At 39.3% G+C, this 430384-nt stretch overlaps 1 protein-coding gene across 1 annotated transcript; it reads right to left on the reverse strand.

Moving 5' to 3' along the window:
* Window positions 1-21615: 21615 nt before the first annotated feature.
* LOC124625777 (histone-lysine N-methyltransferase SETDB1-like) lies at window positions 21616-306355 on the reverse strand. The gene is made up of 24 exons (XM_047149218.1): window positions 306311-306355; window positions 297315-297614; window positions 278703-278820; window positions 237152-237295; window positions 228094-228191; window positions 193315-193462; window positions 181088-181155; window positions 177783-177956; window positions 171723-171940; window positions 162864-163063; window positions 161412-161617; window positions 161249-161315; window positions 159597-159733; window positions 156337-156482; window positions 140075-140270; window positions 127168-127335; window positions 124529-124671; window positions 122608-122785; window positions 121183-121339; window positions 95390-95528; window positions 74191-74285; window positions 53783-53875; window positions 43039-43190; window positions 21616-22533 (listed from the first exon to the last, which is right to left on the reverse strand). Exons 2-24 carry the CDS (start codon window positions 297570-297572, stop codon window positions 22327-22329), a joined length of 3510 nt encoding a protein of 1169 aa, XP_047005174.1. The 5' UTR covers window positions 297573-297614; window positions 306311-306355; the 3' UTR covers window positions 21616-22326.
* Between the last annotated feature and the right edge of the window lie 124029 nt (window positions 306356-430384).

Below are 430384 nucleotides of genomic sequence, written 5' to 3' on the forward strand. Positions count from 1 at the left end.
TCGGAGTCCACATCTGCCCCTGGAAATGTCTTACAATTTAAAACCTGGTTCCTAAATCTCTGTCTTACCATTATATAATCTATCTGATACCTTTTAGTATCTCCAGGGTTCTTCCATGTATACAACGTTCTTTTATGATTCTTAAACCAAGTATTAGCTATGATTAAGTTATGCTCTGCGCAGAATTCTACCAGGCAGCTTCCTCTTTCATTTCTTAGCCCCAATCCATATTCCCCTACTATGTTTCCTTCTCTCCCTTTTCCTACTGATGAGTTCCAGTCACCCATGACTATTAAATTTTCGTCTCCCTTCACTACCTGAATAATTTCTTTTATCTCATCATACATTTCATCAATTTCTTTGTCATCTGCAGAGCTAGTTGGCATATAAACTTGTACTACTGTAGTAGGCGTGGGCTTCGTGTCTATCTTGGCCACAATAATGCGTTCACTATGCTGTTTGTAGTAGCTTACCCGAACTCCTATTTTTTTATTCATTATTAAACCTACTCCTGCATTACCCCTATTTGATTTTGTATTTATAACCCTGTATTCACCTGACCAAAAGTCTTGTTCCTCCTGCCACCGAACTTCACTAATTCCCACTATATCTAACTTTAACCTATCCATTTCCCTTTTTAAATTTTCTAACCTACCTGCCCAATTAAGGGATCTGACATTCCATGCTCCAATCCGTAGAACGCCAGTTTTCTTTCTCCTGATAACGACGTCCTCTTGAGTAGTCCCCGCCCGGAGATCCGAATGGGGGACTATTTTACCTCCAGAATAGTTTACCCAAGAGGACGCCATCATCATTTAATCATACAGTAAAGCTGCATGCCCTCGGGAAAAATTATAGCTGTAGTTTCCCCTTGCTTTCAGCTGTTCGCAGTACCAGAACAGCAAGGCCATTTTGGTTAATGTTACAAGGCCAGATCAGTCAATCATCCAGACTGTTGCCCCTGCAACTACTGAAAAGGCTGCTGCCACTCTTCAGGAACCACATGTTTGTCTGGCCTCTCACCAGATACCCCTCCTTGTGGTTGCATCTATGGTAAGGCTATCTGTATCGTTGAGGCACGCAAGCCTCCCCACCAACGGCAAGGTCCATCCATGGTTCATGGGGTGGGGGGTGGGGGTGGAAGAAGTTGGTATAGGTGCTAAACCAATAAGACTAATCAGAATCACAATGACAGAGACAGAAGCAAAAGTAAAGGTCATTCACAGAACAAGTAAAGGCTTTATTAAAGGTGTGAAGCAAGGTGATGGTCTCTCCATTGTCCTATTCAATATAGCCATGCATAGTGTAGTAAATAAAATCAACAAAAGAGGCACCATATTTATGAGAACTAGCCAGGTATGTGCATGTGCTTACGGTATTGCTATAGTAGGAAGAAATATAAATACACTTCAAGAAACAAATAGAGCAATGGAAACAGAAACCTTAAAAATTAGCCTTATAGTAAATGAAAACAAAACAAAATATATGGTAATGTCACAATATGAGGCCACAAGAACTCTTAAAGACCTGAACATTAATGGGAAATGCTTCAAAGGAGTGTCCTCTCCCAACTACTTGGGAGCCATAATAACAAATGGTAACAGTACTGGAAAGGCTATAAGGGAAAGAATACAAGCAGGAAACAAAGCTTACTTTGCAAATGTGAGACTTTTCAGAAATAGTCTTGTTACAAGAAAAACAAAACTGCAAATCTATAACTCCCGAGTCCGCCCAGTTATCACATACAGGTCAGAGCAATGGACATTGACAGAGCATGAAAAAAATGCACTAAGAACCTTTGAGCGGAGAATACTAAGAAAAATCTATGGTCCAATAAGGGAGGAAGGAGGCTGGAGAATATACTATAATGCCGAATTACAAGAGTTAATACAAAGTAGGGGTATGGTAAAATTTGTCAAATCACAGCGAATATGATGGCTAGGACATGTGGAGAGAATGGCAGCGAATAGAATTCCAAAGAAAGGTGTGATTCATTCAGTTAGGTGAAAATGGAGACCTAGAAGAAGATGGACTGACGACGTAATAGTAGATCTCACCAGTAAGGGAATAGGCGGGAAAAAGCAGCAAATAACCAAGAAGTGTGGAGTGCTACTGAAGAAGTAGTGTATACAGATTTGCTTTATTATTTAATTGTGATTTATTACAGATTTTCTCCAACCACACTGTGCCCTGGGCCTGCTATATTCAGCCACACAAGCAAATTCATCTCCTGTCAATTCTAGGCAACTGAATAACTCACCTACATATGTGTAATGTGACATAATAAGACAATGCCGATATAGACTGTTTGGAAAATGTTAACTGATGCTAAGCTGTGTTCATGAATCTTACAGAAAACATCAAGGTGATTAGTGACATATACAAAGATGATGTAGAATGGACAGTATTGAGAAACTATTGCTAGTGAATTATGCTTCCTTGTTGTACCAAATGAAAATTAAGCATTGATTCTGATTTGTGGACAACAGTTGAGCCTGGACCTGGTAAAGGTGCATTAATTGCTGATACCATGTTTATATACGATGGGCAGCAAATACTTATACGAAATTTAACAAATCCAAAAACAGTATGGAAAGAATTTCAAAAATATATTCCAAAGGATTGTAAATTTCACACTGTGAAACTGAGACAGAAATTCTCTGGAACTGATAAACCAACTGTAGCAGATCTAGCAAACATTGGTGTCAAAATTGAGGCTGTAGATACAGAAATGTGTATTTTGTGTGGCCTCCCAGATGAATGGGATGCAGTAGTTAAAACCATTATCTGGCAAGCAGTACAAAGCATTAAGTGTTCTACAATTAAAAAGCTTCTACAGGCTGAAGATGCTAGACGTCATGAATACAATGAAGACACACGTTCTGCAATGTCCTTGACAGCTAATACCGGTAATCACAGGCACCAAAAGAAGTCACTTACGGAATGCGACAAGGGATGGGAACACATGAACAAAGAAGCAAACATGAAAACGTTGCCTACTTTTGTTTGTTACAAAATCTGTCACATATCCAGAAATTTCCTGGAAATTTTAAAACGGGCAAAAGAAATGAGAAGCTGTTAGTATGAGTGCTTCCTGTGTCGCAGTTGCACTAAGTAGGGTTAACTGAATTCCAGGGCAACTCATCACATGTATGAAATGAAATTTTTTTAAATTGTCGATAAAAATATGTTAGCTGAAATCATGAACTTAGCTGATTGCAGAAAAACATAAGCCGTGGGCAAAAGCGTAAGGGCAAAGATAATTAAGAATGAAGGATGGCTAAAGAATTTGTAGTTAACAATACACTCCTTGCGCCCAAGATCGACCATGCAATCTTACACACGAGGGAGCTCACTGAAAAAGATAGGTTATTTTCGATAAAGAAGGTTGCATGATATACTATGAATCTGGACAACTGCTCATTAAAACAACAGAAATGTTGTTTGTATTCAGAGTGTATGTGCAGACAAGGAAAACAAAGATTCATGCATTTCCCAGTTAAAAATACACTTTCTCTGTGTTAAGTGACAGTACACTTTTCCTCAGAACTGTAAAACATATCAATCCTTTGAATGGTTATGGTTTTACACACCAGTGTAGAATTTCCCAGCACTTTAGAAAATGAAACTCAGGGAGAAAAACACGTTTTCGAAAGGTGTTTGATGTGCAGCAACAAGTACACTGCATGTTACTTTCCGAAACATTGAAATCGAGATTGCAGTGTACTTTTGTAAGCCAGTCATAGCTTATGTCACATGATCTTGCAAGCCGATGACAGCAGATATTCAGAGCATAGTGTGATGTAGTCAGCCAATTACAACAGCACTGTTAAGTAGGAAGAACATGCAAATAGGAAAAGTTAATGGTTTAAATGAACACGCCGGCCGCGGTGGTCTAGCGGTTCTAGGCGCTCAGTCCGGAACCGCGCGGCTGCTACAGTCGCAGGTTCGAATCCTGCCTCGGGCATGGATGTGTGTGATGTCCTTAGGTTAGTTAGGTTTGAGTAGTTCTAAGTTCAAGGGGACTGATGACCACAGACGTTAAGTCCCATAGTGCTCAGAGCCATTTGAACCATTTTTAAATTAACACACACAGCGTTGCTACAAGAAAAGAAAAGCTTTCATTAATGTTGATTTCTTTGCGCATTTTACACGTTAAATTCCATCACAAAAATGTGCGAGTAAAATTTTTAACAATGGCATAAATGTCTGATCTTCTGGGCCCGAAATTCTTCTAAATGGTCGTCCTCAAAGAGTTGTTTTTTTATGAGAGTCAGACGCTCTGTGATTTAAGAAATTCATCGTACATTAATAGGTTCATTTCAGCAGTTGGCAGAGAGCACCAGATAAAAGGCATCACCGCAGTTGCGTAGCTATGATGACACAGGAAACCCGGATGTTAGTATGTGTAAAACATTAAAAGCTCTTACATTATGTCATAAAAGAAACAAGACAGTAGAGGGTACTCCAGGAGCATAGTAATTTCGTGAACCATTCTAAAATGCATAATTCAGCTTAAAGTGCACATTTGGATGTAAATTTTCTTGGAGTACCAGTACTGTATTACGGTATCTCATGTTTGATTCTTTACTATGGCATAATGCCACACGTGCTAGAAGATGAAAATGTGCACTTGAAATACAGCTAACAGTTGAAACTAGCCAACAGTGTGGAATGAAACACTTCGTTTCAAATAAATTGACTGCCTCAATGGAAAAGATTTATAAAAGCCAAATTTCTTTAGCAAGCTGTTGAAAATAACTTGATTGTTCTGCGAGGCGATTAATGCTTAACAGTCAGAAAGGTGGAAATAAAAGAAAATTTGAAATTAATAACTTCTTTTAGCCTTCCATAATTATGTGAATGTATTTTAATTCACTTGATAGTTCCTGGCCACAGAAATCCGTTTTGGTTTCATTTGACATGAGAGCAATAAACGAAGAGAAAACAGCAAAATCACTAAACGTAAACACTGGTCATGTGGAGACTACCCACCTCCCCACTATAATTCAGACTGTGCTGTGCATCAGCCCTGGAGCTACGATATTTCTGAACTGGGGCAATACTAGATAATGGCGCCCTCCCGCCTCTTTGAGCGTTTAAGGTAGGTTGCTAAAAATTTTAAAAAATCGACTTCTTAAAAACACGTTCATTTTGTAGCGCACATCTTTCTGAAGAGTCTGATACATAAAACATACGTATTCAAGGAAATGTTAGACATGTTATTTGGTCTTCAGTGAGTGGAGTGCCATGCCCCTTCACAAAGCATTCTTCTATCGCACGTTACTGTATTTCGCTCTGTAGAATTCAAACGCGTAATATTTTGTAATGGAAGCCATCAAATCTATATTCAGGACAGTGAATATTAAAGTGTCCTGTGGTGCCTCTCCTGCTCCCAGTCAGCCTGTTTGATATCCTGCCCCTATTTAAAAAAAACTCGCAATTAATACTGGATGGGATTATTTGTAACCGGGAGAACAAGAACTCTTCAGAAAATCTGCACTCTTTATTGCCCATTAGCTAATAGCTGGCTGTTTTGTGTGACATAAAATTAAATAAAACCAGTAAAGACAAGAGATAAGCAAGACAGTACACATATCTTCAATCTTTAAGTCCTAGTATTGTTGTTCTCTCTAATCTTGCGACAGCTTTACATAGCATGCTTTTCTTTCTGGGAAAGAACCTGTTACAATCAAAGTTCCTCAAACGTTTTTCTACACGAAAAAACAAAATGTCGTCATCTAATACTGAAAAAGCTGTGAATACAAACAGTACCCAAGAGACTGGTGTGGTTTCTCGATCTGATTACTGTATTTTGTCACAGTCTGCTAGATAAAATGAAATAGGTCTGCCTAATATTGCAGCAATTGTAACATATACTAAATGAACAAGACTGTTTTGGAACAAATGGTCATTTTTATAACACGACAGGCTATAATTCACGAAGTTCCAATGTCAAATGCCTATTAGGTCTACTAAAAGCAAAAAGTTTTATGTTAGGAAATAGTTTCACATTTCATTCATACGCTCCAGCTTCTGAAGCATGAGTTTGATCGAAAAAAGTACGAAATTTTTGTACACATTTGAAATTGTCATATTCTTACATAATTTGTGAGATGTCCCCATTTCTTCTCCTTCCTTGTTTTAACAATCTTTTCATCACTAATTCTGCAACTTTTGCTGCCAATGTCAAAACTTATTCTCCGGTTAACTTCACTAACCCTGCCACAATCACTGGTTTAGTTATCTCATATTTATTCTCTGGTTATACGTTATTACATGTTCATACAATGTGTTTCTCACACTACTCCCAGAACAGAACTTTAGTGGCTGCTAGCCAGGGGCTGTACAACTGGCCCTTCCTAGTGTAGCTGTCTGGCCAAAAATTTGCTGTCATCTTTCTTACCTATTCCTGTTAGTAGTTTATTTCCATTCTGGTAGTCTGAATCTATGGATTCTGCTAGTAATTATAACAATGCTGATCATTCACAAACCCAGCCAACCACATTAACAGCGATTGGCATTCACCTGTTCAGCTTTATTCCGCTCAATCGTATAGCCCCATCATCTTTTGTCTGCAGGAAAGTTTATTTCTAGATACAACAGGGATTCCCCTGGCAGAGACATCATGTACACTATGCATGCACTCAAAAATCAACTCACAATTCGTACATAAATCAACTTAGAATGCGTTCAAAAATGTTCAAATACCAACAGGGATGCATTTCAAAATCATATGAATAATCAGTAGACCAGCGTTCGCTGGATGCTAGGTGCTTTGTGAAACAAGGTTTTTTCCCTCAATAATACGAATCGAATTTGGCGCCCCCCACCACCCGAAATTCCTGCCCAGGGCAGATACCCCAGTTTGCCCTCCACCCCCTAGATCCGGGCCTGTTGCGAATGCGTGAATCTGGCAGCTTAGGTGTGCCCGTAAAATTTTTCCCAGTAGCATCTGGCTGCTTGCTGGTATTGATTATACAGCTAACTGCCACACTTCTGTAGCTAGAAATGGGGGGAGGGCAGGGGGGGGGGGGGGAAGGTACTACTTATACACTGCTCAACTGCACATGCACATGACCTCGCTCACAATTGCTCAAACTAATATAATGTAAACAGTTGTGACATCAGGCTCATCAAAGGCAATTTGTTGTTATGAGCCATTGCGTAGCCTTCCTAAAGCCTTCGACAGATTTAGCTATTGGCAGACGCTTGTATGAGCACCATGTTTTTGCCATAGTTTATGCAGATTAACACAGCTAAATGACAAGTAACTACCATTTAAGGGACAAAATAAACTTTTGCTTTATTCGCACAATACATATTAATGCATTTGGCTATGCAAAAATATTATGTTGCCCATCAACAAATACGGAACATGTATATTCCACAGAGTCTGACTGACTCTGCACATCATATCTTGTGCGCCACTACGCACGCTGAAAAATGTTTGTTCACATATCCCCAACACTCCCCTTTGCACAATTATTTTTCAGATATTCAACACTATACATCCCAGGTTAAACCACAATGTTTCACCAGCTTCTGAAATTTGTCCTTACTGAGAGGGTTGGTTAGGTCAGATAATGTTTCTTCTGTGCATAAATAACTGGGGATTATATTTCCCTGTTCCACATTATGTCTTATGAAGTGATGCCTTATGTCAATATGTTTGGATCTTAAACTGGTGACATTATTTTTTGCAAGTTTAATAGCTCCCATATTGTCACAAAATACCACAGTTGGCTCTAATGTTGGAGGAGATTCTATTTCACTCATAAGTGTACAGATCCAAAGAGCTTCTTGGATAGTAGAAGACAAGGCCATATATTCAGCTTCTACAGTACTCAAAGCAACAGTTCGTTGTCTCTTACATGACCATGATATCAATCCTTCCATTAGACTAAAACAACTTCCAGTGATGGAGTGTCTGCTTTCCAGATCATTTCCCCAGTTTGCATCACTGTATCTTCCCCAATTTACATTTACAGTTTTAGAATATTTTAACTTATAACCAACAGTTCCATTTAAATATCTAAATATTCTCTTGACTGCCATCCAGCGCTTTTCTCTTGGATCACTGCAAAACTTGCTTACTGCATTTGTGGCAAATGCAATGTCTGGTCTGGAAGTCTGTGCTAAGTACATTAGAATTCCTACAGCTTCCAAATAGGGTACACTTTCCTTACATTTCTTGTCATCATCAGTTATTAGCAGTTTTGCATTATTTTCCATAGGCGTAGAAATATGTTTACAGTTTTCCATATTGAACTTTTCTAAGATTTTCCTTGTGTACAGAGATTGATCAATCCATAATTCTTCTCTGTTGACACTTCTTAGAATCTTCATGCTTAAGTATTGATTAATTTCCCCTAAATCATGCATATTAAATTCTGATCATAACTGTTTTTTTTTTTTTTTTTTTTTAAATGTCCATCTGGCTTTCACTACTGGTTAAAATAAGAAAATCATCTACCCATATGGCCATGATTGCAATTTCTTCATTGCTCATTTTATGATATATACTTGGATCTGTTTTTGACTGTAACATGCCTAGTTTTCAGTTTTATGCAAACATTTATTCCAGCAAGGGCCACTTTGCTTTAATCCATATATGCCTTTCTTCAAACGCCAAATTCTTCTTTTCCCTTGATAAGGTCACTTAAAAAGTTATCAGGTGGAATCACACGTATTTCCTCTTCCAATCAGGTAGGCTGTTTTCACATCCATTTGATGAATTAATAAGTCTTTCCTTACTGCAAGAGCTAAAAGATATCTTAATGATGAATACTTCACCACTGGTGAGAAATTTCATTGTAATCTATTCCTTCTTTCTGGGAATATCCTTCAACTACCAATCTGGCTTTGAATTTTGGTATTGCACTCTCAGGATTTTTAATATTAAACACCCATCTTGTTCTTAGTGGCTTTTTATTTTCAGGCATGTCAACCCATTCATATGTATCATTATCCACAAAAGATTGCAGCTCCTTTTCAATAGCCTTTTTCCATTCTTGAGCATTTGAACTTGCTAAAGCTTCAACTGGATTGGTTCACTGCTGATTGTTTGGGCAGCATACATTTCATACTCTGGATATTCTTTTGGTTTTGCTATACATGAAGACCACCTTAAACTGACTGCCTTTGTTTAATTTCCTTCCTCAGTTTGATTCTTGGGTAGCACATCAGCTTCCTCTTTATTCTCGGTTTCCTCTGTTTCAGTTTCCATCACTGTTTCAGCTCGATCACATATTATGCTTGGTTGCATTACTGTATCACTTTGACTACTTTACTACAATCCTCCAAAAATACTACATCTCTACTACCTATTATCTTCTCATTCACAGGATTATAAAATCTATAGGCATTTGAATCCTCACAGTAGCCAACAAAAATATATTTTTGAGATTTTGCGTCCCATTTTCCTGGTAATGGTTTTGGAATCTGAACCATGGCTTCACATCTATAGACTTTTAAGTGCTTTAGATCCGGTTTCTTACCACCCCATACTTCATAAGGTCTCTTGTGTTTCACAGCTTTGGTAGGTGATCTGTTAATTAAATACACTGCCGTTGACACAGCCTCTGCCCAAAAACACTTAGGTAGCTCAGCATTCAGACATGCCAACTTTCAAAAGTGAAAAATCAGGAGAATTTTAGTGGTGTACTATTGTGAATTACAATACATCCCTGACGATTAAAGTTGCAATAATTCAATAACTGTAACAATTCAGTTACATTTTCTTTATTATTTACATGTAAATACTAAATAATGGACATACTTCAGCCTTCGGGCTGTATAATTTATCATTCAACATGCTGAACAATATGAATGATGAGCTCTGCAGGTTTCTTTGGATTCACACACATTCAAATGAAGCACTCTCGAGAGAACTACAGTTCGAAATTACGATCTGAGGAAACAAATTAACGTATATTAGATTTCTGTTTTGACATTAGCACAGTTTTTGCATGAATAAATCACTGTTAAATGATCACATGTTTTCATTTCATAATGCAACCCATATTTGCATGGCATCTTATATTCGTAAGACTTATTTCCCAAATTTAAATCAATTTTAGACAGGATGTACATGTTAGGCTTAGCAAATAATCTGAATAGTTTATCAGTCTCAATTTGTCTGATTACGGTAGCTACTTATTGAGCAAACCCACAGCGGACTTAGCCTTCTTCAAAAACTCTGAACTCAATTTCTGCACAAAGCACTTGCCTTTTTGAATTGATTTTAAATCAAAAATTTATCCAAAGACGTTTCTGAAAGCATGGACCTGAACTGAGTTTTGGTCTTTGTACTTGTGCTAAAAATTCTCTCACATTCCGCATTACTATGTGGAATTGACAAAATAGCCAGCATCACCTTTGCAAGTTTATCATATTGAAGAACCACATGAGCCGATTTCTTCTGACCTACCAACGCCCAATGAACATCAATTCTCTCTGCTGCCAAGTTGGTTTCTTCCAGCGGAAAGTTACAGAGTGAAGAATATCAACTTCTGTATTTAAGTGTTCAGTTTCGCTAGTCACAATATTAGGAAATCTGTTTATGAAAAATGTAAGGCTGGAAAATGATGCTTTGCCAATTATAGAAATATTTGCAACTTCTGCATGCATTAAAATTTCATCTTTGAATGGAAATTTGTGTATCATGTAATCACATGATGATAAGAAACATTTTCTTACAGACTTAAAGAATATAGACTTTTCCTCAGGCTTCAAAGTGGTCACCAAAGCAAATGTAGAATTCCCTATCATCAGATCTGTAACAGTTCTGATACTAAATGTAACACTTCTGTCACTAAATGTAACTGGGTTTTCTCTTTTGATGCTGTCAATTGTCACGATGAGCATTCTAAAGCATTCTGTCAGGGTGAAAATATTAAATAAATTAACTTTTCTCTCTTAACAACATGTGGGCAGGGTGGGTTCTTCCTTGGCTCAGGTATGAGGTAGAATGAAACAGCATTTTTACGTAAGATAACTTTTATTGAAAGTTTCGTACAACTGTATCTTACTGGATGTTCTGGTTCGGAGAACGGCAGCTGTATCATTTGTGTAGCCTTCTGCTGCGGCAGTGGCGGCGGCATCTGATTACGCGTAGCGGTGTGTATCTCGTGTCGCCGTCTCGCCCAGCTGACTGGAGATGCGCAGCGCGAGGTGGCCCGTTTAATTATTGTGAGCGAAGTCGTGCATCGGATGGTGATACCTTGGATGTGGCTGCGTGTGTTGTGCGTCGACCAGCGGAGCGGCGCTGCGGGGGAAGGCCAGTGTCCCGGACTCGAACAACGGACTCCCGCTTGCCAGTCTTCGGCTATCAGATCTTCATCCCAGCTCACAGGTGACTGCTGATGTGAGGCTGTCTCTTTCCCGTCCTCATGAGTCACCCGGGTACGTAAAAATCAGACTTCAAATACCTTTTAACTTCTGTCTTCTGACGCCGAGGCTGCTGCTTGCTATTCCATTACAGCGGCGGACTTGGTGCGTCTGTGCATGATGTAGTCTCTTCTTGCATGACGGTCTTCAGCACCGAAACTGACTGAAAACTACTGCTACACTTCTTCACTTCTTCGTCGTCTCCGTCTGTCAGGCCCACTGCGTCTCGCGTATTTATTCACTTCAGTTTACTGGAGGTGAACGACTTCACGGTCATTGCCTCGTCTGTCACGTTGAAAAGCTTCTCGAAGAATCTTCTTAACGTCGGTCATTGGCTCTTGGGATGTAGGGCCTTTGCTCACATGCGACAACTGAGAAACACGTGAGCCGGTTGGGCGATGCCCTGACGGCTGAATCGACAGCGCCCGCTTCACGGTCATTGTCTCTTCTGTTCTGCTGTTTAGCCCACTGTTAGCCAGTATGTAACTCTCTAAACTAAACCAAGTTTTTCATTTATATTCTAATTTATACTTCACTTTGATTTCACTAATTTATTTACTTAAGTACCACTCAACAGATCACAATCATCCTTTTGATTTGCTGGAGTGTGATATCTGCATCAATAAGAGAGCTGGAGGTTTTAATAATGAGTGGTCTCACAAATCTTGCCATCACATTTTCAATAGTTCCTCCAAAATTGACCCCAATAAGTGGATATGTGGGGCACTTGACTGAAGAGCTACATTTGGACTCTCAACGACAGGCATAAAACTTGAAAGGAAAAGGCATAAAGATTTATGTAAATTTGATGACAGAAACATGAACAGTCGTTCCTCACATGATAAAGCATGGTCCACAATGTCAATAGTTTTCTGTAAAACTGATGATTGGGTTTTTCTTTTAAATGAGGAGTGTGGTGAAATCTTATCACAGTGCTTGGACTTGTGATATGAAGTAGACACATCTACATTTTGGAGTTTTATAATTCTTCAAATTTTCCACTTCAGAATCCTTACTTACAGTTTCACTCTTGAACAAACTAACCAAAGGGTCCCACTGCTCCAAAATCCTATCCAAACATCTTTTCAACGATAACCATCGTGTAGGCACATGTTTCAGAATTTTCCTCATTTCTGTGTTATGTAAAGTTTCAAACTTTCTAAACTTTTCTTTCCTCTTTGCACTCCTTTCCAAATAATAAAATATGTCAATAATATTTTATTCAACATTTAAAGGCAAACATGCCGCCCCCTTCTCAGCAGCAAGATTAATTAGGTGACAAGAACAGCCTACAATGATTAAGTTAGCAATTTCTTGCTTCAAACATCCTGCCACACCCTTTTTTAGCCCTACCACTACAGGAGCATTATCAGCGCCAAAAGCCAGACAGTTTTTTAATGGAATACGGAATTCCTGTAAAGTTGAAAGTAGATCAGCAATATTAGGTCCAGTGGCATCCCCTTTTAAATTAGGCACAGAGAGTAGGCAATTTTGAATTTCACGGAGTTCAGGGGTGAAGAACGATACAATAATAGGATATAACGTAATGTCCGTTTTATTACTACCATCAGTAGCAATAGCGAATGGATTCGACTGCAGGTGTGTAATAACTTCCGCCTTTTCTTCCATGCACATTTCCGTAAGGATAGCGGTCGTTTTTGTTCTGGCGCACCCATATCGTTTCGCAATTTCAGAATCAGGAAACATTTTGCGAAACAAAGGCCCAGCGTGGTCGGCACAGTTTATAGGCAATTTATGCTCTACAATAAATGCGGTAAATAAAGCCTCGGCATTTGTAACAGCATCTACATTTTGGGGTTTACACGAGAAGTTAAGTTTCTGGTTCCGTTCTACACACTGGACGCTGTCCTGGTGTTTTCTTAGTTTGCACATGTTTAAGAATGTCGCATTTCCCACCATGAGCTACAGAAAAGTCACATCTACATACACTACAAAATGCGTAAATTTGTCCCTTCCTCGATTCACTTAAACACGGAAACTCTTCCTTATACACGTTTCTGAACACTGCATCATATTTCTTCGCCATTCTGCACCAAAAGTAATCGGCCGACGACTACTCCTGAGTACACAAATCGTGCAACAGAACTGAGAACACAATAGTCCTACGTCCTAGACAATGGTCTTGTAGCAGTGATGCCAGCCCTCGCGCACCGTTCCCCCTTAGATTGCACTTCAAATTCCCCTACATAATTTATCACACCGTCGGGTAAGCAAGTGGGGTAGTGGAACAGCAAAAGGGAGTCAAGAGTGAAATTATCGAGCGGAGGGGCGGGCAGTAACCCTAAATATTTTTCCCCCTGAAACATTTATCTCTCTAACTTCCCCCTAGGCACCTTAATTCCCCCTAAATTTAGGGGGAAATCCCGTAACTTGGCAACACTGCCTTTTAGACACAACAATGCTAATCACTTCGCTTGGAACAACTATCGACTACTCCTTATCCACGATAACTTTACGATTGTGCTGGTGCTACCAGTAGCGGAGGAAATTGGCACTAGTTGAAATGAAAGATATTCATTTGTCTCCAAACGCTGCCAACGATAAGTATCGTACTTGTAGATACAGAGCACGAGCTATGCCTGCTGCCGCTCCCGACAGCGGCAAGCTAACATAGACAAGTAGCAGCCATACCTTGTCATCCACCAATATATCGAAGGCGCAGGATTTTCCAATAGTAAGGAAAGTATTGAAACTGCTCTGAAAATCGGTCTTCACTGTTGGGATATCGGGAAGAAGAAGGAAAAATCGGGAGTCTCCCGCTTAAATCGGGAGAGTTGGGACATCTGCGTTGCTTAACTTACTTCGTGCCTTTTCTACAATGGTTCTGTTGGCTCGTTCTGCAACTCCATTCTGAGGAGGACTGTAGCGAATGGTAGTCTTATGCCTAATACTCATTCCATTCAACTGTTCCTTAAACCATCTATTTACATATTCTGACCCATTGTCTGATATAATAATTTTCCTCCCAGTCTGTCTTTCGACCATTTTGCAATAAACAACAAATACATCATTCATTTGATCCTTGCTACTTATAAAATAAACATAAGTGTATCTGGAAAAATCATCTATTAATGTCAGTAAATAGAAGCTACCTCCTAAGGATTTATTCTTCACAGGTCCAAAGAGCTCCGAGTGTACGAGTTAAAAGACTTCGGTAGATCTGCTCTGACTCGATTTAAATGGCAATCTAACCTGCTTCCCTTGCAAACACACCTTACATTGGACATTATTCATTGCATAATTTTCCATCCCAGTTGCCATATTCTTCAGTAACGTCATACTTTTCCTATTCAAATGTCCAAGTCTCATGCCACAAGAAACCTTCTGCAGCAAAAACAGAGTGATTAGCTGTTTCAGGAGTATTTTGGACTGCATTCACCTTGTAAACACCTTTTACATTACCTGCAGTAGCTACAATTCACCACAAGAGTCTATACCAAAGGTAACTTTATTACCCTGCTTTACTATTTCGCTTACTGACAACAAATTAGTTGTAAAATTCTTTACATAATGTACATTATGAGCCGTAACAATTTCCTTTTCCCCATTCACAAGCAAATTAAGATCCACTCTTCCTGTGAGTTCACACCTTAACTTAGATCCGTCAACTGCGTAAATTCCAATGTCAGTCCTTGACGGAACATCATACAAACCTGATGCAGCTTTGGTAATGTGCACAGATGCTCCTGAATCTAGGAACCATTCTGCATGATCGTCACTTGCTTCATTTAAAGAGTAAAAAACAGAGAATGCCTTACCTTTATGGGTAGTCTTTCTCTCAAGACTACTAGAATGAACATGCTTCTTTCTTTTATACTTTACTTTTCGTTACACTGTGAAGCAATATGTCCAATTTTCTGGCATCTGAAACATCTTATTGGCTTCTCCTTCTTGTACTTAGAGTATAAAGCTGACGCTGTTTCTTTCTCTGAAGCATTAGAATCTAGTTCATTCTATATGTCCTGTAGAATCTTTACTTCAACACTATCCGCTGTAATGGGTATTTCCGAACTTTCCAAACCCATAATCATTGGCGAATATTTCTCTAGTAGTCCAGCTAACAATAAAGTTCTAATCATTCATCCGCAATTTCAAAACCAATATTCCTCAAATGATTGAAATTATTTTATTCACATATCCGTCCACGCTTTTACACTTATTCAATCTTGTGGTTATCAGCTCATGAAGCAATCCTACTTTCCTGGTAAAACCACCATTTTCAAATGTGTTTTTCAGTTGGGCCCATACCTCTTTTGCTGGCGTAGCGTTTTCTATGTGAACATAATTCACTGTATCAATCAAAAGGATTAGTTTTGATTTCACCTTCCGATCCTTAGTAGCAAAACTTGATTCCGTAGGTTCAAATTTACTGTTTACAGCATTCCATAAGTCATCCACGTGCAAATACGCCTCAACAGCAAATTTCCAGGTCGTGTAATTTTCGCGCCCTACAAGCCGCTCTATTTGCGGTATCTGTCTGGGTTGACCGAAGCGTCTGATCCCACCTGTCGGCTTTGACCCGTGACGTAAGGCTGTTGAGGTGTGTGACGTTATGACAGTGCGGAATTTAGTTTGTGAGAGTGGCGTGCTTGTAGGTGTCGTTTTGATGTGATCGGTGGTGTTCTCTGTTGGTGTGTTAGGTGATGTTTCTGGTTTAGTTTGCGTGTGTGTTGTGTTTATAGGTGGCATATTGTTGCGGTTGGTGGTTATGGGGTGCATTTGCGTGATAGCATTGCACGTGTGTGGTATCGAGACTGTGCTTGCACCGGAATATTTTTCAATGAGTTAACAGTTTTAGTTTTGTTATTTCGACGTTATTGTACTTTTTCCTGTTCGGCGTGTGTGAATTTTGGTAAATTGCTTGTTTTATGTCTTTGGTAGGTATGGATATGACTGGCAAGATCAAGTTTTTGGTTGTCGGCGATGATAGGGGACAGTGCGTTGTCTCTAATAAAATTTCTTCAACTATTCGGATTTTTGGATGAAGTTTTGAAGTGTTCAGTGTGTCGTGAAGAAATGAGGTTTACTAAAGTTCCAGCGTCTAGGACCAGGGACGGCTATATGTGGAGATGTCGTAAGGATAACAGGTTAAGGGAAGTGTTCGATTCCAATTTGTCGCTTCGGGAGCTGTGTTTAGTGGAATTTGGGGAGTTTTGTGTGGTTTGGTATGGTGGTGTGTGTCTCAATTTGTCCATATTTATTTTGTCCCCACCCAAAAACCCCCCAATTTCCCACGCTTGCCCCGTTAGTTTCATTAGGTTTTTGTAGAACGTGTGTTGGTTTTTCAATGTATTTTCGTGTTTGAGGTTATGTTTACGTAATGACGTCATAGGTGCCATATCGAGTCGTAATGTATGCTCGTTTCCGCCATATTTGTGACGTCATGGGTCAAAGCAGATGGATAGAATCGGGCGCTTCTGTATTTCCGTTGTATTCATTTTACAGTTATTTTTCTTCTTCATATAGTGTACACAATCCAACTTTAAATGAAGTTCCGTGCACTTTTCGCGCAAATACACATCACCTTAAAACTTATTATTTCGCTTTAATCCAATAGCTGGGCCCATAACCTGTTGTTGTTTGTGCAGATTAATGCAGCAAAATGATAAGTAACAACTATTTAAGGGACAAAATAAACTTTTGCTTTATTCGCACAACACATATTAATACACTTGGCAACACAAAAATATTACGTTGCCCATCTACAAACATGGAACATGTATATTCCACAACATCTAATGCACTCTGCACATCATATCTTGTGAGCCACTATGCACGCTGGAAAATGTCTGTTGACATATCCCCAATAGTTTTATTGTTGTATATGGCACATTTTCTTTGCAACTTAAGTTTTATTCTCGTTTCTCCCCCCCCCCCCCCTCTTGTTCATGTTTTATTTCTGCAGTAGCGAGATAGAGTAATATGCTTTGTTAGAGTATTGGTTCTTATCAGTCAAAGTTTCAAAACTTTAACTGAAAGCTAAAACAATGAAAAATTCCTGTCATTCTAGAAAATTCCCGGGTATTTCCTGGTTTTCTTCCAGATGAAAAAATTCCAGGGATTTTCCCGATTTTCTCGCAGATGAAAAAATTCCCAGGCCTTTCTCTGATCTCCCGGGTCGCATACACCCTGATATTACATAAATATGAAGCCAGGTGCAAGTTGCGGAAGATCAGTAAACACACGTATATTTAATGAGTATTGTGGACGATGCAAGTAGATACATATTCATGTATTTCTTAAAAAATAAGCATTAGGTATTTGAAGAATGTCCGCCCCTGGTAGCTGAGTGTTCAGCACGATGGAATGTCATATCTAGCAGCCCGGGTTCGATTCCCGTCTGGGTTGGAGATTTTCTCCGCTCAGGGACTGGGTGTTGTGTTGTCCTTATCATCATCATTTCATCCCCATCGACACGCAAGTTGCAGAAGTGGCGTCAACTTGAAAGACTTGCACTAGGCGAACGGTCTACGCAACGGGAGGCCCTAGTCACACAGCATTTCCATTTGAAGAATTCAAGAAACAGATGATTCAGACAGAAAAACAAACTGAAAAATATCTGAAGAATCTCCAACCTGACAATGACCTAGAATTCTGTTCACATGAATGGTTCGAGTTCTGTGAATCTGAGGGAATTCAGTATGAAGTGACTGACTTACACACCACAGCAAAATTATGTAGCTGAATGCATCAACAGAATGTTAAGTGGACATGGTAAGGCTGCAGTTGACAGGAAGCAATTAATTAAAGATATCTTGGTTGAGCTGATGTACACTGCGGCATACATGAGAAATTGTGTTACAAATAGCCACAACTGAAATTCACCCTATGAACTGCGAACAGGTAGAAAGCAAACAAAGACTTTTTCTAAATTATGCACAAGGCCAGAAAAAGGTGTTCTTATTGGATATTCTCTAGATGGCCATGGTTCCAGGATCTGGGTGCCAGAAACGAAACGGATAGTGGAATCTAGGGACGGAACATTCAAAGAATTTTTGAAATGCTCCATTCAAAATAGGGAACAGAAATAATGTATTAACTGCGCAGTGAAGGCGCATTACCATTTCCAAGTAGTGAGGATGAAATACAAAGTGAAAGAGAAAATTCCAACACTAAAGAGAAATTTTATGGTTTCTCACATCAGGAAGAAAATGAACATAATCAGGAAGTTATGGAACATGCTGAAACTACATGAAATTGACGCAGACCACAAAAAGATAAAACAGAAGTAGAAATAAGTCTAAGCAACTGGCATCCAATGACTCTTAATTCCAAAGGAATGTCTATAATGAACAACAACAAATAAAAAGTTGTGCAGGAAAATGATTGTATCATGAACCAATTAATTCTGGTGAGGCAGCAGAATAAATAACCACTGTGAATGAAGAAATTAATACCTTAAGGAACTGTGGTACTTGGAAATTTGTTGATCTACCTTCAGATCAGAGCTTATGAGAATATGCTGTCTAATGCTACACTACATAATTTTGTAACTCAAGTTGTGCACACAAATTCATTGGTATGTTTAAGCACATCATAATCATAAAGTTTTAAATTGAACATTAATGATGAGTTACATTATAAAGAACAAAAATAGTGTACTCATTTCAAGACAGCATTTCTCAGTGACATGAGGTGTTACTACCTTACACTGAAATGACTGACTGGCTGACAGTCTGCTTCCAACCTTTAATTTGAGAAGCTGCTATGATTTGTCCATTGGGTGAATTTTGGTCATTGCTCAACTCTGCAGAAAAATGAGGTGACACTTTTAGGCAAATGAGAATCCAACATATTCTTAAGAGACTTTTTTGTATTAACCACTAACAGGCTATTTACTCCTTGTCAAGCACAGATATGCATCCCAATTCACACTTGGGACTGTTGCCCAGTGGTGCATGGCTTTAAATACCAATACTAAGTTATTCAAAACTCTGAAGGAACTAATTTACGAGCTGACAAGAGCATAGCTCAAGTTTCTGTATGTGTTTGTCTTGCATGTTTTGGAAGGTTTCACCTTCATGAATTGAGTGACAAGAATATGGTTTACTTGGGCGGTGTGCACATATGCATGTACATGTCGCTGAATGTAACTACACAAATACATCACTCTATGACACATAGTTAGAGGGATATGACATCATAAACACTGAGATGCATGAAAAAATACTGCATCATGCATGAAGTTCTAATACACTTATTCTTTACTACTAAAACACTCCTACAGTCAAATCAAGTTAGGGAAATCCTTGCCATCTGGTAGTGCTTTCGACAGCTTTCAACTGTGAAGCGCTAATGGCTGTAGGCAAACACAATATCTGTCTACAGAACTGTGAAGAAGTGTTGGCATACAGATGTTTACAAAATTGTGTTGCAGATATGCAAAGCAGCAGCACCCAGCCATCTGGACATGTGATTAGAAAAATGTTGTTTATAATCAAGTTCTGAGTGAAATAAACATTACAGAAATGTGTATTTTGCACAGTTTCTTAATTTGGATAATGTACTTATATGTTTGTACATTATGTGTATTATTTTGTACAGTTGTTTCATAATTTCATAGATGTTTTCACAAGTACATGGAAATGACAATTTTTTGATATTACAAGACAGATCCAGTTAACTCTTTGTTTTCATTTCTAATAGAAAATTGGCAAAATCACTGCCCAGGCAATGCCAGGTTTGTCAGCTAGTATACAAAAAAATTAAAAATTTTGTCATATTGTTTTCACCAGTTCATCATAATCTGGATAAATGGCTCTCTTTCCAAATGAGCTAAGTAAATGTAGTACGGCTGAGCACTACGTACTGCTGAGTCATGTAGTTAACACGTAAGTCAAGTTAGGTACATGTATGACAGATTTCCAGCATGCTACCATTTTAGAACTTCACACAACCACCTATGAAAAGGCAGCTACAATTACTATTTAGCTATTCAGTAAGACGATTCTGAGTTATTTTTTTTAGATTGTCATCAATACATAAATGACAACACAATTTCTAAAGAGAGATATTTTCAGGTTGTTGTTTGATGCACCTTTGCAGCTGAGGAAGAGTAGATATGTTTTAAGTGTCAAATTAGTACTATTGCAATAACAACTCCTCTGCAATGAGATCATAAAGGTAAATGGAATCAACATGCTAGTAATACAACAGCTGGCAAATAGTAATGAATGGTACCTGAAGTACAAAGTAGGTTCTGAAATTTAAAAAAATGAAGCACTGAAGTTACACTCTGTCACAAACTAATACAATTCAGTGTGTAAATTAAATTTCAGACAAACACTTGTGAATTATTGTGAAAACCAAAGACTTGGGGAAAATGTCTAACTCATATGGAAGAAAGTAAAATCAGACTGCACATACTGTGTCAATACAAAAGAAATCTCTCTCTCTCTCTCTCTCTCTCTCTCTCTCTCTCTCTCTCTCTCTCTCTCTCTCCCCCCCCCCCCCCCCCCCCTTAACCTGATTACAATAAACACACTTTTTTTTTTAAATAATGGCCAATTAATCTACCTTTTGTAGCTTGATACACTGAAAAGTCACAAAAGAAAATATAAAAAAAAACGGAGAGCTTCAGCAATTGGAGACTCAAAGATTACATATATCATGTCTACACATGTCTAGGTAACATCCTGAAAAGGAAGTAATACCAAACTCAATGTGCAAGTTAATAGGACACCACGAGTGCCTGCCTGCGGGTGACTGGGCAGGGGCATGGAAAAAGATGACATGCGAGCAGGCAGATGGACAGGCAAACTGCAATCTACATGATTGTACCAAGGAATCGAGAGCTTGGATGGCCAAGTGACTCACACTTTGGCAGAACACGTGCAATAGAGCCATCTGGCAGGTGGCCTATACTAACTAAGCATGCTCATAACAATGGACCAGCCGGCCCTAGGAGACTGGACGAGCAACAGTACACATCAGATGTGAAGACACGGAAAATGCATTCACTTGATTATTTACAATAATCCTTACGAAAACTTAGTTTCTAACAGACTTCTTCTAAAAATTATTCTTTTGTCTTGCCTTGCTAGTTTTAGTGTTTTGAACCATGTGTGTCATATCCTATGAGGCAATAATGGATAGCTGTATGTTATTCACTATCAGGAATCCCTACTGTCATGAGGCTACAAAACCTAGGTCTTACAAGGTTGGTAGAGTCTTCATCAGACAAAGCTGAATGAGAGAGAAAAAGATCGGCAAATCTTTTTATTAAAAATCTGTGCCATACAATCATACATTTCATTTTCTTTTGAAACATTCATATTACACAAAATGAAGTTTCAGCAGACCTCTACTGCTGCCACAAACATCACACAGGAGACAAAATCTTAAGTAACTACAGAGATTGCACTCGGTGGGTGTGGGAGGCAACCAGGAAGGTCAACACTGCGTAGTATGCAACTGCTGGAGATCAGTTTCACTGCTTCTTTGTATCCTCTTTTTCCCATATATATGGAGAAACAATGTATCAGTTTAAATTACACACAAAAATAGTCACTGATTCAGTACTATTTAATACCACCAAAACAGAAGAGAAGTACTGTACATACACTTTTCTGAATACTTTTAACATATAAGGAATATAAAATATATTCAATAAATGTATATTTCTTATTGTGCTACAGTCATTTCTGGCAGAGACTCTCCTGAGTGTCAAATAATATTTTAACGATAATTATACGATAAAACATTTTCTTTTAACATTAATAATCATAGGAGATTTTTCAATTCTTCCACAAACAGATAATAAATAAAAACTACTTGGAAAGTCCTGGAGAGAAACTCATACTTTATATGGTCCATGGCAGTGTCTATTATTGAGGACAAAGCACCGTAAATTTGTCTTTGTTATACTATGTGGTGACACACACACACACACACACACACACACACACACACCATTCAAAGTAAACGTCCGCGACAGTCTTCAGCTCCACAATGGCAGTGCAACACTTTTCCAGGCACACTACCAACATCGTAGTTGTAATCCCATGTCAATTCTGTGCCTGCTGGTATGTATGTAAGTGCAAAGAAAGCAACCCAAGGAAAACGAAGGTCGTGAGTATCCACAAATACGTTTTGCACAAATACATTTGGTGAGCACGAGTGCTGAAAAAAGGACAGCAATGTAGACATTAATTACTTTGTAAAATGAGAAAACTACTTTGAAATACTTAACATAGTAGTAATAGTGAAATTAACAATGAACTTTTATATTGTACTGTCTTCAAAACTAATTAAGACTAGGCAAGTCACATGGATTGTAATTCTTGTTATAACATTCATACCCAGCAGAGAAAATAGAGCAGCAGTTCCTATCACTAATTTAGCATAACCTACACAAATGAATACTTACAGAAAAGTCTCTTGCATCTCAGGTAAATAACAGGTAATGTACAACAAATTTCCATGAATTTTGTAAATTCATTCAAATAAGCATATTTACAATCCTATAGACATAAGGGAAGAAAATGTTGCCAATTTTGCAAAAACATTCACACATATTTGTCGATAATTTTTATGACAAATTATCCTGCTATGTACAGGATTCAGATTCAATTATAGGTTCTGGCAGGCATTTTTCCTTGGTAGAAAGACAGGAACAGGTTGCACTCAGTCTTTTGATGTCAAGTGAGGTGCTCCTTGAGTAGTAGCTCCAAAGTCCGGGAAACTGACAACAGCTGGTGTGCTGACTCTGCACCTTTCTGTATCACATCCAAATGACACCATTGGTGGAGGATAGTGTGATAGCTGGTCAGTACTGAAAGGTCAATCATAGCCTGTGTTATATGGAAAGGATAGATTGCTACTCACTATATAGAAAACACGCCGAGTTGTAGACAGGCACGACAAAAGACTGTTCTTCAGAAAAGCAGAATGTGCACACATTCCCACAAGAAAACACATCTGACAAACACACGACTGCTATCTCTGGCCAGAATGCAACAGCAATGCATGGGAGCAATAACCTGGAGTGAGGTGGGTAAGATTAAAAGATTAGGAAAATCCTATCCATGATCCTTCGTGGGTGGTGTTCTGTTGCTCACTCAAGCTCCTCAACATCCTAGTCCATCCCTATGCTGTTCCCAATCCCAACCCCTTGCCACAGGGATCATACCCCAGTAAGAGAGCCAGGTGGAGGACCTGCTCAACAGACACACGCAGCACTTCCTATTCCAGTCCTGTCACAGGTTTATACTATCCCATCAGGCCAGGCCACCTGTGAAAGCAGCCATGTCATTTACCAGCTCTGCTGCAAATCACTGCTCAGCACCACCCACTAGCATTTCCCATCACTCAATAAAGTGAGTACAGAGAAAGGGGGAAAAAAGTGGGTACAGGTACTTCCAAAAGCTTCTTTACTCCAGGAAAGAGGAGAACAAAATTTTACATTAAGAGAATTTTGAATAACAGACTGTAAGGAGACTGATACATTTAAGTTAACAGTTCCTTAATCAGAGTAAATAACATCGTTTAATGGAGGCATTTCATCATTAAGGCCCTTGTTACACAATTAGGGCTTCAGGAAGCATCAGTGTCCCCCCCCTCCCCCCCATAAACATAATTCATATTTTATAACATTTACCAGGTGGAGGTGGTCAATAGATACCACAGGAAGGTTCCAGTTCAATGCTTAGATATACAAAGTAAACATATTTACTTTTTGAAAAATATGAGTAATTACTGTAAAGTAGGCAGATTCTTCATACATTCAAAGTATTTTGTTATTGCTGTATTAGGTTATCAGTACTGTTCGCAAGCACTCAAACAGAGCAAAGCGTATAACTACGTCACTCCATCAAAAGCTTCATGCCGCTGTGATTACGTATCTAGTAAACAATTTCATACAATAACAATGTGTGTATATAATCCTTAACCTCAAAAGTACATTGTAATTTGCACTGTTGGTGCAGTATTCATTAACTGTTGTTACTTAGGCATTCAGATACTGTTTGTGGAGACAACTTGAAGCACGCCAAACCACAATGAATATTCGGTTGATATCAGACATGCTCTTTTGCATGCTTTGAAGAAGGGAAAGTAGCAGCGTAACACAGCTACAGACTATGGCGATCGCTACTACTAATAAGTGTGTTGAGTTGATGGCAACAACAGGAAGGAACAGTAGCGTCTTAGCCAGTAAGTCAAGGTCGGACTATCCTTGAAAAACAACAAGGAGGGAGCACAGAATAATCTGTAAGCAGTTGGCTGCTCGTCCAAGAAAATTGGCTTGACAAACTGGGGATGATCTGTGGCAGCATCATTATAGACTGAACCAACACGTTTCTACTGTAAAACATTGCCTAGTAGCAGGTGATTTAAATGGTAGACAACCCATCATGCAAACCACTCATAAATTTAAAAAAATAGGAAGGTCAGGAAAGAGTTTGCAAAGAAACATCAAACGTGGAATGCAGTAGATTGGTCAGTTTTACAATGTGACAAAAGCAAATTTAATGTACTTCCTTATGATGGTGTGTAATATACACACTGATCAAAAAACCACAGGGGCAGCGAAAGGTGCCATGCACTGACCATAAAGCACAGCAGCAGCAGTGTCATGGTATGGGGATGTTTGCTAGGCTTGGAGTGGGGTTGGTCCTGTAGTCCAAACAGAAGGCAAATTAGATTGTTTCCTGCACAGTATTGTTTTAGAAAAGAATTTGGTTCCAGATGGGATTAAGAATATGCCACTTAATTGGGTATTTCAACAGGATAATGATTCAAAACACACCTCCAGCCATTTAAGAATATTCTTTACAGATAAAAAAATCAGACTTTTGGAGTAGCTACTCCAGAGCTTGGATCTAAATCCAACTGAACACCTTTGGGATGCATTTGATTGACATGTAACAAGCATGTTCGTTACAGAAGCTACTCAAACAAGGATCAGTTTACTGCAGCGTTATTGGATGAATGGTCAAAACTCCCATTTGACCTATTACAAAAGCTTGTGGATTCAAGGCCAAATAGATGTGCAGCTGCGATCAGAGCCCATGGGTTTGCAATAAAATACTGATTTGTTCTTCAGATTCCAAAAAAAGTTTTGCTTTATTCTTACTTATTCAGAACTGCAAATAATTGTTGACCCAGAAGAATAAATTACTTTTCTGTTTTGATTTAAGATAGCTTTCTTTAACTAAATGTAGTTTTGTGCTAAATGAATTATAATTACATACTTTTCACTTACCCACAGGCAATTTCTTCTACTGCACAACTATTTTCATGGTATTGCAACTAATGTTAGGATGAGTCTGTTTCAAATTGTATCGAGATGGACATATACAGGTATGGAGATAACCTCATGAATCCATGGACCCTGCGTGTCAGCAGGGGACTGTTCAAGCTTTTGGAGGCTCTGTAATGTTATGGGGCATGTGCAGTTGGAGTGATATGGGACCACTGATACCTCTAAATGAGACTCTGACAGGTGACACGTACATAAGCCTCCTGTCTGATCACCTGCATCCATTCATGTCTATTGTGCATTCCGGCCCCACACATCCAGAATTGCTACAGAGTGGCTCCAGGAATACTCCTCTGAGCTCAAATACTTCCGATGGCCACCAGACATTACCGTATTTACTCGAATCTAAGCACACTTTTTTTCCGGTTTTTGTAATCCAAAAAACCGCCTGCGGCTTAGAATCAAGTGCAACGTAAGCGTAAGTTCTCCAAAATGTTGGTAGGTGCCGCCACAACTAACTTCTGCTGTCGAATATATGTAGCGCTATACAGGCATGCTTTGCAGGCACAAAGATAAATACTGGCACCAAAACCTCTGCATCAGTAAATAAATAAATAAAAAAAAATAAAAAAAAAAAAATTGTGGAAGACGAGCGTTTTCTCTGCCCCGAGTTTCGACCACTGCATTTTTTATACATTATACAACGAAGTAAATACAAATTACGTATTGTTCATCTTCGAATGTAGCAGCGTTTCAATGTACTACGAAAATCAGACTGGAAAGACTGTTTTGGATGTTTATCAATATCGCCAACTCTACGTTCAGAATTTTTTCCTACCTGACTACCTGTGGGAAGAGATCATTGCTAATAGGAATTTTATGAATTGTGAATCACATGCAGTATTCTCTTCACCATAAGAATAATACGAATATAAACATTTTGCCATGTATTCTTTCGCGTTTGCTGCTATTTCATTTAAATCCTGTCTGCCTAATAAACTACGAAAATAGAGTGAGACAACAGCAAACGCGGAAGAATATACATATCATGTCATGTTTATATTTGTATTATTCTTATGCCTAATAGTGATACAGTCAGAAATAAAGCACAGCAATTGACTAGTTTTTTTAAATCTACGATGACTCTAATTTCTGTGCAGAATGTAATGTACTAAAGAGGCGTCGGCAAAGATTTTCAAACGGAGAAAAATTTTCGCTGAACTCTCATTCAGAACAACTTCTATCATACGCAGTCTATTATTTGGTTCTTGTTGATCATTATCAAAGAAAGCAGCAGTGTAAGTAACAACAAATAGCAGTCTGCCATTTTTTCGCTAATAAGGCGATCCCCCTCTCTTTTTTTTATTGTAAGCCGCGGTAGCACGCACAACAGCAAGCCATGTGGCGAGCGGCGACAGGTCGTAAACACTCATTAACAGAATGTGACAAACAATGAATGACACAGTAAAATAACACATTTTTAGCTTAGAGTGACGTAAACACCTGTAACATAGAGAACGACACCTATCAGATCAAAGAAAAATAAGCAATCAATTCAAACCAGATGAAGCACATGAAAAAGGAAGGGTACCCGTATAAATACGGACGGAGCGCCTGATGCATAGCAATGGCTACCTGGTAAAGCTTAACTGCTAAGCTTACGACTTGAACCAAACTACTGTAGCTAGCTGTATCGTCATTCATTCGACCTAAATTGTGTCTCGTATTAAAATGGACCAACTTTGTTTCGATTTGGAGGTGCGGCCTAAAATTTTTCTCTCCCCTTGAATTTCGAGTCTCAAATTTCAGGTGCGGCTTAGATTCGGGAAAATTTTTTTTCCTTGATTTCAAGTCTCATTTTTCAGGTGTGGCTTAGATTCGAGTAAATACGGTAGTGCATTTAGATAAGCCACTAGAGGAGATGATTCAAATTAATGCTTTGAAATGACATTTGCCACAAAGAGTACAGTGGAGTCTTGTCTGTGGGCCTGATAACACTACTGAGGAATTTTTGAGATATGTTGACAAATTAGACTTAGCCTGGGAAAGAAATGAAAGGTATAATGACAAGCAAGATGACAGTAGAAATAGAAACAACAGAGCTTTCAATGATCATTTTGAACATAGGGATAGGAAGGGAGATTTTAGAAATGAAAATTATAGGGGAGAGTTCCAAGGGAATAGTAGATTCAGAAACGATGACAGAAGAAATAGGGAAAGAAATGATACATAGAGATCAGAGAACAGAAATTTTAAACCAAGAAATAGGCAGTGGGGACAAAGTCAAGGAAATGATGGTAACAATTTTGATAACAGAAGGAATGGTCTGGGAAACTAAGGCCTGCCTCTTTTGGAGTCTGGCAGAGTGAGGCAAATAGAAATGGTGTTTATTATCAGGCTCACTGTGGTCACTTCAGAAAGGGAAGGGGTAGAGCAAATAGCACATACCAAGGCAACCTGAAGTGAACAGAATGAATTTTGATAGGCAACTTTTGGGACAATTTTTTATCTGAGAACAAAGATGAACAAAAAAGGAAAAGAAAATCTGAATTTAAAATAGAGGAAAACATTTTTACAAATTTCTTTGGTAGTAGTAATGTAATAGTAGTTACTGATAGTGATGAAAACAGATCTGATGAGTATGGTTTGGTGAAAATATTGAGTGATTGTGAAACGAGTGAACGAACTGATACTGGTGTTGTATGTATGGAAGCCGATGATCATGTACTTAGAAATGAACATGAAGACGACAGTGTTATTCCAGATAAAAATAGGAGAAAGATGATGATGTAGTAGAACAGAAGGGTCATAATGTTGAAGTGATTGGTGTATTTGAAGAGGTGTGTGAAGATGGAAATGAATTTAGTGTTGAGAGTGATATTTAGTTTGGTGATAATGTTTCTGATGATGATGATGAAGTTGATGATACTATATTGCTCACACAATTGGATGGAATAGTATATGCAGAAGTTAAGGTTGATGATTGTATGCTGAATGATTCTGGAAACTCCGATGTAAGGTTGAGTAATGACTTTGAAACAAGTAGGAAAGTACATGATAGTTTAATTTTGCCAGTAGATGATAGTGATATTGTGTCTGAATGTACAGGGTGATTCAAAAAGAATACCACAACTTTAAAAATGTGTATTTAATGAAAGAAACATAATATAACCTTCTGTTATACATCATTACAAAGAGTATTTAAAAAGGTTTTTTTTCACTCAAAAACAAGTTCAGAGATGTTCAATATGGCCCCCTCCAGACACTCAAGCAATATCAACCCGATACTGCAACTCGTTCCACACTCTCTGTAGCATATCAGGCGTAACAGTTTGGATAGCTGCTGTTATTTCTCGTTTCATATCATCAATGGTGGCTGAGAGAGGTGGCCGAAACACCATATCCTTAACATACCCCCATAAGAAAAAATCGCAGTGGATAAGATCAGGGCTTCTTGTAGGCCAGTGCTCTGTCACGGGCTGCATGGCGGCCGATCTATCGCCTCGGGTAGTTCACGTTCAGGTAGTTACGGACAGATAAGTGCCAATGTGGACTCTCCATACAGTTCATTGCGGAATTTGCAGCTCTCTGCTAGCTCTGCGAGTCGATTTTCCTGGGCTGCGAACAAATGCTTGCTGGATGCGTGCTACATTTTCATTACTCGTTCTCGGCCGTCCAGAACTTTTCCCTTTGCACAAACACCCATTCTCTGTAAACTGTTTATACCAACGTTTAATACACCACCTATCAGGAGGTTTAACATCATACTTCGTTCGAAATGCACGCTGAACAACTGTCGTCGATTCACTTCTGCCGTACTCAATAACACAAAAAGCTTTCTGTTGAGCGGTCGCCATCTTAGCATCAACTGACGCTGACGCCTAGTCAACAGCACCTCAAGCGAACAAATGTACAACTAAATGAAACTTTATAGCTCCCTTAATTCGCCGACAGATAGTGCTTAGCTCTGCCTTTTGTCGTTGCAGAGTTTTAAATTCGTAAAGTTGTGGTATTCTTTTTGAATCACCCGGTATTAATGAAAATGAGAGAGAAAATTTGATAAGTGATAAAACAGTGAAAGTAGTTAGTGACTATGGTAACAAATGTAACCATAGTGACCAAAAGTTTAAAAATCATAAATGAAATTTGTCAAAATGTGTATTTAGGGAAGGATAGTTGGTTTGAAAATCTACAACAGTCATCTAATAGAAAAATAATCAGTGGATGTGTAAAAACAGTAGACGAAAGCCATGATTGTGACAAAGGGGTGAATTTCTGAGATATAGAGGAGGATCTATTATTTGAAAATGAAGTCAATGAAATTGCTAAAGAACTTGTAAGTCCATATATTGAAGTACAGATTTCTGATTGGGTGGGAAACTGTCTTTTGGACACAGGTAGCCCAATTACAGGATTATCAAAGAAGCTAAGAGATAGGATTAAAAATAATGAGAACGTCACAGAATTTGCAGTAACAGGGGTAAGGGTAAAAGGTGCAACAGGAAAAAGTAGTAAATTGATTACCAGACAAGTCTTACTAGAATTTAAAAGTAATGATGTACAATTTGCACCAGGACGTTTAGTGATTGATGATTTGAATGAAACTTGATATTGGATATGAACTGGATGGTTAAGGCAAAAGAAAATTTTATCTGGGCTGACATGAAAATAACATTTGTTGAACCAAAGAGTGGAATTCATGGGGAAGCTAGTATTGTAATGGAAGATCATGGCCAAAGTAATCTGATTAGGGATGGGTGTAAAAGACTAATGGTAATGGATATTGTGAGGAAGGGGAAGAATTTTGTATTAATGATAACAGTGTTGACTCCTACAGTAGCTAAAAAAGTGTCTGAAACTTGAGAATTTTTTGTGGGATTACAATGACATATTTGATGTAAAACCTGGGAGAGTAAAAGGGTATCGATGTAAACTGAAATTACAGGTGCATGATCCATTCTTCATTAAACCATATGCTATTCCCAACTGCAAAAGAAAAGAAGTGGCACTGAAAGCATAGATGAACTGTTTAACAAGCTTGAAAATGTAAGGTATATGACTAGCCTTGACTTAACTTCTGGGTTTCATCAGATTGAAATGGAGAAAAATTCTAGAAAGTACACGGCATTTTTGTTTAATGGAAAAAGTTTTTAGTACTGTGTTGCACCACTTGGTTTAAATGTATCTGCAGAAGAATTCATTAGGGGATTAGGATTTGTTTTAGGTATAAGAACTCTTGAAAAAATTAATCATACATGTGGATGACATTTTAGTATCAAGCAAGACCTGAAAAGAGCATATACAAATTTTAAAGGAAATTGGAGAGAAAATGAGATGGGGGGGTATGTATGACACTAAAATTGGAAGAATGTAAATTTGCAATGAAACAATTAAAATTCCTTGGCCATTGCATAAGTGAAAAAGGGATTTTGCCTGATGGAGAAAAGATTGAGGCCATCGCAAAATCCCCAAAACCTAGGAATAAAAAAGATTTGAAGTCATATTTTGGATTAGTGAACTTTTATCGTACATATGTGAAAACACAGGCACTTAAAGCACCATGTTTAAATAACCCATTAAGAAAAATGCAGTGTGGGATTGGTCTGATGAATATCAATTAGCTTTTGAGGAAATTAAGAAAGAGTTGATAGAAAGTGAAATCCTTTATAGGCTTGATCTATCATTAGCATTTTGTTTGATGACTGACAGTTGTGATTATGGTTTCCAAGAAAAGGAAATCAATGGGGAAATAGAACATCATTCTATAGCGTTTGCAAGTAGAACCTTACAAAAACATGAGAGAAATTATATGACTACAGAAAAGAAACTTTGGCAATAGTATGGGAATTCAAAAAATTTAACAATTATTTGTTTGGGCATGAAGTCAAAGTCTATACAGATCATAAAGCATTAACTTACATACAGGAATGTAAATTGTATCATGGGAGAATTAACATGTGGTCAATGTTCTTACAGCAGTTTAGATATACAGTTCATTTCATAAAAGGAAAGGAAAATGTAATTGCTGATGCAGTATCAATAATGCCAGTGGGAAATGTAAATGATAATGAAAATGATAGTCAAGGAAAGAATTTCAAAATTATATACTTTAAAGACGTGGAAGAAGAAAATGAAATTAGGAAAATCTGTAATCACCTGAGAATATACCAAAATGGTGATGATCATTGGAAGCTTGTTAAAAGTTATTTAGGAAGAAAGGTCATGAGAAGGTACAAATGTACTACCAAGTCTTCAAAGGCATTCTGTTTTATAGACACAACCCAGACAGTGACATATGGAAAGTTTGCTGGCCAGATTCTCACATCAATACTTTGATAAAATATACGCATTAAAGTTTTGGACACTGTGGTGCATTGAAATGTATTAAAAGAATCCAAGAATGTATATATTTTCATAACATGTCTAGGAGGGTTAGGACTTTACTTACCTGTTGTGATAGATGTCAAAGAACAAAAGTTAGTAACAAAACCAACTAGGGTCTTTTACAAAATGTGATACCTCATAAACAGTTGGATTTAGTGGGAATAGATTTGTATGGCCAACTTCTGAGAGCTAAAGGAGGGTTTCAGTATATTTTTGTTATTGTAGATTTATTTTCAATTTATGTAAAATTTTATCCTTTAAAAAAAATGTAAATCCCGTGTGACTAGGGCCTCCCGTCGGGTAGACCATTCGCTGGGTGCAAGTCTTTCGATTTGACTCCACTTCGGCGACTTATGCGTCAATGGGGATGAAATGATGATGATTAGGACAACACAACACCCAGTCCCTGAGTGGAGAAAATTTCCAACCCAGCCGGGAATCGAACCCGGGCCCTTAGAATTGACAGCCTGTCGCGCTGACCACTCAGCTACCGGGGCGGACTTTATCCTTTAAAGAAAGCCACTAGCAAGAAAATAGCAACCAAACTTGTGGAAGACTACTTTACTGAAGTGGGTATATCAACAGCAATTTTATCAGACAAGGGGAGTCAGTTAAATTCAAAGTTTTGGATGGAATTTGTAGAAGAATATAATATCAGACATATCCTAATTTCATCTTATTCACCAAAATGTAACCTGACTGGGAGTTATATGAGGGAAATTGGAAGATTATGTAGAACTTACTGTCATAAAGAACAGACTAAATGGTTAAATTGTATTAATGATTTTGAAGATATTATGAATAGCCTACAACATAATACCACAGGATACTCTCCTTATGAGATCATGTTTGATCAAAAGACACATTACTTAACTAAAGAACTTATAAGAGTTTCCAGCGTGTAAAAGTGTAACAGCAGCTGAAAGAGAGAAAGTAGTTAGAAGAACCATGAATGATTATTACGAAAAAAGAAAGAAATGGCATGACAAACACATGAAAACCCAGAATTCAAATTTGGAGATCTAGTTTTAACAAAAAGTTACACCAAATCTAAAGCTCTAAATAATGAAGTTAAAAAATTCTTTTATTCTTACATAGGACCATTTGAAATTGTTGAAAACCCACATCCAAATGCATACAGACTTGTACATCCAAAGTCCAAAAAGTATGTTACACAGCTAAAATTGTACAGACAACCTTAATTACCCATTTAGCATCATGATATTTGTTCTTTGATATTTGACACACCATCAGAAATTTATTTGAAATGCATCTTACACTACACAGTCGAGATCATACTGTACACTTTGGCAAACCCTACGGTGAGTACTATAACCCAGTGAAAGTGAAATAACTAATAGAAAGAAATTTATTCTCATCTCTGTTATCACTGAACATTTGAACCTTTTTTTTTTTTGAATTCTTATATCCATCATGAATTACAAATTAAAAAGTGATTTGTGGAGTTGAAATAGTAAGAGATTACATTCAGTGCACTGTATAGTCAAAGCAAAATCTGGGGGTGAAAATCCTCTCAGAAACATTTTTTCAGTAATTTTGTGGTGAAATTTAACAGGTAGGGGATCTTGGTACTTTCATAGATACACCATGTGGCATATGCCTTGCCTCAGCCAGTGACTTCATACTTATTTTCTGGAATCACTCCTCTTCTACTATCCTATCTAGATAGTAAGAGCAGTCAGGTTTCTTCTACTATCCTACGGCATACATTGTGCAACATGTAAGACACAAGACTATATCTTGACCAGTCATTAGCTTACAGTGTGGGAAAAGAAAATAACATAAATTTCATTTTTTAGTAGCCAGTGTTTTCAAAAATGATATCCATTTTTCTTATTAAGATTCAACAGGTAGTAATTTGCCTCTGTGTACCAGTAAAATGTAACAGAGTAAGAAAGATTTTTGTGGTAAGTGGTGGTAAGATCTTAGGCTGATTTTGTAAACCATGCCTATGAAATGTAAGACAGGAGAACTTATTTTAGAAATGAAATTATGACTAGAGATGTTTTTCTCTTGGAGGTAAGTGCATGATAACTATGAACGTTGCCGTAGAAATTATTCAAATTCCGTAAGTCTATGAGAGATGATACTGTTGTTGTGGTAGCAGATTTCCAAATGAAGTGGATTATGCACTGATACTTGCAATTTTGGTTTGATGATGATAATGTGCATATGAATGTAACGGATGTTTAGGTAGGTTATGACACGATACTGGGGCATTCTGTTTTTTGCTGAAGTTTAATTCCTTTGACTAAGGAATACCTCATACAAGTTGCTTGGCAACCACCTTTGAGTGATATGATGCACACTATAATCAACTGTTTAACTTGATCCATTTTAACTTAGGCAACTGTTGATGTACTGTTACATGTAATATAATTTCCAATACTCATTTATTCTCTACGCATTCTCAAACTTAGCGCTGTTTATTTACAAGCTCTTTTGCTTGAAGTACCTTTTATCTCTACTATATACACTATTACTTGAAGTTGATTTTCTTACATGAAATATGTCATTGGGCTAATAATTTACATGCGCCTTGTCAATTGGAAGGAGAACATATGTGATGCATGAACCAGAATTCTGTAACTTGATTTGTATCTCTCAGACCTGCCTCATGAAAGAAAATACTCGCCAGAAATGATACATATTCATAAGAAACAAAAACATAACAAACTCAATAAGGTGAAATGTGGTGATGACTCATGTCCATGTAATGATGGAATATTACACACTAGTGCCCATTAAAATTGCTACACAAAGAAGAAATGCAGATGATAAACGGGTATTCATTGGACAAATATATTATATTAGAACTGACATGTGATTACATTTTCACACAATTTGGGTGCATAGATCCTGAGAAATCAGTACCCAGAACAACCACCTCTGGCCATAATAACGGCGATGATACACCTGGGCATTGAGTCAAACAGAGCTTGGATGGCTTGTACAGGTACAAGCTGCCCACGCAGCTTCAGCACGATACCACAGTTCATCAAGAGTAGTGACTGGCGCATTGTGACAAGCCAGTTGCTTGGCCACCACTGACCAGACGTTTTCAGTTAGTGAGAGATCTGGAGAATGTGCTGGCCAGGGCAGCAGTCGAACATTTTCTGTATCCAGAAAGGCCCGTACAGAACCTGCACCATGGGGTCATGCATTATCCTGCTGAAATGTAGGGTTTTGCAGGGATCGAATGAAGGTTAGAGCCACGGGCCCTAACATATCTGAAATGTAACGTCCACTGTTCAAAGTGCCGTCAGTGCGACCAAGAGGTGACCGAGACGTGTAACCAATGGCACCCCATTCCATCACACCGGGTGATATGCCAGTATGGCGATGATGAATACAAGCTTCCAATGTGCGTTCACCACAATGTTGCCAAACACGGATGCGACCATCATGATGCTGTAAACAGAACCTGGATTCATCCGAAAACATGACGTTTTGCCATTCGTGCACCCAGGTTCGTTGTTGAGTACACCATCGCAGGTGCTCCTGTCTGTGGTGCAGTGTCAAGGGTAACCGCAGCCATGGTCTCCGAGCTGATAGTCCATGCTGCTGCAAACGTCATCGAACTGTTCCTGCAGATGGTTGATGTCTTGCAAATGTCCACATCTGTAGACTCGGGGATCGAGACGAGGCTGCACGATCCGTTATAGCCATGCATATAAGATGCCTGTCATCTTGACTGCTAGCGATACGAGGCCGTTGGGATCCAGCACGGCGTTCCATATTACCCCCCTGAACCCATCGATTCCATATTCTGCTAACAGTCATTGGACCTCGACCAACAGCACTTGAGAATTTTGTACTAATTACAATTTTACTTCATGTTGTTGTTGTTGTTGTTGTGGTCTTCAGTCCTGGGACTGGTTTGATGCAGCTCTCCATGCTACCCTATCCTGTGCAAGCTTCTTCACCTCCCAGTACTTACTGCAATCCACATCCTTCTGAATCTGCTTAGTGTATTCATCTCTTGGTCTCCCTCTACGATTTTTACCCTCCACGCTGCCCTCCAATGCTAAATTTGTGATCCCTTGATGCCTCAGAACATGTCCTACTAAGCGGTCCCTTCTTTTTGTCAAGTTGTGCCACATACTCCTCTTCTCCCCAATTCTATTCAATACTTCCTCATTAGTTATGTGGTCTACCCATCTAATCTTCAGAATCTTCTGTAGCACCACATTTCGAAAGCTTCTATTCTCTTCTTGTCGAAACTATGTATCGTCCATGTTTCACTTCCATACATGGCTACACTCCATACAAATACTTTCAGAAACGACTTCATGACACTTAAATCTATACTCGATGTTAACAAATTTCTCTTCTTCAGAAATGCTTTCCTTGCCATTGCCAGTCTACATTTTATATCCTCTCTACTTCGGCCACCATCAGTTATTTTGCTCCCCAAACAGCAAATCTCCTTTACTACTTTAGGTGTCTCATTTCCTAATCTAATTCCCTCAGCATCATCCGACTTAATTCAACTACATTCCATTATCCTCGTTTCTTTTGTTGATGTTCATCTTATACCCTCTTTTCAAGACACGGTCCATTCCGTTCAACTGCTCTTCCAAGTCCTTTGCTGTATCTGATAGAATTACAATGTCATTGGCGAACCTCAAAGTTTTTATTTCTTCTCCATGGATTTTAATACATACTCCGAATTTTTCTTTTGTTTCCTTTACTGCTTGCTCAATATACAGATTGAATAACATCGGGGAGAGGCTACAACCCTGTCTCACTCCCTTCCCATCCACTGCTTCACTTTCATGTCACTCAACTCTCATAACTGCCATCTGGTTTCTGTACAAATTGTAAATAGCCTTTCGCTCCCTGTATTTTACCCCTGCCACCTTTAGAATTTGAAAGACAGTATTTGAGTCAACATCGTCAAAAGCTTTCTCTAAGTCTACAAATGCTAGAAACATAGGTTTGCCTTTCCTTAATCTTTCTTCTAAGATAAGCCGTAAGGTCAGTATTGCCTCACGTGTTCCAATATTTCTACGGAATCCAAACTGATCTTCCCCGAGGTCGGCTTCTACTAGTTTTTCCATTTGTCTGTAAGGAATTCGCGTTAGTATTTTGCAGCTGTGACTTATTAAACTGATAGTTTAGTAATTTTCACGTCTGTCAACACCTGCTTTCTTTCGGATTGGAATTATTATATTCTTCTTGAAGTCTGAGGGTATTTCGCCTGTCTCATACATCTTGCTCATCAGATGGTAGAGTTTTGTTAGGACTGGCTCTCCCAAGGCCATCAGTAGTGCTACTCCCGGGGCCTTGTTTCGACTCAGGTCTTTCAGTGCTCTGTCAAACTCTTCACGCAGTATCGTATCTCCCATTTCATCTTCATCTACATCCTCTTCCATTTCCATAATATTGTCCTCAAGTACATTGCTCTTGTATAGACCATCTATATACTCCTTCCACCTTTCTGCTTTCCCTTCTTTGCTTAGAACTGGGTTTCCATCTGATCTCTTGATATTCATACAAGTGGTTCTCTTTTCTCCAAAGGTCTCTTCATGTAGTTAATAAGAATATATTTTTAGTGATATGTTATCAAAGAACAAGTCAAAACTGCAAAATGAGAAGTAAGACAGGAAATGTTTAAATATGATCAGCTGGAATTTTGCTGAATTGAATAACTCTGTTCAAAACAATTAATTGCATAAAATATGATGGCCATAAAGAGTGGAATATGAACCGCATTCCAGGTTTTGCAACAAAGAACTTCCAATGAGCAGAGAACCACATTGAGCTTCAGTTCAGTGTTCCTCATTACACATGGAGGAGACTGAACACTTTGGTATATTATGGTCTAATGCTGTGCATTACTAAGAACAACTTGGTGCACATGTCTACAATAGGAGGTTTCCAAGTACAATTTAATATGGATTTTGAGTATTGTAGTATCCGATACTAACGCTTGTTCCACAATGCATCAACAGTACTGAGAAAGAGTTATATACACCAGTCTCTCCATTGCACTCAGGAGAACCTGGACGCTCTAATGAGTGACATAATTATTCAGAAACAAGACCAATTCAGCTAACCTCCATTAGATAATTTTTCTGACTGAAATAGATTTACCTATAAATTAATGCTGAAATAAAAGCTACAGACAATCTTGTGAATTAACTTGTTCTTTCTTTGTGCTATTAATCAATATTTTATCTTAGATACTTAACTGAAAACATGGTTTAAAGTTCACTGTGATGTATGTGTACACTTCATTTCGGAGATTAAGCAGAAATCTGATCCTATATCATACATAAAGTGCTAATCCATCCAACTGATTGTAAAATGATTACTGTTACGTGGATCTATCAGAAAAAGTTTTGTTCATCTTTTAGTTGCACAAATCCTTTTGGGGATTGTTGAGACGTAAGAGTCCATTGAAACCCATTTAAAACACATATTTTTCGAAAACAATTTGAAATAAACAGGAATCACTGATGCAAACAAAAGGTAGTGATATAGGTGAACTTATAAAATTGTTACAATGAAACTGTTTACTACATTGTAATTGTATTGAAGTATGTAAGTCCTGTAATTGGTAGGAATATTTAGGATTAATGTAATTAGGGGAGGTCTGGAACAAATGATCGAGTACAGTGGTCAAAGTCATTTCTTTGAAACAGATTGATTTGTGCTAAAACAGTATCTAAATTAAAGTGTGCAGTATTCAAACGAAAAACCAACAGAGAGAATAAAAATTGAGTAGAAAATTAAAATGTAATTAGTGAAAATGTTATAAGTGGCATGTAAACACAGGCAGTTCTTTAGGTGTTCTGTCAATAATAAATAAAAGACCTATTTTGCCACATTCAATGGGAGACTTGGAAACATACACAATGGTAGGAAGACTTTCCGAACCATATATTTATTTATTTATTTATTTATTTATTTATTTATTGTTCCGTGGGACCACATTTAGGAGAAGTCTCCATGGTCATGGAACGAGTCAATACATGAAATTATAACACGATTGTAGAAACAGATAAAATGAAATATAAGAAACATATTCAGGCGACAAGTCGTTAGTTTAAATAAAGAAAATCAAGAATGTAACACTGGAATTTGCTTAATTTTTTATCTCTTCCAGGAGCTCCTCGACAGAATAGAAGGAGTGAGCCATGAGGAAACTCTTCAGTTTAGACTTAAAAGTGTTTGGGCTACTGCTAAGATTTTTGAGTTCTTGTGGTAGCGTATTGAAAATGGATGCAGCAGAATACTGCACTCCTTTCTGCACAAGAGTCAAGGAAGTGCATTCCACATGCAGATTTGATTTCTGCCTAGTATTAACTGAGTGAAAGCTGCTAACTCTTGGGAATAAGCTAATATTGCTAACAACAAACGACATTAAAGAAAATACATACTGTGAGGGCAATGTCAAAATTCCCAGACTATTGAATAGGGGTCGACAAGAGGTTTTCGAACTTACACCATACATAGCTCGAACAGCCCGTTTTTGAGCCAAAAATACCCTTTTTGTATCAGAAGAATTACCCCAAAAAATAATACCATATGACATAAGCGTATGAAAATATGCGAAGTATACTACTTTTCGTGTTGAAATGTCACTTATTTCAGATACTGTTCTAATGGTAAATAAAGCGGCATTTAGTTTCTGAACAAGATCCTGAACATGGGCTTTCCACAACAGCTTACTATCTATCCGTACACCTAGGAACTTGAACTGTTCTGTCTCGCTTATAACATGCCCATTCTGTCTGATTAAAATGTCAGTTCTTGTTGAATTGTGGGTTAGAAACTGTAAAAACTGAGTCTTACTGTGATTTAGCATCAAATTATTTTCCACAAGCCACGAACTTATATCATGAACTACATTATTTGATAATGTTTCAATATTACACACAAGATCCTTCACTACCAAGGTGGTGTCATCAGCAAACAGAAATATTTTTGAATCACCTGTAATACTAGAAGGCATATCATTTACATAAATAAGGAACAGCAGTGGCCCCAGCACCGACCCTTAACGCCCCACTTAACAGTGCCCCATTGGGACTGAACATCATTACCACTCTCAATATTGCGGAGGATTACTTTCTGCTTTCTGTTCTTAAAGTAGGAGGCGAACCAATTGTAAGTTACTCCCCTTACTCCATAATGTTCCAACTTCTGCAGTAATATTTTGTGGTCAACACAGTCAAAAGCCTTCGTTAAATCAAAGAAAACACCTAACGTTCGCAACCTTTTATTTAATCCGTCCAAAACCTCACAGAGAAAAGAGACTATAGCATTTTCAGTTGTTAAGCCATTTCTAAAACCAAATTGTACATTTGAAAGCAAATTATGTGAATTTAAATGCTGCAGTAACCTTGTATATACAACCCTCTCGATAACTTTAGCAAACACCGATGGCATAGAAATAGGTCTATAATTGTCAACATTATCCCTGTCTCCCTTTTTATAAAGTGGCTTCACCACTGAGTACTTTAATCGGTCAGGAAACCGACCACTCCTAAAGGAAAAGTTACAGATATGGCTAAGTACTGATCTAACATACATATTATATAAAAATAGTAAAAGTAATGTTAATATTTCATACTATGAGTATTTACGCACGCCCAAAATGTTAAATGCTTGAACATTGATATATGTATATGGTCTATAAGAGCCCATGCAACTGTTGAAATATGTCATTAATTTTGAGGCAACAGTTTTAATTGTAATTTTATTAAAAACCCCTTTGTAACAATACCGAGGATTGTTCAGATTTATATATAAAGGGGCAGCCATGTTGGCATTGGACAGCAGTGTCTTATGAGATGTTGTGCAAGAAACATGTAATTGCTTAAGTAAGATGTATGTCATTGTTGCAAGCATGTCAGTATTTTTGAGTTTTGTCAAAGTAACAAAATAATTATGACATGATATAGAATAAAGGTTCTGAAACATAATGTTTGTATTGGTCGTTCTTGGTGTAAAAACCAAGTTACAGTGGACATGAAGGAACACAGTGCTTGTGGCAGCAGGAGATAAAAAGCAGTTGGATGAGTACACCCTACATAATTATACAAAGTTTTAATAATAATTTCACAATTTCCTGAATGACCGAACCAACAATTGCTAAATAATCTGTTAAGAATGTCTGTAATTATCTTTGCAGAATGGATAAGAAATCCATCATGTTGGTACCATATGGATTGCGTGTGGTCTCCCAACTGCAACTGTGTATCTGTTAGGGAATGTTGATATCTGTTGCTCTTTGGAGCCAATTATGTGATTTTTGATAGGCCAAAGTTATTTGTTATCCATTTCCCTCCAGTTGGATTTTCAACCGACTAGTAGTGCATGATGCCATGTACCCGCCATTTGCTTAAAGGGATCAGGAACCCCTCAGACAATGAAGCATCATGGATTTGCATACGTACAAGATGTTGCCTCCCCAAACTGCATTGATCACAATACGTTGACGGATGGCAGGACAAGTGCCATCAGATGTCCTTCGCGCCAGGACCCTATTCCCTTCTCAGTGTGGCATGTGTGGAACTGTATCGGCATAATTCTTCCACACCCTAGCTATATAGGGCGGCGCAAACTAACACGTTGGCAGTTTGCTCCACTCGAGCTCTGGTCCAACTCATGCGCCGAATCTTAGCATCCCATCAGTCACAGACTGGTCGCAAACCACCACAGTGGGAACTACGACTTTCGAGCAATATCCCGAGGTGTACCTGTTTGAAAACTACACCAAACACTCAACCTCCATCGTTAGGGGTTATCAATGGCATAATCTTCACATCCCACTACGTTTATTTACTGTGTGTTTTAGGCAAATGCCTGTTAGTGCTTGAGAAGTTCTATTACTTTTCTACTGAGAAGAGTTTTTCATTGTTATTAAATCTCTCTATTGTGATCATAATAAACCCTTGTTTTTCTTTACTTGTGTCTTATTATTTCTTATCAAGCACATCCCTGTGGGAGATAAAGCACATATTACGAGTATTGATCTGCTCATGATTTGTAAATGATCTGTAAATAAAAATCTTGCACACAGGCATGCTGAATCATTTTGCAGCTTTTACTGACATCATCCAGAGAACTGTAATTGATTTTGAAAGCCACTGGCATCAAGCTGTTGATGGATCAAAAAATGGAAAGGCTGAAATACTCTTTTAGCTGATTCCACCTACACACTGAAACTGCTCAATGGCATTGTGTATTACCACTGCTAAAATGTTCCTTGCATTTCTCACATTAGTTGCTCTCCTTTCTTGTATGCACATTTTATTTATCATCAAGATACGTTTCAGCATACATTCACACTGTTGCTACAACAGTTTGGTACATTTACCATAAATAAAAATTGTATCCACTTTTTTGACTCTCATATAAATTACAAAAGTCTCAACAGCTTCACAAGCAAGTTGCCTGATTTTTACACAGCAGAGCACAGACCAATGGGCTACAAGCGCACAGGTAAATGAACAAACTGTATTCAAGTTCACTTGCTACTAACTCGACCAGTTTCAAATGTTATGCCACTGAAATTATCTCCAAACACTCTTTCCAATGCAACAGGAAGCATATGTATTTTTTAAAATTAGTTTGTCATCATAATTTGGCAATTATAAACACTAAAAATTATTAGCATACATCAGAAAATTTGCTATATCATCCACCACATCTTTGTGCGAACTGCGCCTCCATGTAATTACTTATTCTGGATGTATTTGATGCCTCATCCTGTGTACTACTTATATCTTACCACATGCTCCAGAAATGTAATTACTACTTTTTTGCTATCTCCCTCAAGCTCCTACAAATCTCTTGCTTTCTTCTTTTCCTATTAGCTTCTGTAGGAACAAAGACTTGTAGCTACATTCCAAGCATAAATGTTGGTAACACTATAAAATGTGATTCTCACAATATCTGAACTTCATAAATTATTCATAGAATACCTATTCACTACTGCCAGTATTACCTTATTTTACATAACAATCTGACTGACTGTTTAAATGTACAGTAAAAGTTATACCTACATTTAGATAGCGGCCTATGTTTCCAGCATTCTTAGCATCCATAATGTAACAGTACTCTTCTTTACCAAAGAGTTCCCTTACTGACTTGTATTTTGACTTCTTTTCAGCATCAGAGACGTTCACACCTGGAGTGAAACTGGATGGCAGGCGAACTGTAATTTGAAGGATTTATAGATACAATGTTGCTGTTATATCATCATTTAATAATCATCTATCTGTCACAGAAAAATAATGTACACTTCAAGCCAGGCACACACTTGTCATAAACTTAACAGATTTCAAACTTAGAAATTCACTGAAATGTTGTCAGCATTTTTTTAAATATGTTCAAAGTTAAATTTATTTATTTATTTACGATGACAGGAGAAAATACTAGACAACCATTACAACAGATATAATCATTTCTACACAGCACACGATCTTAAGTTCAGAATGGGTTTGTAGCTCTAACAAGGGAACCTCCCCATCGCACCCCCCTCAGATTTAGTTATAAGTTGGCACAGTGGATAGGCCTTGAAAAACTGAACACAGATCAATCGAGAAAACAGGAAGAAGTTGTGTGGAACTATGAAGAAAATAAGCAAAATATACAAACGGAGTAGTCCATGCGCAAGATAGGCAACATCAAGGGAAGTGTGAGCTCAGGAGCGCCGTGGTCCCATGGTTAGCGTGAGCAGCTGCGGAACAAGAGGTCCTTGGTTCAAGTCTTCCCTCGAGTGAAAAGTTTACTTTCTTTATTTTCGCAAAGTTATGATCTGTCCGTTCGTTCATTGACGTCTCTGTTCACTGTAATAAGTTTAGTGTCTGTGTTTTGCGACCGCACCGCAAAACCATGCGATTAGTAGATGAAAGGACATGCCTCTCCAATGGGAACCGAAAACATTTGATCGCAAGGTCATATGTCAACCAATTCCTCCACAGAAACACATGTCTGATATATTCTATACGACACTGGTGACGGCAGGTGCGTCACATGACAGGAATATGTTGTCGACCCGCCTAACTTGTACACTTGGCGAATGGGTAAAAAGATTCTTCTACCTTGCCCGATTTAGGTTTTCTTGTGGATATGATAATCATAAATTAAATAAAATAAATTAAACTTTTCACTCGAGGGAAGACTTGAACCAAGGACCTCTCGTTCTGCAGCTGCTCACACTAACCATGGGACTACAGCGCTCCTGAGGTCACACTTTCCTTGATGTTGCCTATCTTGCGCATGGACTGCTCAGTTTGTATATTTTGCTTATTTTTTTTCATAGTGCCACACAACTTCTTCCTGTTTTCTCGATTGATCTGTGTTCAGTTTTTCAAGGCCTTTTCCACTGTGCCAACTTATAACTAAATCTGAGGGGGGTGCGATGGGGAGGTTCCCTTGTAAGAACATACTGCAGACAAATTTTGAAGATCTTCCACTGTCCCTCTAAGTGTTCTGAGGTAACATTCAGATGTTACATGCTCTTTGCCACAGTCACACTGAGAACATCCATCGCCAATGGTGCAGCAATGGTCCTCATCTGCCCCCGTCAGTTCTGATCTAAATCAGTAGTCATCAGTATTGTTGTGGCATATGAAAACCTGCTGATTGCTCCCATGTGGTTTTACATAGTTGGTGACACAACAATGCAGTCTGCTCTTGCCATTGATGGTTCCAGGCTTCTTTATGCTGAAATGCCTGTCCTGCAGGCTGATTACTGTGTGGTATGATAGTTTTCTAGACCTGTCACGGGGGCTCTGGTAATGAAATTTCTGTAGAAACTGGTAATTCTAGGTTGTTTTTTATTCTTGCCCACACATTCAGCAATGACTGTGGTCTTAATATGGATGGTGGTGTAATGTTACTAACAACCAGTAGCCAGTGTGTTCGTGAAACAAATACACTCTGTGATGAGGCACATTGATCGGGCCGAGTGTCACTTAATGTAGTGTGAGCAACATTTAGTTGGGTGGAATAGCAGCACTATGCGACTGAGTATGAAAGAGCTGAAGTTGATGATCTGAGGACTGTTGCAAGGGCATCCCAGGCAGTTCCTTTCAATGCATCCCAGGCAGCTGCTTTTAAATTCTGGAGTATAATGTTCCGAGTTTTGATTTTAGTTGCCCATTCCAGAGATGGATTTTGCACTTCAAGGACCTGTAGAAGACAATGTACAACTTCACAGCAGAGGAAAAATTCATGGCTTTAAGTTGGTAATTAATAATTTCATGGAAGCTCTTATTAATTTCATGGAAACTCTGGCATAGATTTATCTCAAAAACAAACTAGGGCACCAATGTAATTTGACAGTGCCAGAGGAATGCAAAATGTAGTTTTAAGTAGGTCTTCAAACTTGTATCTTGATAAATGCTTTTTTCATTGTCATGTTCAATGTTCAGTAAAAAGCCAACAACCAGCAACAGCCTGTGTTGACATGGATATAGATGTTTTGTTAGTAATAGCTTGTTTATAAATATGGTTCAAGAGATTTCCTTAGCAATTATATGGAAGACTTCAACTAACAAAAGCTCGAATTTAAGTTGTTGCACAGAAAGTATCTGAATTGATACAGTATACTGCTAGAAACTAATAGTTGGTGTCCTCTGACAATTTAGAATGTTTCCCATTACATACAAAATACGCAGAGAATTGGAAGACAGAATGCTGCTCGACATTTATTTTAGTATATAAACTTATTTCGGCTTTATTGCCTTCATCAGTAGATGTCCTGATAATGTAGATGGACGTATGTCGCCTTTAAGTAATGTCCTACTGTGACATAACAGGCTGCATGTCCCACAATAAAGAAACATACAGAATAACTGACTTTCTCCTAGAAACAGTCACAATGCAATACCACGAAACCAGCATATGTGCGTGACCCCCCCCCCCCCTCCCCCACCAATGCAGTGCAGGCAATATGCAATATTTATTTGTAGTGATAATTGTATTTATCCAACCATGCAACATTGTTATTAGTCCTACATTCATATTTAATTTCCGTTGACCACTTAAACGTAACTACATAAACATATAAAATTGAATGAGTGAATAATTATCTGTATGTGATGCTCCTCCCTATATTCCGTGTTCTCTCTACCTATTGATTGGCAGTGATCTCCACTCCATCACTCTCCTTGCTCTTCAGTTCTGTGTAGGTCTTACATCCAATGTCTTTTATACACTGCAGTGCCAAAGAAACTGGTATAGACATGCATATTCAAATACAGAGATATGTATACAGTTAGAATACGGCGCGGCAGTTGGCAACGCCTACATAAGACAACAAGTGTCTGGCGCAGTTATTGTAGGTTATCACGATTTAAGTGAATTTGAACGTGTGTTGTTGTCGGCTGACGAGCGATGGGACACACTATCTCTGAGGTAGTGATGAAGTTGAGATTTTCCTGTACGACCATCTCATGAGTGTACCGTGAATATCAGGAATCCAGTAAAACTTCAAATCTCTGACACCACTGCGGCCAGAAAAAGATCCTGGATAAACAAAACCAACAATGACTGAAGAGAATCGTTCAACGTGACAGAAGTGCAACGCTTCCACAAATTGCTGCAGATTTCAATGCTGAGCCATCAAGAAGTGTCAGCGTGCGAACCATGCAACAAAACATCAATATGGACTTTCGTAGCTGAAGGCCCACTTGTGTACTTTTGATGACTGCTTGACACAAAACTTTACCTCTTGCTTGGGCCCGTCAACACAGACATTGGACTGTTGATGATTGGAAACATGTTGCCTGGTCAGATAGATGAGTTTCACTTCAAATTGTATTGAGTGAATGGACGTGTACAGGTATGGAGACAATTTCATGGACCCATGAACCCTGCACGTCAACAGGGAACTATTCAAGCTGGTGGAGGCTCTGTAATGGTGTGAGGCGTGAGCAGTTGAAGTGATATGGGACCTCCGATACATCTAGATACGACTCTGACAGGTTACACATACATAAGCATCCTGTCCGATTACCTGTATCCACTGATGTCCATTGCGCATTCCGATGGACTTGCACAATTCCAGCAGGACAATGTGAGACCCCACACATTTAGAATTGCTACAGAGTGGCTCCAGGAACACTCTTCTGAGTTTAAACACTTCCGCTGGCCACCAAATTCCCCAGACATAAACATTATTGAGCATATCTGGGATGCCATGCAACGTGCCGTTCAGAAAAAAATCGCCACTCCCTCATACTAACGGATTTATGGACAGCCTTGCAGGATTCATGGTATCAATTCACTCCAGCACTACTTCAGACATTAGTCGAGTCCATGCCGTGTCGTGCTGCGGCACTTCTGTGTGCTCATGGGGGTCATACACAATATTAGATAGGTTTACCAGTTTCTTTGGCTCTTCAGTGCAATTTGATTCAGGTGCATCAACAACCATGGTCTTTTTATAGTTCTCTTCCATTGCCTTCATTACTAGACTGAGAAGTTCATCATATTTCAACAGATAACAAATAATCTGAGTCTTTTCGAATCCATAACATGTCATTAACAGATTTTCCTATATGTATCACTGGTATCACTAGAATGAGCTGTGTTCTATTTAATTTGTATTGTCTCATTGTATTTATGTTTCTACCTTTGAATTTTGCCAAACATGTAACATGCAGCAACTCAAAATATGCTCTTGGGGGTAAGCACTTTCTTCTGCCAACTTCTTCAATTCTCTTCGTATCTGCTCATCTGAGGATACTGTCATTTGTGATCTTACCAATTCATTTTCTTTTCAGGATGTGCCTTTATCACATCTCAAAGGAACTGTGTTTTTTCTCACTTTGTTCCAAGATAAAGGTTTCTTAGCTAGATTTTGCCCACACCACAAATATTAGTTTGGTGCATCAAGTTCACAGCGTTTTGGTTTTGTACATTTGTATTCCATTTGCTATGAGTTTATTTATCAATTGTCATCTTTTATTTGTATTTCACTGTTGCTATTTGAGTTTACATATTACCATTTTGCCATTTGGAATTGTGGAGACTAGAAAATGGAATGCCTACATGCGAAAGCTTTCCGAAACAATGTTTTATTGATTAATCAGTACATGTGTAACGATAACTACAAACAAAACTTCCTGGCAGATTAAAACTGTGTGACCGACCGAGACTCGAACTCGGGACCTTTGCCTTTCGCGGGCAAGTGCTCTACCATCTGAGCTACCGAAGCACGACTCACGCCCAGTACCCACAGCTTTACTTCTGCCAGTACCTCGTATCCTTTCTTTCAGGAGTACTAGTTCTGCAAGGTTCGCAGAAGAGCTTCTGTAAAGCTTGGAAGAAGACGAGGTACTGGCAGAAGTAAATCTGTGGGTACCGGGCGTGAGTTGTGCTTCGGTAGCTCAGATGGTAGAGCACTTGCCCGCGAAAGGCAAAGGTCCCGAGTTCGAGTCTCGGTTGGTCTCACAGTTTTAATCTGCCAGGAAGTTTCATATCAGCGCACACTCCGCTGCAGAGTGAAAATCTCATTCTGGAATAACTACACACCTCGGAACACATAATAACTACCAAGTATGCAAAAAAAAACTGTCAATATCAATTTACATAACTTAACATGTCCCTTTAAATTGACACTGACAGACAGTATGAAGTTTAAATGTACAGTCACTCCTTCACGTATTTCACAAGGTCACAATTTCTTTTACTTGTTTCATGTCTGGATTTGTTAACTGGTTTTGTGAAGGCACTGGCTAACACTTCTTCAGAAGGCAGTTGTTCAACATTAGTAACACCTGACTCAACATGCCTTCTTATGAAATGCTACTTTATATCTATATGCTTTGATCTCGAGTTTGTCACTAGATTCTTGGCTAACTGAATGGCTCCATTATTACCACAATACACTAAAAATGGCTTTATGACAATGCTTGGATCTACCTCAGACATAAGGCATAAATAGATACATGGATCAGTGTTTGATCCGCTCAATTTCAGTCTTCTTAATACATCATCAGTTTTTTTATTCCAAGTCCTACCAGCCTTAAACAGCTTTCTTCAGCCTCCATACTTCTCCAGAAGTTGCAAAATTGTCTGGTGGAATGACAAATTTCTTCATTTAGGTCTCCATAGAGATAATCAGTAGTAATATCAACATGGTCGATCTTTGGGTTCTCCTGAGCTGCCATAGACAAGAGATATCTAATGGATGCATGCTTGACCACTGGTGCAAACGTTTCCTGATAATCAACACCTTGAACTTCAGCACATCCTTTTATCACTGGATGTTTCTGGTGTGCTGCTAGTCCAAGGTTTTATTTTTAATATCTACTTAGTCTTGAGTGGTTTTTGTCCCCTGGGTGGCTCTACTTCTTCAAGTGTAGAGCCAATACAGAGGCTTACCAACAATCATTCTTCCCACACACTATTCGTGAGTGGAACAGGTTTGTAGGGATCAAATAGTGGTACCGAAAGTACCCTCTGCCACACACCATTAGGTAGCTTGCGCAGTATGATGTAGATGTACTAACTAGAGATGAGAATTCTGTTTTCATTGCTTTTTTTCCATTCTTCATTATTTGCCCCTTCCAAAGCTTCTTTGACATCAAACATCTTCACTTGGAAGTCCTTCTTCCAAATAGTAACATGATCAGGTAATGTCTTGGATTTTGTTCTCTGTTTAACCTTTGAGCTACGTTTTGATTCTCATGGCCCCTGTCTTGAGCTTCAGTATCTATTGAATCACTGTCAAAGCCACAAAAGCATTCACTATCATTTTCTTCTGATTTAACTTCTTCTTCAATTTGTGAAGTACTGATGTCCTGAAGAGCTGCTTCTTATTCCAATCCTAAGGCATTTATGGTCTTAGGTTCCTGTGTCTTCGAACTTGGAAATTTCCCATCCTCCAGGAATTTTACATCCCTGCTGACAATTATCTGGGCAGTCTCCCTATTAATGAATCAATTGCTTTTGGTTGCCTGAAGGTGGCCTACAAACATCAACTTCTGTGACTTCTTACCTCACTTTTTGTGATGGGGTTTTGGAATGTGAACCATTGCACTGCAGCCAAAAATTCTCTGATGAGATAAATAGAGTTTTCTCCTATTACGAAGTTCATATGGCGTCTTATCTCAGAGTGGTGAGTGGTGAACGATTTGATGGGTATGCAGATGCAGAGATAGCTAAAGCCCAATACTCCCTTGGTAAGTTAGCATCGAACATCACAGTATGAGCCTTTTCACCCAATGTTCTATTAGCTCTGTCAGCAACACCATTTTGCTGTGGACTGTAACATACTGTAAGCTGGTGGATGATACCCTCAGAAGCCAGAAATCCTTTTAGTTCATCACTGACATACTCCTTTCCATTGTCAGGCCGCAACTTCTTGATATTTCCGCCTGTCTGCTTTTCCACCATAGCTTTGAATATTTTAAATACCTGTGTTAACTTTGATTTTTTCTTCAAGAAATAAACAAACTTGAATCTTGAAAAATCATCAATAAAGTGAGAAATATTGATTTCCACCAACAAACGCTATTTCCATTTGCCCACACAAATCAGAATGTACTAAGTCTAAGACCTGTTTAGAATACCTCCTGCAACTTTTGAATGGAAGACGTGACTGTTTTCCCATTATGCACAACTCACAGGGATCCTTAACCACAGTATCTACATTTAGTCCTGCTGCAACCTTTGACAACTTCAGCATACTTTTGCGATTCATTTGTCCTAGCCTGTGATGCCATAAGAATCCACTATCTTTTGTATAGTAGCACTGTTTCATGTCACTTGTATTTAAACAATAAATGCCATTTTTAGGCAATGCTTTGGCAATTAGTTCACCTTCTGCATCATAGATGAATCCACTTCTTCTTCTTCTTCTTCTTCTCCTCTCTCGTTTTCTTTTTTTTAAAAAAAGTCACTTTATGCCCTCTGCTTGCAATTTTACTAACTGAGAGCAAATTTACAGCTGAGTTTGGGGTATGAATGATGTCAGATGCTTCTACTTCTACTGTTCTATCACTAGTATAGATGGTCAGATCAACAATTCCAGTAGTCTCTGTTACTAAGCCATCATTTCCCTTGCTCACCGAACTGTTACATGGCTTGACATTATGAACTTTTTTTTTTTTAATCATTAGTTATGTGCGTCAAGGCACAGGAATCTAAATACCACATATCCTTTCCATGAGACTGTTTACCATCAACAGCAAGAAAAGCTCTCTTTTGTTGTGCCTGTTTCCTAAATACATATCCGTTATTATTATTTTTTGACAAGCTTCCTCCCTTTTCTTCCTTGCCAGAACAATATTTAGCAATATGATTCAGTTTATTGCATTTGTAGCATTTAATAATATGCTTTGTAGGGTTCTTTTTTATTTGTATATAGAGCAGATTCTTCATTTCCATTTGTGTCTTCATGTTTGATGTCTTGTAACAGTTTCACTTTAATAGAATTTCCCATGATACATGTGCCATTGCTTTCAAGAGCCATGATCATAGGCTGATAATGATCAGGTAATCCAACCAGGAGCAAAGTTCCCATCCACTCTTCTCTCATGGCAAACTTCATTTCATTTAACTTAAACGGGGTCGTCCTTATTCGATCGCAGTAGTCGCATTTATCTAATTTGGTAGTGATTAATGATCTAAGCAAGCCCACTCTGTGTGTGAGTCCTGAGTCTTCAAATGCCTCTTCCAAGGCAGTCTAGGCTTCTGCTGGTGTCTGTGTGTCCCTTATATGGGAATAATTCATCTTGTCGACAAAAAGTATAATCCAGCAATGTGTCTTTTTGTCCCTCTTCTTTAATGAATCGTAGTGCGCTGGTTTCGAAGGAGGGTTTTCAACAATATCCTGCAGTTCATCATGGATCAAATAAGCCTTCATGGCAAATTTTCACGTTGAGTAATTTTCATGACCAATCAACTTTTCAAGCACTGGAAGTCCAGTTGAGGCTGTACCACTCATTTTTAACTTTGAGTGAGAGAAAAGAATATCAGCAGTCTGCAGGCACGATGATCAATCAGCAAAATATGAATGATCAGCACACGCGTAACTTCCGTACAGGCTCTGGATTTCCATGCACGACTTGGCTTTTAACATTTATTAAACCTTACTTTCACATCTGTGTCTTTTATTGCGCATTTTTTAATATACACAAGACAGCTTTCCAAAACAACATTTTATTAATTAATCAGTACACACATAACAACTACACACCCCAGAACACACAATAACCACAGAGTACTTATAGCACAAAGGCGTAAGCAAAAAAACTGTCAATATCAATTTACATATCTTAACACTTCTGTTCGAGTTCAATAGAGGGCTGATAGCAGCAAAGGTGTCAAAAACATGTGCACTGTGTATAGAGCCAATTGGACAGAGCATGGCACAAAAATGGTTCTCTCATTTTGAGGAGGTTCATTTTGACTATAGCGAGTCTTCCATGTTCAGGAAACCTAAAAGGCTTGATGAAGATTGTTTAAATGCACTGATCCACAATGATCCACATCAGTGTACTCGAGAAATGGCAAATGTGATGAACTGTGATCACTCGCCCATTGTGCTACATTTGTATGCAATGGTGAAGGTTCAATAATCGGGTGTAGGGGTACCACATGCTCCAAACCAAAATCACAAAAATAAGCCATGTGTGCATCTCTGCTTGCTCATCATCAATTGACTCATGAACAATACCAACCATTCCTATCACGTATCATTACACTGGTGATGAGAAATGGTGTCTTTTTGCTAACGTAAGTAAAATAAATGCGTGGTTGAGCCCAAACAAAGCAACAGCAACTCCCCTAGCAAAGACCCTCACACATGCACAAAGGATGACGATATGCGTCTGGTTGAACAGCAATGGTATGGCACACTACAAATTGCTTCCCTGAGGTGTAACCATCACTGCTGACATTTACTGTCGACAACTGAGATGTGTCCCAGACGCAATCCACGAATAACATCCAGGAAGACAGCACGATGACACCTGCTCGCATTCTGCTAGTCTGACACAAAACACTATACAGCAGTTAGGTTTGTAAGTTGTTCCGCACAACCTTATTGACCTGATCTTGCACCCTCAGATTTTTACCTTTTCTACTCTCTATCAAACAACCATCATGGCACTTCCTTTCCATATGAAAGTGCACTCCAAACATGGCTCAATGAGTTCTTTGCCTGAAAACCATGTGACTTCAACAGTTGTGGTATCAAAAAGTTACCTTGGCATTGGCACACTGTTGCAAATAGTGAAGGAGAATATATTACTGATGACTAAAGTTTCTGTTATGTGTATCTGTTCTGTTTATTAAACTTATGGGAAAATGCTACGAACTTGTGCACCAATCCAATGTACGCTCTCAAGAAAACTCGCCTGATTTTAATTTTAAATATGAAAGTAATCTTCTCTTTATTAACAGTAATGTTAACTATGGAAATTTTACTACTTCTCTGCTATGTTTAACTTTGATTCATTATTTCCTATATAAGTAAATGAAGGAATGTATTTTATCAGCTCATCAACAACATGTATTCAGAGTCTGGGTTACTCTCTTTCCTATTATTCTCCTGTAATTTCATACATTCCACACAACATGGCTTCAGATTTATCTTCATTTTCAGTTAAAACTGCTCAAGATGTGTTAATACAGAGACATTATATCATATTGACAAAAAGAGTCTTACTCTTGTACTCTACAGTTCAACCAAATGTCATTACACAACTTAACTATAACTATTGCCAGTGAGAGAGAGAGAGAGAGAGAGAGAGAGAGAGAATGTTGATGACATATACGCTAACTTACCTCCATCTGTTTCATCATCATCACTTAGTGTAATGCATTCATCTTCTACTGCACGAGAAGTGGCTGGTTCTGATGACTTGTGCTTTGAGTTATCTGAAAATTCAGATGCATCCATCACATATTCATGCTGAAAAAATGTAGACACACGTATCCTAACTTCATAAATTAGAACAGAGAAGACTGTATAATTGTTCATTATTTTGTTGCACTCAAAATAGGTCTGCTAAATTACCTTTATAGTTATTCACCATTCTGATTGTAAAATTATCTTTATAATTATTCACCGTTCTCATAAAACTAATCTGCTTTTTAAGGTCGTTCCTAAATATTATCTTGATGATATTGAGCACAGAGTCGGGGGCTTACATTCCTCTCTGACAAGGGCAAGGTGCTAATGGAGATGGCTTGTTATTGGCAACTTCTGTAGTTATGTGTTGATCAAAGGTTTAAAGGATAGTGTAAATGGATGTAACTGTAGTGTAACGTATTATTGTTATGTAACTGCAGGATTCTCTTCTTCCTATTAAACCGATAAGTATTACGGAAAGAACTTCCCACTATGTGTGCATTTGTTTAATCTATCTACAAATGTGAGAAGAGAAGCACGAGCACAGAGCATCAAGGCACGATGGCGATCAAGTGTCTCGACCTGTGATGGAAGCGTTGTTTATACTTTGGTGTCATGACTTGGAGGTGTCTTGGAAAGCACAGAATACAAGGTGCTGGCGACAATGGCTATGTTCTGAAACAAACAAACGATGTCGTATAATTTGTCCCTTACTTCTGTGATAACATTCTGAGAGCTTTTATCATAAGTTTGGCTACATTAAAATAGTTGAATAGCAATCTGTATATATGACAATGTAATTGTTTCATGAGAGAAAAAGAGTTTGTTAAAAGTGATTACATAATTTTGTAGCTAGTTGTCATTATTGTGAGTATCCTTACAGTCCTCGACACGCCACAGATGAAGAAAATGTCACACGCTACAATGAGAGGCACTGCACAACAGTTCCACAGCATCAAGAAACTATGAGAAGGCGATCATAAGAAAATAATCATGGTAAAAGTTATCGAACAGAGCACCAGGGAGACAGACCATCCGTGACATTGTTGACTAAGATACAACCCATAACTTAAGCCGTAAACACTTCATAATGCATAACTGTTGAGAAATTTAGAAACCCAGAATCAGCAAAGAACTCATTCGTCCCAAGAAGCAAGAGGCAGTTACACATAACATCTTCATCTTAGGTCACCACTGCACAATCAATCATTAAAGGGTTTTGTACATCATACAGAACAATGGTGCACAGATATGTGACCATGAATTAGAAATAGTCAATAGCATCATCCTCACTTATCAATGTAAGATTTTACAAATTCTTAGGGTTTGAAATTGATAATTATGTATCAAGTAATCTATACCATCCACCACAATTTGATTATCTCAGCTGCAAATTATAATAAACCCTCTTATATGACATCATTTAACGTAAATGCACAGTTAACAAGGACAAAATTTAGATCCCAGCTGTGATGTACAAGATCTTATAGGAAGTTTTATCTGTAACACGTATTTCAGTTACCACGAATTAAGGACTGTTTTTTAGTCTGCTGTGTCATTACTATTTATTTATTTATTTTTAACCCATCTCTGTTTTCCTTTTGTTGTTGTTCTAGTAGTGCATGAGTATCATTGTGCGACAATCGTTATCAAGGATGACAACAATTGCAACACTAACAGTGTGACCAACAAGTTTCAATCAACAAACACAACTCTTTGTTAACGTATACTTTTCTATTCTTTAAAAGTGAGCTAGCACAAGTAATTTTAAGTTGCAAAGAGAAAGAAGGAAGATATGACCAATAGGAAGTAATAAAACTAAAAATCCTAGATGATTTAGACTGTTGCGTATTGCAGAAAAGCAAAATTGCTGAAAAGTAAGAAACGTATGGACTTCCCAAATCTACAGTATTCACATTTAAATATTGTCAAAAATATGTTAATGCTGCTACTACGGTGTCGTAGCAGGCGGAGAGGTGATACTCCGACGTGGCGCGTCCCAGGTGGCGGATAGGGGGTCCTCACTGGTTTACCGGCGGACTTGAGCGAAATAAAATAGCTCTCGCGGACCAAACACTAAACAACCTCTACGGCTAACAACCGTAGTTGTAACTCGGAGCTTGCTCCATACAAGGTTGACTACCTTTGAAAGTCAAACATGGAAGGAAATCTTTCAAGGAATAATCCACCGCTTGGCAATAACCAAGGAAGACTGCACTCGGATACGGTGGGCAGTCACCTGAAAGATAAGTTGGATGAGTCGGAGCATCTGAAAATACCCAAAACGGACAGACGACCAAAACTCAAGACAGGAAAATAAACTACATTGCGACACACAATATAAATTCCCTCATACAACCAGGCAAACTCAAAATTCTGACGGATGAAATGGATCGCAAGGGGATTCTCATAACCGGACTTCAAGAAATGAGAAATACTGATCAGGAGCCGACAGAATCACAAGGATATAGGATTTATAAGGGAATAGCAGGGAAAAGAGTCATGAAACAGTGTCCACAATTTGGAACAGGATTCGTGGTGAATCTGAAAATAATAGAGTCCATAATAGAATTTAAAGCACAATCTCCCAGGCTCTCAACATTAACTCTAAAAGCTGCAAATAAAATGTACACAATAATAAGTGCCCATGCCCCGACAAATGATAAAAATAATAAAAAAGAACACAGAGAAGAGGTAGAAAAATTTTGGGAGCTCTTTGATCAAACGACGAATAACATTAATAAAAATCACATCAAAATTTTAATTGGAGACTTCAATGCCCAGTTAGGAAGGGAAAAGAGATATAGAGACATAATAGGGAAATGGACAGCACAAAGAAGAACAAACAAAAATGGCATAAGACTAGTGGAATTTTGCAGAAACCATGACATGATCTCAAAGTCGACGTATTTTAAGAGAAGACCAAGTAAACTAAAAACTTGGAAACATCCAGACTGGAAAAAAGGAGAATGGCAACTGGACCATGTCTGCATGGATAAGAATTACCACAAGGAAATTTACAATGTGAAAGTACTGAGAGGGACAGATACCGGATCAGATCATTACATGATAAAAATTAAAATTAAATTAACCCCATTAGCAAAGAAAAAATCCCACCAGAAGAAGAAGAGAACCTATGACCCTCATAAACTGATACAAAATGAGGATTATGAAGCACAAACCAGGGATATAAAAATAACAGATGATCTAGAAGAAATAATTCCCAAATTGAAACAAATAGCTGAACAAGTTGCCCCTATAAACCCAAGGAAAAAACACCAGTGGTGGAACGATGAATGTGATGAAGCAGTGTTGGATCGACACCAAGCCTGGTTAAGGCATCAAAATGAAAAAACAGAAAAATCATATTTGGAACTCACAAAACAAAGGAAGACAACACAAAAAATAATAAGGAGAGTTAAACATCAGTACCAAAAAGATATACTTCGAATGATAGAAACAAATAGTGAAAAAACAAACTCAAGAGACTATTACAAAATATTTGGCAGACAATTACAAAGATATGATCCTCCAACATTAATGTTAAAAGATAAAGATAATAACCTAGCCCATAGCAATAGTAAAAATACAGAAATTCTAGCAGAAACATTTAACAAGTTACTAAATTGTGAAGATCCCCCAGAACTTCTTCAGATAAACACAGAAACCCCAATTAAAACACCAGCAGAAAATATAAATCCACCTACAATTAATGAGGTCTACAGAGCTTTGAAAGAACTCAAAAACTACAAAGCAAGTGGAGAAGATCAAACGTTTGCTGAACTTTGGAAATATGCAGCAGAACCAGTAAAGATAGCATTACACCAATGCATAGTAAAAATCTGGAATGAAGAGAAATTACCAGAAAATTGGACTACTGCTATAATACATCCATTACATAAGAAAGGAGAAAAATCAAATCCAGACAACTATAGAGGAATTTCCCTTTTGGACTGCACGTATAAGATCATGTCAAGAATACTATACAACCGCTGTAAAGATCAATTAGAACTGGAACTGAGAGAATATCAAGGAGGATTTAGATCCTGGAGAAGCTGCCCAGAACAGATAATCACCTTGAAGTTAGTTATGGATGTCTACAAAAGAAGGCAAAAACAACTAGTCATAACCTTTGTAGATTTCAAAAAGGCGTATGATTGCATCCATAGATCTTCAATGATGAAAATATTAAGGAATTTTGGACTTCATCCCAAATTAATAAAAATGATACAGTTAACCTTAACAAACACCAAATCCAAAGTAAAATTTAGAGGAGAAATATCTGAACCATTTACGATTAAAACAGGGTTGAGACAGGGAGATTGTTTATCACCATTGCTATTCAATTGTGCTCTTGAATATGTAATGAGAGAATGGTACAAGGAAAATCCTATGAATATTAAAATTGGAACAAAGAAAGATAAAATAAACCTAAATTGCTTGGGATTTGCTGATGACCTAGCATTACTAGCTAATAATATTCAGGAAGCCACGAAGCAAATAACAAGCTTACAAAATATAGCACAAAAATTAGGACTCCAGATATCATTTGAAAAGACTGAAATAATGGTAACGGATCCACTTGTAATAGATCACATCACAGTGAACAATAGGGAAATTAAAATAGTGAAACAATTTAAATACCTGGGTGAAATTATAACACACAAATTGGACGAGAAACCTGCATGGCGAGCAAGAACTAATAAAATGATAAAAGCTCAAAAACTAACATGGTCTACGTACAATAAAAAATGTCTATCAATTAAAACAAAATTAAAACATTACAAGACGGTGGTTCAACCAGAGGTTACATACGGAAGTGAAACTCTTTTTAAAGTCACCCAGAAAAACAGAATTGACAAAATTTTAAAAGTAGAGAGAAGAATTGGTAGAACATGCATAAATAAGAAACATCAAAAAGCTGGGCAATGGCGGATAGTTCCAAATGAAGTGGTATACAGAGAACTGGAGCCCATCACTGATACTATACGAAAGAAAAGGATCTCTTTTTGTGGTCACATTCTGAGGACACCAGAAACCAGATTATCAAGGAAAATTATTGAGAAACTCTGGAATTTGAAACAACAAGGAGGATGGCTTAAGGAAATAAGAGAGGATATGGAAGAACTGGAAATAACTCTGGATGATTTGCAGAACAAAACGCCAAATTTAAAGAAGTTGAGGGACACAGAAATAAGATTTAAACCAAAAATTGACAAACGACATACAATGAAAAGGGTATTTACAGATAAGGAACGACGAAAAGCATCGGAACGAATGAAGAGATACTGGGCCACTCGGAAGGGGAAAATACCAAAGAAGAAGACCAGAAATGATTGACTGAAGTGGTCCAATGAGTCCGTAAAAGCAGAAGAAGAAGAAGAAGAAGCTGCTGCATTGGGTTCCATGTACAAATTTAAACAACTTCACAGTGGTAAGTACAATAAGTGGATCTGTAGCTCATCAAAAGCAAACGAGATTGCAAAAAATTCTGAGATCCCCGATTTGCACCATTCTGCTGGTTTGCTGTACAGGTGACAAAAGAGAAACTCAGTTTCCTCATTAGTCATTCGTGGTGAAGCAAAGTTGATAAAGAAGAAACAAACAACTTGTTGAATGAATCTGACCACGTGAGAGGAATGTATAAATTGTGTCGTTTACAATATGGACGAATCTGGACTTTTTCTTACAATCTTTTCCAAAGCTGTAACTTCACATAAAAGGCGACAAGTGCCATGGTGGAGCACGCAGTAAACAAGGTGCAACTGTTGTATTTGTAAGTAATTCAGACAGCAGAGATAAAAACCAGCCCTTTGTGATCAGTAAGTCCAAGAAACTATGTTGTTCTAAGCCTTTGATCAAAGAATTATTGCCCTCTTGAGGAAGTCTTATCACAAGTGAACTGAGAAAGCTGCAATTTGCTTTACTGAAATGGAGATGGAAACTGAAATGGAAACTCCAACTTAAAGTGTGCTCGATGCAATAAAAGCCACAGCTGTATCCTGGGAATATTTGTCATCACAACACAAACCAAACTGTTTTAGTAAAAGTTTATGATATCTGGGTCCACAACCGTTGTGAAATTTTTAAATGAAATCATTTCCATTTTTTCTTGTCAAAACAGTCTTTACTGTGACTGCAATGTTGACACGTTGCCATTTTCAAGCATTGCGAGATATTGTAACCCACTCAATAATAAGAGGGTTATTGCAAAAATCATGGCAACAATTTTTTTGTCTCAAAAATGGTGACGCATTAAAAAATTCTGAAACATGCAAATGTAAGGTTAGCTCATATGCAAAGAAGGTGGAAGAACACGCACTGTCGTAAAGATATAGCAAGAGAAAAACAACAAAAAAATTAAATAAAAAAGTTTGTTGTTGCAAACATGTTTTACTGTCGATTGCAACAGTACACAATAGTACAGGACACAAACACGGACCTGTGACATTTTAAGATGTCCCTCGAAATAGTTTCCGAATGAATCCATCACACACTTCCGATGCTGCTTCAGCTTCAGCAAATTGTTGGAGCATGTGCGTCACTGCTGTGGAAATGTCTTCATGTGTTTGAAAGTGTATCCCACACTACTGATCTTTCAATTTTGGTATGAAGTCGTAATGCAAGGTGATAAGTATGGCAAATATGGTGGATGTTCCAGTACTTCCAAAACCCATCAGGTGAGCAGATTCCGCAGACACGCTGCCGTATGGGTTCTCGCATTGTCCTGAAGAATTAATGCAGCGCATAGATGTTTAGGATGTATCTCCTAAATAGCCCATCGTAGGTGTCGTTGCAGGAAAGTGTGACAGTAACACAGTGCAATAACAGTTTGTCTATGTGGGACGAATTGGACAAAATCACTCCCCTAATGTCATAGGCTTATAATGACATTAACTTGATAGGAGAGGGATTGTGAAAGAATTTCTGCCCGTCTGGGTGACCTGGATGATGCAGTTCTGTGGGCTGACACTTCAATTCTGGCTCATAGGCAATGATTCTTACAGGCAAATTGTCTCCCTCTTCCTCCTTGTAATGCGCTAGATGCAGACGGCAAGTTCATTTTTCCACTTCAATTAGTGCATGAGGAACCCACTTTGCAGCAACTTTACGTAATTGTAGCTCGTCGCATAAAATCCAGTATATTGTGATCTTCTCGATATCAGTATGCTACCATAATTCCTGAAGCATCCATCTTCTATCATTCTCCAAGCATTGGGTGAGCTGGGTATGAGCACAGTCCATACACGCACTGACAGGCAGCTCGGATTAGCGAATGTCGACCATTACAGTTCCGCCACATCTGAATGCACCTACCCACCGAGCAACCGCTCAGTACAGTAGATCAGCGTTTCCCACTGCTTCCAAAAGTTCCTAATGGTACCTTCGCACATTCCTTCGACAGTGGACTGCAATCTTTATACAAGAGCATGTTCAAGTCGGGTAACAACCATCCTAATGTCTGCTCAGCTCACACTGTGGTCTCTCTTCCCACATCACTGTCCTAGAAAAAGACTGCCATCTACTGTCGTGTCATGTTACTGTGGATTCTTGAGGAGACGCCTAATAACATGGAATACGTGTAGTATGTAATGATTTATTGCGTACAGTTTGAATTGACAGTAAAACACATTTGCAACGACAAACCTTTTTTGTGTCTTTTTTCTCGTGCTATATCTTTATGGCTGTGTGTATCCATCCATCTCCCAATGTGTAATGTTTACATATTAACTAACCTTCCATTTGCATATTTCAAAATTTTTTAACATCATTACCAGATTTGAGACAAAAATAGTTGCTATGACTAATGACATGACTCTCATGTAAATCTGTCCCATGCTGTTAGTAAGAGAGGTTGCATGCAGCGTTGTGAAAATTTTTGTGATCCACTTACCACACCTTCACCAACATTGAATGCATGGTAGGCAATGACATTACTGTTACTGAAACTTTCAATGCCACCAATAGCCTCAATGCTTCTATAGTGAGAAATGGCAAGAGCAAGCCATCAATTACCATGACTACATTTATCATTATTATTCCAAATACCACTTATATTGTGAGTCATTCAAAGCAGATGCCTCTGCAGCAACCCGATTCAGACTGGCAGCATGACCAGAAATGGTCACACTTCTATAGACTTGCTCCGTATCAAAACCACAACTTCTGACTTCAGCCCCACACAATGGGAGACACACAGTTCTGACATGCGCTACACAATCAAGACGCAACTTGGAGATGCACAAGGATGCTTTCACACACAGCATCCCAGAGTGCCCCTGAGAACTACAACATCAAGAATCGCTTCCCAGCTTTTGGCAATATCAGTGTGAGTCACAACTTGATTGCGTAGTGCAATCCAGAGCTGTACATCTCCCGTGATGCGGGGCTAAAAAATTTTCCTTCTTCAGTGGCCGTCATTGCTTATTGTACTTTCAAAGCTGGTGAAGTTTTTAGTAAGGACATTGGTACTTACTATTATTATTCTACAATGCCTTTTGTGACGAGTACCCAGGAAATGTAAAGGTGGATCAAGATAAATCTATATATGTTTGGTGTAAAGGCTCTGGTGTACGTGAAAATGGAAAACTGTTGGCGATTTGACTGCATATTACCATAAATGAACAACCCTGATTTTTTTTTAAAAAAAAAAAAAAAAAAAAAAAAAAAAAAAAAAAAAAAAAAAAAAAAAAAAACCACCAATTTTGCCAAAAGCTGCAATGAGTTGACAAAGCTTTACAGTTACCGCGCCTACAACATGCAAATTAAACTTTAGGGTTTATAACATTATTTTACCAGCTTTATAACATATATGGTATATGGAACAGCTGATAAATTAACAATGCCACATGCAACTGTTATTACACAGCAAGGCACAGCTTTGTATAACTGAGTGGGTTACAACATACCACAATGCATGAAAATGACAATAAGTCGAAATTACAATCGCAATAATGTTTAACAACCAAAAGTGGAAATTATTTCATTTAAAAGTAAGGCCTGGAAACATAAAGAAGCTAATCATGTTGGTGAGTCAGACGGTGTCAACAATACCACACCACATGACAAAATGAATGTCTACAGGACATTACTGACCTTGGAAGTTAGTTTTGAGGAGTTTGTTAATGCAGACAACAATGCTGCCATGCTGCTGGAAGCTGGTGAACAAACAGTTGTGTCTGAGGTGCAAGAAATGTCCGCAGAAGAAAGTGAGGAGGATATGATCATTCTGCCTATCTGCCAGAAAGTGCCACAAGTCTGGGACTTAAGAACATTTTGCTGCAACATCCAAAACCACTCCTAGTTATACGGGAGCCAAGAGTACAGTTGGCCATGAAGTTATAAGGCATTCTGTTTCCTGTACAACAGCATGATTTACAGGAATTTTACACCAGAAAATAATTTGCAAGTACATCTTTTTAAGTTACATCACAGTAATAAATGTAAACCTTTTCTCTTCTTACATTCTTTTTCTGTGTTATTGTTGTACACTGATGTTATAAACACAACTCATGTACTCTGTACCATTCTGCATCTTCTCTTTAATCATCCAAGATAAAAGAACAGTACATGCTCTAGTCTTTCTATGATAACATATAATATGCTGTAGTATGTACACTACTGGTCATTAAAATTGCTACACCAAGAAGAATTGCAGATGGTAAACGGGTATTCATTGGACAAATATATTATACTAGAACTGACATGTGATTACATTTTCACGCAATTTGGGTGCATAGATCCTGAGAAATCAGTACCCAGAACCACCACCTCTGGCCGTAATAACGGCGATGATACACCTGGCATTGAGTCAAACAGAGCTTGGATGGCTTGTACAGGTACAGCTGCCCATGCAGCTTCAGCACGATACCACAGTTCATCAAGAGTAGTGACTGGCGTATTGTGACCTGCAGCAAGCGGTCATGCATTATCCTGCTGAAATGTAGGGTTTTGCAGGGATCGAATGAAGGTTAGAGCCACGGGTCGTAACACATCTGAAATGTAATGTCCACTGTTCAAAGTGCCGTCAATGCGAACAAGAGGTGACCGAGACATGTAACCAATGGCATCCCATACCATCACGCCGGGTGATACGCCAGTATGGCGATGACGGATACACGCTTCCAATGTGCATTTACCGCAGTGTCGCCAAACACGGATGCTACCATCATGATGCCGTAAACAGAACCTGGATTCATCCAAAAAAAATGACGTTTTGCCATTCGTGCACCCAGGTTCGTCGTTGAGTACACCATCGCAGGTGCTCCTGACTGCGGTGCAGCGTCAAGGGTAACCGCAGCCATGGTCTCCGGTCTGATAGTCCATGTTGCTGCAAACGTCATCGAACTGTACGTGCAGATGGTTGTTGTCTTGCAAACGTCCCCATCTGTTGACTCAGGGATTGAGACGTGGCTGCACGATCCGTTACAGCCATGCGGACAAGATGCCTGTCATCTCGAGTGCTAGTGATACGAGGCTGTTAGGATCCAGCACAGTGTTCCGTATTACCCTCCTGAACCCACCGATTCCATATTCTGCTAACAGTCATTGGCTCTCGACCAATGCGAGCAGTAATGTCGCACTACGATAAACCACAATCGCGATAGGCTACAATCCGACCTTTACCAAAGTCGGAAATGTGATGGTAAGCATTTCTCCTCCTTACACAAGGCATCACGACGACGTTTCACCAGGCAACGCCGGTCAACTGCTGTCTGTGTATGAGAAATCGGTTGGAAACTTTCCTCATATCAGCACATTGTAGGTGTCGCCACTGGCGTCAACCTTGTGTGAATGCTCTGAAAAGATAATCATTTGCATATCATAGCATATTCTTCCTGTCGGTTAAATTTCGCGTCTGTAGCATGTCATCTTTGTGGTGTAGCAATTTTAATGGCCAGTAGTGTCTGTATCTACATACTGTGTATCTACATACTATAATGGTTAACATGTAGAAAAACTGTATTCCAAAATAGAATTTTGAATCCACAGGTAACACAACTTTTTTAACACTAACTTCTGATTTTTGGGCCCCTTAGGATTAATGAAGTTCACTGTAACACTTCTGTAAACACACATCAATTACATCAAAAAGGGATTCAATGGTCAGTCTTGCAAGAAAATGAGAACCGTGCAGTTCATTAATTATTTTAATAGGTTAAATTCCTACAAAATCTAAGTAAAAACAAGATGCACAGTTGTGACACAAAAACTACTTTCTCAAAAATGATGTACTGACTGTCCTTACAAGGGTCATTCAAACAGTAATGCAATACCGTCTTTTTCTCAAAGTAGGATCATTTTATTCATAACTTATTATATCATACTGATTCCCAATTCTTTGGCCACAAAACAGTATTTTTCAACATAATCTCCATTCAGTCCTATGGCCTTACGCCATCTTAATCGGTCTTGTATGCTGTCATGGCACTACTCTACAGGTCTCTCTCTCTCTCAGCCAAGTTCTTGCTGCATCAATAACTTCCTTATCACTGCTATAGTGCTAAGTTGCTGGAAATACATGACATGACACAGGACGGTTTAAAGAAATCGCAGGCAAAATTACAATTTTTCCAATAAAACCTGGCTGAGAAAATAAAATGTGCTGTATCATTTATTAAATGTTTGTTGTGTTACAAAGCCCAAGACTACAACACAATTTCTTTATTCACCATTCTTAAAAATTACTCAATGATGAAAACTAATGTCCTGCCTCAAAAAGAGCAGTAATATGTTTAAAACTAAACTATAGAATTATTACTGTCACTTACTGCTCACAAACACATCACTGTTGCTGTTACGTTAGCATTTTTATTTTTGGGCGATAATGCTTTTACCAGTAGGCACAGCATTCATTTCTATCCAATGCAATAGTTGTTACTTATGCAAATCATACCGGTGACTTTGTGGAGATATATGTGAAGTCTCAACCTTGCAGTTGCGCAATATGTGAGAAAGAAATTCAATGAAGGTTTTGCCATTACTTGACAACTGGCAGAGGTTCTGGAATTTACCAATAGCAAGTGACACAGAATTCGAAACAAATATGGGCTGGTGCACAGGGAGGATAAAAGAGGGCAAGGATAACAGATGAACAAGAACAAAACAGTAATTTCAAATATGGTAGGTGGGGAAGAAAACAGGTCGTAGAAGTAAAAATATATAAAAATAAGGAATTTTTTTAAAAATATTAGGATAATTTAGACACCAACAGGCTTAACTATACATTATGGAGTACTTTTTTTTCTCTTATTAACTTAAGTCATTTTATATGAATCAAAGTAGTCACAAAAAACATGCAATGCAGTCTTAGTCATGACTAAAAAACAAAAGAGAGAGAAATGTCAACAGTATGACTGCTGCAAGGCAGAGAGAAAAGTTCTTGGTCTCGTTGCACATAGAAAACTTCACTATTTGTAATGTTGTATAATTTTTCCACCGAGTTGATTAGCTCGCTGAAGTGCGATTTTGAAAGGGCCTTGGCCATTTATGGCTAATACAACTTTACTGGATAAAAAATGATTGCAGTCACTTTTTTAAAAAATTGTGGGAATAGGTGGAAGTAAGAGAATGTCAAATCTGGTAAAAAGTATGGTTATTCACACAATATACAACAGAATGAACTCTGGAGAGTACGAGACAGGTACTGGTGGAAGTAAAGTGATGAGGGCAGGCCATGAGCAGTAACAGGACAGTTCAGTTAGTAGGACATCTGCCTTTGAAAGACAATGGCACCGGGATGGAGTCCCGCTCTGGTATACAGTTTTAATCTGACTCGAATTTTCAATTTATAGTAAACATTACTATGTTTTCTCACTGGTGAAGTATTTTATGGACCTGATAGTTCTATGACACTTTTTCTACTTTTGCAATGTAATCCTCTCATAGCTTTTCATCGACATGGTCCAGGAGACTTGAGTTCTAGTTGCTAATTATTTTCATACAGGATAACAAAAATGATAACCCTTTTCAACCCTCAAAAAGCACAGCTATAATCATCCTAGTACATGAAACAAACTCCTCTACTTTTAGTGCAAGATTAGCAGCTTCCACTCCTTTGGTTGCTAATTTGCTTCTCATCATGCAAGCCATATGTCGACAAGATAATAAACGAGACTACATTCAAAATGGTCAGATGCCTCAAGCCAATCCCAGTTGACAGACGTGTGTGTGTGTGTGTGTGTGTGTGTGCCAACCAGGCAGCATTTCTTTGTTTGTAGAACCTGAAGGAATGAATGTGGCTGGTGACTGCAATATCCTTTAAATAGCTAAAATACAAAAAGCAATCTATTATTCAATATATTAATGTATGAAATTATGAGCTAGCACTCACTTATTTACCTACAAGAGATGATATCTTTAATACTGTCAACATACACACAAAAATATATGAAACTACCCACACTACCTCAACTTTTGGAAATATTTACCACAGCTTATACACACATGAAAGTACATGACATGTCTTACATTTTGGAACTATAGTGTTGATGCTTCGTTTTTCACATATTCATGTAATTGTGTATCTTCAATGGATTCCTGAAGGTCGAACTGTTAATCAGCATTATTATCTTGAGGTTCTTGCTCAACTCCATGAGAATTAAGGAAAAATCTGTTCAAAATTTTGGAAGAACAAGTCACAGGTTCTGCATCAAGACGACACATTGGCTCTCACCACATGGCCTATTAAAGAGGTTTTTTAATGACTTACGGGATCCCAGTGTTAGACAACCCACCTTTTTTGCCTGACCTAGCACCATGTGACTTACCATTTCCTAAGGTCAGATCTGCATCAAAAGGAACAAGATTTCATTTCACGGAAGTAGTGGAAAACTTCCAGCACTGTTTCTGTCAATGGAAAATATGCATGGAGCTTTGTAGTGATAGAGGAGGAGGAGGAGGAGGAGAGTATATTGAGGGCAACAATAACTAAATATGTATGTTTTTGAAATAGAATGTTTTGCAGCAGCAGTCCCATCATTTTACAGCCACATCTTGTATTAAAAGATGAAACATTTAATTTCCACTTCAGCTAACTCCTGAGCTCTTTAAAACCTGTTAATGAAAATAAAAAACCCATGGTATTGTTCCAGATTCAATAAAAAGTGTTATCTATTAAACATGTAGTACAGGCATGAAGCACCACAGGTATATCTTGCTGCTGACATATAAAGTACCAATGTGGTCCAAGATGGGCAGGTCGACCACAGCCTGTACTTTAACCACCAAGATCACATGACTGCAATCATCTCAATTTTTTTTTTTTTCTTTTCTTTTCTGGGGATCTAAGAAGTCATGTGTACAGCAGTCTCTCCGATATGGTTGAAGAACAGGAGCACTGAATTTTACAGTCTTCTGAGACCAGATGTTTCAAAGAATTCATAATTCACAGCAGAGACGAGCGCAATACTGCAATCAAATGGGAAGGTGCTATGTGGAGCACCTCCTTCATATATGGGCGTACAGTAAATTGTAACACAGTGTGCTGAAGTATTGTAGTAGTATGTGTTAAGGTAGGCCTTGGGTGAAATTTGTGCCCAACTGGACTGCGACCTGATTGAAAATTTAACATTCCAAACACATTTGTTCCCGCTAGGACAGTATTTGATACTGAAGTCATTGGTGGCTCATAAACGCCCAGTTGCATTTGTCTTGAAAATTGCTCATTTGCTAACTGATGTTTACTGGAATGATTTTCTTACGTTATTGCATACTTTCACCAGTATAAGTATTTGTTACATCCTGCACACAACATTTGTACTGAGGTGTCTGTGGTGCCCCTCTCAGTTTTTTCTCCTCCAGATGGCCACTTGTGTTGCTTGGATCTTAAACCATCCCTGCTTACTTATGAAAATACTATATATTTATATATGGCTACATGCTGACCATTTACGAGTGTATAAACTGACTACTTACTCATAACAGAAACTCGTTTACGAACTTAGATGCAATGTCAGTGTAGGTTGCACTTCAGCTCATTTGTCTTGTCTGTCAGACATTATATGCTGTAGGCAGACTACAAAAGTTACATAGCTGCACATTCATTCTGAGCAAAAGTTACATTCTATAGGATCAATTTCCTCTATATAACAACATATTATTGTGACATGAAAATGAATTTTTAACAACAAATTTCATCAGAATGTAACTGTGGTGTGGTGTTGTTGATAATATTCCCTACTGTTTGTGTAGACCCCTTAAAACTGTACTCCACACACAATTCTGAACACCATCTTCTGGGCAATGATTAATTCTTATGTACAGATAGCTCTTGATTTTCTGAGTACAGATTATCCTAACAAAGTTCGGCAATTTTTGAAAAATAAAAAAAAGAAGCCTGAAATGTCCTGCTGTAATCAGAATGGATATTTTTATTTAGTATACAAATTTCTATTTGTGAAGACATACGATGACCAAAATTTTCATGAGTGGTTAAAGAATGTTACCTATGAGATTTGAGTAGCTACATGATGTGGATACAGTGAAAAAGGGTGTTTGGCAGTGAAAGAGAGTGAAGACAATGCAACTGAGGAACCTATCATCAAGCGCAATGATGCACTGAAATATGCCTCTCTGTCATCAGAGTATGTGGGAACAAAATTCATCTGGCTAGACCAATCTTCTGGTTCTATGGAGAATGAGGACAGACGGGCGGGAGACATGGAAAACAGAAATGAATAAAAAATGGACAATTATTTCCTAAAAGTGAACTGAAGGCAAATAATAACAAAATACAGCATGTTTTAAGTGAGTAAGTTTTAAGTGAGTAAATAAGTTACCAGTTTGTGGAGTGCAGTGCATTGGGTTTCTAAATGTGACATGTATTTTGGACAATCTATGTTTTTTGGTTGTCTGTTCACTCTTGTGTCAGCATTAACCCAGATAATCGGGAACTTGGCGTAGCTGAATGAGTAGCCCAAATTATCAGGTCACAGCTTACTAATGACTGAGTATCTGCAAAATACATCTATCTATAATTTCTAAGTTTGTAGAATCAGCAAATTTTTTGGGAACGTTAATTTAATATAGTTCCTTTACAGATCAACAAAACAGTTCTTGTAGTTAAGCTTCCATCTATATAAACATAAATTTAGCCATGTATAGAAACTGTTGAGAGCACCAACTATATAACAAACGTGTGGAACAATTTTTTCTGCTTCCGTCACTTTTCACTAATATTTATTAGAATGACACATTTCAGCAGCATGCTGCCATCATCAGCTGCTTTACAGTGACATGTACATTAACAAAGTGTGATGGTGCCTATTTATTGGGGGTGTGCCAGTCAGGTTATATACTGAAATTTAGTGCTGTGCACCGAAAGATTAATTTATTTCAGTGTATACCTTACGTGAGTTGAGTATTTCACTTATGTCCTACTTACATTTTTGCTGGATTTGGATGGCACACAGAGCACAATGATAAACACTTTCATATTCAGATGTTTACATTCCAAAGACTCTTAGCAGCTAAGATAAATAAACTTCAGTTGTTAAGCTACTACAAACAATAAAAATATAATATTTTCTATGAGCATATTTACATAATGACACACGATACATGATTTCTTTGTTGTTCAGTATTGTTAAGTCATTTTAAGTTTTAGCAACCTGTTACCACGCACTGTGCTATAAACGAAAATTTCTAGTTTTTCATACAAGTCCATTTGAAATCCCTTGTCCATTTTATGTTAAAACCTGAAGATCATTCACAATATCCTGGAATGGATAGTCAGTGTGCTTAATCTGGGTGGTTATTGGTGATTTATCATAATAGTTTGTGAGAGAAGGAAAGTCTCTTCCAGTTTGGCATTCATGAAGGTTTTTGTATTTACTACACACAATTTTGTAAATGCTTCGACTGATGACCATAAATGTTAAGTCCCATAGTGCGCAGAGCCATTTGTAAATGCTTCAATTGCATGTTTTATGACATACTCTACACATGCAAAGAAGATACTGATGTTACATATCTGATATAATAATCTTATGATTGGTATAAGACTTTCAAAACACTATCTTCTTCCGTAAACACTGAGAAATACATATGACAATAGCAGAGAAGGAAAGTTGCTACTCACCATATAGCGGACATGCTGAGTCACGATAGGCACAACAAAAAAATTCACACAATTATAGCTTTCGGCCATTAACGCCTTTGCCAGGAGCGCGCGCACACAAACACACACACACACACACACACACACACACACACCTGCAGTCCCAGCGAGCTGAAACCACACTGCGAGCAGCAGCACCAGTGCATGATGGGAGGCCACTGGGTGGGGGGTAAGGAGGAGGCTGGGGCAAGAAGGGGGAGGGATAGAATGGTGGGAGTGGCAGAGAGTCAAGTGCTGCAGTTTAGACAGAGGACAGGAGAGAAGGTGCGGAGGGGGGACGGGGTAGTAGCAGAAAGGAGAGAAATAAAAAGAAATTAAAAGATTGGGTGTGGCGGTGAAATGATGGCTGTGTAGTGCTGGAATGGGAACAGGGAGGGGGCTGGATGGGTGAGGACAGTGACTAATGAAGGTTGAGGCCATGAGGGTTACGAGAACGTAGGATGTATTGCAGGGACAGTTCCCATCTGCACAATTCAGAAAAGCTGTGTTGGTGGGAAGGATCCATATGGCACAGGCTGTGAAGCAGTAATTGAGATGAGGGATATCATGTTTCGCAGTGTGTTCAGCAACAGGGTGGACCACTTGTTTTTTGGCCAATAACTTTGTTGTGATTTCACATTAGCTTCACTCTCTAAATGACATTCAAAACAAATTTCCTTTTCAAGTGATCATTTGAAACTTATCACCTATTTTCTTTGATATTTCTTTGGGCTGCATTCTCATCTTTGGCTGCTTACGTAGAATAATTCCACACGTAAATAGGGGGAGGGGGGTAAGCACTCGCAAACACAGAGTCAAATGAATTGGACCACACTGGTAGTGTAATTGCTAAAATTATCAGGAGGAATTTTTATGTAGCATTTTTTACACTGTAAAGCAAGTAAACTTGTGCTCAATCCAAAGTATGCTTTGAACACTGTAGTGTTTTGCTAGGAATAGTGTTGCGCCCTTGCCTTCCTCTCACCTCTGAACTGACTTATACAACGAATTAAGAGTTCAACATGTACTCCTAAACAAAGTGCAACTTGACTTGGCATTTTCGTCATTGTTACAGGCAAAGGAAGCGATAAGTATCAGAAAAAAATCAGAGGACTGTGGGGCGGGAGAGGGGGTGTTTGAAACCAAAGTTATAGCTTTGTAGTCTGGAACTTAACCCACAGAGGCACATTTCTGTACAAACCACCAACAACTTATTTAGCAAACAGAAACAGCCTGAGCCAAGAGAACAAACACCATTTATAGAATTATGTAGAAGTAGTAAATAAATGAAATACTGTGGTATTCTTCATTATTAAAGATACTAATAATTTATTTGTGATTTTGTTTGAATGATCTAGTAATTCAAATGATTCTTTAAATAGAAATTTATTAGAATAATGCTCATTGCTGCTTACTGCTGTATTTTGTGTTTCCTTCCTCTTTCTGGTCAGTGATAAACAAAGTTGTCAATTAAACTCAGTTGTCATGCTTCTCAACATAAAACTTTCTCACACATTCTATTCAAAATGTGTCTCCATGTCTGTGCAATTTTAGTTGCAGAGTGAACATGAGCAATGTTTCATCAGCTACACATTCACAAAAATTTACAATTCCACAGCTAAATTGAAGACATTAATAACGTTCAATATCTGATTATCATCTCAATTTTCATACTTGATCAATGTGATAATATTTGGTGAATCTCAGGTATACAGCACACACATTATACTTAGAAAATATTGAAAATCAACAGCTAAAAACAAAATTCTAATTCTACATGTATTCCTATGCTTTCTCGGCCCATTAGTGTGATGAAGCTGGTTCTTTAGCTACATGGCTGGGCCGCTCACCTGACACCATGCACTCACTGAATGCACATCTGCATGATGGTGCATGAGCAAACTGCTACTGCACTGTATGTAAAGTGAGTGATGAGAAACAACCACCACTCACATGGGTTCACATCCACCATGTGGATGCAGTGGTTAGTGCAAAGCACCTAATGATTACTGCATGCTGCCGAAATGCATTATGCTAATAAACATTAGTGTAAAGTGACAGAAACAGAAAAAATTATTTCATAAATTTCTTCAATATGTCTCCCCAAAATGTAAGCTATTATTACTTTTTACTGCTTCCTGATAGTATATTACACTTTTCAATAATGATGTGTTCATTTATTTATTTGTTTTTCTTTTAATAGTACAAAAATGGATGAACTGTACTCTTGAAGTTTACAGCAAACAAATTTTCTACAAAGCAGGGGAAAAAAGAGTAGAACCACTTGACATATTGTTTCCAAACTTCCATATACCTTTAGGTAGTGTTAATACATCGAATATTTGGACTACTTATTCTCAATATTGAATCTTCAATTTTGTGACAATGTCACTTCTCAAACTACTGTCACAGTGATGCGAGCAAATGATGTGTTACATACATTTGAAAATATCTTAGCTAAAGGTATTTTGGTATTTGAATATTCATTGATGGTATTAACTAATGTACAAATAGCTGCCACATCAGAGAGATCACTTAAAAATCCGAACTGTGAATGCTTTTCTTTCTCATTACTGCAAAGATGCGTTGAAAACCCCACAAATTGTTTAGAAACCTATTTAAATATGCAGATTTATGACATGTAATTGGCTATTTTTGTACAAAGCCCTTGGCATATTCTTAACACTTTTTTTGGATGCATACATAAATGAATAAACCCCCATACCTGCTGCTTTTATAGGTATAGTCATGCTGACTGAAGGGTATTCATGCTTCCCTTTGAGGAGATTTTATTATGAAATTATTTTCTCTCACATTGTTATTTTCAGAGCAATAAAAATTAAAAGTTCAAACTATTACCAAAAAAGTGTTCTTTAATAGCATCCCACACAAAAATACAGAAAGTATGTTAAACAACCACAGTCTTTTGGAGCAAGGGATTCCTATTTCTGCAACAGGGAACAGGACTGAAGCAAAAGGGAATATAGTACATATCGACAGATTCTTGAGAATCAAATCGTAAGTGGGTAATGAATGAAGCTACTTACCTTTCATTACTTTTTTCAAGCTTGCCTTTCTACTTACAGAGGAATACTACTCTACTCCAAAAAGTTGATATTTAGCTACTTGAGGGTGAATATAATGTACAACTGCTACAAGCCATTAGCTACTTTATATATTTCCACTTTTCTTCTTCTAATGATGGGAGAAGGAAAAGAAAAAGAAGAGTCAACATGGACTTACTCCTCAGTTTCTTAGCACGAGCATTTGTAGTTTCTTTGCTCTGACTGCTGTTCTCCGATGATTCCTGGTATGACCGTCTATTACGAAGACGTGTCCTGAAGAAAAGTAAAGCTTGATCATGTATTCAGCCATGTAAACCACTTATACATTCGTACTTTCACATATAGTTGAGAAATGACTTGAAAAATATGCGGCTTGGGTTAAAAATTAATTACAAAATATATCATCTTATATAAGCTTGAAAGAAAAAAGCAGCAAATAACTGGTATCCACTACTTTCACCATCAGAAGCATATCTGTCACTGTATCATATAATTTTTCTACACCAAACCATAACAGCCCATATAAAAAATTTAGTTATCAAAACAATGATGATACCTGTTGGTTTTAAACTAATCAGATCTATTTCAGAAACTGTAAGGAGACAAACTAAAGATAAGCACACTTCTGAAGAAGTGTACCATTAGTACCAGTTAACAGAAAACAGGAAGATAACATAAGAAGATTAATGAGAAATGAAAGGATATGTGACAAGGAGGCAAACAAGTTTTACCTTCATGATGGAACTGTTTTAACCACTGCAGGCTGTCAGTTTTATTCCTTTAATGCACTTTGCATATAAATTACATTACTTGCCAAGTGTGACCCTAGACCATTTTCAATTGTCCGCTGCATAATCCCACAACTACAGTAAACAGGTAAGACACATTAGTGGACAGCATTATGATTACATGTTACCGTTTCTGTTTACATTACTTACATGATGTTAGTAATATGTGTGCCAAATTAAAAAAAGATTGTGCAGTATTGTGTGGGGACAGGCTTTTGTTCCTGCATATATGTATCTCAAAAATTACGAATATAGTCTTCCACAAACCATCAGCTTACATGCATAACTTTCACAAAACGTCATGTAAGCAAAAACTTTACATACAGCTAGGTAGCTTACTAGCCCTTACACATTCGTTTAACATCATACTATGTACTTTCATTCACTCATACATAAATGTAATTACTACAAATCACAGCGAAACATACCTCATCCAAAAATTATGATAGGAGCTATCATTTTGCAGAAACAAAATTATCACCACAGGGAGCTGTAGTCATGTGTTCAAAGTCTTGGTTACATGTTGTTACGTCTTATTAAAATTCTTACATCATGGACTTTGATGTTACTTATAACCAATAAAGGCATAATCAAATATTCATTACTGCTACCAAGATGCTACGAGATCTTATTAAATCTTTCTAAGAATAGGGTATTTGACTATTTTCTGAAAATAGTCTTAAATGGTTAATTACATCATTTTGTGCTCATAACACACTGTTTTCTCTCTTGAACATCAATGTTCTCTTATAAAAATGGAAATGAAATTCAAATAATTTGAAAGTCTGCAGAAACACTTTATTTGAGTCATGAGATGCCTCTGACGTCACTGGCCAGCTCGCTGTTCCTACTGTCATAAAGCTAATTCACAGTGGCGTCTTGTTTTAGGAATCACATTTCGAAAAACGGATTACAAATGGCGTGCAACACCACACTATACAAATTCATCCATAAAAACTCTTGAAATCTTGTTTTTGAGTGTTCCAAAGAGTGAAAAGGTGTGCAAAAAGTGGTTGCACTGTATCGGCAAAATGCCATCATGTCAATGCCCAAGTTCACTTACTTAATTAAAAATGTCTTGCATTCTGAAGTTAACATTAATTTTCCTCTATGATATGCTTTTACATTGTTACAAAGAAGGATAGTGGCATTCAAGGATATCAAGTTCACAGTAAAATTTATAGTTGTGGCCATTTTGTTGCACTTATTTGGTGGCTTGGTTGGTAAAATGATGGGTTGCCGAATATTAGAAGTCATATTCCTAGGTCTCTGATTTGAAACCTGCCAGCAAAAATATTTTAACTTATTTGTGAAACAAATTTAAAGTCATTGGATATGAAAACCAAATCACAAATACAAAACATCAATACACCAATTAGAAACAGAGTATTAGTGTTTTTTCCGTGGTGTTTGCAAGCACTTACATTAGCAATAGATTCGAACCTGTTCTGATCTGCAGTTACACATGCTATATGTTGCACCACATGCACTTGCTGCAGGTGGCATATCTATTACGCTTCTTGTATAGTGGAAATCAGCACTATGATTTGCCAAGAATAATATTATTGTGCTTAGGGTTGTAGTTCATGACTGACAGTTGACAATCTAGATATAAGATATGGACCCATTTCCAAAAGTTCTACGATTCCTCAGTTCTAGCAAGCTTAATGATGTTGCAGGGATCAGGTAAACGAATGTTCACCCTTGCACATATCACAGCTCTAAATGACTGGAGCATAAATGCATCAACTTTTGGGTGGTTTCCACTATCAGTGTACACAAAATTCCTTTCTATTGGTACTTAAAAGATGTAAATGCATTTTTATTATTGAACAGCTAAACTATTTGCAGAAAAAGTACGTAAAAACCTAGGAACTTCGGCTGATAATCCTGTAACACATGTATAGCTTAGTCTTACTCCTAGTCTATGATGTCATCAGAGCTTCAGCCAATAACAGAGCATTCTTGGTCACATGACCAAATCTTGATATTTGATAATTTTTATGCTTTAATTACTTAAAGGTAATGTGGAGCGGCTGCTTTCTCTCAGATGCATACTAAATGTGGATGTATTACTTTTACTCTGTCTGACATGTTCTTTAAACTGTGTGTTATGAGAATATTGACTGTAAATGTGAGCTGAATGTTATAATCACTCAGGATAGCAAAAATCTGAACCATGTTTTTAACATAGAAAAATAGCTTATTGTCCTCTGTCTTTACGCCACTGCAGTTAGTAGCATCTGTGCTAACTGTCATTACACAAACCATAAAGCAGCACAACATTACTGTCCCTCACCCTTTAGTAAACCAGTACTTACATTTGATTAAAGTCGTATGTCACATCAATATATTAACTGTCACAATCATTTACAAAACTGTTAAAATTGTTTACAATACTGTAAAATACTAAAATCATTTACATTCATTATTACTGAATAAGTCCAAGTGTCATTTTTGTAATATTTTTCTCTGAAATGGTCTCGTGTTCATTTTCCTATAGCAGAGTATTAAAATTAATAACTTTCATCATTAGTACAATTACAAAACTACAACTACGCAGAGATACAGTACTGCTTTGCAATCACTGACGAGATGGGGGTAAGATCAAGTCATTTTATTACCCAATTCACATAGGAAAAAAATATTAAAATTGTCTAAAAATCTTTTACTTCACAGATAATTCATGTAGGAAATAAAACATGATTAAAATTGTATACAAATCTTTATTCCGCAGGTCTGTCTTCGCATTTAATATTCACATTGGCTGCATTATGAGGTGCTCATGTATCTCAATCTCTTTTCTGCTCTGTGAGAATTTTTACTGTTACATTTATGTCTAATGTGGAGCGGCTGCTTTCTCTCAGATGCATACTAAATGTGGATGTATTACTTTTACTCTGTCTGACATGTTCTTTAAACTGTGTGTTAAAATTGCTCCATAATTGGCCAATGTAATTTTATCACAATCTCCGGCGTTTATTTTGTAAGTGACAAATTTATTGAAAGGTGGCTCTATCTGCATTTTGTGATTGTTGATGTCATTCAGCATTTTGTCAAAAAAAAGCATACATGCTACTTTACCTGAAATTGTTCCGATAATGGCGTGAAAGTGTATTTCAGATTTTCTTTTTTTTTACCTCTATAGCTAATGTGGTTTCATAATTTTTTTATTACTTTCTTTTGCTTTCTACTTCACCTGGCAGATTTCACTAATTGTGTGCAAACTGTAATTTGTTTGTAGCTATGGCTTCTATTATTCTTAGTTCCTTACCAGTTTCATCTTTTCTAATGGAAAGCTCACAATGTGATGAACATCAAATGGAAGAACACCTTTTTATGAGCAGTAGGATGACAGAAGTTGCTGTTCACTACTGTATTTGTTGTACATTTTCTATGAACGCCAAATCTATGTTTCAAATTACTATTATTAAATCAAGGAAGCTGGTTCTCATTTCCCACTCTAATTCCATTATCAATCCATTTGCATACTTTTTAGTTGTTTGTGCATGTAATTTCTCTTTTCAATGCTGCCATTAAAAGGATCAATTTGTCATCTACATTCATCTGTAATATACTATTTAATCCCCGTTCTTTTTATATTCATTAAAAATCTTCCTCTTTACATGGCTAACAAAGATGTTAACAAGTGTACCCATGGGTGACATTCCCATTGCTAAGCTTTTTTTTTTTATCTTTCATTTGTGAAAATATTACACCTTGAAATGGAAAGTAATTGTATAATAGCACTAGCTGTAGTACTTCAATTAACTCATTTTGATCATGTTAGCTGTACCATATCTTAATAAATTGTTCTGGAATGTCCGTACAGAGGTTTGTAATGTCAAATGAAGCAAACTTCCTACTCATAGGAATTTTTATGCTTTTAAACTCGTTTCGTAAATCTTGTGAGTTTCTAACTGTAAAATTAGTTTTGAATACATACAGTTTATTAATGATTCCATTAAGCTTCTTGCTTAACAAATACACAGGGCTGCTCATGGACAAACTTGTGTGTTTTCCTTATGGATCTTTGGTTGGGCTCTAAGGTTTAGGTACCTGGGCTTTGCTACAAGACAGTTTTTAATTTTTTTTTTCTTCTTGTGAAGACAGAATTGCATTTTCAAGCTTTTTATGTGCATTAAATTTATTAGTTGGTCCTTATCAATCTTATAATATTGTCATTCATGAAAAATTCATTTACCTTATTTCTATATTTGTCTTTGTGAGTGATGATCAATGTGCTACCCTTGTCCAACTTAACACCAATGGCATCTTTCTCTTAGAGTGTATTATTAATATCTAACACTGTATCATACACTTTCCTATTAGTAACAAATTTTTTTCTTGCAACTTCATCTGTTTGGCTGTTAGTTCCAAGACTTTCCTAGTGAGCTCAGCCTGCTTGCAAATTGACAACTGTCCCATGTCTAGTAAAACCTTAGTACTTGCTATTAATTTTTTTATTGATTTAACTTGGAATTTGGGTGAGATATTGTACATCTCCTTCAATCCAGATGTTTAAATTCTCTTTCAATGTTTTGTTTACAAACATTTTAACTTCTTTGGTGACAATCATCAGCAAATGTCTGAAGATGGCCTTGTAAGATGAAAACAGGTTAACACAACAAAAGTAATACTGCAGAACAAAAGCTAGTACTTTTCATTTATTATAATGTTGTTCTACCAAGAACCGACAGAAGATTCAGTTAACATGTACTTAAATCCTTTATTTAGTAATACCATTTCTACCCTGGTACACAGGATATCTGTTAGATTTGCTGCTCTTTGAGAAAAAATGTGTCCTTACATTGAATTTTACTCCTACTTTGTTGCTTAGTATTTCATTGCTTATTTTCTACAAGCACAGTAATTTTTCTTTTATGGAGTAAACATAAGTCTTCTCTGATCACATCTGCGTAACCATCTGCCAGACTAAGAATGTTACCAAACTGGAGGAGTGGTGGGTCTTTCCTAACAATAGTTGCCTTATATATAACAGCCGGCTAAACCATTCTTTACGACTGTACATTTTCCTATCTCATTCCTAATCCGCAATTATTCACCTTTCATTTTTACAGTATTCACTATTTTTGTCTTGGATTTAATCAACGCACTTATTTCAGTACAACAATGTTCGGTACAGCAATGTTCAAACACATGCTGTTGACACAAATACTCTCTCAATAGCCTTTACCATTTTTGATTTGGTACTCTGAAAAGATAAATGTATGATATTGTTGATTATTGTGTGTGTGTGTGTGTGTGTGTGTGTGTGTGTGTTACTTCAAAACTTATTTCGCATTATGTGGGGACAGGCACCTGTTCCTCCACATACGTATGTCGTATGTTATAAATATAGTCTTGCACATACCAGTCAGCTTACAAGCACAGCTTTCCCAACACGTCATTTAGGCAAAAGCCTTACTGACATCTAACTTACTGTATTTACTCAAATCTAAGCCGCACCTGAAAAATGCGACTCGAAATCAAGGAAAAACAAATTTCCCGAATCTAAGCCGCACCTGAAATTTGAGACTCGAAATTCAAGGGGAGAGAAAAGTTTTAGGCCACATCTCCAAATCTAAACAAAGTTGGTCCATTGTAATATGAGACACAATTTAGGTCGAATGAATGACGATACAGATACAGTAGTTTGGTTTGAGTCGTAAGCTTAGCAGTTAAGCTTTACCAGGTAGCCATTGCTGTGTGTCAGGGGCTCCGTCCATATTTATATGGGTACCCTTCCTTTTTCACATGCTTCGTCTGGTTTGAATTGATTGCTTATTTTTCTTTGATCTGATAAGCGCCATTTTCTTTGTTATAGGTGTTTACGTTACTCTAAGTTGAAAATTCATTACTGTACTGTGTCATGCATTGTTTGTTGCATTCTGATAGTGCGTGTTTTACAGCCTGTTGACGCTCGCGGCATGGCTTGCTTTTGTGCGCGCTACCGCCGCTTACAATTAAAAAAATAAAATAAAAGAGAGGAATCGTCTCATTAGCGAAACAATGGCAAGAGACTGCTATTTGTTGTTACTTACACTGCTGCTTTCTTTGATAATGATCAACAAGAACCAAATAATAGACTGCGTATGATAGAAGATGTTCTGAACGAGAGTCTAGCGAAAATTTTTCTCCATTTGAAAATCTTTGCAGGCGCCTCATTAGTACATTACATTCTGCACATAAATTAGAGTCATCTTAGATTTAAAAATCTAGTCAATTGCTGTGCTTCATTTCTGACTGTATCACTATTAGGCATAAGAATAATACGAATATAAACATGACATGATATGTATATTCTTCCGCGTTCGCTGTTGTCTCAATCTATTTTCGTAGTTTATTAGGCAGACAGGATTTAAATGAGATTGCAGCAAACACGAAACAATACATGGCAAAATGTTTATATTCGTATTATTCTTATGGTGAAGAGAATACTACATGGGATTCACAATTCATAAAAGTTCCTATTAGCAACCATCTCTTCTCACAGGTCGGAAAAAATTCAGAACGTAGAGTTCACCATATTGACGAGTAGGGTTGGCCATATTGACAAACATCCAAAACAGTCTTGCCAGTCGGATTTTCGTAGTACATTGAAATGCTGCTACATTCGAAGATGAACAGTACGGAATTTGTATTTACTTCATTGGACAATGTATAAAAATGCAGTGGTCGAAACTTGGGGCGGAGAAAAAAAGCTCGTCTTCCACCTTTTTTTTTTTAATTTATTTACTGACGCAGAGGATTTGGTGCCAGTATTTATCTTTGTGCCTACAAAGCATGCCTGTGTAGCGCTACATATATTCGATGGCAGAAGTTAGTTGTGGCGGCACCCACCAACATTTTTCAGAACTTCCGCTGGCTTTGCACTCGATTCTAAGCCGCAGGCAGTTTTTTGGATGACAAAAACCGGAAAAAAAGTGCGGCTTAGATTCGAGTATATACGGTACTAGTCCTTACATCTTCATTTACTGTGTACTTTTAGTATACTGATAAACGAATATGTAAGCTAGCTGTCAATAAGCTTTTGCCCAAATGACATGGTGTGAAAGTTGTAAGCTGATTGGTATGTGCAAGGCTATATCTGAAACATTCAACATATGTCCGTGTGGGGAACAAGCATCTGTCCCCACATGATACAAAACATTATTTTGGAATCACGTTTCAAACGTTTCAAAATGGGCTAACACTGAAGTGGCCAATAATATAATTTACATGCAAGTGGAGAAAAGGGATGAAACTGGCGGCCTATGGTTGTTAATATGGTTCCATCATTTAAATGATGCTGTAGACCTGTACAGAAGAAATTCATGTGACTCTTTCCTAACTGAGCACTGGGCAATGTTTTATCTTCCCAACATATCAAAATAAAAGCTCCAAAACTTTTGCAGTGCTAGGAGAGAATGTCATGAACATCATATTAAAAATCCTTATCAGTGGGGTCTGAGTTGGGGTGCAGGTGGGTTTAAAGGTTGTTTTTCTGTGTTTATCGAATAACTTTAAAGTCATGGCTCACAGTGAAAATTCTTCCTATTACAAAATTAAACTACATTAAATTTCCTACAAGAAGTTCCTATCCATCCAGAACTAAACAGTTTCCACATGCTGGAGAACTAAACAGTTTCCACATGCTGGTGTGGAAAAATCTCCGATCATTAAAAATATTGTTCTTATTGTACAGAATTAATTTCAAACTTTAAAACGTCGGTTCAGAACAAATTTTATAAATGTGTGAACCATCACTAAATTGCATTCATGCACTTCCCTCCTTCATCGGTCTGCAAACTACAGGCCAAGCAGGTGCTTCCCCATTATATCTATCACACTACATCACAAGAAGAAACTACGAGGTGTTTCACCAAGTTATCTGAGCCAACCCAGAGCGTAAACATGCCCGGGGTTGCTTATTGTGCACAAAATGCATTAACACTGCAGGGGATGCAGGTATGAGTTACTAATAACTCTAACGCAAGTAATGCATATGGTCAGAATCTATACAAATCTCTGCACAGTGTCCTACACTGCTGGAGGAGAAACTAATTCTTAGTCAATCTGTATGGCAGCTGAACTGCAGTTCTGGGAAGGCAGCTTCAGCCACCGAGAGCACTGCTCACTTTCTAGTTTACAGACAGATTATTCTCTTCGCAGCATTTCCTGCCCAGTTCTTTTAAGTGGTATACAAATTCAGTGAACATGTGTTCATAGAGTGAAGTTATCTTTAGTTTACTGAATGACTACTTGTATGCAGTTATTAAGCGAGCTATTGTGTGAAATACATTCCTGAGTGTATGCAGTTATTAAGCAAGCTTTTATGTGAAATACATACCTGTGTGTTTAATTTATATGTATGATGTTGTCAGTGACATATGTAGTGGTGCTGGAAAAGGGATTGGATTGGACTGGACTGGTAAAATGTGGTACATCACTGTTGTCCATCACTGACAGCTTATTGCCAAGCCATATAACAGTGTTTTAGACACTTGTTGGTGAATTACTGATTGACAAAAAAGTTACTGCACTTATCTCGCATTAATTGTGTTACTTGTAGAGTTGGCTGCACTGAGTGGAGCCATTTACCGCACATCCACAGTATATCTTTCAAGACGGATGTAAATACTGATCATGTTCAAGTCTAGAATAGTTATCTGTTCTAATGCACTGCCTGATTTTGTGTTGAAATATCTGAAGTTCTATAGAACCTTTTTTCAGTTGCAGGGAAAGACAGTTTTAGCCTCTGGGATTCTTCAGAGGTTGGGAGAGCTGAGGTTGCGGTGAGGCAATTACACCCCTCATGCTGTGAAAAGTGTTTTAGACTGTGATAGTGGAGACAATGAAATCAACATCAACAAATACACATTGACAGCATATTACTCTTGTAAAGCCTATTCAGTGTGGAAAACCGTTGACATCTCCAGCTGTTGATATTTCTTATATAACAGTTCCTCCAACAACCACAAATAAGAACTTACTTAATAAACTGAAAATAACTTCACTGTATAAATATCAAGTTGGTGAAGTTATTTTGTGTATTCACTTAAGAGAATTGGACAGGAAATGCTGGGGAGGTATAATTTGTCTGTAAATTGAAAAGCGAGCTGGTGGGAGACGCTGACATTCCTGGAAGAACACTATAGCTGCTGTTCAGTATGACTAAGAATCAACTTCTCCTCTAGAAGTGCTGAAAAGTGTGCAGATAATTATGTATATTCTGTCCATCTGCATTAGTTGCATTAGTGTTATTAGTAAACCATACCTGCATTCCATGTACTTTTGATGCATTTTGTGCACAATAAGCACCAATGCACACTGTGTCACCAGTCATTCATATGGTGAGGTGTGGAGGGCCAAAATATCTTTGTGAAAAATACTTTCGTTGCTTCTTGTGATGTAGTGGGGTACACAGAGTGGGAAATCACTTAGTCGACTTTCAGTTTGCAGGCCTATAAGGGAGAGAAGTGCATGAACACAATCTGGTAACCTACCTTCCCCATGCTTCTACTGCCACATCTTCCCCCTCGACCCCGTTACATCTCTGGTACACAATTTAGCCATTAATACAGCTCTACCGCACTTAGATGTGGCGCGCGTATTTAAAATTTGTTCTTAAGCAATTTCTTTTAATGATAAAAAATAGCTTTGCATTGTTAAACTACTATTTTTAATTTAAACACGCCTCCAACCCAATGCTCACTCTCCACCAGTTAGGATTTTTAGTATGTTGTTCGTGACACTCCCTGCTAACACTGTGCAAAAATTTGTGATTAAGTGACTTTTTTCTTGTAATTTTTCTTCTTTGACTGTACTTGGCTCCAGCAAGGAAAATAGTCAACATTATTTATTGAAATACGGTACAGCCAACATGACTGACATGAGTTAATTGAAATATTTCTGCTAGTGCTACTCACACTAGCTAGAGAAGTAAAAATAGAAAATCTATAATACATTGTCATGCCTTACATTACAACAATTTTAGACAAAGTAGCACGTATGCGTCATAAGAATAATGTTCACGTTAATTTCGATACCGACAATGTGCTGAGTGACATCATCTTTCACAAAATGAGACAGTGCCACCTTCCAATAAATTCCCCATTTACAAAATAAATTGCAGAGAAAGTGACCAATTTTACATTGGCCGAACGGTGGGAAACTTCAACACACATCTTAAAGAACACATCAAGCTGAGTGACAGTAACCCACCCACGTTCATTATGGATCTGGGAGAAAGAGCCACTCTACATTACACATAAACATTATTTTATGGTCTATGTGAATTAGGTAACAAGAATGACTTATCACCATGAAATCTGGTTGGTAATTGCAGAGCATTATCATACCTCTTCATAGAAGTAATTTTATTAATGATGAAAATTAGTTTTAATATCCTACTTTAGCAAAAAGAACATATGACCCCACTTCAGAGAAAATTACCAGAATGACACTTGTTTTTATTCAGCAATAATGAATGTAAATAATGTTAGTATGTGGCAGTACTGTGAACAACTTTGACAGTATTGCAAATAATTTTGACAATATTGGAAATAATTTTTACAGTATTGCAAGTAATTTTAAGTTCCCATACCGGTGTGACAGAACTTTAATCAAATATAAGAACTGTTTTACTACAATGGCAAGAGGCCAGTATTCAACTTTATGGTTTGTGTAATGAGAACACACACAGATGCTACTTTCAGCAACGGCATATGAAATGGAAGGCAATTCTCAAAAAGATTATTAAGGTCTTGTAGCACCTTCTGCAGCAGTAACAAATATATGATTATGCCTTTATTGGTTATAGTAATGTCAAAGACAATAATGCAAGAATTTTAATAAGACTTAACAACATGTACACAAGACCGATCACACAACAGTCCCCTCAGGTGATAACTCAATCTCTGGAAAATGGCAGGTCTTAGCATACTCTTTGAATGATGCAAGTTTACTGTGATTTATAACAGTTATAATATACTTTTACAATCCAGTCTGGATTTTCCATTATGTGTAACAGTTACATTTATGTATGAGTGCGTGTCAGTACATGGCGTGATATTAAATGATAATCTAATGACTAGTAATCTAACTGTCAGTAAGGCCTACATGACATGTTGTACTTGTAAGCTGACTGGTATGTGGAAGACTATATTTATAACATTCAGCATACGTATGCATGAAAACAAGCACCTGTCCCCACAATAACATGAAAGAAGTGTTTTTTTTATGTCACACACCCATCACCAATATCATTTAAGTAATGTAAACAACAACTGTAATATGTAAGCACAATGCTGTTCATTAGTGTGTTTTACTAATTTACTGTACTTTTGGTATCATATCGCAGACATCTGAAAATAGCATAACACAGTGCATTAAGGACTTAAACTGACAGCCTACAGTGGGTAAAATGGTTCCATCATTTAGTCAAATACACTGAGGATGTGGAGCCCTACAGGAAGAATTTAAACAAATGTTAAACTGGAAAAAAATAGCAGGAACATGGAAGAAGAAAAGAAAAGGAAGGGAAAAAAAAGCACGAGCCAAGAAGAGAGAAAGAATGGAATGGGGAAAAAACTAGCAACAGGTGGAACACACAAACAAATGATAAAACAATAAGGAATCCTCCTACCCCTAAAACTTGTGTGTCCTGGTTCACTTCACAGCCTCTGCACATTCTGCTACTGTGCCTTTCTTTCCCTACATCCACATTCACACTGCAACATTCTCCCCAATTCAACTAAGTAAACATATTTTAATTTTAGCTGCATCTCATCTCACTTCCTCACCTGCCTGTTATAATCAACCCCCCCAACCCCCAAACAAAGGATGAAAATTATTTTCCTGAACTCAGGGTTAAGCAAGTAATAATTCAGTAAAAGATCAAGCAAGAAGCAAACAGGCCCTCCCATTTATAGTTTTAGTGTACCTTTATAGAGAGTAGCGAGGCCACTCATCTACTCATTTGATTTAAGTAACCTGTTAGCTTATGTCACTTAGGGCAACAAAAAAAGAGGAAGTTTCAAACAAATGATGTTTCACATCATTACAAACAATTCTGAACAGAAAGTTATGGACACAGCTAAAGGCAGGCGCAGGAGTATAAGATGAGAATCCTAGTGACAGATTAGGCACAGGTAAAAGTAAATGGGATCCCTACCAGAAAAGGCATGGAAAAATGAAGTATATGATCACCACAAAAAGAATTACGTAGTATTAATGTTTCATATCTAATAAAACTTGAGAATGGGGTGTGCACAATCCCCCATAAACCACGGATGTTACAAAGATGGGTGTCTTGTGTGCCTGTGCAATACAGAGTCACACCGTAGGTGAAACAACATGGGGGTATATCTGTGGAGAGGGCAGGCTAACTGGTGGTTCCTGGTGAGGAGAAGCAGAGCAGCCTTTTCAGAAGTTACAGAGAACCAGTCTAGTTTATTTTCTGATTTGACCTTGTAACATAAGCCAAAATGGTCTTTTTATGTTGGTACTGCAAATGGCTGAATGCAAAGAGAAGCTGCAGCGCCTGTATTTCTTGACAACAGGCAGCTTTACTGTATGGCTTAATGACAATGGCATCCTCCTACGTAAAATATTCAAAATATTCTGGAGGTAAAATAGCCATTCGTATCTCCGGGCAGGTTGCTGTCCATCAGGATAAAAAGTTACTGGCATTTGACAAGTCTGAGCGCGGAATGTTACATCAATTAACCATCTATGTAGGTTAGAGAATCTTAAAGAGAAATTAGCAGGTTCAAGTTAGGTACACCAGGAATTACTGATGATCACAAAATCAAATATGAGTACGAATTCAAGAGTAGGTCTAATGATGAATTGGAGCACAAGAATGTGTGTAAATTACTATATACAGCATGTGAATGCATAATCATAGCCAAGACAGAAACAAAGCTGACAACACAGTGGTACAAATTTATATGGCAACTACCTTAACACATGACAAAGGAACTGAAAGAATGTATGATGAGGTAAAAGAAATTGTTAAGGCAGGTACAGAAGATGAAACCTTAATTGCAACATAGCAGCAGAAGGATGAGAAGGAAACAATAGTAGGACAGCATGAACTGTGAAGAGAAATGAATGGGGAAGCCCCCTGGCAGAATTTTGCACAAAACACAAATTAAATGTTGCTAATACTCGGTTTAAGACTCATATAAGAAGGCTGTACAAAGTGCTACCAAAAGTTCCCAGAATGTGTGAGCAGCTCGTGAACCCTCACTTGTACAATAAAATGCTGCTAGGTGGAACCTTATACAAGATGTGCCCAGTAAATAAGTATCATTCTATTCTACTGCCACTGCAGCTTTAGTGTCGGAGTTCCACACTCATCTCTCTGGTTTCTTGTCTTTCAAGTGATGCCATTACAGCTGAATTGCGTTGTGTTTACATTTGTTACCGATAATTCAAAATGTTTAAGACAGTCTCTGACCTGTCCGACTGTGAAGCGCATTCTGTAACAGGGATTTGAAAAAAAAAAGGAATGTTAAGTGAGCTGAAATTCATCGTCAACTTGTAGAGATTTATGATGAAAACATTATGACTGATGGACTCGTGAAGAAGTGGGTGTGTCAATTCAATGATGTACATGTGGTGTCAGTTCTTTTGGCTATGTCAGAAAGAACAGACACCATTCTGTTCATGCAGCCACTATGAATCAAAACACAAAGTGGGCATTAATTTATATCAATGTGGCAAGTTCAAAGTCTGTGCCATACTGGGACTCGAATCGAGATCTTATGCTTACTATGCAGATGCATAGACCACTATGCCATTCGAATACATTGGTCACCACAGGACTAGCACTGCACACCTCCCATCGGACCTAATTCTCAACTTGTACCACACACTACTGATGTAATGCCTCTGCTCATTAGTGTCATTACTCACAGCATTTCACTGATTTCCATGTGAGTTCAAGTTTGATGTGCATCTGCACTGAAGGGATGATTGGCTGTCATATATATACATAGTGTATGTTCTTTTGGACATGTCTGGAAGAACATACAACATTTTGATCCTGCAGCCAGTATGAACCCAGGCACACAGAAAGCAAGAAACTCGTGTTCAGATTCTGGTCCGGCACAAATTTTCAGCTTGCCCCACTGATATAAATCAGTGCCCACTGACAGTCAATGTCTTTGATTCCTTGTTGTCTTAATTCAATGATGGACAAAGTAATGTTCATAACAAAGCATGGACTGGGTAGCCTTCTGCTGTCAACGATGGTCTGGTTGGGAAAATGAATGACAAAATTTGTGAAAACAGCTGGTTCACAATAAGAATGCTTTGCATTGAGTTTCTACAAATTTAAAAAACTGCTTTGCACAAGATTGTCACAAATTAATTAAAATTTAACAAATTTTGCTCCCAATGGGTTCCAAAAATGCTTACAGATGTTCCCAAAACAAAGCGATTTTGCAGTGCTTTAACATTTCTTACCCAATACAGAGATAAAGGAGATGAAACCTAAACACAATGGTGACCAGTGATGACACACAGATTTGTCATGTAGCTCCAGAATCAAAAACAACATCTGATGGAGTGAAGGGCACAAAAAAAGACTTAATGTTACCAGCACAGAAACTAATGTAGACTGTGCTCTGGGGCAGACATGGCATTCTGCTTCTTATTTCCTTCCCCGAGATGAAACTGATGATGCGGTATGATACTGAGAAACAATGAGAAAACTTTGATGCCAATTGAAAATAATAGGCACAGCTGCTCAGTCAAGGCATTTTATTGCTTCATGACCACTCATGTAAGCATTCTGCTGGTGTTGCTGTAAACCTTATTCAACAATTAAGCTGGGAGCAGTTTGACCACCCACGGTACAGTCCTGACCTCACACTTTCTATCACTTGTTCTTGAGCTTGAAGCATGATTTTAGAGGAATGTGGTTTGAAAACAATGACACAAAAAATGGCATTCAGCAGTGGCTGTCTTTGTTGGCGGCATCTTTCTATGAAGATGACATAGAACAGTCCATTTTCCTCTATGACAGTTGTCTGAACAGTGATGCTAAACATGTACAAAAATACCTTAAGAAATGCTATTTCTTGTATATAAAAAAAATAAATTAATTAATAAATAGTTTGAAAAAATGTTTTTATGTGTTTTACCAAAACAGTACTTACTTTTCAGATATGTCTCACACATTATTTGTGGGTCAGTGTCTCAAGCAGCTTTGTACCAGTTGGTTGTGTTTAGTTATGTGTGTTTCTCCACTGTCATGTGTTGCGTGTCTTGCAAAATTGATATCTGGGAGCAATGTGTGTATGTAAACTGTTGTTTCAGACTCAAGAGAAAATGCTGCAGCAATGTATAAGATCTTCAAGAAAGCATTTGGGGAAGACGTCTTAGGCCACAATCAAACTTATAACTGGTTTAACCATTTTCAGGATAACAGAATTTCATTTGATGATGATTACCTTCCAGAATGGGCATCAACTGGCATTACTTTTGAAAATGTCACTAACTAAACTAATCTCCGCCAAAACAGGACATGAAGGTCCAATAGTACCGACAAGCCGCCATGTCATCCTCAGCCGACAGGTGTCATTGGATGCAGATGTGGAGGGGCATATGGTCAGCACAGCACTCTCCTGGTTGTAAGTCAGTTCATGAGAATGTGAAAATATCATTACTCTTCATAATTCGATGCTGGAAGATTGCAAGTAAACCATCAAGCACATATGCAATAACGTGGGGCTGTCTTATGTGATGTGTCAGAGGATTTTGTCTAATGAACTCCAAATGTAACAGATTGCAGCAAAGTTTGTGCCACAAATTCTTAGCAATGAGCAGAAACAGCATCGTGTGCAAGTCTTGAGAGAACTTCAAGAAAGACTTGAAAGCTGGGTTTATGGGTACAAACCGAAAACCATGCAGCAGTTGTCACAATGGAATAATCCATTGTCACCCAGTACTAAGAACGGCTGGCAAGTGAAAAGTAATGTGAGTCCATGCTCATTCCTTTCTTCTATATGAAAGGGACTGTCTACAAGAAATTTGTGCCTCCCTGTCACTTAGTCAATGCAGTGGTCCACCGTGATGTCCTGAGGCACTTGAGGGAAATGGTAAGATGAAAACATCCCGAGAAGTGGATCATAGGCAATTAGTTTTTTCATCCCAGCAATGCAATGTCACACATTGAGGGAGTTTCTGGTGAGAAACAAAGTGACATTTATTCCTCAACTGCCATATTCCCTTGACCTGTCACCAAGCAACCTTTTTATTCTTCAGAATATTATAAAACCCAAGCTTTCATGCAGTTGAGGGGATTCAAGCAGAACCTCAATGGTACTAATTTTTCTACAGAAAAATGAACTCCAGGGAACTTGAAGTTCATGGCAAAACCTGCTGGGAATGGTGTATACACTCCCAAGTGGAATACTTTGAAGGTGATTGTGGAGAATAAGCTGCAGGTAAAGTATAATTTTATTTACTGGTGTGATCTGGGAGGTTTTTAGTAGCACCTCATATATGTGAAAGAGGCTTGGAGACCCTCTAAGGTTTTAGATATAATAAGATTTTAAAACCAGATTTTAAACTGCGAAGCTCTTCCTGGTCAACATGTGGAGTCGGACCATAATTTAATGGTTATGAGCTGCAGATTAAAACTGAAGAAATTTCTGACAGGTAGGAAATTAAGGAGATAGGACCTGGATAAATTAAAAGAACCAGAAACCTCCTGGCATATTAAAACTGTGTGCCGGACCGAGACTCGAACTCGAGACCTTTGCCTTTTGTGGGCAAATACTCTGAAGTTCGGAAGGTAGGAGACAAAGTACTGGAGAAAGTAAAGCTGTGAGAACGGGTTTTAATCTGCCCAGAAAGTTTCATATCAGCACACACTCCGCTGCAGAGTGAAAATTTCATTCTGAAAAGAACCAGAGATTGCTGAGAGATTCAAAGAGATTATTAGGCAACAATTGACAGAAACATGGGAAAGGAATACAAAAGAGTATGAATGGGTAGATTTGAGAGACGGGCTAATGAAGGCAGCAGCAGTTCAAATAGGCAAAAGATAAGGCCCACTAGAAATTAAAAGGAAGGTCAGCATTGGCCGTAATATTGATGGTTTATTAATAACAAAATCGATTTTCAATCACATAGTGATCATCATTAGTGCTGTGGTGTACAAATTAAACTCATAGGCAATGGTATCAAGGTATTATCAGTAACCAAAACTCGAGTTTTGGTATGCAAGGTATGCAAGACAGGCAAAATACCCTCAAGTCTTCAAGAAGAATGTAATATCCCAATTCTAAACAAAGCAGGTGGTGACAAATGTGAATATTATGGAACTATCAGTTTAATAAGTCAAGATTATAAAATACTAACATGAAATATTTACAGAAAAATGGAAAAAGTGATGGAAGTGACCTCAGAGTAGATTAGTTTGGGTTTCTAAGAAATGCAGGAATACTAACCCTATTACTTATCTTAGAATGAAGGTTAATGAAATGCAAACCTAAGTTTATAACATTTGTAGATTTAGAGAAAGCTTTTGATAAACTTGACTGGAACATACTTTTTGAATTTATGAAGTGAATAGTGATAAGATACAGGGAGTGAATGGTTAACTACAACTTGTAGAGAAACTACACTTCTGTTAGAAGAGTGGAAGGAAGTGAAAGGGAACCAGTAGTTAAAAAGGAGGTGAGATAAGAGTTGTAGCCTCTCCCCACTATCATTCAATCTGTACATACAGCAAGCAGTAAAGAAAAGCAAGGGGAAATTTGAAACTGGAGTGAAAATTCATTTACACAAAGTAAACATTTTGAGGTGTGCTGATGACATTGCAATTCTGTCAGGCTCAGTAAGGAACTTAAAAAACCAACTGAATGGAATGGATAGTGTTATGAAAAGGGGTTATAAGCTGAATATCAACAGAAGTAAAACAAGGGTAATGTATCACTTTATGCTGACAGAATAAGAAATTATACACTAAACACAGTTCACATACAATTACAAGTGTTTAACATCTGGAGCATGGCACAGTATGTAAGTATTCAGGGGCAATACTACATAACGATATGAAATGTGAGAAAATAAATAGAATCAATGTTAGGAAAGTCAAAAGGATGATTTAGAGTTCTTGGAGACCTTGGTCTGGGAAAGTGCAGTGCACCTGTAAAATAAAATTGTATGCAAGGAATTACTGAAACCAATTCTACAATTTTTCTTCATAGTTTGAAGTCCTTATCCAGTTGGCATAACAAATGACACTATGCAAATTTACAGTTGTGCTGCTAGAACTGTAAAGCACAAATTAAATAAGAGATGGTTGGGGAACTTAAATGGGAATCTGTGGGAGAAAGGCGATGTACAATCTTACACAAACTCCCGCATTTGTGCCACAATCATTGATGCAAAACATATAATATTTACCCCTCCTAGCTTAACCCATCTCTGCCAATCAATCATTTGAAAGGGTGATCATCTGATGAGAACAGTCATGCAACCAAACAACTGTTGTAGCTATTGCTGCTCTATCTCCTACATAAGGGTGACAACACTCTAGTAAACCTTATAATTTTTTAAGCCTACTAACTACGAGGGTCACTCCAAAAGAAATGCACACTTTTTTTTTTTTAATTCATCTTTTATTCCATACGTTTGAAAGTTTTACAGTGTGTAGAACATCCATTAGGAACAATATTTTCATTTGTCCACATAATTTCCATCCTTCTCAACTGCCTTACGCCATCTTGGAACCAGCACCTGTATACCCGCACGGTAAAATTCTGAACCAACATGTTGGAGGCACTGTTTGGCAGCGTTCTCTTCATCTTTAAACCTTGTTCCACAGAGAGAGTCTTTCAGTTTCCCAAAGAGACGATAGTCACATGGAGTAAGGTCAGGACTGTAAGGCGGGTGTTTCAGTGTTCTCCATGCGAGTTTTGTGATCGCTTCCATGGTTTTTTGACTGACTGACATGTGGCCGTGCATTGTCGTGCAATAGCAAAACATCCTGCTTTTGCCGATGTGGTCGAACACGACTCAGTCGAGCTCGAAGTTTCTTCAGTGTCATCACATATGCATCAGAATTTATCGTGGTTCCACTTGGCATGATGTCCACAAGCAAGAGGCCTTCGGAATCGAAAAACACCGTAGCCATAACTTTTCCAGCAGAAGGTGTGGTTTTGAATTTTTTTTTCTTGGGTGAATTTGCATGCCGCCACTCCACTGATTGCCTCTTCGTCTCTGGTGAAAAATGATGGAGCCATGTTTCATCATCAGTCACAATTCTTCCAAGAAATTCATCTCCACCATTCTCGTACTGTTCCAGAAGTTCGCTGCATTCTGTTTTTCTTGTTTCTTTGTGAGCCACTGTCAACATCCTGGGAACCCACCTGGCACAAACCTTTTTTAATGCCAACATTTTCAGTATTCTGCAAACACTTCCTTCCCTTATCTCAACATAGCGTGACAATTCGCTCAATGTGATGAGTCTGTCAGCAGTCACCAATTCGTTAACTCTGCACAATGTCTGGAGTGTGTGCAGTACGAGCCCTGTCGCTGCGAGGACAATCCTCAATATTGCTGTGCCCACTTTCATCACGTAATCTGCTTGCCCACTGATTAACTGTACTGCGAACGACAGCAGCATCTCCATACACCTTTTTCAACCTCTTCTGGATGTTTCCCACTGTCTCGTTTTCACAGCACAGGAATTCTATGACAGCACTTGCTTCTGACGAATGGCATGTGTAGTAGCCATCTTGAAGACATGCTGTGACGGCGCCACTCACGGGAACAGGTTAAATTAAGTTTGAAAACAAGCACCGTAAAACTTTCACACATGCAGAATGAAAACTGTATTTTTACAAAAATAGTGTGCATTTCTTTTGGAGTGACCCTCGTACATCAATTTCATTTCTATCTTTCATAATTTTTTCTCTTCAATGGTCTAATTTAATGTACATTCATTTTTTACTTTTATTTCCTATTCTTTCTCACAAATTCTCTTTGGTGACACTGCTTACCACTTCTCAATACATATACTTCACTCAAAATAAACCCATGTCCTCTACTGTCTCATGTTCTTCATGTTTCAACATAGTTGTCTCTCCCATTTTCCATTAGATTCCTCTATGGCTTCTGTTCTATCTAGTTCCTTCTTGCTGCCCAAAAACGTTTTATTTTATCCTCCAGCAACTTGCCGCAGTTGTCTGCACTATTTCAAGCTACCAACACAAGAAACTCCACGCAATGCAAGAAATGCATAGCCCCCCCCCCCCCCCAATATATATACTCTTCCTTATACAATGAATTCATTCTGAACCCTGTGATTCAAGTCTAGAAGAAAAATTCCTGCTAGCTGAGCACTTTGTTAACTGTAGTTACTATAGCTCTTATAGCAAGTTTACATTTTCTACAGGTTTTACTGATTCCTATACACACTCAAGTTACAGGATTTCTTTTGTTGTATACCTCCCACAAAGATTTTTGAAAGTTGTATGGATTGTAATGCAGCTTTGTTTCTTTCATGTAACAATCTATTTCATGCTTAAAAAGTTACAAAAACAATTAAAATATATGCTGTAAAAATAACTGAATTCTTACCTTATGGAGCCATCACTTGTTGCTTTTAAGTCTGAGACCCTCATTCCAGGGCGGAAGTCTTCATCTGAGTCATGAAGATCTAAATTGTCCACTTCTTCCTCAGTGCTTGAGGAAATTTCATCGTCATTTGCATTATCATCTGTAATTACATATTTATCTCTGACAACACAAATTTCATGCAATGGGTTGATCCTTTGAAGCTGAATAGCAACTTTTATTCTAAATGAAATCTGCTACCTTCTGCCATTACTCAATTCCCAATTCATTCACATAAACTTGCATGATCAAACAGTAGCAGAATACAATTCCCGGGCAGATTAAAAATGCATCATGAACTAGGACACGAAACTGTAGTCTCTGTGCCTCACTTTTCGAAAGGCAATGACTGTCTGATACTGAACGAAAAAGTTCCCTTTGCACCGTGATCTAATTCAGTGATTATGGAACATTATGGAGATTTAAGCAGAGACAGCAGGTAATCTCAGGATCAAATTGGTACTTCCAATAGTAAAAGCATTTCTATTCAAAAGTTAGAAGGAAAAAAGAAAGAGTGTTGGAAGAAGTTGCAAAGGAATGGAATACCATATTTATTTGAGAATGGGGAGAGAGAGAGAGAGAGAGAGAGAGAGAGAGAGAGAGAGAGAGAGAGAGAGAGAGAGAGAGAGAGAGAGTGTGTGTGTGTGTGTGTGTGTGTGTGTGTGTGTGTGTGTGTGCGCGCGCGCGCGCGCGCGTGGAGGAGGTGGAGGAGGGGTTGTAGTTATGGTGTCACATCTGACTAGAATTGGAGAAAGAAACAAAGCCAAAGATCCAACTTTTAAAACCTGAGGTCCTTAGAGACAGAGCACAAGCTTGGACTACACAATGATAGGGAGTGGAATTCGTCGTAACCTCATTTAAAAAAGCACATAGTATTCACCCCACATGGAAACTACGGAAAGATGAAATCTAAGGGCCTTATAAGGGATTGAACCCAGATTCTCCAAATGTGAATTAGTATCTTGAACACTGCACCTTCTTCACCACAAAAACAAAATTTAAAAATGGGCAACAGGATGTCTATTTCATATTTCCCTTCTACCTGTTAATTTTATAATACCATGATCAGTATCAAAATAATTAATTTTATATTACATGTAAGTGCATCACTGCCTAGTAGCACCACAGGTTTGTGAAGAAGTACTGCTTAATTTAAGAAACTTTTTAAAAAAATGTTCACACTTTCAGAGATTTTATATATTGTTCCATCTCGTATTAAACTTTCGTCTCTAAAGGTAAACTGCACTCAACACACCCTATAAACTGTTCTGCATACTTTAGCCTTTTTTATCATCATCATCGTCGTCGTCGTCACCACCATCACGCCATCAACTTTCTTTCAAGGATTAGGCTGTTGCCTGTTCTAAACTCACAAACAGAATCATTCCCTTCTTTTTCCAGGTCTTCCAATCTCTCTTTGCCCATTTGGCTTGTAATTCAGCACCTTTCTCGGAATTTTGGTATTCTGATTAGGTGTGGTCCCCAATCTTAAGAATTTTTTCGAATTTTTTCATTCAAGTTGAAAATATTTAATTGTGTTCTCATGTCTTCATTTTTAATTATGTCTCTTCTCATGCAGACCTTTGTTTCCCTTAGGAACCCCATCTCTTCTATCAAAATTTCACTTTTTGAGGTAACCCAGCTTTCATTTATGTAACTTCACAGAATTTCATGGTAGTATCTTTTTCTACTTTACGGCTCGATGATCCACTAATGGACCACAAACAGCTTGGAATTTGTGTATTTTATTTTCAATATCAGAGCCAAAATCGAAGTTTATAGCACAGCTTAAATAAGAGATTTGAGACACTTGATTTAAAATTGAAATTATATTATTATTCTGCCAGCCTTTGTTTACTTATAAAACCTCTTACATTCATTACACCTGTCTTTCTACGTTCTAAACTATTTTTCCAAACAGTAATCATCACTTCAAAGCACTAAAGTTTCAAAATTTTTTCCACAAGCAATGCTCACATTTGAATAGTTTATTGTATTACAATTTACAAACTTGGTTTACTAAGTGCATGTGTCTCTTCCAGAGTTTCCATGTCTATTATTCAACAACTTTATTGGATGTTGTCGATGTGATTCCATGTATCTTCTTGCTGCATCTTCAGTCAAAGGACTGTACTGATGTGGCTCAGCATGCTACAAAATTCAGTGCAAGTTCTTATCTGTTTACTGTATTCAATCCTTGACTATCCTCTCCTACTTTTACACCCCCTCCCCCTCCACATTCCCCTCATTTACTAGAGTAACTACTCCATTAGGCTTCTTTGCCTCATAAATGTCCTGTCAACCTACTCCTAGCTCCAGCATATGATTTCAGCATGGCAACCTCCTGTGTAAAACATTCTGGTGGTAAAATAGGTCCCCATTCAAATCTGTATCTAGTATTATAAATAATAATCTATTAATTTTCTGCAACATCTCTAATTTTTTATATAATTTACATAATCTTTATAGGAGTCCACTGATATATATATAATAGACACACACACACAAAACAAAATACGAAGTTATATACTGGCACCATTATGTTGATGACATAATAAGCCCGTCTGATGAATCACATAACACATATAACAGTTACACAATTATTTATTTAATTTACACCCAAAAATTCATTCCATTAGAAACAGACACAGATAACACTAAAACACTAAATTTTCTGGCCCCCACCATGCAAAGAACAAACACCACTCATAACTTCACAACATTCAGAAAGTGATAATCACTAGTACCACAATCTACCAAACCACTCGCTGGCACACAAGCAAGCAAGTTTCAGATTCATGCTCAACAATTAAACAGAATGCCCATAGGCAAACTGAGCTAACCAGAGGGCTAAACACAATGTAACAGATGACAATGGAAAATTGTTATACGACACCCACAGAGCAGAGAAACTAAACCAACAAATATGTATAAACAGAAAAGAAATGAACAAGCCACAGATACACAAGACCTTACACAATACAGAAGAACAACATGCAATGACCACGTGCAAGACACAACAGAGCAAAACACACACACACACACACACACACACACACACACACACACACACACAGAGAGAGAGAGAGAGAGAGAGAGAGAGAGAACAGGAAGAGGGGGGGGGGGGGGATACAGAAGGTAAACAAAATTTAAATTTGGCCCTAAAATTGACTTGAGAAAAAGTAAACAACAACTGAGACTGGACACACAATAACAATGTTTACACTGTCTTTTGACAAAGTAAAAAGTCGGATATTCAAATGAAATTTTGTTTAACATATGTAATATTTGTGTGTGGTTCTGAATAACTCACGAAGAAGGATTTGCCGAAGCTAAACGTAAGTAACAGCAAATATAGTCATGAAAGATCTTTACACTTGGATTTAGCTGCAGATGACAAGTGCCAGTAAATGATGATATACAGATGGTTCTACACACCGCACAGTGTAAAATTAAGATGATGATAACAAACAAAAACTGTCTTTACACATAATTTTCACTGATAAGTTATCACTTAAAATATGTCCACATTTCACAGATTTTAATAAATAAAACCCACTAACAAATGCACAAAGGTGCTGAAACATGTTTGGGTTAAAAAAAAAACACAACGTTTTGCATTACAGGTGGACCTTATATCCAATAATTTTATCTGCAAACACAGTAAATGTAAGAGCAGGAAAACCTAATACTGAACGCTACTTATGCTGTTAGTATCCTATATTTTTTCTATTTTATATACATATCGCTGTTCACTAAATACATGTGATAACCTCATCAAAGGTGTCACCTAAGATCATTGTTAACATCTTGTGACATAAGGCTGACAAAATCTTGATGATCCCTCGTTCTGTCATCGTAGTGCACAACTCTGACAAGTAGTCTAAACACACGTTTATAAGAATTATCGTACTTTGATCATGCACTCAAACTTTGTTCTCACTAAAATCCTTTCTACAGGAAAGACAAATGTAATGAGAGAGCTAGCAAAAGTCCTTTTCATTTCCCACAGGGGTACCATTAATATTATAAACTGACACCACCTGTATGAAGCTTCAAACAAGAATGAACAGTCCTAAACTGACTGTTCAGTCATGTAGTATGTAATATATTCTCATTAAATGAGCCAGTACTGTCCCTTAGTTCACCAAGAACGGATCCTTTCTACCTGTTTAAAAGCAAAACTGTTCTTTGTTCACACTTTGGTTCTATCATTTAATCAGTGCAGCTAGTGAGATTTTTAATGCATCGCCTCTCACTAATTCATTTTCAATCACTACTATTCTGCTTGCTGTTGGCTTTCATTTAAATGATCACCATCCTAATAAACACCACCTGATTACGGCTGCACTGTACTCTACATTATATTATTATTATTATTATTATTATTATTATTATTATTATTATTTTGCTTAATGCTTTTATGCCCCAATTTTTTCAACGAATCTCAAATAACTCTCCTCCTATCAGGATTTTTTTGTCCCACTGAGTATCATTGGGGTCTTATAGACCCCAAGTAATTTATACCTGATATGTTGGCAGTATTTTAATGAACTAATATAAAAACATTCATTACAGTTGTTCAATGTAACACTAATGATTCTATTTTTATAAATTTTATGTCCAAGAAACAAATTTAGGTTGGGGCATATTGAACTCATTCGTACTCCATGCAAAAAACCATTAATAAATGTTTAAGTTTTGTAAATATAAAATTCAATGAAACATAACTGGATACAACTGATTTAGAGAGAGAACATCATATATTTCGAGGAAAAAAGGCAGCTTTAAGAACAAAGACGATATACCGTATTTACTCGAATCTAAGCCGCACCTGAAAAATGAGACTTGAAATTCAAGGGGAGAGAAAAGTTTTAGGCCACATCTCCAAATCGAAACAAAGTTGGTCCGTTGTGATATGAGACACAATTTAGGTCGAACGAATGACGATACAGCTACAGTAGTTGTTTCGAGTCGTAAGCTTAGCAGTTAAGCTTTACCAGGTAGCCACTCCTATGCATCAGGCGCTCCGTCCATAAATACAGGTACCCTTCCTTTTTCACATGCTTCGTCTGGTTTGAATTGATTGCTTATTTTTCTTTGATCTGATAAGTGCTGTTTTCTTTGTTATAGGTGTTTACGTCACTCTAAGCTGAAAATTCATTACTGTACTGTGTTATGCATTGTTTGTCGCACTTTGATAGTGCGTGTTTACGGCCTGTTGCCGCTCGCGGCATGGCTTGCTTTTGTGGGCGCTACCACCGCTTACAATTAAAAAAATAAAATAAAAGAGAGGAATCGTCTCATTAGCAAAAAAATGGCAAGAGACTGCTATTTGTTGTTACTTACACTGCTGCTTTCTTTGATAATGATCCACAAGAACCAAATACTAGACTGTGTATGATAGAAGATGTTCTGAACGAGAGTTTAGCGAAAATTTTTCTCCGTTTGAAAATCTTTGCAGGCGTCTCATTAGTACATTACATTCTGCACAGAAATTAGAGTCATCTTAGATTTAAAAATCTAGTCAATTGCTGTGCTTCATTTCTGACTGTATCACTATTAGGTATAAGAATAATACGAATATAAACATGACATGATATGTATATTCTTCCGCGTTTGCTGTTGTCTCACTCTATTTTCGTAGTTTATTAGGCAGGCAGGATTTAAATGAGATTGCAGCGAACATGAAACAATACATGGCAAAATGTTTATATTTGTATTATTCTTATGGTGAAGAGAATACTACATGGGATTCACAATTCATAAAAGTTCCTATTAGCAACCATCTCTTCTCACAGGTAGGAAAAAATTCAGTTGGGGTTGTTTTGGGGAAGGAGACCAGACAGCGAGGTCATCGGTCTCATCGGATTAGGGAAGGCCGGGGAAGGAAGTCGGCCATGCCCTTTGAAAGGAACCATCCCGGCATTTGCCTGGAGAGATTTAGGGAAATCACGGAAAAAATTCAGAATGGAGAGTTGGCCATATTGACAAACATCCCAAACAGTCTTGTCAGTCGGATTTTCGTAGTACACTGAAATGCTGCTACATTCGAAGATGAACAATACGGAATTTGTATTTACTTCGTTGGATAATGTATGAAAATGCAGTGGTCGAAACTCAGGGCAGAGAAAAAAGCTCGTCTTCCACCTTTTTTTTTTTTATTTATTTACTGACGCAGAGGATTTGGTGCCAGTATTTATCTTGGTGCCTACAAAGCGTGCCTGTGTAGCGCTACATATATTCGACGGCAGAAGTTAGTTGTGGCGGCACCCACCAACATTTTTCAGAACTTCCGCTTGCTTTGCACTCGATTCTAAGCCACAGGCGGTTTTTTGGATTACAAAAACTAAAAACAAAGTGCGGCTTAGATTCGAGTAAATACGGTAATCCTCTTATGTGCTTATGGGGTCATACTGAGCCCAGTGGTACTCAGTGCAAAAACTATGAATAAATTTTAATTTGTAGTAAATATAAAAATGAACAAATCATCAATGGATACAATTTACTAAGAGGGAGAAATCATGTATTTTGAAAGCAACAGTTTTGGAAACAAGGGAGATATATACGTCATCTGAGGCTTTCCCGGCATATATGCTGTTTTGAAGGGTTCTCGGGTGTCCAGCTGTATACGATTGTTGAATGCCCATCACATTTCGGTGACAACTGTATCCAGCTGGACACCTGCAAACTCTTCCAATGAGGGAGATAAATATTTCCAATGTCCTTGTGAGGTCGTGTACATCCCAGTGGTACTATGAGGGTTAAAGAAAATTCTTATGATTTGGTCTTTCAGTATTCCATGTTACTGCTGAATCCATGGTCTGTTCATTCTCTCATTCTCGTATATACTTCAATGATTTGCTATGGTCATTTGCTTGCTATATTTTAAGACCAAGTATCAATACAAGTGTGATGATGTAGCTATTTTCAGCAGCAAGCTCTTTGAATACATAAAATTAGTATTCATACAATGAAATTCTGTGAGCAGCAGCAAATACCCTGGGAGATCAGTTGAATGGAATGGATAATGTCTCGAAAAAATATTACAAGATGAATCTCAACAAATCTCAATGGCAATTGGTTTTAGTCTAACTGCACCAGATGGCCCTGAGAGAAATACAGTGGAGACAGATACCGAAAGCAGAAGATGAGTTTTGATATTTGGGTAGCAAAGTGGCAATGGCTCATGTAGAGAGAATATAATATGCAGACTGGCAATACCAAGAAAAGTATTTCTGAAAACGAGCAATTTGTTAACACTGAATACAAATTTAAATGTTGGGAAGTCTTTTCTGAGGGTATTTATCTGCAATGTAGCCTCATATGGAAGTGAAACGTAGCCAGCTCAGGCAATGTAGCCTTGTATGGAAGTGAAATGTAGCCAGCTCTGCCAAGGAGGGAAGAAGCCTTTGAAATGTGGTACTGTAATAGAATGCTGAAGATTATATGGGTAGATAAAATAACTAATGTGGAGCCACTGTATCAAATTAGGGAGAAAAGAAATTTGTGACATAACTTAATTGGAAAAAAAGGGATTGGTTGATAGGAGACATCCTGAGGAATCAATGAAAAGTCAATTTGCTAATGGGGGGATATGAGGAGGGGGCTGGGGATGTAAATACTGTAGAGGGAGACCTAGGCGCAAAACCAGAAAGCAAGTTTAAATTGATGCAGGTTGCAGTAGTTACAGATGAACAGGTTTACACAATAAAGACTAGCAAGGCGAGCTGCATCAAACTACTGTCGGGATTGAAGATCACAGCAACAACTTATCAACCTTCCATTATACTTGACACCAACACAGCCCCATGCTTTGCATTTATTTATTCATCCAAGTCACCCAGACGCAGGAAACCACTGCAGTAACCATGCAACACACACTCAGTTCACACTCAAAATTCCTGATGACAGCACTGAGATGCATAATGCAATTTACTGTAACACTTTAGTGTAGTGACTGGAACAAAATGTGTGAAAAAATGTTTGGTATACAGTGAATATTTCTGGCGGTTCAGGATCTACATAGAAAACTGCCACTATTTCATATAATATGAAGTAGTGGATCACACTCTGTCCAGCAAATGGGAAGAACAATTTACAGTATTGCATGGAACACACTGCCTATGCTGACTCTTTTTATGGAATCTCATTTTCATAAAAATTATCATACTTAGTTTGGATCTCCTCAAAAACAATCACATTGCACAAGGAGTAGGAAGTCCTTAGGCATTTCTGAAGGACTGTTGAAGGGCCTACTTCAATCTCTCCACCAATACTGACTACTTGCATACATAATTCAGGTAATTTCAAAAAAAAAAAAAAAAAGAAGAGACTGAAATACTCCTTGTTAGACCTGTGGTTCCACAGATTACAATAATTACCACTCATTCCACTCACATTATTTGCTAAAATTGTTGCAATAGTGTACTCTTTGGCTGTCACCTGTGTCACAAATTGATACTTAGTTACTCACATTTTGGGTTTTAGTAGGGCTTGTAATGGTACTTTGACTTCCGCGCCTCCGCCAATACAAAGTTATATTTTACGATCGCGCACGCAGAAGAGCACTGCGCCAGCGACCGATTTTATAAATAATTTTGTTCTTTTTTACTTTTGCGTAGGTTTTTGTTTTTAAGAACTGATGGAGGTCTCCCTCTCTCGTCTTGATACGAAAGACGTGTATTTTTCCGCGCTGTGTTGAATGTGCCTTTGGGTGAAAATTAAAATTACATTACAAAGCGAGGTTGTTTCAATAGTTAATGAGGAGAAGATAAATAAAGGTAACACTAGAATTGGCGTCCTGGTGACAGGACTTGCAATCTTCGGATATGATACAAGTGCAGTTTGGATTTGATACAAGTGCAGTTATTATAAATTTTGGACATTTTATCTAATTTTAACCACTTAACTGCATCAGAAAATGAATTTGGACTAAGTCTCATTCATTTCAATTGTAATGTTACTTGCATGAAATTTACAATAATATTGTTTTCCCTGTTATTAATTCGTGTTAATTTTCATTTTGAGGAAATTAATTTGGTAAAAAAAAGGGGGGGGGGGGAGATAACGTTCCATAAAATAATTTGCACGGACGCGAAAGAAAAATTTTGGATTGAAAACTGTATATTTGATGCTACATTTGCTACATAAGACGGGGGGCTGGGGGGGGGGGGGGGGGGGGGGGGGGGGGGGGGGGGGGGGGGAATGGTGAGTACAGAAATTTACATTTTTTCCAGTTTCAAGCAGCCATCTGCACTTCCTTTATTCCGATCCATTTATTTCGAAATTATTTTTTCAAATTATAGTTAAAATTGTTTTACTACTATTATTGCAAATGATAAGTGAAGAGCATATTCACAGTCATTTATTTGTGAGAGGGAAATTTCAGTACCAGTTTAATAATTCAATTTCTAATTAGAAATCATATAGAAATATCCATTTCCATAAGAGAAATTTCAGATTTCAACATATCATATTTTAAAAAAATTTTTTTTACCATTGGAAAATTTTATTTGCAATTAATTACGAAAATTGCAAGATGGACGCTAGCCGCGTAGAAATTGTTTCCGCGGACAAGCTTAGTGAAAGTGACACATTGCAAAACATGTCCGACAGTCAAATGAATATTGAACTTAATAGTGAGGATGTTCAAGACATAATTTTACCGGATCGATTAAGACAACAACCCCTATATTTAATCAAATATACAGGCAAATGGAGAGTGAGTACTACGCGACAAAACGTGACATTGACAACGTCAACTTCAGAACCAGACATCAATCAGACACGAAAAAATGACGAAACTAAGACACAGGACTCTGACATGCTCAACCAGATTCTAAAGTTACTTGGTGACCAAAACAGAAAATTTGACACTTTAGACAAAAGATTTGATGCTTTATACGACAATTTAAAACGTGACGTTGGGAAATTTGACACTAAATTCGATGAACTGACACGAGACATAAAACAAAATTTTGAAAAACAATCGAGACAAATTGCCGACTTGACAGAAACCACCAGTAGTCTTGGAAGGAAATTTACTGACTTATCAGACAAGGTTACGAGACAAGAAAAGGTATTTGTGGAATTCAGTGACGAGACAAAAACTGACTTACAAAGATGTAATGAGAAATTGTTAACAGTAGTTTTTGAACAACAGAAAACCAGTACCCAAGTTGACGAATTACGACAGTCACACAATTCCGTAAAAACAAACCAAGAACACTTAGGCCTGACGATTACAGACCTTTCAGACAGATTAAATGATGTAACATTGGAGCAGAAATCCTTACAGAAAAAGTTAGAAAAGCTTGAAGACAGAGCAGATGTAGCATCTTTAAAGAATGACACAACTCTAGCAGAAAAACTTGTACATGAATGCAAATTATGTGATGATTATTTAGATGAGAAGTTTGAGACAATGACACAGATCATTTTAGACAAGACAAAGGAACAAGTAAAGGGAGAAACAGATAATATTCGGAAAGAGGTACGTAAACTTAAAGAAAATGTAATACCAAGTTCGTCAGTGATACCAAAACCCATAACAGGCAACCAAAACATAAATTAGAATCATAATAATGCTAGCCCCAGCACACAGCCGAAAATAGAATTATCAATGAGTGATACAAATCCCAATGAACCATTTTCAATGCTACCACAAGATCAAAATTACTATCAGACATCACCACATACTATGCACAGTTTGACACAAAATGCAGGACCCATAATACCATCGGGAGTAGCTGATGAAACATTAGTACGACATGGATACTTTCAGACATTTTCATGTGATGAGAAAGACAAAGTGCATCCGATTGTTTTCATCCGCTCTTTTGATGGAATTTTCCCGAGACATTGGTTAGAAGCCGACAAAATTCGATATGTTACAAATTTGTTACGTGGAAGAGCAGCTAAGTGGGGAGCAGCAATGAAAAGACGATGTTTAACATTTGAACAAGCATTTCTTGAGGAATTCTGGTCGATCACAGAACAGCAAAGTTTAAAACGAGAAGTATACAATCCAGAAATTTACAACCCGAAGAAAGAGACTTTACGTCAATACTTTGAACGCTACCTAGACAAAACATTATATTGGACAAAAACAGCAGATTTACCAGACGTAATTAGAACACTTAAAAGCCACTTACCATTTCCTTACCGTGATAAATTAATAGGAGTGTCCGAGGACAACATAAAGAAATTTTTTAGTTATGTTGATGAGATAGATGTTGTTTACAGAGATGAGATCAGGAATTTCAATCAATTGTATCCGATCGATCCAAGCAATTCGCGTACGCACAACAGAAATGACAGAGGCTATTGGAATCGGCCTCCGACACCACAACAAAACACTCAAAGAAACAATTCGCACTACACTGGGACTAATCCATTCAATATTAGGAGAAACAAATCGCAGCATTGGCAAGGAAACAGTAATTATTACTATAATGGTTATCCGAATAGTAATTAGAATCAGAACAATAACAGTTATATTCAAAATAACAACAACAGAAGAAGGAACCGAAATTATAGAGATCAAAGAAGAGAGGATAACAGGTACCATCCAGGATATTTTCAGAGAAATAACATCCAACAACATCCAAACATGTATTGCAGGAATAACAGTAATGACAATACCAGTTACAGTCATGGGTGAAATAATGTATGGGGAAATCACAATGGACCACCGCCACGACACATGCAATACAGCAACCCTCAATTCGTACCTAACGGAACTCCCAATGCGACGCGAGTTAATGTCAACAACCAAACAGCTGATACTTGGGTGACACACGACAGAAATGTAAATATTATTGAGTTGGGCAATGAACCCAACCCGCAGCAACAACCGAATTTGCCGGAAAACGAACGACGACCGAGCTAAGGGCTCGAGTTATGGTCAATAGGGAGCAGAGCGCAACGGAACCGACGATTTGTTTTCTCCGATATGATGACAGTAAGAAAATAGAAAAAGAATTATATCAGGATGTAGATTTTAATAGTACCAGTAAAACAAAGAAGATAATTAATATGATATACAGTTATGATGAGCCTACATTTAAGTTATACAGATACTTACAATCTAATGAATGCAGGTAAGTCTAGAAAGCAATGTGAACCATCCAATAGCTAATAAGATATTTGGTTATAAGAGGAGTTGCTATTGAGGCATATACACATTAGAGGAGGCATATACACATTAGAGGAGGCAGAGAACTGAACAGAATTATTTTCTTTAGGAGGCATATGATAATAGTAATGTTGATAAGAGTGATGTGAGTGACTGAATGAGATGAGTGAATGTAATTTTAGTTTAATAAGAGGACAAATAGTAATACGGAGAGAGGTAAATGGAATATAAGATGAGAAAAGGGTATTATTGCTGTTGTTGAAGTGAAAAGTAAGTGGTGATGAATAAGAGGTATATATATAAGAATGAATAATGGGTAGGTGAGAATGTTATGAGTAATTGAGAATATGTTGAGAGGAGAGAAACTAGATTTGAACGCTATATCACATGTAATCATGGAATACAGAATGAAAGTAGTGGAAAGAATATTATTTATTGAAAGATTGGTATGCCTGAGATAATAACTTATGTGGTGTCTTATATATTCTTATAACTAAAGGTTAAAGTATAGATTTATGTGGAAAGAATTATTTACAGCAGCCACTGTTGGAAATATACCAGAAGATTTAAATCTATAACACTTTAACACTAATCTAATGGGAACTTGTAATGAAATTTTTGGAGTTATGTAGGCTTGACACCTCAGATTGGAAGAATTATTTAAGAGAACATATTTAGCAGTCATCTAATGACATAATTAAAGCTCATCTACTGAATTGAACTAATGCACCATTAAATAGAAAGGAGAATAAGGAGAAAACAAAACGTCAGTCCTCTGTTGCAGCTCATACTCTCATCCCTCCCTTAGAAAAATTTATACATGTTGATGAAATATTTGACATTATATAATTCGTGATTATCTGACAGTATGGAGAGACATACACAAATATTTATTTATGAATAGAATTTTGCAGGTACCACAAGGTAAATACAGAATGGATATACAGCATGGAACGCAGCAGCAATTATCTAAGAAGATTTATTTATTTATTAAGTAAAACATTTATTTATATTGCTTGATACTCATGAAAGGAAGGAGATGAACTTCACAAACTTTATAGGAACATAATTGACTTGAACTATATATATATATACACACTTACCACACTGATGTACATACTTGTAGGATCCTAAGACATTTATAGGGGCACCACTCTTAGAAACGGTAATAGATGGGTATCACTCTTAGAAACAGCAATAGTGGGGACACCACACTTAGAAACGGTATTAGGTATAGGAACTTTTACGTTATATTAAGTTAACATGTATTTTATTTATCATATTTTATTTTGTGTAGTCCACTGTAGGGGATGACTTTACTAGTATTTATGAAGTAGTTAGCAACCATCCCATGAACCTATCCTCCTACAGAGGGCTGTCTTGAAGCTTGAAATATGTGTAAATTTTATTCCAGGAGGCAAGATGAATTTTAAATTGAATATTCTAGCAAGTTGCCACAATTATCTTCAAATGTTGCAAGTGTAACGAAAAAAAAAAAGAATGAGCTAACAAATAAAGTAAATAAAATGTATATTTCAATCTGAATGTAATGTAATTCACATGTCAGCACAATGATATTGAATGTAACGTAAAAATTTACTATATTTTTCATTTAATTCTGTATATGTGTTATATGACAACAATTTAACTATCTCATGTAATGATTAATTGTAAATATTTGTGTATTTATGTACTTACTATATCAAGAAATGTATTTTAAGATGTTAATGAGCTGCAAAGGACTTGTGCATGTAGCACATGATTCATATAAATGAAACTGAAAATGCAAAGAAGAAACCAACGTGATGGAACACTGGTCAAGCAATATTTACGTAGTGTCAATATGCTTTGAAGTGTATGGTGTTGTGGAAGCCGGCAGGTCTTCAGGTTGGTGTAAAAGACAAGCTCATCACCTGTCGTAGGCAGTGAGGTGTTTCCTGTGCCCTCATTGACCATTTATACCCCGGTTGACGCCACCAAAATTCGACTGCTGGAGATCACAATTTCGTGTTGACACATTGAACAAACTTTGGATTTTCTTCAAGTCACACGCAAGAGATCCAGGCAGTACACACACACTCAGAATCCGATACTACGTTTAAAGACATTGGAGCAATATAATAGAAACATTTATTGTTCGAATTAATTCCATTGTAAACACGAATCATGTGAACTGAATTCAAACGCTGTGCTAAGCAACGATAATACGCTGCAATTCAAAGACATTAATGTTACGACTCCTAAAGAAGATACACACCAAAAAGACTGTATACAAAGACCGATATGCAAAGAGCATTGTGCTCAGAAATATTTTTTGTAATATGTAAATTTCTTATTTTCTCATATATATATATATATGTATCTATGTAAATTTTCTATACTGCCACACTCGCTTGCGGAGCGTGTCAGTAGAGGAGGCATTGTAATGGTACTTTGACTTCCGCGCCTCCGCCAATACAAAGTTATATTTTACGATCGCGCACGCAGAAGAGCGCTGCGCCAGCGACCGATTTTATAAATAATTTTGTTCTTTTTTACTTTTGCGCAGGTTTTTGTTTTTAAGAACTGATGGAGGTCTCCCTCTCTCGTCTTGATACGAAAGACGTGTATTTTTCCGCGCTGTGTTGAATGTGCCTTTGGGTGAAAATTAAAATTACATTTTTGACAAAGCGAGGTTGTTTCAATAGTTAATGAGGAGAAGATAAATAAAGGTAACACTACAATTATACTTACGTATTCATTGATCAAAATCTCGACACAATAAAATATCATCAGCTGAGACTAATGGTGTATTCACAAACTGTTGTTGCTTGTGCCAAACACAACATAATTTTTGAGAAGTTACATTTTATGTAGTTGGTGATAAAACCTATAACTCCACATCATGTTATATTTATGAGTAAAGATGCAAAAAATTACAGGAGGACACTATGTCATCCGTATAAGATTGTACTGAACCATTCACAATGTTCAATTGTGGAGTTGGTGTTATGCCAATCTCTGCAGCAAGTGCTGATTCTCTGCATATCTTCCTGCAGTTCACTGTAATTTTCTACCAATGCACCTTCTCTGTATACAGCAGCATCATCATCTGCATAGAGCGTAATGGATATATATATATATATATATATATATATATATATATATATATATATATATATATATATATATACTGTGTGTCTGTGTATGTGCGGATGGATATGTGTGTGTGTGTGTGTGTGTGTGTGTGTGTGTGTGTGTGTGTGTGTGCGCGCGAGTGTATACCTGTCCTTTTTTACCCCTAAGGTAAGTCTTTCCGTCTCGGGATTGGAATGACTCCTTACCCTCTCCCTTAAAACCCACATCCTTTCGTCTTTCCCTCTCCTTCCCTCTTTCCTGACGAAGCAACCATTGGTTGCGAAAGCTAGAATTTTGTGTGTATGTATGTGTTTGTTTGTGTTTCTATCAACCTGCCAGCGCTTTCATATGGTAAGTCACATCATCTTTGTTTCTAAAGATTATGTGACTTACCAAACAAAAGCCCTGGCACGTCGATAGACACACAAACAAACACAAACATACACACAAAATTCTAGCTTTCGCAACAAATGGTTGCTTCGTCAGGAAAGAGGGAAGGAGAGGGAAAGACGAAAGGATTTGGGTTTTAAGGGAGAGGGTAAGGAGTCATTCCAATCCCGGGAGCGGAAAGACTTACCTTAGGGGGAAAAAAGGACGGGTATACACTCGCACACACACACATATCCATCCACACATATACAGACACAAGCAGACATATACAGAGGCAAAGAGTTTGGGCAGAGATGTCAGTCGAGGCGGAAGTGCAGAGGCAAAGATGTTGTTGAATGACAGGTGAGGTATGAGTGGCGGCAACTTGAAATTAGCGGAGATTGAGGCCTGGTGGATAACGAGAAGAGAGGATATACTGAAGGGCAAGTTCCCATCTCCGGAGTTCTGACAGGTTGGTGTTAGTGGGAAGTATCCAGATAACCCGGACTGTGTAACACTGTGCCAAGATGTGCTGGCTGTGCACCAAGGCATGTTTAGCCACAGGGTGATCCTCATTACCAACAAACACTGTCTGCCTGTGTCCATTCATGCGAATGGACAGTTTGTTGCTGGTCATTCCCACATAGAATGCGTCACAGTGTAGGCAGGTCAGTTGGTTAATCACGTGGGTGCTTTCACACGTGGCTCTGCCTTTGATCGTGTACACCTTCCGGGTTACAGGACTGGAGTAGGTAGTGGTGGGAGGGTGCATGGGACAGGTTTTACAACAGGGGCGGTTACAAGGGTAGGAGCCAGAGGGTAGGGAAGGTGGTTTGGGGATTTCATAGGGATGAACTAAGAGGTTACGAAGGTTAGGTGGACGGCGGGAAGACACTCTTGGTGGAGTGGGGAGGATTTCATGAAGGATGGATCTCATTTCAGGGCAGGATTTGAGGAAGTCGTATCCCTGCTGGAGAGCCACATTCAGAGTCTGATCCAGTCCCGGAAAGTATCCTGTCACTAGTGGGGCACTTTTGTCTTTCTTCTGTGGGAGGTTCTGGGTTTGAGAGGATGAGGAAGTGGCTCTGGTTATTTGCTTCTGTACCAGGTCGGGAGGGTAGTTGCGGGATGCGAAAGCTGTTGTCAAGTTGTTGGTGTAATGGTTCAGGGATTCCGGACTGCAGCAGATTCGTTTGCCACGAAGACCTAGGCTGTAGGGAAGGGACCGTTTGATGTGGAATGGGTGGCAGCTGTCATAATGGAGGTACTGTTGCTTGCTGGTGGGTTTGATGTGGACGGACGTCTGAGCTGGCCATTGGAAAGGTGGAGGTCAACATCAAGGAAAGTGGCATGGGATTTGGAGTAGGACCAGGTGAATCTGATGGAAACAAAGGAGTTGAGGTTGGAGAGGAAATTCTGGAGTTGTTCTTCACTGTGAGTCCAGATCATGAAGATGTCATCAATAAATCCGTACCAAACTTTGGGTTGGCAGGCTTGGGTAACCAAGAAGGCTTCCTCTAAGCGACCCATGAATAGGTTGGCGTACGAGGGGGCCATCCTGGTACCCATGGCTGTTCCCTTTAATTGTTGGTATGTCTGGCCTTCAAAAGTGAAGAAGTTCTGGGTCAGGATGAAGCTGGGTACGGTAATGAGGAAAGAGGTTTTAGGTAGGGTGGCAGGTGATCAGTGTGAAAGGAAGTGCTCCATCGCAGCGAGGCCCTGGACGTGCGGGATATTTGTGTACAAGGTAGTGGCATCAATGGTTACAAGGATGGTTTCCGGGGGTAACGGATTGGGTAAGGATTCCAGGCGTTCGAGAAAGTGGTTGGTGTCTGATGAAGGATGGGAGACTGCATGTAATGGGTTGAAGGTGTTGATCTACGTAGGCAGAGATACGTTCTGTGGGGGCTTGGTAACCAGCTACAATGGGGCGGCCAGGATGATTGGGTTTGTGAATTTTAGGAAGAAGGGTTGTCGGTGGGGTCAGGAGGTTGATGGAGTCAGGTGAAAGGTTTTGTAGGGGGCCTAAGGTTCTGAGGATTCCTTGAAGCTCCGCCTGGACATCAGGAACGGGATTACCTTGGCAAACTTTGTATGTGGTGTTGTCTGAAAGCTGACGCAGTCCCTCAGCCACATACTCCCGACGATCAAGTACCACGGTCGTGGAAACCTTGTCCGCCGGAAGAATGACGATGGAGCGGACAGCCTTCATATCACGGATAGCCTGGGCTTCAGCTGTGGTGATGTTGGGAGTAGGATTAAGGTTTTTTAAGAAGGATTGAGAGGCAAGGCTGGAAGTCAGAAATTCCTGGAAGGTTTGGAGAGGGTGATTTTGAGGAAGAAGAGGTGGGTCCCGCTGTGATGGAGGACGGAACTGTTCCAGGCAGGGTTCAATTTGGATAGTGTCTTGGGGAGTTGGGTCATTAGGAGTAGGATTAGGATCATTTTTCTTCGTGGCAAAGTGATACTTCCAGCAGAGAGTACGAGTGTAGGACAGTAAATCTTTGACGAGGGCTGTTTGGTTGAATCTGCGAGTGGGGCTGAAGGTGAGGCCTTTGGATAGGACAGAGGTTTCGGATTGGGAGAGAGGTTTGGAGGAAAGGTTAACTACTGAATTAGGGTGTTGTGGTTCCAGATTGTGTTGATTGGAATTTTGAGGTTTTGGAGGGAGTGGAGCTGGAAGTGGGAGGTTGAGTAGATGGGAGAGACTGGGTTTGTGTGCAATGAGAGGAGGTTGAGATTTGCTGGAAAGGTTGTGAAGGGTGAGTGAGTTGCCTTTCCGGAGGTGGGAAACCAGGAGATTGGATAGTTTTTTGAGGTGAAGGGTGGCATGCTGTTCTAATTTGCGGTTGGCCTGTAGGAGGATGCTCTGAACAGCCGGTGTGGATGTGGGAGAGGAAAGATTGAGGACTTTTATTAAGGATAGGAGTTGACGGGTGTGTTCATTGGCTGAGTTGATGTGTAGGTGAAGGATTAGTTGGGTGAGGGCAATGGATTGTTCAGTTTAGAACTGGTATAGGGACTGATGGAAAGAAGGGTTGCAGCCAGAGATGGGAACTTTAAGTGTGAGGCCTTTGGGGGTAATGCCAAATGTCAGACAAGCCTGAGAAAATAAAATATGGGAGCGTAATCTAGCTAGGGCGAAGGCATGTTTGCGGAGGGAATGTAAATAAAACTTAATGGGGTCGTTGTGGGGGTGTTGTGCGGGTGACATGGTATTAGAAGGTGGAAAGTGTAACATGGGGCCGAAATGAAAATGAAAATAAAAATATATGAGGAAGGGATAAAGGTGAACTAGAAAGCAACTGGAGATCTGGTGTGAAAAAAGGCGAAAAAGTGTTGGTTACAGCTGGGCTGTGTTGATCCTGTGGTGAACTTGGGTTGGTAGACAACGATGTGCATAAAGGTTAGGTGGTTGTGTTGCCGCCAAAACTCGTTAAAGGGTGGAGAAATTCAGGAAAATTTCGAAAAAACTACGTGTAAATGTATTAAAAGGAGTGGTTTTGTGGTGGCAGATTATGAGAATGATGCTAACAATTGTCTGACGAAGAAATAATGACGTTAAAACCTGTGGGAAGCGGCTAAAAATGATCAATGATCTGGGAAAAACGGAAATGGAAATAAAGCGAAAGTTATTAGAACTAGCCGAAATGGTTGTATAATAGGTGAAAGGAACTGTTTGTGAACTAGAAACAGTGGATTTTATAGCAGTGGTAGTGTTGAAAGCGGAAATTTTTTTTTTTTTGTTATGGTTTGGAAGGGATTACGTATTATTGAGTACATATAGGCGGGATAAAATTGTATAGTAGATTACGGTAAAAAGGAGAAGGTGAATACAACGTGAACCTACTGGCAAAAACAGAAAGAGAAAATAAGACGACAGAAAAGATTTCGAAATGCAACAGTGACAATAACAAACGTAATTGTTGGGTTCAAATTAATGATATGAATATAATAGAGGGAAACATTCCACGCAGGAAAAATATATCTAAAAACAAAGATGATGTGAAAGCACTGGCAGGTCGATAGACACACAAACACAATCATACACACAAAATTCTAGCTTTCGCAACCAACGGTTGCTTCATCAGGAAAGAGGGAAGGAGAGGGAAAGACGTAAGGATATGGGTTTTAAGGGAGAGGGTAAGGAGTCTCATATATATATATATATAATGTTCTGAATAGTAATGGTCCTATACACTCCCTAGGCAGAGGCCTGAAGTTCTTTTGTTCATTATACAACAGTGTGTAACTGTGTCAAACACTTTCTGGAAGTCAAGGAACATAGCATCAATCTGGGCACCGTCCAAAAGTGAGATTTTTCAGTCACCAGAAATGTCGTAATACACAAGTGTGTCAAGGGATCTCAAATTCTACAACAGACTGACATCAGCAGAAGAAGTCTATAGATTTCTGCAATGAATAACCTCCATAGTATCAACTGGAACACACCATTTCACTGTCATGACTTACATCAGTGCTAGAGGGTCACAAGACAGCCTAGTACTAGTTCTACAACACCTACAGAACAAAAGCAACCAGTTTCTTCTTTTAACTGGGAGCGATTAATATTTTGCCCTGTGAGCTATTACTTTCAAGAAACGTAGTATATGAATAGGAAGAGGTAAACTGAATAGGAAGAGGTAAACCACTCACAAAATTCTATATTTTCAAAGGATACTACAAATGAAACCATAATTGGAAAAACAATATTTAGCATGTATGAAAATAATTAAAATTACCTTACTCTTCATTATAAGAATAACTACAAAATAATGGAAGATATAATTCAGCAATTTTGCAGATTTTCATACAATGGTATCATGTGGACTCTTTTCTTGAAGTAGCTCTTCATTTATGCAAAAAGTGTAAATAGCAGAAAAGACAGTGGTTTATAGTTCATACGGGATTCAACATGTACATGGTGTTGGCATCTAGTCAAGCTGTTTGGAATATTGACAACAGCTTTATAGCACATTTATCCTCTGATAAAATTTGGAGTACATGAATTTCAATTTGACAACAATAATGACATTCATAAATGTGACTCCAACTTTGGCTAAGAAAAGTACCTACTTCTCATTTTGCTGTTTTTGGTGCACAACTACTCATCAAAATATTCAATGTGAGACTTTTTCCTGGGTCTAGCATTATGTTATATCCCCTCAATGAACTTATGCTCCATTCACCGAAGTGAGAGACAGCCTGTAAACACATAAAGGCACATTACAATAGCACTGCCGTGGTGGCATGAACAATACAGGGAGTTCCACTCTGCATGACTGTGTCCATTGCAAGTATAAATCGTTGTTGTGTACTCTTGGACTGTATTGTAAGATTCATCTCGTTTGAAAGATCAGTTTTTGACTATTAATGTAAGAATCATCTTTCATAATCACAGTCACAAATCACTGGTTCTGTTCCCACCAACAGCTATTCATTCCCCCCCCCATTAGTACCATGTGCGAGTAAACTCATTATGTTATCCTCCACAGGTGCAAGTGAGACCGACATGTCAGTTTTGAGGCCACCGAAGAAGTGATCCAAGAAGAAATCATGAAGTTCTGCATAGAAACATTTGGTTCTTAAGGTACGTAAAAAAGAGCTGTTGTCTCCAGAGCAGCCAATGACTGATATTGTTTTGGAAACAGCTCCATCTACATCTACGTGATTACTCTGCTATTCACAATAAAGTGCCTGGCAGAGCATGTACAAGTATTGGGTCATTCAGTGCATTGTGTGGTAAGTGGGTACAAGACCCCATATTTTTTTTAAGTCTCCCAAGAAAGAAAAATCACAACAGTAGTCTTCCCCCCCCCCAAATCGAGTTTCCAACAATTTAGGAAGTGCTTGCTGCAGTGAAAACATATCCAGATTTGGGCAATTTTTAAAGAATTATGTTTTATAAATTATTAAAAGAAATTAATTTCAAGTATGTTCGGCATGGACACGATTGCATGCTAACAGACAGGGAAGACTTCATTTTATAGAGGCAGTGTTATCTATGAACCAGTGAATTGTTGAGGGATGAAGGAAGACCCATTTACCATTTGGAAAAGTCATGACTGAACACAGGACATATCCAGAGTAACATCTGGGTAGATACTAAAGCTTATCCACCAGAAACAAGGGCCCACCGGGTAAATGAAAATGCCCAATTATCACACACACTGGGAGCAAAGCAAGTTTCTTCAAAGACTGTTTGTGGATCTTCGAATCAAAGACGAGTGGAGATTATCACAAGGAGATGTGCACCATTACTTTCGAGAAGTGGCTTTAAGATGTTCTTCCTTGGCTACAGGAAAACACAGTTATTGTTCTTGATAATGTACCATACTATTTTCTTCAAAAAGAAAAAGTTTTGAATTCGAATTCCAATGAGCAAGATATATCACAATGGCAAAAATCTAAAAATATTACTGTTGAAGAAAAGTGTGTTACAAACTGTAAAGAGAGAGAGAGAGAGAGAGAGAGAGAGAGAGAGAGAGAGAGAGAGAGAGACGAGCACAACAAATACACAGTAGATGAAATGGCTAAGAATGCAGAGAAAACTGTTCTTTGAATCCCTCCGTACCCCTGTGAATTAAACGCCATCAATTTAGTTGGGGTCAGAATATCTACAACTTGACATGTCACGTTTACAGTAAGTAGCAATCTATCTTTTCCTACATTGTTGACATTCCTATCTGGAGTTTCCATTGTTTGATTTTTGGAACGAATATATCTTCTATGTGGTGGAAAATCTGAAACTCAAATGTGGAAATTAGACTGCATTATAGAGGAGAGGAAAGGCGGTTTTGTTATAAACCTTAAGTTTGACATAATGAAAGTGGTTTTATCTTCTCTTTAACATTATTGTAACAGGTACTGTTATTAAAATCGTTTGTGTTTGAATCTGCTACCCATCTGTCGTTCATTCTTCTTTCATTTTGATTCATTCCATTGTGGTCCAAGTTCATATTACAGGGTTTCTCACGAGCAATGCAAGCTTCAATGTGACGTCATTCCTGCGGCCAACTGAACAGCGTGCACATAGGATTTTTGATACCCCTGCTTTCACAGGAGAAATTTGTGATTGGCCACACAAAACTGTTTCTGTTTCATCCCAGCTCTCGGTGAGTAGACTATAATTCTGTTTCCAAAAATATTAACCACGAACTGGAATCCCTGTATGAAAACCACTTCTACTCAAATTGTGTTTTGTAGAGGAGCATGGGAGCATCATTTGCTACAAAACAACAATTTTCAGTCAACATTATGCATTATAGTTTACTTGGTATGATATTTTGAATTTACACTTTTTTTTGATGAAAATTCATCCTAAGCTCATTGCTAAGTGCACCAGGGTTTTGCAGGAAGCCCTAATGTGGTGGTGGAGAAACTGAACTTTCAAAGATATTCTACATGCCCGTTTCATTAAAGACCAAGTACCGTCCCTCAGCAGTTGTTCCAAATTGCTACTGTGAAACCTCCCAATTACTGATTAAAAGTGTTCTCAAGTATCATCATCTTTAACTGTCACTAGGTCTCTGAAGTTTTTGTTAGAGAATAATTCCTGATCAGGGATCCTATAATGATACCTTTCCAAATGTTAATATTTTAGGATAGCTCTAACAACACACACGATAAAATGCAAACCACATTTTGCAACAGCTATTTCTGTATTGAATATTGTAGCAAAGAATAATAAAGGAAACCAGGTGGTATAAGTATTCGTTATCACAAACCACATTATCATACTATGTCATGGTACTTAGATTCCCTCCAAAACATGCAAAAATTCTGTGTGAAGCTTGCAGGAGCTATACAGGCTCTGTCTCAAAAGCCACATAATGACAGCTATTTATAAGGCTACCAAACAAGAGGCACAAAACAGCCAGAAACTGTTTATTGTTTCCCAAATATTTCAGCTGGTGATCAGTGCAGTGTAAAGATAGGTATACATGTCCATATTTCCATGTACATTAAAACTGTTTCTTCCTGAAGACTCCATTCCTATCATGAAATAGTTCTCCAAATATTCCACCAATGCATAAACAATCAGACAGTATATCAGAACGAAAACAGCCTTGGTTGTAAAATTTCTGAACCAGTTGCTGTATTGGCCTGCCATGATGGGATAGGAAATTTTTTTTACAAACAGTATATGTTTCAGAAAAACCCAATAATGAGCTGAACAAAGAGTATGGGACAGTTGATAAGATTATTAATGTCGCTTTTGTTTTACACCTATAAACACAAAACAGAATGCTGTAAGTACCTCCAAACCACAGAAGCATACAGTGTCACAACCATAACACTGCTCATGTTTCATGTTAACATTTTGTAAGTAGCTCAATTATTTGTTACTGCCATATGAATGTTTGGACAATGGGTCAGCCGTACCACACTGTTGTAACAATTTTCTGTGCAACTTGAAGCACAATAGGGCTGTTATGCAGTCTGTGAGCAACAATGTCTCTCTATCAAAATTCCTCTATATACATTCTGACCAGTACCCCTTCCCCAACTCATTATATTCCTAACCATTTCCCTGCCATATATTGTTTTATATTTGTTGAAAATATTGTTCTGTTCTAAATATCCTCCAAGATGCTGCAATTTTCAACAGTATTTTGTTTTTGCCTTATTATATTTCACAGGGGATTTGTATTTCTGCTGTTAACAAGTAATGCAATATTCGAACTGTTGTAACATGTCTTCACAACCGTACTGGTATAAGAAAATGAAGGAATGACTTGTCATCACTGCCAAGTGTGTGAGGTGCTATATGCATACGTAGCCAACATTCTGAAGCAGCCGACACAAATGACAGTTAGTTAGTTATTTTAAGAGTAGATCTTTCAAAACTCTTTTTGAATTCTGAGGCCACAGTAATTATTCACAACAGAGAGAGAGAGAGAGAGAGAGAGAGAGAGAGAGAGAGAGAGAGAGAGAGAGAGAGAGAGAGAGCACCCAGGCTATTATCAAATATGAAATGTTGAGATGAATAGATGTCACCATAAACACTGGAGTTCTTAAAAACATAAATATAGAAGTAAGTAAATAAGTTTTTAGAAACATGAATGTCCATGAGTTTACCTGACAACTTTGTTGACAACGGTTCTCAAATGCTGAGAAACCACCAAACTAATAGTGCATATAATTACACGATGAAATGATATATCACAGAACACGAGAGCAGTATCAAGTGCACAAACCACACACACCGCATATGGTGAAACATTTCTCATAATGAGAACTTACATATCTAATTGCATTCACCTCCTTTAGCTGAAGATCAGCGTGCCTGACTGCCATGTGGGGTACCTAAGTTCGATTCCTGGTATCGCCAGGGCTTTCTCCTTGGGGGGGGGGGGGGGGGGGGGGGGGGGGGGGGGGGTCTGGAAGAGGATGCACTCAGCCTCATGAAGCCAACTGACAAGCCACTTGAATAAGAAGTAGCAGCTCCATGAATTGTTAAGCCAACAAAGTCTGGTCAGCATCATGCAGTAGTGTGGGCCTGACCTTTGATATTATCTTTTTATGCATCTAACTGCAATACTTTCTGTGTCACTTCAATGACATGACTAATCATCATCGTCCTCGTCCTCTTTCCCCTACGCAACTATCACAGTAATCAACAGATGTACCTTCTAGTAAAAAGAAGTGCCGATGCTGTCTATGAAGTGACACTTCGACAACATAAAAATAACTAAAATAGTTCACACACCATCTGAAATAAAATTAAATACTAGAATTTAAATACTGAATAAGTGTAGTCGGAGAAGAGAAGAGACTGATTGTGCAGGATGCAGACAACTCACAAACACAAAACATTCCATCTGGAACTGGCTCTTAAAGATATTGGAAAACCATCTAATAGCGGCAAGCTGATGGGAAAAGAAAAAGTAAGTATGAAGCACGTCACGTTTCTTTTGACCATGCTGTAATGCACTATCTTATTTCTCATTACTGTAAAATGATATAGACAAAAATATCTAACAGTCTTAGGGAGAAAGCACTGGATTTCACATGCACATAAAATCACTTCAACTATTCAGATGAACAACATTAATACTAAAATCCCTTTTTCAGCTTTGATGTTCTTCCAACACTAAGCCGTAGTATTTAATATTAAAATTCTATGTACCTTTCTCTGCATCTGTAGTTTTCTTGGGAGAGAATGGTTCTGCCATGTCGACATCTCCATCCTCAGGGACATCGCTCTCATAATCTTCTTTCATTCTCTCAACAACTTCAATGTAGTCCAACTCTGCCAGGTACTCGTCTCCATAATTTTTGCCGCCCTAAAGACATTAAATTAAATCTATATATTTTCAGAAACATTTCAACTTTTCAGTGAAAGTCACTGCAATGAGGAAGTATCACCTAATGGCTGCTCCTTCTCAGGAGACCAGTGTCCTTTGTATTGGATTAGATTATAAAAGTCAATGATCTGGACACGTTACAATTTATTAAAATTGGTTACCAGTTTCTGTTTTGCACCCATCATCAGGCTCAAAACCTTAGCAGCAATACATAGGTACTCAGTATACAAAACTGAAGCTGGTGATCAGTTTTAATAAAATAGTGTGGGACCAGGATATTACTTTATTAATATAATATTTATTTGTCATTAAACTAGCCAGTATAGGGATTTTGCTCATCTTTGGTTTGGTGTGAAAGAAGAGAAATGAGGACAATCGTAGCATAACAAACACGAAAGAACTAATAGCAACATCGAGATATTTGCATTAATTACACCAGGTATAACATTCAAACTATATAGCAGAATGGCATTAATTAACATACTTTTCAATTTGGCACATCAACTGGTAAGTATGATTCTTGTCAACAGTTTTATTCAAACATATGTAATAAGAACACTGTGTTATAACCCAAGAACATTTATTGTTAGAAGCACTGAAGGTTTGATACATTCTGGATGCCAGACTGTAGTTTCTTCTGAAGAAGTGGTATTTGTATTTCATTCTTATGCTTTTATTTCCCCTTGTAAGACTAGGGTCTTCAGGACTTCTCTTACATCTTACACAATCCTCAGTGACTCAACAGTATGAACTGTATGGTATTTGAGTATCTACTACTACTACTACTACTACTACTACTAACAAGAATAATAATAATAATAACAAAGAGAGTGGGAGAGAAGAAGAAGAAACACAGTTCTGCCAGTCATTATAATGTGTCAGTGTTTTCATCTGTGAGAATATCTTACAATGTTGTAGTAGTTGCAGTATAACAACAACAACAACAGAGAACGACTGCTTCTACACCTACATCTTATTATGTCGAACTCTTTTTCGACAAAATTAATGTGGTTAGACGAACAATCACCATACAGAGGAAATAGAGAGCAGTGGACACACAAGAGCGATAACCATTCATTATAAATTAACTTTAAATGACACGTGTTACTTTTTATATAACTCCTACTATGTTGCTGAAACTGCACAGTGGAGGGCTATCACTGTCCATGCTGTCATTTATCTTGTAGCTAGGACTGTTTACTATTGTGTCATTTACTTAAAATTTATTTTAATAAAACAGAAAATACCTCATTGGCACCTTGCTCTGTCAGTAGACGACCTGCATACACACAGATGAATGAGCCCTGTGGGATATCATTGAGACAGCGTATTCCCCAGCCTCTCCTTACAGTCTTAAAAACTTGGAGTTTCAGCTGAAGAGGAAATTGTGCAACACGGTTCAAGCAGGTACTGGAGCATTTACACCTAAAAATGTAAAACAAGTGTGAAAAACAAGATTTTACGATGTTGTGAACACTTGCAAGAAATACATTTTGAACAGCTTGACAAGTGATAAGTAAAGCCAATAGTACACACATTATAATGAAAAGTCACGTCCAAAGCAATAATTGTACTTGGCCTTTAAAAATATTTAAACAGCCTCACTATATGTTTCTAGCAGTCTTCCTGTATTTGATGAAGACAACATTCTTTTACTCAATCTCATATCATAGAAAATAACATTCCTTGATCTGGCAGAAAGAGAGTAAACTTTTTAAGGAGACAAGCTTACTCTGAGGTTAAGGATACTCTCCAGTACAATTTTACACACACACACACACACACACACACACACACACACACACACACACACACAAACGGGTGTCAACAGGAAGTGCATCTGGTCACCCTCAATCTCTAACACTGCAAAATCCAGACTAACATGCCGACCCATGAACAAGCATGATATGGCTAGGTTGAACACTAAAAACATAAGCAAGAATATTTAAAAAAAAATATGTTTTCATGCTTAGCATCTAAGAATTTATTTCAAATTTTATATAGTTCTACAGAAAAAACTGAGTCAGAAGACACTACGGGGTTTATCAAAGTGGCAGGATCTTAAGCTATGATTGAGATATCTCTGCCATCTCTTTCCCTATGGGGAAGGGGATGCAGCATCTTCCTTTATTATCAAAATTGCTCTGCCATCTTTCTTATGGAAGAAGGGATGATGTCCGTAGTCCTTTACCAGACACACGCCCGTGACTGGCAGGTTTCCAGGCTCTTGCCATCCTCCGGAACTAATCGACTGCCGGCAATCCAGTAGCAATTGGCGCATGCTCCAAACATAATGAGTGAAACACGCCACCTTGTTGTCTGCGGCGTCTGCTGCAGCCAATACAAGAGATGGCTGACTTACCACTGGCACATTGTGCCTCAATGACCATGGCACTGCATACTCAGTCAAGTGTTCCATGCGGGTATCCATCGACCTGCCTACTTAAGATGCGGCAATGACTAGCAGACAGCATTCACTTACGCTCTTGGGTTTAACACTGGCCACACCCAGTGACCAATCCATCAGAGCAAAACTATTCATTCAGCATGCACTCCACGTTTTCTGCTGGCTGCTCCCAGTGACTCATCCCTCAGAGCTTGTACCCAAACTTTGAGCTCTGTTCATGTCCCAGGCCTTTATGCTGGCCGTGCCAGCATCTCATCAATCAGGGCATACACACAGCTTGCAGTAGCATCCATCTGATAGCAGTTCCAATGCCAACTATATCATCATCTAGGACTTGTGGGTTCAATGGGATCGTTACTTACTGAGTGTTAACTTTTCATGTAACTAACATTAGAGCTGTGACGTGTCATTGTTAGCAACCATCAGACAGCAGCCTAATTAAGCTAATGATGAGTTTTTGCTGTTACACAACAATAAAGGGTATGTTGTTGTTCTCTCCTTGGGAGCCAGTTTATTCCGTGTAAACTCTACCACCCCTTGTCACAACAAAAATATACTAATAAATAACCTTCTATGATGATGATTTCATTGCATTCAGTTTAAGATTGAAATTCCTGCCCTAACTATCTTTTCATCTGTCCTAAAATTCCTATAAAAATTGTTTTCACGTATATATGTTACTAAACAGTTTCCAATGTTACAAATACACTTCACTGGAATCAAAGTAAAACAACAGCAGCAAAAAACATGAGTCAATTTACCTTACATTACACTCATAAATTCCAGTTGTAACAGGCTCTGGAAGACGTTTGTTCATATAGCCAACAGAGAAATCTGGCTGAGCACCTCGCACACATGCTGTACCGCCAATTGTGAGCTGCCAACAAGCACATTTACTACGATCCTGCAAACAAAAGATAACTATCTGAAACAGGCAACACTGACTCAGAGCTTGGGCTGAATACCATGGTTCTTAATAGCGGTTGTCCCGCTAGGAAGTCGAATACAGTTACATTCCTATGACTTACAAAACAGCTCTAGCAGCAAATTAGGTAACGGATAAACAGTTTCACAAAGAATCTTCACCACATAGTAACTTGACAGTTTGACAGATCTATGTTATTAGTGTGCAATTAAAAAATGTTGTAGCTTATGACTAATAGCTCACAGAAGGGAAGTGAAGCTGTTGCCTGGTAATGGCAATTCTTGGTTTTGAGACAACTCATGTCATGTGAGTAAGTCGGCTAACATTTTGTCAACAGAAAACTGTCTTGTCCTTATTTCATTACAAATATGATTTTCATAAATGTAAGAAATTTGAATTTCTGTTTCAAATGTTTCTCCAGAAATAAACAAAATGGAGGAGTCAGCATCTCTCAAATTTTGGGTATTCTTGTGAATGGCACATACAAAGTAGATCAAGTAACAATGTGCTCTTCTCTTTTGCACTTACTGGTTGACAGACATGTATTAACAAACAAAGTTTCTGGAACATTCTCAGGTAATTAGTAAGTGTTGCTGATCGTTAACATGAAACAAGAAGGAAATACACAAAACTTACAACTACGCTGATCAAAGAGAAAAGAATTCCTACAAGTTTGCAAGTGTTGCAAATCATAAGATGAAACTTTGACAGCGTCACTAGCTTTCCCCCCTCCCCTCCCTTTTTCCTCCTTTTTACACACACACACACACACACACACACACACACACACACACACACACACAAAACTCTGAACTACTTAAACCTAACTAACCTAAGGACATCACACATATCCATGCCCTAGGCAGGATTCGAACCTGTGACCGCAGCAGTCGTGCGGTTCCGAACTGAAGTGCCTAGAACCGCTCGGCCACCGCGGCTGGCCACTAATGACTAATCATTCTTAGCAGCTGATATGTTTAAGCTGTGTTCCTAAAAAACTGAAATACTTATTTTCTCTGTTTGTAGGTGGTTGATGCAGACGCCAAAAATTTTACAACTATGAGGGTCATTCTAAAATTACAAAACATGTTTCCTTTTTATTCAAACTAATGAAAGAAAACTTATTTTATGACACTCAATGGAAATTCAAGGAAGAAATAACAACAATTTGAAAAGGACAGATTGCTCTCACAACAAAGACGTAGTGCTGTGTTGCAGAGAAGCACAATGAAAAAGAATTCTAGACACAATCAGATACTGAACAAGTCACTCATCAGAAACAGAGAAAACACACACATTTTCACAAGTAACTGTATATTCAAACACTCATGGCCACTGTTGTCTCCAGAAACCAAGGGCTGACTGTGACTGTAGCTGAGGCGAGATGAGCAGCAACCTTTGCTAGTCCCTGCCTTCCAACTGCCTATCCCCTTCCATGCTCCCATTTCAGTACTACACTCACCTTCTACTCCACCATCACACCTACATAGTTATTTCTCATTATATCCCTGCATGCTCCCATAAGTACCACTAGCATCTATCTCCATCCTTATCCCTCTATCCCTCCTACTTGTCACTTATTTACATCACTACCTACCCCAACAAAGGCTGCTGCTCATCTCAGATGCAGTCACAGTCAGACCTGAGCACCTGGAGACAACAGTGGTCATGTGTGTGTGAGAGTTTTGTTTTGTCTACATCTGATGAAGGACAATATGATAGCTGCATTTGCTTACATGCTCTTTCATTGTGCCTGTCTGCAAATATGTGTCAAGTAAGATCTATCCTTTTCATATTGTTATTTTACAACATAATTTGACACTGCAGATGTTTTTCTACATTACCACCATTCAAAGTTAAAACATTTGTTGTAGCTCTCCACTAGCTCCCCTATGTCTTCTGCACACTCACTTGTGGTCACTGTTGCTCTCTTTCCATTTGTTGCCATTTTCATAGTGCTTTCTGGCCAAAAAATCCAATTTGGGAAAAAGATGGTAATCATGTGGAGCCAAGTCGAAGATATAAGATGGATGTTCAGTAACCTCTACTTAAACTGTAGAGGCAAATCCTTCATCAACATCTGAAGGGCATTTTTGAACTGAAGCTTCATTTGTCACATTTCTACGAACTTCAATTACGTCTGTAAATTTCGATATGGTAGGCTTTTTTGCATTCAGAAACTGTATTACACTATGAAATTCACACTTTGCAAGCTCGTTAACTGCGTCACAATTTCAAAATCACACAAACAGACAGTAAAAAACGGGTCCTGCTCTACGTTAGTGACATACTGGCATCCACGATTAGGGAAATCTATGACAAAATGGCAGGGATGGAGAGAGAATTGTGTGACTTGTCGGGTCAAAACATTTTTTCTTTTTAAGAATGACCCTTGTAAATGCTATCTTCATTAATTTAAGTATGATCCATTTTGATGTTCTCTGTTTGAAATCTAGTGTGCGCATTTCTCCTTACCCTACAATCATCTTCACAGTCACATCCAGTTAAGAACTCTGGATCAAGATTGAGTGGTACACCTTCCATGGGCAAGCGTTTCGTGGAATAGTTGACAAAGTCTGGCACACTGTGATCCACACAGTTCACGCACGACACTGGCACATTTTCAAGACCATACGAAAGATCCTGGAACAAATATCTTTATTACAACATACGTTTACATTGTACATTTCCCTTGGGATTAGAGGTAATGGCATTACAACAAACAAAAATTAACTGTGTTAATATATATTTACTGAAGTCAAACAAATCAGATTAGTTGATTACGATAATGTAGGGAGGTATTGTGTTGTCAGTAGGTGCACAAACAAGACAGTAGGTGCACAAACAAGACAGAGAATGTTGCTGATGCTATCAGATGAACTTTTCTTTAGGGGTCACACACACACACACACACACACACACACACACACAGATAGAGAGATATTCAGCTTGCACTGCAGCTTGACTGTGTTGAGTGGTTGTGTCAGGTAGAGTGAAGTGGGCCAGGGGATACAGGAGGCAAGGAGTTGGAGGGAGGGTTGGGGAACACTGGCTGACGATTGGGAGGCCGAGGCAGAGGCACTGGGGAGATCGTTCTGGCCACAGGCAGGGGAAGTTGTGCTCAACACCCGATGACATGGAGGACTGGATAGGGAGGTGGAGAAAAAACAGAGGAGCGAAATAAATTTGAGCAAGCTATCACAATTACGACTTAACAATTCCTATAAAATTTTAAAACTTATTTATACATACAAAGAGGATTTATAAAGTTTCAGGATTTTTCATTTTTTAAAAATAATTTTATTTACTCGGCTACAATGACATTATATTCTTCAAAATAGTCCTCATTAGATATTATAAACTTATACCAGAGCTTCTTCCAGCTCCCAAAAACTTCTGGAACTTTGTCTCAAAGACAGAACTTCGCTCTTTTCGGCGATGCAGTTTTAACCTGTGATAAGCTTGTAAGACAACAATCCCGTAAGGCACTCTTTATTTTTGGAAACAGAAAGAGTAACACACAGTCTTATCTGGCAAATATGGAGGTGGATCATCATCAAATTGTTGTTTTTAGCCAAAAATTCACGAACAAGCAATTAAGTGTCGGCAGGTGCGTTATTGGTTGAAAAGCCATGAATTGTTACACCACAAATCCGGACTCCCCCCCCCTGCCCCCAAAACAGCAGTGAACTTCCAGCTAGTACTCCTTCTTGATCATTTGACCTTTAAGCAAAAACTCATGATGCACTATGTGCTTAGAATCTAAGAAAACAGCGAGCAGAACCTACACATTCAATCACATTTGCCAGCTATTTTCGGTCTTGGCAGTCCATAATGCCTCAACTGAGACAACTGAGCCTTAGTTTCAATGTCATACCTATACACCCATGTTTCGTTATCAGTTGCAACACATTTCACAAGTTCTGCTTTGTTACTGACTTCATTTAGCAACTACTGAGCAGCTTCTATTTGCTGCTTTTTTTTTTGCTTAAAATCCAATGGCCTTGGCATAAATTTTGCTGACACACATTTCATACCCAAAACATCCGTCAAGTTTTCACAGCATAAGCGAACTGATACACCAACATCATCAGCAACTTCTGAGAATGTGATTCGCCGATTGTTCATAACCACTTCTTTCACTTTGAATAAGTTTTCATCGGTCGTTAATATGCTAGAGCGCCCTGATAGTTATCTTCAAGTTCTTCACAGCCATCTTGAAAAGAGTTATTCCACATGCAAACCCTTGTTTTACTCTTAGCAGGATCACCAAATGAATAGTCAATATTTCTAAACCTTTGTCTCATTTTATTCCATTTTCATAGCAAAATTTAATTCAAATTCTCCGATCCAATTGTAAGACAAATGAATACACATTAAATGTGGCTTCCAGTTAAGAAATACGTTTCAGACATGTTCACCAACACAACAACAAAAAATTTCTTGAATCAGACTGATACAATAAGTAAAATTACATAACTTTGGATACTTTTTGAACACACTTCATACATGTTCACATTTGTCAAAAAGAAGTAAGAATTATAAATAATGTAGCAATCAGTCGCGGAAACATAATTTATTTATCTTGCTGCAGATCGATTTCGACTGATATCAGTCATCATCAGGGCTTGGAGACACTTTGATGCTTATACATTGCTTATTGAACACAATGTATAAGCAACAAAGTGTCTCCAAGCCCCAATGATGACTGATATCAGTCGAAATCGATCTGCAACAAGATAAATAAATTATGTTTCCATGACTGCTTGCTACATTATTTATAATCTTATATTCCACAGTCGCTGCACAGAAAGGTAACCTTATGGAGCCATTCAGAAGTAAGAAAATTCTGCATCTCACTTTCAAAAGCATTTCCAAAACCATTTACTTGAGCTTGCAAGTACCAGTTCCTGCAATTTCACTATGCTGAACACATCTCTAGATGCCTGCTGGCTGTAGTGTATAACCCCAGTCATTTATGGTTTTACACCCAAAGTTTGCTACTTAGCAATTGCTCTTTTGTTTTTGCTTTACTTTGAGATTATAAAGTGTTCTCAATTGTTGAAAATGCATATCTGTTGCTTACAACTGAGTTAAACTAATGTTCTCTAAACTACACTCTTGTGCTGGACAAGACAAATCTCAAACAACTAGGTCATATGAGTAGAATTGGTGGGAGACAGGGATACCTGGCACACAGTTGGCTCCCAACAAATTTGAAGAAAAAGTTTGATCATCTCTGTACTTCTCAAAATGAAACCGTAGATCAAAACCTCCAAAGAGCCAAAAATGTGCTTGATAACTTAAGAGAGCACAGGTTCAATCTAAACATATTGAACTGACAATTTAAAACTTAATGATCAGCTCAGTGGCTTTCAAGTTATCCAAAAACTAGAAGCTTAAGGAAGTAGAGCCAGTCACATTTATGGGGACACATGTGGGAAGAGGGGAAAAAACTTAAATGATCTTTACATGAATGCTAAATGGGAGAAAAAAAAAAAAGTCGCACACTGCAAAGAAACAATGTCCTGCAAAACAGACATGGATAAAAGAAAGGTAGCTTACCATGGCTAGTTTGAAACTGTTGTAAGATATGGAATTATCTGCTGGGTTAATTAAAAAATGAAATTAGAATATTGACACAAAAATTATAGACATGTGTGTAATGCAAAGCTGCAGGGATTCATGTCAACTACTATTCAGAGATCTTAAAATTTTAATTATCCCCTGTATTTGTGTTTATGAACTGTGTATCTTTGATCTACAGCCCAAATTTACTTGTAAGAGACCATTTTCAACACGTGTGCAACAGAAAATACGAAGAAAATTTCATGTTTCTCTCTCACATTACGTTCTATTTGCAGACACTGTACTAATGGTCATAAAAACATATTAAAAGGGACAAACTTTCAACAACAGAAAAAGAAAATTACAATCCATAATATGAAGAAAGACTGTATTCACTAAAGGAATTTTTATGTGATAATAGCACAACATTCTTGAAATAATGTGGAAAATTTTATCACTAGCTGTAAACTAATTCAAGTATATATGATCATGGATAACTTGTCTTGAATATATCACTCCTATTTGCAACCACTTTAAATTATTACATTGTGCACCTTACCAATAAATTAAATAAATTTTGAAGAAAATGTCAGAACCAGTTGCACTTATCTTTTTATTTTAAACCATGACCGGTTTCAGCCCCCAAAGCCATTATCTAGTGATATGTGAGATGCTTTGAGAGGACGGAGCACCTCTCAGGACACCTAACATACATCACTAGGTAATGGCCTTGGGGGAGGCAACCAGTTGTCATTTAAAATAAAAGGGAAAGTGCAATTGGTGCTGACATTTGTTTCAAAACCACCACCAGAATTGCAGAACTGTTACCAAGATGTATAACAAGCTGGACACAAAATTTGCTGAGTAAATTACTTACATTTGTGTATTATGAACCAAAAACAGTACTAAAAAAATAAAGAATAAGAATCTAAAGTGACCAGCATATTGCCATATTTTCTGCTGAGATGATGTAGTTGTGACAGTGACTCATTCCATATCATGTAATGAGAGGTCTCAATCATGATCAACTGAATGTGTGAACAACTAACTGCTGAGCTTAAAAAGTTATAGTGCAAAGAAGTCATTGAAAGATTAATAGCTGATCTGATTTTATTAGATTTAGAGCACTATACAGAGAGATCATAAGTGCCTATTTTTTACAATAATGAGCTAAGTCATAAAAGTTGTTACAATTAATTTCTTATCTTTAAAACCAGTCATTGCAAAGTCACATACTGATTCACCAACAGCCAGAAATGTAAAAGTCAGTACAAAAGTATAGATTTTTATCAAAACAAGAATTCAATTGACAAAACAGTAAAATTACAAGGTGACAGAAAGGCTGATTAGTACTCACGTTTAGAACATGAAATTCCTTTACTGCCAACAGACATCTTTAAAAGCAGAAAAAAGCCATTCCTAGTTTTAGAGATATTGAGGTCTTTCCTCAGGAAGGACAGAGGGATAGGTCTGAAACCAAAAGGCATGTACTTCTCAGCCCTACTGACCCCTAGTAATTAAATATAGGTGGGATAGCCCCAGTTTCGGGTGGGTTTTAAATACGGGGAGTTTGGTGGCCAGATAAGCACAGTAAATTCATCTTGGTGCTCTTTGAACCAGGCAAGATGGGTGGCATGTTGCATTGTCCTGCTGGAAGACGCCGCCGTGACAAGGGGTGGGGGGACAAACTGCATGTAGGTGTTAATCCACTGTGCCTTCCAGACTGCTATGACAACATTCCCCAGACCTTAATGCTCTCTCCTCAGGCCTGGATCCTGAACATGGTGTAGTAAAACACTGAAACTGGTTGCCTAATAAAATAAGGTTGAAAATTGACAGCTGAAAGGTGTTTAATTTGACACCCTCTTTCGAACAGCCGAGTACCGTGGCCATTGCTAAAAAGACGGACATACAGAGCCTTCCAACAATTGTTGCAGCACCATACATGCCAATGGCCATCTGTCTGATGAACCCTAAAATGTGGTGCATCTGAAAGGCCACCTGTCACCACTTAGTGGATGTCCAATTGCGGTACTGTCATGTAAATTTCAGGCTTTGTCACCAATGAACAGCCGTCAGCAAGGATGCATGAACCAGGCACTTGCTGCGGAGACACAAAGCAGAAGCATTCGCAGAATGTTTGTTGAGGAGATACTGTCAGTAGCCCCTTTGTTCACTTGGGCAATCAGTTGCTCAACAGCTGCATGTCTATTTGCCTGTACACATCTCCACAGCCGTCATTTACCCCTGTCATCTATGGTTTGTGGGGCACCACAGTTGCCTTGGCACCAGTTTTGGATAGTGCCATTTTGCCATGCAAAGTATACTTTAACTACAGTGACACAAGAACAGTTTACAAACTTAGCCATTTTGGAAATGCTTCCACCCTTGCCCCAAAAGCCAATCATGATGCTCTTTGGGATGCCAGATAAATTGGTCAGTTTCCGCATTTCAACAACTGCACTATTTTCCGTGTCCCCCCTCCCCCAACACGTTTTATATATATCCCCTACTCCTAGTCCTGCCACCTGCTGTCTGTAAGTGGTTATTGCACATTGACACTGAACATAGGCTATGGTCAGATTAATGTATTATTACATAAAACTGAAAGTGAATCCCCTTGTAGAACAATGGATACTCTCCAGTCAGCACATAAGGTACAGGCATGTAAAATACGATGCACTGAAAGTGCTATCTCACAAGTTTTAGATTATGGTGGGCCCTCTTATTAGAGGAAGCAGGCATGTATCAAAAGGCAACCTCCATTACGAGGGTGAATAGGGACCACTTTGTCCTCTCACGCCCAAAGAACATCATTTGCTTCAACGTCTCCCAATAAAAACAATTGAACAGGGTAATTGTCTCAAGAATTCAGTTGTGGATAGTGTTATGTGCTTATGAAAAACACAGCCACATCACCCTTCACCTTTTCACCACTTATATTCCACTGCACTTCCTATTGAGGGCACATCCTGGCAGGACAGAATTATCCACAACGATAAGGTGCACCTCCTAAAAGCACAAGTATTAAGGATTCATGTGAACCAACAATTTTAACTCCTGCACACATGCCCTAGATCCATTTACGTTGTACTGCGGGATAGGATCAAATTAAAAATTGGGTTTCACTCCCACTTATCGCTGTAGTCTAGTACATTATGATGGTGCGCAGGGGCAGAGAGCCCAACAAAAAAATGTCACCACAGGTTGTTACTGGAGCCTAATCATCCAAAAATCTGACCTTTAGCTTATTGTGGTTGTCTTGTTTTGGACATATCATTTCACTTCCACCAAGTGCTAGCATCTGCAGGGGTGTATGCGTTTGTGGCTTTACTTCTGCAACGTATTTCTTTAGGACAGTGGAAAATGCATTTGAGAACACAAGGGGTTAGCATGCATTCAAATATCTTTTTGAGTGAATGGTGATGAATGAGGCTTTGAAGGGGCTCAACATTGGAGCTATTAGTCTCTCTATCTTCATAATCAATAACCCAATACAAGAGTTAAGATGTACTCTGTGATACCTCGCTCCCACCTTTCTGCATCAATACCAGGCGATTATATATATACAAAGATGATGTGACTTACCAAATGAAAGTGTTGGCAGGTCGATAGACACACAACCAAACACAAACATACACACAAAATTCAAGCTTTCAGGGAAGAGGGAAAGACGAAAGGATATGGGTTTTAAGGGAGAGGGTAAGGAGTCATTCCAATCCCGGGAGCGGAAAGACTTACCTTAGGGGGAAAAAAGGACAGGTATACACTCGCGCGCGCGCACACACACACACACACACACACACACACACACACACACACACACACACACATCCAGCCACACATATAGAGACACAAGCAGACATTTCTGCTCCCGGGATTGGAATGACTCCTTACCCTCTCCCTTAAAACCCACATCCTTTCATCTTTCCCTCTCCTTCCCTCTTTCCTGACAAAGCAAGCGTTTGAGAAAGTGGTTGGTGTCTTTGATGAAGGATGGGCCTTCGTCCTAAAATTCACAAACCCAATCATCCCGGCTGTCCCATTGTAGCTGGTTACCAAGCCCCCCACAGAACGATCTCTGCCTACGTAGATCAACACCTTCAACCCATTACATGCAGTCTCCCATCCTTCATCAAAGACACCAACCACTTTCTCGAACGCCTGGAATCGTTACCCAGTCTGTTACCCCCGGAAACCCTCCTTGTAACCATTGATGCCACTTCCTTATACACAAATATTCCGCACGTCCAGGGCCTCACAGCGATGGAGCACTTCCTTTCACGCCCATCACCTGCCACCCTACCTAAAACCTCTTTCCTCATTACCCTAGCCAGCTTCATCCTGACCCACAACTACTTCACTTTTGAAGGCCAGACATACCAACAATTAAAGGGAACAGCCATGGGTACCAGGATGGCCCCATGGGTCGCTTAGAGGAAGCCTTCTTGGTTACCCAGGCCTGCCAAACCAAAGTTTGGTACAGATTTATTGATGGCATCTTCATGATCTGGACTCACAGTGAAGAAGAACTCCAGAATTTCCTCTCCAACCTCAACTTCTTTGGTTCCATCAGATTCACCTGGTCCTACTCCAAATCCCATGCCACTTTCCTTGATGTTGACCTCCACCTTTCCAATGGCCAGCTCAGACGTCCGTCCACATCAAACCCACCAGCAAGCAACAGTACCTCCATTATGACAGCTGCCACCCATTCCACATCAAACGGTCCCTTCCCTACAGCCTAGGTCTTCGTGGCAAACGAATCTGCTCCAGTCCGGAATCCCTGAACCATTACACCAACAACTTGACAACAGCTTTCGCATCCCGCAACTACCCTCCCGACCTGGTACAGAAGCAAATAACCAGAGCCACTTCCTCATCCTCTCAAACCCAGAACCTCCCACAGAAGAACCACAAAAGTGCCCCACTTGTGACAGGATACTTTCCGGGACTGGATCAGACTCTGAATGTGGCTCTCCAGCAGGGATACGACTTCCTCAAATCCTGCCCTGAAATGAGATCCATCCTTCATGAAATCCTCCCCACTCCACCAAGAGTGTCTTTCCGCCGTCCACCTAACCTTCGTAACCTCTTAGTTCATCCCTATGAAATCCCCAAACCACCTTCCCTACCCTCTGGCTCCTACCCTTGTAACCGCCCCGTGTAAAACCTGTCCCATGCACCCTCCCACCACCACCTACTCCAGTCCTGTAACCCGGAAGGTGTACACGATCAAAGGCAGAGCCACGTGTGAAAGCACCCACATGATTGACCAACTGACCTGCCTACACTGTGACGCATTCTATGTGGGAATGACCAGCAACAAACTGTCCATTCGCATGAATGGACACAGGCAGACAGTGTTTGTTGGTAATGAGGATCACCCTGTGGCTAAACATGCCTTGGTGTACAGCCAGCACATCTTGGCACAGTGTTACACAGTCCGGGTTATCTGGATACTTCCCACTAACACCAACCTGTCAGATCTCCGGAGATGGGAACTTGCCCTTCAGTATATCCTCTCTTCCAGTTATCCACCAGGCCTCAATCTCCGCTAATTTCAAGTTGCCGCCACTCATACCTCACCTGTCATTCAACAACATCTTTGCCTCTGCACTTCCGCCTAGACTGACATCTCTGCCCAAACTCTTTGCCTTTGAATATGTCTGCTTGTGTCTGTATATGTGTGGATGGATATGTGTGTGTGTGCGCGCGCGCGAGTGTATACCCGTCCCTTTTTCCCCCTAAGGTAAGTCTTTCCGCTCCCAGGATTGGAATGACTCCTTACCCTCTCCCTTAAAACCCACATCCTTTCGTCTTTCCCTCTCCTTCCCTCTTTCCTGACGAAGCAACTGTTTGTTGCGAAAGCTATAACTTTGTGTGTATGTTTGTGTTTGTTTGTGTGTCTATCGACGTGCCAGCACTTTCGTTTGGTAAGTCACATCATCTTTGTTTTTATATATATTAAAAAATCAGTTTATTATGGGTGATAAGGACAAATAACAAAGATACACAATCTTCTGGCATACTGAAATTGTGAAATGGACTGGGACTCTAATCTGGGACCTTGGTTCTTTGTAGCCAAGTGCTCTCCCAACTTTGCTATCCAAACATGACTCAAGAACTGCCCTACCAGCTTTACATCTCTACCTTCCAAATTTCACAGTAGTTTAATGAATTCATTGGAAAAAAGCAGCTCATCATTGGATAAAAGCAGTAAAGGGCCAGGTATTTCCTGTGACCTTACAAAGGCATTTGATTCAGTGAATCTCTCCATGCTGATTCATAAACTACACAGATACATCTCAGACAAAATGCTCTGCAGTAGCTCAGGTCTTATCTGACAAACATGAAGCAAAGGGTAATCTAACACCATAAATGATGCATCTCAGTGGGATAAAATTTCACAAGCAACCCCTCAAGGCTGTCTTAGGGCCAATCTTGTTTCTCTTTTATATAAATGATTACCTCTCAATATCAGTGCTCAACTATGTTTGCCCATGATACTTCAGCACTTACTGAAAAAGAAAATGTGAGGGCAATTCCTGATGGTGTAATAAAAACACTACACAACCAACACACATGGTTTCAAAAATGTGGTCTTAAACTTATCATTTCAAGGAGCCTGCTTACACAATTTAAAACCCAACAATCAGAAATCGGTGGCATCAGTATCGTACATAAAAATCAAGTTATGGAAGAAGTTCAAGCCATCAAATTCTTGGGACTAAACTTGAACAAAAATCTAAAGTGGCAAGCGCACACAAATTATTTAGCTACTAAATTAAACAGTTCTGCTTTTCCAATGGACATGCTACCTGGTATAATAGACATAAACAGCAGGAAAGTGATGTACCACAGTTACTTTGAATACACAAGAAGACAGTCTAATTTTTGGGGGGAATTCAAACCCGATCAGAATCCTGCTACTTAAAAAAAAAGTTAGAAAAATGTGAGAACATCCTGTCACCATTTATTCAGGTGACCTAAAAATATTACATATCCATGCGTTGTACACATTTGAGATTATCATATTTTTACAAAGTAGTCCTGTATAACAAGAAAATCATTTCAAACACTTGTACAACACCAGACACAAAGTAAATTTAATGATTCCAAAACATCACTAGTAAATGTGTATGAAAGTCTACAACAAACTCAAACAGTAGAGATGTACTGAGCATGGCAGCAGGTTCACTAGAGACAAAACTACATGATCTCTTGGTGGAGGAATGCTACTACTCAACTGAGAAAATTATGAATGATGAAATTATCATTTGAAGAATATGACTATTTAATAGCAGAGTGCTGTGTACAACATTGTATGTATAAAATAATGTCTGTAACATTCAGACACTAAGTACTGGTACATCATAAGAATAACAATTTAATAACATTACTGTGTTCAACACACACCTATACTGGGAAAAATCGTGTTTGAGAATTATGCAACTACATATATCGTAAGACACAAGTTGACATATCTCCTAGTACAATCCAATCAGATCATCTGTAGAATGTTATGACATGAATAAAATACAAATACACTAACTCCACAGCATACTTTGTGATACGAGTATCCTGTGAGAAAGTACAGAGGGAGTTAAGATTTGGAGTTTATGGTTTATGTCTGGAAAGGGTTCCCCAAGAGACAGGACATATTTCTTATCCAGCTCTACCTCACCTGTAAGTCATCTAAAATGACGCTATAAATCAAGTGGTAATATCAAATGCCCAGTACGAAGGTTAAAATGAAAGATGCTTTTGTTGCATTGTTAACTAGAATACATGCAAATGACTCACCAAGACTAATTTATATCAGCAGTTTGAACGACCACCAGGATCACTACTAATATTCACGGAGGGTGTTCTCTTCCTATAACTTGAGCAATAAGTGTGACCAATACAGATGCAACACATGACTACGCATTCTCTTCAAGAAGGGCAAAGCAATGCTCTTCACTTCTTAGTGGAGGCTTTTACATTTGGAGGTTGTTGTGTCACACATTGATCATACACTCTTCTTCCGGTTTTCATAAGATAGCATTTGTGATATGCCAATAAGTAGTTTCTTGGACTGGCATTGGCTGCAGGTTCATTGTGGAAGTTACCTTAACTACTGAATCAGGACAATCATTGTCCTTCACCCAAAATGAATTTTCACTCTGCAGCTGAGTGTATGCTGATTTGAAACATCTTGGCAGATGACATGTGCAGGACCTTTGCCTTTGTGAGCGAGTGCTCAACCAAATGAGCTATCCGCATACAACTCACGGCCCGCCCTCAGAAATTTTACTTCTTAACATGGAATGTAAGAGATGAGGTACTGCCAGAAGTAAAAGCCATGCACGGGTTGTGTGTCAATCTTAGATAGCTCAGTTGGTAGAGCACTTGCACACGTAAGGCAAAGGCCCCAGGTTTGAGTCCAGGTCCGACACACTATTTTAATCTGCCAGTAAATTCCACTGACAAGGATGCTTAAATGGCTTGTGTCCAGAGGAATATCACACAGGTTGTATAAAAGTACATGAGTGGTGGAGACCATAGTTAGTCAGAGTGTCATTTCCAATCGCCTTTAAGATGTTGATGTTGTCATTGCACATAACAAAATTTCTGGCGCGTTGAACTCTGTGGATTGCCAATAATTTTGTTAATAAATGCTTAGCTGAACTTTTCATCGTCCTAGGAGCTGTTGGTATATATTGGAGTAAAGGTTTCATCATAATGGATAACCAAATAGAACTTCTGCGAGATTCATGATGCCATACCAGAGGTTGATTTGTACTACGGGCATGGAGTGCACTGAGGGGGAGCTCAGTCTGTGGGACAGATGGGCACATCATCATGGGGAAACAGAGCTCCCAATGCCTGTCTTTTAGTCTAACCTCCGTTGTTCTTCCGGTTATCAAACAATTCACAGGAGACGGGTATTGGAGGAAAAAAATTGTCATGTAACAAGGATTTTCTGGTGTAAAACAAATCTTAACTGTGTAATTAATTAAGAGCTGGTGTCTATGGACCATTCATTAAACATGGAATATCTGCCCCAAATAGAGGCTATTGAGAGGACTCGTGCAGAAAGCTCCATTCACGAAGGACCTAGTAGGCTTATAACGGAAGGTGTTGCTGACCTGTAAGAGAGACAGCTATAGTCTAATAGGGTTAAAATCGATTTGTCAATCTGCTCCCCAATAAGTGTTATCAACCAAGATTACGGAGTTTAATTTCTGCATACAGTTTATCTTTAGCTGCTTTACTGATGGTAACAATGTTGATTTGCCGTCAAGTAGGAGCTATAAAAAGCAAAGGTTGTCTATCACTTTTAGCCATTTATTATCCAGATATAATTCCCTGTGTGAGTGAGCACATCAAATTCTGCTGATGTGCACAATATGTGATTTTGTAGACAAAGAACTATACCCGAGTCTTCTGAAAGACAGTTTGAAGACGATGTTCTGCTGAGTGTAGCGACATAGAACTAAGGTACAGACAAAAGTTGTTGGAATCCGCCCATGGGCTACCCATGCTACTGTAAGTTGATTGTTTTGCGTTGTTGAGTTATTTACACACACACACACACACACACACACACACACACACACACACACACGCGCGCGCGCGCGCGCGCGCGCACGCACGCACATTAAAACTATTTCAGTGCACCTGCCTTGTTTACACACCCAAATACTATTCAACACCTGCCCAGTAGAGTAAACAATTTAGTCATACCATTCTTTCTGACCAAGAAGTTTCCCATGTTGTATCAACCAGCACAATAATGATTTGTGTGAAATACACACAAAGGGCTCACCTTAATTTCACTGAAGCCTTTTTCTAACACAAACTCAGCACAACAATGGACCCAGAAATCAAAGTCAAAGAGGTCAACTCCCATCTTTGAACGCACGGATCGTAGATACCGGTGAAGTTCTTCCATTGTGCGGATTCGTCTTCCACATGGACTGCGGTAAGCAACAGAGCGACGTCCACGGCCTTTGACAATTTCCCTGCAGCAATTGTGCCCAAAATGTAAGTTGTTAGAAACAATGAAATACATTATTTTGCAATGAATAACTGGTGTGTAATTTACAGATATGAAATTTCATGTTTTTCATTGTTTCTTAAGAGTACAATTTACAATCGCTACAAGAAAAGTACACATAAATAATAATACAACTAAAAACTATTCTCCATTTTAACAAGTATTCAGAGTAAGCATCAGTAATAAGATTGTCAGTGATATGCTCTAACATTAAAGTTATACATATTTTTCAAGGACCTGGTAAGATCATTAGAAAAAAGATAAATTTTTCAGTTCTTTTTCTGTTTTATTACAAATCATCTCAGATTATAATTACAATATTAAGGAAACTATGAATTTACTCTCATTCCTAACATTTTAACCAGGCATGAGCGAGATCGGGTATGTCATACCCGAGGTGTTTTGAATCGCTGATTATTGAATATCATTGTTGCCACACAAATGTTGCTGTCACAGTAGCTTGGTGATATTGGAGAGGGGGGCCAAGATGCACTGTTGAGTTTATAGTTGCACCAACGTCACAGGGAGAGACGTGTGCACGTCACACCCAAACTTGTAGTCGGTGTTACATTTTTGAGCTGTCAGCAAGTTTATGGGATATGTAGTTATTTATAGTATTCTTTGATTTATTTTTAGATTTTATATTTCTCAAGATGTCTTATGAAGAAAATTAATGTCGGCTACAAGAACTACTAGAAGAAATTTCAGAAAACTGCTCAAATTCTGGTTCCTGTGACTCCGAGAGGAGTGAAGAAGAGATTGACAAAAGTTTTTCAAAGAAATGAAGAAAGTGATTTGAAGCAAGAGGGTATTTTGGATTATTCAGAAGGGCCAAATTCTGTGTTGGCGACTCCTAGTTAGTCACCTGAGGTACATGGGATTTTTTTTATACAGCCAAAGATCGTACAAAATGGATGAAGGATTGTCCTAGGCGAAGTGGTTGTATTGGTTCAGAGAATATTATTACCATTTCTCCATGAGTAAAAGGTGCTGCAAAACATGCCAAAACAGAGAGTGAATGTTGGAGTTTTTTTATAACAAACAGTATGTTGAAAACCATACTTACACACACAAATAATAATCACATAAGGAATATCAGAGGAAAATATCCAAAAAATAAAGAGCAGTACCACATGAATAACGCAACTTTGGAGGATTTGAACCGCTCAAACAGACAAAAACATGAACGATTTGTGGCGTATACATGATACTGGAGTTACAATCTTTTGGACTACAATGTCATTGCTGAGAATAACTGACAATCTGGCTGCTATAAGAGATATTTTTGATAATTTTGTTGAAAATATTCAATAACAATATACACTGTCTGAGAACCTTACTATTGATATGACGATGTTATCTTTCTGAGGGAGGTGTCCTTTCCATGTATACATGCCAAACAAATCAGCCAAATACGGCATAAAAATGTATGCTCTTGTAATGCGAAGACATTCCATATCCTCAAACTGGAAGTTTACTCGGGAACAACCACCAGGACCTTACCAGCTTAGTAATAAAGCATATGATATCGTAAACTGTTTAGTGCAGCCAATAACAAAAACAAATAGCAATTTGACGTTCGATAATTGGTTTACTAGTTACCCCCTTATGATCCACCTCTTGAAAGAACATTCATTGACTTCTGTCTGCATAGTCCATAAAAACAAGACAAGTGTAACAGAGATTTTCAAAAATGGAACAGAAGTATATAGTTCTCGATTTGGGTTCCAGAATAACATTACATTGGTGTCCTAGGTACCCAAAAAAATTAAGTTGTGCTGGTTATGTCAACTTTACACCATGATAAAAACAGACCAATCGACAGGTGGTAAGAAAACTGGAAATGATTACTATTACAATGTAACTAATGTTGGTGTCGATGTCGCAGATGAACTCAGTGCCACTTATGATGTTGCCTGCAACAGCAAACGCTGGCCTATGACAATTTTTTATGCCATACTCAATATGGCTGCCATAAATGCCATCACAGTCTAAAGAGAAAATAACAAAGGTGACAAAACACACATGAAGCACCGAGATTTCATTTGTAATTTAGATTTGAATCTGATAAATGACAGTCTTCGCATTAGACAAGAAAACATATGTCTTCCAAGGCTAATTCAAAAGAGGATTGCTGATCACTACATCGCCAGTCTTCGCCCACCGCCCCCCCCCCCCCCCTCCAAAAAGGACAGGTAGATATGTCAGGTGCGGTGACTGTACTGGGGGAAAAATTGTTGGCCAAAGTGTGGGAAGCCAATATGTACGGAGCATGCGACTTTTATGTGCGGAAAATGTGCTAATTTGTAGGTGTAATGTTGGTGCTGAGCTAATTTATCTCGGAAGACCTTTCATTTTCTTTTACCGTTTTATAATTAGAAGATAATGTCATAGTGTTAATTTATCACAGAAACTGTAATTTTGTTCAAATTTTGTTTGAGAAAAATGTTAAACATTTGAAACTTGTACTTTTTCTGAGAAAATTTAGACGCTTCATTATTTCACAAAAAAAAGTTTTATATCCTAAACATAGTGTTTTACTTACTCATCTTGTTTACTAAATGCCTTTATTAATATCCCAAGTAAAAAAAAAATTTAACACATGATTGCAGTATCAAAAATTCATCATCAGAGTTTCGGGTATCTCATACCCACCTCACAGCTGGTGTAACAATTTCTCACTTCAATCACACTAGGTTAAATATATTCATTGTGACATGCAACAATATAATCTTGACAAGAACAGAATTTTTTGGAAGACTTCACATGGAATAGTGGAGTATGAAAAGTAAGTGTGTGACAATGGAATGGCTTGCACAATGGTTAGCACACTGGACTTGCATTCGGGAGCACGGCGGAGGTTAAATTAGATTAGCGTATCAATGAGGAGAAGAGATACTGAATCAAACTGTGAAGAAGTAAGCATTACAGCACAACTTGTCTAACAGAAGGGATAGGTTGACAGGACACATCCTGCACATCAAGGAATTGACGATGTGGTAATGGAGGGAATTGAGTGGGGGGGGGGGGGGGGGGGGGGATATTATTCTCCGTTAATTTGTTATATACATCAAAATAGTTTCAAATCTGATGTCATGGAAGAGACATCGATTTGTCTCCCATAAAAAATACGACTTTTGCAGTGTCTTGGTGGAGGACATTACACTCAGCAGGAGACAGTGGACAAATTTGTTTGCAAAAAATTTGTGGGCGAAACTAATACTCATAAATATAAGAGTTACCAAAAGGAAAATGCACTTTGACAACAGTAAAGTTATAAGGCTATGTAATACTTATCCTGAGGAGGCAAAACGCTAATTGTACCAATAAACACATTTAAATGTAGGAAAAAAAAATCTGTTGTGAAATGAAATGAGCATATGGCATTTTTGGCTGGGAGGCCCCATCCGGGGAAGTTTGGCCACGAAGTGCAAGTCTTATTACAGTCGTCGCCACATTGGGCGACTTGCGTGTCAGTGATGAGAATGAAATGATGATGATGATGATGATGAGGAGGAGGAGGAGGAGGAGGACTACACAACACCCAGTACACGATCGAAGAAAATCTCCAACCCGGCTGGGAATCGAACCCGGAGCCCACTTGCACGGGAGGCAAGCATGTTACCATCCAGCTACACAGGCGGACTCTGCTGTGAAAATAAAGGGAGACAAAATTTTTTTCTAAGCTCTCTCAAGCTGGAGTTCGACTGATCCGCCCACCCTTTCCAGCTCTCCCTATTTCCTCCTTGTACAAAGAACCTAAACAGCTACAAAATCTATGAATAGGCTTTTTTCCGTTTTTCTTTTTCTACTTTTAAATTTATCCATCAGCAGTATTGGATATAAGAATGTGGTTTGTCAACCTCACTATGTGTGACAAAGAAATAATTACAATGTCAAGAGAGCTGCAAAAACTTGTTGGTCTTTGACAATGCAATCAGAAAATGAGTAGAGAACACCACTGACCAACTAAAGCACAGAAGTAACACCTAGAACAGTGTTGAAATGGCTGCTTAATTAAGAGCTGACTGCACAAAGACTACGGAGGAAGACCAATTACTCCAGCTATGTCAAAGATCAATCACACTAATCTGCAAAGGACTGGGAAAATGGCAGCTACATTTTACAGCTTTAAAATTTGATTAATCAATACTGTACAGCACATTTTCCTGAATTTATTGTTTAATGATGTGTCATGTGTTCCCTGCAGGCCTCCTACACTGCTCCACTTTCTCATTTTCGCTGACATCTATGTTCCCATGTACCCAGCAAAGTGGAACACACAACCCCTGCTGATTTAGAAGGAGAAATGAGAGGTGTATTGTTTCAATCATTTCTCTGCTGTGTACATTTGCTGCACTGCTTGTAGGATACTCAGGGACTCAAAAACTCAATGACGAACTTTTTGCTCCAATGATGCCTCATCTGCCCCTGTACCTTCAAGACCCCCTTGCAGCTCTGCACTCGATTTAGATTATTCACTGGGAAGAAGATTCTTGAGGGCATAGTAAGGGTAAAGAACTGAACAGCTATCTATGGAACTCCCCTAATTTCAAACGTCAGTGTTTACTACACTAAAATGTTATGAAAAAAAGACTTGTATGTTAAATCTGGAAAGCACTCCTTCTTAAAAATTGTCAAATCTCAAATAATTATTATTACTAGATGTATTAAACAGTTGGCATATGTTTGTTGATATTAAGTGTATTCTTAAACTGTTTTCGGTGAGAGAGAGAGAGAGAGAGAGAGAGAGAGAGGGTGGGGGGGGGGAGCATTATTGTCAGATGTAGTGAAATTTGAGACAGACTATAGTTTTATTTTCTGCTCCTTTGTTTATCTACTTTCGTGTGGCTGTACTGCTGTGAGGATAAAATGAGAACACTGAGATAAAGAAGATTTAATAACAAAGAACCAATGCCGAAGACACTGTGATCATTTGATTCCGATACTAGTCAATTCCTAGAGAATCAGTGATTCTTGGACTGGTGGAATCGGGATTGGCACATGACTCATTCCAAATTAAAATCATTATGTATACATTTTTTTACTGTAATTTTTTCGCAGTAGTATCACGGTATAAGTAAAAATACCATCTGCAGGCTACTTATTTTAATATAAACTATTCTTTATTTCAGGAATTACTTTCAAACTATAGTTTAGTTTTTTTTTTTTTTTATTATATACTACCCCAAGAACTGACCTCATTAAAAATGTATAGTTACATTTACAGTTCAATTTATTTTCCCCAATCACTACAGAAGCAGAGTTGCAAAATACCTTTTCCAGTACAAAATATCAGTTAATCTTTTCTATAAGTGCCACTTGTCAATTAATCTTTAAAATGCATAAATGCCTGGGCATTTATGAATTTTGGCCATTTGCCCATGTGTTTATCTAATAAATACCCAGGCATTTTACATCACTAATCATATCCATCTCAAATGGCAGTCTTTACGGTACTCAAAGGGTCATGTTACAGATTTTTACTGAAAAGTCGCTCCTTTAGTTGGTGAGCAACAGCATGGTACGTAGATTTCTATGGAATTAAAATACGGCTGGCACACTATAAGGAACCTGTGACTGATGTTAACTGACAGCTCAATGGCATCAGCACAGAAGTTTAGAACAGTGCTGGTCTGCAGAGGGTCAGCCTATTTCCCTCATGGTGCATCACATACAACACTTCTGCAGACATAGTAAACAATGTACAATGAGGTGACAAAAGTATTGGGATAGTGTTAGTAGTATGTGCACAAGGTACAAAAAGGCATTGCACTGGAGCAGCTGTAATTTGTACTCAGGTGATTCACTTGAAAAGATTTCCAATGTGATTATGGTTGCAAGATGAGAATTAATAGACTTTGGAGCTACACTATGTGATCAAAAGTATCCGGACACCCGGCTGAAACTGATTTTACAAGTTCGTGGTGCCCTCCATCGGTAATGCTGGAATTCAATATGGCGTTGGCCTTGATGACAGCTTCCACTTTTGCAGGCATACGTTCAGTCAAGTGCTGGAAGGTTTCTTGGGGAATGGCAGCCCATTCTTCACAGACTGCTGCACTGAAGAGAGGTATTGACGACGGTCGGTGAGGCCTGGCACGAAGTCGGCATTCCAAAATCCCAAAGGTTTCCTATAGGATTCAGATCAGGACTCTGTGCAGGCCACACCCCCACAGGTTGTGCATTATGAACAGGTGCTCAATTGTGTTGAAACATGCAATCACCATCCCCGAATGCTTAAAACATCAATATAGGCCTGTGCTGTGATAGTGCCATGCAAAACAACTAGGGGTGCAAGTCCCCTCATGAGAAACACGACCGCAACATAACACCACCGCCTTCGAATTTTACTGTTGGCACTACACATGCTGGCAGATGACATTCACCATACCCACACCCTGCCATCGGATCACCACACTATGTACTATGATTTGTCACTCCACACAACATTTTTCCACTGTTTAATTGACCAATGTTTACACTCCTTACACCAAGCAAGGCGTCGTTTGGCATTTTCCGGCGTGTTATGTGGCTCATGAGCAGCCGCTCAAACATGAAATCCAAGTTTTCTCACATCCCGCCTAACTGTCATTGTACTTGCAGTGGATCCAGTGGATCCTGATGCAGTTTGGGATTCCTGTGTGATGGTCTGGATAGATGTCTGTCTATTACACATTACACCCCTCTTCAACTGTTGGCGGTCTCAGTCAGTCAACAGACGAGGTCGGCCTGTACGCTTTTGTGCTGTACATGTTTCCACTTCACTATCACATTGGAAACAGTGGACCTAGGGATGTTTAGGAGTGTGGAAATCTCGCGTACAGACATATGAAACAAATGACACCCAACCACCTGATCACGTTCGAAGCCTGTGAGCTCAGTGGAGCACCTTATTCTGCTCTCTCCCGATGTCTAATGACTACTGAGGTCACTGAGATGGAGTACCGGACAGTAGGTGGCAGCACAATTCACCTAATATGAAAAACATATGTTTTGGGGGTGTCCAGATACTTTTGATCACATAGTGTAGATGCAAGGGACATTCCACTTTGGAAATCGTTAAGCAATTCAATATTCTGGGATCCACAGTGTCAAGAGTGTGCTAAGAATACCACATTTCATGCATTACCTCTTACTCGGACAGCACCATGGCCAATGGCCTTAACTTAATGACCAAGAGCTGAGGCATTTGCAAAGCATCATCAGTGCTAGCAGACTAGTGATACTGCATGAAATAACCATAGAATTCAATGGGGGGCATACGACGAATGTACCCATTAGGACAGCGTGGTGAAATGTGGTGTTAGTGGGCTACAGCAGCAGACTCTTCTGTGTCATGACCATATTGGCTGGACTCTAGATGACTGGAAAACTGACCTGGTCAGACAAGTCTGGATTTCAGCTGGTAACAGCTCAGTGTGCTGCACATCCCTCGATTGTCAACAAGGCACAGTGCAAGCTGGTGGAGGTGGTTCCGTAATACTGGTGAGGGCTGAGTTTACGTGGAATGGACAAGGTCCTCTGGATGCTTTGACCACCTGGAGACCATTTGTAGCCATTCATGGAGGTGATGATGTTCCCAAACAATGACTGAATTTTTATGGATGGCAATGAACCGTGCCACTGAGTCACAATTATTCGCAACCAGTTTGAAGAACATTGTGGACAGTTCGAGTGAATGGTTTGCCCAACCAGATTGCCTGACATGAATCCCATCGAACTTATATGGGATGTAATTGAGAGGCCAATTAGTGCATCAAATCCTGCACCAGTAACACTTTCGCAATTATGGATGGCTACAGAAGCAGCGCACCTCAATATTTCCGCATGAAACTTCCAATGACTTGTTGAGTCCATCCACAAAAGCTGCTGCACTACACTGGGCAAAAGAAGGTCTGACACAATATTAGCGTATATCACCACATGGTTGAAGAGCATTTAAGGGCTAGCTAAAAAAGTTTTTCTGGGGTGATAAAATTTCTGGGGGTGAATTTGTTTCTGGAGGGGAAACTTAAAATAAATTTTGATTTCTAGATGGGGAGGTTGATTTTTTTCCACGAGGGGACTATTTATCCTCCTATTCACCCCATTACATGTAGAGTGTGGGGTGTAAGGACAAACAGACACAAATTTATGTGCTTCTAGAGATTGGGATGCATCTACAATAGGAAGTATACAAGGGTGGGGGTGCAAATATAATAGGAAGTATCCCAGTGTCCTAAACATTAATGACATGTTATGACATATTGCACGTCATGAAAGATGTGATGTTGCATGACATGATGGCATGCGTCATGTTACACAATATGACATCATGGATCACGTTACTTTACTTGACACAATGCATTACATTACATGAGATAGGTACTAATACCAACAAGCAAAATAAGTGTGATATGTCAAGATGTTTTGATTTACATGTCTCTGAAGCCACCAGGTAAGTCGAAAAGCTAGTTCCCTTCTTTTACATCCGTAACTCTCCCCAGGACATATCTGCCTTTTTGTGTTATGATAGGAACATTTTTCATAGTGATCATCATCATCATCATCATCATCATCATCATCATCTTTAAGAAGTGCCTCTTATCTTCAGTTCAGGAAATTAGAAACAGAATGCGAATGGTTAAAACGAATACACACTTAATTGTCAGCTGAAACTGATGAGTGGTTGTGGCACAGCTGGAGGACGTATAAAAGACAGAGGGGTCATTCACAAACAACTAACACCGGACAATGTAACATCACAAACTTTTACACAAAATTTACCCAAGGTAATATAACTATGCCAGGCACCTCTGGATAATATATCAATAATCATACAAAGATCATAATGTGTAATTAGTATAAACATCAATGAAACAAGGCCACCACTCTCTTTTCCTCTTTACTCTCTTGCCATTGCGCTTCTTTCTCTTGGTTAGCTTGATTCCTGTTCCATAATTAATACTGCAGATTTAATGAAATGGTCATAGGAGATCTTTCTTGAACTGCAACTTAATTATTTGCAACTGGAACTGTTATGAGTAATCAGAATAACCATTGCATGCATTTGAATATTGTCTGTTTCATGTAGAGGATCTTTTGTTTTATATCAGGCATCAAATTTTTGCTGGGTGGAATAGTGTAAGTTGACTTTTATTTCCTTAAATATAGTGTTAAAGAGTAACCCTATAGTGTTAAAGAGTAACCCTGTTTCATTTAGAGTCCGCCTCCGTAGTGTAGCGGTAGCGTTACCGCCTACCACCGATGGGGCCCGGGTTCGATTCCCAGCAGAGGACTGGGTGTTGTGTGTCCTTCATCATTTTCATCATCATTGACTCGCAAGTCACCGAAGTGGCGTCACCTAAAAAGGACTTGCAATACGGTGCCCGAACTCCCTCAAATGGGGCCTCCCGGCCAACAATGCCATACAATCATTTCATTTCATTTAGAAACCTGTCGTTCCTTTACAGTTCCATAATTTTGTGTGTTTCCTTAAATACAGAAGCATTTCTTTTGGTTACTATAGTTCGAGTGTGCCATTTAATGCACCATAGTCCTTAGTTTGTGAAATACAATAGAACCTACAATCATTTCAACATTACAAAATCCGATAATTTAATACCAATTTCCACAAGGAATCATTTAAATTCACGCTCAGTAGCAAATTTTACCAAAGATTTGCTTTCCAAGCCAAAACTGTAGGCCATTGCAACTCTCAGAAGAAATTGCATTAAATTTTCCAAAGTCCAGAAGTAAGTCAGCCATTTAGTGAAAGCAGCCCCAGTTTCTTTTAACGTTGCCGCTATTGTTTTTCATTTTAAAATAAAAAAGATAGAACCAAAAATTGTCTTCCATATTAATTCCAAGTACAATAATTAAATCCCAATTAACGGGTGGTGTGTTAAAACAAAACTTCCAAGTGACAACTTAATACTATTAATAGCAGCGACAAAGACTGTTGTACTTAAAATACTACTCTGAGGGACACAAGTCACATGTCATTAGCTAGAGAAGACATTGGCAATTAAATGTTTAAAATAATGTAAGGAGAGGAAGGACCATATAAAGATGGTGTCATATTCATATTCATGTAGTTGTCCAATTGTGCTATGTATCCACTGTAGTATCATATGTCTTTGTGAAAGGGATAAAAGCTACAGGGGTCAAAATAAATGTTGCACATTGCCGAAACACAATGTTAAATGTTGTGATCCAGACATACATTGTATCTATTATCATCATCATCATCGTCGTCACTGTTCTTATTATTAGTATTATTATTATTATTATTATTATTTCTTTACTTTCTCAGACGTTAAGTCTGGTTAAAAATGGGACGTGACGCGGACCTTGATCAAGCGTCACTTCCTTTTAACTGTACGGTATATGTTATATTGCATTTAGGAACTTTCGGGTAATTGAACATGTATCAATAATTACGGATTTCTGTAATTGTATATATAAGTTTGGATGTAGCTGTATTGTATTGATGTACTGGTGGATATTGTGTGGTATGACTCCTGTAGTTGATAGTATAATTGGTATAATGTCAACTTTATTCTGATGCCACATGTCCTTGACTTCCTCAGCCAGTTGGATGTATTTTTCAATTTTTTCTCCTGTTTTCTTTTGTATATTTGTTGTATTGGGTATGGATATTTCGATTAGTTGTGTTAATTTCTTCTTTTTATTGGTGAGTATGATGTCAGGTTTGTTATGTGGTGTTGTTTTATCTGTTGTAATGGTTCTGTTCCAGTATAATTTGTATTCATCATTCTCCAGTACATTTTGTGGTGCATACTTGTATGTGGGAACGTGTTGTTTTATAAGTTTATGTTGTAAGGCAAGCTGTTGATGTATTATTTTTGCCTCATTGTCATGTCTTCTGGGGTATTCTGTATTTGCTAGTATTGTACATCCACTTGTGATGTGATCTACTGTTTCTATTTGTTGTTTGCAAAGTCTGCATTTATCTGTTGTGGTATTGGGATCTTTAATAATATGCTTGCTGTAATATCTGGTGTTTATTGTTTGATCCTGTATTGCAATCATGAATCCTTCCGTCTCACTGTATATATTGCCTTTTCTTAGCCATGTGTTGGATGCGTCTTGATCGATGTGTGGCTGTGTTAGATGATACGGGTGCTTGCCATGTAGTGTTTTCTTTTTCCAATTTACTTTCTTCGTATCTGTTGATGTTACATGATCTAAAGGGTTGTAAAGGTGGTTATGAAATTGCAGTGGTGAAGCCGATGTATTTATATGAGCGATTGCTTTGTGTATTTTGCTAGTTTCTGCTCGTTCTAGAAAGAATTTTCTTAAATTGTCTACCTGTCCATAATGTAGGTTTTTTATGTCGATGAATCCCCTTCCTCCTTCCTTTCTGCTTAATGTGAATCTTTCTGTTGCTGAATGTATGTGATGTATTCTATATTTGTGGCATTGTGAACGTGTAAGTGTATTGAGTGCTTCTAGGTCTGTGTTACTCCATTTCACTACTCCAAATGAGTAGGTCAATATTGGTATAGCAGAAGTATTTATAGCTTTTGCCTTGTTTCTTGCTGTCAATTCTGTTTTCAGTATTTTTGTTAGCCTTTGTCTATATTTTTCTTCTTTTCTTCTTTAATATTTGTATTATCTATTCCTATTTTTTGTCTGTATCCTAGATATTTATAGGCATCTGTTTTTTCCATCGCTTCTATGGAGTCACTGTGGTTATTCTATACGTAATCTTTTTGTTTAGTGTGTTTTCCCTTGACTATGCTATTTTTCTTACATTTGTCTGTTCCAAAAGCCATATTTATATCATTGCTGAATACTTCTGTTATCTTTAGTAATTGGTTGAGTTGTTGATTGGTTGCTGCCAGTAGTTTTAGATCATCCATGTATAGCAAATGTGTGATTTCGTGTGGGTATGTTCCAGTAATATTATATCCATAATTTGTATTATTTAGCATGTTGGATAGTGGGTTCAGAGCAAGACAGAACCAGAAAGGACTTAATGAGTCTCCTTGGTATATTCCACGCTTAATCTGTATTGGCTGTGATGTGATGTTATCTGAATTTGTTTGAATATTAAGTGTGGTTTTCCAGTTTTTCATTACTATGTTTAGAAACTGTATCAATTTAGGATCTAGTTTGTATATTTCCAATATCTGTAGTAACCATGAGTGGGGTACACTATCAAAGGCTTTTTGGTAATCAATGTATGCGTAGTGTAGCGACCTTTGTTTAGTTTTAGCTTGATATGTCACCTCTGTATCTATTATCAGTTGCTCTTTACATCCCCGTGTTCCTTTGCAGCAGACTTTTTGTTCTTCATTTATAATTTTGTTCTGTGTTGTATGTGTCATTAATTTCTGTGTAATGACTGAAGTTAATATTTTGTAGATTGTTGGTAGGCATGTTATGGGGCGATATTTAGCTGGGTTTGCTGTGTCTGCTTGATCTTTAGGTTTCAGATAGGTTACTCCATGTGCAAGTGTATCAGGGAATGTGTATGGGCCTGCAATGTAACTGTTAAATAATTTATATATAAAAACAAAGATGAGGTGACTTACCGAACGAAGGCGCTGGCAGGTCGATAGACACACAAACAAACACAAACATACACACAAAATTCAAGCTTTCGCAACAAACTGTTGCCTCATCAGGAAAGAGGGAAGGAGAGGGAAAGACGAAAGGAAGTGGGTTTTAAGGGAGAGGGTAAGGAGTCATTCCAATCCCGGGAGCGGAAAGACTTACCTTAGGGGGAAAAAAGGACAGGTATACACTCGCACACACACACACACACACACACACACACACACACACACACACACACACACACACACATATCCATCCACACATACAGACACAAGCATGTCTGCCTAGTGTGTATATTTAGTGTAGTGAGTGCTCCTATATAAACCAGTAGTTGTAACTCTTCCATAGTTGTATTTTCATTTATTTTGTTGTGTATGATTGTGTTGATAGTTTTTATTGTTGTTTCGACTTGTGGGTTATTTGGCGGTCTATGCAAGAATGGTCTGATGTCTGTATTTGTGTCTTTGTATTCTATATATGTCAGCTGAAATTTCTCTTCTATATCTAACACGTGTGTCTCTTCGTGTTCTATTTGTGCTTGTTCTGGTGGCTGTCTTAAGATTTCGTTTTCCTCTGATTGTTTAATTGATGCGTGTTGGTCTTTGTTTGTTTGCTCTGGGATGTTTGAGTCCATTACTGTATTTTCTTCTTCTTCTGATTGCACATTATTTTGTTCCAGTATTTGTTGTACTTGTTGTTTGATGTTTTCTAATTCTGACTGGGGTATCCTGTTATTTTTTATTATTACACGGATCTGATCAGCTAGTCGTTGTTCTTATTATTATTATTATTATTATGGTTATTATTATTACAGTACTTGTGCTGTGTGTCATTAGGACAGTTGTGTTGCTTCAGGATGGTTCAGACAACGATGAAGTACTAGCAGAGGCTCTGTATAGTCACACTAATTGTGCAGGGAAAGAGGTGGGTGGACAATGCGGTGTTTCTTGTTGTGAGTCGTAATGATGTCACTAGAGTCTGCAACAAGTTCCTAGCAACAGGATCAGTTAAGGATCGTCACAGAAGTGGCCGCAAAAGAAAGTGAATCGGGCTGAAGGACTGATATCTGCGTATAACAGAAAGCAGAAATTCTCAACATAATGCTACATGTATAGGATGGCAGTTCCAAACAGTTACAGGAGGGCAAGTGTCAACACCAATGATAAGAAATAGGCTCTGTGAGCAGGGATTACATGCCAGATGACCTCTCAAGGTTCTTCCTCTAAGTCGGGCTGAGAGAGGGACTTGTGTCACATGGGCATGAAACCACTCTTTGTGGACTAGGCAGCAGTGGAACACTGCTCTTTTCAATGAGTCTGCACCCTGACAATACTGATATTCATTGTGAAAGCAACAATGACAACACTTACCCTCTAACTGTATTGTAGATCATCACAGTTATCAAACCAGTTCAGTTACACTTTGTGGTGGAATCATGTACGGCTTCAGGACACCCCTCATACCAATACAAGGGAGGATGACTGGTATGACATCCTTGCGTATCCATGCACAGTGTGGCTCCATTTGGGGTTGGATTCACACTGCTGGACGACAATACACACTTCTATCATCACAGTCTTGTGAACACCTTCCATGTGGAGCACAGAAGCAGTCGTATAGAATGGCTTACATATTCTCCGCATCTCAACTGCATTGAGAATGTCTGGGTCATGGTAAAACTAATGGTTTGCAGTCATCCTTTCCTAGCAGAGATCTTACAAGGTTATCACAGAGGCCACTGTGGAGGAATGGAACAACATCCCACAGACTTATCTGGACAATCTGGTAAAGAGTATGCCTAACTGCATTCAAAAATGTCTCCAATTACAAAGACGGCCAATTGGTTCAAAGCTATGTGTTATGCAAAATGACAGTGAGAAGAAACTGTAGTGTCTGAGGTGGAATATTTAGCAAGGTATTGTTTTTGGTTGTGTTTATCAAGTGGAAATATGATTTATCTTCTTTAATTTTGTTTTCTTATAACTGTAGTCGACAGAAGAAAAACAGTTACATTTCCTATTAATTCCAGTATTGACAATACAGCAATAAGCAACATTTATTTTGAACACTGTATTATGTGATGCCTGCACAGGAGAGCCAGTTGTTTAGATACATTATTCCAAAAGATAAAAGCCTCGATTTTCAACCAAACGCAATCTACAGTGCCTCAGTTCTTGGGGAGATGTGCCTGTAAATATCTAAATCAAGCTGATTTTCTCATATGTTCACTGCAGCCCAAAAGCACTCGGCCAAATCATGTAAGCAGATTGCTTCAAATCAAATTAATAAACGATAATTCTTTGACACAAAGAACTGTTTATGGATGCTGAAAGATTACAGAGTGAACACCAGCAATTCTTTCAAGTGGACTTTTAATTACAGTGTGGTGAATGAGGTTCTGTGGATTTCCTGCATATGGGATTTTTTATGTGACGCAAAGTTTCGATGAGGAACACACAATAGCAGGCACTTAAGGGGTAAGAATCTGCAAACACGCACCCCCGTTGAGAAAACGTTTGGAGCCTTGCATTAGAAACAAAATAATTCATATTAGCTGAATATGTTACGAGACATTAATCATTTCAGGAGAGTAAAGAGCTAGGGGATTTACATGGGTGAATTAAGGGGCCTGGTTCCAGTAAGTGATTTAGTAAGTTTGTGTTTTGATTTTTTGGCAGCTAGTCGCTGGATAATGGAAGCTTTGGAGCTTGGATTATTTCGCAAGTCCATCGCCACTTAGAAATTTTCAGTGAGTGGGATCGTAGAGGAACTGTAACGTTTTAAAGGAAGTGTGCTAATATGGAAGTGCATTAGTACACATTAACAGCATGAACAATTAATCATGAATTGCAAGCAATACTTTGAGTCTGCTTTGAATGAATTTCACTGTCTGCTAAAGTTTATTGAAATAACTACACCACAACTGCAGTTGTGTTTTGGTGAATATAAAACTGAAGTTCAAAAGCATTTATTGTGCCACATTCCTCGTTAGTTACAAAAGAAGTCCAACTACATTTTCTGATTTAAATCATAATGAACAAGTCTGCAAGAAATTACAAACATGTAATCTTTTTGATAGGAACTGTCTTGCAGCAGTGTGCAATCAGTCACTAGAATACATCAGACAAGCAAAGATCAGGTAAATCCTGATTGTGTATTTACACTCCCTCTGGACGTACTTGTATCTAAGAGTCGTAGCTAACAATGCATGTGTGCATTAGAGTCAAAATTCAAAATGATAAACATAGTTTAAAAGTATCACTTGAAATATCGACTCCTGAAGGATATAGCAGGTCTGGGGAGGTAGTGGCTCTTGGTATAGAAAAGAGCATCTCCAACTGCTAGTATCACAGTGATCAGTTGAAATAAAACAAGTCACTCCCATTTTAACTCCTTTTGTTAAGTCTTACACCGTACTCCAAACTGTAGTAAAAAATATTCTAAACAAATTACACACTCACCTGTACCATCCACAAAGCAATGGAATTGCAAGAGGATTTTGTCCTTTCAGAGCTTCTGGATCGTACGGGACCCATGAAATGCAACTTGGTGAACACTGATGAGGTCTGAAGTACTTTGGTCTATAGTTTGTATCCAATTGTAAATACTGAAACACGGACCACAAGAAAGATCACGACAATGCGCCTTTCAAAAACAATGCCAAACCATATGTTCGAAAGACAGGTAATGTGAAAGCATCAACAATATAAATTCTTACAATAAAATATAGACTTATCTCAATAAGACTGTTACTACTGTTCCAACTAAAATATACTTACTAGCCCAGTGTACTGGAACGGAACAAACTATTTATAAATGCTGAAGAGTAACTCAGGAAAAACAACAGCATATAAGATGATAAACTGAGCCACAGGGGAACGGAGAACTTACCAGAAATAAGAGTTGTACCACAGGTGCGATACACATTACAAAATGCTCATAAGAGTTAATCAGGCATAAAATGAAATAATGGAATAAGTGAAGGTAACATATAGTTGATGCACTAAGTTGTTGATAGACATACAAACAAGAATAAGAAAGTTACTAAGTTTCTGCACAAATCCTTCTTCAGAGCTAACAAGAGATCCTCATTCCTTCACAGCCTCTACACCATCTATCCCATCCGCTTCACCTGGTCCTCCTCAGCCCAGCTCATCACTTTACTAGACATTGACCACTGTTTCTCTGACAGCTCTACACAAACCATCAACAGCACCATCATTTTGATAGCTGCCATACCAACCACATTAAAAATGTCATGATACAATCTGGTCACCTGCAGTGATGCGCGCGCACACACACACACACACACACACACACACACACACACACACACACACCAGGTTGCAATAATTGAGTCGCATTCTCCACCAGGATTTGGACTATGTTTCATCATACCGAAAACGAGTAACATTCTATCGATAGTTCTTCCCATCCATCTCGAAGTCGTATTCTATCAACACACACAATCTACAAAATACCATTGTCCATACTTAAAAATCTCTTGTACATGGGTCAAATCCCTGAGGAAGAGCTAGCTGTAAGACCCACCCAGTGCACCCCACTTAGCACAAGCTAGTCCAGTCCTGTCACAGGCATATATTGTGGCACAAGAGACAGTGTCACTTCTCAAAGCACTCATATGATATAACCAATCTGTTGTAACATCTGCAGTAAATTTTATGCTGACAGTTGTCCATCCAGATGAATGGCCACTGCCCAACTGTGGCCATGAACAGAGCTGACTACCCAGGGCAGAACATGCTGCCGAGGCCAACATCGTTGATTTCATTGGCTGCTTCAGAACCCAGGCACATGGATCCTTACCACCCTTTCTCTGAATTACACAGATGAGACTTCTACTCACAGGGCGTCCTTCAATTGGCCTTGCGTGACATCCCTCAATTCCATAATCTTCCTGCCCCCTTTCTGCCAAGTCCTACCTCATGACAATAACTTGACTCATCTTACGTTCACACCCTCTTTCCACAGTCTCCTCCTTTCTTCTTTCATTGTTCCATTGTGGCCTCCCAATACAGACCTCCACTTCATTGTGTACTTAGCGTAACTCCTCCTGCCTGTGGCCAGAATGAGCTCAGTGGTGATATGTTACTATCGTGTGCACATGGATCCTCTCCCTCTTACTCATTAGCCATCAAATCTCCCCCCCCCCCCCCAAAAAAAAAAAAAAAATCCCTCACACACTACTCCACCTGACACAACCCTTCACGCCAGCTGGTCTGTAGCACTGGCACAATACAGTCAGCTGGAACAATGTACATATGCAGGCGAGTCTTCTACTAGCTCTAAAAGCAGGATTTGTCCAAAAGCTTAGCAACATTATCAGTGTTGTTTATGTGACTATGTGGTGAGTTACTACCTTTACTCCTTCTATTACACTATGCCAAGGTATAAAAATAGCTCTGAAATATGTTTGGAATTGACTTTTATTAAAGTTCTTTTAAATTCTTTTTTTCATAGTTTGATCTGCACTTTGTATTATCATAATTTGTTATTAATGGATATGATTCCATCTCACGAACTCTTCTCTCTAGTTCTATCTTTATATTTCTTTTATCCTTTCTTCCTCTTCAACGGTGGAAGTGCTTTTGCAGTCCCATACTTCCTTATTCTTATTACACAGCCACAAATTTGTAGTTTACAAACACACCAGGAATGTCAAACGCAGCTCCTTAACATTCCTCATTTTTACAGTTATTTATCAGGTTGATAGTTCTCATGAGCTTCAATTGTATTACAAAATGGATTTCTGAGCCTCCAACAAGACAACAAGTCTATTTTTCTGTAGAATATTTTAATGAGTGTGATGCCATTTTTGGTGGGTGCTGTAAGCAATGATTTCCAATGTTCTTGCTATCTGGAGTCAGAATCGCCTGTTCTCCACTCTTGTGTTCAGCAAAACATGTGTTTTCATAACTATTTCAAATAAAATTAAATAAAAAGAAAATAGATGTGGTGCCACACTTTGCTGCTTAACATCCAATCTAGATTTTCAGTCATCTTAATTTTCATCAACTCCTTATCATACTGTCCCTGAAACCTGGAGCCTGCACCATAATATCGGTCTTGTAATCCTTCATTTTATGATTGTACTCGACTATTCCATGTAGTTCATAGTGACAGCTGACTTTCTTGTTGCTTCAGTTAGGTCATTCTTGCATCACTCCTCAACTGCTCTAATAGTCTATCCATACCACTCACATTCCACATCGGCATAGGAAATGAGGGGGGGATATTATTCTTAATATTATATCATTGCCATTTCATCTGTTGATTGGAATGACAGATGTTGGGTGCTATGTCTGTGTACAAGACAATTTATTTCTCAAAAGACAGAGTAACCTTAGAGCAGATACACCATCATTTCTCAATCTCTCTTTCACAGACATTGTTGATTTCTTTCTCAATATTTCTTCAGTTTGCTGATCTGATTAGTCATTCCTTTGAAACACTATCTGCAGATGCTGACATTATTTGATATGACTCTATTAATCACACAAAAAATTCTACAGTCCAATGTACCCATCAAGTTGTATCACACAGTTACCCTTATTACTACAGCACATACACAACACCATACAATTAAAACATATTCCTAAATATATAAACTGTCACACTATTAAACAATAATGAAATAAATAGTTTTGCATGAAATGTGAACATGTACTATTAACATATGTGACTTATACATCAAACTAACCTCAATACGGCCAAACTCTGGTTCTGTCTCTTGTGTCTTCACACGACTGCTTTCATCAGTATAGTTCTCCGACTGTCTTGTGGTGCTCTTTCTAGCTACTGCACGAGGTGGTAGGGAAGACTTACTATCATCATCTCCTGTAGTAACAAGAAAACAGATGGTCTTCAACTAACCATGGGCCTTATTGTGGTGGGGTGATGTGTGTCTGAAGGAAGGAGGATTAAGGCTTAACATCCCATCAACAAGGTAATTAGATACAGAACACAAGCTCAGAACAGAGAAGTAGAGGGGAGGAAATCAGCCACACCATTTCGAAGGAATCATCTCACTATGTGTCCTATGAGAGCTATAAAAATCACAGGAAACATAAATCTCAAAGGCTGGATGTGGATCTGAGCTACCATCCTCTTGAATATGTATCAAGTCTCTTACCACTGCAGCATCTCGCTCAGTGTGTGTGAACAATACAGGTCACAATACTATGGGCACAACCGTGTCAGGAGGATATCTGTGGAGAGACCACAGAGGCACTTTTCAGTAGCTGCAGGTGCAACAGAATGGATGTGTGACGGATGTGGCCTTGTAATAGTAGCTAAAATGGGCATCCTATGTTGCTACTGCAAATGACTGAAAAAAAGACCAAACTAAATCTGTTACATTCTAAGAAAAATGCAGCTCTACTGCACCATTTAATGATGGTGGCAGTCTTTGAAGTAGAATTTTTCTTTATTTATGAAACACTGTGTTGAATGTTAAACCCCTTGATCAAGTGAGTGTGTTAAATAATTTCAAAAGAAAAATAGATAGAATAAAGTCAGATGTGTGGGAATTAGAGAAGTGTACTGACAAGGATTTCTGGCCAGGTGAGTGCAGGGTTAATACACAAAAAAAGTAGCCACTCAACTACCGCTGACTGATGTGTGGCACAATAGAAACATGCAACAGAAGACAGTAATTACGCTAGCTTTCTAGCTCTTGCTCTTTCTCTAGCAAAAGTACACATACTCACATGTGTAGCATATGTATGGTCAATTAAATGGCACAAAAAATTGCTAATTTTTGAACAACTAGTGTGCGTTGCAAAGATTTGAAGTGTACCAAAAACTAAAAATTACACCAAGGAAATCATCAACAAGATCCTGTGGTGAGTCAGTGGAAACTTGGGTTAATATTCAACTCTCATTATGTGAAACAACACGAGATTTTAATTGCGTTCCTTTCAAACATATTGGAAATTTGTTGTGAACTTTCCACAGTGAGGTACCTACCAGCTGCGAACGTTGGGACTTGTGTAACTGACTTCAGATAGAATTTAATTACATTTTGATGTAAATCATATGATTCTAAATTTAAAGTTAAATTTAGTTTTTAATCTTGAAAGATTAAGAACTGACATACTGAAAAATTTTATACTTAATGAGACAACAATAGACAGTTTTGAAAATTGGTGGTTTCTTCTTTTCTCCACACATTACTGTCCTTCAATTCCTTTACTTGTCAAGTATAGCTCAGTCTCACTGTAGGTAACAAATCAGGTTTGCAGTTCTATTTCCTTAAATTTAATTTAAGATCCACTTTGATCAAATATGTTGAAAGGACAGCATATCAGCTGAATCATACAACATGCCACCTGTACACAAGAAAATACTTACTGCTTAAATCCTCAGTCTTGTTATCGTCAACTTCTGTGCGTGTATATTCCACATATGGCATATTTCTCTGTGAATAGAGCAGAAAAAGAGATAATTGAACTTTTAAATCACAGACCAGGGAAGGCTTAAGCATAAGACATACAGTATATGACTGAGTTTTTACTTTCTTGAGAGACGCAGTGCCAAGACCTCTATGACGCCGTAAGGTATCTGTCCCCCCATGCATACGCCGTGCATGTGAAAGTTCCACAAACAATGGTGAAAGTCTTGCTGAGCCACGGTAAATCCATTCTGTACGGGAATCAGCATCAAATCGCATTTTCACTAAGGAACAGTCCAGCTCCTGCACTCGAGCCACCCACCACTTCCCTGAAACATGTATTAATAATTACAATTAACAGGACTGAGATTTCCCCCTTAACAATAGTGCTTACTGATACTAACTTTTCAATAATTTAAGATTCATGTTCTGCACCTTGATTTAGTGTAAGAATGCCAACATAGTTAAAAATGTATGTAAGGAAACCACAGTATAACATTAGATTGTTTTAATTTTTCATTTGAACACAGATTGTCATTGTTACGGGAACTGCAACAGTACTATTCAATACAACAACAAATTATATAACATTAAGTTTATCACGTTGAATGAGTTCCCAATACACTGCATAGTGATTTAGATATTCCGGTACTGCTATGTGGCAGTTATTTTGATTGAAATAACTAACATGGAAACTTAACTATTGCCCATAACCATTAAGAGTTAGTGATTACGAAGATAGTGACACCCACAGTTCCCACTGTCAGGCTGGTTTTAATTACTTAAAATCAATTTCTACCTATAACAAGGACATGTTGTTCACATGTTTTTATCATTCATGTGGGCAGTTTTAATCTAATTCATCAAATTTTCTCATAGCCAAAGATTATTTTTACTTTTTTTAGCAAAAATTAAAAAAAAAAGGGTAGTAAAATACTTAAACTCTGAATGGTGATTCACTTGCCTGTCAACTACTCAAGGTATCAGCAATGCTTTGCTTATTAAAAATACTGTTACATAAGATTTAAGTAGCCTCTTTAACATACTTCTGTAAAGATCTGGAACTTGGGCAATTTGGTGCCAAGTAATGACTGAAACAATATTTGCTATCTGTGTCCAGTAATCTATTAATGGTACTAATAAAGTTTAATCGATTTAAATTGGATCTGGCATTAAACTTTCATGAAAAATTTCTACTGAAAGTAACCGCGTACCAAATCAAGGCAAAAATGTAAATTTCAAAAATCCCCCCCCCCCCCCAAAAAAAATAACCTGAGTAATAATCCTAAGATGCCTCGGTCTTATATAAAGTCAGTAAGGGGATTGAAATCATCTATTCAGTTATTCAGTGACCTTACTGTCACTGAAATGGAAGACAACAGAGAAGGCTGGAAATACTTAATTCAACCTCCAGAAATTGTTTCACTGCAGAACATCGTAGTATGGTTTCTCCTTTTAATTACTGCATCACTTACTCAACAGATTTATGACAATTTATACTGCAGTTGAAGATAATTTACAAATTCTGTCAATATGTGAATTGTTTACAGTGTTATTACAGCAACATGAACTCACCATTCCACTCAGTCTTGACAATTTGCTCTACCTGTAGTTTTACCATAGGTCTTTCAGGATACTGCTCCAGATAGTTACGGATAAATGACCTTGACTCTGGATGCATGTCCTCCCACACATACCGTGAAGATTCACAAACAACTAAAATTTTTTCATGTGGTATGTACTGGGCATATCCATCATCAAAAAATACAAGGTACCTGCACAAATATAGCTCCAATTTTATGTTACATTCTGAAAGATTCACACATCAATGACAGAAGATACTAGATTACAACACCAAATAACACATTAATGGAAAGTGGTAGACTGAAGACAAGTAACAGTAGGAAAATGTTACCACCACTCACCATAAAAAGCAAGCATAGAGCAACAGACAGGTGTATATGTAGAAGGATAGCCGCCCAGTTTTCAAACTCCTCTCCTTTGTCGAGGAGCATGCATACAGTACAGAGTAATACTATAACACTCTACTAATAGACAAGAACTAAATTTAATACATTATTAAATCAGACAGCATATTTTACAAGTGGACTTTAAGGTACCTGCAGGGTGTCATACAATTAAATTCTCAGATGTTTGAGTTCCTTTACTTCAGGCCAGCAGGCCCAGAGAAGTGCAACATTACAGTTAAGGCTATCCATCTGCTTCTGTGTTCTGCTGTCAGTCTCCAGTTCTCCAAAACTCCACGCTGCAGCAAATCTCTTCCTATGTCTTCCCACTCACCTGTTGCATTATAGGATCAAGCCCATTGCAGTTTTGGCCATAACATTTCATCGATTATCACTATATGTCCAGCCCATTGAAGTCTTTTGCTTTTCATAGCTCAACAATGTTAAACTTCTTGTACATCTCCTAGTTCAATATTGTGGCACATTCTCCATTCCAGTAGTCGGTTCCCAGTGTCTTTCTCTCAAATGTAAGCAGTCACTCAAGGCCTTGCTTCTGTGTACTCCATGCTTGGCAACCATATAGCACCACTGGCATTATTAATGTTTTATACAATCTTAGTTGTAGTTGTTGAGATATGTTTTTAGATTATAATATAGGGTTTAGAGAGTAACAGCATCTGTTTCCCATCTGCAGTCATGTCTTAAGCTCACCTTCAGTTGATGTTACTTCAGTAAAAATTGATCCATGTCGTTTGGTCACTTTCACATCGTTATACATGGTACAGTTCACTGTAGATCTTGGAGTTATGAAGCTCTCTTCCTACGATCAGGTACCCAGTCTTTTCAGTATTAATTTCTAGCCCAAAAATCAATGCCACTACTACTACTACTACGGTCAGGGCAATGTCATCTGCACAGACCATACAGGTATTTGCATAATCAATTTGAATGCCCTGAAAATTCTCTTTGCTGAACTCTCCTGTTATTTTTTTTAAAGTGCTAGTTTGAAAAGGACAGGTGATAGTCCATCTCCTTGTCTTTAGCCTGCTTCCACCTGGAAACTTTCTCGCGATTTATTCCCTCTCTTAAATCCAGTCTTTGCGTCATTTACGCATCTCTTGAAGTCCAACGAATTCCTTTGGTATGCCAGACTCTGTCATGGTTTTATCAAATTCAGCACATGAATGCTATCATAAGCCTTCTTGAGGTCTACAATAAGAGGTTCATTTTTCACAGATCTGTTTTAAGACAAAAATTTGGCTCATGCATGATCAACCTGTTTGGAAACCACCTTGGCATTCTCCAATTACTTCTGCTGCAAAGAGTTTGATCTGTTCTAGTAGACAGTTGCATATGATCTTATAGCAGTTATTGAATAGTGCTATGCCCCTGTAGTTGTTATACAGGGTATTACAAAAAGGTACGGCCAAACTTTCAGGAAACATTCCTCACACACAAATAAAGAAAAGATGTTATGTGGACATGTTTCTGGAAACTTGTGTTGACATGCAACTCATTGCTCTACAGCACTAGCATCAAGCACATCAGTACGTAGCATCAACAGGTTAGTGTTCATAACAAACGTGGTTTTGCAGTCAGTGCAATGTTTACAAATGCGGAGTTGGAAGATGCCCATTTGATGTATGGATTAGCATGGGGCAATAGCCGTGGTGTGGTACGTTTGTATCAAGACAGATTTCCAGAACGAAGGTGTCCCAACAGGAAGACGTTTGAAGCAATTGATTGGCGTCTTAGGGAACACGGAACATTCCAGCCTATGACTCGCGACTGGGGAAGACCTAGAACAACGAGGACACCTGCAATGGACGAGCCAATTCTTCGTGCAGTTGACGATAACCCTAATGTCAGCGTCAGAGAAGTTGCTGCTGTACAAGATAACGTTGACCACGTCACTGTATGGAGAGTGCTATGGGAGAACCAGTTGTTTCTGTACTATGTACAGCGTGTGCAGGCACTATCAGCAGCTGATTGGCCTCCACGGGTACACTTCTGCGAATGGTTCATCCAACAATGTGTCAATCCTCATTTCAGTGCGAATGTTCTCCTTATGGATGAGGCTTCATTCCAACGTGATCAAATTGTAAATTTTCACAATCAATATGTGTGAGCTGACGAGAATCCGCACGCAATTGTGCGATCACGTCATCAACACAGATTTTCTGTGAACGTTTGGGCAGGCATTGTTGGTGATGTCTTGATTGGGCCTCGTGTTCTTCCACCTACGCTCAATGGAGCACGTTATCACGATTTTATACGGGATACTCTACCTGTGCTGCTAGAACATGTGCCTTTACAGGTACGACACAACATGTGGTTCATGCATGATGGAGTTCCTGCACATTTCAGTCGAAGTGTTCGTACGCTTCTCAACAACAGATTCGATGACCGATGGATTGGTAGAGGCGGACCAATTCCATGGCCTCCACGCTCTCCTGACCTCAACCCTCCTGACTTTCATTTATGGGGGCATTTGAAAGCTCTTGTCTACGCAACCCCGGTACCAAATGTAGAGACTCTTCGTGCTCGTATTGTGGACGGCTGTGATACAATACGCCATTCTCCAGGGCTGCATAGCGCATCAGGGATTCCATGCGCCGGAGGGTGGATGCATGTATCCTCGCTAACGGAGGACATTTTGAACATTTCCTGTAACAAAGTGTTTGAAGTCACGCTGGTACGTTCTGTTAATGTGTGTTTCCGTTCCATGATTAATGAGATTTGAAGTAGTAAAATGAGCTCTAACATGGAAAGTAAGCGTTTCCGGACACATGTCCACATAACATATTTTCTTTCTTTGTGTGTGAGGAATGTTTTCTGAAAGTTTGGCTGTACCTTTTTGTAACGCCCTATATACTGATTTATCTTTCTTTTTATAAATGGAGCATATCACAGCTACCTTCCATTTCTTTGGTACTGCAGGTTTTGCCCATAGTAACTCTATTACCTTGTGGATTTTGGAACAATAGGACTTTGCCTCCAGCTTTCAGAAGCTTAGTGAGAATTCCATCCCCTTGTGGACTCTTGACATTCTTTTTCAATTTGTTTTCTTATATCTTCGGTGTAGGTGGAGGACATTCTGGATCCACAGTTCCTGGTCATTAAACATAATTTACTTGGTTCTCTGAAATGTAGTAGGTCCCTGAAGTATTCTATCAGTCTTCTCCCAATCCTCTGATGATCTATTAGCACCTTTCCATTGACATCTTGAATGAATTTGTATTAGTTTGATCCTCCTCTAAACTTCTTCACTTTCCTATATAGTTCTTCAGTCTTGCTGAGCTGTTTCCATGAAGCTTCTTATATATCTTCTCTTTGCTTTCTTTAGAGTGGCCTATGTTGGTTATCTTATTTCTTAGAATCTTTATTGCCCTTCCTGTTGCATATTACTTTGTACCCATAATAATTTGGCCCACCACCTCTCGCAGATCGCTTTCCCATATTCCTTATCAAACGACCCTCTTTTCCCCTTAGATTTGGGATTACTTCTTTGGCAGCTTTTATTATTATTACTGCATCTTCTTTCCAATTCTGATCTCTTCAGTATCTTCATTTTCTTCCTACTCCAATACTTCAAGCATTTGGTCAGTTTGGCCTGAAATTGCCTCTTATTGTCTTTGCTCAAGTTTTCCTGATCATACAGAGTGAGATGCATTCCTTTGCCCTTTCTAGGTCTCCACACTGCAGTCACCACTACTCCGATATGGAATGGTCCGATCTACATTCAGCACTTCTTACTGTTTTGAAATTTAGTAGAACATTTTTACTCTTGCCTCTACCAACACATGGTCAATTTGGTTCACTGTCTTCCTATCTGGAGATACCTAAGTTCCTTTATATATTCTCTTCATGTCAAAGTAACAACTGCTTGAAATTAGTCAACCAAGTGCTCACATCATGTAATCTGTGCTTACCAAAGTTTCCTCAAAGGCTGCTTTTACAGTGTTGTCAAAAATCTTTCCCAATGTCTCACTTTCTCTGTTATTCTCTAAAATTAGAATGAGATGGCTCAGTGGGCAAGGCATGGGAGTTTTATTACTGATGAGCAAAATTGAAATCCCACTCAGTCAACAAACTTAGATTCCCTGGGGATTATACTAATCAGTTCAAGATTAATAGAAGATGGTTACTTTTATAATACCACAGCAACTGATGCGGAAGGGTGTAAATTCTGGGACTGTGTTTGCCTAAGTCATCTTTAGTGCATCCAAGTTAAGTGCTGTCGGGCTGGGCTAGCACTTGCATGGGTGACCATCTGGTCTGCGGAGTACTGTTGACAATCAGGGTATACTCAGCCCTTGTGAGGCAAACTGAGGAGTTACTTGACTGAGTAGTAATGGCTCTGGTCTCGTATACTGACATACGGCCAGAAGAGCAGTGTGCTGACCACATGCCCCACCATATCTGCATCCAGTGATGCCTGTGGGCTGAGGATGACACAGCAGTCGGTCGGTAAAGTTGGTCTTCATGGCTTGTTTGGGTGGAATTAAGTTGAAGTAGGTTGCTTATCTGGTTTAGTGGGTATGCCTTATGCAACACTACACTTCATAAGAACTGTGCCCTTAGGAATTTCCATTCTGTGTGGGAAGCATGCCACTGCCTTTGGCATTTCCTGTTCCTGCTCCTCTTGTTGAGAAATTTCTTAGTGATGAACAGCTCCTCTTCATCATCATCATCATCATCATCATCATCATTATTATTATTATTATTATTATTATTATTATTATTATTATTATTATTATTATTATTGTTATTGCAAAAAATCTCTTGAAAAAGATGTGATTCAGAAGAAAGGCTGTCGACACATGACAGACTATATGCCCTGTGAGCCAAAGTCTTCAGAATGCCTGTTTTTCTGTGACAGACCATGACTGCTCTTGGTGTAGAAAATAAAACATACACACACTAAGTGAGTCATCTGACCTCCAATTCCCCAGGATGACCTGGAATAGTAACTGGCCATCATTCTCTAATTCATATTGGAAAGACAAGAAATAAAATGATAAAAAGCCGCTTTTAATTTCTTAATGTCATGAGGCCATATGGCAAATGTGTTACACACATAGCGAAGCAAACACGTATCTTTAAAAAGAAGGTTTGCAATCATTCTTCCTAAATGTTTTCCACAGAGAGGCTAACTGACACTGGGGAATACCCTCTCAGTTTCTCCAAAGCATAGCTGCTAGAAATAAGTTTATGTCAGCACATGACTGAATATGTCCACTAGAACATATTAATCAGACAATTAATGGAACTCTGGTGAATAATAAAACTATGTCACAGCTGATGATAATGTCATTGTCTGTTGTTTATAATCCAATATGGTGTCAGAGGAAGACTACAAAGTTGCATATACAATGGCACTTAACAGTATTAACTTATAATTGTCTTGAAGGATCTGGTGAGTTGCCTCTATGTTGCTGACTAAGGAGTGAATTGGGGCCCCTCCCTTACACACAGTGGGTTATTCACAATCAGTGACAGCAGAGTAAGTGTGAATAATAACAGGCTTCTAAATGTCTTCTCTGGTATGCCTGAGACACAGAGTCTTCTTCCTTTTTGTTCACATGTTTGGTGGTTTCACTATTATGACATTTGTACACAGAATCAGCAAACAGGCAATCTTCTCATTATAATCCTAGAATTCCTTGATGACTGTAGTGCTGCCTTAATCAGCAGGAAAGATGCCAATGCTTTCAAATTCACTCAGCACCTGAAGCGTTGTCCTTTCACCCCCGGAAATGTTAGGTGTGGCTGTGTCCCATTCAATTTATAGTATACCTCAGAATGAACACCCTCTGTTGGATCTGGTGGAGTGCTGTCATCACTTGTTCTCTTTCTCTGTCAATACTTGTGATACATAGTGCTTCCTGTATTGCCTGCAAACTTCAGTTTCATTAGAAGTCACCAATCTGTTCCCATGCAGGTTGATAATTGCCTCCAGCTTGCACTATTATTGTTGTTGTCCCCCCCTCCTCCCCCCCCCCCCCCCCCCCTCGTGCAGATGCTCAAACTCCAATGTTAGATAAGCTGCTGCCTTCTCGCATAACAACTAGCAAAGGTCCACAGCATGACCTATATGCAGTTCCATGTACAAGTGGAGATTTCCTTCAGAAACTGTGTCCAGTTGGCAACGGGGGGCCAAATTATTTTCCTTACCAATCTCAAACTTGTACAGGGTTGGATCCTAGTAGCTGCACCCAAGGTTGTGTGGGCAACAATCCAAATTACTTTTCTCTCTCGACACATTAGGAAGAATGGAAGAGCATAAACAAGTGCCTTTTCTGCTGTCGTAGCTTATCCAACTTTTTTTAAGCTCTTGTATATCTCCTCCAAGCTGATTTCCATAGTATACTTTCTCATGGTTTACACACAGTATTGGTGCATAATATCTTATAGGCCATGTCTCTGAGTTGCTCCTCCCCCCTCCTCAATATTATAACAACATAACTGGTGCTCCCTGAGATACTGAATCCTCCAGGGAGCAGTTCCCACTCTACTCCTCTACCCTGGATGTCCTTACTACCCATCCCTTCGCATTTCCTTGATTCTGTAGCTGGCATTGTGTACACTGACCGTACCTCGCATTTCCTGGATGACCGAATTACCTTATCAACATAGGCTGCACCTACATTCTGAAGGAACAGCAAGTAAACATGGGCCCAGAGACAAGGGAATAAGCTCCTGCCACACTGTCTGGATGCCACCTATAGGTTTGAATTTGATACAAGCTGCCTTGGACAGTCCAAAGGATGATTGGTTAGGTCATACATCCACAGAATCGTGTGTGTACAAAAATTCTGCAATCAGTAGACATATGCTGCTCTTCTATCTTAGCATAGTTTGACAGCTAACAGAGAACTAGTTATCACTAACATTTCTGAAGATTGGCAGACTGTTTCCTTTGTTAGTCATTACAGATATGACATTCTCTGATAGCCATTATTTTAACTGTGGGTGTTCGTGTCAGTGCCATTGCAGCTGCTACTAATTCCCTCATGTCCATCTCTTTTAGTAAATTTTATTCTGTTCTTTGTACAGTCTGACCTATTTTCTTCCTTTCTTGAGATGTTCCATCCTTCATGTTTAACTGAAGCAGATAATGTGTGTTTATTTTAAGGCACTAGTCATTTCAATGATTTGAGGAAACTGTCCACTGCTTCTACCATGAGTAAATCTCTCCATCTTCAAATAATTTCTGCAATCAACATCTATCCAAAACTGTTTCATATTTTCTAGTTCTTTTCTGCCCCTATGATTTTCCTCTCTTGTGGTCCTCCCTGAATCCTGGATGGTATGGCATTCACCATCCTATGTAAACCAACTTCCAGCACACAGGAATTCTTTTGCGTTTTCTACTAAGATATCATTCTTCGTAACTTTCATGTTAATGTTAAGTTAATTACTATTCTCCTTTCTATTAATCAGTGTCAACATATAAATTTTATGAATTTTTCCTTTGGTCTTCATAGTGGAGATGCAGCTTACCAAAACCAATTTAAAATTAATTAGTAAACCACTTCTTCCTCCACAAGCTATGTTAAATCACTTAAGTCCACAGAATAAAACGTCAATGTTTCACATATTCATAACAAGATACCCAGAAAAATATGTCTACTTCAATATCTGACAACATTGTTTCTTAATTTTATACGGGGCAGTCAAATGAAAGTGAGACAGATGGGAAAAATGTAAGCACACTGATTATTATTTCAGAAATAATCAACGTAATTTTTAATTCATTTTCCCACTGCGAGATGAGATAGCCAATGCCTTCATGGAAAAATATTTGCTGTTGCCTATGGAACCATGATTGTACCTCTATGTCTGAAGCACATCAATGGCCACGTTTGGGGAGGGATCGTGACTTAATGGAGGATGTATAAGGCCTTCCCAGTGAAACTTCTACAGCGTAAAAGAATCTTCGCAACATGTGGGCTTTACCTACATTTTTTCCATCTGCCTCTTTTTCATTTGAATGCCCCTTATACTTACATGAACAGCATTTAACAAGTTAAACCATTTGCAAATTTTGCACATGCTTCCTCTGACCTACTGCTTCATACTCTAGGAATAAGAGCGTCTGTAACCAAAGCTACACTGCTTCAATCTAGAAGGTAGTTACCAAAGATACAGAAGCAAAATGCACATTGTTAATCAGCAAATGAGTATATATTGATTATTTGACATTTAAGGATTACTAACTTCTCAGATTAAGAACAATTACTGAAAGCCATTTGTTCGGAGGTTGCGAAAACAACAAGTGTGAATATGGGCCAATCTTGGAGTATTATTGCTCATTCGTATAATCATGAAAAACACCATAAATCTGTAAATTTTGTGCACTATTCAGAGAAATTGCTAGCTTTGTAAACACATAAGAAGAAGTGAATTGCAGACAGAAATCCCTATACACAATGTATATATATTTCCAAATGAGATATGTTACCTGTATTTATTCATTGATTTTGGAGGTTCAGCAATAACCCCAGCATAATAATTTTCTTTTGGGCCTTCATCTTGAAATAATGCAATAACTCGTGTGCCAACAGGCAGCCTTACTTTGCTTGGTGTTGAATACGCAAGATGTTTTCCTGGGACCACTTTTAGGTAAGAAGATTTGCGGTACTCGTAACGAATCTTGTATGCTGACTGGAGAGTGGAATCCTTTGGAATAAAGTTGTAATTACTAATCTTTAATGAGATATATAATGCGCATTTAAATAAAACAGTATAAAACAGAGCACATAAAACACTCCCAATTAAGAAATGTGTGTATGCTGAAAAATGATGCCTCCAAATTTTTTATCTGATAACTCTTAAAACTTGTTAAATAAAACAAACATTATTCATATTCTACATCTTTATTCGTCATGTCTACATATTTATTTCTCAACTTATTCACCTGCTGATGAACACATTTCTTCCAATGAGAGACTTACTTGTTGATTTTGTCATGTAGAATGTTTGACTATGTTGAAGGACCCACAATCTCACCTCTTCTTGCACTGCCTCATCACTATCAACGTGAAGTCCTCAAAGATGTTCTCTAAGTTTAGGATACTTAAACAGTTCTTTCATATTTTTAAATCCTGCCATAGCAACAGATCTCAACAGCTCCTGGTTTCCACTCCTCTGGTTTTCACATAGCGTGTTGCTGAAATAACTGTGCGCTCATTTCCTAGTACCTTTATTTTTCCCAAAGCTGTTCTTCAATCCTCCTTTATATTTTTTGCTTTACTATAACAGTCAGCAATTTAAACACAATATGTCAGACTGGTCTGTTGATATTTTTCATAGCCATTTGCTAGCTTTTTTATTAATTTTTAGTGCTGCAACAATGACAGTTTTTCAAAACTGATGGTAAGTCTTCTGTTTCATAGATCCTGGACACCAGATCAAATAACCTTCCGATTTCTATACCTCCCACTGAAGCACCTATGAAAAGGCAAGACCTACTCCTCAGCAATTTATAGAATGACTTATTCCTTCTATTTCAAATTTTTCCTTCTCTATTATGCTATGGAACAGCTCTCCTGTTACACAAACTCTATATGCCTTTCTGTCATTTATCTTTCCTCATATTTATACTTCACAGAAGTTTATGCAAACTGTCATTATCTTCATTTACTTGAAATTATTTTTAATTTGCCTGACTAATACTTCCTATGACCACCTTTTTCTCAATTTCTTTGACCACATGCCTCATCTATTCTAATTTTACTTCTTCACACTTCTTGTAGAGTTCATAATATGAGGTCTGTTAGGAAAGCTTATTCTCCTTCTTCTTCTTTTTTGTGCAAACAGTGGATTTGAATCTAGCATGCTCACATGAGCCGACCTTGAACCTTCAAGCGCATGCATGAATTCTTTCCCACTTTAATTACAGAATGTACCTCGGCTGCATAAAATTGTCCATGGTTTCGACAGCTCTAAGGTGGTCTTCATCAGAATAAAAATTACATAGGAGTACCTAGATAATATAATGACATGGCTCAATAATACAATATAATTAATAGAATTACTTCCATACACTGTACAAGCAGTGTACTTATATGTAACCACACCATAGGTGAAGAACATCTGAGCAAAAAAGCTCTCGTCAAATGAAAAAATCACAAGAATAAAAACTGTAAAAATGTAACATGTTTGTCAATTTGAATAAAATGCTCCACCGAAATACAATGGCAGTCACGAGCTCGTTTAGAGGCAAACAACTGCATCAAACCACCGCTAACCGTTAGACTAGACAGCTAACAGGCCAAGGCAGCCACGAGTTGGACATGAAAACAGATTCGTGCCATCTAGTAAGAAGTGATCGAATTACAGACAAGAGTAACTGAGGCACTGTATAGACAATTTAACAACATTAAAGGCAAGAACAGGAATCAGTGCATGAAAATTACAACATACCGTAATGGTCTTATTTTATAAATGAAATATAGTTTAAATGTACATAAAAGATCTGAAACTGGAAAGGAAAACAATGTTTAAGAGTCTACATTTACATTCAGACCATTTTTAATTAGTGGCTCTATACCTTGAAAAAAGTTTATATTGGATAATTGCAACTGTTTGTTCAGAATGAAACCGTCTTTCAGGGATAGGTGTTTAAAAATCCCTAGATCTTCAAAGATGTTAAGCCTGAAGCCTTTTTTTCTGCGAGTACAAGATCTGACGTCTTTTACATCTTTAGGATTATGCCCTGTGATTAACAAATGGTCAGCGAAAGTTGAATTGTCAACATTGGTGCCTTTTTTGCTGAGAAGGTGTTCCTTGAATATTGTCGCAATAGCACAGCCTGTTTGGCCTATGTAATAGGCAGGACAACTGTCGCAAATAATTTTATAGACACCAGAATTATGCAGAGGGGAAAGCATAGGTTTCAAGTTATGTATGATATTACTTTTTAAAGAATTATTAGTGGAGTTGTATTTATTTTGAAGTAAACGCTGTATTCTGTAAGAAATTGGACATAGAAATGGTATGGAGAAAAATTTTTTCTTTTCATTAGGTTCATTATTAGAAAGGCCTAGGGTAGTGACTCTCTTATTGGTTTTCCTACTAAAAATACTATATACTATAGAAGGATCATAGCCAGTATTGGTAGCCACAGTTTTAATGAGATTGATTTCAGAACTGAGATTTTCAGAAGTAAGTGTGGAGGTGACTATGAATAGCTGAATGGAAAAAGGCCACCTTATGAGAATGCAGGTGTAGACATGAATCGAATAATTTGATCATAATTGGTTTCTTTGTGGAAGATATTGAATCTAACTTTGTCATCTACTATCGTAAGAGTGAGATCTAGAAAATTCAATCGCTGGAACTCATTTTCGTGCTCACAGGTTAAAGAAATATTTTCATGAAACTCATTGAACATATTAAAATGTTTATCTACACCGTCATTAGGCCCTTTGTATTTTATAGATCTCACTCTTATGATAGTAGATAACAAAGTTAGCTTCAAATCTTCCACAAAGAAACCAGTTCTGATCAAATTATTCCATTCATGCCAGTACACCCACATTCTCATAAGATGGCCTTTTTTCATTCAGCTATTCATAGAGCCACCTCCACACCCCTTTCTTCTGAAAATCTCAATTCTGAAATCAATCTCATTAAAACTGTGGCTGCTAATACTGGCTATGATCCTTCAATAGTAGATAGTATTTTTAGTAGGAAAACCAATAAGAGAGTCACTACCCTAGGCCTTTCTAATAATGAACCTAATGAAAAGAAAAAATTTCTCCCCATCCCATTTCTGGGTTCAATTTCTTACAGAATACAGTGTTTACTTCAAAATAAATACAACTACACTAATAATTCTTTAAAAAGTAATATCATACATAACTTGAAACCTATGCTTTCCCCTCTGCATAATACTGGTGTCTATAAAATTATTTGTGGCAATTGTCCTGCCCATTACATAGGCCAAACAGGTTGAGCTATTGTGACAATATTCAAGAAACACCTTCTCGGCAAAAAAGGCACCAATGCTCACAATTCAACTTTCATTAACCGTTTGTTAACCACAGGGCATAATCCTAAAGATGTAGAAAATGTCCAGATCTTGCACTCAGAGAAAAACAGCTTTAGGCTTAACATCTTAGAAGAGCTAGGGATTTTTAAACACCTATCTCTGTACAACAGTCTGATTCTGAATGAACAGTTGCTATTATGCAATAAGAACTTTTCTCAAGGTATTGAGCCACTAATTAAAAATGGTCTGAATGGAGATACTCCCCTCAGTGTAGACTCTTAAACATCATTTTCCTTTCCAGTTTCACACTTTTTATGTACATTTGAACTATATTTCATTTATAATATAAGACCGTTATAGTATGTTCTAATTTTCATGCACTTATTCCTGTTATTGCCTGTAAGGTTTAATTGTCTATACGGTGCCTCAGTTGCTCTTGTCTGTAATTCGATCACTTCTTACTAGTGATGGAGCAAATCTGTTTTCATGTTCAACTCGTGGCTGCCTTGGCCTGTTAGCTGTCTAGTCTAACGGTTAGCAGTGGTTTGATGTAGTTGTTTGGCTCTAAACAACCTCGTGACTGCCACTGTATTTTGGTAGAACATTTTATTCAAATTGACAAACATGTTACATTTTTACAGTTTAATTTTCATTCTTGTGATTATTTCAATTTGACAAGAGCTTTTTTGCTCAGATGTTCTACACCTATGGTGTGGTTACATGTAAGTACACTGCTTGTACAGTATACGGAAGTAATTCTATTGTATTGTATTGTTGAGCCTTGTCATTATATTTTCTAGGTGATCATACATAATTTTTATTATGATGAAGACCGCCTTAGAGCTGTCAAAACCATGGTCAATTTGACAACAATTTTATGCAGCCGAGGTGGCTATACACACATTCTGTAATTAAGTGAATGCAAGGTTGCTGGACTTCAGCCTATAACAATGTTTAAAATTTCTTTTCCATCCGTCGAAAGCATCAGTTGCTGATAAGCAGCGGTTGAGTGAGGTAGTGTGCAGTGCTTGTGTAATTTTTTATAGCAAGGGAAATGACGGAATGACTGGAGCAGCACTACTCCACAAAATTTTGCCAGAAACTGGATGACAGCCAGGTGGAAATGGCTTTCAGTGATGACGCTATGGGCATCACACATAGTAAGAAGAGATATGACCGGTTTAAAGACAGTTACACACCAGTGGAGAGCAAGCCACGCACTGGTTGGCCATCAACATGCTGAAATGACCAGGTCATTGTCAAACTGAACGCTGTGGTGATGTGGGATCGTCATGTGATTATCAGAGAAAATGCGAAAGAGTTTGACATCAGCACTTTTTCGGCACATTCTACTGTGACCAAAGATTTGACCATGGACAGAGTGTGAGCGAAATTCGCTACAAAGCAGCTGACGGAACAGCAAAAGCAACCTCATGCTGAAGCCTCACAGGACACAAACAATGCTCCTGCACATTCCTTGCACCGATTCAGATTTTTTTTCTTATTGAAAAACCAGATTCCTGCACTTCAACAGGCACTTTACTCTCCTGACATGGTCCCCTGCAACTTCTGGCTGTTCCCTAAACTCAGAGGCCACTGAAAGGAATGACCCCATTCTAAAAGAGGCTTTCGTGGCATGCTACCAACAATGGCGGCAATGCAGGGAGAAGTGTATGGAGCCCCAAGGGAAATACTTTGAGAGTGATTAGGTGTACAACTCTACAGGTAAGCTAGCTTTTTTTTCCTGGCCGAAGGTCAGTTACTTTTCTAACAGACCTCATATAGATGGTTTCTCGTTTAATATTTATAATACTTCCTTTTGTCAATGGCCTGGGGTATTCATTCAGTTATAGATGACCGCCTTAGCTGTAACTATGGTGACACCGCTGTCATTTTCACTTCATCTCATTTTTTCTTAAATCATCTATATTCCACTTTCCTGTACTTTCCATCTTCTTTCATTCTTCTCAATTTTGGCCTAGTATCCATCATTAATATAATATGAGTCTATTTCTAGAGTGGTGTATGCTCTGACAACCAACACTTGCTTCAAAAAGCTTTGTCTACCCACAAAATGATCCAGTTTACACCTTCCAGTTCTCTCTGTATTACACTTCACTAAACTTTCTTCCCACCTTCAGTCATTCCACACTTGTTCGGATTTCTATGTTTCCCTCAAGTTTAAACCTAAATTGTGAACAAGCGATGATGTATCCAAACCTTTGTAAAAAATTACATCATATGGGCTTCACTCATATTAACATTGTGTTTCTTGTTTCATTTCCCCCCCCCCCCCCCTTCACAAAGTGAGAATGATTCTTTAAATGCAAAAACACTTTGTACCCTAGACCCTTGACTATGAGGAGAAATTTAAAATTCAGCGCTGCTGTCAGCAATAACTTTCAATACAAATATTAAAGATTCAGCATCAACTGAATTAATTAGCATTACTATAAAAAGAAAGACCTCATATGATCTACAACATACAGGATAACCTGGAAGTGTGATGTGAAAAGTAATACTAACATCATATTTCTGAACATGTTCAACTACTCTGGCCTGTGTCCAAGCACCATGAAATCCATACTTCATGACAAACACAATCTCGCCTGGGGCAGGTCGTGGTTTATGGACCATCCCCACTGGCGGTAATGGTTTGTGGTCCACCCTTACTTCATCCAAGGCAACAACTTCCTGTGACTGAGCAGAAAAGATATTTGATTAAGTATATACTCAGAATAAAAGTTAAGTTAAAAATAAAAAAAAAATAAAAAAACCACACACACACACACAATTATGTCAAATTCACATAATGCTTTTACAAGGTGACATGTGGGAATTTCGTTAACACACAAAAAAAGAACTTACTGGGAACATTCTGAAAGAGAGAGAGAGAGAGAGAGAGAGAGAGAGAGAGAGAGAGAGAGAGAGAGAGAGAGCTAACAGTAACAGAAGGATAATGCAAAATACATCAATATAAACCACCTCATCCTACACAATGCTAACAGGCAGAATCGTGAAGGAAGAGTAGCACCTGCCACATAAGGAGTCCAGGCTACAATTACCTCTTACATCATCCACCAGCAGTGTTTTCAATGTACATTAAAAAGGCTTTTACTTAACAACTCCTGCTATACTACAGAGAAATTCTTGAATAGAAATAATTAGTTTTATATTCTCTCTCTCTCTCTCTCTCTCTCTCTCTCTCTCTCTCTCTCTCTCTCTACATTTGTACCACTGACATGTTCCACATTATTATGTTAGTCAAGAATATGTCATATGAAAATTAACTAACATCTAGGAGAAACCTTCCTAGCCTTTCAAAACTTCCAAATCCTGGTCTGGCTCAGGTTCAACGACAAAATCTTCATGATATGGACTCAGAGCCACCCCACCCTATCCATATTCCTTCACAACTCTACACTTTTTCTCCCATCCGCTTCAACTGGTCCTCTTCTGCTCAATGTGACACCTTCCTGGACATTGGCCTCCACCTCTCTGTCCACATTAAACATACTAACCACCAACAGTACTTGCATTTCAACAGCTGCTATTCCTTCCACACCAGAAACTCCCTTCTATACAGCCTAGCCACCTGTGGACAACAAATATGTAGAGATGAGAACTCCATAGCCCGGTACATTGAAGGCCTCTCAAAAGCCGTCACAGACAGCCAATACCCCCAAACCCAGACCACAAACAAATTTCCCGTGTCGTATCCCCACACACCTACAACAGGATATTTGGCTGTTTTCCGGAAATCATCTATAAATGATTAATTATGTCGTTTTCTGCCCCTACCATGCTTTTTTTCCCCCTCTTGAATTTCAGTATTCTTTTATAAAAACGGAAATGAAATTAAAATAATTTTAACACCCATTGCAACACTCCATTCAAGTAGTGTGATGTCTGTGATGTCACTGGCTAGTTAGCTGCTCCTACTGTCATGATGCTAATTCACAGTGATGTCTTGTTTTTGAATTTACGTTTGGGGAAAAGGGTTACAAATGGTGCATAGCACCATACTGTACAAATACATCGAAAAAAAAAAAAAATACTGAAAAGTTGTTTTTGGGTGTTTCAGAGAATGAGAAGATGCATAAAATGCGGTTGCACTGTACCGGAAAAATTGCCACCACACTGATGCACACTTTCACTAACTTTATTAAATATGTCCTGCACTGTGCAGTTAACACTAACTTATCCGCAAGATGTGCTCTCCCACTGTTACAATGAAGGATAGTCTCATTCAATGAAATTAAACTCATAGTGAAAATTGTTGTTTTACCTAATGACTCCACAATTATTCGGTAGCTCAGTTGTTAGAGCGGTAAACCATCGAATTTTAAAGACGATGTCCATATAGATTGCTTGTTTGAATCTAATATGAAAGAACGTTTTAACTTATTTGTAAAACGGCTCGACAATCCTCTCATATGAAAACCAAATCACAATTACAAAACTTCACTACACCGATCAGAAACCGAATATTATTGTTTTTTCCTCGCTGTTTACATGCGCTTAGATTTGCAATTGCTGTTCACATGCATCATGTTCAGAAAGAGATTTTCTAGTTAATGTGACCACACACATTTTACTTTATTGGAAACAATATTTCTACCTTCGTACTGTCTCGCTAGGATCTTTACAATAACTTTTTCAGTTCCACCATCTTACATGAAGATGAAGTAAGTCTGCTTCAAACATTAAAGGTAGTTTACACTCACAAACATCAGAGCCCTTACGTTTGGTCACCTGCACCTCGTAGTCCTACACCTTGTTGTACTCAAAATTTATAGTGATATCTTCACTACAAGCAATGCTTTCCACAAAAGTGGACTGTTTTCTCATAAAGTAATTGCATTTATCCTCTGTTCTCCGTTTCTCAGACTAAGACTAACATGAAGCTATACATAATACATGCCACAGTCAAAATAACTGCTACAATCAATTCTTGCTACTGCTATTTTTGTATTGCGTGTAAAACTTTTAAAAATATATGACCTCCCACTTACACTGCAGTCGAACATGCTACACATTGTTACACAGAGCACCTGATGCATGCAGTACATCATTTGAGTACCTTGTACATAGGAAATCAGCATTAAATTTTGACAAGAATAATTTTGTTGTGCTTTGGGTCATAGCTCATGACTGATAGTTGACTATCTAGTTATAATATACTGATCCATTTGCAAAAGTTCTATAATTCCTTAGTTTTGAGCGAGTTTAATGATGTGGCAGGGAATAGGTAAAAGCATGTCTGTCATTGTACATATCGTCGCTCTAAATGGGTGGAGTATAAACATACCAACTTTTGCAAGGTTTTTACTATCAGCATTCAAAAAATTGCTGTCTATTGTTACTTAGAAGTTATAACCACATCTTCCATCAGTAAACGAGTAAACGGTTTGCAGTAAAAGTACGTATCTCCGGAGGTAACTGTGGAATAAACATGAAACTTTGCACATAACAACTTACCAATAAAAGGTCTTATAATACAAAATTTCATTTTCCTACCACTGTCCAATAGGCAAAGGTTTTTCTAAAAATGCTAGCTGCAGCCCACATAGCAGATGATCTTAGCAATTACATTTCTGATGCAGACCAATTCAACTGACTCTGCACAATGCAGTACTTCCCTCCCTCCTTCCACTGCTGACATGCCGAAGTTCTCTACAAAAGTAGCCAAAGATGAGAATGTTGCCAAAAGAAACTCTTAAACTGCGACATCTTCAAAATGAGTGAATAAAGTAAGAACTCAGATAATGTTTAATAAATAGTGATAACTCATAAGAAAGTTAAATGCTATAGTAGTTGGTGATACTTACAGTTTCATATTTTGAACTTTTTATTGGCATCCTGTGTAGTGGTGTAACTTTCTTAGTTGCAACACCCACTAGAACAGAAATAAGCATGATGTATGTGAACAAAAATTCTGTTTTACACAATATTATTATTTCATAAATTCATCATTATGTTATAAAGTACTTTATAAATACATGAATAAAATTCAAGTGTATAGAGTGATACACGCTGCCTTATCAACTGACAAATAAATTTAAATGTACATTCTTCTTTATGAGCTGATGTAACAATTCCCAAATGAATGAATAAAGTACATTAAATAACAACATCATGAGAAAACATTCACTTGAAAGTAAAATGACAGCTTATGCTATTTCTGCTCGCAAATTGTGAAGCACCTATATACATCTACTGTTATATATGTTACATACTTCAGAGCTATTCATCTCCCCAAAATGTCCTCAGGTCCAAATTTCAACAATTTCCCTATTAACAGAGGTACTTTGAAATATCAAAAGCTTACTGCAGTGCAGTCATAAATATTCTCTTATTGTTCTATTGTTCTCACTCTTCAAGAAAAGTGAGCATTTTGTAATCCATATAAAATTACTAACCAAGTCATTTTTGCTCACACATAGATCCTGAGAATATTCGTTTTTGTTTTAATGGGGTCGCAACTTTAAGTAGGCATTCAAAATATTTATCTAACTTTACATGCAAAAATTTAGTGAAGCCAGACTGCCTGCAGTGCTTTTGCAATTTGCTCGACTACTCAGAGGTTCTGTTTCTTCTCTGCTTACTGCACTGTTTGTATTTATTTTATCCCACCAATGCAAAACTCCAACAGACACTGCCATATCATAATGTACACCAACATCATTGAAATGAAATGTGCGTATTACATGGTTTTGTTTGTCGGGAGATACGATCAGGGGTTGTTCAGCCACCTGGAGCAAGTCTTTATTTGAGACCACTTTGCCAACTTGCGCCTTGATGATGGTGATGATGATGAAATGATGATGAGGACAACACTTGCACACACCCCAGTCCCGAACAGAAAAAAATCCCCACCCAGCCAGGAATCGAACCTGGGACCCTGTGATTTAGAGTCAGCAACCCTAACCACACCATCTCTATAAGGATTGTTGCAATACTGGATGAAATTATTAAAATCACTCTGGGAATAAAATGGAACACATATATGTATTTACCACCAACAACATACTGGAAAGATTCATCATGACTGAATGGCTAAAACAATATATATATCGAAGGCGTAAGCATATTTGATCATATTTATGAATTTTTGAAAACAAGTTCTGATACTTTCTCATAGTACAAAACTTAAGAACTTTGCACAGAGCAATTTTCTTTACAGTGCACAAACACAATACCTTTCACCCAATATTATACCTTCCTTTCTCAGTTTTCTTCATTTTCTCCGTTCATTTCTGTTCTCTCTTCTTTCCTGTTTTCAGTTCTTTGTCATACTCAATCATCACCTTCATATACTTCACTTTTACATGCACTTTGACAGAGTACTTTGCTTTCTTTGACTTCGCTATTGGTAAATGGTTACTGCTTTAATTTGTTAAATCATCCCCCCTCGAAACCCCTAAATCAGTATGGCTAACGTCATCACCCAAATCATTGTTTGTGTTCTAATTCCAACTTTTTTAATACACTAATTTACACGGCCCATATCCTGAGCCCCACCTTTCTACATCCCTTTTCATTATTTCTCTTTTGTTTTCCTTTAGATTCGTAAGATAGACCTTTTCATTCTGGAACACCTCAACTGCATAAAACTATATGAAGATGCAGTTTTTCTGCTTCCAACCTTTCCTTTATGAGATGGAAATTATTTAATGTTTTACGACTGTATTACACTTAACATTATTACACTTAACATTATTCTGAGAGCAAGGCTATTACCTGTTGAATTACTCCTATTTGCACCATACTTAAAATATAGTAAGTTTTGTGAACAGTGTAGCAGCAACGATACATGCAACAGAGATGAACTTTATACCACAAATTAGGCACAAGGCAATACCCAAATGATCGGGATTGTAGCACTGAGAAGGTTCTCTGCCTCTGAGAATACAAAACAGTATCAGGGCGCAACAAACTGCAGTCAGATCCTTTAAACACCGTGCAACAGAATCAAAGAGGAAGTGGATATGTTCCTGTGAAACTCAGGTCCACGTGACTTGAATACAATTCCACAAACGATAAATAGTGGTTGCCAGAGGACCACAATGAACAACGTACCAACAAATCACTAATCTAAAAAACGAAAACCGCGAGTTACAAACAGCGGCATCAAGCAAAATACCAGGTAAAAATGCAATATAGAAAAATACTAATGATTTGAAGCTCCTGTACACAAACAGTCACAGTGCAATAGTGGAAAATAATCCTATAAAGGCCAGAAGTGTGTTAATAATTCAAACACAGCTCCAAGTGAAAATACTGATCAAAAGTGCGTAAACCATTCAAACATTTTCCCTGTTTCTCAAGAACAGCCTACCAAAGTGAGTAAATAAGTAACCTTCCCTCAACAAAATTCATCAAACAAAACCGGTCTCATATGCACAAATAGGTTCAGTGTTTTATCAGAAGACAGTAGCAACTTCGTAAACATTGAAAAGGAACATTACATCCAACAGTAAAATCAAATTAAAATGGCAAACAGTAAAATCAAAATCACCAGCAATCATAGGCAGCAGGCAAAAAAATGCAATGTGCTTTTTCTAGCGGACAGTCACGGGAGAACGCTAGCTACTGTTTTACAGGATGTGAATACAGATTTGTGTGCAACTGGCATCATGAAACACCGCACGACGACCAGAAACGCTATTGAAGGTGTCTCAGAATACGGGAATATACTGAAGAACAGCGACATCATTGTTTGTGTGATGGGTGCCAACGACGTAGCTCACAATGAAGCCTGAAAGTGCATAACAAGTTTGAGAGATTTATTAAAAGTAAATATGATGAAAAACACTGTTGTTGTGATGATACCTCATTGACACGACCTCATGTATAATGCGTGTGCGAATAAAGAAATTCACAAAACCAACACTAGAATAAAACAATTATGCTCTACTTACGCAAAATGCAATGTAGTAGATATTAACAGACTGGTGAAAATTCTGCACACTGAACACTGTGAGCATCTGAGCATCAGGGTAAAAAATTTCTCTGTCATGAGATAAGCAAAATTACAAATGAAATTCAAGAATGCAACTGTCTAGTTTTAAAAGACACTATTTCTGGGGACACTTATGGACCTCCTTTTTTTAGGCAATACAACGTTACAGGGGAAGGAAGGGTAGAAACAGCGTTAAGGGAAAACTGCAGCAAAGTAATTAATTCAGATAACTGTGTTGTTTTAGATCAATCAGTGAAAATAAATGAACATGCAAGACCTTGTGACATCAAAATATCTTTCTGTGCAGATAATAATGTTCTCCTCCTACATATAAATGTACAATCACTTCGTGGTAAAATCAATGAACTGCAGTACTGGATTGATAAACCTGTATCAATGAACACTGGATGAAAGAGTCTGAAATACACTTGTGTGTTCCTCCGGGATATTTGCTAGTTACTAGCTATTGCAGAAGAAGCATTTCACATGGTGGAGTCTCAATCTATGTTAAAAGCAAATTAGATTTAGATTATTCAGTAGCAGACCTTAGCAAAATGTGCCTTGAAGGCATATCTGAAGTAGCCAGTATGGTAATACACAAACAAAAATTGTAACTGTGTCAGTGTATCGAACTCCAAGATCTGATGAAATAGTATTTATAGAAAAAATTAACACACTAATTTTGCAGTTGTCCAAATATAAACAACACAAAATTATGATTGTAAATAATATTAACATAGATATAACGGCAAAGAAGAAAAATGTTATCTATATGGTTAACTCTTTGGAGTCATTGAACTATTATTGTTTTAATGAAAAGCCCACCAGACAGAATGCATGTCTTTATAACATAATTAGTAATGTATATAAAGATACTCTTGAATGTGATGTAATAGAATTAGGAATATCAGACCATGCAGGACTATGGCTTTGAACAGAAAATTCAAAACTCAACACTAAAGAAAGACATGTCACGTATAGACTTCTAGGAGAATCCAATGTAAACAACATGATTAATGAGTTACAGCAAATTGATTGGTCTCATAAAATTAATAATAATAATGCAACTGATAAATGCTTTACTATATTCCTCACAGAAATTAAGCACATTGTAGAAAAGACATGTCCCACTGTAACCAAAAGACAATATACTAATAATACACAGAAGCAATGTCCTACTAACAAGTGGTACACTCCAAAACTTAACAAAGTTAGGATACTACTTCTAATTGTGAAGGATAAGTCTAATAAAAGTGATCAAGACAAGGCAAATTACATAAATATTAGAAAACTTTACAAATCAGAAATAAAAGGGGCTAAGTGCAATGCAAATGATAAATACATTTTGAATTCCAAAAATAAATGTAAAGCAGCCTGGCATGTCATAAAACAGGAAATTAATAACATCAATAAAGAAAACAACATCCCTATATACTGTGATACACTCAAAGATTATTTTGTAAATAGTGCCACTACCACTCCACTCAATAATTCTACCATAGATGCAGAAGCACTACTCATCCAAACAAAACAGACTAGTTGAGAAATTTACTTGGACCCATATCACCCTAAATGACATTTGCAAATCGATAAACAAACTAAGCAATGCCAAAACAGAAGTCTATTATGGACTCAGTGATTTCATCATAAAGCGTATAGCAAAGGAAATCAAAATGCCACTTCTCTCACTATCAAACAGAGTACTAGATGAAGGAATTTTTCCAGAATGTCTTAAGCTTACAGTTACACTATCTATGTATAAAAAAGGTGATAAAAACCTCCCATACAACTACAGACCCATATAAATAGTACCAATCATATCCAAAATAATAGAAAATTCGATGCATATGCAGCTATACAGCTATTTTGAAAGCAACAAACGATTAAATGAATGGCAATTCGGATTCAGGTCTCACCGATCAACTGTAAATGAAATTGAAGCTTTGGTAAACAATGTATATGAATCATATGAAAAGAGGATGCATATATCTGGAACACTTATTGATTTAAGCAAAGCATTTGATTCAGTGTCTCGTGACATAATCATTAAAAAGTGAGAATACTATGGCATTGAAGATATACCACTCACCTTATTCAAACCTTATTTAATCGATAGGTTACAGCTTGTATATGCAAATAAACAGAGATCAGCAATACTCCCTATAAAAAGAGGAAAACCCAAAGGCTCGGTTCTTGGGCCTTTCCTGTTCATTGTCTATATTAACGATTTCTCGAATTATATACCATGTAAGAATATACTGTACGCTGATGATACAACACTAATAACCTCACAGGTGACAATTTACAAACTGTGCTGGATAACAACAGAGAAATGATGCAAATGACTTGTCACTGGTGTCAGGCCAATCAACTGTGCATAAACAATACAAAAACAGAAGAAATAATTTTTAATCTAAAAGCTACAAAAAGTAAAAATAAAGCAGTGAAACTACTTGGGTTGCACATAGACCAAAAACTCTCCTGGGAAGAACAACACCAATCACCTGTGCAGCAAACTAGCCCGTGTACTTTTTTTACTGTACAAATTAAGAAACAGTGTGAGATAAGATACTTTATTATCACATAACATGTTTTTATACAATCATTCGATTGAGAACATTGGTGACTCATCAGTCTTTAACCTAAGTTGTTACAGTATTTTATATACTACAGGAAATACATAATACATACATTGCTTATTATAACAAAAATAGAACATTATATTTTAAATCTTTTCATACCTCATCGAATCATTACCATAGCCTTCACACACCTACATGAAGTATGGATGTACTGAACGGAATACAAACTGCCATTCAAACTATAATTCTATACATAAACATGAAAATACAGTGAACGTGTATACTTTGTATCTATATGGCTTCGGAAGTATACCATTTGTACTTGTATCCTTACTCCCTATTCCTATTTATAAATTCTTCTAGACTATAACATTTGCTTTTTATTCATTTAGAAATTCTTCTGGACTATAATAACATTTGCTTTTTAGGTATGTTCCAATGGTCTCCAATGTGGATTCCCCAGATAGTGACCTTATCTTATTTCTGATCGTCTGAGCCATGGAATATGGAGTATTTTCATATACCGTGAGTCGGTGACAAGGTAGTATGTATTTCAATTTATGTCTAGTTTCATAGGCATGTGTGAATGTATTTCCTTCAAACAGATGCGAGTTTTTCTGTTGAAAGAGAAGTATTTCATATATGAAGATGGAAGGGATTGTCACGAAGTCCAGGCTTTCGAACAGTGGTTTGCATGAATGTCTACTATTGGTCCCTGTCATTGCTCTGATTATTTTTTTCTGTAGTTTGGAGATTCGAATGAGATTTGTCTTTTCAGCATCCCAAATAATTATTTCATATCTTATAAGTGTTATGAAATACACGTGGTATACAGTTTTCTTCACCGTAAAATCCGTTACTTTGTGTACTGCCCTCATTGCATAAACTAAACTATTTAATCTCTTCAGCAAACTGTCCACATGGTCGGTCCATTGCAAGTTCTTATTTAAAGTTATCCCAAGAAATTTTACAGAATCAACTGTGGTCAATTCTTTACCTGAATATTCTATTTGCGATATACATTCAGCAGTTTGTTTGGTCCTGAAGTGTATGATTTGGGTTTTTTCAAGATTTAATCTCATAGGATTATCTTTTATCCATTGTTCAAGTTCTTGTAGAGTTTGTTTCGTGGTGCTTACTAATTCATCAGTGTTTTTGCAGCAGACTACAGTAGTTGAGTCAACTGCGTAAAGTATTGTATCTATATTTATTTTGCTAGGCATGTCATTTATGTAATATGAGAACAGAAGTGGTCCTAATATCAAGCCCTGTGGCATGCCTGCTTGAATTTCTTTCCAGCTAGAGCAAGTTTTCTCTCTCTTTTGATCTATCACCACCATTTGGTATCTGTTTTTGAGATAAGATGAAAACCATTTCATAGATTTTTCCATGGAAGCCATAGGTACCCAATTTTTGGAGCAGTAGCTTATGGTTTACTGTGTCAAACGCCTTTGAGAGGACACAAAAAATACCAGATACACTTTGTTTGTTGTCAAGGCATTTACTTATTTTAGAGATTAGTACATTTACAGCTTGTTAAGTGTTTCGTCCCTTCCTAAACCCATATTGAGAATAATATTACCTTCCTTATTGTACTTTTCTAATTGATTACATAATATTTGTTCAACTATTTTAGAGAAAACTGGGAGTATAGACACTGGGTGGAAATTTACTAAATCATTCTTGTCTTCCCTTTTTGTAGATTGGACAGACTTCAGCATATTTCAGTCTGTCTGGAAAGCAGTCTTCATCAAATGATTGGTTTATTATTTTACAGAGTTGAGGTGCAATGCTGTCACTTCCTGCCTTTATGATATTTGTTGGAATTTCATCCCAGCCCACAGATTTGAGATTTTTTAAGGATTGTATGATGTTAGCTACTTCCATGACATGATACTGCAGTCAATTTAAACTCTTTTGATTCCTGCAGTACTGCATCAGGTCTTATTTGTGGAAGCAAGAAGTTATGAATTTTGTTTGTGCTTATGAAGTACTTATTAAATTCTTCACAGATGTGCCGAGCGTTAGTAACAGTATTCCCACCAATTTCTAGTTTGTAATTAAAATGTTTTGTTTCTTCAGTACCTGTTTCTTTCTTGACAACCTGCCATACTGCTTTTGATTTATTTGAGGCATTAGCTATATATTTACTGTTTACCATTTGTTTTGCTTGTTCAACTACCCGATCAAATATTTTTTTGTATTTGATTTTGTACCTAATAAATTCAGCATCATGGTTGGTTTTTGCTTCCTTATGCATTTTCCTCTTTATAATACTAGAGATCCTGATACTTTCCGTAATCCATGTCTTACTTTTATTGTATTTATCATGTGTTGATACGAGGGGAAAGCATTTGTTGAAAATGTTCTTGGATTCACATATGAAAGTGTTGCAATTATTGTTTACTGAACACTGGTTCCTGAAGGTCCAGTGGGTTTCCTTTAATTTCAAGATAAATGTGTTTATATTTGGCTGGCTGAAATTTCTGACCAATTTTACTGTGTGCCTGTATGTTTTGTCTACGTATGGCAATGACATAAAAAGTGCAGAGTGATCAGATATTCCTAATTCTAATACATGTTTTACTCTATTCCCATAATTTTTGCTGCTCACTATATTATCAATGCTTGTGGCAGAAGTGGCTGTTACCCTGACGTACTCAGTAAAATTTAGTGTTTAGCCGTTTGTAGCCAACAAATCCTTCAGGGTGGTATCAAATATGTTTTCGTCTCATATCTATATTAAAATCAGAACAAATTACAATCTTTTTATATGGTTTCCCTACCTGTAACCTACTTAGCAGGGTTTCAAATTTCTCTAGAAATGCCCTAGTAGCCCAATATTCCGGGACATGATATATGCTTATGATTAGTAAACTGTATTCAGACAGTTCAGTGCAACAGCTTTCGAATACCTGTTCCTCATTTAAACAATTGAAAGTAGTTTCGGCTTCGAAGTTTTGTGTCTGTTCTACTAATATACATGATCCCCCATACCGCTTTTTTCTGCAAAAACTCGATGTTAACTTGTATCCTGAGAGTGAATTTAGTAGCCTGACATTGTTCCATTTAAGCCACAAACAGCTGTTACTCCACTGATATTATGCTTTATTCCATTCCCATCTAGAGTATGGAATTTTGCTCTGGGGTAATTCCTCAGGGGCTAAATGTATTTTCAGATGACAAAAGAAGGCCATCAGATGTACACTAGGATTAGAACCCAGATATTCCTGCAGAAACCACTTTAAATATCTCAGTGTAATGACAGTACCTAGCATGTACATATATAACTGTTTAACGTATGCTAAAGAAAATCTGGACAAATTCAGCACGAGATGTGATGTACACGTACACACAATACCAGAAATAGTCGCTTGTTGGATTTTCCTTTTTTGAGGCTAGTTGTTGTCCGTCGAGGCTAGCTGTTGTCCATAATAACTATAAACATTTGGGCATAAATTTTTTCAATAAGTTACCATACTCAGCTCGTACAGCCCCATTTAATAAATTCAAGAGTGTATTGCAAAACTGGTTAAAATGCAATGAATTCTATACAACTGAAGAATTCCTAGGAAATACTCATTATAATATAAGCTTTTAATAAGTGATAAAGAAATGTTTTCAATTCTTAAATAAGCTAAATAATTCTGTGTAAGTGTTTATTGTGCTTAACTGTACTCCACTGAAAACTTTGATAAAGCCAATTGTATGAAAAATACTGAAAGATGAATAAAAATATTCTATTCTAATATTCTATTCCACTACACTGCACACAAGCTTAATGGGCAACATGTCATGTGAACTTATAGACAACGGAAACTATGGTACAAGCTGGTATCACAACAAAATTACCAAATTCCTTTCCACATCTGACCATGTCATCCTGTTACCATATGAAAATATGAGCCCAGCTCAGTATTAGATGGTGCTGACCCATCACTGCATTGTGTGATCCAGTGGTCACTCTGAGACTGATGACTCAAACTCACTCACATGCTGATATGGCAAATAATGAGGCATACTGGCACTTGCTTTTATGTCTCCATTTTATTTCGTGGTTGAGCCAGCATTGCATAAACCTTTTTAGTCAAATGGTTCAAATGGCTCTGAGCACTATGGGACTTAACATCTGTGGTCATTAGTCCCCTAGAACTTAGAACTACTTAAACCTAACTAACCTAAGGACATCACACACATCCATACCCGAGGCAGGATTCGAACCTGCGACCGTAGCAGTCGCGCGGTTCCGGACTGAGCGCCTAGAACCGCTAGACCACCGCGGCCGGTAAACCTTTTTAGTCATACAAGACATGGTGTTGCATGGGTAACACAGACCGTCTCCACAATCTCAATAATTAAATGCTGATAAATCTTCTATGCATACTCACAGTTTGGAAGTACTTATGCTATTCCACCATGGTGTTTCAAATAAAACTCTTGATTGCAGTAAAGAAACTGCCTAAATCGGTTTTTGCACCAGCCTTTGTGACTTGCATAGATTGTAACTTTTTCATTGGAAACTTCTTACTCAATAGTCTCCAGACCAGAGGAAATTGCTATGTACAGCCATCTTTGTAATGGAGATAAATGGGAATTTGCTTTTCAGAGCAGTTTGAGAGAGCATATTTTGTCTCCAATCATGAATGGAACAATGTGGTTGGTGCACACTGTTCAGCCTCTCAACATGCTTTGAAGAATCAGTTCCAGCTTATGCCCTGAACACATTGTCACGTTAATGGAAGAAGGGGTGTTAGCATTTGAAGTAGGTTTATAGGTAACCAGAGAAGAATGCGACGACACTGTACATTGCCTGTTTCCTGGCAACCAGAATGGTACAAGCAGTATGTAACCACCACGAAACAGTATGGCATTTTAAGTGAGTATTATGGACTGCAGTAAAAAACAGTATCATGGTATAGAATAAGTTGGACAATTAAACACCTGAAATCGAATCCAGATCAATGGCGTCAGATTCTCTTCACCGACAAGTGCAAGATTTATCTGACACCCGACAATCATTGTAGAATAGTGTGGAGGCAGCCACGGACCAATGCATATTTAAGGCATGAAGTTTTAAGGGTTCAGCAGGGAGGTAGATCAATCATATTCTGAGCTCGTATCAAGTAAAGACGTCACATGCCTTTCATTACTATGAAGCCTAATTATAGAGTTCCACAATTCATATTTATTTTGCATATATCTGCACTTTCGAACACACTGCCTTTATTTTGTTTGCTGGTTTGCTTTTATTTCATAGTGGTGTTAGTTTTTTGCTCTTATTCTTGGCATCATAATGTTTATTTTTCATTTCCTGCTGCCCTTGAGTCTAATGCCAAACAAAATCATATACGAGGATTGGAACTTAAATAGTGGCAACTATTTATTCCCAACTGATACAAAAGAGTTACATGTTTGCACTTGTTACTGCCCCTCAAAGTAGTCACCAGTATTGTGTAGGACCCGTTGGCAGCAACGTGGAAGGCGTAGTATACCGTTAGCAGAGCCTGTTACACTGATGGTGCGAATGGAACGTACTACTGTCTGTCATATCTCTGGAACAGTTCTGAAGCAAATGCCATGAAGCGGTTCCTTCATCTTCGGAATCAAATCAAAGTCACAAGGACTTAAGTCGTATTACTGTTAGTTTTTGGAGCATCACCTGCGACCAGCTTTGCAAAAGAAGCGGCAACACTTTCTGTGCAACCCAACCATCATTTTGCATGACAATGTGCAGGTGAATACAGTGCAAGCTGTGGTTGCTCTGTTCGGTCGATGGGATTGGGAAGTACTGTACCATCCGCCATACTCCCTGGACTAAAGTCCTCGTGACTTTGATTTGATTCCAAAGATGAAGGAACCACTTCGTGGCATTCGTTTCAAAACTGTTCCAGAGATTCGACAGGCAGTAGAACACTCCATTCGCACCATCAATAGAACAGGCTCTGCTAACAGTTTACTATGCCTTCCACATCGCTGGCAACAGGTTCTCCACAATGATGGTGACTACTTTGAAGGACAGTAACAGGTGCAAAAATGTAACTCTTTTGTATCAGTTGTGACTAAATAGTTGCCACTATTTAAGTTCCAGCCCTCGTATATCCAGCTATGGCAAAAACTTTTAAAAAGTAGTTTACAAACACGAGTAGTCAGCAGTATATAGGTGGCGAGAAGTTCATAATCTGACACAATGCTAAGGCTGTTAACAAGCAACTCATTTATATGAAGAACATAAATGTAAAACTGTGTTGCTAATGTGATTTGTAACATCTAGTGAAAAATTATCTGTAGTGTGAATAATAAAATGAAAATGTGTTACCAAAACTACACAATTTTAGATGACACACTTTGTTTATCCATAAACAAGTCTGAATATGGAAGACTATAAACATGACTGGACATCAGCAATGGATGTCAATGAAACAAAAGTGAGTGAAACCACACAACTAGAAGACAAGGAGATAGTTTGGAGCTGATACTACACAACTGTTCTTAGTGACATCATAATACTCACAGGCAATGTTTTTACGTGGGCTCCTCATACCAAAAGCTGAACTTGTGGGAGACATTTTCGAATGCCCAGGATAGTTGGATGATGGTGACTGCATTCCTGAAGCGTAGTCACCCGGCAAGGCATCAATAATTTCAACAGGAGTGAGCTCCTGGAAAAAAGAAACTATATTTGAGATATAAGAAACAGAGTTAAGTAGAAATAATAGCCACATACCACAAAGAAATACTTGCAGGTTTTATGTTGATTATTTTGGCTTCAGTTCTGCTTCATTAGTAGCAGTAGTCACCCATGGATCACTTTTACAAAGATACTGGACACGTCATGGTATTAAAGTTTAAAAACATATAAAAATTTAATGTATAAATGCCTTTACATACCTTTAGATCTAGTTTGACAAAGATGGGACACACAGTTGGTTGTCCTAGCATTTGCCTGAAGTAATTCAGGGAACCCCCCAAAAAACCTAGCTCAGAATGGACACATGAAAATGGGAGACTATATCATTCTGAATACAGGGACAAAACAAGGACAGTCAATTTGAAACTGCACAATCTCATTCAGTTCATCCCTAGTTTACAATACTTTTACACTACATACTTGTTATTTCATAACGCAACGCTACACACAATATCAACCGACCTCAAAACCACTACTACCTGGACAAATTCATCTCAAATCATACAGGTTGAGAATGAATGTGTCACATCACTATTTTGAAGTTTCTTGAAAAAATATACATATATATTGAATTTTCACAAAACACTTCTCCAAAATTACAATATTTTTATTTTCTGATGATTTGTTAAAACACTACACATCTCTCTACATGAGAGTGTTTGTGAAAATGTCTTAACAAAAGGGAAAACCGAAAAATTGCAATAAAGAAACCAAAAGTGATAGAGATCTGAATTTATTTTCAATAAATACCTTGTTCCCAATACCACGAGACACAATTAATATGTACACACTTCTGAGCTTGCTTAAAAAAACTCTGAAAATTTACCTTTTTGTGAATTTCAAAATTATGCTTTAAAAATATGGATAGTCACAGAATGTCAACTGTCTTGAGAAATGATAAAGTGGAAGGACTGATAACTGCCTGCTATGACATTAACATATGAAATTTAACTATCAGAATACTTGTACATAAAGATGAAAGAATCTAAAATGTTTTGCCTATTTAGAAATTATTTTCTCCAAAAACCCCATCATAAATGTTCTAAAAATTACAGGGTATGTTGGTTGGTCATTGTAATTAGGGAATGTACAACAGAGTAGGCATTACTTGTCTGTACAAAATATGAGAAATTTTTTACATAGACATAAATCTACTCTTAAGGTTAAGAAACCATGGACACTTAAATATTTAAATTAATTGTTGATTTTAAGTAGATGTCATGCAAAACTGGTATTTCTGAATCAAAATAATTACTTTACAACATTATAATCAAGTGGAAAAACAATTCATAATTTTGTTCAAAATTATTTTATAACAAAAATGAGACATATAGAATATTTATACCCACTTTTCTTTTTATGATATTATTCACAAATTATTATTGTCTTGTGTCATGATTTTATTTCTTCATGACTTTGTATGAATTAAAATTGTCTACAATTCAACACTGCACTGTTGAAAAGAGTTTTTTTGCCCTCATCTGCTTCTGATTGAACTTGTATAGCTGAGCTGAATTTGCATATGGACAAGGATGCTCCAACAAGAGCAGTACTTGGCCATTTCAAAGCATTAGCAGGACCATGAAATGTCATAAAGGAGACGGTTATATCTTGCACCTCATAAGAGACACTTATTATCTGTCTCACCCACCATTGCCATACACACAAGCAATAAAGTGACTCACTACAAAGTCTTTTAATGTATAATGTTGTGTCTGCATTTCATACACATTAACAGGCTGCATTTCACGGAGAACCGTTCTTGCAATGTATATGCCACTCTGGGATGCAACCTAGTAGTGACTTGATTGAATTCCTATCACGGGCTTCATAGCAGACCGTTATCTCTCTTTTTCTTTGAACCAAGTTCCCTTAATATACTTTCATTTAGAATTAAGAGTTTCACGTTTGTTACTAATGTTGATGTGGTGTGTACGAATCCAGTAGCATCTCTTACAGCATCAACAGTTTCATGCTGGAGACTAATCTTCAAGATGGATACAGAGACCTCCTACCCCATCGCATACACTTTTTATATGACCTGTTGCTGAAAATAATCATTTTTTGTATTAATTCCTGGACTACAGTGTTGATCAACAACTTCACACCCAGGAATATAATCATCTGCACTGTCTCCTTCAGTTTCATATTCGGGCGATGGTGATTGCTCAATTCGGTTGTTACTAAATTTCTTTTTGTACTGAGTGTAGCAATTCCTGCACAATGGATGTGATGGTAATATCGTTACTTGAGGACCAAGATATTTCTGCAATACCTCTGACAGATTTCCAACAACTGTGAAGTATTTTTAACTTTTCTTAAACACCACCTTCTTGTGTCTTCTTTCATAGTCCACACACCTCTCTCTGTCATTACTGTATTTCCTCACTGACACTATATATAACAAAAAGTTAAAACAAACCACAAAACTTGATGCAGAATGGTTTACGTGCAAGTTCTCATTCATTTGTTATAAACAGCAGGGCACTGGAAACAATGTTGCCAACATGCACATTTTACGCTAGAAATTAAGTTATGCGAAATACGCAGAATGTTGAAAATTTTTTTAACACTTTACACAGAAAAATATTGCCCACTGTGTTTGCACTGACTACTAACATATTAACCAAGCAATATTTCGTGTAATTCTCAAAAGTTTTGGGATGAGGGTTTTCGAGTAAATAATTAATAAAAACTAATAAAAATGCATTTTTTTACACTTTTAGTAAAAATATTTACATGATATGGATAGCTGGAGCAGAGAAGGTACCGTTTATAAATTACATCAGTCGTACCTGGTAACATGACAGAAAAGGTAGTGTTCTGTGACTTTCCATATCAGAAGAAGAAAAATAAGTGGAAAAATTAACTTAAATTTCGTATTTCCGTCTTAAATTTGTAAGTTAAAGGAAGCCCATAAGTGTGGGGGTGTCAACTAAATTTCAATACACTAAGAGGGAGCTTTAACGCAAAACATCTACCAGATCTCCAGTACTTTCAGTTTATTACTTTTATTTTATTTTTGTTCTCTCCTTTCTTTTAAGAGTTATTTACAAAATATACATTTTTCAAAGGGCCATACCATTTACAAAAATTAAGATATAACAAAAATACTTTATTTCAAACATTATGATATATAAAGGACCAATACATGTATTTTTACACAGAAATTCATGATCACAAGTTGACATGACCTGTATGATTTGAGATGAAATCACCAATTTTATTCCTCCTATAAGCAGTATTTTCTACAGCTTTTTCTAGTGAACTTTTACAGAGCATCCTTTCACAGAAATATTACACAAATGGGAGTTGACATACCTTATAAGTAATGAGGTAAAGGTGTCTTTTGAATTTAATATCACACTTTGCTAATTGGTATAATTTGCAAATCTTGCAAATCACTTTTTTGTCTATCCTCTCTGCCTCATTTAGATGAACCAACAATAGCGCCATAAAAATTGTTCAAATGACTCTAAGCACTATGGGACTTAACATCTGAGGTCACCAGTTCCCCTAGACTTAGAACCACTTAAACCTAACTAACCTAAGGACACACAAATCCATGCCCGAGGCAGGACTCGAACCCGCAACCGTAGCAGATATAAAAAAAAATCAGCATTTGTGATTTACAGTTACTGCTGAAATAATCATTCACCCTAAATTTCAGTATATATTAATGTGAATAAAAGCACATTTTCAAAAATATTTGATAGTTACGAGTTTTGTGTATAATCTATTTTGTAGTGAATTGGTATCTGTGATATAGTTGCTGTAGAACATATTGTTATGTCATAACTACAATCCAGTCCAATTTCAAAACCAGGATGGTCACTAAAGAATAACACTTAGGACTGAAAGTAGATTACAGACACAAACATACAGCCAGAACGTAACTCATACAGAATATTCCAGAATACGCATTCTTATAAACATAAAGAGTTTCACAAACCACCTAACCTGGTCACACGTTTCGAACTGGCCACCTGTAGCAGGACAGACCACAACACTAACCGCTACTCCACCAGGCATGCAGCACAGCTTGTGGCAATATTATAGCTGATATGTCATGTTGCATTTAGTTTCCCCTGTGGTAGGAATACAAGTCATCTTCACGTATCATAAATTAATGCTATTTTTAAGTTTGTTAGTGACTGTAACCCTGTAACATCAAAAAAACTTATAGGAATTTCATATCTTTTCTCCCAGGCTTTTCCATAGCCTTGATAGAAAAATCATTTTGCACAGTAACTGCTTCAGTTTTAAAGGGAATTAGTAAAATATTTAGCTTAACAGATCCAGAAATTAAAAATTCTGTAAAACCTTGTACCAGTCACAACAGAGCACCAACAGTGAATGATGATCTCGAACAACATGGGTTAGTAAGCAGCTAGAAATCAAACCAATGAACACCAAAGAATTGGAAACTGCTGCAAACAGGTATAATGGGAGAGCTCTGAAGAGCTGTGTTCGAGACATACCTTAAAGTACTATCCCCTCCTCTGGATCCTATTGCCGCTACAGGAAATCCAGGATCTATCACTACTTGTCCATTTTAATGTGAGTGATGTGTCAGTAGTCAGATGAAGTGCTCTGTATAGGGGCGACATGGACCAAATGTGTAATATTGCATTGTCCCCCTACAGAAATGGCAGCAATGGACGGGCAGAAACACTAGCTGCATTCAGTGTGTTTGCTGGGGGCCTCATTTAACATGTTGACAGGGTATTCTAGCAACCACTGGGGGAATATGGAACAATCAACTACAGACTGAGGTGCATACTGGAGTAAAAGTGTCTGTGTCTGAGCTATGAGGTCATACTTTGATCATCACAACAACTGGCAGACAAGATTGAGAAAACCAGCTTTGAGCATAGTGTCTCAACAAAGCTCACAATTTTCAGCCATGTCCCGAGAACTGATCATGGCACCATGGCTCTCACTCGAATGGAACGATGGAACCAGCGACTTCAAAGATTCCGTGACAAGCTAGCATGTAACTTCCTGAACTTGCAGCTTACAGTGGACAACTATAAGGCTCCCCTAAATGGGTCAGGTGTGCACTACACATTAGAGACTGTTACATAGGCAGCTGACTGTGTGTGGGGTGCACACAATGTTTTTTAGATTATGCAAATCAGAGATCAGAAATGAGCTCTACACATTCACTTTAAATTCAACCAAGTCAGTCCTGTGATGTCATTACTGAACTTGCCATCTCCATGAGCCTTAAGACTTAACTCTTGAGTCTCTGCCAAGGTTCACTTGTCACCTAAGTCTATTGTTGGATACAAGTGGATTCAACTTGCTGTGAAAGGAGAGAAAGGAGAGGGAGTACATGAGTTCACTAGCACAACTGCGGACTTGCACCATTCCCACTATATGTATGCAACCATTTTGAAAGAAATTTCTGCCATTAATCTATAAATTACTATTCACTTATTTCATACAAACATGATTCCAGTTTCAAAGCCATTCTCAAGTGCAAGCTGCCTGAATGACTAAAGCAAGTTAATACCAATAAACGACTGATCAGTTAGCAGTGAATATTGTTCTGTTTATAAATAAATTAATATAGAACAAACATTTTCTAAGACTGCTGTAAATTTACTTTAATGTTTGATATATATTCAGAGTGTGTCTAACAATGATGCTGACATAAATACACTTTCAATGTGTTACCAAGTCTGTAACGGCAGTACCAGAAAACATGACATTAGGATTAAGCGCAATCTCTAAACAGTGATTAATTATTAAAATAAATTACGTAAATGTATTATAAGTTACACAACTTACTGATAGCCTATAAATGCACGTTGCCATGACCAAATGAAGACAGAAATAGTGCACTTTATTGTTTGGGGGATATAAAGCGACATTGCTCAATGCTCAGTTTGTGTTTGACACAGGACATATTTTCTCATGGTGAAGGAAGAATAAACAAGATACAACCATTTTGTTTAAACTGGATGCAATATATATGTTTTATGTCTGAAGCGTAGACTATAGCATGAAACTTATTCCGGATATTACTCTCCTCCTGTAATGGAACATACACTGCTGGAAAAAAGTAGTACACCTGGAAACCTGACATAAATTTTTCTCTGGCGATTGCATATGTCACCTGGTGGACCGTAGATGTACTAAGAATGGTTTCAGCGACATCCGTCAACAGATAGCGCAGTGACATAGCTACCAGAGTGCCATCTGTGTCTACTCTTTAATATGGCATGCTCACAGTCAGAAGGCACAGTGTGGTGCAAATGTGTGAAGCAAGCAGGCAACCATTCCACAGAGACGCACTCGTCATTCCTGCAGCCAACTGAACAAGCTTTCAACGGGTCAAATTGTGACCTTCCGAGCCGTGGGATGGCCCTTTCGGAGAATTGCTACCCAAGTTGGATGTGCCACATCAGTTGTGCAACGATGCTGGTATCAGTGGTCATGTGAACATTCTCACACCCACAGATGAGGTTCTCGAAGTCCACACAGGACAGACACCCTCCAGGATCGTCATATTGTAAAGGCAACAGTACCATATTGTACAGCTACCACAACACAGATACGAGGGCTTGTGAACTGAGACATGTCAACACAAACTGTTGTAAAGCGGTTATTAGCAGAAGAACTATGGGCACACACAGCTCGAACCCGTCTGCCACTCATGCCACAGCATCAACATGCACTGTTCAACTGCTGCCATCAGAGGATCACTTGGAAGAGGGAATGGCACACTATGTACTTCAGCGATGAAAGCAGGTTCTGCTTACTCGAAAGTGATGATCATTTATGTGTACAAAGTGGACCTGATGAGAGCTGTCTTGTACAGTGCATTTGTTGAAGACACACTGGCCCCACACCACGCCTTATGGTCTGCGGTGCAATACGCTACAACTCTCTTACACCTCCAGTGTTTCTGGAGAATGCTAACCAGCACTCGGTACATGCAGAATGTTGTTGGATCCTTTATTTTGCTGTTCTTGCAACAGGAAGGTGATATGTTGTTCCAACAGGATAATGCTTGCTCACACACTGCCTGTGGAACTCAACGTGCTCTGCAATTCATGAAGCAACTTCCCTGGTCAGCATGATCTCCGGACGTCTCCAACTGAACCTGTATGGGATATGATGATACAAGAAGTGACTGATGCGACTCTTCAATCAACAACTCTTGCAGAACTATGAGAACAGATCGAGCAGGTGTGACATAATGTATCCCAGGATAGTATTTGCCATGCAGGCTCAATCAGAACCTGCATTTCTGTCCATTGAGGCTACACCACACACTAATATGGGCGTTGGAGTATGGGTCGCTACCTGATAACCAAGAATCGTTTGCACTATTGACCCATAAATGTAATAATTTAATGTGCTCCATATTCACTGTTGCAATGATAAATCTTGGGTGAATTGTAAGCTTCTAAAAGGGCATACTGATTTTTTTCCCTCCCAGCAGAGTATTTGCAATTTTTCTTTGCATCAATTTATTTTCACCTTATATCCTCCACAGTCTTACAAACAAAGCTTCATTAAAGGACATCTGATGCTTCATTAAACACTATCTAATCCTGACAATCTGTCATTTCACCTTGTCAATGCGACTTTACAGCAGCAAGATTGTGTACTCATCTTCCGTGCTAACAATAAGTCGTGACAAGAGAGGATGAGTAGGAAGTGACCACAGTTCTCAGACTCATAATACTCGCGATACTACAGCAGGAATGAAGGAAGCCCATTAGCACAGATGTAACAGTGGTGCACTGATTTGTAAAATATTCAAACTGAAGATTAGACTCATACTCACTCCAATTTTGATCTCTGACATTGATCTCCATCCACTCCAGATGATGATAGCTCTGGGAAACCTGAAAGTGTCAGTTTAATATCCTAAGAAATTTCCCCCAAAGATGAAAGATTTCCTACAAAAGCATTTGCAACAAAGTGCTGGAGTTTGAAATGTCCTAAAAAGCTGTGGAGCTCACGTTACACTATGTACTGAAAGCTGGTTAAAATCTTAAATTATAGCAGTGAGATATTTGGGAATATTTAAGTGTATATAGAAAGGATAGTAGGTGGGGATGGTGTATTTGTCACAGTACACAAATTCAAATCCACTGGAAGCGAAACTGGAATTGCATGTGAGATTGTCTAGGCACGACTCAATATCAAGGTTGGACATAAACTTGCAGTTGGATCCTTCTATTGACCACCAGACTCCCCTCCAGAAAATTTTGAGAAAATCAAAGTTCACTGATACAAAAGTTCCACAATCATACTGTCACCATTGGAGAAGCCTTAATCATCCAACAACCAATTGGGAAAATTACAGTTTTGTCAGTGATGGGCAATGATAACATCACTACTTTGCTTTGGTAGTGGCACAACTTAAAAAGATTTGTTTTTGCATTTTCTGTAAAAAATACTTCGTTAGCAAAGATTTGTCATGTAAATTGGCATATCTCTGTTTTTAGTAGTTTGCCACTAGATGACACATGTGCCACTATCAAGTTACCACCTGCCTTTCAACAATAGTGACATAACCTCAGTTGCTCAAGAACCTTCTGAGGTAGTTTCCCGAACAGTGGCACAATTCATTATATTATCTTTTATATCATATTACACCTTTAATAAAATGTTATTTTGAAACGAAAGTTTGTTAGGATTATTTTTAGTTGTGCCTACAAATAAGAAATAATTTGAGTTTATATTGTTTACTGTTTTTCTTTTTTTATATATTTTGATAGTGAAAGCATGCAGTGTAACTAAACAAGAACTCCATTAATATTAAAGCTTCGCAAAGTCTCCAATAAGAATGTACCAGAAGGCGTTGTAAAGGTTAACGAAGGTTGAAAAAAGTTTTGGGAAAACACTCCTGCAGGTAATTATAGCCTATACAAATAGTTATTTATGTGTTAAGGATGAAATAATGTAATTATGACATGCCAGAAGATATTTTTTTCCACATAGTTATTTTGTAAATGACTGTTGAATTTTTACACAAAGTGACAATATTTTTAACACTGGTTACTTCATTTTTAGTGGGACCAATGGATGTGGAAGTAAAAAAGGTAGAAGCAAATGAGAACAGCAACCCGGATAAACACTCGACAGACAAAGAACATCCAAGAATATATTTTTGATTCAGATGCCAATGCCAACTACAAGAACAGAATTGAAACTTCCACTGCAATGAAAGTGGAGAGAAAAAGAAGAAGAAAAAATATGAACAATTGGTTAACTCACTCTACCAAGAAGCTTAGAAATACTGGTAGGCCATAGATTTCCAATAGAACTAAGAAAGAAGTAAGAGACAATGAATTAAAAGAGGCTTGCCCTGCGAAATGTAGGCTGAAATGTACGGAAAAATATCAGAAGAAGAGTTTTTATAATTACTGGCATATGGGGGATTTACGTATACAGCGAGACTTCATTGCTGTGAGTGTGTTAAAAGTCACACCTACATACCGATATGTTAAAGAAGGAAGTAGCAGAAAAGCAAAATAATGCTTTTCATTTCTAAAAAGATGGGAGCCAATTAAGAGTTTGCAAGATGTTCTTATGAATACCTTGGATATAAATCATAGGGTCATTCTAACTGTATTAGAGAAGAAAGCTGATCTTTCAATGAGCAATGTTGCACCAGATCTTCATGAGAAACATACTAACCACAACAGATAAATGAGAAAATTAAAGAGGGAGTTAGACAGCACATAAATTCAATTCCAAAAATACCCAGTCATTACTTTCAAGCTAATTCAAGTAAAGAATATATAGATGGCAGCAAAACCACAGCCCAACCCAAGCCGCTTACCAGAATGCGCCTAATGCAGAAACAGAGGAACTTCAAGAAAGCTATGACCAATGACCAACACTTATCGGGAGGGGCAGGGTTGGGGGGGGGGGGGGGGGGGGGGAATTAGCTCGAAAAGGGAAGAAAACAGACAAAGAGGAAAACTGTTATAACACCAAAGTGACGTGTTTTGACATGCAAGCTGTTTTTCAGTGCCCAAAGGGGGAAATCTCAGCATTTTAGTATAAAAGTGAACTTCTTGTATTCAACCTTACTTTTTATGGTCTTAAAACAAATGATGTGTCCTGTTTTGTTTGGACCAAGGGCGAAGGGGTTGTGGTACACAAAAAGCCCTTTCAATGACGGAACAAACTAAGTTTTTTCTATACAGACAATTGCAGTGGCCAACAAAAGAACGATACACATTTCGTTTTTATCAGTTTGCTGTTAATATATTTCCTGATATCGTGTCAATTATCCACACATTTTTGATGAAGGAACACACCCAAAACAAAGGTAATAGTGCTCACTCTATGACCAAAAGGGAGGTAAAATGAGTATTAAAAACAGATTCAATATATACACCAGACCATTTCATATCTTTAACCCATTCTGCTAAAAAGACTGGTCGACCATACATTGTTATTGAAATTTCACATGAAGAAAGTGAAGCTCCATTTCAAAATACAGATATTATAAGAATAAGCGATATCAAAATGGTAAAGGTGATACATATATGGACAATGACTTCAAGGAAATTGATACTCAGCTGAAGAAAAGACAAAAAGCAAAGGATTCTCTGATACTTCAATCCACCTATGCCAAAAGCACCCATTACGTGAGAGAAAGAAGACAGACTTACTTGACTTAATTAAGCATAACCATATCCCCAAATTTTATGCTTCCTTTTATAATCATCTGCAGTATCATTATAATGTTTAGTTTGAGTCCACAGACTAGTGTTTATTTTTTTACCTTCAGAATTCTATGTCTTAATTTAGATTGCATACAAAGTTGTAACCGTTGGTAGTGTAAAATTTGTAGTTTTTGAATTGTGCCAGAGTCAAATCAAAGCAGTGATATGTCCTGCAAAACATTACTAAATGTTCTCTCTGAGAACTACCTAGGATGTATTGTTTGGAAGGCCACTCTTCATGGAAATATATTGGACCTAATAGTAACAAAACGGCCTGATCCCTCTGAGGATGTCCATGTAGAAACTATCAGTGACCATGGGGCTGTTGTAGCAACGATTACCAAAGTACAATCGGGAACTATAACATGTAGAGTGACTTATATTTTAAGCAAACTACATAAAGAATCAGTTGTGTCTTATCTCGGTAAGGAACTTTAAAATTTAGCTTTGGAGAGGAACATGTACAAGAACTGTTGCTCAGATTCAGAAGAACTGTGGCTCAGATTCAGAAGAACTGTGGCTCAGATTCAGAAGAACAGTGGACTATGAAGTTGATAGATACGTACCTAGTAGACTAATTCATGGTTGACTAGATTCTCCATGGTATAAAGTCATTGTAAAGAAAATTCTAACATTTGGCTATCAAGAGGGCAATGCCTGAAGTCTTCAATGAGTACTATAGCAGAAATTTTATTGAAAGGTCTCACATAAAACCCAAAGAAATTCTGATCATACGGATACACTGTTAATGGCACCATAGTGTCCAGACACTCATGGACAAGGCAGGATTTGAAATTGATAGTAGAAAAGCAACAGCAGAAGTGCAGAACTCTGTCTCCAATTGCTCCTTTACAAAAGAAAATCCAGAAGTACTGCACCAATTTAATTCTGACACCAATGATGTGAGTGAAATAGATATTAGAGTTGATGGCACTGAAAAATGTTGAAATTGTTAAAACTGAACAAATCTCCAGGGCCCACTGGAATCACTGTCAGATTCTATACTGCCGTAAATGACAGTAGTAGGCTGTGATTTGCGGTCTAGTAGCTCACAGAACAAACATAACGAAAGAGTTTACAATGAGTTATATCTTACAAATCAGCATTACCAATGAAAGATATAAATATCTTGTTAATTTCCAGCATACTCACCACTCTGGTTAACCACCAACGGGTGGGGATGGGGATGACCAACTGAACCAGACATGCTATCTGCTATTCTTCTCCCACCCTCCTCCCCATCAAGACAACTGTGGTGCAATGAACTTCCAAGCTATTCCATTTTTAGGGAGAAGTGATGAGTGTCTGAGAAGTTCAGTGAGGAGTCTCGTGAAGTGATACTCATGTTGAGGTCTGCAAATGGTAATCCAATTCCCTGACAAAGGAGGCCATTTTCAATGAACTGATGGAAGTCTTCAATTTAAGAGTCTTGCAGGATTGGCTTGCCGTTCTGTAGTTCATGGTTTTTCCACCGGCAACAAACTATTTTAATCCAGTGCGCAAATACATTTGTGCACCTGACTGCTGTCAAGTCTTCAGCAAGTTTATCTTTGTCACAATTCTTATTTATGAAGTGAAGGATCCAGCCGCTTGTATGAAATAGTCTCCAGTAAAAAAATGAAGTTGGAAATGTCTATTGTAAGGCTGGGAAGTAAAGTAAGTGCCATCACATTTTGCATTCCTTCTCTTTTCTAGGTGGTCATAATACATATTAGGAGTATCAGATGCCCAAAATTCTTCTAGGTGTGCAAGCCATGGCCGTTCTTTCTATCAAATATGTGCAGATTGGATTCAATTGCCAAGAAGACCCCGTGTTAAGTGATTTTCTGGGTTATTGTGTCCAGGACAATGACTCCACTGACTAGGTGACATGTATGTATGAATTTCTGTCACAGGGTTACCAATGAAAGTCTGCTAGCAATTAGCATCACTGTCTATCCAGCCTAAGGTCACTGTAGCATCTGTCCACTACACTGTGTGAGTAAAGTCATACCTGTAGCACAGAAATGTTTTTGTTAACATGCTTCCACAAGTGCACCTAGATGTTCCAGACAACGCAGCATTACAGCTACAAGTCTGTCATTGCTACAGGCTAAGTAAATCTTTGCGTTGCCATATAAAGCACTGAGGATGTATGGGGACAGCCCCATATGATTGTCCCAAAACATCACAAAATATGTACATTCGAACATCATGATTTTTTTATAGTAGGTATCCACCACAGGACACAAATGCAAGGCAATGAAGATAAAGTGGACACCCAAGTGCCCCATCGTGTTGCCAGATCACTGGGTAACAATTCATTCCAGTCAATTCCCCTACATAATATTTCTTGGAATAACAGTTTTGCTACGACTGATACAAGAGACAATGGTCCCAATGAGTTGCAAAAATTTGGTCAAAGTCTATTATAGTGTCCTTTTGATAGTAGGTCTAGTTCATAATATCCAGCGATAGCTTCATTGTCGTTATCTGTGCCCAATGTGAAGCCACTCATGAAAACACTGTTGTCTGGTAACTGTGCAGTGACAGAAAATGTGTTCTCTTGTCTAGAAGTATATTCTTTCAGTGTTTCTGAAAGCAAAAATGAACTGCATGTCACATTGAATCGAAGTCTACTGAAACAGTTAGTCATTACTTTGCAATTTGGAAGCTTCTAAGATTATCTTGAAAAAACATGCCATAGAAATCTTGTCAAATCCGTCTTCTTCATGCAAGGTAAATTGCAGATATACTTGCATAATATCACTAATAACAGCCATGTGACATAATTGGAACCGTAACAAACAGCAAGTGTTTCTGGCAGAAGATTTGGTCCTGCCTTTAAAGTAATGTTGAGTGAGGGTGCGCTGATCTTGTGAGAAGATGCATAAAAAATTATCCTCCACCTTATTTTGCTAATTTTCTCCTTCTTAGCTGCCCGAGGCACAATGTAAAACATGGTGTTACTTGGCTCTCCAGGAGCAGCGAGTTCTACACGGTTCTTTGCAAGGTAGTGCAAGATATCATGGTGGTAAGTGTCTAAGTAATCACTGCTAAGGAGGCTATACATAAACTACGATATCTACTTTCTGCCTGCACTTGGTTAAGACTAATATTTTGTTTCCGAAGCAGATGAACAACATTTCGTTAACCACACACAAGATACAATGCTTTAAATTCTTGAAGGAGTACACAATCTTTAATGTCTTTATTCTCCCTTGATGTGCAGTTATGCCAGTTTTCTCTAGATCCCAGAAAGATCTCAATTGGTCATCTGTTGACATGTAAGCCTGAAGTACAAAGTTAACACTTTGAGAGACCATCCACTTCAAAGAATAGTGGGCCTAGGAAACTGCCCATTTATGCAGTGTGTTAATGGCACATAAGTAACTGATGTGTCTTCAAGAGTAAATCGTACCAAAAATGGGCCAAGCTTCAAGAGTTATTTTTTTTATATTTACTTTAGTTTGTTGATAGATTATAGATTTTAAAATAATGACAGAAAGTATAATTATCTTCTCAAGACAAAAGTGCTCGATGAGTTATTGAGCAATTTCTTCCTTTTGAACTTCCAAAACATCCTCCTCACTCAACAACTGTGATGCATTTTTAGCAGAGTTACAGCAAAACTGCAAAATCTAACGAGTACACGTATAAAATTATGTCAATGCAATCATACTGGCTCAGCCATTCATGAAAGAAAGTGTTATATTCGCTAATGCTTCTTTTGAAATAATTCTAGAAATTAACAATGGAAGGCAGCACCAGTTAAGGGATGAATCGCGAGTTGTCCGTACATTGTTCTCAAACAAAATGAGTCCAGTTTTTGAGTAACAGATGGTTCGCACATCAATGAAATTGTAGCCTGACCTACATTCAGGTGTGGTCTTTTTAATACAAAGTTGTGGCCTAAGATATGCTCTGGTTTGGTCTAACAACAACCTAAAGTCGCATAGACAGCAGATCTGCTCGCACTGAGGATCTAACTGAATATGGTGGGAAACAGAACAATCAATTTAGAAATAGTAACAATCACTACTAATTAAAAGCTCAATGGGCATCTCCTCTTCAGAACCTCTCTGGTCCATCACCTAATTGCAGTGTGTGGACATGTGCAATTTTTTTAATATACTGTAGAACTGTCGGCCGAGGCACAAAGCAGTGGTCACTTTCTTTCAAAACTGAAAAGGTTATGCCGTTGGAAGGAGCTAGTACAAGATTCAAATAAGTGAACACTAAGCTGTCATTGGTCAAAGACAAGAGGTTTCAAATCGTCTGTTAATGACTTTCCTGTGAAGAATGTTTGGTTCTGTCATATAGCACACTTCGAGGAAGTTCTACAATGAACACCTGAACCATTTGCAACAATGTGAAGGTTGGCGTAGTTACATTATTTTACTAACAGAAGTGACATTGCTCTGTGTTACTAAGATTTACATGTCATATGAGGCATACTTTTTGTTCAGTGACAGTAATTTTATCATATTCTTGGACCCAATGACCACATTACTTGCAAAAGATGCAAAATGGACCATAACTTTTATTCCCTTAGGTAATGTTTGTTTCTGCCCAGCACGTACGTGAAGGGCAGATGCTGTGGGATTGTATCTCATCGATTTATTGTCACAGAGGATCTTCTGCAAAGCAAGCGCTGTATCTATTTCCGTTCCATAAATTCCATCACCTAAAGTATGTTTCCCTCTGAGAGACCGCAATGCTTAACATGAATAAGTCAATGCAGTAGACATCATCAAGAAAATTTCTGATGATTTCTGGTGCCAATAATGACCACAAACATTTATGTAGGTGTCGAGCGTGTGAAGCTTTCACGTGTTGGTTGCAATCGATAAATATAGAACTAAGTGATTGTGGACTGGGAATGTGTATGGGTTAAATAGATTCCAAATTATACAGATGAGCTTTGTATAATCCCGTTTTTATCACCATAGTGCATTTTGAGAATTATCTTCATTTATTCATGCGTGTCTGAGATCACAGATGTACCATCAATTAAATACTTTGGCTCCCCTTAGAGTGTTTATGACTGGTGGATATTGTGGGATCTCCAGAAAAAATCTCAAGTTTAAGAGGGGGCACTCTAATATTAGGTGAAGGAACAAATGATGTGACAGTCACAGCAGACTGTTTATCACTGATGGAATGTGAGGCAAGGACTTCACCAGTTTCTCTTCTATTCCCCATGATGTGCATAAAAAGGCACCCTTGGCTGTGCCTACATACTCGTAACATTTGGACACATCAGCAGCATAATTGGCATCATTGAGAAGATCATGTAGTTTGTTATTAAGGTCTCTTAGTGTACACAATAGTTCCTGTAACTGATCTTTAGAGCATTTATAATCTTCAATGGGGGCTGTGTCACTAAAGTTGTGTACTTCATTCAAAATTAGCTATTGCTCACAGCTGTACTCTTTTCAGGTGCAGAAACTGATTGTTGCTATTAGCATTTTTTATGTTTGGTATCATAAAGTGATTGCAATTGTCTGAGCAGGCCAAAGTAGCACGTAGCTTGATAAACATCTAACAGATTGTAGCACCAGACATAAACAATCTACAGGCTTAGTGTAAGGTATAACAAGTGCCAAACGAGCAGCTATAATAGCAAAACAGAACATAATACTCAATAATGGAATCAACTACAAAATGTGTAGCGTGATAATTCAGTCAACTTTGCTCTGTATGCAGACAGTCATGACTGGAAGATTTTGTTTCCTGGCATGACATAAAACTGCAGTGAGCCCTCGTACTATTTACACACAAAGTGCATTCAAAAATCGTGGAATCACAGCAGCAATTATAGAAATTTTGCAGGGTTTCAGTGCCAATTTTTATGTCATGAATGACAGTAGTAGGCATCGCATTGTAGTCAAAACAACTGTTTACTTACAAGTGAAAGAACACAATGTGAAACCAAAGAGTTTACAATCGGTAATATGTTCGAAATCAGCATTACCAAATCAGAGATATAAATGTCTTTGACAATGTCAATGTAGGTCCCTTGAACAAAAACTGTGCCCAGTAGTTGGAGGATAAAATGATCATATGAAACCCAACTCTCTCTTTTCTTACATGATATTATAAAGCCACGGATCAAGGTTCAAATGGCTATGAGCACTATGGGACTTACCCTCTGTGGTCATCAGTCCCCCAGAACTCAGAACTAATTAAACCTAACTAACCTAAGGACATCACACACATCCATGCCCGAGGCAGGATTCGAACCTGCGACCGTAGCAGTCACGGATCAAGGCAGTCAGGTAGTTGCATTATTCCTCGATTTCCAAAAAGTATTTGGCTCGGTAGCACACCTACACTTCATATCAAAAGTATAACGATATGGGGTATCAAGTGACTGGATTAAGGATTTTTTGTAGGGAGGACACAGCATGTTTTCTTGCATCGAGTGTCATCCATAGATGTAGAAGTAGCTTTGGTTGTGCCCCAGAGAAGCGTGTTGGGACCCTTATTGTTTATGTTGTATACTAATTACCTTGCAGACACTCTTCATAGTAACCTAAAATTTTTGCACATACTGAGGTACTATCTGAAAGAAGCTGCACAAATACAGAGTCAGATCTTCGTAAAATTTCAGAACAGTCTTAAGATTTGCAACTTGCGTTAAATATTCAGAAAAGTAAAACTGTACACTTAAAACAAGAAAAGTATAATATTCTATGACTCGGTATCAATGAGTCACATGTTTGCTCGACCTGTGGGAGAGTGTCGCAGAGATGCAGTAGAAACTGAACTGGCAGACAATTCAAGACAGACATAAACTATCTCAAAAAAGACTGCTTACAAAGTTTAAGAATCGGCTTTAATTGATGACTCTGGGCATATAGTACAATCTCCTGTCAATCCTGTAGGGATAATGAAGACAAAATTATGATAATTACAACAGGCACAAAAGCATTTGTAAACAGTCATTCTTCCCACACTCCCTACATGACTAGAACAGGAAGAGGGCCTAATAACTGGTAGAATGATAAGTACCATCGCCATGAAATTCATGGTGGTTTGCAGAGTATGGATGTAAACACAGAAGTAGAGCTGTTTGCCAGGGGAGAGTGCCTGCCCAGAGTAAAAGTCATGATTCCTTTCTGCACCTGTATTCTTATGAAATATGCAATCACATGGACAGTGTCAGTACACAATCCAAGCACTGTTTAAATCAAAGCATAGGTTTAGAAATAAGAAAACTACAGAGTGCTTCACATGAATGCTTTAGTATTTTAAATCTGATGAAAACAATTAACAATACAGAATCTTTTAGCTTTGTTGAAAGTTTGAGAGGTGAGTGATCTCATTTCTCTTTAAAACACGTGAACATTTCATATTCTGGTCATCTGGCAGCTGACATTTAAATTTTCTAACCTCATGTGCTGACTGTCAAAGTAAGAAATATAATAAAAATAAAAAAAGCATGAGTCATTCAATGGAGAAGTTGATAGATTTATCTTTGATGTTTAAAATGAAAAACTTAAGTATATGAATAAGGATGTTCATATAGTTGGGTGAGGCCCCTCTTTATCTTATCAATTCTATTGAAGATGTGTTGTATGTTTCAGTTTCATGAGGACAAAAGAAACTGCTTTTGCCTTTTGGGAATATTCTTCATGTTTTAGGTGTTCATCATTTTCTTTAACCTGAGGATAAAATATGGAAGGTCTTTGCCGGCCAGGATGGCCTAGCGATTCTAGGCGCTACAGTCTGGAACCACGCGACCGCTACAGTCGCAGGTTCGAATACTGCCTCGGGCATGGATGTGTGTGATGTCCTTAGGTTAGTTAGGTTTAAGTAGTTCTAAGTTCTAGGGGACTCATGACCTCAGAAGTTAAGTCCCCTAGTACTCAAGAGCCATTTGAACCATTTGGAAGGTCTTTGATATGAAGTACCTGTAACAAGCTTCTGGGTAACTTCAACAAAGTAATGCACTTATGTAATTCAGTCTCTTCTGGTGTGACAGCTTTTAGCTAGGTAACCAACCATTACATTTCTCATAGGAGACACATAATGCATATCAGTTATGAACTGAGAACTATTCTAAAGATAATGGAATTGTAATGATGAGAAGCTGCTTCTTCTTCTTCTTCGAAGAATGTTCTACCTCGAGTAGATATCTGGACTACTACTAATTAAATACTAAGAAATTCTCTATCACAAGCTGAATAATTCTCTCCAGCAAAAGAAAATTCCTTTGAACAAAAAAAAAAAATTAAAATAGTTTCCAAATTCCAGCCAGTTTGTGTTGCAGGACTGCACATGTAGTGAAATTTGATGCATCCACAAACAAAAGTTTGTATGTTGCATTTGGCAAAGTTCGAAGTGCAGCTCAAGCTGGATTTTCCTCGCAGTTTTCAATCTATTCTGTCACTTCAGGAGTCCAGTAAGTCTTCCTTCTGTCATTCTTCCTTCTTCCCTTCAGACAGTCATTCTGATGACCTTTGGTTTGTGCAGCGTGTTCTAGATGACAACGTAAAAAGCTGGATGTGCTGAAAATGTCTGCAATTGTTTCACAGTTCTTGAACAAAGTGTCTTCACAACTGCTGTTACTCCAAGCCCGATTTGGTGACTTCTGATGTAGATGTAATAATGAATCTCAGAAAATATGATTTCCAAGAGCCCCACAGAGTTTCCAAGATAAATCCTCTTGCCATACTTATCTAGCCATTCAAAAGGTGTGGTTAGATGATGCAAGAGCTCTTCCTGTGAACTAGATGCAATTAGAATGCTATCCACATAGGCTTGCACTACTTCATTAATAAATTTTTGAAAAGTACTATAGTCTGATTAAAATTACTTGACTTCTCTTCTAGCTTTCTTTCTTTATGTGTTTGGCTCCTCAACCTTGGACATGGCACTTTTATTTCGTATTTCATCACACACGATAAGCAAACCACATAACAATGCTACAGAAACACATGCGTTTTACACACAACAGTAACTAAAAGCACTGGATACTTCCACACAAGACACAATTTGTCACATACACAATTATCACAAACACAGATATTGGCTTACATTTAAAGCTTCACATGACAATGCGTGAAACCAAGTTTTTCAAGGCTGCAATTCAATTCATCATTGGGACTAGATAACCATAATCAAACATGAAAGAAGTGGACTCAGCACTGTACTTCATTAACCTGCCATGTTGAAGGTTCGATTCTCGTTAAATGTTCTGATTTTTTATTTCTAAATTGATGCAAAAGAGTTTGGTTATCATTTTCTTCAAATACATGGTTTAAATGTAATATTTTTGTTTCTAATTCACTGCCACATCATTTTCATCATTGTATTGACTTTTTTATTTGCTCTATCTATCATTCTTTTTTTGTCTAGAGTCTGCAGCCAAGAGCCAATGAGGACTGCTCATTGGTTGGTAATGTGGCTGCTTGTGTAGCCAGTGAGAGGATAGTTTCAGGTAACTAATGATAGCAAGAAATTACAGTTTGATTTTAGCACTGAAACTGAACTTTTTCCGTCTTGAATCGGCTCACAATAGTTGTGAGCAAAGGGATTGTGATTTTAGTTCTGCCACGGATTGTTACCCATCACTTACACGGATACATTACACATCACAAGTTTGTGGTTCGCTTAGAGCACAAGTTTAAATTCATGGCTACAAAACATATCTTCTGTCACAGAACATCTCATATTTCTGACATTGCAGGGGCCACTTCCAACATTGCTCCACATCACACATTAACAGCATTTGTGCAGTGTCCCGCGCCATGTTTGTGTGTTACCTATATACAGCCAGTGGCTGATATGGCAACACTGTAGCAGAAAATGACACATGTCAACCATCAAGTAATTTCAGATGAACCCAGGGGAAAAAAAGCCATGAAGAATTAAATTAACATTATCTATTTGTGGTCTAGACAGATGTCTGATAGTGTGTAGTCACTTCAGTTATGATAATCTCCACAAATATGTCCATAAATACTGTATCTGGTATTGTAATCATTTGCATAGGACTGACCCATGGTGATTAGTTAATTACTTTCATAATCCATGAATCATTTTGCACGATAAATCGTCATGATGTGGAACATTCATATTGCAAATTAATTTGTATATCTGTTTGTACTCTAAACATCACCATGTAATTATTATTATTATTATTATTCCCCCCCCCCCCCCCCAATGAAAAAATGACATACAGATTGAGTCGAGTCTCTATGGACTGCATGGCAACTTCCTGCCAGTATCTTCTGAGCCCATCAAGAAGTGGCTGTTTATGCTCTTCGGACAAGGATCCTCTCCGTCTTTTGGACATTGATGTCATTTTAAAACCTTGGTAGTTGTTTACCAATCTTCTAAATGTGTTCCTGTCAGGAATTTCTCTCTTTGAGATACCGATCTGCCTAAGATCTTTCTCATTTTCTTCGAACCATCTTGGCCTTGTTTTCTTAGATTGCATCCAAATTCTTTTTGTTAGTCGATCACCGTCCATCCTCATGAGATGACCATAAAACAACAATCGTCTCTTCTTAATGGATGCTGTGATAGGTTCTGTCTGGCTGTAGAAGTCCTCATTTGCTCTCCTTCACCATTGTCAGTCAACCCACCACCTTTTATACATTAAAAACATATGAATTCTTCTACGGAAGAGGAGTTGTCAAGGAGAAACTTTTTCAATTTATTTTCAAATTTTACCTTGCTGCCTCTTAGACATTTTATATCATTGGGTGAGTGGTCAAAAATTTTTATTGCAGTGTTGTGCACCCCTTTCTATGGTAAATACAACATTAATGCTGAGTAATGAATGCCATTTTTTCTTCTGGTATTGTAATTATGTATCTCATTGTTTCTTTTGAACTTTAGTGGATTATTTACAACAAACCTCATGAGGGAATTAATATACTGTGAAGCAGTAGTCAGAATACCCAACTCCTTAAACAGATGTCTACAAGATGATCACAGGTGAACACTACATATTATTCTTACAGCATATTTTTGGGCAATGAAGACCTTCTTCCTTAAAGATGAGTTACCCCAGATCATTATTCCATATGACATTACTGAATGAAATAAGAAAAATATGTCAACTTACTGCATTTCTCTCTTCCCAAAATTTGCAATGATTCTAAGTGCAAATGTGGCTAAACTAAGTCATTTTAGGAGCTCCAAAATGTGTTTTTCCAATTTAAATTCTGATCAATTTGGACACCTAAGAATTTTGAAGTTTCCACCGTAAGTATTATTTCATCACCCTGCGTTACACTTATCACTAGTGCAGTATCCCTAGAGGTGCAGAACTGAATATGATGTGTCTTTGTGAAATTGAGGGTGAGACCATTTGCAGAAAACCAGACAATGATACTTTGTTCACTATTTCTGTATATATACTGGGAGTGATTACAATACTGGTGTCATCTGCAAAAAGAACTAATTCTGCTTGTTGTACATTAGACAGTTGATCATTTGCATATATGCACAACAGTAGCGGACCTAAGACTGAGCCTTGGGGAACCCCATAAGTGATTTCTCCCCAGTCAGAATTATGTCCCTGGATTCTGTTGGTTGAATTACTACTAAGTACAAGTTTCTGCATTCTTTTTGGTCAGATATGACATTATCCATTGCTCGCATATACCTTCAGTTCCATAAAACTTCAATTTATCTAGGCGTGTGATTCACACAATCAAATACCTCGAACAGGTCACAGAAAATACCTACTGGTGCTATTTTGTTATTTAATGCTTGTAATATCTAGTATGTGAACATGTAAATGGCATTCTCAGTAGAGCAACCCTTCTGAAACCCAAACTGTGATTTGCTGAGGATATTATTGTTGCCAACGTGAGATACTATTCTAGAATACATCACCTTCTCAAAAATTTTGGAAAATGATGTCAGCAGTGAAATATGCCGGTGGTTACTTACTTCTCTCTTATCACCTTTCTTAAAGAAGGGTTTAACAATGGCATATTTTAGTCTCTCTGGAAAAATGCCCCGAGTTAGTGATGCATTACATATTTCGGACAATACTGGACTTATTACATGGGAACAAGTCTTTAGTACTCTATTAGAAACACCATCAAAACCAGAAAAGCTTTTATTCTTGTGAGAATGTATGACCCTCTTAATTTCAGAAGCAGAAGTTGGTACATACACATGATGTAATTTTATGAGAGTTACTTCTTCAACATATTGCTGTGATCTTTCTCTTGAACTGTTGGTCCCTATGCTTTCTACTATGTTTATGAAATGATTATTAAATACATTTGCTACCTGTGACTTGTCATTTATAACTCATCCATTCAATTCAATAATAATGTTATCCTCTTCTGTGATTAGTTGTCCTCTCTCTTGCTTCACTATATTCCATACTGCCTTAACTCTGTTGCCAGACATACTGATTTCTGGCATTATGTGCAAGTTTCTTGACTTTTTTAATAACCTTTCTTAATAATTTTGAGTAGTTTTTATAGTGTGGAACTACTGCAGGGTCTCTACTTGTTCTTGCCAAAAGATACATTCCTCTTTTCCTTTCATAAGGTACTTTAATCCCCTTGTTGATCCATGGTTTCTTTACATGGTTGTTTCATGTCCCTTCTGATTAGCTTATGTGGAAAGCTGTTTTCAAATACTGAAATGAATTATCATGGAATAGATTAAATTTTATATTGGCATTTGGTTCTTCATAAATTCCAGGTTGTTTCTGGTAAACTACTCTTAAAAACATTTGCCCTATAGTCATTAATGATTCTGACTGACTTCCACTGAGGTGTATCCACACTGTAAGGCACTATGTCACTTATACTAACTGTGCATTTGTTACTTGGTAAACAATTATTTTCTTGTTTTGTGCCTCATCAAAGAAAACATTACCAATTATGGACCTACTGTCTTTATCCACCTATGTTGGAAAAGTTAACTACTTGGAGCAAGTTGTAGGATCCAAATAAGGTTTCCAGATCATTTTTCCTATCATAATCCTTTTAAAAAATCTACATTCAAGTCACCACAGACGATTAACTGCTTGCTGATGTGTGACAGTGACAGACAGCACAGAAAGGAATCCAGGTTCCTCATAAATAATTCAAAATTTCCCAGTGGGGATCTATATAATAATACAATTAAAAGTGAATTGTTTACCATCATTAATTCAAAAGCGGACAATTCTCTGTGCTGATCACTACAAAATCTACTTGTGTCAGTGCTTTTGAACTTGTGTTTAGACTGTTAAATAACATGTAGTTTAATATGTACTTTAATTCCTAATTTGAAATATGTAGTTTGTGTAGGTTGAAGAAGACTGGAGTGTCAACATATGTTGAAATGTAACGATTAACATTATGTTTTAATTTGTTTTGGCACAACATAAGAGTCTGGTTATGTTTGGAAATATCTTTTAAAATTCGAGGAAAATTACAAGAGATATAAATGATTTAACAATCTCAATTGCTTCAAAACTTTCCACTTCCATCTCAGTGTTCGTATCAACTAGTCTTTTGTTATTGATATCAATCGAAAGGTGAAAATGATGCCGCCTTTCGAAATTCCGGCAACAACAAATGGCCATTGAAAACTATGGTTTAATCTTACGTCAACATTCATCTAATTTGGAACCACATGTCAGAATCTGAGAGCCATTTGCTGCAAACAGTTTATATTCAGCCACTTTTGTCATTTTTTTATTGCTAGTGGGATAGTTGCCTATCCACCGTCTACCAAAAACAATTGTCCTGAGTTGTAGTAATCTTTGACAAACAAATGATACTGGCCACCTATGACATTTGTGGCAGAATATTTTAATACTACTGTCTCTGCTCCTGATTTCCCCAATTTTGCCATTCACATAGGTGAACACATTTTCTGGCCTACAATCTACAACAAAATGAAAATGTCAATAACAGTACTACAATTTTTTATTGCATCTCAATTGCCTCCTGCACTTATTACTAGAATGTTATAGTCTCTGATCGCAGTTCTCTCTCAGCTGACGTTATAATTCGACAGTTTACACACTTAATTGATAGAGCTGGAAGGAAGGACCTAAATTGATGACAGCTTCTGCATTGATGTCGATTGGACTCCATTAACTGATGGCATTCCCGTCATTCAATCTGGCATGAGAGAAGTTCTATCTACATTGGTTTCTGAAATGATCAAATTAGGCCCAGGAACCTTGTCTAACCATAAAATCACAAGGATCTCTTTGCTCATGGTATTTTTGGTCCTGCGTGACCTATTGTTTTTAACATAAGTTGATTTGATTTTAGATCATCTCACTCCAATTCAGTTCCTAATTTCTTATTTGAAACTCTTCACTTTCCCAGAACACAGAATTTATTAGCTAATGAATATTTATTAGAGTTTGAGCTGCCTACCAAACCCTTTAAGTTTTCAACAAACAGTGGCTTGAGCTGTGTTAATTAAGAATTAAATTCTGCATTACAGTTGTGTCACAGGCAATATGAAATTTTGCTTCAGATTGGCAAAACCAGAAAAGGATTTTACCCAAATGGCAGTAATTTAACATTGACCTTGTCCACTTCAGCTGTATCCTCAGTTGCAGCATTGTCAGCGGCGTTTACGGGCTTCAATTTTTGTACTGCTCCCCCTTGATTATATCGGATTCACCACTTGACGAAAGGGAAGATGTTTGGGGAAGGGTATTTCTTACATTTAGTTAACTTTTTATATTAAGTTTAAATGTCAACCATCATTTCCTTTTTGTACTAACTTACAACTGTTTTTTGTGAAAACAAAACAGACTAAGCAACAAACATAGCAGTTTCATACATTTTTGACAAGATATTTCGTAAAACACATTAATCTACTAGTATGAACTGCTTGAAAAATTAATTACTTTTCAGCCTTGTTTTTATTTTTATGTATCCATATTGCATTGTTACTGTATTTGGATGCTTCTGATCAGCTGCTGTGGAATCAGTAAACTCAATACGCCCAAACAGCCAAAAGAAATTGAGCTCAGCTCCTGCTATGTATGCAATAAAGTCAAATCATCCAAATGACCAAATGAGATGATTGCCTTTTATTACAAATACAATTACCTCAAATTCATTATAAAATTCAATGAAAAGAGTGCACTTAATTATGCATAGCTTGGATCAAAACTCAGTTATACTATTCCTTCTTTTTCTACTTTACATCAAGCTTCATTTAAGGTAGCAAAATTACTTGAGAAGCCAGTAATTTGAAGAAAAGTGCTTCTTCCTTGGTTACATTAAATAGCTATAGTTCAATTGCCACTCAAAAAGCAGCCATTCTTATAGTGGGTTAGTGTGCATTCAACACAAACTAAAATGAAAGTGTCTTGGAAACTCAGAGAAAAACTAACTTACTATGGTCAATTTGTATTATAATTGTGCAAACTGGTAATATACGGTACATATATTTTAACAGAACAGCTACTGCAAACACACATTTCTTTTTAAGAATGTATAGTATTCTGAGTAACAAAACAGCAGTCTGGTGCTCAAAGATTTCGTATGGTAATTATTGATGACATAAATTTACTCTGACCTACTGCAGTTACAAATGAATAACAATTGTTGCAAACCTTCAACTACTTAAATGTCAGAAATACAATGGTTGGATGAAAAGCAGTGGTAACATTGCAATAATATAAAGGATGTGCCTCAAACTGCATCCACGCCAGTCAGTTGACGTAGTGCTGGTAAGTGGTAACAGCTGCATTTGAGTCAGTTGCAGTGTGTGCATTCAAAGTGCTGGACGTTTCAGGCGCCCTAATAGTGTGTTTAGAGAACTCGAATAGTGTGTATGGATCAAGTTTGACATGGCACACGATCAGAGTGAACAATAATGTTTTCGGGGACTGCGTAAGGTTTGTAATGATACACCATTGCCATATCATATAGTGACAAACCCTAGTTGGAGCTACTGTGTATCTGGGGTGGATGATACTAGAGCATCCACCACATTCACACGATATGAGTCCATGTGATTACGACCTGTTTGCAAAATGAAGGAACCTCTTAAAGACGTGCTACAACACAAAAGAGGACGTCATTCCATGCCACAGGGCAGTCCTTGAGAAACTTCAACGGAGATGGATGATATGACGGTGTATGATACTATCCATCTGCGAGGGGGAGGTGATCGAGATGCAGGGCATGTAATATGGTGAGCATCTATCAATAAAGTCTGGTATGAATTACAACGTGTTGCCACTACTTCTTATCTAATCCATGTATTAACTTACATATTTCACAATACTGATGGCCTCCTTAATCATATTTTCACAGTTACCAAATTCAAATTGTCTCCTGAATGTTACGTTTCATGCTCTGGTTAATAGTAAATATAACTAAGTGATACTTGAGTTTAACTTAGTATTTAAAATAATCTGTGTCTGACACATTGAAATCTGACTGTGATATAATAGCTTCAAAAGTAAAGAAAAGACTTTAGGGAAACGACAAAACATCTGAATCAAAGTAATGCTTTTAAGCCCAATTCCTCCCAAATACGAGGTCATAGTTGAACCATTGTTCTCCCTCGCCCCACGCCACCCCCACCCCATTTTCTTTGGAACATGATGTAAACCTTGTGCATCATTAGGTAATGTTAAACATGAAATAGGTCAGCAGGATTAATCATTGTTATTCAAACTATCCTCAAAGATTCAGTCATAACTGTTGAGCACACATCAATGAGTAGAAATGAAAAAACAACATAATGCTAACAAATGCAAGAACATGATTATACAGGAAATGGGGAGGGTTTAAGCTGATTTAGAGCTGCTGCTTGCAGAACAAATGCATGAAACTTAGGAATTATTTAAAGATGAAGTCCATACTACATGTCATGCAATGCTGTAATTAGGTTTACTTGTGAGGACGAGAAAGAAAATCTGCACTGAATTCACTAATCTACAAATGACTGCATACATGTGGTACAATTCCAGTCAGGTACTGGTGAATGCCTGCAAAGTTCATTCAAATGTTTCTCAAACTGCACAAAAAAGGTCAAGCAGTGCCAATGAGGGCATTGTACTAAACCATGCTTTCATTAGGATGCAATATATGTGACACTGAAAGAAAAGATCATTAAATATGGCCGTGTTCAGAAATCTGTCGCAGCTCTGTAAGCTGAATCACTACAGCATTCTCCCAAAATGATTTAATGGACATCAAATAAAAACTAGGTCTCAATCGTCAAATATCTGTAGCATAGGATGTACTTTGTCATCTAATGTATCCTTTTTATCTTTGGTCATAAAGGTTTTTCAAGAAAGATTGAGAGGCAAGGCTGGAAGTGAGAAATTGCTTCTACCTACTTCCTAAATTCACAAACCCAAACATCCCGGCCACCCCATTGTAGCTGGTTACCAAGCCCCCACAGAATGTATCTCTGCCTACATAGATCAACACCTTCAACCCATTACATGCAGTCTCCCATCCTTCATCAAAGACACCAACCACTTTCTTGAACACCTGGAATCCTTGCCCAATCTGTTACCTCCGGAAACCATCCTTGTAACCATTGATGCCACTTCCTTATACACAAATATCCCACACGTCCAGGGCCTCGCTGCGATGGAGCACTTCCTTTCACGCCGATCATCTGCTACCCTACCTAAAACCTCTTTCCTCATTACCTCAGCCAGCTTCATCCTAACCGACAACTTCTTCACTTTTGAAAGCCAGACATACCAACAATTAAAGGGAACAGCCATGGGTACCAGGATGGCCCCCTCGTATGCCAACCTATTTATGGGTTGCTTAGAGGGAGCCTTCTTGGTTACCCAGGCCTGCCAACCCAAAGTTTGGTACAGATTTATTGATGACATCTTCATGATCTGGACTCACAGTGAAGAAGAACTCCAGAATTTCCTCTCCAACCTCAACTCCTTTGGTTCCATCAGATTCACCTGGTTCTACTCCAAATCCCATGCCACTTTCCTCGACGTTGACCTCCATCTGTCCAATGGCCAGCTTCACACATCCGTCCACATCAAACCCACCAACAAGCAACAGTACCTCCATTAAGACAGCTGCCACCCATTCCATAACAAACGGTCCCTTCCCATCAGCTTAGGTCTTCGTGGCAAACGAATCTGCTCCAGTCCTGAATCCCTGAACCATTACACCAATAACCTGAAAACAGCATTCGCATCCCGCAATTACCCTCCCGACCTGGTACAGAAGCAAATAACCAGAGCCACTTCCTCATCTACTCAAACCCAGAACCTCCCACAGAAGAACCCCACAAGTGCCCCACTTGTGACAGGATACTTTCCGGGACTGGATCAGACTCTGAATGTGGCTCTCCAGCAGGGATACGACTTCCTCAAATCCTGCCCTGAAATGAGATCCGTCCTTCAAGAAATCCTCCCCACTCCACCAAGAGCGGGTTTCCACCGTCCACCGAACCTTCATCCCTATGAAATCCCCAAAATACCCTCTGGCTCCTACCCTTGTAACAGCCCCCGGTGTAAAATCTGTCCCATGCACCCTTCCACCACCACCTACTCCAGTCCTGTAACCCGGAAGGTGTACACGATCGAAGGCAGAGCCACGTGTGAAAGCACCCACTTGATTTACCAACTGACAGGCCTACACTGTGAAACCTTCTACGTGGGAATGACCAGCAACAAACTGTCCATTCGGATGAACGGACACAGGCAGACAGTGTTTGTTGGTAATGAGGATCAACCTGTGGCAAAACATGCCTTGGTGCACGGCCAGTACATCTTGGCACAGTGTTACACCGTCCGGGTTATCTGGATACTTCTCACTAACACCAGCCTATCAGAACTCCGGAGATGGGAACTTGCCCTTCAATATATTCTCTCTTCCCGTTGCCCAACAGGTCTCAACCTCCGCCAATTTCAAGTTGCCGCCCCTCGTACATCACCTGTCATTCAACAACATCTTTGCCTCTGTACTTCCGCCTCGACTGACATCTCTGCCCAACCTCTTTGCATTTACATATGTCTGCCTGTGTCTGTATGTGCGGATGGATGTGTGTGTGTGTGTAAACTCACATGGGTAGTATTTTATTTTATTTTTTTAAAATATAAACTACCTGTCGTTGAAAATGTTAAAATTTTTATGTGCATTACTTCAATTTCTAATGGGTAATTTTTTATATAGAAGGCTGCGGATTGATGTGTTAAAAAGGTCATGTCCAGAAGAGGGTGGGCACCAGGCTGAGGGAGTTGAAAGAAAGTTTGGGAGACAAGAAACTTTCTGATGGTAAAACCATAAGAGGCAGGCTGACAGACAAAATGATTGATGAACTACACCAGTATTATGGGATGGCCATTGGAAATAATGCTGAGGATTTGATGAAAATGAAGCAGGCAGTATAGTCTACCTTCTTCCACAGACTGTAAACTGATGAAAAACCTGTACACCACTTTTTCCCTCCTGGACCTGTTTCATGGTGACCTTACCGCAATGCCCAGTACTCAAACAGTCAATACAGCCATAAACATTCCATCCCAGCAGCAGTCATGGATCTCATAAAACTTATTTTCAGAGACCTGGCAAACCCTGAATTACTGAAGAAGTGTCTGGATGGTCAGACTCAAAATCCCAATGAGTCATTCAATAATGTTATATGGACTCGCTTACCAAAAAATGTTTTTGTTGGAACGAAGACACTTATGTGGGGAGAGGGGTCAGGGATTCTGTTATTGCTTTAATGTTGGCAACATCGGAAGGGTGAAAGTGCTACAGCATATGGGAATTAATCCTGGAGCAAACTGCATCAGAGAACTAGAACGGATGGACAAGGATCGCATTAATAAGGCAGAGTATGCAGCACAGTTGGCCACTAAGGAGTCTAGAAAGAAGAAAAGAAGAAAAAACTTGGAAAAAGATCAAGAGGATGATATACAGTATGGTGCAGGGTGCTTCTAAGTGACTAAAAATAGAAAAATTAATCACATATTAAGTGAGTTACAGTCTTTTGAAACTTCAGAAGCCTCAAAAATTTACATTTTTCGTTGCATTTTTCCCTAAATCTCAGAAATCATTTTGAGTACAGTATTCAAATTTTCCTGGAGTAATAACATACATATCCTGAGTCTACTAAACTAAAAGAAGAACATGGTGTTATGTATAATTAAAATTATTTAGGATAACTTACAAAAAGCTACATAAAATTTTAACTGTGTAATTGAAAAACTGTATTTCCGAAAGTGTGGCTGAAATGCAATTATTGTAGTTCAGTAGGCTCAGAAATATGCAGTTTAATGTCCTGTAAAAGTTTCATGCCAATGGCTAAAGTGGTTCCTGAAGTACAGGGAAGCCAAGTCACTAAATTTAAGACTTTCAGGATAGGGCGTTCCAACTCACCTTAAGAACAATGTATTCTGTTTCATTTAACTTGCATATTAAAATCTGATGACGATTTGCCTAGTAACAAGCGCATCATTTCCAGTAGTCATGAGACAAAAGTCGTGATCACATCATAATACAAATACATTGAGTACAGTGATGGTAAACACTGTAGGATGGGACATAGCCAGATGAACTAATATGCAGACCAAGTGGTGTAGTATGCACAAACCTAAGCATTTAATGTTTGCAAAAATCAGACAATGGGAACTCCAAGTAGTAATATCAACAATGTAGGAAAAGATAGATTGCTACTTACTGTAAAGAGGACATGCCAACTTGCAGACAGGCGTGATTAAATGACACTCTCATATAGCTTTCACCAAAGCCTACGTCAGTTAACACACACACACACACACACACACACACACACACACACACACACACACACACACACACACACCTCACACAAATGACCACCAACTCCAGCATCTAGGGTCGGAATTCTGGCACAGGATAAAAAATCGTAGCAGGCCATATCAACTCACTAAGAAGACTGAAAAAAATCTTTGCAGCAAATAGGACAACATGAATTGCAGTGCAATGGTTCTAGCACAGAAAACTTGGTAAAAATGTCTGAAAGGGCACCAATGCACTTACATTTAAGTGTGCTTTAGTAATGTTTCTTATAAGCATCTGTGTGAAAAAAGATGGCAAAGGCAGTAGGCAATGACTTACAAATAAGGTAATTTCCTTTTGAACGCAGGAAAATAACCTATTTTCACCTTGTTCATGTAACCCGAAGGCATATAGATATCACCTTCTGACATAACCTAGGCATCCAGTTATTCTACGAGGTGCATTCAAGTTCTAAGGCCTCCGATTTTTTTTCTAATTAACTACTCACCCGAAATCGATTAAACTGGCGTTACTTCTCGACGTAATCGCCCTGCAGACGTACACATTTTTCACAACGCTGATGCCACGATTCCATGGCAGTGGCGAAGGCTTCTTTAGGAGTCTGTTTTGACCACTGGAAAATCGCTGAGGCAATAGCAGCACGGCTGGTGAATGTGCGGCCACGGAGAGTGTCTTTCATTGTTGGAAAAAGCCAAAAGTCACTAGGAGCCAGGTCAGGTGAGTAGGGAGCATGAGGAATCACTTCAAAGTTGTTATCACGAAGAAACTGTTGCGTAACGTTAGCTCGATGTGCGGGTGCGTTGTCTTGGTGAAACAGCACACGCGCAGCCCTTCTCGGACGTTTTTGTTGCAGTGCAGGAAGGAATTTGCTCTTCAAAACATTTTCGTAGGATGCACCTGTTACCGTAGTGCCCTTTGGAACGCAATGGGTAAGGATTACGCCCTCGCTGTCCCAGAACATGGACACCATCATTTTTTCAGCACTGGCGGTTACCCGAAATTTTTTTGGTGGCGGTGAATCTGTGTGCTTCCATTGAGCTGATTGGCGCTTTGTTTCTGGATTGAAAAATGGCATCCACGTCTCATCCATTGTCACAACCGACGTTAAGAAAGTCCCATTCATGCTGTCGTTGCGCGTCAACATTGCTTGGCAACATGCCACACGGGCAGCCATGTGGTCGTCCGTCAGCATTCGTGGCACCCACCTGGATGACACTTTTTGCATTTTCAGGTCGTCATGCAGGATTGTGTGCACAGAACCCACAGAAATGCCAACTCTGGAGGCGATCTGTTCAACAGTCATTCGGCAATCCCCCAAAACAGTTCTCTCCACTTTCTTGATCTTGTGCGAGCCCGAGGTTGTTTTGGTTTGTTGTCACACGACGTTCTGCCTTCATTAAACTGTCGCACCCACGAACGCACTTTCGACACATCCATAAAACTCCATCACCACATGTCTCCTTCAACTGTCGATGAATTTCAATTGGTTTCACACCACCCAAATTCAGAAAACGAATGATTGCACACTGTTCAAGTAAGGAAAACGTCGCCATTTTAAGTATTTAAAACAGTTCTCATTCTCGCCGCTGGCGGTAAAATTCCATCTGCCGTACAGTGCTGCCATCTCTGGGCCGTATTGACAATGAACGCGGCCTCATTTTAAAACAATGCGCATGTTTCTATCTCTTTCCAGTCCGGAGAAAAAAAATCGGAGGCCTTAGAACTTGAATGCACCTCGTACACATCAATGTTTCACCACAATCAGGTTGTCAGAATCATATTTCTTGACTCCGTCAATTCTCAACAATGCTTTCATCTTCCAACATAACCTCAAGCTATGCTACAAGGCTCCACCTGACACCACTAACTGAATATGCTTTAGACAGGTTAATTAACAACTATTTCATAATATGAAAAAACCTGTACAAATATCTAGTCAGATCTTGGCTTGAGAATGGTGTCATTATTTACTTGTTTTAAATGTTTATAAACATAAAACTGTGTCATTCGCAAAACTTACAAAAGTAGTATCTTGTGACTACATCATCAATGAGTCACAACTGGAATCAGCTAACTCATAAAAACAGCTATGTCTAATCATTTGTGGTAATATGAAAAGGAATGATCACATTAGGTCAACATGAATGGCAACAGATTTGTTTAACTCTTGAAAGTGTGCATTGGGAATTCTAAAACACATTAATTGGCAAACTTTAAGAAAGATGGCAAGTTCCCACAAAAACACAAAGTTTCAAGACCCTGTAGGAAGTGAAGACTCTAGAGATGTTCTTTAATGGCATTAAAATTTGGGGTGGAAGGATATCAGGTATAAGAATAACTGACGACATTGCTATCCCCAGTGAAAGTGAAGAACAATAACACACACACACACACACACACACACACACACACACACACACACACACACACACACACACTTGTGTAGACAGGTGGCAACTATAAAGAGGAATGCAAGCAAAGTGTATTTCAGCAAAGTGTATTTCAGCAAAGTGTATTTTCTACCATATATGCATCATGACTTTAAGAGCTCACCACTGGTTACCTCCAACCTGATGTGATAACGCTTTACCACCATTCACCCGAAGCCACACAAACCAACAACATGTGCATAGAAACCCATTTGTCAATGTTAGCTGAAAACTCATTTCATGACACGAGAGTGTACACTTGGGACCAGATTGAAAGCGAAACTATGTAATGCTTTAAAATTTGGCTATGTTACAATTTACTGTTTTCAATGGACTGCAAGAACCAGTAGAATTATGGATTATACAAATGTTGCTGGTATGTTGCAGTATTTACTGCAAGATGTAGAGGCTCGTACAGGATAGACTAGTGAGAAGAGCTGCATAAAAGCAGACTTTGGACTTAAGACTACAAAAATACAGCCTACATGATGTGGACTAAAGGATGTCTTCATTGGAGATTGAGGAAAGAAATCAGTCATGGTCTTTTACACTGAGGTATCTCAGCATTTTTTTAAAATAAATAAGAAGGGAATTAAATTTTGCTACTACTAAATGCTATTTCAATTCTAGAACCACAGCACCACCTCAGTAGTCAGAAAACTATTTTCAAATGTTACTAGTTTTCCATAACTTCACAATGTGACCAACTTCAATATCAATGCAACGAATAATTTGCCTGATAATTACAGCACATACCTTAATTGGTGCACTGCAAGCTGCATAAAACTCTCTTCTGAATCTATCAATTATTCTCTGGGCTTCATCTATTTCATCTGTAAACTTTTTTGCTTCCTCTGTAAAAGCAAAAAGAAAATATAAATGAAATGTGGAGATAAAACAAGCAATCCAACATTTTGTGACGGGAAATTGGTTTAACAACAGACAATAAGCTCCATTTCAGCTTTCTCTGATTTTAGCTCTACATTATAAGTATGTGAATGAAGAAAAATAATATTTCTAATGTAAGGTATATAATGTAGTTATAAGACTTAGTCTTGCTCATCAGAAAGGTAAACGCAATATCAGAATCATATTGCGCCTAATTCTGAAATAGTCTTCAGCATCAGATAATGTGCATATTCATGATTTCAGGCCAGGCCTACAATGATATCTTGTGTGTTCCCAAAAGCAACGCTTTTTTTTTAATTTATAAAATTTGCAATACAATTCAGCCAGAAACTGTAGCAAATTTTGTATTGTGGGCATCAGCAGCTGTAGAATTGCATCATGATTAATAAAACTGTGCCAGCTGTATGATAAATCATTACTCCTGATCCTACTAGTTTTGTGGTGTTAGGAGCCACATCTTCAGCGATACTCCAAATCACAATGTACTCCAAATGATAAGCTGTAGATGACCCAACATTCTCTGTCCAGTTGTGATAAAGATGTTCAACCATCAAGAAATCGGTAGTCCAACTTAAAATAGAGCAGAATGCTGGGATCATCATTCTGATACAGGAAGTGTGTGTGTGTGTGTGTGTGTGTGTGTGTGTGTTGGGGCTTATGGGCGCTAAACGTCGAGGTCATCAGCGCCCTGACACACATTAAAAGGAACGAATGTGGAGAGACCTAATAAAACTGAAGCATACATGCAAAGAAAGCAGGAAAAGAAGGTAAATGCTACACAAGAAAGTAAAACGTAAGGAAAGGGAAAACATAGCAACAAGAATGCCACAGGAAATTGTCATTGGCTGGCCACTTACATAAAATATGGGCGAGCTTGTCACAAAGTGAGCAAATTAATATCCTCTCCCTAAAATCTTTGTAAATTCATTTGACATGGCACAGAACTTTAAAACTCTAACCACAGCCATCTGAGTGTTGCCTAAAAGAGATGGCAGGTCCGCTGGCAAGTCAGCCGCGGTCCGCTGGTCAGAAAATAAAACACAATCCAATAAAACGTGGCGCACAGTGACCTGAACGCCACAAGCACCACACACTGGAGGGTCCTCCCGCCAGAGCAGGAAGCCATGCGTCATAGGGCTGTGGCCTATCCGAAGTCGAGTGAGAAGAACCTCGTCCTGTCGACGGGGCTGATAGGAAGTACACCACACACGCGTTGTGGGCATGACTATACGTAGCTTATTGTCAGTCACTTCCAGCCACTCATCCTCCCACCGACGCATGACTCGTGAGCTCAACAGCGAGGTAAGTGCTTGCAGGGGTATAGCACACTGAGATACTTGTGGATTGAGACACGCCTCCTTGGCTGCGAGATCTGCCCTTTCATTCCCAGCAATGCCGACATGCCCCGTAACCCAGCAGAAAGCCACCACCTTCCCCAATCGGTGTAGTTGGAGGAGGGCATCCTGGATGGTCTGGACTATTTTATGTGCTGGATACAAACGTTGCAATGAGTGAAGGGCACTTAGTGAATCGGAACAGACAAGAAATTTACGACAGGAAGAATGTCTCACCTGCTCCAGTGCCCGCAAGATCGCAGACAATTCTGCATCAAAGATAGTAAAAGTCTTAGGCAGTCGGACCTTGAGGACACAATCCGGAAAAACAACAGAGCAACCAACGGAATCCCCTTGTTTCGACCCATCTGTAAAAATGGCTATATAGTCGTGGTGCTCAGATAAAATGGCAGAAAATGCTGCACTAAAAACAATGGCAGGAGTGCAATCTCTCTTGTACTGCAATAAATCTAAAATCACTCCGGGCCTCTTCAGTAACCAGGGTGGCAGGCGGTTAAAACCAAGGATTTGGGGTTGTACAGACTCCACACCGAGGAACTCTAGCACACGTTGCACTCGGATCCCAAACGGCAACATGGCCCGGAGACGGTGGGAAAAAAGGCAGTCCAGAGGTGGATGAGCAACAAGATGGTGAGCAAGCGAGGTGGGAGCTGCAAGAAACTTACAAGCCTGGCACACCAGCAGGAGCTGCCGCCGGATGGTAAGTGATGGTTCCCCAGCCTCAGCACAGAGGCTGGGTATGGGACTTGTCCGATAAGCACCTGTGGCCAGTCGAATCCCAGCATGGTGGACAGTGTCAAGGATCTGCAAATAAGACGGCCTCGCTGAACCATACACTGCGCACCCATAGTCAAGCCGTGAACGCACAAAAGCTCGATAAAACTGAAGGAGACGCGCCCTGTCCGCTCCCCAAGACCTGTGGCTGAGGCACTTGAGGATGTTCAGTGCCTTCAGGGTTCTGGCTTTCACGTCGCGTAGGTGTGGCAGCCATGACAAACTGGAGTCAAAAATTAGGCCCAGAAACCGCACTGTGTCTCTAAAATGTAGGACAGTATCCCCCATATGCAGAGCAGGCAAAGTAAAAAGACGACGAGAACGATTAAAATGACTGATACAGGAAAACTAAAGTTTAACACTGCTATGACAACATGAGTGACCACCTAGACAAACTTATCTCATGTCACGATGATGTTAAGCCTTAGGTTTCCTGTATGAGGATGATGTTCCCTGCACTCTGCTATATTTTAAACTGGTCTACCAACCTCTTGATGGTCAAACATTTTAATTATTAGAACGTACTATGAAATAAATATGTATCCCTGAAGATGAGGCTCTAATGCCACGAAACTAGTTGAATCAGGAATACAGATTTATCATACAGCTGAACCCAGATATTACTTTTTTTTATACTGGAACATTAACATAGTGCTCTTGTTCGAAATTAGTTCGAATATTCAAATTTAATACATACAGACAAACAATATGAAAAATTTATAGCTGTGCTAAAAAAATGTTTTAAAAGATTAACATATCCAATGCATGTCTGCCAAAATTAGAATACAGCGGGAAAGTGTGACTCACAGCAAAATTATAAAACACTTCTGAATCTCTGGCTTTTAGAAACTATTTAAATGTCTTTCAAGTGGAGAAATGAAATAGGAACTATGGATATAAAAGATAAAATGTACAAGTCCTCCGGAACAAAAAGTAACTCCACACCCCGAATCGAGGCAAACATAATGTACCGGAAAAAGATCAGTAGAAGTAACATTGACATCTCAGTTGTGGAAAATCAATTATGCATTCCCTGTCACTATTTGATTAAAGAAAGTTAAAAATTAAATTCACAAGAAGAGGAAGAGACTTAACTGGAGAAAAAAGAATGAACAAAACACATATACTAGCAATCCCTGTCACAGTTAGGTTAAAGGACGTTAAAAATGCAATTCACAAAAAGAAGAAGAAGGGACTTAATTGGGAAAAAAGAACTAACAATATATATACACTAGCCTTTTTCCCGTCTTTGCCCACGTATGTATGTATCACACATAATGCACGCACCTCTTCTTCCCCTCTCTTGGTCCATCTTATCCTCCCCTCCTCTCTACCAATCACCTCACCACCCTATCTGCCCATCTTCCCCATCAGACCACTCCACCCACCTTCCCATCCCTCCTCTCTGCCTATCTCCTCCTCAGCTCTCTCTTCCCATCTTTCTCTGTCTTCTCTCTGTCCATCTCCTCCTCACCCCTCTTTCTGTTCTCCTCCTCCACACCCATCTCTCACTATCCCGTCATCCTCCTCGTTCTCTGACCATGCACTACCCCCCCCCCCCCCCCCACCTCCATCCCCAATCTCTACCCTCTCTATGTCATGTTCATCCACACGCTGTCAAGGGCTTGAAAACAGTTTTTTTTTGCTTCTGATATGTAGCCTGCCAGGCAAAGCAAGCGGATACTACTCCAACATGCCTGTTGTGCAGGGAAGCCTATATGGCAGGGACTGCCTATAACTTCGTTCATATTGGAACAAGTAGGCTGTAAAGCCCCAAATGTGGATACTTGTAGAGATTCAAACAATGGAGTGTGTGAGTGCATATGTGTGTCTATTGTTGACAAAGGCCATTGGCCGAAAGCTTTAAGTGTGAAAATCTTTTTGTTGTGCCTACCTGCGACTCAACATCTCCGATATATGGTGAGTAGCAACTTTCCTTCTCATAATATTGTGACTTGTGAAGAGTGCTGTTTATATGTCAAATCTGATTGAAATTGATCTGGGCTTTTGGAGGAAGTGCAGGGCGTGTGTACTTAGCTCACAAACATACACAGTTTTTTATATATGCTAGCCCCTCCCCCAGTTACACCTGTATACGCTCATCCCTTCTACTACTATCTGTGTTCGTTTCTTTCTTCCCTGTCACCATGTCCACCTCATCTTCACCCTCTCACTATCCACTGCCTCCTCTCCACACTCTCCCTTCAACTCCTCCTCCCCCTCCCTTTGCCCATCTTCTCCATCCCCTTTGCATGTCAATTTCCTACCACCCTTCTCTCTGTTTGGCCTCCCACACACCCCTCTCCATCCATCCCCTCCTATCCTCTCTCTCTGATCTACGCCCTCCTGCCCTCTTTCTCCCTATTCATCCACTCTTGCCCTCTCTCTCTGTCCATCCCTATCTATATACATCTCAACCCCCCCCCCCCAGTCATGCCACCTCCCCACATGTAGGCCGACCTGCCAAACACATTGACAAGGCAAAGCAGTGCTGGTACTTGTGAAGTTTGCTATTTGTGTGCCAAATTTGGTTAAATTGGTTCAAGGGTTTTGGGAGAAGATCCCATACATACAAACCTATCTACATACATATATCTAAAGTCCACTTGATGTATGTATGTGTGTTCGACAAATATTGTTCACGTCTCGTATTTCCCACATCTCTCTCTCTCTTACCTCACTCTGTCCATCTCGTCACACCACCTCTCTGCCCCCTCCCCCCTCTTAATTGCCTCCTCTGGTCATCATCTCCTCATCTGCTTCTCTCTCCCAATCCATCCCTCTGTGCATTTACTCCTCCTCCACTTCTCCCTCTCCTCCTCCCCCTTCTCTCTCTGTCCATCTCCACCTCTCCACACAGTCCCTCCTTCACACCTCACATCCTTTCATCTCCTCCTCCATCTCTCCATACCCATTATATCCTCACCTTCTCTCTGTCCCTTCCTCCTTCCCCCTCTCCCTGTTGGTGTTGTCCTCCTTCCCCATCTTCCTATCTATCTTCTTCTGCCCATCTCTGTCCTCCCTCCTGCCCTCTCTCTGTCCATCTCCACCAGTCCTCCCTCTCTCTGACCATCCCCTCTTGCAAATTCTCTTTCTATCCATCCCCTCCTGCCCTGCTTTCTCTGTTCATCCCCAGCTTTATCTATCTGAACTTCTCCCAGCTGTGATTATATGCATGTTTAGCCCCTACACAACACGATGATGATACAACAACATGCCTGTCATGCAGAGCAGCCATGGCAGGGGCTGAAAAATCACATTTTTCTCTTATCTCTGCTCCCATTGGAGCTACAAGGTTATAATCCCCACAGTGCTGATACTCCTGAAGCGTGCTTTTGGTGTGCAAAATTTGGTTGAAATCGAACAAGAGGTATGGGAGCAGACTCTGAACCTGCATACAGATATACATACTTAAATTCTCTCCATCTTCTCCTCTCACTCTTCCCATCCACCTATTTCTGCCTTTCTCCCCATCCACCTATTCCTCCCAACCACTCTACACCCACTTCCCATTTTTCCCTCTTTGTCCATCCCCTACTCTATTACGTCAACCCTAATCCATGTCCATTTGCATGCATAGCATCTACCCAATGGGTTAAAAAATCTTTGTTTGCCATACATCTGCTCGTACTAGAGGTAGGAAGTTATGAGCCCCACAGTGCTGTTGTGACGTTTGCTGTTTGAGTGCCACATTTGGTTGAACTCGCTGCGGGTGTTTGGGAGGAGCTCTTGGACATGCATACATACAGACTGCTTTGCATATATATCCCAGCCTTTTCCCTACGGCTTTACCCCATACATGTCAGCGTATGTATCTCTTGCACCTCCTCCTCCCTACCTTCTGTGGCCAGTTCTTCCTCCTCCATCTCCCCTTATCCTCCAGCATATTGGGTCCATCTTCTCCTCTCCACTCTCTCTGGCTCTTCATACCCTCCTAAACCATCTGTCTGTAAGTCTCCTCTCCACTGAAACAACGACCTCATTCCCCTCCTCCTGTTCATGTTGCCCTTTTCTCCATATCCTCCTCCCCTTCTTCCTTTTCCATCTGCCCACTATCCATTAACACCTTCCACCTGTCTCCTGCATCTACCTCTCCCACTGACCGTCTCCTCCTTCCTGTTTATCGGTACACATCCTCCTATTGCCCTTCGTTCCTCTCTCTGCCATCTCATTTGCCTCCCCTCGTTTCTGCCTCCTCATCATCCTCCCCCCCCCCCCCATCTGCCCACCTCCTCTGCCCATCTCCTGCTCCTCTCCATTTCTGTCCCTGTCATCCTGCCCCTCTCTACGTCCATCTTCTCCTGCTGCCTTTCTGTACACCTCCTCCTTTCCACCCCACCCTATTCATCTCTTACTACCCCATCTCCCTATCCATTTCCCACTGCCACACTCTCCCTATCTCTCTCTTCCCTATACATCTGCTTCTTCCCTTCTCTCTTGCTCTCTGTCCTTTCCTATCTTCCTATTAATCTCTTCCTCCCCATCCATCCACTCCTCGCCTCTCTCTGTCCCCCTCTGCTACTCCTTCTCTGATCAACCTCTCCAAACTCCACCTCTGCCTATCCTCCTCCACCAATCTCCACCTTTCCCCGTCCATGCTCATCACACATGTAACTGCTACAGAACAAGTAGAAGAAGCAGGCCAATGTTACTCCAACACAGAATGACTGTTGTGCAGACAATCCCACACATATGCAGCTAATGATTTGTTTCTTACCCCTGATGTTTAGGCTGCCCTACAAAGTAGGCCAATAATACACATCAATTCTATTCACACAGAAGACACCTGTCATGCAGGGCAGCCTACATGTCAGAGGCTGAAAAAATGTTATTACTAGTCTCCAATCCTACTGGAGCTAGGAAGTTATAAACCTCTCAGTGTTAATACTCATGACATATCTTGTTTGTCCACGTAATATGATTGACATCGCTCTGGGGTTTGGGAGGAGATACTGGACACTTGTACTTACAGAGAGTGTCTGAGTGACTTGAACTTCATTTCTGACAGTCCCCAACCTATTCATCTTGCCAAAGTATGTCAATATTTCAAATGTAAATGTTATCCTGCTCATTTTCGCTCTTTGATATCTACAGCAATAGCTATATCTGTGTCCTCATGGCTACATCTAGAAGTGGAATGAACTGTTCACCAAATACATTCCAGTCAAATTATATTTTCTGCTGAGCCATGAATAGTAAGACATTCATTAAACTTCAACCAGATCTCCACAATCATATGCAATAGTACCCAGTTTCTAAACATGTTTCAGAACACAATATTGTCAAATCCACCAAAAAATCTCTCCAACACCTACATCGACATGACTACTCTGCAGTTCACATGCAAGCACCTGGCAGAGGCTTTAGTCCTTGTTCAATTTGTTCTATTAAAAAATATAGAAATCAACAAAATTAAATATTTTTCCTTACACTTTCAGTGGAATTACACTAAGCATGGCATGAATACTCTTATTATGTTGTTTTGCTGCTTTTGCATTTGACAAAAATGGTATTTTGTACTAATATACATGCCTCCAACAATTTCACAACTTCATCAAGACAGTAAAACGAAAGTGTTGTAGTAAGTAAGAAGGCAAGTGATTCCCATCACAGTAAACACACACAATGACAAAAGAAATGAGAACAGTACCATAAATTGGAACTCAGATCAAAGTACCTCAGCTGATATTTAGCATCCATCATTTCTCATATGCAGAGCCTGGAAAGCTTAACAAGGAAACCACTGCTTGGGAAAGAAAGAAGTCTAAGTTCAAGTCATAATTTGTTACTAATGTTTACACAACAAGTAAACACAATGACACAGTAGTTAACCACATGTGTAACTTAAACTGCATGAGGGGAGAGAAGCACTGTGAGGGAACAAACCCTGCCTCCCTCTTGCAGGGCTGGCAGTTTACACCAATGTTCTGTGCTTTCATGAAAGCGAAATTTTACAGATTGCACATGATTTGCCAATTACATCTGCGTTGTGACAGACATACTCTAACACCATGGAGGACCAGTCTCCTCACAACAAAAGAGAACAATGAGCAATGTACAAGTCAAAGTATTACACAGCACATGAAGCATTTGGCAACTGCTAATATATGATAGTTCGCTGAGGTTGCCATTTTCTTAAAAGAGAATAGCACAGGCCTGACCTGTATTAGTATCTTAGATACCCTCATTTCAAAACACTCCACCACCTATAACTGCCATGTTAAAAGTGTTCACATAGTTCAGTGTAAAATCTTGTCCAATAATTACTGTTCTTCTGTTTTCTTATGAACATTCAGCTACCCACTGTATAGAGCCACAGCCTTTGTACTCAAATTATTTTACTACATTTTTTCATTGCATCAGTTTACATTCTCTATGATCCACCTCACACCTCTCTAATTATTATTTACATAGCTGCAAAGACGCAGGTTCTGCATATTTATCAGTTCCTCCACAGGAGTTAATAATTTTTATGCCGAAGGAAGATAAAGGGATTCACTTCTTGAAAAAGTTTCATATTCCCTGAAAATACAGGACCTTGTTTGTATTTTTTGCCTGATATTCCTCTCAGTTCCATTATTTAATGGAAGATACTTATTTAATTACAAATAGTCAAATTAATTATGTATTTCACAATACCCGTATGTAGCTGTTTTACTGGGAACAATGTTTTGGAGGGGGAGCACTTGCTGCCATTCTTTCTTTACTCAGTTACGTGCATTTTCCATAAAAAAGACTATGCCTGAATGTGTGTGGAAAATATAAATATCTCTTACTTTCTTGTTTGTCCATCACATCCATAAGGTACTCAGTGCCTTGTTCCAACTGGAAATGCCAGTCAAACTTGGAGAAAGTTGACTCCAAAACAGGACATATATTTTCCACTATGTATTCAGCATCACCATCAGATAGCACACAGTCTGAAACAAAAGATAACAATAATATGAAAAAATCACTTTGCTGCATTCCTAACATTGACAAAACAAATTCATTAAAAATGCAGAGTCACACTGCATTTCATTTACATCCTTTAAGTCATTGAATTACACAATTCTTTTTAAGTTTTTGAATTTTTAATTCAGTGACACTCCTGCCATTGAGATAAACCCCTGGTGGCAAGCAACAAATATTCTGGCTGTCTTTTCCTTCTATATTATTGAGACAGTATTTTAGACTAAGGTGTACAATATTCTCGATAATGCCTGCCAGATTGTTTTCACTGGATTTGAATAAATAGCTATACCTATCTGAATGTTTAAAATATTATTTCCACAAGCAATAGGTGACAGACTTCCAAATTACAACCATAGCAGCTATTTTGCAAATGATGATACAATACCACTTTTTAGCTATTTATTAACAATTCCCTCCTCTCTAAGGCAACAGCAACATCAATGAGTTGGCTGAAATAATTTTAAATGAATTTCACCTATTTTATGAATATATTAGCATGCAGTTCATTTCAAAGGTAGTGAGCTTTCCAAACTGGCATGTCCATTACTAGGCATTATGGATCCATTTATTTATGGCCCAAAAAAAAAAAATTAAGAGCAATTTGATTGTTGAGCTGGTTGGTTGGTTTACTGATGAAAGGGGCCAAACTACAAGGTCATCACTCCCTCCTAGTTGTAACAGCAAGCCTCTTACCAGAAGAACCCCCATCCACCCAACACACAATACACAGAAAAGACTAGCACCACAGACAGGGTGAGAGAAGCACAGAAAAACAGAGGAAGGACACCAATTCAGACATAATGTGCAAGAAAGTGGAAAAACAGCAAAAGAGTGGGTACAGTGAGGGCTGGGGCAGATCACAAAGCCCAGATAGCCACTGCTCATCCTACCAACCCCTAAATGAGGTGACGAGGCTGAGACACCCTCTGTCATAGTGTGCGATAAAAACCTCTTTCATGACGTAAAACCAGATCACAAGGGCAGCGAGTCAGGAAGATTAAAGAGGATAGCCTGTCAGTCAGTTCATTCCCCAGGATTCCAAGACAACATGGGATCCAGACATAGACCACTGAGTGGCCACACTGTTTGAGGGCAAAAAGAGAATCCTGGATGGTCGAGATAAAGATATGATGTGGATAACGCAGGTCAAGTGCATGTAAACTACAGATGAGGAAGGACTCAGCAGTGCACAAACGGATATGCTCAAGAGCATGAAGGATGGCTACCAACTCTGCAGTGAAAACACTGCAGCCATCCAGCAAGGCGTGGAGTTCATTACATCCCACATGAACACAAGCAAAACCAGTGTGACTGACAACCATTGTCATTTAGACTACTTCTGAAACCCAAAACACACCAAGGGTGACAAAGAATTGGTAGTCTAGGGCCTCAGGCAAGCCAAGTCTTTTGGACCTTGTGGCAGGTCAAGACAGAGCTGTAGGCGGCATATGAACCACGCAGGTGTACATGAGAGGACCTGGAGAACTGGTAGTAGAGGGGAAAGCTGGAGTTGTGAGAAACACGAATGGATGCAGATGGCGATCGTAACCCCAGACCTGGGCCATCATTGCAGGAGGTGGACGTCTGTATCTGGAAAGAGGAGTTGGGAATTCAGATGCTCCGAGCAGCAGCGGATGCTTAATGGATAATCAATCAGCTGTTGGTGGTGCAGAACCTGCAACAGTGGGGTCCCGGCCTCTGTTAGGAGGCTGATCATTGGGCTAGTCCAAAAGACGCCAGTTGCCAGTCATATCCCACAATGGTACATTGGGTCCAACATCTGTAATGTCAAAGGTGATGCTGGGCCATAAGTGAGACTCCCATAATCTCGACAGGACTGGACCAATGCTTTGCAGAGCCAGAGGACACTAGAACAGTCCATGCACCAGTAGGTATTGTTGAGGCACTGAAGAATACTGAGGTGTGACTGAAGAACACTTAGGTGTCACCAACATCTCTGCTTTAGTTGTTGGGAAAGCCTTGTCAACCAGGCATCAAAAGACTAGTCCATCAAGATACAGGTCCGGATGGGGATGCACTGTACTGATGACACAAATGCATAATGCAGATCTTGGCAGCCAAAAATTGGAAGCCATGAGTGAGTGCCCAAGACTGCACTTGGTGTATTGCTCCCTGCAGTCTGTGTTCACCAATGCCTATCACGGATGAACAAAAATAAATTCAAAAGTTATCAGCATACAAAGAGCGGGTGCACCACTGGTCCCACAGGCACCATCAGACTGCTAATAGCCACTAAAAATAGAGGGACACTCAAAACAGTAGCCTCCAGAGCCCTACTCTCCTGCAAACGGATGGTGCTACAAAAGTAACCAACCAGAACCTGCAACACAAAAGAAAATCTGGAGAAGGCCACGGAGGCCCAACTCATGTAAGGTGCCACAGATGTGGTGGTACCATGTGGTTTCAATGAGCTTTGTGCAGATAAAAGAAGACTGCAACAAGGTGCTGACACCAGGCAATAGCCATTTGGATTGCCGAATTCAGGTAAACTAACAAAAACTTAACGAAAGTTATTCAAGACAGTGTTTGAGAAGACGAAACATGGGCAGATAGTGGACCAATGCTAAGGCCTGGGCAAAACGATCAATGACAGAGTTTGGGCTGCGGAGGGTAACACCATTCTGGGAAATTCCTGGGACAACTGTAGGAGGACGGTGGCCAAAAATGTGCCAGATCTTTACTCACACCTGTGAAGAGAGAGTACGCAGCTCTGTGGCAGTGACATATTGTTCCCTCAAATCTGCTTCTGGCATTTAATTAGATAATGGGCCTGGGCTCGAAGTCATTTAAAGGACATGTGTGCTCGAGAGAGGGATGCTGTTTGTAGCATTGGACAGCATGAGAGCAGTCTTTAATAGCTGCAGCAATTTCGGGGGTCCACTAAGGGGCAGTGTTACATCAACGAGATCCCAAGGAACAGAAAACCCTGAGGCAATTGTCGAAAAGATGACATCAGTCTAACACTCTATGGACTCGTCGATGCCGTCATGCATTGGAGCAACTGGGATGGCAGCCAATGAAACGACATCCTGATCTCCACTGGTAAAGGCCCACCTGTAAGGGCATCCGGGCGAATGATATTGAAGAAAAGATAGGAGAGTCAGAGAATGATCACTGTCGCACAAATGGTTGTGGACTCCCCGCTGAATGGAGGGGAGGAATCTTTGGCTACAGATGGAAATATCAATGGACGAGAAAGATTAATGATCGAAAAAATGTCAAGTGCCACAATCAGTGTGTGGGAGCTCCAATGTAGAAGAAGCAGAGATCAAGCCCTACCAGCAAGTCTTCCACAATCCTGCCCCCATCGGTGTTCGCAGTACCACCCCATAGAGGGTTACGGGCTTTAAGATCCCCAAAGAGAAGGAAGGGAGGGGGGAGCTGTGGAAGGAGAGCAAGAAGAGCAGGAAGGGTAGGACACTAGTCAGGGAGGATATAAAGATTGCATATTGTTATTGCAGAGCCGCCTAAATGCATCCAAACTGCCACCACTTCCAGCGCAGATTGAAGAGGAACCTAGAAACTAAAACATCCATGGGGAACAACATACAGACACCAACAGAGGCTCGCAAAGCTCCGACCCCGTTCTGGCAGAAGGCTTGGAAACCAAGATGATTCAGTGAATGAGTATCCGTAAAATGAGATTCCTGTAATACAACACAAGTTCCATAAGAGAGAGAAAGAAGATACAGTAATTCCGGAAGATGATGATAGTAACCATTACAGTTTGATTGGAGGAGAGTAGAACAAGAGCCCGGATGGATGTCGAATGAGTCAGAATCGATCATCGTGCCGTCAGTCTCTGTCGTCGGTAAGGATGGAGTGACTTTATTGGATGTAAGCTCGGACCTTGATTGATGAGAGGAAGGGAGCAATACTCCACGAGATGTCGAAGTGGGGGGCAGGCAGGGGGAGGGGGTGGGGGAGCAAGATTGGGGGGGGGGGGGGGGGGATGGTGGTGGGGAGATATCATCCCGACACCTATGCATTTTCTTCTTCTTTGAAGAGTGAAATACGATGTAGTCATGAAGAGAGAAAGTAGCAGCAAGATCAGGATCCAAAAGAAAACAAGCGATCTCTAGGTCCACAGAGAATGTGTTCTGCATCCAACTCGAAGTAACAGACTGCTTGTAGTGGAGACACTAGGAAAGAGGGCTCTCAGGGGGAAGAGAAGAGGGAAGGGGGACAGGAGGGAGGGGGAGGGGAGGGAGTGGGGGGGGGGAGGAGGAGGAGGAGGAGGAAATGATGCATCAGAAGCAAAGGCAGACATTAGAGATACCAGGTGGAGACTGTCGAATTTCTGTTGGGCTACAGACTAGGATAGATGGTCGAGGGTTTTGAATTCCTGCATCTTCCTTTCCTTTTTATAGATCAGGGCAATCTGACGAGCGACAAGAATGCGGGCCAGAACAGTTCACACACTTGGGCATAAGATGCAAGGACTCTCCACATGGAGAGGGCAGCCGCAGTCCCCGCAAATAGGAGTCGACTCACATCATGAAGACATGCGACTATAATGGAGACATTAGAAACAGTGCATAGGTGAGATACAGGGCTTCACGTTGCAATGTTAAACCATAACTTTGACTTTTTCCAGAAGGGTATCCCTCTCAAGAGCCAGGATAAAAGCGCCGGTATCGACACAATCATCCTTAGGACCTCCCTGGTCTCACTGGACAAAATGAATGCCGCACTGTGCCAGGTTAGTCCTGAGTTCCTCATCAGATTGAAGAAAGAGGCCCTATATAAAATAATTCCCTGTGTCATATTTAAGGACTGATGAGGAATAATGTTCGTAGGGATGTATCTTAAGTGCTACAAGCACAAAGTGAAGCTCACTGACTGGCAGAAGAGGTTTTGATCAGTAAGGAGGCAGATCAAATTTTGCTAAGCGAGACAACTTCCCCAAACCTATCTTCAATGTGTTCTACAAAAGAGAGAAGTTTGGCAGCAGCAGAAGCCCCCCCATCTGTTCTGGAACAAACCATGTAACGGGAGGAAAGGGTTCCACCCCAAGCCGGAGGCCTAGCCCTCCTCCCAAGGAGTGGCCACAGAGGGGAAAGAGTGAGGAAGCAAAAGTTGGAGCAGAGAGAGAATCATTCCTATCTGAAGAGACAGCCATGGAAAAGGGCCAGAAGCTTGAAGGTTAGCAAGCTTCATGTGCAGAGTGTCCACTCTGGTATCACCCACTCAGATCAGGAGCTAAGCTCATGGGCACCACCCAGCTGCGGGAAAGGTGGACTGGCATTGTGGTCACTGCCGGAGTTCCGATGGTTATCAGTGAAATGTGTTTCTTAGAGCACAGCACAGATCACTGAGCTGTAGGGCATTAATTGTTGCAGTTTCTGGCAGGTGACAGTAATACCAACTGCTGTTCTACTGATTTATCATGTCCACAGCATCCCAGTTAGGCATGAGGTGCCAGGAAGACAGATAGTCACCAGTGGGATTGGAACAACATTAATGAACATAGGTTCTGAGTCTGATGGCATGAGGGGAGCCTGCCATATCCAGCATCACAGGAGTAGCCATTCCAAAATTTATTTTTTTCTCATTAACTACTTTAGCAACTAGGGACTCTTCTAAGGGCTTAATCATCATCAGAATAACATCTGAAAATAGACGGACCGTTTGACTTGCATTCCATGGCTCCTCAGTCTGTGTTAGGTCGCTGGTGGGTACTCTCCCAAAGAGAAGGTTTCCCTAAAGTGAGCCTGTCACCAATAGAAGCTGCAAGAGGATGCTGCTTCTCTGGTCAGGTGTGAGGAGTCGGGGTATCTGAAGATGGTGCTCCAGGAACTACAAGAAGGGAGTGCGTATCTCCCACCATGAGCTAATTTATTTGAGTTACTACCAACAACTCAACGTTGAGAGAATGTAGGACATCAGTACTTGAGGTACTGTCAATGACCTTGCCACAGTAATGACAAAATTCAACACCACTGGGATGTGGCACAAGCAAACAGACTTTTCCCATACATCAAAATATGAGAGGAGATTCAAGACCTCAAATTTCTAGATCTTTCATTCCTTAACTAAGGCAAAACACTTCACTTCATGGATCAGGGAGTGTTACTGTCAATGCAACTGCCACTGAATGGCTGTTAGGCACATGGTGAAGTTCCATGAAGCAGCCAACCATGGTCGCCACAAGTTGGGTTATTGATACAACAGCATGACATATGCCCATAGTATCACTATTTAAAGTACAACATAGGAATGAGAAATTAACTTCTCATCACAACAGTATACAATGATTTTGACTTCCTCAGAAAGCAAATTCCCCTCAAAACCAAGGACGAATGCCCTGGGGTCAACCTTGTCTGCCACATATCGAAGTCCTCCTTGCTTCTCTAAGTTTCCCTACAATTCCGCATTAATCTGCAGCATTCCATCTTAGTGATAATTTAAATATTGTATCATGTTTGAGCTGTGGGGTGTTATGGTGACAAATACTTTACCAATTTCCTTAAAGAGGGGGTGCTAAGGCTAAGTATGACCTGCTGCTTTCATTATGACAGAATCACTTCATAGCTTGCTGCAGGAAGAGATTTCTCCAAAAACATTTTCAATATTATTACTCAAAAGGCACAGGTGTAGCCTACGGGGAGGACCCTCCATTAGTCAAAGTGCAAACTAGGAACTGAGTGGAGCAAGGTTCCATAATCTGCTCAATTTTGTTTTCCTTGCATGGCCTGATCCAGGAGGGGTCATAACAATCTACACTGAAGCATTCAGTTCTTACCAAAGAGACTGTCGGAGCCTCACAGCCACTGGCTGTTAACTTTGGTCTTTTCGTGGTCTGAGATGACTGCCTACTTTGAACAAGGGCTCTCCCCATGGGCATCACCCAGAGAGTGTACCAGCCACTTGGATTGATCGCCATTACCCAGAATCCTCCCCAAATGGGTGGGTACCTATTCCTTGGCAGGCCAGGGGAGGTAACAGCTCTGGCATCAACAATGAGTTCCATGCTTAGTCAGGGAGCTACTACAATGTGCGTACATGATCCCCCACACTGGCTGGCTACCATAACGTGTACTCAGCCTTCGACCATCCACTCCCCTCCCCTCTCCCATGATCTGCACTTCCATTAAAATTTTTTAAATGTGGAGGTCAAACCTGGCTGTAGAGACCCAACATAACTTAACCAAAATAAGTGTTTTAAAATAAATAACTGAAGAGCGGAAAAGCTGTAATCAATGTCCTCCAAAAAAGTTACATTATCAACAAAGGGAATGTGACCTACAGACCAAATATGAGAGAGAATACAGTCAAATAGGAAGACCACAGGACAAGAAAGGAAGAAGTACCGCAACAGCGCATGGCCCCATGACCACCATGCACCTACACACGACATTTACGAGCCCCATGGTGTGTTAATGGCTGTAGTTGCAACAAAGATCTGTGACGTGCTACCAAAAAATAAATAAATTAATTAATAAATATGAAAAAGCCTATTCTGATTTAATTAGAAAAGTCTTAACTTGGCAGTGGAAAATTGCAACTGATGGAGCGAGTGATATGTAATGAAATAGTTCAGAAAAATCCAAAGAAATTGGAGGTAACTGATAAGTGTTCACGAGATAGAGATAGAGAGAGAGAGAGAGAGAGAGAGAGAGAGAGAGAGAGAGAGAAGAAAAGAGACTTGATTTCATAAAATGTTATAAGCTGTGTACTTCCAGAGCAAACTTCTATTTGTGTACAGGTGACATCTTTTAAAGAAGGGAACAGCATGGATTTTGGGGGGAAAAAAGGGAAGTCACTGACAGTCTGAAAAAGTTAAGGAATTCTACAAAATATGAAAACTTTAGGTCATGTAGATTAGTCTATGGCATATCATATCACAACAGATGGTGGAGATACACCAAGTTGAGGAAAGAGAGGGTCATGTGTCTTGCTCAGGCATACTTTTTTCAAGTAGATTGCTCACAACCTATGAACAACTGTATTCAACAACAGAAAAGAATGTGTTAGCTGTGGTCAAGGTATGCAGACAGTACAAGAATTCACAAGCATGATGGTTTTCCTTGTGGGGTCATCAGTCTTCTGACTGGATTGATGCAGCCCATGGCAACATCCTCTTTTGCACCAAAATCTTCATCTCAAAAGTAGCACTTTCACCCAACCTCCTGAATTATTTGTTGGATAAATTCAAATATCTGTCTTCACTACAGTTTTTACTACCTACGCCTCCCTCGAGTATTCCTGATGTTTTAACACATACCCTAATATGTTGCCACTTCATCTTGTCAGTGTTTTCCATGTCTTCCTATTCTCGTCAATTCTGCAGACCATCATATCTCTTTTTTTATTATTTGTTCAGCTAATTTTCAACATCCTTCTATAATACAACATCTCAAATACTTTGTGTCAATATTATGAAAAGGAAAGTTGCCACTCATCTTACAGCACAACAAAAAGACTCTCAAAGATTTCGGCCAGTAAGGCCTTTGTCATAAATCTCTCTCTCTCTCTCTCTCTCTCTCTCTCTCTCTCTCTCTCTCTTATATATATATATATATATATAAAATAAAGGGAAACATTCCACGTGGGAAAAATTATATATAAAAACAAAGATGAGGTGACTTACCGAACGAAAGCGCTGGCAGAGGGAAACATTCCACGTGGGAAAAATATATATAAAAATATGTCTGCTTGTGTCTGTATATGTGTGGATGGATATGTGTGTGCGTGCGCGCGCGCGAGTGTATACCCGTCCTTTTTTCCCCCTAAGGTAAGTCTTTCCACTCCCGGGATTGGAATGACTCCTTACCCTCTCCCTTAAAACCCACTCCTTTCGTCTCTCCCTCTCCTTCCCTCTTTCCTGACGAAGCAACCGTTTGTTGCGAAAGCTAGAATTTCCAATTTTGTGTGTATGTTTGTGTTTGTTTGTGTGTGTATCGACCTGCCAGCACTTATATATATATATACATACACAGATGATGCGACTTACCAAACGAAAGTGCTGGCAGGTCGATAGACACACAAACAAACACAAACATACACATGAAATTCAAGCTTTCGCAACAAACTGTTGCCTCACCAGGAAAGAGGGAAGGAGAGGGAAAGATGAAAGGATGTGGGTTTTAAGGGAGAGGGTAAGGAGTCATTCCAATCCCGGGAGCGGAAAGACGGAAACATTCCACGTAGGAAAAATATATCTAAAAACAAAGATGATGAGACTTACCAAACAAAAGCGCTGGCAGGTCGATAGACACACAAACAAACACAAACATACACATGAAATTCAAACTTTCACAACAAACGGTTGCTTCATCAGGAAAGAGGGAAGGACCCCACCAACAAGCAACAGTACCTCCATTATGACAGCTGCCACCCATTCCACATCAAACGCTCCCTTCCCTACAGCCTAGGTCTTCGTGGCAAACGAATCTGCTCCAGTCCGGAATCCCTGAACCATTACACCAACAACCTGAAAACAGCTTCCGCATCCCGCAACTACCCTCCCGACCTGGTACAGAAGCAAATAACCAGAGCCACTTCCTCATCCCTTCAAACCCAGAACCTCCCACAGAAGAGCCCCAAAAGTGCCCCACTTGTGACAGGATACTTTCCCGGACTGGATCAGACTGAATGTGGCTCTCCAGCAGGGATACGACTTCCTCAAATCCTGCCCTGAAATGAGATCCATCCTTCATGAAATCCTCCCCACTCCACCAAGAGTGTCTTTCCGCTGTCCACCTAACCTTCGTAACCTCTTAGTTCATCCCTATGAAATCCCCAAACCACCTTCCCTACCCTCTGGCTCCTACCCTTGTAACCGCCCCCAGTGTAAAACCTGTCCCATGCACCCTCCCACCACCACCTACTCCAGTCCTGTAACCCGGAAGGTGTACACGATCAAAGGCAGAGCCACGTGTGAAAACACCCACGTGATTTACCAACTGACCTGCCTACACTGTGAAGCTTTCTATGTGGGAATGACCAGCAACAAACTGTCCATTTGCATGAATGGACACAGGCAGACAGTGTTTGTTGGTAATGAGGATCACCCTGTGCCTAAACATGCCTTGGTGCACGGCCAGCACATCTTGGCACAGTGTTACACAGTCCGGGTTATCTGGATACTTCCCACTAACACCAACCTGTCAGAACTCCGGAGATGGGAACTTGCCCTTCAGTATATCCTCTCTTCTCGTTATCCGCCAGGCCTCAACCTCCGCTAATTTCAAGTTGCCGCCACTCATACCTCACCTGTCTTTCAACAACATCTTTGCCTCTGCACTTCCGCCTCGACTGACATCTCTGCCCAAACTCTTTGCCTTTACAAATGTCTGCTTGTGTCCGTGTATGTGCAGATGGATGTGTGTGTGTGCGCGCGCACGCGAGTGTATACCTGTCCTTTTTTCCCCCTAAGGTAAGTCTTTCCGCTCCCGGGATTGGAATGACTCCTTACCCTCTCCCTTAAAACCCACATCCTTTCGTCTTTCCCTCTCCTTCCCTCTTTCCTGATGAAGCAACCGTTTGTTGCGAAAGCTTGAATTTTGTGTGTATGTTTGTGTGTCTATCAACCTGCCAGCGCTTTTGTTTGGTAAGTCTCATCATCTTTGTTTTTTATATATATCACACACAAGACTGCAGTCATGTGTGTGTGTGTGTGTGTGTGTGTGTGTGTGTGTGTGTGTGTGTGTTATCTATTTTTGATGAAGGCCTTACTAGACGAGAGCTTTATTTGTGACAGACTTTTTGTTGTGCCTATCTGCAACTCAGCATTTCTGCAATATGGTGAGTGGCAACTTTCCTTTTCATAATACTGTTACATTCCATCCTGATTTTCCATTGTTTGACAAATGCTTTGTGTCCCTTGTTTTATGGGTTTGCCATAGTACATGATTCACTTCCATACAACACTGCACTCCAGATGCACATTTTTAGGAATGTCTTTGTCCAACTAGGTCCAATGTTTGATGCTAGTGGACTTATTTTGGCCAGGAAAGCTCTGTATGCCTTTGCTAGTTTGCCTTTTATGTCATTCTTGCTTCATCCATATTTTTTTTAATTTTGGCTCAAACATAAAAGAAGTCTACCATTTCGTATACTGTGTTGACACAATTTGTATGTTGCATTTATTGATAATCTAATTTCTGAGACTTCTCATTTCTTTCATCCTTCTTTGGTTTGTTCACAATCCACATTCTATGCTCATCAGATATTTCGTTCCATTAATTTTTCTTAATTCTACCTCAGGAGAAGGAAGAAGTACTTCCATGTATTGTGACCATTTAATCCAAGCACTTCACTTCATTCTTGAGCTTCCATTGCCTTTTTTTTTTCACATCTTGAGTCTTAACATATCTACAGTGTACACTTTTTTCCTTTGAGAATTTTGAATATCTTGCACCATTTTACACTGTTGAACACATTTTCAAGGTTGACAAATCCTATGAAGATGTCTTGATTTTTTGTTAAATCTTGCTTCCATTATCAACAGCAATACCGGAACTGCCATTTTGGTGCCTCTAAATCTTGTATAGCCAAATTGATTGTCATCTAACAGCTCTTCAGTTTTATTTTCCATTCAGTAAAGTTTGCCTCCAGTCTCATAGATTCCACACTCAAACTTGAATAGTCATGTTTTTCCACTTCCCTCAATGATTTTGGAAATTTCAAAGCAATGTTATCTGTAGCTTCTGCCTTATCTGGCCATTACTATTCCAAAAAACTGTCAAATTCTGGATCTAATACTGTATCATCTGTATCTTTCAAACTAAGTCTCATTATCATATCATCAGACAGTACCTCCCCCAGGTAGATGTTTTCAAAATACTCTTCTCACCTGTCAGCATGACACAGAGTGATTATTCATTCACATCACCGAGCTATAGTATTTTTAATGTAGAGAAAAATATTTAACACACGATTTGATCTCATAGTCTACATTTTACAAGAATTAATTCTTGGTGTGCAGTACCTGAATAGAGAAGAAAAACTGGTTGTGGATGCTCTTTTTCGTCTTCCTTTACGAATATTAGATAATCCTTGTATGTGGGATATAAAAGATGAAATAGAAGCATATTTTATGAGGTATGCCTCTCATAGTAAGGAAATAGTGAAGGCTGAATATTTCATCAGTATATGTGGTTGTCTCAAGTATATTTATAAAGATAATTGTCATCTTGGGGTAAGTTTTTACTTTGTTGAGAAAATATTACTACTTTGCAGGAATGAGCAGAGGAACACAGAAGATTGTCAGAACATTTGAACTCTGTCAAAAAGGGAACTAAACACACACAACACAGAGTACCCCGTTGATACACAGCACCACAGTAGATGCTGGATTTACTGTCATTTATTTTGTATATGACACATGCAGTGATACAAGGCATATATTGTGCATACGGTATTTGAAGGAATTTGAGATAAAACTGAATGACTTACCACATGATAGCATGGGGTAGTATCAAAAACAGCAATCAGAGAATGTGTAAGAGAAAAAATTTTTAGAGAGAACTGGCTGCATGACAAGGACGTGGCCGTTTTAGCAACAACCTTCCATAAAATTATAAATATAATCAAACAAACTGTAATTACAAACATACAAAACTACTACTGGTTTTTTTCAAAAAGAGTTTGAGAAAGTGGGCCCTGATACAATACTGACTTACTCAAATAAGTAGAACTTGTTAACTGCTTATCAATTTGGCTTTCACAGAGCATTCTCCCCAGAAAAAGCTACAAGACTTCGCAAATGAATTGCTTGCAGAGGTAAAAATGAAAAATTATCCTCACGATATATTATGTAGGGTTGCCATAGCCTTTGATTGTGTGTAACACAAAATTCTACTTAACAAACTGAAGTGTTGTGACAGTAATGACATCTGTAATTGCAATAACAACATCTGTGGCTGGAATCTTACCTGCACAACACACAGCACAGGGTATTGTTAACAGACTGTATCTCAGGCATGAAAATAAGCTCGGAATGAATGCCATAAGGATGGAACTGGGCCTGCTCTTGTTTCTGATCTATATAAATTACTTCTAATGAGCTTAAAGGCCTATACGAAAACAGTAAAGTTTGCTGATGGCCCAAGTTCACTAGCAAAGAGCACAAACTCAGCTCTAGCAGAAACAGCCATGCAAATAGTTCACAGCTAACACTTAGGGTTGCAACCTCAAAAAGACTTAAATCACACAATTTTAAATCAATAAGTGACCTGTTTGTACACGTAGTAGGCGTTAATGGTCAGACTAACCCACAATTTCCAATGAGGGCAGGAAGCAGGCTTTTCAGTAGTTGCATGGGGCAACAGTCAGCCGACACACTATTGCTGTGCTGTTACTGTGAACATCTGAATGCAACAGGAAACTACAACTGTTCGTTTTCCCAAGGGCATGCTAGCTCTTCTTCACAATTAGATGACGATGGAATCCTCTTGGGTAAAACATTCTGGAGGTAAAATAGTCCCACATTCAGATCTCCTGGCAGGGAACATGTAGGAGGATTTGGAATGTTAATGTTGATATTGATGTTTGGTTCGTGGAGCACTCAACTGCGCAGTCATCAGCGGCCGTACAAAGTCTCAATTTTTACACAGTCCAACCTAGCCACTGCCACAAATGATAATGAGGATGAAACAGTGAGGGCAACACAATCATTCAGTCCCCAGGCAGAGAAAATCCCCAACCCGGCCAAGAACTGAATCCGTGATCTCATGATCCACAGGCAGCAATGCTAGCCACTAGACCACGTGCTGTGGAAGTGTGGAAAGTTTGCTCCCTTAATCAGGCAGGGGAGTTACAGAAGTTAAAAAAGGAAATGCACAGGTTGAAGTGAGATATAGTGGGAATTAGTGAAGTGTAGTAGCAGGAAGAACAGGACTTCTCATCAGGTCAGTACAGGGCTATAGATCCTAAATCAGTTAGCCTCAATCCATGAGTACATCTAATAATCAATAAGAAAATATGAATGAGGGTAAGCAGCTATGAACAACACAGTGATTGCATTATCATAATCAGGACAGGCACGAAGCCAATGCCCACCACAGGAAAAGAAATTATTCAAATCGTTCAGGGTTAACTGTAAAGAGGGACTGAAATATGGTAATAGGAAAAGGACGTTAAGGAAAAACAGTAGGAGAATTTGGACTGGGGTGAAGGAATTAAAGAGAACCAAAATTTGTAGAATTTTATACAGATCATAAATTAAACATTGCTAACTCTTAGTTTAAGAATCCCGATGAAGTCTGTTCAAAAAATTCCGGAACTTTGTCCACAAAATTTTTCTAAGCTTGCCTTTTACTTATTGGGACGAACTTGGCAGTAGCACAGTGCATTCGAAGATGCTGTGTCAGGATTTCATGACATGATCCAACTGAAATTTTACATTCTTCTGCAATTTCTTGGACAGTCAGTCTTCAACTGGAATGCACAATTTCATTGACACTCTTGAATGAGCATCATCAGCAGACATGGAAGGGCATCCTGAACAAGGGTCATTTTTAATTTCCATCTGGCCATTTTTTAACTGTGTGAACCATTCGTAACACCGAGTACACCTTACGCACTCATCACTGTAGGCTTCTTGCATCATTTGGTGTGTCTCTGTTAAGGTTTTCTCGAGTTTCATGCAAAATTTAATGCAGACAAATTACTTCCCTAACTCTGCCATTTCAAAATTCGCAAACTGTGTGACACAACGTTCTACTCAATACAACATTGAACAATAACTAACAGGCATACAACAATGAAACTTCTGGCAGTTACACATTAAACACAGGCATGTGCAGGGATGCCAACTGCATTTCTCTCAAACACTCCGTTGGTGGTAAATTATGAATGTTCAGGAATTTTTCTGAATAGATATCGTAAAACAGCTATGTCCATGGAAGACACTTCAAGACACTGGAAGGTTTCAGATTGATTGTTTAATGGTAACACAGAGATTCCAAAACCAAATTTTGGACTGTTATACACACTCCCAGAGGCAGATGTGGATTGACCATATTTCACTTGTTAATTGTACTGTTGCAGCTTAAATATGTCATCTTATTGGCATCATTTAACAACAGAACTTACAAGGGCACACAGCAGCCCAAGAAAACGTCAAAATACAAAGCCAAGGAACAATTATATAAAACATGGAATAACCATGTGTCAGCAGTCATGTTGTGGAGCTTAAACACTTCGCATCTTAATCACATTTGACACTGCATTATGCAAACACTTCACTGCAACCTACATCCTTCTGAATCTGTTTAGAGTATTCATATCTTGGTCTCCTACGATTTTTACCCTCCACGCTGCCCTCCAATACTAAATTGGTGGTCCCTTGATGCCTCAGAATATGTCCTACCAACCGATCCCTTCTTCCGGTCAAGTTGTGCCAAATATTTTTCTTCTCCCCAGTTCTATTCAGTACCTCCTCATTAGTTATGTGATCTACCCATCTAATCTTCAGCATTCTTCTGTAGCACCACATTTCGAAAGCTTCTATTCTCTTCTGGTCTAAACTATTTATCGTCCATGTTTCACTTCCGTTCATGGCTACACTCCATACAAATACTTTCAGAAACGACTTCCTGACACTTGATGTTGATGAATTTCTCTTCCTCAGAAACACTTTCCTTGCCATTGCCAGTCTACATTTTGTATCCTCTCTACTTCAACCATCATTAGTTATTTTGCTCCCCAAATAGCAAAACTCCTTTACTAATTTAAGTGTCTCATTTCCTAACCTAATTCCCTCAGCATCACCCGACTTAATTCGACTACATTCCATTATCCTCGTTTTGCTTTTGTTGATGTTCATCTTATACCCTCCTTTCAAGACACTGTCCACTCCGTTCAACTGCTCTTCCAAGTCCTTTGCTGTCTCTGACAGAATTACAATGTCATCGGCGAACCTTAAGGCTTTTATTTCTTCTCCATGGATTTTAATACCTACTCCGAATTTTTCTTTTGTTTCCTTTACTGCTAGCTCAATATACAGATTGAATGACATCAGGGATAGGCTACAACCCTGTCTCACTCCCTTCCCAACCAATGCTTTCCTTTGATGCCCCTCAACTCTTATAACTGCCATCTGGGTTCTGTAAAAATTATAAATAGCCTTTAGCTCCCTGTACTTTACCCCTGCCACCTACAGAATTTGAAGGGAGTATTCCAGTCAGCATTTCCAAAAGCTTTCTCTAAGTCTACAAGTGCTAGAAACATAGGCTTGCCTTTCCTTAATCTATTTTCTAAGGTAAGTCGTAGTCTAACAATATCTTCTGTTAAAATGGATGAGATGTCCAGATTGTGTGATAACAGGTTTCGCCAAGACTGCTGTTGAGTCATCAGGGTTGATGCCCTATGTCCATTGCGCCTTGTCTAAGATGGGCACCAGAGTGGCAGATGATTGTGTCATGTCCGTGGTAGGTCTATCACATGATTTGTTCAAATCACTATAGAAAATACAGAAAAGTGGTTTTCAGGTGGTAAACAGGGATTGCAGCTAGAGTACCCGTTACACCAACCTTAAACATTTTCTCATTTTTGCTGAGGACTGGATACAATTCGTCATGCAGAGGCTTGTGCACAGTGTCATAAAGAACAAAGACGACCACATTTTCAGGGGTAAGTGAAGATAAAAGGGCAATGGATCTGCTGAACACTTGTGCAACAGGACATAGCTGCCAGTTCTGCAAGCACAGTGTGTGGACAAAGATGTCGTTTGGCATGCTGTCAAGGAACTCATTCGGCCATTGAATCAGCTGACCACAGACAAGATCTTGACCACAGACAAGATCTGCCACTGCATTCCTTCGATCTTCCTTGATGGATGTTTGGAGGATCAGGAGGGCAAATGGCAGCATTTTTGTCCAACTTCGTGATTCATGACATCGAAGGGCCGGTGCAGACATTCCACTAAACCATTTTCTGCCAGATGATATGCTGTAGTTCGGATGTACTTCATACCTAATAAGATGGCAAGTGCTTTTAATAGGTAAGATTAATATTGCCTGCCTCGGTCAGTGGTAATATCAAAAGGTACTCTGAAACCAGCAATCCATCTGCAAAAGAATGTGGTTGCAACTGTTTCGATGGTGATGTCAACCATGGGAAAAACTTCTGGCCAACAAGTAAAGCAGTAAGGCAGTAAGTGTACCCTTCAGATAATCGTAAAGATCCAACAATGTCTTAAGTTCATGTGATTGAATTGTTGGTTTGGCTGAACAAATGTGTCAAAGGCTGCACAGACATCACAAGTGATATTCTTACATTGAAAGACCACACAATGGAGCACAAATGCCTGGCAGTCTTTGTCTATATTCAGTCACACAAAAACTCACTTAACCGGATTGTCTCCCAGAGGGAGACAGATCAGGGAGTAACGTGATTGCCTGTTGTCAAAAGTTAGTTGACACCAATACTCACGCGTTCGATGTAGAAAAGTCACAATTAAATAGTACTTTTGGTGGTGCATTTCCACACATCAGAGGCAAACCACCTGCGGTACCAACGAACTTTTGTGGCATGTCCTCGGGGAGTATCGGCACTGTATTGTCTGGCTATGGGCAAACAGCTACTACACATGAGGACGGGTTCATCTCTGCAGTATGGTCTGCAGTTCGCACAAGTACATCACAATTGCCAGAGCAGAGAGTAAGTATTTTCTGCACATCTGGTGGTAAGTGAAACCATTAGGTGTTCCACAGAATATCTTCACTGACAGTGTAACATGCTGGACTCTGCAGCACAATAACTGTGAAGGCCTTAAGACAAAGTAACTTTTGAACGCTTTTTGTTTTGGACTGCGACAAGTGGGTGATTACAGCATTTTTAATGGTTGAGTACCAATCGGTACTCGGCAGTAAAGCTAAAAGTCCTGTACTGTCACAGCCGTATCTCCATTACATGTACCGACAACGTAACTTACTTAGTTTCATCAGTAGTCGCGTGACCTAGCATGAAGACTAGGTTTTGCTGCCATAGTGGTGGTTTTACTGTGTCACTGTTAATTAGTGTGCTCATTGGCATGTCAATAGTCTGTGGTGGACACTCCACTGCGAAATCACAGGTCAGTGTGCAGAGGGCTCATGGTGGGATTGTTTCATGTTTGACACTCGAAGCAGCATTGTACAAAGTGGAGATCACATGGGGGTCACCAAAAATGTTGAAGTATAAATATGTTCACTTTACTGACAACATTTAATAATGTAACATACCAGAACACACAATAGCCAGAGAAAACATCGCAAGACAAAGCCAAAACAAAACAAAGATTTAATATGAGTCAGCAGTCATGTTGTGGAGCACACAAACACTTTGCATCTAAATCACATTTGACATTGCAGTGCACAATCATTTCAGTACGTTGAGAGTTAAGAAATTTCAAAAAGGTAGCAAATTACAGAGGTGAGACCTGAAGAGGATGAAAGAACTAGTGATTATTGGGAGTTTCAGAGTGAGCATTATGCAACACTTTACTGAAACAGGAAAAAGGACTACAGTAGAAGATGAATGGGTAGTTCTGAGAGACAAAATAATGAAGGCAGCAAATGATCAAATAGGTTAAATAAGATCTGGTAGAATCCTTGGATAACACAGGAGAAACTCAACTGACAAAAAGGAGATAACATAAAAATGCAGCAAATGAAGCAGGTGAAGAGGAATACAGACAAACAAACAAAAATGAGATTGGCAAAAAGTGCAAAATGACAAGCAGGAACGGTTAGAGGGCATATGAAAGGCTGTAGCAGCATGAAGAACTAAGGAAAGGCAGACATTACCCACAAAAAGATTAAGGAGACCTCTGCAGAAAAGAGAAACAACTATATGAATAGTATGAGCTTGGTTGGCAAGAGATTACTAGGCAAAGAAGGGAAAGCTAAAAGACGGAAGGAGTACGCAAAGGTGCTCCACGACAGAAACAAATTTGAAGACAATATTATAGATAGGGAAGAGGAAGCACATGAAGATGAGATGGGGGGTGAATTACAGGAACGATGCCGATAAGCAAGTTGCTTTTCATTGAATGCCATGAGAAACCGCAGAATTAGCCTCATTCTGTGTCTTAATGTAAGTCCTGCCCTCTTCATGATCCTCAGGCACTAGCCAGTTGTTGCTTTGAATGCCACAATGCATAGAGCTGGCAAATTCCTCTTGTGTCTCCAGTGCTTTCATTAGAATAATTTCTTAAATAATAGGGAACTATACTGCATTTCTCTTGCACATACAGCACAAATTGCTGCTCCACTTTATGAAACCTTCCACCAGCCAAATTGTGTTCCTGCTGCATAGTTTGCGGCCTCTTCTTCACAAATCACCAAACCTCTTATTATCTGTGTGAACCAACTGTGAGCTGCAAACTCTTAAATTCTTCTTAAGAGAGGCAAGTTGCAAATTTCATCCATTGAAAGCTTTACCATTGCAGTTTTTGCAGTGCTGACAATACAAGCAAACGAAATGATAGAAATACGCCATCCTCTCAGCCCCCTACAACTGAGCCTACATAAATTGTACCACTTCAAATAAACACTATAGCCAACATCGAAAATCAATAATGTTTTACTACAGTGGCTGCTTTAGTGCCATTGTTAAGCTCATGTTTTAAATGGCTCTGAGCACTATGCGGCTTAACTTCTGAGGTCATCAGTCAAGCTCATGTTTTATTTGTTATGCCAAGCCCCAAGTGTTCTGCACAAATACATTTTTGTTAGCATCAATTTGTCTCCTATAAAAATATATACTACTGTTGAGCATTTGTCCAATTTTGAATTCTGGCTACAAAAGATTTGAGGTGAACTGCAGTTCAAACAAGCTACATGTTCATAAAAAGCCAAGGTACACATTTCACATTCACATTGTTGGCAGCATGATGAAATTTGATGCATATTCATCACTCCTCTTCCCACATTAGTCCTGGGCAGCCAAGCAAGGATCACTGCTCCTCCTCCAATCTTTATGACTTCTTCAAAGTAAATCTGCATGTGGCCATAGTTGCCAAAACTTCATCTATAAATGTAAGAAATCCCCCTATATTAATCTCTTACATTATGTAAAAACATTGACATACACAGCTATATTTTAATCTGTGAAAGTAAGATGACCTTGTATTTTCAAAAGATAATTTTAGAAAAAAACACGTCCTATAGTTGAGTATATGCAGTATCAGCAAACTATCAGTTTAATAAGTCATGGTTGCAAAATACTAACACGGATTATTTACTGAAGAACAGAAAAACTGGTAGAAGCTAGCCTCGAAATAGAACAGTTTGGGTTCTGGAGAAAGATAGGAACATGTGAGGCAAAACTGGCCCTAGGACTTAATTTAAAAGACAGGTAAAAGAAGGGCATGCTTTTGAGTATATTGACTGTAACACACACTTTGAAGTACTGAAAGTAGCAGAGATAAAATACAACGAGTGAAAGGTTATACAGATTGAAATCTATATACCACAAGTAACCTTATGGTATTTTGTTAATTACTGTCACTTCATTTTCCTATCGCAATCATGAATAGTTTGGACTGCTAGGAAACCTTCAGGTGAGCTTGAATATCTTTGATTTTATTTTCATGGTCTTTTCATGAGAAATACATAGGAGGATGTGATATATTGAGTGACTCTTCTAGGAATGTACACTGTTGAAACTTAAACACACTGCTCTTCTTTTGATTTTCTCTATTTCCTCCATCAATCCTATCTGGTATGGATCCCAGACTGATGAGTAATATCCAGATATTATTCAAATGAGGATTTCCTGCACTCCGCAACAATTTTCTAGCTTGTACAGAAACCACACTACAGTTATAAGAGTCAAAGGGCTTTCAAGGGAAGTAGTAGTTGAGGAGTGAACGAGGCAAGATTGTGGCCTATACCTGAACAATGAGCAAGCAGTGAAGGAAAATCAAGGAGATATTTGAGAAAATAATTAAATATCAGGGAGAAGAAATAATAACTTTGAGTTCTGCGGATGACACTGTGTTCTGTCCAAGACTTGGAAGAACAGCTGAACGGGACGGATAGTGTCTTGGAAATGAGGTTACAAGAGGAGCATCAATGGAAGGAAAACAAGGGTAACGGAATGTAATCGAACTAAAGTAGGCACTGCTGTGGGGATTAGATGAGAAAAAGGCACACTAAAAGTAGTAGCTAAGGTGTGCTATTTGCACAGCACAACTAACAACAGTAGAAGCAGAGAAGATATAGAATGGCTATAGCAAGGAAAACATTTCTGAAAAAGAGGAATCTGTTAACATCTAATAAAAATTTAAGTGCTTGGAGTCTTTTCTAGAGACTTCAAGGGAAGTGAAACATGGACAAAGCAGTCCATGACACAGCATCAGTAAAAGAAGTGCTCTGTTGATAGGACACATTCTGAGGCATGAAAGAGTTCTGAATATGATATTGGAAGGAAGTGGAGGGGGGGGGGGGGGGGGGGGGAGGTAAAATTATAGAGGCAGCTTTTTAGTGCCACTGGCGATTTTTTCTTCTGGCTGTGTGTCACTTGAAGAGCAACTAACTGAAAACAAATTTATGTACAAAAATTGAGTATTGTATATCTCCGAATCCCAGATGAGGTCTTTTTCCCCAAAATTTCAGGTCCAAAATTAGTGTGTCATCTTGCATTTGCGGAATATGATAAGGTGTTTTCCTTTTCTTTAAGGAGCAAAACCTCGAGCTTTCATTGAGCTGTAGCTCTACTCTCTGCCATGCCCATTACTCTAACCTTGAACATACTCATGCACTTTGACTACTGTTGTAGGACAGCAGGAAGTGTTCATTGCAATTTTTTCTATTAATTGTTGTTTGGAGATACCACTTCCCAACTCCGCAGTAAAGTGCGTAACAGACCGTAGTGCGGAACAACGTGGTTGGGCTTCGAATTTCTCAAAAGGAGGCAGGTGGTTTTATGACACAAATTTCAAAATCATGGCTGTTCAGCATGCAGAAGCAAACAACAATTGTGCAACTTCAAGAACATACGTAGCTACAGAAGCCAATGTTCGAATGTGGTGAAACAGCAAAGGACATCTGAAAACTGCTAAGTCGACTAGGAAAGCCTTTAGAGGCTCACAGAATGGGTGTTTTGAATATACTGAAAAGGAACTAGTGTGATTTGTGGGCAAGGCAAGTAAAAAAAAAGGAATGGCAGTTTCCCACATTGTCATAAGAAATTAAGCACATGAACTGGCATGAGAACAAGGTGTCCAATTTAGAACCTGCTCTGTGCGGCGTACAAGGATGGTGCGACGCAATGGACTTGTGCTGTGATGTCGACCACCCCTTGCTCAGCATCTTCCAGCATCGTATATGGAGAAGTCCATTAAGCATCAGTGAAACATTATAAGACTGAGAAAGGAACATGGTTACCTCTTAAGACAAATCAGAAATGCTGAAGGGACTCCTGTTTACTTTGACATACCATTCACTACAACAGCTGAACAAAAAGCCAGTAAAAGCGTATTGGTTCGCACTATGGACAATAAAAAAAATCACAAATCACCATGATGTGTGTGCATGTCAATGGAACAAAGACGCAACACTACGTCATCCTCAATCACAATACCATGCAGAAGAAAAAGCTTCCTTCTGGTGTCACATTTTGTTTGCAGTGGGAAAGGATGGATGACTAATGAGTTTGTTACAGATTAGCTCTGTACAGTCTGGAGCGGGAGGCCAGGCGCTGTTCTAAAGAATCATGGTTCTTGATGCTTTCAAGGGGCATCTGACACCTGCAGTAAACACAGAAACACTAAAATTAAACAAAGATCTTGTTGGTATTTCAGGGGGCATAACTTTGCAACTACAAATGTTAGATGTAGTGGTGGATAAGGCATTTAAAGACCATCCGAAGCAGGTTACAGCAACAGGTTACTTCAAAGTGGTCAAGCACTGAACCGTATCAGGAAGTTGATAAGCCTTCATTATCTCTAATAGCAGAATGGATCCAGACTGCTTTGACATGCATATCCAGTGCATTAATTGTGAAAGGCTGTAAGATGTGCCATGTAACAAATGAAGTAGATGGGAGCGAAGACTGTCTACTGTGGGCAAAAATGCAAGGAAACCATGACAGTGGCAGTGACACTGAAGATTCAGTGGACCACTCCAGAGAGGACGACTAAGTAGCATCTGATCTGATTAAGTTAGGTCTCTATCTGATTTTATTTTCTGTGTATCTGTACTTATCTCAGGGTCATATTGCATTCAGAGTCATCTTGGATTTGGAGACTTATGGTTTATTCATTCTGCAATTGAGGAAGAGCCACTCACCACCAATATTCAGCTACTGTGACTATATACACACACACACAAATACACACCAGATTTTATTAGTTGCAACTGTCATCTTTGGCTGGTAGTCAAAATGTCATAGACACAGAGTTTGAACCCGCCATTGCGTAAATTTAAGATAGAAATCAACTGCAATGGCAGCCAAAGACTTCCAGCATCAGAAGTCACCCTCTGTCTATCAACAAGCCTGTCAAAGAGGGTGATGGAACAAAGGTTTAGGGTACACTCTCACCTTTGGTGTGGGGAACTGCCTCTGAAAAGCAGAAGAATCAGCAATGATCAATGGCATGGGGACACAGAAGGCAATGGAAACTACTGCATTAAGAACACATACTGTGTATCCACAAAACATGTGACCTATAATGGAAAAAAGTTTCATGGTGGTCTCTCCATTGGTAAGTGATTCCAGATTAGTCTCCCCACTTGTATCTCCAGGAGAGGATTGCAAAGGGGGAAGTGACCATGAGAAAAGATTGAATAACCAATGAAAGGGTCAGCTTATGTGAGGCATGGTGCACAATGTCAGAATTTTGAATGTGGTATGGAAGCTAGATAATCTGAAAAAGGGAAATCCTAAGGCTCTATCCAGGTATAGTGGGAGTCGGTGTATTTACATGGAAAGAAGACTAGGATTTCTGGTCAGATGAGTATCTACATCTACATCTACATCCATACTCCGCAAGACACCTGACGGTGTGTGGCGGAGGGTACCTTGAGTACCTCTATCGGTTCTTCCTTCTATGTCAGTCTCGTATTGTTCATGGAAAGAAGGATTGTCGGTATGCTTCTGTGTCGGCTCTAATCTCTCTGATTTTATCCTCATGGTCTCTTCGCGAGATATACGTAGGAGGGAGCAATATACTGCTTGACTCTTAGGTAAAGGTATGTTCTTGAAACTTCAACAAAAGCCTGTACTGAGCTACTGAGTGTCTCTCCTGCAGAGTCTTCCACTGCAGTTTATCTATCATCTCCGTAATGCTTTTGCGATTACTAAATGATCCTGTAATGAAGCTCACTGCTCTCCGTTGGATCTTCTCTCTCTCTCTTCTATCAACCCTATCTGGTACGGATCCCACACTGCTGAGCAGTATTCAAGCAGTGGGCGAACAAGCGTACTGTAACCTACTTCCTTTGTTTTCGGATTGCATTTCCTTAGGATTCTTCCAATGAATCTCAGTCTGGCATCTGATTTACCACCGATCAACTTTATATGATCATTCCATTTTAAATCACTCCTAATGCGTACTCCCAGTTAATTTATGGAATTAACTGCTTCCAGTTGCTGACCTGCTATTTTGTAGCTAAATGATAAGGGATCTATCTTTCTATGCATTCGCAGCACATTACACTTGTCTACATTGAGATTCAATTGCCATTCCCTGCACCATGCGTCAATTCGCTGCAGATGCTCCTGCATTTCAGTACAATTTTCCATTGTTACAACCTCTCGATATACCACAGCATCATCTGCAAAAAGCCTCAGTGAACTTCCGATGTCATCCACAAGGTCATTTATGTATACTGTGAACAGCAACGGTCCTACGACATTCCCCTGCGGCACACCTGAAGTCACTCTTACTTCGGAAGACTTCTCTCCATTGAGAATGAAGAATAGGGTAGTATCAACAGCAGCAGAAAATGGTATAACAGGAGTAGGATTCATTATGAATCGAAAGTAGGGGAGAGGAATGTCTTTACTGTGAACAGTTCTGCAATAGATCTTTCTCATGAGAATCGACAGCAAACAAACACCGACAACAATAGTTCAGGTATCCATCCCAAAGTCGCAAGCAGAAGATGAAGAGACAGAAATAGTACGTCATGGGGGACTGGAATGCGGCAGTAGAGGAAGGAGCAAAAGAACAGTTTACGAGACAATATGGGCTTGGTAGAAGGAATGTGAGAGGAGAGAGGCTCATTGAGTTTTGCAATAAATTTCAGCTAGTAATAGAGAATATTCTGTTCAAGAATTACAAGAGAAGATATACTTGGAGAGGACTGGGAGATGCAGGAAATTTACAATTAGATTACATCATTGTCAGGCAGATTCCAAAATAAGATATTGGATTGTAATGTGTACTCAGGAGTAGATATACAGTCAGATCAAAATTTAGTGATGATGAAGAGAAGGCACAAGTTTAAGGGAGTAGTCATGAAGAATCAATGTGCATAGAAGTGGGATGAAGGGAAACATTTGAAGTTGAAGGCTATAGACACTGTGGTAACGAATAGCACAGTGGGCAGTTCAGTTGAAGGGGGACATACACTACCCATTTTGGAAATCGCAGACGTTGCAAAGAAAAACTTAAGAACAAGGAAGGTAACCGTGGAGAAACTGTGCACAACAAAAGAGATACCTCAGCTGATCGATGAAAGAAGCAAGTATAAAAACATTCAGTGAAATACATGGATACAAAAAATACAAGTCACTTAGGAATTAAATAAATAGGAAGTGCAGAGTAGCTGAAGGGAAATGGCTGTAGGAAAAATGAGAAGAAATTGAAAAATAAATTATCATTGGCATGACTGATTCAGCATACAGGAAAGTCAAAACAATCTTCAGTGAAATTAAAAGCAAGAACAGTAATATTGAGAGTGCTTTGGGGGGAAGAAGTACACTAAAGGCCTCTACGAGGGGGGGGGGGGGGGGAGGAAGACTTATCTGATGGTAGAACAGAAGAAAAAAAGGAGGGTAGAGAAGGGGGACCCAATATCAGAGTTTCAAAAAATTTTGGACAACTTAAGGTCAAACAAGGCAGATCACATTCCATCGAAATAATAATTGGGGGGGGGGAAGTGGCAAAAAGGCAACTATTCAAGTTGATGTGCAGAATTTATGAGATTGTCACTATACAATCACACTTTCAGAAAAACATCATCCATACAATTGTGAAGACAGCAAGGGCCAACAAGTGCAAGAATATTGCACATTCAGCTTAGCAGTTCATTCATCCAAGTTGGTGACAAGAACAGTATACAGAAGAATGAAAATGAAAGCTGAGAATCTGTTACATGATTATCAATTTGGCTTTAAAAATGGTAAAGGCAGCAGAGAGGAACCCTGATACTGTGGCTGATAATGCAAGCTAGACTGATGAAAAATTAAAAACACATTCATAGGATTTGTTGACATGGAAAAAAGTGTTCAACAATTTTAAATGGTAAAAGATGTTCGAAATTCTGAGAAAAATAGGGGTACGCATAGGAAGAGATGGGTAAAATACAACATGTACAAGAACGAAGAAGCAACAATAAGACTGGAAGGCCAAGAACCAAGTGCTTGGATTAAAAAAAAGAGTGGTCTATCATCCTTACTATTCAATCTACAAAGACCATTCAATAAGTAATGCAACAGATTTTTTACTGAAAGCAAATTGGTTTCATTAGGATTCCAATACACTGTATTATTCCTGACTCTTTTGGCTACAATACTCAATTTTTCAAAATTACCTCCGTTCAATGTGACGGCCTTAAGCCACCTTACTGGGAGGGTCTGTATGGCCGCATGGTACCACTCTACTGGTCGATGTCACAGCCAACAAACTGCTGCATTAATATCCCCATCATCCACATACTGCTTTCCACAGAGTCTATCCTTCGTTGGACCAAACATATGGAAGTTGGAAGGTGCAAGATTCAGGCTGCAAGGTGGTTGAGGAAAACGGTCCAATGAGGTTTTGTGAGCTCCTCTCAGGTGCATAGACTTGTGTAAGGCCTTGTGTTGTCATGGACAAGGATACATTCAGTTTCATTCTTGTGGCAATGAACATGCTGAAGTCGTTTCTTCAGTTTCCTGAGAATGGCAGAATACAGTTTAGAGATGATCATTGCACCATGATGGAGGGGACAAAAAAAAAGAATAACCCCTTCAGAGTCCCAGAAGACTGTCGGCATGACTTTGCTAGTCAACTGTATGGCTTTTAACTTTCCTTCAGAGGAGAGATTGTGACACCATGCCTTGGATTGCCATTTTGTTTCCAATTTGAAGTGGTGAACCTATGTTTCACAGCCTGTGACGATGATCGACAAAAAATTGTCACAATAATCAGCCTTGTAAAGCTCAAGCAATTCTGCACAGATGATCCTTCGTTGCTATTTAAGGCTTCTGTTAGACAGCAAGGAAATCAGCAGGCACAGTCCTTTGGGCACGCCAAGTGGTGGATAAATGTGTCAGGACTACTAACAGAGATGTCCAGTTTTACAGTAAGGTTTTTGATTGTGATCTCTGCATCACCTTGAATAAGAATATCTGCGCGTTCCAAATAGCTGTCTGCGACCAGCCCGTACACGGGAGATTGGAAAGGTTTGTGCGACCTTTTTGTAATGTAGACAGTCAACATGCCCAACTTCTCATAATATTTTTGTTCACTGCCAGGCCTCCATAGACATTCTGCAGGTGCCTATGAATATCTGTGATGTTCTGGTTTTTTGCTAAGAGAAACTAAATGAGAGCTCTCAGCTCGGAACACACCTCCCTTAGATGCGGTGCTTAGAAGATTACATATAGAGCCACCACCTATCAGAACTTCCAAGAAACTATTGCAGCTGAAGAGGGAATATTCCAAGACCTCCCACAACAAACTCAGCAATTTTACTGAAATTGGCTTAGAAACAAAATGTGTTGCATTACTTATTGAAAGGCCTTGTATACACCAAAGAATTAATGACAGGGATGAAAGAATGATTCACAAGAGAGATTAAAATTCGAGGTGAAAGTATATCAATGACAAGATTTGTTGACTACACTGTTGCGCTCATTGAAAGTGAAGAAAAATGGAATGAACAGTCCAACGAGCACAGAATATGGATTGAGAGTCAATCAAAGAATGATGAAAGTACTGAAAAGAAGCAGAAATGAGAACAGCAAGAAATACAACATTCGGATTGGAATCACGAACCAGAACTCTGCTATATAGGCAGATGGACAGAGCAAGGAGGACATAAAAAGCAGACTAGCGCTGCCAAAAAGTTCATTCCTGGCCAAGAGAAGTCTACTAGTATGAAACACAGGCCTTAATTTGGGTAAGAAATTTTTGAGAATGTACGTTTGGAGCACAGCATTGTATGGTAGTGAAACATGGGCTGTGGGAAAATTGGAACGGAAGAGAATCAAAGGATTCAAGATATGGTGCTACAGAAGAGGTAGTGAAACATGGGCTGTGGGGAAACTGGAACAGAAGAGAATCGAAGGATTCAAGGTATGGTGCTACAGAAGAATGCTGTAAATTAGATGGACTGGTAAGTTACGGAAAGGGAAGGTCCTACGCACAGTTGGCAAGGAAAAATAATTGAGGACGTAGGTTGCAAATGTTACTCTGGAATGAAAAGGTGAAAAGTTGCCACAGGAGAGGAATTCTTGGTGAGCCACGTAAAATCAGTCACACCAACTAATGACTAAATAAAGCTTGTTTTGCAATCTTTTACAACTAGAGTTTGGATTTGGCATGTCATTTTTTTATGGTACCTGGTGTTGTATCTTTACGAATTATGATATTTTGGAGGTACTAGGCTACTTTAAATTAAAATTTAGAAGCATATATTTGCATATTTTTGGCATTTGAGCATATTATTGTCATATTTAGAGTAATTGGCCATAAATATGCATATTTTTGACATTTGGAGGTCATATTGAGGTTCATTTTGTTCCCTGGCAACCCAAGAACCTCCCAGAATATTAGGCCAATAAATTTCTAAAATGAGATAATACGGGACGAGCCATCAGAATAAAAGCCTTTCAGGTAAATGTGGGTAGCTTATGGAAGGAGACAGTCTTGTTTTTCCACTCAGGTAGTCTCTCAGATAAGGATGCTAAAGATGGTTCATTGTTGAAAGATGGATTAGCGGAGTAGAAACGTGATTCAGTATTTGTTGCCCGCAGTTTATGCGTGTTCAGGTTGTTCACCTGATCTCTGCAGTGCACCAACAATTCCCTATTAGTTATTGTTGGCATTTCACATCAACTCTTTGCAACCTTCTTCAAATTATGGCCAGGCAAAAAACCAATAATTTACGGAAAAGGACTGGGAGCGATTGTGCTTTCACAATGGACGGAAAAATAATATTCTGCCATCCATGAAAAAGAGAGATGTTTAATTTTTTTCTTTCTTTTTCGATAATTTTTCCAAGAAATTAAAACAATTGTTAAGTTCATCTGTAAATTTGTGTGCATGTTTTCTATGTACAAATGGGAAGGAACAAAAAAAACCTTTATGAATTACCTTCGGTGTTCTTGCAAATTAAAAAAAAAAAAAATGTTAAATGTTGTGAGAAGATCGAAGTTCCAATTTTTAGAAACTTATTTGTAGTCTTAATTCACTTATTTGGGTGACCATCTCGGGGGTACACACTGTTCTATTACATTTTTATACTACTGTACGTACTTACTGATATTTATTCACTTCTCCAACACTTCAGATCAGGGTTGAGGAAAAATTTCAACTGGATCAGCATAAAAAGACATCTCAGCACCAGAACAATGTAACCATGACACGGTTAAAAACTTCACAGCAACCATTCATCTCCTCATTTTCGAAGCATATGGATGACAAAAATGGTTTGAATGAAGACCTTTGCGAGGCTTTAATAAAAGCAAACATCCCCTTGAATAAGCTGGAGAATGAACGATTAATGACCTTCTCAAAAAAAATACACAGGAAAAGATATTTCTCATGAGTCAAGCTCAGAAAGAACTATGTGGACCCATTGTATGAAAAGGTAAGGTTTTCCGGTAATTTTTATGAACGTAGGTACGTGAAAGTCGTCCGCCCCTCGTGGTTTCGCGGTAGCGTTCTCGTTTCCTCAGAACGGGGTCCCGGGTTCGATTCCTGACGGGGTCAGGAATTTTTCCTGTCTCGAGATGACTGGGTGTTGTTGTGTCGTCTTCATCATCATCATTCATTCCCATTACGGTCGGAGGAAGGCAACGGCAAACCACCTCCATTAGGACCTTGCTTAGTAAGGCGGTGCGGGTCTCCCGCATCGTTCCCCTACGCTCTGTAAAGAAGCGTGGGACTTCATTTCCATTTCATGTGAAAGCCAATGAATAAAATTAGGTATATACATGGGCCAAAATAATAGTCGTTTAATTAAAAAAAAAGCTCGAAAAATAAATTTAAATTATGTTTGAATGTTTATTTTTGTAAAATTGTTTTCATGTATGTGTCTCCTATGTAGTGTCCACATGTTTATGTGTATTTTCTTTTTAAATTTAGTTTCTCTATTACAGACACTGGAGAATATTAGGAAAGACATCGGCAATTCTCTAGTCTGGCTATCCGTTGACGAAACCACTGATTCTTGCAGTCGGTATATGGCACACGTAATACTTGGGAAACTCTCTGCTGACGAGGCTGCACGAGGACACCTCATACTGTGCAAAGAAGTGGAACAAACGACACATGCCACGAATGCACGCAAAGTGTAGGAATCACTGTGTAAGTTTTGCCAATATTGAAGAGTTTAAAATAAATTATAAGTAATATAAGAGCGCAGTTTTCACATCATGTCCCGAGCCAATAAATAGTTTTTCACATCATGTCCCAAGCCAATAATCAGTTTTCCTCATCATGTCCCGAGCCAATAATAAAATAATAAAAAATTTTGTAAACTTGTAAAATCCTTTGATTTTCTCAGGCGTGCTATGGAGAATTGAAGATAAGAAATGTGGGGAGAATAAGGTTTTGGCCACTGTGATGGATAGTGCCGCATATATGCTGAAGGCCACAGAGTGTCTCCGGGTGTTTTACCCTAAAATTATTCACCTAACGTGTCTGGCTAACGGCATCCATCGAGTCACTGAAGAGGTCAGAGTCACACTGCCAGAGGTCAACAGCCTTATATCTTCAGCAAAGAAGGTTTTCATCAATGCACCATGTTGAGTGACAGCTTTCAAGGCTGCTCATCCTGACTGTCCTCTACCACCTGAACCAGTCCTGATGAGGTGGGGAACGTGCATTTCATATGCAAACTGTCATGTAGACAACTATCATGAAGACAACCACAGAAAAGTTGAAGAGGTATGTATGCCTATGTAGTTCTGGATAAATTGAATAAGCAAAGAAAACTAACAAAACATAGAATTCCAATATTAAGCTTATTTCTCTGTACAGCAGTTTTCAGCTAGAAACCGACATTCACTAGATTACTACTTTCTTGTTCCAGGTCCTAAAGGGCTTTGAAGATAGCGAAAATTTAGCTATAGCAAAAGCCAAGGACACCCTGAAGAATTCCAGTGTGTTACACAGCCTATCTTTCATCCGAGCGCACTTGGGTGATCTTTCAAACTTAACTGAGAAACTTGAGACTCATAACATGGAAGTTACAAAGGCAGTGGCTCTCGTCAAAGGACTCAGGACACAGAGCAAGAGTTGCCCAGGTCCGATCGGTGAGCGACTGAGAAGAAAACTGGATGCAGTTCTTCATAGAAATAACTGGTTGGCCTACGATTCGGAAGATTGCTCAGTTACTGGAAGAACAAAACTGCTCAAACAATCTAGATGATTTCATGTCATCTGATGGTGCTCTTAAATTTTTACCTGTAGTGTCATGTGATGTTGAATGATCATTTTCAAGATAGAAAATAGTATTATCTGACCACAGGAAAAATTTTTATGTAGAGAATATGGAAATAAAAATGTCGGTAGTTCAAACAAACTCTAATTTTTAGAATTTACCAAACTTATAGTGTTAAGTATCTATGTCATACTTCATCTTATTCATTGAATTACAGCCATTATTGAAAATATTTGATGGCTATTCATTAATTTTCCCAAGTAAGATGCATATTTTAAAGAATTTATCTAAGAGAAATGCATAATTAAAGAATTTTACCAGCATATTTAAAGGCATATACTGGCAGTAAGAGCATATTTTAACAGCATATCTCGAGGAGTTTTGGCACATATTTCGTGGGTTTTAAGTGCATATCGATCTGAACACTATTTATAACACACCCAGAACTCACACATGGAGTAGGAGAGGGAGAGAGTTATGTTTGTTTTTGGTAAGTTTTGTTAAATAATAATAATAATTGTGTCCACTGAAGGGGTCAGGAGAACAGTCTTTTTTTATTACTGCTAGCATGGTAAGTGTTCTGGGTTTGTTTAGGATGTAGAATTTGTGAGATGATGGTGCAGTGTTTTGTGGGAGTGGCAGATGTGAAAATTCAATAAGGGGTCTGGGTGCAGTAAGTGTCTGATGGGGAATTCAATGGCTATAGGATAGATTTTGTGGTAATCGAGACTGCATAAAAACAATATCTTGCAGAAGAAACAGGAAAGTTCAGGGATTCCTGTGTCACAGATATTTGTTTTTCTAGTGACGGACAGTGACGTACAATCTGGAGATTACTGTGAAAGTAGGGATGGTATCTAGAGCATTAGTTCCCAGACTGGGGGTTAATTACACCTTGAGGAGTAAAATGAAATATTCTGAGGGGTAAAAACATAAGAGCTTAACTGCGTTTTGGTCACAAAACTAAGTTGTTATTTGATGTTCATATATCATATGATTGTAATACTAAACATATAAGTTATAGTAATTACCTTTCAGTTTCAAATACTAATATGAACAAATGAGAAAATGTGGTGAAGATTACAGTTAGTGACACAAATGTATAAAAATCTTCCTCACATAGTCCACCAACTACACCCACATTCCTAAACCTTTTCATTTGAGGCACATTCACGACACCTCTAAAACTGATTTTTTCAAAGATGGAAAAAAGCGAACACATGAAGTATATACAATAAATTTGTTTTCTTTTGGAACAACTATGAGACACAAATTTTAGAAATTATGTAGGACTCTTGAATAGGGACATTTTTTATTCTCTACATATTTTATCCGCAGAGTATTGAAAAATATCAAAAATCGCATGACATACCTGATCTAATTGTGACACACCAATGTGCCTCAACACTGTTGTCGAAAAATGCTTATGCTCAAATATCTCATGAAAATGTCATCTCCAAGTTCTTGTAGTTCCCACAATAGAACAGAAATTCCTTGATTATTCAATTCACAACAATATTGTTTTTGTTGTTGTTGTGGCTTTCTGTTCAAAGACTAGTTTGATGCATCTCTCCACTCTATTCCATCTTGTGTGAGCCTCTGCATCTCCGAATAACTACAGCAACCTACATCTTTCTGAATCTGCTTACTGTATTCATCTTTTTGTCTCTCTCTAAAATTTTTACCCCCCCACACTTCCCCCCAATACTAAAGTGGTGATTCCTTGATGTCTTAGAATGTGTCCTATCAACTGATTCCTTCTTTTGGTCAAGTTATGCCACAAATTCCTTGTCTCCCTACTCTATTCATCAGTTACGTGATCGACCCATCTAATCTTCTGCAATCTTCTGTAGCACCACATTTCAAAAGCTTCTATCCTCTTTTTATCTAAACTGTTTATCATCCATGTTTCACTTTCATACATGGCTACCCAGTGGCTACCAGACAAATGCCTTTAGAAAAGAATTCCTAACACTTACATTTATATTCCATAATAACAAATTTCTGTTATTCAGAAATGCCAGTCTATGTTTTATATCCTCTCTACTTTGGCCATCATCAGTTATTTTGATGTCTAAATAGCAAAACGTGTCTACTACTTTCAGTGCCTCATTTCCTAATCCAATTCCCAAAGCATTGCCTGATTTAAATCAACTACATTCAATTATCCTTGTTTTGCTTTTGTTGATGTTCATCTTACATGCTCCTTTCAAGTCACTGTCAATTTCATTCAACTGCTCTTCCAAATCCTTTCCTGCCTCTAACAGCAAACCTTGAAGTTTTTATTTCTTCTCCCTGGACTTTAATTCCTACTCCAAATTTTCTTTGGTTTCCTTTACTGCTTCTTCAACATATAGATTGAATAATACTGGGAATAGCCTATAACCCCATCTCACTCGCTTCTTAACCACTGCTTTCCTTTCAAGCCCCTTGGCTTTTATAACTGCCAGCTGGTTTCTGTACAAGTTATAAAAACCGTTTCGCTCCCTGTATTTCACCTCTCCTACCATCAGAATTTCAAAAAGAGTATTCTAGTCAACATTGTCAATGGCTTTCCTGAAGTCCACAAATGCTTTTAATGTAGGTTTGCCTTTCTTTAACGTATCTTCTAGGATAAGCTGTAGGATCAGAATTGCCTCGTGTGTTCCTACATTCCTCTGGAATCTAAACTGATCTTCCCCGAATTTGCTTCTACCAGTTTTTCCGTTCTTCTGTAAGGAATTTGTGTTAGTACTTTGCAACAATGACTTATCAAACTGATTGTTCAGTAATTTTCACAGCTGTCAGCAACTGCTTTCTTTGGAACTGTAATTACTACAGTCTTCTTGAAGTTTGAGGGTATTTCACCAGTCTCAGATGCCTTGCACACCAGACGGAAGAGTTCTGTCATGGCTGGCTCTCCCAAGGCTATCAGTAGTTCTGACAGAATATCATCTATTCCTCAGGCCTTATTTCGACTTAGATCTTTCAGAGCTTTGTCAAATTACTCTTGCAGCACCATATCCCCATCTCATCTTAATTTATGTCCACTTCCCTTTCTATAATATTGCTTTTAAGTTCATCTCCCTTGTATAGACCCTTTCAACTTTCACATTAATTGTGTAAGTTGTAGATCTAAGCAGTTTTAATTATTATTCTTTGAAATACTTTTACAGCATTACACATAGGTAGTAGTAGTAGTAGTAGTAGTAGTAGTAGTAGTAGTAGTTGCTGCTGCAGCAGCAGAAGATTACTAAACTAGTGATTGTGATGGCAACAGTACCCACACCACCATACATATGAGCTACATGTGCTCTGGCACATATGAAAATTGGGCAGCACTGATTAACACATTTTAAGTTGGTTGACTTTAAATGACGATACGCGGTATGGCTGAAAAGTGTCACTAGGAAGAGGAGTGGTGCAGAGGAAGCAGGTTTTATAGCACCTGTCTACCACCAATGTGGATACTTAGCTTAAATTACATCAGTCCACAAAAAAAGTTGTTAGAAATAAGCAGCACCTCAATGACTCATTAGTTTATGGGTTAATAAAACACTTCCAATATTATTTGTTTCATCACTTTAAAAGGGTTCAAAGAAAATTATTTTTCATTTGAAAGTTTAGTTAGGCACTAACGCTGGCGGCAACGGTGTGTGTGTGTGTGTGTGTGTGTGTGTGTGTGTGTGTGTGTGTGTGCGTGTGCGTGTGTGTGTGTTGGCGTGGGTGGGGGTGGGGGTGGGGGGGGGGGGGGGGGTTAATAGCTAATGTCTGATTTTGCTCAAGGGTAAGGGTCTCAGAAAGGTTGGGTATATTGATGTAGAGAAAGGAATTTTCATGGTTAGGTAGCTGAGGCGGAACCCAGGAGTTAGGCAGCATTCAAGGAACGGGACCTGGGACTGTGACTGGGTTTTAGCTACGGGTAGAGGTGATTTTCTGAATTGATACAGATAGTAGGGTCACCATGTAATTATTATCCTGCAAAGCAAATTGAATACCAGGACAGCGTGGCAGCAACATCATGTTTATGCATGCAAAGCAGGAATGGAAAGCAGTATTATAGGGTGACCCATACAAACCCGAACGACTTCAACGGCCCATAATTCCTTTCTGGAAGCTCGTAGAAATGGTAAAGTTGTTTTAATGATCTCAGTAGCTCTGCGAAAATTGAAAGTACCACCCATTGTTGGCAAGCTGACTTATTCCTGCGGATGAGGTCCTTTGTCCAGTATAATGCCCACTTGTTTATCTCGTGTTAGTTCATTCATAGCCTCGTCGGCTGCGGTTTTATGAAGTCTGTGAGTGTAGCTCAGGTCGCGTGACAATAACGAGCAAATCAGTGATTCGTTTGCAGCCTCTAGCTGGCAGAAACATGCAATATACACTTCAAGAATGCTGTTTTATTGTGAAAATATATTAGAAGACAGACCCATTAGTTACAATGTAATGGGCATTCCAGACAGAATTCAATGTGTGAAACATTCTAACAAAGGCGACAATTTTATTGACTGTAAGAAAGTTGGAGACAACTGGTATATTAAACAGTGACAGTGATAAACACAGACCATCACTGAGTGCTAAGGTTATTGATAATGTTCACAGATATTTGGAGAACTCTCCAAGGAAATTGTTGCATTGATTGAGCTAGCAGACAGCCATTTCAGATGCCACATGTCAGAGAGCTGCAAAAAATCGGCGCTGCAACGACCATACAGAGTGCACATGATGCAAGCATTGCAAAAGACAGATCATGAGACATGAACATGTCACTGTTGATGGCTTCATAGGTTTCTTATTCAATGTCCAGACATTCTCTCCTAACTTGGTTTGCAGATGAGGCATGGTTTCATCTGTCAGGTTACGTAAACACACAAAACAGCAGCTACTGGGCTGGTTTAAACCCCCATGTCATCCACGAAACACCACTGCATGATGAAAAGATTGGAATGTGGTGGGCGGTGTCAGCTTCCAGTAGTGTTGGGCCCATTTTCTTTAATACAACCATATACACTACAGTTTACTGGGCATCTTCAATACGTTTGTGGAGCAGCTGAAGGGCATTGAACATACAGAAGGTTATTCCCAGCAAGCAACCAGATGGAGTAACAAGCCACACATTTAAAGCTTCCATGTATCTTGTAACCAGTTTCTTTGGTGACCGAATAATTGAATGGCCTAAAAAAATGTGCTGCCTGTTACCCCCTTTTCTATTTCTTTCTTATGGGGCATCATATGCAACAATGGACAATGGTAAGGATACACTTCACAGAATGTCATGGAATATGGTGAAACGAGTACAATTGTGTATCGATGCTGATGGAGGGCACTTCCAACATTTTCTGAGGCCTTTGTATGTATGTAGGTATGCATGCATATACTCTCCCAATTGGGTATTATCATTTCCCAAAATTGCAAATGCGTCCCATTACTGGTTGAAATGTTGTGAGTCATTAGAGTAGTTCAGGTTTATATTGATCGCACTGTGGCATAACCTACAGTATTCTTACAAGTGCTGTCTCACATTACCTATCTATAAATGCCACTGAATTAACTGCCCACTTAGAACAAGAACAGAGGCAGGATGTACAGTGCAGTGATGTAGCTATCTTCCTCGGCTACGTCTGGCATTTCAGTCATGGACAATAATGATGACAGTTTCGATCCATGGAAAAGATATTATTTTATTTTCAGTTTTATCGTGCACCAAAGTACCTCCTCTCCAGTAGTCATTACACACTTTTTTGACATGATATATGACCTTTTCTCAGATTTCTCATGAATAAGCAAAGATAGTACTCTTTTTCCCAGCTATCTTGACATGTTGTGACTAAAGATATTATTCTTTGCAAGATTTCAGATCAGTCCCATGGGACTGAAGTCACGATAGTATGGTGCCATTAGGAATTTGATCAACTCTTTCTAGATTCTGACAGGGAAATAGAAGGAAGTATGTTGGCGCTAATAAATTAATACAGAAACTTCAACTATTGTTAGACCTTGCTCAGTTTATGTGAGTTCTGGCTGACCAGGACCATACTTCACTACAGGAAAGTGGTTCTCTCTCTCTCTCTCTCTCTCTCTCTCTCTCTCTCACACACACACACACACACACACACACACACACACACACACACACACACACACAAAAGTGTGAAGAGCACTTGAAATGAAACTCATATTATTGCCACTTATGTGCACAACAATTAATGCTGACCAGCACTTTTGACTGGCATTACTCTTCAAGTAGTCACTTTGCCACCATTTATCCCAATTTTGTCTAAATAAACAACTGGTCAGTTTAATTCTGATATTTAATATTTTTGTATAACTCTAATGTGTTATGCTCTTCTCACAATTATGTCCTCTTGTTCACGTCTCACAACTTGTTTACTGCAGCGCCTTTTACAATAAAACTGCAAAAGCTGTAAGATTTTGGTAGAGATCATATTTCCTTCTATTGTACATAATATTGCAGAAACTGTACATATTTACTGTTACTATCAATGAAAATTTGTTGTGACACTATTATGAAAAGGAAAGTTGCTACTCACCTTATAGCGCAGATGCTGAGTCGCAGATAGGCACAACAAAAAGACTGTCACAAATAAATCTTTCAGCCATTAAGGCCTTCGTCAACAATAGACGAGACATGCAAACACAACTCACACACACGACTGCAGTCTCAGGCAACTGAAACCACACTGCGAGCAGCAGCACTGGTGCATGATGAGATTGGTGACTGGGTGGGGATAAGGAACCTTGGCCAAGGAGGGGGAGGTATAGTATGATGGGGGTGGGGGACAGTGAAGTGCTGCAGGTTAGACGGAGGGCAGGGGAGAGATGGGGAAGAGAGAGAGAGCGAGAGAGAGAGAGAGAGAGAGAGAGAGAGAGAGAGAGAGAGAGAGAGAGTGTGTGTGTGTGTGTGTGTGTGTGTGTGTGTGTGTGTGTGTGTGTGGGGGGGGGGGGGGGGGGGGGGGGGGGGGGGTAGCGGGAAAGGAGAGAAGTAAAAAGACTGGGTGTGATGGTGGAATGACGGCTGTGTATTGTTGGCATGGGAACAGGGAAGGGGCTGGATGGGTGAAGACAGTGGCTAATGAAGGTTTAAGCCAAGAGGGTTACGGGAATGTAGGATGTGTTACAGGAAAAGTTCCCATCTGCGCAATTCAGAAAAGTAAATGTTGGTGGGAAGCACCCACATGTCACAGGCTGTGAATCAGTCATTGAAATGAAGGATGTCATGTTTGGCAGGTTGTTCAGCAACAGGGTGATCCACTTGTTTCTTGGCCACAGTTTGTCAGTGGCCATTCATGTGGACAGACAGCTTGTTGGTTGCCATGCCCACATAGAATGCAGCACAGTGGTTGAAGCTTAGCTTGTAGATCACACGACTGGTTTCACAGGTAGCCCAGTCTTTTTGTTGTGCCTATATGTGACTCAGCATCTCCACTAGATAGTGAGTAGCAGCTTTCCTTTTCATAATATTGTTACATTCCATCCTGAATTTTCCATTGTTTAAATATTTATTGTGTGTAGTTTCCTTCTTCTTCTTCTTCTTCTTCTTCTTCTTCTTTGGGATTGATACCTGAATCCCACATCTCTCAGCATTGTCCACCTCCTTTCATAATTTGCACACTGTTGACATACTTAGCTTTAACATTTTACTTGCATCTTCCAAAGTCTTCTCCACTGGCACTGTGACACCTTACTGCTTCTCACCGTTAATAAATTTGATGACATTAACAGCGAGCTATCGTATCTGCCTGCAAAACATTTTCCTTGCTTATACTGTGAGATAATGACATGTGCTACTTTTAACTGTAATGTGGTTGTACCAAGTCACATGACTAAGGTACTTCCCACTACAGCCAGGTCTAGGTCTGCTTTCTCGGATAATGCATATGACTGTACAAAACACGTGTCATATTACAGCCCTGTTCCACTTTACCACGAAATTTTAGGTAGTATTCTTTGAACATATTCAAAACAGTTTACTAGTGCAAACACAACTTAATGAAAGAAATTCCCATGTAATCAGATTCACAGGATTTGTAAGAAAGTGCAAAGAAAATCGTAATCCTGTTTTTGAGATCTTTTACGTTCGTATTTTAGGGAGGTAAGAACAACTCGTAAACATAGGTTCGAAAGAATGAGTACGTAATTTACACACTAGGTTGAGAGGAACCTAAACTTTGTCAAGACAAGAAATCAACTAGGATTTGAGTGACCTGCCCCTCCTTCCAACCTCCCCCAGCCAGTTCCACTTACCCCCCTTGAACACACAAGTTCCAGAAACTAGGAATAATATTTTCTAGAAAGACGTTTTTGTATCAGACACTATTCACACTAGGAGCAGCTTTATCTCCTGAAAGAAAATACTGGCTTGACTCTCTCCTCCCCTGTAAATTTAAAATTTTTCTGAATTGAATTTTCACTTTGATAGAAGTCCAAAGCGCAGTAGAAATTCTAAGTAATTGTGTCAGTAATCAAAACTATTATTATTATTATTATTGCAACGAATAAGGACTCTACACACAATCAGTGCACAGGAAATGCGCAAGAGCCCAACTCAGAAAAATTCGTACTCACGTGCCAATCCTCATGCCAAACAGTTTTGCACAAAAGTAACCATAAATATCATAAATAAACATTCCTATAATTGTCACTCACCAACAGTTGACAGATGTGTGGTATACAGACATACATGACAGTAAAGAGGTTTAACCACCTTCCTTCCTACTGCTTTTTTCTAGCACACACTCTTTCCTGGTTACAAATTGTGTGGCGGTACTGGTGATGGTGGTAGTGGGAGGGGTGATGGCTATGCATGTACACAAGAAAATGAACTCCAGTAAAGTCTCCATGTTGCTATGTCAGTAACACTTTCAAATATTGTTTCCATCCTACAAGTTCTCATTGTTGTAATAGTTAAATAATAGTCCATCTATTCATTTAAAAAGTTAACACTTCCAGTGCAATTCACATCAAATTTTTATTATGACAACTGTTTTGATAATGTAGATGGTAGGAGCACCAGATTACATATTTTCTAGAAAGACGTTTTTGTATCAGACAAGTCAACACCCAAACCAATTTATTAGAATGTATTACAGAATTTGTTTTTGTGGTAAAGTATTTTTTGTTATGTAATAAACAGTAATACCCATCTTCACATTCAACTGAAGCTGAAGGATGAATTGCACAACCATCAGTGAGTAACACGGAAAAATCCTTTCTGCCCAATAAAGAGAAAAAAATCCTTATGGATTCACAAACTTGTCTACCAGCTTATGTAACATCCAACTGAAATTAATAAATATTAACTAAATGCAGCATTACTGTCCACTTTAACTACATGCCATACTAATTTATCCATGATTGAAGTAGACATGCAATGTTGCTTGAAGTCCACAAAAAAACTCCAGCATAAAATTATTTTGTTGCCCGAGACTTGACTAATAACCCAAAAATCCAATTGTCTGGAAAATAAATACTGCAGAAAAATCTTAATTGTGTGCTTTGTACAATAAAATAAAAAACTGTCATGTGACACAGCAAGGGAAGAATACACGAGTACCAGGGCTTTAAGAAGTGTACAGTGATGCCTTTCTCCTTTTACCTTTGTCAGAATCTTCCCCTTCCTCTTCATCTGAATCTTCAAGGAATACAGTTTCACTAGGTTTTGGAAAATCAGCAGAAAGAATTGACTGATTGTTCATCATTGCTTTTCCTAGACCCTGAAACAACCAGATGACAGATAAATTAAAAAGTGTTCTCACAAATAAAGCCAAATGCCTAATTATTAACTATTTTATAAATGTGATTTCTGGTTAACAAAATGGCTCTGAGCACTGTGGGACTTAACAGCTATGGTCATCAGTCCCCTAGAACTACTTAAACCTAACTAACCTAAGGACAGCACACAACACCCAGTCATCACGAGGCAGAGAAAACCCAATTTCTGGTTAACATCACCCAGCACTATTTCAATAAAATGTGTGTGCGTATTATTAAAGTGAAGACGCACAAGGTGACTATTAAGAAAAGACAAGAGCATCTGCACATTTTACCTGAGGGTTAAGGAAACCAAGTACGGTCAAAACCAGACGCACAAGCTTTGAAATCTAGCAGCTACTGTACAAAGAGGTTGTCAGAAGGTATAATGACACTTACAAGAACCTGAGACAGTATTTCTGTCCTGGTGAAAGAATATTGAGAATAGTGGACTGAGGGAACTCTGACAACAGTTTCAGGCTACAGGATATATAGTGCTACTTTTGGGACAGCAACCCACTACAAGACACATAGCCACATAAATAATTGGACCTTTCTAGAACAGTAATACAAATAAAATAAGATCAAATGGGATCTGGTACACAAACAAAAGTGCAGCAAAAACTGAAAATCAGAACATAGAAACAGCACAGCATAGAAATTCAAGTGAAGGCTTTATCGTAAATAAGAAAATTTAACAATACTGAGTGATTCATATAAAGAATAGCAAAAATCCATGGAAATCATCCAAGTGTACATGTCAACGTGCTCATAATCTGATAATAAGGTAGACAATGTCTAAGATGAGTTGCAGAAACTGATATATGAAAGAATATTTCACTACACGATTTTAATACAAAAATGGAACAGAAACTTCAGATTGATTGCTGGTGGGAAAGTTTACATATGTTACTGGAAATGGCAGGTCATATTATGGCGGTAAAATTTTACTGGAGGAACAGTTTATTTGTCCTCTGCACATCTTCCAGAACAAAACACATAGAGAGAATTCACAAACTGAAATTTATTACAATTTATCAAGCAAGGAAGAAACTGTCAAGTGTGTGACAATCCAAAAATACTTTCAAATTTCAAATCATCATAACTTATCACATGCAAAGTATAAATATATACAAAACCTAGAAACAACCAGATTCATCAATCTGCAAGTCAGAAGAGTAGACTATGGCAATTCATGTAAGAATAAAGAGGTATATCAGATCAAATTAAACATAAGAATAAAGAGGTACATCAGATCATATTAAACAGAGCTCAGCTTCTTGGAAAATAAACATTGTACAAACACTTACAAAAGAGTCAACTGTTTAACAGAGGTACTTGAATAAGTAAGAAACAATGTTGCAGGTATAAAGTGAGCAAAAAACTGAGAAAGAGGGGGCAAGAAATTCAAGTATATGATGACAAAAGTATAGAAGAATATGCTGAATTATGTGGGTCTTCAAGATGATGCAGCGATACATAACGAAAATATGATGAGAGAAACAACAGAAAACAGTAAGAGTATTAACAAAATAAAATTTTATTGAGTGGAATCCATATTTTGTCAGTTAAGATAGCAGATATGACAAAGTAATTTATAATAAGAACAAATTTAAAACACATGTACTGTCTTCAGAGACAATCCGCTACCACTTTGTGTACAACGGACTTTGTTATCTTTATTGTCTTCATTTTTAAAATAACAACAGTAACTCAACTAATTTATCAGCTGATATGGGGCTACAGGCTACTTATGTAACCAATACAATCAGTTATTTTATTTTTATCTACAGACCTGATGATGGCTCATGTAAAAATAAAACTGGCCACTCTAAAAACAAAAGAAATACAGATATGCAATAAAAACTATTGTCAACAGACAGAACTGCACAAATATTCCAGAGTTTGTTAAAATTTTGTACAGTCCCAGATATGAATCAAAATACAACTAACCATTAACATTCCTAATCTCACGTCCCCCCCCCCCCTTACACACACACACACACACACACACACACACACACACACACACACACACACACAGAGAGAGAGAGAGAGAGAGAGAGAGAGTAGTTAATGCCAGTAGCTCTGTATATTAAGAAATGTAAAGTTGTTTTCACCTGTTGTGATATTAAGAGCTAGTGTCACCTGAGATGACAATGGAATTCTTCTTATGAAGTTAATTTCAAATGGTAAAACATTAACTGCAAAACCCAAATTAAGCCTTCTGAGCCAACAAAGAAGAGGCCTGGATTGGAAAGACAAAAATCAAAATGACGACCTGCCCACAAAGGTGAATTGGAAATGGAAAAACTGAGCCTGAAGTGTAAATTACTGGAGCATGCAACTATTCAATAGATTTGGCACCCTATAACATCAACATACTCTCTCATATGATGGAAACCATCTCACGTGTAAAGCATACTATTGGAAAATGTTACGAGTTGTATGAATATGTCATCTGTAGCATGTTGCATATTTTTCAAATCCACTATCCCTACCCTGGAAGCATGTGGGGCAAAAGCCCAAGGAAACCTAAATTCCGAACTGCAGATGCTTTCTCCTGAACAATGGCTTTTTATTTAAATGAATTTTTGGAACTGAAGAACAGATAACTAAAATGTATTGCAAAGTTTACAAGCATTGCTATGCTTTCAAAAACTTAATAACAAAATTTAAACGAAAGAAAGAAAGGAACCTGGACTTGCTCATTTCTAGAATTTCATCCCTTGTGTAAATCTTAAATTATTTGGGATATTTTCCTAAGTCAGCCAGCTTGTCCAACAAAAAAATACAGCTATACCTACTTTTCAATGATTAGCTCACAGTTCTCCTGATTATTTTGGAGTATAATGGAAACACTTACAGAAAATAAGTTTAACCACAGCACTTCACTTTACGGATGTAATTTGTTCCTTAACCCTACTCTGATCATGAATCCCTAGTTAGGAGAAAAAAAAGTTTCAAAAGAATCTTTGTAAAATGGGATGATGCATTACATGCTGAAAATAATATTCAGACACGTCCGTAACAGCCTACACTACCTCTAATACATTTTCTATTTACAACACAGTATAACTGCTTTCATACAGGGAAGTTGTCTACAGATTTTTGTTTATGCTTATATTTCAAGAACTGATGTGGCATTATCATAAACTAAACTTGTAGCACACATAGAAACTGCATCATAGGCACCTTCATTCAATTCATGTTAACTAACGACGACAAAATAAAGAGTGGTTCAGAAAGAGTCCTGATTTTCAAACGGATGGTAAATTTTTGTTTGTTGGTTGGCGACACTGTTTTGATACATTTCTTTTTCCAGGAACATTCCAATTGTTGACACAGTCTGAATTTTTCACATTTGGTGTCTAACCATGGAGCAGTTCACTTGTGCGTACCAAGGGCTAATCTTGAAAACATTTTATCAGAATGCAGCAATTGTCAGGTGACTTCACGTGATTCTAGGGCATAATGAGGCACCGAATGAATCAACAGACAGACTTACAAAAAAGTTCTTTCAGTTGGATTCAACAGTAAATCTTAAAAGTTCTTGGCATTGTCGTCGTGGGCGTAGTGAGTATAGCGTTGCAGTGGTTCGTGACAGTGTGCCTGTGAGCCCAATGACATCAATTTGTCACCATTCCCTGGCTCAAAACAGTTTTTAATTTTTTGGATAGCTTTGGCATTTCAATAAAGGACTGTCATGGACAAAGCTGTCATAATGCAGTAAATATGGTTAGAAAATATTCTGGTCTTCATTCAAGAATTAAAAAATATAAATTCGCTATTTTTGTCCCATGTGCCACACATTCACTGAATTTAGTAAGGTTCAAGTGGTTGGATGTGCTTCTGAAGTAGTAGCATACTTCCTGTTTGTCCAAAAATTGTTCATCTTTTTTCAGGTTCGAACAGTCAATGCAAAATTCTGATAGAATTTTTATGTGCAAATAAAATTCTGAAGTCTCTCTCTGAAACCAGATGGTCTGCACCTGCTGATGCTCCTAACACTGTCCACAGTGGCTACAATCATATTTTTGAAGCTATAAAGTCAATTACTAGAAACACCAATGAAGCAGGAGAAACACGAAACAAGCTTAAAGCCTTGCCAAGTAAATGGAAAAACTGGAGACTACTCTCCTACCAAAGATATGGAATGGCCTTTTGATAATCATCAGTAAAACAAGCACAATTTTACAGAATAGTACTGTCACAACAGACATTGCAACAAAACTATCTGCATTTCTTGCCGATTTTATCAGTAGTGCACACAGTAGATTCAATTTGTATGAGTTGTCAGCCAAAGAGAAAAATCAAAATGCTAATTATAAAGTTAATCTGTCTTAACTGAAAGTAACATCTAGAATCATATGAGGAAGTTAACTAAAGTTTTAGTATTCTTTAAAGTTTTAGTTTCCTTTCTCAGTAAAAATTGATTCTGAGCAGTTGAGAAATTTCTGCAAAGAATTTGCAGAATCCTATCATGATGATATTACTCTAATGAGCTCTAATGTTTTCATTTACGGCAGTACTCTAATGAAGGCAGATAAAATAGAACGAACTTTCCCAAATGTAGAAGTTGCTACCAGGATATTTCTTTGTCTAATGGTAACCAACTGCAGTGGAGAGCATTCATTTTCACAACTAAAGAGAATAATAAATAAATTAAAAATGATTATGTTACAAGAACAACTTACTAATATGTCAATCATGTGCATAAGGAGTGATACCCTTCAATAATTATGTTACAAGAACAACTTACTAATTTCTCAGTCATGTGCAAAGGAAGTGATACCCTTCAATAATTGGACATTGAGAGCATAACTGAAGATTCTGCATTTTGGAAATCTCTAAACAAACCTTTAATTTGAATGTAAGCCCAATTTGCAGAACTAATCACTTTTCTTTGATCTGTATAATGCTAACCAATAAAGTCACTACACAAATGTGCATTATTCTGATGTTTGCATTCAATATTTTAAGGGCCCCACACCTGTGTGCTCAGGGGTGCCTGCAAGGGTTAAGAAGTCTCTGTAAGAAACCACCAAAAGAGTACATCAATATATAAGAAGATAACTGAAATATATACAATTCAGAAAGTCAGTACACATAGTGTAGAAACGGAGTCAAAAGATTTCTCAAAATCTATAAATCTCGGACAAGGCAGTAGTTAATAGTCATTGTTCTGTTCAACAATTCTTGTACATAATGTGCAAATGGCTCACTGTGATTTATACACTTTCTAACGCCATATTGATCACTCGGATGATTGAAATCTAATGTTTTCTATGCAGATGATGATAATATTAGTTAATGCCTTCCACGTTACAGATATTAGACTGATAGGTCTATAATCTTTTGTCTTGCATTCCTCCAATCTGGTTTTGGTGAATTTCTTCTTTTGCCAAACATTCTGTAAACTATTCAGCATTTTTTTTTTTTTTTAATAAATTTTCCTCATGCTTTAATAATTTCTACTGTAACAGTAAAAACTTCCTACATCTTCCCTTTCTTAATACTTCCAGTGACTTTATACATCAAATCTGGTATTATTTTTGGACTCTGATTATCCTCATTATTGACAATTTGATTTTCTGACAAATTTCTTGAACTATGCCAAATTTTAGAAAGGTTCTGGAATACTCGTACAATTTGTTTTCATTTGGTAACTTTCTGTGCAACATGCAGTCATAGGCCATGAAATATATCTTTGCAACGTCAACTCCTCCCCCCCCCCCCCTTCATTTTTTATATTCTCTTATAGTTTTCAATTGTTTCTCTTATCAAAATTTGACTGTATCTTCTCACATCTGCTTGAAGACATTAATGCATAGTTTTCTTTCATACCACTAACTGAATGTTCCCAAGATTGATTGTTAGCTACTATCATTTTTTGCTAATGAATTATTTCATTTTAAGTTTGTATCTGTTGTGACTCGCCGATCTTTCAAAGTGCCGCTGTGCAGTTACGCGCATCCTCTACATGCGGCGCTGTCTGCCAGCGACGCAGCAGCCGTGCCACCTGAGGTATCTTACAAATCCATCGTTCGCACTGTTCCCATATTTGTGGTCGACCAGAGTAACACGGAGTATCTTTTTGGTTTCGATGTCTTTCACGTTTCTGGGTTCTCCATAGATGACTCTGTCAATATTGTCTCTGATGCCATTCCTTATGCTCAATTGGATTCCTTGTCGATGACATTTTCGTGCCTTTTTTCTCCTGGGTTAGGCCGTGCAAACAACTTTGAAGCTCATATCATGCTCAAACCCATTGCTCGACCTAAGTTTTTTCGGGCTTGGCCCATTCCTGTGGCCCTTTGAGATTGGTAAAACGAGAACTGGATCGTCTCACTACTTCAGGGGTCTTGCTTCCCGTCACTTTCGGTGAGTGGTCCTCTCCTGTCGTTGTTGTTGCTAAACCCAATGGTGATATTCGTCTCTGTGGTGATTTTAAAGCCACTGTAAATGTTCAATGCTTCATCAACACTTACCCTATGCCCCGACCTGAAGAATTGTTCATGTAACTTGCTGGAGGCCAGTAATTTTCTAAAATTGACCTGTCAGAAGCTTATCATCAACTTCCTCTCGACGCTGCTTCCTGGCAGTTTCTGGTCCTTAACATGCCTTTCGGCCTCTATCAACACCAACGATTGCCATTCGGGGTTGCCAGCACCCCTGCTCTCTTTCAGTGATTCTTGGAACAATTATTGCTCCCTGTCCCTGGGTGTATCAATTACATGGACGACATTGTTGTCACTGGCTCCACCACTGAGGAACATCTTCAGAATCTCCGCACACTTTTTCACTTCTTACAGACTGCTGGTCTTAAGTGCAATCTTCAGAAGTCACAATTTTTTCAGGTATCTATCACATACTTGGGGTTCCAACTTTCTCGAGATGGTATTCGTCCGCTTCAGCAAACTGTCACTGCGATCGATGCCCTTCCTCACCCTACATCTGATAAGGAACTGCAGGCTTTCTTGGGGAAAATAGCATACTATCACAGGTTTTTGCTGTCTGTGGCTTCGGTGGCTCAGCCGTTGCATCGCCTGTTGCATAAAAACGTGCCCTTTCACTGGTTCGTGTCATGCAATGTGGCTTTCCAAAAATTGAAGACTATGCTGAAACAGGCCCCGTGCCTGGCGACTTATCGACCTGGCCAACATCTTGTTCTTGCCACGGACGCCTCTCACTATGGGGTTGGTGCAGTCCTTGCGCACCATTTTTCTGACGGTCCTGAACAACCCATTGCTTATGCCTCCAAAACGTTCATGGATGCCCAACGAAAATATTCTCAAATTGAAAAAGAAGCTTTGGCCATTATTTATGCTCTTCATAAGTTTGGTGTTTTTCTTTATGGTTCCAAACTTCATCTTGTTACGGACCATAAACCACTTGTTTCCTTGTTTCATCCATCAACGTCGCTTCCCGACAAGGCTGCACACTGCCTGCAGCATTGGGCTCTTTACTTACCTCGTTTCAATTACTAGATTAATTTCGGCCGACGGCTCAACATGTGAATGCTGATGTACTGTCTCGCCTTCCCATGGGTCCTGATCTGGCATTCGATATGGACGAACTTTTGTGTTTCCACCTGGATGTTACCAATCAGCGGGTTGTGGACCGGTTCCCCATCACCGGGGACCGGCTGGCGGCTGCTACAGGTTCTGATCCTACCCTCTCTCGGGTTTTACGCTGTACTCAGAAGGGTTGGCCAGATTGTCTGTCCACTAAGGCTTCTGATCCGTTGCGGAACTACTAAGCTTTGCGCTACCGCCTCACGGCTAGGGATGGTGTCATCCTCCTTTCCACCGACAATGCTTCGCTGCCTATTGTGGTACCTGCGTCTTTGCATGCGTGGGTCTTGCGCCTCCTTCACCAAGGGCACTGGGGTGTCTCTCATACAAAATCCCTGGCACGCCGTCGTGTGTACTGGCCTGGCACCGACTCTGAAATCGCACACATGGTCGCTGCCTGAGGCCCTTGTGCGTCACAGGCAGCCGCTTCAAAGTCATCTTTGTTACCGTGGCCTTCGCTTGAGAAGCCCTGGGAGCGTATTCATGCCGACTTCGCAGGACCTTTTTTAGGTACTTACTGGCTACTCGTAATTGACGCCTACTCTAACTTTCCTTTCATTGTCCATTGCACATCACCTACCACCGCGGCAACCACAAATGCTCTAGCTCTCATTTCCCCCTTTGGAAGGCCTTCCCTCTACTCGTTACTGATAATGGTCCACAATTTGCCTCTTCCGAATTTGCGGATTTTTGTGCCCATCACAGCGTCATGCATGTCAAGGCCCCTCCGTTCCACCCAGAGTCAAACAGTGAAGCTGAACGAGTGGTCCGCACATTTAAGGCTCAGATGAGGGAACTCCTGACTTCTTCTGCTGGTGATGATGCGCTTCTCCAATTACTGGCTTCTTACCGTTTCACCCCCATGGGCGACCACAGCCCGGCTGAGCTCTTACATGGCCGACAGCCCCGCACACTACTTCATCTTCTGCGGCCTTCCACTTCATGGCCGCGGGTGCCTTCGCTTGGCCGGTTCACTGCCGGCGACCTAGTATGGGTACGGGGATATGGCAGGCGGCCCAAATGGAGTCCTGGCCGCATCTTACGACACCGTGGCCGACGCCTGTATGAAATCCACACGGACATGGGTGTTGCAGTACGTCCTTCGGACCAGCTTCGTCCTCGTGTGCCGGCAACGCCTGTTCCGAATGCCACTACACCACCTTCAGCTCTACCTGACACTTGGGATCTGGGCATCTCTCATTACTCACAAAACAGCCCTCTCACCATCATCTCGGTGCCAGCACAAGAATGGACGCCACCAGGAGACGTGCCCATGCAGGAACCGGATGACCATCATCTGTCGGAGCAACTCTACTCGCCTCCTTCTCCTACGGACACCGACACATCGCCCATGTCTCCTGTTATAACAACCGGACTTGCCGCAATGGGCAGATTGGTACACAGGGCCCCAGCAAATTCGACCCCTACGTCTCCTGTCATCTCGACCCATTATCATCGGGGACACTTCCGTCCATACGGGAAGCCTCCTCCTCGAGACTTTATGGCCACTCAAACAACACCTATGGACGTTAGCAATCTACAGGCCACCTCCAAGACCAGTGCAAAAAATTTAAAGGGGGGAAAAATGTAGTGACTCGCCGATCTTTCAAAGTGCCACCGCGCAGTTACGCGTGTCCTCTACATGCGGCGCTGTCTGCCAGCGATGCAGCAGCCGTGCCACCCAAGCGGCCAGCCAGCCAGCGGCCGCTAGACTTGGACTCAGTGCTGATTTAACTGTTACCGTGTACACATGTCTTACTTTGTCTACTTGCTCTGTGACTTGTATTGTGTCGTCTTTGAAATATATGTGTTCAACTTGACGTTACAACAGTATCCAATTTCTGCTCTGCATCTTATGAATCAATCACTGATTACAGTTTGAAAGTGGTATAGGACTGTCACATCCAGGAAAATTTCTTTGTTTACTAACTCTAGTAAATTTAAGTCTTAGTTCCATTTGGTCTGTGCTGAAAATGAATTAAAGGCAAACATGGTGACATTTTCCACAAATTCTACTAATTTCTGTAATTTCTGGTACCATATCCAACGAATGATTTCCAGAACAAATGTTGCCTTTCTCAGTAAGAATCCGTCAACATCTGTTTTCCTGATGTTTCAGACCTCACATGAAGCAATAGACCCTCCAAAAACATCCCACACTGTACACCATCTCGCCAAGGCCTGAATAGTTCGGCAAGACAAGTGAATAGCGTTAACTCTCAGCAGAAATATTTCTAACAGTAGTCTCAGCCTCATCCTGAATGCTTGTAAATCTCTGAACCAAGCCTCAATAAGAACAATTCACATACTGATCACATGTTAAAAAAGCTCTCAACTCAATATCAACAATTGACAGTCATTTCCCCTATTGGTGAAACACTATACATCTAGTCCAAAAAGCATCACAGTGACCGACAAGGCTGTTTGAAATGTTCTGTAATGTGTGCTTGCGTATTTGTTCCCCATAAAGCAATCTTCGAGTTTGCCATGTTACAGAAACTAACACAAGCTAGCATAAATATCTGGAATGGATACTGGTATCAACTGTGGTTGACACCCACACGAACCAAAGTAGTAATTCATGGCTCTATTCCAGCTCTTAGAGTAGATCATCCTGGCCTTAGAAAACAGAAAATAGCGCTCAGAAATTATAACAACATAAAAGAAAGCAAAAGATTCAAGCTAAGGAACACAGATGTTGGCTTTCTCTAAGGTTACATCGTGGGTACACTCTTATTAACACGTTATGTCAATGAAATCCAACTCCCTTTAGCCAATAACTGTGCTATTACTGTGAATGCCAATTACATAAATAGAATTTTCTATACAGATAGCGCAGCTAGTCTGAGGAGACACATGCAAAACTCTACTAAAAAAAGCAAAAAATTATTTTGAGAAAGCCAGTTCAAGAATTTAGTTAGCTAGTAAAAGTGCCATATATTTTAAATTGTCTGCAACAAATAAATTAATTGGTGGAGGAGGATATTGGTGTTTAACGTCCCGTCGACAACGAGGTCATTAGAGATGGAGCACAAGCTCGGATTAGAGAAGGATGGGAAAGGAATTCGGCCGTGCCCTTTCAAAGGAACCATCCCGGCATTTGCCTGGAGGGATGTAGGGAAATCACGGAAAACCTAAATCAGGATGGCCGGATGCGGGATTGAACCATTGTAAATTAATTGGTGTATACAAAGATATTCTTGTAACAACCTATTCAGAACCTACACTTTTGGATTTGTACGTATGTGATCAACTCTCATGGAAACAGCAAGCTGATTCAGTATGCAAAAAACTAACAGAGCCTTTATTTATTTGTACTAGGTCTACATCATAATACTCAAACATAAAGTAGTGTGTATTTAGCCAGATGTATTCCATTCTGTCATATGTTTCAGTATCATGGAACAGTATCTGCCAAATTGGTTAAAATGGGTCTTTATTTCACAGGAAGAGAATCACGAGATTTGTATGCAAGTCTATTCATTACCTTCAATGTTCTAAATATCTGTAGTATTGGGGGTGTGAAACAATTGTGATGGTGGAAGTAGCCACCTAACTAGTGTTAAACACGCAGGTCCATTATAACAGGCAAAGAGATTTTTCACATACATGGACATCGACAGACTTACACGGACAGTGAATGACGTGTATCAAAGAAGTAAAGTATCTAACTTACTCACAAAATTAATTGAAAATTCTGACTGCAGATGATTTTAAAGAGCAGCTCAAGCAATGGTTCACACTAAAGTTCCCTACACATTCAACCTGATACAAACAAATATGAATGCAAATATTCTGGTAAGTGCCATTGTGGGAGCTGTCCCATGAAAACGCGTGAATGGACCAGAGCCACTCATGGCGGCCCACGTTAGCTGTGTCCGATATCGGTCAGCACGCATACCTGCCAATAGGCAAAATTCTGGCAACGTGTGTCATGCACGGATGCAGGTTTAAAAAAAAAAGAGAGAGAGTAACAGCAAGGCAAACTGAGTTGCCGTATAGTACAGATGTGTTTTTTGAGAGTCTGTAACTCAATCTGTGGGCCACGGGATCAAGCTTAATACGAGTTCCCGCAGACACGTATGGAAGTTCGTTTGGCGCTCTCCATTTGTTTCTGCTTTCACTTCGTCATGTCCTCAAAATACATGGCACCTGTGACCACGAGAAGAAGGTTCGTTTTGTTCCAGATGCGCATCCAATGTTCTCTCATACTCACACAATTGGACGATGCACTATTCACCGAGGAGCGTACACCTTCTGGGATCAGTGTTCAAGTGGAAATGTTATGCAAACACAATTATTGCAATTACTGGTTAATGAACATTATGACCTAATTTAATTTTTGTCACTTTTTCATTTACTCATTTGGCAGAATTAATACATTTTCTGCAAGTGTACTTATGAATTTCCGTTACCACACCATCACCATAGCCCACATCCTGAACAATGTAGGCTCGCTGAACAATTGACATGTAATTGGAGACACACAAATGTTCCAGCTCCACCACAATAAGCAACATCAGAAGAATTTACTGTTTGTTTTGTGGACTGATAATACACAGTGGATTGAGATTAGGTGCATCACTTTCTGAATATTTTCAGTATACAAATAACACTACATATGTAGATATATTTAACACTGCCTATGCAGACTGCAAGTTACAGCCACAAAAGAATAAAAGAGAACACTAAAAAATGGTACATTTCTAGGTGTTAGATTGAAAATAAAATGGACTGAAATTTTTGTAACTCTTTCACTAGTAATGATGCTTCTTATAATCTTCCCCAATATTGTATGGTGATGATGATGATGATGTTTGGTTTGTGGGGCGCTCAACTGCGTGGTTATCAGCGCCCGTACAATTATCCAATCTTTGCTCAGTCCAATTTCGCCACTTTCCTGGATGATGATGAAATGATGAGGACAACACAAACACCCAGTCATCTCGAGGCAGGTGAAAATCCCTGACCCCGCCGGGAATCGAACCCGGGACCCCGGGCTCGGGAAGCGAGAACGCTACCGCGAGACCACGAGCGGCGGACCCAATATTGTAGTCTACCCACATTGAGTGCTTACACTATACAATCAACTGATGTTACTGAATGTATCACCAATGGCTTTTTAATTAGGCTATGCATCTGTGCATTCTTCCACCCTCCCCCCACCCCCCCTCCCCTTTTTCCTGCAAAGAAGTACTGGACGTCTTGAAAGACATGTCCTATCTGTTTACAAACATACATAATTTCATCACAATGGGACAATCTCTAGTCAAATCGATGGTCATCAACTTTTAGGTTTGGATGAGTGTTAAAACTTCCTGGATTTTACTCATTTAGACTTCAACTTGGGGAGCTACACAATGAATCTTATTTACAGGACCCTTTTACAGCTGGTATGACAACTGCTTACACGATTTGGGGATGCAGCTGTATGCCATTAATTTTTGACCAAGCGTATCAGAATATGCCGAGTACATATGATTTGTGCAATGACCATGAGGGTCACCACATCACAAAATTTTCACAGTTAACTGGTTAAGAAAATCATAATTCAGAAAGAGCAAAAAACATAAGGTGATTTTGTTTCGCAGAAAACATCAATAATGTGAAACTTAGTTCATATTTCTCTCACATGACATCCTAAAACTCATTGGTCACAGCAGTCAGATACACGTTGTGTTTCCTGACTACCAAAAGGCATTCGACTCAGTATTACACATGCTCTTATTACCAAAAGTACAATCATACGGGGTATCAATAAGATTTGTGACTGAGATGAGGATTTCTTGGTGGGGAGAAGACAGCATGTTATCTTGGAATCATCAACAAGGTGTTGGGAGTCTTGCTGTTCATGTTGTATATTAACAACCTTGCAGACAATATTAATAGTAATGTTGATCAAACAATGGAAACACCAGATAGGTATATCAACAATGTAGGAAAATACAGATAGCTACTAACCATCAAGAAGGCATGTCAAGTTGCAGACAGCCACAATTAAAAGAAAATTACAAGCTTTTAACCACAGCCTGCATCAGTAAAAAAGACACACATAAACACACCATTTACACACACGAGCAAGCATCTCGGGATGCTCGAGTTGGCAGTCATGTATACATGAGGTGTGCTTGCTTGTATGTGTGAATGACATGCGTTTCTTTTTTACTGGTGAAAGCTGTGGCCAAAAGCTTTATGTAAGTGTCTTAATTGTGCCTGTCTGCAACCTGACGTGTCTTCTTCACGGTTAATAACAATCTGTCTTGTCCTAAATTGTTAATAGTGACTTTAAATTTTATGCAGAGTACTCAGTTATCTAAACTGAAGTACTGTCTGAAAGAAACTGCATAAATATTCAGTCACATCCTAACACAACTTCAATATGGTGCAAAAATTGGCAGCTTGCTTCATGTATTCAGGAATGTAAAACTGTGCCTTTCACAAAAGAAGAAAATGAAGCATCCTATAACTACAATACCAATGATTCACTGCAGGAACTAATCAACTCATATAAATAACTGAGTGTAAAAACTAGTAGAGATATGAAATGGTAATATCATATAGACTCAATTGTAAGTAAAGCAGATTGCAGACAGATTCATTGGTGAAATATTATGGAAATGCTATCAGTCTACAAAGATTGAACACAACACACTTGGGCAATCCATCCTGAAATATTGATCAAATTTGTGGAACCAAGGACTAATGACACTAAATGGATACAAAGGAAGGCAGCAAGAATGATCACAAATTTGTCTGATCATAGGAGAGTGTCACAGAGATGCTGAAAGAACTGAACTGGTAAACACCTGATTGGTTAGTTGGTTTGTGGGAGGGGACCAAACAGCGAGGCCATTAGTCCCATAGAATTAGGGAAGGATGAGGAAGAAAGTCAGCCATGCACTTTCAAAGGACCCACCCCAGCATTTGCCTGAAGCGATTTAGGGAAATTACGGAAAACCTAAATCAGGATGGCCAGATCCGGGTTTGAGCCATCCTCCTCCTGAATGCGAGTCCTGAATGTGCTAACCACTGCGCCACCTTGCTCGGTGTTGACACAAAGTCATAGGCATACTTATCATGTGTAAGCCTGCTTAGGAAGTGACTGGAGGCAACTTTAAGTGATGAATGTGGGAATATACTTCCCCCTGTATCACTCCCATAGAGATTGCAAAGACAAGATTAGATTAAAATTCATGCACAATTAGGCTAATCATGGTGTGCACAGGTTTAAGTAGTCATTCTTCATGTGTTCTATACATGAATGGAATGGGAAAATGTCCTAATAATTGGTACAATGAGATGTAACCTCTGCCATGCACTACATAGTGATTTGCAGGCTACACATGTAGATGGAGAAAACACATTTCCACATTAATGTTCCTATCTAAAATGTTATCTAAAACGTCTGCTCTATACAAGTGCATAACAGGATTTTTGTAAACTCTCTGAACACATTAGTAAGGGAATTAACCATTACATTTCATTGTTACAGAAAAATCAACACAATGCAGTGATGGCAGCACTTCAAAATGCATTGTAATCTGACAACAAACCTGATGTTCAATTCTAGACAGCGCAAAAAGCTTGAGATTCATTACTTTGTGGATAAAACTCAAATACACAGTTTACTATTTTATATACATACTGACTCAGTGGTTCAGTGGGACAGTGGACAGTGCCAGACTACAGATCTACAGGTCTCAGGTTCAATCCCCATTCAGAAGCTCTAGGATTTTCAACCGTCACTTTCCACTTATTTCACCTCTGGCACTGTTTGTTAATGCAAAAAAAAAAAAAAAAATAAATAAAATAAAAAAAAAAAAAAAAAAAAAAATGTCAAATTTCCCAGTGGTTCAGAGTCCACGTTAAACTGTGAATCCCCCTAAAACTGGCTGGGTAACTGATGTTGAAGGGCAGAGGAAGGCACTTATCATAGGACCATGCCTAATATAGCACTATAGTGTTTAAAGTGACCTTCATAAATTCATTATTTACATCTATGTACATACTCTGCAAACCATCACAAAGAGCACAGCAGAAGGTATGACCTACTGTACCAGTTATTAGGATTTCTTCCCCTTCCTTTCACATAAGGAGTGCAGCAAGAACGACTGTCTGAATGCCTCTGTGCATGCTGTGGTTATTTTAACCTTTTCCTCAGAATCCCTGTATCAGCTATACATAGGAAGGTTGTAGCATAATCCTAGAGTCATCATTTAAAGCCAGTTCTTGCAACTTTGTTCATACACTTTGAGATAGTTTACACCTATCTTAAAGAGTCTGACACTTCAGTTTTTTCAGCATCACTGTAACACTCTTCCACGACTCAAACAAATCTGTGACCATTCATGCTGTCCTCCTCCGTATACATCCAATATCCCGTTAGTCCTATTGCTATGGGTCCCACACACTTGAGTAATCCTCTATAATGAGTCACACAAGCGATTTGTAAACAATGTCTTTTATAGACTGAATGCGTTTCTACAGTATTCTACCAATGAACCAAAATCTACCATGTGCTTTATCCACGACAGAGCATATGTGGTTATTCCATTTCATATCCCTGCAAGTGTTACGCCCAAATATTTGAGTTGGCCAATTGCAACTGTGACTCATTGATATTATAGTCATAGGATACTACGATTTTTTCGATTTGTATAGTGCACTATTTTACGATTCTAAATATTTAAAGCAAGTTGCCAATCTCTGCAGCAATTTGAAATCTTATCAAGATCTCAATGAATACTTATGCAGCTTCTTTGAGATAGTACTTCATTACAGATAACTGCATCATCGACAGAAAGTCTGGGGTTACTATTAATATTGTCTACAGGGTCATTAAGATAAAAAAATGTACAGCAATTGTCCCAACACACTTCTCTGGGATACACCCAAAGTTACTTCTACACATGACGATGACTCTCCATCCAATATAACCTGCTGCATCCTTCCCATCAAAAAGTTCTCAATACAGTCACAAATTTCACTTGATGCCCCACATGATCGAACTTCTAAAAATAAGCATAGGTGTGGTACTGAGTCAAATGCTTTGTGGAAATCAAGAGTTGCCGTATCTACCTGACTACTTTGATCCAAAGCTTTCAGTATGTCATGTGAAAAAATGTGTGAGCTGCATTCCATATGATCGATGTTTTCAGAATCCATGCTTGTTGGCATTGAGGTTGTCATTCTGTTCAAACTACCTCATTATGCTTGAGCTCAGAGTTCGCTCTAAGATTCTACAACAAAATGATGACAAGGATATTGGATGGTAGTTTTGTGGATCGCTTCTACTGCCCTTCTCGTAGACGGGTGTTACCTGCGGTTTCCTCCAACTAATGGGCACAGTTTTTTGTTCAGGGGATCTATAATAGATTACAGTTAGAAGAGAAACTGAGCCTAGGGATTCCATCAGGCCCCGGAGCTTTGTTCAATTTTAAAGATTTCAGTCGTTTCTCAACATCTCTGACACTAACACTGATTTCATTCATCTTTTCAGTGGTACAAGGATTAAATTGGGACATTCTCCTGGGTGTTCCTTTGTGAAAGAACATTTGAAAACTGAGTTACGCATTTTGGATTTTGCTTTGTAACCCTCAGTCTCTGTTCCTGACTCATTCGCTAGGGACTGAACACAAACTTTGGAGCCACTAACAGCCTTTACATACAACCAGAACTTCTTTGGGTTTTGTGAAAGATGATTTGACAATATTCTGCTATGGTAGTCACTAAAGGCTTCACACATTGCCCTCTTGACAGCATAATGTGTTTCACTCAGCTTTGAGGCATACCAAGATAGTCCATGCAGTTACGATGATGCTGTGTCCCAGATGGCACAATAGTTACCACATCTGCCTCGTAAGCAGTAGAACCCGGGCTCAAATACCGCTCTGGCACGCATTTTCACTCATCGCCGTTGATTCCACTTAATGTTGCGCAGCAGCTGATAGCAGTGATCCCCTTTCAATTTACACATAGTGTTTCACAGCTGTGGTAGCTGTATAGTGTCTGTCCTTTCGAACGAACAGACACTATGCATTCAAATAATTTATAAGCATGGCTGGGCAACAGATCCACTTTCTTCAGTATGAATGCACAAATACACCTGACCCCCTGTGGCAAGCTCTATGTAGCGAAGAGAACTATAATGGACAGTGACTGCAGATAGGTGGCGCTCGATGGGAGTGTGGAGCACCCGTAAGGCGTACCGAGACAGTTTGTGCAGTTGCGATAACACTGTGTCCTGGAGGGTGCAGTGGTTACTGCATCTGCCTAATAAGCAGAAGATCTCAGGTTTGAGTCCCAGTCTGGTACACATTTTCACTCATCGCCGCTGATTCTGCTTAATTTCCCACTGCAGCTGATAGCAGTGATCCTCCTTCAATTCACATACAAGAAAATTTTGTTCCACTGTAACTAGCAACAGCAGTTCACTGTCATATCTTTACAACCTCCACCAATTCAAATGATAAGGAAAACCAACAGTTGTGTAATAATAGCAGGTTGACTCTTCTTTGGACTTGGCATGTAAATCCAAGCAACAAATTAGGTTGGACTGTTGAGCACACATTACTTCATCCTGTTAACTTATTCTAACAATAACTTGTTCCACATGTTCAAACTTAATTAATAAAAATGAAAAGAATTCAAGAAAAAAAGGAAAGGAAATAAGCAAATTAATGTCAATGTTCAGTTAGGACGATGTGAAGAGCCCTTCAAGTAACTAGGTGAGAGAGAGTTACATAGCTCTAAACTAACTTTCCTGCCAACAATTAACCTCTGATTTTTTTTTTTTTTTTTTTTTTTTGTTAATATGGAAATTCATGTAAATCATTTACAGAGGATACCTAAACTATGTACTTTGCATCACTGTTACTTACAGCAAAGTGCTCTTGAGCTTTCATAGAACACTTATCACATATCCTGTAATGTCTGCCTTTACTGTACTTCAAACCATAGAATGATAGTGCTGAAGTACTTGGCCTGAAAAGGTTCTCCCGTTCCTCACACTCAAAATTGCAGCATGTGCTCCCATGGGAGCCCATTTCCACATCAATTATCTGTCCCTGCTTGTTATTCATGCTGGCACTATCTGTTGTTCCATTAACAGGAGCAGGTATTTCCTCCACTTCCATCATGAGGTTTGATGCATTATTACTACCATCGTCTGTAGCGGAATCCTGAAACAAAATGCATAAAATTAATACACCAGATAAATATTACACACCATGTGTAATTTGCAATACTGGTAGAGATTTCTTCCATGAAATTTTTACTAGCTAATTGTTACAAAAGTGGAAATAGATTTAACAAGTCATACTAGTGTCAACATGGCTTCTACATAATCACCTCTGAATAAGCAACTTATTAATAAAACCAGAAAACCAACTACAAATTAATTTTCTTTATTTTTCTTGTTTTAATACATAATCATGCGGAAATTTCTAGATGTTATATTTGTTCACTTTTCACAAAATATCATTGGTTGTATGATGAAAAAATGTTTGACATTACTCTAGAGAAACAATAAAAACTGAACCGACATATGCTCAAGAAATCTTCCACAATGGTTTTCTTGAATGAAATTTTATTGTTTCTCGCATCACATAACACTTTAATTACAGCTCAAGCTTTTTTCAATTGCTTACATCATCTTTGACAGGAAACTTACTTTTAAAAATGGTCCTGGATCTTCTTTCATGTCCAGTATGCACACAAATTTCACATGGTAACAATATTTTTCCCAGCCCCACGGAACTCAAGAAGATGATATATGTTTGGTTAAACCAACATTCTTGAAGTGAGGCTCTGATTGTGGAGGGCCTAACAGTTATACTGTTTCTGAATGCAGTGCTTGTAATACCATTTCACACAACAATGCCCATAATCCTACTGACTGATGAGCTCAGCTGAACAAATCAGCACAGAACTTTGTTCAACCATTTTCATTTGAACTTCACATATCTACCTGTTGACGCTCATTAAAATCAAAATTATTGCATCACGTAGGGAAAAAAAACTTACGAGTCCTGTAAGTTCACCGAACTGAGCCCGTATTGTAAACATTGTGTAGCCTGTGGTTGCTAAATCCAAACAGTGGCTCATTAATAGTCACAGCATACATAAATTCATTATCATGAGTGAATTCCCACCATTTTCATCACAAAATGAAAGTCAATGATGACGTACAACGTAAAAAAGGAGATGCGAGACCCATTCTCAATTGTTCTTTGCTTGTTACGGCCAAATAGAACAGTTATCTTCAGAAATTTCAGTTCGATGCGATTGAAATATAATTTACACTTAAAAGTGAAGAAAAAAAGCTATATAAGACCTACTAAAATCTTTAGGTTCAGCTACTTTTGTCATAAGAATAATTGCCAACTTATGGGATATTTAAACCTGCAAGTAAACACATTTTATACAATTTCATCCACTGATGTCTTATAGGATAATATTCATTATCATACAAAAGAAAGTAATTACAATTATGTGTCAGGCTAAGACACAGACATCTCACAGGCATCTCTCTAAGCATCTAGGAATATTCACCACAGCTTCACAGCACATTTATTCACTTATGATGTTTGTTATCAACACCACAGCTGAGTTTGATAAGAACAGAGATACTCACAATTACAGCACTAGAAAGAAAAATTACATGCATTATCCTTTAACAAACCAAACTTTGGCACGTAAGGGGTAAATATACGGCTATAGAACTCTCTGACAAAATACCCATGGAAATAAAATGTCTCACAGATAGCAGGCAACTCCTATACCACAAAGGATTTCTTGAATCCATACAATTAGCAAATGTTACAGTTGTGCATAATATAATAACTCTGCTTCCGCGCGCGCGCGGGTGTGTGTGTGTGTGTGTGTGTGTGTGTGTGTGTGTGTGTGTGTGTGTGTGGGTGGGCGTGCGCGCGCGAGAGCCGGCTCGTATTCAGCTCCTCCTAAATTTGCTACTGCTGAATATTGTTTGTACACAGTTCAGTTCCTTAGACATTTACCTAACAGCTTCATCGTAATTTCCCACCAATATGTCAGTAACATCACAACATCTTTCATCACAATGAGAGATTCAAATGGTTCAAATGGCTCTGAGCACTATGGGACTCAACTTCTGAGGTCATTAGTCCCCTAGAACTTAGAACTAGTTAAACCTAACTAACCTAAGGACATCACACACATCCATGCCCGAGGCAGGATTCGAACCTGCGACCGTAGCGGTCTCGCGGTTCCAGACTGCAGCGCCTAGAACCGCACGGCCACTTCAGCCGGCTCAAAATGAGAGGACTATAGCCATTTTCTGCTTCACAGTCATCATCAAGGACTGATCCCAAAAGGTCAAGTAACAACACTCATCATGAACTGAAGCCACTTTTAGCATTGACGGTAATGTTCACAAATGTTAGGTGTGAATTACTGAACATAACATGAACTTCAATGCAAGATGCTTTTAATAGTTTCCACAATGAAACTCTTGTCTCAAAATGTGTCAGAAAACCAAAAGATTCTGGTCATATGTAATCTAGACCAGCATCAAGACGCAATCAGTACCTTCACTGCACAATGACAATGGTGATGGTGATATCACTGATGACAGTGCCGGTACAGCAGATTTATTTCACCAACAAAGATGAAGTAAATATTCCAGAATTTGAATCTAGAACTACTGCCAACATGAGTAACTTAGAAGTAGATATCCTCACTGTAGCAAAGCAGCTTAAATCACTTAATAAAGGCAGGGCCTTTGTTCTAGACTGTATTCTAGTCAGGTTCCTTTCAGAGTATGCTGATACAATAGCTCCATACTTCGGAATCATATACAATCATTCGCTTGTTGAAAGATCTGTACCTAAAGACTGGGAAGTTGCACAGTCACACCAACACCAAAAAAAAAGAAATAGGGGTAACTGGATGAACTGCAGACCCATATCGCTAACGTCAATTTTCAGTAGGATATTGGAACATATATTATGTTTGAGCATTATGAATTACCTCCAAGTAAAGGATTTACTGAGAAATAGTCAGCAGGCATTCAGAAAATATCATTTTTGTGAAACACAACTAGCTCGTTATCACATGAAGTAATGAGTGCTTTTGACAGAGGATATGAAATTGATTCCATATTCTTAGATTTCCAAAAGGCTTTTGACACCTTTCCTCACAAATGACTTCTAATCAAATTGCATGCCTATGAAGTATCACCTCAGTTATGCAACTGGATTCACGAGTTCCTTTCAGAACGGTGGTAGTTCGAAGTAACTGATGGGAAGCCGTTGATTAAAATGGAAGTAATATCTGGCATTCCCCTAGAAAGTGTTACACGCCCTCTGTTGTTCCTGACCTACATAAGTGACACAGAAGACAATCTGCGCAGCACACATAGACTGTCTGCAGATGACGCAGTCACTTACCACCTTGTAAAGTTAACACATGATCAAAACCAACTGCAAAATTATTTAGACAAGATATATGTATGGTGTGAAAAGTGGTAATTAATTGACTTTAAATAATAAAAAGTGTGACGGCATTCATATGAGTACTAAAAAAATTCCACTAAATTTCCGTTGCACAATAAATTACACAAATCTCAAAGCTGTAAATTCAACTAAATACTTAGGGATTGTAATTATGAATTACTTAAATTGGAAAAATCACAGAGATCATGTTGTGAGGGAAGCTCATTTTTCACGCACACCATTAGAAAGTGGAACGACAGAGAAACAGCTTGAATCATCTGCCAAGCACTTAATTGTGAACTGCAGAGTAATCATGTAGATGTATACGTAAAGTCACTGTCCTACATACAGACTGTCTTCATTCAGATGCTTGAATTAAGTATTATTTTTTGCAGAAGTGAGTGCACTCAAAAGCATTATAATTCTCTTTGCAGCATTATATTCTGTCACATAGCCATCTAATCCACAGCATTTTTGAGAGAAAAACATCCCAGTGGTTTCTCACGCACCTTTCTTCCCAAGACTGTAGTCTTTAATCCTTTCTCTTTCGCTGATATTGAAAACACACTTTAAAGTGATCAGTTAACAATAAGAATAGTCTGGTGAGGCACAGGATCATCATGCAGCAGCATTTCAAGCATACAACCATTTTTAAGACCCCCCCCCCCCCCCCAAATACTTCCCAGCAAAACAACTTTCCTGTAGGCATAATTCTTTATGAGCAACCCACTGGCATTGAAAACACATGTGGCATGAACATTCACACTTTTTTCAGAATTGGTGAAGGGTGATGTGTGTTACTTCTTGCACTCTTACTGTGTTTCTGGATCTTATTTGAAAATCAACATATCATCAGTAATATTATTTACAAAAAAATGACTTATCTTCAAATTGCCCCAAACATCTGCCACACTTTTTCCTACTGTTATACTTCAGTTTCATGAAAGGTGTTTGGAGAAATCTTTTCAAAGATTTCCCTCATATGAAATTCTTTTACAGTGGTGAGAGTTGAATTTATTTTCCCATAATCTTGTAACTTCCTGTTCAGTTCTTGATGTTCACCTTCGATCAAATATCCACTCTGAATACTACTGAAAGTGGATCCTTGACAAACACACTCTCCATACCTCTGCTGAGATTTTGCAAACATGCAAACATTTCTCTACCGACACAGCAAAATCTGAAATACAGCTTCATAGTGCAGTTCTTCTAAAATTGTTCATTTGTCATTTTCAGAATGCACTATAAACATCTACTTCACAAACAAAAGATAAAAAAAGTACAAGTAACTGTGTTATGCTACTGATCAAAACTCTCAGAACACATCTAGAATGTTAACCTGTTGCTGCAAGATACATCCACACTGTAGGCAGACAGAATGCTGCACTGGCAATCCCATTACTTTTTTGTTGATGTTGTTTGCAGTCTGCAGATTGGTTTGATTGAGTTCTTCACAATAGTCTCTTCATCTCCACTGCAACCTACACTCTTTTGGACCTGTTTATTGTATTCATCTCTTTGTCTCCTCCAATCTTTTTTATCCCCCCCCCCCCCCACACACTTCCATCCATTACCAAACTGAAAAGAGCTTGATGCCTTATGATGTGTCATATCAAATGAACCCTCTCTTCTAGCCAAGTTGTGTCACAAACACTTAAATTCATATTCTGTCAATAAATTCCTCTTTTTTTGGAAATGGTTTTCTTCCTAACACGAGTGTCTACATTACATATTCTGATCAGTTCAGCTGTCATCTGTTATTCTGCTGCCCAACAGCCCTGTTACAGCCTCATTTCCTAATAAATTCCCATGATATTGCATGATTTATTCTGATTGAATTTCATTACCCTTGTTTTCCTTTAGTGATATTCGTATCATAACTTCTTTTCAAGACACAATCAATTTTGTTAAACTAATCTTCCTAGTCCTTTGCCATCTCTACCAGAATTAAAATGTAAACAGCAAACCTCAATGTCTTTATTTCTTCTTCCTGAACATTAATTCCTTTCCCAAATTTCTTTTTCTCAATGTACAGACTGAGTAAGATGGGAAGGAGGGGAGGCCTACAAACCTGTCTCACCCCTTCTCAACTAATGCTTCCCTTTCAATACTTCAATTCATATAACTATAGTCTGGTTTTTGTAGAAGTTGTAGATAACCTTCCACTTACTGTATTTCATCCTTATTACTTTCAGAATTTGAAATATTATATTCTGGCCCACATCTTCAAAACCTTTCACTAACATTTTGTCTTTCTTCAGTCTATCTTCTAAGATAGGTTGTAGGTTCAGTACTGCTATGTGTGGTTCTACATTTCTCCAGAAACCAAACTGACCTTCCCCAACATCAGCTGCTACTAGATTCTCATTCTTCCGTATATAATCCTCATCAGTATTCTGCAACCATCACATACTGAAGTAAAGGCTCAATAATATTCACTCTTGCCTTGTTTTGATTTATGTTTCTTACAACATGGCACATGAGCTGATGGGTACTTCTTTCTTACCTTCCTAATCTGCACACCAGCATTATGATAGCCGATGTCACTAGTCGTTATTCTCATTATGTAACTAACACATGTTATCCTATACTGAATAATCTGACAAGTACACTTGCATGGGCTCCTTTTCATCACAGTTTTGGTAAGCTCAGCCTGTGGTAAGGAAATAACCTTACAGGTTGGTTTATAGAGAACTTATGGGAATGATGAGTGAAATAAGGGCTACTGGAGGGCTTCTTAAGATTCTTTGGTTTTTGTTCTGTTGCACCCCTGTCCCCTTTCATGCTTCTCTCACTGTTACAGACAGAGATCCCACAGCAAATTACTAACTGAATCATTGAAACCGTTCATATTTTTTCACCTTAGTTTTTATCCAATCCCTGCAGTACTGTGTTAACAGTCATACCCATCTAATTATTGTTGTACATGTACATGTTGTTACTATTAAATTATGCCAAGTGTCAAAGACACTTTTCATTTTTCTGTTAGTTTCTTACACCAAGTATAACTACACATGCCAAATGCATTGAGTAAAATGAAGTGTTAATTACTGAGAAGCACACACAAACTAAAATTAGGAATTAATATTATTCCCCAGAACGACAATCTCATCTGATGCTTTTTAGTCCCTGTTTGAGTTTTCCTGAATCTCGTAATATCTAGCTTCTACCAGTATTCTTAAGACGGACTCTTGTGTAAACTGAAAGCTCCAGGAGAGGAAGAAATAACACGTGAAAGCTGTAACTAAGAGTAAAGGGTCTGTTTGAAGCTACAATAATGCTCATAAACAAATGTGTTGATACTGCAAAGATACTGAACATCTCGAAAGAACTCCAAAGTGATACTATTGTTCAAAAAGTGTGATAGAAAATTTCTACAGACATTGTCCTTTCAGTTCTCTAAGTCATTTAAGTCCTAACCAACTGACAGAACAACTGGACTTCCAACAACCAGTCAAAGAAGCATTATTTTCCAAAAGTTTCCCAACTGTTGATCATATTCAGCCAGTTAGAATGTTACCTGAAAAATATATGGAATATGACATCAATATTCAGTCCTTAGAAATGCCAGCATCAATCAGAAGTACATAAAGCCTTGAATCATATTTACACATAAGCAATGATGACAATAAGATGTAAGGAGGTAATCATGGAATATGTATTCAAAGGCTTGAACTGAGATAATAGAAGGGTCAAAACTGACAACCAGTACCTGAGCTGCTTCAGATTTGTTGTCACTGTGCATACAGGGTGAGTCAGGAGAAAAGGTACATACATGCTTTGAGACGTGATAGTATTAGTGATTCTGAACAAAAAACTTCATATAGACATATGCCCTACTAAGGATGGCTTCCGAGATAGAACAAGTTTAATATCACTTTTGTACGTTTTTATTTAATAACTCAAAAACCGCAGACTCCAAAGAAAACATGTCTCAGTACATAATTAAACTAAATTAAATTTACTACAAAAACGGTCCTATTTATTTTTTTGTCTAGGACTAACAGTTTGCGGGTGTGCTGTAGCTTAGGTACCTTTGAAGGCCAGTTTGAGGTAGTTTTCTGACTTGTTAGACCACAAGCGTCATGTATCAATATGTTGGTCACAACTTCCTCTATATTACTGTGCTACATTGTAAACAATGACAATCAATAATACAGAAAATAAATAGAAATGTACATTAAAAGTGTTCTATCTTGGAAATCATTCAGAATAGGGCATATGTCCACATCAGGTTTTTTGTTCAGAATCAGAAATGCTATTACCTGTCGAAACACGTACCTTTCCTCCTGACTCACCCTGTATAACTGAATATACCTGGTACACATAAGTTGGGCAGTGTTCAAAATTTTTCAGTTCATCCTGACCAACAAATGTGTATAAATGAATCTAAAAACAAAAGTATGCAATTTTTACATTCTGTTAGTAACAACTTTGGATCTTGAAACATCAGCTCTCACAACAGCGAGTGTTTGTAAACTGTATAGTGCACTAAGGACAACAGAGAGGCAAACACTGGGAATCAGCCACAGTGACAACTGGGATGAGATTATCAGAAGAAATACATAGATAGCACAACACTGAGACAGTTACTGGGCTGAAATAGCAATGAGCTAAGCTGACCACATAGTGGACACCATGGGTGAAGCCATACATGGTTCAATTGAGGGGACAAAAGAAGCATTCGAAGACCCTGTAAGATCGAGCTATTGTAGCTCATGTGCCCATCCAAAGACAGCTGGGAAACCACAGACAGAGGTGGGCAACATATGGGTAGTCTTGCAGCTGGGGCTGTACCATATGCAACTGTACTCTCTGACTGAGCACTTGAAGGCAGGGGTGGCCTAGCAGCTCATATATCTGCAGAACATGTGGAAAAAAAGCCGTGTGGCAAGTAGCCTAGACTAACTGCACCTGCCCATGAGTGCAATGATGGGAAGGCGCGGGCACCCTTGCCCTATGGGGCAGCATTGGAACAGCCCACCATAAGATACTGCTTAATGGTATCATGAAGATGGCAGGAACATAGTGATACCTGATGGCAAAGAGCCAAGTGAAATGGAAAAATATGAGGAGCAGCCTACATTCAGCAGTGGATGGACGATGTCTGAAGAAGATGATGAAGGATAAGGTATTAATGACAATCAGTTTCAACCTGACATTAGCACAAATTACTTTAACTGCGTGTGTGTGTGTGTGTGTGTGTGTGTGTGTGTGTGTGTGAGCGCGTGCGAGCGCGCTCGCCCCCTTCACTATCCATGTATTTTATTTAGGCTATAACTATCCCAGAAATTAATGGTAATATAAAGTATGAAATTGGTTCAAGAATAAATGCTGTTATCTCGCTGTTCCCTTGTAAAATTGTTTTACCTTTACTTACTAAAAAAAGTTATTCATGAATTTACCGTTGCTGTGCAAAGCGACCTGTATACACTACACGGAGCTGTAAATCCAAGATGGAGACTGCTTGAGTCTCTCCTGTAGGCCTACCACAACGAAGAACAGCAACGCTCCAAGCGGGAAAAATTTGAAGCTTACTGTGGTGAACCTTTCTTTCAAGTTTGTAAAAAATTAAATTTATGAGCATTGTGAATGTCATCTTGATTTTTCGCCACCTGAGAGACTAACGAGCCACGTGTAAGTGTAGTGGTTTTTTCTACAATAGCCCCATGTTATGGGAGTATTGTTTAAATTTAAAAGCTAGTCTTACTGCTGACTGCTAGGGCTCCATTTAAGACTTAGTCCAATGCGGCGAGTGGAAAACTCGATACTGAAACTGAAGGCTCATACTGTCTGAATTAGCAACCATAAAATATTGCTTGGGCGTACGTTAAATAGAAAACATTGCGTGCCGGTAATCGGCTCTCCAAATGTGCTGTTAAGTGCGACTAATGCCAAATGATACATCTTATGTAGCGATACTGCCGGTTAATTTCACGTTGACGACAGTATAGCCAATGCACGGCCGTTAGGCGCAAATCCCTTGACGTTTAGCTACGACTAGAATCATTCATCTGTGATGATTACTCAGCACCTCGGCGTGCGAACACGGTCAGTCAGCAGTCCATTAATTAGCTTTATGAAACATACGATAAATATATGAGCACTAACCAATTACGACCAAAAAATGAGATGCATAAGATCTTACGCAAATCAAAAATTATTACAAGCGGCTGAGAACTGTCATAGAACAAAAAAAAAAAAAGTTTACTCTGTAAGTGGGCCAGCACTGAAAGAGCTGATTCGAAAGAGAGCTATGAAATTCACGTGGTTGGTTGCACAATTACGAACTGCTCTATGACACTTCGATTAGTGTCAGCTCAATAAAACAGAAACTCAGAGCTGATGTGGAACAAACGCAGACGAAACACCACTGCACACCGCTTATCCTACAATTTTGTGGCTCTCACCAGACAAGACTATTCACAGACTATTTCCCTAAACCATAACGAAAAATAATGGATGACTAAAACACAGTGTACAACGCGTAAAAGAGTTCACCATAGACAGCAATATCGAACCAAAAGGTAAATTTTCGCCTCACAGTTAGGAAATCGACAAGAAAAAAAATCTACAGAGTATACACCTGTCTCAAAAAATAATTAAATAAACGTCTCAAAAAAATAAAGAAACGCTGCCACAAAAGTAGTGATCGACGTCTCATACGAAGAAAAATAAGCAAAGTGCTTCAAACAACAAACGACCTTGGCTCAAATACGTGTGAATTATGGTGTAAAAGATTTGGTCGTTTCGGTAACGGATAGCAACTTAATTGTTAAAAAACAATTGGGAAAGTATTGCTCTTGTCAATTCCTCCACTACCATAATATTTTTATATTTACTAAGGATCACACACAAAAGTTTCATGAGAAAATGTAGGGGGAGTGAGGCTAGTGTTGGCATGGGGAAAGAGTAGACACAGAAATATTTTAATGAAACAATCTTCGAAATATTTGTATCTTCATACTGATATTTTCTTGCGGTGTATAAACAGTTACAAAAGATATAGCGCCACCCTGCTATTGTTGCAAGCAAGAGAAGTTAAAATGCCATTTCAATGCCCTTGCCTTCAGTTTTTGTGGTAAACAATTTTCGAGAATAGTCCAAAAGGTTAGTACTGAAATAATATAAGTTGTGGTTTATTTCTTGTATAATGGTCCATCTAAATAAAATACATTCGCTAACATTTGGTTTCACATATAAAATGACCCCTTGGTACAAGGGTGAGAGCAGTGTCCACTCTTTCCCAGTCCTGAACTGGCACACTGGCCAACTTTCGATTTCCTAATTATACTTTTATAAATTAATTTCCGTAAGTTATCCACATTGTAAGAGGGTGAGTGCATATATCCGAAAAGCTGGCAGGCCTTATATTGACGAAGAAAAAATTCAGAGCGGTAGAAGGGGACAATTCGGCGAAATTCAGAGAAATTTTGGCTAAGAACAGTCTACGCTGCAGAAACGCGTCAACACAACTAAAAATTACGCAGCTGTAAGCATTCACAGTCTTCCAGGTGAGTTTCCAAACACTTAGGCTATCATATAATAATTCTATTATTTCTAGGCTATCATATATAAACGAATTCTCTTAGACAAATAACGTTTATAGTGGAATAGTTCCAAAAATACTATTCTATTCAGTATATTGTCTCTGACTACGTCACATAAATTTTTTTCAGATCCGTGTGATGGAAATGATTCTGGAAATTCAGACGTAGAAGAAATCCAGCCATTTTATGTGGCAGAAACCACATACAAAGTTCGCACGGTTTTCACAAATTCTCCGTCGGAATCATTATCTCAGTACTTCAGGAAGGCCTCGAAATTTCCTCGTGGACTCACATCCGAGGGCTATTCGGAAAGTAAAGTCCGATCGGTCGCGAAGTGGAAATCGATGTGAAAATCAAAAACGTTTTATGTGAAACAGTTAAGCTACTCTTTCCAGCTATTTCTGTGCGTAGTCGCTGCTCTCACTTAGACATCTGTCATAGTCTTGTACCAACTTTACAATAATTTTTCCTACAATTTTCTACGCAGGTTGACAGCTCGTTGCCTGTGCCAAAATGTGTTCATAGCCAGCGGATCATGTGAGCAAAAATGAAAGTCGAGGGGAGCCGTTTACGGGCTATATTGTGGCTGATCAAATACTTCCCATCGGATTCGCTACAGGAGCATCTTCACTGGCCCTGCAGAACGCAGCCGAGAATTGTGAAGAAGGAAACGCGTGACAATTATGAGGACTCTCACCAGGCCCTCATACTTGACGGGAGACAATATTTTCTAGGCATCTTTACGTGCTCACTGTGCTCTCGAAAAGGAAAAGAGCGACGGGCATACTAGAGACAATGCCCAATACAACTGTGCAAGGTTTCATCAGATTTTCCCCGTGGTTTCCATTTCGCACGTGATCGGACCTTACTTTCCGAATAGCCCTCGTACAAACAAGAACGTTAACCGGCGTGCAAGTACGCTAAAAATGCACAAAAAGAAAGAGTATATATATATATATCTGTGTGTGTGTGTGTGTGTGTGTGTGTGTGTGTGTGTGTGTGTGTGTGTGTGTGAGTGAGAGAGAGAGAGAGAGAGAGAGAGAGAGAGAGAGAGAGAGAGAGAGGGGGGGGGGGGGGGGGGGAGGCACCCTTCAATTAAGTAAATGTTAACATTTTCTCCATGACAACCTGTTTAGTGCAATGGGCAAATTAAAGTTCACTGCAGACAGCATAATCCACTTGGATGAGTGTGGCACTCCTACAGAAATGTGGCCTCCTAAAGTAATTAAGTCCGCTGCTCGCGGTCTCGCGGTAGCGTTCTCGCTTCCCGAGCACGGGGTCCCGGGTTCGATTCCCGGCGGGGTCAGGGATTACCCCTGCCTTGAGATGACTGGGTGTTGTTGTATCGTCTTCATCATCATCATTCATCCCCATCACGGTCGGAGGAAGGCAATGGCAAACCACCTCCACTAGGACCTTGCCTAGTACAGCGGTGCGGGTCTCCCGCATCGTTCCCCTATGCTCTGTAAAGACGCATGGGGACTTCATTTCCATTTTCCAAAGTAATTAAAGAAGGTGATAAGAAGCAAGTAGGAATGGTGCCATCGCAAGGGAGATGGAAAAAATGTCACCATTTCTTTTCAACCTCAGGGATGGCCATGCGTCAGTGTTCATTTTTCTTGAGTCCATATGAAGAGCAAATTTCTGGCTGGTGTGCCAAATGGAATTAGCCAACAAATCTGGCCAAACTGTTCCTCAAAGTTCTGAAGCATGTAGCTAAACAGGTGTGTTATTATAAAGATAATCTCACACACTTCTGGAAAATCATGCAAGTCAAATCAGCAGTAGCATTCATCACATCTGACTTCAAGACACCTTGGCATTCAAAGAAGACGATTTTAGGCCACTAGAAGTAATTGAGCACTTAGCAGCCTATATGTCAAGTTGTGATACACCTATTGTGGAACTGGCAACACTGTGTGACGCTTCACCTTCCACTTCAGGTACTGACCTAACTGAAATGGCCAACTTCTGAAGACCTTCCCCAAAAGTTATGAGGTGAGAAGTAAAATGGAGGCAAAATAAATCAGCAGTTTACACTTGTACGCCAACCAAAGACGAATTGCAAGCAGGACTAGCAGGTAAATGAGCCCGGCTTTAAGACAGACCTTGTTCTGGAGCCGGAAGGAACTGAAGATTATTGGGATGGGGAAAAACTGTGATAATACAGACAATGAATCAGAACTCTTTTACCCAATTTACTTGAATCTAAGAATGTGGGGTACTACAAAAGAAGATAATGAAGCTTATATGCAAAGGGGGAGGTCTATTTTTCCTGTCTGTGGAAAAGGCTCATTTCCTATTGTCCAGATGAGTCAGTAGTAGCACCGTCTGATAAATAGTCTCATGCCTTCTGCAAAAACAACTGGAATATAAAGGCATCTGACAATGCTGCGGTTCAATATTAATTTTGAAATGTACAACATTTGTTAAAAAAAAATTTCCTTATTTTAATTAGGGTATGTGTGACATTTATTATGAAATACACAAAACTTTTTTTGGAAAAACTTTGCCTTATTTATATCAAAGACAGACTGTCCACTTTCATCCCATGCAATTTCAGCCTATGACCACACTTGTCATGGGGAAAATGTGGACAGATTGCAGATGTCTTTTTTCTTCGCCTGGTAGTCAAAGTGTTTGAAGATACACACAACTGCTTTAATGCTGCTATCGGTGTGGAAACTGGGTAACTCAAAGATGTTAAACTCCAAAAGTCTGCATCAAACAGTTTTAAGATAAAACATGAAGAGTACACTCTATCCCAACCTTCCCTTAAAAATTCCAGATGATGATGTTTGGTTTGTGGGGCATTCGACTGCACAGTCATCAGAGCTCGTACAAAGTCCCAATTTTGACAAAGTCCAGTTTTTTTCACAGTGCAATCTAGCCAACGTCACACATGATGATGATAAAATGATGAGGACAACACAAACATCCATTCCCAGGGAAGAGAAAATCCCCAACTCGGCTGGGAATTTAATCCGGGACCCCGTGATTTAGGGGCAGCAACGCCAGCCACTAGACCAAGCTGCAGACAAATAAATATTCCAGTGTGTAGGACTACGCGCTATTTTGAATTTAAATATATATTTAGACTCCATACGTGAGACTGCAAGACAATTCGCAAGAAATCAGATTCTGTTAACATGACACCATCATGGCGTACCTCATTTGCAAACCAACGACACTGAAAATGTGTCTCAAGAGTACCTCTGGAAACTAAGAAAACCACCGATGAGTTTAGTAACAAAAGCAAGCATAAATGTTGCTCCTTCACTGGACTGTATGTATTTAAATTATGGGCCGTAAGCAGCTACCAACCGAAAAAATTCGTATCACGGAGTTTCACAGCAGTGTCGAAGTGTTGCATCCTCTTGCGGAGAAACGGGAGCAATTTATTCGTTGCGCACTAATGTTTCTATATCTACATCAATACTCTGCAAATCACTGATGAGCATGGTACAAGGTACATCCCATTGCGCCCCGTAAATGTTTCCTCCCCTTCCATTTGTGATGGAGAATGGGAAGAATGATTTCTTCTTAACTGCCTCTGTGTGGGGCAAATGGTCTTGCGACTCCTAAGAGCAATAGTTAGGGGCCAGTAATATATTCCGAAATTCGTCACATTGGTTCTTGAAACTTTGCAAGATTCTGCTGGAATGTAGTGCTAATCCAAGCATCTGCTGGTTCAGTTTCTTCAGAATTTCCCTAACCTGTCCCGTGGGCCAAATAAACCTTGACCATTCATGTTTCTCTTTATTTAACAAGATGTTTTAGTAGAAATAGTCAATATTCGGGCATAAGCAGGAGCAATCATTCAAAGCAAAAAGTTAAGAGCAGTTGTTCAGCAGCAGAAATGTGTTTCCCAGTAGTGAAGACGAACAAGTGTTCCTATATCATAAGATTGCAATTTGGAGCATATGTTTAGTACACATTGCTTCCTTCTTCTGAACAATACCACCATCTGTCAAAATATAGAAAGCAAAGAGATTGCAGTACATGAGATTTGTTTCACAGTATCAAAGACGGAGCCATACATTTTAGATCCCGTGTTTAATAGCCTTTTTTGCTTCTAATGATCACTGATGTCATATCCACAAATACTGACAATTCCTCCTGTGGCACCCTGTATATGTTCAATACAGGGTGTTACAAAAAGGTACGGCCTAACTTTCAGGAAAAATTCCTCACGCACAAAGAGAGAAAATATGTTATGTGGACATGTGTCCGGAAACAATTACTTTCCATGTTAGAGCTCATTTCACTACTTCTCTTCAAATAACATTAATCATGGAATGGAAACACACAGCAACAGAACGTACCAGCGTGACTTCAAACACTTTGTTACAGGAAATGTTCAAAATGTCCTCCGTTAGCGAGGATACATGCATCCACCCTCCGTCTCATGGAATTCCTGATGCGCTGATGCAGCCCTGGAGAATGGCGTATTGTATCACAGCCGTTCACAATACGAGCACGAAGAGTCTCTACATTTGGTACCGGGGTTGCGTAGACAAGAGCTTTCAAATGTCCCCATAAACGAAAGTCAAGAGGGTTGAGGTCAGGAGAGCTTGGAGGCCATGGAATTGGTCCGCCTCTACCAATCCATCGGTCACCGAACCTGTTGTTGAGAAGCGTACGAACACTTCGACTGAAATGTGCAGGAGCTCCATCGTGCATGAACCACATGTGTCGTACCTGTAAAGGTACATGTTCTAGCAGCGCAGGTAGAGTATCCCGTATGAAATCATGATAATGTGCTCCATTGAGCGTAGGTGGAAGAACATGGGGCCCAATCAAGACAGCACCAACAATGTCTGCCCAAACGTTCACAGAAAATCTGTGTTGATGACGTGTTGCACAGTTGCGTGCGGATTCTCGTCAGCCCACACATGTTGATTGGGAAAATTTACAATTTGATCACGTTGGAATGAAGCCTCATCCGCGCCAACCAAACAAAAGCAATCTGCCTCAGATCCGCGCATGTGTAATGAAGCGCCACAGTGGCACGAACTCGAAGCGACTAGCAGCCAACACAGGCATGCCATTCCTCACATTGGCCTATAGAAACGCCTGAAAAATTCGTCATTTTTTCTGTTTCCCGTCGTTCCTTAGTTGCTTCAAAAGTTTATGGGAGTACGTTCCGTGTATGCAACTAATTGAAGGCAGTCTGTATATTGCCATATGCGTTTCGCTTCCTTTATTTGTGATGACGCTTCACAAATAAAAGAAGCGAAACGCGTATGGGAATAAACAGCCTTAATTATTTGCATATACGGAACACATCTCCATGAACCCGAAAAATTGTTTGAGAGTGTGTCAAAGAATAAGAAGATGCATAGAATGTGGCTGTAACTCGCTCCTAGAGCTGAAAATGATGAAATAGCCTACTTCCCTATATGATACGTCAAAGATTTGGTTCATAAAAACAAAATTTAAAAAACTGCCTTTTCGAGAGCGTGTGGCGAGTGCAGCTATAGAAGTTCGTTGTAGTTTATAACATGCATTTGATGAATCCAAATGTTTCATATATGGTGGTATAGTATGAAAATGTGTCGGGAGTATTTCATCTCTGTCTACTATTGTTAAGGATTCGATCGCAGATAAATCTTGTGACACGCTAGAGTATAAAGGCAACTTGTTGCAAGGTTCATTCGTAGTAATTTACGTTGTGATCTTAGATTCCTGTCTGGCCGTGCGGTTCTAGGCGCTTCAGTCTGGAACCGCGTGACCGCTACGGTCGCAGGTTCGAATCCTGCCTCGGGCATGAATGTGTGTGATGTCCTTAGGTTAGTTAGGCTTAAGTAGTTCTAAGTTCTAGGGGACTGATGACCATAGATGTAAAGTCCCATAGTGCTCAGAGCCATTTAGATTCCTGTCAGACCACACACTCGGAAATCGCTACGCAACCAGAAAAAAATGGTGAATTATTTGTGATAAGAAAAGTTGTATAAATGTCACTGTCAGTTGTTACACACACAGTAATTTCATGTTTCGTTTCTTAAACATATGGTAGTCACGAAATCGGAGATACTCGTTACTGAGTAAGCGCGCTCTACGTGTAATTTACAACGAATGTTTTAGAAAAATGCTCAACTTTGATGATTAACGAAGTCTCAGAATGCGTTGCAAACACGAAGAGGGAAAAAAAAAAATACTTTCGCATCCAGCGGTATACGGACCTACGTCCTTTACCACGGCAGTTCGTCGCCTTACCAACTTCGCTTACTACAACTCGCACGTTGTTGGCCCTTTATTTTATATAATTCCATTACGTGTAATTTACAACGAATGTTTTAGAAAAATGCTCAACTTTGATGATTAACGAAGTCTCAGAATGCGTTGCAAACACGAAGAGGGGAAAAAAAATACTTTCGCATCCAGCGGTATACGGACCTACGTCCTTTACCACGGCAGTTCGTCGCCTTACCAACTTCGCTTACTACAACTCGCACGTTGTTGGCCCTTTATTTTATATAATTCCATTCGAGCGAGGCGCAGGCTGAGTTCGTTGCCGAATGATACGAGCGAAAGCTGTAACTGCATGAAATTTTGGAAGTTTTCCTCTATCACCTCGGCTGTATGGATTACCCATGATCCATAAGAACAACGTTCCACTAAGACCGATTATTAGTGCTCCTGGTTCACTGACGTATAAACTGGTAAAACACTTGGCTTCTCTGATCCAACCACACGTGGGGAAGACCGACACACACATAAAAGACTCAGGACATTTCACTGAGAAGCTGAAGAAACTAAAACTTGCACCAAACGACATCCTGGTCAGTTTTGATGTTGTTTCTTTTCGGAAAGTGCCACTCAGTGACGCTCTGGAGCACATAGGTTCCATTTTCCCGCAAGACAACAAAAAGCTCTACCATGCATGTCTCACCACGAGCTATTTCATGTGGAATGGTGATTTCTACGATCACCACGAGCTATTTCATGTGGAATGGTGATTTCTACGAACAGCTGGAAGGCGTCGCCATGGGTAGTCCCCTTAGTCCAGTAGTGGCCAACTTCTTCATGGAACAATTCGAAGCACAGGCACTGGACTTGGCGACTTGCAAACCTAAGGTGTGTTACAGATACGTCGATGATACTTTCGTTGTATGGAGCCATGGTGAAAAACAGCTCGGTGACTTCCTAAGACACTTGAACAGCCTCAATGCCAACATAAAATGTTCCATGGAAGTAGAAAAGGACAAAAAACTCCCATTTCTAGATGTGCTGCTCACAAGGAATGGCGAAAACCTGGGACACAGCGTGTATCGAAAACCGACACACGCGGACCGACACCTGCACAAACTATCAAACCACCACCCGCGCCAGAAAAGAGGCATGATTAATACGCTCGTAACGCGAGAAGGACGAATATGTGAGACGAAGCACCTCTGACGCGAAATGCAACACCTGGAAAGTGTTCTGAGGAGCAATGGGTACTCCATAAATTATATTAGAAGCGTAACAGCGTCAAACACTCAGGAAGTAAGGAATCAGAGAAAGAAATGTCGGGTACGGCCTTTCTGCCATACATTCCCAGAGTGACGGACAGAATCGGCCGTATATTGCGCCAACACGGCGCAAAGACGATCTTCAAACCGACAAGGAAGATCAAAGAGTGTCTTAGACCGGCAAAGGAAAAACGGGACTCACTTGCAATGTCGGGAATATACCGTAAACCATGCACATGCGGAAAAGTTTTTTCGGAATGACTGGACGATCGATCAACACCACGATCAAAGAACATAAGCGACATTGCAGGTAGGGGCACATGGAAAAATCGAACGTAGCAGAGCACGCACTGCGTGAGACCGACCACGTAATAAAATTCGCCGACACGGAAGTTCTGGCTGTAGAGAAGCACTTTCACACGCGCTTGTTCAGAGAAGCTGTAGAAATACAAAAACACGCGAACAGTTTCAACAAGAAAGAGGAAAGCCTTAAGATAAACGGATACTGGCTTCCAGTGCTGTAGCGAACGACCGTCCCAGATAGCAAGAGGAGAACCGCACTGGAAATGACCGCAGAGAAGCCCTCGGACGTTGGCGCGCCAGGTACATACAGTCTTGCGGCCGCGAGCTCGGCTCCAGTGCACCACCGGCAATGGAGGGCGAAGCTTTGACAATGCCAGCCACTTGTGCTGGCGAAACGTCAGTAACATCATTAGATGAATGTCGGCTGAAGAACCCGAGACAGATGCCAATAGGCAGTTTGTCAACAAGTGGCCACGAAAGCCTTAACAATTTTGTTTCACGTGATAGTTTGCATCTGTCTTCAAGCATTTGTTAGTTCAGTTCTTTCAGCCTCTTCGTTGCACTGTCTCATGGGTCAAACAGATCTGTGACCATTCTTGATGCCCTCCTTTGTAGATGTTCATATCCCAAAGGTTTGGTACAGGTCACACGCATGTCAGCAATATTCTAGGATGGGCCACACAAGTACTTTGTATGCAATCTCCTTTGTAGATTGACTGCATTTTCCTTGTATCCTACGAATGAATTTTAGTCTGCAATTTGCTTTACCTACGAGAGATCCTATGTGATAATTCCATTTCATATCTCAATATATTATTACAAACATATTTGTATGAGTTGACCAGTTCCAACCGTCACTCTGATATTGTAATCATGGGTTACTACTTTTTTCGTTTTATGCCGTGCACCATTTTACTGTCCCGAACATTTAAGCAGTTGCCAATTCATGCACAGATTTGAAATCAAGTTCTGACTGAATAGTTGTGCTGGTCTTTACAGACATCGCTTTATTATCAATAACTGCACCACCAACAAAAAGTCTGAGGTTACTATTAATATTGCCTGCAAGGTAATTAATGTACACCATGAACGGTAAGGATGCCCACACACTTCCCTGTAGCACATCTGAAGTTACTTCTGGATCTGTAGATGAATTTACACCCAAGATAACGTACCACATACTCTGCACCAAAACTTTCTTAATCCAGTCACAAATACGACTTGCTACCCCATACAATAGTACTTTCGATGCGCGCGGGTGTGTGTGTGTGTGTGTGTGTGTGTGTGTGTGTGTGTGTGTGTGTGTGTGTGTGTGTGTGTTTTACTGTTTCATTTGACAATTACTCCGCCTCCGAGGTAACATGACGTATCCTCCCTACGAAGAAATCCTCAGTCCATTCACAGATTTCATTTGAAATTCCATATTATTGTACTTTCATTGGTACAAGTTCTTGTGGCACGGAGCGAAATGCTTTTCGGGAGTCAAGAAATACTGTATCTATTCGATTGCCTTGATCTACGGCTTTCGGGCGTCAGGTGGGAAAATTGCGAGTTTAGTTTACCATGGTCGTTGTTTTCAAAATCCATGCTGGTTGGCAAGGACGAACACCGAAAATGTTCTACGGTTCTATAAAAAATGGACGTCAAGGATATGACAGTAAATTGGTCGATCACTCCTGCTGTTGTTCTTGTAGAGACATATGACCTGTGCTTTCTTGCAACCACAGGACACGTTTTTGTTTGAGAAATCTAAGGTCGTTATGTGAGCTTTACTGTTGGTTGGTTAGGAGTCAAGGGACTAATCAGCTGCCAGACTGTTGAATGCAACCATGCAAACGTGCATGCATTGTGTCTTGCGTGCTGGATGTCAGTTTGTGGGGTGGAGTTCCATGCCCTATAGCATTCATCAGTCAATACAGGGACGGTTAATGCTGGCTGTGGATGACGATAGAGTTGGCGTCCGATGATGCATACGTGCTTGAATGGAGTCAGATCTGGTGATCGAGCAGACCAATACAACATGTCGACACTCTGTTGAACATGTTGAATTACAACAACGGTATGTGGGCAAGTTTTATCCTGTTGGGAAACACTCCCTGGAATGCTGTTCATGAATGGCAGCACAACAGGTCGAATCACCAGACTGACGTACAAAGTTGCAGTAAGGATACCTGGTATACCAAGAGAGTGCTCCTGCTGTCATATGAAATCACACCCCACATCATAACTCTAGGTGCAGGTCCACTGCATCTAGCACGTGATTAGGTAGGTTGGAGGCGCTCACATGGCCTCCTCCCTGGTACCGATGCAGAACTGGTATTCATCAGAAAACAAAACAGACCTCCAATCTGCCCTCCAATGAGCTCTCGCTTCACCATACTGAAGTCGCAAATGGCAGTGGTTTGGGGTCAGTGGAATGCACGCTACAGGGCCTCTGGTTTGGAGCTGTTCATGACGTAACCGATTTGTAATAGCTTTTTGTGTCACTGTGGTGCCAACTGCTGCTGCAGACGCAGTATGATGTGCCCCAGCCAAACGCCGAATACGGCGGTATTCCTTGTCGGTAGTACCATGAAGCCGTCCGGAGCCCAGTCTTCTTGCAAACATACCTTCCGAAGACCAATGCTGCTAGCCACTGTGTACAGTGGTTACATTCCTGCCAAGTCTTTCTCCAATATCGTAGAAGGACGACACAGCTTCTCGTAGCCCTATTACATGACCTCGTTCAAATGCAGTGAGCTGCTGATAATGGTGTCTTCATCATCTTAATGGCATTCTTGACTAACATCAACTCACTACATCCCATCTAAAAGGTAACTAATCCTCACGATCACTACAGCATGCATTCAGAGCAAATCTTTTATGTATCCTGATAGTGGCAATACTAGTGTCACTCTCATGCAAATGGCGCCAAATTTGAACAGACATCACCTTTCGGATGTAGGAACATGTCTACCAACTTTTGTTTATCTCACACACCTCCTTGTTGTTGGAATTTTTTTTCCCCGTCAGAGTATATCGGTCATGCCGTTACACGGGTCAGGGCAGATATGAGGCTTCCCTGGGATAACCTGTGGCGAGAGCAACTTCATTCGCATCTGACACCGATCAACCCTAAGTTTAAAGAATGCTTTCTAGCTTGGAGATTTGTAATTGTAAAAATGAGGTGGTCTAACAATACGAAATAAGGTGAAAGAGAAATAATCAGGTCAGCAGGTGGGTGAGGCAAGGTGAGTCTCACCTGGGGGCTCTGAATGTGACTGGGCTGTGCCTCCACAGCTGTCCCAACCCTGATCTGTTCTAGTCAAGTATTAAAAGGGGGTGAACTGCACCCACAACTGATTGGAGTGCTACACTTAAAACAGAAAATAGGATACAGCAGAAAAAAAGGAGTTAATTGTATCTTAAAACAAATAAAACAGAGTAAAAGAGTGATGACCAAGACAGCTGGCAGAGGTAACATCGCAGCTCTCACAGACCTGGCGTGTGACGGGGGACGCTCCAACCCAACCACCCTGTTCCCACCACAAAATTAGTTTACAACATTATATCTGAGAATAAAAATCACTTTCTTGGGAGAAACAAAGAACCAGTTCATATGCCTATGAATCGTTTTCCAATATTAGAAGCACAGAACCCAGCATTCCACAAGGATGTGAGCTACAGTCTGTATGGCTTCACAAAGACAAAGTGGAGGTGGTTCGATACATAAAATCAAATTATGGGTCAATCTGCTATGACAGATGCAGTGGTGATATAGAACGTTAGATTCCTTTCAAAGGAAGTTGAAGGAGAAGAACTATACAACCATAGCAGTCTCCTCGATAGTGCGCAGTTTATTAGAAGTGCAGTAGCCCATTACATAGTGTTCCATCTCTGACTGAGGAGCTCCCATACTTACACCAAGAAATCTGCACCTGGGATTGTCAGAGCAAATGTTGGACAAATAGCATCTTCTTTGACGAAACAGTCGGCCAGTTCATTCCCACATGACTTAGGACCCGGGAAAAATGAACTGAGCAGAGCATACAAACAAGGTAAGAGAGAAAGGAGGGCGGTGCTTACGAGTTTAAAGGAACTAAACATAATGGTTATCAGTCCCTCTTTCCAATGCAATTTTATGTAAAACAGTGTGAAATAAGGAAAGGACAACAGTGTGAAATAAGGAAAGGACAATGGTCAGCACTTGGTCTGTGACCTTATGATTGTGGTTTGAAAATCTGCATGACAGTAGCAGACGGTTAAAAACAACATAAAACACTGGTAGCGAGAAACAATTACTGGCCACAGGAAATTGATGTTTGTGAGAAAGTGGCCACAGCTGGAGCTCCCTGCACCCGATGCTAAGAAGTGTCACAGTTACTACAATTCAAATGTGGTGAGAAAATGAAGATTGTTAAAACTAGGAAGCTAATTGGCTTACACAGATAAATAAGATATGTATATAAATACATGATTGACAGTGCAGAAGGAGACAGTAGCTGGAGGCCAGTCGGGGCATACACCGCAGCGAGAAGTACTCCCTGGCACCAACCCCTGGTGTCGAACATAGAGATGCATTACATTTTGTTATAAAATCTGCTTTCCCTCAGAAATCTTACAACTTTGTTAGCTGGTAACTGAGAGGTGACTATAACTGTGCTCACAGACAAGCAAGGGCAGTTGGAGGTACTTGCACAGAACCTTCGATCATATCCTACCTGGTCTTCCTAGTTTTGGGCTATTTGCGAATAGACTAAACTGCTGGCTGCAAGGAGGAGTCAAGTAACACAAACAGGAGGGGTGTGACAAATTGCAAGCTCTTAGTCCATCACAAGTTTCTGACATCTGACCCTCAGTAGTAAGATACTATCTTCCACCAGAAGGCTATCTACGGGATTTGTAAGGAAGGTTCCAATTGCCAACCACACACCATTTTGGGGAACAGAGTCTAACAAGGCCAGTTCTGATGGTGCTCCCAACCAATAGGCAACACACCATATATCCATGGGGTATAAGATCAAGGCTTCGTACATTCTGAGAACTGTGTGGTCTGTGCCTCAGGAAATGCCACTGAGAAATGTGGTAGTATTAAGGTTCCTCATGTAATTTGTCTTTAACTGGTGTATGTGTGGTAACGCATTAACTTGTCACCTTCATGCAGAAGGCCAAAAAAGATGAAATTTTCAGTAACTGGTTACTGAAGTAAGCTTCTGGATGATTCAGTCATGAGTCGACAAAAGAGAATGATGTGAGTTTTCCTGGGAGAAAATTCATATCCATGATTCAGGGTCAAGTAATGTACTTTTTATATAGCCTGCTAAAGTTGGCACTCTGAAGCACACAATTACGTAGAGCTTTAATACAGGTGAAGGTCACCCACACATAGCCCATTAGTTGAGTTGGTCAATAATTAATCCAACATTTGATAGTCTAATCAGTTACAGGATGGGAATGATAATACCCTCTCTCTACAGGGAAGGAAATTCCTCTTCTCACCAAATACAACTGAAAAAAACAAGGAGTGTTTTATGCTGTCATTACTAAGACGTTTGGATTTGACTGTCAATTTTATAGACATTAGGGATGTGCCTCAGCACACTGCACTGCTGAAGTGGTACGAAACTCCCATCTCTTAAATGGAACACTGTACAATTCGAGGCCTTGTGCACAGAAGCATAAATATTTTTGCTCTGCTGCATTTGCTCTGCCACACATTTCCACGTTGGGAAATAAGGATCTTAGTCACTGCATGCAGACACTTCAGTCAACTGAGCTGCAAAACATTCAACAACCGCCATGGGATGAGTAAAGATGCCACCTGTGAGGGAGAGGTCTGAACCTACTGTAGATGGTTTGTGGCTGCAAATACTATGGAGTTAAGACCATACTTGACACAATATGATGTGGGTCCCCACAAATGATACATGCTGTTCCTAACACTCCTGCTTTCTCCTTTTTAATAAAAACCATGCTTTCACTTGAAGTCACTTGTAGGGTATTAAATTTTCCATTAAAGGCTGGTGTCTGTATCACTGAAGTTTCCTTCTATACTCTTCAATAGCGGCAGCTCTTTCTTCGGATCACCATGGCACAGTCTTCCAGCACAGGGGGTCTGAAGAATAGGGTTTTGTGGGTTCCACAGCGTGTACAATTGTGCCAACAGCACCTTGTACCACTCCTTCTATATCTTTTCTTAGCAGATTTGGAGGTGAAAGCCTGACAGCTAGTTTCCCGAAGTGTTCAACGTAGTGTGTACTCCACTACTGGCCAATGCTTGAGTGAGTGAGTGAGTGAGTGAGTGAGAGAGAGAGAGAGAGAGAGAGAGAGAGAGAGAGAGAGAGAGAGAGAGCGAGGAGGGGGGGGAGTGCTCATCATTGCAGAGGTGCCCACGGATGTTCCAATGGATCAAGGATGAGATGTTCAGGCCTCAGATTGTAACATCTATGGCTGAGTACATTTTATGGGGTGTGTTGAAACATGTTGCAGTTCCACGGTTAAGTAGGCAGAATTCCAGTTCAGAAATTAATCACTGTAGTACCCAGCTTCTGCCAGATGTGTTTTTGCTGCCCCAATAAGGACTGTGTTTGTTTAACTCCCTCAACAGTAAGAAGGCTGGAGGTAGCTGTTCCACTAGCTCCACCAGCTCGTGGAATGCTATGTGTGTGTCTCGGGAAGGAGACAGATATTAAATTACCCCAACTCGACATGAACAGCCACAGTTTGTAATGTGCAGTTCAGTGGCACCTGCTCACTGGAAGTGCCTGAACATGTAAACTCCTCGAGATGTCCTATTTTTGATAATAGGGCAGTGGGTTTTTTTGAGAACTGTGTCTTCAGAAGTGCCATGCTGCATGCAGAGATAGTAGCCATTAACTGATGGAGTTTGATCACAATTCCACTGAATGAACATCAGGTTAGGATCTGAGAATGCAGTGAGTGGAAATGGGAGTATGAATTACTTTTCTGTTGAGTCATGCTTCACAGGAATGAGTGATTCTACATTGAGTGATTCTACATTGATATGAATAAGCTCTAACTCGGAGGGGACGGGGTAGGGATCGACAAGCAACAAAATTCAATTTAACTTACAATTTTTCCTTCTTCTCCCTGTAAGGTTCTCAGTTTTAAAAAAATTCACTGACATGTGGCTAGGTCCAGAAGTTGGTGCTTAAGATCTTGTCATCATGCTAGATGTGAATTCTGACACAATGTTTGCAAAGTTAGATGTCGTATCTATGAAGTACTTCTTAGGATCTTGATATTACAGGTGTAAAAAAAGGCAGCTGGTGTCCTGGGTAGCTTACACATGTAGGGGGTCATTTGCAAGGTCTGCTTTAATGTGCTTTCCTTCCACATCTGACAAGCATCTCATTAGTACAGCAGGATGACATGTGTCCAAGCCTCTGGATCCTGAAAAATCACATAGGAGGAGGAAACTAGGGTTCAATGTCATACCTATAATTCATGAACTCAACTTTCTCATGTAAAATATCTCAGTCTAAGGGTATGATAGAAGCTGCCACATCAGTCATGTTATCCTTATATCATCTCTGAAAATGAGGAACAAAATTTACTCCATGCCACTCTAGGTTAGTGCACAATTATTTGCCTATTTGTATTGTTATGTTGCAATGGTAGATGTGACCTCGAATCTTGATGAGTTGTTATGAAGAGGGAGATCCCTGATCTTATCACAGGGCTGAAATGCCTTGGGCAAACTGGCAAAGTCCATTTCTCAAAAAAAAAAAAAAATAAAATAAAAATAAAATAAAAAATAAAAAAAAATAAAAAATAAATAAAGTGCTGTATGGGTGAGTTTGATCGGCTTCATTGCAGATCATCTGTCCCGCTGACACTCCCTAAGTTGGGGGTTCCACCCATGGGCACTACCCCCATCTCAGTGCAAGATTGGCCTGGAGTCCAAATATCCTGGATCGGACAGTCACCTACTTCTCAGACTACATGGGGAGGTTACAGCTCAGGCACCAGAATGTCGACCCCTGCATTGTGAGTAAATTAAGACAATGTCTCCCTACCCATGATAAATGGGCTACTGTGCTGAATTTCGAGTGCTGTGATAGGTACTGGGGGTCACAGAGCAGGGTGAATAGAATACACACTATGTAAGGCTTCTTTCTCCATGACTTACCCTTCTGTGAAATTTAGAGAAGTGGAGGTCAAACGCTAAAAGGGGAGAATAAGTAATTAAGCAAAAAAGGTTTAGGGAATGGTTGTGAAAAGAACTAAAACTGATGGATGACTTGATAATAATAGCCCAGTCGTCAATGTAAAAGCTTTTTAGTTGCCTCTTACGGCAAGCATGGAATAACCACGGGTCTATTCTAGCCCTCTGGCTACCTAAGATAAATTTATGCGTTAAAAATTTGCTCCTTTAGAGAAATGTTTTTCTTGCTGTTGCCATTCTGCATTTTATACTTCACCTACTTTGGCATTTATCAGATGTTTTGCTGCCCGAATAGCACAACTCTGCTATTGCTGCCACTTTTATTGCCTCACTTTGTAATCTAATTCACTCCGCATGGTGTGATTTAATTCAACTACATTCCATTACCCTCTTTTTACTTTTGTTGATATTCATTTTATAATCTCTTTTTCTAAACACTATCCATTCCATTCAATTCCTCTTGTTCAGTCCCACACCATCTCTGACAAAATTACTATGTCAAGACCAAACTGAACAGTTTTAATTTTCTGTTCATGGACTTTAATTCCCGTCACAAATTTTCCCTTGGTAACCATAACTGCTTACTCAGCATATAAAATGAATAAATAATGTCCTTCGACTATTGTAATGCAGTCTGATACCTGTACAAGTTCTAAATAACCTTTAGATCCTGGTATTTAATTCCTGTTACCTTCAAAATTTCAAAGACAGCAGCCCAGACACTGTCAAATATTTTCCCTAAGTCTGCAAATGCTATAAATGCCATTTTGCCTTTCTTCCACCATCTTCTCCAGTAAGTCACACAGTCAGTCTTACCTTGTTTGTTCCCATATTTCTCCAGAAGTCAAACTGGTCTTGCCCAAGGTCACCTTCCACCCGTTTTTCCATTCTTATGTAAATAATTGACACAAGTATTTTGTAATCATAACATTAAACTGATGGTTCCATTGTATTCTCATCTGTCAATAGCTCATCTTTGAAGTTGATATTATTACATTCTTGTTGAAGTCTGGGGCTGTTTCACCGATCTCATACCTCTCACATCATGTGGAATAGTTTTGTCATGGCAGGCTCACCCAAAGTTCTCATAAACTCAGAGGGAATATGGCCTATTCCAGGGGCCTCGTTTCTACTTGTGTCTTTCAGTGCTATGCCAAATTCTTCTCACCAGTGCTATGCCAAATTCTTCTCACCAGTGCTATGTCAAATTCTTCTCACAGTGTCAAATCTCCCTCTTCTCTTCATTTACTTCCTCTTTTTTCTGCAATATTGCCATTAAGTTAACTTCTGCTGAGGCACTTACATGTATTCTTTCCATCTTTCAAACTTCCCTTCTTTGCTTAGCTACTGGCCATCTGAACTCTTGACATTCATACAGCTGTTTCTATTTTCTCCAAAGGTCTTTGATTTTCCTATAGGCAGGAGCTGCTATTCCCCTACTCATGCATGCTTCTACAGTCTTGCATCTGTCTTCTAGCCATTCCTGCTATACATTTTGAATTTTATGTCAAAATGTATCCATATACATGTAAAAATCAAAGTGACTCAGACTACCTTAAGATTATACCAAAGTAAGAAAAAGGAAAAAAAATGGGAGAGGTTTAAAAGTAATACAACTTTTTGCCACACTTGGCTCCAGTTTACCTTGAAATATGGGATGGTGAACACAAACCATTAAGCAAAACATATTGTCGTAGTCTTAAGGTTTTCATTGCCCAATTGATATGATGATGCCAATAAGCCAAGCCACAGTTACAACAAACATTTTAATATATTCCGGACCTATCTCATCCCAACGATTTAAAGATACATGCAGTGAAAGACTACCGTATTTACTCGAATCTAAGCCGCACTCGAATCTAATCCGCACCTGCGAAATGAGACTCGAAATCAAGGAAAAAAAATTTCCCGAATCTAAGCCGCACCTGAAATTCGAGACTCGAAATTCCAAGGGAGAGAAGAGTTTTAGGCCGCACATCCAAATCGAAACAAAGTTGGTCCATTGTAATACAATTTAGGTCGAATGAATGACGATACAGCTACAGTAGTTTGGTTCGAGTTTTAAGCTTAGCAGTTAAGCTTTACCATGTAGCCATTGCTATGCGTCAGGTGGTCCATCCGTATTTATACGGATACCATTCCTTTATCACGTGCTTCGTCAGGTTTGAATTGATTGCTTATTTTTCTTTGATCTGGCAAGTGCCGTTCTCTTTGTTATAGGTGTGCACGTCATTCTAAGCTGAAAATGCATTACTGTACTGTGTCATGCATTGTTTGTCGCATTCTGATAATGAGTGTTTACGACCTGCCGCCGCTCGCGGCATGGCTTGCTTTTGTGCGCGCAACCGCCGCTTACAATTAAAAAAATAAAATAAAAGAGAGGAATCGTCTCATTAGCGGAACAATGGCAAGACACTGCTTGCTATTTGCTGTTACTTACACTTGTGCTTTCTTTGATAATGATCAACAAGAACCAAATAATAGACTGTGTATGATAGAAGATGTTCTGAACGAGAGTTTAGCGAAAATTTTTCTCCGGTTGAAAATCTTTGCAGACGCCTCTGTAGTACATTACATTCTGTACAGAAATTAGTCATCTTAGATTTAAAAATCTTGTCAATTGCCGTGCTTCATTTCTGACTGTATCACTATTGGGCATAAGAACAATACGAATATAAACATGACATGACATGTATATTATTCCGCGTTTGCTGTTGTCTCACTCTAGTTCGTAGTTTATTAGGCAGACAGGATTTAAATGAGATTGCAGCAAACACGAAACAATACATGGCAAAATGTTTATATTCGTATTATTCTTATGGTGAAGAGAATACTGCATATGATTCACAATTCATAAAAGTTCTTATTAGCAATGATCTTTTGTCGTCCCAGGTAGGAAAAAATGCAGACAAACAATCTTGCCAGTCGGATTTTCGTAGTACGCTGAAATGCTGCTACATTCGAAGATGAACAATACGGAATTTGTATTTACTTCGTTGGATAATGTATGAAAATGCAGTGGTCGAAACTCGGGGCGGTGAAAAAAAGCTCGTCTTCCACTTTTTTTTTAATTATTATAATTTACTGACGCAGGGGTTTTGTCGCCAGTATTTATCTTTGTGCCTGCAAAGCATACCTGTGTAGCGCTACATAATTCGACAGAAGAAGTTAGTTGTGGCGCACCTACCAACATTTTTCAGAACTGCCGCTTACATTGCACTCGATTCTAAGCCGCAGGCGGGTTTCTGGATTACAAAAACTGGAAAAAAAGTGCGGCTTAGATTCGAGTAAATACGGTATACGTCTTAATCAGAAGTGTTGGTGTGAGTTTTGGCTCTTTGCACATTATCACCACTCGACAGCACTAACTAAATTCCTTCGTAATGGAACGTGTTACTCAAAGGATTTCGTCAGGCGATCTATTACTCTGGGAAGATGTCTGTGTAGTATCTTGCAGTTCTAGTGCAGGGCAGCAGCTTCTTTGTAATGTAGCAAGGGTGATTCCGGGTATTCTTTTGAACTGCCTTCTTGAAAGTGTAGTCACAGTGAGTGAGAATGCTATGGGAACAGCATTGCACTTCAGTTTTTTCTTGTCATCTAATTTTACTAGCTGGTCATCAGCATATTTGTTAGAAGAAGTAACACTCGCAAGGGAATATGCAAACACTAAGATAAAAAGCCACACATACAACATATGAAGCTAAATACTGAGACTGCAGTGACAGTATTCAAAAAACAGTCATCCACTGTATGCAAACCAAGAATAAAATTGTTTGTCACCAGAATAAGTATTCGACTTTTAATGCACTCATTTCTGTCCCCCCACCACCACCACTGGAGCATCTAAGCATCATTATACTTTTATGCCATAAAACATCATACTACTATTTCTCCTGCAAGTCAAACAAACCTGTAACCATTCTTGATGTCCTTCTTTGTGTATGTTCAATATCTCATATTTGTTCTATTTGGAATGGGTCTCTCATGCTTCAGAAATATTTCAGGGTATATCAAATGAGTGTTCTGGAAGCAATAGCCTTTGTAGGCTGACTGCAATTTCTCAGCATCCCATCAATGAACTTAAGTTGCTAGATGCTTACACTCGATTGAATTTGTGTGGACATCTCTTTCATATATCACCGAAAATTGTTACAAACAGATACTTTTTATAAGCTGACGTGGACGAGCTATAATTCACTGATGTTATAGTCAAATAATACTACATTTTTGTCTTTTGTGAAGTTCATAATTTTGTGTTTCTGTACATTTAGAGAAGTTGCTAATCTCTGCACCACTTTGATATCTTATCAAGATCTGGCTGAATATCTATATAGCCATCATTTACCTCTCTAGTTGCCTGTACATATCTCCGCAGCCATCATTTAACTCTATAATCTACGACCCTGTGGTGTACAATATGTACCCTGGCACAGATTTTGGGAAGCACCATTTTTACATGCATGGTATACTTTAACCATGATGGCATGCAGGCAGTATACAAACTTAGCTATTTAAGAAATGCTTCCACCCTTGGTTTGAAAGACAATGATCATGCCCTTTGCACATCAGATAAAACACACCATCACCGCATTATGACAATGGTTGCAATATTTTCCATTTCTACCCTGACATGAGTTACATACCCTCCAATGCTGGTGTTGTCACTTGGCGTTTTTGAGTCATGATTGCACATTGACCTCGAACATAGGTGGTGGTCACATTAATGTGACTGGACTATGTAAAACAAAGAGAAAGATTGAAACTTCCTGGCAGATTATAACTGTGTGCCCGACCGAGACTCGAACTCGGGACCTTTGCCTTTCGCGGGCAAGTGCTCGCAGGAGAGCTTCTGTAAAGTTTGGAAGGTAGGAGACGAGGTACTGGCAGAAGAAAAGCTGTGAGTACCGGGCGTGAGTCATGCTTCGGTAGCTCAGTTGGTTGAGCACTTGCCCGCGAAAGGCAAAGGTCCCGAGTTCGAGTCTCAGTCGGGCACACAGTTTTAATCTGCCAGGAAGTTTCATATCAGCACACACTCCGCTGCAGAGTGAAAATCTCATTCTGGAAAGAAAAAGATTTTTACCTTCAGCAAACCAGATGGCGAGGTAGTACTGTCATATCTCAAGGAGGAACTTTTACCTTTTAGCTTCAGATAGGAGCATTTAGAGTAATTGATGGTCGAGTCCAGAATAACAGTTGGCCAAGTACTAGTAAATGGCTCTGAGCACTATGGGACAGTCCCCTACTGGTAAATACAACAGTACATGAGGGGAAGGAACCTTCACAGCATACGATCTCTGTAAAGCAAAACTTCTAAAGAACCAGACTTCTGTACAAAAGGTGTACAACAAACCATAGAGCTATACTTTGGGAGATGCTGAACAAAACTCATTTGGATGTCACAAAGGCAATGTGTAAGGCCTTCAATGACTACCATAACCGAAATTTATCGAATAATTCTCACGTAACATAATGAAATTTTAGTTGTACGTGAAGTGGTACCACAGGTTGTACGTGAAGTGGTACCACAGTCAGTGTCCAGGCTCTTACAGATCATACAGAAACTGAAATAGAGTTCAACAAAAAAAGTAGTAATGATCAACTCCCGTTTAAAAACGTTTCCTTTACAAAGGCATATGTTGCAGTACTGCCCAAGTTTTATTCTCACACCACTGCAAAGATGAGTGATGTAGACAGCAGCCTCTATGGTATTTAAAAGCCAGTTCAAGAACATTTTGCCACAAATTCGGCGTATCATTTGGCGCCTCCGCCCACAGTGCTCGGTTCCTATTTGAGCTAGGAACAAGATGCAAAAAGCTTTTGGTTTAGCCTGGGCTGTTTCTTTCACCATTCGAACACCTGTCTTATTGTAGCTGTGTTACAGTATATTAAGCATGGTTTGAACGCCGAACCGGATCTGAAGTCGAGGATAATTGTGTGAATCGATTAATTCCTTTTCCAAAAAATTTAACTGAGCTGAAATTAATGCTCAGCTAATGGCACTATTTGTCCGTGCAACATTGTGATTTTATGTGCAAAAAATGAAAATAAAAATAGAAAATTAAAAAAATCTGGGAGGTTTTTAATGTGGTCCACTTCTATAATTTAAACTTGCACGAATCAGCTCAAACTTTGCACGAACGCAGATAAATGGACAAAGACGGAACGACTTTTTTTATGTAATAATCTCTATCCGTTTTTGAGATACGACGGTTTAAAGTCGCGTAAAATTCGTTCTTACATGAATAGAATGCGCGGATATGGTTTAAAGTCAATAAAATAAATAAAATAGATGCATGCTTACCATAAAACTGAAAACTTGGTTCCAAAAATTCAGATTTTACGTGAAAAAAAGAAACCACCTATTTTGTGAGGCTTTTTACTCATGCCGCGTATATCTTTCAAACTTACGCGAATCGGCTTATTTTTTAAGAAGATAGACGAATACATGTAATTAATTGTCGTCTTGTTACAGCTTTGCCCATTGTTACTATATAAGCAACATGGCTCGAAATACAAATTAAAAACCTATTACGGATTAGACGTCGTCCGACTCAACAAAAAACTACATTAGTTGCGGTATAACATCAAAATTACTATAGAGTAAAAGTTGGGAACCAGAATGAAAAATCCTCCTACCAGAGCACAAAAAAGGCGAATACGTTCTGGGCAGAGTTAGTGACGTTAAAAAAGGGGACTAGCTCTTCGACTTATTTGGCAACTTCAAAGGCTCGTAAATCAAAACATCTTGACATATTCGCACTTTTTACGAGTTAATACTACTATATCATATATGAAACATATGGCTGGACGCTAAAGCAATTTTTTGATTCTCTCTCTCTCTCTCTCTCTCTCTCTCTCTCTCTCGTGTGTGTGTGTGTGTGTGTGTGTGTGTGTGTGTGTGTGTGTGTGAACAAAGAGACACAAATGTATGTGCTTCTAGAAAGTGGTGTGCATCTTCAATTTAAGTATCTGAGATTGGGGGTTCATCAATAAGGCGAAGTAGCCCCGAGTGGGAATGCATTCTGAGCTTTAACGACACATTGTGTCATAGTGCATGACGTAACAAATGCCACATCGGATGACATGATGGCACGTGTATCGTGTTACAAAACATGGAATAATGTTGCTTTACCTGAAATCTTGTCGTTCTCATGCGTCTGGCGCCACTCTCACCTTGACCCCCCAAGCTACTGCTTGTGCGCCTTGTGCCACCCTTTATAGGTTTGCGATCGATATTTCAACCAAACCACATGAGGTTCAAAATGAATGTAATCGGAAGTCTATAAAGGACCCTATCACATTCAGCTACTGCACGGAAAATGTCTTTGACCAACTAAGCTACCACAATGTGCCTACGTTGTTTCGTTACCGGATGGTAGAACTCGTTGCACTTTGCGGCAGATAAAGTAACCACAAAGCAGATTCAGTTTTCTGTGCACGGATTGTGTCGTACTTTTGCTGACAAGTCTTTATATTTACAAAATTAGATCGATTCATTATGATTTTATAGTATAATATAGATATGGTGACAGTTAACTACCTCCAGTTTAATTGTATCTATAGCAAATCGCTGAGTTGGAAGAAGATGCACATAATCTTAATTTTCCGGAGTTTACATAATATTTCAGTTGTAAACAAATACTTTTGCACATGTTATGGTACCTCAATATTTGATTGACACTTTTATAAAACAGTTTCTACAAGACAGCACTGCACTCAAATGTTCTAGGCAGTTTTCACAGAAGCTGACTCACAAGCTAGTACATTCAGGTCAACTTTTTGAGATCAGTGAGCTACAAAGAGCATGGGATGCCGAGAGAGAAGTTTTCAGTGCACGAATTTCGTAGAATTTTGTTTGTAAGTCTTTAAATTCTCAAAATAAAATCAATTTATTATGATACTATAGTGTAACACACAGTAGATACGGTAACAATAATCTGCTTCCCCCTTCACTGTATCTAGTGCGAATCAGGCTTGAGCCCTTCTGAGATCTTTCTTTTGGGAAATGTGTTTGGTGACATTGGCTCCTACGCTGAGTATGAAGTATATGCAGAAGCAGAGAATGCTCTAGTAGGAACTTTTAGAGGTACCAATAACCACAAAACACAGCAGTGTTTTGATGAAGTTCAGTCAAACAGTGAAGGAGTATAAGAGTATATTTCTAAATTATAACCAGATTATGAAATCTAATATGTCTGGACTTACTCCATATCAGATGAAGTTCTCTAAACAGGGAATGACTCCGCATGTAAACTTAATACTCAAAATTTTTACTACCAGTTTGTCCTAGAGTTCCTGTGAATTTGCACTCCCCTTTAGGCGTGATTAGAGGATATTTTCTTTTACTTCATTGATGCATATATACTTTACAGGACTAGCTTTCCTGCTGCAAATAATAAACCTCCATCATATTTAAAATTTAGAAATATCGTGGCCAATGAGCTACGTGGAAATTTTTGCTCAAAACTGAACATCGGGCCGACACCATGCACAAAAATATAATCAGCAGGTCAAAATTTCAGTAAAGAGCTACAGGATTCCGATGGATGCAGTTCAGGAATGGGCTGATTATAAGCCTACAGCAGGTACATCAAGGAGATGTGCACTTTACAGCACAAGAAACAACTAAAACGTAGGAAGTTAGCATGCACTACCTGAAATGTAGCTTTGTGCGGACGGTGCTTTAGACCTGCCACCAGCAAAACTAAGCAACGGAACAAATCTGGTTTATGTGTGTGTGTTTATTATGGTTTTAATGCGTGTACATAAAACAACAAAAGATAGCAACAAATAAAGCTTTTGTTTCCTCTGTTTACTGTTGTTTTAATAAAAGATCCCATTTTCGCAGTGTGGTTAAAATATCGCCCATAGACATGGCACTTCCACAGAATGGATTGTGGTCAACAGTTTGCCAAGCATAAAAATTTATGATAATTAGTGCCACAAGAATTTTTCAAAACTTAAATATTTCATATATATCTCGGTATGATCGAAAGTTTTGCCCCACAGAGGATTTTTAGCTATTGGGCGTTTACAAAAAGCTGAAATTCCGTTGTCACCACAAAGATGATGAACAAGTGGGCTCAGATGATTGTTTGGTGTGTGCGGCTTAAATACCTGCATGGTAAATTACATATTCGTCAGTTTTCACTACAATCTCGGAAACTGTAGTGTATTTATCATTACTGTTTTTCCTCACTCGATTAACGGATATAAATCTTTTGTTACGTCACAATTAAGTAGAAAGTTTGACCGGACAACATAATACCGAATCACTGTTCATGCCGAAGTAACAATTCTAAAGCAGATTAGATCTACACAGAATACTTGTATGAAACCACTAAAGAGGCTAGAATACAGGGTGAATCTACCGAGAGGAAACGATCATACGTCATACAACAGGTTCCTCGACCATGCCATTCACAGGGGTTTGCAGCGTATCGATCTACTACGGGGAGGGGAGAAAAGAGGGGATGGCGTTGTTCCACTCCACCCTCCGTATAGAGCATAACCAGCATATGGAGCCATAGTAGGTGACCCATAATGTGTGTTTTCTTTTAAATCACTGTGTGGAATTTAGAAACATGTACCAGCTTAAATTAACTGGAGTGGATAGCTTTCGTGGAGGTACACTAATCATCAGATGGTTGTAAAAGTGATTTATGGCGCGAAAGCTCGTTCTTTACGTACGGCCTACGTCGCGGCAAAATAAAAGATAGTTCTGTTTAACAACAGGGATAAAACTATCAGTATTAGTAATTCAAAGTACAAATGGCAGATGTTACTTCCTATCATCTTATTAGCAAGACTCACGACTTTTGAATATTCACGTCTTATAAATTTCGAAGAATGATTCCTTGCCTGGCCACAACATTCACTCACTGGATTATCTGTAAACAATAACAAGAAAGTAAAAACACACAATGCACGACGGCTATTGTGACACAGTTTGTCAAAAGCACAGATAAACAAGTCTAATATCCCCTAAAAGAAATACGCACCACACATTGAAAAATTACAATCATTTACGAAAATCCAGTGAACTTACATTCTGCATGCGTGCCGGAAATGAGAAAATGCAAGGCACTGCACCGTCTCTAATACGAACACATAATAACGACGTTCGATCAATGTCAGCTTCACGGAAATGATCTGAACATATTTTGCTAGATTTTGTCGGTTCCCAGTCTTTTCGTCGCAATGCCTTGATCCACAAGCGTCTCAATGCGTTGTCTTTTGGGAAGCTAAATGTCGTAAACACAAAAATTTGAAGTCGTGAAGTGAAAAAAAATAGAAACGAAGTCAATGCTTTAACCAAGTATTAGCTTAGCTGAAGCATTTACCTGTGGAAAGTAGCACCTGACTTTCCGCTTCTATTTGTGCAACCGTAGGCAACACAAGTAACCATTTTCACAAAATTTATGTTTCAGTGAATAACACGTACACTCCACGCCCGACGTTTTGGGCTAACAAACATGACGGAGTGCAGCCACTACTGGCGGATAACATTAAGGTGCGAACACAGGATGCCTTTTTCTGTTCAACTTTGCACATGCGCCAACATTTCCGGAAGCGCAGCTACGCATGCGCATGCCTCATTTCCCCGAAATGGGGGCTGTGCGTAAGGGCGCATAACTCCCCGCATTTACCATACGACAGGCAGATGTGGTCGATGTGTGTTTCGTAGTGTAGTGCGTTGAGTCGGGATGGAGGTGGTTGTTGAAATAATCTGTTTTCGGTTACACAGTTTTTTCTTTTCATCTTTGGCTGCTCAAAATAACCGGTTTCTGAAATAATCAAGTTTTCATTTTTTTGCCATTATTTCCAACAACAAACGCAGACATCGAACAAAGATTGAAAAATTTCGTCACACTTCCGCATTGTAAGTTTCAAGATACACAGATTAAAAAAAGAGCAAATAAAAGGAAACTCGGTCCGTTCAATGTTCGCTGCTCTTCTCGAAAAGTAATTAGGGGTTGAATACAAAAAATTCACAACTATTCTCCTACTGGTTCTAATTTTTAAATATCTGTTAAAAATAACATTACATTCAAGGATCATAGCACTATTTCGCATTACAAATAGTCAGTGCTAAAGGATGAAAATTGAGGTTGGAAAACTTTATGTTTTGTGTTACGGCTTCCTTGTCCAAGAGATAGAAGCAAATACAGCCATACGATGTAGCTACACGCAGCGATCAGCTAATTTCGATTTTTATTAAAAACTGTGAATGGTTTGATAAGTTTTCAACTTATTACTGTTGTCGTAAATTCCTTTCTATTTTATTATTTCACGGAAATCGTGGACAAAATAATAACCTTTTGTTTAAAATTTGTAGCGTTCTTTTTCTATAACTATTTCTTAGGAAATATATCTACAATTTTATTTTACTTTGAATAAACTGATTTTTTATTGACAAAACCAAAAATGCTCTTCCAAAAAATTCAAATTAACAATTAAATACAAGACAAAATATACTAGTTCTAAAATGTGTTGACCTATAAGTTGGCTGCTTTGGTAAGAAACAACATCATTCAAAGACGATAACAATCCTTCAGAGGTTATGGAACGTCTAGCCAAACTGGACTTTAAAAAAAAAAAGTTTTATCTAAAACCAAAAATTTTAACGCTACAGCTATGGCAAATTGAAATATCCGTTTTATACCGGTTGTCAGTAAAAAAGAAAAATACCTGATTGTAATAGAGGTCAAAAAATACCGGTTACTCAGAACTAAAATACTGATTTCAGTTTTAACTGGTAGGTTCTTTCCATCCCTAGTGTTGATGCAGTAATGTCTCTTGACTCCAAACAGACCACGTAGAACTTTATAAACTATAATAGACAAAGAGAGCTCGTATGGAATGCCGCTTTAAAGATCATATGAATAAAAATTTGCAACGTCAAGTATTAGGCTTAGTCTTCGATCATATTACTGTGAAGAATACCATGTCTCGGAGTAGGAAATTAGAGAAGAAACAGTCTATGGATCCATGAAAAGCGTATATGTATACTTTGGGCGGATATTAATGTTACAGCGAATTAACAGCACAACACTTCATCTGAACAGATGAAAATATGGTATAGGTGGAGCAGCTCAACATGCTACAGCACTGGTTGGTTGGTTGAGTGTGGTTGAAGGGACCAAACAGCAAGGCCATTAGTCCTTTGTTTCAAGGTGGTCCATTCGGACGGATTTACATCTTAGAAGAGTCATAACGATAAAAGGTAAAAGGCTAAAAAACGTAAAAGTGCAGTCGTGTTGTCAATGGTGAAAACAAAACGACGGAAGTGAGCAACCCCAAGGCTATGCTGGAGGCAGGAAATATACCACCCCTGGTGCAGTACAAGCAAGACCACCTGCTATTCAAAAGCGTTCAACTGCTAGAATGTAAAAGTGTGTGTTGTAGAAGGAGACTAACCAAATCTAAAGAGTGCGGGGAAGTCCGTACTTAGTACGCAGAGCCAAAAGAAGCGGCCATTCCACAAAAAGGTGGGCTACTGACTGGAAGGCCCCACAACCACAAAGTGGGGGTGGCTCATTACGCAAAAGAAAACCATGGGTCAGCCTGGTACGGCCGATGCGGAGATGACACAGGGTGGTCAAGTCCTTTCGGGAGAGGCGGAAGGAAGAACACCACAGGGCAGGTGTCACCTTAATCGCACAAAGTGTATTAGACATGGGGCGTAGCCTCCCAAGAGTTGGCCCATGATGACTGTGCGAAGTGGGATTTGATATGAAGCCATAGATCCGCCGCAGGACGGGTTACAGGGGAAGGGGGGGTGGGGGGGGGGGGGGGGAGTGACTGCTCCCCCAGCCAAACGATCAGCAAGCTCATTACCTGGGATACCCACATTGCCAGGGACCCAAAGGAAGTCAACGGAACAAGCAGCATGGTGAACATCAGCGAGGCAGTCATGGATGGCCGAGACCACGGGATACCGGGAAAAACACCGGTCAATGGCCTGAAGGCCACTCATTGAATCCGTACATAACATGGGAAATTGCCATCAATTCTGCAGTAAACACCCCACATGCAGTTGGCAGGAGATGACTTTCCATGCCAACAGAGGACGTGAAGGCATAGCCCACACGAACAGCAGCCATGGGTGTAAAAAACAACAGCATCCCGAAACTCCCATAAAATTCGGCGGAAAAAACAACAGAACACCATCAGAGGAATGGAATCTTTCGGACCTTGGCGGAGGTCCATCCGAATCCGGGGCCGAGGAACTAACCAGGAGGGGGGGGGGGGGGGGGGGAAGGGGGGGATTGTTGGGGAGGGAATGTGTGAGATAGGGCAAAGAAGGAAGCTGAAAATCACGGCGAAGAGACGCAAGGCGGAGCCCAACCGGTAAACCCGCCTGAGGGCGAGAATCAGGTGGGCGACATCCTTTGTCTGTGAACAGGATAGAATAGGGAGGATGAGTGGGAGAGGAACGGACAGCGATTGCATAAGAAACCCGAAGCTGGGACTGCCGAACAGAAAGAGGGGGGGGGGGGGGGGGGATCCCAGCTACAACCAGGAGACTATCAACAGGGTTAGAGGGAAGGCGCCGGTGGCCAAACGGATGCCACGAAGGTGGACCGGATCCAGAAGGCACAGTGTGGAAGCAGCAGCGGAACCATAGACTTGACAACCATAGTCCAAGTGAGACAGCACTAAAGCCCGATAAAGGCGGAGAAGAGTGGAACGATCTGCACCCCAAGAGTTGTGGGTAAGGAAGCGAAGGACACTGAGTTTACGAAAACATCCTATCTTCAGAAGTCTGATATGAGACAGCCAAGTGAGCTTGTTGTCGAAAAGAAGACCCAGGAAACGAAACTGTGGGACCACAGGTAATCATTGTGCATCGAGGTAGAGCTCCGGATCGGGGTGGACAGTAGTGCGGTGACAGAAGTGGACCACCCGAGATTTTAAAGGAGAGAATTGAAACCTGTGTGAAAGGGGTCCACGCAGAGGCACGCCGTATAGCACCCTGGAGTTGACACTCTGCAGAGGCCATCGAAGAGGAACTAACCCAAATGCAGAAATCATCCACATACAGATCAGGGGTGACAAAAGGACCGACGGAGGCAACAAGTCCATCTACAGCAATACGGAACCCTGTGGGATGCCATTCTCCTGGGTCTGTGGAGAACCAAAAACAGTATCAACCCGAACCCTGAACGACTGATGGAACAGGAACTGGTGGATAAAAATCGGGTGTGGGCCCCGAAGACCCCACTCATGAAGCATAAGAAAGATATGATGGCGCCAAGGCGTGTCATAGGCCTTTCGAAGGTCGAAAAATTCTGCAACCAAATGGCGGCGTTGGGAAAAAGCCTGCCAAACTGCGCATTCCAAGCAAAGTAAATGATCGATCAGAGACCATCCCTCCCTGAGGCCACACTGGTAAGGGGACAATAGATCACAAGAATCGAGGACCCAACTGAGCCGACAGCTACCATCCATTCAAGTAACTTGCAAACAACGTTTGTCAGACTAATTGGCCGATAGCTTTCGACAAACAGGGGGTTCTTACCAGGCTTAAGGACAGGAACCACGATGCTATCCCTCCATTGAGAAGGAAAGTCACCCTGGAGCCAAATACACTCCTGGAAATTGAAATAAGAACACCGTGAATTCATTGTCCCAGGAAGGGGAAACTTTATTGACACATTCCTGGGGTCAGATACATCACATGATCACACTGACAGAACCACAGGCACATAGACACAGGCAACAGAGCATGCACAATGGCGGCACTAGTACAGTGTATATCCACCTTTCGCAGCAATGCAGGCTGCTATTCTCCCATGGAGACGATCGTAGAGATGCTGGATGTAGTCCTGTGGAACGGCTTGCCATGCCATTTCCACCTGGCGCCTCAGTTGGACCAGCGTTCATGCTGGACGTGCAGACCGCGTGAGACGACACTTCATCCAGTCCCAAACATGCTCAATGGGGGTCAGATCCGGAGATCTTGCTGGCCAGGGTAGTTGACTTACACCTTCTAGAGCACGTTGGGTGGCACGGGATACATGCGGACGTGCATTGTCCTGTCGGAACAGCAAGTTCCCTTGCCGGTCTAGGAATGGTAGAACGATGGGTTCGATGACGGTTTGGATGTACCGTGCACTATTCAGTGTCCCCTCGACGATCACCAGTGGTGTACGGCCAGTGTAGGAGATCGCTCCCCACACCATGATGCCGGGTGTTGGCCCTGTGTGCCTCGGTCGTATGCAGTCCTGATTGTGGCGCTCACCTGCACGGCGCCAAACACGCATACGACCATCATTGGCACCAAGGCAGAAGCGACTCTCATCGCTGAAGACGACACGTCTCCATTCGTCCCTCCATTCACGCCTGTCGCGACACCACTGGAGGCGGGCTGCACGATGTTGGGGCGTGAGCGGAAGACGGCCTAACGGTGTGCGGGACCGTAGCCCAGCTTCATGGAGACGGTTGCGAATGGTCCTCGCCGATACCCCAGGAGCAACAGTGTCCCTAATTTGCTGGGAAGTGGCGGTGCGGTCCCCTACGGCACTGCGTAGGATCCTACGGTCTTGGCGTGCATCCGTGTGTCGCTGCGGTCCGGTCCCAGGTCGACGGGCACGTGCACCTTCCGCCGACCACTGGCGACAACATCGATGTACTGTGGAGACCTCACGCCCCACGTGTTGAGCAATTCGGCGGTACGTCCACCCGGCCTCCCGCATGCCCACTATACGCCCTCGCTCAAAGTCCGTCAACTGCACATACGGTTCACGTCCACGCTGTCGCGGCATGCTACCAGTGTTAAAGACTGCGATGGAGCTCCGTATGCCACGGCAAACTAGCTGACACTGACGGCGGCGGTGCACAAATGCTGCGCAGCTAGCGCCATTCGACGGCCAACACCGCGGTTCCTGGTGTGTCCGCTGTGCCGTGCGTGTGATCATTGCTTGTACAGCCCTCTCGCAGTGTCCGGAGCAAGTATGGTGGGTCTGACACACCGGTGTCAATGTGTTCTTTTTTCCATTTCCAGGAGTGTACATTTAAGCAACTAGAGAAGATGTCGTTGTGGATCACTGAGATGTTGAAGCAATTGGTTATGAATGGAGTCTGGGCCTTATCATGAGAAGAAGAAAGTGCGGAAAGAAGTTCCCATTCAGTAAAAGGTTCGTTGTCAGCTTCTGACTGACAAGGGGTAAAACATAAGGTGGAAGTTTCAGCCCGCTGTTTCTGGTGAAGGAAAGCAGCCGAATAGGAGGTTGATGCTGATGCTGCTGAAAAATGGGTCGCAAGATGTTCCGTGAGAATCAACGTGTCTGTGCAAAGGCCATCTGGGAGGGCAAGGCCCGGGAGGGTAGACCGCCGATGGCAACCTTGGAGAGAGCGAAGTGTAGCCCATTCCCGTGACATAGGGACAGTAGAACCGAGGGAAGAAACAAAGCATTCCCAACACATCCGTTTGATCCATTTCATTAAGTAACGGGCTTTGGCGCGAAGGCGTTTAAAGGTAATAAGATTGGCAGCAGATGGGTGCCTCTTAAGGTGTTGCATAGCTCGACGGCTATCACGTATGGCAATGGCAATGGTCGTACTCCACCATGGGACTTGCCGGCGGCGAAATGGCCCAGATAAGCGTGGGAAAGCATGTCTAGCAGCGCGAATAGTCGCATCAGACACGTCAAGTAGAACGTCATCAATACAACCTGACAAAGTGGGAGAAAACCAACCTGAGCAGTATATAGAGGCCAATCGGCGCGTTGGAAAGACCAACGAGGTAACCTGTCCAACCGGGAGTGGGAAGGGAGCGAGAGAATGAACAAGAAGTGCTCACTATCGCAAAGGGCGTCGTGTGGCGACCAGTGTAATGAAGGGAGAAAGGAGGGAGAAGGAAAATTGTACCATGACCGGCACTGAAATGGGTAGGGGAGCCATCATTAAGAAGGCACAAGTCGTGATCTGCAAGAAACTGGTCTATGAGAAGACCCCGACTAGACAGAAATGCACTGCCCCACAAGGGATGATGATGATGAGCATTAAATTCCCCGAGTAGGAGGAAGGGAGGAGGAAGTTGCTGAAGAAGGGTAGTTAACGCAGCAGGTGTAAGAGTCCTGCCAGGAGGGAGATAAAGATTGCGAACTGTGACCCCAGAGTCCAGGTGGACCCTAACAGCAATCACTTCCAATGTCGTTTGAAGAGGAATCCACGTGCTAGCAACGTACAAACGCCACCAGATGCCCGCAGGGGGCCAACCCGATTGCGACAGAAAGCACGGAACCCACAGAGGGCCCACGAGTGATCATCAGTAAAATGCGATTCCTGTAGAACCACACAAGCTGCAGAGTAAAACGAAATAAGAGATTTCAACTCCGGAAGGTGACGGTAATATCCACTACAATTCCACTGGATAACCACAGAACGATGATTCAAATGGGGCTGAACAAGCTAAAGCCAGTCATGTCGCTGGGTCACCATCCGTCACCGACAAGGAGGGGGCGACATCCATGAACAGTACGTCAGAGTCAGGTTGCGAAGGTGGAGACGGGACCTCTGTCAACACCAGAGGCTCCTTGTCCTGGGACTTATGTTTCTTCTTCTTTTCCGTGTGAGATCGACGAGGGCTGTGGTGCGAAAGGGGCAGCTGCAGCAACATCTGGAACAGAAAGACAGCGGGCGACGTGGGGGCCCACAGACCGTGGTTCTCGTGTTCGTCATGTGGCAGCAGAACTTTGGCCTGGAAGGTGCCGGGAAGTGGGGTCCCGGGAGGGGCGCCCTTGACGGGCAGACGTCGAAGAAGTGGGACACTTCTCCGGCTGGGGAGGAGGGTGGCGCCTGGAGGGGACGGGGTGGTACAGCACTGGTGCTGGAGAGAGAAACGAAGGACACTCATGATGTAAAGAATGCAAAATTGTAAAACACAGCCTCCGTCCTAGTGGATTCTAGTGTCAACGGCATTACTGAATTTGTCGAGTACAATGATGATAACTTATGTTGTGGACTGGCAAGACAGCCAATCCACAGTGACGGGTAGCCGAAAGGCACGCTTTTAAGCTCACGCAGGCTGGTGTGAGGTCTGGAACAGTGAGTCTAGCAAATAAAGTACGTAGCTGTTGGAATACTTAACTTTAATCCATAATTGGTGAACATCGGTCTGACGGTACAGGCATCACAAGATAAATAGCATTGATAATGGCGCCTTGCTAGGTCGTAGCAAATGCCGTAGCTGAAGGCTATGCTAACTATCGTCTCGGCAAATGAGAGCGCAATTTGTCAGTGAACCATCGCTAGCAAAGTCGGCTGTACAACTGGGGCGAGTGCTAGGACGTCTCTCTAGACCTGCCGTGTGGCGGCGCTCGGTCTGCAATCACTGACAGTGGCGACACGCGGGTCCGACGTATACTAACGGACCGCGGCCGATTTAAAGGCTACCACCTAGCAAGTGTGGTGTCTGGCGGTGACATCACACTTATATATAACATCTCCTGAATGAAAGTGTATAAACAACTTTCTATAAAATCAAAATGACGTATTACAGAACAACTAAGTTTTCAGTTTTTGAAATAATCACTGAAACGCGTTGTTTTGAAACGCGAAATAAATCCCTCAAACTGGTATACAGGTCGCCAGTGGCCAGCTAAAGAAACGTTATTGCTAGCCTTATCGCTACATTTTCCTTAGCAGAAATTCTTAAATCTCGCTATGACCATCTTTCCCGGAAATATACCGTCTTGCGTTTACGTTCCCTGTCACCTTTCATCGCAATAAACGCAACACAAATTGCCAAACAAAGAATAGAGGCGTAGCAGCCCGCTTGCACAATGAGGAAACGTCTGGACAGGAGATGAGGCAACATCTGGACAGGAGAATGTGCGCCTGCTTGTGTGCGTTCTTTTAAGTAATTTTTGTGCATACCCTTTCGTTCCTGGGCGTCAGTGATTGCGCAAGAGAAAAGACGCATCGTTTGGACATACCTTTTACGTACACAACATGAGGCAAAAGTGACGTCTTTGTCACGTCACACGCTGTTTCGACTTTTGAAATAACTTGGGAGACTCCATATTGGAGATCGACTTATGGTTTATGAATGTATGCTGTTTCCAAACACTAGCCCATTGAGCTCTCTCGAAACCGCATCCGTGCAAGCTGTTGTAATGAAATGACGTCATATTAATAGTTAATGAATTTTTGTATTTTGTTGATTTTGTATTATAACTTGCGAGTTACTGAAGTATGCCGTTTCAACGCAATGTTACATTGAAGATTGATCAAAATACGTCGTTCTTGGTAGAAATTGTTGTAACTAAATGTCAGGTAACGTCATATAGATGGTTAAAGCCTTCAGGTCTAACATAAAACGAAGCATATTCTGTACTATTCAGCGTTATGTACATACAGTATAAAAAATCTCTCTCTCTCACGAGTAAATAATTGTCATCGTCAGTAATTTATAAATTAAGCGTGAAACGTGCGAATTCTTTTAAATATTCAAAACATGTTGATCAGCTGGTGAAACAAACCACCACTCAGAATAATAAGCATAGAACAACTGGCACATTTGAAAAGAAGTAAAACGTAGCCTTGTCTCGGCCAGCTATAACATATAAAACAAAATTTACAAGCTACCAGAGCTATTTTCCAAACAAGAACGTCTTCAGTTAAAACTACATATGCAGACGAAATGTGTTTTGGTATTGGTACTATGGTGTCACCGCCAGACACCACACTTGCTAGGTGGTAGCCTTTAAATCGGCCGCGGTCCGTTAGTATACGTCGGACCCGCATGTCGCCACTATCAGTGATTGCAGACCGAGCGCCGCCACACGGCAGGTCTATAGAGACTTCCTAGCACTCGCCCAGTTGTACAGCCGACGTTGCTAGCGATGGTTCACTGAAAAAATACGCTCTCATTTGCCGAGACGATAGTTAGCATAGCCTTCAGCTACGTCATTTGCTACGACCTAGCAAGGCACCATTATCAGTTGCTATTGATCTTGTTAATCATGTACCGTCAGACCGACGTTCACCATTAATGGATTAAAGTTAAGTGTTCCACCAGCTACGTCTGTTTTACTAAAGTATAATTTCCTTGTCCTGTTCCAGACCTCACGCCAGCCTGTGTGAGCTAAAACACGTGCCTTTCGGCTTCCTCTAGTATTCCTGGTTTGGCTCTCCTGCCAACCCACGACAGGTACAGGTACAGCTACGTTCCTGCTACTGTTTATTTTTGTTTTGTCAGTTACTTTCAAGTGCTACGGACGAAGTTTATTTTTCTCACAGTGAATTGCAATTTTTCGCAAAAATTATAACATACTTACAATAAACCAGCAAACTTATTTACCACTGTGGAAGCTTATCGTTAATTACTTTCCTTGGTAATATACAGGTAAATAACGAGTATAGATTTGGCAGGTTCTCACTTTCAAAGACAGAAGGGGCCGCAACTGTTTCCAAAATTGCAATAAATGTACAAACTGAAGATACGAGCGACCTCTTTAATTAATCTGCTAGCTTGGTTACCCATCCTTTCTAATAGAAGATCAACTCCTGAAGCTAATTTTCAGAGTTTCTAAAAATAATCTTCTGATGTTGAGACCCTGCTTGAATATATACGTTATTGGATTTAATGTTCGTGGCTTCGTTTTCTTGCTTGCAATTCAGCAAGACGCCTCACTTTCTGGGTTGATGAAGATGTATTAGGAAAAAAGTAAAACATTTTCACTACTAAAATGTAAACTTTCACGACCGGAAATACCATGTCCATTATAATTATCCGGGCTGTTATGCCGTGGTCGGTTGATGAATTCTGAGGTGATTCCCAACGTTTCGTCTCTGACTGCGGGAGACATCTTCAAGGGGGTCCGTAGCTTGATGGAAGGTCCAACACACACACAGTCAGTAGCGAGCCAGTGTGTGTGTGTTGGACCTTCCATGAAGCTACGGACCCCCTTGAAGATGTCTCCCGCAGTCGGAGACGAAACTTTGGGAATCACCTCAGAATTCATCAACCGACCACGGCATAACAGCCCGGATAATTATAATGGACATAACATTTTCACTACATTTCGGAACTATTCTTGCAAGTTCTTTAATCCCTCCCCTACGCAAAGCTCTATTCTAATGAACGCGGAACTTTAAACACATTTATCATCGAACACCAAAATATTACAAGTGCCAAGACCCAGAAAGACAGCTGCGCTCCAAGTAGCGTGGCAGTGAATTCTGAATACGAGAAATGTGGCGCAGAAATCGGTATTATTGTTCTCAGACAGACTAGTACTAGATGATAATACTTTTGATTTCTACTTTATGGCTGTGTCTGGTAGTCATCAGCATACAATGACGGTGGTACTGACAAGGGAACCTCCCCATTGCACCCCCCTCAGATTTAGTTATAAGTTGGCACAGTGGATAGACCTTGAAAAACTGAACACAGATCAATCCAGAAAACAGGAAGAAGTTGTGTGGAACTATGAAAAAAATAAGCAAAATATACAAACTGAGTAGTCCATAAGCTAGATAGCAACATAAAGGATAATATGAGCTCAGGAGTGCCGTGGTCCCGTGGTTAGCGTGAGCAGCTGTGGAACGAGGTCCTTAGTTCAAGTCTTCCCTCGAGTGAAAAGTTTAATTTTTTTATTTTCATACAATTATTATCTGTCCGTCCATCCGTGCGATGCGAGGTAACTGCGCCGTAGTATGGGGACGCTACACCTAAACAAACATCGAAACAAAACATATGTTTTGACAGAGCACAGGGAAAATTGTGCGGCTGTGAAACTGTTGCATTCATTTGTTGCAGTTTGTGAGACAAACTCTTATGTTTTCATCACTTTTTTTGGGAGTGACTATCACATCCACAAGGAAACCTAAATCGGGCAAAGTAGAAGAATCTTTTTACCCATTCGCCAAGTGTACAAGTTAGGTGGGTCGACAATATATTCCTGTCATGTGACGCACATGCTGTCACCAGTGTCGTATATAATATATCAGACGTGTTTTCCTGTTTAGGAATCGGTTGACCTATGACCTTGCGCTCAAATGTTTTCGGTTCCCATTGGAGAGGCACGTCCTTTCGTCTACTAATCGCACGGTTTTGCGGTGCGGTCGCAAAACACAGACACTAAACTTATTACAGTGAACAGAGACGTCCATGAACGACCGGACAGATCATAACTTTGCGAAAATAAAGGAAGTAAACTTTTCCCTCGAGGGAAGACTTGAACCAAGGACCTCTCGTTCCGTAGCTGCTCACGCTAACCACGGGACCACGGCGCTCCTGACTTCACACCATCCTTGATGTTGCCTATCTTGCGCATGGACTACTCAGTTTGTATATTTTGCTTATTTTTTTCATAGCTCCACACAACTTCTTCCTGTTTTCGCGATTGATCTGTGTTCAGCTTTTCAAGGCCTATCCACTGTGCCAACTTACAACTAAATCTGAGGGGGGTGCGATGGGGAGGTTCCCTTGAGAACCCCTAGCTGCTGCCAGACAATTGATGTCTACCAGAAAGAAGGGACGCTAAGTGCAGAGCCTTGCGGGACCCCATTCTCTTTACTATCTGGGGGTGGAGGGTTACTTTGGGAAGCACCAACTCTAACCCACAACGTACGATCTGTCAGGAAGTTCTGGATAAAAATCGGAAGCGGACCCCAGAGACCCCATTCATGTAAAGCAGCAGGGATGTGGTGTCATAAACCTTTTGCAGGTCGAAGAAGATAGCTATAAGGTGTTGACATCGAGAAAGAGCTGCTCGGGTGGCAGACTCCAGGAAAACCAGACTATCAGTAGTGGAACAGCCTTTGCCAAATCCACCCTGGGACAGAGCCATAAGACCCTGAGATTCAAGGAGCCAACACAGCTGCCCGCTCACCATGCGTTCTCAACATTGGTGAGACTTATTGGGCGATAACTGTTCATCTCTAGAGGTTGCTTCCCCAGATTCAGTACTGGGACAATATGCTCTCTCGTCACTGCGATGGGAACTCACCCTTGTCCAGATGTGGTTAAAGATGGCAAGGATATGACTGACAACCCACCGGCACATGCTTGATCATTTGATTGTGGATGTGGCCCAGCCCTGGGGCTGTGTCAGAGCACCTGGGTAGAACACATGAATTCCCACTCATTGAATGATATGGATCCAAGTGGCGTGTAGTAAATGATAAATTGCTTTTGTTCCATTTGCTGTTTCAGAACACAAAAGGCAAGTTTATAATTCTCAGATGCTGAGGATTACGCATAGTGGATAGTAAAATGTTCAGTGACGACGTCTGGGTCAGTGTAGACAGTGCCATCCAAGGAGATACCAGGTAAATATCCACAAGTGTCTGATATCCATAGAGACGTCTGATCCTGGCCCAAACCTGCGAATGTGGTCTGATGGCTGGCATATACAGTTTCCAGCATTCTCACTTACGTTTTTTATAAGGTGGCGACCCAGGGCACAGTGCTGCTTAAAGGCAATGAGGTGCTGCATCAATGGGTGCCCCTTATGGTATTGCAGAACCCGCCTACGATATCCAATGGCCTCTGCGATTTTTTATGACCATCAATGTGCTGGAGCAGGCCCGAGGAACAGGGGATCGCTAAATCAGCTGCCGAAAAAATGGCTGCACTTGTATTCTGGACTGCCTCATTGATATCTACGTGCAGTGGGCAGCCAAGGTCGTCAGCAGAGACGAAAGTACCCCAGTCAGTCAAGCTGAATGAGGGTTAGGAAGACTGGAAAGTGGTGACCATCAAACAGGTCATTATGGACCCTCCAGTGGACAGATGGCATAAGGTAAGAGCTGCAAATGTGCAGGTCAATGGCCAAGAAAGTTCCATGCACCACACTGAAGTGTATGGGGACACAAGTATTCAAAAGGCAAACGTCAAGTTGTGCCAGTAAATTTTCCAGGTCTTTATTGCAACTAGTGACTATGGTTCCACCCCACAAAGGGTTATGAACATTTAAGTCACCCAAGATTAAAAAGGTGCAGGAAGCTCAGGAACCAATGCAAACAGTATGTTGAGACGCTTCATCATCAGGAGAGAGGTGAACATTGCAGATGGTACTATCCTAAAATGTCCTTAACCAAACAGCCATAACATCCACAGGTGTATTAAGAAATGTAAGTTCGCTATACAGAATGTCTAGAACATATGTGCAAACTCCGCCCGACATTGTCATGAGTAGCACTATTCTTATAATATCCCCATTATCCAAGAAGGGCCGGGGTCTGTGTTGCTGGAAACCAAGCCTCCAGAAGCACAATGTGGAAGACTGGGAAGAGTTTAAAAGATGTCATGGCTCAGCTAGGTGGTGGATAAAGCCACTACAATTCCACTGGAGAATAATGTTGTTGATGTACTGTGAGGACAGGAAAGATCCAGAGAGAGAGAGAGAGAGAGAGAGAGGGGGGGGGGGGGGGGAGGAGCGGGTTATGCCTTAGGGACTCCTGCAAACTGGTTGAGAGGTTATGGCATCAATACACACGGGTTCCAGGTTCCTTTGTGTGATTTGAACTGAGGCCTCATGGGCCGCCAGAATTTCTACCTCAGTGACAGGGGTGGAACAGGCAGGATCTCATGGTGCGCAGCCACCAGAATGTCCTTCTTGGGGAACTTTTCCCTGTCTTTCCTCTCCTCTATAGGAGGATCATTAAGCCCTGCAACTGTCAGCCTGTGGCTCCTTTAGCCACTGGCAGGTGTGTGGTTGTAGACCAGTGGAAACATTGGAAGAAAGTGTCCTGAGGGACCCCTTCCTGGTGAAAGAAGCTGGAGGTAGGCGATTTGTCTCCAGTTGGAAGGTGGGGACCAATGCCCTGGTGAGTGGGAAGCCATCAGTCCCTATGTAGGTGTGTGGGAAGCAGTAAGAGGGGAGTCCCCAACCATCCGGGAGGCAGGCATGGTTGAGCAGTCCAAGGGCCCACTGTAATGGTTGGGAATACCATTGCCAAAGGGGGACAAAATCATTGTAGCTGTGGCATATGACACTGTTTGACCTACTGGGTGCAACCACTTGTGAGGTGAGTAAGTTTGTCCAGAGTCTTGTATTTTTCTCTCTCTCGAAAACTGTGCAATCTGGAGCGCAGACAAAAATGGTGCTTTCCACAATTTACAGAGATGGTGGGAGGGGCACAAGGAGCGTTCACATGCAGCGCTCATCCAAATCTCAACAGATCGGGCTACCCTCGCAGTGCGAAGACAAGTGGTCGGATTTCAGACACTTGAAGTACAGCATTTCTTTTTTTTTGGGGGGGGGGGGGGGGGCACCAATACAGTTTCACATCACATCAATATAGCAGCACCTTGACCTTTTCAGACCGTGAATCACCTTCAACAGCCAAGATGAAAGCACCGGTATTGACTCTATTGTCCTCCCTGTCGCTTCAAGTTGGTGCATAGCTCATCATCAGATTGTAAAAGCATGTATCTGTGCAAGATGATGCCCTTAATAAAATTCAAACTGTTATGAAGAGTGTCAGTCACTGGTATGTCACCCAGCTTGGTACAAGCAAGCTGTGTCCGTGACTGGGCAGGGGATGCTGTTCTGATCAAAACTGATGCACTTTTCATTTTTGAGATGGCTGCAACTTCCCCAAACTTGGCTTCTAAGTTCTCCACAAAGAGTAAGGGCTTTGTGGCTAGGAAGGAATCACTATCAGTTACTGTACAAACCAAGTATTGCAGGGAGTATTGCTCTGCTTGTCAGTTAGCTCTACGTTCCTCCCTTGGTGTAGCCAGGGAAGGGAATATTTTTGGGTCATATCTCTCTGCATTAAAAGAGGCCTGTCCTTTCACAGGGACTACTGAGACTGTATGGTCACCAGCAGGAGATAACTTCATCCGCTTCACTTGTGGCTCATCCATCATGGTGCCATCTACTATGAATGGGGGCTCTCCCCATGGGGAACACTCAGCCTCAGCAATGGCTACCTTGCCATTAATCTGTTGCTCAGAGTCCCTGTGCCCCAGTCACCATGGACACATACTCCTTGGCATACATGAGAAGTTTTCAGCTGAGTCACCAACTGTGTGATCCTTTGAATGGTCAGGAAACTCGAGGCCCAATCATAAAACAGGTCCAAGCAGAGTTGGCACCAAGAAAACCATCTGATGGAGAGGCAGAGGAGGAAAGGGATGGTGTAAGCATAAGCTTTCAGTACGGAAAGGAAGTAATGCTGCAAAGGCTGGGGCCCTGTGGTAGCCAAGCATGTACGCAAGGGTACAGCTCGTATTCTACCTTATTTTTGTTACCATCTGTTTTTTGTACGCACCATCCAAATTTTCACTGACTTCTGCTAAAATGGCCTGTTTGTAGTGCCTGTTAATAAGATGTGAAAACATTTGTGTAACTACTGTCGCATTTGCAAAGATGAATCCTCTAGTCACCAAGACTACAAAGCATAGGGTCTACTCATCTACACCCATACTCTGCGAGACTCTGTGCAATACATCAGCGGTAAGAAGCAACACCATTCAAAGCAGAATTACATACTCATTCCATGGCAAGATATAATAAAGCTGAATATCAATACTATCAAAACCCATTAACATGGAGTTCTCCATTAACGCAAGAAAGCACGGAAGTCATACGCAAACAAATATAATGTATAATGCAAGCAATATACTTACAACTCATTTAAATTGAGTGGTTCAAACTCAGTTTTTTAAGCAACAACAGATAGCCTACACACATGTCTGCAGAATACTATGAAATGAAACCAAGTTTCTGTTTTATATGAAACAGAAACAAATTTGGGATCGTTTGCCCCACCCAATATTACAGTTGTGATAAGAATTCAATTCCATCTTGGGTCTACTGCTTTTTCTTGGGAAAATTAATGCCTTCTCATCTATTACGCTGGCAGATGCTAAATTTGTTACGTTTGCAGATGATACACACATTGCAATAAATAGGAAGTCAAATATAGATTTAGAAATGGCTGGCTGTCAAATTTTCACTGGTGTTAATAAATGGTTTAAAGCTAATTCACTGCCATTAAACTTTGAAAAGACCCACTATACAAAGTTCAGAACCTGTAAGAGACCGAGCGAGAAGGCGCAGTGGTTAGCACACTGGACTCGCATTCAGGAGGACGACGGTTCAATCCCGTCTCCGGCCATCCTGATTTAGGTTTTCCGTGATTTCCCTAAATCGTTTCAGGCAAATGCCGGGATGGTTCCTTTGAAAGAGCATGGCCGATTTCCTTCCCAGTCCTTCCCTAACCTGAGCTTGCCCTCCGTCTCTAATGACCTCGTTGTCGACGGGACGTTAAACACCTACCACCACCACCACCTGTAAGAGATTTCCTTGCAGCATGTATATATTGTATGCAAGCATGCATATAGAAGAGCTTGACAGAGTCAAATTTCTGGGATTATAACTCAACAATAAATTCAGTTGGGAAAGGCATAACACAGAATTGCTGAAATGCCTAAACAAGTCTGTGTTTACAATGCAAATGATGTCAGAGTAGGAGATATAAATATACTTTCGTTCCTTTATGTCATACAAGATCATAAAGGAGGCTAATTCAAAGCGTGTAATAAGATTCACTTGTTGAGTAAATTCAAGAACATCGTGTAGAAACGTGTATCTTAACCACTGCTTCTCAGTACATTTATTCCTTAATGAAAATTGTTGCAAATAATGTATCTCTATTTCCAACCAATAGCTCAGTACATTACTAGGGATAAGAACAACCTACATAGAGACCACAAATCACTTACCTTGGACCAAAAAAAGCACAATATTCAGGAACATACATTTTCAATAAATTTCCAGCACCCATTAAAAACTTGGTTTCAGATCATTCACAGTTTGAACACAGTTTTTGATAGACAACACCACCAGTCCTATAGATGGACTGTTAGACCAAATTAAGTAAAAATGTCTGTTCGATTTCAGTTTTAACAGCACTTGGTCACAGCAGTGAAGATTCAGGTATTTTAAGTATGATAAAATTATTAAAAGTGCATAACTATGTTTCATTCTGACAGTGTATTAATTCTGTAAATATTAGCAGTTCCAGTTTACTGTATTCACATATCTCGACAATCTCCTGTCAAATGATCATGGAGGTGAGTATTATATTCAAATGTTCTATGTTTTTTATGTTATACTTTCTGACATTATCCACATCCACAAGAATTATCTCAATTTTGGGTCTCTGAAACGAAAACTGAATCTAATATAATCTCTAATCTCAAGAATACAAGTAACATATTTACAATGCTGCTCAGAGGGGGCAACACACACATTGTATTCAGAAACAAACTGTGATGAAACCAAATTCTGTTAACTATGAAGCAAAAACAAATATGGAAGACTAAAAATCATTCAATTAGAAAGCAAGATGATGGACTGATAAACATGCAGTGCTCTAAGTGCCGTGGCAGCGAACCAAGGACGTGTTACTTAAAGTATCTGCAAGAGTTTCACCCCCATGACATTTATAAACAACGTAGTTTCGAGATTAACATACCCTGCTCTAGTTCAGTCAGATGCTAATGTTGCTGTTTTGTTTTGAATGTCACATTCGCCTGATGCCTTGTGAGCTGAACTATCATGAAATTCAATAGACAGCTCTTGCCATTTTCTCCGATAGAGGGTGTGACGTCAAAATAATGTCACATTTGCCTCAAATGAGAACTTAAGAATTACCTGTCACTGGATTCTGCATTTCTGCTGCTCAACTCGCTGAGGGTTGCACCGTTGCTGCTCTCTCACTTGCCTACAACACTTCGCCAAAATGCCTGGCTGAGGAAAGGGAGGCAAGTTCACTGCCATGTTCGAGTTTCTGCTAAAAGCAGTTGGGAATGACCACAACACCAAGAAGAAGATGATGATGATGAAGAAGAAGAGGCAGGTGTGCTCCAAGTGCCAGAAGATGGGGCATGTAGCAGGACCTGCAGAGGAACAGTTGCATGTTCGCAATTCGCAAAAGTGCACGATATATGCAACTGTGTCAAACCGAGAAGCATTGCTGCTGCAATGTGTATAAAATGTGGCAGTGCTCACGCTGCAAAATTTCACAGCTACAGCTACATGAAGGGCTGGAAGAAGCAGGAGGAGGACGTAACACGTGAAGAGGCAGTTCCCTGCAACTCAGCGGCCATTCGGCCCCCTATTCAAGAGCAGGCGGCAGGTCGTGCTGCCACAACAATTACATACGAGACACACCGCATATTGTCACAGATGACGCATTGGCAACCCTCTCTACCATGATCATTGCTTTGAAGGAGGAGCTGCGGGAAGAAGATTTTCGTTCCCATCATTCCTTTCCCCATGAAGTGGAAGGCACGGGTGGATGCAGCAACACAAACGGACACCCCACTGGGTCCCGCAAATATGCGGGAGGCCAAGGTGGTGCCCATGGAATTAGAAATGCCTGATTATCCTCCTCAAGAGGAGGTCGACCAGCACCACACACAAGAAGAAGATGAAGATGCCTACTGCAGAAGCCCCACAGGAAGAGAATGTCACAATGAAGGTTGCTTGTTTGCTACTCCCCGACGAGCATAGCACACAAATGGTTCTCAAGAAGATCACTCAGTCACTTCGCAACGGTACATATCCCCAACCCTGATGATCCCTATCCCATTACCCTTCCTGATTTTGCTAAACCTTCTATGCTACACAAGCCATTCAATTTCGGTGGCCCCAAAGAAATCCTTTAGGGTCTCATCACCAAGAAAAGGAACTGAAGCTAATCAATTCACATTCAATTTTTGCCCTGGTGGCACATACTCAGTGTCACTCTAGACTTCACAGGAGAGAGGAAGAAATTCAGTCACCACTAGCTTGATTGCAAACATGTATTATTCTGTTTCAGTTAATGCCAGGACAATTCTTCAAGTCAGACACCATCTACATCAACCACATACGAACAGGAGGATCGGCAATTATTTGCATAAACTACTACTTAGTCGGACCAAGGAAAGATCCGTCATTTACGGCAATGGCTTCCAGATTATTTCATTAGGCCTACCCTGAAAGCTAACAGTGCTGTTGCCAGCTTAAGCGCAAAAGATTCAGTCAACACTGGTTGGAAACTGCAGAACCGATGCACATTCAGCAAGTAATAAAAGTAATCTCTCTCTTCCATGGTAGAGTAAAGAAAAAAAAAAGTAAACAATCCTGTTCTAAACTAAAACGATGTTATTTAAATTGAATTCCCAATTCACGCAAAGAGATCCTTTTCCCTGCTTCACAACTTGATCCCAACAGTAGGTTACCATCTGTCTATTGGCAAAGAAGGTCTTTAAAATTGCTGAGACCTTTAATACATTCATGCTATACTGTCGATGTGTGTATCCACACTTCATCTATGGGTCCAAATGCATCAATTTAAAAGCAGAAATACCATTTTCTGCATTAGAGGAGAGGGGGAAGGAAATGAGATATTTCAAGTTCGAAAAGATACAAACCAAAAGAGTTGGGACCCTCTCAAACTATACTGGATGCAACGCAGCAAGCATGCAGCTGTTGTTGTGGTTGTTGTTGTTGTGGTCTTCAGTTCAGAGACTGGCTTGATGCAGCTCTCCATGCTACTCTATCCTGTGCAAGCTTCTACATCTCCCAGTACCTACTGCAACCTACATCCCTCTGAATCTGTTTAGTGTATTCATCTCTTGGTCTCCCTCTGCAATTTTTACCCTCCACGCTGCCCTCCAATACTAAATTTGTGAACCCTTGATGCCTCAGAACATGTCCTACCAACCGATCCCTTCTTCTGGTCAAGTTGTGCCACAAACTTCTCTTCTCCCCAATCCTATTCAATACTTCCTCATTAGTTATGTGATCTACCCATCTAATCTTCAGCATTCTTCTGTAGCACCACATTTTGAAAGCTTCTATTCTCTTCTTGTCCAAACTATTTATCGTCCATGTTTCTCTTTCATACATGGCTACACTCCATACAACTACTTTCAGAAACGACTTCCTGACACTTAAATCTATACTCGATGTTAACAAATTTCTCTTCTTCAGAAATGCTTTCCTTGCCATTGCCAGTCTACATTTTATATCCAGTCTACTTCGACCATCATCATGCAGCCATATTGTTATGAATTCTGTAGCCCAGTTGAAATGAGTGCACAAAGACCTTTTAAGTTCAGTCCTGGGTTGTTAAAGAGTTGCTTCTAATGACTAACCTAATGCTTGCTTTGGAAGGTTTCCTGCGTTCATCTCATCAAATACTTGTGTTAGGCTAACCTTTATGCAAATGAGCCCCATAAATGTAGCTTTCTGAACAAATGTTGTTCAACTTATTATGTGCTTTCTCTTCACTCAAACAATAAAGAAAAATAAGAGCCATGGTGCAACACATCAATTAATATGATAAGCAATGAAGTTTTGTAAGCAAAAAGCGTTATCAATAGCATTAATAAGTGTTATTTTTTTCTTGATTTTTGTTGATATCCAACAGACTATCGTCAATCCAATTTGGTTTTCTTTATTTAGATTTTTAATTTTCATTGTCAACCTGACATTATTAGAATAACAACAAAAATATCTTTTCTGAACATCTCTAGTTTTTTTTTTTTTTTTTTGTTCATTGGCTGTACTCGATTTAATCATGTGTGGATGTAACTGCAGATAGATTGATCAAAATAGTGGTTGCTCATTAATATCAACAGAATGAAAAGTTGAACTCAACATACCATATACTGATGAAATATGCTTACCTTTTGAAAGAAATATATTATTAATGAATATTAACTGGACAACTATCAAACCAAGGATGTAAGTTACGAAGGAGGGGTTGTGGTCACTTCATGTTAGTTCCAAAGCGAATGATGAAATGTTTTAAGATTTCAAAGTTTGGGATGTGTTTGCTACTAGTGATAACGCTGAGGCATTTAGATTAGGAATGTAGTCTGGCAATGGCTAGACAAGCTTTTTTGAAGAAAAGAACTCTGTTAACATCGAGTACAGATTTAAGTGTAACAAAATCCTTTCTGAAAGTGTTTGTATGGTATGTAGCCATGTATGGAAGTGAAACACAGACGATAACCAGTCAAGATAAGAAGAGAATAGAAGCTTTTGAAATGTAGAAGAAAGCTGAAGATTAGATGAATAGATCACATAGCTAATGAGGAGGTAATGAACAGAAATGGGGAGAAGAGAAACTCGTGGTACTACCACACTAGATGAAGGGATCAGTTGGTAAGAGACATTCTAAGGCATCACTGAAACACCAATTTAGTACAGGAGGGAAGCTTGGGAGGGTAAAAATCGTAGAGGGAGACCAAGAGATAAATATGGTAAGCAGATTCAGAGGGATGTCGGTTGCGGTAGTTACTCGGAGATGAAGAGGCTTGCACAGGATGGAGTAGCATGGGCAGTTGCATCAAACCAGTCTTTGGTCTGAAGACCACAACAACAATATCTATTACATTTTGGTTTTTGCCAAACTATTACTGAATTGATACCTCTGTCTGGTGGGGAAGGATGCGAGTTTAGTTTGCAATTTTTTTCACAGTGTCCTTGGTAGGATTTCTTTTCTGTACTTCCTATTAAACTGAGTCTCAGGGCAACAACCGTTTATTACGATATCTTGCCCCCTCTTAAAAAAAAATTCTGCAAATGTTCATGGCAAAAATGACTGATTATTTCTAACTCCATCTTTCATGAAATAAATGTGACGCTCATAATAAATGGTTTACCTCATTATGGCAGTCATTCAGGTTTAGCTACGAAAGGAAAATAAAATTTCACAGAATTTAAATGCTGATTCACTCACACTATTCAGGATGAATTAATGGGGTGAAGAATTTAAATCACGCAGTTTTTGTAATTTCCAAACATGGCCACCAGAGGGGAAAAAAACCCTAGTTAACAAAAGCAGTTACACAGTTTTCACTGAATACTCAGTCTATGCAACTGAAACCTCAAGAAAGATATACAAGTGTTTAGTTAAGTTTATTTCTTTACTCAATGTTAATTTATAAATATTCAAACCTGCATAATGTGAAAGTGTAATTTGTATTAGGTTAAGATATTAATCAAACTCAATAGATTAGTTCATGTAAGAAATTTTGTTAAATAAAAATTTCAGGCCCACATTTGTATTATGTATTTGGGTATGGTTCATGGCAGAATTTCAAATTTTCGAAATGGCAAATAAAATATGACGATAAAGAAAAACTATGGAGTACTGAGGCTTTGCCATAAAAAAGTAAACAAAATCAGATTACATTTCTGATCATGGCACACATGCAAAAAAAGCCACACCAAGCCTACATTGACTGTCATACCTTCTCTGGCCGAACACACTTCTAGATTATAATTTCCTCTTAAATTAACTTGGCTTGTGGAACTGTCAAGGATGAGTAAGAAGAATGTCACAATGTTCAGCTGTTGACCACAAAAATATTTTTCTATTTTGCTGTACAAAAGAGTATGTTTGTTGTTGTTGTTGTTGTTGTCATGGTGGTTTTCAGTCTGAAGACTGGTTTACTGCACGGTAGTCTATTCTGTGCAAGTCTCTTCATCTCTGATAACTACCACAACCTATCCACGAGAACATATTTACTTTATTCAAGCCTTGGTCGGCCCTCTACAGCTTTAAGCCCCATACTTCCCTCCATTACCAAACTGACCATTTCTTACTGCCACAGGAGGTGTCCTATCAATAAACTCCTTGTTTTAGGGATGTGTCCTATCAATGAACTCCTGCTTTTAGTAGACTGTGCCAAAACTTTCTTTTTTCCCCTAATCAATTCAGTAACTTCCAATTTGTTACTTGATCCCCCCTTAATTGTCAGGATTCTTCTACAGCACCACATATCCAAAGCTCCTATTCTCTTCTCGTCTGAACTGCCTAATACAAAATTAGAATCCATAGCTCCGAGTCTCGGTGCCTCGGACTGGACAAGCGTCTACTCCTTCACATACATGGGGAGGTTACAGATCAAACAAAAGCAGTGCAACCCCTTGCATTGTCACGGGGCTGTAACCAGAAGGTCACGACAACTGTCACATGACTGATTGGCTCCTAAACTGGATTTCAGGGGCAAACATAAATTCACTCCAATACTGTGTGTATGGGATCACAGTATACAGTGGATAGACTATGTACCACATACGGCTTCCTTCCCCGAACAGCCCACACTTCTGTGGATTGTCTTCTCCCTCGTGTTAACAAACAAGGACGTTGGTGTTCTGGGCAGTTCACACATGTGGGGAAGGAAAGAGGAAGAGTTTCATGTCCAGTCAACAGTGAGATCATCCCTCCCAGAAATCGCACTGATAGGGGAACAAAAGGCCCCTACATTCAAGAACCCAGTATAACTGTAGGGCAGTTTGCAGAGCACATTGGTGAGGCTAAATGGTCATTAGCTATTAATTTTGCCTAGTTTAAGGAGTGGGGCAACGGTACCATACCGCCATTGCGAAGGGAAAACACCTGGCCAAATACAGTTGAAGACACTAAGTAGATGAATTCTTTGAGTAACATTTGGATGTTCGATCATCTAATTATGAACCGTGTGAAGAGTCAAGAACATGAAGCAGTTCCCAGTCAACGACAGGCACGACCGAGTGTGTATGAGAATTTAGTATGTTGTTTGGTCGGTGGCAGAGGGGGCCATAGACAGAAAACAGCTGTCCCAGTGGCACAGGAGATCAAATACGAGAAGTTGCTCACATCACATCATTATCAACACAATCCGACACAAAAGGGATGAAGGTGACAGGAGGGAGATACAGTTGCCACTAGGCACTTTGAAGAGCCCAATGTCATGATTGGTCTGTCGGGTAGTTACAAGAAATAACAGGATGACAGGAAAAGGGCCACTGATGCAAAGATCATCGTGTAGCGACCACTGTTGCAAAGCCATGAGACTGGGGGAGAGATTGATAAGTCAACAGCCAAAAAGGTGTCATAGTTAGCATTAAAGTGAGTAGAAGTACCATTAAGTTGTACTTCACCACAGGGAGCGGGGCATATTGGAATCTTAAAAATGAGAAAAGTTGGGGATTGTTGTAGATTAAAGTCGTTATCTCAAAGTCAGTAAGTGTCTTGTCTAGTGATTTCTTATAACTGTTACAAAGTGCATTACATCAAGGGCAACATGGATCACAGAACAAGTGGAAGTTTGTCGTTTTAGTTCTTGATGGTGGCAGTAGTATCTACTGCAGTTTCATTACACCATCATGTTGTGTGTATTCTGGTTAGGTGTGAAGAGCCACAGTCACTTATGGGGTGGAACACCGCTAACAAACATCACTCATGGGTCTGACGGCGGAGGAGATCTGACACCTCTTCGATCACCTAAGTAGCCTTCTCCAGATTTTTTCTTCTTTTTCTTCACAGCTTTTGGCAGACGAGGTTCCTGTAAGGGCTTACCCACTGCGAGTGTGGGACCTGAAGAACTGCAGGCTGCCCTGGGGCCCACAGTCCTGGCTGTTGTTGGGTTTCTGATCTGTGGTCTTCCAGAAAGATGGTTCTTGAAAGGGAGCTTGAGAGGGATGCTGGAGAAGGATGCTGATTCACTGGCCGAGTACAGGGAATCTTTCTCAAAGATGATGCTGCGGGAACCATGAGAGGGCAGGGCCTTTGACCCCATCATTAAGTTTATTTCACTGAGACTGTATACAAATCATCATATTATTATTATTTTTTTTTTTAGTTTCAAATAGTGAGAGGCAGTAACTGAATAGGTTAGCACAGCACAGGGATTGAACAGAGTGGTTGTTCCTACAATTGACAGACAGGTGATAGCATAAACTGTGATTTTTTTGTGAAATGGCCAGCCACAGTCTTCACAAATTGAGCCATGTGAAAACTGGGAAGACATACACCCAAAACTCTTACATTTAAAGCTCCATACTGGGGGTGGGGAAATACAACTTTATAACACAGGTTTTCTGGAAGGAAATCCACCTAAAAAGTGAGGATGAATGTGTTAGTGTCTACCCTGTTGTTTGGTATGCTTTGACATATATGAGTGAAGGCGACCACTCACGTCTTCACACGTTCACTTAGGACTTTGTCTGTCTGTAACATTAGGTCCTGCTGAAAAATTAATTCCTGTACCACGCCAAGCTTCTTATGGGATGTGATGGTAACAGGTACATCAACAAGCTGTTTATAAGAGCACAACACCTGGGACTGGGTAGGATTTGCCATCTTAACTAAGATGGAATCACATCAAAATTTGTTAAGCGACGAGAGTTTGTCGCATACATTTTTAATATTCTCCACAAAAAAGCATTGGTTCAGTAGAGACGACGTACCTTTAATCTCTACAGGTTTTGTTTTCCTTCCATGGCATAGCCAAGGAGGGAAAGTTCCTACAATCACTAGTGATTGGCACTGAATTGCAGTTTGTCTGAAGAGATTACTGAGGCCTTGCAGCCAGTGCCCAGTAACTTTGGCCATTTCACTATACTGCTATGATGCCGCTTACTCTAAAGGAGGGGCCTTCCCACATGCACCACCCGGTTAGAGCCCAGGCCACCTGGTGCACTGTCCAGTGCCTAGAGTCCCAATGCCCCAAATGCACAGGCACCTAGTCCCTGGAATGCACAGGGAAGTGACAGTTCATGCTTCAGTAGTACAAAGTCTGCACAGTCAGGGGGCAACCATCATATGACCTATGCCACATGGGCTAGCTACCACTCTGGGTATTGGGTGGTCTTTCCCACATGACCTGCACAATCTGTAAAAAATTTTGAAAAGATGGAGGTCAAACTCAGAGAGGGAAATCAAACATAAGTTAACCAAAATTTGTGGTGTAAAATAAGGGAAGAAAGTGGGAGAAGACAGAATAAACATCCTATCAGCGAGTTCAGTTGTCGGTGAGGAATCTGTCCTACAGAATAAGTTGGAGAAATGGTACATTAGTGATTAAAATTGCTGGAAGGGAAGGGAAAGGAAGGGAAGGGAAGGGAAGAAGTACTGTGATGGCTTGTGGCACCATGATCACCAAGCACATACCCATAGAAGTTGTGAGCCACCTGGGGGAGGGGAGTTCAAGTGCTTTTTGAGCACATCAAACTCTGGAAAATTGTTGCAAATGCTTCAGCGCTGTTTCAATAAACCTGCTTAATGCAGGAAGCAAAGTAAAATTGTTTACAGAATACCTTGTGAGAAATAAATTCCTCAAATGTGGTGCAATGCTGCTGGGCTCAATCTACTTTGCAATAAAGGGGACAAAAAATAAATAAAATCTAAAGCCTTAACAAACATTCTGTCCATAATTATCAGCAAGCAAAAATTCTAATCATTCAAAGAATCTACTGGCTTTAAAAGTGGATATGGCACAACAGATCATTTGCATTTCATAAGCAAAATTACAGGAACTAGCTGTGGGTATTAAATACTGCTGGAAATTGTATAGTAAGAATTCAGTTTCAAGAAATCCTGTACTACCAGCCCTAGAGAAACTATGTTTTGATTCAAACTATGTGAGTATACTGGAAAAAATACAGCCTACATTAAACTCCACCTAGCACTTCATCCAGGCCTTGAAGGCCAAGGGATGTCGTCCAACCGCCATGTCATCCTCTGCCTTGAGGCAACATGCAAATGAAGTATAAAAGGGCAATGTGTCAGCACAGAGCTGTCCCAGCCTTTTTGACTTTCCAGACTTTGGAGCCACTAACTCTCGATCTAGTAACTTCTCAAGTAGTATCTTGAGGCTGAGTTCACTATGTAACAGCCCTTCGACAAAGGAAAAAATTTTGGCAATAATGGGAATCGAACCCTGGTCCTTCACGTGACAGCTGCCTATGCTGACCATTCAGCTACAGAGGTGGACATTGTTCTTCATGAGAAAAGTAAAAAATTGAAAGTGAAGTCAGAAAGGAGGAATAGATATCACCAAAATTTTGCTCAGTACAAGAAAACTGCAACAACAAATGGAGTAACTTAAAAGAACTTTGAAAATATGTTTGAAAGTCAGTTACACTAAGACTACGAGATGCATCACCATCATATTGAAAAGAAAATAGTACATACTATAAAAAGTCATAAAATCAGTTAGTCTTAGTCTTTAGTGCACTGGAACTATTTCTTAGTGGTTATCCTGCTGTACAGACTGCACTGTTTTCATGATTTGGTAAATTCATTTTACTTTAACTTCTGCAGTCAGAGAAGGAAGTGGTGTGTGCCATCATGTCTGTGGATTGTGTTAACTTCTGTTGTGTGTGTTATTGTTTTTTAACTGTATGTGTATTACTTTTCTGAGGCAGAGGATGGGGACCATCCCAGCATTTACTTAAACAAGTATGAAAAACTTCCTAAAAGCCACACACAGACTGACAGTTGTACCAAACCAATGGGCATTAATCCACAGCATGGATTCAATCTGGGGCTGGCAAGCTGGCGGATTGTATGTTTAGTTGTAACAGCAAGTCTGGAAAAAAAAAAAAAAAAAAAAACAACTGAAGAGCAAAAATAGCCGAGATTTCTTTTAGTAAAGTAAATAGTTTTGCAGTGAACACACAGTGCGTAGTGGGGCAATCACTCTGTTGTAGAAATAATTCAAAAGCCAAGATCGCTTAAATGCTGTTTACTGGATAGCCAGTTTCAACACACTAAAGCTGCCATCATCGGATCTGAATGTAGATTAACATTTATAAACCAATTGGGAATAACGATACATAAGACATACCAGCTGATATAAAATCATTATCACAAAAATTAAGAAACAACTGCTCTCCTGGTCATTCTTTTCCGTGAGATTTGTAAAACTGAAGTCACAAGATAAAGCAGTTTGGTACATGACCGCTGTCAGTCGAGCAGCGGTCATGTACCAAATTGTTTTATCTTGTGACTTCAGTATTACATATCTCATGGAAAAGAATGACCAGGAGAGCAGTCGATTCTTAATTTTGTGACAATGATTTTATATCAGCTGGTCTGCCTCATGTATCATTATATCCAAATGGTTTATAAACGTTAATCTACATTCAGGTCCGATGATGGCACCTTTAGTGTGTTGAAGCCAGTTATCCAGTAAACAGTATTTAAGCGATCTTGGCTTTTGAATTATTTCTAAAGTAAATAGTGTTTCCAAAATAAAGCTTCCGATATGTCTGAGAGAGAAAGTTTACCATTTCTGTATTATTACCAGTTTTGACATAGGAAGTTATGGCCATAAAATATGAAAATTGTTAAAAAACTGAGGGTCGATTATTGATCAATGGCAAAATGCATGTTCAGAATTACTGAGAGAGACAGGAAATCAAATACACATATTATGGAATAATGAAGACTCCAATGAACATGAAATAGATGTAGCCAGGACACGAAGTATCGCATATGTGTAGTAGAGGGTCAATGGAAGTTTTTTAGCCAGGTTCCAATAGTCAGGAAAGATTGAAACAATGAGCAACTGGAAGTTGCAAGAGCAGACAGGTTAAGTACAGGCAAAAAGTCTAGAGGAAGCCTTTATCCAACAGTAGATGTCATATGGCTGATGATGACATTTCAATACACCATTAGTTGTTTTTACAGAGAGAGCCAGCCAACACTTATATCCAGCCCACTAAATGGAGAGAGGTGACATCTAGTTCCTGCTCAAAGATTTCATTCCTTGTCCAAAGTTAAATTTCAAATCTTTCGACAGAGTGTGATGAAAGAGATACTTCGATATCCGATATCACATGCACCACTTTTAATGGTGAACCATAAGTTGTGTGTGGACATAACCTCAGCAGCTTTCTTGGTGATACTCAATTGTCAGTCATCAATACACTTGGTAATTAATTTGCAGGAAGTACAAAGAAAAATACATGATATGGATGAAATAAGGAAATTCCAAAGGCATAGGAACTAATATTATGATGATTAATGAAGTTTGAAAGTAATACAACCAAAAATCCATCTTTCACTCCGCCGTTGGCAAACAATCCTCTACACTGTGATTAAGATATTTCTCTGCCAGTAATCTTCCTTCCAGAAGCAGGACAAGTAGTAAAGCTGTGAGGATGTGGTCATGAGTATTGTCTGGATAGCTCGATCAGTAAGAGCACTGCCAGCCCCAATGCAATATCTCACAAAGTTTGACATCAAATTGTAATTTATTGTCGTTTTACTACGCACATTCTGTTGAAGCAGTTCAAAAAATTAAAAAATATTCAATGAGGTTTACTGCTAAGGGATGTGCAGCCAATTGAAAGGCAATGAATTCCTCATGAACAAAGTAATATTACCTGTTGTTTTTAAATGTGGTTAGAGGAAGAGAATAAACAAATTAAATTATGTTCATGAGCTCAAGTGCCAATGTCTTATGTGAAGTAAATTAATTTGCTAATATATGTTCTGCATGTGAATTACTATCTTCATTAAAGCTTTCCACAATGGTACTTGTCAACAATTGAATGCACAGTACCTGAATAACTGCATTTTTGTCGAAATATCGAGACATATGTTCCAGTCAATTTGAAATTTTACAGGATAATGCACTGTACAATTTTTTTTAAAATATAAAGAGTTATTTTTAAAAGAGGTTGGCAACATTATGTGCTAGCAACAAGTTCTGAACTATTCCTTCCTTTTAGACCACAGGCAACAGATATCCACAAGAACACAAGCAAATTGATAGAGCACTCTGCAGTAATTGTGTGAAATTAAAAATTATCTGTCCCAAAACAAGTAAATTTGTGTAATTGCCCTTACCATTCCTGATTTTTAGCTCATATTGTTATGCACAATTAGCACTAGGAGGCCAGACAAAAAATCAAGATGAAATCATTTCGGTCATCTATACCTGAACTCTCACATAACTCGGCAAGTCAAGCAATAGCTACGTAGTGTCTCAATTCAATATTTCACAACAGAAAACAATGAACACTTCAATCTCTAGTGCTGTGGTTTTGGATGTTAAAAATGTCAGCTGTGGGAAAACCATGATGAAGTACTAAATTTATTCTGATAATACCACTATGGCTAACAGCACACGAAAATACGTAAGAATTATTATGAATCGTACGGAGGAAGTGATTTGGAACAGAGAAAATAAAAGATGTGGAACAGAATTCAACTTTGAATGTATTGATACAGTCCTTGGACATGAAATTTTAATACATAAAATGATCGGTGTGGGCATCCCAAGGATTGAAGTAATGAGGTTCGCATCACATCTCCAAAACAGCACACAAGTTGGGAAACTCAAATCAGTTGCTCCATTCATTAAATCAGATTGGCATCTCGAGAGAAAGGACGCTGAAATATGGTATCACCAGGCAGAGTTTTTGTTATTTTTCTGTTTTTCACCTATTAAATCCTCAAATATTGAAACTAACATCATACTGTTTAGAGAAGAGACTACTGTACTAATAAGTGACAAAGTAATCTTTTAGTGTAACTACACACCAAGTCCCCATGTGAACAGGACTATAGTCAGTGTTTGATACAGACAGCTTAACAATTTAGACATTTTCAGGCAAATAAATCAACATGAAGATCCAAAACTGATTTTACATTGTAATGACGTGGAATGACAAGATGTCAATGCAATTCTACAAAAACAGCTTACAGCAAAAGTGACAAATATATTGAGAGTGTGCAATGACAAAGATTTAAACTGTAAAGACTGTGTAACAAATAAATGTTTAATGTACAAGAAATTTCTCAAAATGTGATGTCATAATTCACTAATTAGGACTATTATCAGTGGTGTCAGTAGTGAAATAGTATTCGGCAATGAAATAACTCACAAAGAGTTGTTCTTACGGGGCAGCTGCAACTGTACGAGTCCATTTTGTAAGTTGGCAGCACCGACAACAGTTACTGACACATGCACGCATGTGCGCGTGCAGCAAAATGACATTTTGGTAAATTCCTAAGGTTTCCCTTTTGTACTTCAAACACAGAACTTTTCCATTACAACATTGGGGCAGAAGATGACCTCAGATGCTCAGTGTCCTTTTCCAATGAATCATTTAGAAGTGTCTATAACTGCTAATCCAATACATTTTTAATTTTTCAGGGAAAGCTTGTTCTAGTCATACAACATATTCTACATCTATGTGATTACTCTGCTATTCATAATAAAGTGCCTGGCAGAGGGTTCAATGAACCACCTTCATGTTGTCTCTTTACCGTTCCACTCTCAAACGGCACGCGGGAAAAAAGAGCACTTAAATTTTTCCATGCGAGCCCTGATTTCTCTTATTTTATCGTGATGATCATTTCTCCCTATATAGGTGGGTGCCGACATAATGTTTTCGCAATCGGAGGAGAAAATTGGTGATTGAAATTTCATGAGAAGATCCCGTCGCAAAGAATGATTGCCACTCCAATTCACGTATCATGCCTGTGGCACTATCTTCCCTATTTCGCGATAATACAAAACGAGTTGCCCTTCTTTGTACTTTTTCGATGTCATCCGTCAGTCCCATCTGATGCGGATCCCACACCGCACAACAGTACTCCAGAATAGGGCGGACAAGCGTAGTGTAAGCAGTCTCTTTGGTATACATGCTGCACCTTCTAAGTGTTCTGCCAATGAATCGCAGTCTTTGGTTTGCTCTAACCACAATATTATCTACGTGATTGTTCCAATTTAGGTTATTTGTAATTGTAATCCCTAAGTATTTAGTTGAATTTACACCCCTCAGATTTGTGTGACTTATCATGTAATCAAAATTTAGCTGATTTCTTTTAGTACTCATGTGAATAACATCGTACTTTTCTTTAATCAGGGCCAATTGCCACTTTTCACATAATACAGATATCTTATCTAAATCATTTAGCAAATTGTTTTGATCATCATTCTTTTAATCCTTACAGTTCACACAAGATTAAATTTTGTGCATGGTTTTCTGTTTAAGAGAGTTAATCTCCCATTTCTCTAAGTGTAAATTCCTTTGTCTGTAGTGCAATAGTTGCTCACTGAACAGCCAGCTACGTGGCTCTTTAATGCGTCAGCGCCCATCAGGAAGATAGCAAGTCGTACATCTAGGACTGTCTGCTTTTACAGTTCACTTCTTCAGTTAGTCTTACTAGGATGAATAAGATGTGTGCATGCTGCGTACAGACTCAGGAGGAGCTAGCAGCTGTTCGCGAACAGCTGAACGACCTGCTGGCTACGGTCAGTCACCTCCATGCTGCTGCCTTGGAGTGTAGTGGTGGCAGAGAATCTGGCATGTCACATGGGGCATCTCAGGTGTCACTTGTTTGGCAAACAGGCTCTGCTACCGAGGCACCTCCTAGTGCATCCAACACAGTGAATCCACCCTTATATCAGGGTGAGTGGCAGGTGGCAACGAATTTCGTGTCGTTCAAGGCAGAGGGCCAATGTGAAGACTGGCCACCTGGCCTCACCCATTCACCCTGTGAGAGGACAGGTGGCCGCTCCTTCAGCAGGGTCCGAGCAGGCACACAGTGGGAGAGGTTCAATGGTCATTAATGTAAGGCACATTATTGAGCCCCTAAGGCAGATCGCGTTCAGGGCTAGAAAAAGAGCCAATATTTCTGCTGGGGAGCCATCTGAGATGTTGAGGCGGCCTTGCCTGTGACTATTGAGCATGCTGGGTGCAGCTGTCTCCAACTTTGGCTCACATCAGCACCAACGATGCCAGTCGCATGGGTTCTGAGGGTCCTTTGGTTTGGAGCTGAGTGGAGGGTCTCTACCGACGACTTCGTCAACTCTGACTGTCATGGCTGCTGATTTCTGGATCTATGTTATCATGTGGAGATTTGTAGGACTCACTTTGATAGGTTGGGGGTGCACTATGCAAAGGAAGCGGCTACTCGGGTAGCAGAGTACTTGTGGAGTGCACGAGGGTTTTTTCAGTTAGACAGTAGTTTGAGGTGCTCTCGTGAACACTCGTCAGCCGATGCACAGCAAGGGAAGTCAAATGGCATTCAGAATAAAGAAACTTTGACTATCACAATTTTATAAGTAAACTGTCCAAGTATTTGTAATAAAGTTCCGGAATTTACTGCCCTCCAGGAAAGGTCTCATGCTCAAATTATTCTTGGGGCTGAGAGCTGGCTGAAACGCTAAGTGGAAAGTTCTGAAACATTTAGCGCGCCACGGAACATACAACGGAAAGACAAATGGCTCTGAGCACTATGGGACATAATTTCTGAGGTCATCAGTCCATCGGAAAGACAGATTAGATGCCACAGGATGGGGAGTTTTCATTGCATTTGACAAAAATATTGTCTGTATTGAGGTTGAAGTTGAGTATGACAATGAAGTCATCTAGTCGCGTATAACAGTTGTAGAAACTAAGTTAATTGTTGGATGTTTTTACCAGCCACCCAATTCCGCTGTGGCAGTTCTAGAGTCATTCAAAGAAAGTCTATCTCAGTTACACAGTGAATTGGCATCAATTACTTCTAGTAAGATGGCTGTAGAGGGATTATGGACAAAGTTTAAGCAGACTGTGAATTGTGGTCTGGAGAGTTACATGTTGGTAAGTGGATGAAGCAAGGAAAAGACTAAATTCAGCACACGCTGAGGAAGCAGAGGCTATTACACTCGAGGTTCAAAAGGGGACGTACAAATAACAACACCAGAGGTTAGTAGAGGTTTGTGCGTCCTTGAAAAGATCTATGTGCGAAGCATACAACAACTACCACCATCACACCTTAACAAGAGATCTGTCAGAGAATCCGAGAAAATCCTGGTCGTATGTAAAATCGCTAAGTGCGTCTGAGGCTTCCATTCTGTCCCTTGTTGACCCGCCTGGTGTGGCAGATGAAGATAGCAAAACGAAAGCTGAAGTTTTAAATTTCACATTCAAGAAATCATTCACACAGGAGAACTGTACAAACATACCATCATTTAAGCATAGGACAGACTCCTGTATGGACGACAAAAAAATAAGATGCCTAGCATAGAGAAACAACTTCAAGATTTGAAAACAAATAAACCACCAGGTCCGGATGGAATCCCAGTTCGATTATACAAAGAGTACTCTACGGCCTTGGCCCCTCACCTAGCTCGCATTTATCATGAATCTCTTGCCTGGCACAAAGTTCCAAGCAATTGGAAAAAAGTTCAGGTGGCTCAAATATATAAGACAGGTAAAAGAACAGACAGTCTGCAGGGTCATTCCATATCAAATCACCCCATAAAAAAATAAATTTTACACCCACCTCCTTAGATTTTCATGAAATTTGGCTCAAATGGTTCTAATACCATCCTGACAACACCTGCAATTTTTTTTTAAATAAATTTTTAAAGTTTGTATGTTTTGCGTTTTCTGAACCTTCGGAAATGGTCAGTTTAATTTGTATTCAAAACTTTAAATTTGCTTATCTTAAAAACTCTTTTAGATAACATCATGAATTTTTGCAGCAAGTTTATTTATTATACATATTTGAAGATAAAAATGATGCTATTAAAATATATTAATATTTTCTATGAAAAAAATATATATATATGTACTTTTTTCTTTTTTTTTTTTTTAACGGATGTTTTGTTTTATAAGAATTGCAATATACCGAGTCTCAGACCTGATAGAATGCTCAAATTTGTTTTAATTTACTCTTAAACATATAGGCTACTTGATAAAACAAAAATAATGATGGCTTTTTAACATGTTTATTAATTATGGTAGATTACATTAGAATTATGTACAAAGATAGTTTACTTACGACACTTATGTATAACCCAACTGATTGCTTGAAACATTGAATTTTTTGAGTAATTTTGTCTTTTTAATAAACATTAATGCTGATTCAAACTGTTTTTCCACTTCATCCAAGAGCTTTCAGTTCTTTTGATACAGTCTTTTTTGAAGTAATACATTCTCCCAGTGCCGCTTGATTGAGGTGCGTCTACTACACAGACTATGTGCTCCAAAGGCACTATGCAGGAATCTTCTCTTTCAGGCCAATAACATGATGCAGCGGGTCCTGAAGGATGTAGAAATAGAATTTCTGCATCTTCTTCATCATTGAATATTGTTTTTACCAGTCCAAAGTACCAGTTACCATCATAATTTGAAGCCACATAGCAATTCATGGATGGTTCAACACGAACCCAATCAGAAGAAGAATGGAAAGAAAAGACTAAGGAGGGTTTTACACTATCTGTAGTCCTTCTAATTTCAAGGTTGTTTGTTGGAAGTGGTTTGAAGTTATGAAAACTTCTAGTTCCAGGAATGGTCCGGGTTGCTGAAAAAAGTTTTTCTAGTTTTAACCGTAGCAAATCAGCTTCTTTTTTGTCAATAAAGTGAAAATGAATGTTTTCAACATTTTTTTCACAAAACTTATACACATCGATTGCTGTCATTATTTGTTCTTTGTTTGAAAGCTGTAGACTGGCTTTCCTTAAAATTCTTTTAATAGTTCCTCCTAGGCCATCACACATTGACTTCCCATGACTTGTTGCAAAAAAAGAGTGTTGGGCCTTCAAATTAAAGTCTCTCAAGTGTTCAGTCAAATTTTTAAAACTGTTTCTATTTTTGTACTGCCCAGCACAACCATCTGTAAAGTAGTGAACTGAGTCAATGTCAGTATGATGTAATGACAGCCACTTTGTAATTTCTTTTCGTACAAAGTTAACAAAACCAGTGTCATGTTCTTGGTCATCACTAATAAAACAGTGGTTGGAAACAAAAACATTGTTTTCCTCATTTCTTAGAAAAACTCCAACTGGGTGTAGAGTACAACCACCTCTATTCCAGTGGTAACTTTGGATCTCATTTTGTATAACAAAGGAATAATTTTCACTGAAATCCATCCCAATAATTGCTGTTTTGGGTGGTGGGTCTTCTTTCAATCTTTTAAGGGCTGCTGATTGGGATTTTGCTATAAACATGTGTGGGGTGAGCTTTTCCAATGACCTAACCAATAAAGAAATGTAGTCTTCAACACTGATAGACTGTTTGATCATTTCTCCCCTGTCTGTGTTAACCCACTGACTGATTACAATTTCTTCTTCTAAATCATAATCTTCACTTAGTTTTTCAGTTAAGCACTCTGTTAGTGCAGTATTTGGAGGACAGCTGTTGCAATAATGTAGCATGCAGTTTTGGTTTTCTGTGTTGCACACAAGCATCTTAATTAGGTCTTTATAAGATTCTTCAATTTTCACAGCATCCAGTAATAGTTTAACATTCTGGTGGATACTGCATACACATACAGTGTGTGTGCCTGCAGCACCAGCAAGGATACACCATTTAGGTATCAAGAAACAAAATTTTGAAAATCCTACTTCTACCTCGGGATTCTCCCATTTGAAAGAATAATAGAGTTCTCTCAAGTTACACAAAATGAGTCTTTTTTGCATGTACACATTTTTTTGAACACTTACTTTGTCTTTTGTTCCAGGTAGCACTCTGGAACTTTCATCCTTTTCATAAAAATCTGTTACAAGTCTTACTGTATTTTCAGAAAGAGTTTTACCTTTTTTTGGACCAGGAGTTTCCAAAATACCCTTTTCAGATTTTAGCTTTCTAGCTTGTCGCACCATGTACTCACTTACATTAAATTCTTTCATCACTTTATTTCGAGTCCAAGAATCTGGAGCCAAGGTCAGAATCTGGATTTTTCTAGACCTCCCAACAGATGAAATCTTCTCTTTCATAAGAGAAATCATTACATCAAAATCCTTTGCTTTCTCAACCACACTTTTATCTTCTTCGTCATCATCAGAACTTGGTGCATCATATTTTAATGCTTTTGAAACCGCCTTTTTTGCAGTCTTTTCAATACTGCAAACCTTCCTTTTAAAATAAGACCCTTTACTTTGTTCTGACAAGCCATGAAGCTTTATCGGTGTTAGACCTAAATAATCAAGAGCAATGTTTGTTTGTACGAGGGATTCATTTCTGGATTCCAATGATTCTAATTCAACCATGACTTCATCATCTGTTTCACTTTCATTGACTTAAACTCTTAATTTTTCCTCACAAAAGTTACGGCATGTTGAGCAAAGCTTTTGTCCAGGTTTTATGCTAATATTTTTTGTCAGTAATTGTTTAGAAAGATCCAAGCCTACACTTCTCAACGATTTTTTGATGGGCTTTTTGTGTTTTTTTAGTGGGTCTACACATGTTGTTTGATACTTTTCAAAAACATTTAAAAAGTAATATTTTTTGTCAGTAATTGTTTAGAAAGATCCAAGCCTACACTTCTCAACGATTTTTTGATGGGCTTTTTGTGTTTTTTTTAGTGGGTCTACACATGTTGTTTGATACTTTTCAAAAACATTTAAAAAGTAATATTTTTTGTCAGTAATTGTTTAGAAAGATCCAAGCCTACACTTCTCAACGATTTTTTGATGGGCTTTTTGTGTTTTTTTAGTGGGTCTACACATGTTGTTTGATACTTTTCAAAAACATTTAAAAAGTAGTAGGCCCTAGCTGTGGTGTGAACATATAATCTTAAATTCACACAGATTAATTCCAGATCGTAACTTGATCTAATCTTTTTCTTCCTCACTCAATTCTGATACCAGTCGTAACTTTTTTGAAGGTGTGTAGGTTGTTTGGAAACAGTCAGATTTTTTTAAATAACCCTACACTACAGGTTTGAATATCTGACATACTGATTTCACTTTTGGTCTGATTACTGTTCTGGTTACTTTTATAGGATATTGGAAAAGAATCTCTGTAAACTAAGCAACAGTACTTACTGAGAGTTCGAATAAACTTAATAAAATACTATCCAAGCACTATTTAACACTGTAATAATTTTTTACTTCAAAACACAGGAGTAACAATACAAAATCCAAGTGTACACTGTTACTCCATGAAGACAAAAACTTATTTTCGGTGTCTAAGTCACTTGGCATTTTTTATTTTTAAAATATAATTAAGATTATTTTAAAAATTAGATAACTATTAAACAGGTTAAAAAGCCAACATAATTTTTCTTTTATCTAATAGCCTATACAATTAAGAGTATTTTAAAACAAATTTGAGCTTTCTATCAGGTCTGAGACTCTAGATATTGCAGTTTTTGTAAAACTAAACATCCGTTAGCTAAAAAAAAAAAAAAAAAAACCAACAACTTATAATTTTTTTTTTCATTTGGAAGAATTTAATATATCTTTATGGTAATTTTTTTTAACATTTAGATATAATACACAAACTTATTCCAAAATTTCATACTGATATCTTGAGTATTCTTTAATATACAAATTTTTTTAGTTGTGAGGACACGTTTAAGTTACAATTTCCAACTGCTGAAACAAAGCCAAATCTAAAAACTTTAAAAATTAAAAAAAAAAAAAAAAAAAAAAACTATAAGAGATAGAGCAAAAAAATTTTACAAGTGCTTTCAGGATGATAAAAGAAGTAATTGTACCAAGTTTCATCAAAATCTGACATGGTTGGTGTCAAGGCCTGGGTGACTTGACATGGAATGACCCTGCAAGATTACAGGCCAATAGCTCTAACTTCCACTTGCTGCAGAATCCCTGAACATATTCTCAGTTCAAATGCAATAAACTTTCTTGAGGACGAATCAGCTTGGTTTCAGAAGGCACTGCTCATGCGAAACTCAGCTTGCCATTTTCTCAAATGATATACTGAGAACTATGGATGAAGGGCAACAGGCAGATTCCATATTTCTAGATTTCTGCAAAGCATTTGACACAGAGCCCCACTGCAGGCTGTTAACAAAGGTACGAGCACACGGAATAAGTTCACAGGTATGCAAGTGGCTTGAAGACAAGAGTATTGTCATGACTGTCCCAAGGAAGTGTGATAGGACCGCTGTTGTTGTCTATACATACAAAAATGATTTGGCGGACACGGTGGGCAGCAGTCTGTCGTCGTTTGTTGATGATGCTGTGGTGTACAGTAAAGTGGCGAAGTTGAGTGACTGTAGGAAGACGCAAGACGACTTAGACAAAATATCTAGTTTGTGTGATGAATGGCAGCTAGCCCTAAATTTGGAAACATGTAACTTAATGCGGATGAGTAGGAAGAACAAATCTGTAATGTTTGTATACAGTTTTATTAGTGTCCTGCTTAACACAGTCAAGTTGTTTAAATATCTGGGTGTAACACTGCAACACAATATGAGGTGGAACAAGTACATGAAAACTGTGGCTGGGAAGTCAAATGGTCAACTTCAGTTTATCGGGAGAATTTTAGGAAAGAGTGGTTCACCTGTAAAGGAGACCGCATAAAGGACACTGATGTGACCTGTTCTTGAGTAGCCTACTGCTAGAGTGTTTGTGATCCGTACCAGGTTGGACTAAAGGAAGACATTGAAGCAACTCAGATGCATGCTACTAGATTTGTTACCAGTAGGTTTGAACAACTCGTGTTACGGAGATGCTTTGGGAATTTAAATGGGAATCCCTGGAGGGAAGGCGACGTTCTTTTCGAGAAACACTATTGAGAAAATTTAGAGACCCAGCATTTGAAGCTGACTGCCAAACGATTATACTGCCACCAATGTACATCACGCAGAAGATGCAAGAAATTAGGGCTCGTATGGAAGTGTACAGACAGTCGTTTTTCCTATGCTCTATTTGCGAGTAGCACAGGAGGGGAAATGAGAGGTAGCAGTACAGGGTACCTTCCGCCACGTACCGTATGGTGGCTTGCGGAGTATCTAGTAGAAGTAGACAATGGGATTTCATTATTGTGAATGCAGTCGTATTAGCAATAAAAATATTGTTGATTCAACAACTGTTGTGCGGTTCCTAATTTACAAAATGAAACAACAGTCATTAAAAATTCGTTTTTTACATCACAGGACAATTTCCTTATACTCACAGAAGCGGGTAGTGGCTAATTCTGACTTTCTGAATAACCTATTAGCTCCAGAGGAATGTGCAATATTGTCTGAACAACACTTTCCTGTAAAATATAGCTAAACACAAAACAAACTTGGAAATGTATCTTCAGTAACATTAAAGCATCTAATGAGGCAATCAATATAAGATACAAACTGGGAAACAAAGTTTCTCATGAGATTATTTTTCAAAACAAATAAATAACTTATCATATACTATTTAACAGGCTAATAACCTCCCAAATACTTTGCTAGAAACATTTCTGCACAGAGACTGTGTCATTTTTACAACAACGGCAGTTCTTATAGTTTGTCTGTCTCAGGATTTTACGAATGGCCTATAACTTGTTCAAACTTGAAGTGAGTTTAGCAAAGGAATAGTTGTGACTTACGTGGATTGATATTAAGTGAAGACAGTGCAATGTATACAAGAGATATAATATAATTCTTACAAACATTTATGTATATATTGTGTAATGTGTTGAAGGAAGCTGTGTAAAACATTCCTAGAACGAACTGTAGTAATGGCTGTCGATGGAAACCACACTACTTTCTCATTATGTGGAAAGCTCTTAGTTATTTAAAATATACGTACAAATTACTACAAAATATAGCTACGTTTACAACCCATCAGTTTACACTGACAATAATGAGCTGAAAATTTTAAGCGTATGCACTTTAGTTTTTTCACTGATTACTGATAATAAATAAACAAATATTGCTACCGCATTACATCCTATCTTTTTCCCTGCAGTACTGGATTTAGTTTCTATTACTTTCGAAAACCAGAAACCCAGTGAATTTTATTCTCAAGAATGTTCTCACAAATTATTTTACTTCACGCCATTAATTTACATTGTTGGTTTCGCATGTATTATCTGCGAAAACCACTTGTTCCGTGTTTCACCTTCGTTTCTAAGTGATAAATGAAATATTCTCTTGGTATAACACAGACTAGCGACTAACGAAGGAGAAATAGAAGTCAACATCAAAAGACCTGGGATAAAATCGGTTTCTTTGCTGGCTTGTGCACAATCGGCACTTACACAAAACCATTCCAAACATACACTCGCATGTAATATTCGTGTTTTGGTAGTGAAATGTATGTAATCACCCACACTTAAAACGCTTATACGTTACTATCAAAGAGAACAAAAGTAGTTTAATAGCTGCGCAAGGTAAATATACGTTGTTCAGTGCCTACCTGAAGACAATTTACAAGCGGTCCTCTTCCATTAGGTCAACTACGTAAGAAATGAATGCCTGAAATACTATTCCAGCGCAGTAGCAATACACAACACTTCCACAAAACTACAGTTTATGTTTTCTGTACACTTACACCATCCCATCCTCATAAAAATGTTAACACAAACTTCGCGGTAATAACAACACAACTAATGCAGCCCATACCAGTGCAGTTCAGTAGACGCCCAAAGTGTCTACACTTCAAATCGTTAGCATTATCCCCACAATTCGATACAAAAATCAAAATATATATTATTGAATGAAGATTATTCAGTTCTGGTCATGTTTCCCGATGAACGTGAAAAACGATTCCTAACACCGACTACTAAAAAACTCAGAATATATCAATAAGCATCGATCGTTATTATCATAATGTGAAAATTAAAAATACAACAGTTTTACATATGACAATAAATGCTATAAAAGGAAGGTAACTTTTAGATTTTCTGGGAAGTAACGTAGATTCCAGACATTAATGTCAGAAAGTTACCTGAGGCATCTGGATTTATGCATTCCTAACATTCCTCCGTGGTCCAATTCGTTCGCGGTTGCTGGAATTGCTAATTCACATAACATTAAATTAATCGCATTTCATGGGTTCCACCGAGAGTGTCAAAAATGTAAATTTTATCTAAGTACAATACAGCGAAATGAATTTACGTTATGGTACTGTATTACGGTGCTAATTCTGTATCTACATGTACAACTAGTACCTAACAGACCTACTCTGCAAACAACTTGAAGTACATAGCAGAGGATATGTCGAATTGTACCAGTTATTAAGGTTTCTACCCATTCCATTCACATATGGAGCAGGGGAAGAATGATTCTTTAAATGCTTCTGTGCGTACTGTAATTAATCTATCCTCGCGATCCGTGTGTGACCGATAGGTAGGGGATTGTAGTATATACCTAGATTCATCATTTAAAGCTGGTCCTTGAAACTTTGCAACCAGGCTTTCTCGGGATAGTTTACGTCCATCTTCAAGAGTCTGCCAGTTCACTTTCTTCAGCAGTTCTGTGAAACACTCCCATGACTCAAACAAACCTGTGACCGACCATTCGTGCTGCCATTCTGTGTGGTATACGTTCAACATCCACTGTTAGCCCTGTTTGGTATGATTCCCATACATTTGAGTAATAGATTACGATGTGTCACACCAGCGAAATGTAATCCATCCAACTTGTAGATTGATTCATTTTACCCAGCATTCTACTTTGGCTACCTCAGACAATCAGACTGACACAAGTCGAAAAAGTCGGAGCATTAATGTTTAAGGATCTTTTGTAGAAGTGTGTGGTATCCTTGTTCTTTGATTGTCGAGTATGGTCCTACGTTTGTATTGAACTGTGGAGTTTATACATATGTTCGGTTAATGTGTATTAATTGTGAAAATAAAGTGTCATGATTGCTTGAAACTGTGATCACAAGTACATACAGTCGTAAGAAGTCCGCGCTCCGGACAACCGCGTGGCACTACCGAGAGGGAAGACCATTGTGTTTGGTGTATGGCTCTGGAACATCGTACTGCATCTGCAGCAACAATATGAGCAGCAGTTGACGTCGAAGTAACACAACGAAGTATTGCAGATTGGTTGCTGCAACGGCAGCTCCAAGCCAGTTGCCCAGTCGCATGTATTCCACTGACCCCAAACCACTGCCATCTGCGACTTCACTGGCGTCGAACGAAAGCTTCTTGGAGGACAGAGTGGAGATCTGTTGTTTTCTGATGAAAGCTGCTTCTGCCTTAATGCCAGTTATGGCCATGTGTTGGTTAGAAGGATCCCAGTTGAAGATCTGCAACAAACCTGCCTACATGGTAGACACACTGGCCCTACACCTGGAGTTAAGGTCTGGGCGGCACTCCTGTGGTTATCCCATGCAGCCAAACTGCAAATTTGTGCATCAGTTTGGTGATTTGACCTGCTGTGCTACCATTCATGAAAAGCATTCAAAGGGGAGGGGGGTTCCAACAGGATAACGCTTGCCCATAAACCGCTGTTGTAGCCCAATATGGTCAACAGAGTGACAATTTGTTGCCTTGGACTGCTCAATCATCAGATCTATCTGCAGCTGAGCTCATATGGGACATCATCAGATATCAACTTTACTGTCATCCACAAACTTTCCCTGTGCTGACCAGCCAAGTGCTACAGGTAAGGAACTCCACCCCAAAACTGACATCTGGCAACTGTACAACACAATGCGTTCATATCTGTATGCTTGCAATCAACATTATGGCGGTTACACTGGTTATTAACATACCAGCATTTCACATTTACAGTGGCTAATCTAGCACTTGACCTTGCCTAGAATCCAGTGAGGGTCTCTCGCATTGTCCCCTACACTCCTCGGAGTATGGGACCTCATCATCATCATCATCTTGCACTTACATTAACCTGTGATCTTGCAATGTTAATCACTTAAACATGTTACTTAGGCATGTGTATTCCCAAAATTTCATTACCCTACATTAATTATTATTGGTGTTCAGCTAGTGTACGTTGTACGATAATACTCAAAAGTTTTTTACTCACCAAGATACGGAAGTAACTCGTCTGCAGAAGCGAGAGGTCAGCAGCGTAGGATGCATTCAGACATCCATAGCACTGTAGGAAATGTAAGTGACACGTGTATACACGTCCACAACACCTGGGGAATGTTGTAGTAGGACGTCTACACATGCCAACAGCAGCAAAAGGGTTAATAGGATGCTTTTTGATGGTTTGGTGCTTTGATATCACAGCACGTGAGCTTCCCCGCTACATATGGTAAAAAAGAGCAATGGTTCTTGGCGTCTGAGCGGCGATTACGGAGAGCTAAATGCCCATACTATCCTGGAAGGATACCCTTTGATAAATGTGCGTGATTTCATCAGAAGTGTGACCGACGGATCTCTTCAGTGTTGTGATTGCGCCAAAGCTTCTTCTGAGATTCCAATGGCTAAGAAGGACAAATATAAAACGACCGTTACAAAACAATTAGGACTTTTTGAGCACAACACTATGCCGTTTGGCTTTTCATAATGTCGTCCAAATTTGGCTGTGTTTATGCTTGAGGTCCTCCATGGGTTGCCATTCACCTTTTTCTATATGGTCAATATTTGATCTTCTTGAAGAGCCACAAGGAACACCTCCAACATTTGTCTCAAGTGTTCGTCAGTTACAGAGCTTTGGCATTCTGATAAATATTCAGAAATGTACATTCGCCAGACAGCAAGTTCAGTTCGTCTAACAGACGAAAAAACATTCCAGGAGACATACGTTGATAATAAAAACTGTGCTGTTGTTATCTACATATTTAAGGAACATTTCGAAGGAAAACAAGAATCTCGAAATAAAACAAGAGAAAAGAGAAATAGTAAAATAATAGAAGCTGGTCATACAGTAATGAAGGAGTAACAAAGATCGCCAAGAAATATTTTGACCACCATCATCTAATTTTATTCATATTTTTCTATTACAGCAGGTTTTTTTTTGCCATGCAGTTGCATAGGTTTTATTATGAATGATTATTCTTATACTAGCACTGGAAATTCTATATTTACAATTACTCATTTTTACATGTGTTCTTTTATTTTCTTATAATTTTTCAGCATGATGTAATGATATTCTCTTTTCAGATCACAAATATGTTGTCCAGATCATACCATATATTTTTATTGGCAATATTATTATATTTTGTTGTCTGTTGTTGTACTAAAGCTATTTACCATAGAGATTTCAGAGCACTGATTACTCGTTTTTGCAATACTGTAGAGCAGTACCGGTAGTGATAGTGCTCTGTAGAAATATTGATTGATTGTAAGTCTTTAGGTACTTTTAGTATCATGACTAGATGTAACATGTCTGATTTCAACAGACCCTTTCTCAGAGTGTACTCAGCACTTTTTTGTAGTTATGTGAACTTTGTGTTTTATTTCTTGTTCTGAAATTTTATGTTTTCTTATAAAAAAAATGTTGTGTCACTACTGTCTCCCGTCAGGCAGACCGTTCGCCTGGTGCAAGTCTTTCGATTTGACGCCACTTCAGCGACTTGCCTGTCGATGGGGATGAAATGATGATGATTAGGACAACACAACACCCGGTCCCTGAATGGAGAAAATCTCCGACCCAGCCGGGAATCGAACTCGGGCCCTTATGATGGACATCCTGTCACACTGACCACTCAGCTATTGGGGGGGGGGGGCTGTTTTCATGTTTTCTTATGATTACATTTTTATGCAATCCTCATTTAGGTATCTTTCTCATCCTTCTACAATTATGGCTGTGTTGCTTCCTATTCATATGCATATTTTTTGAGGAAAAAACTTATTTATTCTTAATAAATATCAGGTGCTGACAAAAAGCAGTGAGTTTGGTTTTCAAATACTTAGATTTATTTCTGAATCTGGCGGCACTGTTTACACAAGAAGTCACTTGACCAAGGAGCTTCTACAAACACCTTAGAGTAAAAGTGTGAGTGTTGTGACTGAAGATAAAAGAAAACAGAGACAAACAAAACATTATGCTCATATATGATTTTGATTAATAATTTAACACAAAGCTTCCTTTTAAATATGTTAGTAAAAAGAATTTACTTTAACACTTTCCCTTGTTAAATAGAAATCAACAAACAGGAAACCCACAGAACAAAACAAAACTGAGTTTTACAACAGTTCCATTTGATTACACAATATCTTCATATGTGTCTTTGGTAGAGCTTTGGTCATGATGTCCGCTACCTGCTCCTCAGATGGGATTCCTTCATAAAGTTTTTCACTAATAAAGAAATACTTGATGGCTGTATTTTTGGTTCAGCGATGAAATTCTGGATTCTCTGCCAACTTCAGTACTGCTGAATTGTTATTTCGGAGAACTGGAATTTCAGATATTCTTGTTGTTTTTCCAAATAGATGGGTTAACCAAATAATCTCCTTGACAGCTTCATTTGCGGACAGTAATTCAGCTTCAGTTGTAGATGGTGTGGCGCCGATAGTTACGATGCCACAACGTAGGTGCACGCTCTCGTAAGGTGGCACTACGAGAGAAGACTAACTACGCCGACCACTGCGCCCTCTGGCCAACGCTGTGGGGCTGAGAGAGTGCCGTCTTGATTTCGCCCATTTGATCAAGAGCAGGCGGCCTGGGAAGATCGATTCTACTACCGAGTGGGCTAGTTTGAGACTTTGTGTTAGTTACGTTCAGTTAAAGTTTGGACAGCAACGAGTATTTGTTAGTTTTGAGACTATACAGAACAGTCATCCTAACTTCACAGGATTAGACATGGACTACAGCTTCACACCTACATGCTCATCCTAGCCAAAGTTATGTTGTGTATGCATTTAATATTCACTTGTGTTTCTGACTCTATTAAAAGTGTTAAAGTTGCATGCAGTACCGAAGTGCTTCATCTCTCCTGCTCCTACTCGTTCCCTTAACTTTCGGCCTATATTACAGAAGCAGTTCACAGGAGTAGACCCACACGCTGCCTATCCAGGTGGTATATAAAAGATGTTGCTATCATAGTTCGTCGCTGACTTAGCCATGATATCACCCATCCTGCGTAGTTGACGACTACTCCAGATGTTGATCTGGCTGTTTTTGGATAGCCTCCAAAGTCTGCATCACTGCAGCATTCCAGAGTTGTGCTCTTTCCTCTTGATTTGTATGTGATTCCATATTCAGTCGTTCCTGATACATAATGAAAAACCGTTTTTACTCTTAGTATGTCTTCTTCGGTGGGATTCTCGAGAGATCTTGGCAAATCACTGACACCAAAGGCTAGATCTGGTCTTGTGCGAAGCATCAGATGCATTATTGCTCCAACTGCTTCTCTATATGGGAAAGACTGTTCTACCATGTCATCTTTTCCTGACTGTGAAACATCTGTAACTTTCAACATTGCAGTAGAAACTGCTTTACACTCTGAAAAGTTGAAACGTTTTAAAATTCGTTGTGCATAAGCCCCCATGTGATTCTTGATACAACCATCCTTGCCATGTTCAATTTGCAGACCTAAATAATAGTTTGCATGTGCCATTGTGATCTGAACTTCTTTTGCAATTGTTGAAAGAATATACTCAAATCATTTGAATCAGTGGCAGCTACTAACCTGAAGTCAACATACACAATTACCATAATTTCTTTGCCATTTTTATTTTGAATGTACAAGAATGGATCTGCTTGGCTTACTCTGAAATCTAGACCGACCAAAAATTCTCTGAATCGCTTGTTCCAGCATCTTGGTGCTTGTTTTAAACTATATAGGCTTTTTTTAACCTGCAAACTGTTGGTACCATCTTCATAACCTTTTGGTTGTGCCATATAAATGGTTTCCCCAAGTTTTCCATACAGGAAGGCCTTTGACACATCAAACTGTTCGAGATACATTCTTTTAGTTGCAGCAGCATTCATAATAGACCGAATCGTTCTCATTTTTGCAACTGGACTAAAAGTTCGACTGTAATCTACACCATCATGTTGACTGAAACCCTTGGCAACCAGTCGAGCCCTAAATCTTTCGATCTGACCCTCTTCATTTGTTTTCAGTCGAAACACCCACTTACATGGTATTGCCTTGACACCCTTTGGTAAATCTTGAAGCTCCCAGAGTACATTTTCGATCAGATATTCCATTTCTCTCCATTACTTCTTTCCATTTGATGCTGTCTTCATGTCTAAGTCCATCCTCATGGGTTTCAGGAACCTTAGTTGTGTCAAAGAAATCTTCTGTTATCATTGCATAATCATTGAGGTATTTTGGCCTCTTTAATGATGAACGATCTCTCAACTTCACCCCTATTTCCTCTTTACAAGTTTCCAGAGTGCCATCGTCAGATTCTGTGTCTGAACTAGTTTCATGCTCCAAAGCATCTTCTAAGTGTGTATTTTCCCTACTCTCTGATTGATTTGTAATATAATCTGGACCTGCAATGGGCTTTTCAACATCCTAAAATGGTAGTGTAACTTGTTCAGTACAGCACCCAGTTTTTCTTCAAATTGCACATCTTTGGACAGCACAATTGAATTACTTTCTTTTATCCAAATCCTGAAGCATTCATCACCATCATAACCAATGAGATGTCCTTTCACAGCTTTCTTGTCCATTTTCCTTCCTTTTCACTTAGAATATGTGCATAACATGTTGAACAAATAATCGTGAGATGTTTAGATCGGGCTTTTTCCATTCCCACAACACGTAAGGACTGACACCTTCTACAGATGACTTTCCTGTTCTACTCAAAATGTAAATTGCTGTGTTAATCAGTTCAGCCCATATCTGTTCTGGATAAGTGACATCTGAATTTGAATACTTAAGTGTCCTGGCCATCTCAACAACTGTCCTATTATCCCCCTCACAAATACCATTTTGCTTAGGAGCATAGGGAGCAGTCAATCGTTGTCTTATACAATTTGAACTTAAGATGGATCTAACTGCTTTGTTATCAAACTCCTTGCCATTGTCACTCAGCATCTCTTTAACAGAGTAGCCAAATGCCTTTGTACGTGAGAGAAAATCTCTGAGAATTTTACTCAATTCCGATTTTTCTTCAGCAAAATAGCCATAGCGGAACTTGGTGAAATTGTCTTTGAACAAAACGAGGTAACATTCCTTCTGGAATGACTCATGAAAAGTTCCACACAGATCAGCTGATATCAAATCAGCTGGCCTTTTTGACCATTCTCCAGTTCCAAATGGTAGATGATGCGCTTTCCCAAATTTGCATGGTTCACAAATCTCTGCCCCTTCCTTATCATCAATGTTAAATTCCTTTTTTGAGTGTTATTTTAACATGACGCTGGTCTTCATAGCCCCATCTCTCATGATACAGTTGAAGTACATAAAATCTATCTTCCACTGAAAGATTCACTGTTGCACCCTTCTCTGGCAGTAAGGGCTTCATTTCTGCTTTGTATAAAGTGCCACCAACTTTACGATTTCTGCACAGCCTCACTCTACCAACAATTGTCAAAGAGTAATATGTAATACTTGACTGAAATATACTATTTTTACGGTCTAGTGCAGCTAAAACAGAAATAAGGTTTTTGGACATTTTTGGTACATACCAGACATCAGTCAGAGTCAGCTCTTTACATCTGCTGTCAACTTTGACAGAATCAGAATTGATCCTCTTCCTGTTACTTCTAGAGACTCCTGTCCAGTGGCCTTTATACAGCAGGCATTGTTGAATTCTTCGAAGCTGACAAAGTAATCAGGACTATTCGCCGTATGTTTCGTTGCACCATTGTCAATCCACCAATTGTATACATCCACTTCTGATGAACAAGCCTCGCCACAAATAGTAAAATTCGTTGCTACAGTTTTGTCCATGTTTTTCTGCACAGTTGTGTTTTTAACTGGTCTTCCATCTGCAAACCACTTCTTATAATATTTGATCCAGTAGCCTGGTTCTTTGCAATAGTTACATTTTACTTTAGCTTTGAATTTGTTAGTTTTTATTTTGTTTTGTACACCTGATTTGACTACTAATGCCTCTTGTTCGATGTTTTCACTACTCTTTGTGAAATTTCTCTGAAACATGCACAACTGTTCCTTTAATTCATCAAACATTTTCTTATCATCTTTCGTTAATAATTATCCAACTCGATTTATAGCAATCAAAGCTTTCAGGTAGAATATGTAAAACTTTACATACCAATACCAAATCAGGTAGCACAGTTTCGCCTTTTGCTTTAAGCCTGTTGTTTAGTTCATTCCACAGACTTGTTAACTTCACTATGTGTGTGGAGATGTCTTCTCCCTAAGTCCAGTTAAATGCAAAGAAACCTGAACATTATCTTGATCAGCTGGTCCTTTGATGATGCTTCGACATTCTGCTTCAATACCTCCCATGCTTCATGAGCCATTTCTTTGTCCATGATCTTCTGACACACAGTGTCTGTAACTGCACTTTAAATCATCGACTTGGTATAACTGTTCGCTTTAAGATAAAAATCTGACTTGGTTTTATGATCCTTTATTGCTGCATCATTAGCAGCTTCAGACAGTGGCTCAGGTTTTACTGAGTTGCCATCAATTATGTCTAAACCTCCTTCATGATAGTCAATTAGATCTCGTATTTTTCTCTTCCACTCTGGCCAGTCAGTTCCACCATTCAATGGCTAGATATGTTTTACCAGATCCATTTCAAATCTAAAACCAAAAACACACTCTCCAATATGAGTTAAGAGAAAACAGTATCTGTCACTTTTTGCACACATATTTACACATGTAACTGGGGCTACTACCCTATTTTATTTTTGTTGAGAAAAAAACTTATTTATTCTCAGTAAAGATCAGGTGCTGACAAAAAGCGGTGTGTTTTGTTTTAAAATACTTAGATTTATTTCTGAATGTGGAGGCACTGTTTACACAAGAAGTCACTTGACCAAGGAGCTTCTAAAAACACGCAAGACTAAAAGAGCGAGTGTTGTGTCTAAAAAAAAAACAGAGATAAACAAAACATTATGCTCATATATGATGTTGATAAATAGTTAAACACAAAACTTCTTTTTAAATACGTTAATAAAAAGAATTTACTTTAACAGGTGATGATACAGATTCTTGTTAACTGGGTAAACTAAGTTTTTCCTCTTATGGTTCCCAACAATATTGTAAGTCATCATTTCCTAGTCCTCAACAATACTCATGTTATTATTGTATCACATATTTCCTAGTTTTATCTGTTTTGTCTATCACAGAATTATGTTCTTTGCTATATCATATGTGTAAACATCTCACATTATTAAAACATCAAATCTTCCTTTTTTCTGTGCCTTAAAGATATTTTGCATGTCCATAATTTATGCGCTTTTATTATTATTCCTTCTCTTGGTATTAGTTCTTGTTGAACAGTTTCAGATTTGTGGATTGTATATTTTGTTTCATTATGCACAACATTCATCATTGGGATCTGCCAGGAAGAAACATATAACGTACTATACAGGCACTTGCCATGCATGTTCTGGATGTTACTTGTGCGATAAACTCCAAGGACACATAATGAAGCAATGACATTTTCAAGGCTGTACAAGCTACATCACATTAATCGATGTTTTCTTCACGAACTGAATGGGTTATCAGTTGAGAAGACCACCATATCTCACTGATTCTGCCTCTCTATTTAGACAACTAAATTAATCACGATACTACTTCTGTAAACTTTTGTAACAATTACATAATTTTAGACACAGTAAGCCATACACTGCTATCCTTGAAGAAATGTAAGATCACAATGTGCAGTAAAGGGATCCATCTTCTGAGCTCCTCACTTACCTGTGTTTTTCTAATATGTAAGTCATGTTGCCAGTTTGATTCATTGTAATCTGTAATTTCTGATTTTTTAACTTTGAATTTATCGAGCTGCACAGATAACAATCTTGATGATATATTCTTCATGCTGTCTTCCAGGTAAAATTTGGTGTGTCGTTCTTGGTCAGTTTAATTAAACATTCATATGACTTTGCTCTCTGTCAATTTGTTAGTGAATTCTTGAAGCATACAGAGCAAGTAAACTTCCCCTATACAGTGACTTTAGTTAAGTTTCAGGATCCTTTAACCTGTCCTACAACTTTTCCTGGTAAGGCACCCCATGAAAAATAAAAATATAACCTGTTTTATATGGAGTTTGTTAACTTTATGTGTTAGCATTGTCCTCATGCGTAGTAGGCAAATACAACGATAGTTTGCTTAATATTTAGTGAAAGCAGCAAGCATTGTAGTTGGTAATTTGGCAGCAGAATGGTTTAGTTTTACTTTTTCTATGAGAGCTCTATGAGAGCATGCTTTGGTTTTATTAACTAGGGAGAGTTGAGTCTATTTCCTCTAGAAGTATTAGCTGGTCATGGACTGACATTAATTCAGAATTTAACCACCAGACTAGGGACTTCTAGTGTCTTATATTCTCTCTTTGTATAAGATGGTGGTGATGAGGGATTTATAGATCTAGAAAAGAGTTTTGTGAAGAAATGTAATTGAAGCAAATTTTCAGCTTTGCATTCTTGTACATAATTAGCACTCTGTTGTAAAATTAACTGCCATACCGAAATTTGGTTAAAACATATCTCATGGATTGCTCACTGCTAGAAATGTCTGTTCTCTTCCTCCACTTATACACATGTACTGCGTGTACATAAAGTCTGGGAACACTTTTAATTATTTATTGCATGAGAACCAAACATTGTACAGATATCATACATATGTCATTTTGAAGAAAAACGCTGAAATTTTTTTTTCATATATACCGCCACATCGTAGTTTCATAATTTGTCGATAGTCATCCCTAACCACAAACACGGCGAGTTTAGGTGTGGAGCGAGCTTTCTGTGTGTTGGAACCCACTGTTTCATGAACGTCCTTCCAAATCTCCAGATCTCACTCTGTGTGACTTTTTTCTGTGGGGCACATTAAAGAACTGGTGTATGTACCACCTCTACCAGGTGATGTAGCAGAGATCTGGGAGAGAATATGGGAAGTGACTGCCACAGTCAATGTCACACTCTTGAAAATCAAGTAATAAAGTAATTCTTTGCTGTAAAATTGTTTTAGAAAAATCATTTTTAGAAAATTAACTCCCAAAATTATTCCCATGGAAGAAATACTATGTTGCTTGTGTCTGCACTGCATGTGGTGGTGTGCACATTTGAATATCATTTTAAGTTTACCATTTTAATGTAGCTTTGGTGTGGCACTGCTTACTGTCCTCAACTGTTAAGAGAACTCTCACTTTATTGAGGTAACTGCAAGAATAGTTGAGAGCCATAGTCATGAAGTTACACTATACATGCAGAATAATGTCATTACACAGCCAATCAGTGATTAGGTCAGATAGCTTAAATTTAGTTTTTGAGTTATTTTCTCATTATGAGTAGCTCATTTGAGTGAACAGTGTGATAAATCTATTTGTGAAACATTTTTCATTTTATAAATTCTGTTTTACAAGTTAGCAAAGCAAATCAGCAGTGAACTTTCATTAAATTAATTTAAATAATTAATTCAGACAAAATTTTGTATTTCGTTTAATGTGTAATTTTTATTGGTTTTATTTTGGCATATCTTTCAAATGATGAAAACTCTACTGTTCACTCAACTATGCAATACACCTTTTTCTAGAATTAGTTTTGTACACTTACACTCTATCTCCCCTCTCTTCCCCCCCTCACACACACAGACATAAAAGCTATAATGCAGAAAAGTTACAAGTTTGAATACCTGATCATTTTGAAAATGTCAGTCACATGATCTTCAAATGTCAGCCTCTTGTTCCAGTATTCTGCTGTGATATTTATTTGTTGTTTTTCCAGAATCTCTGAATCAGATGTGAAGACCACAGAGATTCTTTTGAAAGCAAATAAGATTGCTTGTCTGTGATAACTGCTGTCTCTCAGTTGTATGCCCACTGTTGCACTACTTCTAGGTTTTGTTTCAGTTTATTTACTGTGTCTTAAATATTTGATCTGCTTCTGTAAAGAATAGTATCATCTGCAAATAATGGGAGATGACCTCCCTTCTGCTTTGGAATATCATCGGTAAGTATGGAACAGAGAATGGGACCCAAAACTGAGTTTTGCAGGACTCCAGCTTCTATAGAACTTGTGTTGCCCAAGAAATGATGCTATCATCTGAATGATGTGACCTGGATAGTTATATTCATAGAGTCTGCACATGGGACCCTTGAGGCACACTTGTTCAAAGCCATTTTTAGTACCTGAAAATACTGCTCCTGTGGTATTGCATATCTTTTGAGCATTAGTGAACTGCTCATTTAGCCCCAAAATACTTAGCACTACTGGTCACTAGTCCTTGCCCTATATGTGGCTTACATAGGTCATTAACATTTAAGTAAGTTGAAAACTGGCAAGAAAGGAACGTCAGTTTCACATTAAATGGTGCTGTATTCCATGATAAATCTCATGAGGTATCACATTTTGCTTAGTAATAACTGAGTTTTGATATCACCTATATCACACAGACTTTTCCAACCACATGAAATGTTGAATACTGTGATAACATTCCGAATTTCCTCTATATTTAGTAAAATTTCAGCATAATGAAAATATGTAGAGAGCCTGTCTTTGTGTGATCGACTTGTCTTTAGTAAAAAAAAAAAACCTGATGATAACAACAAAAATGGGCTTGTTCAAGGAATATTCTTCACACTCATCAATTCACACCTATCGACTTTAAACTTTGGCTCTTGTGTTATAAAGTCAGATATATTTCCTCCTTTTATCAGGATTGACACATTTGTTTCACATACATTTCTATCATTAAATGTGTGTTATGGACTCATCAGTTTCCAAATTTTGTCATGTTATCCAGTGAATGTAAGTTACAAAACTATTTATTTCCATGGCATGATAAAGGTCCATATTAGTTGTATATCCTCACAAAACCATTTAAAATGTGTAACACTGTTGAATCTGTTGAGTGTTTTGTGTGACGAAGTCTAGCCTTGTGATTGGCTTTCTCCTTGTCATATACAAGAAGAGAACAGAAATAGCTTATTTATTCAGCTCCAGTTGGATCTACAACACACACTAGTGCAATGGTACAACTACAGTATCCAGCCAAACTGAATCTCTTAGACAGTTCAGTGATGGAAACTGACTATAATGCACCACTACTAATATGTAGTCACAGTAATTTGGTAAGTTATTCCCTCAGCCTGCAGTTTTTTAGTGTTGTGTGAACTCAATAAGATATGAAGACATGGAGGGAAAAACGATGAATGTTACTTTTTACCATTATAGAGATTTGAAACCACCTTTTGTGAACATTTATTTCTTAATTCAAATTCAGTTGTGGTTAATGTGAAGTATGCATATTAGGCATAGTATTGTAACACTCCTGACACTAAATGTAACTGGGTTTTCACTTTTGATGCTAGTCAATTGTCAGGATGAGCATTCTGCAAAGGGCATTTGATTCTAAAGCATTATGTCAGGGTGAAAATACTAAATAAATTAATTTTTCTCTCTTAACAACGTGTGGGCAGGGTGGGTTCTTCCTTGGCTCGGGTATGAGGTAGAGTGAAACAGCATTTTTACATAAGATAACTTTTATGGAAAGTTTTGTACAACTGTTTCCTTACTGGATGTGTCGTTTGCGAAGCCTTCTGCTGCGGCAGCGGCGGCGTCTGATTACGCGTGGCAGTGTGTATCTCGTGTCGTCGTTGCGCCTAGTTGACTGGAGACGCGCATCATGCTGTGGCCCGTTTAATTTTTGCGAACGAAGTCGTGAATCGGATGGTGATAGCTCGGATGTGGCGTCCCAGTGTTTCTCTTCTCTAAGCGGCCGCGTGTGTCAGCATTGTGCGTCGGCCAGCGGAGCGGCGTGGCGGGGGAAGGCCAGTGTCCTGAACTCGAACAACGGACTTCCGCTTGCCAGTCTTCGACTGTCAGGTCTTCAACCCAGCTCACAGGTGACTGCTGATGTGAGGCCGTCTCCTTCCCGTTCTCAAGAGTCACCAGGGTATGTGAAAATCAGTCTTCAAATACCTTTTAACTTCTGGCGCCGAGGCTGCTGCTTGCTATTCCATTACAGCAGCGGACTTGGTGCATCTGTGTATGATGTAGTCTCTTCTTGCATGACGGTCTTCAGCACCGAAACTGATTGAAAACTACTGCTCATTGGCTCTTGGAATGTAGGCGAGAGCCTTTGATCACATGTGTGAAACACGTGAGCCGGTCAGGCGATGGCCTGACGGCTGAATCGACAGCTTCCGCTTATGTGGGGAGGGTGGTGGCTTCTCCTGAACTTGCTGACTTCATGGTCATTGGCTCTTCTGTCACTGCTGCTCTGCCTGCTGTTTGCCAGTGTGTAATTCTTCTAAACTAAACCAAGTTTTCATTTGTTTCCTAATTTCTACTTCACTTCACATTGGTTTCACTAATTTATTTACCTATCTTAAGTACCTCTCAACAGTATCGACTCATTTGTAACTAGTACTTTCTAATAATAACAACAATTAACACGTTTTTTAAACTCATGAACATTTAGAAACAGACAAAACGATGGACGTTCCTTTTTATTGACACATTTCATTGCGCTAATTATTTTATCTTAATGAGGTTTCTATCTTAAGAAAAAAAATACTGGAATTTAAGTTTCTAAGAATGGAAAACAATGAAACCTGTTCACACTTTTAACACTTTTTCTTCAGTGATGTAGATTCTTATAATAGTTTTTTGTCTCGCTGGAGAGAAGTCTTGAAATTTCCCGAATAAAAAAATGTATAAATTATGTTTAGAATAGAAGAACTAAGTTTATAAAAATATTTGAGTACATATTTGAGAACAGTTAAATTGTTTATCTGAAGATGTTTCCATTTCAACAGTGGAACTGGTATGAAGTCCGAGTAGGCATCACATAGTTTATCTTCTGTTGTTTTCCTCTTCACAGTCATAACTGTAGTCTTCCAAGACCCCTTCTAGTTTCCTGACCTCAGAGAAAGAAGGCATGGCAGCTGAACTTCAGTTTTAAGTTCTTTCAATGGTCTGGAAGGTACAGATAATTCTGGTTAGTACAAATTTCGAAGAGAAATGTTGTCCAGTCTTTGAAAAGTGTTTTGTCACGTTCAGTTACTTTGAATGGGTTAGGATTCACTCTGCAATCCTTAATAATGACATACCAATCTTGAGGAACCTCAGTACTTCGTTATGGTGGAATGAGCGCCATATTCTTGTCGCTCTCCAAATAAGAGTGCTGTCTGTTAAGGAATGTCGTTGCGATTTTATCTAAACGGTGACATGTTGTTACAATGTAATGAACGTATAGAAAACGGTGTAATTTTTATTCTGTCCACCACAAGAATCGCAGAAAGTGTGTAGCTGTTTCACCTTAGCTGTAAGAATAGTGGTGAATCGCGGGTACTACTTCATCCAGTCATTTACTTGCAATGGTTTGATCACAAGAGTAAAACACTGAATCACCAGATATCAGAACATAGATATTAAACAGACATATTGTCAACTGGCGTTTGTAGTATTCAATATTGCTTGATACATTTGGAACAGACAAGGTCTTTTGGAAGTCCATTGCAATAGCTTCCTCTGTTTTGTGTCGTAGATAGTTTGGGCTCTTCTTAAGTGGAGCTCCTTTCTTATGGCCAGATTTTTAAAAGGTTTGTTTTCTGGCTGACTAAACTGGGATAGTTAGATTCTGTGTGACAGCTCTTCATGCAGTTGTTTCTCTTGTGTTTTTATTGAATCACATTCACTACAAGTGTCTGAACTCAGATAATCAAATGAAATGTTACACTCATTGTTAAAAATGTATAAATAGCTATCATACAAAATGGGGTTGTTTGGATTAATTTCCATAAACATTTTGTGTAGTCTCCTTGCACTGAGTTCCTCTGGCAAATATATTTTGGATTTCTATTTAAGGAGTAATGAGAGTGTCAACCTTTGAGGTACTGAATATGTTCATTGACCTTTAATCATGTTTCATTACTTATAAGAGTGGGGTCTGTTATCATGCTTACCTCTTCCATCAGGATATACCATCCCATAAATTGTCAACTGTTGTTGAATAGTTTGCAAATGTCGTGGGTTTATACCATGAAGTGCTATGAAGGCTCTGTAGCATACACGTTCTTCGTGTAATAATTCAACTCTTCTTACCCGAACTTTGCATGTGTACGAATGATTATGAAGATCAGGCTCTGCCTGATTCTTAAGACTCCATCTTTGTTTGATGAAATGGGCTTTTATTACCCCAGATAAATGTAAATTCCGAGCATTCCTATAAGGTAACCCTCTAAAATGTTTATAATACACTCCTGGAAATTGAAATAAGAACACCGTGAATTCATTGTCCCAGGAAGGGGAAACTTTATTGACACATTCCTGGGGTCAGATACATCACATGATCACACTGACAGAACCACAGGCACATAGACACAGGCAACAGAGCATGCACAATGTCGGCACTAGTACAGTGTATATCCACCTTTCGCAGCAATGCAGGCTGCTATTCTCCCATGGAGACGATCGTAGAGATGCTGGATGTAGTCCTGTGGAACGGCTTGCCATGCCATTTCCACCTGGCGCCTCAGTTGGACCAGCGTTCGTGCTGGACGTGCAGACCGCGTGAGACGACGCTTCATCCAGTCCCAAAAGTGCTCAATGGGGGACAGATCCGGAGATCTTGCTGGCCAGGGTAGTTGACTTACACCTTCTAGAGCACGTTGGGTGGCACGGGATACATGCGGACGTGCATTGTCCTGTTGGAACAGCAAGTTCCCTTGCCGGTCTAAGAATGGTAGGACGATGGGTTCGATGACGGTTTGGATGTACCGTGCACTATTCAGTGTCCCCTCGACGATCACCAGTGGTGTACGGCCAGTGTAGGAGATCGCTCCCCGCACCATGATGCCGGGTGTTGGCCCTGTGTGCCTCGGTCGTATGCAGTCCTGATTGTGGCGCTCACCTGCACGGCGCCAAACACGCATACGACCATCATTGGCACCAAGGCAGAAGCGACTCTCATCGCTGAAGACGACACGTCTCCATTCGTCCCTCCATTCACGCCTGTCGGGACACCACTGGAGGCGGGCTGCACGATGTTGGGGCGTGAGCGGAAGACGGCCTAACGGTGTGCGGGACCGTAGCCCAGCTTCATGGAGACGGTTGCGAATGGTCCTCGCCGATACCCCAGGAGCAACAGTGTCCCTAATTTGCGGGGAAGTGGCGGTGCGGTCCCCTACGGCACTGCGTAGGATCCTACGGTCTTGGCGTGCATCCGTGCGTCGCTGCGGTCCGGTCCCAGGTCGACGGGCACGTGCACCTTCCGCCGACCACTGGCGACAACATCGATGTACTGTGGAGACCTCGCTCAAAGTCCGTCAACTGCACATACGGTTCACGTCCACGCTGTCGCGGCATGCTACCAGTGTTAAAGACTGCGATGGAGCTCCGTATGCCACGGCAAACTGGCTGACACTGATGGCGGCGGTGCACAAATGCTGCGCAGCTAGCGCCATTCGACGGCCAACACCGCGGTTCCTGGTGTGTCCGCTGTGCCGTGCGTGTGATCATTGCTTGTACAGCCCTCTCGCAGTGTCCGGAGCAAGTATGGTGGGTCTGACACACCGGTGTCAATGTGTTCTTTTTTCCATTTCCAGGAGTGTAGTTTGCCTTTCGATTTCATTAATTTTCTCAAAACATTTTAATCTATTACACTCACAGTTTTTCTGAGTTTCATAAATATGGTTTCTCATCTTTTTAATTGAATCCGATACTCGTCCATACTTCTGCCTTTTCTTTGGTTTAAGTTTCCACTCTAGAGCAGCATTTTCATTTGGATCCATTATAGAAATCGAAATAATAATATCTTTGCACTAACAAAATAGCACATCTTGTCACTACAAGTCTTTCAAGAATATTAAACTTAATCCGTGTGGCTCTTGAACCTATTGTCATTTCAAACAATTAAAGTAATAATTCATCTAAAGAACAATGGAAATACTTTAAACTGATATCCAGCACTACTAACATTGAAATACAAACACGAACCTGATTTTAATAATATTCAAACAGATGCAAAACATTCATCATTACTTTGCAAAACACCATGACAATAATCATTCTTCCCGCGTCCTGTGATTCTAAATTTGTTTATAACTGCTGATACTCATCGCTTTTCGAGAAAACAAGTATACCAGCAGACAATATGGACTTCAAAATTCTAACAGAATCATAAACAAAATTCATCGTTTTTCCCTCCACGTCGTCATAAGTCTTGATAATAATAAGTGTTAGATTATTTTATGGAAACTAGACTAAAACCTTACTGAAGAGTGTGGTAGTGGTATTCTTTAGCCTACAGTTGTGTACTGCATCAGGTTTAAGAATTGTGTCATATGCAAATAAGATGTGTAACACCACTGGCTGCATCTTGCTGGTGATTGTTCGATGACTGCATAACCACCACAGATTGCTGGAATCAGGTGTTGTAGCATTACAACACCTGTCAGGTCCCAGCTCACTGGTTCAATCACTGTTCAGTAACCAGCAGTGTTACTGAAATCAAGGCCATCACTTCAGGATTACGACAAGGTGCCTACATGACACCTGGGGAGCCTACAAAAGAATGTTCTGTGTCAAATGACAAAGGGCATCAAGTCAGTGACCACTGTAGAGTGGGCTACTGCTGTGTGGTCCGGAGTGGCTGGTTCAGCCATTAACCTTCCTCGGCATCATTCAACGAGGCTACTTGTTATATGGTCCTGTATCTATCACCGATAGGCCCTAGTGTCGAACTAGGATCATACTAGACACTTCCCATGTAGCAGCTGCGATTGCTGGGGATCTGCCAGCCATATGTCAGGGGTCTTAGGTTGCTTCCTAATTGACTTCACCTCTGCTGCAAGCCACTGTTGGGCAGGCTATCTGCACCAACCACTTGCATTTTGGTAGTGATGTATGACTGTGTCGCCAGCACTAACTCAGCATTAGCTGCCATCAAACTGCATGTCCAGGAAGAGAGCTTCCCTCCTAGTCCTTCTCCGCTGTTTGCAGTGAGGGTAAAGATTCTGATGGCTTACCACTGCCAAGGAGTGTGGTTTGGACGCACAGCCATCCCATTGGACATGGGCCTGCAACATGAGCACTGCTGAAAGTGCTCCCACTCACCGTTAGTGAGCTGCACGATTGGGGTGAGGTGGTCAGAAAGGCTACATCCGCTCCCCCACGTTCGAATAAAGACGATGCTGCAAAGTGCAGTGAACATCGCTACAGATGATATACCTTTTGATTCCCACTTCAGGAAAGATCATTGGAAAAGCATTTACAAAACTCAAGAATAGCCAAGAACAAATGACAGATTGCTGCGAGGCCTCACATGGACCATCCAGAGCAGAAAACTGTTATAGCTTAATCGTTTATTTCTGCCTCATGTTAAGGCATAATTACAGTAATGGAGGCCCTGGGATATGAGCCTGTAGTGGGGGGGGCCTTACGCTTTCTCAGCTTCGGTACCCTCACTGTTTCTTAACTCACCGAAACGACATACACATCTAGTCTCACTCAGCGAATCCCTCTCCTACACACACACACACACACACACACACACACACACACACACACACACTTCGCTAGTACCTCATTCAAAAAGTAAACAGGAAAAAAGTTTTCAAAAGATTTGATTGCGCCTGTATGATTTTTCATAATAAATACTACACAAAAACGAAGGTAAATTTTAATGAAAATCAAAAGTAAAGCTTTTTTAACGAAAATGTGCATTTACCTGGTAACTCGAACTTCTTATAAAAACAGTAAAAGTTATTTAATTAGAACATACAATTATATCAGACAGTTTGAAATAGCATGTAATGCATTATTGTAAGGCGAAACATAAAGGAAAAATTAACAAGAAAGAAATACATAAGTACGAAAATCCGCATTAAAATGAAAACTGATAATCAAATATCGAGGATGGTCGGATACAGTCTTAAATCTTGTAAGGTTAATGTGGGGTAGGGTGTGCTGAAAAATAATTGTTAAGAAAAAATTGGTAAGTTGCACTCTTTCTGAGCTAATTAGCAGTGAAGTTAGCCAATCAGACCGCTGTGCACGCAAATTAAAGCGGCCAGCCAGAGATGGTGTCGCCAATCGTGTTCTTCTTATGGTTTCCTGAAATGAAACAAGGGAGTGTCACAAAAATTGGAGATGTGACGGTAGTAAGGATCGAACCCGATCCAAAGTCTGTGCAATCTCGTGTGCAATGAACTAGGCTATGAGGACAACTGACACTGATTGTATCTGGCAGGTTGCTTGAATTTGTTCATGCAATGGCCTGATTGGTTACCTCAATTCTAATTATCTCGGATATGGCGCAACCCTTAGAAGGTTTTCAGCCTGTTTCTGACCATCCTGCAACTGAGCTGTGACCTCAATTGTTGTCATACTTAACTGATTTTTCCCTCTGTATATGTAAAACGGTCCATTATTTTAGAAATATCAGTAATTCGTTCTGTTTCATTTTCTGTTGGTAGTATTGCCAAACTAGATAATGGTCCCTGACTCAATGGAGAACACAAGTCATTTTTGATTACTTTTAGCTTCAAAAAAGAATGTCCAGCTTTTACATGTCACAGATACTATTATGTACATTAAGACGGCTGTGCATAGCATAGAGTAAATATTTTCTCTATGGTGCATAGGTCAGAGTAGCTATGTACCTAGTGACCAATGTTTTAGCAACATTAGTACCGCTATGTCTTGTACACCAGAAAGCTTACATATCTGCATTTGAAATGAATTTCTTACAGACATCAGCTGTTCTGGAAACAGATGAGGAACATCACCAGGAAATGTCATCGTGAACTTAAGTTTTTCTTTTTTCAGATCTTCACCACAGGCGGTAGATATGAGACAGATGTTGCATTATACTGTATGCATTTGTAATGTCCTTCATTCCCTCCAGCCATGTACTGGGTTGCAAATAAATGATGTCAATCACTGGGTAAAAAAGTGTCCCTCTAAATGTAGTTGCTAACTCTATCAGCCTCGTGTCCTTATAATGCTCGTCATAGTGCATTTTTACCGTTTTTATTCGTTCCTTCTGGAATGTGCACTCAATGCCCCAACGCTCACGAATTTTGAAAGTTTCACTGAGCTATTTGTCGAATGACTCTTTGATACAGGCTATTTCTGACAATGCCAGTCTTAAGAAGTCATAAAGGTACGTGCAGTGTCCATACTCTCAGTTTACAAGACATTAATTTCTTCTAATACTTTACACTGAATTAATGAAAGGGCAACAAAACAAAGCTGCAAGATTTGATTTTCTCTTTAAGGGTATACGGAACGCCCTATGCTTACAATGTTAAATTGAGCTAAAAGTTAGGAACATTTTCTCATTTGTTATTTGGACGACACTCTTGATTTTTTCACAGAACGCAGATATATGTTCTACTTTTATGCTGAATTATTAATTTTGAAAAAATAATGTATAGTTTTTCAGATATTTTATTTTTTGCAAATCTTAAAAAAGTTATACATTTTAACAAGTATTTTAAAATTTACATCCATTAATACAAAATAATTCCACATATCTTTTAATTCAGATATATTAGAAGGTTTTAAGGAACAACTACAGAAAATTTCATCTTTGTACTATAAATAGGCCCTGAGAAAATGTACCTCATACACAAAAAAACTAAAGTTATGGGAAATTAGCTTCAAAGTTTTTACTTCAGTACAAGCCTGCTCCGTAGCTTGTATCATCGGAATCGTCCAACAGCTTCCTCTTGATGGCTCTGCTATGCTGTCTAGCCATCTTTGAATATACTTTTATGGCATTATCTGAAGACCTGAGCCGTTCCTTGTCCAAACAAAGCATAGCTGCAGCAGTTCGTAGTCCTACACAGAGCCCCAACTTCTGCAAAACTTTGCACTTTGTTATATTGCCCTGATTGAATGATGAAACAGCATCATAAACGCCAAAGTGAAGCGTGTTTATACCCACAAACACAGTTTTAGGTAGTCTATTCCATATCACATGGTTCACACACTCATTTGGATTTCGAGTCCGGCCATGAAGACATTTCTTTAGTAGACTAATATCTGCGAGGTCTCGGAATATTAGTTTTATTTCATCCATTATGGCAGGTGGCAGGTGATGAGGGTGATTGTATTGTTTCTTAGTTACCTTACCTCTGTTGTACTTGCACCAACTATCATCTCCTTTTGGACATAGCCCATGTTGGGGATTCTCATTGTTTGAAGCTGTATGAAAAAACAGAGCCCAGACTGCTCTGCTCATTAATTCTGCATCTGCTGTATTCTGTCTTATTGCTAGACCATAGCACTTCTGAATATGATCTATTGTAGCATCTGTCAGTCTATTTTTCCCATATAAAGTTTTTCCATCGCTCAATTTCTTGCCTTTCATGCTAGCCTTGAGCCATCGAAGTATTGATCCCATCCTTTTCTGAACATGGCCAACACACTCCAGTTTGGAAATTTTCACATCGTTACCATAGGGTCTCAGTTCCTCAATTTCTTTGAAAGCCTTTGAGTCACCATCTCCAAGATAATTTATGTATCTAATGTTGTACCATTTTACTGAGCGTTGATAAATACTTCTTACACCAGCAACTTCCATACCACCACTTGACCCATAGTAATTTGCCATGCACTCCTCTTCATGTTTATTTTTCATTTTCTCCTTACATCTGCAATGCTTGGAAAGTATTGCCACATCAACTACCTTACCAGTGTCCACACTTGTAGCTGTTACTACACCATACAGAGATGTGTGGCCTCTCTTCTGCCAGCTTCCATCAAAAGCTAAGGACAAGTCTCTGCTATTATTATTTTCAACAACTGCTTCCTCAACAGCATCTTTCATGTTTTCCTGTGCCACATCTTCTACAGCAGAGCCTATTGCAATTATGTGTTTGTTAAATTTTGAAGGTGGAGGAGGGAGGTTTATCACACCACACAACATGACACCTGCAGCCCTGCCCTTTCCTATACACCGTAATCCATAAGCCAGTCTAATGTTTATATCGTATAGTTTACATGTATCTGCAGTAACATGTGAGGAATTGAAGAAAGTAACACTGTGTTTGCAATAACTGCACATCAACTTTAATTCACAAGCAAGTCCTACATGTAAGTTTGTTTTCAATGAAACACCACATTTTCCACATTGTTTGCAGCACACATTGTTCTCCAAAACGTCTGATAATAAAGAGACGTTAATTACCTCATATTTTGTAGTCCCAGCATTTAGTTTCTTGTCTTCTTCTTCAATTCCAGCTAGTTTTCTTCTTGAAGCACTTTCCGGTGTAGTGGCAGCAGCATCACTCAATGTATCACTACCAGTGTTGAGGTTAGTCGCTACTGGGACATCAGATACTGATGAAGATGAATCACACGAATTTTTACTACACTTTAATTTCTTGCGCCAATGTACACGCTTTCTAAATACCTTCAGACTAGGTCTTGGCATGTTGAAGGAAAGAAAACTCAATGACTTCTCCACATACGACTTTCACAACAATGACATGGATGTACTCACAAAGGAAACAATACAAATGGTGCAGAATCTATTGTCAACTGTCTATCAGTGTAGCTAACAGAAAAGCTAACTCTCTTGTGCTCAATTATATCTCTGGCAAGGCTGTCTACATCAGGTGTATTTCGCGTCTCATATACAAGGTGTGGAACATCGTGTGTCGAAATTATTTTAAAAAATTATTTAAAATAGTTCTATTCACGTCATCCAAATATTTTATACATGGTATTAAACGGGAGAGTCTAAATTTTTCGAAAATGCATTTACCCAAAAATCGATTTTTTCATCGAAAAACTCATTCCATATACCCTTAAGACTGCTATGTATGTGCTGTACGCCCTACAAATCGTCAACACTTCTCCCAGCAGTTGTATACCAAGTGGCATAACATTGAAGAGACCTGTTTGCTTCTACAGGTCACATGATCGCAAATAGTTCTTCACTATCTATCAGCGATCTGGGTATTTAGAGCGACGCAAAACCACTCCAAGGCATCTTCTGTCGAGCTCTGAGTCAGGATCCGACTGCATCCACAGTTCTTCAATCAGAGCGTCGATCGGAACTTACGTAATGTACGATTTCACCGCCGACCGACAACTGCTGGATCATGGTTTAAATGTGTCGTGTTTAGTGTTTCTCAGTACACTGTAGTGGACTTTGTCTTGCACTGGTATTTACTGTTGTCTTATCCTATCATGCAGTAGGCCTTCGTCCTTCGAAAAGTAGCAGAGAGAACCAATTTAGGAAGTCTATAGTGTTTGAAAAACACAATAGCGACGTGAAATTTCCGATTGATCAATTTATTGTTTCCGATAGTTGTATTGCATGCATGCACGCATTCGGTATGGGCGGGTATGGCCAGCGCGTTTGTGGGTCTCTCTGTCCTGACCGGCGTGGACGGGGCTACCCTATGGTCACTAAAGATGGGCGCGTCTCGCGATCGCTAGTTTGTGTGATCGTCAGGATTATCTTTTTCCCCAGGTATGTTTAGTGGAAACGCTGTGGTGGACGAGGGAGCGTACAAGACCTTGGATATATTTAGCGTTAGGATCAATTTGTGACGGAAATTTCATACTTGATTTGCATAATGTTTGCGTGTGATACTCAAACGTTGAAAATATTTTTTATTATCAATAAGGATCATTGTAAGGTGGAAGTGAGTGTTTTAGGCGATCTATTTGACTCTTGTAAGTTGTCAAACAATGCAAATGGATTATTTTGGTATCGAAATTGCGCCAACTCTCCCTTTGTCTCCAGCATTAGGAGGCAGGAATACAGTGTTTTGAGGAGAGATGAAAACGTCCATCGTGTTTGGAGACGCTGGTTCACGCAGATGAGCAGGGAGTGGCTTCTTGAGAGAGAGACAGAGACAGGAAGCAAGTCTATAATTTGCCGATGAACAGAATGCCGCCATTTGTTGCTTTGTTTGGGCGGCACGAGATCAAAGGAGGCCGATATCCGGTCCGTGGTCAATGGTATTTAGAAACGTGATCAGTAATTAGGAAATTGTGCTATTTTGACCTTTCTGGCGGGACCCTGACGATAGACACGAACGTGGGTGACCCCAAACAATGGCTACTATGCCCTACAGCGCACTTCATTCCATTCCCTTGTGATTACAGTCATTATGTCATGGGGAGCAAGGGTGAGGGGTGGAGTCATGATGTCTACCCAAGTGGAGCAAACTTGTCTCCTGCAAAGTGATTAAATAAAGAATATGTCTGAATATATTATTAACGTAGATTTGAATTTCATGTTGTGAGATGGTCTGAGCTTACAAAAAAAGTTGGTGCTGGTCTGGTCGTCTACAGTCTTCGCGCGCTCGCGGATTCAGCTGCAAGAAAAACCCCTCTTCCGCTCTGGACTTCACTTTGTGGTGATCTGCGACTGCTGACAGATGTGCCACCGCTTTACGAAGCAAAGTACTGTGATAGTGTATTTAACACTATTTTCCAGGATCGTTTTTTAGAGTTTCGACAAGATGTAGTTGCGGTCATTTATTTTAGCGATTTTTTTTTTTTTTTTTTTTTTTTTTTTTTTTTTTTTTTTTTTTTTAGTGTATTGCGCAACAATGTATTTCCGATCTACGTGCACCTGGGAAGATAGTGCAGCATTTTGTGTGCGAGTTTGGTTGAAGTGAATTCCATAAAGCAACATCTGCAAATGTATTGAGACGTTAAACACTTCACCTAATTTCTTTATGCACGCAAATGTTACAGAGTAGTGGTGGAAGACTGAGAGGTTTCACAAGTGCGCCACGATTTTTTTTTTTTTTTTAGGTTCAGTAGCAGTATACTTCGCAAAATTGAAGCAAACGAGAGTCCAGAGGTGTCTCTGAAAGTGCTTTTAGAGCCATATTCAATTGGATTTGGTTACTCCTTAAGCAGTTCGCCAAATGCAACGAAGAAGTTGTGCCAGGAGAGTTGGGGCAGTTTAGAGCCCATGGTGAGAGCGTTTTCAATTATCCCAGTCATCTACTCATGAATGCACCGTGTTTCTGAATACACGCAGCGGTATTTCTTGCTGTTACTGTACTGTTGTTACTATCCTCCGAACGGTAGACCCTTCCCTTCCTCCTTCTTCATCGTGGTGTAGCTGAGCAAACCAGTCAACTTAGGAATTCTATAGTAATTTTAAAAAAGAAAATACACTTAACAGACCTAATCATGGTGGCGTAAATTCACGTCGAAATTTGAAATTCTAACTATCATTGCATACATCACCAGTACCAATGGCGACATCAGATAATAATAGGTTTCGATTATTTAATGAAATTCCTCATCAAGAACATACCACTGTTGTTTATGCACGCAAACTAGTGTGCAGCCTCGATCTTTTTTTTATTTCGTGTAGTTTTAAACTGTGTGCAGGAAATTGTTTAAAAGCTATATTAACGATTTAAGTCTCCTGTGACGCGTTTTCTGAAGCACCTTCTCTGACCTCTTCAAGATGTAATATCCCGCACCAGATTTAGCAGTTTGTGAAGTGTACCTCAGGAAAAGTGCACAGGAAGGCTAAGGCACTTTTGAATCCATGGTGGAATGAAATATCTCATGCTAGTTTCTATATCATCTGCAAAGCGGACTACAGCACTCTCTCTCTTTGATTGCAACGATCTTTTTTTATAGTGTATTTCTAGTCAGCCAGCTACTAGTTTTGTGACATCATCAGTTTGTGTGTGTGAGATAGCTATTGCGTCGACCTTATATCCCCTACATCATGATCATGTCACTGGAAATTAATTAATTATTAACTTCATTAGTATTTCTGGATCGATTCTTAGTCAGGCATTTGTCTTGGAAGGAAGGTGTCTCATGTGCGTTGGTATTCTGTAAGGGATTACTGGGTAAATGCTGGGTTGTTCTGTGAGATCACGACCGACAGTGCGTGCAGGACCGGCAGTGGCACGCATCAAGATGAGAGAGAGAGAGAGAGAGAGAGAGACAGAGAGAGAGAGTGAGAGCAGGTGTTTCGACAGGAATTTTTTTAGGTGCTTTTCTTCAGTGATTAGCTTGAATCCGCTTCGTAAGTCGCGGAGACTGAGCAGAAACCTCTTGCACACCGGCGTGTGTACCGGCTGCTGACAGACGAGTTGCTTCAAGGGGTGCCCAACTCCAGGCAGCCTGCATGGGTGGCGTTCTGTGTGGGCCAGCACATGCTTCGTGATGGAAAGATTTTTAACAGTGTAATTAGATGTGATGATTGTTTCGTTACAGTATTCCTTTCTTGGTCAGGATGAAAAAGAGCGATCGATTTAATTAATTCTTTTCAATGTATTTTACAAGACCTGCATCTTTCTAAACAGCACAGAATAATGAACAAGAAGGATACAACCTCCAAACTGTATTTTTTTTAAATAAACGATATACCTTCTGCTATGTAACTGACTTTCCTGTTTTGTAATCCTTCCTCTACATCACAGAGCCGCCAATTTCCAGTTATGGGTGGGGGAGAGGGGAGGGGAGTGTTGGGGGCCTGTCAGAGGTAGAGTGGTTAATTAATTGATCAATTTAATTGAGTAGTCAATCAAATTGATGGAGTTAGACTGGACTATTCGAACAACTCAGGCCTGAAAGCGTGCCTGTATCAGCTAGGTGGATGATGGAGGGTTGGTGGTTTGAGAGCGGTTGGGAGAAGAAGGGGGAGAGGGAAGAGTGTGGGAACAATAAGTTATGGACTTGTCAATCAAAAGGAAGGAATATCCCCTGGGGGTCATAATCCACTTAGCCAAACAATAGGTTAAGGAACTGTCAATCAAAAGAGAACAATAGGTTTCCCCCTGAATGCAGGCAACCCACACTAACAAATAGCGCTGATGCTCCCCTTGTCCCCCTACTTATGTTGCCAGACAGATGGTAGCCACACAGCTGGTCACAAAATGGCGGATTTATTCATAGCTTGTGTGTCAATCAGTTTGTAAATATGTTTCGTGAGCGCTTGTTAATTCCATTATATTACACAAGCAATTACATTGGAAATACCAGTTTTCAGTACAAGCCAGGAGAGCTGTACGACGATTTACTCCTTTATATATCTGAAAATGGTGAAACTGGACTAAACGAAAACTCACTCGTTGCAACCAATGACAATCTTTGTTGAATATCGTCACAGGAGAAATGGCGAAGAAATTTAATAGCTTCTTAGTATACAATTTACAATTAATGTTATTCTGCCAGGAACAGTATGTTCAAACTATCCCATAACTATGCACTAATGATCAAGCATGGAAGAAACAAAGACATAAAAGCATAAATCAAAGAATAAGCAAACCTTAGACTCATATATAAAACACAGAGCCTCTGGTGCCTGGTGCAAATGCTTCAGAGTGCAGTGTTTGTGAACACAGACAAAAACACACACACACACACACACACACACACACACACACACACACACACACACATACCGCTTGTGACACTGCACTATGTAATGGCTACATTATTGTACATATAAAATAATGTTTGGAAAATTTAGACTCCAAGTAACAGTACATCTTGAGAGAAACACATCAATAATATTGTTGTCTTCAACATAAATAATTGCTGGTAAAAATAGTGTTAGGGAATTATTCAACTATAGATATCAGAAGGCAAAAATTGATGTTATGCTGTACATTGTGCTCACGTGATGAAATGATAATTAAATCGACACCCTAGCTGCAAACAGGCGTTGAATATACATCATTGGGGACATGTTGAAAATGTGTGCCCCAACCAGGACTCGAATCCGGGATCTCCTGCTTACACGGCTGATGCTCTATCCATCTGAGCCACCGAGGGCACAGAGGATAGTGTGCCTGCAGGGACTTATCCCTAGCACACTCCCCGTGAGACTCACACTCCCAACATGTCCACCCCACTACATTCGTAGTGTGCCTAATAGAAGTTTGCCCATCACACTCATTACTCATGGCAGATTAATCTGCCAAATCCTGTATAAGTTGGGGCATAGTGTGTACGAGGTGGAAAAGTACAAACACAAATACAAATAAGAAAAGTGAGTAAATCAAATGCATATCAATGCCATGATGCCCCCTGAAATTATCTTCTACACCTGGAAACAAAACGTTGGGTTTCTCAAGAAAATCGAGAATTTCGGTAAATTAAAAAGTTTCATACAGTACAGTTAGTGAATCTCATTTATTTTCACCCATATTAAATAACCACATTTTTACTTTCAAAACAATGTGCTGCAAACCACATAAATTATTAATTAAAGTAAAAATCATAGTGGAAGCATAAAAAATGATTAAAGCTCATTTTTCATCATTATTGTTATTGTTCAATATTAAAAAATAGTGCAGCTGTTTAATAAAGGGGGAAACTCACTGATTATAAGACACATGTGCTGAAACACATTTAGGTGAAGACAACGAGAAAAAAATGGTGTTTTGTAAATCAATCACGTATATCTATATAATGCGCGAGCTACCATTAGCTCATGGCGGAGGGTACCTTGCACAAATGATAATCATTTCGTTTCCTATTTCACTCACAGATGGAACAAGAGAAAAACGATGGTCTATATACATCTGTAAGAGCCCTGATTTCTCTTATCATGTCTTTTCAGTCCTTAGGGAAGATGTATGTTAGGGCAGTAGAATTGGTCTGCAGTCAGCTGCAGATTCCGGTTCTGTAAACTTTCTGAATAGTGTTTCGTGAAATGAACATCTTCCCTCCAGGGATTCACGTTTGAGATCATGGAGGTTTTCTGTAACACTTTCATGTTGTTAGAAGTTTCCAGTAACAAATCTAGCAGCATGCCCGTAAATTGCTTGTATGTCTTCTTTTAATCTGACCTGATGGAGATCCCAAATACTTGAACAGTATTCAAGAATCGGTTATTCCAGAGTTCGTATGCAGTTTCCTTTATATATGATCCATTCTTTCACAGAATTGTCGCAATAAACGGGAATCAATGATTCACCTTTCTGGTTATTTCCTGTCACTCAGCAGTAGAGATGGGCAAAAGTGTTCTTTTCCTGGATCAGATCAGACTCACTCACTTATTGGAATGAACTAGCTTTATTCATGACTACCTGCTCACTATTCACTTATTAAAATGAATGAAACATACACACCGTTCCCTTTTTAATTTAAGATCATTGTAAGGTACCTGTATTTTAATCTAATTTTTTGAAAGTCTATAGGTAGAAGACTAATAATTTTCTACTATCGCCCTTGTAGTTTTAAGATTTCAGAAAAGTCCTATATTTTTTGTCCAGTAAAAACTCCCATAGAGTAGCATGGAGAGCTGCATCAAACCAGCCTCAGGACTGAAGACAACAACAACAAAAACTCACACATATATCATAACAAAAATCTGAACAATAGTTTGGGAAATTATAAAAATAACTCATTCTTGCTATTTTCTCATAATTTTATTGAAAACGAAATATAATAAAAAAATTGAAATGAAATTGAAACTAAGTTCCTACTTCCGGAATTTAGAGTCCGAGAGTATGCACAGGCTACGGTGGCTTATGCACAGTGACAAATTTTCGTCCAAAGCACTCGGCGACTTCATTTGTTTGTTCTGAAGAGGAAGCCAACGAGTGTTTCCCCCTTTTGGCCACTAGGTGATTACAAAATCGAATCTCACTCCCTGCAATCTTTCTTAAATGATTTTACAGAAACTGTTTGGTAAAAAGATTTTGGTTTTTACTTATTTATGTGAGCTACGTGATGATGTGTCCATCATTTCGTTAATGGTCATAGTTACTGTGGTATTTTGCAAGGAGGTAGGACACTGAGAGAAAATCGAAAAAGTTTGCAACGGTCAACCGGGAACAGTATGATTTTGTGTTTGATGCATATTACATAATAAGTTGCTGTGTATGAAATTTAGCTAACATATTGAAGTTCTCTTTAGATTTGGATGGATGCCTCTATCTGTCACCAATATCAAATCATGGGCGGCACGGATAAATTCAGAGTGAAATATTCACAACATTCCTCATAGTTCACAATCGGTTTGAGATACTGGAATGATATTTTGGTAAATGATAGAACACAAAGAGGAAATCATTTTGCTGCATGGTTATTGTGCAAAACTTCATTATCTACCGTGCTATTCCACTACCTACATACTATTTCGATGAAATAATATAATTTTTAAGATCATTGATAGCTGGTGAAACGAGAAGTGCTATGGGTTTTGGAACTATGCAAGTGAAGACATTGCACATTCATTTTTGTACCGATGGTGTGCTTTTCTGTAACATACTGACCTTGTTTTTGATCAACGCCTTATTTAATAAACCACTGTTAAAGAATATTCTCGCAGCTGCATCTGCACATGCTATTGAGGTGACATTCTGTGTAAACTTTGCTGTGTTTTAGCAAAAGAATCAAATTTTAACTTGGCAACAAGAGAAATATGTAGGTTTTACTCAAAATTCGCCACTCATATCGCTTTTCTGAACGTTACAAATTGCCAACAAGCCTTACGAAAATAAATCGCTGCTTTTGTCGCATTTTCAGCAGAATATCAGTTAGATACAAACCAAAGCAGAGGTGATATATCTTTCGAATGATCTCCATGCAAATGTGGGCTTGGAGACACTGTGATTAATATTTACAAGAAATATAAATGTAGATTTTAAATGAAACAACAAGTTTACCGTTACCAGTAACTGTTTCTTTATCTCTGTGACTGGTTTCATAGGTTTAAATCTCCATCATGTTGATTTACATGTGTTAGTAGGACATTAGTGTGTGTGTTGTGTTGCGATTTTTTGGAGGACCTTGTGGCACTGTAGTGGTCACAGGTTCCTGTCACTGTCATAACACATCACATGTATGCTGTCATATTTGTTCACAAAATATGACAGTATACATGTTGTATACTAAAATGTTCGCATTTAAAGTTAAAATGTAAGTGTAGACTTTAGTTTTGAATGGCACTTTTCCTTCAGCATTCAGTATTTTCTCTACAGAGCTTGACCATAACCCCACTACTACCACTCTCCCCATATGTACCCTGCTGACTGCACACCTACCATCCACCTTCTGTGCAGACTCTATCCACACTTGTCATTTATAATAAATGTAACAATGTATGTGTAGTTTGACAATTGACTGATGATAACATCGAACACCCTCGAAATTGGACAATTCCCAGCCATACGGCGGTAATTTCGTTGATGATTGGTCTGTCTTTTAATCTCCTTGTATTTCACTGAGTTTTCATAAGGCAAAGGCAGTCTTATTGAAAATTAAATGGTTTCTTTATTGACTTCTGTGATGGGTGTTGCACAAGAATCGACAGTTAACTGCAATCTTGATGGGCTTCCTAACCAAAACTGTGCAGACATATTGCTGAATGCTTGAGCCTTAGATGTGTCTTCTGGTTTGATGAGGAGCCAAAAGAACTAGACGCTATTGGTGACTGTCAAGGTATTTTCCTTTCTTTACCCAGTTTGGTAAGATGGTACCATGTATCACCTGAAACTCTTCCATCTGAAGGGAACATAGCTGACTTACGCCCTGCAACTTTTAAAAAGACATTATATCGAAAAAATTAAATACATTTTTGAATAATGAAAACTTAAAATAAGGACAAATGTGCATGCAATGTATTCTACAATCTGAAAATTCACAAACACACATGGTGAGTTTGCTATCTAGAGAAAACAAAATACTTCAACGGATTAAAAAATGGAAAAATATGTATCAAATATTTTAAAAAATGCTATCCAGCAATACTAATGATGAGCCTCCTGTCCTAACTCTACAGAGTGCTGGTGAGCAACTTCGAAATCTTAAATAGGAATCTCATTTTAATTGTAGAATAGGATTCTGTGGGGAAAAATAGGTAACTTATGTCTGTAACACTTTTTTTAGATGACACTCTAATCGACAAATAACACAATTGAGTTCCAAAATGGTATTCTCTCGAGAAAACTGCATTGGACCAAAAACATAAAAAGAAAAGTATGTGACTCAGTGTTTTGCAGTTTCCTCCATGTAGCTGTTTTAAAACTTTCATTCATTCATTATTTGACTTGATCATATTGCGTGCACATTGTCCCTCATTTCTTAAACATATTCCTTAATAATCTGACTGCGTTATTAGTTAGAAACCAGATTGTTACAACAGAGAAGAAAATTGAAATAAATGATTTACATTTATGGAGAAAGTGGCAAGAATGACGATATTGCTTTAACTTATTATGGTCAACATTTCCCAAACAGGATGCAATCACGAGCTTCTTTTTGTTGGCTTATTCGAAATTTCAGCACAAAGGGACCTGTACAACCATGAAAAAGGAACCATAGAAGAACAGTTGCCGGAGAGAACAATGGAACTACAACATTAGCTGCAGTGAATCATAACCCCCACATTAACCACTCAGCCATTAAGTCATGAATTGGGAGTTAGTCTCGCTACTCTTTGCCGAATTCTGAAATGTAGTAAATATCGTTCATATTTCTCTCTGTGAGAAACTTCATGGCAATGATTTCCAGAACAGAATAACATTTTTCCAGTGGTCGCTTCAGCAATCACAGACAGATTTGAATTTTTTTGCTCAACTATTGCTCTCGAATGAGTCGATGGTGATTAATTGACACAACATAGATTATTGGAATGTGAAAAACCCACATTGGTTATGCTGAGTTAAGCATCAGCATCCATGGAATGTGAATAGTTGGTGTGGAATAATCGACGAAAAACTCATTAATGAATCGTATGCATATGCTTCTGTGGCCATTGTCACAACCAGTAAAAATTTTCTTTGGTGTGTGGTAGCTATGTCAATGTGTAAAATTCTCAGACATTTTGGTCATGAAGGCCATTTGCAACAGTGATCAGATCGTCAGTGAATTTTACACACTGAAAATGCGATCACATACCCAGAGGAATTTCATTGCTCATTGGTCCATTCTTTATCGACGGTATCTTTAATGGTGATAGACATCGAATATCCTTGGAGGACTATCTTCCAGTAATGCAGGCAGGCCTTCCTTTGTACTTGTGACAGACAACATCATTTCAACATGATGGTTGTTCAGCAAATTATTCTGTTGCAGCTCGAGAAGTATTATATCACACGTACAGTCATTGGTTGATCGGAAGAGGCGGTCCAGTGTCTTGGACGGCATGATCGCCTAATCTTACTTCACTTATCTTTTGTTTGTGGGGGCAAAAAGCGTGATAACGTGACTTAGTGTATCACCAATGCCATTTCATCAAAAACACTTCTCAGTTGTGTCGAATCATTCCATGTGCAGACAAATAAGTGCATCGAAGTGAGCAGTGACGGTTTTGAGCCCTTACTCTGAAATAATTCTTATTAACAAGACCTTGTTGGTGCAAAATGAGAGGGCGCACTTCAAATCAAAACACTGTTGGTGAGAGGATACATGCTAAATAAGTTCTTTTCACAATTACTGAACATGTCTGGTTTTCTTTTTTTGATCCAGTATATTTTCTCTGGAGATAGTACCATTTGGGAACTCAGTTATGTTATTTGCTGATTACAGCCTCATCTGTGGCGTAGTAATAAAAGTATTACACACAAAAGTTACTTATTTTTTCCCATACAATCCAGTTCAACAATAAAAATGGGATTTTCCTATTCAAGATTTCTTAGCTGCCGTCCGCCCACCCTTGGGCATGGGGCAGGGAGTTAACATCGGTATAACGAGAGGGCATTTTATTGAACGTGCATTTTTCCGTTTTTTAATGCTTTGTATAATTTTGGAGGTATTTCACTATCTCAGGAAACTGATGCTGTATATGCAAAATTTAACAATGTAACACAGATACCATTATTGTTACAATGATCAGTAGCTACATCGAGTTGAATTGGAAAGGAGAGACGAATTGTAAGTTTAATCATCAAACATGCCAAGATCGCTGTGAACTGGTTAGTGAGAAAGCCAAGCATGCTGAGTTGGCGCAGGATCTCTTTCTGGAACAGTGAGCGGCTGCTGGGAGCTGTATCATCGGCCAAGAGTGCAATGACTCATAAGTCACCTGTGATCCACTCCATGTTGAGTCAAGAGTGGTAGGGGCTCCAAGTGATTTTATTTAGCAGTGAATTGTCGAATGGGCAGACAAGGCAGCTCTGTACTAGCCGTCTTTTAAAACCAAAAGCTAGAAAGTGTTTTCTGCATTCATGAAATGTTCTTTCTTTGCTTTCTACTCTGTTCATGGCTGACAAAAGCTTCTCACAATAGTAAGGTGTATAAGACACATGTAACACATTGTACACAGTGTATTTTTTGCAGCATATTGTATGTTATAGAGACTAATTCAGCGTACTGGGTAGGATACTATCATGGCAGACTGTCCTAGAATCTTCGTTCCACACAGTGATGTCATTATAGAGGCTTTTTGGTTCTGATGAGCTACCGCTCCTTTTTCCAGAGTCACTAGGCCCTCATTCCATGGAAGGGTCTAGTTCTTTGAATCAATCCAAGATTGGATTGTCCACGTCTAGTATGCAGTTTTATGTCTAGACATTTAACTGAAGTGACTGTGTCAAGCAGCCCACCACTAATAATACTCTACTCGAACATTACATGATTATTTCACTTTCACATCTGGATTAACAGATATCTTTCAACATTTAAAACAAGCTGCCATACATCACACCTAATAGAAAGTCTGTCTATGTCATCCTGCATCGACAATTAACGATGACTCTTTCCCTTACACTACAGTGTCATGTGCAAACTGTCATCGATTGTGCTCACCCTGAAACAGGTCTATTGGGAGTTTGTTATCTGCATTTCTGGAATTTGCACATACTGTGGATGTCACAGACGCTAATCGACAATTCTGAATCGCTTATTATTTGCAAGCAATCTTTGTCCAGAGTAGCTGTGTCGCTGGAAGATGTGTTTGTCTCGTCATCGATGCTTGGCAGCCAGCGAGGAGCGTGGGAATTCTATCGTTAGAGTAGTAGTGAGAAAGAAGCCGAGCAGGGGAGTGGTGGCAATATAGAGGTAAAGTTAAGTGCATCTGTATTTAAGTAAAATGATTTGTGTTTGAATATTGTGAAACAGAGGAGAAGGATTTGATGAGTGATTCAGAACGAAAAGAGTATCAAGAGGAATGAAGCTAATATTTTTTATTTGGTGTTACTGCAGTTGGGTTTAGTTAGGATTCATTGTTGAACGAGATGTCCACATCATGTAACTTTAGATTTTTCATTAAAGATTGTGTAAATTACTGTAAGCTATTTTTTATGTTTATGAAGTCTTTGTCTGAGTTTTATGAGTGTAAGAGTTTGATATCAATGTTGCCCTTTGTTAGTATTAATGAGTGTCGTGACATGAAGTTCATACAATCAGTAATACATCAAATAATTTAAAAACACTTTGTTAAAGAAATATTTCACCTAAAAGCACTGTCCACATCCTCGATGCAAGTCATTTTTATTTAAATGAGTGTCTCACTCAGTGATGGGTATAAAATAGTTTACTTGTTGTCTGGAGCATTTCACTAAGCTCTCAGCAACTGTAGTTGTAAATTTGCAGCTGGCACACAGAGAGCAGCAAGCACTGCGTTTCCAAGCAATTACGCTGTGAGATAAGATATTTTCATTTTAGGATCAGTTTGCTACGAAAATTATTAATGCACTGGGACCATTTCACAAACATCATTATTAGGCAGATCATTAAGGCACAGGGGCCACTTTGTTTAAAGAGATTACACTTTTCCTTACAATACAGAATTATCTACAAACTGTAGCAGATTGCTGCTAACCCTATCTGACATCTCATTTATGCATATAGAGAAGAAGAGTGGTCCTACCACACTTCCATGTGCACACCAGACGACACCTTTGTCTCTGATGAATGCTCGCCATCCAGGACAATGTACTATACTCTTAAAAAGTTTTTATTTTGAATTGTTGGATCTTTGGTAACAGTCAAAATGCTGGCACTGTGTCAAACCACTTTTCAGAAATCTAGGCATATTGTATCTGCCTGTTGCCCCTGATCCATGGTGTTAACTCTAGCGCCAGTTGAGGTGCAATGAGAACACAGTTCAGATAAACAATGTATAAATTTTTTTTTTGAAAAGTACATAAACCACAATACTCCTCCTTCGAAGGAAAGATAATCTCTACAAGTTAGTGATAGTTCATGATTAACACTAAATTTACAAAGTTGATACCAAGTTCATGGATGTCTCCAACCAAGTCTTGGCAATGATGCAGGCAGGCTCTTGCAGCTCTGTCAATCAGTCGGCGGTGATTTTTGTAGCACAGTGTCATGTGTAGTGAAAGTTCCAATCGAGGCCCTGACTGAGGAACTGTGCTTGCAATCAGTGCCTGGCCCACAGCTCAACGGAAAATCTTCTTATTGGCTTTGTGCTGCCCTAAATACCCTGGGCACATAGAGGTACTTGAGGAACTATTTGAAATCACAAGGCCCATGGAAGCAAACAGTTCTGTGGTATCAGTGACCTGTAGTGGCACATACTTTGCCACCTACGGGCGTAGGCAACATGTGAGGTTGAGCTCTGTCATTTGCTGATGTTACCTCTTCAGGGTTAGGTCACTTGGAATACCATCGTTGTGAGGAAGGTTGCTAGTTGGTAGGACATACGGTCCATACACAGTATCCCTCTGCCTCCTCAAAGGATAAGAGGATGTACCATATCTCGATGCCTGAGGAACGTGGTGCTTCTTCGTTGGACCCTGTGGCTGCAGCAGTTGTGCTGTGTTTTCCAAGCTTCCAGGAGAGATATATCTGTCTCTGGAAGAAAGGAACACGGTAATTCACTGTGGGTGCACCTGGCTGACATGTTTGTAGCAAGTAGAGCCACTGTGTAGTCTGACTTTCACCATGGTCTGTCCCAATAAATCAGTTCATACTGCTGAGGTTCGTCGTCGGCGATTTTTGGAGAAAACCAACGTCCAGACATCGCATTTGACAGAATAACAGTGGCATTGATACCATGGACACCAAAACCAGAGTAAGTTCTTCATATGAATCATGATGGCAGCGTAACTTTTCTAATTTTGACTTGAACACGTGAGCAAAGCATTCCAATAATCCATTGGGCGTTAGGTGAAAAGACGCTGTGCTCACTAGGGCAATGCCATTGAAAGAAGAAAAAGAAGTAAATTTAGAAGCTGTGAACTGAGGTCCATTGTTGGTAACTATGGTTCTGGTAGTCTTTCTATACAGAACATCTTCCAGAGCCTGGACAGTCTTTCTTACGTACACTGAAGACATTCAAGAAACATAAGGGAATCTGGTTACCATATCGAACATGATAAACCACTAATAGCCAATAAAAGTGCCTGTAAAGTCCAAATGGAGTCTCAATCACAGCGATGAGTAGCTGTTGCCTGTTCATTTTGACAGGTTTTGCATCCAGCCACCTTGTTGACAATAACTGCATCGATCCCTCGCCATTTCACGTGTTGTTAGTCCAGTCTCTTCGTGAGCACAACTCTCTAGTTGCCCCTATGTAGGTGGAACAGGCTGCATTGCTACTAGTTGGATGGGATCACGACACAGGAGCGACCATTATCTGCTTGCAGCAAAAGAACTCCATTGAGGGTAAACTTGCGTCGCCTGTCCCAGAACGCTTGGAATTCTGAGTGGCTAACTGTTTATGATCCGTCACGTGTCCTCATTGCAGCTGATGGAGTAGTTCCCGAATAACCGGATCCTCCAAGGAGTGGCAGATGATTAACTCTGCTCCAAGGGTTGTGGTGACTACAGCGTTTACTGCTTCTGTGTCCATGTGAAAACAGAGCTCTGCGTCTGAATCAACTTTTGTGTCCTGTCGCAATGGTAACCTGAAGAGAATGTCGACACTGGCATGTTGGCATGTTGAGTGGTATCTGATGTAGTATGAGTAGCTAGACAAAAACAGTACTGAGTCGGTTGCAATATTGGAGTCTGTCTTGAATGATGGTAAAAGAGGTTTATGGTCAGTCAGCAATGTGGAACAGTGGCTATAAAAGTAATCACAGAATTTCTTGAGTGCGAAGACAATAGTCATAGCTTCTTTTTCAATTTGGCGTAGTTGCGTTGCGCCTGTGTCAGAGTCTTAGATATCAAAGGAGTAGGATGTTCCACATAATCTACTTTGTGAGATAACGCCACACCGAAGCTATAACTGAAAGCATCAGATGTTACTAGTGAAGGTCTTGATGAGTCATCGGCCATAAGGCATGTCAGATGGAGTAGGGCGTGCTTGAGATTTCCAAAGGTTGTACTGCAGCCAGGAAACCAATTCCACTTCAGATTCTTGTTTAGCAGCTGATGGGGTTGTTCTACTGTGTCCAAGACATGTGGGATGAAGTTGCAAGAATAATTAAGTTGCCTGATCACAGATTCCATTTGCTTAATGTTCTTTGTGACTGAAACTTGCTAGATGGCTTGAACATATTGTAGAACAAGTCATATTGCTGAAGCACTGAGAACATGACCAAAATACTGCAACTGAGGGACAAGAAAACGGCATTTGTCCATGTTACACTTGAGACTGGCTTGCTGGAAAACAGCAAAAAGGGTATCGCAGTTGACCGTCAAATCCTGAACGTTTTTCCTAGTGACAAAGAATGTCATGAAGATAGTTCGCCATGCCAGGTACCTCCCACATTAGCTATTCGAAATACCATTGAAAAATAGTCGGAGCGCTGGCAATGCCAAAAGAATGTTCCATAATGCCTCATCCAAAGGGAGATAAAGGTAAACATCCCACAAATGAGTCTTGGCGAAAATCTAGTCTTCTGTGCCTTGTGTCGTAATATTGTCCACTTTTGGAATTGCGTAGTTGTCAGTGACAGATTGTGCATAGAGTGTAGTCTTGAAGCCACCAAAAATCCGAAGTTTTTCCACAGTAGCGATTGGAGTAGCCCACAGACTGTTAGTGACTGCTGTAAGAATGCCTTTGTTTTGGAGTCGCAGGGGATCTGACTGTAGTTTACCTACAAGCGCAAATGGAACACCCTGAGCTTTGAAGAAGCAGGGTGTGGCTGTTGGAAGGAGGGTGACATGAGCCTTAAAACCAATTATGTTGGTAGTATGGTGAGAAAAAACTGCGTTGTACTTCAACAAAGGTCACTTAAGTAGGAGCTAGCCCATTACAGCTGACTGTCATTGGTGGAGTCAAGTATTTCCAAGCTCAAAGCGTTAAAAAGGTTTAAAACCAAGGATGTTGGTGACTCCTTCGTTGTGTACTACCAAGATGCATGCCATGAAAAAAAAAACACTGAATGTGAGCAAATACTTTGATAGTACGAGTATTTGCTGCTGTAGCTATGCAGGCGTCTGGAGCATTGTTGTAGAGCAGGTCAGTCCAAACGACGATAAGTTTCTGGACCTTGAACTTCACTGGGACTGAGTTGGCTTCCACTGTGAGCGTTACAAGTCTTAACAGATATAGGAAGCATAGTGTGGACGTGTAAAACGTCTGGGGCATAGGCAGCGAGCACGTTCTCAACTGCTGGGGAAGGGAGGGTCCTGCAGGCATAATCTACATTCATCTTGAGGGAAGACTGACAGACTACTTCCAAGTGTCCTGTATTTCTGCAGGTAGAACATTTAGCCCTGCAATAATGACTGGTGTCACAAGTGGGTGATAAAACAGTTGCTGCAAGAGGGTAACCACTGTGTGCGATGTACATTAGTCGAGGGCTTGTGTAGGATGTTGGTTGTTCTGTTTAGCATACCTCTAGATGCTACAATCTCATTTCTGGTAACCTTCAGAGTAGACAAACACCGCATATGATCATGCAAATTAATTTTATGCAATGATAACGTCACACAATGGAAAGATCTTACTGAAATGATAATTAACAGGGGTTTTCCAACCAAGCACGGAAATATGGGTACCACACCACAGGCATAGATATGTTAATGAGAAAAGGTGTAATCGGTCTATAACAGCAAACAATCACTATAAGAATCAGGTCGCCATATGAGTTACCCACTGATGTAACTGAATGAATATTTAATAATCGGACAAGGGATTTTAATTGTAAATCTAACTTTGGCATAGGTGGTTGGGCACTATAAAAGCAGAATTATGGGAGTATTTCATGGATACAACCAGTGACTGCAAGTATGGTTAGTGAATTATAGTGGGAGCACAGAAACATATGCATGAAGACCAGTAAGACAGCCAAAGTGCATAATGAAGGCACCTAGCTGGCTGTAAAATGTTAAGACTGTGCAACTGGTTCCTGAAGAGAATTAACTAACATTGCATCCCTACTACATCGGTGTTTGCAAGACTGGCCCATCTTTCAAACTACTAGCTTCAATATGGAAGGCAGCAGCAGTAGTGGCTGGAGGTTCTGAGTTCATCTCTCTTTCTATACTCAGTGCTCAAGTGGAGGCATTCTTCCATATAACAGCAAAGCTTGTCTCACCATTTATCTTTATTCTTCTGTTGTCGGTCTGATCCTGTTCTCTTTGTTAATTCTCTCAAACTTGGCTGTTTCTGCCAGACCAGAAATCTCACCGACCAGTACTGGAAGTTCTTTCCAGTGAGATTTTATTAATAAGGTTAAACCAACATGTGTTTGCACATGTTCATGCACGAGAAAGGGTGTACTTGAAAATAAGATTATGAATCTATAGAAATGCTTGTATCAGAAATTTAAACAGAACGTTATGCTTTTGTGCTGCTGCTGAGGCAGTGGTGCTTCTCACACTGGCCTCTGCAAAGCGACCCTTGGATGATTTTTATCTTTTTAAAGGAGTCTTTGAACAAAGGTTTTTTTATCAGCAGATAGGTGCCCCTGTGAACCACCTGCAATGCACGGGACAGGGGACAAGAATGGTGTGTTGGATACCTGACACTGAATCTCAGTCATAGGCTAATAAGTTTATGACTCTGCTTGTTCCTTTTAAGAAAAATCTTATCTTTTGCCAGCGAGCAGGACACTCACCATAATAAAAGATAAGAGAAAAGAAGACAATAAACAGGACAGGCACTGGTGGCACTGAATATGGTCTGCAACTAAGAAGCAGCATAAGACAAGAGCTGCGTTGATCAAGGAGAGATGCATATAACTTTCTGAAATACGATGTGTGACCATTTTAGAGGAAACCTGCTACATAATGCTTGTCAGTCAGAGGCCAATCAGAATGTAGTGCGACTGTGACTGGAATACGTGCTGGTTGAATTCGGTGGGTGGCAAATAGCTGCAAAGAGTCATATAGTGTCACCAGCGACTGTAGAGATTACTAGGAAGCTGTAATGATGGGGAGGCAAGTGTCTAACTTGGGATCTTTGGCTTTGTGGTCAGTACTAAGACCTTCATCTGTTGAATGTACAAGAATCACTTCTCTGGCAAGGGAAGTTGCTTAGGACTGTTTTTGTTGTGTGTTGATACAATGGAATTGATAGCCACTGGTTAAAACATGCAGTTTGGTTGTCCATTCTCTGTAAGATTGTCCACTAACAAGGGACATCTCTCGACTTGAGCACAAATTTATACGTAAAAATGTGTACACGGAACCGACTCACATTTCTAACCACGCTTGCTATGGCGTGTGATAACTTTCTCTTGGTTAATACAGAACAGTGTTTGCAGTCTTGGAGGAGGTGGGGGTAGTAACGTGCGAGTCATTCAGGTACTTCAGAAAGGAGTAGACGTCTTCAGTATACATGTGTCTGTATTGTCATACATTTACAGCAAAACTGAACGAAACCATTAATTTTTGGAACGTTTTAAGTATTTTGGCATCCAAGTTAAGGATGCGTTACCCAATGGGAGACAGTATAGGACAGGATGGTGACACTTTCATAATGTTTTTGCGTCGGATTATTCAGAAATATGAATATTCATTTGACTGCTCAGCTGAAGTTACAATGTATAGACGATAACGTGATTAATACTGTTGAAGATTGTATTGTTAGTGACAGTGGTGGAAACAGTTCTCCTCAAAGAGAAGCTAACATTTCTGCTGACTATGAACCTTCACCACAAAAGGAATTCAATACTTTCAGTATTTTAATAAAATTTTCGGAAGAACGAGTTGAATGTTTTTATAATGGTTACCGTACACCTGTTCGTTATCGAAGAGACATCCATCTACAAAAAAAGTACACCGAACATCAAAGTATTATTTTATTATGTGGGAAAAAAGACGTAATGGACATCCATTTCGCGGAAACAAGGCAATCAAAGAACTGGAGAACAAACAACACATTCTATCCCAATTTGACATAGGAAGGAATGGAGGAAAATGTGTCGATTACTGGCACCCGAAAGTTTGAGGAATGCAAAGACAGCCCGAGATGTGCAGGAAGATCAAGGTATTCGCCAGCGTGGCCCACTTAGTTGAAGAAGTAAACCAGGAAACTGCAAGTTTTCAGTCACAGCCACACTGCATTTGGAACACTGATCAAAGTGGATTTAATTATGAACTACTGTTTTGACACCATCTAAAAATAATATGAAAAATCAGTCTGCACACAATACAACTCATAGCTATACAATAGATGTTGGACTTTCAATGAGTGGACTGTATATTTGTTTTCAGGAAAAAACTTTCGGCCCAAAACTGAGGACAATCTTCCACCTAATATACATTTGGAGGCTACCACAAGTGGGAATATGTCAAAAGACCATTTAAAATCCTTTTTCCTGACTGTTGTTGATGACAATGTCGTAAATAAGCAGAAGTGTTTACTACTTGTAACGCAGCAAGTTATAACGAGATAACATTCGTTGCAATAAGGCATGCAGCCGTCTAACACGATGACTGCAGGATGGCTAGTGTTTTTTTTTTTTTTTTTTTCGCAGCACAGCTGACGCTGCCTCCCGTGAGAACTGCATAGCGTAGAGCCTAGTTTACACGACGACATTGGGTTGCGCCACTCGTTGCGTGGTACGAGTTTCACGCAAATGGTTTCACATTTGACTGTAGACACGGTGACACCAGTACGCACTTTAGTTTCGTCGTTTTGTGGGTTTCTGAGTCGTGTCCAAAATGAAAGTTTTGGCAGCTGCACGTCATACGAATTGTGATGGAGTTAAAGCTTGTTGCGTGAATCGCTGCATAAAAAACGTGTTTCGATTCGTTACTGGATGAAGAAAAGACGTCAGCTCAGTATCCTCGTTGAAATAATTTATAATGGAAGACCCAAGAAGTTCTTTTAATTATCTTAGAATGTCACCAGAAGTGTTCACGTTTATTCTAAACAGAGTCAATTCAGCGATAAGGAATAAAGATACTGTTATGCGTCAAGCACTGTCGCCAGAACTAAAATTACATATCACGTTGCGTTCATTGCAATCGAGAACACTCGGCGTGCTAGAAGATGCGGTTTTAGTTGTTGATGAAATTTTTCCATTAACACCAGTAATTGTTACTAACAAAATGGTTCAAATGGCTCAGAGTACTATGGGACTCAACATCTGAGGTCATCAGTCGCCTAGAACGTAGAACTACTTAAACCTAACTAACCTAAGGACATCACACACATCCATGCCCGAGGCAGAATTCGAACCTGCGACCGTAGCAGTCGCGCGGTTCCGGACTGAAGCGCCTAGAACCGCTCGACCACCGTGGCCGACGTAACATTAACAGCAATAACCATTCGAAGCAGATCGCATTAAGAAGAGAATGGTTTGCAAACTACTCTCTTGAAAATAGATCTATACAGTGGCAGTATTTCAAAATTCAAATACATGTGAATGGGAAGCACTGCTGCGACGGTTTAAGTAGATGAATTCTGAATAAAGAATGCAGCTTCTTGATTTGTGTAGCATTCCCTCCTGTCAACAATATTCCTTAACAAACAGTCAGCCAACTCGAACGATGAGATTTTAGTCTTGTAGACGAGAGCATTTCCACAGCTAGAATTACACTTGCTTGTATTCTTCTTAATTCATTTGCATGTGTGCTCCTAATTCAATAAATTGTGCCTTACAGCTCAGATACTGTCAGAACATCCATGTTCTGATCGTACATGATGGTCTTAGGAGCAGCAACATGTTCTGTAATCAGCATCACTGCAATTCCACAAACACCTATGCAAAGGATAGATATCCAAAAAGCGAACATTGTTCTCCGTTCCACACTTCATATTTCAGTTTGTCTACACTCTATGAACACACATAACCTCAAAACTAATGCAACTAGTGTCGCCAAAGTTGGAACGATCTGAAAGTGTTCAGTTTCACCAAGGAGTTGCGCAAACACGCGGCGCGCATGCGCAGTGACCGGTAGCGCAGTTGCCTACACAAGCTAGTGTCGTGTAAACTAGGCTTAACATTCAGTCGATATGAAGATTCATACGCGCTACGAATCTAAATAATCCATATTAGTTATTATCCGATTTTGTTCAAATTTGATACACTGCCTTTTGTTATTAATGGAATGACGCAGTCAAAATTTCAGATTTTTATTTATTATAGTTCGAGAGATAAAGAGAATTACCTATAAGTCCTAAAAACCACGCTTGTTTTTTAAAACCAAGTTAGGAACAATAACAGACTGACTTTCATTATCATCTGAAGCCATTACAAAGTTGTCAGTGCATAAAAATCAATTAATTAGAATTTTCTTTTTGAAACTTTATAGTCATTTTGCCTTATGTAATACAAAAACCGGTAAAAAATTATTATATTATTTATCTTGTTGTGTGAGTGCGTGAGAATGATTGACAGAGTGTATGTGGGACATACGTTAAAATTTAATATTTCATTTTATGTAAACCCTTGTACAAACGAACCGTGGCAAAGTTATGTTGCAACCACGATTCAGATGATGCATGTGTTTGTGAGCATGTTTTTGTATAAAAGCAGCCAGAATGGGTGTTAAGAGGCGGAATAACGCAGTTTTCAGACAGCCTGGTACGAAAAGTATGCTTGGCTGACTGTGAATGCAGTTAATAACAGATTATATTGTTATATATGTCTTCTGTTTGGTGGTGAAAAGGAATGATGCAATGAGGGCATTTGTACAATAAAAAACTTTGACAGGAAAGCACAAAAGCATCAGATATCAAAACGTCACCTGCAGAACAAAGAATCATTTCAGTTATGGGGCAAAAGTAGAATTGAGCACTCCCTTTCTGAAGCCGCTCGTCTGACAGCAATAAAATACAACAAACAAGATGCATTCAGCAGGAGAGTATTGGCTCGTCTTAATTCAGGCAATTGTATTTGTTTGTAAACAAGAACTAGCCTTTCACGGCCATCAAGAAGACGAATACTCTAGCATCAAAGGTAACTAGCTGGAATTGTTGGATTTACTAGCTCAAGGGGAGCAGTTGATCCGAGACCACATGTCATCATCTTCAACCTTTAAACGAACTTCTCCAGATATACTGAATGATGTAATAGAAATGATAACTTTGGCAGTTAATGAGAAAATAAAATCTGAAATCCAGAATTGCAATTTCATTTCGATTCAGGCTGATGAAACAGACGTGTCATGCAAGAGTCAAATGAATATAATATTCAGGTACTGTATCGCAGACTAAAGTGATTAAAGATTCACTGGATTTTACGATGTTTCTGGAGATAAAACTGCTGAAGGTTTGTCAAACATTATTCATGCAGTATTGAAAGAATCGAATATGGAAGGAAAAGTGGTTAGTCAAACATATGATGGCGCTTCAGTAATGGCGGGCAGAGAAAGAGGACAACAACAACTGGTGAAGCAGTTCTGTCCCTATGCGCTGTTTATTCATTGTTACGCACACCAACTGAATGTGGTACTGTTACATGCCTCCAAAAATGATTCGACAAGCACGCATGTTTGTAAGTGACCTTACTGCATTCCATTCGTTTTTCAGCAAATCATCAAAATGAACTGTATTGCTAACTGAGAAAGGATTTAAACTGCCACCGGCAAGCAACACTTGCTGGAACTTTCGTTCCAGGGCAGTTTCAACAATATCAAGAAATTTCTCAGAGCTATATAGTGTTTTTAATTATATATTAGATGATACAAACTCTCAGTGGGACCCAAAATCTTTGAGCCGTGCTGTGGGAATGAAACGACGTCTGGACGATCCTATGTTTGTCTACTTGCTTTGCTTCTACTGAGGGTTCTTTGTTTATGTTGATCATCTCTTTAATGTTCTTCAGTCAAAATCTGTCAGTATAACTGCTTGCCACGATGAAATAAGAACAGTTTTGAGAAACTTACGAGAATTAAGAACGGAAACATTCGTTGATGAATGCATTAAATTGCAGCTTGTGTTTGAATGGCAACTTATCATTCTGTGACAGTCAAAAGACACCTCTCAGGGCACTAACTTACGAGACACTGGTTTTGCAAATTGTTCAGATGGAAAGAAGGTTTCCCCAAATTCAGTTTGTTGAACTTTTGAACGAAAAGTGTTTCCTGAACTATCAAAAAGAATTCTTAAAGTAGAAACTGCTTCAATTATTAGAACAGTATTCTTTTTTCAAACAAGAACAACTTGAAAATGAACTGTGTAACATAAACGCTGATCAGAAAAGAAAACAGCCGACCGGAGTGGCCGTGCGGTTCTAGGCGCTACAGTATGGAGCCGAGCGACCGCTACGGTCGCAGGTTCGAATCCTGCCTCGGGCATGGATGTGTGTGATGTCCTTAGGTTACTTAGGTTTAAGAAGTTCTAAGTTCTAGGGGACTGATGACCTCAGAAGTTAAGTCCCATAGTGCTCAGAGCCATTTGAACCATTTGAGAAAAAACACTTATCTCCAAGAATCCACTTAAAGTACATTGTCAACAATGATTTAGACTCCGTTTATGAAGAAACTTCGAAGTTCCTGCGTTTGGTTTTGACCCTACCCACAACTACAGCAAGTAGTGAACGAAGCATGAATGCTCTTAAACGAATGAAGAATTATTCATTACGCCGCGAGAAGTTGATAATACACATCGAGTGAAGAATTGTTTAATGAATTCAATGTCCAACATCCGGCTGTCGTTTATGAGCACGTTAGTCATAGAAAACACACTACCTGGAGAGCTATCCAGTGATCAGATCTTTGTAGACCGAGTTGTAGACTTATTCGTGGAAAGAAAAAAACGGGCGCATTGCACTTGTGTAGAAGAAAATATAAGTGCTTCTTCTCTTGCTGCTGGGGTTCTACAAATTTGTCCTCATTTCTTGAACAAGTTAGTTATTATTATTATTATTATTATTATTAGTGGCGGTGGTAGTGGAAGTGGTAGTAGTAGTACTAGCTGTTGTTGTTTTACTTGATGTATTTTGTTTCATTTGTTTAAATTATTGTTTATTGTACTATTTTGTCTCCGTATAATAACTGCAGAGTCTCCCCAACCTTTACAGCCACGCTACGCCACTGATAATACTTCACCAATAACTGAATGTTGGCGATATGAAACAATACTGAGCGAAAATCAGCGATGGGTGGACACGTCTCATATGTTTTTCTTGCAAGTGGTACCACTGTGTCTTAGAGAGAGACGCGTAATCGTCTTACAAACCGCCAGACTTTAAAAACACGATCGCAACGTCCGTGATATTGTCGCAAGCGGTCTTGGTCCTACAGGTGCTCACAAGTATCACTAACGATATGCGTATTAAATACTATACAAGCCAACTGTAGAATATGTGGATGGAAGTGAGTGGATCCATTCCAGTACAGTGCTATAGTGTACCGCCCAACTAGAAAAATTGTGCATTTGCGCTAGTTTTTGGCAGCTGTATTACATTTACAAGCAATTTTAGAACATGGAACGAGAAGTGTTGTCATGATTGCATAGGTACAAGTGACATAAAATCGATGCAATTACGAAAAATGGTGGAGAATTGAGGTCAAATACACCGAAATGCAGGGAAACTGAGGAAGTACTTGCGTGTCTTCTGACTGGCGTCGAATAGTTATTTACATGGGAACAACTATACGAGAGCGGGAGGAATACGAGAAAACATTGATATGAATGCCTGTTTTAAGTGTAGCCTTAGGAGTGGAGGTGTTTATGTTCTCACTTACCAATGCCTTCTTGGTACTGATCCCTGACACTAGAACAATACTTTAGAATTGACAGCAAAGTTGATTTAGATGAAATACTCTGGAGCTCCATCATGCATAAAAACCACCCATTTGTCGTTCTTCTTAACCGTCTGCTGTTACATCACAACACTTTCATATCTACTGTTGCTAACTTCAACATGCACGCATCTGAAGAAATCTTGAGCATTTGGATGGCTGCAGACCAGCAATTCTGGCCTCGGCACACTCCATTCCTTCACAAGATGAAGAATGTATTGGTCTACTTCTGGTCAGCTGCAGATTAAGTGGGTGACAGTGCTGCTGGTCTGGTTGGTCAAAGACAGTTCAAGGAGATCTTTCAGTCTCTAATTTTATCCTAAGAAGCGAGAATACCCTGTGACTCCCATCTGCGTAGAAAAAGGTCGTAAATTACACACTATGCTCGAAGTGCTAGAAATGTGTAGATCGTTGTTTGGTATACTTTGATGTATATGTTCAAGAATTAACAATGAATGGATGTACAGTCATCTATCTACATTCGTAATAATACTCGCAAAGTAGAGGAGGGGCGGTTTAGCAGTGATACTGAAATTGGGATGCATGCAGTCACGTCATTGCTCAGTGTTGAAATTACTGTAAAATTGTTGAAATTGCTCGCACTATCAACTGTGATGCTTATTATTACACTACGTTGGTGTTGTGTTTTTCATCCCTTCCATTCATTAGTATACCGTTGATTACCACATAATGACTAACTGATATCCCTTGTTTCAGATGGAGAAAGAGTCTTGGTGGAGGGGGCACACCTTCTGGGGATGGCTAGCACCGAAACAGTGATCGCGTGCATGACTACAATATGAGGAATCAATCGAAAGTGGAACACCGAGCCATCAGCTATTCCGTTACTGTCAAGGATTAGTTTAAATGTAGAGGTTGTCAATCACCTTTGGACAGCAGTTTGGAAACGCTCCACAATGTCGCAAAACTCTTCCAGTTTCCATGAGAGGCAATGGATCAAAATGTGTATGTCAGTTTAGAAGCTGACACAGACCTCGAAATCGTGGCGGGAAAAACAAAAATGTATGGCAGTGTACCAACCGTGTTACAGCAGAAAAAAACAATATATCAATCAACAAAGCAGGGACGCTCTCTTGCGACTGATTGTCTGTGTTATACGGTCCTCCTACAGTACAGATGATGAAACTTTACACTGGTCTGCGCAAGCAACTTCGAACAATGGCTGCCTGCTCCAATGGATCAATACCTGTATATTTAATAGCTTCGCCACATGTGCTTGATGCCGGCACACAGATGGTATTTGTTTTCGCTATATCAGAAGAAAGGGATGCGGAAAAATTCTTATCGATTTCTCTAACCGATGAATTTAGTAGAGCTTCTATAGTACGCAATTTTTCTCTGCTGAATGATACAGAATAACAAAGATACAATGTTGGGGCGATAGACATGAATCGAGCGTAAGGGATGTGGATCTGCTTTGGATTGCAGCACCTGTATGATGAGTTTACCTAATTTTCCCGACTAGAAACACCACAGTAACTGTCCGTGCTGTCTTTTATACCACCTTGTATTGAAGGAGCAGGCTTCGTTTGGCGCTGACCTTACTCTTCATAAAAGGTAGGTGGAGCTATGACAACATGTACCCATTTCCAACGAGTGGTCCTGTCGCATTAACTCAGCTCGATCTCTTTCTACTTGGGTTGCACAGCGTAGTAGATGTAGCTCTTTCAGACTTCTGCCGAGTTCTGACTCAAATTAGAACGATGACATGCGCAAAGCCTTAGGCATGGCAGGGCAGAGCCTGGGGAGCAGTTATAAGATGCATAGGGACTGTCTGAAACCACACTGGAATTTTACTGTAACAGATAGTTTCAAAAAAGGTGGCTCGTTTCAAAATATGAGAGTGCTACGAATATGATTCACTAAAGGCTGCAATCATTAAAAGACTTCACTATACGATCAAACGCAGACATGTGGTTGAACAGAAAGACTTGGTCCCAAATTGCAGATACCATTTCTACCAGAAAGCGTAAAACTAGAGATCTGAAAAGAAAGTGCACATTTCTTATGACATCAATCAGCACACTGTCTACTGTGTATGATCATTCTCAATCAACCATCGCCTATAACCCAGTGGATGTATTGCAGAAGCTCTGACGTTGCATCGATACACATTGCATATCTCGAGAGATATCTAGCAGTGGCATGAGGCAGTTGGAAGTACTGGCTTCATGCCACGTTCCTTAGCCAGATCACTTTCTAAATTCGAAGATTTTATTACACGTTTACACCGTCGGCTACGTGTAACCGCGCTGTCGGTCTGTTAATGCGCACTCAGCCTATCACCGTCTATATTCAGTGTCGCGGTATTTCTGTGGAAAAACCACTTAATTCGGAGGTAATGCCATATCTCGATTTATAAGGTTTGCATCCGAAACCTCCTCACAGCAAAGAAACTCCGAGACTGGCGCCAGACATGTACACGCCTCAACTCCGGCCTCCCTCTCAACCGCTCCAAGTGGTCTGTGTTCCACCGCCTTACTATTAGCCATCCCGCCTCACATTATCCTCTTCTCCAGACAACTGCCCCTTCTCTGAAAACCTCAGTGAGGCTAACCATTTTTCTTCTCATCTCCCCGAGGTCCTCCCCATTATTGACAATCTGCACTTTCATTACTCGCTCTTCCCCACAGTTCTTGAGTGCACCAATACCTCTGTCCCATCACTCACATCCAGTTTCCAGTACTTGAATCAGTTACCCTCCTCAGACATAAACACTCCCATTACTGCACACAACATCAAACTCGTCCTCTGCTCCAAATGCAATACCACACCTGGTCATGATGGTGTCACCTACTGCCACCTCATGGAATCCCACCTCCTTCCTGGCTGCCCTTGCTGCCCTGTATAATATCCTCCTCTCCACTGGCTTTTAGCCTGACCTTTGGAAGACTTCCTGTATCCTGCTGTTCCCTAAACCCAAAGAACCCCCCTCTGACACTCTTTCTATCGTCCCATCTGCCTCAACTCTGTGTTCAGTAAGGTCTTCATCTCCATCTTCTCCCACCGTGTTCATCACCACCGTAACCAGCACCACCTCCTTCCCAAACATTCCACAGTTCAGACATTCATTCAACATAATCATGAAGTTTTCATTACAAAAGAAAGTTACACCACCTCCTTTTCCAACGAAACTTCTAGCACCTACCCCTCCCGGATGATGAGCTTCACCCTGATATCTACCCCCCCCCCTCTACGAACTCTAGCCCTACCTTCCCCCTCTCACTCCTCAGGGCTCCCTCTCCCCTCCTCTTCCCTTCCTCTGAGCGGTTTTCCTCCCTCCTCCACCCCCTACCTTCCCCACATACCCCTACTGTGTCTCTGGACTCCTTCCTGACTTGCCTTTCCCCTCTCCCACTTAGCCCATCTCCTGCCCCTTGATGCACCCCCTTACCCTTTTCTTTTCATCCCACCCCCTCCAGCCCCCCTCCCCCACTGCACCTTCCTCTCCGATCTTTTTCCCACCTCTCAGGCCTCCTCTCCCTTGGCAGGTCCCTTCCGGCAGTTTTTGTGCTTCATCGTGTGTGTTCTGTCTCTTACAGTGGTTTTAAAGCTCTTCATTCTGGAAAGTTTTCATACTGTGCCCAACTTTTAACTTGTGCATGTGACTTAAGTGTATTTTATGTGCTCCACGAATCGAAAACGGTATTTTTTACCTATATGTCCACTTCTTTAACTGTGCTGCAATGAATGTCTCCATGTCTTCGTATATTTTAACCTCCATTGTCTCACTTATTACGTTCTTATGTCCCCCTTTTTATCGCCTTTTTATATGTATATTTTCCTCCTTTTATTAACTTTATTGTAACTCGGCTAAAGAGAGGCGGGTTGCGCTGCTGCCAGCCCTCCCCTGTCCATATGGGGCAGGGGAGTGAAATCACAATAAAGAAAAAAAAAAAGCAGCCTCAGGAGTCAGCAGTTTTACTCCTGACGACGATGGTGGAGCAAGCCATCACACCTCAAGAATTTTATTGGAGCTGATGTGGCTTGAAAACCGAGAAGATTTTATTCAATCAGTTCCATCAGTCATTAAACAAAATGTCAATGAGAAATCGAGTCTGTCTAGTATTTCATTACTGCATAACTGTTTCTCAATTTCATCAAATGCTTCCTGATAGTATTTAGCCCATACCCAGATACTACTTTTCGTTAACAATTCACGAAGATATGTTGCATTAAGTACTTGTGTTCTGATGTACTTTCTGTAAAAGTTACATAGACTGTAGAATGATCTAATTTCTTTCTTTGTCGTTGGTTTTGGAAATTCTGCAATGGCCAGCAGTTTGTTTTTATCAGGCAGAATTCCCTCTTCACTAACTGTGTGAGCCAAAAAGTTTAACTCTTTCACACCAACATAGTATTGAAAATTGTTTCTGTTGTAAAGAAATGCTTTGTATTGCCTAGAGTTGTGTTCTAAAGTAATTTGGTGAAAACCTGATGTCACGTCAAGGCTAGTACGGCAATTAGTGTCATGGAATTTGTTCAAAAGTTCTTCCATGGCTTTAGGTTGATCTGTCTCTCTTTCTAAGAATTGATTTGTGTGTCAAGAATCAAGGACTAATCTTATACCTCCATCATTCGTGGAAACAACAACCAGGGAGTTATTTACTGGCTGCTGCTCATCTCTAC

This window comes from Schistocerca americana, chromosome 8 (genome assembly GCF_021461395.2).
Source record: "Schistocerca americana isolate TAMUIC-IGC-003095 chromosome 8, iqSchAmer2.1, whole genome shotgun sequence".
In the NCBI taxonomy this organism is placed as follows: Eukaryota; Metazoa; Arthropoda; class Insecta; order Orthoptera; family Acrididae; genus Schistocerca; species Schistocerca americana.

What these genes read in the sequence shown, in the direction of transcription:
- LOC124625777 (XM_047149218.1), bottom strand. Translation starts at nt 297,572, where the DNA reads ATGATGGAAGTGGAGGAAATACCTGCTCCTGTTAATGGAACAACAGAT. An exon ending in AAGCTCAAGAGCACTTTGCT is followed by an intron (nt 278,821 to 297,314) that starts GTAAGTAACAGT and finishes TGGTTGTTTCAG; the next exon opens with GGTCTAGGAAAAGCAATGAT. An exon ending in CTTGCAGTGCACCAATTAAG is followed by an intron (nt 193,463 to 228,093) that starts GTATGTGCTGTA and finishes TCTTTTTTCCAG; the next exon opens with GAGCTCACTCCTGTTGAAAT.